This window comes from Homo sapiens, chromosome 3, assembly GCF_000001405.40.
Source record: "Homo sapiens chromosome 3, GRCh38.p14 Primary Assembly".
NCBI lineage: Eukaryota > Metazoa > Chordata > Mammalia > Primates > Hominidae > Homo > Homo sapiens.
The window spans coordinates 119,693,745-120,137,853 of NC_000003.12; the positions used below are offsets into that span (position 1 = coordinate 119,693,745).

General features: G+C 38.8%; 3 protein-coding genes, 2 long non-coding RNA genes, 1 other non-coding gene and 5 pseudogenes across 22 annotated transcripts, besides 23 other annotated features; 7 read left to right on the top strand and 4 right to left on the bottom strand.

The window, feature by feature from the left end:
- Window positions 3,755–3,804: an enhancer, noted in NCBI's record as "active region_20322". NCBI's record gives its function as "activates an Ori minimal core promoter by ATAC-STARR-seq in GM12878 lymphoblastoid cells {active_cell/tissue: GM12878}" and the evidence as "EXISTENCE:reporter gene assay evidence [ECO:0000049][PMID:35858748]".
- On the bottom strand, window positions 6,124–9,299 carry LOC105374064 (uncharacterized). The gene is made up of 3 exons (XR_924391.4): window positions 8,752–9,299; window positions 7,448–7,677; window positions 6,124–6,673 (listed from the first exon to the last, which is right to left on the bottom strand). It is a non-coding gene; the product is annotated as an uncharacterized LOC105374064 (long non-coding RNA).
- Window positions 6,779–7,178: an enhancer, noted in NCBI's record as "active region_20323". NCBI's record gives its function as "activates an Ori minimal core promoter by ATAC-STARR-seq in GM12878 lymphoblastoid cells {active_cell/tissue: GM12878}" and the evidence as "EXISTENCE:reporter gene assay evidence [ECO:0000049][PMID:35858748]".
- Window positions 6,779–8,097: a biological region, named in NCBI's record as "MED14-independent group 3 enhancer GRCh37_chr3:119419489-119420688".
- Window positions 6,898–8,097: an enhancer, noted in NCBI's record as "MED14-independent group 3 enhancer chr3:119419489-119420688 (GRCh37/hg19 assembly coordinates)". NCBI's record gives its function as "activates an origin of replication core promoter dependent on BRD2, BRD4, P300/CBP and CDK7 cofactors, and independent of MED14, by STARR-seq in HCT116 cells {active_cell/tissue: HCT116}" and the evidence as "EXISTENCE:reporter gene assay evidence [ECO:0000049][PMID:35650434]".
- Window positions 8,764–9,443: an enhancer, noted in NCBI's record as "NANOG-H3K4me1 hESC enhancer chr3:119421355-119422034 (GRCh37/hg19 assembly coordinates)". NCBI's record gives its function as "activates a minimal SCP1, AML or CMV promoter by ChIP-STARR-seq in primed H9 embryonic stem cells {active_cell/tissue: H9 hESC(primed)}" and the evidence as "EXISTENCE:reporter gene assay evidence [ECO:0000049][PMID:30033119]".
- Window positions 9,157–9,326: a silencer, noted in NCBI's record as "silent region_14632". NCBI's record gives its function as "represses an Ori minimal core promoter by ATAC-STARR-seq in GM12878 lymphoblastoid cells {active_cell/tissue: GM12878}" and the evidence as "EXISTENCE:reporter gene assay evidence [ECO:0000049][PMID:35858748]".
- CFAP91 (cilia and flagella associated protein 91) lies at window positions 9,278–73,358 on the top strand. 4 transcript variants are annotated; one of them, NM_001320316.2, is made up of 18 exons: window positions 9,278–9,527; window positions 13,065–13,141; window positions 13,660–13,817; window positions 14,847–14,930; window positions 16,095–16,151; window positions 21,818–21,999; window positions 32,427–32,604; window positions 36,476–36,633; window positions 38,550–38,732; window positions 39,620–39,762; window positions 43,622–43,738; window positions 45,511–45,582; window positions 46,805–46,951; window positions 50,231–50,452; window positions 53,371–53,519; window positions 54,067–54,158; window positions 57,193–57,354; window positions 71,308–73,358. In NM_001320316.2, the coding sequence occupies exons 1-17, from the start codon at window positions 9,464–9,466 to the stop codon at window positions 57,351–57,353; spliced, it is 2,244 nt and encodes a 747-aa protein (NP_001307245.2). In that variant the 5' UTR covers window positions 9,278–9,463; the 3' UTR covers window position 57,354; window positions 71,308–73,358. The 4 variants fall into 4 exon arrangements, with proteins under 4 accessions (NP_001307245.2, NP_203528.3, NP_001307246.2 ...); NM_033364.4 differs by having other exon boundaries at window positions 9,278–9,478; NM_001320317.2 differs by lacking the exon at window positions 13,065–13,141 and having other exon boundaries at window positions 9,278–9,478.
- Window positions 9,437–9,486: an enhancer, noted in NCBI's record as "active region_20324". NCBI's record gives its function as "activates an Ori minimal core promoter by ATAC-STARR-seq in GM12878 lymphoblastoid cells {active_cell/tissue: GM12878}" and the evidence as "EXISTENCE:reporter gene assay evidence [ECO:0000049][PMID:35858748]".
- Window positions 9,537–9,596: an enhancer, noted in NCBI's record as "active region_20325". NCBI's record gives its function as "activates an Ori minimal core promoter by ATAC-STARR-seq in GM12878 lymphoblastoid cells {active_cell/tissue: GM12878}" and the evidence as "EXISTENCE:reporter gene assay evidence [ECO:0000049][PMID:35858748]".
- Window positions 53,598–53,892: a silencer, noted in NCBI's record as "tiled region #6912; K562 Repressive non-DNase unmatched - State 24:Quies". NCBI's record gives its function as "represses a minimal TATA promoter and a strong SV40 promoter by Sharpr-MPRA in K562 cells {active_cell/tissue: K562}" and the evidence as "EXISTENCE:reporter gene assay evidence [ECO:0000049][PMID:27701403]".
- Window positions 88,357–124,743, top strand: NR1I2 (nuclear receptor subfamily 1 group I member 2). 3 transcript variants are annotated; one of them, NM_003889.4, is made up of 9 exons: window positions 88,357–88,556; window positions 113,485–113,703; window positions 116,317–116,450; window positions 117,795–117,982; window positions 118,942–119,216; window positions 121,235–121,377; window positions 121,579–121,695; window positions 121,982–122,087; window positions 123,324–124,743. In NM_003889.4, exons 2-9 carry the CDS (start codon window positions 113,507–113,509, stop codon window positions 123,466–123,468), a joined length of 1,305 nt encoding a protein of 434 aa, NP_003880.3. In that variant the 5' UTR covers window positions 88,357–88,556; window positions 113,485–113,506; the 3' UTR covers window positions 123,469–124,743. The 3 variants fall into 3 exon arrangements, with proteins under 3 accessions (NP_003880.3, NP_148934.1, NP_071285.1); NM_033013.3 differs by having other exon boundaries at window positions 119,053–119,216; NM_022002.3 differs by lacking the exon at window positions 88,357–88,556 and adding an exon at window positions 88,966–89,108.
- PHB1P8 (PHB1 pseudogene 8) lies at window positions 98,026–98,966 on the top strand (annotated as a pseudogene).
- Window positions 115,952–116,455: an enhancer, noted in NCBI's record as "H3K4me1 hESC enhancer chr3:119528543-119529046 (GRCh37/hg19 assembly coordinates)". NCBI's record gives its function as "activates a minimal SCP1, AML or CMV promoter by ChIP-STARR-seq in naive H9 embryonic stem cells {active_cell/tissue: H9 hESC(naive)}" and the evidence as "EXISTENCE:reporter gene assay evidence [ECO:0000049][PMID:30033119]".
- Window positions 115,952–116,492: a biological region, named in NCBI's record as "H3K4me1 hESC enhancer GRCh37_chr3:119528543-119529046".
- Window positions 115,963–116,222: a silencer, noted in NCBI's record as "silent region_14633". NCBI's record gives its function as "represses an Ori minimal core promoter by ATAC-STARR-seq in GM12878 lymphoblastoid cells {active_cell/tissue: GM12878}" and the evidence as "EXISTENCE:reporter gene assay evidence [ECO:0000049][PMID:35858748]".
- Window positions 116,433–116,492: an enhancer, noted in NCBI's record as "active region_20326". NCBI's record gives its function as "activates an Ori minimal core promoter by ATAC-STARR-seq in GM12878 lymphoblastoid cells {active_cell/tissue: GM12878}" and the evidence as "EXISTENCE:reporter gene assay evidence [ECO:0000049][PMID:35858748]".
- Window positions 121,920–122,420: an enhancer, noted in NCBI's record as "H3K4me1 hESC enhancer chr3:119534511-119535011 (GRCh37/hg19 assembly coordinates)". NCBI's record gives its function as "activates a minimal SCP1, AML or CMV promoter by ChIP-STARR-seq in naive H9 embryonic stem cells {active_cell/tissue: H9 hESC(naive)}" and the evidence as "EXISTENCE:reporter gene assay evidence [ECO:0000049][PMID:30033119]".
- Window positions 127,577–400,703, bottom strand: GSK3B (glycogen synthase kinase 3 beta). 4 transcript variants are annotated; one of them, NM_002093.4, is made up of 12 exons: window positions 399,603–400,703; window positions 308,302–308,495; window positions 253,524–253,607; window positions 229,629–229,739; window positions 222,300–222,430; window positions 218,960–219,066; window positions 212,011–212,108; window positions 182,669–182,764; window positions 172,846–172,884; window positions 169,675–169,861; window positions 149,511–149,609; window positions 127,577–133,111 (listed from the first exon to the last, which is right to left on the bottom strand). In NM_002093.4, exons 1-12 carry the CDS (start codon window positions 399,688–399,690, stop codon window positions 133,044–133,046), a joined length of 1,302 nt encoding a protein of 433 aa, NP_002084.2. In that variant the 5' UTR covers window positions 399,691–400,703; the 3' UTR covers window positions 127,577–133,043. The 4 variants fall into 4 exon arrangements, with proteins under 4 accessions (NP_002084.2, NP_001139628.1, XP_006713673.1 ...); NM_001146156.2 differs by lacking the exon at window positions 172,846–172,884; XM_006713610.4 differs by lacking the exon at window positions 149,511–149,609.
- Window positions 243,737–243,836: an enhancer, noted in NCBI's record as "active region_20327". NCBI's record gives its function as "activates an Ori minimal core promoter by ATAC-STARR-seq in GM12878 lymphoblastoid cells {active_cell/tissue: GM12878}" and the evidence as "EXISTENCE:reporter gene assay evidence [ECO:0000049][PMID:35858748]".
- Window positions 250,515–250,734: an enhancer, noted in NCBI's record as "active region_20328". NCBI's record gives its function as "activates an Ori minimal core promoter by ATAC-STARR-seq in GM12878 lymphoblastoid cells {active_cell/tissue: GM12878}" and the evidence as "EXISTENCE:reporter gene assay evidence [ECO:0000049][PMID:35858748]".
- Window positions 278,686–278,903: a silencer, noted in NCBI's record as "fragment chr3:119691277-119691494 (GRCh37/hg19 assembly coordinates)". NCBI's record gives its function as "represses an EF-1alpha promoter that drives an FKBP-Casp9 reporter gene in an ReSE screen in HepG2 liver carcinoma cells {active_cell/tissue: HepG2}" and the evidence as "EXISTENCE:reporter gene assay evidence [ECO:0000049][PMID:32094911]".
- Window positions 309,802–310,328: an enhancer, noted in NCBI's record as "OCT4-NANOG-H3K27ac-H3K4me1 hESC enhancer chr3:119722393-119722919 (GRCh37/hg19 assembly coordinates)". NCBI's record gives its function as "activates a minimal SCP1, AML or CMV promoter by ChIP-STARR-seq in primed H9 embryonic stem cells {active_cell/tissue: H9 hESC(primed)}" and the evidence as "EXISTENCE:reporter gene assay evidence [ECO:0000049][PMID:30033119]".
- Window positions 310,329–310,854: an enhancer, noted in NCBI's record as "OCT4-NANOG-H3K27ac-H3K4me1 hESC enhancer chr3:119722920-119723445 (GRCh37/hg19 assembly coordinates)". NCBI's record gives its function as "activates a minimal SCP1, AML or CMV promoter by ChIP-STARR-seq in naive and primed H9 embryonic stem cells {active_cell/tissue: H9 hESC(naive and primed)}" and the evidence as "EXISTENCE:reporter gene assay evidence [ECO:0000049][PMID:30033119]".
- Window positions 334,969–336,314, top strand: PARLP1 (PARL pseudogene 1; annotated as a pseudogene).
- RFKP3 (RFK pseudogene 3) lies at window positions 347,446–347,793 on the top strand (annotated as a pseudogene).
- Window positions 388,112–388,161: a silencer, noted in NCBI's record as "silent region_14634". NCBI's record gives its function as "represses an Ori minimal core promoter by ATAC-STARR-seq in GM12878 lymphoblastoid cells {active_cell/tissue: GM12878}" and the evidence as "EXISTENCE:reporter gene assay evidence [ECO:0000049][PMID:35858748]".
- On the bottom strand, window positions 390,820–390,904 carry MIR6529 (microRNA 6529). Its single transcript, NR_162125.1, has one exon. It is a non-coding gene; the product is annotated as a microRNA 6529 (primary transcript).
- Window positions 400,882–401,291: an enhancer, noted in NCBI's record as "active region_20329". NCBI's record gives its function as "activates an Ori minimal core promoter by ATAC-STARR-seq in GM12878 lymphoblastoid cells {active_cell/tissue: GM12878}" and the evidence as "EXISTENCE:reporter gene assay evidence [ECO:0000049][PMID:35858748]".
- Window positions 400,918–401,212: an enhancer, noted in NCBI's record as "tiled region #13833; HepG2 Activating DNase unmatched - State 1:Tss, and K562 Activating DNase unmatched - State 1:Tss". NCBI's record gives its function as "activates a minimal TATA promoter and a strong SV40 promoter by Sharpr-MPRA in HepG2 and K562 cells {active_cell/tissue: HepG2 | K562}" and the evidence as "EXISTENCE:reporter gene assay evidence [ECO:0000049][PMID:27701403]".
- Window positions 401,360–416,635, top strand: GSK3B-DT (GSK3B divergent transcript). 9 transcript variants are annotated; one of them, NR_186628.1, is made up of 3 exons: window positions 401,360–402,034; window positions 404,970–405,235; window positions 414,430–416,635. It is a non-coding gene; the product is annotated as a GSK3B divergent transcript (long non-coding RNA). The 9 variants fall into 9 exon arrangements; NR_186629.1 differs by lacking the exon at window positions 404,970–405,235 and adding an exon at window positions 411,032–411,101; NR_186630.1 differs by lacking the exon at window positions 414,430–416,635 and adding an exon at window positions 411,032–411,638 and having other exon boundaries at window positions 404,970–405,048.
- Window positions 401,492–401,811: an enhancer, noted in NCBI's record as "active region_20330". NCBI's record gives its function as "activates an Ori minimal core promoter by ATAC-STARR-seq in GM12878 lymphoblastoid cells {active_cell/tissue: GM12878}" and the evidence as "EXISTENCE:reporter gene assay evidence [ECO:0000049][PMID:35858748]".
- RN7SL762P (RNA, 7SL, cytoplasmic 762, pseudogene) lies at window positions 416,754–417,042 on the bottom strand (annotated as a pseudogene).
- RN7SL397P (RNA, 7SL, cytoplasmic 397, pseudogene) lies at window positions 428,165–428,462 on the top strand (annotated as a pseudogene).

The window sequence follows — 444,109 nt, forward strand, 5'->3', positions numbered from 1 at the left end:
TGTGACCAGCGGTGCCCAGCCCTCAGAACAGATTTTACTGATATTCCCCATGTAACTGTTCTAATTATACATCTAGTCCTTTTTACAAGGTCAAGCTTTTAGACTCACATATTCAGATTTCCTGTTTCACCCTAACATTACCTAAGATCTACAAAAAAGGCCTTGAAGTTAGATTAAGATTATGCAAACAACATGCTGATAGAATTCAAGAGAAAAGAAATTTGACAGCTTATAAAAATATTTATGACCTTCCTCCTCTAATTGTTGATGACTTCCAACAGTGCAATAATTCAATAATAGAACCCTGGATAATTACTGTTGACACCTCCCTACAAGTAACTGTTAATGCACAAGGTACTCCATCTACGTGGAATTACCTGTTGTGACACATCGAGATACATTTTCATCTGTGGGGGAGCCTACAGTCAGCTTTATTCATGGGCAACATCATGTCTCAATAAATGGAAAATAAAGCACCAATGTGGTCTGGGATATTTCTACATTCAATTTAAACTTGCAAAATCTGAACATTGGTTGACATCTACTAACTTGCACCATCATATCAAAAAAGACACTCTACCTAGAGGCATAAACTCAGCAGGATGGGCCTCAGTTGTTAGATCCTTCTTCCTCTGGATTGGGGTTAGTACCTTAGAAATAATGGTTAGAAATTTATCCCTAACTATTGGAGCTCCAGCTGACTCCACAGCCAAAGCCATGGCAGCTCACCAAACTTCCTTAGATTTTCTTGCCAAAGTGGTTTTCGATAACAGGATTGCTCTAGATTGCTTATTAGCTGAACAAGGTGGTATTCGTGCAATTGCTTACACTAGCTGCACATGGAAGTAGAAAACACAATTATGAAAGATAACGGAACATGCCACCTGGCTCCAGAAAGTTCCACCCAATGCATTTGGACTTTTCAATCTGTTTAGTGACTTACCTTCAAAATAAGATTCATGGTTTAGAGCTATTTTTCAAACTGAATTCATGATACTATTGCTGCTTATTCTTGACATTATGATAGTTAAGTTACATTATTGTTGCCTGTCTAATCTTTGCAAAGCCTGCTTTCCCAACAGGAAAATGTTAGTCCAGTGCTTCCAGATGATTGCTAATGCCTGTGTAACTGATAAGATGGAATCCAATGCTGAATCTCAGGTAGACCTATCCTGTAAGGGTCTTTCCTTCCGGCCCCTTTGTTGTCCAAATGTGACTTGGGCCTCTAATGTTGACTCCTATTGACTCCTATTTTCCCTCTAGTGTGGGGTCAGAACAACTAGGACAAAGCACATCCCGGCATTGAGGGAGATCAAGCCTAACTTCAAGGATAGTTGACCAGTGATGCTTTCAGGGAAAGATCTTAGTCAAAAAAGGGAAATGTGGGCGCGGGGGCTCACGTCTGTAATCTCAGCACTTTGGGGAGGCTGAGGCGGGTGCATCATTTGAGGTCAGGAGTTCGAGACCAGCCTGGCCAACATGATGAAACCCCGTCTCTACTAAAAATACAAAAATTAGCCTGAAGTGGTTGCACATGCCTGTAATCCCAGCTACTCGGGAGGCTGAGGCACAAGAATTGCTGGAGGCTGGAAGGCAGAGGTTGCAGTGTGCCGAGATGGCGCCACTGCCCTCCAGAGTGGCCAACAGGGCAAGACTCCGTCTCAAAAAAAAAAAAAAAGGTGGGGGGGTGGCAGGGAGCAGAATGTGAAAGTTGATTATCTAAATGGAGTCATACCTGTCATACCCAACTAAAATTTACAGTGCAGGGTGGGGGGGCATAGAGAAAAAACAAAAATGAAAACAAAACTCAGGTCTCAAAAGCCTGCTCCAGAAACTGTCCAGTAAGCCCAATTCAACGAAACAGCTGCTACAGTTTTAAGACTAGTTTTACAAGGAAACAGCCACCATGACTTTAAAACTAGTTTTACCTAGAAATTGTGGCCACTGACCAATCAGAGCTCACCAGCTCCTGCAAAAAACATGTTGCAAGCACCAAAGAGCTTTCTTTCATAACAACCCACATACTCTTTCTCCTTTCCCAATAAAACCTTCACCATTTTTTTGTTCTACCACATATCAGAGACCACCCTGGTCTACGCATGTGTACCAGATTGCAACCCTATTTCTTTATTCCAAAATAAACCCTCTTTTGCTTGGAGATTCATCTCTCTATATATTTGTTATTGATAGAAGATAAAAAGCTAATAAGAGACTGTGTGAACATACACACAAATGAATAAAAGTTGGTGAACTACCTAAAATAAATGAGATCAAGCCTGTGTATTTTTGTCTTTAGCTTCCGGTTGGGAAGAATTTCTTCCTTTCTATAGCTGTGAGACCATCAACCAAAATTCAGAACAAACTCCAATAAGTTGCAAAACACTGATCAAAATCAAATGCTCACTGCAGCCTCAAAATCCTGGGCTCAAGCTATCCTCCCACCTCAGCCACTGAGTAGCTAGGACTACAGGCGCATGACACCACGCCCAGCTAATTTTGTTGCTGTTGTTGTTGTAGAGAGAGGATCCCACTATGTTGCCCAGCGTGGTCTCAAACTCCTGGCTTCAAGTGATCCTCTTGCCTCAGCCTCCCAAAGTACTGGGAATACAGGCATGAGCGACCATACCTGGCCTAAATGCTCTCTCTCTCTCTCTATATATATATATATATATACTAACCTGTAAATTTAAAATTTCACCTAATGAGCCAGCTTAAACTGGAAATTTTGTTTTCTAATAACATTTGTTTTTTCTGATTGAACTGATGTTTTCCAACAGTAGCAAAAGCTGATGTATAGCATTTAGAAGCTAAATGTAACTACCATGTAATGTAGTAGTAAATGTTACTATGTAATAGTTACATAGTAACTAATAGTATGTATTAGTAGTACACAGTACTAATACTGCTGATACTACTGCTAGTACTATGTAACTGGTAGTTACATAGTAGTTACATTTTGCTACTAAATGTAACTGAATAGCATTTAGCTACTAAATTTATATATTTAAATCCATGTTTACTTACATTTAGCTACTAAATGCTATTCAGTTAGTAGTGAAATGTAAATATGTGTTTAAGTATATGAATTATATCTTTAACAGTCATGCCTATTCTTTAGCCCTACATTTGCCCTTTGTATTCTTACATATTTTAAGATGAATATCAGATGTAGTTCTAGGTAAATGGGAAGCTCATGATGCACGAAGACAGAAATGGAGAAATTGAGAAGATTTATGAAGCTAGGTAGTATTATAACATTTATCGGACACTCGCTATCTAACAGACTGTGTTCTAAGTCCTTTGTAGGTGTTACCTCCCATAATTTTCCCTGATATTATTGCTGTTTGTTCTCATTTTAGTGTTTTGGAAACTGATGCATGTGGATATTAAGTAAATGCCGAAGATCACACGAACTGTTTTAGAACAAAGATTCAAACTTAGGAAATCTGATTCTAATGTTCACGTAGTTAATCACTGTATTAGAGTTTCTGCAGTGTACGGAAGTGTTAGTTTTACTGAGGATGTATTGAGTTTGTCTAGTAGATGTTTGGTCATTTGAAATGGAATATCTTAAAGATTGTGAAGGTATGAAATTGGCAGTGAGACAGAAGTGAAAGTCACTGATGGCAGACAGGTAAATACATGAATAATTCAGTAGCTCAATTCATTCCAATGTATTTTCCTTTAGCACCTGCTTTGTGCCAGGTGCTGGTGTAACTACCCAGTGAGTTCTCCTTGCTCGCTGGCTAGACAGAGTCAGTTTATAAGATAGGGGAACTGCAATAGAAAAAGAGTTTAATTCACACAGAGCCAGCTGTACAAGAGACTGGAGTTTTGTTATTACTCCCCAAACGCTTGGAGGTTAGGGGTTTTTCGGAGACAGTGTGGAGGGCAAGGGGGGTATGGTAGGGGGCATGGCATACTAATTGGCTGGGTTGGAGATGACACCATAGGGAATTGAAGCTGTCCTCTTGGGCTGAGTCAGTTCCTAGGTGGAGGACGACAGGACTCGTTGGCAGGTCCAGGTGGGGCCATCTGGTTGTCAGAAATGCAAAGGCCTAAAAAGATACCTCAAAAGGCCAGTCTTAGGTTCTATAATAGTGATGTTATCTTCAAGAGTAATTGGGGAAGTTGCAAATCTTATGACCTCCGAAAAAATGGCTGGTAATTATTTATAATTCAGGCCCCTTTCATCCTAACTTTGTGGACTTTCACTCATTTTATAAAAATAGTTTAGTTTTTGGGAGGGGCTATTATCATTTAAACTATAAACTAGGCCAGGCACGGTGGCTCACGCCTGTAATCCCAGCACTTTGGGAGGCCCAGGCAGGTGGATCACCTGAGATCAGGAGTTCAAGACCAGCCTGGCCAACATGGCTAAACCCTGTCTCTACTAAAAAATACAAAAAATTAGCTGGGTGTGGTGGTGGGCACCTGTAATCCCAGCTACTCAGGATGCTGAGGCAGGAGAATCACTTGAATCTGGGAGGTGGAGGTTGCAGTGAGCCAAGATTGTGCCACTGCACTCCAGCCTGGGCAACAGAGCAAGACTCCATCTCAAAACAAAAACAAAAAACAAACAAACAAAAGTATACTCTAAATTTCTCCCAAAGTTAGCTTGGCTCATGTCCCAGAATGAGCAAAGACAGCCAACCTGTGAGGCTAGAGTCAAGATGGACTCAGCCATGTCAGATTTTTCTCACTGTCATAATTTTCTCAGTTATAATCTTTTGCAAAGGTGGTTTTACTGGCCTAAGAGATATGGATGAATTCAGGGTGAACAGGACATTTGAGGTCTCTGGTCTCACAGAGCTTACATTCTAGTGGGAGGAGATATAATAAATAAGCAAATCAGTAACATTTCAGTGCTATAAAAAAAATCAAGGTAATAGTGTCTTCGGATGTGTTTATGGAGGCTGCTGGCTGTTGACTACCTTAGATAGTTTATCTGATAGAATGAGGAAAAGAAGTCTTTCTTCTTCTTCTTTTCTTTCTTTTTTTTTTGAGACAGAGTCTTGCTCTTGTTGCCCAGGCTAGAGTGCAGTGGTGCCATCTCAGCTCACTGCAACCTCCGCCTCCCAGGTTCAAGCAATTCTCCTGCCTCAGCCTCCTGAGTAGCTGGGATTACAGGCGCCTACCACCACGCCTGGCTAATTTTTTTGTATTTTTAGTAGAGACGGGGTTTCACCATGTTGGTCAGGCTGGTCTTGAACTCCTGGCCTCAGGTGATCTGCCTGCCTCAGCCTCCCAAAGTGCTGGGATTACAGGCGTAAGTCACCATGGCTGGCTGAGGAAAAGTCTTTCTGATGAGATTGCCAGAGGCGTTTAAACCTGGGCAACTCCATTTTGAGTAGGGGCTAGGTAAAATAAGGCTGAGACCTACTGGGCTACATTTCCAGATGGTTAGGCATTCTAAGTCACAGTATGAGACAGGAGGTCAGCACAAGATACAGGTCATAAAGACCTTGCTGATAAAACAGATTGCAGCAAAGAAGCTGGCTAAAACCCACCAAAACCAAGATGGCCATGAGAGTGACCTCTGGTTTTGCTCACTGTTACACTCCCACAGTAGCATGACAGTTTACAAATGCCATGGCATGTCAGGAAGTTACCCTGTATGGTCTAAAAGGGAAGGCATGGATAATCCACACCTTGTTTAGCATATCATCAAGAAATAATCAGAGCCCTCGGGGGTGCTCTGTCTGTGGAATAGCCATTGTTTTATTCCTTTACATTCTTAATAAACTTGTTTTCACTTTATGGACTCGCCCTGAATTCTGTCTTGCGTGAGATCCAAGAACATTCTCTTGGGGTCTGGATGCAGACCCCTTTCCGGTATAGAGAGAACATTTTAGGTGATGTCATATGTTGAGGAGCTAGCTGTGAGAAGATAAGGAGGTGGGAGTGAGGAACATTGAGAAGAAGAAACGAAAAGTGGGCGGCTCTGAGAACGTAGCTGTACCCCAGACAGAAAAGTACTATACCATTATTATATTGTACTTTGCTTCTGTGTCAGCTTTCTCTATCATCCAGTGAGCTGTACAAATTATCTCAAAATCTTTAACACCTATTATATAGTAGACATTCAGTAAATTTATTTAACAAAGGGATGGATTTAGTAATCATTTCATTAAGATTTCATGTACCAGATACCTCAGAGATACAAAAATGACCAGGTGAAGGGCTGTGCCCTCAGTGAACTCAAAGTTGTGGGAAGCAGAGTTGTGAACAATTACTGATTACTAATACAAGGTGGTCAATGCTATTGGTGCTACTACAGCATTGGAAGGATGATATCTCACTGTATTTGAAAGATATGAGGAAACTGCATAGAAGTGGCAAAGTTAGAGGTGAGTGTTGAAATGTACCTAAATTAGTTGAGGGGTGTTAAAGAAAAAATTATTCAATGATCTTATTAAGGCATGGACAGGCAGAGTGCGTTCAAGACCATTGCAATAGATATAGGAATTACTGCAACAGGGTCTTGTAGTTGGGGGAGGGATTGGGTTCAACTCCGAATATAGCATAAGCAAGTAGAAATTTATAGCAAAGAGCAGGCTGAGGGTCAGTGGATGAAAAATTACTAAGAGGAAATATCAGAGGTAAAGAGAATTCTGGTTAAACTCATCTCAAAGGATTCTTGCTGAAGACAGCCAGGGTAATCAGACTTCACCTGGGGGTGAAAAGCGAAAGCGAAGGATGAGGACCCCAGTCAGATATCTAGGATGGGGGATTCTTACCAAACTGACATAGCACGGTTCTTTGCTAAAACTGGATTTTACAAGAAAGTACACAGACAGACCTAGGACATGGCTGGTTTTCAAAAACCCCAAGAAGTTTAGGAGTAGAGACAATAAGTTAAAACCAGGAGTATATGCAGAAAGAGTAGTAGGCCAGGAAGCGTATTCAGGAAGTGTCTGTGGATCACATTGAGGGACTAAGTGGCTAAGTTGGCTGGACTTCCTGGTTCAATAGGGACTTCCCTAAGGGGACTTTCCCCTAAGCCAAAATGAGTCATAGCTGCAAGCTAAGGGATTGAAACTTCAACCAATCAAAGGGGACTTTCCCCTAAGCCAAAGTGAGTCCCAGCTGCAAATTAAGGGATTGAAACTTCAGCCAATCATATAGAGAGTTTAAGCTCTAGCTGCAGCCTGATGTTTTTAACCAATCAGGCCCACCAACCTAAGAGAGGAGACCACCCCTCATATTGTGTTATGCCCAATTTCTGCCTCCAAAGAAAGAAGAATTTAAAACAAAAAGGCAGAAATGAAATCCACAGGCAGACAGCCCAGCACTGTGCTCTGGGCCTGGTAGTTACAGATTGACCCCTGACCTAACCGATATGTTATCTATAGATTCCAGACATTGTATGGAAAAGCATTGTGAAAATCCCTGTCCTATTCTGTTCTGTTCCGATTACCAGTGCATGCAGCTCCCAGTCACATACCCACTACTTGCTCAATCGATCACGACCCACTCACGCAGACCCTCTTAGAGTTGTATGCCCTTAAAAGGGACAGGAATTGCTCACTCCGGGAGCTCGGTTTTCGAAGATGTGAGTCCGCCAATGCTCCCAGCTGAATAAAGCCCTTTCCTTCCATAACTCGGTGTCTGAGCGGTTCTTGTCTGTGGCTCGTCCGGCTACAAACCCACAAGTGGATAGAAAATAACCTAATCCTATGGGACAGAAAAAGGAAAAGGGGAGGAGTCATAAGGGGATATAAACATAAGATACCCAAACCAGAAATGGCAACCCTTCCAGGTTCCCTTCCACCACGTGGAAGCTTTACTTTCGCTTTCCCTTTACTTTTGCTTTGGCTTTAATAAATCTTGCCACCGCACAGTCTTTGGGTCCACGCATTTCTCTAGTGAAGCTGTAACACTTGCCACTGTGGTCCACGGCTTCATTCCTTGAAGCCTGTGAGACCATGAACCCTTCGATCGAGAAAAACCTTTGATCGGAAGAAGACTTCTCGTCTCAACATTAAAGGACAAAGAAGCCAACTCTAAGGCATGCCATTAGCTTTAATAATCTGAGTGTAATAAATAATAATGATCATAACGGATTAAAACATCAGATCTGTAAAAAATGCATGCATTCATAATGATATCAAACAAACAAAAACTTTGTGGTTAACTCTGGAGTTTGGTAGGGCACCAACTCATGTCTCTGAAATTTCATAATTAAAAAGAACAAATCCAGCATTTACCCAGTCTTTCCTCTATGAGATTATCCTGGTTATCTCAGGATAACCAATGAGTTGGTATGAAAAGATTCCTTTTATAGAAGAACCTCTGGTAATAATAGAGAATTATTGAAAGGATTAGAAATTCACTGCTCTAGGATAAAAGACTTAAGAGACATACCAAAATGCAACATGAGGACTTTTTTTGGATCTTGACTGGAACAAACCAACTATAAAAGATAATTTGGACTCAAACAGGAAAATTGGAATTATTTATAGTACTAAGGAATTATTGTTAATTTTGTTAGATATGATAACGGTAGTTAAATTTTTAAAATCTATGTCAGTTTGAGATGCAGACTAATTTAAGGGTAAAATAATATTATGTCTAGGATTTCTTTAAAAAAGAGGGGAAGGAAACTGAAACTTGATTGGCAAAATGTTGCTAAATGTTGATTCTGAGGGATGGGTTACTTGAGGGTTTGTTATTAAAAGTAGAATCACTTTTGCTTATGTTTAAAATTTTCCATTATAAATAGTTTTCAAAAGCAGAGCCAGTGCCTACCCCACATCATCTTCTGTTATTTAATGCCCAGGACTCAGAAAGGGTCAGCAGTCTCAGATCAACAGTTACTGATGTCCTAACCCATCCTAAACACTGATGCTAATGAGTGTGGGGCAAAGTTCACAGCGTGCTAAGGAGCAACATTTAGGAACCTGACTGGATTCCGCAGCTCTCGGGACAAGCCCCCTGGAAAAGGGCTGGGGGGAGGGGCGGGGAGGCACCCAATTATTCTAGAAGGTTCTGAGATCTCCCAGGGATTTCCGAGAGGCTACGAGGTGTAACTGGCAAATCAATGACTTAAGAGTAGCTTTCTCCCAGCCTCCCCGCTGGCTCTGGAGTATAGAGGGAAGCCAGCCTTTTCCTCCCCCATCCTGCCCCTCCCCTCTCTTCTCATCTTCCCCTCCACTCTCCTCCTGACCCTGGCCTGGCCACTCCTGCTTTCACTTCTCTCCACTCCTCTTCGGCCCCGCCCCGCGGCCTCCTCCCTCCTCCTTGCCCCGCCCCCTATCCCTGCGCGCCGGCGGCCGTTACCATAGCGACGTGCACGCAGTAGCCAGGCCTGACCCGCTGGTCCCTTGCTGGCGGGAGGAAAGAGGCGGCACCATGAGCCACGCAGTAACCATCGAGGAGCCCCAGGCCCAGCCGCAGGTGTCTCAAACTCGGTACCGGGAGAGGTCGCGGGCTGGGAGCCACATCTCCTCCAATCGAGCGTATGATTTTCTGTACGGTAAGGACCGCCGCAGACCTTCCTCCGCGTCCGTCGCCTCCTAGGCCAGGTGGGCTCCCAGATGGTGGGACCTGGCCAGGGGCATGGCGAACGAAACACGACCCTCTGGACTGACCTCTTGCCCACGGTTGTCCTTGGTCGGGTGGGGGCAGCTCCGAGCCCTCCAGGTGGCCGCACTCAGGTTGGGGTCGGGGGTTCGGGTACATCGAAAGGCGCGGGTGCGCTCCGCTTCGGGGGGCGATTTTCCTGAAACCTGTTCCGGGCGTTTTGGTACCCAGAAAGTGTGCAACGATTTGTACACTCGGAGATTCACTCAACGTTCCTGCATAAAATGCCCTACAAAAATGATCTTTTCTCTCCAACTCTCTGGGCAAATCCAAGTTGGGCGAAAAGAAGTGCCAGTTTATCCCATGCTTGTTTTTAGGTTTTTTGTTGTTGTTGTTGTTTGTTTTTTTTAACTTCTGCGTCAAAGCATTGCTTATAGACTGGGTCCGCTGGCTCCTCTTGGGCCAATAAAACCCCAGTTTATTTTAACGGCTTGGTTGTCCATTTTATGTTTTCTCTCTCTCCACGCTCCTTGAGTTCCTTAAGTTCCTGTTCTACACATTTTTGTAGCCTTCTGAGCACCTATTCTAGTGCTGATACATATACTAGGCGCTTCAATAAATAAATGTTTATTGAATTTGCCGTGGCAAGAACTGTAACCAGCTATAAGCATGATTTTTTCCAATTTTGCCCTCTGCAATCCCAGGTTTTTCACCTGAACCTTGCATTGCTTTCAGCAATGTGGTGTTGCCTCTGGGAATCCCAGTCTCCTTTGTGTGGGAATCTAGGGTACACATTCCTAGATAGAGGCTGTGTAATGATTGCTGACATATTCTGGCCAGTGTTTTTCTGTATTTACTCTTGGTTTTGTGAAATAAATCAAGTTAGCTCCTGTAAACACATCACCATGTTTTTTTTTCACGGGTAATTTGAGAAGGAGGACAAACATCTCCCCAAAGTATTTATTAAGCTGGTTGTTTCTTTGATGCCGAAGTGTCTCTTTTGCAGAGGAATTGCTAAATGTTTCCATGTCCCTTGCTAAGAACAGAAATTCACTCAGAGTAGATCAAATAAAAGTTTGGATTGTTATAAAACAATCTCGCCGCTAGTCATGGACAGGAAGCGAAGTATAGCCAGGGCGGATGAGAACCTGGATGGGGAAAATCAGAACTAAGATGCTGTGCTCTCCTGCTTTCTTTCTTTGACCTTATGACCTTTCACCTTGTTAGGGTTGCCACATTTAGCAAATAAAAATACAAGAGGCACCGTTAAGCTTGAATTTCAGATAATGAATAATATTTTAGTATAAATTTTTGTCCTGTGCAATATTTTGGAACACATTTATACTAAAAAATTATTCATTGTGTATCTGAATTTAAATTTAACTGGGCATCCTGTATTTTATCTGGCAACTCTAGCCTTCTTTCTATGTATAATCAAGCCCCAAGTAATGATATTTCGGTCAACAGTGGACTACATGTATAAGGATGGTCCCATAAGATTATAATGAAGTTGAAAAACTCCAATTACTTCGTGACATTGTAGCTGTCATAACATTGTAGCCCAATGCATCACTTTTTCTGTGTTTAGATATACAAATACCATTGTGTTACAACTGTCTACAGTATTCAGTACAATAACATGCTGTATGGGTTTGTAGCCTAGGAGCAATAGGCTATACTATATAGCCTAGGTGTGGAGTAGGCTATACCAGCTAGGTTTATGTTAAGTACCCTCTGATATTTACACAACGATAAGCTCACCTCATAACCCGTTTCTAAGAACGTATCCCCATCATTAAGCAACACATCTCTATGCTTGCTTCCTTCCATCTGACAGAAAGCCTCTTGTGTATGGATTTCTCTTACTATGATAGGGACTAGGGTGGCGTGCTTCTTGACTAATTAGCCCTAAAGCTCACCACCAATTGTATAGCGTCTTTGTGTATTGTAGCTGAAAATTTAAGTTAGAAATTTAAGATTGGTTGTTGGCTGGCCAATGAATTGACTGGCCTTGGGCCAGGTTTCCACCTTGACAGAACTGTGGTGGTGCAAAGATGAACACCTTTCCAGGTTCTTTTACCCTTCCTTATGAAGCCCTATGTGATTAGTTCCCTAGTTACTTCTCTGGCCTCTTATCTACTCTCTTTCCCCTCCTTCATTCTGCCTCATTTGTCCTGGTTTCTTTGCTATTCTTCAGACGTATCAGGCATGTTCCCATCCTAGGGACTTTGCTGTTCTTCAGATGTATCAGGCATGCTCCCATCCTAGAATGTTCTTCAGATATCTAACTAGCTAACTCCCTCACCTTCAAGTCTCCTTACATGCCACCTTCTCAAGGGCCTGCCCCGACCACCCTAGTTAAAATTGCAACCCAATCTTCCTTACCCGATTTCTTCTTTTTTAAAAATAACAACCCTCAAATTCTAATGTGTAATTTGCTAGTTTATTATGTTTGTTGTTTGTTGTCTCTCTCTCATGAAGTCAAAGATTTTTGTCGTTTTGTTGATGTATTCTAAGCACCTAGATAGAGTAGCCAGTCAATAAACATGTGTTGAATGAAGGAGCAAAAAGAGCCTGAGCCTCTTGCAGCTTTTCAGCCTTGGTGGGAATATCCAATGTCTGCATTCAGTAAATCGTATTTGTTGGGTTACTAATGAATTATTAGGTTTTAGGAATTGACACACATTATCCAAATTCAAAAGAGACTTGTTTCTAAATCACAATTCCCAAATTATTAATTTCTATGGAGAAATATGTGTTACCATGTTATCTAGACTAGCTGGTCAGGGTATTTGCCTCCCCAGAGACAAGTCTACTTGGGAAATCAAGTGTATCCAAAGGCTGCTTGTTAATTTAATGGCAAATCAGTTGATTTTAAAGGGTGGTACAGTATAGTCAATCATGAATATTCTTCATCACTTTAAAGATATACCTGATAAACAGATACTTATAATAGCAGGGCAATATTTTGTTGAACTTTGTAAAAATAACAGTTCCATCATCAGCAAACTTACAAACTTAAGGGGTGAATTCTGAAGATAGCTGATTTTTTTTTTAACCGTGTTCACCAATTCTGAGATATCATGTGGTTTGCATCTTTCTAGTGCACCAAATATGGGAGATGGTATAAATGTATTGCTTCTTTCACTTGCAAATTGGCATAGTGCGTATATACAAGGTCTTTCCCTTGAAGAATTTTTTGGGTTACCCAGGCTCAAAAGGAGTTTTGTTCATAGGAGAGAAGAAAGTGTGTTCAGGGTGTAGTACTTGAAAACATGCTAGACTTTCTTTATGAATTCCACTTCCGTAAGCTGACTTGGAATACTCAGAAAAGAAAAACATCTTGACAACTGTTGCTGGTAGAAGTGGTAGAGTAACAGGGCCACATGCACAACAGAGCATGAGCTGCTGCAGAGTCAGACAATATTTAAACTTTTAAATTTGTTTTCCAATTAAGAGATTACATTACTTTGCCATTATTCTCAGCCTAGGGGTAGATATGTTCTATCTGTTATGCTACTTGATTGTTTATTTTGCAGATCCATTGTTTATTGTGTCAAGTGAGAAAGACCATACACAGGCAAATATCCAAGCTACCCTGATTCGCAGCAGACTGGTATGTCTAATTCATCAGCCAAGGCTACCTGATGAACCTGAACCATCTAGTTTGCCTGACTGCATTGATCAGATTGACTAATCACCAAATCTTCACTGGATTTTAGGTTCCACAGAAATTACCTTGCCAAGATTACTGGAGGGCAAAGCATCTTAATACGTGTGGCTCATTGTGAGGATTAAGTCACCAATAATGAACAGAGAACCCATAAGCTAATTTATTTCAATGGGATAAATTTAATAATATATGCCCATGTTAAAAGAATTCAAGTAGTATAAAAGCATATACAGTGTGAAGTAAATTCTAGCCCTATCCCCTACCCCCTCCACATAAACAGCCATTGTCATCAGTTTCTTGGGCATGTATTTAAAGATATTTTACGCATACAGCAATAACCCCTCTTCTTATGCTGTATACATTGTTTTGTATGTTTTTAAAAAGAGTTTACAATGTAATTAAAATGCTTTAGAAAAGCTGATGGTATAATTTTGTCCTTTGCCTCCCTTCTCTAACATTAGAGAAAAGTTCCCAGGTTTAAAACCATGTTCAGTAACCTGATCCATTATCCAAGATATTCTCTATATTGGAGCAAGTCAGATCCTGTCCCACCATTTATCAGTCGGGAATGGAAGGGACATAAGGAGAAACACAGAGAAGCCCTCCGGCAGCTCACCACGTAAGTGTCGGGTGGCTCCAGGGCCTAAAATAAATGCATTAAAAGCATTTCTTTAAATTCATTTACCATGTGTGGTTTTAAAATGTTCAGTTGTGGTGTTATACCTAGGCCAAATTTTCTTTCTAAACCTCTTTTGACCAAACAAACCTGATTATATATTGTATATATGAGATATATATATATATATAATTTTGTCATATATATAATGACAACTTGCCACCAAAGGTAGGGATGATTGAGTTTGTTGTTGCTTGGATCCAACTTAGCAACTGAAAGTGCTCTGTTCTGCTAGTATCTAAAATATTTTTTGGGAACTTGGGGCCAAAGCACCTTCAAGAATAAGTCGAATTCTTTATTCTTTTAATTACTTACAAGTTCACATTTAGTAAATTAAAAATTATAAAGCCTTTTAACCTGGACATAGAAAAAGTGTCTTTTGGCCAGGCACAGTGGCTCACGCCTGTAATCCCAGCACTTTGGGAGGCCGAGGCAGGCGGATCATGAGGTCAGGAGATTGAGACCATCCTGGCTAACACGGTGAAACCCCGTCTCTACTAAAAATACAAAAAGTTAGCCGGGTGTGGTGGCAGGTGCCTGTAGTCCCAGCTACTTGGGAGGCTGAGGCAGGAGAATGGCATGAACCCAGGAGGTGGAGATTGCACCACTGCACTCCAGCCTGGGTGACAGAGCGAGACTCTGTCTCAAAAAAAAAAAAAAAAAAAATTGTCTTTTAATATTTTGCTATTCTTGTGTGCTTTTAATTAAAATTGGGCATTTTTGTATGTGGGATTTCATAAATCCACTCTTTTCTCAGCTCTTGCTCTGTCTGACTAGGTTCTGGTCTCCTGGCTCAGGGGAAGAATCATATATACTCTAAGTTGTATGGCAGTCAAATGCAGGTTATGGAAGACTTTACTCTCAGTATGAGATACTCTGTGTAGGTCCTACTCTATACACATAGAAATATTAAATAGAAATTATATGTGGAAATATTTTAGACTTGAATAATGTTTTCTTGCTTCATTTTAGAACTGACGCTTCTTTTCAGATGCCTAAAGAAGTTTATGAAGATCCTGAAGTTACTGGAAAGAATCGCTATAAATACTTTGAAAGGTAGAACATAATTACTAATGAATATTTGAGCCCTAATATTATTAGAGAACCTCTTTATGATAATAATAATAGTTATCATTTTTCAGTGCATACAACGTGCCAGACTCTATTTTAAGTGCTTTACATGCATATGATCTAATCGTTAAAACAGGAATGTAGGCTAAGATATATATGATCCCTGTTTTACCAGTAATGAAGCTGAGACCGAGAGATGATAAATAGATTGCTCAAGGTCATATAAGCTAGCAAGGGGTAGATCTGGGGTTCCAACTAAGCCTGCCTGACTTTAGAGATACTGATTGCAACTAAGAATATGTATTTGAAAATATTTGAAATGAAGTCATCAAATGAACGACACACAGTTGGAGATACCATGAAGTCATAGTGAAGGGGAAACTTGTGTTCAAAGGGATAACATTTGTTCTCTTTGTATGAATCTTGCCTAAACCAACAAGGCCAAAAGGTTCATTTTATTTCATTTGTGATTTATGCTTATGTAATAACCATATACTCAAATCAAATTAAAATTAGATGGGGATTTCCTTATATATCCTACTGGAGTTAGAAAAAATAGTCTTGATACCACATCTGTATAAGCTTCCTTGAGAAAGTAAATTTCTAATCCACATTATTATTTATGAGCAACCTCCTTATGGAAATTTTGTGATACTGACTTTTCCAGAGAAATGTTAAATTCTTAACTGTTAACTATACAATTCTGTACAGTTAACTGTACAATTCTTAACTTTTAGGGGGAGGCTTCATATTAAATCACTGTGAATTCCAGAATGTCTCAGGAACTTGAGAAGTTGTTGGGAACTAATGGCCAGCTGAAGCCCAAGTACAGGGCTTAAAGTGTGGCTTCTTCAAGTGTGACTTGTTTCCCATCTGAAGAGAAAATACTGGAGTGTTTATTAAGAATGCACATTCATTGGCTCTACCCTATATGTACTGAATCTCATGGGCCAGACCTGGGAATCTGCATTTTAGACAAGAACCTCCCCACCCTGCAGTGATTTTTTATGTCCAGAAGTTTGAGTAACACTGATATATGGGATATTTAAGCTCACTGATTTTTAAGGGACAAATATTAGAGCTGGAAGAGAGCTTAGAGTGCATTCATTGCAAAAGTCCCACACATTTATGTTTTCTTTTTCCTCCCAGGCCTTTTCTCCCATTTTTTCAGCAGATGCCATTCAATGTTGTTTATGCCGTATCCAAGTAAGTAACCATTATTTGAAAACTCTTTTTCAGTTTATTTATTGTTTGCTTCCATATTTTTTCTTAGAAGATAGTTCACTAAATCACTATTTTTCAAATTGTGGATCACAAAACATTAGAAGGGTATGAAATCTTCTAGTGTGTCATGAGCAGCATTTTAAAACATGAAACAGAATAGAAAATAACCAAAGCATCAAGTATATGGAGGGTAAGTTGGTTTTTGTTTATAACTTTTGTTTCAGAAAAATATATGCATATGTTTATATGTATATGATGGATTATGATATAAAATGTATTTCTTACTGTTAGTTGTCCATTTGTGCTGCTATAACAAATTAACAGATTGGGTGATATAAATAAAATAAATTTATTTCTTGAAGTTCTGAAGGCTGGGCAGTCCAAGAAGCAAGGCAGTCCAATGGGCAGTCAGTGTCGGTGAGGGCCTTCTTGCTGTGTCTTCACATGGCAGAAGAAGCAAATGCTGTGTCCTCACGTGGAGGAAGGTGGAAGGCCAAAAAGGACCTATGCTAGTTCTCTGTAATCCTTTTATAAGGCACTAATCCATTGATGAGGGTGGAGTCCTCGTGACTTAATCACTTCCCCTAAAAGCCTTACCTCTTAATACCACGACAATGGGGACTAAGTTTAAACATGAATTTTGGAGAAGACACAGACACATATTCAAATTGTAGCAGTTGTAGTTTAAAAAAGTTGAAAAGTGCTTTAAATATCTTCTTTTGCTTCTCTGAAACACTTATTTGATGACAGTTCTTCAACATTTCATTAAATAAACAAATCAGTCATGTAATATTTTTTGAATGCTAGAATTTTATAACTTAATAACCATCTAATCTACACAGATAATGTGGTATACAAAGATAAATAAAACATGGTTTCTGCCCCACAACGGAGTGAACCAAGGTAAGAGGGAGGTAAGGGACAAGGGCTGAATCTGAGACAAATGTGTATTTCTTGTCTCTAGTTTCAGGACAAGACAGCAGACTGGTAGAGTATTCCTTTAAAAATCTAATTTTTGCTACACTCTTTCCTCTGTTAATATAATTTAATATTTCTGTAAGAGAAAAAAGTCTAAGGTATTCATGAAATTATCAGGAATAGAAACCTTTTTTAAGGTCTCATATTTCTGAATACAAATTTATTCAGGACTAGGTTTTCAAGGGTGCATTTAAAGAATATAGTTATTCCTAATAATATATATCATCATATGAACAGGACATGTGTTATTAAATGTCTGTAATCCTCAAGATAAATGCTAGTTATGACTCTACTTCACCCTTGACATTTTTTTAAGACTGTGTGGATGGCTTTGGCTCTTTATAGAGATGGAGTACAGATTCCCTGCTCTCCCTAGACAGAGCAACTTCTTGGGGTACCAGTTTATCCAGAAATAGCTGTAGACTTATATTCTATGAAATGTTTTGTATGAGCAAAAGGGGAGCTATGAGCTATGTAGATCCCTAAAGAGCCTTCTGGTAATTCTTTAAAATCAGGCTCACTGAATTACCTGCTTTGGAGGTCATAACTGCCTCAGTCTAAAAGTTGTTAACTAATTCTAGGGAGTTCAGAGGCCTGCAGTGATGAACACCATGACCTCCCCAACTCCTCCCTAAATAACCGTGACACAAGGGATAAAGATTCCATCCAAGAGTTAAACCATGACATTTGACATTGTAGCTACTCTCTATCTGTCTTAGAACTTTTTAAAGAATGAATCAGTATTCCTGAGTGAGGTCAATTCTGGAATTCCAGTATGTTTGAGTTTCTGAGCAGTGAGTATAATGCCACCTTGTGTTATCAGGGATGGAATTGTCTTGGGACCAGCTGGCCTTCTCCAGCCACACCCTTTTCATGGCTAGCTGTTGGAGTCTTTCCTTTGGATTCTACATAAGCACCTTTTCAAAGAGAATAAAAAGTTAATACTTTTAAAACATTCAATGAAGTTCATAGTAGAACAGGATTTGCTAGGTTTGTGAAGCCCCTCTCTGTACAGCTCTGTTGGGGCTGGGAGAGAAAATCTAGAAGACTGTAGGTATGGCAGACAGTGCATGCTCCTGGTGCCTGGGCAGTGGTGGAGGAGGAAAGGGCCTGGATAGAACACATAGAGCAGCCCTGGCTGCCATAAGAGTACTAAAGCCAGAGCAGGTGAGCCTGAGGGCAGGAGCCAGGACACAGCAGGGGTCAGGCCAGCATGGAGCAGATGTGGGACCTTTCTGAGTTTGGGTCCTGTTTGAGGTTGGGGAGGAGGTGGGAAAGGGATCATTGCTCTTTGTTACTCATATTTTACTCTCCCCTAAAGCCAACAGAAATGGGGAAAAAATAGGTTGGAGAAATTAAGAAGTTAGTTAAGAAACCATGTATTAAGTTACTGAAAGAGTTCAAAGTAGCTTTCCTCTTTTACATTCTATTCCCTGACCCACCTGGAAAGATACGAAGCCAGAAACCTTCATCAGAGGAGTTCATTAGGCCTTATTATAAACTAAGCACATTTGATCACATGGTTCAAATGTGTAATTATTTAATTTGAGAAAAAATAATTTATTCTCTTGATTCAAGATAATGGTGCAGTAATATAATAAAACTTCATGTGACTTCGGATGACAAAGCTGATTTGAAGTTATTTATTCAACTAGAATTTTATAGTAGAATAATTTCTACTGAAAACATAAGAAGCCATATATTATCTACATGTTAGAAATTTATAGCAACTATTGGAAAGTGACTTCAATAGCAGTTACAGTTCAGCATTACAAACTAAAGCCCGTGTGCGGTGGCTCAGACCTGTAATCTCAGCACTTTGGAAGGCCGAGGCAGGAGGATAACTTGAGGTCAGGAGTCTGAGACCAGCCTGGCCAACATGATGAGACTCTGACTCTACTAAAAATACAAAAATTAGCTGGGTGAGGTGGTGGGCACCTGTAATCCCAGCTACTTGGGAGGCTGAGTCAGGACAATCACTTGAACCCGGGAGGTGGATGTTGCAGTGAGCTGAGATCACGCCACTGTCCTCAAGCCTGGGTGGCAGAGTGAGACTCCATCTCAAAAAACAAAACAAGACAAAAAAAAAAAACAACTATTTAAAGTACTTGCTCCAGCACAGGTTGAACTTCCAAACAGGTATTTCTTTCTAACTGGCTTGAAATGCTTTTTTAAAAAATTTTTATTTTATTTTTATTTATTTATTTATTTATTTATTTATTTATTTATTTATTTATTTATTTTTTGAGATGGAGTCTTGCTCCATCACTCAGGCTGGAGTGCAGTGGCGTGATCTCGGCTCGCTGCAACCTCCACCTCCAGGGTTCAAGTGATTCTCCTTCCTCAGCCTCCCAAGTAGCTGGGATTACAGGTACGTGCCACCACACCCAGCTAATTTTTTGTATCTTTAGTAGAGAGGGAGTTTCACATGTTGGCCAGGCTGGTCTCGAACTCCTGACCTCATGATCCGCCTGCCTTGGCCTCCCAAAGTGCTGGGATTACAGGCATAAGCCACTGTACCTCGCCCTTTTTTTTTTTTTTAAACATCTTTGGTGTATGTATTTGCTGTGCTCGTATATAAGCTCTTACCATTGCCTCTGTTTTTCAAAATGGAAATATCTCTTTGTTTTTGCCTTCATCTTTAGTTATTTATGTAATTTAATCAATGCTTTCACCAACTTGAAAAAAATGCCTTAAGTCAAAGTGGCTATATTGGTTTTTTTCTTATTCTAGAGGCAATGCATGTACATGTTAAAAAAGAAGATTCAGAAAAGTATAAAGATGAAAAAAATTATCTGTATAATTTTACCATCTAGAAATAATTACTATTAATTTATTGTATATACATCTAGGTATTTTTGTATGCATAAAAACACAGTTTTAAAATGTAAAAATGGAATCCTACTATACATACCATTTAATAGTGTCATTTTTTTCTTCTTTACAATGAATCATGGATATTTTTGAATGCTCACAGGTATAGATTACATTATTATTTTGAATAGCTGCATAAATTCCATTATGGCTGTTTCATATTTTTTTAAACAATTCTCGTATTGATGTGATCATTTAAGTTTCTAATTTTTCACTCTTAGAAATGAGACTTTATGAACATGTTTGCATATATATCTTTGAATACCTGTCCAGTTATTTCCTAGAATAAATTCCTAGGAGTAGAAATGCTGGAGCAGCCGGGCGCGGTGGCTCACGCCTGTAATCCCAGCACTTTGGGAGGCAGAGACGGGCGGATCACGAGGTCAGGAGATCGGGACCATCCTGGCTAACATGGCGAAACCCCGTCTCTACTAAAAATACAAAAAAAAAATTAGCCGGGCGTGGTGGCGGGCACCTGTAGTCCCAGCTACTCGGAAGGCTGAGGCAGGAGAATGGCCTGAACCCAGGAGGCGGAGCTTGCAGTGAGCCGAGATCGCGCTACTGCACTCTAACCTGGGCGACAGAGCGAGACTCCGTCTCAAAAAAAAAAAAAAAAAAAAGAAAGAAACGCTGGAGCAAAGCGTATTTTAACTTGTCAATTTGGTGTACCTATTTGTATTTCCATCAACAGTTTATGAGAAGGCCTGTTTCTTCACAACATAATCAATGCTAGGTACTTTCAGTCTTTTAAATCTTTGCTTATGTGATAAAATAGCATAAAATAGTATCTTGCTGTTTTACTTTTCTTTGATTACTAGTTATTTTCATTATCTTCTCATATGTTTGTTAGAAGTTTTACTTTTTGTTTTGTGAATTCTCCTTTACTCATTTTTCCATGGGGTATTTAACTGCCTAATTGATTTACAAGGGCTTTTTATATAGAAAGGCTATTTAAACTTTTTATCATATATGTTCCAAAACCTTTTTCTAAGTTTGCCATTCACCTTTTAAATTTGTTTGTGATATTTTGAGGCATAGAAGTTGAAACTTACCCTCAATTCTATTGATCATCTCCTTTTATGGTTTCTGGCTTTTAAGCCCGGCTTAAAAAGACCTTCACTCAAAGATGATATAAATATTGACTTATGTTTCCTGTTAGTACTTTTATAGTCTCATTTTTACATTAATTTTTTTAAAGATCTGGAATTAATTTTTCTGCAAGAGACAAGCTAACTTTCCCACATGTTAATAACAAAGTGATCCCAGCATTAATTATTGAATCATTTATCCAGATAGAGCCTGTCTGCCTGCCTGCCTGCCTTGGTTCCTCCCTTCCTTCCTTTTTCTCTCTCTTTCTTTCAGCAGAAACCATCTCTTCTCTTTTCTCTGCTCCCATATTTCTGGAGGGAAACAGAGAGTGGTATGGAACTGAAACAAAGAAGAAAGAAACCAGAGAATGTAGTAATGCTGAACAGGTTCAGAAGTGCTGTACAGCATTCTAGAATAGCTCTGTTCTACAACCTTGCCCAGTGACACACATATAAATAGGCACTTCTGTGGGTCAACCATGGTACTTTGACCCACTTAGTTTCCTGGCAGAGGTGAGAATAACAAGGCAATTCTCTCAAGATTTGTGCGCATAATCCTGGTTATAATGGATTCATGATTTTGTACCTGTCAACATTTAAAAGAGGAATGGACTTGACAAAGCTTCGAAGATTTGTTTCTACTTGATTATATAATATTTTAAGTGACCATAACAGGTTTCAATTTTTAAACTGATTTTTCTCTTTTAGGGCAGAACCATACACTTTTCCTCCTACTTCTACTAAGCACCTATCCATCCCTTCAAAGTCTACTGTGGGCACTCAGACTGATTATCGGGATGCTGACGTTCAAACAGATCCATACTCTGCAGAATATGTAGTATGTCAGGACTCAATCCCTGAGCTCTTGACCCTGGCTACGCTTACTTGGGGTGAGTTGGTAAATCTCCTGACTATTGGCAGATGACGATGCTGATAACCACGCATGCTGTTCAAATGGCCCATGTACAGGCAATTGTGGTTTACAGTGTTGCTATATAAAGTGTCTTAGTACAGCAACTTCATAGACTCATAATTTTTCTGATACTTCTGGTCAAATAAAGATACTATCTTTTTATTGTGAGTAGTTTTATCGTACTCTATCTGTGAAGCTGAATTTCAGCTTAATATTGCAGTTGCTTTGCTGACTACTCACCTATGTCCTCTCATTTCTCTCTCCTAGTGAACCACTTCCTTTTCATTGAGCAATCATACTTCTTTAAACATAAGCTTTGAGTGTAAAATACTGAATGCACATTCCTATGTATGTCATATTATCTTAATTTGCCAAAATATCTTAATTTACCAATCCTCCCTTATATACTTTATTAGATGATTTGGATGACTTGACATTATCTCTGAAATGCTAAATATCTTTCAGGCTCAGAAATTAACTCTTAGAATGTAATAAAATCTGGCCTAGGCCTATATTATGTGAACCTATAAAATTAATAAGTGAGACTACCTTTAGAAATTATTAGAAATTAGCTTATGTAACTCACTTAGTTGTATTAATAGCTGGGAAACTGAGAACCAGAGAGGTTAACTAATTCCTCCAAGGACATAGAGATAGTTGGTTCATGGTAATGATTTTTAAATGAGATTACTTTCCCCCGCATTGTAACAGATAGCTGTGATCAAGTCTGCGTCCCAGACAAAGAAGATGTTCATATCTGGGCTCTAGTTTTGATTCTTGTTTCCTGGCCCACTTTATGAATCCAGATTAAGCATTATCAACACCCATACTTTTTTTTGAGACGGAGTCTTACTCTGTCGCCCAGGCTGGAGTGCAGTGGTGCGATCTTGGCTCACTGCAACCTCCGCCTCCTGGGTTCAAGTGATTCTCCTGCCTCAGTCTCCCGAGTAGCTGGGAGTACAGGTGCATGCCACCACACCTGGCTAATTTTTTTATTGTATTTTTAGTAGAGGTGGGGTTTCACCGTGTTAGCCAGGATGGTCTCGATCCCCTGACCTCGTGATCTGCCCACCTCAGCCTCCCAAAGTGCTGGGATTACAGGCTTGAGCTACCGCACCTGGCCCAACACCCGTACTTTAAAGCAGAGGCTCTACTTTCAGGCCTAGATGGCAAATTAAAAATATGCTGAAACCTTCCCTTTCTGCTCTGAATGCATAAAAATTACAGGAAAAAATTAATAAACATGTAGACACACTTAAAAGCAAGAAAGAAAATATTCGTAATGTAGAAATGGAGACTTTTTCCTAAGAAAGAAGTAGCTGGGAACCTTTGGTGGTGAGTAGGAGCTGTGCATGGCAGGGAACCAGGTCCAAGTCACCTGCCTGAAGGTGAGGGGCCAGCGCCCTTCTCCTGCACACTGGTGCAACTGAAGCCTGGTGCCTGCCCAATAAAGATTATAGACAGAGCAGAGTCAGGCATTCCTGCCTGTGGCCTTGGACTTTACCTCTTGGTGTGATAAGGACTTGGCGTTAAACTGCAGAAGGACAAGAGCCAGGCAGAGGCTCAGAAATGCTTCATTAGGCAAAAAACAAACAAAAAAAACAACCTAATCTGGTACACTGTCATAGCAGAACTGAAGTTAAAGTGTCAATAAAAGCCTCTATGAGACAGGCCTACTCCTACCATTTGTGGGACCCAGGACTCTAAGGGAGGCCCACCTACCATATGTATAGATATTTTAAAATTATAAATCAAGCTAATATCTGTTAAGTAAAATACGTTGGTTTTTTTTTTTTTTTTTTTCACAAACATCTTTATAACAAGTTAAAAGGACAAGTTTAAATTGGAATTCTTAGACTCCTGGGATTCCATACTGTAATGCAGCAGCGAGGTGAGAGCCTGCTGTGGCCTGCCCTTTTCTCTCCCCACCCTGGCTCTGCTCTACATCTGAGGGGCCTGTCATGCATGCCCGTGATTACCCCAGCTCTTCTTCTCAATGTTCACACATCCCTACGAACAGCTGCCATTTGGCCCCACCTTGGGCTTCAGGGTGAAGAAACAGCAGCATATAGTATGCTCTCAGGAATCTGAATCCTGTGAAGAGGCCCATGGAACCTTTGGAAGCAGGCTCGGGGCCATTTGTAGAAGGATTTCCAGGACCACCTGGAAATAGCTCCAGGTGGGCATGAGGCCTTGGACTCCTCACCTTGTGGTGATGAGCAGGGTTCTAAGAATGAATTTAGGTAGTAGCCACTCGCAGGTCAAGGCTGCTTATTGACCAGGGTGCTTATGAGAGAAACCTGCAGCTGGTCTCCACCCAAGAACCCCAAAGCACACAAGGAACAGAGACACCAGGAGTGACCCACAACAAATAAAGGAAATGGAAGAATAAATTTCTGAGTAAACAGAAAATGGAGCAGTCTGAAAAGGACTTAGGAAGTGCTTTCTATATTCTCAAAAGGATGAGGGGGAAATAGCAACACCAAAACAAGAATGGGAGTCATGAAAAAGAACCAGTTGGAATCAAGGGGGAGGAAAACTATAACGTTTGAAATAAAGTGAACTCAATAGTAGAATAGACGGAGCTGAAGAGCAAATTAGTGAAATGACAGATTAAATGGACACATATTCCACAATGCAACATATAGTGGTAGAACAAGATAAAAGAAAAGTAAGAGCTGTGGGGGCTAGGACATGAGTATAGGGAAAATGGTAGAGAAGCAATGCAAGAATCAGTGGCTGAGAACTCCCCAGAACTAAAGAAAGACATTAGCCTTCACACTGAAAAATTCCACTGAGTACCAAGCAGAATGATTTTTTAAAAACTCACACCTCCTAATAAAAGAGAAAGAAAAAGTGAAAAAACTATTAGAAAAACTATTAGAAAGATAACTCAGATTACCTACAAAGAAAAAAAAAGATGGATATTTTGTAGTATTGCCTTTAAGGTGCTGTGGGAAAATGATTGCAAACCTAGAATTCTTTTACCAGGCAAACTATTATTGAGGAGTGAAGGCGAGATAAAGACATTTTCATACATAAGAAGAATATCTATCTCATAGGATACTGTAAGGATTAAGTAAATTTATTTATGTAATGTGTTCATACCTACAATCCAGCAATTTCACTCCTAAGTATACATCAAAAAAAAAAAAAATGAGCACATTATTCTGCTAACGGAAATGCATAGGAGTGTTCACCAAAAGACATATACAAGAAAACTCACAGCAGCATTAATTATGATAACTCCAAACTGAAAACAACCCAAATGTCCATCAACCATAGAATGGATGAATGAAATATAGTCTATTCACATAATGGAATTCTATATAATAATGAGAATGAAGTACAACTACATGTGATTACAAGGGAGATTGTAGATGTGTATATAATTGCGTATATAATGCTGAACAAAATAAGATACAGAAGAGTGCCTACACTGTGATTTCATTTACATAAAATGTAAAACCAGTCAAAACTAAATTAACGCATTAGGAATGAGAATGGTAGCTATCCTTGGGACAGGTAGTGACTGGGAAGGGAGTATCATGGGCATTCTAGTGTTCTGGTAATATTCTATTCCTTGATCTGGGTGCTGATTATATGGGATGTTTGTTTTTGTTTATGTATGCTGTACATTCATGAAAAGTTTACATAAAGATAAGGGAAAAATAACGACAGTGAAAAAGGATGACACTGTAAGCACTGCGGGGATAAAATTAAGTGCTTATGATGTGTCAAGAACTGATCCAAGTGCTTTACATTTTAAACCTATTCAGTCTTCACATGTTAAATGAATAATAAAGTTGAAACAAATAGTTGACAATACAGATCTTTTAAAAGGCAAAAGAAATGGTCATTAGGGCCATAAGTAATTTTCTAATGAAGATTAATAATACAGCCAAGCCTCTTGTAGGAAGCATCAAGAAAGAAGACAGAAGATGCAAACAGAGTATTGGGATAGAAAGGGGGACAGAGTAACTACAGAATAAACAACTTAAGAAATACGAGAGTGCTATGAATATCTTTTGCCCTATATTTAAAAACTTAGAAAGGCTGGGCGTGGTGGCTCACACCTGTAGTCCCAGCACTTTGGGAGGCTGAGGCAGGCGGATCACTTGAGGTGAGAAGTTTGAGACCAGCCTGGCCAACATGGTGAAACCCCGTCTCTACTGAAAATACAAAAATTAGCCAGACGTGGTGGTGGGTGCCTGTAATCCCAGCTACTCAGGAGGCTGAGGTTGCAGTGAGTGACCCAAGATTGCACCACTGTGCTCCAGCCTGGGTGACAGAGCGAGACTCCGTCTCAAATACATAAATCAAAAAAAAAAAAACTTAGGGGCCGGACGCGGTGGCTCACCCCTGTAATCCCAGCATTTTGGGAGGCTGAGGCAGGTGGATCACGAGGTCAAGAGATCGAGACCATCTTGGCTAACATGGTGAAACCCTGTCTCTACTAAAAATACAAAAAAAAAAAAAAATTAGCTGGGCGCGGTGGCGGGCGCCCGTAGTCCCAGCTACTCGGGAGGCTGAGGCAGGAGAATGGCGTGAACCCGGGAGGCTCTGCTTGCAGTGAGCCGAGATGATGCCACTGCACTCCAGCCTGGGCGACAGAGCAAGACTCTGTCTCAAAAAAAAAAAAAGAAAAGAAAACTTAGATAAATTATACAATTTTTAAAGAAAATGTAAATTACTAAGTTGGTTTTAAGAAGAAATCACAAACCTGAATAGAAGAGTAACTATAGAAATTGACCTGGTAAAAAGAAAAAAAAATTCTTTTAAGAGCACCAGGCCTAAACAGTTTTACAGGTAAGTTTACCACACCTTTAAGGAACAAATAAACTGCTTTATGCAACTTCTTTCAGGAAACACAGAATAAAAGTTAATTTATTCATTTTATGAGACCAGTATAGCCTTAATTTGAAAACTGAATGAGGACAGTACAGTTATTACTTAGTATTGGTAGCACATTGATTTTAGGACCCTCCAACCCTACCAAGATTTTTGGATGCGCAAGTCTCTTATGTAAAATGGCATAGCATTTGCATATAACCTACACACATCCTCCCATATATTTAATCTCTAGATTACTTATAATTCCTAATGCAATGTAAATTATACATAAATAGTTATTATACTGTATTGTTTAGGGAATAATGACAAGAAAAAAGTTTGTACATGTTCAGAACAGACACAGTTTAAAAAAAAATAATTTCAACCTGCAGTTGGTCAAATCCACAGATGTAGAACCATGGATATGAAGGGCCAACTATACTAGTAAGGAAACTTACAGGCCAATCTCACATATGAAGAAATATGCAAAAAAATTCTAAATAAGATACTAGCAATCTAATCTTGCTGTATTTTAAAAGAGTGACTTATAACCAGATGGAGTTAATCAGAGAAGTTCAAGTTTGTTGCAATACCAGAAAGCCATTCATGTAATTTACCATTTTAACCGAAAACATAGGAAAAATCCTCTGGGTGCAGGAAAAAGTATTTTATAGCATGCAGTGCTCATTTATGACATATACTCTGAATAAACTGGGAGCAGAAGGAAACTTTAGAGACTTAATAAGGAATATCTACCACAGCCTGTAATAAACATCATACTAAAGGTGAAACTTCAGAAGCTTTACCTTAAAAGAAAAAGACATTGGTAATGCTCATTATCACTACTATTTAACAACGTAGAGGAGATCTTAGCCCAGAGTTTATCAAGCCTGGCTATGATCTCTCCTTTCAGGAACATTTGGGAATATGAGTGGCATTTTTCTATGTAATAATGATAGGAAGTGCTTCTGGTATTTAGCTCGTGGGACAGGGTATAGCTGATAGGCTGGCATGGATACTAAACATCCTGTACTGCTTGGGGGAGTTTCATACAAATAATTATCTGCCCATTATGGCAATAGCACCCTGGTTGAGGAACACTGAGTCAGTGCAGCAAGATAAGAGAAAAATGGAGGCATGGCGATTAGAAAGAAGCAGCAAAACTATCCTTATTTGCACACGTGCTCTCTTAGAAAAATAAATTATCAGAACTAAAAAGAGAGTTCAACAAGAAGTCAACATACATCAGTCGCTTTCCTATATGAGAGAAATATCCAATTAGAAAAATTGTTGAGGCCAGGTGCAGTGGCTCACACCTGTAATCCCAGCACTTTGGGATGCCAAGGCAGGAGGATTGATTGAGGCCAGGAGTTTGAGACCAGCTTGGACAACATAGTAAGACCTCCATTTCTACAAAAGAAAAATTAGCCAAGTGTGGTGGTGCACACCTGTGGTCCTAGCTACTCAAGAAGCTGATGCAGGATTGCTTGAGCCCAGGGGTTCAAGGTTACAGTGTACAGTGAACCATGATCTTGCCACTGTATTCCCACCTGGGCAACAGAGTGCGACCCTGTCTCTAAAAAAAAAAAAAAAAAAGGAAGAAGATGAAAGAAAGAAAAAGAAGAGAAAAATTATTTAGCTGAGGTCAGGAGTTCAAGACCAGCCTGGCCAACATGGTGAAACCCCGTCTCTACTAAAAATACAGAGAAATTAGCTGGGCATGGTGGCATATGCCTGTAGTCCCAGCTACTCGGGAGGCTGAGGCAGGAGAATCACTTGAACCGAGGAGGAGGAGGTTTCAGTGAGCCAAGATTGCATCACTGCACTCCAGCCTAGGTGACAGAGCAAGACTCTGCCAAAAAAAAGAAAAAAATCTTGAAAAAAATTACATTCATTTATTTGTTTTAGAGATGGAGTCTTACTCTGTTGCCCAGGCTGAAGTGTAGTAATGTGATCATAGCTCACTGCAGCCTCAAACCCTATGGCTCAAGTGATCCTCTCACCCCATCCTCCCAAGTAGCTGGGGCCACAAGTCCACACCACCATGCCATGCTAATTAAAAAAATATATTTTTTTGTGGAGATGGGGTTTCATTATGTTGCCCAGGCTGGTCTCCAATTCTTGGACCTAGAAATTCTCCTGTCTCGGCCTCCAAAAGTGCTGGGATTACAGGTGAGCCACCGCACTTGGCTGAAAAAAATTACATGCACGGTAGCAATGAATAACAAAGTGCCTAGGGAATCACTTAATAAAAATGTACAAGGGATTTATGGTGAAAAGTATAAATTATTCTTTAAGCACATAAACAAAGATTTGGTGAAAAGAGAGAAAATATTTATCAATGGGAAACTCATGCTTGAATAGATAAGACTTCTCCCTCAAATAATTTATACCTTCGAGTAGTTCTAATCCAGATTCCCACTCTCAATATAACTATGCCTGGGTAAATTAGCACTTTTCATCTTCTCTTCCCAGAAATTATACAAAAGCAAAAGCAACAATACTCCCACGAACTCCATTTTCAGTAAAACTAAAAATATATGTAATTCATGAACCAGTAAATATTTGTAAGGACTGCAAAAAGCAGCTGAGATTGGGCAGATGCAATGTGGGAGGAAGTGAAGCATGCACCGTGGGAGAGGAACCATTAGGGGATCTCAGAAGGCAGGGGCAAAAATATACTTCTGAGGGTAAATTAAGCAATATCCAGAATTAAAAATAATCATATTTTATGATGTAGCTGCTAGACTCTAGCATTTCTACTTCTAAGAATCCTAGAGAAGCTCACATATGGTACAATGAGACCAGTACAAGGATGTTTGTTGCAACATTATGTATGATCAAAAAATTAAAAGCAATCTAAATGTCATTTGAGAAGATAGATAGCTTAAATTGTAATAAAGCCTTACAGTGGAAGAAGGAAACTAGATCTGTATATATCAGTACAGCTAGGCTTCCAAAACAAAGATGAGTAAAAAAAGCAAGCTGCAGAATGAATAGCTATAGTACAATACCATGTATGTAAATATTAAATAAACATCAGTACTGTGTCTTGCTTCTATAGAATTCATTTTTGGTTCATATTTGCTTTTACTAGACAGGAAGTATAGTATAGTGCACAAAAATACGAGGTTCAGACTGCCATGTGCAAGTTACTTAGCCTTTTAGCCCTTCAGTATCTTTATTTGTAAAACAGGCGTAATTATGTTTATGTGATAGGGATTTGTTGAAGATTAAATGCATTAGAAAAGTGCTTGGCATAATAAAAGTGCTTAAATAGCCAGGCATGATGGCTTATGCCTGTAATCCCAACACTTTGGGAGGCTGAAGCTAGCAGATCACCTGAGGTCAGGAGTTTGAGATCACCCTGGCCAACATGGTGAAACCCTGTCTCTACTAAAAATACAAAAAAAAATGAGCCAGGCGTGGTGGCAGGTGCCTGTAAGTAATCCCAGCTACTAGGGAGGCTAAGACAGGAGAATCACTCGAACCTGGGAGGCAGAGGTTGCAGGGAGCCGAGATCGTGCCATTGCACTCCAGCCTGGGTGACAAGAGCAAGACTTCATCTCAAAAAAAAAAAAAAAAGTGCTTGGCATAATAAAAATGCTTAAGTAATGTTAGGTTTTATTATTATTATAATTCATAGACACATAAATTTGTATATAAAATGTTAAGATTGAATAGAAAACCACAAATTCCTTTTTGTGTTTACTTGGGGAAATGGGAGAAGGGAATGGGGCTCAATGTGGTAGTTAAAAGGTACATCGGCTTTATTTATAAGGTTTCAATTTTTTATTAAAAAATGTGAAGTATATATGACAAAATGTGTACAGTTGTTAAGTCTGCATATTTATGGTATGATTTTCATAGTTATTTTTTAAATTACTAAAGAAAATGCCACGCAAGACCCACCAAATAATATGTAGATACATATATATACATATATACACATACATATATGTGGTATTTTGTATACAGATTTATTTACTTCTTTATACATCTATAAAAGTAAAAAGATGAGCTGGTGGTATTACTCCTCACCAAATGCATCATTGTGACTGCCTCTGGGAAGGTGATCAGAATGAGGAAGCAGAGTACAGAACTTTAGCCTTCTCTATAATACCCTAATTTTATTTTATTTTATTTTTATTTATTTAGTTTTTGAGATGGAGTCTCACTCTGTCACCCAGGCTGGAGTGCAGTGGAGTGATCTTGGCTCACTGCAACCTCCGCCTCTGGGGTTCAAGTGATTCTTCTGCCTCAGCCTCCCAAGTAGCTGGGACTACAGGCGCCCACCACCACGCCTGGCTAACAATACCCTAATATTAAAAACAAGAGATAGTGAATTCATATATTACTTATTTGCTTTTTAAAAGCATAAACATTGCAAAAGATCTGAAATAAGACACAAATCTTAGGCATGCCCTACTGTACGTGGTAGAAATATGACCTATTACTTATTTCCTTAGATTTTTCTGTATAATTATATTTTTAAATGAAAATAAAACAAAGGTTGGCTTATTGTGGTTCAGTGATCAAACAGGAAACTTGTTCCAGCCTCCCTTTCCTTTACCTGCTTTTGCAAGGCCACATTTAGAGGTGCTAGGCACCTAAGTGTGCTGGCATCCTCAAAACTTGATCCAGGGAGGCATACGTTGGCTTAGGTCTCAGCCAGTGTCTCGGAGCTGGTCAGGAGACATATCCAGTGGCCACATCCTCCTGCCTGACCTACAGGTATTGTGTCTTTGAATGCTTAAAGTTGCAGGTAAGAGATAGCCCTAAATTTTACATTCACTATGGGGACAAAACCCAAAGATGGTGAATTCTCAGCTAGTGATTAGTGTCTTCATTTTCTGTTATTTTTTAAAAAAGTATGTGGCCAAGTGGCTCACACCTGTAATCCCAACACTTTGGGAGGCTGAGGCGGAAGAATTGCTTGAAACCAGGAGTTTGAGACCAGCCTGGGCAACATGGTGAAACCTTGTCTCTACAAAAAAATAAAAATAAATTAGCCAGGTGTGGTGGCACATGCCAGTAGTCCCAGCTACTTGGGAGGCTGAGGTGGGGGGATCATTTGTGCCTGGGAGGTCAAGGCCACAGTGAGCTGTAATCACATCTCTATACTCCAGCCTGGGCAACAGAGTGAGACCTTGATTCACAAAAAAGAAAAAAAAAAAGTATATATTTTTCACTTTTATCGAACAAATTCCTTACCCCATATTTTTCCCACCTCAGGGCTCTGAAAATGCCTTGTATTTCAGTATATAAATTTGTTTATTACAGAGCATTCCAAGGTGTGATTATTCAGTAGTCACTTAATATTCTTCAAATGCATTCCAGCATTCTACATGCAACTAAAATGTCTTACGGCTCAATTACTAGCAAGAGGCAGTGGGGCACAGATAACACAAGCTGTGAGGCACATCTAGAGGCTGTTCCCTAATGTCATGTTATGCTGTCATGGCCCTTGAATTTGGAGAAGAGGAAAGGAACTGACAGGGAGTTAATTATATACTGGGGGGTGCATGGGTCAGCTCACTTGTTCCTAAGCTGTGCTGCTTTATCCTGCAGGTCGGGGTCTCCCAGCAGGACAAGCTGAGGTGGAGATGATAGAAAGAGCCCGCGAGAAGCGTGCTTGGGAAGCCTCTCTCCCCGCTCTGAGTGACACCTCCCAGTTTGAGAAGAGGAGGAAAATGATGAATGAAATGGAGAGGAAGGAGTGGGCCTTCAGAGAGCAGGAGATTGAAAAGTAGGTTCTCTATCACCCAGACAACTGTTCCTGCACTGGTGGGAATAATGTTAATACTTTATATCTGCAAAGCATTCTCCCAAATGTATGGGTTGAAAAGCAATCCTCAACCTATAGAGATAGGAAATTGGGCATCCGGTTCTTTCAGGAGCAGTCACATGCTTCTGATGTGGTCCAGAAGCTCTGTATAATTTTCCCTCCAAAAACATTAAAATGTAGAATGCCCTCTGTGTGTTTGAAGAAGCTCAGCATGGAACCCAGGTTTGAACAACTCCTGAAGGGCATCTCTGATTCTTCTTTTCCCTTTTCTCTTTAGTATCTATCTTAACTGTCACAGAATCCCACTAATTTCTGCAAAGCACCTTTCAAACTGTCCCTTCATGTTCATTCCCAGCGCCACTGTCCCAGTGCCTGGGCTTTCTTCATACCCCTTCAAACAGCCTTGGCACTAGTCCTAGCTCTTACCCACCCCCCACCCCGACCCAAGACACTGGGTTCACAGTCAGGATGCCTTGCGTGCTAGCTAGAGCTGATGGGGCATTTCCTAGTTAAAAGACAAATTATGGAATTCTTCCATTAAGAGATGAGTATATAACAATATACATAAATAACAATATGCTGAGGTACTTGTGGTTGGGTTTTCAATTATTTTAACTGATATATTTTCAGTAATGGAGTTGTTGCTGATATGTGGAAATGATAAGAGATTATGAGAACCAAAAAATTATAACTCTCTAGCAAGAACAAAGGAAGGGCGTTTGCTGAGTTTGTCCTTTGTGCTAGGCTGTGCTGACGCACTTTATTGCTCTAAGCAATGCTACCAAGGACCCTTACACACAAGAGAGGGACCTAGAGAGTTAGAGTCTCAGCTTGGTGCTAAATTTGGAATATGTTAAATTTTTTGCAACACCTTCAGATTAAGCCTGAATCTAGGCTTTGTGATGTTTTGATAAAAGCTTGCAATTTAGTAAAAAAATAGTGTTTGGGCAAAGTAGGTGTCAAATACCCAATCCTGTTGGCAGAAATTTAAATTTATTATTGTACTTTGGAAAGATATGTGTCTTTTCAAAAGGCATTAAAACTGTTAAAAATGTATCTGGCCAGAGTGAAAACGTCATCTGAGAAAGCAAGTACATTTGTTAAACTGAGGGCAATTTTAATACATGTATTTTGAGTCCCTTTTACATGCTAGACTCTGTGCTGTGAGTTGGGAAAATAGGGATGAATAGGAAACTGCTCTTCCTGACAGAGCTCCTTATGGTCCACTGGGGCAGGGGGAGCAGGGAAGGTGGACAAGGAAGGGACAAAAGATCTTAGTTAGATCAACCCCTCTCAGGCTGTGTCTATCAGGTGATGTGCTGTTCTGTACAAAAAGTGCTTGGTGGAACCCAGGTGAAAGAACAGTTAGTTCTATTTAAAGTGGGCGATTTGAGAAAGAAAACTACTAAGAGGAGGTAGCTTCTGAGCTGGGTTTTGAAGGGTAGGTAAGAAGCCATCAGGCAGATAGTAGTATCAGACAATAATATCAGAAGCTATCAGGTAGACCAATACTTGAGAAGTGTTGGTCTGAGATTTTTTGCACCGTCTCCTTGCCCATCTGCCTGCCCCTTCCTGCCCCAGTGAACTATAAGGAGCTCTGTCAATAATATCAGATTGATGATGATAATGATGATGATGATGATGATGATGATAATGATGATGATTAGTGGACTATAAGGAGCTCTGTCAATATCAGATAAGTGAATGGTAAGGAGCTCTGTCAATAATAATAATATGATAATGATGATGACGAGTGGACTATAAGGAGTTCTGTCAATGATATCAGATGAAGAAGAAGATATCTATAGAGCATGGAACACTTATAGAGGGCTTACTATGTGCCAGATGATGTTCTAAGCATGTAGACCTCAAAGTGTGGTCCACAGACCAGCAGCATCAACATTACCTTGGAACTTGGTAGCAATGAGGTGATCAGGCCCCATCCCAGGACCTACTGAATCAGGGGTTGAGGCCCAGCAATCTGTGTCAGAACCTGCCCTCCAGATTATGCTGCACTCTTAAATTTGAGACTATTGTTAGAGCACTTCGTGTATACATTAACTCACGTAATGCTCACAGCAACTTCATGAAGAGGGTACTATTATTATCTCCACTTTACCATTGAAGAGATTGAGGTCAGTGGTGACATGGAAAATTGAACCTAGCATTTCTGACTCTAAAGAGAAAGGTGACTGGGGTGTGTGGCTTAGTTTTAAAAATGCCTACCTCTCCATACTCATTTGTCACTACACTCTCGCCCCTCTCAAGTGCATTCACTCTGAGAAACCCTGCCAGTGTGACATCTTGCTGTCCCTCCAGTCCTTTTGAGTTGAACATTCAGCTTCCCCTGCTGAGGCCCTGCTTTTCCTTTGTCAATGTAGCAAATCCCAACCCTGAGTTAACAGCTCCTCTAAGGAAGGCTTCCCCACCTGTTCCCTCTTTTCCCCCTGCCCTATCCTTTCTTCTTCCACGAAGAGTTTTCACTCTTCTAGCCTGGTATGTATCTCCTTGTGCGGGAAATGTCGGTTCTTATGCCTATTCCACCAGAACAGTGCTTGTTGAGAGAAGGTGTTTTATCTTGTACATCATTGTTCCTGCCTGGCATATGGTGGGCACTTAATAAATATTTGACAAATGAATAAGTGAATAAATTCAGGTATGAATTTCTAAGCAGGAGTAAAATGTATGTTCAAATCTCTGTTTTAGGAAGGAAAACCTTGACAGCTGGGTGGAGCAAAGATTAGAAGGAGGACAGACTAGCAGCTAGGAGTCCACTTTAGGAGTGATATGACCAGACATGAGCCAGGGAATACAAGAAGCATTGCCGAGGAGAGATCCTTAGCAGCGGGAAGAAGGTGTAAGAGGGTCAGACTTCTGGGGGAACAAATGAGTAGGGTTTTGTTTTGTTTTTTTAATTGTCAAGTGGTGACTGGAGATTCAAATAGATGGAAATTCTGGTTCAGAAATATCTAAGCTGGGCTGGACATGGTGGCTCACGCTTGTAATCCCAGCACTTTGGGAAGCCAAGGTGGGATCACTTGAGGCCAGGGGTTCGAGACCAGCCTGGCCAATGTAGTGAAACTCCATCTCTACCAAAACTACAAAAATTAGCCAGGTGTGGTGGTGGGTGCCTGTAGTCCCAGCTACTCGGGAGGCTGACCCATGAAAACTGCTTGAACCCGGGAGGCAGAGGCTGCAGTGAGCTTAGATCAGGCTACTGCACTCCAGCCTGGGCAACAGAGCGAGACTCTGTCTCAAAAAAAAAAAAAGAAAGAAAAAAGAAATATCTAAGCTGGAGGTACAGATAACAGTCATCTGTGCATTGTTGGATGCACATGAGCAAGGTAGCCCAAGGAGAACAAGTTGAAGGTAGGAGGAAAGGAAACAAACATTTGTTGAGTACCTATTATATGCCAGGAACTGGCATTTTCACCTCACTCCTTAGGATAGCATGCCAGAACCGCATTTCCTCTTCACTCCCCCTATTATGTAACCCTCCAGGAATACCACTCAACCTGGCACTGTGCACAAACCTCTTACTGTTCCTTTAGGCCCACCTGCCTAGAGAGCCCTTCTTTTACCCCATCTGCCTGGCATAATCTTCTTCATCCTTGAGAACTACACCCATATATATTCCTATTATATAGAGAGTCTCTATTGAGTTGCCTCCCCCACGCCCTCAATTCATCTGTCATACTTTTGCCAGAGTGGTCTTTTGGCAATACATGAATATGATAGCAGCCCACAGAGAAGAGCCTGTCTGTGGCAGCTGTTCCCTTGCCCTCTGTTTGAGATGCCATATGCTTCTTTATGTTTTGTAATTTACTTGAAGACTGCAGGAGATTCGCCTGGAAGTTCTAAAAGAGCTGTTGAGGAAGCGTGAAGAGAATCAGAATGAAGTGAATATGAAGCACTTGAATGCCCGGTGGTCTAAACTGCAGGAGGGAAAAGAGGCAAAAATGGCAAAAATTCAGCGCACGCATGTATCAAGTAATGGTGTAGTATGAACAATGAAGACGGTGGAAAAGTGGGCTTTGCTTTGGATCTTTGACCAAACCTGACTTAACTATGATATAATTCTGTTTTGGTCCTGGGAATCACATAGGTAAGGGCTAAGAGATGAGTTATTTCTTAAAGGTAGAAGAATGGAGGAAATTCCCTTACTAAGAAAATCAAGTGATGGTGTCCTAACAGGTAGTCGAGTTACTGAGATAGTGTGTGTGTGTGTGTGTGTGTGTGTGTGTGTGTGTGTGTGTGTGTGTGGTGGGATAAGTGTTGGGTTCCCCATATTCATGGTCCACAGCCCTGGATAAAGAGCCCTGTTTCTTACCCTTTCTTCATTTTGCCCTTAAAGGAGACATTTTAGACATCCTTTTTCCTAATCACCTTGCTACAAGAAATTTTAATACCGCAGATATAACATATATATGTTTATGTACTATATGTATATGTATTCTGTACTTTATACATGAAAAGAGGAAGTATATGGTTTATTATTTTTATTCACTGCAAGATTAATAATGACTGAATTAAAGATTCAAGTTAAATTTATATTTGAAAAATTTAAGGCCGAGAGAGGTAGCTCACACCTGTAATCCCAGCACTTTGGGAGGCTGAGGTGGGAGGATTGCTTAAGGCTAGAAGTTCAAGACCAGCCTGAGCAGCATAGTGAGACCACGTCTCTACAAATTTTTTTTAAAAACAGCCTGATGTAATGGTACACATCTGTAGTCATAGCTACTTGGAGGCTGAGGTGGGAGGATGGCTTGAGCCCAGGAGCTCAAGGCTACAGTGAGTTGTGATAGCACCACTGCACTCCAGCCTGGGTGACAGAGACCTTGTCTCAAAATAAATAAATAAATAGTATCAATTACATGTGCAGACTATTTATATATGTACTCATTCACAATATAATCACATTTTAAAAAATCATTCAAAACTTATTTTTCCAACAAAAACAAAACAATCACAAAAACAAATTATTGCTTAAAATTATGTTTAGTGAACTTAAATTTAAAATTTTTCTTTTTGAGAAAAGAGCACTTAACTGCTAGATATTTATTTAGATACAATCAACATTTGTTTCAGTACTTGGCATAACTAATGATAGATCTGACTAATTTTTGTAGGTGAATAATAACATTTAAATCATTTTTACTTAATTCTAAAACCCAAGTCACACCCAGAAGTGCTGAGAATCAAACATAAACAATATCCCCAAGACAGCAGTGGCACACAGGCCCCCTCTTGCAGCATGACGTCACGATCTTGTATAAGATTTTTACCCCCATTGAAAACGCACAATGCAGAGCCGCCAAAAGGTCTTGGGTCTGTGATGGGATTTGAGAGAAAAGGAGCACAGGAGGTGGCGAGCATGACTCTTTAGATGAGTATACTCCTGATGTGCACAGTTGAGCCTTTCCCTCTGACTGCCAAACAGTTCAGAAAGCTGTAAGCTGAGACAGTCTTTGGTTTATTTTGGTGTTAACCAAGATGAACCTGTAGTCTTTGCTTTTGATTATCCTTGTAGGGGAGAATAATTCCCTAGTTCCCCACTGAACATGTATTTTCCAGTTGCTTTGAGTTTCATTCATTTAACAAACTTTTACTGAATACCTCTTCTTGGCCTGGAGCTTGAAATGCAGTTATAAAAGATTTTTGACGAGTACCGATTGAGGACACTAGCTGATTCTGCTTCTGTCACTCCTGCCTGTCTCATGACAATCTGGGCCACACAGATGGCAGATCTCTGTTTTTAATGTTACATTCTGGCTGTCGTGAGTCATCAGGAAATTCATTCATTTCAATAGCTTCTCTGTGAATAACACTAGCATTGGCTTACTCTTCTGCATTTGTAATTCAGAACAATATTTTAGAGATAGTCATGGAGGTATGTTTTATTTCAGCAATCAGAAAACTTGTAGGAAAGAGAAAGAATATAGAAGGGAAGTTGGAGAGAAGAAATATCATCAAGGATTATTCTGATTATGCATCACAGGTCTATGGACCTCTGTCTCGTCTTGGGTGTTTCCCAGACAACAACTCAGAGGACTTTGTAGTAAAAAACTACTATCTCAACACCTATGAAGGTAAGCAATTTACATAATTAGAAATCCAGTATAAGAAGGTTGTCTCAGAAATATGATTAAATATATAAAATGTAGAAATTTAGATTAAAAGCTAAGCAATAAAAATATTTGCAATAAACACTGATGATACAAACCAATAAAAACTACTAAGACCCAAATAAATAAATGGACACACTATAGAACAGTTCAGCAAGGACCAAATTCAATTAGCTAGTAAATGTTAAAAAAATGTTTAATGTCACTAATAATCAAAGTTATTTAACAATGAAATTGAGAAAAGTTTTATTCCAGGTTTATGAAGCCAACAAGAAATATGTATAATGAAATCAACCTTTTATAAAGAAATGTCAAAAAACTAGTGGGCAAGAGGATGGAGAACCAGGTGATAAGTTCACGGAGAGGACTATACCTCTTATGAAGTTCAAAAGAGGCTTATTTAGTTATTTAATTTCACTGACAAATTGAAGTATCACATGGCCAAGATCATGAGTTGCTGGTTACACTGCTGAACTTGTAGCTCTGGCTGGCCATCTCCAGAGCAAAATGTAATAAATTGGTGAACGTCTACTTTAGAAGGGTGGCACCACATATCATAGAATCATTAATTTTCTGTTGATTATTATTGTGGAATTGCTACTTTTTTGTAGGGCAATATTTTCACTTTAGAATGCATTTCTCATTGTACAGTCTAAGTCACTGACAACATGAGTTAATTATATGGAAATGTGCTATTACATTTCAGGGACACTTCATTCTATTATATGAGATACACCCTCTCAACAATTCTAATGAAACTGCTTGGCAAACAGCTACAAAAGTTAACAATATACCTTAAAAATAATAAACGTAAGCACTGGATACTAAAAACATGTGCTTCCTTCCCATAGGATTAGTGGAACTTGAGTCATGTCTCCCAGATTTTGTGACACAACCCCAAATCAGAGCTCCAAAACCTAAAGTCATTACCACCAAAGCTGGTTTTCTGAAGAGGGCAGCAAGGTTGGACTATGAGTTGGCAGAGGTTCATAAGGTATAATCATTATCTGGAGGACAAAATGCTTCTAGTATGATTTTTGCAGATAAATGCTACACTCCAAAAATTGCAGCAATGTCCAGTGGGTCAAACATAGACCTACATTCTCTGCTCTGCACTTTTCTGAGGTTGCCCATGCTGTGCTGAACCAATGTGTATTTCCCCTCATTTCACATTTCAGGAGACTTCTTGGAGATTTTTTTCCCCATTTGCAGAGGTCATATTACTTTCTGAAAGCGTTTTCCACTTGGATCTCTATATAAAATTTGACGCTATACTAAGGTGTAGCAAGTTTCTATTGTTGGTGTTAATAGCTATAATAGGCCCGATTTTCTCCCTTTTGTGTTCATGTGATCAGGGCATATGAAGAAAAAGAGTCATGTTCAACACCTTTCTCATGTAGTTAAAGCTCTAAAGGCTCTAGTTAAAGCCTTCACCAAGACTCACAGTACGTCATCCACCAGCTGGGCTTTCCCTTTTGGTAGCTGGACTATAGGTGTATAGAATCTGTGGTTTATGCTGGTGGTTCTCATTCTTTCCTGTGCATCAGAATCTCATGGAGGACTTGTTAAGACACATGCAGCTGGGCTCCATCCCCAAAGTTTCCGATTCAGTAGGTCTGAGGTGGGGCTGGAGCATTTGCCTTTTTTATAAGTTTCCCGGTGATGCTGCTGCTGCTGGTCCAGGAACCACACCTCGAGGCCCACTGTTTTATAATACACTCTCATCACTGGCCCATGCATGCTTGTTTGTTCAGTTGATTTTAGTAGTTAATAAAAATTGATGGGAACCTATCCTCAAAACAGGACCTTAACAGTAATTTATGTATATCGAGGTGGTTCTTTCCCACCTCATCCCCACGCCCCCATCTCCTTTCACCCATCCTGAATGCTGTGTTCATCATTCTGTCACTTTCTGTTAAGATTTTTTTATAGATTCTTTTTATTAGGTTACGGAAGTTCTCTTCTTAATTTACTAAAGCCTTTAATCATGTGTTTATGTTGAATTTTATCAAATGTTTATCACACAATTTTTGTATATTTTTTAATTATTGTAGTAACATTTATAATTGTTTATAAATATTAATCTATCCTTGCATACCTGGGATGAACCTGCCTTGGTCAGAGCATACAGCTTATTTTCAATACCTTGTTGGATTTGATTTACTCATATGTTGATTAGGATTTTGCTTCTACATTCATGAGTGAAATGACCTTCTTGTTTTTCTTTCTCATTTTGACTATGTATGGGGTTGGTGTTATAATTACGCAGGTCTCCTGAAGTGAACTTGAGAATATTCCTTCCTTTTTCTTTTTTTGAGAAGAGTTTAAATAAGATTGGGATGATTTGTTCCTTCACTTTGGTAGAATATGCATATAAAATTATCTGGGACAAATGTTTTCTTCATAGGAAAAATTTTAACCACTACTGCAATTTCTTTACAACTTATAGAACTCTTCTGCATTATTTTTGGTAAATTTTTTTTTATAAATTCCATTTCACCTACCTTTTCCATTTTTTTGGCATATGATTGTTGATAGTATTGTTTTATAATCTTTTAAATGTTTGTTTTATCTTATTCATGTCTACTCTTTTCACTTACAATATTGTTTATTTATGCCTTAACTCTTTTCCTTAATCAAGTTTACTGAAGGCTTGCTTATTTTCTTAGTATTTATGTTTCCAAACAATGAACTTTTGATTTTGTTGATTTTCTGTGTTATATTTTTAATCACATTAATTTATACTCCTATATTTATTCTATATTTCTTTCTACTTTTTTAGGGTTTGTTTCACAGGTCTTACCTTAAATTGCACATGTAGCTCATCAGTTTCAGGCATTCATCTGTTTTATATAAGTATTTTAGGTTAAACATTTCCTTCAAAATACTGACTTTTGGTACATTTCATTAGTTTTGATATGTAGTATTTGTCATTCTTAATTTCTAATATCAAAAAACCCATTATGATTTTTTAATCTGTGAGTATTTAATAGTGTGTTTTAAAATTTCCAAATATGCAGGAATTTTAACTCATTTTCTCATTAACCTCTAACTCAATTGCATTGTGATCAGAGGTCATAGTCTGTGTGATACCTATCCTTTGAAATTTCATGAGGCTTGCTTTGTGGACCAGTATATGATTATACATGTAAAATAATAAAAGTACATCTTCAAATCACACTGTGCCACTTGATGGGTAGAGCAGGCACCTTAGAGCAGATTATTCCCAACTCCTTCTTCCCTTCCCTGTGATATTCCTGTCATTCATTTCACTCGTCCAAGTGCTATATATAATCAGCCAATACTTTTTTACTTTTATTGCTTTAGTTAACAGTTATCTTTTAGATTAAAAATAAGAACAACAATATATTTTATTTATTCCTTCTCTTCTGCTCTTCTTATACTTATATCGATCTAAGTTTTTGATCTATAACATTTTTCTCCTGCCTGAAGAACTTTTTTTTTTTTATAATTTCTTGCAGGGAATGTCTGCTGGCCATGAATTCCTTCAGTTTTTGTTTGCCCCTTTATTTTGGGGAGCGGGGGGAATGTAATTCGCACACAATAAAATCACCCTTTAAAAATATATAATTCAGTAGTTTTTAGCATATTTACAAATCTGTGCAACCATCACCACTATCTAATTCCAGAATATTTTTGTCATCCCCAAAACAAACCCCATGCCTAATAGTGCTCACTTCCAATTCCCCCTTCCCCTCAGCCCCTGGCAACCACTATTCTACTTTCTTTCTATTGTTTTTTTTTTTTTTTTTTTTTGAGTTGGAATCTCACTCTGTTTGTCAGGCTGGAGGGCAGTGGTGCGATCTCCGCTCACTGCAAGCTCTGCCTCCCAGGTTGACGCCATTCTCCTGCCTCAGCCTCCTGAGTAGCTGGGACTACAGGCGCCCACCACCACGCCTGGCTAATTTTTTTTTTTGTATTTTTAGTAGAGACGGGGTTTCACCGTGTTAGCCAGGATGGTCTTGATCTCCTGACCTCGTGATCCACCCTCCTCGGCCTCCCAAAGTGCTGGGATCGCAGGCGTGAGCCACCGCGCCCGGCCTATTCTACTTTCTTTTTATGGATTTGCCTATTCTGGACATTTCATATACATGGAGTCATGCAGTATATGGCCTTTTGCGTCTGGCTTCTTTCACTTAGCATAGTATTTTTAAGGTTCATCCAGGTTTTAACACATCTCAGTACTTCATTCTTTTTTTATGATTGTGTAACATTCCATTGTGTGGATATACCACATTTTATTTATCTACTCATCATTTGATGAATACACCAAGAATATAACCATGTCTAGTCAGTGGTTAACTTTTTTTTTTGTTTTTTGAGATGAAGTTTTGCTCTTGTTGCCCAGGCTGGAGTGCAATGGTGCAATCTCAGCTCACTGCAATTTCTGCCTCCCAGGTTCAGGTGATTCTCCTGCCTCAGCCTCCCGAGTAGCTGGGATTACAGGCATGCACCACCATGCCCGGCTAATTTTGTATTTTTAGTAGAGATGGGGTTTCTCTATGTTGGTCATCAGGCTGGTCGGTTAATATATTTTTAGGAATATCATAGCACGTCTTGAGAGATACACACATTCTTGTTAGTGTTTCTCAAGCTGACCTAGCATCACCATAGAGAATATTAATATTCTGATTAATATTTATATCTGTGACCTAGATCTGGTAATGAAGGAAAATATAGGGTACAATATACATTATTCAGGTGATGGGTATGCTAAAAGCCTAGATTTCACCATTATGTAATACATTCATGTAAAAAACTGCACTTTTACCTCTTAAATTTATGCAAATTTTTGTTAAAAAAAGAGATTATATTAATTGGCATTATTTCAGGCACTGTTGGATAAGAAGAATAAAGTTCTTGAAGTAAAGAAACCCCCTCGCTTCCTTCAAAGAAACCCAATACCTCAACCTCGGCTTCCAACTCCAACCTTGGAAATGACGTCCAATGTAAGTTGGAAACTTTTTAGTTGAAATGCTAAATTCAATATCATTGTCAGCTTATTCTTAGGATAGTTTAGCTTAAAGCAAATCTAATTTAGCAGTGTTAGTTTCCCAAGCTCTGACTTAAATATTGTCTTTATTCTTATGTATCAAACATCAGACACAGAAAAACAAACGAGATGAAATGAAATCTAAACCCAGTCCTTCTCAAAAATAAAAACACAATTTAAAAAATCTTTCCATGAAAAATCAGCATCAGAAGGTAGTGCTCATGTATATGAAATAGAAAAAGAAGATTGAGTGATGATCAGCTACCATAGCTATCTTCCCACATGGAGAGATGGCTGATGACTGTTGGAGTCGAAGAGGAATGAAATGCCAGAGGTGTCATCAAGACGGACTTGCTTCTGGGGTGGGAATGACTCAAAGAGCCCTGCCCAGGGCCACATCTCACCAGACTCAATTTGAGCAAAGTATCAGAGTTGGTTAGGATTTAGAGGGCTGACTCAGACTAAACAAATCCACAGGAAACTGTTAGAGATGCCATGATGCAAATTTATTACTTTACAGAGAGAACTATAACTGCCTACTGGATCAGGCTGTTCCTCTTGGCTGGTCAGCACATTATCTCTCAGTATGGGACAGTCCTCACAAGAAGCCAGATTGTATTCAGAAGGCTGATGTGTTTCTTGGCTGAGGGCAGGTGTTGGTGGGAGACCATGCTAACACCTGTTACTACCTCTGATGAGTGGCTCCTGCAGAGGGACCAGAAAGCTCCCACCAGCCAGCGGGGATGTGCTGCTGGATAACATTCTCTTTTCTAGACTTTGTGCAGGGCTTTGGTTGACATATTGTCTTTTTTTTTTTTTTTTTTTTTTTTTTTTTTTTTTGAGACAGAATCTCGTTCTGTCACCCAGGCTGAAGTGCAGTGGTGCAACCTTGGCTCACTGCAACCTCTGCCTCCTGGGTTCAAGCGATTCTCCTGCGTCAGCCTTATGAGTAGCTGGAACTACAGGCATGTGTCACCACACCCAGCTAATTTTTATAGTTTTAGTAGAGATGGGGTGTTGCCATGTTGGCCAGGCTTGTCTCAAACTCTTGACCTCAGGTGATCCACCTGCCCTGGCCTCCCAAAGTGCTAGGATTACAGGCATGAGCCACTGTGCCCAGCCTGACAACACATCGTCTTTCATGTGTGTTAATGTCATCGATTAGACTGCTGTTTTCTTTTTACATTCAAAGGAATCTTAATTCGATTTCCAGACCCTGCTTTTTCTGCTTTGGACACAGAGTTTTTAAGATGATTTTTATAGATGGCTAACCTTGTCTCTTATATTCTGATTTTATCAGCATAGCTAAATTCTTGTGAGAAGTACCTTACTCTGACATAGACTAGCTGTATTTGTGTCTACTGATGATCAAACATGAAAAATCCTATTGCAAAATGATGTTATATGCAATACTTGTTGCTTTAAGAAATATTTTGCTGGAAAGGAATATAGGGAAATGAAAGTGGTTTCATTTGTAGGGATAGCATGGCAGGGAGTGAATTTTTTGCTTGTAATATGATTTGTTAATGATGAAAAATAATGAATTCTAATGTAAGTAACATTAAAATACTATATGTTCAATAAGGGCAGGGACCATCTTTTATTTCTCTTTAAATCTTTTTGGCATCTAGCACAGTCTGTTTTGCTTGAAATAAGTCTTCAAAAGAATATTTGATGCTTGGACTACTGCAGTTCTCAAGCTGCTTGGTTCTCCCTTTGTTCTTTTAGGAAGAAGAAGAAATGGAAATGGCTGTGATCTACCTTCAAAAGTTACTCCGGGGCAGAGTCGTTCAGAACATGGTGTGTAGGTCCAACCGCTGGCCCTGCATTTCTCTTTTGAGAATAAATTTTTTAGAATGCATATGTGCTTGGTTCCTTGGAGTGAATCCCTTTTGCACCCTGCTATCCTATTCAGCTAAACTCTTGAGTTGCCTACCCATTTCCTTCTGGTGACCCATTTCCTTCTAATGGCATCATTTGTCCAGGTGGGTGGCACAGTGTCAAGGAGAGAGACAGGGAGGACCTACCTGCTATTTGCCATGGTTGTAACTAAGGCAGTATGAAACTCACTTCTTCCTTGGAATTGTTAAATCCATACATTTTCTCACCTGAATTTTGGCTATTTAAGCATTATCAACCAGGTGGATTCCCTAATTTTCCACAGTCATAATACAATTATTTGAGTTTGCATATGTCTGGCAATCCCTACATTATAAATGAAAGAGCTAAATAATAAATTATGGTTTTGAACCTTTACTATATGCCCACACTATTTATTCTTTGCTCTACATATGTTGTCTCATTTTTTTTTCCTATCCATAATCTCATTTTACAGGCAAGTAATCTGAGTCTGAGGGAGATTTAGTTATCTGCCAGCAAATTCAGCTCTGGTCTTCCCGAGTGTAAAGCCTTAGCCAGATTATTTGTGTTGCTGGAGCAGGCACACTTCACTTAAAAAATGGACTGATATAAAGCCCCAGTTAATTTTTTTTCCCAGATAGCTATAACTCATAAGAGATTCAGATATGATGAGTAAATCATCTGGATGAACAACTTGTGTTTAGCACTGTTCTTTACTCTTCTTTCAGTATTTTCCCAAGAGAAATGCCACAGTTAAATTCAGACAACAGATTATTACAAACCAGGGACAGATTTATTGGAAAAAAACATATGGCCATGAAAAATGCCATCCTCAGGTTTATTAGGGAAGGAGCACAGGAAATGAGGGGAAGGTTCTGGTTTCTTCAGATGACCCTGGAGTTGTCATCTTGTCCTTGAGAGGCATTCTCAGAAATTAAGCACAGCTCACTGAAAACTAAGCCCATTTTCTGCCTGAGAAGCTGAAGGCACAGAAAAGAGGGCTGAGCTCTAGCTCTGTGGGACACATCTGCTCTGTGGAACCCAAAAGGCAGGACAGAACCCACTGTTCACAAGTGTCTCACAAGTCACTGCGTGTGACTCCTAGTGCTTGGCACAAAGGGATGGTAACTTGCAGGTCTGTCTTTGATTTGATTTGATACAGATGTTTGAAGGGAAAGAAAAGCGACTGGAGTTGATCCAGGAGTTGCGCACCTGCCACGCACTACAAGAAGATGAAAAGCTGGTGAAAAAAGCCGAGAAGCAAGTGACCCTGGCCTTACAGCGGCAGAGGAACTTGCATGAGCACAAGGTTTTCCTTTTTTTGTTTTCTTGTTACTTTCTTGTTAAATTTTCTCCCTTGATTTTATCATCACACAGCACCATTATAATAAAAATTAATGAAATGATGAAAAAGAAACAGCCCCACAATCCCATCACTCTGTCAGCATTTGTGTGTGTGTGTGTGTGTGTGTGTGTGTGTGTGTGTGTGATGGAGTTTCACTCTATCGCCCAGGCTGAAGTGCAGTGATGCAGTCGTGGCTCACTGCAACCTCTGCCTCACGGGTTCAAATGATTCTCCTGCTTCAGTCTCCCAAGCTGGGACTACAGGCATGCACCACCATGCTTGGCTAATTTCCGTATTCTTAGTAGAGATGGGGTTTCGCCATATTGGCCAGGCTGGTCTCGAACTCCTGACCTCAGGTGATCCGCCTGCCTCAGCTTCCCAAAGTTCTGGAATTCTTAAATAATGCTGCTGTAGTCCTTAATTTGATTGGGGATGTGCCCTTACTGATTTGAATATGGTGCTATTTTTTCTTTATTTGCAAAACAATAACAACAAAACAAGAAGAATGCATTCTTTTCAACTTTAAGATTTTTTTCCTTCCATTTTTTTCCCCAAATATCCAGTGACTATTGTATTTCAGTTAGTGAGGGCTTTGTAGACTGAATAAATAACAAAAGCAACATGAAAAAAGTGAGAAATAAGATTTATCTTAAAATATTAGCATTTATTTTGGAGTTTTAGAGCTGTCATAGCTCATGCTGGTTAAACTGCATATTAAATGTGTTACTGTTTCATGATATGTGGTGACTTTCGTCATGACCTCCCAGCTGTGTGCCGCCTGACACAGCTAAGAATTACAGCTCCAAACCAACAACTGTAAATATTTTTCCTATTTTCTTCCAATGTTTGTCTATATATGTATACACACTTTTAAATGTTATTGACATAGTATAGCTATGCTTTATTTTACTCCCTCTCCCACTTTTCTGTAAGTCAATCTGAAAAAGAATCAATTTGCACAGAATTTAGTGTTATAGGGAAGTAATACTTAAAGTTAATATGACCCCCCCTTTAGCAACATACATAACTCTTGTGTTATGTGGGAGTCGGGCACAAATGGTAAGCAGCCTGGAAATGACCACAACTTTGTTTCTTTCACATGACAGCAGCACCATGGATGTTTGCTGAGCTTGGGGAACTTTTGGGGGGTGAGGCAGAATGGGGAGGAAGCAAGCCACAGGCTGTGAGATCCAACAGAGGAACCAGAGAAGGAAGAGGAGAATGTCAACACTGGAGTCCCTGAATCTAGAAGTCCTAGAGTCCTGGAAAAGCTCAGATAAGGAGCAGAATGCCCTGGAAGCGCTAGGCCCTGAGACTGTGGATGAAAAAATGCCCTCCTTGGCCCTTTCAGTTTCTGATCATGACTTTAGTGGGTATAGCTAAGCTAACCCAGGCTTTTCAGCTCATTTATTCCATTTAGTGGATATACATGTGAGTGAAATCGTGTCCGCCTACAGCTAAGGGAGGAGTTAATGGGCAAAGCTGTCACTTAGCCAAGGACTCACTCTGCTTACCTTCAGCTGTACTTGGATACACCCTGGATATATGCAGGGATCTGAGGGAGTGAGCACCTCATGTATAGATGCAGCAATGCTGGTCTGCCCCCTTCCCCCTTCTCTTATATTTCTGTGGAAAACAGTCCAGAAAATGCACAACCCCCAATTACGTAACACAGTACTTTCTGTGACTACAGTGGAGTCCCCTCCCTAAACATTTCCCTTAATTTCAAATTAGATGGTACTGCCTGTGCCTACCCAGATTTCTTGCTGAGAGAAGAGGCTAAACATGAACAGGATTTCTAGCCACCTCAGGATTTTCAAGGTTGCACCTGACCCTGAGTGAGGGAGCTTATGCTCCCTGGAGACAAGGAGAGAATCTATTTGTGATCTCTGGGCTGAGTATCTACTGTTTATGAATGGAAGGAGTAGTGAGATGCTCTTAGCTTTGCCCTTTTTTTCCATCTCTCCCTATTATATAAGTAAAGTTGAACTTTGTGGTTAGAAAGTGTGTGTGGGCTAGGAGGCAGGTGAGGATGAAGATGGGTGGTGTTGGGGCCAACAACCACACTTGACTGATGCTTTTACCCATAGCCCCATGGCCTCTGAGAACTGAGTATTCCCTCCTTTCATACAGAAACCAGGAAGGAAGCTGAGCATAGAGGGAGAACTGTCACTGAGAAGGTGGCATGTGACTGGAAGATGAACCCTTTTCCCTTACAAGCAAGGATAGGAGAGGAAAGGGGATGAAGTTGCAAAGTCATCTTAAACACTTTTCTTCTCCATATGTCAAAGCCAGGACACAGGGATTCATAAATAGGCACTGTAGCTGACTTCTGGCAGAGAGCACAATGGGTCCCTAATTTTGCCTCAGTGATTAGATGGACATTTGGTCTGTTTCCTGTGCTTTTTTTTTTTTTTTTTCTGAGATGGAGTCTCACTCTGTCACCCAGGCTGGAGTGCAGTGGCGCCCTCTGCCTCCTGGGCGCAGGCAATTCTCCTGCCTCAGGCTCCCGAGTAGCTGGGATTACAGGCACGCACCACCACGACTGGCTAATTTTTGTATTTTTAGTAAAGACGGGGTTTCTCCATATTGGCCAGGCTGGTCTCGAACTCCTGACCTCAGGTGATCCACCCGCCTCAGCCTCCCAAAGTGCTGGGATTACAGGCCTGAGCCACCATGCCCAGCCATTCCTGTGCTATTTCGAATATTGTTGTTAATGACTTCAAAGTTATTAAAAAAGTAAAAAGTACCAAGGTTTTCTACTTTCACGTTATTCAAGATCTTAACTCCTAACTTGTGTGAAAGGAAAGATATTGAAAAATTAACTGATATCATGAGTGAATTTCTAGGAGATTCAATTTGATTAAACTCCAATATTATCTTTAATAAAAAACTTGACATTTCCCTTCATATCTGAGAAGACACACTTTACCTTGTTGATAAAATTGAAAGAAAAAAAACCCATTCTCCATGGTCACTAACAGAAACGTCTTGCTAAATCCTCTTGCTTATTTGAGGGCTGTGGTCCATCAGTGACTGACCAGACAATCGACTTTCTCGTGCCTCAGTTTTCCTCATAAGAACTTGGGTTGGAGCCAATTGAGAGGTAATATTCCCAGTAAAAATTAAATGCATTCTGAAAGTGAATTGACTGCCAAGAGTTTTGAGTAATCCAGCACTTCTTCTAATAATCACCACTCATAATGGAATTTGTGTCCTTAAAGTTATGTTATTCTTTTCAAGGTGTCACTGGTTGAAAACCATTTGGCCGGACTGGAAGGAAGGGCACTAGCAGACATGTTTGACTTCCTGTCCAAAGAGCTGGTGAGACTGCAGGAGGAGAGGAGGATCCATGCCTTTGTCATGCTGGCTGAGCGCCAGCGGCGGGTACGAGAGGCTGAAGAGAGTGGTCGGCGCCAGGTGGAAAAACAGCGCCTGCGGGAGGAGGACGAGATATTTAAGGAGGCAAGTAGGGGCAGCTGGGTGTGTGGAAGCTGCCTAGAAGGAGCCAAGTCAAACCAAAGGAAGCTCATGACATAAAATGGCATTTGGCTTTTGTTTATGCATTGAGTTCCTACTGTATGCCAGGCACTCTACAGAGGCACTGTGGGAAACTTTGGAGGAAAAAACCCAGACACGATCCCGTCTCTCCTAAAGCTTAAATAACACATAATACGCACGTGTATAGAATTAGAAACTGTAATGAGTTCCATGAAGGAAACAAATAGGGCCCAGAGACACATTTTAAGCCAGTTACTTCACTTGCTGTGTGGAGCACAGGCTGGAGGGAGGACAGAGGGGGAACAAGGCGGCCAGGAAGGAGCTGTTGAAGTAGTGAAGGCCAGAGTGAGAGACAGGAAGTCGAGTATTACATCCAGTTTCGGGCTTAAGCAGCTGGAAGATGATGGTATTATTTCGTGAGGTAGGAAAGTTGAGAGAGGAATAAGCTTAGGGGCAGGGGAGGAATCAGGAAATCAGTTTATATTTCGTTTGGGACATCTAAGCAGAGGTATTGTTTCAGTAGATGGATCTACAAGATGGAATTTAGAAATGAGGGTTTGGCCGAAGATGTAAATTTGGAAGTTGGTGACCAGCTTCTAGCCTCCTACTAATCTCAACACACTTTTCTTCAAAAACAGTGACTGAGATTTAGAAATTATTGGCAAATCAGAACTTGCCATCCTTTACCTAATATCACTAAGGAAGAACCAGCTGGGGATGAGAATAAGAAGAAATGGAACAGAGGAGCTACTATACACAAAAGCAGAGAAAGGAAAAAGCTGGTAAAAAAGCTTCTTAGGAAGATACCTTCTAAATGGGAATGATGTCAGAAAACATCAGCTCTGTCTAGCAAGGGCAAGAAAGGGTTAATATAGCCTTTCTAGCCTGATTTAAGAACCACTTAGGTAAAAAATGTACTCAGCTATGGACCCACAGATTCAAATATCATCCATATGTTAATTCTCAACCTTCCTAATTAAAATATAGTGACTATTTTCCATCCTACTTCCCCAGCCTCCATTCAGATTCTCTTGAAGAGAAATATGCTTGCACATAAATTATAAACCAGAAATGTAATATTTAATAAATTTCCAAAATATGCATCTAGATAGTGAGAAACACAGATATAAAGTCATCGACTCATCTTTAAATACATATAAATTTTGCAGGCACATACATGAGGACATATTTACAAATATAATCTGGTGTGCACAACATTAGCAAGACATAGAGGAACACACATAGCCACACTTTTCCTTATTCACATACATACACGCACAAACGTCTCCAGAAATTTACACATTTATAAAGATATACATAAACACACAGGTACATATACAGCTATGGATGGACCATAGTAAACTTTCCACCTCTCTACTATTACGTGACTGAGCTAATTGATCCATATAGATCCAACTTGCTTCCTGAATAAGAGGGTGGGCTCTATGAGAGCATGAATATTGTATATTCCCTTTGTGCCTTGCACAACACAGTGTAGATCCCTGTAACTAATAGGCATTCAGCAGATATATTTTGGTTGGTTAGTTGTTTGGTTGATACTGTATTAAACTGGCCATTGAGACTCTCCCATAGAGAAGGCATAGGGATTGAAGGTTGATGTTTTACACATAGGTGTACAGTATCATATACTCAGAATTGTGCCAAAGTGCCAATCCACAAACAGGTACTGAATTGTTACTGAGTCCCAGGCATTATCTCAGATACAAAGCTATATTTAGACATGAAACAGAAAAATGCCCTACCTCTAAAAAGCTGATAATCTGTTGAGGAGACAGCATACATATACAGGCAAAACTAAGTATGCCACAGTTGATGCTTAATCTTTCTATATACATACACCTGTAAAGCGGGCAAAACTAAACTACTTTGTTTATGGTTACATACCTAGGTAGCAAAATTATAGAGAAAAGAAAGTGTTTACTATGAAAGTGGGAAGGTGCTGTGGTAAAGGAAGAAACCATGGTGGCCTTCTGAGATACTGGCAGTTACTATAATACATGGCTTCTGACTTTACCCTAATTCATTACACTGTACATTTATGTGCTCTGTACTTTTTATTTTGTTTTATTTTTCTAATCTCTGAGTTTGCTTGCAATGCACTTTTAAAATCTGTATCCTATTTCATGATTTCAAGTAAACTTTAAAAAGAAGCAGTCAAGGGCTGGTATGATAGTTCAATAAATTCATTAGAGACCCAGGATCCTTCTAGCTTTCTGCTCTTCTGCTCCTAGGTCGTAGGCCTTCTGGCAATTTAAGATGATTGCTGGTATTCCAGCATTATGTCCTCATGAAAGGAGAAATGAAGAGAGAAAAAAGGAAGCCAGGTCTTTCCCTTTAAGAATCCTTTCTTTGGTCAGAACGTGGTCATATGGGCAATCCAGCTCCTGTGGGTGCTGGGAAATGTAGTCTTTATTCTAGGCACCTGTTTCCCTAGCTAAAATCCAGGGGTTCTATTATGTAAGAGGAAGGAGAGAAAGGACACTGCAGAATACCTCCTAGTCTGTGCTACAGTTAGATAGTTTGACCAAGTCACGTTGCTGGTAAGAACAAAGCCAGGATTTGAACCAGCGTTATTGACTCTGAAGCCCATAATCCTTCAGCAGTGCTGTCTTGCCTGCCTGCCCAATAAGATCCATAATTCTGAAATGGGCTAAATGGGTGTGGGCTGCCCAGAGTGAGTAGGTAGGTGGATGAGAAACAGACTGATGAGATGCTAAAGAAAATGAATGATTAGTGAAGGGACTGTTGACTTATTAAATGAAATATATGAGCTAGAAAAAGTTAACCAATGTTTGTGTATTTTTCTTGTGTTGTTTACAACAGCATACCTGTTTTAGTGAGGGTATTATTGTTTTTTGCAGGTGGTTAAAGTTCACCATAGTACTATAAGCTCCTACCTAGAAGACATAATACTGAATACCGAAGCGAATACTGCAGAAGAACAAGCCAGGGCAGAAATAGAGAAGATGGCTGAGAAAATCAATGACATTGCTTATGAAATGGAAAGCCGGTGTGTATCAAGAGAACAGATTGTAGAATGGACAGCCCATTTGCTGGTACTCATATATATTTTTTCAAGAGCTTACAATTTCACCACCAAGTAGAAACAAATAACTCATACTTCAGCGTCCATTGTTTTATTAACATTAACTCTTGAGAAGCCAATATGTGTATGCCTCCGTATGTATTCTCAGTTATCCTCTGCAATCTGGATTACTCTCATTACTTACTTTAAGAATACTCGGAAGCATGAAAACAATGTGAATACGTGTGTGCAACATTACTGGGACTTCATCCCAAGGTTGCTGGCTTCTATGTATAAGCTGTGTTTCCAACATTCCCTTCCTGGCAGGCAGGGTAACTGAAGGACAGGGTCAAATCCAAATTTTTTTGTGGAGTTAAACAAACTTGCCAGGAATGTGATATTTCAGATCACTTAATCAAGGAAAAGGTGATGGTGGGGTTTGAATGGAGTTGCTTACACAGCAGGAAAGCATAAATCAGCAGCTCAAGTGAAAAAACCAAAGAAATAATTCAATTTGTTTTATATTTTTTAGCCGAACCTATCTTCAGTCAGAGGAGATTGTTGCTGAGTTGGTTTATAGTTTTCTGATCCCAGAGGTGCAAAAATACTTTGTCAAAGAAAAAGGTAAGCCAATGTAAATGCTTTACTTTAGGATTTTTTAAAGATGTAAATTATTTTCAATATCCCAGAGATTTAAAATTAAACAGAGGGATGAGGAAATTTCTAAAGGAGGATCACTGAGTTTTCTTATTTCAGAGCTTGTCAGGTTCTCTTCATGCTGCCTGATTCTAGAATATAATCAACTCTAGTACAGATGGGTTGTAGTTCTAATAAGAGTGACAGTATCAAAATCCAAACCTTGTTTAAAAGGATGTTCCCAAGTTTTCAGAAGAGCTGTATTTTTTTATTTATTTTTTTAAAAAGCATAAAACAGATATTGAGCATATAAAAGATTTTCACATTGTAGCAGCCTTTCAGAGGCAGGACACGTGAACCGTGAATGTTAAAAAGGAAGGGTGCTAGAAAGGTCTAAGTCTACCCTGCTGCTCTGCCTGTACCCCAAATAGCTTATTTCTGCTGGAACTCCATCCAAGTATAAATATCCTAATTTATCATTTGTCACCGGTGGCATGTTTTTAAAGATTGATGCTTTTAGTCAATAGAGAAAGAGAAAATACTATCTTAAACAGAAAAATAAGATTCTTCCATAGCTCTGAGGCTGCTGATGGCAGGCTTGATCCTAGACAGAGGGGTGCAACCAGGAGAAGACCAGTATTTAAGTGAAATAGCAGCTCAGAAGTATTGAAAATTATACCGGGGAATTCCAGATGGGCTTAAGCAGAAAAATGCTTAACATTTCAATTTGCTCAATCAGGGATAAAGAAATGGTGGAGTTCTAACACATTTGGAGAGGACAAAGAAATACCTGATTTTTCCATTGCATGGTTGTAGTGTAATTTTTAAACCAGTACCCCCTAAGGATAAGCATTTAGTTTGTTTCCAGTTTGTTTTCCTGTTACTAACAGTGCTTCAATCAATATATTTTACACATATCCTGACCATGCTTCTGAGAGTACATTCTTAACAGTGCAATTGCTGGGATATAAGGTATATGTATTTTACATTTTGATAGATAGTACCAAATTTCCTTACAAAAAGATTGTTCTACCAATTTGATATTACCAAATTGCCCCACAAAATGATTGTTGACTTGCATCAATAGTGTATGATAGTGCTTATACAAAAAATTAATTTTCAGATCAAGTAATATATTTCTGTGTCACATTATGTTATAAAAGGACCTTATGTTTTCTAGGACCTTAAGAAAATATGCAACTCTGTTCCACTTCTCCTGAGTTCAAAGTGAGGCCAGCCTGCTTCAAAGCCATTACACCCTTGGTTGAATTCCACCCTAGGATTGAAAGAGAGGAGGAAAACTGGGTTTAATATTTACTAGTTTGTGGCCAGGTGCAGTGGCTGAAGTCTGTAATCCCAGCACTTTGGGAGTCTGGGGCGGGAAGATCACTTGAATCCAGGAGTTGAGACCAGCCTGGGTAACACAGGGAGACCCAGTTACTACAAAAAATATTTTAAAATTAGCTAGGTGTGGTGGTATGCACCTGTAGTCCCAACTACTCAGGAGACTGAAGTGGGAGGATCACTTGAGTGCAGGAGGTGGAGGCTGCAGTGAGCCGAGATTGTGCCACTGCATTCCAGCCTGAACACAGAATGAGACCCTGTCTAAAAAAAAAAAGAAAATTTACTAGTTTGTGATCCCCTCTCCCATGTTGGGAGTCTGAGTTGAGGATTTGGAGGAAGACTTGAGCTAACGGAATCCAGTGGAACTTATCTATGGGCAAGTTGAATGAGTCCTTAGCCTCTTCCCTTTATATTTTTGCCAAATCAAAAAAGCCATATGAACAGGGAGCACACTAGGACCTTTTTCTCTCTGTTCAAATGAGAACCATATGTATTATATATACACTCTTTACCCAAAATTAAGATGATAATATATACAGACGATTTTGAGGTATATCACTTTTTGAAAAGCCAATGGATCAGAAAGACCTTAAAGATACCTGTATATAGATATAAAGTAATAGTAACTGCCAAATTTTAAATGCATGCTAAGTTCCAAGAAGTTCACTGAACATTTTTAAATGTACACTATCTCAATTTCTTTCAAGAGTTGTAGGTATATTCTCATTTTTCACTTAATGGAAATTAGCTCTTAGAGACATATGACTTGCAAATTTGAACCATGGTCTATGTGACTCCAAAGCCCCCACTTTTTCAACCATATTACTGTGAAGTGCTAAAAACTGCTGAGTGAATTACCCTATCTAAACTACCTGATACCCAAACAGCAAAGAATCCACAGTACTTCTTGCGGTCCTTTACTAGCTATTTGACTTTATGTAAATTACCTAATATCTCTGTGTCCATGTTTCTTCTTCTGAGAATGCGGATATTAAAATACTATCTTCTAGGAGGATTAAATGAATAATTACATGTGAACTGCTTAAAACAGTACCTGGCACAAAGTAAGGACAAATGCTAACTGTTAACATCATCATCATCACTACTCCTTTCCAAGGGCTTAGGTGCTTACCCTGATAGTGAATATTCTTAGAATTTGGAGCTAGGACTATGTTCTAAAGCCATGAGCTCATAAACTCATCATCAATCAGTAAGTCCCTTCCACATTAAGAACTAAGGCTCAAAGAGAAGTATAAGACTAGGTCTTTATATTTGTAAGTTACTTACACTCTAGATATCAAACGAAATGTAACTCACATGAAGTGCTTCAATGCTGAATAGGTTGGTACAAACTCAAGTGCGGTAAGTGGTAAATCTGGGCTGATGTAGTCAGAGGAGACTTCCTGGAGGATCTTGGACATGAGCTTTCCAGGTTTTAGAGTGCAGGCATTCCAGATGAGGGAAACTGCTGAGGAGTGGAATGGAGGCAAGCCTGGTGGAAAGGAGTATGACTGGGCTGAACCAGAGAGTGGGAACAGAGGGAGCAGAAAGAAATTAGATTTGGGTTGGGTTTTACCTTTAATTTGCAAAATTATTTCTATCATGACTCTCTTGAAACATTTGGGAATGGTTTTGTTCAGACTTTCAGAATGAAAATTTTTCTATTACTTTGGCACAGTGAGGAACGCACAGCGGAAACATATTCTTGCAGCCCATCAGATCATCCACAGTTACACGGAAAGCATGGTTCAAAAGAAATTAACTGAGGGAGAGCAAGATGAGGCCTCAAATGCTGCCATGTTACTTGAGAAAGAAACTCAAAATGAGAACAACAGCTAAGGTGAGTTTGATTTTCCACCAGGAAAAAAAGCAGAGAAAGGAAGAAAAGCGGCATTGTTCAGCTTTGTGCTGTGCTCAAACAATCATAATGTGAAGATTGCTGTTTAAGAAATGGAGGACTTCCACTTAAATTGGCACATTTCCTCTAGTTTATGTTATCTACTGTTGAGATTATTAGAAAATTAGAGTTGATATTACAGCAATTAGACTCTTGTGATACAAAAAAGAGGACTCTAAATTATTTTTATGGGTTCTTTTAGCATGTGTGTACCTCGTCAAATGAAGCTATAGAATGTGTCAGTGTTACATATAAACAATCTTGTTCTTATGGAAGTAGACAAGGTATGCCCTAATGCATTGTGCTAGCTGTAAGCATGGCATGAGACACAGAGCCTGCCCAATTCTAGCTCAGACACCTTCTGCAGTGCCCACAAGGGGTTGGTCTTGGGCTCAACTAAAGGCTGTCATACTCATGAGACTAATACAGACCATATTTGGCATGAATGTACTTAGAAAAATATAAGACAGGAAACAGCTTCCAGCAAGGCAACATCAGACATTTCTCTTCCTGTAGGAGCCCTTGCCATACCCATGCAGAACACATAGCTGTTTTCTTTAGTCCTTAGTTTACGGAGTGCAGATACAATACAAGGAAAAGAGGTTCACACCGGGTGGGTACAGGAGCTGCCCTGGCGTAAAACTTCACACCCCAGGGGCTGGAATCTCTTGTAATAATTCCATAGGCATAGCTTCCAGGGTCCCCACCATGGATTTGCCCAGCTACAAAAGTCAACATACTCACAGAAACTCAAAGCTGTGGTTTTCTATTAGGTATACATTCCTCCCAGTTCAGATGGAATTTACCAATCAGGGGTCATTTTTAAGTAGTTCAAATTGCTTAGTAACACAGTTGACACATATCACCTTATCAAGTTACTAGGAGAATAGAGCTAGGGAGTCAACTGAAAGTAAAATTCTCATGAGAAGGGGAATGGAGTGAACTTTTTGCTTATACTTTCTCCCTCAACCCTTTTGTGGTAGAGGCACATCTGCTGCTGTTTTGCCCTGAAGGTATACCAACCATCAGGTTGGGGAGAGTACTGGGGCTAGGGAGAAATTTTAGTTTGGCATTCAGAAGTTTTGTATATTGTCCAGCTCTGCCACCAATTGTATAATCTTACACAAATAATTTCTCTACTTCAGTCCTTGGTCCAATAGAATGGAATCTTAAGTCTCAATCAAAAGGAATCATGGAAGGAGGGTTGAGATGAGAGGGAAGGTAAGAAATATTGCAGAGAGAAAGCTAATAAGTGACTCTTAAATATCAAACTGTGGCTGTAAATTACAGCAGAAAAACTTTTGACTTTAATAGTAAAATAACCTCTGAAATAATTGAAAATATAAAACATCTATTACATGTAATGTTATATATTGTCTATAAAATGTAAATTCAAGGACCAAAGCATTTGGCTACCTTATTATTGTGATAAAAGCAAGCCTTAAGGTTGGGGTAGTCATTTTTCTGACATGCAAATTTAATAAGATTAATAATTTACACAATTTGCATTGAATGCATCTGCCTTTACTTCTGATTATGGTACCTACTCTATGACATCCATAGTGACCTGTGAAATCAAGCCAGAGGAGAAAAAAATCATCTTCTATTTATACTTAGTGAAAGTAAAATATATTTCATTAAAGCCTATGTAAAGCATATATGATAATTATAAAATCTAGTTGCAGAAAAGTCTAGTTGTCAGGCTAACTACAGACACTCAACAAAGATGACCAACCAATAAATTAAATGGTTGGAACATGAAGCTAAGCTGTCCCCAAAGTATATCCTCCCTCTTCCTTCTTGCAGAGGGAAGCAGAGAATGACAGATGTGAGATTATTCAATGATGTCTAGGGAAAGGGGCAGTAGTCATGGGCCACTGATTTAAAATACATATTTAAAAATACATATTTTTAATTAGCTTGAACAGAGAGCTAATAAAGTAGTGAAGAATTTCTGGGCCAAGATCTAGGAGAAGATAGAAATTTAGAGGGTTGGGTCTGGCATTTGGAGCTACTTTTTTCCTGGAAGAATATGACAATTCTAGAAAATGTGGCTGAAAGGCTGAGGAGTATTTTTAAAAGCTTTGCAAAACAAGGGGGACAAAAAACTTGAGTCAAGGTTGGGGCCCTGGTAAACCTTCTTCATTTGGGTAGGGACTCTAAAAGTCTATGCCCTAGTGGTAAGGGTTAACTGGAAGTAAACTATCCCTGGCATATGATATAGTTTAGCTTCTAATCATCTGAGTGATTTTAAAAATCTCAATCCCAGAAATTGAACTTAACGAGATCCTTGGTTTCTATTGCTTCAAGGAACCTGCCAGAAATAAAATGTAAATTCTCTTTACAGAAAGTTAACATTATTCTAGACCTCTATTTTCACAATTTCTAGAACACAATCAAGAATATTCAGGTACGTGAGGAGACATGACAGTCTGAACAAGTGGCAAAACAATAGATGATAGAAACAGACCTAAAAGGATCTAAAATATTGGAATCGTTAGACCCAGACTTTATTTTTTCCATAAGTTATTGGGGTATAGGTGGTATTTGGTTGCATGAGTAAGTTCTTTAGTGGTGATTTGTGAGATTTTGGTACACCCATCACCAGAGCAGTATACACTGCACCATATTTATAGTCTTTTATCCCTCATCCCCTTCCCACTCTTCCCCCCAAGTCCGCACAGTCCATTGTATCATTCTTATGCCTTTGTGATTAGACACAGTCTTTAAAATAACTATGTTGACTACTGTGGACTTCTATCCTCCAGAACTATGGGAAAATACATTTCTGTTGTTTAAGCCATCTAGTCTATGGTGTTTGGTTATGGCAGCCCCAGCTGACTAAGCCAGATTTTGGTACCAGGAGTTGGGTACTACTGTAACAAATACCTAAACATGTGGGAGTGGCCTTGCCACTGGTTATGGGTAGAAGCTGGAAGAGTTTTGAGGTACATACTATATATATGGACATTGAGGGTGATTCTGGTGAGTTGTCAGGTGGAAATATGGAATATGTTATTAGAAACTAGAGGAAAGGTGACCCTTATTATAAAATGGCAAAGACCTTGACTGAACTGTGTTCTAGTGTTTTATGGAAGGAAGAACTTGCAAGCAATGAAATTGGATATTTAGCTGAGGATATTTCTAAGCAAAGTGTTAAAGGAGCAACTTGGTTCCTCCTGACTGCTTATCATAAAATGTGAATGGCAAGAGATGAATTGAAGAAGGAAATGTTAAGCAAAAAGAAATCAGAATGTGAAGATTTGGAAAATTCTTAGCCTATTTATATTGGAAAAAACGAGAAAGCTCTTTCCAATGTGAATGCTAAGGGTGGGTTAACAGACATTTGATAAGTGTATGGGATCATATGAGCAGAAACATTGCAGGATGAAGTTAAGGAAGCCTATTGATTGGACTTCTTGAATTAGACAGGATGGGATGATAGAACTATTCAGCTGCAAACATGCACTATTCTTCAAGAAGAAGGAAAAATGATTCCACAGGAGATCCAGAGATCATCAGGGCCATTGTCCCAGTTTCAACAGCCAGGTGGCTTTCACCATGAGCTTTGGAAGAAGGACCACCCAGTGGACCCCAGCTCAGCAGAGCTATGGGGTGGGACCCTGGGTCAGCAGAGCTACAGGGACAGGACACTTACCTAGAGCCATGGGGATGGGGCATTGTAGAGTCAAAGGGGCAGAGCCATGGGAATGATGTTGCCACCCCAGTGGGCTTAGAAAGCAAGACACTAAGCCAAAGAAGACTATACTCAAGAATTAAGATCCAGTGGAATTTGCCTTGCCAGGTCGTGGACTTGCTTAGGATCCATCACCCATTTTTTTCTTCTGATTTTTCCCTTTTGGAAGGAAATATGTCTCCTATGCCTCTCCCACCATAGCATTTTGGAAGCACATAGTGTGGCTGGTTTCACAGGCTCATAGCTGGAGAATAATTTTGCCTCAGGACAAGTCATATCTTGAGTCTCACCCGTACTTCATTTGGATAATATTTATGAGACTTTGAACTTTAGACTTTAGAGTTGACATGGGAATGAGTTAAGATTTTTGGTATTGTTGGTATAGAATGAATGTACTTTGCATGCAAGAAGAACATGAATTCTACCTGGGGTAGAATGCTTGTGGATTGAAATGTGTCCTTGAAAATGCGTATGTTGAAGCTATAACCCCCAATGTGGTATTTGGAGACAGGACCTTAGGGAGAGAATTAGGTTTAGAGAAGGTAATGAGGGAAGAACCCTCATGATGGGGTTATTGCTTTTATGAGAAGAGACATCACAGTGCTTCTCCTCTCCTTCTTCCACTCCCCCTCTGCCATTCTCCCTCTCTCTCTCTTCCTTTCTCCCTCTCTTCCTCCATCTTCAATGTGAAGACACAGTAAGAAGGTGGCCATCTAGATGACAGGAAGAGAACTCTCAACCAAAACTAACCATGCTGTCACCTTGATCTTGGACTTGTAGCCTCTAGAACTGTGAGAAAAGAAATTTCTGCTGTAAGCTATCCAATCTATGGTATTTTGTTATGACAGCCTGAGCTAAGACACTTACTCTGTTCACAGGGTAAATGCCAATATTGAAAATTTCAAGAGAACTGGACATAATAAAAATGATATAGCAGATTTGAAGAAAATAGAAATTCCAGAATTTAAAAATACAGTAGCAAAAGTGAGAAACTCAGTGAATCTCTCCTGAGAGATATTTAGAAAGAAGCACAGAAAGACAAAAGGATAGAAATTACAGAAGAGAGAGAAGGATAGATTTAGAATAGCTTAATGATTTAGAAAAGGAGAAAGAGTGAGTAGGCATGGACCACTGATTGAAGAAATTTCACTACTAAAGGAAGGAATAATATGTTGGGAGATCATATGGAATACGAATTTTCCAAAAACGATAAAAGACTTGTTTTCAAGAAGACTTCTTAACCCTAAGCAGAATAAATAAAAAGAAAACGATACCTAGATACACCTTAGAATACTAATACTGCTGAAAGCCAAAAAGAAAAAGAAAAACCTTTAAAAGCATTCAGAGAAAAACGATAAATTACCTTCATAAGAGCAATAATTAAGCTGACAGTTGACTTCTCATCAGAAACAATGAAAGCCAAAAAGATGGAATGATATGTTCAATATATTGAAATAGTAAAATAAAGTAGGATTCTAGGCAAACATATTCTTCATGCAAACATATTCTTCAAGAATGGCAACGAAAGACATTTTCAGACAAATGAAACTAATAAAATTTGTCACTAGGAGATCTGCAACACAAGAAATTATTAAAGGGTACTTTTTAAGCAGAAGAAAAATTATCCCAGTTGGAAGGTTGGAAATAAATTTAAGGACAGGTATGTGGATTGGCTTATTGACTGCATAAAAAAATTATAAGAAACAGCAATAATAGGAGCAATGCAGTTATAAAACAAAAGAGTAATATATAAGTCAGAAGAGGGCTAAATGGATTAAATTTTTCTAAGGCACTTGCATTGTTTAGGAGGAGGATAAAAGTATAAGTTGACATTGATAACTCAATGATCCATGACAACTCAAGGATACATTTTGTAACCTCTAGGGTAACTCTGAAAGGATAATAAAGAGATATATGACATCTAAGCTAACAGAAGAAAATGGGACTAAATTTTCAAAACACTCAATACAAAAAGTGGATAGAAAGGAGAAAAAAGGAAACAGAACCAATAGAAAGCACTGAATAAAATGGTAGATGCAAACCAAATTTTATCACTGACTACATTAAATGTAAATAGACAAAATATTCCAAGTAAAGTCAGAATTTACCAGACTGAATAAAAATCATACTAAATTATATGCTGCTTGCAGGAAGCCTATATAAAATCTAAATATACAAATGGTTGTAAGTTAAAAGATTGAAAAAGATACCATAAAAACACCACCCATAGAAAAGCAGATATAGCAATATTCATATCAAAGAAAACTTTAAGGCAGAAAGTATTAGAGAAAAAGAGGGACATGCCATAAAGATAAAGGTCTAATTTATTGGGAAGATATAATGTCACAATTTAAATATACTTAATAGCACGGCCTCCCCCTAAATGTAGCAAAATTTAACAGAACTGCCTGGAGAAATAGACAAATCCACAATAATTCTGGGAAATTTTAATCTTTATCAGGAACTAACAAGCAAGTGGAGAGAAAAAACATTTAAAAATGAAATATTTGGCTGGGTGCAGTGGCTCACGTCTGTAATCCCAGCAATTTGGGAGGCCGAGGCAGGTGGACCAGTTCAGCTCAGGAGTTCGCAACCAGCCTGGACAACATGGTGAAGCCGTGTCTCTACCAAAAATTAAAAAAAAATTAGCCAGGCATGGTGGTGTGTGCCTGTAGTCCCAGCTATTCGGGAAGCTGAGGCAGGAGGATTGCTTGAGCCCAGGAGGCAGAGGTTGCAGTGAGCTGAGATCATGCCACTGCACACCAGCCTGAGTGACAGAGCAAGACCTTGTCTCAATAATAATAAAAATAAAATTAAAATGGAATATTTTAGATACATAATTTTTAAAAACTTGGCCTAATGGACATTTATAGAATATTACGCCCAACAACTACAGAATGCATATTCTTGCCAAGGGCAGAGGGACATTACCAGGGGAAAGAGAAACCAGAGGAGCTGTGTGGGCTGGCCTGATGGATTGGGGTACAGAGGAGCCCCCAGAGTAAGGCCAAATTTTCCCATATAATGTTAGCTTTAGGTTTTCGGTAGATACTGTTTTTCTGCTTGAGAAATGTTTGAATATCTCTTGTTATTTAATGAGTTATGTCAGTAATAAAATTCACTCAGTTCCATGGACTTAACCATTGACACTTCTATAATTTTTTGTTTTTTATGGGTTTTTATATATGTGTGTAGTTTGTTTGTTTGGTTGGTTGGTTGGTTTTTGGTCAGAAAGAGATGCTGAATATTCTGACTTGCACCATCATACTGACATTCAGTGATTCAGAGTGGTAAAGTTTCAGTGTGACTTTTTTCCAGCTCAGGGCCAAGATTGAGATTTTTCTAAGTAAGAACACCATCCTCAGCTACTGTTACAGAACACTGAATGGCTTTGGAAATTGGCTATTGCTGCAGACTTGGTAATATTTTTTAATGAATCTATCCTAATGTTGCAAGGCAAGCAAAACTTACATGCAGAGCTTATGCTATAGTAAAGTCCCTTCATTGGCAACTAACATTATTTGAATCCCAAATAATGTATTTCCTATGCTATGAAAAGTTAAAACAAGAAGGAAGATCTCCATTCCTACATATATTTGCATTGGATATATTTTCTGAGCCTAAACTACTTTTCTAGTAGCATTTTTGGACCTTGAAACAAGTGCAAAGGAAATTTCAAAATTATTTATCTGCAATGGAAGCATGTTCATCTTACCTTCAAGTGGAAGTAGTTAATCTGTATTGTAATGACCTGCTAAAAAGAAAATATCAAGAGAAGAATCTAATAGAATTCTATAAATGCCTTCCAAGCAATAAATATGGATATTTATATAAAAGTATATAATTGTGGATGGATACCAGTATTGGCCATACTGTTCTGAATGAAAAGACATTTTCAAAGATGAGATAGGGATGAGATGAGATAGGGAAAAATCTCATTTTCAAAGATGAAATGAGAAAGAGGAAAATCTAATTACACATCACTATTAATAAATGAACATTTGCAATCAATTTCAATGACTTGAACCGAAATTAAGCAAAATGTTATTCCCCCAAATAAGAATTCCATTCCTTTCATTAAGATAACTATATTACAGAAAACTATAGTCAATTATTAGTAGTGTATTTTGAATTTTATAAAAAATGTTGTGAAAATTTGTTTTCTCTTTTGTTAAATGAGTATCCTTGATTTTGTCATTTGGCTCACAAAACCTAAAATATTTACTATTAAGCCCTTTTCAGAAAAAGTTTATCATTCCTTACTCTACAGCAATTACAATAAAGTAGAACTAAATATAACACATGGAAGAATCTCACAAATATGATAAGTACCATAATAAGCCAAATCCAAAAATAATCCACAGTATGAATTTATTTATATAAAGTTCAAAACCAACAGCATTAAACTATAGTGTTTAGGAATGCATACTTAGAAAGTTAAGGTGTAACAAAATGCAAGAAAGTGACTACTGTAAAAATAAAATAAAAATCAGAATAGTGATTACCTTTAGGAGGTAAAGAGAGGATTGTGATTGGGAAGGGGTAAATGGGAGCTTATGGAATACTATTTCCTGACCTGTGTGATATTTACACAGATGAGTACTGTACATTAATTTATTAGGCTGCACATTGCTTTTAGGTACTTTCCTATATGTGTCATATTCTACAGTTGAAAGTAATACAAAAACATATGAAAGTATAAAACTCATTGGTAAAAGTAAGTACACGGTCAAATTCAGAATATTCTAATACTGTAATGATGGTGTGTAAATCACTTTTTAGTATGAAGGTTAAAAGACAAAACTATTAAAAATAATATCTACAATAATTTGTTAAGGGATACACAGCATAAAAAGATGTAAATTATGAAATTGAAAACACACGTGTTGAGGAGGGTGGATAAAAAGTGTAGAGTTCTTGCATGCAATCAAATTTAAGTTGTTGCCAGTTTAAAATAGCCTATTGTAACTATAAGGTGTTTTATATATTCCTCATGGTAAGTACAAAACAAAAAACCTATATTAAATACACAAAAGGTGAAGAGTAAGAAATCAAGGCATGGCGCTAGAGAAAGTCACCTAATTACAAAGGAATACAGCAAGAGAGGAAGAAAGGAATAAGGACCTACAAAACAACCATAAAACAATGAACCAGATGATAGTAGTAAGTCTTTATCAATAATTACCTTGAATGTAATTAGATTAAATTCTCCAATTCAAAGACATAGAGTGGCTGAGTGGATAAAAACAAACAAATGAGACCTAACTATGTCCAGCCTACAAGAGTCTCACTTCACAGTTTAAGGACTCACATAGACTGAAAGTGAAAGGATGAAAAAAGATACTCAATGCAAATGGAAACCAAAATAGAACAAGTGTAGCTAAACTTACATCAGATAAAATAGGTTTTAAGTAAAAAACTATAAAATGAGACCAAAAAGGTCATTGTGTGGTGATAAAGGGGTCGATTCATCAAGAGGCTTTAACAATTATAAATATATGTGCACTCAACATTGGAGCCCCTAAATATATAAAACAAATATTAATAGATATGGAGGGAGAGCTAGACTGTAATACAGTAATAGTGGGGACCTCCAGTATCCCACTTTCAGCAATGAACAGAACATCTAGACAAAAAATCAATAGAGAAACATCAGACTTACACTACACCTTAGACCAAATGGACCTAACAGACATATATAGAATATTCCATCCAGCAGCAGCAGAATACACATTCTTCTCAAATACACACAGAACATTCTCCAAGACTGATGACTGATAATAAGCCTAACAAACTTAAGAAGATTGAAATTATAGCCAGTATTTTTTCCAACCACTGTGGTATATAAAATAGAAATCAGTAACAGGAGGGATTTCAGAAAATTCAGAATTACATGGAAATTAAACAACATGGTCCTGAACAACAAGAAGTCAAAGAAGAAATGAAAAGGGAAATTAAAAAAAAAACCTTGAGGCAAATGAAAATGGAAACACAAGACATAGTTATGGGATGCAACAAAAGCAGTTCTAAGAGGGAAATTTATAGCAATATGTGCTTGCATCGAAAAAGAAGAAAGATCTCAAGTAAACAACGTAATATTACACCTCAAAGAACTAAAAAAAGAACAACAAATGAAACCCAAAATTAGTAGAAGGAAAGAAATAATAAAGATTAGACCAGAAATAAGTGAAATAGAAACTAGAAAAATAATAGAAAAGATCAACAAAACTAAAATTCGGTATTTTGAAAAGATAAAATTGACAAACCTTTAACTAGACTACTTAAGGCCAAAGAGGGAAGACTTAAGGAAAATCAGAAGTGAAAGAGGAGACATTACAACTGATACCACAGAAATGCAAAAGATAAGACTACTATAAACAATTATATACCAACAATTTGGACAATCTAGAAGAAATGGATGTCTAGACACATGCAACCTATCAAGATTGAACCATGAAGAAAATAGAAAATCAGAATAGACCAATAATAAGTAAGAAGATTGAATCAGTAATGAAAAGACTCTCATCAAAGAAAATCCCAGGCAGGACCCAATGGCTTCACTGCTGAATCCTACCAAATGTTTAAATTTCAGTCTTCCAAAAAAATTGAAGAGGAGGGAATACTTCCAAACTCATTTTACAAGGTTAGCATTACTCTTGTTTCAAAACTAGACAAGGATACTACAAGAAAGAAAAATTACAGGCCAATATCCCTGATTAACGTGGATGCAAAAATTCTCAAAAAAAGTAACAAACTAAATTCAACAAATTAAAAGGATCTTTCACTATGATCAAGTGGGATTCATCCTACAGATGCAAGAATGGCTCAACATACACAAATCTATAAATGTGATATACCATATTAACAGAATAAAGGACAAAAATCACATGATCTTATCAATAGATTCAGAAAAAAAATTTGACAAATTCAATATTCTTTCATGACAAAAAAAACTCTTAACAGATTCATTATAGAACAAATGTACCTCAACATAGTAAAGTCCATATATGACAAACCCACAACTAACATCATTCTCAACAGTAAAAAGTTGAAGCCTTTTCTTCTATGATCAGAAACAGACAAGGATGCTCCACTCTTGCTACTTCTATTCAACATAGTACTGGAAGTCTCAGCCAGCACAGTTGGGCAAGAGAAAGAAATAAAAGGCACCCAAATTGGAAAGGAAGAAGTTAAATTGTTTTTCTTTGCAGGTGACATGGTCTTATATATAGAAAACCCTAAAGACTCCAACAAAAAAACTAATAGAAATGATAAAGTAATTAATTTACGGGTACAAAATCAACATACAAAAATCAGTAGCATTTCTATACATTAACAACAAACTATACAAAAAAGAAATCAAGAAAACAATCCCATTTATAATAGCTACAAGGAAAAAAATAAAATACTTACTTAGGAGTAAATTGAATCAAGGAGACCTGTACATTGAAAACTATCAAACATTGATGAAAGAAATTAAAGAAGACACAATTAAATGAAAAGATATCCTGTGTTCATGGATTGGAAGAATTAATATTGTTTAAACATCCATGCTACTTAAAGCAATCTACAGATTCAATGCAATCTCTATCAAAATTCCAATGACATTTTTCACAGAAATAGAAAAGGCAATCCTAAAATTCATATGGAACCATGAAAGACCCCAAATAGCTAAAACAATCTTGAAGCAAAAAGAACAAAGCCATCACACTACCTGACTTAAAAATCTACTGCAAAGCTATGCTAATCAAAACAGCATGGTACTACACACACAGACCAATGGAATGTAATAGAGAGCCCAGAAATGCACCCACAGATTTGTGGTCAATTGATTTTTGACAGAGGTGCCAAGAACACACAATGGGAAAAGGACAGTCTTTTCAATAAATGATGCTGAGAAAACTGGATATCTACATACAGAAGAATGAAATTAGAACCTTTTCTCCACACCATATTCAAAACCCAACTCAAAATGGATTAAATACTTAAGCATAAGTCCTGATACTGTAAAACTGCGAGAAGAAAACATAAGGGAAAAGCTCCTAACATTGGTCTGGATGGTGATCTTTTGGATATGACTCAAAAGCACAGGCAACAAAAGTGAAAATAGACAAAAGAGATTACATCTAACTAAAAAGTTTCAGCACAGCAAAAAACAATAAACAGAGTGAAGAGACAACCTGCTAAGTGGGAGAAAATATGTACAAACCATACATCTGGTAAGAGGTTAATATTCAAAATATGTGAGGAACTCAAACAACTCATTAGCAAGAAAATAAATAACCCAATTAAAAAATGGGCAAAGGACCTGAATAGACATTTCTCAAAAGAAGACACATACAAATGGCCAACAGATACATGAAAAAAATGCCCAACATTACTAATCGTTCGAGAAATGCAAACAAAAGCCACAATGTGATATCACCTCATACTGTTAGAATGGCTATTATCAAAAAGACAAAAAGTAAGTGTTGAGGAGGATGTGAAGAAAAGAGAACCGTTGCACATTGTTGGTGGGAATGTAAATTAGTACAGCCATTGTGGAAAACATTATGGAGGTCCTCAAAAAATAAAAAATAGAACTACCATATGATCCAGCAATTCCACAACTGGGTGTATATCCAAAGGTAATGAAATCAGTGTGTGAAAGAGATATCTGCACTCCCATGTTCACTGCAGCATTAATCACAATAGCCAAGATTTGAAATCAACCTAAGTGTCCACCAACAGATGATGGTATACACACAATTGAATACTATTCAGCCTTAAAAAAAAAAAGAAGGAAATCCTGTCATTTGCAGCAACATGTCTGAACCTGGAGGGCATTATGCTAGGTGAAATAAGCCAGGCACAGAAATACCAGCATAATGCCATGAACCAGGTGTAATGCATCCACACACATACACATATGCTATCACTTGCATGTAGAGTAGAAAAAAGTTGAATTCATAGAAGTAAAGAGTAGAATGTTGGTTGCCAGAAGCTAGTGTGGTAGGGAGATGTTGGTCAAAGGATACAAAATTTCTGTTAGGAAGAGTAAGTTCAAGGGATGCATTGTAAAACCGTGGTGACTATATTTAATAACAATGTGTTATATTTTGAAAATAGCAAAGAGAGATTTTAAGCACCCTTTCCACAAAAAATGAAAAGTATATGAAGTAGTGCATATGTTAATTAGCTTGACTGAGCCATTCTACAACGTGCACGTATTTCAAACCATCATGCTGTACCTGACAAATATATATAATCTTTCTTTGTCAGTTTAAAGTAAATAAATGAAATAGTAAAGGATGTTGGCAGTAAGTCAAAGTAAAATGGAAAGAGAATCAGAAACGGTATTTATGACCTCCAGTGTCTACATATCAACTTTTCCCAAACAATTGTTCCATGGATAACTGCTCTTCAGGACATTCATAAGCAGGGCTGCTCCTGGTATTTGCAAGACCCAGGTCAAGAGGATGAATTGAAGCATCATATCATATGAAAATATATAAAGTTGTAAATTAGGCTAACATACTGTTATATAAAATTTATTCTACCCACCTACTTTCACAAACATATCTTTGAGATGATAACATTGAAAAACGGGTAAGCAGCTATGGGCTTTATGTAATTGAAAGATGGCAAGAACCAAAGATGGTAAGCTTAGTTATTATTGTACATGTCTGACTATTCTGTTTATGGTCCAGTAATATTTGGGCAAGTAATGAAATAAAGGCATACATGGTTTTTTAAAAGTTAGAAATACATATGTATATATACAAACAAATACATATATATATATACATTATGCCTGCAGTATACAGAGAATATTTCTGGAAAGGTCAATAAGAAGTTGGTAGGTAGCTGTTGCCAGGCATGGAAACTGGGGACTGGAGTTCACACCAGGGGAAAAGAGATTTACCTTTCTCATGTTGACATTCTTTTGTATTTTTATTTTTTTATGATGTATGTATACAACCCAGTTAATGTACAGATTTTTTTAAGTGCTAGAATTTGGAAACTGACACACTGTGAAGTAAGAAACATCTGGATCCATAAGGCTTATAAATAGCAGAGCTGGGATATGTGTGGGGCTGTCTGAGTTCAAAGCTAGGGCTCAGACACACTGTATCACAGGAATTTTTTGCATGTATTGATCTGATAATGTTTCTAAAAGATGACATAATCATAAACATTTGTTTTGCTCTTTTTTACAGATTGTGATTTTTTTGTAAAAGAAGCTGTACGAATCATCATAAATAATTCCAATAGTCTGCACTTCTCCCAAGGTGTGCACTGCTCATAAACTTGCCAGTGTGTGATTCATGAGAAAGGAGATTTATTTTCCTTAAACATCCAATAATTTAAAATGATTTTCAATAATAATAATCAAATGAAAAAGCTTCATTCTCTTCAGTGTCTTCTAGATGCCCTACTTAAAGAGAACATTTTCTTATGTCTCATTTCAATATTTTGTTAACTATGAGGATGTGCTGGTTTGTTGAATCAAACAAAAGGAAATGTTGTGGAATATTTTTCCAAGTAGTTTTGGTTCACTATTCACAGGACATTGGCATTATCTACTAAGGCTGAAAATGTGCATATTCCATGACTCAGGATTTTATCTCCTAGATATATATTCAACAGAAATGCATGAGTATGTGCACCAACAGGCATGACAAAAATATTTATAGTAGTGGTGTTCACAATAGTCCCAAACTGGAAACCCAAGTGTCCATCTCCATCGGAACAGAAAACTATACTTTGGTCTGCTTCTACAGTGGCACATCAACCCACCTTTGAGCTTTAGATCTAAGAAGTGTGTTCATGCAACAGCCATAGAGATGGTGCTATTGAAAGGCAATCTGCCCATCCTGTGTATTGACAAGCATCAGGATTCCAGGAGGATTCTTCCTGATTCAAAGACTGTCAAATAGGAAAAAAGAAAACAGTAAATGAACAAAAACATCAACATGGAGTCCAAGTAATGAATTTATAGAGGAAAATGTATGCTACTCTGAAAACAAAGCTTATGTTAGAGAATATCTTACTGTAAGAAACAAGGAAAATTGCAGAAACATTTGCTGAGTGTTTTTAATAGGAGTCAAAAAGAAAGGGTCTTTTCAGAAACTGAAGTAGGAAATAATAACAGACAAGGTCAAAAAATAGATGCAGGCTGAAAAGAAAAGGAAGTGGGCTAAGATGGGAAAAATATAAAAAGATTTAAAATCCAGCAACAAAATTTACACATTCATTTGGATGCAGTGAAAAGGGCAGAAATACCACAGCAGAGAATAAAATTGATAATGTTGGCAACACATTTATTAAGTGATCCAACATGGGATGGGAAGGAATGGGCAAAGAGATTAAAATGACAGAAGTTAGCTGTAGATGACCTATCCCACAGCAATCGGAGTTCTTGAAGAAGAAACCAGAACAAATAAAATAGAAACAATAATCAGAGTTTAATAATTAATTTTCTGAGTTTTTTTTTAAAAAAACTAATTATACAAACTTGAAAGGGTTCACCTTGCCCTAGCAAAACTAGGATTGGGACACCTTTTTTTCCCCCTGAGGATCACTGACAAAAAACACTGCACCAGTAAGGAAGCAACTAAATTTTGTTTTGTTCTTTGAAAAAGGCTAACCTGAGCTAGGTAAAGGTTATATCATTCACTTTTGAAATAAACCATCGAGAACACAAAATGACAAGTGAGTTAGGTTGGGCTGATGGGATAGAAGGTGGGAGGGGAATGCTATACAGCTGGGAACAGCAGACTTTCTCTGAAGGGCCAGATGGTAACTACATTAGGGTTTGCGGGTCTGATGGTCGCCATCATAACTGCATACTCAACTCTGCCGTTGTAGGGTAAGAGCAGCACTCGATGACACAGAAATGAATGCACATGACTGTGTTCCAGTAAAATTTTATTTTAATTAAAATCAATTCATGTTTGAAAAAGGATTTAAAGTAGCTTCTAATAAAGGACATGTGTAATGAAACTTAAAATATGATATTTTCTTTAAAAATCTTTATCCTTATGTAGACTTCTAAAACTATGTTTTGCATTTAGACAGTCAAGGAAAATACAAGTTGTTATACAATTCTCATTGACTAATTGAAGTTTACTAGGAGAGGAAAACTTTTTCTTGATACCGGCAATCTTTTACTTATAATGGCTTGAGTTAAAATGCTCCAACTTTTCTAATTTTTGCTTTTGAAAATAAAACACCTATAGTGACAATAAAAACACACATTTAAAGCCAAGTGGTCATAGTGACTGGAGCCATGTAGTGAATTGGGGCTAGACTAGTACGATCAATAGCGATACAAAATCACAATGAACTGTCTGAGGCAGAAAACTTTTTGTATGGATGCGTAATCAGATATAGTGAATCATTGTAAAGAGAGGCAGTGCTTTAGCTTGAGGCAAGGTAAAATCCAAAAGGAAAGTGTGCAGTGTGGGTAAAGGATCTCTTTAGGATGCGAAACTGTTAGCACAAAATTGTTGGGAATTCTAAGTTCCTGAAGTGCAGAACTCCCAGACAAATTATGTTAGAGCCTGATTGTTAGTTCAGGAGGAGCTTCCACTGCTAACTCCCATCCTCCTACTCAGTTCTAGGCCACTGGTACCCACTTGAGGGTAGAGTTGTATTTACAAATACTTGGAGTGATTTTATGCAACAAACTGCACAGAGGATTATAGACTCAGTTAATAGGGGAGTGGAGAATGCCAGCAAGCCCCTGAGTTAGAGTGAATGGCCTTCAACTGTGCTTACCAATTGTGGAACAAAAGCCAGCTAGAACCCTAGCAATATAGTAGGGTTATGGGATCTTTGGAGTGTTGCTTTTCTGGCTGGATACCTCCGTGGACAGTGGGGCCTTTGCCTGAGTTCTTGTCCTGTGTCCAGGAAGAATGAGGTATGCAGACAAGTGGAGGGTGAGCAAGATGAAGAGAAGCTTTATTGAGTGTTACAACAGCTCAGAGGAGACCCACAGTGGGTGGCTTCTCTTTGTAGGCAGGTCATCTGGTCGAGTGTTCAGCTCTCAGCAAAAAGGAGGCAATGGAGTGGGTGGCTCCTCTCTGCAGGCAGGTCATCAGGATGAGTATTCAGCTCTCAGCAGAGAAGGTAGCGCCTCTCTGCAACTGGTCATTCAGACATCTCCTCTGCTCTGGCTGAGTCCATGGTTTTTTGATCTTCAGAGAGGGGAAGTGCATGCTGATTGGTCCATGGGTAGCCATGGGCAGGCCCAGGAAAAAGGGATATAAGCTCCCCCTCCAGGCAGCAGGACTGGCAGCCCGGCGCCCAGGCTTCAGGCCTTCTTGGCATGAAGGTGGGACTTCACTGAGGCCCTGCCCCCTTCTGCCCAGGAGCTGTCTGCCTCCCCTGTCATTCATGGCACCCAGGCTCTTCCTGCAAAGGGGTGCCTGCAGGCCAGTGCTGAGCTGCCCTCAGCACCCCCTCAGCTTCCCTCCTGTGCTCTTCAGTGCCCAAAGACAGGAGGGGGCCAAGGCAGCAGGGGGCTGGCATGTCAGCACTGCCCTGAACGTGCGCCCACCCTGCTGGCCTGTGACAGTGCCCTGGCTCGGCCCCAACCTTGCTCCACAATCAGAACATGCACCAGGAGTGGGGAGAAGCCAGGCAGCAGGAGCAGGCACTTGCAAGCCTGTTAGGGTAGGGGGACATTCCAGGGCCCCCAAGAGTTCAGGGATGCCTGAGTCTGCAGCCACAGTTTGGGCAGCTGCAGCTGTGCCCAGCAGCAGGCTCCTGCCTGCTCCCAGTCCCCCAAGAGCAAAGGGAGGCTCACATCTGCAGCCACGGTTGGGTGGCTGAAGCCCTGCTGGGAGGGCAAGGCTCCTGCCTGCTCTGTGGAGTGGGAGGCCAGGGTCTACAGCCATGGTTTGGGTGGCTGCAGTGGCACCGGGGGAGCTCCCACCCCAACTCAGAAGGGGCGGGGCTCCTGCTTGTCCCTAGCTCCCACCAGCTCCATGGAGGGTGCAGCCTTGGCTGCACCTCCCTGCTGCAGCCAGTGTGATGGCAGTGGCAGACCGTCTGATGTGGCCACTGCCATCAGTAGCATGGAAGTTAAGAGAGCAGGCTCTGGACCCAGACTGTCCGGATTGAAATCACAGTCCAAGTTCAGTGTGTCAGACAGGTTATTTAATCCCTGGGTTATTTAAGCCTTAGCCTCCTCATGTGTAAAATGGTATAACCATAGGTTGTACCTCATGAGGTTGATGTCGGGATGTAATGAATCAATTTATATAAAAAGCTTAGCAGGCAACACACGGTAAATACCCAATAAGCACCAGTTAGCTAATTTTACTATCACAAAGGGATAAAGGACAAAAGAGAAATAGGTGGAGCATGTTTCCTGCTTATAAGGAAAACGACCACACCTACCACTGTATAGGCAGTGGCGCAGTGGATATCAGTCTCTAACCCATCAGATGAGTTTCTCGGTCTCATTTGGGGAACAATAAGAGACAGAGAGAATATGGATGTGCTATCATCTGCCCCTCCCCTAACCCCTCCAGCAAGAAAGGGATAGGAATGAGTACCTCATGTTCTGTAGAAACTTGAGGTGTTGAGAATAAGGGCTCCCTCCCTACCAGATATTAGTGCAGTAGAAGGAAGCCATAAGTATTGCGCAGAAGAACTTCCCAGAAAACTTAGCTGCAATCTTGAAGGAGGCACCTTTTATGATAGGTGGCACATGAGGAAACTGGAAGTGAGGACTACAGTGGTTCTTGGCTGTGGCTGCATGCGAAAACCACCTGAGTACTTTAAAAAAAAAGTGCTTCTTGGGTTTCACCTCGGGCCAATTAAGATAGAATCTTTAGAAGGGGAGCCCAAGCAAACGGATTTTTTTTTTAAAGTTTCCCAAGTGATTTAATGTACATTCCAAATTGAGAATAGATGACGTGTTTCCCAAGGAAATTGTCCCTCTCCAAGCATTTACCATTCAGACTTACTACAGAAGATATGTCTTCAGTCCAGGTTCTAATTATATTTTCTTTGTAAAGCATAAAGAATTTCAAAGAAAAAAAATGTGTGAGAAAACATTGATACTGGACATAGTCATAACACTTGGTACTTCCTCAATAACACACTTGATAGTAATTTCCTGCGTAATCGTCTCTCTCACTGGCGTGTGAGGGCAGGGCAGCAGCTGTACCTAGTGAGTTCATTTGTTTTCATTTGCAGTGCTTAGCCAGTCCAGTCTCTGGCACCTATCAATCCCTTAGTAGGTATTTATTGAATGAAATTCTACATACTTAATGTTTGTAAAAGTAAACATGTGTGTGGTTTTAGAGATCATTTATTATGTCTTGGCATATTACGGTATGAAATGAGTTTCAAGGACATAATTCTAATTTATAACATTCATTCCTTATAAACGTTTAACTTTTTGTGATTCAACTTGTGAATGTTATTATCAAGGAACCAAGTAAGTCATAAAGGAAGGGAGAGGCCTTCTGTATGACATCCTAAAAGGAATTTATCCCATTTATCCTTGTACAAAAGACATTCGACAGCTTAAGAAACCTCCAACAGAAGTTTCAGAGAAGAAGCAAAAATGTTCTTTTCACTGTTTCTTTTATTTTTAATAAAAATTAAAGATATTTTATTAAAACATATCTATAAAATCAGCTTTCAATTATGTCAGAATGAAGAGGTCAGCAATACTCCTCCACTAAAAAAAAAAACCATACAACTGGACAAAATTGACAAAAGCATCCAGGGAACTAGAAATCTACTAGAGATGGGCAGCAAGTTGAAAAGCTCCTAGAGATTCAAGGAGAAACAGCAGAAGGCTAATTCTTTCCCCCACCTCCCATCAAGCTCAATCAGCAAGAATCGTAGTTTTCCAGTTTGGAGTTGGCCAAAAACCCAGTGGCTCTTCTGCCAGAGGAGAAATACTTATAAAGTTTTAAATTTCAATATTTAGGGTCGAGAAGTGGCATGAAATTTTGTGACTTTGCATATACTAAAAGTAGCAAACTCAGAAATGAATAGGGAAAGGCCACAGCTTTGTTAGCCCAAGGATGCAGTCCCAGTTGGGGTGAGCAGCAAACCAACCAGAGTGCTAATGGGGAGATCCTGGAAGGGTTGAGACAAGTTTTCCACATACCCCTGGCTGACTGAGAATACGAAAAAACTAACCCAGAAAAAGGAAAAAAAAGGAGAAACATAAGACTAAAATCAAGTTGGGACAAATAGAAAATAAATCACAAAATGATACACCTCAACTCAACTTTAACATGCATTAAATATTAGTGTATTAAACACTCCAAATAAAAGGCACAGGTGTCAAAATGGTTTTTTGTTTTGTTTTTTTTTTCTTAAAATTGTTTTGAAGAAAAGCAAAACCAAGCATATGATTTACAAGAGACACTTTTAAATATAAAAACAGTGATAATGAAAGTAAATAGGTGGAAAATGATACAACAGGAAAATATTTAGCATAAGAAAACTAGACTGGTTCTATTACTACAGCTGGCAAAAAAAAAATTTCAAAGCAGGCAGTATTACCAAAGATAAAGTAGGATATCTCATAAAAATAATAAATGAAAACCAAATAGTCTTATCCATTTATGCCCCTAATAACTGAGCTTCAAAATTCACAAAGCAAAACTAACAAAAAAAGAAGTAAACAAATCTCCAAAGTTGAAGACTTAACACCTTCTTTTCAATAGCATAGAACAATTAGACAAGAAATCAGTAAAGTTTAGAAGATTTTAACAAAACTACATACCTTTGCTTAACACTAATCAGAACACTATACCCAACCACAGCAGAATACATATTCTTTTCAAGTGTACATGGAACATTTATCAAGATAAGCCATATTTTGAGCCACAAAACATCTTTATATGTTTCAAACAATGGAAATCTTATAAAATATGTTATCTGACCACAGAAACAACTAACTTAGAAATCAGGAACAGATACATATTTTTAGAAAATCCCCAAACATTTGGAAGTTAAACAGTGTATCTCTAAATAACCTTTGGATCAAAGAAGAAATAACATGTGAACGATTGAGAAAATACAACTTCAAAATTTGTAGGATGTAGCAAAAGCAGTGCTTACAGAGAAATGGTAGCTATATGCACTCATGTTAGAAAAGAGGCTTAAAACCAGTTATCTAAGTTCCCACTTAAGGAAGATGCAGAAGAAAGGCAAAGTAAAACCAAAGTAAGTAGTAGGAGAGATGTTTTAAGATACACAAGAGCAGAAATTAATGAAACAGAAAGCTTAAAATGATAGAGAAAATTGACAAGAACAAAATTTTATTCTTTGAAGAGACTGGTCAAAAAGGAGAAATCACAAATTATCAACATCACGAACAAGAGGGGTATCACTATAGTGGAAGAGGGAATGTCACTATAGATCTTACAGGCATTAAAAGGATAATAAAGGAATTTTTGAAAACTTTATGACAATAAATATGATAGCTTAGATGAAATGGAAAAAGTCCTTGAAGCAGAATTTACCAAAAAATATACAATGATAAATAGAAAATCTATATAACCTTGTATCTATTAAGTAAATTGAATTTGTTATCAAAAACATTCCCATAAAGAAACATCCAGGCCCAGATGGTTTCAGTGGTGAATTCCATCAAACATTTAAGGAAGAGATAATGCCAATCTTATACAAACTCTTTCAGAAAATATAGAGGAAGCAGTTTGCATCACATTTTAAGAGACCAGTATAATCATATCATCTGACAGAGATAAGAAAATAAAGTTACAGGTCTATATCATGATTACAATTGCAGCATTGGTGGTATAGTGGTGAGCATAGCTGCTTTCAATGATTATGAATGCAAAAGTCGTTAATGAAATATGACCAAAACAAATCAGAATTCCAAAAAAGAGAGAGACAGAGTATTATTCTGGACAAAGCACATTTATTCCAAAGATGCAGGGTTAGTACAGCATTAGAAATATCAATGTAATTCAACATGTTAATAGAAAAAAGATAAAAAGCATATGATCTTAACTGAAAAATTAACACAATTCTACACTCATTCACGTTTAGAAATTCTCAAAAAACTAGGATAAAAAGGAACTTCCTCAACTTGACAAAAGCATCTATAAAGGTGACAGCTAGCATCATAGCTAATGGTGAAATATTGAATGTCCCCCACAAGGATATCTACCCCCACCACAATGCTATTTAATACTGTATTAATCGTTCCAACTAATGCAATAAGGAAAGAAAAAAAGCATAAAGATCAGAAAAGAAGAAAACAGTCTTTCTTTGCAGAAAACATAATTATTTACATTGAACATCCTCAGTAATACTAAGGAATAACTACTAGAACTATTTAATAAAGTCACAGTTATATCTCATCAATATAAATATATATACATACAAATATATTTTCTATATACTAGCAGCAAACAATTAGAACAGCGGTGTTTTTTTTTAAATTGACTTAGTATCCAAAAAACGTAAAACACTTAAGAATAAACTTAACAAAAGACATGGAAGGCCTCTGCACTAAAAACTACAAAACACTGCTGAGAAAAATAAATGATCTAAATTGAGAGTTATGCCATGTTCACATGTTGGAACACTCAATGTTGTTTTGTAGTCAGTTCTCCTCAAATCGATCTGGCAATTCAATGCAATCACAATCAATATACTAACAGGCATTTTAATAACTTTTCAAAGTTGATTCTAAAATTTATACGGTAAAGCAAAGAATACAGGAATAGCCAAAATGGCTGGGCACAGTGGCTCACACCTGTAATCCTAGCACTTTGTAGGGGTGGTGTGGGGGCTGAGGCAGGAGGATCACTTGAGGCCAGGAGTTTGATACCAATCTGGGCGACAAAGTGACACCCCATCTCTACAAAAACATTTTTTTTGAAATTATCTGGGCCTCGTAATGCACACCTAGCTACTCAGGAGGCTGAGGCAGGAGGATCACTTGAGCCCAGGAGTTTGAGGCTGCAGTGAGTCATGATCACACCACTGCACTCCAGACTGAGTAACAGAGTGAAAAAATGTCAGAAAGAAGGAAAGAAAGAGAGAGGGAGAGAGAGAAAGAAAGAAAGAAGGGAAAGAAAAGGAAAGAAGGAAAGAAAGAAAAGAAAGAAGGAAGGAAGGAAGGGCCAAAATAATCTTGATAAAGGGCAAAGTTGAAAGGCTCATGCTACCTACTTCAAGACTTGCTATAAAGCCTCAGTGATCAAGACAGTGTGATATTGGCATAAGGATAGATAAATAGACATATATTGCAGAATAGGGAATCCAGACATCATCTCATACATGTATGGTTAACATACGTTTTTTTTACTAAAGTTGCAGAGCTAAATAATGGGGAAAAGAGAGCCTTTACAACAAATAGTGCTGGAATAACAGAATAAATGAAAGAAGGAAAAATAGATCTTGACATCTACAACACACCAAACACAAAAATTAATTTGAGATGGGTTTCAGAATTAAGTTAAAAACTTAACAAATATCTAGAAAAAAAAAAAACAGAATGTCTTTATGACTTATCTACAGGACTCCAAAGACACTGGTCATTTAAAAATGACTTACAGATGCCTGCAGCTCATTCTGGGGAAAGGTCATTCATTGTTATGACCAATGTGGATACAAAGCCTAACACAAAAAGGTCTTGAACTTTTGGATTAGGTTGTTCTTGTATTGATCACTGTTCTCAAAAGGAAAGCCTCAACACAAGCTGTCTACCTATATCATCCCCTTGTACAAAGAAGGGAACTGAAACATAAAGAAGAAACAAGTCGTCCACTAGCATTGGTGACATCAGCAAAATTGTAGAATAGGCAGCTCCAAACTCCCGTCCCTCTACAGAAATACTGAAAAACAAGAAGCAACTGTCAGAGCCAACTTTGCTAGAACTCTGGAAAAGAGTCAGAAGTTTACAGCAATTAAGAAAGTGCTGAACCAAGAAAAAGCAACTTAAAAATGATAGGACATTTGCCAGTTTTTTAAATTGGGGGGAAAATGATAGGAAAACTTTGTGGCATTTTTACTTGTCCTTGCCACATCCCCTCTTTGTCTCAGCAGCAGTCTTAAAGACAGCATCCCGTGTTCCCAGTATGGGACCCTGAACCCTGGTTCTGGAGGGAGCAGAGCAGGCTTCAATTGCAAATTACTGGAGTTTGTTTGTCTGTTCTAACCTATTCGGGAGCTAACTGAAGAACTTATATGAGGTATGCATCTCGTTTTGCCTAACTGAGAACCCGTGAAGAGGGAGAAGTGACAATCATTGCTCAGAAACATTGTAAGGTGAATACAAAACCTGCAGCCACCTGGGGGCAAAAGATTAAGGTTCAGACATACAATAGAATGTCTGAGGTCTGGGAGCAAAAGCCAGGAAGAGAGTTCCTTTGGGAAATTAGGGCAATTCAAAACTGCCAGTGTGTATTCGGGAGTTTAGAAAGCAACATGCATGCCAGGACAGGACGCATGTTCAGAAAAGACCTGAGAAGACCCTAACCACTGGCTGATCTCTGGGCTCAGTACAAGTAGAAAGTAAAGGCTCATGGGAATATATATATATATATGTGTATATATATATGTGTGTGTGTATATATATATATATATATATTTTTTTTTTTTTTTTTTTTGAGACAGAGTCTCGCTCTGTCACCCAGGCTAGAGTACAGTGATGTGATCTCAGCTCACTACAACCTCTGCCTCTTGGGTTCAAATGATTCTCCTGCCTCAGCTTCCTGAGTAGCTGGGATTACAGGTGCCTGCCACCACACCTGGCTAATTTTTGTATTTTTAGTAGAGACAGGATTTTGCCATGCTGGCCAGGCTGGTCTCAAACTCCTGACCTCAGGTGATCCGCCTCCCTTGGCCTCCCAAAATGCTGGGATTACAGGTGTGAGCCACCATGCCCGGCCTCATGGGGAATTTTAAATGGCCTACCAAAGTGTTAATAGTGCCCCAAGACAGAGCCAATCCACAAAGACTAGAAGAGGAGGGGGTTTTACTTGTTTTGTTTTACTTAGCTCCTGGCAATCAAGGACAGCTCTATCAAAAACACTGGCTGAACACAAGCTAAGCCTTCAGCAATCAAGACAAGCAAACCGTAAGGAACTGGAAGAATCTGACTTCCAGAGTTAAAACACTGTAATATTTGAATGTTCAATTTTTAAAAATCACAAGGCATACAAAGAAACAGGAAAGGATAATGCATTCAAAGGAAAAAAAATAAACTGACAAAACTGTCCATGAGAAAGCTCAAACATTGAAATTATTAGGCAAAGACTTTAAAAACAACTGTCTTAAATGTATTCAAAAAACTAAAAGAAATCATGGAAACGAAGAAAGGAAACCAGGAAAATAATATATGAACAAAACGAGAATATCAATACAGAGATAGAAATTATAATGAGGAATCAAATAGAAATTATGAAGGTGAGAAGTATGATAACTGAAATGAGAAATTTCACTAGAGGAGTTCAACAGCAGGTTTGATCAGGCAGAAGAATGATTTAACAAACTTGAAGATAGGACAATTGAAATTATCCATTCTGAGAAGCAGAATGAAAGAGTGAAGAAAAGTGAACAAAGACTAAGATACCTGTGGAACACCATCAAGTGGACCAACATATGCATTATGAGAGTCTCAGAAGGACAAGGGAGAGAGAGAGACAGAAATTATATGTGAATGGCCAAAAGTGTCCCAAATGTGATAAAAGACATGAGTCTACATATCCAGGAAGCTCAACAAAGCCCAAGCAAAATAAACACGAAGAGATACACCAAGATACAGTATAGGCAGATTGTCAGAAGACAAAGAGAATCTTGAGAACAGTGAGAGAGAGGCAACTCATCCTGTACAAGGGAGCCTTAATAAGATTAACAGTTGATTTCGCATCAGAAACCATGGAGGCCTGAAAACAGGAGGCCTGATGCCACTTCACACCTACTAGGATGGATATAATTTTTTTTAATGGAAAATAACAAGGAGAGGATGTTGGAGAGGACATGAAGAAATTGGGACCCTTGTACATTGGTGGTGGGAGTGTAAAACGATGCCACTGCTGTGGTAAAGCTTGGTAGTTCCTCAAAAAGTTAAATGTGGAACTACCACATGACCCAATGTCTTAGTCCATGCAGGATACTACAACAAAAATACCATAAACTGGATAGTTTATAAACAACAAAAATTTATTTATCATAGTTATAGAGACCGAGAAGTCCAAGGTCAAGGTGCCAGCAGATTCAGTGACTGGTGAAGGGATCTATGATCCCTTCCTGGATCATAGATGACAGTCTTCTCACTATAACTTCAGGTGGAAGAACGGGCATCAATCATGAGGGCTCCACCTTCATGACCTAATCTCCTCCCAAATGCCCCACCTCCAAAACCATCACCTTGGGGGTTAGGATTTCAACATATGAATTTTGAGTGGACTCAAACACCTAGCAGTTCCACTACTAGGTATATATCCAAAAGAAATGAAGCAGAAGCTCAAACAAATATTTATATACCAATGTTTATGGCAGCATAATTCATAGTAGCCTAAAGATAAATGGATAAATTAAAGATGCTATATGCATACAATGGATTATTATTCAGCCATAAATAGGAATGATGTTCTGACCCATGTTACAACATGCATGAACATTATGCTCACTGAAATAAGCCAGACACATAAGGACAAATATTGTATGATTCCAATTACATAAAATACCTAGAATATGCAAATTCATGGAGATAGAAAGTAGATTAGAGGTTACCAGGGACTCAAGGAAGATAACAATGGGGAGTTGCTTAATGGATGGAGTTTCTATTTGGGATGATGAAGGGGTTCTGGATATGAATAGTGGTGATGGTTGCAAAACATTATAATTAATGCTACTGAATTGTACACTTAAAATGATTTAAATGGTTAATTTTATATTATATGTATTTTTTACCAGAATAAAAAATGTTGGCTGGGTGTGGTGGTTCATGCCTGTAATCCCAGCACTTTGAGAGGCCAAGGTGGGAAGATCGCTTGAATTCAGGAGTTCAAGACCAGCCTGGGCAACCTAGGGAAACCCGTCTCTACCAGAAAAAAATAGCTGGGCATGGTGACATGTGCCTGTAGGCCCAGCTACTCAGAAGGCTGAGGCAGGAGAATCGCTTCAGCCTGGAAGGTTGAGGCTGCAGTGAGCCATGATTGCCCCCACTGCACTCCAGCCTGGGCAACAGTACAAGATCCTATCTCAAAAAAAAAAAAAAAAAGTAAAGACTGATAAATTGTACCTTATAAAAATAAAATAAATACATAAAATGTGACTAGCAATTTTAAGACACTTAAATATTTGAATTAATTTATTGAATACCTGCTCTGGGAATTAGTGTTGTGTTTCCATTTACAGAGACAAAACAGGTCTAATTGATTGACTAAACAATAGATGTAAATGTGGTCAGTGTTTGGATGTCTATTCATAGAATAGGAACAATTTTTCTGAGAAATGATTTGACTCTCAGCTGTTTCCTGTATGACCTCTCAATTTACATTTTATTCAAGAGTTTCTAATATAATATTGTGGAGCAAAGAAACTTGACAGCAACAGCTGTTGAGAGAAGGTAACTGTCATATTAATATTTCTGGGAAGAGGTATTGCGGTGTTACCAGATTCCAGATTTGCACCTTTTCCCCTCAATCCCTTTATCCCTCTCAAACATTATAGTGATTTATGAAAATATATGTATAATTCCAAATAAGTTTTAGATAATTCCATATATACCAAATACCCAATTATCTCTTTGCTGTCAAAGGGTAATTTATCCTCATCATGACACTTGCCATCATTACAAGTTTAAAGCCTAAAAATGAAAAGAGGTTTCACACATTTAAGAGCTAACTCATTTAATAATAAATCAAAAGTAAGTATGAGTTTCATTTAGTAGTAGCATGAGCTAGCTGCAGGGAAGGTCCTCTCAAGGTGGTCCTTTTTCTTCTCTTCAATAAAGGCAGAACTCTATTAAAGCATATTAGTAAAAACCATATTTAAAAGAATTACTACACTGAACTGAGCAGCCACCAAATGCAATTGGTACCAGGTGATATAAGGGCTTCTCCTCTCAGGGGGCTTATAAGCAACTAAGGCAGGAAGTCACAGATACCATATTCTGCAGTGTAATTTACAAATGAGGTGAAAACAAAGTGTTCCAAAATTCTAAGAGAGACATTGGAATTCTGACCACAAGTGTAATTTATGGAGCCTCAGAGTAATTATAGGATCTGGAACAGCTGGTGCTCAAATTTAGTGGTCCTCCAGTTGCTGGAATCTGCGATTTCTGGGAAGTTAAACTTTGTGTCACTGCTTCTACTTGTGATAAAATGAAACCGCTTTCAAAGAGAAGATTCCTATTCCTAGCCTTTTTGGGTAACTTCTACTACCTCCACTTAAGGATGAAAAGGGAGAAGTTTCCTCCAAGACTGCCTCATGGGGATCAGAGTGTCACCTCCATGCTCCTGCCCTAAGTGCCCCTGAGCACACCCCAGAGGGAGGCTAAGAGATTTTTGAGAAAGACCATGTGACTGGCTGATAAACACCTATTTTCCTCAGATTCCACCTGAATTTATATCATCAGTGCATCACTCTTTTATTTTGTTCTCTCTGTTCCTCTTTTTAAATATTAATATTCTCTGGAGAGGGGTAAAACATTAAATGAATTCACACTGAGGAAACTGGCCAGGTACAATGGCTTATGCCTGTAATTTCAGCAATTTGGGAGGCCAAGGCAGACAGATTGCTTGAGCCCCAGAGTTTGAGACCAGCTTGGGCAACATAATGAGACCTCGTCTCTACAAAAGAAAAACAAAAAAAAAAATTAGCCAAGCATGGTGGCACACACCTGTAGTCTCAGGTATTTGGGATGCTGAGGTGGGAGGATTGCTTTAGCCCAGGAGGTTGAGGCTGCAGTGAGCCATGACCATGCCACTGCACTCCAGCCTGGGTGACACAGCAAAACACTGTCTCAAAAAAAAAAAAGAAACTCTTCAGGCTGATCAGATCTGCTTTTCTCTGATGAGTTTCTTAGGAGCTCTACATTTCTGGTTGCTGCAATAGGCAAAGTATAGAATGGAGGTCAAGGCCTCAAATTTCTCTGACTTCCCAGCTGGGCTTGAGAGTGACTCTGGCCCTCAACTGAGGGCATTAGTAAGCTGTCCTTAAGAACGAGAGTGTATTTTCTGGCTGTATTCTTAACTCATTTCACTATAGAGCCATGTCTGATATTAACAGTGCAGTGCTAGACTAGAGAGGCCTGGCACTCCTACAGCCTTCTCCTGTCTTCTAGCTGGGACTTCACACCACAGACCCAAAGGAAAAGAGACCCAAAGATCCCTGCAGAAACCTGAGAATATTTCCTTTACCTCAGTGGTTTCATAATCTGTTCTTAGTTTCCTGTTTCTGCTGTAAATAATTCACTATATTTTTAAGAGAGAGAAGGTCAGGCCCTTGTGAGCCAGAAGGGATTTGAGAGATGATGAAAGCTACGTATGTTACCCATAACCTAAGGACTTCTGGCAAGGTGGCCTACCTGAGCTGGAGTCATGCCTTTTTTCCCTGGACTTGGAGATACCTGTCAGTGCAGAAAGGCCTACTTTTGATCTTGGAAATAAGTTTCCTGGGGTGAGTTCTTAACCCTTTCCAGCTTTCCCACCCTCTTTGGCTTTAGCCATGGCCTTCTGATCTGTGTTTCTCAGGGGACCTGCAGGCCCCAGATATAGCCCCATGCTGTCCTCCTACCCCAGAGCACACTGTTCAGGCTACTTCCACTGGTACTGAAATCCAGTATTTCACTTACTCTTTTTCTTTCCAATATCCTCATGACATTCAATATTTCACTTACTCTAGGTCCTCCCTGCCTAAGGCCCAAGTCAACTTTCTGTCCAGTGGGATTTGTAATCCAATACCTCCTAGCCCTAGCAGAATCCCATGTGGATAATCAGAAATGTGACTGGAAAAAGGACAGAGCTCTATGGCTGTGGGTCCCAGTCCCCACTGCTGGCAGTAAGTCCCCAGCAGTGAGCTGTGTAAGCACCTTACATTCTGCGCTTGGTTGAAAACAGCAAGGCAAGCATCCACTTGAGAAATGTCAACCCCTAGGAAATCCCAGCCTCAAGTCTTTCTCATCCCTTGGGAAGTGCAAATTGGATAGAGAAGAAACCAATTAAAAACAAAACAAACAAATCATACTTAGATATTCTGGCTTTTCTCACCAGGGCTGGATTAAAGCATGTACTTCAAAATAATAACAACTTAAGTCAATAAATAAATGTAAGGAAGTCCAAATGTTCACCTGAAGACAACTGTGGTCATTTTTTGGCAATCCCAGGTTCTCTTTTCTACCTGTTTGCTCAATCGTGGTCTCCCTCTCCCTCTCTTGTTGGGGCCCATGCCCCTGCTTTACTGTTGCCAGAGGCTTGTACTTGTTTGCCTTTTAGGTAGGAGCAGTTACTTCCACTCCCCTCACCTGCCATAAAGCATCTTTATAAACAAAGCAAGTAGAAGAAACACATCCTGGTATCCACCACATTCGGCTTTTGTTGATTCTGTTCACTTGGGAGCACCTGCTGCTAGGGAATAAGAAGGTTGAGGCTGAAGAGTGAGGACTCTTCAGCTCCCCTCTGGCAGGACCCGGGAGAGGAAAGAGCCCTCAGCTGGTCCATCCTCCCCACTCCTGGTCAGCCTTCTGTTCTGAGATCAAAGTGGTGGGGTCACATTCTCGAGAACTGTGCTCAGCCCCCTCATCTCACACCCTTTCCCTCTCCCTGTGTGCCTGCCCCCCTCTTACATAACCATGCTGGTGATTGGCACCGTCATAAATCAATACTTTGCTCACTTTCACATCAAGTAACACTATCCAGGGAGGTGGTTTCAACAAAGGAGGAAGTATAAGGAGATCTAGGTTCAAATTAATGTTGCCCCTAGTGGTAAAGGACAGAGACCCTCAGACTGATGAAATGCACTCAGAATTACTTAGACAAAGCGGATATTTGCCACTCTCTTCCCCTTTTCCTGTGTTTTTGTAGTGAAGAGACCTGAAAGAAAAAAGTAGGGAGAACATAATGAGAACAAATACGGTAATCTCTTCATTTGCTAGTTCAAGTGCTGGACTTGGGACTTAGGAGGGGCAATGGAGCCGCTTAGTGCCTACATCTGACTTGGACTGAAATATAGGTGAGAGACAAGATTGTCTCATATCCGGGGAAATCATAACCTATGACTAGGACGGGAAGAGGAAGCACTGCCTTTACTTCAGTGGGAATCTCGGCCTCAGCCTGCAAGCCAAGTGTTCACAGTGAGAAAAGCAAGAGAATAAGCTAATACTCCTGTCCTGAACAAGGCAGCGGCTCCTTGGTAAAGCTACTCCTTGATCGATCCTTTGCACCGGATTGTTCAAAGTGGACCCCAGGGGAGAAGTCGGAGCAAAGAACTTACCACCAAGCAGGTATGGTTTTTCTTTCTTTCTCTTTTGCTGGGGGCTGACCGCCCTTCAGCTCCAGCCAAAAGATGTGTGTGAACACAAATATACCTTCTGTTTGAGGTCAGCATCATAGTGGGTCGTGAATCATGTTGGCCTTGCTGCTGTCTCCTCATTTCTAGGGTGGAAAAAAAAAAGCATGAAAACAATCACTTAATGTTGAGCCCCATTACTGATGCTCTCTGGTCCTGCACTAGCCTCCTAGAAAAATCACCACAGGAGAAGCCTTAACTACTGCATGAGTTACCACAAGTCACACATACAACCAGCTCCCTGTTACAGGGCTGGAGTCCCTGGACCCAGGAAATACCACCTCCAAGGACTGTGGGAGCTGGGGACTATGGGAACTGGGATCAACTCAGTCCTGATTCCTTTTGGCCTGCTGGGTTAGTGCTGGCAGCCCCCTGAGGCCAAGGACAGCAGCATGACAGTCACCAGGACTCACCACTTCAAGGAGGGGTCCCTCAGAGCACCTGCCATACCCCTGCACAGTGCTGCGGCTGAGTTGGCTTCAAACCAGTGAGTTTTCTACCTCTACTATTGAAAGGGCACCTTGTCCCACAGAACCGAGTCTTGCCTGCATGTGGTCAGTGCCACCAGGTCCTTCTTCTCTCCACTTTACAGCCCAGCTCGGCTGAAGCTATGGCCAGAGGCACTGCTTTAAGGCCACTCCATATCTAGGACAGGTCAACAGACACCTCTGAGGCCACTGAGTCTTGACTCAATGAATCAGCTATAGCAGGCACTATTCCTCTCCCACATGGCCTCTAATGATATGGTCAGAGTTGAAAGGATGCTAAGGGAGGCCTCAGAGGCTTATTTAATCAGTTGGTTAATGGGAAAAAGTATTTTGTGGTACACAAATACGCTTTAAAAATATTTTAGTTATGTCATAAAAGTCTAAACCTGGGGTTGACAAACTATGGCTCACAGGCTAACTCTGGCCCACCAGCTGTTTTTATAAATGAAGCTTTATTGGAACACAGCCATGCCCATTCGTTATGTATTGTATATGGCTGTTTTTGCCCTACAACATCCTTTCAACTCTGGCCATATCATTAGAGGCCATGTGGGAGAGGAATAGTGCCTGCTATAGCTGATTCATTGAGTCAGCAAAATTGACCAATTGCGAAAGAGACAGTATGGCCCACAAAGCCTAAAATATTAACTATCTGGCCTTTAACAGAAAAAGTTTGCCAACTCCTGATCTAAAAGCTGTCAACTTGTTCCAAAATTATTATGGAATAAACCCAAGACAACCACAAAACTGACTAGACTAGGTTTTTTAGGTAATAACTTTTTAAATTATAAAGTAATACATGATTTCATGCTCCTTGAAAATGAGAAAGCAGTATAGATAAACCTAAATTCACCTTTGGCCATTCTGTCAATCCTAATCTCCAGTTTCCCCAAAAGTACTTAGTGTGATATATTTACTGCCAGACCATTGTGTCTGTGTGTGTGTTCATCTATGCATAGATGGACTATTAAACCTATCTGTTGCCATGTTGTTCTAATTCTGTTTTTCCACTCAATAGCAAGACTTGGAGACTTTCCATATCTGTATAGAGCTCTACTTCATTTATTTTAACTGCTACGTCATATTTCACAGTGTACACTTCTTTTATTTAGCCGTTTTCTTTTCGATAGATATTTAAGCTTTTCCAATTTTTCAGTCTTACCAATGAACCTCACTGTGTTTGTCTGCTTCTAGACATGTGCACGTATTGCACTAGAGGAACTACTAAGACGTTGAATTGCCACATCACAGGATATATGTGGTTCAATTTTTGGCTGCCAAACAGCCCTCCACAGTACCCGAACCGACTGTACTCCCACCAGCAGAGAAGGATAGTTACTGTTCCTCCACACTCCAAACAATGCTTGCTGTTTATTCAGTATTTTATTATTTTTTCCATTGAATTAGTGCAAATGACAACCCATTATTTCAATATTTTAATTTCCCTGATTATTAATGAAGTTGAGCATTCTTTTTATAGGACCCCTCTTGGCCATTGTATTTCTCTTCTTAAATTACCTATTCATATCCTTAGCTTATTTTATGTCGGATTTTTTTTCTTCTTTGTAGGAGTTTTTTATTTATTCTCAATGCAAATTATTTGATATGTGTGTAATATTCTCTCTAAGCTTTGTTTAAATCATACTTTTTAGCCAACAGAAATTTTTACTATTATTGTTGTTGTTATTTTGATGTAGTTGAATCTGTTAGTTTCCCTCTTTCTGGATTTTACTCTTTGAGGCTGATTTTTAAAAGATTTCTCAACTTCCAAAATTATGAAGCTACTTTGGTGCACCTTCCTGTAATACTTTTATTTAAAAAGTTAGTCTTTATTCACCTGGCACTTATTGCAATACATTATTTCAATACTATTTATTGAAAAGTCCATCTTTTTCCTATTTGTTTGAAATATCACCTCTATCATGTACTAAATTCCCACTTACACATGTCCATTTCTGTGTCCTTTTGTATTTATTTCCTATTCCTGAGCCAATTTCCACTATAATGTTTACCTTTTCTACTTGATTTTTTCCCCCAATAAATAGAAAATCTATTTTGTGTTTTGATATTTTGCCTAGTTACCTTATGGAATTCTCTTAATAGTTATAAAAGCTTATCAGTTGATTCCTTTGGAATTTCTAGTTAGACAAACATATCATCTATATATAGTAAGAGTTTTGCTCCTTCCTTTCCAATCTTTACAAACCTTAATTTTTTGTGTCTTATTGGTTTTTCTTTGCCATTCAGCATAATGCTGAGTAGTAGCCATGAAAGTAGATAGTCTCAGAAGTGATGCATACAGTTGTGTGGGTTCTATACTGCACAATTCTAGGAGATACTCTTTACAAACACTTAGATGTCCTAGGAATTCTTGTCATGTTCCTGATTTCCATTTTTATTTTGTACTATGAACTCATTTGGAAACTTCTCTTTGGGACTTGTTGAGATTGAAATTGTTTTCCTCTAGAGGATTTATTTTTGCTTTTGCCAGGAACCTGAGGACAGAACTAACTGGGACCACCATAAGCTTGGGGTCTACTGGCCACACAAATAGTGAGAATCCTGACCCAAACTTACTTGATTGCAGGCCTGTTGTTAAGAATTTCAAAGGAGACTTTTCTTTTTGCTCTACCCAGAGCCAAGGCTGAGAAGGCCTGGGATAGACCTGTCTCCCTCCATGGTTTCTACTGAGGATGTCACCCTTAGGGGATCTTGAGTTTATAGTCTATGATCTGGTTAGGCTCCAGGCTTTGTCTCCTATTCTACCATTAAAATCCAGGCCCCAGGCCTACAGGAGTCCAGAAAACTCCAGGATGATCATGACTTCCCTTTCTCATGCCTCTGGCTTAGCATAATCTTATAAATTTTGGCCTCTTGAGACTTCCTTTACTTTCCTACCAGCTCAATCCTGCATGAAAAATGACATTCTTAAAAATTTAGTATTTCTAGGTGCTGCATACCAGGAGGATTTTCTGTAACCAACTTCTCCATCATAGTGCCAGCAATAAAATCTTTATTTTTTATTTTAATGAGATTGATTCTAATGCTTCTCCAATAAGATAGCTAGTAAAAGTGTTTAGTAACTATTCCATATCAAGTTAGTGAAGCTCTCTTCTATTCCTCTTGGTTAACCAAGAATTTTAAATCATGAATGAATATTGAGTTTTATTAAATGCTGTTAAGCATTGATTAATTTCCTTATCATATCTCCATAGTTAATTATATAGCTCATCCCAAGGGTGATAGAAGCAGAGATGATCCAATAGCCACTAGGACCCTTGGAATGCAGACCCATGATTTTTCCATTAAAAAGAACAATAAATTCAGGGAACGTGGACAACATTAATTCAAATTCTTAGTGTGGTTGCCACGTTCTGTTTGTTGAGCCATCAGACTCTTGCCCTCACACTTCAGATATTGGTGTCCTGGGCACAACCTGGGGAGGACAGGAGGAATGTGTAGGGAACCTCTCTTGCATACAGGGGCTTTTTAGGTGGCACAATTTGAAGGGGGCTGGGAAAAGTTCCCTGCAACACCTCCTGAACCTCTTTGAAACATCGATATAACAAACTGAATATCCAACTGGAAATTGACATAAAGAGACATATCCAAATCCCTCATGTAATGTTTGAAATAATTTTCCTGGATCTGTGTAAGTTCCAAAGAGTCAAACTATAAAACCACAGGCAACACTGGCACTACACATGCATTGATAAGACATAGGCAGTTAACTCAGAGGCCACTGTGTCCTGTTAAATATTGGAAGAGGGTACTGTGTGTACTTATGACCTGGGCTGGTGCCAGCTCTCAACCCTGATCTGTGTCTAGTAACCTTCTGACCTCTTGGATCTGATGACCAAGTCCCAGGAAGCATAAAGGCCAATTTTCATTTATGGCCCCCTGAAGAGAGCAGCTGACTTCTCTTTCTTGAATTCATAAACCGTGACTTTGGCTATCTGAGTTTCCTCTGGAGGCCTGCCCCATGCCAGGGCCAGTGAGGAGGTTTTGTTAATAATACTTGATTTGTTTCATAAAGAATTTAAAACATATAGCCTCATTTTGCCCCCATGAATTCTGTGAAAAAACAACTTGCATCATGTATCTATTTACATGACAGGAAGAATCAGAATAAGGGAAAAGAAAAGATGTTCTGGCCAGGCATGGTGGATCATGCCTGTAATCCCAGCACCTTGGGAGGCCGAGGCAGGTGGATCACTTGAGGTCAGGAGTTTAAGACCAGCCTGGCCAAAATGGCGAAAACCCGTCTCTACTAAAAATACAAAAATAATCCAGGTGTGGTGGCACACACCTGTAATTCCAGCTACTTGGGAGGCTGAGGCACGAGAATCATTTGAACCCAGAAGGTGGAGGTTGCAGTGAGCAGAGATCATACCATGGCACTTCAACCTAGGGGACAGAGTGAGACTGCCTCCAAAAAAAAAAAAAAAGTTCCGTCATTAATTGACTTCATGAACTGGAACACACCCCAGAGCCCCAGTTTCCTCATTTGCAAAAGGGATAATAAGAACTGCCCTGCCCCCGACTCCCTTATTCAACTTGGGATAAGCCCTGCCCTGCCTTCCTCACAGGCACCTTGACATGAAGTTGTAATTTTGAAATCATTTTGTAAACAGCAAAACTTGTGCAAATGTGAGTTAAATTCACCAAACGTCTCCCTTCACTGAACAACGTCAATGGTTTTATAGGCATCACTTGCCTGCATCTTAGAAATTCAGTATTCTTATATTACATTCCCCTTACTTGCTTTTTTCTCTTTATCCTCTGGCCAGTTCTGCTATTAATATGTGTGTGTGTGTGTGTGTGTGTGTGTGTGTGTGTGTGTGTGTGTGTGTGGTGTGTATGTGTATCTTGGAGATAGTAGGATGATTATATATATATTTAATTATGCGTGTGTGTATATATATGTGTGTATACACACATAATTAAATATATGTAATCGTGTGTATGTATATGTATGTATACACACACACATAATTAAATATAATCCTGCTATCTCCAAGAGTTTCTATCCCAAAGATTATGATTTTTGTTTTTTTATCCATTTACCCCCTTTTACTTAGACTCTGTTGCTTCAAATTCAAGTTGCCCACTCTTCTCTTCCCATAATCTCAGTGACCTGGTTCCAAAGCTTGTGCTTTGACTCATTTGAAGACTAAATTTATCTGTATGTCCTCCCCACATCCTTTTCCTGGGAAGGAACTATCTCACCCTCAAAGTACATTGACTTTTTAAAAAATTATTATTATTATTACTTTAAGAGACAGGGTCTTGCTGTGTCACCTAGGCTGGAGAGCAGTGGTATGATCATGGCTCACTGCAGTCTCGAACTCCTGGGCTCAAGTGATCCTCCCGCCTCAGCCCCCCAGAGAGCTGGGACTACAGGTGTGTGCCACCATGCCCAGACACTTTTAAAATTTATTTTTGGTAGAGACAAAGTCTCATGTTGTTGCCCAGGTTCATCTGAAATTCCTGGCCTCAAGTGATCCTCCTGCCTCAGCCCCCCTAAGCATTGGGATTACAGGTGTGAGCCACCATCCCTGGCCATCATTATACAAATTTATTTATTTATTTTCATTTGATTGAGACAAGGTGTCATTCTCTTGCCCAGGCTGCAGTGCAGTGGGACAATCATGGCTCACTGTAGCCTTGACCTCCTGGGCTCAAGTGTTCTTCCTGCCTCAGCCTCCCAAGTAGCTGGGACTACAGGCACATGTCACCACACTTGGCTAATTTTTTATTTTTTTGTAGAGATGGCATCTCACTGTATTGCCCAGACTTGTCTCGAACTCCTGGCCTCAAATGATCCTCCTGTTTCAGCTTCCCTAAGTGCTGGGATTACAGGTGTGAGGCACTGTGCCCGGCCTGTATATTGACTTTAAACAACAATTTATAATGTGAGTCATTTCACATATCTCTTTGATTATTTATTTTATTTCCTAGCACCATAAAGTTGTTTTTATTGACAAGATCATCTTCTCCATGCCAGTCTGTTTGTGTACTGCCAATTTTCTGTCTGGTTAGTTGGATTTCCCTGCTACTACTGCAAGTGTGGACTGCAGACCCATAGCATCAGCTCACCTGGGAGCTTGTGAGATGCTGAAGCTCAGACCCACCACAGACCTACTGAATGGGAATTTGCATTTTCATAAGCTCCTGGGTGATCTGTATGTACTTGAAAGCTGGAGCATCACTCTCTTAGATTGTAAGCACAGGCTCCAGGTTACCTTAAACGGGGGCACTTCTGAAGCAGGCATGGGAGAGAAGGAAGGCAAAAATCTCAATTGCCAGGGCCCTGACCTCCTAGAGATTAAAATGTAGTTCAGAACTCAGGTTGGGATCAAATGCACTTTAATTGACATGGTTATCTTTTTCTTCCTGATTGTAGTGCTTTTAACTACTGTATTAGTCCATGTTCACATTGCTGATAAAGACATACCTGAGACTGGGTAAATTACAAAGAAAAAAAGGTTCAATGGACTCACAGTTCCATGTGGCTGGGGAGGCCTCACAAACATGGTGGAAGGCAAACGGCATGTCTTACATGGTGTCAGGCAAGAGAGAGAATGAGAACCAAGCGAAAGGGGTTTCCCCTTATAAAACCATCAGATCTCATGAGACTTATTCACTGCCATGAGAACAGTATTGGGGGAACCGCCCCCATGATTCAATTACCTTCCACCAGGTCCCTCCCACATATGTAGCATTATGCAAGCTACAATTCCAGATGAGATTTTGGTGGGGACACAGCCAAACCATATCAACTATTGATGTTACTTTCCTTTGTTTCCTTTCTTTCTGCTGCTTCTCCTCCTCACAACTTCTGTTTCCTCGGGGCCCTTCCTGCTTCACAGCTTCCCTGTCCTGCCTTCTCTCTGAGTGCACTGTGGCTGCCATGCACAGGGCAGGACTGAGGCACCCCAACCAGTCTACTATTTTGGCTTCCTTTTCAATTTAAATTCAATTTAAATATTATTTAAATATTTGATCAACATTTATTTGGTGATGTTCTTTTTTTAATTTGTAAAATATACAGAAGGAGCAGGATTGAAAAATTAATTAGTTCTGGTAAAATTCAAATAACAAATTTTACCATCTTAAGCATTTCTAAGTGTATAGCTCAATAATGTGAAGTATGTTTTCATCGTTGTGCAGCCAATCTCCAGAGGTTTTTCATCTTTTAAGATGGAAACTCTACCCATTAAACAACTCCCATTCCCCTCACCCCACAGCCCCTGGCAACCACCATTCTACTTTCTGCTTCCATGAGCTTGACTACTATACCTCATATTTGTCTTTCTGTGACTGGCTTATTTCACTTAGCATAATGTCCTCAAGGTTCATCCGTATTGTAGCATGTGTTAGAATTTCCTTTTTTTTAAGGCTGACTCATATTCTATTGTAGTATGTCCCATGTTTTGTTTATCCATTCATCAGTTGATGAAATTTGGGTTGCTTCTACATTTTGTCTATTGCGAATAGTGCTGCTGTGAACATCAGTGTACAAATATCTCTTCAAGACCCCGATTTCAGTTCTTTTTGGATATACATCCAGAAATGGTTGCTGAATTATATGATAATTCTATTTCAATTTTCTGAGAAATTGCCATATTGTTATCTATAATGGCTACACCATTTTTACATTCCTACCACCTGAGTCCAAGGTTCCCATTTGTCTACAGCCTTGCCAACACTTGTTATTTTCTGTTTATGTGATAGCGGCCATCCTGAATATAAAGTGATGTTTCATTATGGTTTCCCTTTGCATTTGCCTTATGATTAACGATGTTGAGTACTTTTTCATGTGCTTGTTGGCAAGTGATGTTCTTTTAAATGTGTACTATGTTCTTTATGGTCAAAATAAATAATTTATTCTGTGTAATTTTCCAAACCACACAACTTCTTGGAAGGCATGTTTAAGTGTTCACATAATAAAACAGTACATTTCTTCCTTGCAAACAGCCCTACACCACATATTTTTCCATTTCTGGCTCTGTCTGCCAACTTCAATGGGCTGTCCTCAGGGTTGGGTTGGCTGGAGTGGCCCTGTGTGACAGGCATGTGAGTGTCCCTGAGCACCGTACAGATACTAGTCTGCATTGTCAAGGAGTGTTTTAAGTCTCCACCTCAGGGTGATGACTGCTTTGGTAGGAAAGGAGGCAATCTAAAATTCACCTGATTTCTGATTCATTCCAATAATGTTTTGGTGTCTTTGAATATGGCAGCCCCCTGGGCAGCAGTCCAGCCAGCAGACCTTATAACTTAGCTCTGTCTGTATGTCTGACATCCAGACTCACTAGAAGAGGATCTAAATGGGCCAGGGAATTACTTGTCCCTGGGACAGAGCAATTACACCATCCCTCATAGGCCCCAGAAGGCCTATGGACCTTTGCTTGGGCACCAGGAGCTTCTCTGAGAGCAGGTTTGGGGTGGGCTTGGCCTCCAGAGTGGCCTCCTCCTGCAATGTCAGGCTAGATTAACATCTATGAGAGTCTCCTGTACAAGGAGAGGTGGGAGGCTGTGAACACTCCTATGTAACACCATTTGTCCCCTTGTGTGATTGCTTCACCAATGTTGACAGCTCATGTGACACACCTGTCTTCTTCTGATGGAGGAAGGAAGTAATACCATTTTCTATCAAAAGCATTCTTTGATCATCCCTGTCCTAAAAAAAAGTTACTTGATGGGTCTCTTGTCAAAATCAGTGATATGGTTTGGATGTTTTATCCCTTCCAAATCTCATGTTGAAATATGACCTCTAGGCCGGGCTCAGTGGCTCACAACTGTAATCCCAGCACTTTGGGAGGCTGAGGCGGGCGGATCACTTGAGGTCAGGAGTTTGAGACCAGCCTGGCCAACATGGTGAAACCCCATCTCTACTAAAAATACAAAAATTAGATGTGGAGTTCAGAGTGGAAACAGGTGTGAGAGGGTTCAACAGAAGAAAACATAGCTGCCAAGTGTTTGAGTCCATCGGCAAGTTTGGACTGGCCTTAGCTGTTGCAGAAGGCATGGTGAACTCTGCCTTATATAACATGGATGCTGGGCACAGAACTGTCATCTTTGACCGATTCTGTGGAGTACAGGACATTGTGGTAGGGTAAGGGACTCACTTTCTCATACCATGGGTACAGAAACCAATTATCTTTGACCACCGTTCTCAACCACATAATGTGCCAGTCATCACTGGTAGCAAAGATTTACAGAATGTCAATATCATTCCGTGCATCCTCTTTGGGCCTGTCACTAGCCAGCTTCCTCGCATCTTCACCAGGATCGGAGAAGACTATGATGAGCGTGTGCTGCCATCCATCACTACTGAGATCCTCAAGTCAGTGGTGGCTCGCTTTGATGCTGGAGAACTAATCACCCAGAGAGAACTGGTCTCCAGGCAGGTGAGCGACGACCTTATGGAGCGAGCAGCCACCTTTGGGCTCATCCTGGATGATGTGTCTTTGACACATCTGACCTTCAGGAAGGAGTTCACAGAAGCAGTGGAAGCCAAACAGGTGGCTCAGCAGGATGCAGAGAGGGCCAGAACTCACTGGCCACTGCAGGGGACGGCCTGATGGAGCTGTGCAAGCTGGAAGCTGCAGAGGACATCACGTACCAGCTCTCTCGCTCTTGGAACATCACCAATCTGCCGGCAGGGCAGTCCGTGCTCCTCCAGCTGCCCCAGTGAGGGCCCACCCTGCCTGCACCTCCATGGGCCAACTAGGCCACAGCCCCAGTGATTCTTAACACTGCCTTCCTTCTGCCTCCACTCCAGAAATCACTGTGAAATTTCATGATTGGCTTAAAGTGAAGGAAATACAGATAAAATCACTTCAGATCTCAAAAAAGAAAAAAAAAATTTAGCTGGACGTGGTGGCATGTACCTGTAATCCCAGCTACTCGGGAAGCTGAGGTAGGAGAATCACTTGAACCCAGGAGGCAGAGGATATAGTGAGCTGAGATCGCGCCACTGCCCTCCAGAGTGGGTGACAGAGGAAGACTCCGTCTCAAAAACAAAAAACAAACAAAAAAAAAGAAACGTGGCCTCCAATGTTGGAGGTAGGCCTAGTGGGAGGTGTTTGGTCATGGGGGTGGATCCCTCATGACTGGTTTGGTACCCTCGGTAATGAGTGATTCTCACTCTTAGTTCATAGAAGAGCTGGTTGTTTAAAGAGCCCGGCACCTCCTCTCTCTCTTGCTCCCTCTTGCTGTGTGACATGCCGGCTCGCACTTCACCTTCCACCATGCTTGGAAGCTTCCTGAGACCTCACCAGAAGCAGATGCTGGTGCCAAGCTTGTACAGCCTTCAGAAGCACGAGCCAAACAAACCTCTTTTCTTCATAAATTACCCAGCCTCAGATTCCTTTGTAGCAATACAAAATGGACTAACACAATCAGATCTCACTGTAACTCTGGAAACTTGCTGCCCACCCATTCTCTTCTAGCCAAAGTCCACTTTTTCCCCTCCAGAGTTACCACAAGGAAAATGAACAGCCTCAATCCTTACCACTCAGGCAAGATTAAAGAGTTACAGTGCAGCAGAGAGGCAGGACAGGACCACCGTGGGCCAAGCGATCCCAACTCTGCCCAATCAGTGGAGGCTGCCTTCTGGAGGCTGTAGGGGAGGATCAGTTTCCTCACCTCTTCCAGCTTCTAGATGCCGTGGCAATCCTTGGCTCACAGCCCCTTCTTCCATCTTCAAAGCCAGCAACTTAGCATCTGACCCTTTTTCCACATTACGTCTCTTTCTCTGATCAAACCCAGGAAAGCTTTTCTAATTTTAAGATTCATGTGATTAGACTAGGCCTGCCTGGATAATTCAGCACACTCCCCATCTCCAGGTTCTGTACCCTCATCACATCTGCAGAGACCCTTTTGCCATATAAGGAAACATATTCACATGTTCTGGGGATAAGGGTGCAGACATCTTTGAGGGCCTTTATTCTATCTACCATAAGGACACGATCAAAAACATTATAGAGGCATGCCAGGCAATTAATTAATGAAAGTGTTATGACATTTTTCTGAATTCTGTGATGTTGTTACTTGTCCTTTTTAATGTCTGTCATTTGTTGTGATTTCTTTTCTCATTCTTTCTTACAAATATTCTCTTCGGTACATAATTTTGTATTTGTAATTGCGTGTTTTTTAAAATTATTTTTTAGACAGGGTCTCACTCTGTCACCCAGGCTGGAATGCAGTGGCACAATCCTAGCTCACCACAGCCTTGAATTCCTGGGCTCAGGCAATCCTCCCACCTCAGCCTCCCAAGTAGCTAGGACTACAGGCATGCACCAACATGCCTGGCTGAGTTTTTTTGTTTGTTTGTTTTTTTGGGGTGTTTTTTTTTGAGATAGAGTCTCACTCTGTTGCCCAGACTGGAGTTGTGTGAACATGGCTCACTGCAGCCTCGACCTCCTGGGCTCACGTAATCTTTTCATCTCAGCCTCCTGAGTAGCTGGGACCACAGGTACGTGCCACCACACTTGGCTAATTTTTAAATTTTTTTGTAGAGACAGGATCTCACCATGTCACCCAGGCATGTCTCGAACTCCTGGGCTCAAGTGATCCTCCCACTTTGGCCTCCCAAAGTGCTGAGATTATAGGTGTGAGCCACTCACCCAGCCTTTTTTTTTTTTTTTTTAAGAGATAGGGTCTTGCTATATTGTCCAGGCTGGTCTCATACTCCTCACAATTGATCCTTCCACCTCAGCCTCCCAAAGTGCTGACATTAGAGGCATGAGCCCCCACACCTGGCCTATATTCTTTTTTCTTAAATAGGACTGCCCAGGCCAAGCGCCATGGTTCATGCCTGTAATCCCAGCATTTTGGTTGGCCAAGGCAGATGGATCACCTGAGGTCAGGAGTTCAAGATTAGCCTGGCCAACATGGTGAAAAACCTGTCTCTACTGAAAATACAAAATTAATCTGGTGTAGTGGCCCATGCCTTGCGGTCCCAGCTACTTGGGAGGCTGAGCCAGGAGAATTGCTTGAACCCAGGAGGCACAGGTTGCAGTGTGCCAAGATCGTGCCTTTGCACTCCAGCCTGAGTGACAAGATTGAAACTCTGTCTCAAAATAAGTAAATTAAATTAAATAATGTAAAATAAAATAAAATAGGACTGCCCAAATTGTGTAAGCCTCAGAACCCACGTAAGCTGACTAAAGGGCACCTCTACTTGCCCATTGACTAACCTGAACACCAGATGAAATTGCTCTTCCAAACACCACTAGCTGGGGAGTTGGCTCTTGGCTGGGGTTGGTCAGTGCACAGGCCAGTAAGGGAGCTGGGCAAGTGCAGAAGTGGAGACTAGCTGTGTCCCAGACAGCGACTCTCCGGCTGTGACCCTGGAGAGTCCTTTAGCAGGGCAAAGTGCAACATAGGCAGACCTTAAGGGATGACTCAGTAACAGATAAGCTTTGTGTGCCTGCAGGGGGATGGGAAGAGGGTGGGGCAGGAGAGGGACATAAAAGGGCTCTGAGGCATTGTACTGTGAATTCCTTCAGTCTCCTGCTCTGCTCAGCCAGTCAGCCCTGCCTCCCTTGTTTAGGACCACACAGCACTGCTGGGTGTCTGCCTTTCCTTGTGACTCTTCTCTAGCCTCTGCATGGCCAGCAGCCCTCTTCTTTTCTCCTATTCTCTTAAGAAACATGCCCATCACCTGCAGTTTCTCTGGGCTCCCCGTTAATCTGCCTTCCTCATCTCCTAATGCTGCCTCCTCCCTCCCATTGCCGGTGCCTGGAAATAGTCAAGGCTGGGTTCTGTTCTTTTGCTTGAATTTCTTTCACTTGGCTTCTTGACTCTTTCTAAACTACAATCCCCCCATTCTCACTGCCTTAGTTTTCCCTCTCTCTGTGTTTCTCAAACTATATCCCACCACGCCCTGACAAGGGCTTCTCTCCTGTAGATCATCCCTTTTCTAGTATTTTGCTAGAAATATATAGTGGGATTTTCTCCTTTGCCCTACATCATCACTAAACTTCCCAACCTAATAGGCAGTGTCTTGCACCTTCTACTGATCATTTCATTCTTTCTTGCACTAAAGATGACCACTTCCCATGTCTGTACCCAATTCCTGTTTGGCCCAAATGTATCTGCAGCACTCACCCGTGTTCTCACACTGAGTCTCTAAATATTTGACTCCAAAGGTCACTAGTGGATCACCTCCCTGCCTCTCACTTTCCCCCAAGGCACAAAGTCTTCTCCCAGCACTTCTCTTTAGTCCTCCTCTTCCTCATGTTTCTTCTGTAGGGGGAGGACCATGTTCAACTTTGTGATTTTTTTCTAGTTTGTAGTTGTGATCTACCCTGTACCACTGAGTCATCTCAAATCACTTAAACACTCACACCAAGTGTACCGCACTTCACGGCTTAATCCCCTGTTGATCAGAAAACCCCAGGTCCCTGGAATTGAAGCAGGGTCTCATTCAGCCTGACATGACCTGAAATTTCTCCCTGACTCCTTTCCCAGCCCCAAGACAGGGGACTTGCAAGAGTCCCATTGTTGAGCCTCCTTGGAACCCACTGTCTTCCATTGGTCATGTTCCACCCAGCAGGTTCTATCTAGTTCTAATCCTCAATGCTGCTTCGCATCCCTTCCTTGCTCCATTGTCCAGCCCTGAGCTCACTCAAGCCTTGTACTGCTCTCCCCTTTTCCCTTCCCTCCCAACCCTATTCCTCTCCTCTCTACATACTCCTGGGAGCCTTGCTCCTTCTGTAGCAGAAACTTCACACACATTTTCTTTCAAATTCTCCTCCATTGCTATCTCCAGTTGCACCGCTCTTCTTCATTTCTTTCCCTCCACATTCAAACTTGTCTTCTCTGGAGGGCATGCTCTCCTGGGGGCTCCCCCTGGCCCAGCCTCAGCATGGCATCTGCCTTTCTGGTTCCTTCCCACCTTCTCTCTCCTCACTTCTTGCCCTGCCAGATCTGTCTATGGCAACAGCCCCTGCAGCAGTGCACTCTCCTCTTCCTCTTCATGCCCAAAGCCATGTCAGCCTCTCTCAGCAGCTTCCATTTTATTGTAGAGACACTAAGCATAGAGAAGTTAGTGAGTAAAGTGAGTTAGTTCAACATCAGTGGCAAGGGCTAGGACATGGCCTCCTGACTATGACAACAAGACAATGCCCACTATATCTCCAGCCGCCAGGAGCAAAAAACAAAGTCCTCTGACCTCCAGGAGGCTGCCGGCTAGCTGGGTCCTGTTTGGTCACAATCAGTCATTCCCATGTTTATGTGTGTGTCATTCATGGAAGACCTCCCTTCTCCCTTTAATAGGGGATTTGGGGCCTCTTAGCAAATGAAGTAACTGCACAAAGATATGTGTGTGTGTGTGTGTGTGTGTGTGTGTGTCCCCTTCTCATTCTTATGAAGTCCTAATGCTCCTCCATTACCCCCAAACAAACACAGGGGATCTTATACTGAAAATCAGCATTCACAGAAAGGAAATGGCCTCATGAGGAAGCAGCAGGAACAATCTGTTTATGGGAGAGCTCAGTGGGCCAGGCAGGAGGTGTCATGGCCCTTCCTCTGCGTCTACCATACCTCCTTCTTCAAGCTGTTTAGGTGGTGCTCTGGGGTGTCAGCCTCCAGGCATTCAGCTATCGGACTCTTACTCTAAAGAGGAAAGGGAAAACTGAGGAAATACAGACAATTATAGAGGAGAAAATGAAAATAATTCCAACCCCAAATTCATCACTATTTCAATTCTATATATATACATATCTACACACACAGATACATACATACATATCTCTAAAAGATAGCATATACAGGACATTATTATTATTGTAGTTTTAAACCTTCAATATTGTTTTATATGCACCCACATATTTACCCTTTTTAGTTCTCCATATTCCCTCCTGAAGTTCCATGCTCCCCACTGGCTTTTGCCAGGATAACTTTCTTTGGTATTACTTGTAATGCAAGTATCTGCTGGCAACAAATTCTTCAGTCTTTGTCTGAAAATGTCTTTATTTTGCCTTTACAATAGAAGGATAATTAAACTATTGGTCAAATTCTTGGATAGCAATAAAGATATTAACCATTGTCTTTTCTGTTTTACAATTTCAACTGAAAAGTCAACCATTAATCTTAATTTTATTTCTTTGTGGTTAATTTTTTTTTTCTGGGTATTTGTAAGATTAGTTTTCTTGTCATCGATTCCCAGCAATTTTACGATGTGTGGGTAGGTATGTGTGTTTTTAATCCTTTCATTGGTTTCAAAAACTTCTTGGCAAGTGTGCTTTCCCAGATTGCTTCTGTCCGATTCTTGTGTCCGTAACATATGTTAGGCTATTTCACTGAGTCTCGTGTGTCTCTTACGCCCTGTTCTTTTCTTAATGCTCTTTTTTGTTTGTTTCTGTGCTTCGGTTTATATATTTTCTGTTGACCTAATTTTGAACTCACTATCACTGTCTGTTGCTGATTCAATCTGTTGTTAAAACATCCAATGAGTTGTCAGTTTCAGATATTGTACTATTAATTTCTGGAATGTCCAGAAATGTCCAGTTGATTATTTTTAAAAATAGCATTATTGAGAGATACCTTATGTATCATAAAGTCTAATCATTTAAGTGAACAATTGAATAACTGTTAGTATATTTAGAGTTGTGCAGCTATCATCAAAATCTAATTCCAGGACATTTCTATGCTCCAAAAAGTACTCGGGAGGCTGAGGCAGGAGAATGGCGTGAACCCGGGGGGCGGAGCTTGCAGTGAGCCAAGATCGCGCCACTGCACTCCAGCCTGGGCGACAAAGAGAGACTCCGTCTCAAAAAAAAAAAAAAAGAAAAAGAAAGAAAGAAAAAGAAACCTCATGTTCATTTGCAGCCACTCTCTATTCCACTCTCAGCCACAGGCAACCACGAATCTACTTTCTCTATGGATTTGCCTTTCCTGGACATTTAATATAAGCGGAACTATACAAAATGCGGTCTTTGGGTATACTTCTTTCACTTAGAATGTTTTCAAGGTTCATCTGTGCTGTAGCATCTATCCTTCATTCTTTTAAACCGCTGAATAGAATTTCATTGTATATTAGTATTCCAGGTGCATTCCACATTTTATTGATCCACGAACCGGTTGATGAATATGTGGGTCGGGTTTTGGGCTATTATGAATAATGCTGCTATGAACATTTGTGTGCAGTTTTTGTGTGTGGGCATAGGTTTTCATTTCTCTTGGGTGGATATGTAGAAGTGGAATTGCTGAGTTATGGTGAATGTGTTTAACATTTTAGGTAACTGAGCAATTGTTTTCTTAAGTGGCTGCACCATTTTACACTCCTGCTAGCAGTGCATAAGGGCTCAGTTTCTCCACATTATTGCCGATTCTTACCTCTTTTTGATTTGTAGCCATTCTTGTGTATTGTAAGATGTATTTCTTTGTGGTTTCAATTTGCCTTGCTCTAATAATCAATATTCTTGAGTATATTTTCACATGTTTATTGGTCATTCATAGCTTCTTTGGTGAAATATCTATTTTAATCTTTTGTTCATTTTTAAATTGGGTTATTTGTATTTATATTATTGAGTTGTAAGAGTTCTTCATATATTCTGGATACAAGTCCCTTATGGGATATGTGATTTTTAAAATATTTTCTGTCTGTGTCTTATCTTTCTACTTTCTTAATAGTGTAGAAAGCACAAACATTTTCAATTTCAATGAAGTTCAATTTATCAACTTTTTTGTGCCATATTTTTTCTGATTAAAAAACAAACAAACACAAACAAAAAAAAACTTTTAAAAGACAGGAATAGAATAAGTCTTCCGAATGTAATATGACAATCTGTCTTACCAACCACCAGTAATATGCTTTATAAGGAAAACTAGGCTGGGTGTGGTGGTTCATGCCTCTAATTCCAGCATTTTGGGAGGCTGAGGGGCATGGATCACCTAAGGTCAGGAATTTGAGACCAGCCTGGCCAACATGGTGAAACCCCGTCTCTACTAAAAATACAAAAATTAGCTGGGCGTGGTGGCAGGCACCTGTAATCCCAGCTACTCAGGAGGCTGAGGCAGGAGAATCGCTTGAACCTGGGAGGCAGAGGTTGTGCACCACTGCACTCCAGCCTGCGTGATGAGACTTTGTCTCAAAAAACAAACAAACAAACAAACAAACACACACACACACACACACACACAAAGACATATAATACCCGAAGCCTTCACGCTTTTGGTGTCACATCTAAGAAATCTTTCCCTAACCATAAGAACTTATTCCTGTTTTCTTCTCAGAGTTTTATAGTTATAGCTCTTACATTTAGGTCTATGATTTTGTGATCCATTTTGAGTAAATTTTTGTGTATGGCACGAGATAAGAGCTTTAATTCATCTTGCATGTGAATATCCAATTTTCCAAGCACCTTTTTTTAGCAAAGCTGGCCTTTCCTCCATTGAATTGCCTTGCATTTTTACCAGAGATCAATTAATGATAATAGTAAGGGTTTATTTCTTGAATCTCAATTATGACCCATCAATCTCTATATCTGTCTTTATACTAATGCCACATTATCTTGGTTATTTTAGCTTTGTTGTAAGTTTTGAAATCAAAAAGTGTAAGTCCTCCAACTTTGTTATTCTCTTCCAACATTATTTTGGCTATTATGGGTCTTTTACTTTTCCATAGATCACAGTTCTCCTTTGAAGCTTTTCTTGCCTTCATCCCTTTGTCTATATTATCTTCCATTTATTTTTCATTAATCATAGGGTGTTTTTTGGTCGTTTTTTTCCCCTTTTTGTGGAGAATGCGGTCTTGCTGTATTACCCAGGCAGGTCTTGAACTCCTGGGCTCAAGCCCTTCAGAGCGTATAGGACAAGATGCCTCTGGATGTGGTCAGAGTGGCAGTAAGGTTCCTCGGTCCATTCTTCTATAGCTGGAATTGAAATGGCAAGAAAAGGAGTGAGGGTCTTAGGGAATCACTTCCTGCCTGGGAACAGAGAGCTACATTAAAGGAGTCCCATGGCATGGAGGGACCCTGTCTGGGGTGAACCACCTAGGAAAAAGTTTGCAGGCAATCATGGAAATGAAGAAAGTTTAATAAACGGTTTACCCACTCAAAGACAAACCTTGTGAAGGATGCAGCATAGCACTGAATTAAGAACACAGGTTTTGGAGTCAGACTGACATGGGTTGAGATTCTGGCTCCACCTCCTCCCAGCTAAATAATGTCAATGAATCACTCACCTGAAGAGGAGAGGGGCTGTGTGTGCTCAGTGCAGCCTGACAGTGCCTTCAGCAAACTGACAATTTTAGTCACGTAGAAAGACTAAATTCATTGATTTATTCACTCATTTATTAAATAAATGAATTATATTCTTCCTTTCTGAGAACGTAGTCCTTAGCTTTAATACTTACCCTGCATACCGGATTTTACAATTAATTATCTTTGCAAAGCCCTCTCTGAAGAAGTGTTTACTTTCACTCAGTACAGGAGATGATCCTTTCAACCTTCTTCTGATGAGATTTCACCGATTACTAAGCACCGTGAGAAGCAGGTGGAGCCCTCAGAAGCAAACACAGTTGTATTCAGTTAAAAGTACACATCTAATTGGTCTCCCTAAATTTGCATGAAAGAGAGATGTAGCTGGCACACCTCAGACACCCAGTCACTGTCATTTTCCTGCCCAGAGGGCAACATTCTGTAAAGGAACAGTGATGGAAGAGTGGCATGGGAGCAGGACTGCAGCTGCTGGGCTGGCTCCCCCATCACCACAGTTCAGATCTATTTCTAACCCAACTCCAGGGGTTCCACTTCCATTATTTCTTGCCGTGTAACAAATCTCCCCTAAACTCACTGGATTAAACCCACCACTGTTTCATTTTCTGACATGATTTTCTGTGTTGGCTGGGCTCAGCTGGGGAGTTCTTCTGCATCACAGGACCTTGGCCAAGGCTGCAGTCACCTGGAGGCATAATTGGGCTGGGGAGTCCAAGAGGGCTCACTCACACATCTGCTGTTTGGTGAGGGCGGCCGGGAGGCTGGGGTGGCTGGTCCTGTCTCATCGGTGCGATCTCAGGCCTCTCCCTCTTCACATGGCCTCTCCGCATGGTCTCTTTGGGTGGTCACTGAGCAGGGTAGCCAGACTTTGTTGCATGGTGGCTTAGGGCTCTCCAAAGACAAAAGCAGAAGCTACCAGGCTTCTTATAGCGTAGACCCAGAATTGTCTCTTCCCCACATTCTATTAACTAAGCAAGTCACAGACCATCCTAGACTCATTATGGGAGGGGGCTGCACAAGGGTGTGAATCTTTCGGGGCATGGCTCCTGGGGGCCACCTTGGATAACAGCTGTAATGGGTTCTCTAGCGGGGGCTTCATAAGCATATGAGAGAAGGAACTATAGAATGTGCCAGAGTCGGCTTGCTTAACACTTGGGCAAAACAAAATGAAAGTTATACAAATACTGCGGAATGAGATTCTAGCATTAATTCTACTATCTCCTCATTAAGAAATTGGGGAAAGTGTAAATTAGACATGATTTAAGTAAATGTCTTTTTTCTGGTCCTTTGGTGATATTTCTTTTATCTTCTTGGTCCATGTCACCTGTGGGCTTCTCCTGTGATTCATGTAGTCATGTTGTACTTGTCACTTCCATTATGGGGAAGAGCATTTATATTTATTGCGAGAAAGCAGCATCTCACCATCTTCAATTGTCCAAAGTTCACAATTGATGTGCAGAATCTTTGCCAACTGTCTCCATTGCCCCAGGTGCTGCTATCCCTCATGGCTCCTGAATGATGCTGAAAATGTAAGGGAGGTTGGTCTCTTCTAATGTACACTCTGAAATACTATCCTGCTAATAACATTTTCTCTGCCTGCCTGTGATGCTCTTTGATTTTGGAACACTCTTTGTGTCTGTGAACAGTTAGAGGGTTATGTAAAGTCCCTGGGTTTTTGTCATAAGAGTGACTTCCAAGTTATTTGGAATACATAACAGAATATATCTGGTGTGTAGTAGATGCTCAACACATGTCTGTTGAGCAATATGATAAATGCTATGATGATTGTTATGAGGAATAAATGAGTGCCATGTTCTGAATGTTTATGTTTCCCCCAAATTCGTATGTTAAAATCCTCATCCCCAGTGTGATGGCTTTAGAAGATGGGGACTTTGGGGGGTGATTGGGTCATGAGGGTAGAACCCTCATGATTGAGTTAGTGTCCTCATGAATGAGACCCCAGAGGCCGGGTGTGGTGGCTCATGCCTGTAATCCCAGCACTTTGGGAGTCTGAGGCAGGTGATCACTTGAGCCCAGAAGTTGCAGACAAGCCTGGGCAATATGGGGAAACCCTGCCTCTACTAAAAATGAAAAAAAAAAAGTAGCTGGGTATGGTGGCATGCACCTGTAGTCCCAGGAGGCTGAGTTGGAGGATCGCTTGAGTCCAGGAGATAGAGGCTGCAATGAGCTGAGATCACACCACTGAACTCCAGCCTGGGTGGCAGAGTTTTTTCTTTTCTTTCTTTTTTTTTTCTGTCTCAAAAGAGAGAGAGAGAGAGAGAGAGAGATAGAGAGGTCCCAGAGACCCAAAGAGCTAGCTGGCTAGCCCCTTTCACTATATGAGGACAGAGGGAGAAAGTGCCATAGATGACAGGAAGCAGGCTCTTACCAGACATTGAATCTACCAGTGCCTTAATCTTGGACTTCTCAGCCTCCAGAACCATGAGAGATAAATTTCTGTTGTTTATAAGCCACTCAGTTTCCGATATTTTGTTATGGCAACCTGAATGCACTAAGACAATGAGTGACCTTTTACAAAGGACCTGAATAATCATTATTTTCCATTTTGGTATCTGTTCCATCCCATATTCTCTAATACAAAATCTGTCCCAAAACACTAATCCTGAACCTAAGATTGCTGCAGCTACCTGCTGAAACCATCTTTCTCAGTGTACTTTTTTTTTTTTTTGAGACAGAGTCTCACTGTGTTGCCCAGGCTAGAGTGCAGTAGCGTAATCTTGTCTCCCTGCAACCTCTGCCTCCCAGGTTCAAGCGATTCTCATGCCTCAGCCTCCCAAGTAGCTGGGATTACAGGCACGCGCCACCACACTCAGCTAATTTTTGTATTTTTGGTAGAGATGGGGTTTCTCCACGTTGGCCAGGCTAGTCCTGAATTCCTGGCCTCAAGTGATCCACCCATCTCAGCCTCCCAAAGTGCTGGGATTACAGGCGTGAGCCACCACATCCAGTCCCACAGTGTCTTTTAATATATTTACATTTAATGGCCAGGCACGGTGGCTCACGCCTGTAATCCCAGCACTTTGGGAGGCCAAGGTGGGCAGATAACGAGGTCAGGAGATCGAGACCATCCTGGCCAACATGGTGAAACCCTGTCTCTACTAAAAAAAATACAAAAAAATTAGCCAGGCGTGGTGGCAGGCACCTGTAGTCCCAGCTACTCGGGAGGCTGAGGCAGGAGAATGGCGTCAACCTGGGAGGTGGAGCTTGCAGTGAGCCAAGATCATGCCACTGCACTCCAGCCTGGGTGACAGAGCGAGACTCCGTCTCAAAAAATATATATATACATATATATTTACATTTAATATATTTACATTTAACTACCAACATAGTTGGTATTTTTTTTTTTTTTTTTTTGAGACGAAGTTTTGTTCTTATCGTCCAGGCTGGAGTGCAGTGGCGCGATTTCGGCTCACTGCAGCCTCCGCCTCCTGGGTTTGAGCGATTCTCCTGGCTCAGTCTCTCAAGTAGCTGGGATTATAGGCACCCGCCACCACTTCCGGCTAACTTTTTGTATCTTTAGTAGAGGTGAGGTTTTACCATGTTGGCCAGGCTGGTCTCTAACTCCTAACCTCAGGTGATCTGCCTGCCTCTGCCTCCCAAAGTGCTGGGATTACAGGTATGAGCCACCGCACCCAGCCCCATATTTGGTATTTCTACCATACATCTGTGTTTTCTATTCGTCTCACCCTTTCAGTTTCTTAACTCTCTAATTGCCTTCTTTTGAACTTTTTTCCTTCCATTTTTTCCTTTCTATTAGCTTCCAAGTTATGCATTCTATTTTTGGACTTTTAATGATAACCCTAGACATTTCAACAAGCACACTTTACTAATCAAAATCTAAGATTTACCATCTTTTTTTCCCTTCAACAATACAGAACCTTAGTTACTGCATCCATCCATATTTTAGTTGTATTTTGTTTTTCCTAACTCCCAAGATATTATTATTATTGGTTTATGAAGTCATTGTTTATTCCGATTTTTACAGTAAATTTTTATTCATTTTCAAATCTGCTTGGTCAATTTTATGGTCGTTTATTCTTTGTTTATGTCTTCAACCTCTCGTACTGTTTATTTAAACATTTCTGTGTTTGATAACTCAGGGCATTTTCTCATGTCTAATTCTAGAAGTTTTTTTGGTTTGTTTTGTTTTGTTTTGTTTTGCTGACTCTTGCTCATCATGCTGTGCCAGTCTTTTCATTCATGACTTCTGAGTATTTGCTCATATTTCTTTGAAATTATATGTGATTATTTGTGCCTAGGTATAAAGTGGAAAGTGAGTTCCCCCAAAAAGGAGGATTTCTGGCCAGACGCGGTGGCTCACGCCTGTAATCCCAGCACTTTGGGAGGCTGAGGCGGAGGCTGAGGCGGGCAGATCACTTGAGGTCAGCAGTTTGAGAACAGCCTGACCAACATGGTGAAACCCCATCTCTACTGAAAATACAAAAATTAGCTGGGCATGGTCGTGGGTGCCTGTAGTCCCAGCTACTCAAGAGGCAGAGGCAGGAGAATCGCTTGAGCCCGGGAGGCAGAGGTTGCAGTGAACTTAGATGGAGCCACTGCGCTCCAGCCTGGGTGACAGAGCAAGACTTGGTCCCCCCCTCCCCCCCACCAAAAAAAAAAGAAAAGAAAAGAAAAAAAAGGAGGATTTCTGTTGGGTGTCTGGGAGAATTACCAACCCAAATGCACTTTAAATCTTAAATCAACTTTTTGGCTTGAGGTTTTTGTGAACACCTAAAGTATACATTTTGTCTGCAAGCCTACATAAAGTCAGGATTATGATTTGAAAAATCAGGGATTTTCCCCTGTGCCTGTTCAGTTCAGGTTTCCAGTCAATGTATTTTATTCACAGTGTAATGGAGGGCCAGGGTCAGAGACAGATTAATTCCTTATTTACTCTTACAGGTGAAACTGTCAGATGTCACCTGTCATGATGTTGGAAACAGAAATTTATGTGTTAGAATTTTACTAAAGTTTCGATTTTGGCATTAGAAAAAGCATCGTCATCTGTGGTGGTGTCTGCCCTTGTCAGTCAGTGCCTAGAGAGAATTTTGGGGATGGTAGTAACAGGACAATCCCCCATTTCTACTGAACATCCTCAGTGTCTGTTCCAAGTAGAATTCAAGTTATGCTCTCAAGGTGGAAGTTGCCTGGGGAGGACATCCTTGAGTACAGCTCAATTTTTTTTCTTTCTTTTAGAGATGAGGTCTCACTTTATCACCCAGGCTAGAGTGCTCTGGCATGATTCTAGCTCACTGCAGCCTCAAACCCTCAGGCTCAAGAGATCCTCCCCGCTCAGCTTCCCAAGTAGCTGGGACTATAGGCTCACACCATCGATCTTGGCTGTTTTTTTTTATTTTTTGTAAAGATGAGATCTCACTTTGTTGCCCAGGCTGGTCTCAGATTCCTGGGCTCAAGCGATCCTCTTGCCTCAGCCTCCCAAAGCCCCGGGATTACAGGCATCAGCCACCATGCTTAGCTACAGCTCTATTAATAGGCACAAGTTCTTCAATATTCACTGAGACCCCAGCTCTGCTGGGACCACAGGCCATTTTTCTTCCCATGTTGTGATCTTGCCCACCATGCCTCCACTTTTTCCCCATCTGCCTGGCTACTTAGTTGAAAACTCTTTCTGCTCAGCCTTTCTAGCTCCCTGTGGGAGCTTGGGCCACACCCCACCTGAAAGACTATCCTCCCTCAATGTCCCCAGTCCCAGAAATCATCTTGAACAAGTAATCTGTCCATGAGCTGCTCCCCATTCAGACCTCTGGCCAGGTTGTGGCCTCCTAACCTCAGTCCACTCAGCTGTGGCCTCCATGATCCGACCCAGACAGCCTGCTCTCTTTTCTTCTCATTTCTTCCTCCCTCTTACCCTTATCTTTCCCATGCTCCTGTTCACATGTTCTACTCCAGGGCTCTATTTTTGTGTACAAAATGTCATGATTACAGCTCTCTTTATAACAATTCCAACCCCCATTCCCCGCTTTTTTTCCCCATGAGAGGTCAGCTCCCGAGTTCACAGGCCCAAATGTGAGTGATGCATAGAAGGGACAGAGTGTTTCCTCTGAGGCCTCTACACATCCCTGTCCAGTCTTTTCATTCTCTGTGGTTTTCTCATTTCTAGTCCAAGAGGCCCAGAAGCAAACCTGGAGGTGAGACCCAAAGAAAGCTGGAACCATGCTGACTTTGTACACTGTGAGGACACAGAGTCTGTTCCTGGAAAGCCCAGTGTCAACGCAGATGAGGAAGTCGGAGGTCCCCAAATCTGCCGTGTATGTGGGGACAAGGCCACTGGCTATCACTTCAATGTCATGACATGTGAAGGATGCAAGGGCTTTTTCAGGTAGAGTTACCCATCAGCCTTCACCCACGTGCCACCACTGACCCACTGGGTAACGTCTCAGGGCCTCAGCTTGACCTGTCCCCCAGGTTCAGAGTGTGGGCTGGTGGCCCACCCAAAGGCCTTGTAATTAGTCTCAAGGGAGCCATTTATATCCCAGAGGAATCCTTCATCTTCAGTCTTCCTGTTCTACCCAGGAAAGGTCTCCTTCCATTAAGATATCCCTTGGTTTCTCCATGTGCTCTTGAATAAAATGGAAAATGACTCAGTGAAAGATAAGGAATTTGAAAATCCCAAATCCAAGTGTTCACATCCGCCTTCTGGGGTGGTTGTTACATAAAGAATGGCATAAAATAAATGCTTAGACCATGGGAAGAGAAACAGACCGAAGGGAGGGGAAGGGCGGGGAGGGGAGAAAGCCATGTGTGAGGAAGCACTCCAGGTGCACCCTCCGGAGGGCACAGGGTATGCAAGGAGCAGCTCCCATCTCGGGAGCCACATGTGGGACCCTCATGCATTCCCAAGACAGCCAGCCTGACAGCCCTTTGCAGAGTTCTTCGTGGTGGCTGGGCATTCAAATGGAAAAGGGCAGGTTCCAGGGAGAAATGAACATTCGTGTTGCATGAGTTATAACAGGGGTGAGACACATCAGCAGTGTCAGACTGGGTTCAGCTACAAGTCACAGGACACTTGTCGCCAATTGGTTTGGCAATAAGGAAAATGTGTTACCTCTCCTAACAGGAAGTCTGAAGGCCTCCAGGTTAGTGAGTTCAGCAGCTCATTTCTTTCCATTTTTCTCTTCAGCCATCCCACCTGAGAGCTCTGATTGCAGTCTGGCTCCCCTTGTGGGGGCACAGTGCTGGGGCCCCAGGCAGGAATCATTATGTTCAGCAGAAGCGCACAAAGGCCCATCTTTGAGAGTAAGGAAATCTTTCCCAGGAGTCCCCTCACATTGGCTAGAGCCGGGCCCAGCCTATGCCTGAACTAGTCACTAGCAAAGAGCAGCAGGTATGTCCCTGAGCTGGGCACACGCCACTTGACTGTGTGGAAGAGGGTGGATGTCTGCACCAGCTCCAGATGCTGCTGGCACAGAAGAGGCTGCCCAAGCAGTGTTCGTGCATCCTGCCTCAGCATGCAGGAATCTTCTGCTCTCCCTTCCTCATTTGGGTACTATTCCTGGGACTCTCAGAAAAAGGCAACATGTTGTAGTGGGCAAAAGCTAAATCCAGTATCAGGCAGACCTGGATTCAAATTTCAGCTTGTCATGTACCTGGAGGACAGCTGGGGATCCATCGTCTCCAAGCCTCAGTCTCCCTCATCTGTGCTAGGCAGATGAGATTATGAGTTTCACAGGGTTTTAGAACTAAATTTACAAAACTGCAAAATACCTAGCCTAGCATCTGATACATAGCATACCTTTAAATAATGTGAGCCCCGGTTTCATCTTTTACCCATTCTCAGTGGACTTTGATGTAGCATCAGAGTTTTCTTACCCAGGCCAGTTGGGAAGGCAAAAGGCAGGGATGGCATCTGTGAAGAACATGCCCCTGGGCTGGTCACTGGTCCGAGGCCCGAGGCCTCCAAGCTCAAACCTGCCAGGTCACTGCGGGCTTGGCTCAGCTTCCCAGGCCTGCCCTCGGGGACCTCTGCAGCCCTACCTGGCTGTTCCATGCTCCTGGGCCAGCCTTCCCTCAGTTTCCACTCTGGACCAGAATCAGAGGCCAGAGCCAAGGGAGAGATTGTTTCTTTCCATCCAGCTGTGGAGATGGGGAAAGTAAAGGTAGGACTGCACTGACCGTGTCTTTTGTGGGACAGGCAGGACTTCCGGGCTGGGAGGAGGAGATCTTGTACCAGAGTCTCCAAAAGGCATCTGCCCCATTGCCTCTCTGCGCACCGCAGAGAGGGGTGTGCGGGCCCGTGGGTCCCGCCTGCACGCTCTGCTGTTCCAGGCGCTCGACCTCTTTGCCCCCTAGGTCAACGAGGGGAATCCACTCTGCCATGGGGAAGTCGCTGCCCCGTAGGGTATAAGAACTTCCCCATAGTTCACCCCTTCCTCCCTGGCCGCCCAGTCTGGAAGGGGAGCTGGAGAAGGCGGCGGGGGGTGGGGGGAAGGCGGGGGGGAAGGCGGGGGGGTGGGGCGGGCTTCTCTGGTTTCTTACCCTCCTGGGGTCAGGTTTCCTCAGCTCCCTCCCTTAAGGAGGGGAAATCGAGGAAGAGGCCCATCTCCATGGAAACTTTCTGGTAACAAGGCTGTGAAAGAGAAGGGGACAGGTGTTTCAGGAAGAAGGGAAGGCGCTGAGGATGGGCCTGGAGAGGAAGTGTCCCTGAAAGTGGTTTTGGGGCTGCCCGCGCCAGCGAAAAGCACGTGTCCCATTTCCTGCCGGAATGGCCAGAAAAGGTCTCCTCCCCGGCTCTGCCCCCTCTAGCTGAGTCCTGGACCTCTAGGGACTCCCACCTACACCCTTCCCATAAAGCCTGACCCAGCTGGGACGCAAAGGCTAGTGTCCCCCTCCCCGAGTCGGTAGGGGCTGGGGAGGGAGGTGGTATGGCCCGGAGCCCCAGGCCGAGGGCCCGGGCACCCGTGCATCCCCCCTTCTGCTCCCCATTCTCTCACAGGAGGGCCATGAAACGCAACGCCCGGCTGAGGTGCCCCTTCCGGAAGGGCGCCTGCGAGATCACCCGGAAGACCCGGCGACAGTGCCAGGCCTGCCGCCTGCGCAAGTGCCTGGAGAGCGGCATGAAGAAGGAGAGTGAGCAGTGGGCGCGCGGGCGGGCCGGCGCCGGGGTGCACGGCTCTGAGTAAGGACGTGCCGTGGGTGTGGGCATGCTTGTGTGGAGATGCGCGCCGAGTGTGCGCGTGAACACACGTGCACATGTGAGCTGGTGTCCGTGTGCAACAGGCAGCCACCTGGGGGAGCGCTTGCAGTCGGCCCTCTGGGAGATGGAGGGAGTCGGTAATCTCTGCCCTGGGATGTGTGCTGGGCAGCCCTGGACAGGGCGTGCCCTCTGTCTCCCCTCAGTTGCTCCTGCATCATTCTTTTTGTCCCCTTCATAATTGTTGTAATGGTTTGAAACCACATTTGCGGGTAGGAGTGTGAATCTGGGGGAGGGAAGCAGGAGCCACATGGGTGATAGGACCCGGGGCCTTCTAGGTGCTAGCCCCATCAGCTGCCCCAGACCTGGATCTTTATAGGGGAACTGTTTGCAGACAGGTGACATGAGGTGTTCTCATTCTACCTATTTAACTTTGATATATTTGTGCTCCTAGGTCACTATGAGATTAAGGCTCATGCGGAAAAGGCTAGGTGTTTCTAGTGCATATTTGTCTCCATGGAACACAAAGGGACCCAAAGCTGCTTCTTTCAAGGACAAGTTCTCTAGGCTGCTGGCAGGCATTCTTGATCTCTCCCCACCAAGGACCTCATAGCTTTGTTCTACACACATGAGTGGGCTCCAGAAATCCACAGAAGACCCTAAGGCTCTGGGCTATATAAGAAGTCTCTGGAGTTGCTATTTCTTGCTAAGCTGTAGCCCAGCTCTCTAGGGTCTTGGAGACCCAGACACCTCTGAAGAGTCTTGGTATATAATTCACCAGAAAATGATAATTGTAGATGCCATTTACTGAACATCTCTTATGTACCAGGAACTATATTAGGCACCCTACATGCAAGGTCTCATTTAACAGCGGTGCGAGGTAAACACGGTTTCTCCGGATCACAAAGGAGAAACCTGGAGGCAGGAGAGGTTAAGGAGGTTGCTTGGGGTCACAGGTAGTAAGTGGCAAAGCTTTCATGCAAACCCAGCGCCTTTGGATTCTGAAGCCCGTGCTCTTGCCAGGGCCCCACAGTGTCCTCACAAACTCCACTGCAGAGGGCAAAACACCAGCCTCACCTCATCTCTGTCCTCACCCAAGTGTTTCTCCAGAAGAGCCCACAGGCCTCTTGAGTCCAGACAGGGGAGAATTGCTTGTCACCATTACTTTCTCTTTTGCCTAACGGCTTCTGCTGCCTTGAGAGGGTTACACAGTGGCTCTCCAGGGGGCTGGAGGCTCACCAGGGGCACGTGTGCCTGAGCCAGCCTCACTGTCCCTGCAGTGATCATGTCCGACGAGGCCGTGGAGGAGAGGCGGGCCTTGATCAAGCGGAAGAAAAGTGAACGGACAGGGACTCAGCCACTGGGAGTGCAGGGGCTGACAGAGGAGCAGCGGATGATGATCAGGGAGCTGATGGACGCTCAGATGAAAACCTTTGACACTACCTTCTCCCATTTCAAGAATTTCCGGGTAGGAGGAACTGCACAGTGACCCGAGGTGTCACTGCCATCTTCATTCTCACATAGAAACTGAGGTTCCCCAAGGATAAGAAACTTATACAAGGTCACAGCTAATCAGTGGTGGAGGGTAGATTTGGAGAGCTGGTCCTGCATCTGTGCTAGCTCCTCAAAGCCTTAGTCTCATTCCCAAAGGTTCTGAAAGTGTGGTCCCTGGGTCAGCAGCATCAGCATGCAGATTTTCAGGTCACCTCAGATCTCCTGAATCTGAAGCTCCAGGGAGGGGCAGGACCCCCCGGTGATTCTGTTGCAGGTTCAGGTTTGAAAAATCACTGCTCTCTCCTTTAAGGCAGGTAGGAACTGGGTCTAAGCAATAAGTGGAGGGAAAGCTAGGCAGTTCCCCAGTGTTGCTGGCATTCGGGGCTTTATGAGGACAGGATCAGGACCTGTTGGGGGTGTGACTTTTGTGAACTGGTGTTTCTTGATCCCAGCACATTAACTATGTCTGTGCTCTAAGTGCCCTCCTTCCCCTTTGCACTGATAGATATCTCAAGTGGCCCTTCACAGCCCAAATAACTGGATTAGCCCAGTGACCTCAGATCTGCTCTTCCCATCCATAGCACCCTAAACCTTCTGAGTCTCCTGAGCCCAACATCTGGAATGCTTGGGATGACACACCATGGTTGCAGTCCCCCTTACCCTCCATTTTAACCAAGCAGGGATGTGTGTGACCATTAATTCATAGATCCCCAAAGCACCTTCATCTGATAGAGAACACCAGAGAGAAGAAACAAATGCTGTGTGTGTATATGTGTGAGGACACACGCATGCATGTGGGTGTGAATGCCTGCATTTGTGCATCCTCTCGAGCTGCAACTGTGGCTGTGCATGTTTGGCTGGGGCCTGAGTTGGGACCTGTCTATGAAAGCACATGCTGTCTCTCCTCTGTCCACCTCCTGGCATGTGTCCTAGCTGCCAGGGGTGCTTAGCAGTGGCTGCGAGTTGCCAGAGTCTCTGCAGGCCCCATCGAGGGAAGAAGCTGCCAAGTGGAGCCAGGTCCGGAAAGATCTGTGCTCTTTGAAGGTCTCTCTGCAGCTGCGGGGGGAGGATGGCAGTGTCTGGAACTACAAACCCCCAGCCGACAGTGGCGGGAAAGAGATCTTCTCCCTGCTGCCCCACATGGCTGACATGTCAACCTACATGTTCAAAGGCATCATCAGCTTTGCCAAAGTCATCTCCTACTTCAGGTAGGACATGGAGACTGGGTGGTTGGGTGTGGAAAAGAACTGGAAGTGGCCAGGAGGTTCAAAGGGCCTGGGGTAGATCCTGAATTTGGGGGATATTGGTGTCAGAAGACCCTCCTTTTCCTGTGCCCTTTCCCCGGGCAGCCAGTGCTGCTGGGGAGTAGAGCCCTTGCTGTATGGCTGGTTAGTTTTGTGGCTGTGGGCCTGCCAGTGTCTCTGCCTCTTCACCTGCTCAATGGAAGCTAAAAATGCCTCCCCTGCAGGGCTGTTCTGTGAAATAAGAACACATCCGAAGAACACCCAGCACAGAGTGGGCATTCAGATAGTCTTTTGTACTCTCCCTTAAAGGGGCAGGAATCACATGTTGACAGTTCCAGAGCAAGGAATGAGAGGAATAGAAAAGATAAGGCTGTGAAGGCCATGGGGAGGGCGGGTGGTCCTCAGAGCCCAAGGGTCAGGTCTCCCCAGAGCTAGATGTGGAGGCAACAACCATCGGGCAACTGGGGTTAGTGGGAGACATGGGAACTTCCTGGGGTGGCAGGAACCACAGCCCCAGAATATGTGTGCAGTCGTAGGATTAGGGATGGTGCCAGGTGTATCTGTCCTTGGGTAGGCCACCTTGCCTTGCCAAGCCTGGTCAAGTGGGGCTGAAACACACCTGCCACAAGCTCCTGGTTTCTTCAGCAGGTTGAGGGTAGGTTATACTCTAGGAGCCCAGAGGTTCTTCTCTGGCCCTGTAGGAGTCATGCGTGACTTATTTAATGGGGTGATGCTGACAGCAGGTTTGGAATGGGGTTCAGATGGTAGCAAATAAGCTTAAAGGGGCAGGGAGAGAAGAATACTTATAAATGTGGACATTGGGAGATCTTTGGTGAAATCCAGTGACTGACAATTTAACACCAGGGCTTCCCACTTGCTATTTCTCAAGGCCACCAATGTCGAGCACAGTGACCTGAGGTGTCACTGCCATCTTCATTCTCAGATAGAAACTGAAGTTCCCCAAGGATAAGAAACTTGTACAAGGTCACAGCTAATCAGTGGTGGAGGCTAGATTTGGAAGTACCAAAGCCAGCTCGATGCCAGGTCCTAAGCTGGGCAATGGGGAGGCACAGAAGAATAAGATCAATTACATGGCATTTGTAGCTCAGTGTTAGGGATCTAAAAGAAGGATGGGCGCCAGTAGCACAGGGTCTGAATTCCCAAGGCCAAGAGGTAGTGTTTCCTCAAAACCCAGAGTAAGCAGCCTCCCTCTCAGGCTGTGAAGCTTCCTCCTTGTAAGGAATGCCTCCTTACTGGGGAGGTGGGGGCCCCTCCCAGGTTGGGAGGGAGTGATCCCTGCAGGACCGGAAGGGTATCCATGTAACCATAATCTCAGAGGCTTGTTAAGCCGCCTCCATGGTTAGGCCTGTGCTTCAGCGCTAGGAGTGGGGCTTCAGGCATCTGGGCTGCAGGGAAACAGTAGAAATACATGTGTGCACATTAAACCCAACACCGACAGCAGGAAGCAAACATCCCCACTACTGGAACTCAGGCCAAAAGGGCGGCACTTTCACTCTGGAAAGGGGAGACTGCACTCTGGAAAGACTTCTGAGAGGGGCAAAGACATAGCATGGCCTGAGGGGCTAGCAGGATATACTAAAGGGGAAGTCATTCCAAGGGGGAAACTGAGGCAGAAAGGAGGAGGCCAGGGACCAGAAGCCAAAGCACTAGCTGTAGGTCAGGATTTGTATAGGAGCTGAAGGAGATGGGGCCAGCCTGTAAGGGACCTGGATGCCAAGCTCAGTGGGTGGAGTTCCCGGAGGTTGGAGGGGAGGAGAGGATGCTGCGGGGCAGAGCTGTCTGCTGGGTTGTGAGGGGAGAGATGAGAGGCAGCCAGACAGCAGCCACAGTCATCCTCAGGGAAAGGAGCCATCCTCCCTCTTCCTCTCGCCCCCAACTTCTGGATTATGGGATGGCTGCTGGTGCCGGTCTGTGGGCTGCCTCCCAGGGAGCTGTCCTCCCCTCCCCATCCTTGCTGCCAGGGACTTGCCCATCGAGGACCAGATCTCCCTGCTGAAGGGGGCCGCTTTCGAGCTGTGTCAACTGAGATTCAACACAGTGTTCAACGCGGAGACTGGAACCTGGGAGTGTGGCCGGCTGTCCTACTGCTTGGAAGACACTGCAGGTGCCCGAGAGAGCCTGCCTGCCCTGGCAGAGGGAGGGAAACACTGCAGTTATGGGAGGAAGGGAGCTACGCCAGGATATGCAGGTTCTGGGATGGCAGGGCAGGAAGATGGAATGGTGGAAAACAAGATATTGGTGAGGGATGATTAGATCTTGGTCAGCTTGCTGAGAAGCTGCCCCTCCATCCTGTTACCATCCACAGGTGGCTTCCAGCAACTTCTACTGGAGCCCATGCTGAAATTCCACTACATGCTGAAGAAGCTGCAGCTGCATGAGGAGGAGTATGTGCTGATGCAGGCCATCTCCCTCTTCTCCCCAGGTGAGGATCTCCCCTAGGCTGCCTGACATCCCCCCCAGCCTTATCTGCCCTCCCCAGGGAAGGTCCCAGTCTATGGCCTTGCTCCTCATTCACTGCGCAGCCAGGATGGGGGCTCTCGCTGGTTTCTCCTGGGGTCAGTGGGTGATGCCCAGCCCTGGTCTTCCTTCACTTCCCTGCCTGGGTGACTCCAGCTCTGGAGGGTGGTTGGCGAGCAATGCCCTGACTCTGGGCTGGACTGAGCTTGTCTTTGCCCCATGATCTTGCACCACACCTCCCTCCCCTCCAGACCGCCCAGGTGTGCTGCAGCACCGCGTGGTGGACCAGCTGCAGGAGCAATTCGCCATTACTCTGAAGTCCTACATTGAATGCAATCGGCCCCAGCCTGCTCATAGGTGAGCACAGCAGGGGGTGAGGACCCGTGAGGGTGATGTGAGGGAGCCGAGGTTCAGGGAAATTGCCCAAGACTTCATGGCCAGAGGGTGGCATCTGGAGGTAGCCCCAGCCAGACCAGGTCCAAAGCTCACACTTTTGAGCACTACCTAACCACTTCCCAGGAAAAACACAAGCAAACAGGGGGACGTGGCCCAGAAAGGGGCTTCTATACCTTCACTGGTCCTCAGTAGCTCCTGTGACCTACTGCCCAGACTGATGCCCACAGACCCAGAGACAAACTTGGATTTTACGGAGCCCAAGGCCATGAAGGGTTAAGGCCAACACTGAGTATTATAGTGTGAACCTATAAACTGAAATCCTTATTTGGCCTGCACAGCTTTCTTTTTGGCTTGGTGTCCTGGGATGCTGGGAGTGGCCATGTCTTTATTTGCTCAACCCTTCCTTGTATGGAGGCAGGAGGCTGGAAGTGCCAACTTTCTTTTCCATCATGGGGATACTGAGGCATATGGTACATCTCAGACACTAGATCCAAAGCTAGTTCCAGGAAGGGATTCCAGCCTGCAGCCCCTAACCTCCACAACGACTCTGCTCAGTCCTGGCCCCTGGACATTAACGAAGGCAGTGACAGCCCCACACCCCCAAACTGGTAGCTGCAATATCTACATTTTCCCACGGAAGTCTCTGTGTACAAAGATGCAACTCCCGCAGCTGGGTGTCGTGGCTCACACCTATAATCCCAGCACTTTGAGAGGTCAAGACAGGAGGATCCCTTGGGGCCAGGAGTTCAAAACCAGCCTAGGCAACATAGCCAGACCCCAACTCTAGAAAAATTTTAAAAAATTAGCCAGGTATGGTGGCATGTGCTCTAGTCCTAGCTACCCAGGAGGCTGAGGCTGGAGGTCTCTTGAGTCCAGGAGTTTGACACTGCAGTGAGTCCATGATCGTGCCATCATGCTCTAGCCTGGGTGACAGAACGAGATCCTGTCCCTTTAAAGAAAAAAAAAAAAAAAAGACACAGCTCCCATGAATGGGATGGGAGTGGGGAGAGTATTGGGCAGGCTGTTCTGCCTTTCTCATCTACAGGGTAAAAGAGAAGCTTACGGAATTCAGCCAAGCCTTGTCTCTTGGCTGACCTGAAATGTCCAGAGATTATGCTTGTGCAGCCTCAGAGCAGCCCTGAGGCTTGTGGGTCAGGGCGGGCTGCACCCACAATCTTTTCTCTGGCTGGCATGCAGGTTCTTGTTCCTGAAGATCATGGCTATGCTCACCGAGCTCCGCAGCATCAATGCTCAGCACACCCAGCGGCTGCTGCGCATCCAGGACATACACCCCTTTGCTACGCCCCTCATGCAGGAGTTGTTCGGCATCACAGGTAGCTGAGCGGCTGCCCTTGGGTGACACCTCCGAGAGGCAGCCAGACCCAGAGCCCTCTGAGCCGCCACTCCCGGGCCAAGACAGATGGACACTGCCAAGAGCCGACAATGCCCTGCTGGCCTGTCTCCCTAGGGAATTCCTGCTATGACAGCTGGCTAGCATTCCTCAGGAAGGACATGGGTGCCCCCCACCCCCAGTTCAGTCTGTAGGGAGTGAAGCCACAGACTCTTACGTGGAGAGTGCACTGACCTGTAGGTCAGGACCATCAGAGAGGCAAGGTTGCCCTTTCCTTTTAAAAGGCCCTGTGGTCTGGGGAGAAATCCCTCAGATCCCACTAAAGTGTCAAGGTGTGGAAGGGACCAAGCGACCAAGGATGGGCCATCTGGGGTCTATGCCCACATACCCACGTTTGTTCGCTTCCTGAGTCTTTTCATTGCTACCTCTAATAGTCCTGTCTCCCACTTCCCACTCGTTCCCCTCCTCTTCCGAGCTGCTTTGTGGGCTCCAGGCCTGTACTCATCGGCAGGCGCATGAGTATCTGTGGGAGTCCTCTAGAGAGATGAGAAGCCAGGAGGCCTGCACCAAATGTCAGAAGCTTGGCATGACCTCATTCCGGCCACATCATTCTGTGTCTCTGCATCCATTTGAACACATTATTAAGCACCGATAATAGGTAGCCTGCTGTGGGGTATACAGCATTGACTCAGATATAGATCCTGAGCTCACAGAGTTTATAGTTAAAAAAACAAACAGAAACACAAACGATTTGGATCAAAAGGAGAAATGATAAGTGACAAAAGCAGCACAAGGAATTTCCCTGTGTGGATGCTGAGCTGTGATGGCGGGCACTGGGTACCCAAGTGAAGGTTCCCAAGGACATGAGTCTGTAGGAGCAAGGGCACAAACTGCAGCTGTGAGTGCGTGTGTGTGATTTGGTGTAGGTAGGTCTGTTTGCCACTTGATGGGGCCTGGGTTTGTTCCTGGGGCTGGAATGCTGGGTATGCTCTGTGACAAGGCTACGCTGACAATCAGTTAAACACACCGGAGAAGAACCATTTACATGCACCTTATATTTCTGTGTACACATCTATTCTCAAAGCTAAAGGGTATGAAAGTGCCTGCCTTGTTTATAGCCACTTGTGAGTAAAAATTTTTTTGCATTTTCACAAATTATACTTTATATAAGGCATTCCACACCTAAGAACTAGTTTTGGGAAATGTAGCCCTGGGTTTAATGTCAAATCAAGGCAAAAGGAATTAAATAATGTACTTTTGGCTAGAGGGGTAAACTTTTTTGGCTTTTTTCTGGGGAAAATAATGTGGGGGTGTGGAAATAGAAACATACGCAAGCATACATATTTTTACTACTTATTTTATTATTATCCTGTATAAATCTGAAGACTCCGGCGTAAGAACATAAAAATGAATTATTTAACTTGGCTTACTTATAAAATGATTGTTCTGTATAAAAGTTTAACATATGTGCATACCATAATTAAAATGTAGTCCGGGCGAGGTGGCTCAGGCCTGTAATCCCAGCACTTTGGGAGGCCAAGGCTGGCGGATCACAAGGTCAGAAGATCGAGACCATCCTGGCTAACACAGTGAAACCCCGTCTCTACTAAAAATACAAAAAATTAGCCAGGTGTGGTGCTGGGCACGTGTAGTCTCAGCTACTTGGGAGGCCGTGGCGGGAGAATCACTTGAACCAGGCAGGCGGAGGTTGCAGTGAGCTGAGATCGTGCCACTGCACTCCAGCCTGGGGGAAAGAGCGAGACTCTGTCTCAAAAAAAAAAAAAAGTAGGAATTAATTTTAAATGTCTAATATTTCATTCAAATGAAACTTCACAGTAACTGAATTTTAAAGAACAGATAATTACTTAGCTTTTGACATTTTACAAGAAGCAGGCCAAACTTTGAGAACATGGTAAATCATCAGTAATATAAATCAAAGCAAGTAAACATATTCTGTCATCCCTCTGACTTTACCAGATTTTTCTGCATTAAGGAGATATAGGGAGCACTTATTTTTAGAAAAGATACTGAGGGAAAAAAAGAGCTTCTCTTTCCAAACTCAATGAATGCAGCTTTTGCTCCCAGGAATTTTAATTATGAATCCATTTATAATTAGAAATACAAATTTCTAATTTGGAAAGATAGATTTCACTCCAGTGTATTCATAAATCATATGCATCTCCCTTTCCTTACTGAAATGATTCGAGTGCTATTTGTTCAAGAGCCTGAAACTGTTGTAAGCTGTAGGACAGGGTAAGGTGAGGTTAAGATGGAATGGAGGGCAAATTTCCATCTCCCAGTCTTGATTTAAAAACTCCAGGGTAGTTCTCCAAACATTGAATTGATATGTACATATAATTTATATAGATTATAAAAACTAAATGTATTTCAAGAGTGAAGAAAGATTCAATGTTAGATGCCCTGAAGAGTTCACATAGGGTACTTCCTTTCAGTAGGTCTGTGGATCACAAGTTTATGGGACTAGAAGCCAGATTTTAACCTTCCTACTCCAACATTTGAGTTTCTTCTTTACTCCCTTCCCTGAACTTTTGAGTAAACAGAACTAAGCATCAGTTTTTAGGCATCCTTGTGACCACTTTTTTTTTTTTTTTTTTTTTCTGGGTCAGTGAGGAGAGGATGGAGTCAGTCTCCAAAGCTCAGGGCAAAAGACCTAAGCAAGCTACTGCTACCATCTGCCCCCTCATTAGTCAGGGCCACTCAACAGCCTCTCTCTACCTAGCCCAGAACTTTGTCTAATTAAGTCTTGACATTGATGACAAATCTGTGGGAAGGGCCAGAGTGGCCACTCCCTTCTGGAGAAAGAGGATGTAAGGAGAAACATACGTATGATTATCCATGGCTTCCCAGCTCCTGACTCCTAACTTGTGGGCCTCATTATGCCATCTTCCACGGCAGCTTGTTTTTTCCTGGTAGGTTTCCCTTTATGTCCTTCAGCTCTCCTAAATCTGATGGTGGTGATGAGTGAAATATTCCTACACTTGAGAAATGTGTGACCATCCCAACACTTCTGTTTACTTCCTTTCACAAACTTCTCAATGACAGGGATCTAAAAGCTAATCTCTCCTTTCCTCACTACCTTCCTAGAACACGTTTCTAAATGACATCTACCGGCTGGGCACGGTGGCTCATGCCTGTTATCCCAGCACTTTGGGAGGCTGAGACAGGCGGATCACTTGAGGTCAGGAGTTCAAGACCAGCCTGGCCAAAAAAGTGAAACCCTGTCTCTACTAAAAATGCAAAAATTATCCGGGCGTGGTGTAGTCTCAGCTACTAAGGAGGCCGAGGCAGGAGAATCACTTGAACCCGAGAGGCGGAGGTTGCAGTGAGTCGAGGTTGCGCCACTGCACTCCAGCCTAGGCGACAGAGAAAGACTCTGTCTCAAAACAAAACAAAAAAAAACGAAATGACATCTACCATCACTGCTCTCCTGAAATATGATCCCGAAGGACTGTTTGGTCAGTACTTTTTGGAAAGACTTAGAAACTAAAAAGGCAGGGGCCGGGCGCGGAGGCTCACGCCTGTAATCCCAGCACTTTGGGAGGCTGAGGTGGGCGGATCACGAGGTCAGGAGATCGAGACCATTCTGGCTAACACGGTGAAACCCCGTCTCTACTAAAAATACAAAAAATTAGCCGGGCGTGGTGGCGGGCGCCTGTAGTCCCATCTACTCGGGAGGCTGAGGCAGGAGATGGCGTGAACCCGGGAGGCGGAGCTTGCAGTGAGCGGAGATCGCGCCACTGCACTCCAGCCTGGGCAATAGAGCGAGACTCCGTCTCAAAAAAAAAAAAAAAAAAGAAAAGAAACTAAAAAGGCAGTCTTTCAGGATTCTAAATTAAAAGGTCTTGCAGGACACTAACACAATATTTAACTCAATCCCAGAACCTATGCAAGACAGCAGCAAATCCCAAACAAATGCACTTCAGTGCCAGCAGGAGGCGCATCGCACAAGTAACTTCTGTTTCTGCTAATCCAATCCTCCCCTGCCGCCCCTACTGGTTAAATGTGTTTAACTGTTTTACCAATGTTGGAATTAGCCAACCCCACCACCACAGTAAATAAATAAGAGGACCACACTTTATCGAATATAAATTTGTTTTTATTGAAGCAGCAGTCACATGACCTTATATCTAGCCTTTAGATTAGGCCTGACAGAGTGAGCCAGCCCTAAAAAAATGATGTTTCTTTTTGCACTAAGAGACATAACATGTTTACATACATCATCCAGTATTGGAAATGAGCAGACTCAAACACAACATGTGTTGGTTACCTGGGAGGTACAGCCCCACTGTTCGTGGTGTCCATATATTTTACAGAGACCCCCAAAGACCATTACTAATAGGATGAAAGTTAAAAGAAAATACAGCCACACCAAATCATGAACACAGTAATCAAAGACAGCAGCTTATACACATTTAAAAACTGTCCCTTTCAGAGTTGTTTTCTTTCTTTTCTAAGCAGTGTCTGCAAAGCTTCCTCTACATCAAATCCAAAGGTTTCCAAGGTGGAAGCTGCACCTCTTGGGGCTACACAATGGAATAAAATCATTGGAAAGAACAAGAAGTGGTATTGATATCTTGTTCTGTATAACAAAGATTAATGTTTCCCTAATTAGAGGAATGGAAATGGTGATGTGACTACATATTGCAGCGGCAAAATAGTAGGGTGAAGGAAGAGGGTTGGGTACTGAAATAAAGACCACACACTTGTGAATTTTAATTTCATTTCCAGGCTAACCTACTTTTTATTTAATGCAAATTACAGTACCAGTTAACTATTTCCAAACCAAGTCACATAGAACAAAATGTATTTACAAGGGAATGGGGAAAGGGAAAAAAAACATTGAGCATACTTTTCACAAAAAAGTTTATATTTAAAATGAAAAAAAAATCAGTCACAGAGGCATTCAAGTAGTAATAATGTTATACAGATTTTGCTTTTCCTTTATATCAAGACAGATTTGCACAAGTGTTTGCAATAGTTTGTATACAACCCACAGTCCTTTATATATATATATATATATATATAATAAATTTTGTTTTTTAGGTTTGTTTTTAAGATGGAAGTGGTCACGCTAATTGGTATGTGTACAGGCCCAAGTGATCCATCGGCAACACATTTATAAATGCAAATTTTACAGGCAAGCAGATTTTCATACAACTATCTGTATCTGCCTGTAGACAGATATAGTTAAGGAAAAAAAAACTTAAAAATTAACACAAGGAAGTCTACTTTGTCAAGCTAACCCCTTATGTACTGGTTGTCATTTTGCTTTTATTGCAGAGGTGCAAAACGGAGCAACAAACTTGAATAAAACGGCATAACCCTTGTGAAAATAATCCAAACCCCAGGGATTACTTTCAAAGCCTCTCAAAGGTAGATCTCAGTCTGGGACTCTACTGTGCTTCTAGTTGTCTCTTTTATTTTCAGTGGCTCAGGTTTCTACCAGAAAAGACAGATTTTATTGTAAAGCATACCTACTTTTCCACACAGGGGAGAAAAGTGTTTGGCTCTGTGATTAGATGATCACTAACATGAACAGTAGGAATCAGATACAATTTCAGTTGAAAAGAAAGAAAACCCCCCAAATTCCTGGGGATCTGGCATTGGCCAAACTTCCTTTGGAAGATTCCAAAGTTAAATCCTTTAAAAAGGAAAGGGAAAAATAGATGAAATGCCAGTGTCTTCATATCCACAGGGATAGAGAATACTCCTCTCAGAAACCTTTGCATTGGTGCAGACAAGATGACTGGTTAGGCATACATTGTTAAAACATAAACCAAAAATGTGTCTAAAAATTAAGAGGACTTAAAAAAAATGACACAGCATGTCACTGGAAAGAAGGTGCAGTCTTCTGCCTTGCTGGAATGAACACACGATGTTTCAAAAATAGTAACCTTTGGTTTGGTAGTTTTTTCTTCTATTCAAGACATTTTATATGGACTACTTTGAGGCAAAACATTCTATTTTTCTTTCAAAAAAGGCCTTCGTGTTGGGCACACAGTAAGAATTAAACTGATTTTTTTTAAAAGAAATTAAAATGATATTTCATTGAGCAAGGGTAGAGATGGCGGGAGGGAGGAAATGGGCTAAGAGTTCCCTTGTTAAAACAACAGTCCTCTATTGGCACGGTGGCACTCCGTGCAGTAACTGCTAGTAATTGCACTATAGCATTTTAGACCACTGACGTATCAAAACCTGATACTATTAAGAAACTTCGATTTATAAAAAAACAATTCTCTGTCACTCTCTCATTTGGGAGGGAAGTAGATAAAAGAGGAGAGAGAGAGAGCATGGAAGGCTCCCAGAATCTGCTGTTTTTAAGACCCATGGTTAGGGCTTGTGGAAGAGACGAGCAAAATTTAATCTATTCGATATCCTCCAGCTCTAGGGCTCCCTGGTGCTACACTAAGTCCCTGAATGGACTAAGTATGAAATGAAACCGGTCTCACTGCTACCGAGGAGGAAAGACATTCAGAACCAAAACAAAGGCAGGGCTTCAACGAAATGAAATTACGAATATGATTTCCTCTTCCCACTCCTGAGTATGGTATCACTGAAACTTAACTGTGGAAGGGGCAAAGATACTGTTATGAGTGAGTTATTATTTCAAAGGGAAAGGGGGTGGACAGGGAGACATGGATAAAGGAAACCAATTAAAATTTAAAAAAGAACAAATTAAAAAAAAAAACACATGGAAGCGAAGGCACTCCAAACTATATAGATACACTATACATTGCTAGAGTTATTGTTACAATAATACAGGCCGGTACCTACTGTACAGAGTTAAAACTATATGGCTTTAAAAAGCTCGTCTACATTTTGTCTGATTATTAAACAGAATCACTGCCCTGAACAGTAACTTTTTGCTCATTAATAACAGTTCCTGGGTCCACATATTTACATACAAAACAATAAAACTTAAATTTAAAAACACAGAAAGAAAATATAATGTACAAGCTTGAATTTGGTGAGGAGCTTTTTATTATTATTATATACAAAAAGATATTCAGAGACCTGGATCTCACTTGTATAAAAGAGTTCTGTGATCCCACCATGATCCTTGAGAAAGAAAAATCACACATCTCAGCACACACACACACACACACACACGCACACATGCACACACAATGAAATGAGAGAAAAGCGTGACTTTTCTCTCTTCTTTTACCCCAGTTGTGGGGGGCAACCTGTTTCCTAAAATAAGCACTGATTTTTATGGACTCTGGGGAGTATACCACGTCCAGAGCAGTGTCTGCATCCAAACGCTTGCTGGGCAGTTGGATCTGAATGCAGGTCCATTTCTCTATCACAGACCTGCCTTTTCAGATTCTTTATAAATTCTGTCTGAAAATGGTCTATCAACGCCACTACCTTTAAGGAGTTATGCTGCCAAATACTTTGATTTCAGACTTCTTTCAAATCTTAGCTTTCAGAAGCACTTTATAAAACATAAAATTCAATTTGTTTGATTTGGTTTGACTGAGCATGTTTCCTTTCTCATAAACTCTGATATATCCAGAGGTTTGTGAAACCCCTTTTGTGGCCCAAGACCTCAGCTAAACAGCGAGTGAAAACCAAGATGGCTCACAGTTGTCTTTCTGGGTACTGGTTCACTTCAGCAGGCAGGACAACTCTCTTGGAGAGTCACACACACAGTTAAGGAGCAGGACAGGGTGCTAGGGCCTGCAGGAGGGCTGCCAACAGACTCCACTTCCGAACCCTCTGGAGGACGAGACCCATAAAGTGACCTAAGGTGGCAATGAGGAGGGTGAGGGCAAGTTACACACAACCATGGGCTCAGCTCTGCAGCCCTACAGTTACCAGCTAACCTTGGAAGGCATGTGGGGAAGGAGCGGGTAGGAGGGAAAGGCGGCCATCACTCAAGTGATCTTTAAATGTAAAGTACAACTGATTGTGCCTTAAAGATTCATAGGTCAAGTAATGGCCCATAAGCACCAAGGTGACTAAAGTTCATTTTAGAGTATATAAGGCCCACATAGATGCCAACCTTAAAAGTATAAAACAAACTAGTCATGAAAATCTATTTCCTCACGGCAAACATAGTCCTTCAATTCTCCTTGCTTTCCAAGGAATATTGCTTTTTCTTCAAAAAGAGAGACTGATTCTTAACATCGTTCACTGATACACAAAGAAAACAGACACAAAAACTCTTAACTGGGTGTGGGGGAAACATTCTTCTCATGCTTCAACCAGTCAATTTTGATACTGTAGACAAAAAAAAAGGCAGTATTGAATATATGTATATATAACATATATACACACATTTATATCATCAGCTTTCCTATAAAGTCAGCAGGTATAAGTGACTGTATCATTCTGATGTGTAGTTTTTAATATTTCTACCATCTGACATGCATCAATAAATAAATGTAAAAAGCATGAGGTTAAAAAACAAATTAAATACAGATTCTAGATTTGGATTTAAAATTAGAACTATGTGTAGAATGTGGCTATTTCTGCAAGCTCAATTTTCAATTAAAAAATATGAAAAATAAACCAGTAGATGACTGTTACAGTTCACATTATTTAACTACAATGTCCTCTCAAGTGTATCTTTCCAAGGGAAGTAACTTTAGAAAAAAATCTGGACAAACTTATTCACAGTGGTGAGATGTATCCCTGACCTGTCCCCTTCCTCTGGGCTCATCAGCCTTTGACCTCAGCAGCTAGCTCAGCCTGCTCAACACCCCTTCCATCTCCTCCCAGGTCACTAGTTTGAAACTGTGCTAAGATTTGCAAAGAACTTTGGTCAGGCAAACAAAGAGCCACCTGTAGAGCATGTGTGCCTGAGTCTTGCTTGCTGCTTCCCCTCTGGCAGCCTCCTGTACAAGCCTCTACATCACTAGCACTAACTGAGAGCAAAACAAAACCTTAACAAATCTACTAAGAATCTTCCCTGTAGAGTTCCAAACTTTATTGACCTCCCTGGGTTACGAATGATACACATTTCTTTGTCTGCCACACCTGCCACCAACATGCCAAAGGCAAGTCTATAAATACCCGAAGATATGGATTAATTTTACAAGTGACATTTAAGTCCCCGTTGAGTTATACCTGCTAAGCTCCCAACCAATTTCAAGCTGTGCACTATACCAAAGTCTCACACTAGACTTTAAAAGAAAACAAAGTTCAAAAAAACCCATCAGCACAGAAAAAGGTTTTCTTCTTTTGTGGAAGGGGCATGAGGCAGGAGTCCTGTTTTTAAAGTATACAACAGCAGACTTTTAATAAAAAAAGATTGTCGTGGGAGAGAGATTGTATGTTCTAGTGCTCCGCTTTCCCCCTCCCCACAACCCCTCCCACCCCCTGGATCTCCCTCAAAGTGAGAATACAATGAAATTGGTTTGTATTTATAGATATTTTACAAGGTTAAATAAGAACAACAATAATAATAAAAAAATTGAACACTAAAATGAACAGGATTTTTTTCTCTTTTTAATATTCTTTCCAAACGTGACCAGTGTTGCTGAGTGACACTCAAGTAACTGGTGGTTTTTCCTGTGCAGCTGGCTGCTCGGGACTGTTCAGGTGGAGTTGGAAGCTGATGCAGAAGCAGCATTATTGGTCTGTCCACGGTCTCCAGTATTAGCATCTGCAAGTCAAAAAGTCCCAAGAGAGAGCATGAGCAATGCTATAACAACAAAAGAGAACAAGTACACTGTTTCAACTGCAGGCTGTGAACTGTATGGCCTTCCAAGCTGTTATTTGGAACGTTGTTTTAAATAAGGCCAACACTATGAAATCTGAATTTCTCTATTCTTGGATTTAAGTTCATGCCTCAGCATGGTCCTGGTACCGGGAAGACAGTGTCTTTGAATAAGTTGCAGACTCAGGGAGCCAGAGACCATTTCAGTCAAAGCTCTTGCTACAGCTGGGATCAGCTGTATATGAACACTCAGCTGGAGTCTAGTTCACTTGAAAATAAATGAACAGTGCACAGCTGGGAAAACTTGCTAAAAATTTGAACCATGTTACAATATGCCATCTGCTTAAGTAAGTAAATAGGTGGAGGCAATGAAAGTAACGTGGGTCAGTGTTGATGGGCAGAACAGACCCTCTTCATTATTCATAGAGATGGAAGACAGACAACCAGCAAAAAAGAAACAGCAACTGCAGTACCAATTCACTTAGTCAATTTAATAAAGCATCTTGTATCAACAGATGAATGGATAAAAGAAAATGTGGTATATATACACAATGGGGTAATATGTAGCCATAAGAGAGAAAGATGGGAGGCTAAGTGGGAGGACTGCTTGAGCCAGAGAGGTTGAGGCTGCAAGTGAGCCAAGACCACCTGGGAGACACAGTAAGATACCGTCTTTAAAAAAAAAAAAAAAAAAAAAAAAGAGAGAGAGAGAGAAGAAAGAAAAGAGAAAAGAAAAAGAAAAAGAATGAGATCCTGCCATTTGCAACAACATGGATGGAACTGAAGTCATTATGTGAAGTGAAATAAGCCAGACAGAGAAAGACAAACTTTGCATGTTCTCACTTATTTGTAGGAGCTAAAATTTAAAACAACTGAACTCACGGAGTTAGAGAGAAGGATTGTTACCAGAGGTTGGGAAGGGTAGCGGGGGTGGGGGAAGTGGGGATGGTTAATGGGTACAAAAAAAAAAATGTATAAGACCTAGTATTTGCTAGCAAAACAGGGTGACTACAGTACAAAAATAATTTAATTGTACATTTTAAAATAACAAAGTATGACTGGATTGTTTGTAACATAAAGGATAAATGCTTGAGGTGATGAATATCCCATTTACCCTGATATGATTATTACACATTCCATGTCTATATCAAAATATCTCAGGTAACCCATAAATATATACACCTACTATGTCCCCACAAAAATTAAAAATTAAGAAAAGGAAAGCATCTTGTAGTCAAATCTTGACGTAGAACTTACTTAGAGCTTACTTTGCCCTAATCTTTTAGAAATACGTACAACTCTACAACTAACCATTATCTCCTCCCCCCTTTTAAGGTCTATTATTATTTCACAGCATCCATTAACATTTAAGTGGGCATCTAACTGTGTCCAAATTGGTTTAGTAGACTGCTGTTTTAGTGGCTATCAAGTTGCATCCTTGTCATCTCTCTTAATGACAGAGAAGGTACTGCTGGCCAAATTTTCTCCCAAAGATTTCACACTAAGCCCTGAGCAAGAGAGGTAGCTTGACTGGGATGGGCAACTTTGAAAAGCCATCTCTCTAGAAGCCACAATGCCATCAAGGTTGGTGACACCGAAAGGCAGACTCAGAAGTTTTTTTCTCTCTAGGACTGAAGGGATTTGTAGATCTACCATGTGCTATGGTGAGTAGAATAACCAATGTCATGGTTGAATGCAACGTTTGGTCCTGGATCTTTCTACTTTGAATTTCTGAATTAGAGGGAGACACAGAATATCCAAGGACACATAGGGAACTCTATGATGGATTAGCTGTTCAGTTTATCATTTCTAAAGCCAATCTATAAAAATTATACTTCCTAATTTCCCGATAAGCTGCCCTTATATACATTTAGCACAGCCTTTGGGGAAGGAATGTGAATATCTCTTAATGTGAATGATTAGGTTTAATTCATTTAATTTCCTTCAAAATAGCTAAAGCTGCTTCTAATCTTGTTGTCATGTACACAAGTGAAGATATTATGGCATCAGAATCCACACATTAGGTTCATATAGCCCATGTAATGGGGTCATATTAATTCATCAGTATGGCAAATGAACAGGTGGCAGGAAAGGGTATATGACACAGAACCTACTCTCCAAAGCCAGGCTGACCACCTTTTCTAACAATCACTGAGGAACTATGCTAACACTTCATTCGTGACTCCTGACCTTCCTTAGATATGCCCTGTTTAAAGAAGTTTTACCCTTAATGATCATCCACATTCTGTGCATCAATAACCTAACATCAATTCCTGTCTAGACCACAGATTCCTCCAAGCCTTTCTCAGATAAAATGTTCATTTTCATGATTCATGCACAGGCTGCATTAAAAAAAAAATCCAGAGAAAACCTGGAACACCACAAACCCATGCTTATTGCAGCATGTCACATGCTCTGATGACACTCAGAACCTATGCATGACCATCATCCAACAGCATTTCCTTCTCATTTTCAGTATGGGAAGATAACAGGTAGAACTGTCATTCTGGTCTTCCCCAGGACTTATGGGAGGCACTGATCATCAGAAATTTATCTATCTGTTTGACCACTACATCAGCACCCATGCCAACATGGAGAGAGCAGCTCTGGCCACGGCAGCCATTAACTACACTGGCTGACATCAGTTTTACCTCATCTACATGGCCACCAGCCCATTTATGTTAATTTGCTCTTTAGCAAAATCCTATTTGGCATTAATGTGCAGATGTCCTTTCACTGACTACAGCCTGTGAGCTTGTGACATTGCCAAAACCAGTCTCCTCTTTCTTGGATAAATTCAACGACTGCTTGCATGATCACAGTAAAAAGCACAAGCCTTTTAAGTGAGCATAAAACCAGAAACAAATTCACTTTCTGAACAATAAAATTTGATAGACACCCATGCTCTTCAGACCTGTAATGATCTCATATTTTTCTCTTGAATTATTTTCAAATCACTTAATGAACATAATTTTAACGCTAATTATTTTGATTATAAATATCTTTGATATCGAAAGTCACAGTCCTACAGACATTCATCAAAAAAACTTTTGCCTGATGCAATGAGCTCCACTTAAAATCAAATCACACATGTCCTTGCTGAGAAGAACAGAGTTCTCTTTTTCAGAGGAAGACAAAGTACAGAGAGGGAAAAAGTAAAACAAAAAAAGGCAAAGTTCTATAAATTCAATACTCAATAGTAGGTTTAAAAGACCACCCAGCTTACTGACTGAGTAAAGTTACATTTCATAATCTCTACAATCCCATCATAAAGATGGACTGGCCCCTGGGCCAGGTAAAGTAGGAGGAGCTGACCTCTTGGTGGCTGGGAAGAAACTAGTTCAAGATCAGGAAACAAGACAACACAGATTACCACCTTTTTAGAAATAACTCAAGAAACAAATCTTGGCACATGCTTATTTTGTTCCCACCATCACTCTGTAAATTTATTTTACACAATGGAATCTGAATTAATGAGCTTTCTATTAAAATGTTTATTAATTTAAAATTCCGATAAATTGTCATTGGATTTAGTTTAGTGTAATTTCTGTAACTTTTCTTCTCAAACATTTAAATAGTGACTCCACAACATAAAAACAGCAAAGTTCATTTTACTTCTCCTTACATTCCCTTCCCGTTACATATGCACTGGTAAAGTGACGCTAAATGGCATTATGGTTTAAAAGAGAGGCTAAGATCATTTTCATTATAAATGATCTGACTATGGATCATTAACCCACTCTAGTCTCTTGTTTTCAACCAGAGATGCTCTTCTGAACTTCACACTGATACATCTTTCTTAAAACTAAACCAACTCTATAAACATTTATTGAGTATGAAGCCTACTTGTACAACTTAATAGCTGTGTGATTTTGGAACACGTTATTTAATCTATCTCTCATTTCCTCATTGGTAAAATGGTAGTAATACCACCCACCTATGAAATGAGGCCTATGAAGTGCTTAGCACAGTATCTGGCATACAGCAATTGTTCAATAGATGGGAAGGTAAAAGAGACATCTAAAAATACATATATTTATAATCTAGTGTGACTGCAATAACCAACATCATCACCAAAGTAAATACTAGTGACAGCATACTGCTTACCAATATGCCAGACACCACACTAAGTATTTTGCAGTCATGTCATTTAGCTCACACAGCAAATCTGAGAAATAGGTACAACTGTTACCTCTGTTTTGCAAATAGGAGAAAGGAAGCACAAATAGATTAAGGAATGTGCCCAAGACCATATAGCTAACAAGTAGGGGAGTGGAACACAGAGCACAAGGGAGGAGAATAATCCATCTTATGGGCAGTAGGTGGCAGCAGAAAAGATTTCCTAGCAAAAGAAGAAAAGAGATTAAGATGACTTTCATTTAGAACTAACCTCAATAAAATCACTGTGATTTCTACAGGCACATTTCTATTATCTGTAAGAGACTTTACATTAAAAGAGAAGAGTGGGCCGGGCGCGGTGGCTCATGACTGTAATCCCAGCACTTTGGGAGGCCGAGGTGGGCGGATCACAAAGTCAGGAGATAGAGACCATCCTGGCTAACACGGTGAAACCCTGACTCTACTAAAAATACCAAAAATTAGCTGGGCATAGTGGCGGGCGCCTGTAGTCCCAGCTATTCGGGAGGCTGAGGCAGGAGAATGGCGTGAACCTGGGAGGCAGAGGTTGCAATGAGCCGAAATCATGCCACTGCACTCCAGCCTGGGCAACAGAGCGAGACTCCGTCTCAAAAAAAAAAAAAAATAAGAGAAGAGTGAGTTTATGATAAGAAAAATTAAGATTAAGAGCACAGTTACTTTATTTTCAGTATGGGGTGTACAGAGATATAAGTGCTCTGCAAACAACTACAGAACTGACATTTCACTGACTTTGAAGCTTCCTATAAACCAATGCCCATTATCACCTGTCTAATGCTACTATGGAAAAACAAGTAAACAAAAAAATGCCCCCAAACCAAGGATGGACTTAAGAGGAAATAGAACAATCAGCTTTGTGGGGAAGGAAAGGAAGGTACAAAATCATCCCTACACACTGTGGTAGCTACTTTCCAAGATGACCCCAATGATTCATGCCTCTTGGTATCCATGCCTAATGCAGTCCATTCCCACACTGAATAGGACTGACCTGTGTAACTAATAGGATATTCCAGAAATAATGGTGTGTGACTTCCAAGGCTAGGACATAAAAGATACTGTGGCTTCTGCATTGCCTTCTTTCTTGAATTACTTAGTCTAGGGGAAGCCAGCTGCAATGATGTGAGATACTTAAGTAGCACTATGGAGAGGGCCACTTATTGAGTGACTGAGGCTTCCTGCATACAGGCAGCACATATTTGATAACCACATGAATGAGAGCCACTGTGGAAGCAGAGCTTCTGCCTCCAGGCAAGTCATCAGACGACTGCATCCCTGGCTAATGTTTTGACTATGTCATGAGACTCTGACCCAGAACCACCTAGCTAAGCTGCTTCTAAATTCCTGACCCATAGAAACTATGTGAGATAATGTTTACTCTTGTTTTAAATAGCTAAATGTTGGGGGGGTAAACTAATATGCAGAAATAGATAACACACATGTATATGTCGAAGAACTTAAATGCCATTTAGGGGTTGCACTCACAAGCCAATGAGGGAATCGCTGACAAAATCTCCCTACACAATTAGGTGTGCTTCTAAGAAACTGTACAAGACAAAAAAGGATTATATTAGATTTAATTCTTTTTTCCAGAATTGTTTTCTCAGGAATCAATTGTTTTCTGAAAAGTCTATGGCTCTATGGCTTTGTACCAGATGCTGCAAAGCAAATTGGCACATGTATTAAAACCAATTTTATTCTGTGTGACATAAGAGGTAAAACACAACTTAGGCAGTCCCACAGTGAAACCAAGGGTAGAACCCTTAAGTATCAGGTTCCCAAAAGAGTCCATGAGGCTGTGATTTTTGTCCTGGAGTAAATTTTCATATGTAAAATTCTATATCTGGTATCATAATTTCTTTTTATAGGACAGGATCTACAGCATTTTTTGTTTTGTTTGTTTGTTTTTTTCAGATTCTCAAGAGATCTGTAAGAGTTGGCTAGATAATGGAGTCATGGATTAATGGTCAACTGTCTCAATACTGAGGAAACTGCCCCACCCAAATGTTCAAGTCATAAACGCAGAATTTCTTGCCTTGATTCCTTGCTGTCTGCATCCCCCCACCCCCCGCCCACAAATGGTCCTGTCCATACTCCCTGTCCCAAATGTGGTTGATCAAAGGTGCAAATGAGGAACAGGAAGGAGAGTGAATGGAAGGTCTCCATTTACACCTACTGCCAAAGGATTTAAATAAAAAGAGAGTAGAAAACAAGGAAATGGGTTGGGAGGAGAAGACAGAAAATAAACATAGGAGACAGGGTTCCAAAGGCCCTGCCACCATGAATTAGTATTCTAGATCTGTGTGTCTATAAAAAATTAAATTCTTCTGATTTATTGAAATGCTCACTATCTGGCCCAGCAGCAACCACAGAAATGTTCTATTTATATTCTCTAATATAGTAGCTGCTAACTACATAAGGCTATTTATTTAAAGTAATTGACGTTAAAGATTAAAATTCAGTTCCTTATTTGCTCTCAACACATTTCAAGTTCTCAGCTACAAAATTATTAAACATTTTACTATTTATATTGTTGGCATATTAGTAAAATAACATATTTTAGACAAATCAAATGAGCCTTTTTGTGTTTTACATGCACTTTATAAGTACACTTGGAAACATTAGGTTGTTTTTTTTTTTTTTTTTTTTTTTTAGACAGGGTCTCACTCTGTCACCTAGGCTGGAGTGCAGTGGCGCAATCTCAGCTCACTGCAACCTCTGCTTCCTGGGTTCAAGGGATTCTCCTGGCTTCCCGAGTAGCTGGGATTAAACAGGCACGCACCACCATGCCTGGCTAAATTTTTTTTTGTATTTTTAGTAGAGATGGGGTTTCGCCATGTTGGCCAGGCTGGTCTCGAACTCCTGGCTTCAAGTAATCTGACCGCCTCCACCTCCCAAAGTGCTGGGATTGTAGGTGTGAGTCACTGCACCCCGCCAGGTATATTTTTATTCCCGTATTTCCTTTACTACGCTCTTGCCCAATAACAATCTCTTCCAAGCACATTTTACGTGTTTCTACTTATCAGGTATCCTCTTTCTATAATAGTTAGAAATGTCTTATGACAGGTCAATCTCTCTAGAAGATAAAATTAACAGCCTGGGAGATATTATTTATACTGTGTACCTAACTCAGGATGTTCCTACTCAAGCTGTTCCAAGTGGAAATGCTTCTACTGTAAAACTATGTCTTAGATATTAATGTTATTAACTGGCACATTAACAAACAAGATAATTACTCACAGAGAATCAAAGTATACCCTAAACTTATATTTAATTTGAAATTATAATTTACACTCATGAAATCAAAGTACACCTGCAAGGAAAAGATGTGGCACAGAACACTAAGGTAGCCTTCAGTGATTATAAAAATAGCAGTAAAATTCGGATGCCTGTGAGCCAACCCCATCCACCAGGATACCTGGAAGACCTGTCAATAAGACTGTTTATATTTGATCTGCTGGCAGCTGAGAGGTCTCAGTTCCCTGTGAGCTCAGGGAAAGGGCACATTGTATTTAAGAAGTTTGGCTGTTCAGGGTAGAAAACTGAAGGTCATGGGGACACACAGGTAACATTTTCACTGTTCCTTTAAGTTAAAATGCTTAATTTAGGAATAAAGAAAAAAAAGGACATATAAATAAAAGTAGGTGACTTCAGGCAAGGAACTGAGGAACACTTCAGGGACACACGGAAAAATGTCTGATAGGGAATTCCAACTTAATCCAGATTTTAAATTACTTTTAGAGGAGGGGAAAAACCGAGATAAAATTTTTGACTTGATAGGAGAGAACATGTTTTGCACAGAAAGCAAGAACTTCTAGAAGTGATGTCTAGGACTGCTCTGGTGAGAATAATGACTAAGCTGGTTTGATTTTAGGTATCTATATACAAACTCACAAAGTGAACCTGAAACCCTAACATGGGGTAGATACAATCTCATTGGTGTCAGTGAATTTGTCAAAATGGTATAGTTCAAAATGGAAGTCTGTATTTCAAATGCAGAGCCAACAGGAGGAAATGGATGCAACACTGTACCTAAAAAAGATGCACATATTAATTGGCTACCAAGTTGGTAACACCTAAAAATGTGTATGTGCACACATGCACACTGTACTTCCCCTACTCCCACTCTATGAGGACATGGGGCAATGGGGAAATAGAAAAGTACTTGTACTGACAGTGGGGAGTATGAACTGACAGCGGGACAAACTTTCAGAAAGCAATTTGACATTAAACTTTAAAATTCTTTATACTTTTTGACTCTACTTCTAAAAATTTAGAAGAATAAGTACAGCTTTATGCAAAGATATCTTCAAAGCATTTTTCAGAACAACAAAAACAAAAAACCCCATCTTCGACACAAACCAAAAGTCCAAGAATAAGAAATTAACTATGGTATAGCCTTAGGATATTGGTTGAATACTACAGTCTATACCTTCACCCTCTAAATAGCCTAAGCCCATTTTTTAAAAAACATGTCTCTCTGCCCATTCATATATAGACTAAAACATAATGTTATGTGTGATTATCTTTGAAAGTAGAATAGAGGCAATTTTTACTTCCTAAAATAACTATACACTATATGTTCTTGATAGACAAAAATGCCTGCTTTTTTGTTTTTTTTTAAAAAGTTGCAGACTTTTATGAAATTTAAAATCTATTTGGGTTAAGATAAAGAGAAAACAGGAAGAACAAGTTTACAAAGAGGAACAACAGGGCATGCACTGCAGCTTCTACACTAGACAGAATATGAACACAGCTTTCCCAATGTACACTGTAAAACTGGCCCAAAGACCAGGAATAATATTAGTAGTACCTGGGGAAAGGATGAGGGAGGGTAACTGTCATTTTAGAAAAGCAAGCATCTAATAAACTGACAATTTGCTTAACATTTCACCTCTCAAAAACAGTAGAAACAAACAATGAGAGAAATTATTCTGTGTTTAATTCTGCCCAACTAAAAAGAATTGGCTGGTATGTAGGTAACAGGAATTCTGGGGTGAAAATAATTGTAATTGTAAGACAAAGGGGCCACTAGCCATAGCAAAATCTGAACGAGACTATAGCCAAATGAATTTTTAGAAGTTTGAAGAACAAATAGGTATGATTTTGTGGCTAAAGTCTTCAAAGGAGGCTAATAACTAACAAGAAATAGAAAAGCATAAACAAAATTTTGATCAAGTAATTGCAAATAATCTCAATGCAAATAAAGTAACAGTAAGAGCTTTTCAAACCAAGATGAAGACAAGTTAAGCCTGCAGACCACGTAAAATGACAGACCTCATCCAAATGTTATCATGACTCCCCCTTCTGTTAGAAGGGTTTTCAACTTGAAAAGATATAATAAAAATCCTAATAAATAAAATGTGCCCCAAGGAAGGTGAGGGCAATCAAAAATTTTAAATGTCTTTAAACTCACAATCTATAGTCCAAGAAACAAATCTAAAACGGATTACAGAAACTCACAGCTTACAGATATTTAGGCACTAGAAATTTCCCCGTCTTAAAAACAACGGTTTGATTTCCATCTTTGATATGGTTACTTTTTTTTTAATGGAAAAAGGCTGAAAGTTTTCTTAAAACAATGAAGCATTTTACAAAGTGCTTTTTATAACCTCCTCCTATAAATGGGCATTTTAAAGGTTGGTCTGTAGTTAAGCAAACAAGAGGAATGACCAGTCACGAAGAGGAATGACCAATCACTAAGAGACCACCAGAAGAGTAATCTCTAGGAAACCCAGCCCAGTTCCAATGAATTTATCAGTAACTTGAATAAAGGCAAAACATTTCTAGTAGGCTCTGCCTTGTCCTCTTTGATATGTTTTATTAGTTGCTTGGATGGAGGTAAAAAACTGACATGTTTGTGAAATGTACAGATGACATACAATTGGGTAGAAAATCCAATACCCTAATACTTTAGAACAAATCCAGGATTAGGATTTAAAGCTGTCATTAGTATGGAGGGCAAGTTAGCTATCATTAACATTTGAAGGACTTTTACATGGAAGGATCTGGATGGTTCTGTTATAATTTCATAGTAGAATCACTGACTGGAAGAAGGCATACAGAAATAAATTTCAGGGTGAAAAAAGGATAAACTTTTCTTTCTTTTTTTGAGAGCAGTCTTGCTCTGTTGCCCATGCTGGAGTGCAGTGGCGTGATCTCGGCTTACTGCAAGCTCCGCCTCCCGGGTTCACGCCATTCTCCTGCCTCAGCCTCCCGAATAGCTGGGACTATAGGCACCCGCTACTACGCCCGGCTAATTTTTTTTTTTTTTTTTGTATATTTAGTAGAGACGGGGTTTCACCATGTTGGCCAGGATGGTCTCGATCTCTTGACCTCGTGATCCACCCGCCTCGGCCTCCCAAAGTGCTGGGACTACAGGCGTGAGCCACCACACCTGGCCAAACTTTTCTAATAGAGTGATGCAAAGATAAAAATGTGCTCATTCTTGCAATAATGTCTATTACTGAATATACATAACCATGGGATAGATGACCACTTCTCGGTAGATAATGAAAGGTGAACTGAAATCCATGGTTTTTAACAGCAGAACCATTGCATTGAAAGAAACTTTATGCTGATGACCAATATACCAAACAGATAAAACCAGAAAACTGCTCTAGTTGAAATTCCCTACAACATCTCACATTCAACTCATCTGAGCAGATGCTCTCTAAAATGGTTTGTATTTGATTAGGAAAATGATAATGTCTTGAGATTTATTACTTTAGATGTTCCAGATGAATGGTCTCCTAAATGGAGTGAATGAGATGACTGGGTGTACAAAGAAAATAAGACATATATAATATATATTTATATTTTATATATAAATATATATTTTATATATATAAATGTTGAACATTTCCTACGTTGACCATTCACATATATATATATATATATATATATATATTTCAGTCGACATAAGAAATTATACTATGAATTTTGGCTGGCCACAGTGGCTCACACCTGTAATCCCAGCACTTTGGGAGGCCAAGGCAGGCAGATCACTTGAGGCCAGGAGTTCGAGACCAGCCTGGCCAACAAAGTGAAACCCCGTCTGTACTAAAATTGCAAAAAATTAGCAGGGTATGGTAGTGCGCGCCTGTAATCCGAGCTACTTGGAAGGCTGAGGCATGAGAATCACTTGAACCCAGGAGTTGGAGGTTACATGAGCTGAGATCACACACTGTACTCCAGTCTGGGCAACAGTAAGACTCTGTCTCAAAAAAAGAAACAAAGAAATTATACTTTAGGAATTGATAGTAGTATGGGTAATTTTCAAGAGATTCTCATGTCAATCAGAGCCATGATTAACAATAATGTCTCTAGATACTAAAGCATTTTAAAAACAACTTATAAAGAATGTTTTTTAGGAAAAAAATCAACATCCATACCCACTAATTTAGCACAACAGTTTACAGTTTTGTATATTTCTGTCTAGTCCCTATCCACATGAAAATACACATTTTGACAATAGTAACCAACAAGGTTCATGAGATTTTAAAATTTTCTCTACATAAATTAGGATGAGTATTTCCATGAATGTCCACAAGCTTCATGAAAATTGTTTTTTATGGCTACATAAAAATGGAGATTCCACAATGTATTAAAACAATTTCCTACTGTTGACCATTCAGGTTACATTGGCTCTCCTTTTTGTTATATATTAATACATACTGTTTTATTATATGATTTATGATTATATATATTATGTGATTCCCCTCTCTGTATATGATAGCCTTTTTCTTTCCAATAGATTTATCCTGAAGTTAAAATCCCTAAAGTGGAATTACTGAACTAAAAATTCTGAATTCTGACAGCTCTTGTTTTATACTATAATGCTTTCCCACAAGTTTTTATCAGCTCACATACAGTTGCAGAACACAACAAAAGGAAAGTTGAAACATCTGCAAAAGCAGTTCCCTCAGTGTTAATGTCCTCAAACTTAATATTTGCACCATCTTTACCATTTTCAAAGGTGAGAAAGAATTGTGATATTTTGTTGTACTAGTCAAAGTTTGTTGGTGATGACAGAGAACAATTACATATTCCCAGAATTAGCACAGTATGATTTTAGGCCACAATCTGGGTATGAAAATGTCTATTTTCTTTTGCTTTTTCAGAAGCAGCAATATAGAGAATTAGATTTCTGCCTATAATGTATTTAAAATTTAATAAGACTTAAATATCTGAAAGCCATTTAACAGCTTTGGCTAACAACAGTAACTGACTAAAATCCAAAGCTTATTTCACCATAATATAGTCAGTATGATAATGGTTGATGGCATCTTTGTCAATATGCTTTGTTTTTCTGCTTTTATTCCACATACTTTAGGATTGAGCTTTGTTCCCAGGTCTACACAAATGTCAGAAAACTCCATTCTTGTTTAAGCCAGCTATAAACATAAAAAGTGTCCCAAGCAGTTTATCTAGGAGCCTCGGTATTCTGATGATCTTGCTCTAGACACAAATATACTTGACAGTACCTGAATTGCAATGATGCTGAGCAACAACAGGAATGGTATTTTAACAGATCAGATGATAATTCAGTTATGGTAGTCTTTTGAATTTGTATTTTAGTGATGTAAGGTCATTTTTAGATGATTTGGAGGCACATTCTCAGGCTACTGAAAACAGGTTAAGTATTATTTAAGTATTATTTTGCTTCTTGTTGATATGACTGTCATAAACTAAAAGTGGCTCCACCTCTAAGATACGAATCATTTTGATGTTATGTGCTCCATTACACTGATTTAAATCAAGTATGACAACTAGTTTAGTTACTTAGGGGTTCATATTATAATTAATTCGCCCCAGGGTATGTGGGGGTATATTACTGTGGTGATGTAGCTTAGATGGGTGATTAGAAATTCTTTGAAAATTTAAATTTGAAATATTTCCAGGTTCAGATATTCAAGGTCTAGAGCTTTATAGTTTAATAGTTTATTTATTTATTTTGTACTCTGGAGCAGATCCTGAAATGCTTTGTGAGGAAAGCTTCGGCTATGTCTGTAGCTTAGCAGTCCCTCACTCTGTCTGTGTGGAGAGATGCATGTCCATTTATCCAGGAAAGAAAAGTCATAGGTTCTTTTGTCATAAGAGGATGGATGTCAATCCTGCCCTCCACATGGCTTTTTAAAAAAAACATGTCTGATGCCGAGAATTTTTTTTTTTTTTTTTGAGACAAAGTTTTGCTCTTGTTGCCCAGGCTGGAGTGCAATGGCACAATCTCGGCTCATTGCAACCTCCGCCTCCCAGGTTCAAGCAATTCTCTTGCCTTAACCTCCTGAGTAGCTGGGATTACAGGCATGCATCACCACGTCCGGCTAATTTTGTATTTTTAGTAGAGACAGGGTATCTCCACGTTGGTCAGGCTCGTCTTGAACTCCCAACCTCAGGTGATCTGCCTGTCTCAGCCTCCCAAAGTGCTGGGATTACAGGTGTGAGCCACCGCGCCTGGCCGAGGACATATATATTTTAAGGTCTTACAAAAGAATGTAACTCACAATGACAAATTCTTATTTAAAACATACATGAATCTTAAACTACAGGCAGCCGGAAGGCCAAGCAATCAATCACTTGGTCTAGACCAGCATTTCCTGAAGTATGTTTGGTGACATACTTGGGCCTTCACTACTGCAGCGCCATAGAAAACTGTTTAACTATACTGTGGTTAAACTGTTTTTGGGTTACAATAAGGGGAACTTTAAAAAAAAGTATCTATTTGAAACTCACATTTTTTGTTAGAATGATGATGTTAAGTTCATTTACTGTATCTCTTTCAGTACCAAATCTGAGGCCCTAAAGGAGAAATATTTCTTAAACAGCAGGGCCAGAAACACCGTTTTTTCTAAGCCACCAGTGTGCTTTCAATCTAATGAACAATGGGAAATTTTAACAGAATTATAACACTTCTTTATTTACTTTAGCTCAGACCAATATCTGAAATATCCTCTTCGGTAACTATTAAGGTACTCAAGGCATGCATTTCTCTAAACTAATTTTAGCTCTGACCTCAGCTTACTATTCCTCTATTAACTATACCCCAATTCAACTTTGGAGTAAACTCTCAGAGTCAAAGTTCAATGTCAGTTTCTATTTTTATGTTGAAATCTGATTTCTATAGCTGTAAAAATATACACATGTAAATTATTATTATTTTTCAGTTTGCTGTAACCTGTATCAAAACAACATGAAAATCAGGTTATACTAGGCTCCTACTAAGCAGACAATTTGCTCAAAAACATAAGTCACAATCATTAATTAGTTCGCTATCTTGCATTAAGAAAGTTACTTTAAACTGCTCAAAACCTACTCATTTTTATACACAGTGTAAAGCCATTCTAGTAAAACTGTAGAAATGAGCTCAGTAAGTAAATGTGTTAGTTCAGAGTTAGGGCCTTTTTCATGTTGTGAACAATTAACGTAACCTGGGCCAGTATTAAATTTGTTAATGGCTTATAGCAATTCTGTCTTGATTCTAAACAGGTCATACTTTTAAAAAATCTTTTTACCTTAAAAATTTTAAAGCAGATTTCAGCACACTTTCTCAATCTGTAAAATGGAGTGGCAATGCTGTCCTAAAGTACAGACAAATAAAGACAAGTAAAGACAAATGTTGTCCTAAAGTAATTGCCACTCCATTTTACAGACTGGGAAAATGAATAAGACACTAATTAAACTAATAAAGTTCAAATTACTTTCTCAAGGTAGCATGTGCTGATAAACTTGGAACAAGAAAAGAGATCTTTCTTTCCAGACTTTTCCTGAACATGAACTAGAATGAAATGTTTTAAATCTTTATTAGCAACATTTTAAAAGTTTTAAGATTAGACAGAAACAACACCATCAAACAACAAGACATGGATTTTGACCTTACTGTTTAATGATAAGAACTAGTAATGAAAGATTTTATCTCCTGCAGCATAAATACCCTTAGGCAAAAATGGATCTGATCCAACTCAGTTCAAGACTATTTAAAGAAAATGAAGTCAGCTCCTGCCATTAGCTTTTTGGAGAGAGAGAGAAAAAAAAGGTGCCAAATTCTGAGCCCTTAACTGTGCTACCTATTATGTTTCTAACTTAAAACTTTTAAGTTTTAAAAGCATCCAGTCATTATTTGGAAGAATTTCACTTCACTCTTAAGGGTTGGATATTTTCAGAATATTTGCAAGGACACCGGTTCTCACTAAATCAGGCCCCACCATTAGCTGGCTTCAGGCCCTGCAGCACACCCTAGCTCTAACCCGTGAATAATTTTTTTTTGGTATATAAGAGTCTTGTCACATTCTGATCTAAATCTCAGTTAAACATATTTGCATTGCAGTTTTAGCCCTTTCAAATGATTAAAAAAATGATTAAATATAAGTATAAACTTATAATTTATACTTCTTGAAAATATTTGCCTCTCTAGTATACTACTGCAATTTACATTCGAGGGGAAAAAAACAAAAGTGTATTATTTTCAGTAACAACATATTTATATGTTTTCAGCTATAAACATCTCATTTGATTTGATTTCCTATTGAAATTATGTAAAAACCGTAACTTCAAAGATTTTTTAAGTTTATTTTTATTTTTTACATGGGGTCTCACTATGTTGTCCAGGATGATCTTGAACTCCTGGCCTCGAGTGATCCTCTCACTAAGATGACAGAATTTAACATTATCAGAAGATATTTATATCTTATATATAAGGTACCTGGGTGGGTGCTTTTGTTTTATGCTTTTTGGAAATAAAGCAAAAAATTTTATTCAGGTTTACTCATTTGGCTGTGCTGTTTTTGATATATAAAAGATATTAAATGTTCATACTCATCAAATGAAATGAAAGGTAATCATATCTTTTTGAAAAACAGAATTTTTTTTTTTTGAGATGGAGTCTTGCTCTGTTGCCCAGGCTGGAGTGCAGTGGCGCAATCTCGGCTCAATGCAACCTCCGCCTCCCGGTTTCAAGCAATTCTCCTGTCTCAGCCTCCCCAGAAGCTGGGATTACAGGCACCTGCCACCACACCTGGCTAAGTTTTTATTTTTAGTAGAGACAAGGTTTCACCTTGTTGGTCAGGCTGGTCTCAAACTCCTGACCTCAGGTGATCCACCCACCTCGGCCTCCCAAAGTGCTGGGATTACAGGTGTGAGCCATCATGCCCAGCCCAGAATATGTTTTTATAGAAGAGACTTAGAACGTTCTTACCTGACGCTGCTGTGGCATTTGTGGGGGTTGAAGCAGCTGCTTGAATCCGAGCATGAGGAGGAATAAGGATGGTAGCCAGAGGTGGATTACTTGACAGTTCTATAGAAGGTTAAGACACAAATGTTAGAGTCCACTCTTAACTTTGTATGCAAAACTATTTTATTGGTAAGAGTGAAAATAAGATTCTGCATTAAACTACCAGTTTATGCCGGGCGCAGTGGCTCACGCCTGTAATCCTAGCACTTTGGGAGGCCAAGGTGGGTGAATCACCTGAGGTCAGGAGTTCGAGATCAGCCTGGCCAACATGGTGAAACCCCGTCTCTACTAAAAATACAAAAATTAGGGGATCAATGCAACAAGAAGAGCTAACTATCATAAATATATATGCACCCAATACAGGAGCATCCGGATTCATAAAGGAAGTTCTTAGAGACCTACAAAGAGACTTGGACTCCCACACAATAACAGTGGGAGACTTTAACACCACATTGTCAGTATTACACAGATCAACGAAACAGAAAAGTAACAAGGATATTTGGGACTTGAACTCAGCTCTGGACCAAGTTCTGTAGATAGACATCTACAGAACTCTCCACCCCAAATCAACAGAACATACATTCTTCTCAGCACCACACTGCACTTACTCTAAAATCGACCACATAATTGGAAGTAAAACAGTCCTCAGCAAATGCCAAAGAACAGAAATCATAACAAACAGTCTCTCAGACTACAGTGAATCAAATTACAACTCAGGATTAAGAAACTCACTCAAAACCGCACAACTACATGGAAACTAAACAACCTGCTCCTGAATGACTACTGGGTAAATAACGAAATTAAGGCAGAAATAAATAAGTTCTTCGAAACCAATGAGAACAAAGACACAACATACCAGAATCTCTGGGACACAGCTAAAGCAGTGTTTAAAGGGAAATTTATAGCACTAAATAAATGCCCACAGGAGAAAGCAGGAAAGATGTAAAATTGACACCCTAACATCACAATTAAAAGAACCAGAGAAGCAAGAGCAAACACATTCAAAAGCTAGCACAAGACAAGAAATAACTAAGATCAGAGCAGAACAGAAGGAGACAGAGACACAAAAAACTCTTAAAAAAAAAAAATCAATGAATCCAGGAGCTGGTTTTTTGAAAAGATTAACAAAATAGATAGACTGCTAGCCAGATTAATAAAGGAAAGAGAGAAGAATCAAATAGACACAATAAAAAATGATAAAGGGGAGATCACCACTGATCCCACAGAAATACAAACTACCATCAGAGAATACTATAAACAGCTCTACGCAAATAAACTAGAAAATCTAGAAGAAATGGATAAATTCCTGGACACATACACCCTCCCAAGACTAAACCAAGAAGAAGTTGAATCTCTGAATAGACCAATGGCAGTAATTAATAGCCTACCAACAAAAAAAGCCCAAGACCAGATGGATTCACAATTGAATTCTACCAGAGGTACAAAGAGGAGCTGGTACCATTCCTTCTGAAACTATTCCAATCAACAGAAAAAGAGGGAATCCTCCCTAACTCATTTTATGCAGCCAGCATCATCCTGATAGCAAAACCTGGCAGAGACACAAGAAAGAAAGAAAATTTCAGGCCAATATATCTGATGAACATAGATGCAAAAATCCTCAATAAAATACTGGCAAACCGAATCTAGCAGCACCTTAAAAAGCGTATCCACCATGATCAAGTCGGCTTCATCCCTGGGATGAAAGGCTGGTTCAACATATGCAAATCAATAAACGTAATTCATCACATAAACAGAACTAATGACAAAAACCACATGATTATCTCAATAGATGTGGCGAAGGCCTTTAATAAAATTCAACAGCCCTTCATGCTAAAAACACTCAATAAACTAGGTATTGATGGAACATATCTCAAAATAGTAAGAGCTATTTATGACAAACCCACAGCCAATACGGTACTGAACGTTTCAGGCAAAAGCTGGAAGCATTCGCTTTGAAAACCAGCACAAAACAAGGGTGCCCTCTCTCACCACTCCTATTCAACATAGTATTGGAAGTTCTGGCCAGGGCAATCAGGCAAGAGAAAGAAATAAAGGGTATTCAAATAGGAAAAGAGGAAGTCAAATTATCTGTTTGCAGATGACATGACTGTATATTTAGAAAACCCCATCGCCTCAGCCCAAAATCTCCTTAAGCTGATAAGCAACTTCAGCAAAGTCGCAGGATACAAAATCAATCTCAAAAATCACAAACATTCTTATACACCAATAACAGACAGAGAGCCAAATCATGAGCAAACTCCCATTCACAATTGCTACAAAAAGAATAAAATACCTGGGAATACAAGTTACAAGGGATGTGAAGGATCTCTTCAAGGAGGACTACAAACCACTGCTCAAGGAAATAAGAGAGGACACAAACAAATGGAAAAACATTACATGCTAATGGATAGGAAGAATTAATATGGTGAAAATGGCCATACTGCCCAAAGTAATTTATAGATTATTCAATGCTATTCCCATCGAACTACCACTGACTTTCTTCAAAGAATTAGAAAAAACTACTTTAAATTTCATATGGAACCAAAAAAGAGCCCGTATAGCCAAGACAATCCTAAGCAAAAAGAACAAAGCTGGCGGCATCAGCAAAGGCTACAAGGCTACAGTCACCAAAACAGCATGGTACTGGTACCAAAAAAGATATACAGACCAATGGAACAGAACAGAGCCCTCAGAAATACCACCACACATCTACAACCATCTGATCTTTGACAAACCTATCAAAAACAAGCAATGGGGAAAGGATTCCCTATTTAATAAATGGTGTTGGGAAAACTAGCTAGGCATATGCAGAAGACTGAAACTGGACCCCTTCCTTATACCTTATACAAAAATTAACTCAAGATGGATTAGAGACTTAAACGTAAGACCTAAAACCATAAAAACCCTAGAAGGAAACCTAGGCAATATCATTCAGGATATAGGCATGGGCAAAGAATTCATGACTAAAACACCAAAAGCAATGGCAACAAAAGCCAAAATTGACAAATGGTCAAATTAAACTAAAGAGCTTCTGCACAGCAAAAGAAACTATCATCAGAACAGGCAACCTACAGAATAAGAAAAATTTTTGCCATCCATCTGACAAAGGGCTAATATCCAGAATCTACAAGGAACTTAAACAAATTTACAAGAAAAAAACAAACAATCCCATCAAAAAGTGGGCGAAAGATATGAACAGACATTTTTCAAAAGAAGATATTTATGTGGCCAACAAACATATGAAAAAAAGCTCATCATCGCTGATTATTAGAGAAATGCAAATCAAAACCACAATGAGATACCATCTCACACTAGTTAGAATGGTGATCATTAAAAAGTCAAGAAACAACAGATGCTGGAGAGGATGTGGAGAAACAAGAATGCTTTTACACTGTTGGTGGGAGTGTAAATTAGTTCAATTGTGGAAGATAGTGTGGCAATTCCTCAAGGATCTAGAATTTGAAATACCATTTGACCCAGCCATCCCATTACTGGGTATATACCCAAAGGATTATAAATCATTCTACTATAAAGACACATGCATACATATATTTATTGCAGTACTATTCACAATAGCAAAGACTTGGAACCAACCCAAATGCCCACCAATGATAGACTGGATAAAGAAAATGTGGCCCATATACATCACAGAATATTATGCAGCCATAAAAAAAGAATGAGTTCATGTCTTTTGCAGGGACATGGATGAAGCTGGAAACCATCATTCTCAGCAAACTAACACAGGAACAGAAAACCAAACATGGCATGTTCTCACTCGTAAGTGGGAGTTGAACAATGAGAACATATGGGCACAGGGAGGGGAACATCACATACCAGGGCCTGTTGCGGGGTAGGGGGGAAGGGGGAGGGATAGCATTAGGAGAAATACCTAATGTAGATGATGGATTGATGGGTGCAGCAAACCACTATGGCACATGTATACCTATGTAACAAACCTGCACCTTCTCCACATGTATCCCAGAACTTAAAGTATAATAATAATCATAAAAAAAGAATAAGTTTAAAAAAAAATACAAAAATTAGCCTGGCGTGGTGGCACACACCTGTGATCCCAGGTACTTGGGAGGCTGAGGCAGGAGAATTGCTTGAACCCGCAAGGCAGAGGTTGCAGTGAGCCAAGACCGTGCCATTGCACTTCAGCCTGGGCGACAAGAGCGAAACTCCGTCTCAAAAACAAAACAAAACAAAACAAACCCTACCAGTTTAACAGGGGAAAAAAAAACCCACATGACAAACCTATATCTCAAACTAGCTAACTGAGTTAGTAATCAACTTACAGAAAAAGCCCACAGAAGTACTGTGATATATAACAAAGGCATTATCTACTAAAATTATGTCTGAGAACTAAAAATATCTCGGGGAAAGATGTGGCCAAAGTTTTGGAGTAGGTATATTAATAAGACATATCTGCATCTTTCATTGATTTAAATATATTAGGTTTTCCTGTCCTACTATGTCAATATTTGACTACAGGAAATACTGTACAAACATATTCTTTATGTTTTTAAAAGGTGGTGGTGTCATAGCAAAGAGAATATGAATGAGAATGTGTGTCTGTATGTGTATGTATGTACAACTGGATGTACTGACCAACCTATCCAACTGTTTATGAGCCAATGGCAGATAAGACTTATCTAGACACTAGTGGAAAAAGGATTTGAGAAACATCTGTTTAAAGTGTCACTGCTTTTATTAAAACTGAAAATGTCTTTATCCAATTCTTTACTCAGTAAGATTATTTTTGTTACTTTTTACAAGTTTGAAATAGGCTTTTTATCTGCATGGGGGAAGCTGTCTCTGTCAACTGTACTTACTTCTTTGAAGAATCAAGTTCTGTAGCAAGTAGTGGTAGCGAGCTTGTACACAAAAGCATTTTTTGTTAGTTTTAGGTAATGTGACTGTTCTCCCAGTTACCTGGGATAACCCTGGTTTATGCTTGTTACTTAAGTATTTAGCCTGTAAGTACTAATTTTCACTCTAATATGTGTCACAGTTTGAAGGAACAATCATAACCATAACAAGCTACAGGAGGACATTATCCTCTGAGCTACAGCACACACTTTGGCAATTCACAGATACAGCATGAATTTTAAAAAGTTCAAGAAAAGCTTTTTTTTTTAAATTAAGGTATAATTTATGTTAACATAAACCATTTAAAAGTGTACAATTCAGCACAATTCAGCATCTAGTACATTCGCAAGGTTTATAACCATCTCCTCTAGTTCCAAAACATTTTCATCACCCCAAAGGGAAACACCAAACTCGCAAGCAGTCACTCTACATTAATCCCTTCCCCTAAGACCCTAGCAAGGGAAATTGTACTTTTAATGTAGTAGTTTTAAAATGTTTTCTGGTGCAAAGCCCCTGCCAATAATATTTATTCAAATCAGTACCTAAACATCTAAATTTTGTACTAAATTACATACTAAATGATATCAGATTGTGGTAAAGAAAAGCAATAAATTGATGCTAAGATTTATTAAAAATGAATGAAAGGAAAAGCTTAAAACTGAGAAAACTATTCATTTTCCTTTCCCCTAAATGAGAAAATTTAGTCCAGCTCATCAAATAGTCTTGCCTGGGAAGACAGTTGAAGATACTGCCCTAATTATCAGGTTCTAGGAGATACTGTTTTCTCACAATCAGACTTGGTAGCTATCTGGGTTCTCACTAAGGAACAGAAAGCTCCTATGCCATTTTACTTCAAGTCAGTTCAATTTTAACCCATAATCTTATATGCAGGAAAGCAAAATAATTGCTAGCAATTGTGATGGCTGAAAACTTTATGGCTCCAGGTACAAAAAAAAGCATTAATATGTGGTTTTTATTCTAAAGAAATTCAGATTTACCATTCTCAATTAAAAGCATCTAAAATAGAAAGGCTTCTTTAAAATCCAACCATCCATCAACCCACCCACATATCCATCCAACAATATTGAACATGAAATGTGTAAGGTCCCAGGATAGGGAGATAAAAAGACAACTGTCCTTTGTCTGATCAACAGAAATTGACAAGAACAACTGAAAAAACAATCTGGCAAGAAAGGCAACCACTTAGGACAGGGGCACTGTCAAATGAAAACATCTCAATAACCATGTGCTCGATACCTAAAATAAACCTAAAAATGAAAAGAGGACCGGAGTTTTTAATAAGACATTTTGACAAAGCTGTTAAAAATAATCTTTAAAATAAACTGAGTATCAGTGGTCTGTGGTCCCTCTCCTTATGGCCCATGCTGTCCATTTTCTCCCATATATTTACTCTCTTTTACCACATCACCTATCCTTCTGTGTATCTGAATGCCAGTTGAAGGCCACAGCAGTTTTGTGTCTTAGTCTGGACAAGAATATGTAATGTATAGTCAGCTATCCCTTGGTATCCTGGGGGATTTGTTCCAAGACCCTCCTCAGATACCCAAATCCAAAGATGCTTAAGTCCCTTGCATAAAATGGCATAGTATTTACAGGTAACCTACACAGAGCCTCTCATATACTTTATTTTTTTATTTTTTATTTTATTTTTTGAGACAGTCTCACTCTGTTGCCCAGGCTGGAGTACAATGATGTGATCTTGGCTCACTGCAACCTCTGCCTCCTGGGTTCACGCGATTCTCGTGCATGAGCCTCTCATATACTTTAAATCATCTCTAGATTACTTATAATACCGAATACAATGTAAATACTATGTAAATAGTTTTATAGATGTAAATCTATAGATGTATGTAATGTAAATCTATAGATGTATGTATGTATGTATGTATGTAAAAAGACTGTCATTTTGGCCTTAGATAAGGAGAGAGGGGTAACTAATGAAGGGTAAGGGGAAAAAAAGTGAAGAAATTAAGAAGACAAGAAATAGAAAAGATTTGGGATCTCGGAGGCTTTGCCACACCCAAAGACACGGAGTGCGGGTGAGGGTGGGGTCCAAGATGTGAAGGGGGGTACTTTGTGAACCTTTTTCTAGCAAGAACCTAAAAGTTAAGAATTCTAAAATGAACAATCACTACTACTTCTACATCCTTCCAACTTCTACACCCCATTGTTCTTCTTCTCTTCCTTAATTACAGGCAATCCTTAAAATCCATTGCTTTCATCTGTTCAGTCTTCTCTACTTCAAAGAGGTTGTTAACTGTTACTTACAACTTTTCCCTGTGAGGAAGCCTCCTTGCACTCTTGCTATAGTCCTATTCTTGCCACTGTAAGTCCACACTTTTTATGGGGACAGACTATGGGCATTTCTATAGGGCTATGTCAACCAGTTCAAAATGTTTTTTTTTAATCCCAACCATTACTACCTACTTCTAATCACTTTGTCTACCCATGGCAATGAGTGATAAGGAAATGGAGTCAGTGAGGGTGAATATAAACTGCAGTGAAAGAATAGAAAAAATGGTGGTATTTTGGAGGATAGAAACAGCAAAGTAACAGCACCTGTTAGCATCAGACACAGTGTATGTATTCTTGAAGGCAGAGGAGTGTTGAAGAGACTGAAATTGAAATGTAAGGTAATATTTATTTACTAGATATGTGTGCTAAGCTTGAGAGTAGGGGGATAAGAACAAAAAGGTCCATAATGAAGTGGGACAGCTCTGGAGAAGTGAGAGGAAAATGAAAAATAGGAAGGATAAAAGATAGACTGTGTTACCTAGAGACATGGTTTAAAACAAAACGGCAAGAAATTCCAGAAAACTTTAGAAAAATTAATGTGATAAAAATTTCTTCAGCCAACTGAAGAAGTCATGAAAACTATTCATTAAAAAGCCACGTAGTTTATTAGGGAAAACTACAAATGTTTTGATGGTGCATCAATAATTATGTGTTCCATAATTAAACATTTTAATGCACAATTTAAACAAAAGCAAAATGAGTTTAAATATAGATATGAATCAACCAAAAAGTTAACAAAATCCATTTAACTAAATTTTGCTGCATTGTTTTATACTGCAAAACACAGAAGAAAAATTCCCATGAAAAGACAAACTCAATAAACTCAAATATGCCTGATAAAGCAGTCTTTTCCAATGGAAAAATGAAACCTACATCTAGTTGGTAAAATCTGAAATTTGCCTTAAAAGTTTCTATTCTTCCAAGTACAAGATCCCCAAATTCATTGATAAAATGGGACAGGTAAGAACTTTCCTAGTTTTCTGAGGGGGCAGGTAGGTGCTAGTGGTAACGTGTTTGTACAAACTGTTGTGTGAAAGATGAGGACAAATTTGAGAGCAGCAATCAATGTGTGAATCAGAGGGAAGAAAATCAACCCCTCTACTGACTAGATCTCCTCTTACAGTGATGTAATAAAATACTTAGCAGTCATTATATAAAAGGGAATCTTCCTCCTCTACTAGCTTTGAAGGAGCTCACCCTGCAGATCTCCAAAAAGGAGTTACTAAAATAAGCAGACATTCTTTTTCTTCTACAAGAAGTCTGACCTCCTCATGTGTGTACCAGGCCTCTTATTACATATAATAATTGTCAGTGGTTGTCTATACAGTTAAAAGTGCTATTTCTCTCTATTCACAAAAAGGTTTAAATGACTTAATAATGGAGTGCCCCCATTACATTTGTGTATTTTTTTAGGCAATAATTCAAATGCTAAGATGATGTCCCTTGCTCTCACACATTTCTGAATTCTAATGGTGCTTACTTACTTGTATATATTTCCTTGTAGATGAATGAATAAACCACATCATAACTGCTTCTCTCCTTGGTAACAATTCCAAAGTGCCCAGGAAATTCCTGACCATGTTCCTAATGCTAAACTAATTAGAAAATCAGACAAATAGTAAGCAAATTACAAGGCTTACTGATACTGTTTTGGTAATACTGGTGATGTTTCATGTGAGGACTATATAATATGATATTTGCTGAAAGCCATGATGACTTTGGGATCCTTCCAATTTATACCACTCACCAAAAAATGTCTGAATGCTTTTATTGAACTACATTATAGTACAGGTGTTTTTAGAAGTTATCTAGCAAAGTGTTAATATTTTTAAAGTTCTAGTGATGTACTTGAAAATCTTATATTCAGAACTCTATTTTTTTTTTTTTAAAGACAGAGTCTCGCTCTGCTGCCTAGGCTGGAGTGCAGTGGTGTGATCTCAGCTCACCGTGACCTCTGCCTCCTGGGTTCAGGCGATTCTCCTGCCTCAGCCTCCTGAGTAGTGGGATTACAGGCACCCACCACCACGCCTGGCTAATTTTTGTATTTTTAGTAGAGACGGGTTTTCGCCATGTTGGCCAGGCTGGTCTCGAACTCTTTACCTCATGTGATCTGCTCACCCCCGCCTCCCAAAGTTCTGGGATTAGAAGTGTAAGCCACTGCACCCAGCCCAGAACTCTATTCTTAATGAAATGCAATAAATGAGGCATTACCAAGTTTTTCAAATCCAATTTAAAAAATAAACTTATTGGGCATTTAAAAATAATACTGCTCTTCACCCACTTTTTGATGGGGTTGATTTTTTCTTGTAAATTTGTTTAAGTTCTTTGTAGATTCTGGATATTAGCCCTTTGTCAGATGGGTAGATTGCAAAAATTTTCTCCCATTCTGTAGGTTGCCTGTTCACTCTGATGGTAGCTTCTTTTCCTGTGCAGAAGCTCTTTAGCTTAATTAGATCCCATTTGTCTATTTTGGCTTTTGTTGCCATTGCTTTTGGTGTTTTAGTCATGAAGTCCTTGCCCATGCCTATGTCCTGAATGGTATTGCCTAGGTTTCCTTCTAGGGTTTTCATGGTTTTCGGTCTAACATTTAAGTCTTTAATCCATCTTGAATTAATTTTTGTATCAGGTGTAAGGAAGGGATCCAGCTTCAGCTTTCTACATATGGCTAGCCAGTTTTCCCGGCACCATTTATCACATAGGGAATCCTTTCCCCATTTCTTGTTTTTGTCAGGTTTGTCAAAGATCAGATGGTTGTAGATTGTGATATTATTTCTGAGGGCTCTGTTCTGTTCCATTGGTCTATATCTCTGTTTTGGTACCAGTACCATGCTGTTTTGGTTACTGTAGCCTTGTAGTATAGTTCGAAGTCAAGTCGTGCTGCCTCCAGCTTTGTTCTTTTTGCTTAAGATTGTCTTGGCTATACGGGCTCTTTTTTGGTTCCATATGAACTTTAAAGTAGTTCTTTCCATTTCTGTGAAGAAAGTCATTGGTAGCTTGATGAGGATGGCACTGAATCTATAAATTACCTTGGGCAGTAGGGCCATTTTCACGACATTGATTCCTCCTATCCATGAGCATGGAATGTTCTTTCATTTGTTTGTGTCCTCTTTTATTTCGTTGAGCAGTGGTTTGTAGTTCTCCTTGACGAGGTCCTTCACGTCCCTTGTAAGTTGGATTCCCAGGTATTTTATTCTCTTTGAAGCAATTGTGAATGGGAGTTCACTCATCATTTGGCTCTCTGTTTGTCTGTTATTGGTGTATAAGAATGCTTGTGATTTTTGACATTGATTTTGTATCCTGAGACTTTGCTGAAATTGCTTATCAGCTTAAGGAGATTTTGGGCTGAGACGATGGGGTTTACTAAATATACAATCATCTCATCTGCAAACAGGGACATTTTGACCCCCTGTTTTCCTAATTCTTTTCCTTTATTTCTTTCTCCTGCCTGATTACCCTGGCCAGAACTTCCAACGCTATGTTGAATAGGACTGGTGAGAAAGGGAACCCCTGTCTTGTGCCAGTTTTCAAAGAGGAATGCTTCCAGTTTTTGCCCATTCAGTATGATATTGGCTGTGGGTTTGTCATAAACATGTTATTAATTTCAGATACGTCCCATCAATACCTAGTTTATTGAGAGTTTTTAGCATGAAGGTCTGTTGAATTTTGTCAAAGGCTTTTTCTGCATCTATTGAGATAATCACGTGGTTTTTGTCTTTGGTTTTGTTTATATGATGGATTATGTTTATTGATTTGCGTATGATGAACCAGCTTTGCATCCCAGGGATGAAGCCCACCTGATTGTGGTGGATAAGCTTTTTGATGTGCTACTGGATTCAGTTTGCCAGTATTTTATTGAAGATTTTTGCATCCATATTCATCAGGGATATTGGTCTAAAATTCTCTTTTTTTGTTGTGTCTCTGCCAGGCTTTGGTATCAGGATGATGCTGGCCTCATAAAATGAGTTAGGGAGAATTCCCTCTTTTTCTATTGACTGGAATAGTTTCAGAAGGAATGGTACCAGCTCCTCTGTGTACCTCTGGTAGATTTTGGCTGTGAATCTGTCTGGTCCTGGACTTTTTTTGGTTGGGAGGCTATTAATTATTGCCTCAACTTCAGAGCCTGTTATTGGTCTATTCAGGGATTCAACTTCTTCCTGGTTTAGTCTTGGGAGGGTGTATGTTTCCAGGAATTTATCCATTTCTTCTAGATTTTCTAGTTTATTTGCGTAGAAGTGTTCATAGTATTCTCTGATGGCAGTTTGTATTTCTGTGGGATCGGTGGTGATACCCCCTTTATCATTTTTTATTGCGTCTATTCGATTCTTCTCTCTTTTCTTCTTTATTAGCCTTGCTGGCGGTCTATCAATTTTGTTGATCTTTTCAAAAAACCAGCTCCTGGATTCACTGACTTTTTGAAGGGTTTTTTGCGTCTCTATCTCCTTCAGTTCTGCTCTGACCTTAGTTATTTCTTGCCTTCTGCTATCTTTTGAACGTGTTTGCTCTTGCTTCTCTAGTTCTTTTAATTGTGATGTTAGGGTGTCAATTTTAGATCTTTCCTTCTTTCTCTTGTGGGCATTTAGTGCTATAAATTTTCCTCTATATGCTGCTTTAAATGTGTCCCAGAGATTCTGGTATGTTGTGTCTTTGTTCTCATTGGTTTCAAAGAACATCTTTATTTCTGCCTTCATTTTGTTATGTATCCAGTAGTCATAAGGAAGACATTTATGCAGCCAACAGACACATGAAAAAATGCTCATCATCACTGGCCACCAGAGAAATGCAAATCAAAACCACAAGGAGATACCATCTCACACCAGTTAGAATGGTGATCATTAAAAAGTCAGGAAACAACAGGTGCTGGAGAGGATGTGGAAAAATAGGAACACTTTTACACTGTTGGTGGGACTGTAAACTAGTTCAACCATTGTGGAAGACAGTGTGGCGATTCCTCAAGGATCTAGAACTAGAAATACCATTTGACCCAGCCATCCCATTACTGGGTGTATACCCAAAGGATTACAAATCATGCTGCTATAAAGACACATGCACATGTAAGTTTATTGCGGCACTATTCACAATAGCGAAGACTTGGAACCAACCCAAATGTCCATCAATGATAGACTGGATTAAGAAAATGTGGCACATATACACGATGGAATACTATGCAGCCATAAAAAAGGATGAGTTCATGTCCTCTGTAGGGACATGGATGAAGCTGGAAACTATCATTCTGAGCAAACTATCGCAAGGACAGAAAACCAAACACTGCATGTTCTCACTCACAGATGGGAATTGACCAATGAGAACACTTGGACACAGGGTGGGGAACATCACACACCGGGGCCTGTCGTGCGGTGGGGGGAGGGGGAGGGGTAGCAGTAGGAGAAATACCTAATGTAAATGACGAGTTAATGGGTGCAACACACCAACATGGCACATGTATACACATGTAACAAACCTGCACGTTGTGCACATGTACCCTAGAACTTAAAGTATAATAATACTGCTAATATTTTGATTCTGGGAGAACCAGTCTACATTTTTCTATGTTTATTTATATCATGATTTTGTATCTCAATCCTATTGTGGTCTACATTTTTAGCTTTGTCATTTTTTCTTTATCTTTCTGGAGTCAATTCATTTTTATAATTAAAATTTTGAAGATGCATATGTCCTTGAATATCCTTTAATCCAACAATCTCATTTATTTATATGGGGAAACTCAGGTAGGGATAGTGTGTTGACCAAGGTCTACACCTGTGTAGTTAAAGGGAACTAGGCTTTAGGTCTGACTTACTCTTTGCTCCTGCAATGTTGCATTTCTTTACTGTCTTGGTTATATATCATATACCACCAGTGTTCTGGTCTTCTGTAAGTATATCTGTCCAAACTACACACAGAACTTTCATTCAAGATACTAGTGTTTGATTGTTTGTTCCTACACCACTCTACATTTTCCCCAGTAGAGTACATCCAAAGTAGCAGGGTGGACCAAATAATCTCAGGCAAAACAATAAAAATTCTTATATAAAATAGATAATTTAGAGCCTAAAATCTTGAATACAGTCACTCATTATTTGTCATTACTGCTGTAGTTACCTGAACTAAATCTTACCTGCCCCCTTTTAGTCCACTCATAAATTTTCTCAAGTTCTCCCTGTGGTGTGTCTCCACTGGCCTACCTAGCATTTCATTGCCCAGAAGAGTATACCTGATTACATAGAAATTTTACTCTTCTAGATTACTTAGAAAGTACTGAAGAATAATTCTGACATCAATTCTATTGATGTGTCCTACACACATCAAGAGTTCCTATCCTATGTAAATTTATCATGGCTATTGTAAATAATAAGTCTAAAAACCATTATGACTCACCTCAGAGTTCATAGTAATTTGAGAATAACCTTAGAAGATACAGGAATACCTCGGAGATACTACAGATTCAGTTTTAGACCACTACAATAAAGTGAGTCACGCAAATGTTTTGGTTTTCCACTGCATGTAAGTGATGAGTTTACCCTACACTATCGTCTATTAAGTGGGCAATAAGCATTACATCTAAAAAAAACCACATATATACCTTAATTTAAAAATACTTTATCACTAAAAAATCCTAAAGATCACCTGAGCCTTCTGCGAGTCATCTTTTGTGGGTGGAGGGTCTTATACCTTTATGTCGATGGCTGCTGATTGACCAGGATATTGGTTGCTGAAGGTTAGGGTGGCTATGGCAATTTCTTAAAACAAAACAACCATGAAGTTTGTCACAATGCCTGACTCTTCCTTTCACAAAAGATTTCTCTGTAGCATTTAAGGCTGTTTGATAGCATTTTACCCTGGTAGAATTTCTTTCAAAATTGGAGTCAACCCTCTCAAACCCTGTCACCGCTTTCAACTAAGATTATGGAATATTCTAAATCCTCTGTTGTCATCTCAACATAGCAGCTTCACCAGAAGCAGATTCCTTCTCAAGAAACCACTTTTTTTGCTCATCCATAAGAAGTAACTCCTCATTCATTCATGTTTTATCATAAAGACTGCAGCAAATCAGTCACTTTTCAGGTTTCACTTTTAATTCTAGTTCTCTTACTATTTTCACCACATCTGCAGTGACTTCCTCCACTGAAGTCTTGAGCCCCTCAGAGTTATCCATGAGGCTTGGGATTAACTTCTTCCAAAATCTTGTTAATGTTGATATTTGGACCTCTTTCACAAATCACAAATGTTCCGAATGACATCTAGAATGGTGAATCCTTTCCAGAAGGTTTTCAGTTTACTTTTCCCAGATCCATCAAAGGAATCACTATGTAATGGCAGTTACAGCCTTATGAAATGCATTTCTTAAATAACAGGACATAAAAGTAGAAATCATTCCTTGATCCATGGGCTGCAGAAATGGATGCTGTGTCAGTAGGCATGAAAACAACATTCATCTCCTTGTACCTCTCCATCAGAGCTCTTGGATGACTAGATACATTGTCATTAAGCAGTAACATTTTGAAAGAATCTTTTTTTCCTGAGCAGTAGGTCTCAACAGTGGGCTTCAAATATTCAGTAAACCACGCTGTAAACAGATGTGCTGTCATGCAGACTTTTTTGTTCCATTTATAGAGCACAAGAAGAGTAGACTTAGCATAATTCTTAAGGGCCCTAGGATTTTTGGAACGGTAAAGCAGCACTGGCATCCACTTAAAATCACCAGCTGTCTTAGCCCATAACAAATGAGTCAACCTATCCTTTGAAGCTTTGAAGCCAGGCCATCGACTTCTCCTCTCTAGCTAAGAAGATTCTAGATGGCATCTTCTTCCAATAGAAGGCTGTTCTGTCTCCACTGAAAATCTGTTGGTTAGTGTAGCTATGTTCACCAATGATCTTAGCTAGAGGTCTTCTGGATAATTTGCTGCAGCTTCTATATCAGCACTTGCTGCTTCACCTTGCACTTGAATGGTATGGAAATGGCTTCCTTCCTTAAGCCTCATGAACCAACCTCTGCTAGCTACAAACTTTTCCTTGTAGCTTCCTCACCTCTCTCAGCCCTTACAGAACTGAGTGACATTAGGGCCTTGCTCTGGATTAGGCTTTGCCTTAAGAAAATACTGTGGCTGTTTTGATCTCTATTTACTTCTTTGTGTGTTCACTGGAGTAGCACTTTAAATTTCCTTTGACAACTTTTTCTTTGCATTCACAACTTGGCAAACTGTTTAGCACAATGGGCCTAGCTTTTGGCCTATCTCAGCTGTTGACACACTTTCCTCACTAAGCTCAATCATTCTAACTTTTGATTTAAAGGGAGAGTATGTGTGACTCTGCCTTTCACTTGAACACTTAGAGGCTCTTGTAGGGTTATTAAATGGCCTAATTTCAATATTGTTGTGTCTCAGGGAATAGGAAGATCCAAGAAGAGGGAGAGAGATGGGGATTGGCTGATTGGTGGAGCAGTTGGGACACACACATTGATCAATTAGTTCAATACAAACTTCCAAAACAATCACAATAGTAACATCAAAAAAATTACTGATCACAGATCACCATAATGGATGTAATAACAATGAAAAAGCTCTAAATATTGCAAGAATTACCAAATGTGGCACAGAGACACAAAATAAACATAAGCTGTTGGAAAAATGGCACCAAAGTAAGCATAGCCTGTTGGAAAAACAGGCTTAGTCAACACAGAGTTGACACGAACGTTTTATTTGTGTATATAAAAAAAAAAAAAAGCATTACCTGTGAAATGCAATAAAGTGAAGCTCAATAAAACAATGTATGTCCATACTTTAATTAATCTCAGGTAGTTGTAATACTATATTCACTTCAGATGTGTCTGAGGATAAGGCAACTTAGAAGAAAATGCCTAGCACATGGGCAGATAAATAGATGCACTGACCTTATTTATGTCTATTGTTATTTTATAACAGGAAAATAAGTTTAAAAATCATTGTTACAAATATGGAATCTGCTAGTTATCATAATTAATTACAATAGATTTTATAAATAAGTAGCCTACTGCTTTCAAATGAAAGAAATACAAACTTTTGATGAGCTTGGATTCTAGAACACTTGCTTTTGTTGCCCATCTCCTACTCATTTTCAATTCCATGTTTTCATCAATTCCTATTCTGTAACACATTCTTATACTCTTTCAAAAAATATTTTCTAACCCTTTCCTTATTTTCCTTTGTTTTTTATATCTCAATCTTCCTTTTACTGTTCTTTTCTTTACTTGCTTTCTGGAACACCTTTTCTATCTCATCACCTGCTTTTCTCGTGTCCAGATACTCTTACCCCCCGCCCCAAAATATTCAGTCTGTCTGAGTCTGCATATTGCTCACTGGCTGCCCCAAATATCCTGTTTCAACTCTCAATTAAACAGTTCCCCAGAGTTACTAAATCACTGCTTCTTCTGGCCTAGCCAACATGCTGCCACTCTTACTTATCTCCCTACAAAGCTACCATTCTCACATAATCTAGCCAAGTGGTAGAGGAATAGAATGTTCACATTAGCTCATACTAAAGTAAATGGATAATATCTTTACCACCCCCATCCTACCCTACACTCTCAGGAGGACAATGTTTACTAAATAACTTCAATTGGTAAAATTTCATACAAATTAGGTAAAAAACTGAGATTGGGGATGTGTGTGATAGAGTTAGGGGGAGACTCACCTTTAAACATACAAAACAATTGATTCCCTAATATATTCCAGTCTTGGAATAGGCAACAAATTAGTTCATAAGAAAATACTGATCCTTATTGGGCTTTCCTGATTCTACCTGTTTCCTAAGGTCTGATTCAGCTATGGCTGAATTTGAAATTCTAATGACAGGAAGAAATAGAAAGAAGGGGGTGTGCCAAAGGTTTATTCCAATTTCCAACATCTGAATGCAGATAATATTGTCAGTCATGGGGTCCTGGAACACTGAAGCTTCAGTGCTGGAAAAATGAGAGGTCTGATATTCTCCTGAGTTATGGATTTAGGCAATCAGAAAGATCTTAAAGTTGTCCATCTCATATCTGTTCATCTCTCTCCTTCCTCTATCTGAATATGGAAATACTGTGATTACATGAAAGTAATACTAATTACTGTTTATGGCTAATTACCTCATGGTACAGTAACAAACATCAAAATGCAGTTAGCTTTATTGTAAGCTTTACCTTAATAAAACACTATATTTTACTCAAGTGTTTAATCTTTATAGTTCTGTACATATAGCAGGTTTACTTTACTAATTAAAACAACAATAGTAATAACAACCAGAGGGAACATTAGAAATGCCCAATAAATACTGGTTGTATGAATTAATGAATATTATGTTTACTTAAAGTGGTACACGGCACTCAAACATTCACTGAGCACCTACTATATGTACTTTATTTTATTTGGGGGAAGTAGTGCTGCAGATGTCACTGACAATTTGTTATGAGGATGGAGGAGGGCTTTATGCTGCCTTTAGAAGAACCTCACTAATACCCCTCACCCTTCACCAGACCCACAATGTTTCTATCTCTAGATTTCCTTTAGCTATACAACCAAGTGGAAAATTGATTCTCCTTCTTCAACCCCTTGGATTACCCAGTTTTATTCTGGTCATCCATTAACTAACTAGTCATCCACATACTAACTAGTATGTGCTTTAAAGCTGCATCTGTACACAGTTACAGCTTCCTTAGAAAACAAGATCACCATTTGGAAACACTGCTCCAAAATTAGAATACAGAGTATCATATCAAATAGAATGGCATCATCAAGGCCAGGCATGGTGGCTCATGCCTGTAATCCCAGCACTTTGGGAGGCCAAGGCAGGCAGATCACCTGAGGTCAGGAGTTTAAAACCAGCCTGGCCAACATGGCGAAACCCCGTCTCTACTGAAAATACAAAAATTAGCCAGGTATGGTGGCAGGAGCCTGTAATCCCAGCTACTAAGGAGGCTGAGGCACAAGAATTGTTTGAATCTGGGAGGTGGAGGTTGCAGCGAGCCGGTATCATGCCACTGCACTCCAGCCTGAGTGACAGAGTGAGACTCCGTCTCAAAAAAAAAAAAAACAAAACAAACAAACAAACAAACAAAAAAACCAAAAAACAACAACAAAAAAACCCCACCTCTTCCCTGGACATCTGTGTCTTTATTGCATAGAAACACTGTTCAAAAACAGTAACAATAGCGATTTACAAAGACCGTGAGAAAGTACTACTTTGTGATCACAGCCCAGTTTCAGAATGGGTGCTAAGACAGAGCATTTGAACACTTTTTAACAAGGGGCCATACCTCAAAATGATAGCACTTTCAATAATATACTTAGTATGCGTAAGCACACTCTGTAACGTCTGCACAAGGATGAAAATTGCCTAATAATACATTTCTCAGAACATATCTGCATCATTAAGCAATACATGACTGTGTTTACAGGGTCCACTTTTTCACTGATACTCACAGAATCACATAAGCACTCTGATAACCACAGAGACCACACACTGTATCTATACACATTACATCCAAATACAAATGCATTCTCCAAACCCTCAAAAACATAAATGTTCAAGACACACATATTTATATCTAATGTGCTGGGCAAACATAAGATTTTAAAATACCAAAATAAAAGTCTTCTTTTTTTTTTTTTAAAAGAAACTTGGAACCAACCCAAATGTCCAACAATGATAGACTGGATTAAGAAAATGTGGCACATATACACCATGGAATACTATGCAGCCATAAAAAATGATGAGTTCATATCCTTTGTAGGGACATGGATGAAATTGGAAACCATCATTCTCAGTAAACTATCGCAAGAACAAAAAACCAAACACCGCATATTCTCACTCATAGGTGGGAATTGAACAATGAGATCACATGGACACAGGAAGGGGAATATCACACTCTGGGGACTGTGGTGGGGTCGGGGGAGGGGGGAGGGATAGCATTGGGAGATATACCTAATGCTAGATGACACATTAGTGGGTGCAGCACACCAGTATGGCACATGTATACATATGTAACTAACCTGCACAATGTGCACATGTACCCTAAAACTTAGAGTATAATAAAAAAAAAAAAAAAAAAAGAAAGATATGATACATATGAATAAAGGAAATATATTTCTTTCTTGGTCACATAAAACTCTACATCTCCCTTTTTTGTTTTCTAGCCTGAGTATGCTTACTAATCAATATATCAACTATTTCTTGTTTTTTTTTTTTTTTTTTTGTAATGAATTGTACACTTTTTATGCTCAGTGTAATAAGAAAGTCACATCAGCAGAGGCGGTGTGACTGAATGAATGAATCACTTAGGTCTTAATCAAGGAGAAAAGAAAACTGAACACAGAAATAGTGAAGAAATAGTGACTATCCCAAGGTCTCCCAGAAACCACAATGCACAAAGTTCGTTTCCCTTTCAGTATTATCTCAGCAGCAGCAATGGTGCCAGTCTCAGAGGGGATGGAAATTTCCTTGTGTCTATTGTTTAAGTTCTTAGAAAGGGTTTATAGGGCTCTACTTTTCCTCCTGTTTGGAAGACAACTGAATTTACACAAATATAGCCAATTCATTCCAGGTTTAAAAAAACTTGATACAAACTCTTTGGAAGCAAGAAATGCTACTATTTTGTTTCAGATCCAAACCTAAAAGTTAAATTGTACATTTGTCCAATTAGTGATAAACTTCACTCACTGAACTCTCTGTAACTTCTCATGTGCCAACATTATATTCTGCTAAAAATTAAAGAAGCTATGTCTATTGGAAAACTTTTACGTGCTACTCTTCTGTTCAAAACCATGTAAGTAGTGGCCAGTAAGTTAGAAAGGATGCTCTTTTCACCTACCTAAGTACTTAATATGTCCGTTTTTGTCCTCCACAGATTTTAATTAATAGAATGTCATTTCACACCCAGGGTGTAGCTTTCCTAGAACTGGTGAAGAGGCTAAGTGTTTGGAGTTACCTTGAGTGGTGAAGTTGAAGAGTGCAGGTGTGTCTCGCCCATTTGGTAGTTTGACATTTGGGTCCCGTAATTCATCAAAAAATGAATGTGCACAAGCTTCCAGTGGTGTTAGTCGGGCAGTTGGTGTATACTCCAGCAGACGGCTACACAGTGCAATTGCCTCCGGTGGAGTTCGGGGTCGGAAGACCTGCAGTACAAAAAAAGGGAAAGAACAATTAATGTTTTATTTTAAGAATCTAAGCAAATACCCTGTGAATAATGACTTAATTCCCACCATGTACAGAAACATGGTTGCATTTGGGAAAGGACCTTCTAGAATGGAAAGAGTTAAATGCATATGATTCACAGGGGTGAATTGCTAATTAAAGATTATATGAGAAATGCTCAGAGAAAAATCTATATATGCTAATCATAAAGTAATAACAATCAGACATGCATACAAAATATGACAGGCACATGGGAAAGGCTGAGTTCTGGTGGCAAGCACAACTAGAAAAATATTTTTTAAATTTTAAAGTTTTCACTGCTATGGCAGTAAATAAAAGATTGCCTCTTTTGCATTGTTTTTTTAGCCGAACAATTGTTAATGATGAGCAGCACTGTTCGAAAACTTGGCAATCAAACAGAAGAGAAAGAAGAGCTATTTACTCTAGGTCTATAAATGCTACTGATTTGGTATTATTTCCAATAAACAGAGCCTACCATTATTTGAAGAAATTCTTGAATACCTAGAATTTGATAAAATGTCCTGCATTTTTTTTCTCAAGTAGGTGTTACCATGAATGTGGCCAGATTTCCCCCACTTGAATGAATATTCCAGGGTTTTAATCAAGGAGAAAAAAATGTATTATTCATTAAGAATGATTAAGACAAAGAAAAAGTCAACTGAAGGCTATATTGAAGAAAAATTCAATTAAATTAATCTACTTAAAGGAATAGATAGCTTTCTACTAATTTGTGTCTTAAATAAAGCTAATAAATACAAAAACTATAAAAATATTCTTCATTCTAAATTATGGCCACCTACAGAATAAAAATAAAAAGGTAAGGATAGAAATAAACAGACGAGAAGCCTTTGAAATTAAAGAAAAATGAAACATATATCCCTCGACAGGAAGAACATACAACGAAATAAAAGGTGTGACGATGGAGGTGGGCAGAGAAGTAGACACTTATAAATGGAGGGAAACGGACCCACAAGTGAGAAAAGCCCACGCAGATTGTGACAGGGCATGGAGCAGCCTGGAAGGCTAAGGTTTCCTCGTAAGAATGGCTCATGTAACATTTGGTTGTTCACTTATGCTGACAGTTAGTAGAACTAGTTACAACTACAGAGCTCATTAGACTTTCCAGAGATTATTTATGAGTGCTGTCTACAGTGAAAAGAGGATTGTATTTGTTTTTAATTTATTATTGAAAAAGACATTTTCCATGAAAATTGAGAAATTAGGTAAAGTAGGCTCTTAGGAAATTATTTCGGAACATAAAGAAAGGCCTTAGTCAATTTCTTGGTTATGTTACAAAGAAACCTTTTTGTAAGGTCAAAACCTGCCTTATCTTTATTCTTTTGAATACTCTGACTCGCCTCAGTCAAGGAAACCTTAGAGTTACTGTCGAATTTGAAATGTTTAGCTCTTCCACTGTTACTGGTCCCCTCTCTTGCTCCCAAGGTCCATAATCATATACAGAATGTAAAAAGAAAATAATCAGTGGGAAAACTCAGAAAATTTTCGTAAAAATATTAAACAGTATTGGCATATTTTATCCCTGAAGGCAAGTTTGCTTCTGTTTGATAGTATATGGATTTATTTTGCTAGCTAATCCAAAATGTTTTTGCACCAATATGGCAGCACATAAGTGGAATTAAAAGTAGCACCAAAAGTAGAAATAAATATCTCCCACTAACATTCAAATGTAGGATGGCTGGATGCTGAGTTATTTTAAATAAAAAAATTTCTTATTTTCAAAGATTTTGTGTTAAAGCTATTAATAAACCAGTATTATAAGCTTATTTCCGATATATATATATATATATATATATATATATATTTTTTTTTTTTTTTTTTTTTTTGAGATGGAGTCTTCCTGTCACCCAGGCTGGAATGCAGTGGCCCGATCTTGGCTCACTGCAAGCTCTGCCTCCCGGGTTCATGCCATTCTCCTGCCTCAGCCTCCCGAGTAGCTGGGACTACAGGCGCCCGCCACCACACCCAGCTAATTTTTTGTATTTTTAGTAGAGATGGGGTTTCACCGTGTTAGCCAGGATGGTCTCCATCTCCTGACCTCATGATCCGCCCGCCTCGGCCTCCCAAAGTGCTGGGATTACAGGCGTGAGCCACCGTGCCCGGCCTATTTCCAGTAATTTTTTAAGTCACCCATATCTTTTGGTGTTTTACTGCCTACAAGTGATCATCCATATCGGTACTAAGACATTTATTAGCGTATATTTGTCAGGGAATCCTAACTCATAAAGTTCAAGAGTTAAAAACAATGAAGAAAATAATACATGTCAAAAGCCTACATTAAAATCAAGATTTAACCTGCCTTTACAAAAACTATACACTGTCATTTTAAACCCTTGAGAGATTCTTGATGAGAAAAGCCTAGGTTCAGTACTCTGTGAATAAAGGTTAAGTGGAAAATTACGTGGGGTCAAAACCCAGTATCTCCCACAGTTCAGATTTCTGACCATAATACAGGGTGAGTTAGCATGTAACTTCTAAAAATTATAGGGCAAACTAGAAACTAGCTCATCTGAATTATTTTTGCTTCTAAAGAAAAGGAAACCACCAAGAACTGAAATTTGTCTTTTAATTAAAGAAGCTTCCGCTGTCACTTCTTTCCTTACTCACTGAAATTGCTTAACACTCAGACCTTTGGTTTCATGGATCTTCATCAATATTTATTCTTGTAATAGAAATAATAATTTTAAAACCCCACAATTCCTAAACTTCAGCCTAGATGTCAATGAATCACCCAAGAGGCTGACAATCTAAATATACTATAAGTGAAACCTATGCCATACAGTGAATAAAAACAGAAATCACAGCTACTTACATTGTTTACTATTACATTTCAAGAATGAGTAATTATTTAGCCTCTCAAAGAAGATTTCCCCCAAGTTTTATAGACCTGCCCTGAAATTTTGGGAAAAAAAAATTAAGTACATACCCGCACTCCTGAGGTGAAATGTCCTGTTCCTGACGAATCCTAAAGATGATAATGCAGTGAAATAATCCAAACAGGGGAAGTCAATCCAAAAGAGAATAGTCCAGCAAGGAAAAATATATCCAATGTTATAAGAAATCCATGGTGTGGGGGGGGACATAGAAAATGTTTATACAGTTATAAACTTTAAACATCAGTCTTCACAGTAGCAAGTCCAAGTTTTAAAAATTATTTCACCACAGTGTATGCAAAAAAATTTTTTTTGATTGTGCAATGGTGAGGCACAGTAAAGAAACATTTTAATTTTAGTTTATTATGTTCCAATGCCAGTGCGTTTATTAAAAAAATACAAAACCAAAAAAAGTTAAAATCAAAATGAAATCTAGAAGTAAAGTTCCCAAAGTAAAATGGTCTTCTATGACCTGGATTCATCATCCACAGACATGGCTGGGAGGGGGCATATTAGCCTGCTTTTAAAGTTTCAAGTTCCCAATATGCTACTTTTTTCTCTATTAATGTGTTCCAGTTACACAGTATAAACATTTTTTTGCTAAGTTATTAGTGATGAGAGGAAAGTAATAAATATATTTAAGTTATATTACTATAGATTTCAAGCCAGATACTTTCAATTTGTGTGAGCTAAGAAGGATCAGGCCACCGCGGATTATTCTCCATTTTGGATTGACTTCTCTGCTAAAAGATGTTTCTTTGCTGACATTCTCATTATCTTAGGACTCATCAGGAAATTGACATATCACCTCAGGAGTGCGGGTATTAACTTACTTTTTCTATTGTGGGCTTTGCCCGCTCATACCCTTGCACCCGGTACTTAGGAAAAATAAATAGAGAACATTTTTTCCTCTTTGGAAAAACTCTCTGAAAAAATAAATCCTACATCTTCCAGCACTACAAATTAAACACAGTTCCATCTGCAAATATGCCCAATTCACCCACCAAAAGCTAAACAAAATATATAAAATTAACAATACAACTAAGGGACAGTCACAGTTACAGGTGACAGGCATAGTAATGTATACCAACACCTAGGCACAACGGAGCCAAATATGCAAGGGAGGTAGCAGGGTCTATTATGTCTAGGTATTGAGAACAAAAAATGGCAGAACTCACCAGTATCTGTGAACTCCCCTGGCTATTCTAAGAGAATTTAACATTCTTTTAGGATAGTTTCCAGTGGGGGAATTAAATATTTTTCAAAAATAAATAATCCGCGGATTACTTTTAGTCTGCAGACTAAAATTTAGTACACAGATTAAAATCTGGCCCATCAGAATAAATTCTCTCATGAACTAAAACACAACCAGGTGGACAAAAATAGAAAACCAGACTGAAAGAACTGAGAGCACAAAATAAGACTCAACTGGGCCAACTAACAATTAGTACGCAGACTAAATATGGCCAGCGAAGTATGCAGCAAGGCCACAGAGATCCCAAAACACCCCTTTAAAAACAAAACCAAAAGTAAATAAATAAAACAGAACAAAATAAAACAAAGCAAAAAATAAGAAGAAGAAGAAAGAAAAGAAAAAGAGGAAGGAAAAAAGAAAGAAAAGAGAAAGGAAATACTGAAAAGAACCAAAACACTGACATGAACTTTTAAAGTGATTCAAATACTACCTCACCTATGCAGCAACTCATTTTCTTAAATTGAAACAAATATCAACTCCCATCACAAATACTAGCCCATAGAAGAAACTAACAGAAAAAAATCATTTTTTCAAAAAGAAAGTTTCTGCAGTATTGAACAAATGCAAAGAAGTCCTTAAATGAAGAATTATTCAAAATAAATTTGCATTTGGGTAACTAAAAAATGACAGAGGCAATTTCTGCCCTACATGTCCTAGAATAGACTTTGTCCTTCAAATTTCAACCTGGAGCTAAGTGTTGTGACTGAATCTCAAGCACTTTAAAAAGGCCATTTTTAAACAATCACATACACCATACTAAGACCTATGGTTAACATGGATCTCACAGCATCAGCTCTTAGCAACTCTATTGTATTATGTAGCCAATCAGAGCAATGTAAAAATGTCCATTTTAAATGGCTGTTGGCAGTGATAATTAATCTAACAGAACACAGAACAAGAGCCATGTCTGTTCCAAATAGCTATTCCTCATTAGTTTTTATTACTATAAATGTACAACACTCATCCTATATCCTGGTCATATACAAAATATAAGCATCCAGTTTTAAAAACTAATAAACCATGAATACTCCTAAAGAGCAACTCCAATATTGACTCTCAAGTAATCTATTAATCATCTGAAATTATATGCAATTTGTAAACCTAAACATAGGATTAAAAGTGAGACAATGCCATGGATTGTTGAATAGGTAATTATGTTAACTAAGAAAGAAATCAAGTCTACTTAAGTGCTCATATGTAGCACATAATTCAATAATTACTTAACAAATTAGTCTATACTATTTTTTAAAATATTCTCCCTATCTTTACTAAAAATACAAAAATTAGCCAGGTGTAGTGGTGGGTGCCTGTAATCCCAGCTACTCGGGAGGCTGAGGCAGGAGAATTGCTTGAACCCGGGAGGTGGAGGCTGCAGTGAGCCGAGGTCGTGCCACTGCACTCCAGCCTGGGCAACAGATCAAGATTCCATCTCAAAAAAAAAAAAAAAAAAAAAAACATATATTCTTTGGCAGTCTTTCACATGCTTTGCTACATTGATCTAATGATGCACTGACATACAAGGTAATCCAATTCACTTTAAGTACTATCAAAAATGATTACCAGAGGCTACTGAAAACAACTTTCAGAGTCCTCCTCCCAAGTAAAATTGCTATCTATGAAGTTGGCATCTAACAGGGTAGGATACACAAACTGAATTCAGCTCAAGTCTACTGCATAATTTTCTAAGCCTTTTCGTTAAGATACCAGTTCAGGTAAAGAAGGTTGAGCATAAGAAACACAAAGAATCCTTTCCTTAGCCATGACAAATCTAACATCCAGTGAATTTCAGCTGTACTAATTAAAAGCCTTATCGAGTTTTCCCAAGTTCTACTATAGGTAAGAAAAGTTATACAGTAAATCTTCATTTAATGTCATTGATAGGTTCTTGAAAACTGTGACTTTTAGTGAAACGTATAATAAAACCAAATGTTTTCCCTCATCAACGCTGAATGAACCAACATTATTTGAGGACCTATTGTGCATAACTTCACTTAAAGTTGCAGTTTCTAAGCACCTACTAACGATGTTAAATGACTGGCTGTATATATGTAGATATCAGCATTTAACTATGTAACATAATTTCTCTCCCTCACATCATGTGCTGATGAAATAGTACTACATGCCTACACAGGAGTGGGATTTGCCAAATGTCCGCTTATCCAATTTAATCTTTCATTGTTCACAAAACAATTATTACAGTCAGGTTGGCTCTCCTATGAATATAGAAATATTTTCTTTTCATTCAGCTCTCTCCACCTTGAGAGATATTCACCCAGGCTATAACAATTCCTAACCTTTTCTACACCTAGGCAAATCTTAAACCTCCCCTTCAACATCCCACCTCATGTATTATCCCTAAGTGGGGGTTCCTTTTTCCCTCCACCATCCTCACTGGAAGTCTGCCTTGTAACACCTACAGCCATGTGGAACACCTCTGAACACTTACAGCACAGAATTAAGTATACGGTTACATAGTATCTCACATTATTCAATACTTGCTTCAACTAAGCTTTTCAACTGTCAGCTTTTCAAGGACAAAGACTATATATTTTACTTCTTTTGCATGCTTTATGGTACCCAGCACAGCACTGGTTACATAGAAGATACAAGATTTAAAGAATAAATGATAAATTAAAAATAGAATTTTGTCTTCTTTTCAAATCCACCCCAACCTCATCCTTTGCCTCCCACAAGCAATCTGAAAATTATGTCTTACTTAGTATTCTTCCTTTTTCACATTATTCCTTTCACATTTGGATTAGCCACCCTAAAAGCTGGATTTTAATGTGGGTTTCCAGCAAACAAATAAAAATATATAGCCAGTAGAAATAAAAAAGTGAGGTCTACTAACATAGGAAAGTGGCTTTAGAAAGGGAGAGGAAGTGATTATTATAGCAATAATAAGGATGTGGGTAGAACTTTCAGTAGAGAACATACTATATGTATTTGTGAGGCAAGTGAGAATGGTCTAGGTAGAATGTTCAGGGCAGAGGGGGGTTGAATAATAATATAAAAATTGATTTACCATAAGCAATAGAACAAAACAGACAAGTGGCAAGCTTAGGAGCCAATAGAAATCCCCAACATGGTTTTATGCTTTCTGGAATACATGTGAATGAAATGAGTAATGCAGAGAGACCAGAAAAGGTAGATAGAATGGATGTGAAAGAAAACTTTGGCAGCAATTTTTGTTTTGTGCCCTCTAGGCCTCTCTGAAGGCATTTTAATAATACATTGAACAACGGTTAAAACAGGTAGGTTTACCAAGTTCTGAAAATTCTATTGAATGGCTCAGGGGAAAAACTGTAGCATTATGGACAAAGTCTTAAAAAGAAATAAGTACAGTGGGGCTTTTTGGTTCAGCTGTAAGCATAGAGAATAAGTAACTTTTTCAGTCAAAAATAATTCCTTTGAAAGCTGAAATGACCTGAGAATTCAATTTTCTGCTTACTCTGTTAGCCAGTTAGAAACACTAGTATTGATTCACTATGAAGCATATTGACAGTGTTTTAGGAAATCAAGTATGCAAGGATTAATTTTTGTGAATAATGCTTTCTGGGAGACTTACCAAATGACCTATGGTCATACAAAAGCTACAGACACTTTACTATTAAGTATTAAACTACCATATATGCCAACAACTTGGCAACAAATATTTTGAAGTAATTGGCATTCATATTAATACTATTATTATAAAAAAGCAATGAGGAATTGCTATAATATATATGGTATAATTTGGTAGGTACTATAGGAGTTATGTGGTAGGATAATCATAAAGAACTTAGACAATGAGAAAATATTTCATGGGAGAAGTGAGATTTGAGAACTTAAGAAAGGTTAAGAGTTGGTAAGCAGAGAAGAAAAAAAGAACATTCTAAGACAGTGGAAGGGGGAGTAGAGAGAGGGAAGGGAGACACTAGCAAGAGGCAGAAATGAATGTGGCTTCTCTGGGGAACAACTAGGAGACAATCTGACTAAACCAGAAAATCCAGCATGGCTGCATGGTCCCTTCAAAGTGAGCTACAAACTGGACAACACTCCAATACGTAGCCAACATATTAAATAGCACTAATGTAACTGTTAAGAGATCAGCAGGCCTTAGGATTGTAATCTACTTCCTTCTACTAACCAGTTATTACTTTATTCTTTTGTTACTCTGAAAGAATAAAACAGACATCTGTGTTACCTAACTGACCTCACAGGATTGTTTATTACTAGGATAGAGGAGAAATGCTTGTCATAAAGAAATTTAAACAAGGTAGCAGGATCAGGCACTCGAAAGTGGGCGGGAAGGCACCTCATACACCTACTATGATATAACCTTATTAAAAATCCCTAATCAACCCTAACTAGACACTAAACTTTCAAATTCATTGCCTAACAACATGCATTTAAGGATACAGGAAGCTGTAAAACTTGGGAAAGAGCCTGGGTTCAAGAACTAGATACCTCAAGAAGGTTGGGAATAGGACAAATACTAAATACTCTATTTTTCTGGAAAAGAAAGGCAGAAAAGATCAAGAACAGAGTGACTAAATAATCTGCCACCCAAATTGGGACCTTCCTGAGAGTGAAGAGGCAAGCAATTAATAATTACACTGGACAAGCAAAAACTGGCACATAAGATCACCCTTGTCATTATATGTATTTAACGCTAAATTTTCCTAAAGGCTATGAGGAATCAGAGAAGAATTTTAAATAGGAGTGACAGCATCACATGTGCTTTTTAAAAAAGCCAACTTTGACAGAAATGAGGAGGATGGATTAAAATGATGTGAAACCAAAGGATGGAAATCAGGAGGTAGGAGGTTGTTTTTAATAATTCTATGATATGATGGTGGCCTAAACTAAGGTCAGGGCAGTGGAGACAGAGAAGACAAATCAGAAAACTCCATTGGAGTGCTACATCCTTCACATTTATTCAAAACTAAAGTAATCCTTTATATGTATATTATGGCTGTATTTTCAAAATAATCCTGAGAAAAGACACAGCAGATAATCGCTATCTTACAAAAGAAAAAAGCTGAGGCATAAACATTAGGAGCAGTGTTTAAACTAGATTCTCACTCTGTATATAATAGCCCATCATTTAACCACACCTGCACATACTAAATGCAGAATTTAAATTTCTTCTCTTCTTCCAACCAATCTCTGTCTCTGCTTAATTCTCAATCTACTATTGCATCACTTCCTTTTCTTTCCATGTGTTTTTCTTCTTTGCAGTGTACAGCGTACACCAAGGCATAGGTCTTCATCCCCTCACCTCCAATAATAATCCTTGTTTCAGAATATTAGCACCTATTTCCTTTCCTACTAAAGCCACAAGTGCTTTATTAATGAATTATGTTGCACTGGCTATTGCTATTTATGTAATAGCCCAGGGCAACTTATTGGAGTTTTTAATTCTCAAGATTTCTGCCATACACCACACTGGGATCATCTCAGTGTTATTTTTCTGCTATTTCTTTTACACACCTGTATCCCCTTACCTCAATGTTTCCACAAAAGACATTTTCTCTTTTGGTCTTTATTTCTGTCTACTTTTTTTTTTTTTAGAACACCAGGTCCCAATCTTGGGGATATAGCTGCACAACACTGCAGCACAGGAAACCAGGGTTCACATGTCCACAGCTTCAGGAGATAGGACTAACAGAAGACAGCAACAAAGGTAAAGTGGTTCCTGTTTCCAGACTCCTGTTTACCTGCCCTCCAAGGGCAAAATGGTCTTCTCTTTGGAGGACATTCTATATGGTTTTTAAATGACTCAATTGGCTGCTTACCCTAAGAGCATTTCTCAAGTTGCTGTCCACTATCACAGTGGTAGGGAAAGGAGTCTGAGTTCCCTCTAGGAATTTTAAGTTTTGCATTTTAATTCTTATAATAACCTATTTAAAAAAACCAACACAAGCATATTCTCAATCATCTAGATGACAGAGAAAAACAATAAAATTTCTGCATCTGAATTTACTTTTTTGTTTACAATCCCAGTAACACCCACTCTAGTATGCACAAATGAGGAACCAACATAAGTGCACTTATTACATAATGCATGTGTATGAAGTGAAAACCAAATTATGTCAAAAAACACCAGACGAATGAAAGGTTCACAGTCCTTTTAATAGACAAAAAAGATGGGAGAACTGAGTCATTATTCTACACATGGTACAGGAATGGAAACCTAAATAAATGTGCTTTACATAGACGATTCAAGTTTGAAAAGCATTAGTATAAGATATAAAAACATCAAGAATTGAAGAGGGCAAAGGAAGATTTACAGCATACATATTTAGTACAGCTCTTTCATTAGCTGCATTTTAATTATAATCAACCATTCCTCACATTCTACTCTAGCTAATACTTGCGTTAGAGAGATATAATTCAGGGGGAAAATGCAGAATTTGACACACACTAAATACAGTGTCCCCTCCCTTTTATCTACAGGGGATATGTCCCCAAGACCCTCATGTGGATGCTGAGACTGCAAGTAGTACTAAACCCTACATATACTGTTTTTCTCTATACATACAGTGATAAAAGCTTACTTCATAAATTAGGCACAGTAAGAGGTTAACAACAATAACTAATAATAAAATAGAATAATTAGAATAATATCTATAATAAAATAATGTGAATGTAGTATCTCTCTTAAAATATCTTATTGTACTACATCACCGATTTCAGACAGAGGCTGACCAAATGTAACTGAAACCTTAGATAAAGGAGGACTAGTGGCAGTCTTGATAAAATAATAATAATAATAATGGAGGATGGGGACTGTTAAATAGGATCTCATGGACTCAATTTCAGCTTTATATTTGTCAGAAACTCTATAAGGAGGATAATATGTGATGAATACTTAGATTACACCAAAAAAAGAATTTTTCCCTTTCCTCATAAAAATAACATTATTATTAAAGAAAATATGAAAGTTTGAAAAGGTAGAACAAAGAAAATAAAATCATGCACTTTCTTCTTACCCAAACTACTGTTGGCATTTTGGAATATTTCCCTGTATTTATTTAATACACAGAATTCTCTTTGTTGTTTTTCTCTTAACATGGCTGAAGTCATAGTATACTACAAATCACTTACTATAAACAATTTAACTTGCAATAACTATAATGGACTCAAACTGTAATGCAGCCTCTAAATCCAAGTAGGCCACCTGAGATCTTCTGGGTTTAGAGCCAGGTGAGAGTCCCTAAATATCTTCTGACCCAGATTTAAAATAAGCCTTGAATACAAAGATCAAAGAACACTTTTGAATCTCAGACTACTTAGTGCTTACCATAAACTTTTAAAAAAGGGAGGCAAGATCGTGGTCTGTTGGCCAGGTTGTAGTAAAAGTTACAACCTATAATTCTGGCACTAAAATACTATTGAGGTCTTTGATTCTAAATAGGAAATAAATAATTAGTAACGAGAATTTTCTGAAGATAGATAATGAGATTATAAGAACTTGAAGAAAAAGTAACTGGAATCATAATATATCTGATTAAGAGAGAGAGAGAGAAAGAAACATACTTTGATTCTACAGAGGGTAAATTATTTCACCTATAGCCCTAAATGACTTCACCTCGAATTATAAAAGATCTATAACTAAATGAATTTAATTGTATATAAAATGAATTGTTATATGTACATTTTAAAATACAGTAAGTCTCTCCTTAAAATACGTATTATAAAGTCGATCATTGGTAACCCGTGACACACACACACACACACACACACACACACACACACACACACACACACAGAAGTTTAATCCCGGCTTTGTCACAAGCCATCCATGTAATCTTGGGTAAGTCACTTTGAATCTTTGGTCAGAGTTTCTGAACTTGTAAAATGAAGAAGCTAGAGATTCACTCTACTTATAAACCCTACTGAGAAATTCTATTTTTTTTCTGTTCATACTTAATCTCACAAATCAAACTAAGGTGAAAACACTTTTTAATAAAATCTCTTTTAAAATCATTCCAATTAAATACCAAAGGAAAAAAAAAAGTTCCCTGGTACATTAGCAACTATGCTGTTTAGAACTGGTTCTATCTAATGTTAAGGTTGGGTTTTTCCAAAGGCTAGTGACATCCAGTTAACATATCAATTGTTTTTAATGTATACTCCCAGCAAGATTACATTTGCTTTCTAATCTTGTTTCCAAAATGCCAGTAGGAAAGTAAACAAGAGAGGAAAAACACAAAATGCCATCTATAATAAGATATATGTTTTAACAGTTTAAAAGAATAAAGAAAATGTTTGAAATGTATGATATGCTATATGATATTAAACTATACACCTCTATGTAAATAAACTTCTGAATTTTAGGTTGTCAAAATTTTATATAAGATCCTACTCCTAAATCAAATTCTGTACTTTAATGATATAAGTACACTGCCCTTACCTTGCAAATAAAAAACCAGGCTAGAAACTATCTACAGGAAATCAATGAGGATGAAACTATATAAAGTCAATGAAACACTCAAGTACATCTATACAACTATCTTTACATGCAGAACTGCTTGTATTCATGCAACTATCTGATCTCAAAATAGTTTAAGAACAATGAGAAACCTGTTTTAGTTAACTACTGATTAATATACTTAAAAAAAAATCTAACTCACCTTAGTCCAAGGATGTGCCTTAATTTGAGGGAATTTAAATTCTGTGTAGTTTGGGTTCATTTCTCTGATTTGCTCCCTTGTTGGAGTTCCCAGGACCTAGAAAGAAAGCAAGTTATTGCCATCTTTTCCTATATATTTACAAATTTAGTCTCCATGTTTTCAGGCATTGGATTCACTGAAAAAAGGAATTCCCAAGTTAAATAAAATACGTAACTCATTAAATAGAGCAGTGCCATGATTTGAATATGTCCCCCAAAGCTCATGTGTTGGAAACTTAATACCCAATTCAACAGTGTTGAGAGGTGGGATGTTTAAATGGTAATTAGGTAATGGCTCTGCCCTTGTGAATGGACTCATGTCATTAAAGTGGAAGCAGGATTGTTATTTCAAGAGCAGGCTGGTTAGAAATGTAAGTTTGGCTCCCTCTCACTCTTGCCTTGTCTTGACTTTCTGCCTTCCAATATGAGATGATACAGCACGAAGGCCATCACCAGATGTGGGCCCTTTGACATTGGACTTTCCAGTCTCTAGAACAGTGAACCAAGTAAATTTCTATTGTTTATATATTATCCAGTCTTTGGTATTCTGTTATAGTAGCACAAAACAGACAAAGGCAAACAAACTTTGTGAAAGCCTTTTATCTGTAGCTGACTACAGATTCCATGCTGTATTACCATAGACAGACTTCTATGATAACAATAATGTTAAATTTGGGTCATAAAAAAGATTACCATACTCAAAAATATTCAAGTAAAAATCAGATATCTTTATCTAGAAAAACTATCTATTGCAATAATCACATCTGAGAGTATTTTTTCTTCACTTAGTTCAGTATAGCCAAAGATTATACAGCTGTCCCTTGGTATTCAGATTGTTTCAGGAGCCCCCGAGGATACCAAAATCAAGAGATGTTCGAGTCCCTTATATAAAATGGCATAATAGTTGCATATAACCTTACATCCTCCTATACTTTAAATCATCTTTAGGTTATTATAATACTTAACATAAATGCTATATAAATAGTTGTATTGTTTTTAAGTTGTATATTATTCTTCATTAATGTATTTTTAAATTGTTATTTTCTGAATATTTTTGATCTGCAGTCGGTTGATTCTGCAGATGCGGAACCTGTAGATATGGAGGGCCAATTGTATTATCGATATATCAGGCAAAGTTTATTTTAAAACCGTCAACAATTCATTCAGTCGTTGAATAGTGTCCCTTGTATACAAGGAACTATGTTAGGACCTTTGGAGGATACAAAGAACAAGAGATTTCCTGCTACCATAAACTTACATATTTGTATGTCAAAAAAGTATAATTACAGTACACAACAAAAATGTATTGAGCACTTCATTGTCTCTAGAGCTATACTAGGTACTGAACAAAAGAAAGTACATGGACCTGGCTGTACAAGATGGATGACAGGAAGAAACATTAAATGCTAAAAATTGAGGACTTTGAAGAGAAATACCACATATTACTCATCTTTATAAGACCGTGTATAAATCAAATTTATTGAAATAAAATATTAAACCAGTTACAGTTCAAGAATAACTGCACAGAAGTAGAAGAATGTAATGGTAAGTACTAGATTTGTGGTGGCAACCAGTGAATAATCAGGCATAATTCTGTAACCATTCAGGGCAAAGTGAGAATTTGTTATGTTTTTGTTGTTGGTTCTAATTCTCTAGACACTGCTAAAACTTTCAGAACTTCATTCAAATTTTAAAAAGTTTGTTCTTTAAAAGACACTCTTAAGAAAATGAAAAGGCTAGTCACGAACTTTGCAGAATATATTTGCAAAATATATTCTGCAAAGGGCTTGTATTTACAATATATAAAGAACTCTTATAATTCAAAAATAAGACAAACCAATACAAATCAGTAAAAGATATGTACAGACACTTCACCAAGGATGACAGAGAGATGGCAAATAAGCACAAGAAAAGATGCTTGGCATCATTAATCATTAGGGAAATGCTAATTAAAACAAGATACCACCATATACCCAATAAGAAGGCTAAAATTAAAGACTATGTATAACAAATCTTGGCAAGGATGTACAGCAACTGAAGCTCTCACCATTGATGGTGGAAATGTGAAATGGTATATAGCACCTTGGAAAACAGTTTGGAAGTTTCTTAAAAGTTAAACATATACATATCATACAACCCATCATTCTCACTCCTAGGTACATACCCAAGAGAAATGAATGCACATGTTCATACAAAGACTTGTATACAAATATGCATAGCATATTTTTTTTAACTGCTAAACAGTAGAAACAAACCAAAATGGCATCATCAAGTAAATAAATGGTACATAGCCATACAGTAAAACATTACTCAGTAATTTAAAAAGAACAACATGGATGAATCTAAAAATAATTAAGCTGAGTGAGAGAAGCCAGACCAAAAAGAGTACCTAAAGTATAATCACATTCATATGGAATTCTAGTAAATTTTCTATCTATAGTGACAGAAGATCTATAGTTTTGAGAAGCAAGATTACAAAGGGACACTAGGAAACTACTGGGATTATGAATGTTCATTATCTTGGTTTCACGGGTGTAAGCGTATGGAAAAACTTATCAAGTTGAATACTTTAAATATGTGCAGTTTTAAAAAATATTTATTTTTGTGGCTACATAGTAGGTGTATGTATCTGTGGAATATATGAGACACTCTGATATAGGCATACAATGTGTAATAATCACATCAGGGTAAATGTGGTATCCATCACCTCAAGCATTTGTCCTTTGTTTATTTATATTTATTTATTTAGAGACGGAGTCTCACACTGTTGCCCAGGCTGGAGTGCAGTGGCGTGATCTCAGCTCACTGCAAGCTCCGGCTCCTGGGCTCACACCATTCTCCTGCCTCAGCCTCCCGAGTAGCTGGGACTACAGGTGCCCACCACCACGCCTGGCTAATTTTTTCTATTTTTTAGTAGAGATGGGGTTTCACAGTGGTAGCCAGGATGGTCTTGATCTCCTGACCTCGTGATTTACCCACTTCAGCCTCCCAAAGTGTTGGGATTACAGGTGTGAGCCATTGCGCACAGCCTATCTTTTGTTTTATAAACAATCCAATTATACTCTTTTAGGTATTTTTCGATATTTAATTAAATTATTATTGAGTATAGTCACCCTGTTGTGCTATGAAATACTAGATATTATTCATTCTTTCTATTGTTTTGTACCCATTAACCATCCCTACTTCCCCAGCAACTGCCCTTCCCAGCCTCTGCTAACCATCATTCTACTCCCTATCTCCATGAGTTCAATTGTTTTAATTTTTAGCTCTCACAAATAACTGAGAATATGCGAAGTTTGTCTGTGTCTGGCTTAACACAACGACTTCCGGTGCCATCTATGTTGTTGCATATAACAGGATCTCATTCTTTATGAGTATATATATCACATTTTCTTTATCCATTCATGAAGTGTCCATGCTGATGAACACTTAGGTTGCTTCCAAATCTTGGCTATTGTGAAGAGTGCTGCAATAAACATAGGAGTGCAGATACCTGTTCAATATACTGATTTCCTTTCTTTTGGGTATATACCTAGCAGTGTGATTGCTAGATGGTAGGCAGCTCTATTTTTAGTTTTTTTAGGAGCCTCCAAACTGTTCTCCATGGAAGCAGTACTAACTTACATCGCCACCAGCAACATAACAAGGATTCTGTTTTCTCCACATCCTTGTCAGCATTTGATACTGCCTGTCATTTAGATAAAAGCCATTTTATCTGGGGTGAGATGATATCTCATTGTAGTTTTGATTTGCATTTCTCTGATGATCAATGATGTTGAGCACCTCTCATATACCTGTTTGCCATCTGTATGTATCCTTTTGAATAATGTCTATTCAGATCTTTTGTCCATTTCAAAATCAGATTATTAGATATTTTTCCTATAAAGTTGTTGGAGCTTCTTATATATTCTGGTTATTAAGCTCTTGTCAAATATTTTCTCCCATTTTGTGAATTGTCTCTTCAGTCTGTTAACTGTTTCCTTTGCTGTGCAGAAGCTTTTTATCTTGATGTGGTCCCTATGTGTAGTTTCTTGTATGCCAATTACCCCTGTAATAAAAACTTTCAGAAATTATTTAACTATTAGAATACATAAAGTTTGGGTAAGATAGATGGAAGGATATTCTGAGCTACAGAATTATTCACTGATATAAATCAAAAAGGAATCTAGTTAAAAATAAACCGACCTTTAACTGTGTATAAGGTAATTTCTGAGCAAACTCCTAATGTTATTGGAAAGAAAATAAAAAGGTGACTGTAAAAATAATCTAAATTATTAACACTTATTCTAACCCCTATTTCTAACATTGTTCTGGGGATATGTGCATGTGTATGTGTATACATGTACCTGGTGAGAGGGTGAGGAGTGAAGAATGAGGGAGTAGTACTAATAAGCTTATCAACAATTCCGTCACATGCAACTCTATTGGATTCTTTTGAGAGCTGAAAACAAACAACAGCGGCAATGACATGAATAAATGAGTGTTTATAAGTGTATACCTTCAGTGACCCTACAACTTACTGATTTCTATTTCAAGCTATATACCCTAACAGAGAAATTCTTATACCTCTAAAGCAACATTGTTCATAATAATAAAATACTGCCGATAAAAGCAAAAATCCAACAGTAGAATTAACAAATAAATTGTGGCATAGTCATACAATAGCATACTAACTAGCAATGAAGATGACTAAACCAGAGCTACACATACCTTTATGGATGAATCTCACACAGTGGTGAGCTTTTACTCAACAATGAATGCACACAACATGACTGCCTTAAAGTTCAAAATCAGACAACACTATAGTTTACATAGTAAAACTGTGTAAAAATAAATAAAAAACATAAGTATATTCATCATTAAAATCAAGTACAGATTATCCAGTTTAACAAAGAGGATGTGGAAAAGGGGGCTGTGACTGGGATGGGGCAAAAGTAATTCTTCTAGCTCTAATTCTTAATATGAGTTGTAGTTACATGAATATTTACTATTGTACTTAAAACAATATATTTGCATATACTTTTTCATTTTGATATATTTCGAAATAACCAAAATGACACTTCAGAAATGCCCACTCTTGAATCAGTATTTGTTGTACAGCCATCCTCTACATATTCAGTACTTTGCTAACATAAGACACAGTACTAACTCTTGTGATGTCCATTAGTAAATGTATCCATTTACTGTGTGAACAGAAATCACATGGACTTCTCTTCTTAAGCATTCGGCTAACTTTCATAGAGGTTATGGGGGATAATTCAAGAGTTACTGATATGGTTTGGCTATGCCCCCACCCAAATCTCATTTTGAATTGTAGCTCCCCTATTTCCCTCATGTCATGGGAGGGACCCAGTGGGAGATAACTGAATCACGGCAGTAGTTTGTCCCATGCTGTTCTCATTATAGTGAATAAGTCTCACAAGATCTGATGGTTTTATAAAGGGGAGTTTCCCTGCACAAGACAAGCTCTCGTCTCTTGACTGCCGCCATCCATGTAATATATGACTTTGCTCCTCCTTGCCTTCTGCCATGATTGTGAGGCCTTCCCAGGCATGTGGAACTGTAAGTCAATTAAACCTCTTTCCTTATTAAATTATGCAGTCTGGGGTATATCTTTATCAGCAGTGTGAAAACGGACTAATACAGTTACAATGTATAATGTAAAAGTCAGGATGTTCCCTGAAATGAAAGTTTTACAATTCTTGTTTTTTTTTTTTACTTATAACCTAAGAATATTCCTAATAGAAGCAAATCTGTGAAATACACAATAAAACAGTTGAGAAACATATGCTTATATACACGGTATGCTTAACATATAAACTTTTAATAATTTATTTAAGGTATACCATGTGTGTGTACTCACTCTCACATCCTTCTCCCTAAATTCACTGTCTCACAGCCACTTAGATCTAAACATTTTACCTAATATTATGTTAAGGAAAATTTCAAACAAAAAAGTTGTGAAAGTTTTACAGTGAACACCAACCCACTATATCCACTATCCATATTCTCCAACTAACATTTTACTATATTTGGTTCATCACATACACAACCCTCTATCCACACATCAATCCACCTATTTTTTGATGCATTTCAAAATAAGTTGCAGGTATCAGTACACATCAGCATGCATATAATTAAGGTTTGATATTTACAACTTTTTATGTAAGTATGTTTTTTACATACCTTGAATCCTCCTTTAATATATACCAGAAAATGCACGTAGAAAATCTTTACCACAATGGGAAATAATCTGCTTTGATGAATAGTGATGATATTTAAAAAGTATTTTTTTTCTTCTGCAACTCATTCCTTTATAAAGATTAATACACTTTTACCATCAGTTTTGCTGTTGATTTGCATTTATTTCACCTGGGTTCCCCACTGGTTAAAAAAAGGTTTCTTTATTATATTTACAATCAGTGGTCAGAGTTTTAACTAGCTATATTCTTTACCTTCAAAATATAGTTATCAGTGACTGTTAAGAGGCTTTAACTACCAACCTGTAAATAGAATTGTTGGTGTATTCACTATAAATTATTTTAAAAAGCAATTAACTAAAAAAAGGTCTGTCAGCACAAAATGGCAAAGAAAATCCTATTCATCCATTTACCATCACATGACTGAATCACGAAGGCTATTACATGGGAAACAGAGATCCTAACATTACAGTATGTTCCACGTTTAATTCAACTACTATCATTTTTCTAGTCTTTTTCTTACTGTATTTTAAATCTTAACACCAGGTTCTCCTTAGGGTGGCTGACAGTGGGATTTACAACATATTAAAAAATACTAAAAATTCAAAAAGCTCTCAAATTTGAAACACTGAAGAATATTTTATTATGACAAGGTCCTCACAATATAGGAAAAAAAGCACTTATTTCTGTTGGTGACTTCTAATGATAAACCAATTAAAACAAAACATTAGGGAGCAATTTAAAAATGCCTACTATCCTTAGACGTGATCATGAATGGTCCCCAAAAAAATTATTAAAAAAAAGAGGAAACTAGATGAGAGATTTTCTAGTTCAGGGGTCAGCAAATGTTTTCTGGAAAGGGCCAGACAGTAAATATTTAAGGCTTGTGGGACACAAAGTCTCTGTCACTACTCAACTCTGCAACATGAAAACAACCACAAACAAAAGTTTATTTACAAAAATGGGTAGAAGACTGTGTTTGGCCCCTGGACCCTACTGTGTTGACCCTTGATCTAGTACAAACATTTTTAAACATGAGAAAAACAGACCCAGAAGGAGTACCTTTTCAGAGGTCATAACTAGAAACAGAGCTAGAAAGTAATTTAAATCTTATCAGTGGTAAACAAATTTTAGGAGGTGGCATCAAAGAATCTGGTTATTGAATGTGGCTGGAAGGTAAACAATTTCAGTAGTTGTGAAAAATCTTGATGGTATTAGGCATGAAGGAGTAGATCAGAAGAGAAAATAATATTTGAGACCAGACATTCAGGAAGAACCAGAAGGAGATCTCCACCAAGTGGTGAACATTAGATATATTACTTAGAAGAGAGCTTGAGGCTAAAAGAACTGCTTTGGTAGTACCTGCGGTATAAGTGCTAGGTGGCTGTGACAGTGTATAACAGGCAAAGCAGACAAAGAAGAGTGCTAAAGATGGGCATACAAATATACAGAAAAAAGAGAAATTGAAACAGAAGGCTGAGTTAGAAGTACAAGGAGTTGGGTGAGGTCCCATAAGACAGTGACACCATGGGGGCAAAGGAAGGCGAACACTTAAACGACAGAGAAGTATCTTATGACACAATGAACCCAGGCAAAAAATACAGCCCAAAAGGTGTTCACTGCAGGTGGCCACTAAGGTTTCCTTTCTGATCTTGCTGAGGTCACGGGAAGAGCAAGCCGACCATAATCACCTGACATGAGTTTAGTGGAATTAAGTTTTCCTTTCAAAGTACTGCCAGTGAGAGAGAGAGGAGAGAACAAAGAACAAATATTTATTAAGCACATAGCATGTAAGAGCAGTGTGCTAGACACATCAATTTTCTTTTCTCATTTGAATTTTACAGATACAATATTATCCTCTTTTACATGTGAAAAACCTAAGGCTGACAGAAGTCTCAAGGTTACAATTTGTCAGTGGTAGATAGGGATACAAATGCATGTGTCACTGACTCCCTAAAATGGTCTATCCAATGTTAAGGGCAGAAAACAAGGAAGAGTTTTTACAAAATAACATTTAAAAAGTCATTTTCTTAAACTACAGTGATTATACCATAAAAAAGAAACATGAATCCTTTTGAGTTGTATAAAATATATAAAGGTTTTGTAAGATCACGAGGTTATAAACAAGTTTCAAAAGTTAAATAGACTTTTTGGCAACTTAAAAAAAACCCTGATTTAAATAAAATCTACCCCTATCATGGTAATTCAACTTAATAAAATGAACATCAACATTATACCGAATGGGCAAAAACTGGAAGCATTCTCCTTGAGAAGTGGAACAAGACAAGGATGCCCACTCACCACTCCTATTCAACATAGTACCAGAAGTGCTAGCCAGAGCAATCAGGCAGGAGAAAAAAATAAATGGCATCCAAATAGAAAAATAAGTAGTTAAACTATTTTCTTTGCAGATGATATGATTCTATACCTAGAAAGCCCTAAAGACAAAGGTTCCTGCCAAAAGGTTCCTGGAACTGATAAATGCCTTCAGTAGTTTCAGGATAAAAAATCAACAAATGAATAAGTAGCATTTCTATACACCAATAATGTTCAAGCTGAGAGCCCAATCAACAACACAATCCTATTTACAATAGCCACAAATAAAATAAAATAAAATAAAATAAAATAAAATAAAATAAAATACCTAGGAATACCTCTAACTGAGAAGGTGAAAGATCTCTACAGGGAGAACTACAAAACACTGCTAAGAGAAATCACAGATGACACAAATGGAAAAGCATTCCATGCTCATGGATTGGAAGAATCAGTACTGTTAAAACGGCCATACTGCCCAAAGCATTCTACAGATTCAATGCTATTCCTATCAAACTACCAATGTCATTTTTCATGCTATTCCTATCGAACTACCAATGTCATTTTCCACAGAACTAGAAGAAACTACTCTAAAATTCATATGGAACCAAAAAAGAGCCCATATAGCCAAAGCAATCCTAAGCAAAAAGGACAAAGCCAGAGGCATCACATTACCTGACGTCAAACTGTACTATAAGGCTACATTAATCAAAACAGCATCATATTGGCACAAAAACAGATTCATAGACCAATGGAACAGAACAGAGAACCCAGAAATAAAGCCACACACAGCCATCTGATCTTCGTCACAGTCGACAAAAATAAGCAATGGGGAAAGGATTCCCTATTCAATAAATGGTGCTGGGATAACTGGCTAACCACATGCTAAAGAATGAAACTGGACCCCTATCTTTCACCATATACAAAAAGTGACTCAAGATGGACTAAAGATTTAAATATAAGACCTCAAACTATAAAAATTCTACAAGAAAACCTAGGAAACACTATTCTGGCCATTGGCCTTGAGAAATAATCTATGACTAAGTCCTCAAAAGCAACTGCAATAAAAATAAAAATTGGTGAGAACTAATTAAAGAGTTTCTGCATAGCAAAAACAACTATCAGCAGAATAAACAGACAACTTACAGAATTGGAGAAAACAGACACAAACTACACAACTGACAGAGGTCTCATATCCAGAATCTATAAGAAATTTAAAACAAATCAACAAGCAAAAAACAAATAACCCCATTAAAAAATGGGCAGAACACGTGAACAGAAACTTCTCTAAAGAAGAGATGTAAGTGGCCAACAAACATGAAAAAAATGCTTCACATCACTAATCATCAGAGAAATGCAAGTCAAAACCACAATGAGATATCATCTCACATCAGTCACAATGGCTAATTAAAAAGTAAAAAAACAACAGATGCTGGTGAGGCTGCAGAGAAAAGGGAACACTTATATGCTATTGGTGGGAATGTAAATTAGTCCAGCCACTGTAGAAAGCAGTTTAGAGATTTCTCAAATAACTTGCTTGACCCAGCAATGCCATTACTGGGTATATATCCAAAAGAAAAATTGTTCTACCAAAAAGATACAACCATTTGCATGTTCACCACAGCATTCTTCACAATAACAAAGACATGGAATCAACCTAGATGCCCATCAACAGTGGACTAGATAAAGAAAATGTGGTACATATACACCATAGAATACCATGCAGCCATAAAAAAAATTACGTCCTTTGCAACAACATAGATGCTGCTGGAAGCCATTATCTTAAGCAAATTACTGCAAGAATAGAAAAGCAAATACTGCATGTTCTCACTTATAAGTGGGAGCTAAACACTGGGTAATCATGGACATAAAGACGGCAATAATACAAACTGAGGACAACCAGAGCAGGAAAGAAGGCTGCAAAACTAACCACTGGGTACTATGCTCAGTACCTGGGTGAAAAGATCATTCATACCTCAAACCTCAGCATCACCCAATACACCCAGGTAACAAACTTGCACATGTACCCCTGAATCTAAAATAAAAGTTGGAAAAAAATATTTTAAACTGTTAATAACAGAGGTCTTTAGCAACAGAAGAATACTATGAAGAAACAGTCATCTAACTGGCTAAACAAGATAAAATTGAGTATAAAAAATCTAAAACTTATTTTAAAATGCTTTGTGAAATATACTTAATAGAATGCCATGCAAAGGCTTGCATGGTATTATTATTTTTTTAAAAGGCCATTATAGACTTCTGCATCTAGCTGTGATGAAATAACGAACACTGAAACTGCCCTCCAGGTGTAAACAACTAAGAAACTGGCTGACAAACAAAATTCAACATTTTTAAAGAAGTAGGAAAATATAAGAAGAGAAAAAATCAAAAGTCAGTCAACAGACACAGATCCAGAAATGACAGAGAAGACAGAATTGGCACATAAGGACTTTAAAATAGCTATTATAACAAGGAGAGAAATAGAAGATATAAAAAAGAACCAAATGGAAATTGTACAGTTAAAAAATACAGTATGTGAAATTAAAACTTCACAGGAGAGGATTAACAGGTTAGACACAGGGAAGAAACTCAATCACTGAATTAAAAAAATAGCAATAGAAACTATCAAAGCTGAAGCATGGAGGGAAAAAACATGTACACATGTGACTTGAGTCTGATGGTGGGAAGTATGGGGTGGGAAGTAGGGCAGATGCAGAAAAACTATTTGAAGAAACATTACCAAAACTTACCCAAATTTTATAAAAACCATGATTATCCCACAAACACAAGAAGTTCAATGAACCTTAATGAGGACAAATACAAAGAATACTATAAAAACTCATAATCAACTGATAAAAGCCACTCACAAAGTGAAAATCTTCAAGAATGCCAGAAACACATTATAGACAGGGTATATACAGGGTATCAACAGTTGACTTCTTAACAGAAACAATGAAAGCCAGAAGAAAATAGAGATCTCTCCAAAAACTGAAGGAAAAATAAACCCTGGAAACCAAGGGAAACCAATTTCTGCATCAAGTGAAAATATCCTTCAAAATACATTTTTAGGCAAACAAAAGCTAACCAAGTTTGTCACCAGCAGATCTTCACCACAAAAAAGTAGTTCAGGATTAAAGAAAGACTTCTGAAATGGGCATTCTGATCTACACAAAGGAATAGAGAGCACCAAAAATGGTAAATATGTGGTTAAATGTATGATATTTCCCCCTCATTAAAAAATTCCTCTTGAAGAAATTGTTTAAAGCAAAGTAACAACTGTTGCGGGAAGTCAGGGACCCTGAACACAGGGACCAGCTGGAGCCACGGCAGAGGAACATAAATTGTGAAGATTTCATTTTAATATGGACATTTATCAGTTCCCAAATAATACTCTTATAATTTCTTAAGCCTGTCTTTACTTCAATCTCTGAACATAAATTGTGAAGATTTCATTTTAATATGGACATTTATCAGTTCCCCAAATTAACAGTTCTGTAATTTCTTATGCCTGTCTTTTTTTTACTTTAATCTCTTAATCCTGTTATCTTCATAAGCTGAGGATGTACGTCACCTCAGGCCCACTATTGTGTTAACTGTACAAATTGACTGTAAAGCACGTGTGTTTGAACAATATGAAATCGGTGCACCTTGAAAAAGAACAGAATAACAGCAATTTTCAGGGAACTAGGGAAGACAACCATAAGGTCTGACTGCCTGCAGGGTTGGGCAAAATAGAGCCATATTTTTCTTCTTGCAGAGAGCCTATAAATGGATGTGCAAATAGGGAAGATATCACTAAATTCTTTTCCTAGCAAGGATTAATACTCTGGGAAAGAAATGCATTCCTTGGGGGAGGTCTATAAACGGCTGCTCTGGGAGTGTCTGTCTTATGCCATAGAGATAAGGACTGAAATCCGCCCTGGTCTCCTGCAGTACCCTCAGGCTTAGCAGGGTGGGGAAAAATCCCGCCCTGGTAAATTTGAGGTCAGACCAGTTCTCTGCTCTCAAACCCTGCTTTCTGTTAAGATGTTTATCAAGACAATACGTGCACTGCAGAACATAGACCCTTATCAAAAGTTCTGCCTTTTGTCCTTTGTCCTGTTTCCTCACAAGCATGTGATCTTTGTTCTGCCTTTTGCCCTATGAAACATGTGATCTTGGGACCTACTCCCTGTTCTTGCATCCCCTCCCCTTTTGAAATCCTTAATAAAACTTGCTGGTTTTGCAGCTCAGGTGGGCATCACGGTTCTACTGATATGTGATGTCACCCCCGGAGGCCGAGCTGTAAAATTCCTCTCTTTGTACTCTTTCTCTTTATTTCTCAGCCAGCCGACACTCATGGAAAATAGAAAAAACCTATGTTGAAATATTAGGGGCGGGTTCCCCCTATAAACAACAAATATTGTAAGGATTATAACATGTAGAATTAAAAAGTATGAAAACTATAGCACAAAGAACAGGAAGGGGAATGGAAATACTGTCACACGGTTCTTGTTTTCTATATGACATGGTACATTACTACTTGAAGACTGACTGTAATATATTGATGCATATTTTAAATCCTAGACCAACCTCTAAAAATGCAACAAGGAGGTATAGCTTAAAAGCCAATAGAAAAAATAAAAACCACTGATTTAATCCATAGGTGGCAGTAAAAGAGGGGGAAAAACAGAGCAAAGGAAAGATGGGATGAAAGGAAAACAAATACGAAGGTGCAAAACTTAAACTCAACCACAGTGATAATTACACTGAATGTAAATAGTCTAAGTACTTCAATTACAAAGGCAGAAATTGTCAAACTCAATTAAAAAACACCTAACTATATGTCTGTAAGAAATGCACTTTAAATTAAAACACATAGAGTAAAAGTAAAAGAATGCAAGAAGTTATACCATGCAAAATCATAAGAAAGATAGAGTGCCTATATTAATATTAGAAAATGAAGACTTCAGGATAAGAAAATTAAACAAAAATAAAGAGGGGCATTTCCTAATGATAAAAGTCATTTTAAGACTAAATCTAAAATTATTGAGAATACCATGTGTTGATGAGAATGTGAAGCACTGGAATTCTGATGTGTTGTTGGTGGGAGTGTAAAATAGTAAAACTGCTTTGGAAAATAGTTTGGTAACCATACACTTACCATATGATCAGCAATTTCAGCCCTACTTTTTTATTCAAGAGAAATATAAACATATGTCTGCAAAAACACCTGTAAACAAACATTCATAGGAGCTTTACTCATAATAACCAAAACCCCAAAACAAGTCAAATGTCCATTCATAGGTGAATGGATAAAGAAATTGTGGTATACTCATAAAACAGAATACAACTTAGCATAAAAAGGAATAAACAGGTGATACAGGCAGCAACACTGACGAATCTCAAAAACATGGTACTGAGCAAAAAAAGCCAGATACAAAAGAAATATATGATTTCGTTTATGAAATTCTAGAATAGGCATCTGTAGTGACAGAAAATAGATCAATGATCACCTGAGACAGAAGATGGGAAACTGACCACAAAGGAGAATGAACAGGGTGACCAACCATCCCAGTTTGCCTGGGACCATCTTGGCAAACCCCTCAGTCCAGGCAAACTGAGACATTTGGTCATTCCAGGCTATAAAAAGAAACATTTTTAGGGTGATAGAAATGTTCTAAATCTTGACCAGGGTAGTGGTTATATGGGCATGTTTGTTGGAATTTACTAAACTGTCATTTAAAATGCCTATATTTTATTACATATAAATTATATTTCTATTAACTTGATTTAAAAAGTAAAAAAAAAAAAAAAAGGGACCATTATGTAATTTGTGTTGCCTTTACTAAATGCAAACAGAAGTTTAACCTTCTTAAATTGCTATTTATAAGGCTAGCATTAAAAGTATCAGAATCTGTCAAACCCTAAAATCAGAACTATTTTATATACAATATGCATATTTTTTAAGAAAGCAAAGATGAGACATAATCAAGAGGCATTTAAAAAACTTTTCAGCCTCTGAAGTTATTCACATTTCAAAACGTTTACTTAGAGCCTATTCCTCAAGAAGCTCTAGGGCAGAGAGACTTGTACGTAAATCAACAACAATCAGGTGACAATAGTATAGCAAAGTAAGTATAGGTAATGTGTGAGGTGAAAGTGCTACACTGCACTGGAAAGAGGAAGGGATTCAGGAAAGGTTCTGGAAGGGGAGTCAAGAGCTGATTTTACTTAAGGAATGTAGCAGGCAAATGAGTAAAAAGTACATTCTATGCACACTAGATGTGTAGGTGAAAAACAGCATTCTAAAAGAGAATAAGGACTGGATTATAGATGGATGATATAATTAAAGGCTAAAAGGTAAGCAAGTGATAGATATGAAGAGCAAAGATTCAGAACGCATGACTATCTTTAACACCACAAACATAAGACATTTTAACAACTATCCTATTTCAACCTCTGAGTATATCTTTAGGTTTTATATTAAGTTTTTATTAGGTTCAGAGTATATTTCTACCTGATTTACTCCAGCTGAATTCTACATTTGGAACTTTTGAAACAGAATAATTGAATAATTTTATAGATAAAAAAGATGTTTGACAAATTATCATTTCATACACAAAACAAGTCTTAGGGTTCACTTGAATTTTAAGAGATGGAAATTTTTTTTCCTCCAAAACGTTTAGACTAAAGACATATATTTTGAGTAATTAATACTTATTCCTGGATTTCCTGAAAACTGAGTCCTTTTTTGACTTAAAGGAAATTAAACTAGATGGAAATGCTTTATGCACTCTTCTGTAAGTGTATTTCATACAAAAGAGGGGGGAATTTTAAAAATTATCACACCAATGGGAAGGGAACATATTCTCAGTTATCTATTACTAGAACTCATGATCTTTTCATTTGTTGCAAAAAGCATCAAGATCAGCCTGCCCCACCCCTTTGGGGATGTTGTTCATCCCCTTACTATTAAATCAATCAATTTATCTGTTCCTGGCCCTACCTAGTTAGAAATTTATCCAAACACTGAAAAATATCAACACAGGAATTATGAGTTGATAATTACTGTCTTCAAAGAAGTACTACGGCCCAAGAAGCACCTCACAAAAAGCAACTGACAAGCTCTGAAACGCTAGTATTTCTTCCACAACGTTGTTTATTTTATAGTTCAACACCAGAGGTCGCCAAACTTCAGCAATAGAGGTGCATGTGTAGCCTTTAAGAGCGAAGTAAAAGAAAACCTATTAGAAATGTCGCTACTCCGCTTAAAATCCTGCAATTGCTTCCAACTGCTTACAAGCTAATGTGATCTGGCCACTGTCAACAGCTCCAGTCTTCTCCTTCCTGGTAAACTCATATTCTATCAACCCCACCAGGCAGAACCTTAAGCGACAACCATAAAGAAACACACCAAACCTAGTTTTACTAAATATTTATCCACTCCCTTCCGCTCCCTATCTGGTAAATACTTTTTCATGTTTCAATATTCAGCTCAATGGTTAGCTCTCCTAAGAAGGCTTTCCAGACAGCACTACTCTGAGTGAAATGCTTCTGCCTTTGTATTCTGCTCAGACATCTGGAATAATACTGGGCTTGCCCTATTGCCCTCAGTTCCTCTCCTCCCATCCATCAGTCTCTGAAGCCCCTGAAGGCAAGAAACCTCTAAGTTCTTGCCCAGCACCTAGTAAAAACTGTTCACTAAATTAACGCATGTAGTTAATGTGGTATGCACCTTGAAAGACTAAAGGGATGTATGGCTAGGCTTATAGATAATGAATTCAATAAAGGTTTTAAAAATGAAATTATATAACACAACATAATCATTGTATAAATGGTTGAATACCTAAACATCTTCATTTATTTTCTGCATATGGAATTTGGAGTGTTGGGTTGTGTTAGATTGGCTGCTATATCCTCAAAAGGACAAATTTTTCTAAATAGAAAACATGTATTCTGTTTCAAAATATCAGTCTAATGACAATAGAATCACTATCATTTTCACTTATAGAGGACTGATATGAAATGTCATCTCCTCTGGCATTTTCCTACAATTTACAGATTTTACTATTTATTTTTTGAGACAGAGTCTTGCTCTGTCAGCCTGGTTGGTGTGCGGTGGTGCAATCTTGGCTCACTGCAACCTCTACCTCCCAGGTTCAAGTGATTCTTGTGCCTCAGCCTCCTGAGTAGCTGGGATTACAGGTGTGCTCCACCACACCCAGCTAATTTTTATATTTTTAATAGAGATGAAGCTTCCTCCTGTTGGTCTTGAGCTCCTGGCCTCAAGTGATCCACCCATCTCAGCCTCCCAAAGTGCTAGGATTTACTGCATGAACCACCGCACCCAGCAGGTTTTACTTTTTAAATCTACTAGTTGTAGGTAGCTAAAGTAATAAGCTCAATAATGCAGATTTTACCCAGTTTATACCTCTCCCCTATACTATATGATTACAAGTTGGTATAAGCAACCATTTTCTTGGGGTGCAATATTTCTCTCTCAGGGTTTCCTTCTAATTTCCAAAAGGCAAAGAGCAAAAAGGTATAGCTGCAGCAATATGAGTCTTAAAGCCCCATTAAGAACTTCAGTGATTTTCATCATTTTTCAGAGCAGCAAGCTGTCACATTATTTGAGCACAAGTAAACAATTTGGGTAAAGTATTTATTTAAACTAGACAGAATGAACTACTAAAGGAGGGTCCCCCCGTGTGCCTATACTCTATTTCATTCACTCTTTCTTGCCTGTCATTTAACTCAAGTTGATCAGCTCTCCTTCCCTTTTAGGGGGCAATCGGGGTGGATGGTACAACTCTGAGAAACCCTTTAGAGTCCTTTGCAAAACTATAGTCAGGGTTTATTGCCTTCCTTAAGATGCAGTGGAAATGACAAAGACATTCTTTTACAGATAGATGTGCTCACTTTTGCCTTAAAAAAAAAAAAAAGCTTTACTGTACTTCATGTATCATGAAACCCACCCCTTATACAACTGAGTGATTTTTACTACATTTACAGAGGTGTGCAATCATCACTGCTGTCTAATTTTAGAACATGTTCATTACCTCAAAATGAAAGCCTGTATCCATGAGCCATCATTCTCATTTCCCCCAGCTCCCCAGAACCACTAATCTTTTTGTCTCCACAATCTGTCTCTTCTGGACATTTAATATAAATAGAATGGAATTATATAATATGTGGCCTTTCGTGTGTGACATTTTCTTATCTATTCATCAGTTGCTAGAAATTTTATTTGTTCCTTTTTTGGCTATATAACATTGCTATAAACTTTGCGTACATGTTTTGTGTGGATGTAAGTTTTCAGTTATTAGGATATATACCTACAAGCTGAATTGCTGGGTCATATAACTCAATGTTTAATAGTTTGAGGAAGTGCCAAACTTGTTCAAGGTTTGCATCATTTTACAACCACACCAGCAATGCATGAAGGTTCCAGTTTCCCCATATCCTCACCAACATTAGTTACTGTCTTTTTATTTTAGTCATTATGGAGAGTGTGATAATAGTATTCATTATGGTACTGACTTGCATTTCCTTGATGAATAATGATGTTGAGCATCTTTTTGTATGCTTACTGGCCATTTGTGTATCTTCTTTAGAGAAGTGTCTATGCCGATTCTTTGTCCATTTTTCAAGTGGGCTTTCTTTTTATTATTGAGTTGTAAGAATTCCTTACATACTGTAGATACAAATCCCTTACCAGACATAATTTGTAAAAATTTTCTCCAATTGTCTTTTAAGTTTCTTGATGCTGTCTTCTAAAGCACAAGTTTTTAAATTTGACAAAGTCCAATTTACTTCTATTTTCTTTTATAATGTGTGCTTTTTGTGTTACATGTATGAAAATATTGACTAATTGAAGTTCACAAAGATTTATATCTGTTTCCTTCTAAGAGTTTTATCGTTTTGGCTCTAACATTTAGGTCTTTGATTCATTCTGAATTCATTTGTTTTTAATTAATTGACGAATTATAAGTGTATATAGTTTTGAGGTAAACAGTGATATTATGGGTATACAATGTGGAATAACAGAATCAGACTAATTAACATACCGATTACATTAAATACTTATCATTTGTTCCTCCTGTCTAACTATAATTTTGTACCCTTTGACCAACATTTCCCATCCTCTCCACCTTCTGGTAAACACTATTCTTCTCTCTCCTTCTGGAATTCAATCGTTTCAGAATCCACATATTAGTAAGACCATGCAATATTTCTCTTTCTATGCCTGACTTACTCTACTTAGCATAATGTCCTCCAGGTTCACCCATGTTGTCACAAACGACAGAATTTCCTTCTTTCTTAAGGCTAAGTAGTATTCCACTGTAGTGGATATATATATACCATATTTTTCCTTCCGTTCATCCACTGATAGGTACTTACGTTGTTTCCATATCTTGGCTTTTATGAACAGAACTTGAGAGTACAGATATCTCTTTGACATACTGACTTCAAGTCTTCAGGATAGATTACCTAGAAGTGGAACTGCTGGATCATACTGTAATTTTATTTTCAGTTTTTGAGGAACCTCCATATAGTTTTCCATAATGGTTGTACTAATTTACATTCCTAACAACAGTGTACAAGGATTCCCTTTTCTCCACAAGCTATATAATTTTTGTATATGGTGTGAGGTGGGGGTCCAACTTCATTCTTTTGCATATGGATCCAGTTGTCCAAGCACCATTTGTCAAAAAGACTATTGTTTCCCCATTGAATTATCTTGGAATCCTTGTCAAAAATCAATTGACAATAAATATAAAGGTTTATTTCTAGACTCTCCATTCTACTTAATTGATCTGTATGGCTACATTCACGCCAGTAATACATTGTCTTGATTACTGCAGTTGTGTAGTAAGTTTTGAAAACAAGAAGTGTGGCTGGGCGTGGTGGATCATGCCTGTAATCCCAGCACTTCGGGAGGCCAAGGTAGGTGGATCACTTCTTGAGCCCAGGAGTTTGAGATCAGCCTGGGCAACATGGTGAAAACCTATCTATAACAAAGAATACAAAAATTTGCCAGGCATGGTGGTGTGTGCCTGTAGTCCCAGATACTCAGGAGGCTAAGGTGGGAGGACAGCTTGAGCCAAGAAGGTGCAGGCTACAGTAAGCCATGATTGTACCACTGCACTCCAGCCTGGGTGACAGAGCGAGACTCTGTCTCAAAAAAAAAAAAAAAAAAGTGGCTCCTCCAACTTTATTCTTTTTCAAGACTGTTTTGGACTTCATTCTTTTCTTACTAAATAAAAATTTATACTTGGAAACAAATCATCTTCCTCCCCGCCAAAAAGTTTTGATTACGTAAACTATTGAACATAAAGTGAAAAATTCATTTTTGGTTGATACATATTCATAGGAGTCAAAAGACCTTTTTTTCTAGGTGAATTTCAGCTAAAGTGGTATTCTCAAGGAAGCAGTATAAAATAGAAAGGGGGGTATATGAATCTCTTGGATTAAAAAAAAATACATGTAAAAATCTGTATACACATCAACCAGTTTTACTTTCCTTCGAGAATCACTAACACTATAGTTCTTTGTAGCATCACAAGCCAAGATTTCCTTCATACTGTCTTAATATCTTATACATCAAATAAACAATAAAATATTGCTTTATAAATATGAAATAGCATTCAGTATACTTTTAAAAACTAGAAATGCCCCTTTCTACAAGATTGCTAGTTTCTTATACTTTTCCTACTAGCCAACTATTAAGAATCATTGGTGTCAAACATTTTAACCTTTTATTGCAAAAAAGGAAGCAAGAATTCCTTAGTAAAACATAGATCCTGAAGTCAGGGGTCTAGCATATGCATGCTATCAACCTGACAGATTTCTGTCCCTGTCCCATCTCTCACCTGCCCCTTCATATACTTTATAGATTTCTCCAAAGAAAATGTATTAAATTGAGGCCCTGAAATTAGGTCAACACACAAAATAACTCAAAAGGCAACCCTGCACAAGAATCTGCAGTTGATGACTACAGGGTATTATATCCCAGGAAAAGTAATCATATGGATGGTCCTTTGACTCAGGTCCTAAAATACAACTATAAATAAATTAGTTTTGAAGTGACAATGTCATGAAACTTCAGTTTGTCTGGAAAAAAGTTTCTTTGTATAAATAAAACATCACTGGCAAATTAGTAAATAACTACACTGCATATTCTGGGAAAAGTAACGATTTCAAATGGATGCCATTATCTGCAAGTCAAAAGACAAACTGAGCTACATCGCCAGGAGTTATTTTTCCATGCCTAGGCACACATACTTTTAAGTATACAGGGATTTAACTAAGTATGGGTAAGTTACTGTAGACCAAATACAATTTCATAATATTAGTTAAAATTAATGTTTCTTTTGGTCTATGGAAAACATTATACTAATGTTGAGCAGTTATTGCATTAGAATAATTCTTTTAATGCCTCCGTTTTTCTTATTTTAAAAATGTTGGCATCATATCGTATGTGTAATACCCACTTTCTACAGGTGGTTATTATTAACTGTAGTCTTATTTCCTTGTACTATAATAGGGGAAAGATGTTTACCCTGGAGTTCTTGGGAGAGCTACGGGAAGGCCAAGAATCACCTAAAGTTGCATACAAACTGTTTGGTATTTATTCATTTTTCTGGGGGGAAGTGTCCACTATTACTAATAGATTTTCAAAGTAGTCCATGATTTAAAAACTATTAAGAGCTGCTGCTCTGATCAGCAATAAATGAAAAAATTTAACTGATAATACAAGAACAAATTAAGTACCAACTAACACAATCAGTCAGTCAAGACAGCGCCACTGAACTTCCAGCCTGGGTGACAGAGCAAGACTCTGTCTCAAAAAAAAAAAAAAAAAAGAAAAAGAAAAAGAAAGATTGTCTGACAATGAAAATGTTAAGTCAGGAAACAAGAGTGTAGGTACACATGGGCACTGAACAAACTATAGGACAGGACAGGGATAATTAAAATCCAAAATATTTGCTAAATGAAGATGGTGAAAATAAGGTTGAACTGTACAGAAGCTCCTTGATTTAAAATGGGGTCATATCATGGCAAACCCATACATAGTAAGCTGAAAATATCCTAAGCTGAAAATGCAAACAATATGTCCAATCTACTGAAATCACAGCTCAGCCTAGACTACCCTTAAATGTGCTCAGCACAATTACATTAGCCTACAGTTGGGCAAAATAATCAAACACAAAGACTATTTCATGATAAAGTGTCAAACATCTCATGTAACCTATTAAATATTGTCTTAAAAATGAAAAACAGAATGGTTGTACAGGTACTCAAAATACAGTTTCCACTGAATCTGTGCTGCTTTCCCAGTATTGGAAAGTCAAAAAATCATTAAGCCATCCTAAGTCGGGGACTGTCTGTAACTGAAAGCAAAGCAAAGGAATTGTGGGGACCATGTGTAATTGAAAGCAAAGCAAAGGAACTGACCATTACAATGGTTGAAACAGAATTAAACCTAAAGATACCTCAAATTGATTTCACTACTGTAAGATTTAGGGGTTGCATCACTAATTTGCTGGTAGACACAAATTTTTACAATATACATATAATAAGTAATAAACACAACTCAATGGGTTCTGGGTATCAAGTTGACATTAAGGATCATATAGTTTTTCCCGAAGGTACAAAATTCCATGAATAGAGGCTATAAATTGAGCTACAGATGAATCAGATGGTTTTTCCACCACCCTACTCTTCCTGTATATACGGTAATACAGTAGTTTCCCCTTAACTGTGGAGGATATGTTCCAAGACTCCCAGTGGATGCCTGAAAACATACGTAGTACCAAACTATATACTATGTTTTTCCTATACATACATACCTATGATAAAGTTTAATTTATAAATTAGGCACAGTAAGAGATTAAAAGCAACAACAATTAAAATGATATACTGTAAAGTTCTGTGAATGTAGTCTCTCTCTCAAAATATTTTCTTGTACTACACTTATCCTTCTTGTTGTGATGATGTGAGATGATAAAATGCCTATGTGGTAAGATGAAGTGAGGTGAATTACACAGGCCTTGTGACATAGCCTTAGTCTACTAATGATCTTCTGACTGTACACCAGGAGGAGGATCATCTGCTTGGAATGATCCTGGATCAGTGAGCCATAATAATGTCCATGGCTGGATGTCAGGAGCAAATGATGTCGATGACTAACGGGCAGGTAGTGTATACAGCATGGATATACTGGACAAAGGGAGGATTCACGTCCCAGGAGGAATGAAGCAGGACAGCATGAGATTTCAGCATACTACTCAGAACAGCATGCAATTTAAAACTCATAAATTGTTTATTACTAAAATTTTCCACTTAATGTTTCTGAACTGTGGTTGGCTCTGGGTAACTAAAACAGTAGAAAGTGATACCTGTGGATATCAGGAGACTACTGTAGTAACAGTAATAGTAGTAGTAGTGATGCTTACTTCTTAGGGTTAATATAATAATTAAGTGTGGTAATGAATGTAAAGTGCTTAACCCAGTGCCTGGCACAAAGTAAGGTCTCACTGAGTGGCAGCTTTTATGATGAGCAGTCATTTCCCAATATTGGAAAACGTAGAACTCTGAGGAGCCAGGGATCCACTGATCTTTTTGTCTAAATTATACCACAAACAAGCATCAAATTGAAAGCCTAGGAAAACAATTATTTAGACAAACATTTGTAACAAAAATGTAACTCTCAACTTCTGTAGAACTGTTTTTGTTTACTAACAAAAACAAAAAATTGAAAGCAACTACTTTTTCATAAGTCCTGCAACTGTAAAAAGATATGATTTCTTAGAAAAAATCAACATCACATAGTAGTAAAAAGCAAAAAATAAAAATTCTCTCCTTTTCCCCTTCCCTTAATTCTATTCTCCATTGTAGAATTTGTAGGTCCTTCTAAATCTTTTTCTACGGATAGGCATCATAAGAAATGAAGCCCGCCCATCTACTTGGCTCCCATAGCACAATCAAAAGTTTATTTGCATCTGTGTTGTACTTTCAAATTTCTTACATAAAATTTCAGTTACAGATAACTGAAATTACTAGCTCTTCCCTGTGTAAAAGCTATCTACATAGATATCTAGGTTGGTTAATTAATGTTAAGAGAAAACTAAACAGTAGTTTAGTAAAGCTGTATTACAAAAGAAATTAAGAAAATTTAATTGCCTTATAAAATAATTTTATTATTGCAAATAATTTAAGTATCAATATATTTAATGTCAAGCTTTTTAGAGAAGATATACCCAAATTCTAAAGGCCAGTTACAAAAACTATGAAAGCTATACTGAAATTCTATTATCAAGAGGTGTAGCATTGACTAATTCTGTCCTAAAACTCTTCTATTCAAAAGCAATAGTCAAATTATTACTATAGCATAAGTAAATGTTTATGATATAAATGAAACTATCTCTGTAGGAATTTTAATATTTAAAATTAAAAAATTCTACAAATGGTTGGTTTATTTTTAAATTGTTAGTTTTGTGATAGTTTAATCCAGAAATTAAACTCTGGACTGAAATTCATCTTACCTTATTTGAAATTTATGTTTTAAAGTTTGAAGAGTAGAGGGGAGAAATTATTAGTAAAACTTACAGCTTTCCCAGGTCCAAAACTTCCTAGATTGCTTATATGGAATTTCTGGGGGACACCTGTCATTTATGTAAGAAAGTTAATAATCAAACTTACGAAAACCAATACATCATGTAAACTTTTTGAAACACAATGCTGTATCACTTTACCTTAATGCTGTTATTTTCAGCATCAATTATGTAATTCAAAATACAATCATGCAGTGGAATCTATGTAGTCATTAAAAAATATACTTAATTGTTCAGTTTTTAAAAGTCTACAAAGCAGTAAGATGGTATTTTTATTTAAATAAAAAGAAAATATAGTATATGAAAATATTTATAGAAGTATTTTTCATGATGTGCTAGAACAGTAAGTGATTTTTGTCTATTTGTCTGTGCTTTCTCAGTCTTCTGCATTGAGCATATAAAATCTAAGACTATGTAGTTATAAAAAAAGTAACTGTCATTAAAAATTATCACCTTCACCAGCATTATACAAGCCTGCACAGGACTCTCTTCTACAAAGCTCCACTGCTATGGCCAACTGCAGAGGTGCCAAAGGACAATGTTGTATGTCAGTGAACATTACATTTGGCAAAATTCCTGGTAGAGATTTTCCAAAAATATTTTATTTTTTCCCATGTATCTGGAACTATATCATATATTTCTTGAGGTTTTTATATTAAGGAAGAATTTAAAGGAAAAAAAGCACATTGTCTGAGAAGCCCCTAATGGAATTTGTCTTTTTACAAATGCCGTGAAAATCCAAGCATTTTTGATATGTAGAGGTCAAATGGCATAATGAAATGCTGATCTGACAATTCTATGCATGAAATTAACTTCAGAAAGTTAAATACTTGTGTTTTTCATGCTTAGAAATGATTTTCCATGACTTTCAAATCTGTTCTTATACTTTTAACTTATTCTAAAGATAATGTATTTGGATTTTATTCTAAATATTTTACAAAAACCTTATTAGAGGGCAGTGAGGAAAATTAAAAATGTTAGCTAGAATGAGATACAGTTCGTTTAATTAAACTGTTTTACTCATGCTGTAAATTACTGGCATGGACATCTGAGTCAATAAACAACATACACAACAACCACATTAACTTTTCTTATTAATTCCCAGCTTATTTCAAATTCATGAATGGACAATGGTTTAACAAGTTAATTCAATACAAACCTTAATTGAAAATTATTTTGGTGCCCTCAGATATTAAAACATAAGAATAAAAAAAAGTCCCTGCTCAGAAAGTTTATAAAATAATGAGGCAAAAGTTTATAAAATAATGAGGCAAGTCTACCACATAAAAAAACTTCATAAAGCTTATTATATGATTATCCACTTTCTTTTTTTTGCTTAAACTTAAATTCAGAGAAGAGTTATCCATTTTTCCAGGGTTAGTTTCCCCCAGATACTCTCTTATGAGGTTTTCTAGAAAGAAAATGAAAAGAAAGCAGAAAAGAACAGTTTAATACGAGTTCCCTACTTATCATAAGCACTAAGGGTGCATGACTATTACCTTAAAAAACGTGAGAACTGAACTGGGCATTTATGAGACCACCTTTAAGAAAATTTCAAATCTATTCTTAAAGTCATGTTTATCAGTACATGAAAGTATTTGTTTAAAATACAGAACGTCTTAATAACATTTAACTTTGAAAACAAACACATATAACTTCTCTTTTCCAACTTAAATCAGGAAAACTAGAATAGCTAGATCAGCATTTCTTAGGAATTTTTATTCAAATGAAACCTCATATATATTTAACATTTGAAGAACAGATGTTAGCAATAATAGGAAGGAGGGAGGGAGGGAGGCAAGCAGGAAGGAAGGAGAAAGAAAAAGATTTGATATTTATTATTTATTTATTTATTTGTGACAGAGTCTGACTCTGCCGCCCAGGCTAGAGTGCAGTGGTACTTGGCTTACTGCAACATCTGCTTCCCAGGTTCAAGCAATTCTCCTGCCTCAGCCTCTGGAGTACCCAGGACTACAGGTGTGCGCCATGGCACCTGGCTAGTTTTTATATTTTTAGTAGAGACAGGGTTTCACCATGTTGGTCAGGCTGGTCTTGAACTCTTGACCTCAAGTGATCTGCGCACCTCGGCCTCCCAAAGTGTTGGGATTACAGGTGTTAGCCACCACGCTTGGCTGTGATATTTATTATTTATTATTTTATTGATGGACTCGTTGACACAGTCTCGCTCTGTCACACAGGTGGAGTACAGGGGCATAATCTTGGCTTACTGCAACATTTGTCTCCCGGGCTGAAGCTACCCTCCCACTTCAGGCTCCCAAGTAGCTGGGGCTACAGGCATGTGCCACTATGCCTGGCTAATTTTTCTATTTTTTGTAGAGACTGGGTTTCGCCATGTTCCCTAGGCTAGTCTCAAACTCCTGGGCTCAAGCAATCCACCCACCTCGGCCTCCCAAAGTGCTGGGGTTACAGGCGTGAACTACGGCCCCTGGCCGGACCAGTAAGATTTGGGGCTACATTAAACACACACACACAACACTCTTATGAAGTTTATTAACCTTCATGCAATAAGACTTAGAACTATACTAAACATATACACACTTGCACAAAATACAAAGCCTAGAGCCTCCGTGCAATGTGTGGTAACTTCCAGTCAATAAATGGATGGTAAACTACTACTGGTAATTCCATCTATCCTGGGCAGCCACGGTCAAGAACATAGAAGGCACCTAGAAACCAGATATCCCAAAATGCCCTGGATGCTTGGAAATACTTACAGTTCTCTTATCTTATATCATTATCAAAACTTTCTATAAGCAGTGATTTTGGAACTTACTTACTATAGTAAGGTGATAAGTACATTTCTTAAGTATAAATGCAAGATGACAGCATAGCACATAAATGATGAGTGTTTTATTTCAGAGTTGGCCTGCTACTACATATTGATCACGGACCATTTTGGAAAAAATAAGCACTTAATGAAAATGAAGTCTGAAATTATCAGTAACAAAATATATTAATAGCAGGTAGCATAAAATAGTATTAGCAGAAAATGAATTACAAGGACTAACAAAAAGTTGTACAAACAAGCTCTAGACTTAAAGATTTATAAGGTATTACGGCAAGCATGAGATAGGGAATTATCACAGATGCTCACTTAGCTTCCTCAGAAATTCTACTTGCATTATGTATGAATTAAAATTAATGACAAATCGCCACAAAATTCTAAAATATAATCAGTAGAGAAATGATACAATTGTAATGAGCTAAACATATATGACAAATAGAATAGCTAATATGCCCACAGAATTGTAGCATGGTGATGGTGAGCTCAAGTACGTCAAATAAAAGCCTAGGGACAGGAGAAATGCTGAATGGTTGTGTAAGAGCAGAGACCAGGAAACTACAGCCCATTGTCTGTGTGAAGCCCATAAGCTAAGAATTAACAGATTTGCCATCAATTTGATGATTAGAAAGTACTAACTTTGAACATCAATTAAGAGAAAGGTTATATTTCCCCAAAAAGAACTCAATTCTTCTGGTTAGTAGAGCTGTATTTAAAAATAAAAATAAAAAAAAGACTCAATTATTATACCTCTAACTTCATCAATAAAAAAATTTGTGAAAATGTGTTTTCTCTTTTGTTACTGAAGTACCTATATGATATCCTCGATTTTGCCTTTTGGCCCACAAAGCCTAAAATATTTTATCTAGTCCTTTACAGAAAAAGTTGGCCAAGCTCCGTATTCAAGCATTAATTTACATGATGGGGTAGGCTTTTAGAAAATAAAGAAAGCAAACTATTCAAATTTACATCTAAGTGTAGCACAGAAATGAAAAAGAAAATAGTTCTGTTAACAAGTGTAAAAGATTAGATAGGAAACTCAAAAATGGTACCAAAAAGAAGATGCAAATACCACAGTGGTCTAAGCTGCAAATTGTAAGAAATTATATGGATAATAAAGAAGATCGCTTATTACACACTAGTCTTTTCAACCATACTTGCACACACTGACATCTAGCAAAACCACCTTTGATTTTTAAAATTCCTATTTTTATAGAATGAAGTACAAGGATTTGAAAAGAACTTGATCACAGTCCTATGTTCAACTGGTAGAAGCTACTGAGGAGTTACAGCTCAGTACAATAAAAACTAAATTCAAGCTGTCCAATACAGAATAAGCTGCATCCCTAAGTAGTAATCTGATGCTGGAAGTGTTCAAGAAAATACTAGAAAACCATTTGTTAGGAATGTAACTAAAAGGTTATTTTATTGTACATTGGACAACATGACCTCTAAGGAGATTTTTCAATTTTACAATTCTATGCAAAATTTGGGATATCACAAACAAAGCCCCAGAGACAGTAGGTGTTGTTGCTTTGTCCAAACTGAAACCTTAGAATGAAACAATCTAGTGATATAAATCTAGACACTAGGTTTTTTTTTTTTTTTTAAGTAAAGGGACTTCCTTTAAGATCTCAAATATTTAAAACTTAAAAAAATTACATTTAAAAACTCAATTAAAATCTCAGCTCTACTGTTCTTAAAAGAAAACATATATTCTAAGATAATATTTAAATATTTGTTAATAAAGGTGTATGTATGCAAAGCTGAATGAAAGCAGAAGCTGTGTCTGAGCAAAACCAGACATATCTTTATTCAGCTTTAAATAAAATTTAAAATAAATAAAATTATATTAAATTCATATAGACCCAATAAATAAAATTATATTAAATCCATAAGTCAAAATTTTGTTTCTATCAATGATCTAGCCAGACAGGTAGGCATTCATTCTTTCATTTTATAAATACTGAATAAATATAAATAGTGACCAAATACAAGTATCTCCTATGTGCTCCACAGAGTATTAGGAGCAGGGAGTATACAGTGAGCAAAAGCAGACACAGCTTCTGCTTTTATTCAGCTTACATACATTTTAGTGAGCTTATAGTCTAATTTTGCTTTTAAGTACTTTAAATAACAGATATATACCTTTCTTGCATCAGATATACATAATAGCTTTTCTAGGATCATACAAGAGAAGAGTAACTCAAATAAAAACCAAAAGGCTGGGGGGGCGTTCTTATACCCACTTTATAGCTGAACTTGCTACGTGACCTTGGATTGCTTCCTCCATTTTTTAAGTTTCTCGTATGTGTACATGTGTGATATATATTATTAAAGTAGCACAAAAATTCCTTCCAGTTCAAATATTCTGATTCAACCTTCTCACCTTGATTATTTCTACCAACTGATCCACACCACTATCCCCTGGAAATATTGGTTGTCCTAGTAACAGCTCAGCCAACACACAGCCAGCAGACCATACATCTAAAGAGAAAAGAAAACGAAGCCTTATTAATACTTCATAGCTTGAGCTGAAAAGTGTTTGTATACGTTTTCTAATTTTACTTTGATCACAGAGTAAATATCACAGGAAAAGATTATACAATCCAAAACAGAGAAAAAGTCATCAAACTTCCTTAATGTACTTTTTAATTAAATGTTAAACTTACCAAAGAGGAAACCAGACCAATAAGAATATTCTAATAAAGGGTAAAGTCTATTATTATCAAATTTCAGGTATTCAAGTCTTCAAATAACTAGACAGAGGATTACAGTACCAAAGCTATGGCAGGACTATCTATTTATCTTACTTAAAAATAAGTCAAAGTGACACAACGTCTGCATATTAGTAGGTACTTACAGAGGAGCAGCAAGGAAAGGTTCAATCTCTCCCAGACACTGGGCTTTAAGTCAGTGCAAATTCTGAGGAACACTTTTAAGACTTTAAATGGTTGATTTTTATGTTCTACGATGACTGACAGAAAAATGTGCTTAAATATATCATTTTTAAATAAAATGGAATAGCAATGATGGAGGAATACATTTTACTTCATAAATTATAAAAATAATCCACTTTTAAGTCAAAATGAAAACCTCAATCCGGAGAGAAAACTCTAAAAATTAACTCAATTAATACACTTTAAAAATACTTTAAAGTATACATCCTGGTTTACCCAGGATAGTTATGGTTTATATGTTGTCCTGGGATAATTATTAGTAACACCTCTTTCTCTCTCAAAAGTATTATCGGATTAGAAGATAAACCGTACGGTCACTCTATTTTAAAGCCCGCTATTAAGACTTCCTACAAGAAAAGGCTGCTTTTTAGCTTCCAGATTTCTGAGATTCCTAGGTTTTTAATGTACCAACACTCAAGTGCTTTAGGGAGACGAATATGAATCATTGCTGGACTTTACCACCTACCAGTACGGAAGGAGAAGAAGGAACAGTAAATGGTTGACAACAAAAAATTTTAAAGGTCTGATGTGGTGAGATGTACTATCAAGAGAGACTGGAAATCGTTGCTCCAGTGACTACTTTTTATTGACCTAGAAAAATGACATAGTATCATTTAACAAACTCGAGTTGATTTTGTCCAGTCCTAACTTAATAACCAAGACATCTATTCTGCAAATATAGACCAAGAGTCCTATTTAATATATTAGGAAATTGCTAAATTAAGCACATATGAAAACTTGTTAGGGAATCTTTACTCAAAGCCAATAGTAATACTAACTGTTATAGTCAAGCGGAAAAGATGTATCTCCTTATTTATGTAAATGCTTATTTTAATCTAAGTTTTAAAACATCCCTTTACCTAGTTAATAAGATGGAAGGTAATATGCACTCAACTTTTTTCCTCTCTAATACGGAATGATTCATCTCAGATACAAGGCTGAAAAAATTGTAAGGGAATAATTATGCCTTCATAAAAAACAATAGGAAACACTTTCTTAGGTAAGATTTAGCTACAAATATGGAAGACAAAAAGTAAAACATCAAGGAATACTCTTGCCTAGAAGTTATCACAGAAGACTGACACTCAAAAGATTCAGGTGACAACTATACTAGCAGCCCTCAATTCATGTTACATCAGTCAAGTTAGTAAAAACAAGGTACTTATCAATCACTTTCTGGAGGACACTAAAATCTCTTCTGCTCTTACTTCAAAGGACAAATGGATGAAATTCTCCAGATAGAATAAAACTTCAACTAAATAGAAGGTACCGGAAAAATAGAAATAGTGCTTTGGCACACTGAATTTTAGTTAGTTGGGGTTAAAGCCAGAATAGCATTTTGTTTCATATTTAACTCGGGTTCATGTTAAAGTGATCTTTCAAGACCATCTAGTTTAACACACTTATTTCATAGATAAGGAAATTAAGACATGATAAAGTTAAACGACTTGCCCAAGGTAAAGGTACTGAATAGTAGAGCTAGGCCTGGAATCATTCTCAATTCCCAATCAAAACACCACTCTCTTGAATAACTGTCTCACTGTCACAGAATAACAGCTTCTTCAAGGGTCTGTCTGTAAGTTCAATTCCTTGTTCTAAGGAAGCCTTTTGTTCTCATTCTGCCATTTGTCAGTAAGATAATATAATCAGAGACATCAGCTTTACCTCTGGCTGTATCTAAATATGACAATAATCTTGTCAGAAACAGTTACTCTTTCATTTCAAACATTACTGTTAAAAACATTTAAAAATGTAACAATATTAGTATACTTTTTGGGAGGGTCTGTTTAAAAACATTACAGTCTTAAGAGGCAAGTATCCTAAGTTTATAATGGGAAGCCAAACCTAGGCTTGCTAGGGTTCAAAAGACTCCTGTTTATATAACTGTTCCTTAATGTGTGAGATGATGTGTTAACTTTTTGAGAACAATCAAACTGCCTTTATTTTAGGTGTTTCTGGCACAGCTCACACCAGTATCTTATATACAGATAATCAGTATCATATATTTGAATAAAATGTAAAGCAGCTGGAAAATCCAATGACATACCCAAAGACAAGGGGCTGAAATTTGCTCTTGGGGAGAGTCAAGTCTAAAAATGCCACAAAAGAATACCACCTTTCATTTCTACAGTATTTTCACTAACATTTTATTTAAGCCTCACAGCCACTCAGAAAAGAACTGTCAGTAATCTCCACTTTACTTCAAGTGACCTGACACTCAAACCCAGGTCGACCACAAGCAAAATATTCTTTGTACTATTTTTCATCTGTCCATTCATATATGCCATGTACCACAGCCATACTAAGACTCTGAGAATTACATACACATACATATACACATTATTATGCTCTCTACCCTCTGGTAAAGCAGATGTCAAAGTGTGGTCTACAGAGGACACTTTGTACTCTTTGCACCTGGGTCCTCTAGACATTTCTAGATGTCCCAGAGGGCAAAACTCTTTTCATAAGAATACACCTTCACTGGGTTAACATTTGTACTGAGGGTACAAAGGAAATGGTGGGTAAAACTGCTGGCCTCTTGGCAGAAATCAAAATGTGCTTTGGCATTTTGCCATTTGGCAAAATAAAAAATGATAATGTGTTTCTGATTAGGGTGTTTGCTTGTATCAGAGAATTTCTATTTATATCAAAAAGACAAAAAAACTGTCACAAGGTCTGTTCTATTTTTTGTTGTTGCTGTTGTTGTTTTGAGAGGGGGGGTCTCATTCTGTCACCGAGCTGGAGTGCAGTGGTGGAGTCTCAGCTCACTGCAACCTCTGCCTCCTGGCCTCAAGCCATCCTCCCACCTCATCCTCCCAAGTAGCGGGGACTACAGGGGCATGTCACCACGCCCGGCTAATTTTTGGTAGTGACAGGTTTTCACCATGTTGCCCAGGCTGGTCTCGAACTCCTGAGTTCAAGTGATCTGCCCACCTCAGCCTCCCAAAGTGCTGGGATTACAGGTGTGAGCCACTGCACCAGGCCAGGTCTGTTTTTTGTTTGTTTTGGTTTTCTGTTACTGTGGGGATGTTTTTGGTTTATTATTTGCATGCTTTTGTTTGTTTCTGGACTAAAGGAATTCTCTTCAGAAACAATATGTAAGAGTAAAATAATTTTGGTTTCCACTTGCACATCCAGCTTAAAGTTGCTCCTTGTTTGTTAGCTTCCTATTCATGTCCAGCTGATCATGCTCTCTCTGTTCACTCCTGGCTAGTGGGCTAAGATGTAGTAAAAGAGAAGGTCAATAATGATTAAAGCTAATGGTCTCTATTCAGTTCCTTCTATCACTAAACATCTTGGGTGACGACTTGAGAAGGTCAATGATGATTAAAGCTAATGGTCTCTATTCAGTTCCTTCTATCACTAAACATCTTGGGTGAAGACTTGAGAAGGTCAATGATGATTAAAGCTAATGGTCTCTATTCAGTTCCTCCTATCACTAAACATCTGGGGTGAAGACTTGAGAAGGTCAATGATGATTAAAGCTAATGGTCTCTATTCAGTTCCTCCTATCACTAAACATCTGGGGTGAAGACTTGAGAAGGTCAATGATGATTAAAGCTAATGGTCTCTATTCAGTTCCTTCTATGACTAAACATCTTGGGTGCATACTTCTGCAGAATCAGTGCATCTAGCAAAACTACTAGTGATTTAAGCTGATTTTATATTAAATAATGGAGATGGCATGAAGGAAATGTTAGCAATATGGCCATACTATCACTTTCATTATTAACTTAATGAAATAACATTAATTAATAAATTATCCAACTAGTATAATCATGCTCAGAAGTATTTCAGGAGGATTTTAAATAAGAAAGTAAAAAAAAGTTACTTAGAATTAATTTAAATTCTTAAGGTAAAAGCTATTAGCTTTATGATTCTAACAGTCCAAGGAAGAAAAATAGAATAGTAGGTATACCTTAAATTCTAAAAAGTAGAATTTGAAAAATTCTATACAGGCATACGTCAGAGATGTTGCAGAACTGGTTCCAGACCATAACAATAAGACACAATAAAGCAAGTCTCACCAATTTTCTGGTATCCCAGTGCATATAAAAGGTATGTTCACTCTATACTGTAGTCTATTACTTGTATAATAGAATTGTATAAAAACATAAATGTAATACATTAACTTAAACACACTTTATTACTAAAAAAAAATGCTAATGATCATCTAAGCCTTCAGTGAGTTGTAATCTTTTTGCTGGCAGAGGGTCTTGCCTTGATGTCGATGGCTGCTGACTGATCAGGGTGGCAGTTGCTGAAGGCTATACGATGTGGCTGGAGTAATTTCTTAAAGTGACAATGAAGTTTGCCACATCAACTGACTCTTCCCTTCATGAAAGATTTTTCTCTAGTAGGAGATGCTCTTTGATAGCATTTTACCCACATTAGAACCACTTTCAAAATGGGAGTCAGTCCTCTCAACCCCTGCTGCTGCTTTATCAACTACAATTATGTAATATTCTAAATCCTTTGTTGTCATTTCAACAATATTCACAGCGTCTTAACCACTAGTAGATTCCACCTCAAGAAACCACTTTCTTTGCTCATCCATAAAAGAAGCAACTTGTTTATGTTTCATCATGAGATTGCAGCAGTTCAGTCACATCTTCAGGCTCCACTTCTAATTCTAGTTCTCTTGCTAGTTCCACAACATCTGCAGAGACTTCCTTCACTGAAGTCTAGAATGCCTCAAGGTCACCCATGAGGCTTGGAATCAACTTCTTCCAAAATGTTGTTCATGTGATTGAGTCACAAATGTTCTTAGTGACACCTAGAATGGTGAATCCTTTCCAGAAGATTTAAAATTGACTTTGCCCAGATCCATCAGACTAATCACTATCTAGGGCAGCTATAGCCTTACAAATGTATTTCTCAACCTTTGGGTGACCAGTTGCACTGTCCATAAGCAGTAATATTTTGAAAGAAATACTCTTCTCTGGAGTAGTAGGTCTCAGCAGTGGGCTTCAAATATTCAGTGAACCATGCTATAAACAGATGTGCTATCATCCACTCATTGTTGCTCCATTTATGCAGCACAGGCAGAATACATTCAGCATCATTCTTAAGGGCCCTAGGATTTCTGGAATGGTAAATGAGCAGTGGCTTGCACTTAAAAGTCACCAGCTACATTAGGCCCTCACAAGAGAGTCAACCTGTCCTTAGAAGCTTTGAAGCCAGGCAATGACACTTCTCCTCTCTAGAAGAAGTCTTCCATCTCTAGAAAATCTAGAGATGAAAGTCCTAAACGGTATCTTCTTCCAATTCAGTAGAAGGCTATTTGGTCTCCATTAAAACTCTGATGTTTAATGTAGCCACCTTCATCGATGATCTTAGTTAGATCTTCTGGATAACTTGCTGCAGCTTCTACATCAGCACTTGCTGCTTGCCTTGCACTTTTATGGCATGGTGCAGCTTTTTACCCTTAATCCTCATGAAATAACCTCTGCTACCTTCAGATTTTTCTTGTGTAGCTTCCTCACCTCTCTGTCTTCACAGAATTGAAGGGAGTTCAGGCCTTGCTGGGTTAGGCTTTGGCTCAAGTGAATGTTGTGGTTGGTTTGATCTATCCAAACCACTAAAACTTTCCCTGTAACAGCAATAAGGCTGTTTCACTTTCTTATCATTCATCTGTTCATTGGAGTAGCACTTTAATTTCCTTTAAGAACTTTTCCTTTCTGGTCACAACTTGGCTAACTGTGTGGCACAATTTCGATATGCCTTCCTTGCTCAGCTTAATCATTTCTAGCTTTTGATTAAAAGTGAAAAATGTACCTTTCACTTGAACACTTAGAGGCAACTGCAGAGTTATTAATTGGCCTAATTTCAATATTGTTGTCTCTCAGGGAATAGGGAGGCCTGAGGATAGGAAGAGAGATGGGGAATGGCCAGCTGGTGGAATATTCATAACATACACAACACCGATCGATTAAGTTTGCTGTCTTATATTGTTGTGGTTTGTGGCAAACCAAAACAATTACAATAGTAACATCAAAGACCACTGATCATAGATCACCATAGCAGATACAATGAGAATGTTTGAAATGTTGCAATAATTACCAAAATGTGACACAAAGACATGATGACACAAAGACATGAAGTGAGCACATGCTCTTATAAAACTAGTGTGGGCAGACTTGCTTGACTCAGGGTTGACACAAACCTTTGAGAGGTTAAAAAAAAAAAAGCAGTGCCTGGAAAGTATAATAAAATGAGGTATGCCTATACATGTTTGCATCTCAAGCTTTAAGAAAAAAAACATTATGGGATATATCCATCTTTCCATGGAAATAAAAGTACAGATTAGTAGTACTAAATTACCAAAATCAAGAAGCAATTAATAATTATGAGCATTATATTCAGATTTGTACTTACCTATACTAGAGGTATAATCAGTGGCTCCAAAGATCAACTCTGGTGCCCTATAGTACCGAGAACAGATATACGAAACATTGGGTTCTCCTCGGACCAGCTGCTTTGCACTAACAGAAAAAAAATAAAAATAAAAAGCAGAAATTCTTTAAATCTAAACCTTAAAGAACTTAGACTGCTATCCTTTCACAGTATCAAATGATTTTATAAGATTCACATCATTTGAATCATATATGAAAAAGAAAATGTAAACTGTAACTATCTCTAATAAAAGAAATTTACAATTTTATCACCTTGCTCTGCAAAAAAGAATAGCAATTTTTAAAGAAAGCGTTTGTCACCTAAGAAGGCACCAAAAGCAAAAAAGGATAAGTGTTGAATTTCTTCTGATCCTCTGTTCCCCAAATTCCACCTCTAAAATACAAAGAAGCAAGGGCAGAAAAGAGGTACCTCCCCCACCAAAAAGCATGACAATGGATTCTAAGAATGAATACTCCTCACCCAATGTATTTCTTTAAAAAGGGTGAGAAACTGGCCACTGTCTTGCATTTTGACTTCTGACTCACGGCGAATATTTCAAGGCTTATAGACTCAATCTATTTTTCCATATCTTGGTCAATTTATTAACCACATAAACATTTATTACCCAATAAATTATAAACAGGCCCTTCAACTTCAGGGCAGAAATGATTCACTGCCTATAAATTCTAACTCTGCTATAGTAAGTATAATTGCATGTTTTCTTATTCCAATTTTCCTACTAAAATACTTCATTGCATGTATTTTAAATATGAAGTATAATAAATTACAATTAATTTCTTTTGAGATGTCGCCCAAGATAATCCAAAGACAGAATAAAATAAACTGCTGTAGAAGCCAGCCATTCTGACATACATTAATAATAAAGATAAATAAAGGGACAAAATGCAACAAAATCAAAACAGTAAAACAGTAAGTGCCAAAAAAAAAAAGTAAAGGTACTGGAAAACCAGGGTAAAGACAGATGAAAGTAGTCACAAGGATTTCAATGACTGGGATTTCTTTTCTTCCATTTATTTCTAGTCAATGATGACTCTAACCTTAACTTCTTTTTCCTTCATCACTAGTTTTGAAGTTTGTTTTTTAACCCTCTCCCCAAGTACTGACATACAATAACCATTTCATAAATTAATAAATACTAATCCCTGTTTTTAGGCTGCATGAAAATTATGACATTTAGTTTTCAGCATAATTGATAGGAGACTGTTATATCTTCTAAAGGATGCTTTTTAATTAACAAGATAGATGCTAATTATGTTCAGAAAATTCATTACGAGACAAAACGTTAATACCCAAGCTTTGTAGCCTGAAGTTTTTTCACTACCTGATGGAGCTACAAAAACGGAGCAGCCTCTCTTACAGAGGAGACTGGTTTTAACTACTTCCCAATATTGTGATCACATCTAGCTTTTTGTTCCTAAATAGCCCAACTAGTTCTTTAGCTACTTTTTGGCCCCTTTTCATCTAGTAAAAAAATAAGAAGAAAGTAATAGTATTTTGTTCAAATTACCAATCTGATAATGTACAGTCCAAAGTGTTTCCCAAACTCCATCTGACCAAACCAATTTTGTTAAAAACAAAAAAATCAGAGGGTTTATAAAAATGAGCTATCAAACAAGCGAAATCCCTCTTCCAAATTTATCAGAATAAAGCTATTTTATGTCCCAAGAGAATGGGCTGTACCAAGTGTTTTGACACTATATGAGAACAGAAGCTCTTCTAACCTTGGTGTCTCAGTCTGTCCCTACCAAGTCAGTCACTCTCAATGGTGAAGACACCCCATTAACAATAAAACATATCTGATTTGGGCAGTTTTTCCTATAGACAAGTAGTAGTGCTTTGTTTCAAACACCAGGTAAGAGTTTTACTATCTTTCACCCTTTTTAAAAATAGTTCAGGGAACAGAGTCATGGCCTGCAAAGTGATAGGTCATCTGAAATTAGAAAACAGTAAAATGAGGACAGTCTGAAAGAGGACACATTGTGAGACTAAGAAAAATTAACTCATGACAGAACAGATTTACTTATTTTTTAAAGGATCTGTCTCAAGAGAAGCCTGTGGAAAACATATCCTATGTTAAACCCCAAATTTAAACTGTGAATTGATGTAAAAGTATTACAAAGGGATAGGAACACAGGTATTAACAAGTGTGGGGCAATATGTTATCTATAGAGCTATGGTGAAAAGAATCTGTAACAAGGGTGAAAAAATTAAATTGGAGAGAATCCAAATTATGTAAAGATGTCTTAGGGACCATGAGGAGAGAGATTAGGTGATTACACCAGTGAGGAAGTAGCGGGGTAACTGCCTGAGTTACATGGGAATGTAGGCTTGACTACATGTTAAAAGGTTAGATCAGAGAGGCACAAAGTACTGAAAACTGAAAATGGAAAGAATAAAGTTGTATTACAAATTCACAGTATATTACCAAGAAATGAGCTTTTAAAAGCAGAAAGTTTGATGAAATTTGCAGGAAAAAGGGTGGAATAAAAGGTTAAATTATAGAGGAAAATGAAGAAAACACTGCATTGTTTTTTATCTCATCCCTGAATTGAGGTTAATTGTGAAGTTAAAAAGATACACAGGAATGTATAATAATCAATATTTTGAAAAAATTTAGTTCTTACTGAAAAAGGAGTATATATACCTAATGTAAATTCAAACAATACTAAAATACAATCAATGAAAAAGTGAGTTTCCCAACTACATTATATTCCCAAAGATCCTTTCTCAGGCAATCAAATATTATGGATTACGTACCATTTCAGAAATAAGCCACACATGTACTTGTGTATATATGTGTGTGTGTACATATATATATATATAGTCACATTCTGTATGTTTTTAAAACATAAAAGGTGGCATACAATACATATACTCTTGATCTTGCTTTCTTCATTTAATGTTTCCTAGACATCATTCCCTTTCAGTTCACAGAGAGTTGCCTCATTCTTTTTCATGGTTGCATGTATTACTCTGCATGTACCGTAATTTATTTAGCCATTTTCCTACTAATGGATGCTTATAAACAATGCTATAATAAAAATCCCTATATATACACTGTATTGTAAATATGTATTCCTAAGGAAATAATTCCTAAAAGTTAAACTGTTAAATGAAGGAGTATATACATTTATAATTTTGACAGAAACTAACAAAACTACTCTCACAGCTGCACTAGTTTATACTTCTTGAATAAGAATTACTGTGTTTAGGCTGATATTGCAAAAGGAATATATTTAAAAGAAGATAGTAGGGGGAGGAGGGGAAAAGGGAAGGGGCAGGGAGAGGGACAGTAGCTTACCTTCCAAAGTCACAGAGTTTTAATACAGCAGTATCAGGATCCAACAAGAGGTTCTGCGGTTTAATATCCCGATGGCAGATTCCAAAGGAATGGATATAGGCTAAACTTCGGAACAGCTGATACATATACAACTGGAATAGATAGTAGAAATTAATTAAATACTTCCTATTCTAAACAAATCAGAATCCTTAAGCAGTCAATAAAGTAACAGATTCTCAGAAAAGAACAGGTGAAATGCTATGGATTACTGGCACTCAATCTTCCTTTCACAAGTTTTGTGTCACTTCTGTATTAATTAGCTATTTCTATATGAATTAGCTAAACTGTCATTAACCATATGTACTATTCGCTTCATTCTTTAATAACTCAAAAGAAGAAAATTTTACAATGTGCTTTATAACTTTTAATTTTACTAACATCTCACATTACAAGCCTGCTAAGATGGGCTTTTATTTAAAACACAAATGAAAAGCTCAGAGAGGCACCCCAAATCATGAATAATCAGTAACTTTGGGCCAGAAACCAGGTCTCCTGATTTTTAAGTTTATAGTTCTTTCTAGTAGAGCATGCTGCTGAATGTAAACGTATTTCCAAAGTGTGATCTTTAGAATATTCTTCTGAGATGTCAGCCTCCAAGGTGATTGATACAGTGGTCTAGGAAAACTCATGTGGACTGAGAAAATCTGTAATCACTGCTCTATCAAGACATCAATAACCCTGTTAGTAGCATCACCATTCTTCCTGTTAATATCCTTCAGAAAAAGTATAATTCAAAATGACATTCAAAAACAGATGCCTGACTATTGACATCATCTTTCAAAAGAGAAGACTTTCTCAGTTTTCTTACCAAAAAGATACACTGAGAAACTGGGTCTGCATGGAGTAAAGAATCAGACTCTTGACTGGAGGAGAGAGAAACTTCATGGACGAAGAGAGTATAATTTAAACCTTCTGTTTATCTCAAGGTCAGTGTTCTGATTCACTTTTAAACTTTTCTGGCTGTTTACCTTCTGACCTCTACCCCAAAGTTACACCATGGACAGAATTTTTGAAATGAGTCAAACCAAAGATAATAAATATCTTGGTAAAAAAACAATTAAAAAAAAAGATACTTAAAAGTCTAATGAAGCATTGACATATGGCACCATCTTTAAAAGCTACTGCTAAGGCTTAGGTTAATTAAAGTTAACATGAAACCTACTTTCATTCTAAGAAGCATGGTGAAAACTGCAGACAGCTGAATTTTAGTACATCCTTGAAGTTAATGTGAACTATTAGCTGGAAAAGTTTATGTTTTCTTTAAAATGAAGCAAGATGTAAACTGTACAGATAAGATCTTTTATAAGGTCAGCATTTTGCCAACAAAGTTAAAATTAAGGCATTTAGGTATCCATGTAACATTTTTTAAAAACTTCATAGTTCTATTATTGTACCATCATTCACAGAATCCATTTCTAAGTCCTAAAGCTTACTGTAGGAGTTTAATTCATTACCACTAAAAAGATAACCTCCCATAAGAAACTGAGTTCATAGGCATAAATTTACTAAAAAAAGAGATTTTACTGTGTCAGGGTATTGATGTCTAGGTCTGCAAGAATCAGTGAAAACGAGTTTTCTTTTTTTTTTTTAAAAAAAAAAAGCTTAATCGTTTAAATGAGGTTAATTTTAAGATGTCTTTTTACTGTATTCTTTCATCTGAAAGATCTACTCTATCTTCATTGTTTTGAAAAGTTTATCTAGAAAAGTCAAGATAAAGAATGAAATATGCAATATTATATATTTGTTGTTATTTCACTTTGTAAAAGTGTATTTATAAGAAAGCTGAGAGGCTTTCTAGACTAGAATGATAGCAAAAACAAGAACAGAAAAACAACTTATCATGGGCTGGGCACTGTTCTAACTGCTTTATGTGTATTATTTCACTTACTCCTTATAATAACCTTATGTAATAAGTACTAATATTATTACCATTTTAAATATAAAATAACTGAGGCCCAGAGAGATTAAGCAACTTGCTCAATATCACACACACACAATATTCTGTAGTGGTTTGAGTAAGTGCTTCTCTTTCAATTACTATTTATGTATTTTGCCATATTTTATTAAATAAAGGTGTAAAATATAATCATTAAATAGCTTGGTGGAGGCCGGGCGCGGTGGCTCACACCTATAACCCTAGCACTTTGGGAGACCAAGGCAGGCGGGTTGCCTGAGCTCAGGAGTTCGAGACCACCCTGGGGGCAACATGGTGAAACCCCGTCTCTACTAAAATGCAAAAAATTAGCCGGTCTTGGTGGTGCACGCCTGTAATCCCAGCTCGGAAGGCTGGGGCAGGAGAATTGCTTGGACCCGGGAGATAGAGGTTGCAGTGAACCCAGAATGCACCACTGCACTCCAGCCTGGGCCACAGAGCGGAATTCTCTCTCTCTCAAAAAAACAAAAACAAAACAAAACAAAAAAAAAGCAGTTTGGTGGCTAAATAAAAGACTAGAATGATTAATTCTTAGAAACTCAAATATAATTAACACACTTTAAAATATAACAGATTTAACATATACTAAGTGCCAAACCAAGAAAAGCATTTCTGCCTATTTGCCTATTTGTTTAGTTAATTCTTGCAACCACTCTGAGATACACATTATCCCTGTTTTTACAGAAGATATTGAGGTTCAATGAAAACAATTTTTTTTATTTTTCATTTTATTCAAAGTTGGTACAAAACTGTTAACATTTCCATAAAACAATTACTATGCTTCAGTTACAGGACAAAATATCACAGAAAGGAATGTATTTTGCAGTTGAGCACAATTTGAACAGTTAGTTATATTTAACTCAAATCCAATGCCCTCTTCTCTGTGCCATAATATCTGAAGTAATAAAATAATAAAACAATAGAATACATGTTAAAACAAGTAATAACAATTTTGTTCATGATTCAAAAAATGCATCCAACTCTCTTGTGTGATCAGACCCTGTCCTTAAACATGTATTTTCAATTAAAAAAAAATTAAGTTCACAACAATGATTTGCCAGTCATCTGTTTTAGAGTTGCATTTTAAAACCTACTTAAGTTCTGAAATATACTCATCAGAAAAGCAAAGGTGCTCAGTTTTTAACCTGTGTATTACTCATAGAAAATACTCAACTCTCCCAGAAAAAGTGAAAGGCAATTATAAAGAAATGCAGTTGCCATTCTGGTAACATGTATGCCAAACAAGTCCTTATCAGATGATGAGGTTCATGAAGGCAAGAGTTACTTGCATTTACTACTTTTATATCGCTCTCACAATCTAACATTTTTCATACAATAGGATTACAATAAAACTATGTAGAATGACTACGTGAAGGAGATCAACTCATAACTCATCAATTCCAGACACTGTTTTTATCTTTTCAGATAAAAGGGATCGATGTCCCCAAAGAATAATGCCCAGAGCCAATAGATCTGGCCTCTGAAAGCGCTGTGGTTACATAAGAAAAAAAAAAAAGAAAAAAAAAAAAAAGAAAAATCATCCCTTTTCCCACAAGGGGGAGAAAGAAAGGAGTGCTAGATTTCTCTCTGTATGCCAACTTCAGTATGTACAATAATTTTATTTTCTTTTTTAAAATACAGGATGCCAGATATCTAGCTCAACTATTTGCTGGCAAAAATACCGTAAGTGCACAGGGTTGTTCACTATAGCAAAAACCAAAAAAACCACAACAAAAAACAAGAGGAAAACAATATGTGCATTATTGGTCACTGGGTGAATTAACTAGAATACAGCCACATGATGAAGTAATATGGTAGCCATAAAGAAGGTGACACACACACACACACACACGAAAATATGGACTGATCTCTAGGACATATTTTTAACTGAAAAAAAAGAGAAAAATGTGTACCTTATGTAACCATTTATATAAAAAGAGTAAGAATAACTGCATGTTTGCTTATTTTAAAAATGGTAGGATAAATTATGAACACTTAAAAAATACTTAACACTGGTAGAGGAAAGGAACAGAGCAGAGGGAACAGAGATAAAAGCTGAACTTCTTTGAACATACCTTGTTTTGTCAATCTTGCTTTGAACTATGTATAAATATTTTATATGAATTTTAAAGTAAATTTTATTTGAAAATTTAGAAAACCACAATCTATAATAAAAGTAAACTGAAACAAACAAATGCTTAATGGAACATCATCACACAGAGAGGAATTATTCAATTTTTTTGAGATGAAGTCTTGCTCTGTCACCCAGGCTGAAGTGCAGTGGCATGATCTTGGCTTACTGCAACCTCTGCTTCTCAGGTACAAGTGATTCTCCTACCTCAGCCTCCTGAGTAGCTAGGATTACAGGTGTGCTCCAGGATGCCCAGCCAATTTTTATATTTTTTAGTAGAGGTGGGGTCTCGCCATGTTGGCCAGGCTGGTCTTGAACTCCTGACGACCTCTGGTGATCTGCACACATCAGCCTCCCAAAATGCTGGATTACAGGCATGAGCCAATGTGCCTGACCTCAGTGTTTCTTTAGAACAGAGAAATTTGATTGTTCATCCCTAATGGGATCTAATGGGTAAAACTGAGCTGTGCTTAGATCTTAAATTATTTTTAGCTGGTGGTCCTAGTGTTGGAATTGTTATTCTAAGATGGTTATGTAGGGTGCTGGGTAGAATAAGTTATTAATTATACTACTATCATTGAGAAATGAAATTTTCAATGTAAGAGAAAGGAAATACAAATATAAGATTATTACAGTTAAGTAAAAACTCATCGATTTTATTTGAAAGTATCAGTATGAACTCATGGTGTATTTATTTTTGGAAAAAAAGAAGATGCATTACATCTGAGAAAATTACCCACATATTTCCTAGCTCTGTTCGCTAAAAAGACCCAGAAACAATAACCAATCCCGTGACAATTAGCACCTCTAGCATCCAGACTGTGGTCTCTAAATACCACCTCCCACTAAAAGAACAAGGTCTTCTTGAAGAAAAGGTTGATTCTAAGTCTGAGGAAGAAATGTGTAAGATGAACTTGGAATACTTTGTCATGTTAGAAAGCAAGGAAACGGTCAAATATTATTAAGACTCACATAAGATACTTTAAAACAACAAAACACCTCATTCATTGGTACCTATGGAGGATGCTATGGAATAGACTATTATAAATTTTCGTAAATAAAGAAAAGGGATCAAATACATTTCCTGTCTTTTTATATAAACTATATCTCAGGGCACAAATAGTTGATATGGGAAAATCTCTCTTTATGAAACTATTCCAGCTTATAAATTAAGAAGGAATAATAACAGTAGACTATCAACATTTTGTAACCTTTAATGAATTAATGAATTTAGGCAGTGATCATCAATGGCTACTAACGTCAGGAAAAGAAAGACATTATGTTCTTCCTTCAGAAAGCACTCAATACTACAAATGAAGTGGTCCTGACTCCTACCAAAAATATATTTAATTATCAGTTATCTAACCACCAATTTGCAGGAAATATAGATGACCAAAGAACATACTAATTACACTACAGAAATTCAGCAAAATCCAGACCAAGAAAGTATAGGTCAAATGATCCGGTTTCTTTAGCAACAAAGTTCAAGAGAGAGAAAAAGAGAACCTATGGATTAAAAGAAACATTAGAGGCACATCAGCCAATCACAGTATATAAACCTTAACTGAATGCCAATTCAAAAATATAAACTTAAAAAAATTATGTCATAGGCAAATATAAACTGGGTATCTAATGACACTAATGAAATACCATTTATTTTCATAGGTATGACAATGGTAATTTAATTACATTTTAAAAAATAATATCCTGGCCAGGCGTGGTGGCTTGCGCCTGTAATCTCAGTACTTGGGGAGTCCCAGCTGGTGGATCAATTGAGGTCAGGAGTTCAAGACCAGCCCAGCCAACATGATGAAACCACATCTCCACTAAAAACACAAAAATTAGCTGGGCATGGTCGCGTGTGCCTGTAATCCCAGCTACTTGGGAGGCTGAGGCAGGAGAATCGCTTGAACCCAGAGGGTGGAGGTTGCAGTGAGCCGAGATTGTGCCACTGCACTCCAGCCTGGGCAACAGAGTGAAATGAAGGAAGGAAGGAAGGAAGGAGGTAGGTAGGTAAGGAGGTAGGTTAGGTAGGTAGGTAGGTAGGTAGGTAGGGAAGGAGGGAAGGAAGGAAGGAAGGAGGGAAGGAAGGAAGGAAGGAAGGAAGGAAGGAAGGAAGGAAGGAAGGAAGGGAGGAGGGAAAAATAATAAAAAAGAACATCCTTATCTATACATAAAGTATATATATACTTTATATATAAATATATGATATACACTACATATAGTATAGTTTATATATAAATATGTAATATACACTATAGTATATATAGTTTATATATTATATATACAATATATAGTGTATATTATATATACTATATATATATATGACTCCTTGCCAAAGTAATCTAGCTAACAAAAGTGCTTGAAGAACTTCTATTATTATTATTATTATTATTAGCTTATGCAAAATCCATCCAAAGAACTTCTATTATTAATGGTTCTACTTTGATAACCCTTTTATTATTGTGAAGCTTAAATTTTTAACAAGACTTCAAAAACTCTAACCATAAGACATTCAGAGTCAATGACATTTTATTTTCTACAGTTATTTCCATAAAGGGTTAAATTTAAAAATTGTATTTAGATATGTGAACTTTCAAACTTAACTACTAGTTTTCACAATGCCATAGTTAATAAAATAATTTGTTACTAATAACTAACCACAACTTTAATACAAATTATGCTAGATAAATACCTAGCCATTCTGCCATGAGTTCTAGGAAATAAACAAGATGGCATTGATATTAGATACCAAAAAATAAACAACACCCAATGCATATTTAAAATTGCCAACAGTTTAAGCTGCAGCTACAGATGCTAAAAAATATATAAATGGCATCTGTGAACAAATGAATTTGAACATATTTATAACTATATTTTACAATTTTATATGATACGCTCCTATTTTGGTTTGTGGCACAATAAAGATATCAGAAGTTAAATTAAAATGTACTGTGGCTAGCAGAAATAAAATCTATAAATGTCTGTGAAAAATATTCACTGTAATTTACCAGAATATCTTTACTATCTGAGTTATAAAACTTCAAAAGGTGCACAATTCACATTTTAAAACTGTAAAAGGATTTAACAAAGTTCCAACAATACCTACTTTACAGTTTTTCTCCCTGAGTATTAAATACAATAATATAGTTAAAACATAAAAGAGGCTCTCCTTGGTTCATAAAAAATGTTTTCTAAAATGGAAAATTGTTATGTTTTTACATACCTTGACATAAATCACAGGGAGCGTCTGTTTGGCTCGACTATAGTGTCTGGCAACTCTGTATACTGTTTCCGGAACATAGTCCAGCACCAGATTAAGATAGACCTCATCTTTCTGAAAGAGTTTATTTAAAAAAACAAAAAACAAAACAGATTAGAAACTGGTCTTTAAATATTCAAATTAGAGTAAATTCTCTAGATATTTACTTATTCGGATTTTTAAAGATTAATGTGTCACTTTTAATTATATAAAATTACTTCAGAATATAACCATAATAATAAAACAAGTCAACCACACCTTTTTACTAATAATTCAATGGGGAAAAAATAGTCATTTCAATATTGTTAAGATTCCCAATTACATTTAAACGATTATTTTGGTTACCATGATTTTAGAGGATATCACCTGTCATAAAATATAATATTTTCTAGGCTGATAATCAATGTCCTCATATCCTATTAAGATAAGTATCGTGGTGGCAGGGAGAGTACTGAATCTGAAACTAAGAAACATGGATTTCTAGCCCTAGCTCTGCTAGTTGGTGTGTGCAAGTCACTTGCATCTCTAGGCTTCAGTTTCTTCAACTACAATATGAAAAGTCAGACTAAACAGTCCAAAATGTCTCTAACCTACACACACACAAAAAGATCTTATAGTTACCTGATAGTATATAACTGATAGAACAATCACTTGTCTTCTATAATTAACTGAAATTTAAAAAATAACCTATAAGGCAACGTGTTACCATACTCACAAGCTCATTACAGGTCCTATGCTTAAATATCCATGCTCTGCAGCATAAAGACACCAACTCAACAACACCAGTGGAGAAAAAGAAAGGCATTCTAACTTAAGCACCAAGTAGGAAGGAAGAGCAGGGCACTGCCCTTACCTTGTTCATGTGGCCAGTATCAGGTAAATTGAAGCAGAAAACAAAGTTGAGAATCACCATGTTCAAGCATAGGCTTGGCTACTGAGTGAGAAATACTGTGGATAAACAAACTTTCACAATCTCCCAATTTGAAATAATCTTACCTATCAAACTGAAGTGGAGAATTTCAATTTTCAGCATTTACTGAGCATTTTCCATATTATCAGTGGCCACAGCAGAGGAAATAAAAGTATAAAAGAGATGACATCTAAACTGTGTATAAAAGAAGCATTTCACGCAGAGAGAGAAAACTATATTCAAAACATAAGGTCATGTAAGAGTAGAGCAGAGATTAGGAAATAGTGAAACATCATGCCATTGACCCTACTACCTTCTCTCTACACTTCACGCACTTATGTTCTCCTCTCTTCCCTTCTTAGCCTGCTTAAATTCCACGGTCCATCATTATCCTCTCTAACACGAGAGTTAACAAACAACAGGAATAGTCTGCTGCCTGTTTTTAAAAATAAACTTTTAATGGAACAGAGCTATGCCTATTCAGTTAAGTATTGTCTATGGCTGCTTTTGGACTACAGTGACAGAACTGAGTAATTGTGACAGAGACTAGATAGCCCACAAAGCCAAAAATATCTAAGAAAAAGCTTGTGGTTTTTCCACAACCCTGGTTGAGTTCAGCTTTCTGCCCAGTCCATGTCTACGACCAAAGAGCTCAACATGGCTGCAAAGAAACCTCTAATTATGCTGACTGGTGTCATGTTCAAGTCATCATCAAAATTTAATTTGTTAGCCAGGCGTGGTGGCTTACGCCTGTAATCCCAGCATTTTGGGAGGCTGAGGCAGGCAGATCGCTTGAGTTCATGAGTTTGAGACCAGCCTGGGCAACATGGCAAAACCCCATCTCTACAAAAAATACAAAAATTAGCCAGGCGTGGTGGTGTGCACCTGTAGTCCCAGTTACTTGGGAGAAGGAGGTGGGAGAATGGCTTCAGCCTGGGAGGCAAAGGTTGCAATAAGCCAAGATCATGCCATGCACTCCAGTCTGGGTGACAGAGCCACACCTTGTCTCAAAATCAATTTGTCCAGCAATAATTATACACTTTCCTGGTCCATTCACTTTTCCAGACCACTTAATTTCTTCTTTCCTCCTCTTCAACCTCTAACACTCCTTCTCTAACCTCAGCCTCAACAGATGACCTTGCTTGCATCACTACAAGCACTAACCTACCAGCATCTATCTCCATATACTCTTATTTTACTTCTGTAACTAGAGATAAGCTAACCCAGCTCCTTCCTAAGGCAAACATCACTACATGTTAAAGCAAAAACAAAAATGGTCCTGTACTCAAGGTCATTGCTCCAGAATTTTTTTTGTCTTTCTGCATTAATTATTCCGTGTGGAAACATTACAATCAGCACATAAACTTGCTATTATTTCTCCCATCTTAAAAAAAAAAAACTATCTCTAACCACACTAATCACCACCATATTTCTGCCTCCTCTCCTTAAGCTGGCTTTCTCCAGTTCCTCTCTCCTCCTATTCTAAAACTTTCTCCAACAGAATTTCACTACCACTATGCCAAAATTATTCCAGATGAACAATCTCCTTGTTGCTGAATCCAAAGCCAATTTTCAGTCATCATGTTACCCTTCTCATCTATTTGACTTGGCACTACCATTTGGAAAAGTCAATCACGTTCCTTTCATTGAAGCACCTTCTTCACTTCATAGGACACTATACTTTTTTGGTTTTCATCCTACCCTACAGACAACTCTTCTTTTCTCCATTTCTGCTTCCTCCTATTCTCCTTGATCTCTTAAAAATTGGAAGATCCCTGGACTTAGTCCTCAGATCTCTTCTGTTCTTTAAACTCACTCCCCCTTGATAATCTCATCCAGTCTAATGACTCAATACAACTATACACTGATTATATATAAATACATACACATATACTAGACCTCTGCCCTTAACTCCACACTAGTATATCCAACTGTGTATCTGGTATTGCTCTGGCTGAAAACCTTAGAATCATCCTTAATCAACTCCCAGCCCCTTCTCTCTTACACTTCCACACACACACACACACACACACACACCCCTATACCCACACATACACCCTCATATCCAAATGCCAGGAAATATGAATGGTTCCATCTTTAAAATTTATCTGGATCCAACCACTCATCATCTTCACTGGTAGAACCCTCGTCCAAGCTACTATCACCTTTCACGTGGATTACTGTAATATCTTCCTAAATGGTCTGCTTCTACCCTTATTCCTTTCCAGTCTACTATCAACTAAAATCAAGTCAAGTTAGACTGTATCTCTTCTACTCTACCTCATTGGTCTATAAGGTACTACACACCCATCTCATTATTTCTGTCCTCTATTCTTCTACTCCACTGCTGTCCTCACTGCTTACTTTTCTCTAGCCAAGCTACTTCCCTGCTATTTCTTGAACACATATGGTACATTTTCAGATTCAGGGATTCTGTACTTCAGGGCTTCTAATTCTTTAACCTAGAATGTTCTCCCCCAAGACATGCTCAAAGCTCATTTGTCTCAACTCCTTCAAAATCTTTGGTAAAAGTGTTACCTTCTTAGTATGGCTTTCCTTAATCATTCCATTTAAAATTACAACCCATTCCTCCACCTTCACATTCCCCATCTGCCTTCCCCACTTTATAAATGACTCTTACCATTGTATAACCACATAGTTTATTTTATTTTATCCGCTTCCTCTGACTAGACAAGGCTCCATGATGGCAAAGGCTTTTGTCTGTTTTATTCACTGCTCTATCTCCATGTAGAATAGTGCCTAGCACACAGTAGGTACTCAGTAAATATTTGCTGACTAAATTAAGTGTAAGGGCAATGGGCATTTTAAAAAATGTAGTATTACATATTTCACAATGTATACACATATAAAAATCATGTACACTGTAAATATATACATTTTTATTTTTCAATTATATCAATAAAGCTTGAAGAAAAAAATTAGATTACAAACTGACATGTCTGTTTTAACTCAAACAGTATTATGGAAAATGGGTATGGAGAGGAGACTTGGGAAAGTGAGAATGAATGCAGGGTGAGCAGCTGGAAACCTTCTACAAGAGTCCAAAGGCTGAATCAGGGCATAAGGCAATAGGGACTTTTTTTAAAGCAGCGGGAAGGCAGGGTAGGTATACCGGCTAGTTGAACATGAGACTAATAGAGAATCCAAGAAACAAAGAGATTGGGATTAATTTAACTGTCTTTAAGCTTGGGCAACCAAATAGGTGATGAGACACAGAAAGCAAAAACAGTAGAAAGGTTTGAAGGAAAAATTATTTGAACTTTTACTTAATGAATCTCAGAACACTTTGAGTAGTTATATTACATAGGTGGTTGCAAACAGAGGTCAAGGCAAAACTCAGGAAGCAAGAGTGGAGTACAGCTTGAGATTCAGGCAATAGCTGAAGCCATGAGAATAGACTTGTTCACCTAAGAAGACCACCCAGAGTTGGAGAGTAAGGAAAGGACTGAGTATGGAATCCTGAAAAACACTAAATTTAAGAAGCAGACAACACAGGGGACTTAGCAAACATGAAGAAAAAACTAAGAGGCAAAAGAAAGCAAGGAAAGATTAGCATCGACAATTCAAAGTGGAAATTTCTATAAGGGTGAGAGGTGAAACTGTGAAGCATTTCAATAGCAGACGAGATGAGGACTAAAAAGAGGTTATTCGATCTATACCCAATATCTTGGTGTATCTTGGTTCAGTGATGCTCTTGGAAAAAGAGGTTTCAGACCATGGTGCCAGTAGCAATCAAGCTTTATTGGGTTCACAAGTGAGCAGGTGGCAGATGAGGAATAGGAGGTAGTTAATTCAGTTTATTCTCACAAAGTCTCTGGTGATGAAGTAAGGAGAGAACTGGGAGTTGGTAACTCAAGGGGAGCAAAAGTCAAAGAAACATTGTTGCTGGGCTTTTGTTTGCACTTTTTACTGGCTAAAAGAGACCCAAATTTATTTGTAAGCTAAGTAGACATAGGTAGAATAAAGTTATAAAAAAGGAGGAAAGGCCGGGCTTGGTGGCTCACGCCTGTAATCCCAGCACTTTGGGAGGCAGAGGCGGGCGGATCATGAGGTCAGGAGATCGAGACCATCCTGGCTAACACGGTGAAACCCCGTCTCTACTAAAAATACAAAAAATTAGCCGGGCATGGTGGCAGGTGCCTGTAGTCCTAGCTACTTGGGAGGCTGAGGCAGAAGAATCGCTTGAACCCAGGAGGCAGAGGTTGCAGTAAGCTGAGATCACACCACTGCACTCCAGCCTGGGAGATAGAGCGAGACTCCATATCAAAAAAATAAAAAAAAAAAAAAAAAAAAAAAGAGGGAAAAGGGATAAGAAGCAAGATTCTAGAAAATCAGGAGAAGGAAGAAACAAGGACAAAGACAAACTATATAGCATAGTAATTAAGAAGTAAGATTAGCATGAGTCACATAAAACTATATAGAAGTCCCAATTCTGTTACTAGGAGTTATGTAACTATGAGCAAGTTATTTAACCTCTCTAAGCATCAGTTTCCTCATCTGCAATATAGAGCTAATGACAGTATCTATTTTAAAGAACTGTCATGATATTATAAGAAATCATCAATGTGAAATTCTTTAAATACATTACCTAACACACAATAAAGACTCGAGTTTTAGCTATTTTCATCCTTAAAAAATTAGTTATCTTTTTTTCTTTAAATCTAATAAGTGATTAGGTATTAGGGAAAAGGAAAGAAATGTAAGCTGAATGAGTTATGTGTGATGATCCTATTTCTTGTAAAGTAAGAGATAAGATGATATGCAAAACTAGGGGTAACAAGAGTAATGCTGAAGGCTAAAAGAAAAAAATGCAGAGATCAATATTCAGAAACAATCAGTTCCCATTGTAAATGAGGTCTAATAAAGAGAACAAATTAACAGAATGCTCAATTGGTGTGAAAAGGATTGCTGTATTAAATAGAATTCAAAGAATGGTGAGTCTCAGGTATTAGAAAGGTCATTAACACAGATGTCAAAACCATTTTTTTAACTATTACTCAATCACAAAGTTTCTTGATTTTAATGATCCATTTTACAAAATTAATCATTATACAATTATGAACAACCTGGAGATGTGTATACCACTACATTCCAATTTACTTCATTTGCTAAACAATCATACTAACAGTTAAGAATATAAAGGCTGAACCAGGCGCAGTGGCTCATGCCTATAATCCCAGCACTGTAGGAGGCCAAGGCAGAAGGATCACTTGAGTCCAGGAGTTCACAACCAGCCTGGGCAACACAGGGAGGCACCATTTCTACAAAAAAACAAAAAATTGGCCAGGCATGGTGGCTCACGCCTGTAATCCCAGCACTTTGGCAGGCCGAGGTGGGCGGATCACCTGAGGTCTGGAGTTCGAGACCAGCCTGACCAACATGGAGAAATCCCGTCTCTACTAAAAATACAAAATTAGCCAGGCATGGTGGCGCATGCCTGTAATCCCAGCTACTCTGGACGCTGAGGCAGGAGAATGGCTTGAACCAGGAGGCAGAGGTTGCTCTGAGCTGAGATCACGCCATTGCACCCCAGTCTGGGCAACAAGAGCGAAACTCTGCCTCAAAAAAAAAAAAAAAAAATAATAATAATAATTAGCCAGGCCTGGCAGCACACGCCTGTGGTCACAGCGACTCGGGAGGCTAAGGTGGGAGGATCACTTGAGCCCGAAAAGTCAAGGCTAGTGAGCCGTGATGGCACCACTGCAACCCAGCCTGGACGACACAGTGAGATTCTGTCTCCTACACACACACACACACACACACACACACACACACACACACACACGTGCGCATGCACACACACATTTATTTAATTTTATATATTTAAATTATATGTAAGATTAAAAGATGAATGCCAAGTTCAACAGAGATTTCTAGTTACAGGACTATAAACTGTCCTTCCCTTGTCTCAATATTTTTATAAATGATTTCATTTATTACAGGTTGCAAATGCCATCAACAGCTAAGCAACATATGTAAAAGTGTGAAGCCAAATTGTGTAACGCAATAAGGGGCAACAGTTGGTAAATCACACAGTACAAAACTTAACTAACTACAAGCATTCTAGTTTAAAAAAAAAAATGTGCTTGTCAAATAAAACACATCATGGGATAGATTTGGCTGTCAATTTATAACCTCTGATTTCAACACAGCCACCTAAGATTGACACAGACCTAGAAGAATGGCTTAAAATGAAACATTGAATAAAAATTTAAAGAACTTGGGCTGGTATGATAGACCAAACCTGCAATATGAAATTTAACAAAGGCCCTATGACTAAAATCAAAGTGTCAATGTATTATTGAGAATGAGAGAACAGAGGAACTCCAGATCAAACTTGACAGTAATACATCTGGAAATTAAAGAAGTGTAATTGAACAGAACTCAAAAAGAAAAAACACTGAGATGCAACCAATAAAAAACATCATGCAACATTAGGCTACAAAAGTATTGTGTTCAAATCAATGAAGATAATTCCACTCTACTTTGTATAGCTCATGCTGCATTGCAAGTAGTGATATCCCTTTATTGGCCACATATTTTATTCATAATATTAACACAGCAGAATACATCAAAGGAAGGCTAATGAAAGCATGTCTGCTATAGGCTGAACAATCTAATTTACTACACTATGAGAAATATGAAGGCACCAAAAAATGCTCTTGTTAAATTTACAAATGTTCTAATGTAAAATAAATAGCCACAGGGAATAACCCCGAGGGGACAGTGCCCATCCCTAGGAAACACCATATGTAGGGAAAACAGTAGTATTTTTGCAGTTCCAAAGTACGGTTTTGTTTGAAGCTTCTTGCACAACATAATTAAGAAGGCTAAAGATGCTAATATTTTGAGAAGACCAGGATTCAGCATTTCTAGCACTCGTAATTTTCTGAAACATCTCAGGTTTGCTATTTCCTTAATGTAATCTATCTCCTTTGGATTCTCAGACACAATGCTAGAATACTCACAAATTGTAAACTTTAAAAACTAAATAGGCCGGGCACAGTGGCTCACGCCAGCAGTCCCAGCACCTTGGGAGGCCGAAGTGGGTGGATCTCTTGAGCCCGGAAGTTTAACACCAGCCTGGGCAACATGGCGAAACCCTGTCTCTACCAAAAATACAAAAGTTAGCCAGGCGTGGTGGCATGCACCTGTAGTCCCAGCTACTCAGGAGGCTGAGGCATGAGAATCGCTTCAACCCAGGAGGCGGAGGTTGCAGTAGTCAAGACTGTGCCACTGCACTCCAGCCTAGGTGACAGAGCAAGACTGTCTCAAAAAAACAAAACAAAACAAAAAGAAATAAAAAAATAAAATAAAAATTTAAAAAACCTAAATAGAACACACAGTATCATTTGGGAGGCAGGAGCTGAAAACGCTGAGTCTGCTAACCTCAAATAACTGATACTAGGTTTCCAAAAAACTGGCAAAAGAGTCAATGCCAGAAGTCCTTTGAAAGGAATCTGCTATTATACAAAGTGGATCTACTTAGAAACTTCCAAAAAAATTACATAATGTATAATTTAGGGAGTATTTCTCTCTATGACTCAGTTTTCCTAGTTATTAATTTTATTAATAAACTATTCTCTAATCACTGATAACCATTTTTCTATGAACTCCACATTAAAACCACACACTGAGTAAGAAATTTAAGTGATAAAATTTTGATCACATGTAACAACAACTCAACAACAGCTGAGATAACTCCATCCTACCTTTGGAAAACACATTAGTATGATGTGTTATCTCCAGATAACTTCTGAGGTCAAGGAAATAAAATGACTTGAGGTTACATTTTTAATAGAATCATGATATAATTTTAAAAATCTGATGTAATGCAATACAACATATTAGAGATCCCCGCAATAAGACATCAAATGCAGCATCACAGTAACCCAGGATTCTCATCAGAATTGGACTGGGCATTCCAACTGGCAAAAATCTCCAAAATAGCTATCTTTTCTCTGATGGGTACGCCAGGCTGGCTAGAGATGAGAATATAGTACTAATAGTAAAGAGTGTGTGGATTAGGTAAGAGAATACCTTTTTGCTTGAGAGGCTGTGGGAAGGAAATGGGAAAGGGTAGGCACCTAGCATACAACGATTAAGGCAAATTTCATCCCTATCTCACACCTTAAAACAAAATAAACACCAAAATTACCAAAGGGTTTTTTTTTTTTTTTAGAAAAATAATAAATGTGCCAGAAGAAAACATGGGTATTTCTGCAAATCTTGGAAGACAAAAGAGCTAAGCCATGGAGAAAAATAATGCCAATTTGATTACACAGAACTGTAAAACATCTATACTACCTTAAGAAAAAAAACTCACACAAACCCAGTAAAAAAAAACCATGACAATTTGGCAAATAAACAAATAAATAAACTTCTGCTACACATGATAAAAGCCTGATTTGTTTTTCTTTAAAACACAAATAGTACTTGGAAGTCAACAAGAAAAAACCAGTATTCAAACAGAAAACATGGAAATATAGGCTGGGTACGGTGGCTCACGCTTGTAATCCCAGCACTTTGGGAGGCTGAGGCTGAGTTCAGGTGTTTGAGACCAGCTTGGCCAACATGATGAAACCCTGCCTCTACTGAAAATACAAAAATTAGCTGGATTTGGTGGCAGACACCTGTAATCTTAGCTACCCTGGAGGCTGAGGCAGGAGAATTGCTTGAACCCCGGAGGTGGAGGTTGCAGTGATCGAAATCATGCCGTTGCCCACCCCAACCCCTGCAAAACAAACAAACAAAAACAAGAAAGGAAATATGGAAATACGCATTAACAGATGGTCATAAAAATGGCCAACAAAACTGTAGAAAAATGCTCAGCCTCACTCATAATTAAAGAAATGTAATAAAGATAGCAATAAGCCACAATTTTTCATCTATCAAACTAGAAAAGAAAATTCAGTCTGAGAAAACTAAGTATTGAAATAGATCACCATCCAATATGAACTACAACAATTCTTGTGAAAGTCCAAACTCATGCAATCTATTGGGCAGGCAATGGGTTATTAATTCAGAAGTGAAGACATAGAGCCCCCCCAAATAGACTCAGCAATGACACTTTAGGGATTACATCTATGAAAACAATTCTGTGTGTGTACACGCTCGTGCATGCATAAAATTTGTGAAGAGCAAGAAATTAAAAACACATCTGCATGCCATTATCTTATAATGCCAGAAAACAAAAACATGCTTTAAAATAAAACAAAAAGCCCACATGATAGTATGTTAAAGAAGCACAGGAGCCGCCAAGCGCGGTGGCTCACGCCTGTAATCCCAGCACTTTGGGAGGCCGAGGTGGGTGGATCACCTGAGGTCAGGAGTTCGAGCCAAGCCTGGCCAACATGGTGAAACCCCGTCTCTTGTGAAAATAAAAAAATTAGCCAGGCATGGTGGCAGACGCCTGTAATCCCAGCTATTTGGGAGGCCAAGGCAGGAGAATCACTTGAGCCTGGGAGGCAGAGGTTGCAGTGAGCAGAGATCAAGCCACTGCACTCCAGCCTGATAGGCAGAGCGAGACTCCTTCTTAAAAATAATAACCATAATAATAAATAAAACAAAAAAACAAACAAGAAGCACAGGAGGTAGTTGACAGAACTCCCAGTGGCCAAACCTGGGACAATGTGGCCAATAAAATAAATATCCACAAATCCACACTGATAGAAATAAATGACTAAATAGATTAATACATGGGGGAAAAGAGACATGTCTCTTACGCAAAATAAATTGAAATAATTTGTGTAGCTACTCCACCATTAAGGAAAAGAAGTATAGGGGCATAATTCCCACCTTAGGTGTAGTCTCTGCATAGTGACTTCCTTCCAAGGAATAAAGTATGGAAAGAGTGGGGAAAAGAGTAATTTTACAGTCAAGAAAACTAAACACTACATCAGTCAGGTGTTGAAAGTCAGTTAACAGCACTCATAAAGCATGTCGACAGTATATGTCCTTGATATGATGTGATGAAAATGACACTTTACCTCTCTGTTGTCTTCTTGCCAAAAACGTGTAACCCCAGTTTTATCATTAAAAAAGCAGACAAACTCCAATAGTGAGGCATCCTACAAAACATCTGACCAGTACTCCAAAAAACTGTCGAGATCATCAAAACCAAGGAAAGTCTAAGAAACTGCCATGCAGGTAAGTAAGATAAGACCACTAACATCTCATTATGTTGTAATGAGGGATCCTCAATGTGGTATTCTTTCTTATACTTTGTAAATGTAATGTGGTATCTCAAATGGGATCATAAACAAAAGACCTTAGACAAAAACCAAGGACATCTGAATAAACTATAATAATTAACTAACTGTAACAAATGTACCATATTAATATCTTAACAATAGGGGAAACTTTGCAGGGTCTGTCCATATAGACATAAAAGCCCTATTACTGTATTGTTGGTAAAAAGGGAACATGTTCCAAAATACATATGTTATTACTAATTTACATATAATATATGTGCTCATACATGCATATAAGAAATTTATATCTGTTAAGAGTGGGATTAGGGAATTTAGGGATTAGGGTAAAAAATATTTCATTTTAATTTACTCCATTCTGTATTACTTCAATTTTTTATATAGTATGCATGTAATAACATTTTAGTTTTGCTGAAATATTAAAATAACATAAAAACAGATGACAACTGATATTCAAAAGAAACTCCTAGATTATTTTTGAGCAGATGATAATTACCACCTCATTTGCTGTCAGTAACATTTATACTTTATGAGGAGGTCCTGATAATTCAAACTCAAGAGCTTTATTATTACTTATATATTCACTTCCTAGGTCATACTCCATTGAAAATGTTAGCATTTCATCAGTCAAGTTTCATCCAGATAATCAATAAACCACTTTAATAAGACATCAACATAAAACTTTAAGGAAGATAGACCAAGCGAACTTAGATAGGTAATCACTTTATTTCACTGAATAAAATTCACTTCTATCAGTAATTTTCATAATATAGTAAGATAAAGAGAGAGGAAAAGAGGGGAGAATTGCATATTGTCAACCTGATCAAGGTACCATTTCTGTAATTTGGGGTTTTCATCTAATTGAAAAAGAACAACGACAACAAAATTATTTTTATACTAGGAGGCTGACCTTGACCTAATCATATATGAACCCACTTTTACTTTCCTAGCCTCATCTCCACTACAATCCCCACTACCCCAACTTTATATACCAGCAATTTCAAACTACTTGTATCTCCTCTACACACACTGTGCTATTAAACATCACCAAGTCTTTAAAATACTCTGTACTCCTTGGCATACATCAGTTCTACACTGTTTATCTAAATAGTTCCTATTAATTGGTATTAAAACCAATTCTTCACAGACTCTTTCAAAAAACAGAAGCAGAGGGAATACTTCTCAATGTCATTCTATGAAGCCAGTATTACCCAATACTAAAACCAAAGACATGACAAGGAAAACAAAAACAAAATAAAACTACTGATCGATATCCCTTATGAATATAGATGCAAAAACTCTTAACAAAGTACTGTTTAGCAACATATAAAAATGATTACACACTATGACCCAAGTGAGATTAATCTCAGAAATGTAAGGTAGGTTTAACATTCAAAAATCAACTTATATAAAACACCATTTTAATAAAAACAAAAACCACATAATCAATAGAGAAAAAGCACTTGCCAAAATCCAACACCCTTTCATAAAAATGCTTCAACAAGCTGGAAATAGAAGAGAACTTCCTCAACTGATAACACTATATCTATGAAAAACCCAAGACTAACATCACACTTGAAGATGAAAGACTGAATGCTTTGCCACTAAAATCAGGAGCAAGAACAAGAATGTCTGCATTTATCTCTTCTAGTAAGCATTTATCTGCATTTATCTCTTCTGTACTAGAGACTCTAGCCAGAACGGTGTCCAGAAGAAAAAAATAAAAGGCTTCAGGTTATATATATAAATAACATAAATATATATAAAAATATAAATATATATAAAAAATATATATATATATATATTTTTTTTTTGAGACAAAGTCTCGCTCTGTCACCCAGGCTGGAGTGCAGTGGTAGGATCTCAGCTCACTTCAACCTCTGCCTCCCAGGTTCAAGTGATTCTCCTGCCTCGGCCTCCTGAGTAGCTGGGATTACAGGCGCACACCACCATACCTGGCTAATTTTTGTATTTTTTAGTAGAGATGGGGTTTTGCCATGTTGGCCAGGCTGGTCTCGAACTCCTGACCTCAGGTGATCCACCTGCCTTGGCCTCCCAAAGTGCTGGGATTACAGGTGTGAGCCAATGCACCTAGCCTTGGGTATCGTATGTTGATTAAAAAAATCAAGTCATCAAGGAGCTATAACAATTATATACACAAATGCACCAATCAACACAGCCCCCAATACATGAAACAAAGACTAACAGAATAGAAGGGAGAAATGGGCAGCTGTACAATAGTTGGAGACTTCAATATACCACTCTCAATAATGAACAGAACATCAAGACAGATCAATAAGGAAACAGATAACTTGAACAACACTAAAAACCAACTGGACCCAACATACATATACAGAATACAGCCACCCCCAAATAGCAGAGAACACATTATTTTGCACCTGAGCATAGGTCTATGCAGGATAGACCATATATTAGGCCACAAAACAATGTTAATAAATTTTAAAAGACTGAAATCATATGAAATATCTTTTCTGACCACAATGAAATGAAACTAAAAATTAGTAATGAAGGGAAACCAGAAAATTCACAAATGTGTGGAAATTGAACAATTCACTGTAGACAACCAATGGTTTAAAGAAGATAACAGACAACACACTTGCTATAGTTTGGACTGTTTGTCCCCCTAAACCTCATGGTAAAACTTGATCCTCAGTGTTGGAGATGGGGTCTAATGGAAGGTATTTGGACCACAGAGGTGGATCCCTCATGAATGGAATTGTGCCTTCCTCTTGGTAATGAATGTGTTCTCATTCTATGAGTTCCCTCCCACTACAACTGGTTGGTAAAAAGAGCCTGACACCTCTCTGCTATCTGGCCACGTAACCACTGCATATGTTGGCTCCCCTTCACCTTCCACCACAAGTGGAGGCAGCCTGAGACTTTCACTTTCTAGCTAGCAGAATTGTGAGCCACATAAACCTCTTTCCTTTACAAATTACTTGGCCTCAGGTATTCCTTTATAGCAGCACTAAACTGACTAAGATAATACTCTTAAACAAGAAAAATTTTTACATAGTTAAGACATAATACCAAGACTTACGGGATGCAGCAAAGACAGTGCTCAGAAGGAAATTTACAGCTGTAAATGCTTACATTAAGAAAGAAGATCTCAAATCATTAATCTAACTCTACAACCGGAGAACTACAAAGAAGAAACTGAACCCAAAGCTAACAGAAGGAAGGAAATAAGAAATATATGAATAGAGATGAATAAAACAGAGAACAGAAAAAAAACAGAATCAACAAAACTAAAAGTTTTTTTTCTTTTCAATCAACAAAACTGACAAACCCTTAAAAGAGTTTAGATGTAGGGATAGACTGACAAATAAAAAGAAAAAGAATTAAAATCAGAAATGAAAGTGGGGCCATTACTACTAACCTCACAGAGACAAAAAGGATGAAAACAGCATACTACAAATAATCGTATGTTAACATATTAGACAACCTGGATGAAATGGGCAAATTCCTACAAATACACAGATTATCAAACTGACTCAAAATGAAACAGACGATCTTAACAAACATACACACAAGTAGAGATTTAATTAGTAATAAAGAAAAAAACCTCCCAACAAAGTAAAGTCCAGGACCTGATGATTTCAGTGGTAACTTCTGCCAGTTTACTAAAGAAGAAATTAACAATAATCTTTCTAAGACTCTTCTAAAAAAAATAGAAAAGGAAGGAGCACTTCTTACCTCATTCTACAAGGCAAGCATTACCCTATACCAAAGCCAGATAAACACATCACAAAAAAGAAAAATTACCAACCAATATCCCTTATAAATATAAACGCAAAAATCCTCATGAAAATACTAGAATATGAAATCTAATAGCATATTAAAAGGATTATACCCCATGACCAAGATTGGGGTATAATCCTTTATCTCAGGAATACAACAGTGGTTCAACATAAGAAAATCAATGTAATATATCATGTTAATAAAATGATGGAAAAAACCCCACACGATCATTTCAATTATCACCAAAAGGGCATCTGATAAACTCCAATTCCATTTCGTGATAAAACGGAAAATGTTTTAAAAATAACAGTGATAGCTGCATTATATCATATACGTAATTAATGCTCTTGAATTCTATACAATTATATATTGATATTCAGCAATGAATATCCCAAAAGTAAAATTAAGAAAATAATTCCTTTACAATAACACAATCTATAGAAATAGTTATTGTAATACCTATAATAAATCTTAATATACTTCAAAAAACAAAAGTTAATATCTGGGCTGAGCCTATTTTAGCTCTCAGTTTTCTACGACTATCTAGAAGGCTTTCAATAAATCTACATAGCCAACTTCACATTGTCTCAGGCACTGGGCTAAGCATTAAAGAAACAAAATTAATAAAATCTCACCATGCTGCTGAGAATTACACAACCTAGTAAAAAGATCTAGTTAAAAAAAAAATAATTAAAATACAAGAAAAATGTCATGAAAGAGGTATGTGCAAGATATTCCAAGGAGAGAGAAGCTTTTGGGGCTAAAAGGGGGGCTGGGGGGAGAGAAAATAGTGAGATATCAGATGGAGCTACTTTTGAGCAGAGACAATACAATGAAAAAGAACTCAACAAAAATAGAGCAGGGGTGGAGGGTAGGAAAGAAGCATTCCAGAAGGTATTTGCATTAACAGGGATAATACAACATATTCTGACAATTGCACATACTTTGGGCAAGGCTAGAACATAGATAGCCTGTGAGAAAGGAGAGATGAGTCAAGTAAGGTCACGATATAGATGTTCAAAGACCTTGTATGTCATGCTAAGAAATCTGGAATTTACCTTTTAGGTAACTGAAGAAGTGATACAATCAGAAGGATTGCCTGCTGCCATGTTATATTAGGGATGGTCACAACTCCCATCTCCAACATCTCCAATGCTAATTGATCATATAAAGCTTTTGGTAAACCCAGACAATAAATTCTTAAGACAATGACCCATATTGTCTCTTCTAATTGTTTAGAATAATCTATGATTTATCCCTGTTTTAAAATACTGTTTAGGCTAGGGGTGGGGAGGAAGTAAAGGTATGTACTAGAAGAAGAGAAATCACCAAGAGTTTAGATAAGAAATAATGTGGGCCTGAACTAAGGCAGCATTATCAGTGAAATAGAAAGAACAGATTCAAATAAGTCAACAAAAAGGTCTAGCATAACATCCAGGTTTCTTATTTTAATAATTGATATATAGCAAGGATAAGGGGAGTCGTAAATTCTAACATGCTAAATGTTGACGGCTCAGGCTTCCAGGTAGAGATTTCTGGTTGGTACTAAAATTTGAGGCTCTAGAGTTCATCAGGGAGACCTCAACTGAAGATAAACATTAGAGAGTCACTGAAGTCACAAGGATTGAGAATATGGCCCAGGATAAGTATGAAAGTAAAGAAAAATGGAGAATAAAACCCTAGGGAACACCAAGAACTAATGGTTAGAGGTAATGAAAGAAAAACTAATACATGATACTATAAACATTTTACTTACATGGCCACAATTTTCACAGTAACAAAAGTGTGTGTGTGTGTTTGTGTGTGTGTGTGTGTGTGTGTATACACATGGTGTATATAACACAAGTATATATATAAAAATATATATAAAACACAAGTATATATATTATACATACATATATTACCCTCATTTTAGCGATAAGGAGAAAAATTAAGCAATTTGCTTGAGGACACATAGCCAGTCCTCATGGCCAGACACATGAACAGCAGAGTCACCATTCATACTCAAATTGATTCTTTATACTATACTGCTTCAAAATTAAGAAGGAACTGTTCTTGGCCTTTTCTTTCTTTCTTTCATCCCTTAATATAACCATATGCACACATACCTGCTCTCGAAAAAGTTAAAACTGAATTAGAAATGAGTACATATACATACATACATACAAGTTTTAGAAACCTCTGATAAAAGTTCTTTATTAAAAGAAAAACATATACTGAAATTAAGAGTGGTGGTATTAGGGAAGGTTAATGGAATCCAGAGCTAGACTGTGGGGGCTCAAATCTCATCAAAACATTTCTAATAAATATTTATAAATATTTACATAGCTTGCTATAATTATATCTCCTTGGCTCTTGGGTGAATGGCTTGATGGTTCTGTTTTATCTTTTGGGGGTCAGAGATTTCTTTGAAAACCTAATAAAACACCCAAGCTAGCTCCCTCGAAAAAATGCACAATCTTTATTTTAGAAGAGTCACATACTTCCTGCAAACTAGAAATTTAAAATACTGGTTTAAATCACTCTATGGGCAGGTCACGTCACTTAACTTCTCTCCATCTCCTCTTCATAGAACCGTTGTGAAGATTAAATGAGTAAATATAAGTAATGTGTTTAGATTAATGCCTGGCATATAGTATCTCATACCTTTTAGCTATTATTATCAATACCACTACTTCTAGTACTGCAACTATTACTACTAATTTTTTTTTTTTTTTTTTGAGATGGAGCTTCGCTCTTGTTGCCCAAGCTGGAGTGCAATGGCTCGATCTCGGCTCACTGCAACCTCTGCCTCCTGGGTTCAAGCGATTCTCCTGCCTCAGCCTCCTGAGTAGCTGGGATTACAGGCACTTGCCATCACACCTGGCTAATTTTTTTTATTTTTAGTAGAAATGGGGTTTCACCATGTTAGCCAGGCTGGTCTCAAATTCCTGACCCCAGGAGATTCACCCGCCTCGGCCTCTCAAAAGTGCTGGGATTACAGGCGTAAACCACCTTGACTGGCGTAATACTACTATTAATATTATAATCTCCCCTTGTTTGATAATTTACTAAGATATTTTTTAATGTTCTATTTCTAGCACACTGCTTCTGGAGGAATGTACGTCCTATGCTAAACACTATAGCATACTATACAGACTCTGGAGTCAGACTACTTGGAGCTGACGCCCAACATTGCCATTTAGTAGTTGTATGGTAACTTACTTAACGGCTGTTGTATCAGTTTCTTCTATAAAATAGTGCTTCTATAAAACTCATTCTTTAATTGGTTGCTATGAGGTTTAAGTGAGTTATAAAATATGTAAACAGCTCAGGACAATGTTTGACATATAAAAAGCGCAATATATATTTGCTATTAATAAACACAATAATAGGTAAAATAGTAAATTAATGTTTATTAAGTGTTAATTTATATGCCAGGTACTATAATGAGCACGTGATAACCTTATTACATTTGTTCCTTACAAAACCCCTACTGTGCAGATGGCGGGGAGGAGGCTTATAAAAGTAAATATCTTGCCCAGAGTCATACTACTATCAAGTGGCAGAAATGGAATGCAAACTCAAATATTTCTAGCTACAAAGCCAGTGCTCTTTACTTTTCAGAATGAATCCTTGGCATATATGTCACCCCTACCCTTTCCTCTCCAGAGCTAGTGGTAGACCAGCAAAATTAAGCACAGCATTCTGCTCCCTGATCCCAGATGCAGTGGTACAATCCTCCCCTTCTGGATACAGGCCCCCATTACTATCAATAGAACAAAGGTGGCATGAGAAATAAAATCAACTGTCATCTTTGTTATTTGAACAGTCTCTCACAAAGTAGAAGGCAGAGGTTTTTCGCTTTATTATTAAAGTAATCTATGAACCACAAGGAAAAAAACTTTTAAATGAAAAGTTACTTAGAGAAGTTTTTCTTACAGAAAACTATTAATTGATTGAAATAAAATTTAAGGATCTTGTGAAGACATAACACAGTTTTTATTTTTATTTTTTATTTTTTGAGACGGAGTTTCACTGTTGTTGCCCAGGCTGGAGTACAATGGGGCAATCTCGGCTCACTGCAACCTCCTCCTCCTGGGTTCAAGCGATTCTCCTGCCTCAGCCTCTCGAGTAGCTGGGATTACAGGCACCCACCACCACACCCAGATAATTTTTTGTATTTTTAGTAGAGATGGGGTTTCACTACGTTGGCCAAGCTGGTCTCGATTCAACCGCCACGGCCTCCCAAAATGCTGGGATTACAGGCGTGAGCCACCACACCCAGCTCATAACATGGTTTTTATCATATGATCTTCAGAGTCCTAGAGTTCTTTGGGGTAAGCTATAACTCAGAAAAGGCAAAATCATCTGATCCCACACCTTAGCTTCAACTAGGGCAACTCTGCTTTTCATATGTTCTATCAGAGGTCTTCAGAAAATTTCATTGGGGATGTAGAAAGTTTCTACTGCCAAATATTAAAAAAAGAGAAAGACTATTCTGTAAGATACTTGCAACTCACAAAACTATAAGCCCAGGGTTTCAAAACACTCAAATATCTCATTTTTCTCTAATGGGAAGGTAAGAGAGGAGGTACTACTTACTCTAAACTAAATCATAGTTAGTTACTACTGGGTAACATAGAGTATACGAATTGACTACATGATGCTCTAGTTACTACAGCAAACATTAATAATTCCAACCAGAAAACTAAGGCTAATTAGTACACATCTCTAATCTCTGTCCTAACTTAATTCCTCTTTCTTCTAGTTACATTGGCTACCCCTTTCCCCTGTTACAGGATAAAAGCTGATTATCCACTATCCCTAAAGAAAGTCTTTAAAATGCAAAAGGCAGAATACAATAAAAAGAAGGTTACCAAAATAGACATATCATTCAGTCAAACTGTGGTCAATGAAATGTAAAACATGCCTGTTATTACAGAAATCCTACTTTAATTCTCCCAGAGCTGCAAAAGTACTTACAGACAGAAATTATGACAAGGCCACAGGGTAGCTTAGCTACAATTCTAAAATTAAAAATAACAATGTGGGAATAGATAAAATATTATATAGTATAACAATGGAATATTAGATAACCAAAATGCCTATACATATTATGAGGCAAGAGAAAAAAATCTTTATGAGATCATAAATAATTATGCATATACCTATATAAACATGTACGTATGGAATAAGATACACAGAACTGAAGTCAAAGGTCAGGACAGTAGTAGTGAATAATTTAGTTGTTTTCCTTAACATTTTCCAAAAAGGGAGTAATAGAGGCCCAGAGAGAAGAGACACTAAGAGAGACAACGAAGAAGATTTAAGACAGATGAGAACCCATATACAGATTTAGAAGCAATCAGAAAGAGAGTGGGATGGGTAAAATCCCATTGAAAGACAGGTATAGAAACCCAGAGAAAGAGGTTGATGGAGACCCATAAAAAGGAAATAAGAGAGGGAGAGAGACAGAGAGAAAAAGGGTGTGGGGGAGAAGAGAGAGACAAGAAAGAAAGAGACAGAGAAAAGAGAAAGAGTTATATGGAGGGAAAAGAAATCCAAAAAGGGGGTGACACAGACCAAGAGAGGGGGGACAAAAGCCCAGAGACAGAAAGATAGAGACTTGGAGCCTACAGTGAAAGGTTGAGGAATCCAGAAAGGTGAAGACTAAAGACAAAGGCGAAAAAAGGGCTAGAGAAAGAGACTGATAGAAAAAAAAGAGGGAAAGAAAGTCAGAGATGTTATAGAGAATGAGAGAATTTTTTTAAATTCCCAAATGCATTTTAAGTCATCTATTCTAGAACCTAACCAAGCCTTTAATCTCTCTAATCCTGAAACAATGAGTTATTCTTTCTCATCTTCACAATGTCCTCAACTAATCTCCCTAATTGCCTCCTCAAACTTCCTGTAGGCTCATGTTCTTATCACTGATCTCCCTCCCATAACATTCTCTCAAAAACCTCAAAAAGAAAATTTCTAATAACCTCAATCTCTTCATGGAGGGTTTCTTTTTACTGTCTTACCCTAGAGAAAACCTGGATCTCACCTAAACGTCAAAAGAAACCTCAAAAAGAAAACTGAAACCTCAAGAAGAAAATTTCTAATGACCTCAATTTCTTCATGCAGGGTTCTTTTTACCGTTTTGCTCTAGAGAAAACCTGAATCTCACCTAAAGGCACTGGTTTCCTTGCAGTTCTTTCAAATGAAGACTGGTCACCTCCTGACAAATTCTAGAAAAAGAAGGCAATAAATATTGCCAAACCGCTGATTTTTCACTGTCCTGGCCTCAAACAGCACTCCATGTCTCCTCCCCACCAAGCTCCACATGGCTACACGCCCTCTTTATCCTACTTTGTCAATGTCACTTCTCCACCTAGAGCCACCACCACCATCTACGAAGTCACACATCTATCCATCTACTGGGAATCTCTACTTGCATGTGTCATAAGCATCTCAAATGATTAATTTATTATTTCCTCCTCCAAAACTCTTCTCATATATAATATACATAAGCAATACATAATGCTTCTGCTAGAAAAATGCCTACCAAATATAGGACTGCCACATTCCAAGATAAATCATCTTCAAGGATTTGCAAGAATTTCACAGACATTTAGGTTCCTTTCTAAACAGCAGTGGATACTCTCAGTAACCTATTCCAAGAAAGTCAGAACTGAAAATAACTAACCTGAGCACTCAACCCTAGAAAAGAATCCATCTTCTCCTATGGGAAGAAATAGTTTACTACTTGATCTCCTGAAGGATATCTTAGTCCTGCCAGAACAATTCAGAAGTGGAGATCATGAATGGGGCAAAAAGAAATTCTCTCTTTGGTGGCTGGGAGATTACGGGAAGTCTTGAACCTATGTATTTCTGCACATCTTAGAAAAATTTCCTTTATTGACAAAGAAGGACCATTATTTTCAGCAATATATCACAACTTTTCTTCTCTTCTTCCTTTTTGTTTTTAATGAAGCTATCCCAAAATTAGGAGGTATCTTTTTTTAAAAAAATTTTTGGAAAATTTACAAAGCTCAAGAGAAAGTTCTGACATAAAGAAAATATTAGGTCTATTACTTTTTATAATAGAGGTTAATCTCTGTTAATGACTTCTAATTGCTCTTTATCTGTAAGAACCTTTAAGATAAGTAAGAAACTGAGAACAGCAGCAGAGAGGAAATTATCCTCTGGGGCATACAGATAAGAGGCAGTCAGTTGTCACCCCCAATGCAGGATTAAGTCAGGGCAAGAGCTGACTATGACAGGAGCTTTCCACCAAACCAAAACCAGACAAGTAAGCCATCAGATGCCTTGCATTCAAACGGTTTGATAGTCTTTCTTTTCTGCTCTTCAACTTCTTAAGAGTTAAATGAGTTAATATTTATAAAGCATTAAAACAGTGCCTAGCATATAAGGAATGCTATATACATTAAAGTAAGTAATCAAAGAGAAAATGTTTAAGAACTCTGGGAGGAGGCCTTTTTTCAAATGAATCTATTGTAATCCAGCAGTTTATGGAACAAATAATTCTTACCCAGGAGTATCATGATGTATCTAGTAACAACAACAACAACAACAAAATGAAGATGCAAAATTTCATTACAAAGAGTGTACTTGTGAACCTAACAGAGGCTGTACAATTTTACTTAGGAAGAGACAGGAAAAAGCAAACACATGCCAAAACAGATCAGAATAAAGATAATAACAGGCCATTTGGTAGGTTTTAAAAAGCTCTAATACTTATGAGGGTTCACAATCCCTAGTAAACCAGAGGTATCATTTAAACTGAAAAAAAAAAAAAGCAACTGAAAAGCAAGTGTCAATAAAGGGCCAATTTGCTAACTATAGTTGTTAAAACGTATTGTGTAATACATGTGTATATACACAACAATTATATGACTGTAGGTATTTATATCAAAATTCGGGCTTAATACATTGACATCTTCCTATATAATAGGCACTGTAATGTAAAAAGACTTTCTATGGAAATAATCTAAATAAAGTTTAATAGAAAATGTTGTCAGGCAATATTTGCTGTAAAAAAAAAGCTTAATAGAAAATGGCTAAAAACTGTTATACTAAAAAACAGTTACATAAAGTAACAAGAACACTGAGCTAGGAATCAAGTATTATGGATCTAAGAACATTAGATATTATATGCATGAAATCTGAAGTCCAAAATACCAACTGAAGTTATCCAAAGTCATATTTATTTAGCCAAAAGAATCAAGTGATTTGTTACCTGCCCTGCGTATGCACTCCAAACCAGTGAAAAGAAAGAAAGGATAGCGACAGGCAGAAAAATAAAGACACCAAGGAAAAACAGAAGAAATTTATTTTCTTTGCTCCAACTTCATTGATTATTGTGTCTTCTGAAGAGAAAGAGGTTGGAAGGAGTTATTAACAGCACAAAGTCTTCTTTATCCTTTGGTTTCGCAGAATTCAATGTGGTCAGACATAGGGATCACTTAAAGTAAGCTCTGCAATATTACATCTTTTCCAACTTTTTCACTGGCCAAGGATGGCTCAACTTGCTTCCAAATGTTTAACTCTCATTCTGTTCCTATCAGTCCTCTTGCTACCTCTTTACCTCTTATCAACTTCACTTAACAAAATGACTTAATTTTCCTCCCTGCAATAAATAGGTAAACTATCAGAGGGCTGCGTAAGCACATAAGGAACATAGATGTCTTTAAAAAAAAAAAAAGTATATAGATTTTCTTGAGAAGTGAAGACATACTTTAACAAAGAAGAAAATTCTTAAAAGTGCATTCCCTTTATCTTACTAATGCTTTCCTGATATAACTAATGATATCAATGACCATACCTTGGGCTGAGTATTGCTGGGGCAAGTGTTTCGGAATTTTTCCATTCCATTAGCAAAACTGTCTATGAGCGGTGGGGAGATTAATTTCTAGAAAAATAACAAATTTATCACAATATTCAGTACACACTTTGTGTCAAACCTACCTTCTCACCACTGGAGTAGAAGAAATAACGCAATCGGACTATGTTACAGTGATCTAGCTTTCTCATGATCTGGAGCTCTCGATTCTGAAAAGGAAACACATAAAAATATATTTTTAAAGGATAACAGCTATTCATCATATTGAACAAGATGCTTCTGAAATAACATTAAGCACTAAAATTAGCAAGCTATAGATATGCTACTAAAAAGTGTGATCTGTAGACTGGTTCTGATCTGCAAAATATTTGTTACTAGTCCATGAACTATCTGTTACTGCTCTCCAATAAGACAAATACAGAAATTGAGAGTGTTTAGAGCTTTTATAACAATGAGAGAATAAATTGATATCTAAGAATATGGTAATAAGAATTAGGATCCATATTTTATATTTTTAAAAATTTCATCTTTCTAGCAATTCATTTGTATATTTCACAAAAACAACAGTCTCCCATGAATTCAAAACTGTAAGAACTGTTACTTTACCACAAATAGCTTGACCTTATTGTTTTCTAAGATGCAGTGAAAAAAAAAACTGAGCATCAACTCCATGAAAAGAGCTCAGTTGCTAAGTTTTAGAAAAAGTGAATGCAGAGCGAAACTCCATCTCAAAAAAAAAAAAAAAGAAAGAAAAGAAAAGAAATTATACAGTCCTGATAGATTTGTAGACCACACAAAACTATTTTCCCTTTGGGAAGTTTCAAAGTTATGTTCATTCTTCAAAAAAAGAAATCACTAAATAATATGATGATTTCTTAATACCACAGACTTCGCAGCAGTAAATCTGACTAGACTGTACATTAACAAAGAGGTTATTATAGTCCAACAATATACTTGACTGACAGAAATCCACTTAATGAAGGACAAATTACATAACACACAGAAGCAATACCAAAATGCCAGCTTTCTAGCCAAAAAAATAAAGCTTTAGTTAAAGTAATGATTTAGAAGAGCTAGAAAACATAAAGTATACACCTGAGAATCTGGAAAGGAAATGGTGTTACGGTCAGAAAAGAGGCCAAGAAGGATGGGGATGAGGATGCGTTGGGACCAAAGAACCAGATAAAGATAGCTATCCTAGAATAGGAAGGGTAGGATGGCTTCTAGTTCTTAGAAGATGAGAGCAGAAGTGAATGTTCCTTTAAACTGACCTTTCGGAGTTGGGCTTATGTGTACAATGGTATTTAAAATCCTTTTATAAGATATCAATCTTTCATTCCATTACTTGTTAGTAAAAGTAACGGAAACAGAAAGTCCGAAAGTAAACAGAAAATAAGTCAGAAAGTACAGTACAATTACTTTAACAAATAACTAACAAAAGACTCTTAAGTGTTGACTAGTACAGAGAGAGGAACATAGAAAACTACCAACTTCAAAATTGTGTCCATTTCCATTCCAAATTGAAGCTATTTCTGGAAGTATTTCTATACTTTGTTTTTTTGTTTGTTTGTTTGAGACAGAGTTTCACTCTTGTTACCCAGGCTGGAGTGCAATGGCGTGATCTCGGCTCATTGCAACCTTTGCCTCCTGGGTTCAAGCGATTCTCCTGCCTCAGCCTCCTGAGTAGCTGGGATTACAGGCGCCTGCCACCACGCCCAGCTAATTATTTTAATATTTTTAGTAGAGACAGGGTTTCACCATGTTGGCCAGGCTGGTCTCGAACTCCTGACCTCAGACAATCCACCTGCCTCAGCCTCCCAAAGTGCTGGGATTACAGGCGTGAGCCACAGCGCCCAGCCTCTATACTTTGTTAATTCACATTTAGGTAGCTGGCTTTGAGGGAGAACTGCTAGTAAATCAATACTCATTCCTCTCATAACATACAGCTATTAAGACTGATTTTTTTAACATAGCCAACTATGTTAAAATAAGTTATTTATTTTTCCAGACTCACTAACCAAGGTAACAGAGTATTAAATTCCCAGATAACAGAAGTTGATAAGATTGTGCATAATACTTTTGATCAAAAAGAATGCATAAGTGAAGCAAGAACAAGGATCTAAGTATTCATCTACATTTACTCTTCCTATTGTGTTGCTTTAAAAATGTCTTATTTTAGATAAGGAAGTTAGAGAAAATCTCATGAAACAGGTAAGATATGAACACAAGCCTGAATGATATGAAGGTAAGAACCATGTGAAGATCTGAGGAAACAGCACTGTGGTTATAGGGAACTGCAAATGTAAAAACCTAGTAGTGGTGGGCTTGGCATATTCAAGAAATAGCCAGAAAGATAATACGGCTGCATCATTCTGAGTAAGGAGAGAAAGGTGGGAGTTAAGTTCAGAGAGGTAGGAGTTATGTTCAGAGAGGCAGGCAGGCACAAGATCATATAAACCTTCATCAAACATGGTAAGAAACTGAATTTCACTCTAAATGTAAAGGGAAGCTAATGGAGGTTTTGACCAGGAAAGTGATACAATCAGATTTACCTTTCAGAAAAGCATTCTATCATTTGAACCCAGGAGGTGGAGGCTGCAGTGAGCTGTGATCACGCCACAGCACTGGGCAACAGAGCAAGACTCCGTCTCAAAAAAAAAAAAAAAAAAAAAGCATTCTAAAAATTTAAGAGAATAAATTTGAAGGAAAAAGTAGATCAAGAGTTTCGTTTTTTATCTATTAAGTTTTTTTTAACCTATTAAGTTTTTATCTATTAAGTTTGAAATCCTTATACGACATTCATGTGAGGTCAGGGTAGAAGCTAAGGCTGGAAAAATGCATTTGGGAGTCATCTAGATAAAGAAGATTTAAAGCAAGGGTACCTAATGATATCACCTACGGAAGAAGTTCATACAGAAAAAAAATTCATGAAATGAAAAATAGAGGACAGAGTGGAGTAGTTAATAAAGCAGGAAGAAAAATAAGAAAGAATGTTATCTTAGAAGCCACGTTAAAAAATTTTTAGAAAAACTGAGTGATGATTTATGTCAAAAGCTACTGAAAGATGCATTAAGTGAAGCAAGTATAAGGACCTAAATATTCATCTATGTTTACTCTTCTGTTCCTATTGCGTTACTTTAGAAATATCTACATTTTACATAAGGAAGCCGGAGAAAACCTTATGAAGGAGGTTAAGATATGAACATCAACCTGGATGATATAAAGGTAAGAACCATGTGAAGATCTAGGGAAGATGGTTACAGGGAACTGCAAATGTAAAAACTCAGTGGTGGGCTTGGCATATTCAAGAAATAGGCAGAAGGATAATGGCTAGATAAACACAGGAAAATAACAATTGCTATGAAAATGCAAGATGTTGGTGACTCTTACAAGAATGGTTTCAGTAGAACAATGGTGAAAAAAACTGACTAGATTGAATTAAAGTGGGTGTAGGGGACACAGGGTCCTAAGGGGTTAGAAAGTTTGAGGAGAGATTTCCAGGTACAGCAGAATGATGACAGTAGCAAATCTACTCCCCCACAATACTTATAAAACTGAAGTACACTGAAGAAAACAATCACTTCAGGGCTCTGGAAACTGAGCAAAGGCAACAACAAATTGAGAAGCATTTATTCTTGAAAAGCTGCTAGATATGACAGAACAGTAGAGGAAAATGGCCTTCTTTGCCAAGCGATGCTACCATCCCCCTACAACCACCCAACTCAATCAGTGAGGCAGTTTTCCCAGGGCAGTGTTGGCAGTGAAAACCAGAGGGCTATGGTCATTTAGGATAGAGAGCAAAAACCCATGCCTAGTAGCACTGGCAATAAAAATAGCAAATTTGGAAGGACAGAAAGGGGAAAGGCCCATAGCTCTGCTAAAATGAGAATGTAGTCCCAGTTAGAGAAAATGACAGACTAGAAGGACACCCAGAAATGTAATAAGGGGATACTGGAAATGAGAGAGGCACAGAGGGCCTAAATTAGCTCCCCACACATAACTGTCTGACAGGCAGTGCACATATGGGGGTGGAGGGAGGCTCAACAGAGCCCCGGAGAAAGTAAAAGCCAAGGCTAATGTGAAAAATGTCAGAATTTTGAATATACTTCCCAACTCACATATAGGATCATCAAAAAATGCTGAAAGTGGCAGGGTGCAGTGGCTCACGCCTGTAATCCCACCACTTTGGGAGGTTCAGGCGGGCAGATCACCTGAGGACAGGAGTTCAAGACCAGCCTGACCAGCATGGTGAAACCCAGTCTCTACTAAAAATATAAAATTAGCCGGGCTTGGTGGCGCATGCCTGTAATCCCAGATACTCGGGAGGCTGAAGCAGGAGAACTGCTTGAACCCAGGAGGTGGAGCCTGCAGTAAGCTGAGATCATGCCAGTGCACTCCAGCCTAGAAAACAAGCCAGAATCTGTCTCAAAAAAATTCAGAACCTAGCATTGCTACAATATATTATATAATATGTTCAATTGGAAAAAAACATTGTGAGACATGCAAACTACAGGAAAAGTTGACCTATAATCAGGTTAAAAAAAAGCAGTCAACAGAAATTAACTCCTGGTGGGCAAAGCTGTTGGATTTAGCAGATAAAGAATACAAAGCAGCTATTATAATTTATAATTAAGTTCAAAAAATTAAGGGAAACCATATTTTAAAAATTAAAGAAAAATGACAATTGCACAACACAGAGAATCTCAATAAAGAAATGCTAACTTTTAAAACATGAGAATTAACTAGAGTTGAAACACATTATAACAAAAATGAGATTCACTATGTCCTCAAGAAAATATTTGAGATGGCATTAAAAAAAAAAACCCAGTGAACTTGAAGAAATAGAGATTGTCCAAAAGAAAGAACAAAGAGGGAAAAAATACTGCAGAAAAATAAACAGAGCCTCAGATACTTCTGGGATAACATCACACATATCAACATATGTGTAAAAGCAGAACTGGAAAAAGAGAAAGGAGAAAAAAATGTTAGAAGAAATAATGGCTGAACATTCCCCAAATTTGCTGAAAACCACTAATCTATCAAACCATGAAGATCAATGAACCGGCCAGGCACGGTGGCTCACGTCTATAATCCCAGCACTTTGGGAGGCCGAGGCGGGTGGATTACCTGAGGTCAGGAGTTCAAGACCAGCCTGGCCAACATGGTGAAACCCCATCTCTACTAAAAATACAAAAATTAGCCGGGTGTGGTGGCACACCCCTGTAATCCCAGCGACTCGGGAGGCGGAGGCAGGAGAATTGCTTGAGCCCGGGAGGCAGAGGTTGCAGTGAGTCGAGATCGTGCCACTGCACTCCAGCCTGGCTGACAGAGAGAGACTCTGTCTCAAAAAAAAAAAAAAAAGAAAAGAAAGAAAAGAAAAAAAAATTATCAATGAACCCAAAATATGATAAACACAGGGATCAACATCTAAGCATTTCACATTTAAACAGTTTGAAGCCACCAAAAAAAAAAACATGAGAGGAGCAACAGAGAAATCACTCATCACATACATGGGAAAAACAATACAATTAATAGCCGACTAATCATCAGGAAAAAACGGAAGCTAGAAGGCAGTAACAAAAAATTAAAAAAAACTATCAACTAAGAATTCTATTTACTGCAAAAGTATTCTTCAAGCAAGAAAGGAAGAATAAAGACATCCTCACACTTAAAAAAAAAGATGGAGAATAAGTTGAAATACTTGAACAAGTACCTTGAGCTAAAAGAAAATGACACCACATGTTAACTGGAATTCACAAAAACAAGTGAGGACCACCAGATATATTAAATATAAATGAGAAAATATAAAAGACTATAGATATATTTTTATTTCCTCTTAATTTCATTAAAAGACAGAATATGATAACAGTTGGGTTTATAACGTAAATAAATGTAATATATAAGGCAATAACAGCAAAAAGGAGGGGGAGAAAACAGTTATAATGGAGCACAAGTGCTATATTTTACAGAAATTAGGTCAGTATTAACCTAAAGTTAATGGTGATAAATTGGAATGTAAACTGTAATTCTTAGAGCAACCACTAAGAAAATAATTTAATGTTAAAAATCAACAGCAGACTTAAGACGATACACTAAAAAATATTTGTTCAACACAGAAGATAGTAACGAAGAACGGAAGAACAAATATAACATGAGAGATATAGAAAACAAAGAGCAAAATGGCACATGTAATTCCAGCTACATCACACACTACATAAAATGTGAAAGAGCTAAGCATACAATCAAAAGGCTATATAAAAAGAAAGCTGCAACTATAATCTATCCCTAGGAATTAATACTTTAGATTCAAAGACACAAACAACTTAAAAGTAAAAGGATGAAAAATGATATACAATACAAACAGTAACCAAGAGAGATGGAGCGGCACATGTTGGCAGAGACAGACAGAGAGAGAGACCCACTGCCTACAAGATAAAGTCTAAATCACTTTATAATCTGGCCTCTCCTTTTCAGTTTAGTCTTCCACTCATGACCAATGTGAATTCTATATTATCGCTAGATGCTACTTCTCACTCTTCCTGAATATATTGTTTCATTCCCAATTCTAAACCAATTATATTCCCAATTCTATTACATTTACCATCACATTACCATCAGTGGAATGTGCTGACTCTCTCTCCAACCTACACACATTCTAAGCCCATCCTTTAAGTTCCTATTTAACTTTTACCTTTTTAACGAGGCCATCACCAATCTCTCCCTGCAGCACTTACAAATATTTTGAAATTTACTATATGTTCTCTTGGTTTTATTTTTACAACTACAGTTCATTGATGTTATATAAAAGGATACTTTTCAAAAGTAGCTTATAGAAATCAGATATTATAGTCACTATACAGACACAGACACAGACACACACTCACAAACCCTGCCCAACCAACATACTATAAGTGTTTTAAGAACATCTTTCTGTATTACTCTCAGAGTTCTCAGAGCAGGTTACTTTGTCTTTAACAAAGTAATTTCCCAGCTTCTGTAATTTCTTCTACTTTCCAACTTGGTGTTATTTTCCAAACTATGGGCACCAGCCAATCAGCACTGAGAAGGAAGTGTGGAAGGAGAATAGAATAGAATAGAATAGAATAGAATAGAATAGAATAGAATAGAATAGAATAGAATAGAATAGAATAGAATAGAATAGAAAAGAAACAGAACAGAACAGAACAGCATAGCATAAAATAGAATGGAGGAATAAGAATAGAATAGAATGGAATAGAATATCACTTTACATACAGTAAGGGTTTTTTTCATGAAACTTGTTAATTATTTTTCTGTGCATCGGGCTGCAATGTTAAAATGCATGTCTTACTTTAAGGTCATAGTTAGAAATTTTAAATTGTGGTAACTGACTTGCCTGTAAAGGCATCTTTTTTCAAATAGAAAAGACAAAAGAATACATGTAAACAAGATTCTTACTAATCATTCTCAACTTATTTATAAAACAAAATGACTACCCAAGATGGAATAAGCATAATATCAGTATTTAAAAAGTCTAAATGGCACATTTAAAGGAAAACTGATTCTTTTGTTTTAACCAATACTCATTAACATATATCCACCTCTAGAGTAGACATGGAGGCTTTTATTCATTTTTACAATATCTGACATCTCATGCTTTAAAAAGAGAGAGAAAAGAGAAAGAAAAACTTCTGGAAGCTAAAAGCACAGACTGAAAAAGTTCCAGAAGGCTATATTTTTGTACCATTACATAAAGTTTAATAAAGGAAAAGTAAACTTTTAGGTGAAGAAACAACCAGCAAGCTTAATATTGTGGGTGTATGATGGGCAGCATGTGGTTATCATCTTTTCTTCTTCATCAAAGTTTGTTCTGTTGGGAGATCTTCCCCCATGATAGAAAGTTCTACTTTCATAAAATCTAGTAAAATAGGACTCATTTCCAATGTTTTGCTTAAAGAATATTTTCCCAAAGTACACCTTCTGCAAAAAAAATGAAGGTTATCCAAAGTTGCATTATCCATCCTTAGTCATCATAAGACTCAAAAAGCATTTAATTCATCTCTAAATCTTTGATTTCACAGTAAATTCAGTTGCCCTAAAAGAACCAACAGCTAAAAAAAAAAAAAAACACAAAAAAACTTAACCCCATTTGCACAAGTATATTTTTAATTGATACATGATATTTTACTATTTATGAGGTACATGGATATTTTGTTCCATGCATAGAACATGTAATGATCATATTTTGAAGCCAACTATGTGTCAGAACTGGGGGCCCTGAGAATACAAAAATTTACAATCTTTAAATGTTTTACAGTCTAATGGGTGAGCAAACCAACAACTATAACACAATGTGATTAAGTTGAGCTCATTTAAAAAGTGCTATAGATACTTGGGGACAGGAGCTAAGAAAAATTTGCTTATTAATTTGTAAAATTCTGGAATGGGGTCAGGTGGAAAGTCTTAAATACAGCGCTAAATATTACAAGGCATAAAGAACCACTGATTGGTTTTTTTTGCTTTTGTTTTTGTTGTTGTTGTTGTTGTTTTGAGACAGAGTCTCACTCTGTCACCCAAGCTGGAGTGCAGTGGCATGATCTCAAATCACTGCAACCTCCGCCTCCTGGGTTCAAGCGATTCTCCTGCCTCACCCTCCTGAATAGCTGAGATTACAGGCGCCTGCCACCACGCCTGCCTAATTTTGTATTTTTAGTAGAGATGGGTTTTCACCATGTTGGCCAGGCTGGTCTCGAACTCCTGACCTCTGGTGATCCGCCTACCTCGGCCTCCCAAAGTGCTGGGATTACAGGTGTGAGCCACCTCACCCAGCCCACTAATGTGTTTTACACAAGATATTTGTTTTAGGAAGATTGCTATGAAAAAAAATGTTACAAAGGTGGCGGCGGATAAAACTAGGATCTACACTAGTAAAAACAGAGAAAAACAAATGGAAGAAAATGGGTCTACAATAGTAGTGATCACCTACTGCTATTGAATTAGTAAATAGAAGGAGGGAGGTGACAGCTATCAGGCTTCTCACTCACATGACTATGAACACGGTACAGTTCAGTGGCCGGGGAAGCTGTTTTGGAAGCAGAAAGAAGTGAGTTCAATTTGGGACACATTCATTTTGAAACGACTCAGGGACACTGAAGCAGATGAAAAGGTCCAGAAAGCAATACCGTATGTTCTTCTTATCCTCAAGGAGGTGTGGGTGGTTCAGAAGCCATAGGAGAGTATATATTATTGCCTATACAGGTTGAATACACATTATCCGAAATGCTTGGGACCAAAAGTGTTTCAGACTTCAGACTTTTTTTGGATTTAGTATTATCTTTACCCATTAAGCCTTCCTAATCTGAAAATCCAAAATTCAAAATGCTCCAATGAGCACTCCCTTTAAACATCGTGTTGGTGCTCAAAAAGTTTTAAATTTCAGAGCATTTCAAATTTTGGATTTTTGGTTTCAAGATGCTCAACCTATAAAATAAGAAAAAAAGTGATCAAACTCCCCAGCAGCAGAAAGTCTATAAAGGACACTAAAAAGAAATTAGTCAGAAAGTAGAACCTAGACAGTGGAGTAACGTAAGCCTTAGGAAAGGTGAGCTATTCAAGAAAAGATTCTGGAGAATATCATCATTTAAGCAGACAGAAGAAAAGGAATCAATACAAGAGACAGAGTGAGAAAAGCTCTAAGAGATGAGCCACAAAAATAATACCCTTGAACAGGGGCAAATAAACATTTTCTATAAAGGACCAGACACTAAATTCTTCAGGTTTATTCAACTCTGTAGTTGTAGGGGAAAAGCAGTCAGACAATATTTATAAGAATGAATGTGGCTGTCTGTTTACAACAATATGTGTAAGAATTAACGTGGCTGTTTGTTATAAATTTTATTTACAAACACAGGTGGCTGGTTCACTGTTTCCCAATCCCTGCACCACAAGGCAAGAAAGGAAAGTTCCTTACCGTCAATCTCAATTTTGTACTTAGTACATATACATAGTGGACTTTCTATATTGATTTAGGGACTAATGTTCTGGAAATTTATGATATTTTCCTTTTACATAACTATAATTAGTGTGTAAGTTAAAATTTTAAATTATAGTTATAAAATAACATACTGCCTAGGTAGGCTTAACATGTTCTGTAACAAAACCCCAATTTTATAGAAACAATAAAAAGGACTCATGTATGCTACTTTTCCCAATCAGTTACACAGACTACTTGCCCAGCACAGAAAGGGAAATGGAAGAGAAACAACACAAAGGATGCCTGCATGAACTAAGGGAATAACGGACTTTTATATCCTGACAGGTAATATGACTACTAAAGTAGATATAAACCAGGTTCTTGAATACTTAGTTTTCGGAAGCCCTAGCATGTAAGTCAATGCCAGCTTAAGTGTGTATTCCTTTAACCCTGTATCTTTGAGAGCCAATAACACAACAGCATATTATTATTAACAATAGCAATGATGGCACCAACAACTACAGAACACAAAGAATTTACTATGAGCTGACCACTCTGTTAAGAGCTGTATCTTCACAACTTCAATCCTCTCCACAAACCTATCAAGTAAGCAACATTATGATCCCCACTTAAGAGCGGGTGTAGGCATAGAGAGGTTAAGAAATTTGGTAGCAAACAGCACAGGCAAGATTTAAACCAGGTGTGTCAGATTCCATGCTCTATCACAATGAAATGTAACTCAATTCCATTTATTACTATGTGCTTGAAAATACAATGACAATAAAGGAGGACTTCAGTATTGAAAGAGCTTATAATTCAAAATAAGACAAGTATACAAGTAGGCAAATAAAGATACTGATACGGTTTGGCTCCACGTCCCCACCCAAATCTCATCTCGAACTGTAATCCCCACGTGCTGAGGCGAGGACCTATACCCCCCCAAGTGTCAAGGGAGGGAAGTGACTGGGAGAGATGGTTTCCCCCATGCTGCTCTCCTAATAGTGAGTGAATTCTCACAAGATTTGATGGTTTTATAAATGTTAGTTTCTCCTGCACGATGACTCTCTCTCCCACCACCTTGTGAAGAAGGTGCCTGCTTTCTTTCCCTTTCGCCATGACTGTAAATTTCCTAAGGCCTCCCCAGCCATGTGGAACTGTGAACCAATTAAACATCTTTCCTTTATAAATTACCCCGTCTCAAGGAGTATCCTTACAGCAGTGTGAGAATGGACTAACACAGATGCCATACAACAGAAAATGTTAAGTGCCACTAGAGTTATCGAAAAAGGGGTGGGTGGGTGGGTGGGTGTGGCAGCTCATGCCTGTAATCCCAGCACTTTGGGAGGCTAAGGAAGGAGGATCACTTGGGCCCAGGAGTTCAAGACCAGCCTGACAACACAGGGAGATTGCATCTCTACAAAAAATAAAAATAAATTAGCTGGGCATGGTGATGCACACCTGTGTTCCTAGCTACTCGGGAGACTGAGGTGGGAGGATCACTTTAACCAGGGAGGTCAAGGCTACAGTGCGCTATGATTGTGACATTGCACTTCAGCCTGGGTAACAGGGTGAGACCCTGTCTCTCCCTCGACCCTGGAAGAAAAAAAAAGGATGGAGAATTCTAAAAACAGAAAGAATACTTCCAACTAGGAAGATTAAAAAGATTTTTAATGAAAAGAGTGTTCACTTTTTTCATGAAAAGAGTGTTCACTTTTTTCATGAAAAGAGTGTTAAGTTGGAGCTTAACAGGTAGAATTCAACTTGTCTCTTAGACCATTTGCTTTCTGAATACAGAAACTAAAACTCGAAAATTCTCCTTACTCAGGAGAAACTAGAAACGGGGGCATCAGCCTATATATCCCCTGGAATACAACACAACTAAAACCTCTGGTTACTGTGCAGAATATGCCTTTGTGCTACAACTAAGGTTTACACAAAAATGATTGGTTGACTCCCTCTCTCCTTGAAATGTTTTCTCCAATTACTTTCCAGGACACTAAATTATCTTGCTTTTTAATCCTTCCTCATTGGCCAAATTTGCAGTTTTCTTTGCTAGTTCTTCATAATCTCCCTATTTTTTAAACACTGAAGTAGCCAGAACTTAGTCTCTCACCTCTTTCAGCTGCCTCTATCACCTCTTCCAGTCTCAGGGCTTTAAAGGCTGATCAGACTCCCAATTGTATATCTCTAGACCAGACCACCCCTGTGAATTCCAAAATCTTTTAACCAACTGCTTATGTGACAATTTTTCTGTGTCTAATATACATCAACTTGACATGTTATAAGTAAAATTTTTCATCTCCTTTAAACATGCTCTACCCATAGCTTTCCCCATGTCAGCTGTTGGCAATTCCACTCCTCTAGTTGCCCAGGTCAAAAACCATGAAGTCTTGATTCCTCTTTCTCTCTGACTTTTTTTTTTTTTTTTTTTTTTTTTAAAGACAGAGCCTCACTCTGTCGCCCAGGCTGGAGTGCAGTGGCATGATCTCAGCTCACTGCAACCTCTGTCTCCCAGGTTCAAGTGATTCTCCTGCCTCAGCCTCCTGAGTAGCTGGGATTACACGCGTGTACCACCATGCCCAGCTAATTTTTTTGTATTTTTAGTAGAGATGGGGTTTCACCATGTTGGCCAGGCTGGTCTTGAACTCGTGACCTCAAATGATCCTCCAACCTCAGCCTCCCTAAGTGCTATTATTAGCAATAACAATTATTGTTCCCAAAGTGCTAGGATTACAGGCATGAGACACTGCGCCCGGCTTGACCTCACATTAATCTGTCAAGAAATCCTGTTGGCTCAACCTTCAAAACTTACCCAGGATCCCAGCAATTGCACTCTTGGGCATATGTTTTATAGAAATAGAAATTTACGTTCACATTAAAACCGGCATATGAATGTTCAAAGCAGCTTTATTTAGAATAGCCCCCAGATGTCACTCACTGGGTGAATAAACAAACTGTAGTATATCCATACCATGGAATACTACTCAGCAATAAAAAAGAAACAATTATTGATCCATGCAACAACATGGTTGCATCCCCAGAAACCTATGCTGAGACAAAAAAAAAAAAAAAAAAAAAAAGCTAGCCCAAAAGGTTACATACTGGATATGATTCCATTTTTATAACCTTCTTGAAAGAAAAAAAGTTTGGAAATGGTAAACAGATTAGTGGTTACTGCCAGGGGTTACACTGGGTGTTAGGGGTGGAGTAATGGCAGGGAGAGAAGTCAATGTGGTTATAAAAGGGCAGTAAGAGGATACTTGTGATGTTCTGTATCTTTACTATCATGGTCTATACACAAACCTATGCATGTAATAAAAAAAAAATAGAAAGAAATATATACACATACAGCTCTCCAAAGTAGTACAAGAGAATCTGAGGAAATTTGAATAAAATCAGTGGATTCTATCAATGCCAATATCCTAATTGTGATAATGTACTATAATTTTGCAAGATGTAATCATTGAGGGAAAGTGGGTAAAGAGTTTTACCCATGTGGGATTTCTCTACTTTGCTTTACAACTGCATAAATATCTGAATATCAGCCCCCCTCACATACTTCAGGTATTTCCTCAAATGCTACATACTTTCTCACACTATTTAAAATTGCAACCTCAACATTTACTCTCAGCAATCCTTAAACCCCTTCATTACCTCAATCTTCTCCAGAGTAACAATCATCTAATACATTATATCTATTTTGCATATTTATTCATTATTGTCCATCCCTCCCCACTATAATATAAGCTTTAAAATGACATAGTTTTGTTGTCTGTTTTGTTTATTGTTGTATGTCTAGAATCTAGAACAATGCCCAGCCCATATCAACTCAATAATCTATGGTCGAACATGTATTTACACTGATGATATAAAATAACACCCCTACTGACAAAAAGAGATACGTTAATACATATCAATACATTTCATTGTAAGAAGTGTCACTACCAGTCAGAAAAATAAAGGAGTTAGAAAAACAAGTTATTCCCAAGTCACGAGCCCCCACCCCTCAAAACACATGTAAAGGACTACTTCCCATTCCTGAGAATAGAGCTGTGATGTACCACTCTCTCTAATCCCTCTCCAGCTAATCTCTCCAAAGGTTAAAAACTGATCAAGAGCCCTATCCTCACAGGGCCAGGCTTGAAAATACCATTCTTCAGCCAAGCTCTGGCTCACCAAAGATTGTGTATATATAACAACAGCACTAATCTCTTCCTCATTGTTGGTGCATTAAAAGTGATGAGAAAAACAGGCTGGGCGCAGTGGCTCACACCTGTAATCCCAGCACTTTGGGAGGCCAAGGCAGGCAGATCACTTAAGGCCAGGAGTTCAAGACCAGCCTGGCCAACATGGTGAAACTCCGTCTCTACTAAAAATACAAAAATTAGCCAGGGGTGGTGGCACACACCTATAGTCCCAGTTACTCGGGAGGCTGAGGCACAAGAATCGCTTGAACCCAAAAGGCAGAAGTTGCAGTGAGCTGAGATTGGGCCACTGCACTCAGCCTGGGTGACAGAGCAAGACTCTGTCTCACAAACAAAAAAAAAAAAAAAAAAGGAAAAAGCACTTGACAAAATTCACCCCCCTTTCATTACAAAAACCATCAACAAATCAGATATAGAAGGAACTTACCTCAACAAAATAAAAGTTATAAAATCAGTCACTGACTTGATGGTTCACCTCAAAAATTTTCAACCTTACAATGGTGTTTTCAGCTGTGTACATTAATGATGAGTACCCATATAGTATTCAATAAATTACATGAGATATTCAACACTTTATTATAGAATAGGCTATGCGATACATGACTTTGTCCACCTGCAGGCCAACATAGGTGTTCTGAGCACGTTTAAGGTAAGCTAGGCTAAGCTATAATGTACTACAGATGAGGTGCATTAAATGTATTTTTGACTTAATGACATTTTTAACTTACAATGAGTTTATCTGGATGTAACTTCATTTTAGGTCATGGAGCATGTGTATATGAAAAGCCCATAACTGCTGGGCATGGTGGCCCACCCCTGTAATCTCAGCACTTTGGGAGGCTGAGGCAGGTGGATCACCTGAGGTCGGGAGTTCGAGACCAGCCTGACCAACATGGAGAAACCCTGTCTCTAGTAAAAATACAAAATTAGCCAAGCGTGGTGGTGCATACCTGTAATCCCAGCTACTCAGGAGGCTGAGGCAGGAGAATCGCTTGAACCTGGGAGGCAGAGGTTGCAATGAGCCAAGATTGTGCCATTGCACTCCAGCCTGGGCAACAAGAGTGAAACTCTGTCTCAAAAAAAAAAAAAAACAAAAACAAAAAAACAAAAAAAGCCTATAACTAACACATCATACACAACAGTGAAAAACAGAAAACTTTTCCTCTAAGATTATGAACAATTAGGCAAGAATGCCCACTCTTGCCATCTATTCAACATAGTACTGTAAGTCCTAGCCAGAGTAATTAGGCAAGAAAAAGAAATAAAAGGCATCTAAATTGGAAAAAAAAAAGAAAATTATTTGTTTGCATATGAAATAGGTAGAAAATCCTAGACCATGCACACACACAAAACTGTTAGAATAAATTCAGTCAAGTTGCAGGACACAAAATCAACATTTAAAAAATCGGTTGCAATTCTATATACCAGCAGTCCTCAACCTTTTTGGCACAAGGGACCAGTTCCATAGAAGACTATTTTTCCACGGACCGGTGAGGGGCTGGTGGGAAGGTTTCAGGATGAAACTGTTCTACCTCATAAGGAGTGTGCAACCTAAATCCCTCGCATGCGGATGTCACAATAGGGTTCATGTTCCTATGGGAATCTAATGCTGCTGCTGATCTGACAGGAGGTGGAGCTCAGGCAGTAATGCTCACTGGCCTGGTGCTCATCTGTTGCTGTGTGGCCTGGTTCCTAACAGGCCATGCACCACACTGGTCCGCAGCCTGAGGGTTGGGGGCCCCTGTTATACACCAACAACAAACTATCCAAAAAAAAGTTTAAGAAAGCAATCACATTTACAACAGCAACAAACAGAATACTTAGGAATTAACTTAACCAAGGAGGTGAAAGACTTGTACACTAAAAATTATAAAACGCTAATGAAAGAAATTAAGGCAGATACAAATAGATGGAAAAACATCCTGTGTTCATGGATTAAATTAATATTGTTAAAATGTCCATATTATCCAAAGCCATCTATAGATTCAGCACAACCCCTATCAAAATCCTAAAGACATTTTTTACATAATTTATTTTAATCTTAAAATTTACATAGAATCACAAAAGACCTCAAATATTCAAAGCAATTTTGAGCAAGTATGACAATGTTGGAGGCATCACACTCCTCATTTCAAAATATTTTATAAAACTACAGTAATCAAAACAGTATGATACAAGCATATAAAAACAGACATATGAATCCCAGCTACTTGGAAGGCTGAGGTGGGAGATCGCCTGAACCTGGGAGGCAGAGATTGCAGTGAGCTGAAATTATGCCACGGCACTCCAGCCTAGGCAACAGAGTAGAGACTGTCTTCTTCCCCACAAAAAAAAAAAAAAAAAAAGAAAGAAAAAAAGAAAAAAGAAAGAAAAAGAAAAAAAACACATGGACAAATGGAACAGAGCAGAAAATCCAGAAATAAAGTCAATGGATCTTCAACAAAGGTGCCAATAATTTACAATGCAGAAAGGACAGTTTTTTCAATAAATGGTGTTGGAAAACCTGGATACCCATATCCAAAAGAATGAAATTGGAACCTTATCTTACACCATACACAAAAATTAACTTAAAATGGATTAAAGATTTAAACATAAGATCTGAAAACGTAGAACCCTTTGAAGAAATCATCAGAGAAAACCTTCTTGACACTGTTCTTGTCAATAATTTCTTGGATAACAGGCAACAAAAGCCAAAAATAGACAAGTGGGACTATATCAAACTAAAAAGCTTCTACACAGCAAAAGAAACCATCAACAGAGTAAGAAGGCAGCCTATGGAATGGAAGAAAATATTTGCAAACCAAATGTCTGACAAGGAGTTAATTTCAGAAAATATAACAAACTCCTATAACTCAACAGCAAAAAATGAGATGAATAAAAAATAAGCAAAGGACTGGAATAGACAAAGAAGACATACATACGACCAACAGGCATATGCAAAAAGACCATATGATCCAACAATCCCACTTCTGGGTAAACATCCAAAAGAATTGCAATTAGGGTCTCAAAAAGATACCTGCACTCCCATATTCATTGCAGCATTATTCACAATAGCAAAGATGGGAAAACCCAGATGAATTGATAAGAAAAATGTGGTATATACATACAATAGAATAAATATTACAAGTTTTTTTAATAAGAAGGAAATCTTACCACTTGTGACAACACAGATGAACCTGGAAAATACGCTATGCTAAGCAAAATAAGTTAGTCACAGAAGGAGAAATACTGCATTATTTTTCATAACAAGGAATCAAACCTATATAAGTAGACAATAGAATGGTGGTTACTAGGAGACAGGGGAGGAAGATATGGAGAGTTGTTGTTCAACGGTATAAAGTTAGTTATACAAGATAAGTAAGTTACAGAGATATGCTTTCCAACATAGGGCCTATAATTAACAAGGTGAACTTTTGAAAATTTGCTAAGAGGGTAAATGTCATGTCAAATATTCTTACCTACCCTCTCAAAAAAATGAAAAACAGTAAGAAAGGGGCATAATGAAACTTTTGGAGGCAATAGATATATGTTTATTATCTTGGCTGTGGTGATGGTAAGATGAGCACACATATTTGTCCAAATGCATTAAATTGCACACATTAATTATATGCAGTTTTTAAATATACCAATTATATCTCAATAAAGCTAGGGAAGGCCGATCTAAAAGCTCATTTTTAACACAGCAAACAAATCAAAAGCAAAATAATTGAATTATAGGTTTTTGTAATATTATGTTTTCTTTTTTTTTTTTTTTTTTTAATTTTTTTTTGAGACAGAAAGTCTTGCTCTGTTGCCCAGGCTGGAGTGCAGTGGTGTGACCTCAGCTCACTGCAACCTCCACCTCCTGGGTTTAAGTGATTCTCCTGCCTCAGCCTCCCAAGTAGCTGGGCTTACAGGCACCTGCCACCAAGTCCGACTAATTTTTGTATTTTTTTTTTTTTTTTAGTAGAGACGGGGTTTCACCATGTTGGCCAGGCTGGTCTTGAACTCCTGACCTCAAATGATCCACCTGCCTCAGCCTCCCGAAGTGCTGAGACTACAGGTGTTAGCCACCGTGCCCAGCCATTTTTTTTTTTTATTTTTATAGAGACAAGGTCTCTATAAAAGAGACTAGGTTGCCCAGGCTAGTCTTGAACTCCTGAGCTCAAGCAATCCTCCCGCTTTGGCCTCCCAAAGTGCTGGGACTACAGGCATCAGCCACCATGCCCAGCCTATGCTTTATTTTTCTGATGACACTAAAAAAGAATACTTAATCAAATTATAACAATCTTAAAGAGAGACAAAATAATTTAATATTTTGAATTCTTTGATTTTTGTACCAATTCTGGTCCAAATTCATCGAAAACACTTTCCATCTACCTAGGAAATAAGAAACCCTAGTACTGGTAGATTGTGAAGATTCAAGTGAAAATGTTTTAATATTCTCTTCAGATCAATTTTCATTCATTTATTGTGTTCAAAGGACTGAAAATCTGTACCTCACACAGAGTGTCTGCCAAAAATAATTTAAAAAAATTTTAAAGGCATTACCAAGAGTTGGGTAGTAACATGGTCAGTGCCTAGATAAACACTCTCCTCAATAAAGCCCTAGAAATTCAGTTTGGTTGTTATCTATCATAAACAGTTACTATGTTTATAAATCTTGTAGGTTCTCTAAGATTTCATGTGAGCACAATTTTCCGGGGAATCTACAGGAAGATAGTCTATCATATAAATCATGAACTCCCACAGCTGGCACCAAACTAGACAATTCACTTAACACTTCACATAGACTATAAACTCCTTGATTGCACAGACTGTTCATATGTCTCCTTGTAACCTACACAACATCCAATGTAGTCCTTTGCACACAGTATATACAACCTGAGTTGGCCAGCCTTAGTTCACACTTGATCTTGTAATGCAAAAACTCAGTGGAGGTTTTTTAACAGAAAGGTGAGGTGAAGTAGCTTATTCAGATAAATCTTGATAGATTATCCCAAGCTAAGAAAGGAAAATTCTAATTTGAAGAGAAAGGAACCCTAATATTTGAATATTTCTTTACAGATTAAAGAAGCTATTTATGTGAGCACTCTCACTTAAGTATGAAAAAACTTAAAATGATTATTAAATATTTCATCCTACATCTTACCAAGAAGAAACAAATTTAGAGAGGTAAAATGACTTCTCCAATTTCTTAAAGGGCTCTCTATTCAGTAACTTGGGAGGATTAGGAAAATAAGAAACCCTAGTACTGATGGAAAAGAGGCACAGGCAAGTACAAGTACCTTCAGGTATTATAATCGCCAACCACATTAAGGAATCAGAGAGACTGGCTGGGGGTTAACAACAAAGTCCTTTTCCAATAATTTACAGAAAAATAGAAATTAAACCCTAGAGTTCAGGAATAGCTATTACTTCACCACCATTCCCTATCTAGATAGATTTTTTATCTCAGGGTGATCTTTATAAAATGTAACCTATCTTAATATTAAAATAAACTCAGGACAGAGTTTAACATTACATACTGAAAAGATGTCAAAATAATGAAGTACTAGCAAAGAACACACTGCAAAAGAACTTAAGAGGAAAAAAAATCCAAATATAATAACATCAAAAAGAACATTCAGGAATAAATTTAACAAATGAATGTAAGACTTATACATTGAAAACTCTAAAATCTCATAGAAAGATATAAATAAAGACAATCTATAATCATGGATTGGAAGACTTAATAATGTTAAGATGGCAATATTCCCAAAATTGATCTACAGATCCACTACAATCCTGTTGAAATTACAGCTACCTTTTTTTTTTTTAGACGGAGTCTTGCTCTGTTGCCCAGGCTGGAGTGCAGTGGCCTGAACTCAGCTCACTGCAACCTCCACCTCCCGGGTTCAAGCGATTCTCCTGCCTCAGCCTCTGAGTAGCTGGGACTACAGGCGTGTGCCACCATGCCTGGCTAATTTCTGTATTTTTAGTAGAGACGGAGTTTCACTATGTTGGCCAGGCTGGTCTCAAACTCCTGATCTCATGATATGTCCGCCTCGGCCTCCCAAGGTGCTGGGATTACCGGCGTGAGCCACTGCGCCTGGCCAGCTATCTTTTTTTTAAAAAAAAGATATTGATAAGATAATCCTAAAATTCATATGGAAATTTGTGTGCACTCAGATAGTCAAAATAATCTTGTAAAGAAGAAGTTGGAGGACTCATATTTCATATCTTTTTACAAAGACAAAGTAATCAAGACAGTGTGGTACTGGCATAAGGACATATGTTATCAATCAATGAAAGAGAATTCAGAGTCCAAAAATGTTTATAGCCAACAGATTTTGACAAGGTTGTCAACACAATTCTATAACAAAAGAATAGATTTTTCAACAAATGAAGCTTTGGACAACTGGATATTCAGCTGTAAAGGACTGAAGCTGTACCACTTCTTTTCTTTTCCTTTCTCCCGTCCCGTCCCCTCCCCTCCCCTCCTTTTCTTTTCTTTCTCTTTCTTTTCTCTCTCTCTCTCTCCCTCTCTCCCTCCCTCCCTTTCTCTCTTTCTCTTTCTCTCTCTCTCTCTCTCTCTCTCTCTCTCTCCTTTCTTTCTTGAAAGAGTCTCGCTCTCACCCAGGCTGGAGTGCAGTGGCACAATCTCCACTCACTAGAACCTCTGCCTCCCGGATTCAAGCAATTCTCCTGCCTCAGCCTCCTGAGTAGCTGGGATTACAGGCACGTGCCACCACACCCGGCTAATTTTTTGTATTTTTAGTAGGGACGGGGTTTCACCGTGTTAGCCAGGATGGTCTCCATCTCTTGACCCTGTGATCCTCCCACCTGGGCCTCCCAAAGTGCTGGATTACAGGCGTGAGCCACCACGTCCAGCCCATTTTTTATTTTTTAATGTTTCATAAAGATAGGGGCTCCCTATGTTGCCCAGGGTGGTCTCAAACTCCTGGCATCAAGTGATCCACCTGCCTTGGCCAAAGTGCTGGGATTACAAGTGTGAGCCACCACACCCAGCCTGGACCACTTCTTTACATCACACAAAGAAATTAACCCAAAACTGGACAAAAACATTATAAAAAAGGAAAACTACTGACCAATCTCTTACAAACACAGATTCAAAAATTTGCAACAAAACATTAGCAAACTGATCCAACAATGTATAAAAATACTTATACATCACGAGCAAGTGACATTTATTCCAGGTATGCAAGACTGGTTTAACATTTGTCAATTAATGTAATCCATCACATCAACAAGCTAAGGAAGAAAAACAAACTGATCATATATATAGATGCTGAAAAAGCATTTGGTAAAATTCAAATTTACTTCTTCAGCTTGATAAAGTACAATAAAAAACTCTACAGCTAACATCACATTTAATGGTGAGAAAATAGATGCTACAAAGCAAAATTGTGTAAGATGCAATATGCCAAAAAAAAATAAGGGATGTGAATAGCAAGTATACAGATTGGTACAGAAAAAATAAAACTGTCTTTGCTCGCCAATAACATTACTGCCTGTGAAGAAAACCTCAAGGAATCAACCACAAATAAACAGTTAGAACTAATAAGCAATTATAGTAAAGTTGCAGGATACAAAATTAATGTACAAAAGTCAACTGTATTCTCATATATCAGGAACAATTGGCATTAAAATTAAAACATAATAAGCACCCGCAAAAATGAAATGCTTAGGTATAAATCTAACAAAATATGTACAAGATCTATATCATGAGGCCGGGAGTGATGGCTCATGCCTGTAATCCCAGCACTTGGGGAGGCGGAGGTGGGTGGATCACCTGAGGTCAGGAGTTCAAGACAAACCTGGCCAACACCGTGAAACCCCGTTTCTACTAAAAATACAAAAATTAGCCAGGTGTGGTGGCACACGCCTGTAATCCCAGCTACTTGGGAGACTGAGCCAGGAGAATTGCTTGAACCCAGGAGGCGGAGGTTACAGTGAGCCGAGATTGCGCCAACGTACTCCAGCCTGGGTGACAAAGCAAGACTCCATCTCAAAAAAAAAAAAAAATCTATATGATGAAAACTATAAAACTGTTACCAAAAAAGTCAAGGAAGGTCTAAATAAATGGAAACTTACATCATGTACATGGATAAGAACACTCAATATTAAGATGCCAGTTCTTCCCAACTTGATCTGCAAATTCAATGCAGTATCAATCAGAATCCCAGCAAGTTACATTGCAGATATCAACAAACTGATTCTAAAATTTATATGGAAAGGCAAAAGATTCAGAATAGTCATCACAGTATTGAACAACAGTCAGCCGAATGACAGTACCTGACTTCAAGGCTTTCTATAAAGCTACAGGAATAAAGACAGCATGGTACTGGTGAAAGAAGAGATTACTGGAACAGTAACAGATGGCCCAGAACTAGCAAACAAATATGGTCAACTAAACTTTCACAAAGGAACAAAGCAATTTCAATGGAGAAAGGATAGTCTTTTCAACAAGTAGAGTAGTCTAAACATTTATCCACGGTTTCATTTTCCGTGGATACATTTTCCACAATTTCAGTTAACCACAGTCCAAAAATAATAAATGGAAAATTCCAGGAATAATGAATGAATTTTAAATTGCCATCGTTCTGAGTAGCGTGGTGAAATCTCATGCCATCCCAGTCCCTCCTACCAGGTCATGAATCATCCCTTTGTCTAGCTTGTCCATACTGAACATGTTACCTGCCCATTCATCACATAGCAGCCCTCTCACAGTTAGCAGATCAACTGCAGGGGTTCCAGTAACCCTTGTGTTACTTATCATAATGGTGCCAAAGCACAAGAGTAGTGACACTGTCATATTATTGTTGTTAATCTCTTACTGTGTTGATTTATAAACTTTACTATAGGTATGTATGTATACAAAAATGCAGTATATACAGGTTTTAGTGCCATCTGCAGTTTCTGGAATTCACTGGGAGTCTTGGAATGTATCCTTCTCAGATAAGGGGCGGGGGAAACAATTCAATCTTTTAAAATGGGTAAAAGATTTGAAGAGAAACTTCACCAAAGACAATATACGGATGGCAAATAAATGCGAAAAGATATTCAACACTATTAGTCATTTTAAAAATGCAAATTAAAACTACAATGAAATACCACTATACACCTATTAGAATAGCTAAAATTAAAGAGACTGACTAAACCAAGCCTTGGGATACCCTGCTGGTGAGAATAAAAAACAAAAACGATCAGCCGGGCGCGGTGGCTCACGCCTGTAATCCCAACACTTTGAGAGGCCAAGGCCGGTGGATCACAAGGTCAGGAGTTTGAGACCAGCCTGGCCAACACAGTGAAACCCCGTCTCTACTAAAATTAAAAAAAAAAAAAAAAAAAAAAAATTAGCCGGGCATGGTGGCAGATGCCTGTAATCCCAGCTACTCAGGAGGCTGAGGCAGGAGAATCGCTTGAATCTGGGAGGTAGAGGTTGCAGTGAGCTGAGATCGCGCCACTGCACTCCAGCCCGGGCGACAGTGTGAGACTCCGTTTCAAAAAAACAAACAAACAAACAAAAAAAACAAAAAATAAAAAACAAAAACAATCATCACTTACTGTTCTGGAGCATCATGAAAACTATTTCTGTAAATACTCTGATAGGCTATATTCTTTTTTGTTGTCTAAATGAAAATATCACTTCACTGTTTTGTAGACTTTTCTTAAACAATTAGAATATCTCCCACATTAAGAAGCATATTTTTAAAATAACTGCATAGATTCCACTGTATGATTATATTCTTTTCAGAATAATATCATTAAGGTAAAAGTTTCCATGATATACTGACTTCTCAAAGTTTAATCATTAACTTTCTTATATAAATGACAAATGTCTCCAAAATTCCCCAAATGGATTGAAGTTGAAGCAATCTAGGAAGTTTTGGACCTCAGAATGCTGTAGGTTTTACTTATAGTTTCTCCCCATCCCCATCCAAATTTTAAAACATAAATTTCAAGTATGGGAAGACCAACTTCAGTCAAGATTCAATTTCTGGATTAAAACATCACAAAACTAGAATTTTTAAAAGAAACCAACCATTTTGTAGAATTTTTAAATTTTAAATGTATTAAAACTCCTACAGGTACAGTTTCATTTATACCATAAACATTTACTTATGCTCTAGTAATAATTTGATCATTGCTTTTGACTGGAAGAGTTTTAGGGCAGAATTAGTAAAAGCCCCACAGCTTGCTAACAGAATTTCATTATAGCTTCCATAGTTTTAGTAACTGGCCTTATATATTTGGGTATACATCTCTTCCTAAAAAGTCTGATATAAAACATATTGATACTTAAACTATTTGCAATAATTTTTTTTTTTTTTTTTTTTTTTTTTTTGAGACGGAGTCTCGCTCTGTCGCCCAGGCTGGAGTGCAGTGGCGGGATCTCGGCTCACTGCAAGCTCCGCCTCCCGGGTTCACGCCATTCTCCTGCCTCAGCCTCCCAAGTAGCTGGGACTACAGGCGCCCGCCACTACGCCCGGCTAATTTTTTGTATTTTTAGTAGAGACAGGGTTTCACCGTTTTAGCCGGGATGGTCTCGATCTCCTGACCTCGTGATCCGCCCGCCTCGGCCTCCCAAAGTGCTGGGATTACAGGCGTGAGCCACCGCGCCCGGCCTGCAATAAAATTTTTATAAGGCAATTAAAGTTCCCTAATTTCTTTAAAAATTAAACTTATTTTCTTAACTAAGTTCCCTAATTTCTTCCTAGCCTCCAGAACTGTAAGAAATAAAGGAGATGACCCTCCTTCTGGCTTATGGTCAAGTCACTTAGTAGTCTAAGACTACTTTTATAAAACAACTTTACTAAATGTTTAGTTCTCTTAGCAATAATTAACCAATTTAGGTGTCTATATAGATAGCTGTTATACAGGTAAGAGCTAATAACATTTTACCTCTAACAGAAACTTTATGTAAGAAATTTCAAGGTACAACACAATGAGATTCAAATAAGGTATAAGATAGGCATCATAATAAATGAGATTCAAATAAGGTATATGATAGGCATCATAAGAAATCAAGATGGGCTTCATTTCTTATGATTCCTATCCACAGAAAAAGATTTAGAAGGACCTACAAATTCTATAATGAAAAACAGAATTAAGGGGAGGGGAAAAAAGATAATTTTTATCTATTTTGTTTGTTTGTTTGTTTGTTTTTTTGAGACGGAGTCTCGCTCTGTAGTCCAGCCTGGGGTACAGTGGTGCGATCTCGGCTCACTGCAAGCTTCGCCTCCCAGGTTCACGCCACCCTCCTGCCTCAGCCTCCCGAGTAGCTGGGACTACAGGTGCCTGTCACGAAGCCCAGCTAATTTTTTGTATTTTTAGTAGAGATGGGGTTTCACCAAGTTAGCCGGGATGTTCTCGATCTCCTGACCTCGTGATCCACCTGCCTCGGCCTCCCAAAGCGCTGGAATTACAGGTGTGAGCCACCGCGCCCACCTATTTTTTTCTTTTTACTGTTCTGTGATATGGATTTTTTAAGCAATTATACCTTTTTGCAATTGTAGGACCTATGAAAAACTAGAAGCTTTCAATTGTTTTGTACCATAATATTTTGTTATTAAAAAACAATAACAAAAAACAGTTCTATAGAAGTTAAAAGAGCCACGTTTGTTACAATTGTTTGTCTAAATAATAGTTTTCCTAGGCTTCCAATTTGACTGATGCTTGTCTGTGGTATAATTTAGAAAAAGATCAGTGGATGCCTGGCTCCTCAGAATTCTACACTTTCCAATATTGAGGAACTACTGCTAATCGTAAAAGCTGCCACTAAGTGAGACCTTACTTTGTGCCAGTCATTGGATTAAGCATTTCACATTCATTACCACATTTAATCATTATATTAACCCTAAGTAGTAAGCATTATTACTACTACTACTACTACATTAGTCTCTCCTTACCCGCACTTTCGCTTTCCACAGTTTCAGTTACCTACAGTCAACCACAGTTCCAAAATATTAAATGTAAAATTCCAGTAATAAACTATTCATAAATTTTAAATTGCACACTGTTCTGAGTAGTGTGATGAAATCTCACGCTGTCCTGCTCTATCCCACTAGGAATATAAATCCTCTATTTGTCCAGCACATCCACACTGTATATACTACCTGCCCGTTAGTCATCGGCATTGTCTGCTCTTGACGTCTAACCATGGACATTATTATGGCTCACTGATCTAGGATCATTCACAGCAGATTATTCTCCTACTGGCATATGGTTAGAAGGTCAGTAGTAGCCTAAGGCTATGTCACAAGGCCTATGTCACTCACCTCACTATCTCATCATGTAGGCATTTTATCATCTCACATCATCACAAGAAGAAGGGTGGTTACAGCACAATAAATATTTTGAGAGAGAGGGAGATAATCCACATTCATATAACTTTTTTACAGTATACTGTAATTATATAATTGTTCTATTTTATTATTTTGTTTTAATCACTTACTGTGCCTAATTTGTAAATTAAATTTTATCACAGAACACATGTATAAGAAAAAAATGGTACATATAGGATTCGGTACTATTCATGGTTTTAGGCATCCACTGGGGGTCTTGGAACATACCCCCGAAAGTAAGGGGAAATAACTGTAGTGCTGGAAAAACTGGACAGACACAATTAAAGAAATGAATCTAAGCATAGACCTTATACCTTTCACAAAAATTAACTTGAAATGGATCATAGACTTAACTGTAAAATGAAAAGCTATTAAACTCCTAGAAGATAACAGGAAAAAAATCTAGGTGTCCTTGGGTTTGGTGGTGACTTTTAAAATACAACATAAAAAACACATCCATGAAAGAAAAAATTTGGTAAGTTGAACTTCGTTAAAATTAGAAATGTCTGCTCTGAGGAAGACATGAATGAAAAGTCACACACTCTAGGAAAAGTCTTTGCAAAATACGTATCTGATAAATGACTGTTACCCAAAACATACAAAGAATTCTTAAAACTCAACAATAAGAAAACCAACAACTCAATTAAAATTGGACAAAAGGCTTGCTATGGTCTGAATGTTAGTAGACTAGCCTATCAAACTCATACACTGAAACCTAAGCATCAATGTGATGGTATTAGGAGGTAGGGCTGTTGGGAGGTGATCATGCTATGAGGACTCTGAGATTAATACCCTTATAAAAGATGCCCCAGAAGCCCCAGGACTCTGAGATTAATACCCTTATAAAAGATGCCCCCACGGAAGGACACAGCAAGAAGGCACTATCTATGAACCAGAAAACAAGCCCTCACCAGACACTGAATCTGCCAGTGATCTTACACTTCCCTAGTCTCCATAACCATAAGAAATAAATTTCTGTTACTTATAACCCACCCATGTTTATGGTATTTTAGCTACTTCAATGGACTAAGACAAGACCTGAACAGATACCTCATCAAAAGAGGTAAACAGATGGGAAAATAAAGCATATAAGAAGATGTTCAACATCATATGTCATCAGGGAATTGCAAATTAATACACTGGCATACTACTACTACACACCTATTAGAATGGCTAAAATCCAAAACACTGACATCACCAAAGGACGGTGAGGATGTGGAGCAACAAGAACACTCACTCATTGCTGGTGGGAATACGAAATTATTTTACACAGCCACTTTAGAAGACAGGTTAGCACTTGTTTACAAAACTAAACTTACTCTTACCACAGCAATTGTACTACCTGGTATTTACTCAAATGGACTGAAAATATGACCACATAAAAACCTGCACATGAATGTTTACAGCACCTTTATTCATAATTGTCTAAACTTCAGCTACCCAAACCAAGATGTCCCGCAACAGGTAAATGGATGAACAAATTGTGATATATCCATAAATAAAATATTATTCAGCACTAGAAAGAAATGAGCTATCGGCTGGGCACGGTGGCTGAAGCCTGTAATCCCAGAACTTTGGAAGGCCGAGGCAGGTGGATCACCTGAGGTCAGGAGTTCGAGACCAGCCTGGCCAACATGGTGAAACCCAGTCTCTACTAAAAATACAAAAATTAGCTGGGTGTGGTGGTACACGCCTGTAATCTCAAATACTTGGGAGGCTGGGGCAGGAGAATCGCTTGAACCTGGGAGGCGGAAGTTGCAGTGAGCTAAGATTGTGCCACTGCACTCCAGCCTTGGCACAAGAGCAAAGCTCCAACTCAAAAAAAAAGATATGAGCTATCATATCACAAAGTTATGCAGGCACCTTAAATGCATATTGCTGAGAAAAAAAGCTAATCTGAAAAGGCTATATACTGTATGATTCCAAGAAAAGGCAAAACTATGGAAATAGTAAAAAGATCAACAGTTATCAAGTGTCTTGAAGAAGGGAAAAATGAGTAGGTGTTATTCAGGAAATTTTTAGTGCAGTATTTTGTATGATACTCTAATAGTAGATACATGTCCCTATACAATTGTCAAAACCCACAGACTGTACAACACAAAGAGTGAACCATAAGGCAAACTCTAAACTTTAGTTAATAATAATGTATAAATAATGGTATATTGATTGTCACAAATGTACTACACCAAGGCACCAGTAATATTGGAAACTCTAGAGATGGGGTTGGAATGAGTGTATATATGGCAATTCTCTGTACTTTCCACTCACTTTTCTGTAAAACTACAACTGTTCAAATAGACATTTCTCCCCAAGAAGACATAAAAACCACCAATAAGCACATGAAAAGATATAGAACAGCAGAAAATGCAAATTAATATGTCAATGAGATACCACTTCACACCCACGAGGATGGGTATAATAAAAAACTAGATAATAACAAGTGCTATCAAAGTTGCAGAGAAATTGCAATGCTCATACATTGTTGGGGGATTGCTGCTTTAGAAAATAGGTACAGCTGCTTTAGAAAATAGGTTAATATTTCTTCAAACTGTTAATCATTTAATCACTTTATGGGCCTGTGATTCCATTCCTAGGAACACACTAAAGAGAAATGAAAACCTATTTCCCCACAAAAACTTGACACAAATATTCATAGTAGCATCATTCATAACAGCCAAAAAGTATAAACAATCTAAATGTTCATCAGCTGATGAACAGATAAACCATATGTGGCATGTCCATACAATGGAATATTATTCAGCCATAAAAGGAATGAAGTACTGAGACATGCTACAACAGGAATCAACTTCAAAAATACTATTCTAAGTGAAAGAAGCCAGACACAAAAGATCGTACATTGTGTGATTCCAGGATGGGCAAATCCATAGACAGGTAGTAGATCAGTAGTTTCCAGGGCCTGGGGGAAGGAAAGGATAGGGAGTGACTGCTAATGGGTACACAGTTTCATTTTGAGATGAAAATATTCTGGAATTAGATAGTAGTGATAGTTGCCTAACTCTGTGACTATACTAAAACCAATGAGTTATATCCTTTAAAAGGGTAAATATACATCACATTAATTATATCTCAATAAGGTTGTTATAAATAAATATATCAAGCAGCTGACCACTCCCCACAAAAAAAAAAAAAAAAAAAATAGAAAGGTTTTAGTGAAACTAGTCAAAAGAGTAACTTTAACTCCTGATATTCAATACTGCTTTTGGCCTTACCTCAGATATATATGGGAATTTGAAACAGTATAAACACAAAATAACAGTAAACTCAAAAAAAGTGAGAAAACTTAAAAAGCACATTATGCCTTATATCAAGTTTTATTTCTCCTTCTCTCAAACCACTCAAGACACTGAAAGCCAGAAAGAAGAAATTCAAGTCCACAAATATCAAATATCGTGCCTCCATTTTTTCTCAGTGGAACAATCAAGGAGGCAATAAAACTATATATAATTTTAACAGCAAACTCAATACAGTTCTTCCACATCAATCTTTGTTAATTCCCTGAAAATTCCATTAAAATTTTAAAAATGTATTTAACCTACCTAGGCTCTTCAGAAACTATAAAAGCAGCATAAAACAGTCTGTATCCTTAAGAAACTCTGTATGAAAGTTTTAATGAAACTTTGTATGAAAACCTGCCTCTCAGGTTTCCCACTGCAAGGAACATCATTATCAATGGTCCCAACTGCTGACCTATCAAATCCATTCTCTTGCTGGGGACAGGCAAAGATTCCCAGCCTATATGACTGAGAACAGCAGGCATACTTAATGGAGACCTTTTCCCAGGAAAAACTGAACTCCTCTGACTTGGTAACTTTGGTTTGAGGACTCCCATTGCCATGCTGTTACTTTCTTAGAGCTGTACTGGCAATGTAACACTTTTCCTATCCAACTTGTAGCTGTCCTTCCCTTTTCTTCCACCTAATTATAGCCTCCACTTGAAAACTACAAATTTCCATGACTTAAAGAACAGTGCTACACATAGCACAAAGATTACTATTTCTTTCAAGTTTCTATCGGTTTTATCAGCAAATAGATTTTTTACAAGTGACTTAAATGGCTATATAAAATACTAATAATTAGGTGCCTGAAAACAGAATTACCAAATTTAAGAGAGTATAAAACCAATAGGGGGAAAAAATTTGACGTATAGCAGTGTGTAGTAACTTACAACCTTAAGAATAAAAACAAAGAGTTTAGTTATAAGGAGTTTTAAAACTTAGAAAATGTTGTCATAAAACTTTGTTCCATTTGATTCACAAAACACTGAAGAAGAGAAAAAAGGCAGCACAATAATGTTTACTGAGTTCCTTTATGTACCAAACACTGGGCTGGGCATTGCTGTATTAGTACCGTCCCCATTTTACAGGCAGTGAAATTGAGGGTCATAAATTTCACAGATGACAGAGCAGGAACATCACCATCTTGAACAAGCCCCTCATTCTAAAATTCACCTTAATAAGAAACTGCCTAAATCCAAAGGGCATCCCCCTAATGGCTAAGGTCAGCATGACCATAAACCACAAACAACATCACCAACCTGAAACATTCCAAACTCCTCCCAGATCAGAGACATACTAGCCTCAAAATAAACCCCTCTCTGGGCCGGAAAGATGTCTGCCCCAAGATAACCTCCCCTCCTCCCAAAGAGATTCCAACCCCGCCATAAAATTCTCCACACACATAAATATTCCAAGCTTGTGATAAGCCCCCTCGCCCTAAAACCAATATATATTCTTAGTCTGTAAAAGGAAACACTTCTTAACGAAATCGGCCAGGAGTGCCTCTCAGGTTTTGTCTAAAATAAACCTGTCTTTAACTGCCAGCCGCGTTTTGTGTTTCTTTCCTTTCTTTAACTCTTACATTTGGTGCCCAAACCCGGGATGAGTGCTGGGGGCAGAGGCTCTCTTGCAACCCAGGAAGCAGTGGGCAACAGCAGCTCATCTTGAGTTAATTCCTGGATCCTGAGGGTCTCTGGCCACATGCCCCATCTTTTCTCTCACTTCACTTTTCCCTCATCCTCCCTTTTTTTTTCTTCCTCTCTCTCTCTCCCTCGTGCGGCTGCAGTCCAGGAGGCCCTTTGCCAAATCCAACCGGAACATCCAACATTGGACACTAATCCAGCCAACTGGTAAGATCTGCCGTCCCCTGGCTTTCTTGCAGTACCCAGGAAAAGTCAGGTCAGCCATCCCGGTCCTCAGAGGACCAGCAGGACTAAGCTAGAGGAAATCTTGGGGATGCCCAGTTTCTTCTCAGCTTGATGACTGTCCTCTTCAGAAAGACGATTCCGGACTTCTGTCTTTTGTCTGGGGATGCCTAGAACAAAAACAGACACCCTCGGCTTCTTCTCACCAGTCCACATGGGTGCCAAACAATTCCACATTCCTACGGTCTCTCCACTGTGCTGTCTCCTTCATGACCTCGCCAAAGTTGGCTTAAGTGTTTAGTCTTTTACTGTAACACAGCCTGGCCCCAAAACACATTAGATAATGGCAGCCCATGGTCCGAAAATGGCATCTTTAACTTGCAAATTCTCAGGAACTTCACAACTTTATGACCAGGAATGGCAAATGGCAAGAGGTTCTCTATATTCAGGCCTTCTTCTACTTCTACCTTAAATCCCAACCCTACCTGTGTCAAGCTTGTACCTCTTATAAAATCTTTCTTCTTATTAAAAACCCTCTCCGGGTCTCTCCTTCCTCCGAAACTCCTTTTGACCCTGCAGATGAACCCTCTCTGTATTCTTATCCCCCTGCATCTGCTCCTAGCCTGTCCAAACCCTCCACCCTGGTGGCCCTACCTGCCTCCAAGCCTTCAGCCCCAAACCCCACTCCTCCTCCTCCTCCACCTGTTACCCATTCAAAAACCACCTCTGCCATTCTCCCTCTCTGGGAAGTGGCTGGAGTTAAAGGCACTGCTCATGTTCATGTCTCTTTCTCCATGTCTGACTTGTCACAGATCAAAACTATGAGTATATTCAAAAGGTCTTTATAGTTTTCTCTTCATCAATCTTATTTTCCTGGAAAAGGTTTTCCCCCAGTTAACTCAATTACTTTTCTTCACTGTGTCTTGCAACTCTTGGTGCATATGTAAAAAACCCTAAAATGACTTCTGGTGCCCTGGGATTCCTTTGGAAAAGAGAAAAGGCACCACAAATCCCATTTTGGGGAAAAATCTGTTTTCCTTATGGAAACCGTGGAATTAGAGGTAAATAAGTACCTCTCAAAATCTTTGTATTTGTCTTCCAGCTATACCTGTTTATTAGACCCTGGAAACTGTTTTCCTAGTCCTGTTCTTCAAGGGCCTCACCTGAAGGTCAATAATCCAATTGGGAAATTAGCAGAGAGAAAAAAAAAACGTTATAGCTACTGAATCTTCTTCTGGTTGTCTGTGTGGCTATATATGTGTTGTCTGTGCAATGTCTATTAAAAGAGCTCTAATTAATTGGCCTAAGAAAACTAAGCACTTAAATCAAATATTTTTAAGGGAAAAGTAAAAGCTGTGGGACCTTTCAGTTCACGTGACCTTAATCTTTAAATCTTACTGGTACACTAAAGTTAGAAGTATCTTAAAAGTTGCCAGCATACCTTTTTGTTTGCATTTGTTAATCAGGCAAATTCATACTTTTCTCGGCCAAATACTGTAAGGTGTCAACATTTTGCATAGAGGCTGCAAAACTAACTCAGCCCAAACAAAATCATCTTTGCTTGTGTCATTTTTTTTTTTAAGACAGAGTTTCGCTCTTGTTGCCCAGGCTGAAGTACAATAGCACAATCTCAGCTCACCACAACCTCTGCCTCATGGGTTCAAGCCATTCTCCTGCCTCTGCCTCCCAAGTAGCTGGGATTACAGGCATGTGCCACCACGCCCGGGGAATTTTTTGTATTTTTAGTAGAGATGGGGTTTCTCCAAGTTGGTCAGGCTAGTCTCAAACTCCCAACCTCAGGTAACCCACCCGTCTTGGCCTCCCAAAGTGCTGGCATTACAGGCGTGAGACACCGCACCCAGCCTTGTGTAATTTTTTAATAAATGAAATATTAATATTGGTTTAATGAAGATAGCTGTATCTTAAACTATTTAGTAAAATATCTTAGCTTCTAATCTTGTGGCTTAGGCAGTCTAGTCCACAAACATGAAGGAAGTTTGCTTTGGGAAAGAATGGTTATCATCTGTGACATTAAAGAAAGGAGAAGTTATGGAAAAAGAATCTTATATGGTAAATTCTTGTCCTAAGTTAACTGGTTGTTTAAAGAAAGAGATGTTTACAAGTCAGAAAGTTGAGGCATGTCAAGGATTGTCTGTGAAAGTCATGAAAAATGTTATAAAAGGGAATTTATACAAGAAATGTTGTATAATTTAAAAGTAATTAGGCCTCCTGAATGCTTTATAAAATGTCACTGTAACTCTTAGCTGGACAACTGGCCTGCTTTGCAGCTAGGTAAAACCTACGACACGTGGAGTTAAATGCTAGAACATTTAACTGCACTTCTTTCTAGGTCCTGGGCTCTACACCTAGCACATAATTAAAATCCCAAACTTACAAGGTTTTCAACAAAAGTAAAGTTTACTAAAAGTTAACAGCGTAGCCAAGATGGCCGAATAGGAACAGCTCCTGTCTGCAGCTCCCAGCATGATCGACGCAGAAGACGGCTAATTTCTGTATTTCCAACTGAGGTACCTGGTTCATCTCATTGGGAATGGTTGGACAGTGGGTGCAGCCCATGGAGGGCAAGCTGAAGCAGGGTGGGGCGTTGCATCACCCACAAAGCGCAAGGAGTCGGGGGTTTCCCTTTCCTAGCCAAGGGAAGCCATGACAGACTACCTGGAAAAATGGGAAACTACCCACCCAAATACTGCACTTTTCCCAAGGTCTTAGCACCCGCTGACAAGATGATTCTCTCCCGTGCCTGGCTCGGCGGGTCCCACGCCCACGGAGCCTTGCTCACTGCTAGCGCAGTAGTCTGAGATCGATCTGTCAGGCGGCAGCCTGGCTGGGGAAGGGTGTCTGCCATTGCTGAGGCTTGAGTAGGTAAAAAAAGTGGCCGGGAAGCTCGAACTGGGCAGAGCCCACCACAGCTCAACAACACCTACAGCCTCTAGACTCCACCTCTGTGGGCAAGGCATAGCTGAATAAAAGGCAGCAGACAACTTCTGCAGACATAAACGTCCCTATCTGACAGCTCTGAAGAGAGCAGTGGTTCCTCCCAGCACGGCATTTGAGCTCTGAGAACAGACAGACTGCCTCCACAAGTGGGTCCCTGACCCCCGTATAGCCTAACTGGGAGATACCTCCCAGTAGGGGCCAACAGACACCTCATATAGGCAGCTGCCCCGCTGTGACGAAGCTTCCAGAGGAAGATCAGGCAGCAATATTTGCTGTTCTGCAGTATTTGTTGTTCTGCAGCCTCTGCTGGTGATACACAGGCAACCAGGGTCTGGAGTGGAACTCCAGCAAACTCCAACAGACCTGCAGCTGAGGGATCTGTTAGAAGGAAAACAAACAAACAGAAAGGAATAGCATCAACATCAACAAAAAGGACATCTACACCAAAACCCCATCTGTAGGTCACCAACATCAAAGAACGAAGGTAGATAAAACCACAAAGATGAGGAGAACCAGAGCAGAAAAGCTGAAAATTCTAAAATCAGAGCACCTCTTCACCTCCAAAGGATGGCAGCTCCTCGCCAGCAACAGAAAAAAAGCTGGAAGGAGAATGACTTTGACGAGTTGACAGAAGTAGGCTTCATAAGGTCGGTAATAACAGACTTCTCCGAGTTAAAGGAGAATGTTCAAACCCATCGCAAGGAAGCTAATAACCTTGAAAAAAGATTAGACTAATGGCTAACTAGAATAAACAGTGTAGAGAAGACATTAAATAAACTGATGGAGCTGAAAATCATGGCACAAGAACGTCATGACATATGCACAAGCTTCAATAGCTGATTCGATCAAGTGGAAGAAAGGGTATCAGTCACTGAAGATCATATTAATGAAATAAAGCGAGAAGGTTAGAGAAAAAAGACTGAAAAGAAATGAATAAAGCCTCCAAGAAATATGGGACTATGTGAAAAGACCAAATCTACGTTTGATTGGTGTAGAAAGTGATGGGGAGAAGGGAACCAAGTTGGAAAACACTCTGCAGGATATTATCCAGGAGAACTTCCCTAACCTAGGAAGGCAGGCCAACATCCAAATTCAGGAAATAGAGAGAACACCACAAAGATACTCCAAGAGAAGAGCAACCCCAAGACACATAATTGACAGATTCACCAAGGTTGAAATGAAGGAAAAACTGTTAAGGGCAGCCATAGAGAAAGGTCGAGTTAATCACAATCGGAAGGCCATCAGACTAACAGTGGATCTCTCGGCAGAAACCCTACAAGCCAGAAGAAAGTGGAGGCCAATATTCAAAATTCTTAAAGAAGAATTTTCAACCCAGAATCTCATATCCAGCCAAACTAAGCTTCATAAGTGAAGGAGAAATAAAATCCTTTACAGACAAGCAAATGCTGAGAGACTTTGTCACCACCAGGCCTGCCTTACAAGAGCTCCTGAAGGAGGAACTAAACATGGAAAGGAACAACTGGTACCAGCTACTGCAAAAACATGCCAAATTGTAAAGACCACTGATGCTATGAAGAAACTGCATCAATTAATGGGCAAAATAACCAGCGAACATCATAATGACAGGAACAAATTCATATATAGCAATATTAACCTTAAATGTAAACAGGCTAAATGCCCCAATTAAAAGACACAGATTGGCAAATTGGATAAAGAGTCAAGACCCATCAGTGTGCTGTATTCAGGAGACCCATCTCATATGCAAAGACGCACACAGACTCAAAATAAAGAGATGGAGGAAGATTTACCAAGCAAATGGAGAGAAAAAAAAAAAAGCAGGGGTTGCAATCCTAGTCTCTGATAAAACAGACTTTAAACCAACAAAGATCAAAGAGACAAAGAAAGCCATTACATGATGGTAAAGGAGTCAATTCAACAAGAAGAGCTAACTATCCTAAAGATATATGCACCCAATACAGGAGCACCCAGATTCATAAAGCAAGTCCTTGGAGACCTACAAAGAGACTTAGACTCCTACACAATAATAATGGGAGACTTTAACACCCCACTGTCAACATTAGAAAGATCAACTACAAAAGGTTAACAAGCATATCCAGGACCTGAACTCAGCTCTGCAACAAGCAGACCTAATAGACATCTACAGAACTCTCCACCCAAAATCAACAGAATATACATTCTTCTCAGCACCACACTGCACTTATTCTACAACTGACCACATAATTGGAAGTAAAGCACTCCTCAGCAAATGTAAAAGGACAGAAAGCACAACAAACTGTCTCATAGACCACAGTGCAATAAAATTAGAACTCAGGATTAAGAAACTCACTCAAAACTGCACAACTGCATGGAAACTGAACAACTTGCTCCTGAATGACTACTGGGTACATAATAAAATGAAGGCAGAAATAAAGATATTCTCTGAAACCAATGAGAACAAAGACACAACATACCAGAATCTCTGGAACACATTTAAAGCAGTGTGTAGAGGGAAATTTATAGCACTAAATGGCCACAAGATAAAGCAGCAAAGATCTAAAATTGACACCCTAACATCACAATTAAAAGAACTAGACAAGCAAAAGCAAACAAATTCAAAAGCTAGCAAAAGGCAAGAAATAACTAAGATCAGAGCAGAACTGAAGGAGATAGAGACACAGAAAAACCTTAAAAAAAAAAAAAAATCAATGAATCCAGGAGCTGGTTTTTTGAAAAGATCAACAAAATTGATAGACCGGTAGCAAGATTAATAAAGAAGAAAAGAGAGAAGAATCAAATATACGCAATAAAAAATGATAAAGGGGATATCACCACCGATCCCACAGAAATACAAACTACCATCAGAGAATACTATAAACACCTCTATGCAAATAAACTAGAAAATCAAGAAGAAACAGATAAATTCCTGGACACATACACCCTCCCAAGAATAAACCAGGAAGAAGTTGAATCTCTGAATAGACCAATAACAGGCTCTGAAATTGAGGCAATGATTAATAGTCTACCAACCAAAAAAAGTCCAGGACCAGAGGTACAAAGAGGAGCTGGCACCATTCCTTCTGAAACTATTTCAATCAATAGAAAAAGAGGGGATCCACCCTGACTCATTTTATGAGGCCAACATCATCCTGATACCAAAACCTGGCAGAGACACAACAAAAAAAGGAGAATTTTAGACCAATATCCCTGATGAACATTGATGCAAAAATCCTCAATAAAATATTGGCAAATTGAATCCAGCAGCACATCAAAAAGCTTATCCACCACGATCCAGCAGGCTTCATCCCTGGAATGCAAGGCTGGTTCAACATATGCAAATCAACAAACGTAATCCATCACATAAACAGAACCAAAGACAAAAACCACATGATTATCTCAATAGATGCAGAAAAGGCCTTCGACAAAATTCAACAGCCCCTCATGCTAAAATTCTCAATAAACGAGGTATTGATGGAACGTATCTCAAAATAAGAGCTATTTATGACAAACTCACAATCAATATCATACTGAATGGGCAAAAACTGGAAGCATTCCCTTTGAAAACCAACACAAGACAAGGATGCCCTCTCTCACCAGTCCTATTCAACATAGTGTTGGAAGTTCTGGTCAGGGCAATCAGGCAAGAGAAAGAAATAAAGGGCATTCAATTAGGAAACAAGGAAGTCAAATTGTCCCTGTTTGCAGATGACATGATTGTATATTTGGAAAACTCCACCGTCTCAGCCCAAAATCTCAAGCTGATAACCAACTTCAGCAAAGTCTCAGGATACAAAATCAACGTGCAAAAATCACAAGCATTCCTAGACACCAATAACAGACCAACAGAGAGCCAAATCATGAGTGAACTCCCATTCACAATTGCTACAAAGAGAATTAAATACCTAGGAATACAACTTACAAAGAATGTGAAGGACCTCTTCAAGAATAACTACAAACCACTGCTCAACGAAATAAAAGAGGACATAAACAAATGGAAGAATATTCCATGCTCATGGATAGGAAAAATCAATATGGTGAAAACGGCCATACTGCCCAAAGTAATTTATAGATTCAATGTCATCCCCATGAAGCTACCAATGACTTTCTTCACAGAATTGGAAAAAACTACTTTAAACTTCATATTGAATCAAAAAAGAGCCTGAATTGCCAATACAATCCTAAGCAAAAAGAACAAAGCTAGAGGCATCATGCTACCTGACTTCAAACTATACTACAAGGCTACAGTCACCAAAACAGCATAGTACTGGTACCAAAACAGATATATAGACCAATGGAACAGAAGAGAGCCCTCAGAAATAATACCACACATCTACAACCATCTGATCTTTGACAAACCTGAGAAAAACAAGAAATGGGGAAAGGATTCCCTATTTAATAAATGGTGCTGGGAAAACTAGCTAGCCATATGCAGAAAACTGAAACTGGACCCCTTCCTTACACCTTATAGAAAAATTAATTCATGATGGATAAAAGACTTAAATATTAGACCTAAAACCATAAAAACCCTAGAAGAAAACCTAGGCAATATCATTCAGGACATAGTTATGGGCAAGGACTTCATGACTAAAATACCAAAAGCAATGGCAACAAAAGCCAAAATAGACAAATGGGATCAATTAAACTGAAGAACTTCTGCACGGTGAAAGAAACTACCATCAGAATGAACAGGCAACCTACAGAATGGGAGAAAATTTTTGCAATCTATCCATCTGACAAAGGGCTAATATCCAGAATCTACAAATAACTCAAACAAATTTACAAAAAAAAAAACAACCCCCATCATAAAGTGGGCAACAGATATGAACAGAAACTTGTCAAAAGAAGACATCTATGCAGCCAACAGACACACGAAAAAATGCTCATCATCACTGGTCATCAGAGAAACACAAATCAAAACCACAATGAGATACCATCTCACGCCAGTTAGAATGGCGGTCGTTAAAAAGTCAGGAAACAACAGATGCTGGAGAGGATGTGGAGAAACTGGAATGCTTATACACTGTTGGTGGCAGTGTAAATTGGTTTAACCATTGTGGAAGACAGTATGGGGATTCCTCAAGGATCTAGAACTAGAATTACCATTTGACCCAGCAATCCCATTACTGGGTATATACCCAAAGGATTATAAATCATGCTACTATAAAGACACATGCACACGTTTGTTTATTGTGGCACTATTCACAAGACTTGGAACCAACGCAAATGTCCATCAATGATAGACTGGATTAAGAAAATGTGGCACATATACAGCATGGAATACTATGCAGCCATAAAAAAGGATGAGTTCCTGTCCTTTGCAGGGACACAGATGAAGCTAGAAACCATCCTTCTCAGCAAACTATCACAAGGACCTAAAACCAAAGACCGCATGTTCTCACTCACAGGTGGGAATTGAACAATGAGATCACTTGGACACAGGGCAGGGAACATCACACACTGGGGACTGTAAGGGGATGAGGGACTGCGGGGAGGGATAGCATTAGGAGAAATACCTAATGTAAATGATGAGTTGATGGGTGCAGCAAACCAACATGGCACATGTATACCTATGTATCAAACCTGTACGTTGTGCACATGTACCCTAGAACTTAAAGTATAATAATAAAAGTTAATGGTGTAACATGTATTTAAAGCTATTGAAAAAACAGTTTATATGCAAGGTGTGTAAGGAAAGTAAAATATACTTTTCGTAAAAGGATTATAAGGAGGCATAAGAATGTGGATTTTTACCTACATTAAAAAGTTAAAAAATTGTTTTGAAGGTTTAAGCAAGTTTTGAAACGTTAATTATAAAGGAAATTCTGTGTGTAAACATATTGGTAAAGTTAAAGGGGTATCATCCAGTTTTTCTGTAAATTGGGCATTAAAACAAAAGCACAATGGGTTTTTCTTAAAGCACTAACCTGTTCTTTAACAAAACTTATAAAGCATTAAAAAAAGTCTATAAAAATCTTACCTTATGGTCAGATATTAAAATTGGATAAATATGCCTACAAGGTCTTATTAAAATTGAGTTTAACATTAATAGCACACTAATAGAAAGGTGAAATTTAGCTTATCTGGTATAAAATCATACAAGAAGCATTGTCAAATATAAAACGGTATTTGGCTTTCTTTGGTCTATATTTGTATGTTACTCATATGTGTTCCAAAGTTATGGAAGACTCCTATAATTCTGATATATATTAGTGTACATTTTCAGTAATAATTACAATCGTTATGTTAAAATTATTGTGTGTCATCCTTGTCAATTGTGTCTTTATGGCTACCCTAAAACTTTTTGTCATCCATAAACAATTGTTGCCTTGTTTTGGTCCTCTTTAAAAGGTGGTTTTATAATCAGCTATAAAGCTCTAACAGGTGCTCTTAAATGCAGGTTTCTGATAACACTGGAGACTGTAACATCAGAATAGAGGAAAAACGTTCAGGACTTTTGAAGAGATAAAATGTTAATATTGAGCATGACAGGAATTAATTCCATGAACTAAACTAACAGGAGACCAATCTTTTTAATGTTTTAACATATTGCTAATCCTTTGTTTTGCTTTTCAAAGTCAAAGAAATTTTTCTTTTGAGCTATTAACAGCTTTTAACAATTTACTATACTACCATGAACAAAATTTGGAACATACTTGTTTCTCTCTACCTGATTTTCTCCATAATTTTGAAACTATCTGTGAGTATTCTTAAGTTACAGTACTTGCATAAGTGCACTAAAAATCTGTTTTCTTTTGTAACAGGACAGAATTGGAAAAACTGGTTATTTTTACAAAGGCTTTAACTGGAATAATATGCTTTCCTTTAAGGAACCATACTTACAAAGGCAAAAATGCCCTTGGAAAACTGGCCTCATATTTTGTGTACACAGTCCCTGTACAGGGTTTCTGGTCTATGGTAAGTAAAGAATGTCACTTTCTAGCAGACCAGGAATACCAAGTTATCTTGGGACCTCAAGAGGAAAGAAATTCACCAACTCATAGATATTTGATAGTACAAATCCAGGGCTGGGCTTGGCTAAAACGGTTTTCTCTCAGATTCCTTCTACAGAACAAAGTTCCATCAAAGCCAATTTAAAAGGCCTATGTAACAAATAATTATTCTTGCTGCACTGTATGCAAATAATTAAGCCAAGTATAATAAAGCAAACCATTCCTACCATGATTTGTCTTTTAATAAAAATGGGAAACTGGAAAAAGAAAATTATATTTAAAAAACCATAGCACACCTGTTGTTAAATTCTAGTGTTGCCTAACATTTTTCAGTTTTTATTATTTTCTACTGCTTAAATTAAATTCTAATTTTTCTGGCTACAAGTTTCCAAAATAAGTCGGGCTTTCTTAAAGCCCTATAAACTGAAAACTAGATGTTTCAGCAGACGCTGCCTCTAAGCTCCCCGACCATCACAGAAGGAAATCTCTTCACTGCTGGTGCTGACAACTAATAACTGAGGGTGCCCAGAATCCTTCACCCCCATGTCTAGTGAATCCACGGAACCCAGGGTAATTAAAATGGTACCTGTTACAGGAATCAACTCCTAAATACATCACACTCAAGTCAAAGCCTGGAAAGCTAAGGAAGCAACCCCTGACAGCCCCCAAAAGTCATAAATATCAATGTAAAGAAATAAGAAATCTTGCTAGGTGAAGTAGCTCACGCCTGTAATCCCAGCATTTTGGGAGGCTGAGGCACATGTATCACCTGAAGCCAGGAGTTCAAGACCACCCTGACCAACAAGGTGAAACCCCATCTCTACTTAAAAAATACAAAAATTAGCCGGGCGTACAGGCAGGCGCCTGTAGTCCCAAGCTACTCGGGGGCTGAGACAGGAGAACTGCTTGAACCTGGGAGTTGGAGGTTGCATTGAGCTGAGATTGCGCCACTGTACTCCAGTCTGGGTGACGGAGCAAGAGTCTGACTCCAAAAAAAAAAAAAAGGAAATAAAAAGCTAAGGAAATATCTAAACAACCAAACAGATTCTTGGTTTGGAAACAAAATCATAGCATGTGTCATCCCATTCCTGAGCCCCCTTCTAATAATATGCCTGGGACTAATGTTCTTACCCTGCCCAATTAACCTTTTTCAAAGATTTTTATCTGACAGGATCATGGCCATTTCACAGACAACTACCCAAAAACATCTACAGATGTCATTGCTCCTACAGTCAACCTGAGACCAGAAAACTCTCCATCCCCTAGTCAGCAGGAAGTAGCCAGAAGAACACGCCGTCCCTCCTCAAATTATAGGGTCTGGATTGACAGAGTAGGAGCATCGCCATCTTGGACAAGCCCCTCATTCTAAAATTCACCTTAATAAAAAACTGCCTAAATTCAAAGGGCATCAGCCTAATGGCTAAGGTCAGCATGACCATAAACCACAAATAACATCTCCAACCAGAAACATTCCAAACTCCTCCCTGACCAGAGACATGCTAGCCCCGAAATAAACCCCGCTCCAGTTGGAAAGATGCTAGCCCCGAGATAACACCCCTCCTGGCCGGAAAGATGTCTGCCCCAAGATAACCTCCCCTCCTCCCAGAGAGATTCTAACCCCACCATAAACTTCTCCACACACATAAACATTCCAATCTTGTGATAAGCCCCCTCACCCTAAAACCAATATATACTCTTAGTCTGTAAGAGAAAGCGCTCCTGATCAAAATCAGCCAGGAGCACCTCTCAGGTTTTGTCTAAAGTGAACTTGTCTTTAACTGCCAGCCACATTTCGTGTTTCTTTCCTCTTTCTTTAACTCTTACAATAGATATGCTCAAGCTTTCAAAATTATTAAGTAAGACCAAAATCTTCCTCTGGCACTGTCTCCAGAATATATTCAGAGAATACTCATATCCTTAAGGATCAAAAACAGACATCATCTTTCCTCATTCTCCAAAATGCTATAAAAGCAGGTATTAAAATGGTATTAAGCCAAGCGCGGTGGCCCACAATTGTAATCCCAGCACTTTGGGAGACTGAGGTGGGTGGATCACCTGAGGTCAGGAGTTCGAGACCAGCCTGACCAACATGGTGAAACCCCATCTCTACTAAAAATACAAAATTATCCAGGAGTAGTGGCGCATGCCTGCAAGCCCAGCTACTTGGGAAGCTGAGGCAGGAGAATTGCTTGAACCCAGGAGGCGGAGGTTGCAGTGAGACAAGATTGCACCATTGCACTCCAGCCTGGGCAACAAGAGTGAAATTCTGTCTCCAATAAATAAATAAATAAAATGGTATTAAAAGTAGACTATGCTCTCCATTCACAACCTAACAATAGTGATACCTCACATCCCTATCCCTCTATATCCCAATTACAGAACAAGTGAAACTAGGCAGGAGACTTGAAACCTATGACTCACTTCAAAGGAGAAATGAATAGTAAATGAAGCCAAGATCACTAATAAACATGCAACTTACTGATTTTCAAGTTGGAACAGTCAGCCTCAACAAACCATAAGGAGGTTTGGGATTGACTGATGTTCTCCCTGTTACAACAGTACAGGTCTCCTACATTAATTAGGTACCTACCCAATCTTTATCCCCACAACACAAATATTTCCTATCACAAGCACTTCCAAACTGCCCAAGTTAAGATAGTTTAAGTACTCTGTCACAGTATGATGGACAACAGTGGGAAAAAAATAAAATACCACTGAAATGAAGATTATACCAGAAATTCTTTTAAAAAGCCCAGTGTCTTAGGTACAGTTTATGTGACTCCTGGCACACAGGGATAATTATTCTTGGTTTTCTTTTTATCTTTGACCATTATCTCTCATCTTTACTATTCACCAAAAAAAAAAAAAAAAAAAAAGCCTCTCACTGCCATTAGGAGATTTCGCAGGTTGGTTTATTTAATTGAACAAGGAGAAGATCCTATTTCAACCTTCTGCTGGAAACACCTAATAATTTAAGGCAATCCCAAACAGCAGCTATGTAAATCACAGATTTTAAAACTACAGACTTTTAAGTTGTCAGAGAAATTCCTATTTTATGATAATCAAGAGAAACAAATAGGTCAATATATCAAATTTTATTTTTTGGCCACAACAAAGAATACTTAAATTCCACAAAGGAAGGGTGATACAAGGAAAAAAACCGAGCTTGGTATAAAGCAGTCCATCACTTTTTAACATGTAGAATAAAAAACAAGAAAAACTATACAATAGCAACAAAAACAATAAAATACTTAAGAATAAACTTAAGAAATTTCTAAAGCCTGACTAAGCCAAAACTTCTGAAAGACATAAAAGTAGATTTGAACAAATGGAAAAATATTTCTTATTCCTGGCTAAGATAATTCAAGCTCACAAATATATCAGTTCTTCCTATATTAATTTATAAATAAAATCCCAATTTAAAAGATCAACACTTTTTTTATAAAGTTAGATAAACTGATGCCAAAGTTCATATAGAAAAATAAACATGTAAAAATAGGTAGGAAAACACCAAAAAGAAAAGCTACAAGGGCATATTAACCCTATCAGACATTAAAACATACTATAAAGTCTCTATAATCAAAACGGTATAGTAGTGACACATGAATATGCAAACAGCTTAGTGGAATAAAATGGAAAGTCCAGAAATAGAGCCAAGTACATGTAGAAATTTAGCATATAATAACAGTAACATCTCAAATAACTGGAACAAAGATAGTCTTCTACTAAATTGTACCCAGACAAGTAGTTAATGATTTAGAAAAGATAAAATTAGATCAATAATTCATACCATAATAGGAATAAACTCCAAATGGATCAGGGATCTAAATGCAAAAACTGAACCCTGATAACTACTAGAGGAAAATATAGATGACTTCCTCTTTAACCTGAGGATAGCTGGAAAGCTTTATAACCATAACACAAAATCCAGATAAAAGAGCAATAAATTCAACTGCATAGAGGGAAGGAAGGACTCTTACATATCAGAAAAAAAAAACTACCATACACAAAGTAAAAATTACACATATCACACCTAATATAAATTCCATAATAAAGTACTCTTCAGGGTTGATTGGGAAAAATCAAAATCACATTTTTAAAATGGACCAAAAAAAGGACAATTCATACAGACTCACAAAAACAAATAAAATGGACCTTGAATACATGAAAAGATGTTAAAGTGTACTCAAAATAGGAAGATTGTAAATTAAAACTATAATGAGATACCATTTCTCACCTATGAGATTAGCAAAAATTTAAAAAGTAAGGCAACTTTTATAGCCAAAACTATGGACCAACAGGCACTCATACTTAACTAGAGAGAATGCAAATTGGTATAACCTTTATGGAGGGGCATTTAGCAGCTGTAAAAAGGATGAAAAAAAAAAAAATCTCTGAACTGATATGCAATGATTGCCAGGAAATATAGCTTAAAGAAAAAGCAAAGTACAAAAGAGTGTCTCCAATATGCTACCTCCTGTGTAAGGAAGAAAAAAAAAAAAAGAAAATGCACAAACGAGCAGGTATGTGTAAAACAAAACTGAGGAAAAGTAAGCCAGAACATAATGAGGTTGGCCATCTACAGGGAGTGAGTGGAAATAAAATAGAAAGAATCGAAAAGAAATGACACTAGATTTCTGACTTTTGGAACCATGTTAGTGTTTCACAGAATGAAAACATAAATAATTTTTTTAATCAAAAAGAAAGGGGGTGAAGTTCTAAGAAGCGATACATACAGAAACAGATGAACCTAACTACTTCAAATTAATAGTCTATGCTACAGGAAAAAATTAAAATTAAAAAAAAAGAAAAACCCAAATACTTTTTGAATATAATATAAAATCCATATGCCTTTCAAGCTAAAGATAAAAAACATAAACAGTGAACTCTTAGTAAGTCCAACTCTGCCCCCAGGGATATGAGTTAGCAGCTCTGAAACTAGCTTGTAAATTCTAGGATTGAGCAAATAAGTAAATATATTGTGGATAACAGCAGCTAGGTTTTCTCAGTTCAGAAAGAGGAGTTACAAATATAGAAATAAAGAAGGCTAGAGTGAACTCTGTGATGTTGCTCTGCAATTAAAAGTATTAATTTTTAATAGAAAGAAATACAGAAAAAAACGTGTGAATATGCTTGCACACATGTGCACACACATACACCTATTCTCTAGTTCTACTGGCTAAGGGGATCTAGATCCAGCTTGAAAGGGCTTTCGCTGACCAAATCTGAAGCAATTTTTTTTGAGACAGAGTCTTGCTCTGTCACCCAGGCTGGAGTGCAGTGATGCAATCTCAGCTCACTGCAAGCTCCACCTCCTGGGCCATTCTCTTGCCTCAGCCTCCCTTACAGGCACCCGCCACCATGCCCAGCTATTTTTTTCTATTTTTTAGTAGAGACGGGGTTTCACCATGTTAGCCAGGATGGTCTCAATCTCCTGACCTCGTGATCCGCCCGCCTCGGCCGCCCTAAGTGCTGGGATTACAGGTGTGAGCCACTGCACCTGGCCTGAAGCAATCTGAGTATCAAAATAAATGACCAAAGATTATAACCCATTTAATAAAATGAGAGTCAATGAGTCCATATGATATATACAATTAAATGAGAGTCAATGAGTCCGTATGATATATAAAATTAAATGAGAGAAGGGAAAAGCTTTCCTCATAATCCTTAGAGTAGAATCTAATTAATAAAGAAAAAAAGAATTAGAAAATCACCATTTGTAGCCATTATTATAATAATTGATTCTAACAAAAACTCATTAATGCATACTAAAACTAGTTGGTAAAAGCTGGATGAGAAAAAGGTTATTTATGTAGTCTAAAAGTATTTTCCTACATATTCCTTATAATTATGAAGAGAAAAACCGTAATTCTACAGTAAAGAAACCTAGCAAACACTACCCTAAGTGATAGAAGTGAATATCATCATTAACTAGACAGACATCATGGGTCTCCTGATATAATGCATTAAGAAGAAAAAAATCATTTCAATGACATTCTTTCCAAAAATGAATATGCTGAACCTAATTATGAAGAAACATTACACAAACCCAAATAGCTGTCCTATACTGTTCAAAAACATGAATGTCATGAAAGACAATAAGTGAGGAACTCTTCCTGGTATAGAAGACTAGAGATATCACAACTAAACACATGACCCAGGATTTTCTTGTGCCACAATGGACATTTTTGGAACAACTGGAGATATTTCAATAAAGCCTGCATATTAGATAATAGTATTGTATAATTGTTAATTTCTTGATTTTTTTATAATTATTATGTGGTTACATAAGCGAATGTCTTTTGAGTTTGGGAAACAGACACTGAATAATTTAGGGATAAAAGAGCCTCATACTTAAAAGTTGCACTCAAACATTTCAGGAAATAATATGTGTAGCCTGGCACACACGTCTATAATCCCAGTACTTTAGAAGGCCAAGGCAGGAGGATCACTTAAGCCCAGGAGTTTGAGACCAGCCTGGGCAAAACAGGGAGACACTGTCTCTACAAAAAAAAAAAAAAAAATTAAAAACTAGCCAGGTGTGGTGGCGCACACCTATGGTTATCTACTTGGGAGGCTGAGGTAGGAGAATCGCTAAAGCCTAGGAGTTGAAGGCTGCAGTAGCCGTGACTTTACCACCGCTCTCCAGCCTGGGTTATACGGCAAGATCTCACCTGAAAAAAATAAAAATAATATATATAGAGAGGAAGAAACTGCAAAAGTGAGTGTGATAAATATTAATATTTGGAAATCTGGATAAAAGGTTTAAGGAAGTTCTTTACAGTAATGGCAATGTTAAGCCTGAAACAATAATTATTTTTTTTTTTTGAGACGGAGTCTCACTCTGTCACCAGGCTGGAGTGCAGTGGCGCGATCTCAGCTCACTGCAACCTCCGCTTCCCGGGTTCAAGTGATTCTCCTGCCTCAGTCACCGTGCCCAGCTAATTTCTGTATTTTTTAGTAGAGACAGGGTTTCACCATATTGGTCAGGATCTCCTCACATCGTGATCCACCCGCCTCGGCCTCCCAAAGTGCTGGGATTACAGGCATGAGCCACCGCACCCGGCCTAAGCCTGAAATAATTTTTTTTTTTTTTTTTTGAGACAGAGTCTCACTCTGTCCCCCAGGCTAGAGTGCAGTGGCGCAATCTTGGCTCACAGCAACCTCTGCCTCCCAGGTTCAAGTAATTCTCCTGCCTCAGCCTTCCAAATAGCTGGGACTACAGGCACGTGCCACCACACTTTGCTAATATTTGTATTTTTAGTAGAGACGGGATTTTGCCATGTTGGCCAGGCTGGTCTCAAACTCCTGACCTCAAGTGATCCTCCTGCCTCAGCCTCCTGAAGTGCTGGGATTACAAGCGTGAGCCACCACTCCTGGCCTAAGCCTGAAATTATATCAAAATAAAAAGTAGCAAAAATCAAATGATTTATGTATATGAAACTAATTTTTAAACTACAAAATGCTATGTGTGCACATTATTACTTTCAAACCGCTCATTAGACAAAACTCTGTATTTATTAAATTAATTGGTGAAATACCCACACAATCCTAGCATAGGCTAAGTTGCAAGTTTCAAGTGTTTGTTATTCTTAAACCACTGTCTGTACATCTTCTCCATCAAAACATGAAAAAAGGACAAAAATCATAATAAAACATTAGATCTACTATTTTGTTACCTAAGCAATAGATCCCCACTTTCTCTGTCAATAAGTACATATAAAAACCATAGTATCTAATACACAATTTCTTGCAAGCCAAGGCTTTGGGTGCTCTCTTGCTTTATTATTTTATTTTCCTGACTCACATCCTTTTATTTTCAGCCAGGTTACTTGTTCCTCTCTGTAATACATGAAAAGTATTCAAATTCCCAGTGAGGACAATCAGAAGTATTACTGTGTTTTACCCTATGCTACCCAATATAAATAGTTTTATTTAGTGTTTTTTTTTTTAATAAAAAAAGAAAGGGTCTCACTGTTTATTAATAGTTTTATTTAAATGTTTGTTTTCAGAGTTCTACAGTTCATTTACATAGGGACATATTTTCAATCTTTAATCAAAGTATTTGACATATTCTTTCTTTAGAACCTTCTTAAAAAGGAATAGTGATGAAAGATACAATGATTAGAAGAAAGGTAGAACAGCTGGTTCCTTGAAAAGAGATGATAACTAAAGCAAAGCTATATAGCAAGTCTGACTGAGAAAAACAAAAAATAAAAGAAAGCACTAATACATAAAATACCTCCAAAAAAAATCACAATGTTAAAACACCTGGAGCAAACAGGATTATTAGAAAGCAAAACCGACTGAATATTATCATGTTTATATATTACATTTAGATCATAGGGAAAAAAACCATAAACCCTATATGAAAATCAGTGTCTAATCATAATAAAAACTGTTCATCTAACAACAGAAAACAAAACAACAAAAACACTCTAGTTCACCAGTAACATTTTAAACTCAGGTTTCTAGGTAAGCTAGAAAATTATAATGAACATGTAATAATATTTAGAAAAGCAACATAGTAAAGTACCCTACTAAAGGGCCTCAGCACATTAAATGCATCTAGAAGATGCCCAAGTTCAAAACCAACGGAGGAGGCAGTGTTCAAATGCCTAAAACAAGACATATTTACATGGAGGAAGACTTGCATTTACATGGAAGATGTATTTACATGGAGGAAGACTTGCATTTACATGGAAGATGTATTTACATGGAGGAAGACTCCCATTCCCAAGAGCAACAGAAAAATTACTACACATATCTAGATTAAAAAAGTAAGAAAAGTTTAAAACGTACATAACTATAAAGTTTTATATCAAAAATGGATTAAATGCTGAGAATTATCACATTTCTGGATGGGAAGGCTGAATATTGTAAATCTGCACATTCTGCCCAACTAATCTGCAAATTTTACACAATTTTAATCAAATCTAAAGTTTGTTTTTGTTTTGTTGGGGTTGCAGGAGAAACATCACAGGCTGATGATATTTGATACACAGATTTTTTTAAGAGAAAAAACAAGGAACACTCAAAATATGCTGTTAGTTCTCATCATCAGAGAAGTGTTACATAAGCCAAAATGGACAAATCAGCGGAAAAGAAAAGGAAACCCAGAAGAAAATCCAATGTATATATGGTAACATAATACATGGTTTTTAAAATGGCATTTGCCCACCAGTGGGAAAAGGATAAACTTTATAAAAATGGTTTCTGAGACAATGACCTACTACTTGGGGAAAGGTTAAGTTATATTACTACTTTACACTACATCCCAAAATATAACCCCAGAAAAATTAAAGAAATATGTGAAAATAAAATTCCTAGAGAAAACGACATTATTTATAAGCAAGATAGAACAGGCCCTTTCTCAGCATTATACCAAAGCCCAAATCAACAATATCTGAAAAGCAAAAGATATCACAAGCAAAGTCAACACAAACTGAAATTATTTTTTCTCACTTTGAGATGATGACAGATGGTTCATATTATTGTGGAGGCAGCTTCTAGGATGGCCCTAAATGATACCTGCCTCCTGGTATTCACACCCTTGTTTAATCAACTCACCAATATTAGGTTAGAAAAACAACTGTGGTTTCTGTCTTGGGCTTACTGTTTTTCCAGTGGCTCCCTTGCCATGTAGGAAGCTAACTGGTAAGACCTCAGAAAGCCCAGTGAACAGGCCCATGTGGCAAGGGACCAAAGTCTGCCAACAATCACATAGTACACTTGGGGACAGATATTTCCTCCTTCAGACAAACCTTCAGATGAGACTGCAGCTCCAGCTGATGCCTGGATTCAGTCTGGTGAGAGGCCCTGGGCCAGAGGTTCCTAGCTAAGCCATGCCTGAATTTCCAACGCACAGAAGCACTGAGATAATAAAATCTTTGTTGCTCTACAAGATTACATTTTAAATGGGTTTTAACAAATGAGTAAGGAAGACACACACTCTAAAAGGGGTAAAAAGGGTCACAACATGTAAAATGGTGTTGTAAATTAAAATAATTTTTCAGGGCCAGGCATGATGATTCAGACCATAATCCCACCACTTTAGGAAGCCAAGAGGGAGAACCAGTTTAGGCCAGGAGCTCAAGACCAACCTGGGCCATGTAGTGAGATGCGTCTCTACAAAAAATTTAAAACAGAAAAGAAAGTAACAAAATATAAAAATAATTTTTCACCTACAGAACTGAAAAACATAAAAATACTCCTAATATCTAAAGGCTACACAGGAAATGGGCATTACTCATATTCAAATAACGTACATTTAAATGGATAAAATCTAACTGGAAGACAGCCTATATCAAGGTTTAAAGTGCTCTCCTATATCAAGGTTTAAAGTTTAAACCCTAGAATTCTACTTTTATAAACTGTATTCTGATAAAGCACATATATACAATGTTTGGCAGGGAAAAAAATTTTAATAGCTATCAATTGAACAATGGCTAATTAGGGTATATCCACACAATAAAATATAATGCAACCATTAGAGAATGAAATAAAACCAATCTCTCTTGAGAAGGAGAAAGAGGGTGTGGTTTAAATATTTTGATAGAAAGAGGTTATGACACTGTGAGAATCTGATACTATGATATAGAAAGAGGATGAATACTGTGAGAGAAAGAGAGAAGGGGTAGAGGGGCTTGATACAGCGAGGATAAAATGTGGTAAGGCACTGGAGAGTCTGTCTAGATTCGAATCCTTGCTCATCCATCCACTTGCCAACTGTGTGACCCTGACAAGTTAATTTAAAATTTCTTTGTACTTAGGTTTCCTTATCCAAATAATAACAATATCAATCACACAGTACTAATGGTAAGAATTATGTAAAACTGCTCATGTCAAAAAATACATATAGTAAGTATCTGCTATCATCATTAACTACCAATCCCAAAAAATGGAATGTGTGGGTATTTAGGAGACAAATATTTAAAAAATGGAGACCCTGTCATAAAAAATATGGAATTTCCTAGGTTATGGACAATATGGGCTCGAGGAATTTAGAATAGCAAGATCTCCATAGCTGACTTGAATCATCTGGGAAGTTTCATACAGGAAGAATTTGACCTGAGTTTTCATAAATGCACAGAATTTAGACAGCAGGAGAATGGGAGTGATAGAAGAGCTGAATAAAAGCAGAGTGGTCATAGAGAAGAACATATTTCAAGGAGAGTAACATAAAAAGTTTGGAAAGTTAAGTATCTGGAGAAAATGGAAGACTATGGAAGTTTCTGCGTACACAAGTAAACTAGGCAGGTTTTACTTTCTAGACTATGAAGAACCATAGAAGATTTATGGGCAAGAGAAACAACATGACCAATGAGAACTCTGGGATTATTCTAGTCTTAGTACACAGAAGAGATTAGAAAGGAGAAGACTAAGGTACACGTTTATAAGTGGTTAAGCCAAATAATGACAGGTTCTGACTAGAATAGTAGTGAAGAGAAAGAAAAAGAAGAGACACAGCCACAAGGCAGTATGAGGAAAAAAGAAAATCAAGTTAAACAATGACTGGATATTAGGGATGAGCAAATGGAACAGTCTGAATAACAGTGAATTATAAAACCATTAAAAAGAAAAGGCAAATCCAAAGTTCTGGGAACTAGCAGGAGAGATTTCCATTGAGTCTTAAAAGTTAAGTCATAGTTAGATAAGATGGCTTGACAATTTGAGATAACAGTACAATATTCAGATATCAAGATCCAGTGGGCATTTGACAACATGAGACTAGTACTTGGGGGAGAGGTGAGAACTGAAAACAAAAACAACTGAATTTTTAAAAATTCTTTAGAATGTTCCAGATATTTACAGCAGATGGACACTAGAATGTGGTATAACTAGTGTTATACCAGAACAGTGATCACTTCTTCTTGTTATATCCCTTCATGTTTACCATAGATCTTGGTACATTGGAGGCTCCCACTAAAATGTTGCAGAGGTTGGAAGAGTAGTAAAGGGAGCAACGCTGCATAGTGACAGAGGCTTAATTACACCCGGTGTCTTCTGACTCTCTCTGCTATACCACAACATAGAGATGACATCTGAGCTTCCATGCATAGGCTCCCCTAATGAGGTACAGAAAATGAAAATACATGACGAGAACTGAATTTTGGGATTGCTAGTGTCTAAAGGCAGAAGGACAAGAAAAAAAAGGGAAGATAGCAAAAAAAAAAAAAAAAAGTTACGAGAAAAATGGATAGTGTTGTAATATGGTTTGGATGTTTATCCCTTTCCAAACCTCATGTTGAAATGTAATCTCCTTTTTTTTTTTTTTTTTTTTTTTTGAGACAGAGTCTCACTCTGTCCCCCAAGCTGGAGTGCAGTGGCGCGATCTCGGCTCACTACAAGCTCTGCCTCCCGGGTTCACGCCATTCTCCTACTTCAGCCTCCCAAGTAGCTGGGACTACAAGCGCCCGCCACCATACCCGGCTAATTTTTTGTATTTTTAGTAGAGACGGGGTAGAGCCTGGTGGGAGGTATTGGATCAAGGGGGTCAACCACTCATGAATGGGGTTAGCACCATCCCCTTGTTGATGAGTGAGTTCCCACTCAGTTAGTTCACAGGAGATCTGGTTATTTAAGAGAGTCTGGGGACGGGCATGGTGGCTCACGCCTGTAATCCCAGCACTTTGGGAGGCTGAGACAGGCGACTTGCCTGAGCTCAGGAGATTGAGACTAGCTTGGACAACATGGCAAAACCCCGTTTCTACAAAATAGTAATAACAATAATAATAATAATAAAGTCTGGATCTCCCCCTTCATGCTCTCGCTCAGCTCTTGCCATGTGATGCACCTACTCGCCCTTCACCTTCTGCCCATGATTAGAAGTTTCCTGAGACAATTACTAGAAGCAGATGTCTGCACCACACTTCCTGTACAGTTTGCAGAATTGTGAGCCAATTAAACCTCTTTTCTTTATAAATTACTCAATATCAGGTATTCCTTTATAGAGATGCAAAAACAGACTAACACAAGTTGCAACATGGATTAAAAAAATTTTTTGAAAAAAGGAAGCATAGTCAAATACATAAAATGCTTATATGCTACAGGCAGTGTTCCTCTGGTCTACATCAACACAGTACAACGGTGAGGACAGGTCACTTTTTATAGTATAAATTAAGAAATTTTAACTTACCTTTCACAGGATTAAAAAATACATATATTACATATGTCATTTGTAATGACTACAAAAGTAATACTGCAATCTTCAGTGAATGTTATCTCTACAAAATACATGACTAGAAATAAAATCACTACAATGGTTGAGCTGAACAAAAATGCGCACAATAGAAGAAATTTGAAGCAAAAAGAAGCAACTAAAAAAATAATCATTTATGGTATATGTATTACGACAGCAACAAAATATATGAAATACTGGACATTTTACCTTAAATCTCTTGTCCTGCAATACTTTCTTGATGGCGACCAGTTCTCCTGAATCACAAAGTTTGGCTTGATATACCACACCAAATGATCCATTTCCAATCACTTTAGTGTCTGTATAGCTGACTTCTTGTGGCCTGTCTGGACCCTGCCCAGGAGTTGCCACCACTGTTGTCACCTTGCTGCCGTCCTTGTCTCCTAAAGGAAGAAAGGAAATTTTTTTTTCACGAGAACTGTAAGGAATTAAATAGAGAAAACTGCCAAAATATACAAGGTAAACTATATTCTTTATTTTTTATTTTATTTTTTTTTTTGAGATGGAGTCTCACTCTTGTCACCCAGGCTGTTGTGCAGTCACACAATCTCGGCTCACTGCAACCTCCGTCTGCCGGGTTCAATCAATTCTCCTGCCTCAGCCTCCCGAGTAGCTAGGATTACAGGCACCTGCCACCACGTCTGGCTAATTTTTGTATTTCTAGCAGAGACGCGGTTTCACCATGTTGGCCAGGCTGGTCTTGAACTCCTGACCTCAGGTGATCCGCCCTCCTTGGCCTCCAAAGTGCTGGGATTACAGGCATCAGCCACCACGCCTGGTCAAAGTAAACTATATTCTTTACTACAAATTATTTTTAGTTTATTACATGTAATTACTTCAATTACTTGTTTCAATTATAAGTCATTTTTTAAACTCCCATGTATTCAGTCATTCTATAGACCAGACACAATGCTTAGTTTCAACCCCATGAGGTAGACAGTACTGTTCCCATATTATAGGTAATAGGAAGAATGTTAAATTTGCCCATGGTCAAATAGCAAAAGGTGAACCCATAAGAGTCTGACCTTATCCATCCAATTCTAAAAGGCCTTAGGGCTTTCTTCAAGACCTTATTTTACTTGAAAATAAAATATGTGCAAATAAAAATGTTTAAAACTTCTCTCTTCAGATCCTTCTGCATTTAGGAAAGTAAGGCTTTGAGTGTTTGCTTCCCTGAATCTTCTTTTTAGCAAAGTAGAAGACCTCTCAGAGAAAGCTCAGGTGGAGAAAAGAATGTTAATTTGGGGTTAACAGATATAAAAATTTAAATAATCCAACCCATTCTGAACTGAGGCCCAATTATATAAGCATATCACTGGCTCCAGGGTCTCTATTCACTCACAGACCTCTTCTTTCCTTTTTTGCCTTCTCTCACCCCAGTAGCAATCCAACGGCTCTCTTCAATTCAGGCACAAGAGCCACCTCCTACTTCACTAGGGATAGTCCACAGTCACCATCTTGTTTTCTGAATTCTTAATCGATTCTGTGTATTATGCTACCTAGTATCTGATCTAAAAGAGCTTTACATTGTTCTTTTAGTGACTTCAACGTACACAAAAATGTCTACTGTTTCTTCTCTCTTCCCTGACAAATCTAAAACCAATTCTCAGTACAATATAAGTCCTTAGGCTCACTTATTGGACTTTTATTTTTTCCTGTTATTCTTCCATTACAATTTCCTTTCTAAAATACTAACTGAATTCCAATTAACCTAATAAAAGAAAAGTAATATAATATTTATGAGTATTTTTCTCTGTGAAATATAAATTGCTAGATAAATGAATATCCAAATGCACTAGTGGAATATTATAACCAATATTTATATCCATTTAAATTCACAGAAGTATTAATATACACAAAAGCCAGTGAATGTCTGTGACCAATTAACACTTTCATTTGTAAGATGGCATTCATGGTCGCTTCCAAGATGGCTGAATAGGAACAGTTCTGGTCTACAACTCCCAGGAAGATCTTTGCAGAACACAGGTGATTTCTGCATTTCCAACTTAGGTACCTGGTTCATCTCACTGGGACTGGTTGGACAGCAGGTGCAGCCCATGGAGGGCGAGCCGAAGCAGGGTGGGGCATTGCCTCACCTGGGAAGTGCAAAGGGTTGGGGGATTTCCCTTTCCTACCCAAGGGAAGGCATGAGTGGCTGTACCTGGAGGAGCGATACACTCCTGCCCAAATACTGCACTTTCCCAATGCTCTTCGCAACAGGCAGACCAGAAGATCCCCTCCCATGCCTGACTCGGCGGGTCCCACGCCCACACAGCCTTGTTCGCTGCCAGCACAGCAGTCTGAGATCAACCTAAGATGTGGGAGCTTGGTGGGGGGAGGGGCGTTTGCCATTGCTGAGGCTTGAGTAGGCAGTTCTATGCTCACAGTGTAAACAAAGCAGCAGGGAAGCTCAAACTCGGCAGAGACCACCACAGCTGAGCAAGGCCTACTGCCTCTCTAGATTCCACCTCTGGGGGCAGGGCATATCTGAACAAAAGGCAGCAGACAGCTTCTGCAGACTTAAACGTCCCTGCCTGACAGCTCTGAAGACAGCAATGGTTCTCCCAGCATGGCGTTTCAGCTCCCGATAAGGGACAGACTGTTATCCAAGTGGTTCCCTGACCCCTGTGTAGCCTGACTGGGAGATATCTCCCAGTAATGGCCAACAGACACCTCATACAGGTGGGTGCCCCTCTGGGACGAAGCATCCAGAGGAAGGATCAGGCAGCAATATCTGCTGTTCTGCAGCCTCCTCTGGTGATACCCAGGCAAACAGGGTCTGGAGTGGACCTCTAGCAAACTCCAATAGACCTGCAGCTAAGGTACCTGACTGTTAGAAGGAAAACTAACAAACAGAAAGGAACAGCATCAACATCAACACAAAGGACATCCACACCAAAACCCCATACGTAGGCCACCAACATCAAAGACCAAAGATAGATAAAACCACAAAGATGGGGAGAAACCACAGCAGAAAGGTTGAAAATTCCAAAAACCATAACGCCTCTTCTCCTCCAAAGAAACACAACTACTCGCCAGCAAGGGAACAAAACTGGATGCAGAATGAGTTTGACAAGATGACAGAAGTAGGCTTCAGAAGGTCAGTAATAACAAACTTCTCCAAGTTAAAGAAGTATGTTCTAACCCATTGCAAGGAAGCTAAAAACCTTGACAAAAGGTTAGACGAATGGCTAACTAGAATAAACAGTGTAGAGAAGAGCTTAAATGACCTGATGAAGCTGAAAACCAGAGTATGAGAACATGGTGAAGCATACACAAGCTTCAGTAGCTGATTCAATCAAGCAGAAGAAAGGATATCAGTGACTGAAGATCAAATTAATGAAATAAAGCGAGAAGACAAGATTAGAAAAAAAAGAGTGAAAAGAAATGAACAAAGCCTTCAAGAAATACGGCATTATGTGAAAAGACCAAATCTACGTTTGAATGGTGTACCTGAAAGTGATGGGGAGAATGGAATCAAGTTAGAAACCACTCTTAAGGATATTCACCAGGAGAACTTCCCCAACATAGCAAGGCAGGCCAACATTCAAATTCAGGAAATACAGAGACCACCACAAAGATACTCCTCAAGAAGAGCAACCCCAAGACACATAATTGTCAGATTCACCAAGGTTTAAATGAAGGAAAAAATGTTAAGGGCAGCCAGAGAAAGGTTGGGTTACCCACAAAGGGAAGGCCATCAGACTAACAGCAGATCTCTCGGCAGAAACTCTACAAGCCAGAAGAGAGTAGGGGGAAAATATTCAACATTCTTAAAGAAAAGAATTTTCAACCCAGAATTTCATATCCCGCCAAACTAAGCTTCATAAGTGAAGGAGAAATAAAATCCTTTACGGACAAGCAAATGCTGAGAGATTTTGTCACCACCAGGCCTGCCTTACAAGAGCTCCTGAAGGAAGCACTAAACATGGATAGCAACAACCGGTAGCAGCCATTGCAAAAACATGCCAAATTATAAAGACCATCGATGCTAAGAAGAAATTGCATCAATTAATGGGCAAAATAACCAGCTAGCATCATAATGACAGGATCAAATTCACATATAACAATATTAACCTTAAATGTAAATGGGCTAAATTCCCCAATTAAAAGACACAGGCTGGCAAACTGGATAAAGACTCAAGACCCATCAATGTGCTGTATTCAGGAGACCCATCTCACGTGCAAAGACACACATAGGCTCAAAATAAAGGGATGGAGAAAGATCTACCAAGCAAATGGAAAGCAAAAAAAAATCCTGGTCTCTGATAAAATAGACTTTAAACCAACGAAGATCAAAAGAGACAAAGAGGGCCATTACATAATGGTAAAGTGATCAATTCAACAAGAAGAGCTAACTATCCTAAAATATATGCACCCAATACAAGAGCACCCAGATTCATAAAGCAAGTCCTTGGAGACCTACAAAGAGACTGAGACTCCCACACAATAATAATGGGAGACTTTAACACCCCACTGTCAATATTAGACAGATCAAGGAGACAGAAAATTAACAAGGATACTCAGGACTTGAACTCAGCTTTGGACCAAGCGGACCTAATAGACACCTACAGAACTCTGCACCCCAAATAAACAGAATATACATTCTTCTCAGCACCACATCCCACTTATTCTAAAATTGACCACATAATTGGAAGTAAAGCACTCCTCAGCAAATGTAAAAGAACAGAAATCACAACAAACTGTCTCTCAGACCACAGTGCAATCAAATTAGAACTCAGCATTAAGAATCTCATTCAAAACCACACAACTGCATGGAAACTGAACAACCTGCTCCTGAATGACTACTTGGTAAATAACGAAATTAAGACAGAAAGAAATAAGTTATTTGAAACTAATGAGAACAAAGACACAACATACCAGAATCTCTGGAACACATTTAAAGCAGTGTTTAGAGGGAAACTTAGAGCACTAAATGCCCACAAGAGAAAGCAGGAGAGATCTAAATCAACATCCTAACATCACAATTAAAAGAACTAGACAAGCAAGAGCAAACAAATTCAAAACCTCGCAGAAGACAAGAAATAACTAAGATCAGAGCAGAAGTGAAAGAGATAGAGACAGAAAAAAAACCTTCAAAAAAAAAAATAAATGAATCCAGGAGCTGATTTTTTGAAAGATCAACAAAATAGACCATTAGCAACACTAATAAAGAAGAAACGAGAGAAGAATCAAATAGATGCAATAAAAAATGATAAAGGGGATCACCACTGATCCCACAGAAATACAAACTACTATCAGAGAATACTATAAACACCTCTACGCAAATAAACTAGAAAATCTACAAGAAATGGATAAATTCCTGGACACATACACCCTCCCAAGACTAAACCAGGAAGTCGAATCTCTGAATAGATCAATAACAGGTTCTGAAATTTAGGCAATAATTAATAGCCTACCAACCAAAAAAAGTCCAGGACCAGACAAATTCACAGCCGAATTCTACCAGAGGTACAAAGAGGAGCTGGTATCATTCCTTCTGAAACTGTTCCAATCAATAGAAAAAAGGGGAATCCTCCCTAACTCATTTTATGAGGCTAGCATCATCCTGATACCAAATGATATCTGGCAGAGACACAACAACAAAAAAAAAGAAATTTAGACCAATATCCCTGATGAACACTGATGCGAAAATCCTCAATGAAATACTGGCAAATCGAAACCAGCAGCACATCAAAAAGCTTATCCACCACGATCAAGTCGGCTTCATCCCTGGGATGACAGGCTGGTTCAACATATGCAAATCAATAAATGTAATCCATCACATAAACAGAACCAATGACAAAAACCACATGATTATCTCAATAGATGCAGAAAAGGCATTCAACAAAATTCAACAGCCTTTCATACTAAAAACTTTCAATAAACTTGGTATCGATGGAACGTATCTCAACATAACAAGAGCTATTTATGACAAACCAACAGCCAATATCATACTGAATGGGCAAAAGCTGGAAGCATTCCCTTTGAAAACCGGCACAAGACAAAGATGCCCTCTCTCATCCCTCCTAGTCAACATAGTATTGGAAGTTCTGGCCAGGGCAATCAGGCAAGAAAAAGCATAAAGCATATTCAAATAGGAGGAGAGGAAGTCAAATTGTCTCTGTTTGACGTCTCAGGCCAAACACTCCTTAAGCTGATAAGCAACTTCAGCAAAGTCTCAGGACACAAAATCAATGTGCAAAAATCACAAGCATTCTTATACACCAATAACAGACAAACAGCCAAATCATGAGTGAACTCCCATTCACAATGGCTACTAAGAGAATAAAATACCTAGGAATACAACTTACAAGGGATGTGAAGGACTTCTTCAAGGAGAACTACAAACCACTGCTCAAGGAAATAAAAGAGGACACAAACAAATGGAAAAACATTCCATGCTCATGCATAGGAAGAATCAATATCGTGAAAATGGCCTTACTGCCCAAAGTAATTTATAGCTACCACTGACTTTCTTCACAGAATTGGAAAAAACTACTTTAAATTTCATATGGAAACACAAAAGAGCCTGCATACCCAAGACAATCCTGGGCAAGAAGAACAAAGCTGGAGGCATCATGTAACCTGACTTCAAACTTTACTACAAGGCTACAGTAATCCAAACAGCATGGTACTGGTACCAAAACAGATATATAGACCAAAGGGATAGAACAGAGGCCTCAGAAATGCCACCACACATCTACCACCATCTGATCTCTGACAAATCTGACACGCACAGGCAATGGGGAAAAGATTCCCTATTTAATAAATGGTGCTGGAAAAACTGGCTAGCCATGTGCAGAAAACTAAACTGGACCCCTTCCTTACACCTTATAGAAAAATCAACTCAAGATGGATCAAAGACTTAAACGTTAAGACCTAGGTCCATAAAAATCCTAGAAGAAAACCTGGGCAATACCATTCAGGACATAGGCATGGGCAAAGACTTCATGTCTAAAACACCAAAAGCAATGGCAACAAAAGCCAAAATTGATAAATAGGATCTAATTAAACTAAAGAGCTTCTTCACAGCAAAAGAAACAGAATGGGAGAAAAATTTTTGCAATCTATCCATCTGACAAAGGGCTAATATAAAGAATCTACAAAGAACTTACACAAATTCACAAGAAAAAAGCAAACGACCCCATCAAAAAATGGGCAAAGGATATGAACAGACACGTCTCAAAAGAAGACATTTATGCAGCCAACAGACATATGAAAAAATGCTCATCGTCACTGGTTATTAGAGAAATGCAAATCAGAACCACAATGAGATACCATCTCATGCCAGTTAGAATAGCGATCATTAAAAAGTCAGGAAACAACAGATGCTGGAGAGGTTGTGGAAAAATAGGAACACTTTTACACTGTTGGTGGCAGTGTAAATTAGTTCAACCATTGTGAAAGACAGTGTAGCGATTCCTCAAGGATCTAGAACTAGAAATACCGTTTGACCCAGCCATCCCATTACTCAGCATATACCCAAAGGATTATAAATCATTCTACTATGAAACACATGCACACGTACATTTACTGCGGCACTATTCACAATAGCAAAGAGTTGGAACCAACCCAAATGTCCATCAGTGATAGACTGGATTAAGAAAATTTGGCACATATACATCATGGAATACTATGCCGCCATAAAAAAGGAGAGTTCATGTCCTTTGCAGGGACATGGATGAAGCTGGAAACCATCATTCCATCATTCTCAGCAAACTATCACAAGCTCAGAAAACCAAACACCGCATGTTCTCACTCATAAGTGGGAGTTGAACAATGAGAACACATGGACACAGGGAGGTGAACATCACACACCAGGGTCTGTGGGGGGTGGGGGGCTAGGGGAGACATAACATTAGGAGAAATACCTAATGTAGATGACGGGTTGATGGGTGCAGCAAACCACCATGGCACATGTATACCTATATAACAAAACTGCACGTTCTGTACATGTAACCCACAACTTAAAGTATAATAATAATTAAAAAAAAAGATGGCACTCATGACAGATTCAAAAGCAATGAGGGATTCCTTCATAAGATAGCCAGGTGAAATACAGGCAGTCTATATTTATCATGGCCAGCCATCTTGAATATTTATGTCTTTAGGTCCAAGGTAAAACACTCAAACTGGCATGATTTAATCACCCCAAATCCAAAACCACTTGTGAAAAGAAAGAACTCAAATCTTGTCAGCACCACCATTTTTATTTACAGCAGTATTATATATGCTTTAAATGCACACAAACCCCAGCATAAGCCAATATAAAAAAAGCAGTTTTCAAAGCTTTCAAACTCTCCCTTCAAGTCTCATCCCTCAGTAAAATAAACCTTAGGTATATTTGCTAAAAACCTAGTTTAATCTGAGTTCTAAATTATCATGCCCCACCCCCCAAAATTCTATGCTAATCTTAACTACAACTTTTCAAGCTGACTATAAACCTTATCATAAGTTATTCTCTCCCTCATTTGTAAAATAACTTTTCTTTACCTGTATCTTAGCAGTCCTAAAAACAGAATCACAGTCTTCTGAACTTAAACTCTAAATGAAGAGATCCAGAAAGGTTAAAATCCAAGGTATTGAATGCATTCTTACAATCCAATTGTCTCAAGAGAACATAAAAAGCATACGTTATTTCAAACATAGTCTGACTCTTCCCTATGTTATCCAAGTCAAAACTGTAACACCAAAAAAAGATTTCGAGGACTCTGAATTAAAAATTCCACTGAACAAGTTGCTTGCAAAATCTCACATCTAACTCACAAAACAAAGGATCATTAATAAACTAATATAGATTTTAAGAACAGTAGCTGAGTGTGGTGGCACATGCCTGTAAGTGAGCCAAGACTGCGCCACTGCATTTTGGCCTGGGTGACAAAGGGAGACCCTGTCTCTAAATAAATAAATAAATAAATAAATAAATGGCCAGGCATGGTAGTTCACACCTGTAATCCCAGCACTTTGGGAGGCCAAGGTGGGCGGATCACTCAAGGCCAGCAGTTCAAGACCAGCCTGGCCAAGATGGCAAAACATTGTCTCTACTAAAAATACAAAAATTAGCCAAACACAGTGATGCACACATGTAATCCCAGCTACAAGGGAGGCTGAGGCACAAGAATCCCTTGAACCCAGGAGGCGGGAGGCTGCAGTGAGCTGAGATCATGCCACTGTACTCCAGCCTGGGCAACACAGCAAGACCATTTCCAATAACAGCAACACAAAAAGCCTACTGTACTCCACAATTTTAATTAACTGAAAAACGGAAAACAAAAACTGTCTGGGGTCCAACCAAAAATTATGTTTTTCTACTGCATAACCATATTTCAATAAAGGAAACAGGAGCCCCACCTTTGTATTTTCCTTGCTCTAGTAAGAGAACTTAAGCAATATAAGCATTTGTGATGACGTTCCCTATTTGCCTCCACAGGTTCTACTTCTTTTTAAAAAAGGTAACATTTCAAGGGTTTGAAAACTAGCTATGATAGATATCCATTAGAACCCTGGGATTTAGCATCTCTTCACTCCAGCCACTGAGCCTAGGAATGTCTATCCCAGCATCATAATTTGCAAATGGGAAAAAGCATCAAATAAGACAATTCTGCTAAAGTATTAAAAGCAGAGTGGAAAGGTAAAACAGGTCCTACAGATACTATAGCTGAAAGAGACTCTTAAGGCCTCTTAATTTTAAGCTGAGATTTGATGTAGACAAGGACCAATTCTTTCACACTTTTGCACATCTAGAGACAAGGTACTTACTACCTTAGCAGTAATTAAAAGATAAATAGCAGAGCTGAAAAGAATGGCAGGGCAATATGGGGGATGACTTGGCATGAACATTAGTAGTGCCATGGGTCGGTCAGCAACTAGCGTGCCAAGGAAAAGCGCATTACCATTTGGCATTGGAATTAGCCAACTTGGCAATAAGATAACAACTGTATAAAATTGTACTGTTTACAAAGAACAATCCCATTCATTGTTTCATCTACATTAATACCTATAATAGATTAATTTATCATAAAGCTTTAGGTAGCAGAACTCATCGCATGCCTCGTGCTGCCTCTGCTGTATTTTAAAACCTTCCCACTACCACTAACTTCATATTCTTTTCTCCATTTCCCCTTAAAAAAAGAAGATAATGTTTCCAATAACATAATGTAAAAGGATCAGCTCCAGAGTAATAGGAAGTAAGAGAATAAATCAACAGGCTTTTATAGTTTTCTGGCCTCAACCATGTACTCCTTAATATCAACATCTATTCCCAGAGACACTTTGGCAACATTAGGTTTTGAAATTTATACCAAAGCAAAACCATATCAAAAATAAAACTGTACAACAGTTGATTCTGTGACATCCAAACAACTTAATATTTGCTACAACAAATTGGGCTATTTCAGACCATAGCACTGCTTCCAAGAGACCAAAATCCTCAAGAAAAACTAGAAACTGTAACAAATCTGCTTAAACAAAAAATAACCACTTTGCCCAGTACTAAATTTCCTAGCATACATGAAACAGTAATTTCCAAACTAATTATATGGCACTAGCGATTATAATAAAATTGGTCTTCGAAACCGCCTTGAAGGTACAACAGCACAGCAGCAGGAACTAGTTCAGCTTCAGGCCCTCTCTCCCGTCAGAGGACTTCACTCACATTGTACAAATTCCCTACATAATTAAAACACAGCATTAAATCCCTACTCTTTACCATAATAGATAAATCTTAAATACATAAACCAGAATAGACCCCTCATGACGCAATGAAAAGACGGTATACAACAGAACAATCACTTTCTATTGAAGGCTGTTAAATACAGAATAATTTTTTTCTTTTTTAAGAGACAGGGTCGTCCAGGTTAGAGTGCAATGACGTGATCATAGCTCACTCACTGTAACACTGAACTCCTGGGCTCAAGCAATCCTCCTGCCTCAGCTTCCCAAGTAGTTAACACTAGAGGCACAAACCACCATGCCTCACTAATATTTTTTATTTTTTTATTTTTTGGAGAGACAGGGTCTCACTTTGTTGCCCAGGTTGGTCTCTAACTCCTGGCCTTAAGTCTAAAATCATCCTACCTCAGCCTCCCCAAAGTGCTGGGATTACAGGTGTGAACCACTGTATCCAGTCTAGAATACAATTTTTACAAAAGCCTTGGCGGTTTAGGCATATCCCAAAATAATACACACAGCCTAGTTCTCAATCTCCTAAAAACAGGATTGTACCTGTAAACAACATTTTGTAGTCATATTTTTTGAAGTCTTCTCAAGTCACTCCTCAGACCAATCCACTCCACGATGAATACGGTGACATGGACCCATCCAAGGTATGGAGGGAGTATCCAAAAGCCAAAAGTCCACTTCAAGGATGTTTAAATATTTCGTAGGTAGGTGTCTGGCACTGACACTCTAATTTTATTCAAATGATAAATCTCAAAGCTGAACATACTTTGTTCATTTAACAAAGGCATTTAATTTGATGTTTCTTGTTTTAAGGAGACTAGTTCTTAAAATCCAGTGCTGAGAAAAAGCAACAACTGAGACACTTTGTAACTGAGGTGCTTTTAGAGAATATGAATAAGGTGTACTACAAACTGAGAAAAGTCATGCCACAGTCTAATAAATACTCTGGTGACCTTGCTGTGGAGAGTTAAGTCTGCAATGACTGCCTCTATAAAAATTTTCCTTCACCTCAAGAATGAAGTCTCCACGTAGAAATAACAGAAAATTAAAAGTCTGCAACAAAAGCCTAGAGAAATCAGCACACCGCCCATGAATACACAGAAGATACAAAGCATTTTCATGACATTTTCTGTCTAACAATAGTATTAGCAGAGGGAAAGGCACTGCCAATTATTTCTCTATCATGTAGAGAAATAACACACAGCTATTTTTAAAGGATGTTTACATAAGACTGTCAGAAGAGGAAACTCTGGCCACTGTAAATTTTTCAGGTTAAGTTGAAGTTCAACTCTTTATCCAAAGAAACCACGTTTAAAAAAAAAAAAAAAACTATTAAAACAAAGATGTTGGCCGGGCGCAGTGGCTCAAGCCTATAATTCCAGCACTTTGGGAGGCCAAGGTGAGTGGATCACCTGAGGTCAGGAGTTCGAGACCAGCCTGGCCAACATGGCGAAACCCCGTCTCTACTAAAAGTACAAAAAGCTACTTGGAAGGCTGAGGCAAGAGAATTGCTTGAACCCGGGAGGCGGAGGTTGCAGTGAGCCAAGATCATGCCACTGCACTCCAGCCTGGGAGACAGAGTGAGACTCTGTCAAAAAAAAAAAAAAAAAGCAAAAACAAAACAAACAACAACAACAACAAAGATGTTGGGCTAGACACAGTGGCTCACATCTGCAATCCCAGCACTTTGGGAGGCCATGGCAGGCACCATAGTGAAACTTTGTCTCTATTTATTTTTAAATAAAATAAATTTAATTTTAAAAAGCAAAGATGTTCTCCCCAAAATAAACAAACTGCTAGAAACAAGAAAACAACATAAAAATTAATTAGCAAAGGGAATAAAAAGTAGAAAACTGAGCCCCATGGGATCAGAGTTAGAAAATTCAAAAATGAACTTATTCTTGTGATTAAAATAGGGGCTTTATTTATGATGCGGAAGCTCTAGCCAGAGTGCACAACTGCTTATATATGTTGGAACAAATGAAACTATGAAGAAAGAAAGGAAATATCAACCAAGCAGTTGAATCAATCAAATCAACCCTAATGATCAACAGCAGGATAAAAATTCCAGGGCAATTTCTATGTAAACTTCATGTGATAAAAATCTTTCTAACAAGGTCTTTTCCCTTAGATACCATTCATCTTCACATGATTCTAACCTAAGAGATTAGAAAAAACAAAAAAAACAATTACTAAATTTCCTTTGGGGATAGGAAGAGTAAATAAAAGGAGAGGCAGAGAAAACAAAATGGACAGATGTCACATAGGCTGGCTTCCGGAGATGTTTACTTGTTTATCACTTTTAGAAATGAAAAGGAAAACATAGGGTGGCAGAGGACAAGAGATGACAGAAAGACTCCAGAGTTCTTTTCAATCACAGGAAGACATCATGCTACTGAAATTAACAGATATCAATTCTGAAGAATCATAACATCCCCTTCTTTAAAAAGAAAAAAATCAAATTTTGTCCTTAGAGGCCTAATGAAAAGAATATGGGCTTTGAAGTCATACAAAGGTTTATATCACAAGTTCAACCTACTTAATATCTATAAAATGGAAATAGCTGCTACTTAGGGTTGTGACACTTGAATAGCACAGGTTACACAGTTGTTGTTTTTTAAATGCATGCCACTTAGTGGGTGCTCAATAAATTACAGTTTCTTTGAACTTCAAATTATTAGCAGTGGAAATAGGAAAGAATATATTATTCTGCTCCACTATGCTCTTTTACCACTCACATGTGCCCTATCACGGTACTTATCACAATGCCCTATAATTAAAAGTCTGAACCCCTTACTTCACTAAGAGCTCTTAGAAAAACTAGACATTGGCCAGGCGCAGTGGCTCACGCCTGTAATCCCAGCACTCTGGGAGGCCGAGGCGGGTGGATCATGAGGTCAGGAGTTCGAGACCAGCCTGGCCAACATGGTGAAACCCCATCTCTACCAAAGATACAAAAAATTAACTGGGCATGGTGGCGCACGCCTGTAATCCCAGCTACTCGGGAGGCTGAGGCAAGAGAATCGCTTGAACCCAGGAGGTGGAGGTTGCAATAAGCCAAGATCACGCCATTGCACTCCAGCCTGGGAGACAGGGTGAGACTCTGTCTCAAAAAAAAAAAAAAAAAAAAAAAAAAAAAACTAGACATTATTGGAATCATTTACATTTCCCATGTGCACTAGGTTCAGCACAATGCAAATGCTCAGCAAAGGTTTGCCACAGACTTTGTAAGAATTATTCAAGCAGAATTGTTAGGATTTGAGAACTGACTAATTCATGTTAAACCTAAGTAGTGCTTTTGTGTCTTCCTATGCTTGCCATTGGTCAGATATAAATTCCTGGGGAGAAGATATATAGAAAAGCCTTACAAGTAGTAAAACAGAATGGAGGGCTTACTGAAAACATGGTGACAACAAGCAGCCAAAACAAATGACTCAATGTCCCACATGTGTATTTAGGTATGGGTGGGAAATTTACTCTGTTCCTAACCCTTTTCCAAATAATTCTGGTTTCTTTAGAGCATCAATATGCAGCAATTGGCAAAAACTGGACAGGAGACAAAACTGAGATCTTAAGTTCAATTTATGTAAGCATATTCCTTGAGAACTGTTTACAGTTTGCAAGCACCACTCACAGTGGGCATAAGAATCACCTGGGAGTTTACTAAAATGAAGACCCTAGAATATATCCCCCAAAAGGTCAGTAGCTCTGAAGTGGGGCTCCAGAAACTGTATTTTTAATAAGCACCTCAAATGCTTCTTAATGCAGGTCCAGCTACCACACTTGAAGAGCCACAATATACCATTTAATTCCTACAAAAAGCCTGTGACATACTCAGAACACTCATTTTAACAAATGGGAAAATTTACGGTGTTCAAAAAGATTTGATAATTTGCTCAAAGTAATCCCTTCAACAACTCATATCCACAGGATTCAGACCTGTCCATTTACTGAAAAACTCGTGTCCTACTACATTACTTTGCTAAGGACCATGTCATAAATATAAGAGATGGGTATTTAGGCCCTGAAACCAACTTTTTGTGTTCAGCAAAACCTAAAACTCCAAATATCTTACAAAAGGTGCTGAGGCCAATATCTATTAGCCACTCCAATTTTTTCTTTGAAATATCCATACTTCTTCTGAGCCAATTTTAATTGACTCAATTTTTTATCTTCTTGGTTTTACCTCAAAACCAAATTTTACTTTAAACCAAACAATAAACCTAAAATCAGAAACATGCTAATTTTCAACAGTCTGAACTTAAATATTATTTTACTTGTAAGCCATAAACTGGAATCAAGTGTATTTTCCTTTTCTCTAACTTCACTGAACTGGAATAAAATCAAACCAAACCCAAAGTGAATAAATATTTCACTTGGTCTTAACTCCTCACTTGAAATAATTTCAAGACGTAATTTAGAAACAGGTTTATTTTCCATACACGTCTAAAAGGCTTACAGCATGTGCATAAAAATCTTTGGCTTTTAGGAATTTACATTAGAATTTTTAACTCTTAAAAACACGCTTATCCGTTTGATTTACAAGCTGCCCAATTTGGAGGGCAAGGGTAGACACTATATTTAAATTTTTCTTAAGAAGGAAGGTTACCAGATTATCAAAGAATTAGTACGCTATACATGGATGAAAAGAGAAAATGGTAAGTACTTAAACTAAAGAAGTAAATAATTACTTTTAAAAATACAATTACTCACTCACTGATCCAGTCAGTGGTCACATTCTAGAAACATCAACCTTGAGCAGCCAGAAGAAAGCCAGAAAATAGATCTCAAAAAGCTGGTATATTTTACTGTAATCTTTAGTGACAGTAATACCAGATCAGTGCTCTAAATATATTTTTTAAATCAATTAGGTCTGTTCTTGGCCTACTAGACATCCCTTTGGTCCTCAATATTGCATTCTGACAACCCAAATGCCCCCAATATAACAGCTTATCCAACCCTGCCCTCACCTGAAATATGCAGATATCTGCACTCCTTAATCCAAACTGCTTTTTCCATAGCACAGCATACAAATTTACACACATTTTTAATCACTTTAAAGTGGAGGTTATTAAATCAAAAATTGCTGTTGAATTAAAACAGTAGGGAGGGGAGGAGAGAGGACAGGATTTGCTTTCTCCCAGAAGACTACTGCTTACTCTAAGTCAGTCCTACATACTTTATCAATTACGATTTAACAACTAATACCCAATCCATGAGGGCAACACTTACAGTTATCACACACTGGGGGCGTCCCATTTTATGACTATGCAGATAGCAGTCTGAAAAAATATTTGTTCATTTATAAGTGACAAATTTCTACAGGCTTCTACTATACTTTGGAAACTAAAGTCTGAAAGTCACCAAAATAAATACCTCTACTTCCTCCTCAGAGATGACCTCGGACCCTGCAATCACCCTCTTAAAAGAGTGAAGTCAATTCAACAGATTGAGAAGATAATGCAGTTAAAATTCATATATTTGACAGTTTTCCCTAGGACCAATCATGATCACCAAACCATCATCACTCATCATCACAAATAAATTTGTGAAGCACTTTACAGTTTAAAAGCACAGTTAGACCCATTATCTCATTTGATCCAAGCAACAGTCCTACAAAGGAGGAAGAACCAGTACTAAATCAGGGAGAAGGGAACTGAGACTCAAAAAATAAGTAAAATTGCTCAAGGTTATATACAGGTAACCCCTGAACAATATGGGTTTGAACTGCGCAGGTCCACTTATACACAGATTAAAAGTACAGTATTCACAGGGTGTAAAACCCACATATACAGAGGGCCAACTTTCTACATACGGTGGTTCCATAGGGCCAACTTTCCACATACGGTGGTTCCATAGGGCCAACTGCAGGACTTGAATATGCAAAGATTTTGATGTGCCCAGTGGTCCTGGAACCAATGCCCCATGTATAACAGCAATGACTCTATAGTATTAAAAACTAGAGTATAACACTACAGTTTAGACTGTGTAGTATTAAAAACTATACTATAGTCTTATAGTACTCATCCAAATTGCCTCATCCAATTCCTAAGTTTAGTATACTTTCCATTACTTATAAAAGTGAAAGTGAATTGAATAATTTACATTCTAAAATAAATCCATAAAAATAACTCGGTCCAATATAACCACACATTTTGAGTAAGAGTCTTTACATCTTCTAATATAAACTGCAAAAATACCTTTAAATATAAAACTGTGTCATTTTGCTGATATACAAAGCTACCTGAGAGACAAATCATCTAAAACGAGTAAAAAGAGAGCCAGAAATTCCCGAGGCAAATCACATCAGTGAACAGATAGCAAACATTTAAACACTTCAACAGATTTATCACAATACTAAGTAATAATACATAGCCTAACAACAGGTGCTACTTTTGTAGGAATAGAAGGAACATTTCCTGATTTTCTTTTTGGACTGCTTTCTTCTAAATATGAAACATTTTGGAAATTGAAAAAGGAAGCATGGTTTTTCTAATCAATAAACAAACAAAAAAAAGGAATGTAAAAACCAAATCTCTCTCATCACATAATAGTTTTAGGCATCTGTTGAATTAGCTAAAGTACAATATTTTACTTTTACTTTTCATACATTCAAAAAATATATTTTCTTAATAATAGTTTAATACATCAAAAAACACTCCAAATGTATATCAAGCTATTTAAATATTTTTGGTGAGCTGATGTACCATGTTATGAAAAAAAAAATACTGAAACAGTTCATATAAAAATACCATAGTAGCATTCTACTCCCCATTCCCAGTTCTAAATAGCTTCCAAAGATATCCAAAACCACTTACTGACCAGCATAAGGATTGCTAACCCAAAACACTTTATCAACACCTTTGCTCTCCTCCATCAGGAATCATTTGCATGTTATACTCTACCCCTATTCCCTTAAACCTGCATTATTTGTGTGTCAATGAAATCTATCTCAAACAATTTCTTTTTCAAACACACATCCTAGGTTACTCTGTCTTCCATTGTTCTTTCCTATCTTTTTTACCTGAGGAAACAATTTCTTTTCTACCATTTTCATTCCACTCAGAACCTAAAATACAATCTTAACCATAGCCGGTAAGCAAAAAGATAGCATTTCTGCTGTATACCAATATCAAAACAAAGAAATGCCAGCAACCTATAAAGTACCTGAAAGGACACAGAAAGGCCTGCCAGACTCCCGCAAGTCTCTACGCCTGACCTCCCTCTGATTAAATCCCTGTATCAATCACACATAGAAGAAAATTTTTCAAAACTAATTCTTAACAGTGTTCTGGTGTTAACTACTATTCTTGCCATATTATTTTCTATTATGTGTCACTGTAAATATGTAGATATTTGAGCTAACTATGGCTTCACTAGGCTTTTGTAGGATAGCCTGGGAACCTATTCGCATTTACATATTTACTAAACTTACTATGAAAAAATACTTTCTAAGTTCCAAAATAGTTTATGAACTTTTAGAATGCAATCTGTTTATCAGCTAAAGCTTTTCTGTATAACAAAATAGGAGGAGGAGATATGCCTAAAATATTACAATTTTAACTGTTGCGAAGATAGAGTACCTCCAAACAACTTTATAAGAACCTCTTAAAATTAACTATGGAAAATAAAATAGCAGGTAATAACTACGAGTTTTGTCATTAATTCCATTTCTGCAAGGGACACCATACATTTTCAAATACTGATTAAATTCTAGTTTACAACTTCATTAGTAATGATGCTGTTTATAGTTAATATAATAAGGAACATGCCTAAGAGAAAAATATATAGGCATACCTCATTTTATTGCACTTTGCAGAAATTATGTTTTTTTACAAATTGAAGGTTTATAGTAACCCCATGTTAACCAAGTCTATCAGTGTCACTTTTCCAACAGCATATGCTCACTTTATGTCTCTGTGTCACATTTTGGTAATTTTTGCAGTACTTCAAACTTTTCACTATTATTATACCCATTATGGTGATCTGTGATCAATGAAGGCAAACTTAATAGATTAATATTGTGTATGCCCTGACTGCTCCACCAATCAGTTGTTTCCTCATCTCCCTCCCTCTCCTCAGCCTCCTTATTCCAGACACAACGATATTGAAATTAGGCCAATTAATAAGCCTACAGTGGCCTCTAAGTGTTCAAGTGAGAGAAGAGTCACCTATCTCTCACTTTAAATCAAAAGCTAGAAGTAATTAAGCTTAGTGAGGAAAATATGTCAAAAGCCCAGATAGGCTGAAAGCTATGCTTCTTGTGCCAAACAGCCAAGTTATGAATACAAAGGAAAAGTTCTTGAAGGAAATTAAAAGTGCTACTCCAGTAAACAGATGAATGACAAGAAAGTAAAACAGCCTTATTGCTGATACGGAGAAAGTCTGAGTGGTCTGGATAGAAGACCAAACCAACCACAACATTTCCTTAAGCCAAAGCCTAAACCAGAGCAAGGCCGGAACCCTCTTCAATTCTCTGAAGGCCGACAGAAGCCTTCAAGGAAGGCTGCCAAGTTTGAAGCTAGCAGAGGAAAGATGCCCTCTCCATACCATAAAAGTACAAGGTAAAGCAGTAAGTGCTGATTTAGAAGCTGTAGCAAGTTATCCAGAAGATTTAGCTAAGACCACTGATGAAGATAACTACACTAAACAACTTCTAGATGCCATTAAGAATATTCATGATTCAGCGGGTGCGGTGGCTCATGCCTGTAATCCCAGCACTTTGGGAGGCCGAGGCAGGTGGATCACGAGATCAGGAGTTCAAGACCAGCCTGGCCAAGATGGTGAAACCCCGTCTCTACTAAAAATACAAAAAAAAAAAAAAAAATTAGCCGGGCATGGTGGCGGGCACCTGTAATCCCAGCTACTCGGGAGGCTGAGGCAGGAGAATCACTTGAACTCGGAGGGCAGAGGTTGCAGTGAGCCGAGATTGCGCCACGGCACTCCAGCCTGGGCAACAGAGTGAGACTCCATCTCCAAAAAAAAAAAAAGAATATTCATGATTCATAGGAACAGGAACAGGAGTTTGGAAGATGATACCAATCCTGGATGATTCTGAGGAGTTCAAAACTTCAGTGGAGGAAGTCACTGCAGATGTGGTAGAAATAGAAAGAGAACCAGAATTAGAAACAGAGCCTGAAGATGTGACTGAACTGCTGCAATCTTGTGATCAAACTTGAACAGATGAGGAGCTGCTTCTTATGAATGAGCAAAGAAAGTGATTTCTTGAGATGGAATGTACTCCTGGTGAATATGCTGTGACTACTGCAGAAATGAGAACAAAGGATTTAGGATATAATCTCAGCTGATAAAGCAGCAGCAGGGTTTGAGAGGACTGATTCCAATTTTGAAAGTTCTACTATGGGTAAAATGCTATAATGCCTGGGGTGCTGGCTACTGTAGTCCCAGCTAATCAGGAGGCAGAAGTAAGATGATCACTTGAGTCTAAGAGTTTGAGTCCTGCCTGGACAACACAGTGAGACACCCATCTCTATTAAAAACTAAAAACAAATATAACGCTATCAAACAGCATCTCATGCAACAGAGAAATCTTCCGTGAAAGGAAGAGTCAATTAATCCAGCAAACTTCATGGTTGTCTCCTTTTAAACAATTGGCACAGCCACCCTAGCCTTCAGCAACCACCACCCTAATCAGTCAATAGCCATCAACACTGAGCAGCAAAAAGATGACTATTCGCTGAAGGCTCAGATTATTAGCATTTTTAAACAATAAAGGATGTTTTAACTAAGGCTGTTTAGACATAATGCTACTGCACTTTATAAACTACAGTATAGTGCAAACGTAACTTTTATATGCACTAAGAAACCAAAAAAATTGTGTGATGTGCTTTACTGTGGTGGTCTGGAACCAAACCCACAATATTGTCAAGGTATGCACATATTAAATAACATTGTCCTAACTGATTACAGTTACTTATAATCAAATCCATATTGGTTTTTGTATTTGCCTTATCTTCCTCCCTCTAAAAACTTGCTTAACACCTCCCAATCCTCTCCCCACAAAAGAGAGAGAGAGAGGAAAAGAAAGAAATGAAAGAAAAAAAGACCGGCCTTTAGAGAACCTGGCAATGCCATTCAAATAGGGCAAGTCCAAGTCCACCTCTTCAAGGCGGAAGAGTACTGTCAGATTAAGTGGGTCAATTCACAAAGCAGTCCACTTAGCATTTCTTTCTCCCCACAAAGCTCTACTAGAAGAGATGCTAACTGGCTCTATTAAATAAAAGACACTGGAATAATCCTGCACTCACAGTGGGTCTACAACTGGGACTTGGTTCCTTTATCACTGCCTGAGAAATAAAATGAGACTAATCCTCTTATTGGTGGGTCATGGAAGAATGTCTTAGGACATCCGATGCCAAAGCAGAGTGTCTCCCACAGTGCTTACTCATTATTCGCAGTGTCAAAAGTAGATAAGGACATTAAAGTAGGAAACAATTTCCCTTGAAACAGAACTTTCATCCTTGGGAAATATGTACATGCCTAACTCTGCCCTTTTTTAAATGGTCTTTGTCATCTCCTACTGTTAACTACCTGACTTAATGATATACCAGGATAGGACTAGCCCAAGTCTGCTAGCTGTGACTGCTGGTGAATTTCTTTTTTATACCATACCTCTACAACCTGCAGAAGCATTGAACACATACTCATTTAAAAAAAAAAAAAATCAGTGGAAACTTTAAAAGGGTTTGATGTGAATATATGCAAATAATAAGACAAAGGTTCCACTGAAGACTTTCCTGAGCTGGGTCCCTCCAAGGTTATGTCCAACACTGCCCCTAAATTCCATGTACTTTCATGCATCCTAGATGAAATTGTAATAAAAGTTAACTACAAAACAAAAATTTGTAGAGTCATCCTTTTTTCTCACCAATTTCCATTATAAAAACTGAAACTAAATACCCATGTGAAGAGTCCCACAGAATATAAGGTTTTAATACTTAATATGGTAAACACAGTGCTAGCAATAACTTTATAGATCAATAATATCAACAAAAAGCCATCTGACCTATTACTCTTAAGGTGTTACTTAAATTTCATGATGCCCCTTAAATTTAATCAAGAAGAAAAATACCATTTCCCTTATCTTAAGACCCTCATACACACACCCTCGTCACAAACCTTTGTCCTAGGTATCTCCAATATCCACTAAAGAGTAAAGCAAACACTAAGGGAGAAGAGAACAGTGTACCTGACAATCTAGGTACCATGAAAAGATGAAGAAATGGTCAATCTCAGAGGTCAAGAGCAGCCAATTTCATTAAGATCTCCATCAAAGCAGATGATGCAGCACCTTCCTGAAACAAATTGTGACCCGCGTAGGCAATATGCCCCATTATTTACAAATGAGCTTGAAAAACTGAACTGATGAATCCAAATTTAAAACAGAATATATCAGTTTTATTCAACTTTTCAGGTAGGGTAAATGTTCCAAATATTCTAACCAACAACATAAATGGACTCCAAAAATTAAGCTGGCACTTAACAGTCTTAGGTTTTAATGGCTCACACCTATAATCCCAGCACTTTGGGAGGCCAAGTGAGAGGACTGCTGTTTGAGCCCAGGAGTTCAAGACCAGCCTGGGCAATATAGTGAGATACTGTCTCTACAAAAAAAATTTTTTTTTAATTAGCCAGGCACGGTGGCACACACCAGTGGTCCCAGCTACTTGGAAGGCTGAGGTGGGAGAACTGCTTGAGCCCAGGAGGTCAAGGCCACAGTGAGCCATGTATGCTCTCCACTACTGGAGCCACTACTGTACTCCAGCCTGGGCAACACAGCAAGACCCTGTCTCAAAAAAAACAATTCCAGATTCATGGTATTTCTGGGAGAGTATAATAGACATTCTTTGACATTCTTTATGGTACCTGTCCAGTCTACACACATACAGCCTAGTTAACTACTAATTTTCTATTTTTTCAGCTTACATTTTCATTGCTACATTAATAGTTAACATACGTACACATATCTCTCTTCTCTGAAAACCTCCTTCCCCTCCCACTGGGTAAAGTGCCTGAATATGTTCATCTAAGTATTTATCAAAACAACAACAAACTCCCTACCTCATGAGAAAAGCAGATACTATTTATACAAATAACTGCTGCATTAGATAATAACTGAAGTAAGAGGTACAAAAGAGAATGGTGGGGTACAATTAAGTCCATAATGGAGTATCTAGAATCCAATCAGGGTAGGTCCCTCCGAAAAAGTGGTATTTCAGCTGAAATTCTGAAATGTGTGAGAGGGTAGGGGGAGGAGGGAAGCAATGGAGTGGGAAGCGATAACATTAATGGCAGAAGGCATGTAAAAAGAAAGATCTTGAAGGAGTTTAACAAACTGAAAATAAGTGGACAGTCACAGAAGACTGCACATTGTATGATCCTGTTCACATGAAACGTTCAGAATAAGCAAATCTATAGAAAGAAGATAGACTCACTAATCTACCTGGTTATCTAAAGCAGGCAGTGTGTGTCAGGAGATGGGGAGTGACTGCTAATGGATAGTAAGATTCTTCTGGGGGCCAGGTGTGGTGGCTCATGTCTGTAATCCCAGTACTTTGGGAGACGGAGGCGGGCAGATCACTTGACACCAGTAGTTTGAGACCAGCCTGGCCATCTCTACTAAAAATATAAAAATTTAGCTGGGCATGGTGGTGGGTGCCTGTAACCCCAGCTACTTGGGAGGTTGAGGCATGAGAATCACTTGAACTCAGGAGGCGGAAGTTGCAATGAGCCTGGGTGACAGATATCTTCTGGAGGGCTGTTTTTTAGCCTACAACAGTTCTCAGTTTGTTCTTAGCAGAACAAAACATCAGAGATCTAATAAACTAGAAACAGCAAAGAACAGAAAAAAACACAGTGAAAAATTAATGGCAGGGAAGAAAGGAAATCATAATAGTGAATGCAGAGGGAATCACTTAAGAGATTGAAGTAATTCTGGAGAAGATAGCAAATATGAAGAACAAAGATGATCCAATATAAGGATAATTATTGTTCCATAAGTAGATGCCACACATGAATAGAAAATTTCGTTGAAACTTTCCTTGAAATTGAGAGCACTATATCTGCAGGACAAAAAGGTACAATGTATGCAAGAACTGACTCAGGATGATCAAAGTACTGTGGTTAAACTCAAGGATAAAAAAGAGTCTACCAGGCATCCAAACAGAAAAAAATTAGTCACCTAAAAGTTAGTCAACCTAAAAGGCAGGTTGGGGGACACATGCGGCAGAGAGGCAGAAGATGTTTGTAGAAAAACCAACACACTAAGTTATGAAAAAACAGGCCAAACTTCTACCACTGTTTGGCTTATGACCTTGAGGAAGTCAAGCAATGTCCTTTTTAGGCCTTAGTTTCCCTATCTGTACACTGAAAGGACTGGATAAATATGAAATTTAAAGCCCTTTCAGCTCTGAAAGTATGATGGACGGTAGCCAGATTAAGAGGATAAAATGTCAAATACTGGGTTTTATAGCTTACTTTTCTCCTTCCAGCTCTTATTAAATCATAAGTTGGGAAAGAAAATGTATTTCAGACATTCCTCCTACCCCCAAATATACCTATCATATTTCATCTCACAAATCAGCAAATATTAAAAAATAAACACTCAAGGCTAACAAGCGATACAATAAAACCAGGTGCTCTCAAACACGATTTTCTAAAAGTCTTAAAACTTTCCCCAAATATCAAGCAAGGGATGCTAGGAAAAAACAATCACTGAATAAAGGAGAAAGAGTTATTTGTTAGAGGCAATGAGAAGGTATCTGCTGGAGCAAGAGCAGCGAAACAAAGGATACGGGAGAGAACTGAGGTAGTTTATAATCTATAGTAGTTGTTCTCAACATATAAGCCAAAGAGAACCTGTAAGGATTTATTACCGCAAGGGGGTCTGCAAATCCACACAAAAATAAACCACTGCTGGAAACAGAGAAATAAGCAATGCTATACCGCCAAATACACACACACACACACACACACACACACACACACACACACAAACACACACACACTCTTTTTTTTTTTCTTTGAGACGGAGTCTCACTCTGTTGCCCAGGCTAGAGGGCAATCTCGGCTCACTGCAACCTCCACCTCCCAGGTTCAAGTGATTCTCGTGCCTCAGCCTCTCAAGTAGCTGGGATTACAGGCGCGCACCACCACATCTGGCTAATTTTTGTATTTTTAGTAGAGACGGGCCTTCACCATGTTAGTCACACTGGTCTTGAACTCCTGACCTCGAGTGATCCACCCACCTCGGCCTCCTAAAGTGCTAGGATTACAGGCGTGAGCCACCGAGCCCGACCCACGTTGGTTTTTAAATATGAAATCTTGAAGTATAATTTTCCTTAAAAGCAGCAGGACAAAAAATTAGCCAGGCGTGGTGTCATGCGCCTGTAATCCCAGCTACTTGGGAGGCTGAGGCAGGAGAATCACTTGAACCCAGGAGGCGGAGGTTGCAGTGAGCTGAGATCGCACCATTGCAGTCCAGTCTGAGCCACAGGGCAAGACTTCCAAAAAAAAAAAAAAAGCAGCAGGAACGGCCAGGCACGGTGGCTCACGCCTGTGATCCCAGCACTTTGGGAGGCCAAGACAGGCAGACCACTTGAAGTCAGGAGTTCAAGACCAGTGTGGCCAACATGGTGAAGCCCTGTCTCTACTAAAAATACCAAAAAATTAGCCAGGTGTGGTGGTGCGTGCCTGTAATCCCAGCTACTCAGGAGGCTGAGGCAGGAGAATCACTTGAACCCAGGAGGTGGAGGTCGCAGTGAGCCAAGATCACGCCACAGCACTCCAGCCTGGGTGACTGAGCGAGACTCTGTCTCAGGAAAAAAAAAAAAAAAGCAGAGCAACAAAAATGAAACCCTATTCTTTGACCCAGTACTTCCCTTTCTAGGAATATGGCAAAAGAAAGTAAAAAGAAACTGGAAGAAAATAATTGATTTACACAGATATTCATTAAGGCATTATTTACCATATCAATAAATTAGAGCCAATCCAGATGTCCAATAGCAGAGAATCATTAGGTAAACTATGATACACTCACAATGAACAGACTATTAAGCACTCATTAAAATTACATTTTCCAAGAATATTTAATGGTTTAGGAAAATATTCATGACATAAGATTACATGAAAAAGCAGAGTATATAGCTACAAATTGCTATATATTGTGATCCCAATTTTGAAAACAAATGCTACACAAACACACCAAAAAGTAAACAGTTTTCTCTAGATAGTGAGAATACAGGCAAATTTTTATTTTCTTTTTTGTATCTCTCTGTAATTTCCAAATTATCTACACTGAGCATATAAAATGTTTTAAAGATAAATTTGCTTAAAGTTCTAAAAAGATATTCAATTATATTCTTTCCAAAGAAGTATTACTGTCACTGGGTTCTAAAAAAAAATCCAATATGCTTATAGAACACTTCAAACTAAAAAATCAGCAACTATTTCTTGAATAATTTATCCTTAGTTCTAAAATTGAGTATAATCAGCAAAGAGATGAATTGAGTGCCTCATTCATAGTCAATGTTTATTCTTCAATTAGGCATTGTTATATTCAGCACAGAAAAGAGTGACAAGAAAATAACTTGGCTAGAGCATGACTGACTGGGATGTGTGTTTAAAAGATTTCGTAAAAGGCTGTATGTTTATCTAGTCTTAACTTTTATTAATCACTATGTGACTGTCCATTTAAATAACAATTAATGAGGTATTATTACTACTTAATAGATAAAAGAAATGAAGAGGCCAGCCTGGAGCCTCATCATACCATAACTAGAACCTGCTGAGACAGATTTACCTCACGAGAAACTAGTCCTTTACCCAACAAACTATTTGAAACCTTCCAGACTATGCCACTAAGGCCATAGATCCCTCTAGCCTACAAGAGATTAAAAGGCCTAAATCTATCAACACCTCATATCCTTGTTTACGTAAGTCTCCACCAGAAATACTGTTAACTCTCATGCCCCTACTACTCTACACATCCCTCTCATCTGAATGAGCTCCTCAGCTCTACCTCTTCTGTGATCAGCAAACTCCACTTTCTAGCCTTATGGAAAACATAACTCCCCCAAATATGCTACTTTAATAAATCCCACAGAGGCTGATGTTATTCAGTTCCTCCACACGTCTCAAAACCATGTCCTTGCAGGCCATGGTGGGGCAGAGGTTGGGAAGATGGCCTGGTGAGGCTGGGCAGAGAGAGGTTGGGGCAGCGACCAGGCGTGGTCTCCGCCAGTGGGCGGCCGCAGCTGCAAGGAACTCACTGAGGCCCTAGCCCCGCCACGGCTGCTCAGACGCAGGTTTGGCTTCTTCGCAAAAATGTGGATTCAGAAAAGCACCCAGGAAGGCTGAACCTCAAAGATCAGACACAGGCACAAGTGGTGAAGCATACAAGAGAAGTGCTTTGGTTCCTCCTGTGGAAGAAACGGCCTTTTATCCTTCTTTGTATCCTATAGGGACTCTCATAAAATCTTTATTTTTTACTGTTGGGTTTACAGGCTGTGCATTTGGATCAGCTACTATTTGGCAATATGAATCACTGAAATCCAGGGTCCAGAGTTATTTTGATGATATAAAAGCTGACGGTTGGGATAGCATAAGATCACAAAAAAGAGACTTCAGAAAGGAGATTAACAAGTGGTAGAATAACCTAAGCGATGGCCACCAGACTATGACAGGTTATCACAGCTGCAAATGAATGTCTTTGTATTCTGTTTATAGAGAGTACCTTCTCTGCAGCGGACAATGATCAGATATTTCGCATCTAATCCAGCCTCAAAAGCCCTTTCTTTTCCAATGTTGCTGTCAACATTCAGTCATTTCTCCTTATTTCACATGGCAGCAAATATCTTATGTTTTGTGGAGCTTCGCCTCCAGCACAGTGAACATTCTGGATCAAGAGCAGTGTTATTATCTGCAGGTGTTATTTCCAATTGTGTCAGTTATGTGTGTAAAGTTGCCACAGGAAGATAGGGACCATCACTTGGTGCATCTGGCACCATCATGATGGTCTTTGCAGCTGTCTGCACTAAGATCCCAGAAGGGAGGCTTGCCATTATTTCCCTTCAGATGTTCACATTCATAGCAGAGAATGCCCTAAAAGCCATTATGGCCATGGATACAGCAGAAATCTTCATGGGATGGAAATTTTTTTATCATGCAGTGCATCCTGGGGGAGCTCTCTTTGGAATATGGTATGTTACTTATGGTCATTAACTGTTTTGGAAGAACAGGGAGCTTCTAGTGAAAATCTGGCACGAAATGAGGACTAATGGCCCCCAAAAAAGGAGGTGGCTCTAAGTAAAACTGGGATTGGACAGTACTGGTGTATCTGGTCCATGATGCCTGAGAGCCACAGGAACACATGGGCCCTAGAGTGACCACAGCTATGCTCTGGCTTGAAAGACACCAGCATCTGGCCTCCCAGTGTTTTCAGCTGTGTCCCCCAGTCTGTCTTTTAAAAGGTGAATTATGACAAAGTTGTGAAATAAAGGTTTATATCTAGTTGGAAAAAAAAAATCACATCCTCCTTGTTCCCTATTGCTATTTCAGAACCATTATATTTCCTCAGTCATCCAAAAAACTCTGCTCACTTGAGGTCCTCCTATGCTAGTTCCTTCCCTATCAGCTTCTAAACGTTGGGGTTCTTCTAGGCTTGGTCCTAGACTCCCTTTCTCTTCTATCTTCTGTCTCCATACTCTCCCCAGATTATCTCATGCATTCCCAGATCTTTAAATACATGGTATTTATCCAAATTATTACCATTTGAGAGCTGTTGGTTCTCAAATGTATTTCTGTAGACCAGACTACTCTTTCAACCTTTAGAGACTCCTATATTCAACTCCCCACTTTGGAGTTACACTTGTGTCTCATTCCCCTGATTAAAACTCTTTAAAGCCTTCAGCATCTTTTACAAAACCCTGTAAGATCTAGTTTCATTCTCATATCATGCCATTATTCCCTTGCTCACAATCCTTCAGTCACACTAGGCTTCTTTCAGTTTATTGAATACACAAAGCATTTTGCCACCTCAGGACTTTTTCACATGATGTTCCCTTTCCTTACAATATTCTTTTACCACCCCCATCCCTAATCCCTTCCTTTTTATCCTTTATGTCTCAGCTTAAACCTCACTTCTTCAGAGATGCCTTCTCTAGGACAATCCAATCTAAAATAGTTTTCACCTGTTACTATATTCACAGTAACCAGTTCTTTTCCTTCAAAGCACTTAATCACAATTTTTAAATAAGTAAACACACAATAATGTCCTGAGCATATTAGTCAAGCTATATCTTCTGTATGAATCAAAAACCAGTGAACAAATGTACTTACAACCACATAGCTAACAAATGGAAAACCAAGATCTGCCCAATCTAAATCCAGTATTCAATACACTATAAAAACTGCTCCTAACAAACTCTGTTCAATACACTATAACTGTTCCCAACAAACTCATCTATTATTGTCTCAAACATAATGTAACTAGACCTAACAAGTCTTACTGTAAAAGAGTATGTTAAAATTCCAAGATATCATACAATGCAAAAATTACATGGACCAAAGTGCTAAGTATTTAATGGTAGGTCTAGAATTTCAAAAAAGGTATAAAATAATTTTTATATCAACACTTCTTGAAATATTTCTAAAACACATTCTTAGCTGAGTAAGAGGCAAACTAATTTAGCAGATAGCATTTCAAATTTTCATTAATAAAATAGTTGTGTGGAATGAAACGTAGATAAAAATCTCTAGAAAAAGCAATAATTACATTCCTAAATTAGCCCGCCAAAATCCCTTTAATACTGGTTAATAAGCTTTAGTACTAATAATACAAACTTGAGTCTGGGTCCAGGAAGCAGGGCCCTGGAAAGGCCCGTGAAAGGCGACTGAGGATAAGAAATGAGGGTAAGAACTCATTCTCAAGTCCTTGGGTAGTCAGGACTCTGCTACTTCCTAAGCCTTTTTTTCCCATGGCCCACCTCACGTATTCAACAAGGAAGTAGAGGGACAGAGGGTGAAGTAGGAGAAGGAGAAAACACTTAACAACAAGCACAGTGTTAGGCATGTGACAAACCAATTTTACTTACTCCCACCAATCCCACAATGCAGTTATCACCATCCTCTGTTTCACAGGGAATATTTAAATCTAAGCCTATACTCTTTCCACTACTTCTTAAGCAACCAGCCCTAAGTAAGTATATAATTAGCTGTTTAATGCACTGTCCATGAGGAGATAAGACATATCTGCATTTTTTGCTAGTTTTTTATAAACAGTAAGAGCTCAAATATTTGTGGATAAATGACTGAAATCAGTAAATAAAAGAATGAGCAAAATAACTCAAGTTCTGTGACTTTTCCTAATCATTCCAGACTACAATGATTACTCCTCCCTCTGGATTAACACTTAATGTCTCTACTTATGTTGTCCTAGTCACTACATGAGCTATTGAACACCTGAAAGTGGCAAAGTTTGAATCGAACGTTCTGAAATGCATAACAGATTTTAAGGCCTTAATTTTTTTTGAAGGATGTAAAATATCTCAATAATGATTTTTATAAGGACTACATATTGAAATGTTAAGATTTTTATATATTGGGGTAAATAAAATATATTATTAAAATTAACTTCAGCCTGTGCGTGGTGGCTCATGCCCGTAACCCCAACACTTTGGGAGGCCGAGGCAGGCGGATCACAAGGTTAGGAGTTCAATATCAGCCTGGCCGATATGGTGAAACCCCGTCTCTACTAAAAATACAAAAATTAGCCAAGGGTAGTGGCAGGCACCTGTAATCCCAGCTACTCAGGAGGCCAAGGCAGGAGAATCGCTTGAACCCAGGAGGCGGAGGTTGCAGTGAGCCGAGATTGTGCCACTGCACTCCAGCCTGGGCAACAGAGTGAGACTCCGTCTCGGAAAAAAAAAAAAAATTAATTTCATCCATTTAAGTTTTTAAAAAGTGGCTCTTATAAGGCGGGAGCAGTGGCATGTTCCTGTAGTCCCAGCTACTCAGAAGACTGAGGCAGGAGGATCACTGGCGCCCAAGAGTTCAAGTCCAGCCTGGGCAAAATAGTGAAACCCCTTCTCTAAAAAATAAAAATGTGGCTATTAGAAAAATTTAATTATATACGTGGCTTGCAATATACTTTCTGAACAGCACTGATCTACACCATCCATTTGGCAGCATATATATTCTACTTTATAACATCTCATGTTAGTTAAATATTCCAATATGTACATTTCCCTAGAACATAGGGTCCCTTATCCTTGTAATAATTCAATGTACTTTTTAAACCAGCTTCATTAAGTTTTAATTCACATAACAAATAATTCACCCAACTAAAGTGCACATTGAACGATTTTTAGTACTTTCACAGGCTTGTGCAACCATCACCCCAATCAATTTCATTACCCCAAAAAGAAACACTGTACCTCTTAGGTGTCATCCCCCAATCCTTCCATTCCAGCCCTAAGGAAACAGTAACCTACTTTCTGTCTACAGATTTGCCTATTCTGGACATTTATATAGGTGGAATCATATGATACTTGGTCTTTTGTGCTTGGCTTCTTTTACTTAGAATGTTTTCCAGGTTCATCCATGTTGTAGTATGCTTTGGTCCATTTCTTTTGGTTCCTCAGTAATAATCCATTTATGGAAATCCCGTATTTGATTTCTCCATTCATCAACTGATAGATGTTTGGGTTGTTTTTCTACTTTTAGCTATTATGAATAATGCTATGAACATGTGTATATATGAACATATGGGTATATATAACTAGGCATAGAATTGCTAGGTTATATGGTAACTCTATGTGTGTATTTTAAGAACTACCAGATTGTTTTCCAAAACAGCTGTACCATTTTACATTCCCACAGCAGTGTACGAGGGTTCCAATTTCTCCATATCCTAACAAACATTGGTTATAATCTGACTTTTTTATTCTAGCCATCCTAATGAGTCTGAAGTGGTATCTCATGGTTTTGATTTTTATTTCCATAATGGCTAATGATGTTGAGCATCTTTTCGTGCATTGATATGGTTTTGCTCTGTGTCCCCACCCAAATCTCATCTCAAATTGTAATCCTCATGTATTGGAGGAGGGGCCTGGTGGGAGTTGAATGAATCATGGGGACAGACTTCCCCCTTGCTGTTCTTGTGATAGTGAGTTCTCACGAGATCTAGTTGTTTGAAAGTGTGTGGCACTTCCCCCTTTGCTTGCTCGCTCGCTCTCTCTCTCTCTCCTGCTCCACCACGGTAAGATGTGCTTTCTTCCCCTTTCACTTTCCACCATGATTTAAGTTTCCTGAGGCCTCCCACCCATGCTTCCTATACAGCCTTTGGAACTGTGAGTCAATTAAACCTCTTTTCTTCATAAATTACCCAGTCTCAGGTAGTTCTGTATAGCAGTATAAGAATAGACTAATACATGCACTTATCAACCATTATGTATATCTTCCTTGTAGAAGTAGATATACATAGGTTCTGTCTATTCAGAACCTGTGCCAAATTTTTAATTGGACTTTATTTTATTATTGAACTGTAAGAGTTCTTCTTGTATTCTGGATACAAGTCCTTTATCAGATATAATTTGCAAGTATTTTCCCTTTCTGTTGTCTCTTTCTTGATGGTGTTTTGAAGCACAAATGGTTTTATTTTTGATAATGTTCAAGGTATCCATTTTTTCTTTTGTTGCTTGTGTGCTTGGTACCACATCTAAGAAGCCACTGCCTACCCAAGGTCAGAAAAACTTACTCCTATGTTTTCTCCTAGGAGTTTTAGCTCCTACTTGTTTTAGCTCTAGCATTTAGGTCTTTAATCCATTTTGACATAATTTTTGTAGATGGTATGAGGTAGGAGTTAAACTTCATTCATTTGCATGCAAATATCCAGCTGTCTGAGACCATTTGTGGGGGATAAAAAATTATTTCACCATTTAATTATCTTGGTATCCTTGTCAAAACCAATTGACCATAAAGGTAGGGGCTTATTTTTAAACTAATGATCATACTCCATGAATCTATATCCAAGCGCCACACCGTCTGGATTGATGTAAATTTTTAAATTGAGAAATGTGATTCCTCTAACTTTATTCTTTATTTTTCAATTTTTGAGGGGCTATTCAGAGTCTGTTATGGGTTGAACTGGGTACCCCAAAAAAGATATGTTAAACTCCTAATCACAAAGTAACTCAGAATGTGACCTTATTTAGAAACAGGGTCTTCACAAAGGTAATCAAATTAAAATGAGGGCCAGGAGAGGTCGAGGTAACTCATGCCTGTAATCCCAGCATTTTGGGGAGGCCAAGTAGGGCAGATCACTTGAGGTCAGGAGCTCATGACCACAACATGGCAAAACCTCACCTCTACTAAAAATACACAAAATTAGCTAGGCGTGGTGGCAGGCACCTGTAGTCCCAGCTACTCGGGTGGCTAAGGTGGAAGAATTGCTTGAACCCAGGAGGCGGAGGTTGCAGTGAGCTGAGATCGTGCCACTGCACTCCAGCCTGGGCGAGAGAGTGAGACTCCATCTCAAAAAAAAAAATTAAAATTAAAATGAGGTCATTCCCATGGGCCCTAATCCAATATGACTGGTGTCCTTACAAAAAGAATTTTGGACACACAAACATACACAGAGAGCAAATAATATGAAGACACACAGGTAGAGGAAATCTAAGTGACTTTAGTGATCTACAAGCCAAGAAATGTCAGGGATTGCTAGCAAACACTAGAAGCAGCAAGCGGGGATAATTCCCTAGAGCAGTCAGAGCCAACACCTTGATTTTGGACCTCCAGCTTCTAAACTGTGAGAAAAATTTCGGTTGTTTTAAGCCACCTAGTTTTGGTACTTTGTTACTGCAACCCTCGGAAACTAATACAGGATCCCTTGTATTTCCATATGAATTTTAGGATCAGTTTATCAATTTGTGCAAAGGGCAATTGGAACTTTGCCTTCTGCAAAAGGCAACTGGAATTTTGATAAACCACTGGAACTGTAGATCAACTAGGAGAGCACTATTATTTAAACAATATTAAGTCTTCCAATTCATGAACATAGGATGTCCATCCTTTTTTTTAGGTATTCATTAATTTCTTTCAACGATGTTTTGTAATTTCCATATTATACGTTTTATACTTCTGTTAAATGTATTCATAAGTATTTTGTTCCTTTAGATGGCATTATAAGTGGAACTGTTTCCTTAATTTCAGTTTCAGTTTGCTCATTTCTACTGTACAGAAACATAGTTGATTTTTATACATTGAGCCTACATAAAATGAGTTCAACTTTGCTGAACTCATTTATTAACTCTAATAGATTTTTAGCAAATTTCTTAGGATGTTTCTATAAATATCTGCAAATAGAGATAGCTATACTTCTTCCTTATCACTCTGATGCCTTTTACTTCTTTTCCTGCCTAATTGCTCTGGCTAGAAACTCTAGTACAATGTTAAAAAAAAGTGGCAGCAGAGGACACCCTTATGTTGCTCCTAATATTAGGCAGAAAGCATCCAATATTTTGCCATTAACTATGTATTAGCTCCGGGTTTTTTCATAGATGTTATCAGATGGAGCAAGTTTCCTTCTATTCCTAGTTTATTAGTTTTATCATGAATAGAATGTACTTTTTAACATATCTATAGTCTACATAATGTATAGCTCACTGGTACTCTCTAATGTGCTAAATGACTAAAACTGGTATGAAGTATAACTTACCAAAGAAAGTCCTCGATTTTTTTATGTAACAGAAAAACATAAACACTACTTTATTATGATAATTCAGAAGATATCCTCATTAAGAATATTTATGTTGTTAAACTAATTCTGATCATCAGTTTTGTTGTTGCAATACCCCCAGAGTATCGCCAATTAAAGTATCTAAGAGAAGGGGGTACCATGACTAACTTAATTACTAAATGACTCAGAGACAAAAATTTAATTTAAAAAGCAAATCTGGCTGGGCAGTGGCTCATGCCTGTAATCTCAGCACTTTGGGAAGCCAAGGTGGGCAGATCACTTGAGGTCAGGAGTTCAAGACCAGCCGGGCCAACATGGCAAAACCCCGTATCTACTAAAAATACAAAAATTAGGTGGGCATGGTGGCGGGCACCTGAAATCCCAGCTCATCAGGAGGCTGAGGCAAGAGAATTGCTTGAACCCGGGAGGCAGAAGTTGCGGTGAGCCAAGATCACGCCACTGCACTCCAGCCTGGGCGACAGAGTAAGACTCCGACTCAAAAAAAAAAAAAAAAAAAAAGCAGATCTATGCCATCTAGCAGTTTTAGGAAAAAAGCTTGGATACACAGATATCAAAATAATATGCTACAATAAAAGTTTTAGAATCAATGTCAGACAAATTTACAAGTTCCCAAACATAGAAATAAAATTAATGTCAACACCTGTTAAAAAACAAAACCTAACACTCAAAATTTGTTTTAACTGACAAAACCCAAAGTCTGTGATAACTCAGCAGAACAGCAGTTCCTATCACTGCATTAAACAATTATCATCTTGTTTCCTAACACAAAGAAAAATGCTGAATATACAGAAGTATAGAAATACTCCTTATTCACTAGCAATTACTTGAAACAAACAAAAAAATTGCTTTGCTATTTTACTCAAGGTATTGCCCTAAAGGACCCTTGTTTATCTTACTGGCCTTCCAGTTCTAACTTTAAAAACAGATATGCATTTCGCTATTATATTGTAAATGGTCCCTCTATCCACTCTAGAAGGAAGAATCAAATGGCAAGATAAAATAAAGCAATAATTTAAAAGTAATAGCTTATCCAATTATCCAAATTGCTTAACTTCTTAAGCAATTAAGAAACATGAGCTTCTCCATCCAGAAATGGTGACAGACTGAAAAACTGAAGACACATTATCCCGAAGAACTTGTATTCTTATTGGAGAGATAACTCAAAATCTAAAATAAGAAACAATCCTAAATATATTAAGCAAGCCGGTAGTGTGTAATACGTCATATGCAAAGGAAGGAAATATGTTTTATAAAGTGAACTCCAGACTGGGTGACAGGGAGAGACCCTATTTCAAAAAAAGAAGTAAATAAAAAATAAAAATAAAGCACTACAGCTCTTTTTTTTTTTACCATCTTACACATCAAACCTTTAGTCTTGAGGTATTTAATGGTATTTAGTGGTTTCAGAAAATACTGAGCATATAAGCATGCATTTAGAACTCCATTTTTTACATTTTATGCTCTTTATGATGGTTATTCTAGGTCAGTCATTAAACTCCCTTATGTAAATCTGCTTCTGCCAGATGACATCAATAACTACACAAACAGTCCATAGGTTAACACTATTATATTTTCCTGTAATACACTATAGAGAATAAAATAAGAGGAACTGATGAATAAAAAATATATAAAACATCTAAAGAAGTCTTTATTACTAATAATCTTCCATAGCTATAACATATGCAAGATACTGTACTAAACAATTTATATTAAATATTGTTCATTTAACCTAAAAATACATTTACATACAAGGAAACTGAGGCACAGTTCAGTAACTTGTCCAATGTCACAGCAAGTAAATAGCAAATTCGGAATTTATCCCAGAGCCCAGGCGCTTACTCAACATGTTACTTCCTCCTAAGCTATTTTTAAAGGCATAATATGAAGTCAAATTATTAATTACAACAATCTCAGGTTTCTTCTTCAATTTTAGTTATCATAATTCACCCTCAAAACTGTGCCACTGAGGCCAGGCATGGTGGTTCATGCCTGTAATCCCAGTGCTTTGGGAGGCCAAGGTGGGTGTGCTCCTTGAACCCAAGCGTTCAAGACCAACCTGGGCAACATGGTGAAACCCTGGTCCACACCTATGATACCAACTACGCGGGAGGCTGAGATGGCAGCACTGATTGAGCCTGGGAGGTTGAGGCTACAGTCAGCTGTGATCAAGCCACTGCACTCCAGCCAAGGCAAGAGTGAGACTCTGTCTCAAAAAAACATGTGCATCATTGAAAGAGGACATCAAAAAGGGATGGCAGTCTTTTTCTGAAAAATGGTACTAGAATAAGCGACCATCTACATGCAAATAAACACACATCAACTTACACAAAAATTAACTCAAAATGCACAAAAATTCACAAAAATTAAAAAATTAGCTCAAACTGCATCATAGACCTAAAGTAAAATGCAAAGCTATAAAACTTCTAAAAGATAACAGGAAAAATCCAAGTAACCTTTGGTTTGACGAGGACTTTTTACATACAACACCAAAAGCACAGTCCATAAAAAAAAAAAAAATGGAAAAGTGGGCTTCGTTAAAATTAAAAACTTCTGCTCTTTGAAAGAAAGACACTATGAAACAGGATGAAAAGACAAGACATAGACTGGGAGAAAATATTTGCAATACACATATCTGATAAAGGGCTAGTATCCAAAATATACAAAGAACTCTTAAAACTCAATAATAAAACAAATGAATTAAAAAGTGTACAAAAAATCTGAACTGATACCTCACAAAAGAAGATATACAGGTAGCAAATAAGCATATGAAAAGATGCTCAACATCATATGTCATTAGGGAATTGTAAATTAAAACAATGCCATACCATTATACATCCACTGGAACAGAATGGCTAAAATCCCAAACACTGACAACACCAAAAGCTGATGAAAATGTGAGGCAACAGGAACTCTCACTCACTGTTTGCAGAAATGTAAAATAGTACAGCCATTCTGGAAGACACATCAGCAGTTTCCTGCAAAGCTAAATGTAGTCTTACCACACAATCCCAGCAATCACACTCATAGATATTTACACAAGTGAGTTGAAAACTTATGTCTGTAAGATACAATGAATTTTTCTGAATTTCTCTTCAAAGGTTCAGGTTGTTAACTTCCTCGTTTTTTGTTCTCAAACTCAACTTTCTTGTTTTCCATGCCTCCTTGCCTCTAGTTACTGTAAAAAAAAAACCAATCTTCCTGTCAGCTCTTATCAATAGCTTACAACTGTTCCCTTGGTTAAACACTCTGCACCCATTCCACCCATTAGAAACCACACATCACCCTTCGAAACCACACATCCCATCACTGTAACTCACCTTCCCCTTTTCTTATTTGGAAAAAATATTCACAAGTAGCCAATCGGGTCTGCTTAGATTGTGTAGTCCGAACCCAGCCCATGCGGGAGTGACACAGAGGTAGGGACTATGCATTAGAGATAAAAACCCCTTCTCTCCTGTGCTCCCTGTGCTTTTGCCATTGCTCCATCTGCAAGATACACCCTTCTGCAGAAGTAAATTGCCTTGCTGAGAAAACTTTTGGCACTGAGCATTTATCTCCAACAAATCTGCGGGCTCATCCGGGATTCCCATTCTCCTCTGGGAAAGGGTCTTGGTCCTCTCCCGTGAAGAGGTGCGCCCCACTGCCTCGTTGCAGCAGCCTCAGGGATAAAGGAATTGAGGCCCACCCAGTGTGACAAATAAACCCAGACTCTCAGCAACATGGGAAAGAAACAGGCCGGCAGCTCGGGGAAAGGAGGCTCACATACCACAGCGACTAGGTAACTCTGTGCACAGACCAAAGTCAGAAGGTCGCAGGGGCGACAAAGTATTTCCTTGGTGGTTGGGATTCTGGAGGTTAAAAGTGTGTAAATGATCACAAGCACTACTGCTTGCAGTGCTGCTTGTGTGAATGGTACTAAGCACTACTGCTGTGCAGAGTGAGTGGGTCCTATCGGCAGTTCCGTGGTCACCTCATACAGCTTAGGGCGGCCCTTTGGGGATCCTGTCAGGAGTTTATACTGACCCGCCATCAATGCTAAGAGGGACCTGAAATATTCCCGCGAGGGAAGTGGCCAGAGCAGATGCAGCGAAAAAAGGGTGCAAGAAACCTCCAGTAGGTGGGGCTAAAGGATAGGCAAGAAATCTCTAACACAAGGTATTGAGCCTTAACAAGCTCCCCAAGGAAGAATAGGCAAGAAATCACTGATACAAAGGATTGAGCCTTAACAAGCCCCCAGAGAAGAATAGGCAAGAAGTCTTTAGTACAAGGGATTCAGCCTAACTAGGACCCAACATGGGAAATACGCCAAGCAAGACAAGAAGTAAAAAGGATAAAAACAGCAACAAAGATAGTCCCCCCAATCTCTTGTTAAAAGACCTAGCCCCCTAGGTCTCATGTTAAAATATTGGAAAGATAATAAAAGGTTAGAAAAGCCAGTTCCCATGCCTAAAGACCATCACATGGGATCCCCTACACTGTCTTCCCCTGCTCAGTGACCCCAACCCTTTCCTCTCAGGCAGCTGTTGCCATCCTAGATCCTGCTTCATATCCTTCCCCTACTCATGTTACTCCTCCTCCTTACAATTCTCACTCTTGGGAATCAACACCCTATGAACCTATTCCCTCCCAGCCTAAGTATCCCTCCTTAAAGGGACTCCATGCACCTAAGTCGCCAGGCAGCTTTTGTAGGGTGGGCAGCATCAAGGATCTGCCACACTGTGTCACTGGCATCGTCCGGGCCCTGGTGTGCCTCCACAGTAGGCAGAGCCCACGCTCCTGCCCCCTTGCTGGTCCAGGGTTCAGGCACCATGTAAAGGGTGGCTCTGCAAAACATGCAGACCAGGCCACGGGCCAAACCCCGAACAGGCTACATTATGGGACATCTGCCTTACTTCTGCTGGGGCCAAGTGGTGCAGGGATTTGGCTGCGGCTCCAAGCAGCTGGGCATCCCTGCAGCTAATTTTCCTGAGTAAGTGGTAGATAACCTTCCAGCTGATATATCCACCGGCATTTATTGTAGTTGGGCCAGTGCTGGAAGTAGAGATGTCCATAAGATGGTGGTGAGCACAGGATGGAACCCATACTACAAGAATACAAAGAAGCCCATGGAAACACATATCATGCATACCTTCAAAAAAGACTTCTATAAGGAAATCCTCAATGTGATCATTGTTGGCTACCCCAGACCAGAAAAGAACTTTGATTCTTTAGAGTCACTTATATTAAAATATACCACTGGAAAAGTATTACATGTGTATGAGTATGAGGCTACTCTGTTAAAACAAGAGGATGATTTAACCACTGATAATTTGCTTAACCCAGGAGGTTTCTTAACAAGAGTTCTAAATCTAAAAAGAAAGCACACATGTTTAGATTTAATTGATTACCATACAAAGGTCCGGCCAAAGTTAGGAGAAACTCACTTCAGGACTGGGCGACAGTTCTTTATAGATGGCTCCTCCCAAGTGATTGAAGGAAAAAGACACAATGGGTATTCAGTAATTGATGGAGACGCTCTTAAAGAAATAGAGTCAAGAAAATAGCCCAATAATTGGTCTGCCCAAACTTGTGAATTGTTTGCACTCAGCCAAGCCTTAAAGTACTTGCAGAACCAGGAGGAACCATCTATACCAATTCTAAGTACACCTTTGGGGTGGCTCATACATTTGGAAAGATTTTAGGCTGAACGAGGTCTTATTAACAGTAAGGTCAAAACCTTGTTCACAAGGAATTAATCACCCGAGCACTGAATAACCTTCAGTTGCCAGAGAAAATCGCTATTGTCTATGTCCCCAGACACCAAAAAAGCCTGTCTTTTAAGAGTCAGGAAAATAACCTAACAGATCAGATAAGCCAAACAGGCTGCCATTTCTTCTGAAATGCCTGTTCTCCACTTAACTCCTTACCTTCCTCCTCCTACTGTGATCTCTGTTTTCTCTTCCACTGAGAAAGAAAAGCTAGTAAGAACAGGCACTAAAGAGAGCTCAGAATAAAAATAGATATTGACAGACCAAGTCTTGTCCAACCTGCATCAAAGGACTCATTAAGGACCCCAGGCCATGTGTGATGCAGTCTTCATGGAACTTATACCCTAGCCAAAACGGGTTATAGATAGTTGCTTTATATGTAAATATATGAAAACTGATAAACAAACTATAAAAGAGATTATCCCTTGGGGAAAGGAGTCCAGGCTTAAGACCATTCCAAAGTACCCAAATTAATCAGAGATGCCTCTAACGGGTTGTCTAAAATACTTATTAATGACAATAGATCACCTCACTCACTGGGTCAAATGCAACAGCCAATAATATAGTTAAGGCATTAATTAAAAATATAGTGCTCAAGTTCAGGCTAATAAAAAATATTGACTCAGACAATGGAACCCATTTCACAGCTCATATCATTAAAAAGCTATCCCAAGCCCTAAACATTAAATGAAAATATCATACTCCTTGGCACCCACCGTCATTAAGGAAGGTTAAAAAGACAAATCAGAGCTTAAAGAACCATCTAACCAAATTAGTTATAAAGACTCAGTTGCCATGGACCAAATGTCTTCCAATTGCCCTGATGAAAATCCAAACTGCTCCTCAAAAAGATACAGGCCTTTCCCTTTATGAGATGGCTCTACAGACTGCCTTATTTACACTCCACTGCTGACATTCCTACATTTAAAACAAAAGACCAATTCCTCAAGAATTATATACTTGGTCTCTCCTTTACTTTCTCTTTTTCTTAAAACCAAAGGTCTCTTAGCACAGGCGCTAACCCTGGAGCTCTCAGTCCATTAATAACAGCCTGGGGATCACGTCCTCATCAAGGAGGAAAAACTTGAGCTGGCCTGGGAAGGACCTTACCTGCGGCTTCTAACCACTAAAACCGCAGTCCAGACAGCAAAAAAAGGATGGACCCATCACACCCGAGTCAAGAAAACACCACCACCTCCAGAGTCATGGGCCATTATCCAAAGAAAAAAACCTCTCAAACTAAAGCTACAAAAAGTTTAACTCTCTTTCATCTTTCCATCTATTCTATTACTTTCTTCTTTTCTCATTCTATTGATGACCACCTTGTTATCAATGTAACTAGGTCAGATTCACCCCAAATCATTACCTTTGATGCTTGTCTTGTTACACCTTGTGAGGACGAACAATGACAAAGACAAATCTCTACTTTAGAAAAATACCTCTGCCCCTCCAGAAAAGCCACTGACCCTGCATCTTGCTCATGGCAGGGGTACCAAGACACCCCAAATTGAGAGATATGTTCCCAATGGGCAGATATCATCTGGACTACCAGAGATCCGGGCTGGACCTCCCCAGATGGCTGTACCAACCTAAAATCTTACCTCCACTTTTACCAAAGGAACCACCCCCTCTAATTGTCCATCTCACCATTGTAACCCAGTAACTATTTCCATTAATACTCCTACCTCCACCAACCCTACACCCCCTTCAGAGCACTTTTACGGCTTAAGAGTAAAGACCAATGGATACAACCCTATATGCTTCTTTAAAATGCGTTTTATTAACCTCCCTCCTCCTTCTCCATCTAAACCTTCTACCCTGCCCTACAACAATGCTGAAGTAAACATTGTAGAAGCAGATGATCTAAGGCAAACTCTAGCAATTAAAATAGGATATCAAGATACAAATGTCTGGTTGAAATGCATCAAAAATTCTGTCCGCACATTAAACAAAAGCAATTGTTATGCTTGTGTGCATGGCCGGCCAGAGGCCCAGATTGTCCCCTTTCCACTCGAATGGTGCTCCAGTCAACCGGGCATGGGCTGCATGGTAACTCTCTTCCAGGATTCTACAGCTAGGAGTAATAAATCATGCCAAGCTCTCTCCCTGCTCTATCCCAAAGTCCAACACCCTGTGGGTCAGCCCCCAAGGGCCATCCAGCTTCCATCTCTCAATGTCAATTTCACCTTGTGTCTCTCACGGAATGGGAAAAACTTGGCGTTCCTGGGAAGCTTAATGGAACACAGTGAGCTTAGGCCCTTCCAAGAGCTTACCCATCAGTCTGCCCTTAGCCATCCTTGAGCAGGTATATGATGGTATTGTGGTGGACCCTTACTGGGCACTCCACCAAGTAACTGGAGCAGCACTTGCTCTCTTGTCCAGTTGGCTATCCCTTTCACCCTGGCATTTCATCAAGCAGAGAAAAAAAAAAAATCACAACACTGAAAAGTAAGAGAAGCCCCTTATGGGTCTTTTGACTCTTAAGTTTATTTAGACGCAATTGGAATCTCACAGGGAGTACCTGATAAATTCAAAGCCCAAGACCAAATAGCTGCAGGATTTGAATCATTGCCTCCATGGGTAAGTATCAACAAAAATGTAGATTGGATAGATTACATCTATTATAATCAGCAGCGATTTATTAATTACACCAGAGATGCTGTCAAAGGAATAGCTGACCAATTAGGTCCTACTAGCAAGAATGGCTTGGAAAAACAGAATGGCCCTAGACATGATATTAGCTGAAAAAGGTGGAGTTTGTATTATAATGAAAACTCAATATTGTACCTTCATCCCAAACAATACTGCCCCCAATGAGAGCATAGTGAAGGTCTTGCAAGGGATTACAGCTTTATCCAATGAATTAACTAGAATCAACAACTCTTTTTCAAGATGGCTAAAAAGGTGGTTCAATAAATGAAAAGAAATCGTGGCCTCAATTCTTACTTTGCTTGCAGTTGTAATACTTGTACTCATTCTTATTGGGTGCTGTGTCATACCATGCATTGTAGGTTAGTGCAAACGCTTATAAAAACAGCACTTACTAAAATCTCCCTTAGCTCTCCTCCACCTTATGCAAGTAAGCTTTTCCTTTTAAAGGATCAAGTCGGACAGCAAAGCCCAGACATGTTAAAAAGGTTTAAAGAGAAAAGATTATAAAAATTAAAAGCAGGGAACTGTAAGATATAATGAATTTCTCTTCAAAGGTTCAGCCTGTTAACTTCCTTGTTCTTTGTTCTCAAACTCAACTTTCTTGTCCTCCATGCCTCCTTGCCTCTAGTTACTGTAAACAACCTTCCCATCAGCTCTAATCAATAACTCACATCTGTTCCCTTGGTTACCCACTCTGCACCCATTCCACCTTTTTGAAACCACACGTCCACCCTTCGAAACCACACATCCCACCACTGTAACTCACCTTCCCCTTCCCTCTTCCTTATTTAAAAAAAAAAATTCACAAGTAGCCAATCAAGTCAGCTTAAATTGTGCGGTTCAACCCCAGCCCACAGGGGAGTGACACTGAGGTAGGGACTACACATCAGAAATAAAAACCCCTTCTCTCCTTTGTTCCCTGTGCTCTCGCCATTGCTCCATCCACGAGACACGCCCTTCTGCAAAAATAAACTGCCTTGCTAAGAAAACTTTTGCCTGAGTGCTGGTTTCACTTTGCAGCACCAAGCATTTACTTCCAACATGTCTACACAAAAAAGTGAACACAAATGTTTACAGTAGTTTTACTCATATTTGCCCAAAAGTAGAGGCAACCAAGATGTCTTTCAATAGGTAAGCAGCTAAAAAAATTGTGGTATATCCATACAATGAGGTATTATTCAGGGACAAAAAGAAATTAGGTATCCAGCCAGAAAAAGACATAAAGGAATGTTAAATATATTGCTAAGTGAAAGAACCACGTCTAAAAAGGCTACATACTGTATGATTCCAACTATAGGACATTCTGAAAAAGACAAAACTATAGAGATAGTAAAAAGTTCAGTGGTGGCCAGGGGATGGGAGGAGGTGGATGGGAGGAGGGGATGGGAGGAGGGGGATGAGAAGGTGGCTAAATAGGTGGATGTTGGGATTCTGGAGGCAGTAAAACTATTCTGCATGACACTGTAATCGTGGATACATGACATTATGCATTTGTCAATACCCACAGAACTATACAATAAAAAGTGTGGGCCCTAATGGAAATTATAAAAGGTAAATTATATACTTCAGTTAATAATTTAGTATCAATATTAGTTCATCAATTGTAACAAATGTACCACAGCATTGCAAGATGTTAGTAACCGGGAAAAATGTACCACACCAATGCAAGATGTTAATAACAGGGGAAATGGGGAAATATGGGTGGGGGTAAGGGATTATATAGGCTCACTCTACTTTCTGTTCACTTATTATGTAAACCTAAAACTGCTTTAAAGAACAGTCTCTTTTCTTAAAAAGTAAGAAAGAAAAAGGCATGACAGCACAATGGTTCTAAGCCACTAGAGTATGTATCACTTGGAAAGTTTATTCATTATTAAAATTTTAATTTAATTTTATTTATTTATTTATTTTGAGACAGCGTCTCACTCTGTCTGCCCAGGCTGGAGTGCAGGGGTACAATCTTGGCTCACTGCAACCTCTGCCTCCTAGGTTCAAGCAACTCTTACGTCTCAGCCACCCATGTAGCTAGGACTACAGGCATGCGCCACCATGCCCAGCTAATTTTTTTGTATATTTAGTAGAGACAGGGTTTCACCTTGTTGGCCAGGCCGTTCTCGAACTCCTAACCTCAAGTGATCTGCCCGCCTCGGCCTCCCAAAGTGCTGGGATTATGGGTGTGAGCCACCGCTCCCAGCCTAAACTTTTAATTTTAGACTAGACCATCACATTACTTCTTTGCACTCCAGTTTCCTCAAATGTAAAATGAGAGAGCTAAATTTGACAGACAGGAACATGAATCAGAATACTAGAGTCACTTTCAGCTCAAAATTTATTTTCTTTTCTACATGAACCTAAGTTTGAACTAAAACAAATTCTAAAGCACAGACTCCTTTATTTATCTTAAACCTTTTCACGATAGGCAAACAGAATTTTCATTATTTTCAATGTAAGGTGATAACCAAACTGTCTTATAAGTAAATTAATGATAAGTAATGTATTTCCTATCACAATTTTCTCTCCACAAGATCAAGAGCATTTAGTCTTTTGCAACTGTTTGAAGTATTCAAAAAGATCATCAAGAGTGTAAGTTAAGAATCTGAGATAACTATAAGGAATCAGATACTCTCAAGAAGGCAATCCAGATAGATAGGCTACCAGTATCTCTCACTGGTAGCAACTTTCTCATATTCCCTAACATTCACGTAACCAAAGACGAACACACACTAAACCCAATGCCAGGAGAAGTCAATTTCCTTGTCTTAAAAGTAGTGTAAGTCTCACACTAAATATCAAAAGCCTCATCCTAGAAAACTAAGATTTATGATCTATCCTCAAGCAACTAGTACATAAAATAGCATCTGTGTGCTATAGAATATGGTACATAACAAATAAGTGTTTTCCAATTAATTTATTCAACAAATAGTTGTGTAACATTTACTATATGTCAAGCACTATGCTGAGCAATGGAACAGAATGATGAGCAAAACCAAGTTTAAACTCCATTAGGGAAGACAAACTAATATATGTCAAGTGGTAATAAATACAATATTTTAAAAACAAAGCAACATAACTGGTAGGGTATTTGTTGACTGGGAAAGGACACATGAAAGCCTTCTGGAATAATGATGAAGATGTTCTGTACTTAACTTGATCTGGGTGTTGTATTCACTGAGCAGTACACTTAGGCTTTATGCAATCTGCTGTATATGTTCTACCTCCAAGTGTTTTTTAAGCCTGTTAAAAGCAACACCTAGAATATCAATGCTGTCCAGCTCTAATGATGATTTCCTCTTGATTACCACAATTGTTAATACACTTCCAAATATATGAACTACGTATCTTCACAGTTCTTCACAGAACTATGTAAATACAATTACAATGTCTAGAACCGTTAAAGCCAATCATTTAGTAAGCATCAACTGGCTACAGATAAGGTAAAAGAAAACCAAACTCTTACCTCAACTTATAGGAAAAGATAAAAACAGAATGATGCTAAAAAGGAGTCCTACAACTACTCATAATAAATATAGAATGTGATATAAGTGCCTTTTAAAAATAAACCTACCTTTAACCATTTAGTATTTCCTCATTTCCTCCTCTGTTCCAAAACTCCAGAGTTTCTCTTAGAGGGGAACAAAAGGAATGCAAGAACTGTGCATTCAAATTGTTCCAAGACTCATACAAAGTCTAGCATAGTCACTAAGAGCATAAACTCTGGAGCCAGACAGCCTGGGTTAAATACTGGCTCTGCCACTTACTAACTGTATTACTTTAGCCAAGTTTATTTATTTCAGTTCCCTGTGCCTCAGGCTCCTCATCTGTTAAGCAGGGATAATAGAATCTTATCTCATTGGGTTGTTATGAAGACTAAATGAGTTAATTTATGTACTGTGCTTAGAACAGTAGTTGGCACATAAAAAATGCACTAGATAGGTGTTTATTACTGCTGCTACTGCTGCTACTAGGAGTCCTACCAGAATTGGCACCTAGGTACCACAAACAGGCAAATTAATCCAGTTAAGAAAAGGTATGGATCCTAACAGCTAATGTCATTGGTAACACTCCATTTCTGCTCCCATTTATACCCAGAATAACAGTACTTTTAGTATGACTCTGCCCTATGTTAATACATCAACTTAGCACATTCCATCTAAATTGTCACTTATATTTGCACTACATAAAACAGATCATATGATGCCTAACCAATGACACAAAACATTCAATGAAAGTCAATCAAATTCCCAAGTACAGAAAAGGGAAAAAATCCCTATACATGTCAAGGGAAAAGTTAGTAGCTAAGGCAAATCTAGTTCCTTTTTAATGGGTTTTGCTAGACAGTCTCAATTTGATGAATGTCCAACCCTCCAAAATGAATCTGTCTCTTCACTTTATCTACATGACAATTCAAATCAACAATTTAATCAGTATCTGTACCTACTATGAATCTAGCATGTCCCTAGATACAATCAGAGAATGTAAAAATTGTATGAGACATAATCCTTGCTCTGACTGACTAGTTAGGAAGAGTCTAACACAAAAGCAATCCATTTATTCAGTCAACAGACACTTCTTGAGGGAATATTCAGTGAATGTGGCTCCAGGCCTGGCCTGGGTGGTTTTAAAATTTACAAAGGAAATACGGTCAAATGGATAAAAGCTGCACAATGTTAAATACAACAAAAGCGGTAGAGGGTATGAAGGAAGCAAGAAAAAGAAAAATCTGGAATGTCAGAAGACTTCCTGGGAAGGTAGCATCTGTATTAGATGTTGAGAGACAGGTAAGTTGACGAGAAAGAGAAGAGAGAACATTTAAGGCAGAGGTAAAAGCATATACTAGAGACAAATCCACATGCCTTCTGAACAGAAGACAAACCCAGAAAGGTAGCCAAAGATCTTACACCATGATAAAGGACTTAAGCTTTATTCTGTAACAAATGAGTAGTAAATAAAAGATTCATATGGGGGGATATATGATCAGACTTCTGAATGTTTACCTGGGGTAGGACAGAAGAATAGACAAGGCTGGAGACAGAAAATAAGTAACAGCCCAAGGGTAGGCAAACCTTTTCTGTAAAAGGCCCGACAGTAAACATTTCGGGCTTTGCAAGCCATACAGTCTCGGTCACAACTACAAAATTCTGCCTTCGTAGCATAAAAATAGCAATAGACAATTAATACATAAACTAATGAGCAAGGCAGCTGCTTTAATCCATTTTGTAGTGCTATGACAGAATACATGAGACTGGGTAATTTATAAAGAAAAGGTTTATTCACCTCACAGTTCTACAGGCTAGGAAATTTAAAGGGCATGGCCCTGGCTTCTGGTGAGGACTTTCATGCTACATCACAAAATGACAAAGAAGCTCAAAGGGGAAGTGGTCAGATGTGAAGACAAAAAATCTGGCGGCATCCTGGCTTTATAACAATCCATTATCTCAGAATTAACCCATTCCCATGAGAACTAATCTAGTACCACCAGAGCAAGAACTCACTCACTGCTACAAAAAGGTACAAAGCCATTCATGAGGGATCCACCCCCCATGAAACAAAACATCTCCCACCAGGCCTCATCTCTTAACACTGCCACATTGATGATCGAAACAAGTTTTAATGCTGAAAAACAAACCATATCTAAACCACAGAAGTTGCATTCTAATAAAACTTGATTTACAAAGACAGACGGCTAGCCGTATTTGGCTTTATGGGCTATAGTTTGCAAACCTCTGGTCTAGGCAGAGTGATAAGGTCCTAAACTAAAGTGAAGGCTCTAGTAAATGAAGAGGAATAGGTTCCAAAGATATTTAGGGGGTAGACTTGAAGAATGACTACTGGTGGAGAACTAGGTGTAAGGAGGAAACAACTTTGGTTCCTGGGAAGGAAGCCAGGGGCGTCTATGGATAATGGTGCCATTTACCAAGATAGAGAGGAAGAAGAAGAATATAGAGGTTTCATTCTGTTTAGGGGAGGAGAGAAGGTCAGGAGAGAAAATGAGTTCAGTTTTAACATGTTCAGTTTAAAGTAGCTGTGGAACATGTAGGTGGTAATTCCTGCAGGTCTAGGATTCTGAAAAGATCTGGGTTAGAGGACTAGATCTGGTCAAAGCAGTAGAATTAATATCTAGTTTTTCATAAACCAGATCACTAGGGTAGAAGGAAGGTAGGCAGAGTATGAACAAATGGCTGAGGTCAAAATATAAACACTTAAACGGGGTAGGTGGCTGGAGAGGTAGAGAAGTGCTCTGCAGGCAAGACTGAGGAAACAATCTGAGAGGCAGAAAAGCAGTTTGAGTGAAGTGTTATGGGTCACTGTAGCTAAATTAAACTACAGGATACAATCATTTTGAGAAGAAATCAGTGGGCCAAACACCAGGTCTAGTAGGGTCTAGGACACTCCAGATGCTGTCTATCAATTTCTTTTTTTTTTTTTTTAATGATGGAGAAAAAAATCAGTGGGCAAGCAAGAGAACAGGACGTTGGGACATAAAACTGAATAGGCTGGTTTACAAAAAAACAGATATTGAAAGAAAGTCAGAAAATTTTAATCAGATGAAAATAGGCAACAGGACAGTTTTCTTAACTAGAATGGGACATAGCTCAACTATTTAATTAGGTAACATAATCTGTACTATGTAGGGAAGCTGTAACACTGAAGGAAATAAAGATAAAATAGCTGTTAAAGATATAGCACAGCCACTCAGTAGACTGGATTTACTTTATCATGAATAAAGGTTTTTTAAAAGTACACAATTAATTATAAAAAGCACTATACTGGGTCAGGCGCGGTGGCTCACGCCTGCAATCCCAGCAATTTGGAAGGCTGAGGCGGGTGTATCACCTGAGGTCAGGACTTTGAGACCAGCCTGGCCAACATGGCAAAACCCCATCTCTACGAAAAATACAAAAATTAGCCAGGTGTGGTGGTGGGCATCTGTAATCCCAGCTACTCAGGAGGCTGAGGCACGAGAATCACTTGAACCCAAGAGGCGGAGGTCACAGTGAGCAGAGATCATGCCACTGCACTCCAGCCCGGGCGACAGAGTGAGACTCTATCTCAAAAAAAAAAAAAAAAGATATGAGTAATTTGGTATGACTGCAGATATGAAGAGACTTGCAAATAGGAAGTATTTTGAAAAAAGCAATGAAACCTTTAATAATTTGTTAAATCATTCCTGAATTTAACAACAAGGTCTTTTTACTAAACCAGCTATCAACAAAAGTAAAAACTGTTTTTGTGGCATTTAAAACCAGTGAAAATTCCTGTGTGGGTTTAGCAGCATTAAACTTTAAACACCATTAACACATCCTGAGAAATTCACAGAAGGAAAGAGTTCACTATTTTTAAACATACTAAATGTGCCTCTTCTTTATAAACGGGATCTGTGGGTGTTAGAGAAGTTCAATAAAGAGGGCTACCCCAGAAAACAGGATTTTCCATCCATTGATGTTTTACTATATAAAAAAGGTGCAAATTTTCAACAGGGCTCTAAAATGTTTAAAAGAATAGTACAATTTATTTGACAGAAGGAAGAAAATGACTAAATTGATGGTTGTCAAATGTCTTAGATAATTTCATTCTCTGTCTTTTAAGAGCACAAGTCTCATAAAAAGGTGAAAATAGGCTTTCTCAGACCAGGCACAAACCCTAACTTCCTGCCCTCCAAGTACTGCCATGGGTTAAATTACAGGTTACCGAGTAGTTCTGATACTAAGGCTGAAAGATTCATGAGCCTCACCAGGTTATGTTAATTTCCTGTCCTAAAATAGCTAGTCCACAGTAACCCCCAACGCACCCCAAGTAAAATATCCCATATGGTAATTCTAGGTTATTTTTTACCTCTCATTTTTAAACACATTAACCTTCCCTAAACCACTGTTAACAATCCATGGACCTACCTCAGAAAAATAAATCTACTTGTTTACATATGCTGCAAATTCTCATTACACTCTCAGACACATAAAATTTGCAATATGACTCTAGTTGACTCTATTCCCTTTTCAAATATAGTAACATCTTTCTAATCAAGAAGACTTCCAAAAACATCAAGCTTAGAAAATCAAAATCCTGGAGGCAGGGAGAAAATAATTATTAACAGCTGTTTACTGAGTAAGTACCTAGTTTGTACCAAGCTATGTTTTTCATGCATTACATCATTTAACCTCAATAGCCGTGTGAGATAGGTACTATTATTATCACCAACTTAAAGATGAAGAAAGCTCTTAGGTAAGTCATTTGTTCAAGGTCAGAGTTCGTAAGTGTTAGAGCTGGGATTCTAAAGCAGTCTAACTACAGAGCTCTACTATAGAGCTCTACATTCTAAGTAAAACAGCAGTAGAAAACTATAGGCCGGGCATGGTGCTCATGCCTGTAATCTCAGCACTTTGGGAGGCCGAGGTGGGTGGATCACCTGAGGTCAGGAGTTCGAGACCAGCCTGGCCAACATGGTGAAACCTCTTCTCTACTAAAAATACAAAAATTAGCCGGGTGTGTTGGCGGGAGCCTGTAATCCCAGCTACTCGGGAGGCTGAGGCAGAAGAATCACTCAAATCTGGGAGGCGGAAGTTGTGGTGAGCCCAGATCGCGCCACTACACTCCAGCCTGGGCGACAGAGTGAGACACTGGCTCAAAAGAAAAAGAAAACTACATCTATCACAGAGTACACTTTACAGATGTAATCCCCAGACCTTCCTTACAATCTAATGATTAAAATCAGTAATTTCATTCAAAGAACAATTCTAACAATTTGGTAATGTGGATTTCCCATTCACAGTTACTTAGCACATTTGTAGTAATAGGGACTACTATTGCTAGGACCAACCACATCAATGAGTTAGTGGGCAAAACACATGTGCACCCACAAGGAAAAGATAAAACTGGCTATTAAAAAGCTACTATATAATTACATTAAACGGCCCCTGAATGGTTTGGCTGTGTCCCACCCAAATCTCATTTTGAATTGTAGCTGCCAAAATTCCTACGTGTTGTGGGAGGGACCCACATTGTATCATGGGGCACATCTTTCCCATACTGTTCTTATGATAGTGAATAAGTCTTATGAGATCTGATGGTTTTATAAGGGGGAGTTTCCCTGCACAAGCTCTCTCTTTGCCTGCTGCCATCCATGTAAGCCGTGACTTGCTCCTCCTTGCTATCCACCATGATTGCGAGGCCTTCCAGTCACGTGGAACTGTGAGTCCATTAAACCTCTTTCCTGTATGAAGTATCCAGTCTCGCGTATGTCTTTATCAGCAGCATGAAAATGAACTAATACAGCCCTGAACTGTTGTATTTTAGAACAGGGCTGTTGCTATTAATATATTCTTTGATACCGGCAGTACAATAACTGATATTCATGGTAGCTGAAATATCATAAAGGTATCAAAAAAGATATTCAGCATTATCTAAAAAATACCTTAGAACAATTTTTACAAAAAGAGCAAACAAGAAGCATAAAAAACATTTCTCTAGAAAGTTCAAGATGATGGTATTTTATCCTTAGTTCAATCTCTCATTCCCTCCTCTCTCTCCTTCCCTAGAACATTAACACTTTCAAATCCCTGCTTGCTCACTTTTAACCTGTACTCCACCAGCTTCATAGGCAAACTTTTCAAACGGTAGTCAATACTCACTGTCTTCCACTTCCTCACCTCTATATCCTCCACTTCTCCAGCTTCTACACCCAACTTCCCAGTTTAGTTGCTTTTTCCAAAGTCATCAATGCCTTCTTATTCCTAAATCTAATAAACACTTTTCAGATTTTATTTGTCCTTTAGGCAGGATTTAACATTTCAGATCCCTCTCTCCCCTAACCTTTTTTCTTTAAACTGGTCACTTGCCTTCAACACAACCTGACCCTTTTTTCTTTTTTATGTTTTGCTTAATTTATTTCCCTCTGCCTGTCCCTCAATTATCAGAGGGTCTCTGACCATCTTCTCTTCTCCTACTAAAAATTCTCAAAGGATGATCTTAAGCATTTCCTTCACCTACTTATGCTACACTGCTCATCAGCTCATACAAGTCTCCTGATAGCTCTCCAAATGGCTTCCACAAATCTCCACCCTAGGCCCCTCAAACTAACATGCCCACAATTGAACTCATCTTGGAAAACAATAACACAGTGTCTTTGAAAGTGTAGCACATGTAATGAGTTTTGTTTTGTTGGAAGTAGGGCTTATTCCACATTTTGATAAACACTGGTATCCATCTGGTCTTCCCAGACAAATATCTGGGTGTCTTTCTTGACTCCTCCTTTCTCTCTCCTTTGGACTCAGACACCTAAAGAAATCATCAACTACTAAAGGAAGATTGTACAACCTTAATCTTTTCAAATCAATTCCCTTTCCTTCATTCCTCCCTCACTTCTTAACGATATCTTGCCTAGGCCCTCCCATAATATTCTTAATTGTTTGTGGCTATAATAATACTTATCACAGAACATGTGTATTTCTCTACCAACCTGCAAAGTTAGAAAAAAAAATGTGTCTTGTTCTTTTTATCTAACTGTATTTTGGAACACAGCTGTCAATAAAAGTCTAGTGAGTAAAGGGTCCCAAGAAGCTAAGCAACACATCAAAAAGAATATAATTTATTAACAATGGTGCAGGAATGTATGTATACTCAACTAGCATTTTTTCAATATTGAAATAACCTCCATAACCTGTGATATACTCCATCACAGTACAGCAATAATAGTATATCAATATCACTTTTCATATTCAAAGCGACAAAATATTCTTTTTTGGTTTATGTTTCTATGTACATTTTAAATTACTTTCTAAATCAGGGAGGAAACAATATTTAGAGCAAAATGCCACAATCAGTATGAATGAAAAATCTTTAAGATTTTAGGGCAATTTGTTGTAAAACTGGGAGTTAGAGTGAGGAGGGGAGAACACATCAAGAAAATAAGGGAATATACCAAAATAGAGATACAACATTAAGGAAAGACTGCAAAGACTACTGTTTTCAATGAACAGTGAGCTTCTCAGTAACAACTGGGAAAAAGCAGATATGTCTACTGTTTCATCCTAGTCAGTCAATTATTTACATGAAAATGGATCTTTCAACAAAGAATATTAGCCAATTGGAGAGGGTAGGCAGGAGAGGGGAGAAATTAGAAAATTTCCACTAGAATTTATTCGGAATTTAAATTCAGCCATAAAAACACAAAAGGAAAATATATAAGTGATTATTTACATCAGTGGTTCTCAAACTGTAGTCTTGGGATCTTTGAACCCATTCAGAAGCCCACAAAGCCAAAACCATTTTCATAATAACATCATTTGCCTTTTTAATTCTCATTCTCTCCTGATTATACAATCAACTTTTCCAGAGGGTACACATCATGTGATACTGCAACAGATTAAATGCAGAGGCATATACAGAATCCAGGTATCTTCTATTAAGCAACAGACTGGCAAAAATGAAAAATTTCTTGGTAATTTTTATTCTGGAAAATGTAATTTTCATTAAAAATGTTAACATGTAAATGGCTTACTATATCTTAATAAAGTAGTATTTTTTAAATGTCTCTTTTAATTTCTAAGATGGCAAAGATCTACAGATGTCTTTGAGGTTCTCAACAGTTTCGTTTTTTGAGATGGAGTAAACAAAAGTCTTTGAGGTTCTCAATAGTTTTGTTTTTTGAGACACAGTCTCGATCTGTTGTCCAGGCTGGAGATGCACTAGTACGATCTTGGCTGACTGCAACCTCCACCTTCCAGGTTCAAGTGATTCTCCTGCCTCAGCCTCCCACGTAGCTGGGATTACAGGCGTGCACCACCACACCCAGCTAATTTTTGTATTTTTCGTAGAGACGGGGTTTCACCATGTTGGCCAGGCTGGTCTCGAACTCCTGACCTCAAGTGATTGCCCCACCTTGGCCTCCCAAAGTGCTGGTATACAGACATGAGCCACTGTGCCTGACCAGAGGTTCTCAATAGTTTTTAAGAGTACTAAGGAGTCCTGAGAGCAAGAAGTTTAAACACTGCCAATTTATAGTTTGAGGAAGAGCAAGTTTCTCTGAGCATGACCCCAAAGCCAGAAGAGTGACAGATACCCCCAAAATGGGAATGAGGACATGAAACACTAATGGGAAAACAGCATAATACACAAGGGGCCAATATACAGGTAGAAAAATAACCTTCAGAAGCTGGGCACAGTGGCTCATGCCTATAATCCCAGCACTTTGGGAGGCCGAGGCAGGCGGGTCACTGGAGGCCAGTAGCTCAAGACCAGCCTGGCCATAATGGCAAAACCTTGTCTCTACTAAAAAAATACAAAAATTAGCAATGCGTGGTGGCTCATGCCTGTGGTCCCAGCTACTCAGGAGGCTGAGGCATGAGAATCGCTTGAACCCAGGAGGCAGAGGTTGCGGTGAGCCAAGATCGTGCCACTGCACTCCCGCCTGGGCAACAGAGCAAGATTCTGTCTCAAAAAAGAAAAAAGAAAAAGAAAAAGAACCTTCGAACTTACTAGTAATCAAAGCAATGTAAAAATTAAAAGTGGTTAAATCAACAATTTTTTTTAAATTATAATATCTCATTTAATAAGAATTTAGAAAAACAGGTCGCCAGATAAATTCTAGGATTACATGTAAATCCTAGTAACGTGACTAGGAACTTCTAGAAGGCAATTCAGCAAAATGGGTCAAAAATCTTTAAAGTATACATACTCTTCAACCAACCAACTCTATCCTAATCAGATAAGAACATAGGTAAAGTTCTGCTACGAAAATATTCACCTATGCATTTCATTAACTGCAAAAAGTAAAACTGGAAATAATTAAATGTCTAGCAAGAAGAGGATACTGAATATATTACAGCATTCCATTGTATATATTAGTTATCATCTGATAATTTTAAATGTTTTGATTCCTGTGGAAAGATAGATATATATTAAAAGTTCAAAATAAGCAGTTACAATTTTTGTTGACTCATTTTAGTAAAAGATAATATAGCTATGTGCAAAGAACTAGGATGTGCCTAGAAATTTTAGGTATGTTCCAAGCATTTTACATGCCTTGTCACATTTAATCTTCAAAACCCTATGACATAGGCTGACATCTCTAAACCTCAGTTCTCTCATTTGCAAAACCGGAATAAGTAACTTACCCCAAAACCATGAAAACACCAATCATTAACCCATTAAATAGTGGAGCCCAGATTTGACTCCAGCTCTCAGAGAGTCAGAAGCCCAAACTGTATTATGTTAAATACCACCTGTACATCAAAGGATTAAAAGGGATCAATCAAAATCTCTCTCTCCCTATCCCAGCTATATTTTCTTCTTTCTCTTTATTCTTTTCCACCAATCTTGTATTGCTTGCTACAACAAAAATATTTTATTTATTTAGTAAGGAAAAAGGTACTTTTAAATACTCTGGTTAAAAAGCCAAAGATTCAATTTGGGGGGAACAGTTACAGTACAGTATTCAAAGTCAATACATCTTGTTATTTAACATTATCTACAGACAAAGAAAAAAACTATAATAACTTCCTTTGAGAAGCATCACAAAAAGCTAATGTACTTTTTTATACTGATAATATATTTTATTTAACTACTATGTAAAAATATAATATAAATCATACCATTTCAGTAATCAATGTAAAACTTATTAATGAATTTTTCCCCTCCAAACTAAGTATTCAAAATCTGTTGTGTATTTTATTCGTACAGCCAGTCTCAATTTGGACTAGCCAACTTTCAGGGGCTCAACAGCCACATGTCACTAGCGGTAATTAGTTGCTAATTTTGGATGGTGGAGTTATAGAGTCTCCTGAGAGTAAATATACAGAAATTCTTACATCTCAAGATGCAGTAATCTTTAGCATGTCTTGCTGTTAATGTACTTTAGTATCAAAAAAAAAAACCTGGTTTGAAATCCACAACTTATAAAGCTGTAAACTTTAAACAAATTACTTAACTTCTCTAAACTCAATTTTCTTATTTGTAAAATACAGGTAATAATGCTTCTCCCTCAGGATTATTATGAGGACTGTGTCAAAAGAATAATGTGGCTAGGCATGGTGGCTCATGCCTGTAATCCCAGCACTTTGGGAGGCCAAGGTGGGCAGATTACCTGAGCTCAGGAGTTCAAGACCAGACTGGGCAACATGGCAAAACCCTGTCTCTACTAAAAATACAAAAATTAGCCGGGCATGGCAGCATGCGCCTGTAGTCCCAGCTACTCCAGAGGCTGAGGCAGGAGGATTGCTTGAACCCAGGAAGCACACGTTGCAGTGAGTCAAGATCACGCCATTGCACTCCAGCCTGAGTGGCAGAGCAAGACTCTGTCTCAAAAAAAAAAAAAAAAAGAATGCATGTCAAGAGTGTAAGATATAATACTCAATAAATGCTAATTCCTTAAAAAAGACATACATACATACATACTGACTCAATAGCAAATTGATATTAAATTATGTTCTGATTAAACATATTCTCAGTAATTAATGGCTCATATTCACTTTTAATTTAAATTAAATCAAAACCAAAAATACTCAATAAAATAAATTCCCCTGCCTTTTGGGAAACCCCAAACCTCAAAAAGCAGCACTCTGGAACAAACATTTATATCTTCTTCTCTTCGTTACTGCCCTATTTGACTTTTGTATCTTCAGGAGTCTAGCAGAATGCCTAGCATATAGTCGGTCTCAAGTGCTGGATGAATAAAAGTGGAAGCCTTGGAACACCTAACACACACTGTCTCTAATAATGAATCTCATTATCACTCAAGTCTAAAAGCCTTCACACAAAGCTGTGGTGCTAATTAACATTCAACAACAGTTTTGATTCCAAAAAAGCAATCCTACAGCAAGTTTCATCCAATTCACTTTTTTACAACTTCCGAATTCCAAAGGAATATACTTACAAACACAAAGTCCCTGGAGGTGAATCTTAGTGAGAAAGCAAGAGAGCTCTGAAATCTTAGTTCAACTTCCTCACCCAAAAGGCTATGCCAGTTAGGCCAGAATCTCACAGCAAGCTAGGTTTCCCCCAACCCCACTCACTTTATTAGCTTCTTTTGACATTCATTTAGCAATACTTAATAAGCACCTACCATGTATCAGGGAACAAAGTTCTGAAATTCCAACCTGCCTATAAATTTAACTCTATTACTGGAGCTACAATGAACTAGCCATACTACAAAACAGCTATAGAACCCTAACCTTCTTCTGTAAACACTTAGAATAAATTTCACTTTCATCAACCAAATAGAACATCTAATCATTCCACAAATACTGAGTGCCCACTATTCATTTATTCAAAAAAAATTTTACTGAAATCTTGTTATATGCCAGGCATTACCCTGAACTCTGGGAATACACAATGAACTACACAGGCATTACCCTGAACTCTGGGAATACACAATGAACCACACAAAAACAAAACTCCTTGCATCAATGGTGCTTATATCTTAAAATCGGAAAGAGGGAGGGGAGAAGAATAGACACAGATAAACAAAATCTATTATACATTACAAGGTGATAAGTGTTAGAAGGAAAAAATATAGCACAGAAGGGAAATGGAAAGTGCAGGGTCAAGGACAACAGCTGCCGATTTTTTTAAAAAGGTGTAAAAGAAGGCCTAAGAAAAACATTTTAACAAGGTCTTAAAGACGATACTACATTAAACTAACACAGGTATTAGACCTAGACAGACCAGATACATTAGCAGCAATCTGGGAACAAATTTCTTCAATTCTTGAAAAGGGTAGGAGCAAGACAGAAAGTCTTGGCCAGGTACAGTGGCTCACCCCTGTAATCTCAGCACTTAGGGAGCCGAGGCGGGAGAATCACTGGAGCCCAGGAGGTCAAGAACAACTTGGGCAACATAGGGAGACCCCGTCTCTACAAAAATAAAAAAATTAGCCAGGCATGGTGGCACACACTGGTGGTCTCAGCTACTTGGAAGGCTGAGGTGGAAGGATTGCTTGGGCCTGGGAGATAAAGAATGCAGTGATCCCTGATCACGCCACTTCACTCCAGCCTGGGTGACAGAGCGAGACCCTGCTTCAAAAAAACAAAAAAGAGAAAATCTTGGGACAGAAAGACTCAGATGATTTGAAAGAAATCAATTCTTAGGAAGGTTAAACAATAAATATGAGTTACTAAGTTTCAACTGGGAAAAAGAAAATACCTGATTGCAACACCATGAAAATGTAGCAAGTCAGTCAGTCAATCTGTCCACCTATTTATTTATTTGTTTATTTATGGTAATGCTTCATTGCCAGCAACCACAAATAAACATTTAAAAGATTTTGTCACTTTTCTGTTGTCAGGCTTCAAACTTTAGATGCTTAACCTTAACTTTCTACTCTTTCCATTTCTGTCATCAAAAAAACACCATCAAATTGGCAGAAATCAAAGGCTGTACAAGGACATTTCAATTCCTATTTTGTGTGCTGACCAAGCGTTGCTTAGAATTCCATTAGTAACACTTTAAATCTCTATTTTAAAGATGCGTGAGGAATTTACTGTTTATAGGCATCCAGAAATAAATTATTTTATAAAATCAGAGGACATTTTAAAAAATAACTTAGGTTTCTTGTTAGATAATACATGTTTACTGTAGAAAAATTCGAAAATAAAGATAGCAAAATCTATTTGAATAACGGGATTATAATTTACTAAATATTCTAGAGCATATTCTCACAAATTCTCTAGATTTTGTTGCAGTCAATTTCTGAAAATACACTGCACATACTCCTTTGCAATGTGCTATTTTCACTATTATCAATTTATTTCAATGTAAAATGTTCTACATCATCATCATTTGTAATCTTACTGTGTGAATACCACAGGAGTGTTAAGAAGATTAAATAAATGTAATGTCTGGCACAAAAGAAACACTGTTTAGACACTATTATTGTTATTAGTTCCAGGATTAAAATTTTCATAAACAGTCAGGTATATCTAAGTTTGTGGGCATACCCTTAATTTATTTTACTTAAAAGTCCTAGAAGCAGAATTTCTGAAACTCTTCCAAACTGTCCTCCAGAAAGAATATATGAATTTATTTATTTATTTATTTATTTATTTTTACAGAGTTTCACTCTTGTTGCCCAGGCTGGAGTGCAATGGTGCAATCTCGGCTCACCGCAACCTCGGGGTCCTGAGTTCAAGCAACTGTCCTGCCTCAGCCTCCCCAGTAGCTGGCATTACAGGCATGTGCTACCACGCGCAGCTAATTTTGTACTTTTAGTAGAGACGGGGTTTCTCCATGTTGGTCACGGTGGTCTCGAACTCCCCACCTCAGGTGATCTGCCCGCCTTGGCCTCCCAAAGTGTTGGGATTACAGGCATAAGCCACCATTTCCGGCCATATATGAATTTATTATCCTTTAGCAACATACCTCCTGAAACCCTTGTCAGCAACTAAGTATTGCATTTCTAATTTTTAACAATTTGGGGAACACAGAGTATAATTTTATCTTATTTTATTTTTGTTTCTTTAACTATACTAAACACTCTTTTACATGTTGACTGTTTGTATTCCTCTTCATGTGAATTCATTGCCAAAAATATTTTAAAGTGAACTACTCCAATATTCATAGTCAGAATAATCACATATTAGACTTGTTTAAAGTATGTTACATGTACCACCTTTCATTACATGTTTGCTTCAAAAATATACAGCAAGTTATACACTCTCACTCCATCCTAACTCTGAACTTAGTATCTCCCACTAATATTTAAAGATAAAACACTAATACCAAAGTCTAAGGGGAAAAAAAGGAGTTCAAATTAAGTCTTAAAATTGCCTAATTATGTAATCCATAGTATCACCATTAATACACTCATTTAAAAGAACAGATACTTAAGAATTGACATGAAAACCTATCTATGATATACTGACAAGTGAAAAAAGAACTCAGAACAGTTTGAATGGCGTGATCCAGTTATAATTTATATAGTAAAACGTAAAACAAATACAGAGAATGGGAAGAATGAGGAGGTAGTCGCTGTCCTAGGTGCTAGGGACCCAGTGATGAACAAGATCAGAAGGCTTTTCCCCTACTTTTATGGAACTTACATTCAACTCTGCTGGTAGGCATCTCAACTGTATCTGGATTTACTTTTAGTATTAAACCATAATTGATTACAACAATAAAAGTTTTCTCAATTTCTTTCGAAACATAAGTTTGAGCCTACAGAGAAAGTAAAGAGGAATATATACCCTACTTTCTGGACTTTAGAGCAGATTACAATACTGTAAGATTTAGGAAGCATACAAACATGCAAAAAATATGTATGTAGTATCAATGACACAGAAAAAAAGGCCCAAAATCATTTTGTAAAATCTTATTTATATTCAGGACTCTTTTCTCATTAGCCAAACTTAAAAGGTTAACTAATAATGCTATGTTTAAAAAATTAAGTTGCAGAATATTCATGATATGATCCCAATTTTTTTAAAAAAGCATTCACAGTGTATAAATGCTGCACATGCCTTTAATAAAAAGTCTTGAACTAACCAGTAGTAACTTCTGGAGATATGAATAGAGGAAAAGTGGGCAGATGGGAATCAGAGAACATTTTAAACTTTTTATTATGTGCACTTCTATACTGTTTTGAGTATCCGTGGTAAAATATCTTTATGATAAAAATGAAAACAAAATATTTTAAAGTTTAAGTGCCACAAGAAGAACCAAGTATCTGGTCCCATCAAACTTTCCCTATTTAATACCCTAATGTCCATCAATATGGAACTGTTTACATACAAAAATCAGTGCTGGCCGGGTGCAGTGGCTCACACCTGTAATCCCAGCACTTTGGGAAGCCAAGGTGGGCGGATCACCTGAGGTCAGGAGGTAGAGACCAGCCTGGCCAACATGGTGAAACCCTGTCTCTACTAAAAATACAAAAAATTAGCAGGATGCGGTGGCAGGCACCTGTAATACCAGCTACTTGGGAGGCTGAGGCAGGAGAATCGCTTGAACCCAGGAGGCAGAGGTTGCAGTGAGCCGAGATCGTGCCATTACACTGCAGCCTGGGTGACAGAGCGAGACTCTGTCTCAAAAAAAAAAAAAAAAAAAATCGCAGCACTTTGGGAGGCCAAGGTGGGCAGATCACTTGATCCCAGCCTGGTCAACGTGGCGAAACCCCACCTCTACCAAAAATACAAAAATTAGCTGGCATGGTGGTGCACATCTGTAATCACAGCTACTTAGGAGGCTGAGGCATGAGAATCACTTGAACCCAGGAGACAGAGGTCACAGTGAGCCGATATTGTGCCACTGCACTCCAGCCTGGGCAACAGAGTGAGACTCTGTCTCAAAAAAAATTAAATAAATAATTAATTAATGAAAAAGCAATTTAACTGTACCTCCCTAGTATTTATACTAATTGCAAAGAATTATTAAATTGTTTTTCAACAACCATTTTTCACAATAACTTCAAAAATACTAATATATATGTATAAATATAAATAATAAAGCAATTCATTATTCTCAAAATTTCCAGCATAAGAGAAAAAAAGTATAAAGCTAAGAAAGAGAGAAAACCTTATAACCCTAAACCCTTAATCTTGAAACAAAATCGGATTTGGAAGTATTGATATGAATCACAGTGTGTTTTCCCATTTAAAAAAATTCCAAAATTTAGCAAAGTTGCAGAATATAAGATCAACACACAAAAATCAGAATTTTTATACACTAACAATAAACAATCTGAAAAGGATACTAATAAGCAATTCAAGTTATAGCAGTATCCAAAAAGAAAAATAAAAAAAACTAGGAATAAACTTAACTGAAGATTTACAAAACTTGAAAACTACAAAACATTGCTAAAGAAAATTAAAGAAAACCTAAACAAATGAAAAGAAATCCTGTGTTCATGGATAGGAAGACATAATACTGTCAAGATGTCAATATCCAAATTGATCTACAAATTCAACTCAATCCCTACCAAAATCCCAAAGGCCTTTTCTGCAGAAATGAAAAAGGCAATCCTAAAATATATATGAAATTGTAAGGGACCCTGAATACCTAAAGCAATCTTGAAAAAGAACGAAGTTGGAGGACTTACTGATTTCAAAATTTGTGACAAAGCTACAGTAATCAAGACAGTGTAGTACTGGCATAAAGACAAACATACAGATCAAGGGAATAAGAACTGTGCATCCAAAAATAAACCCATGTATCTATGGTCAACTGATGAGTAATAAGAGTGCCAACACCACACAATGCGGAAAAAAATAAGCTCTTCAACAAATGGAGTTTGTACAACTAGACCCTTACCTTACTCCATATACTAAAATTAACTCAAAATGGATCAGAGACCTAAATATATGAAATAAGACTACAAACCCCTTAGAAGAAAACATATGGGTAAATCATAACCTTAGATTTGACAATGCTCTTTTTAGATATGATGCCAAAAGCATAAGCAAGAAGAGAAAAAAACAGGAACATTCAACTTCATCTAAATTTAAAACTTTTGTGCATCAAAGGGCACTAAAAAGAGAATGAAAAGAAAACCCACAGAATGGAGAAGTTATAATATCTGACAAAGGTGAAGTATCAAGAATATATAAAGAACACTTAAAACTCAACAACAAAAAGACTATCCAGTTTTTAAAAGACAAAGAACTTACATAAACATTTCTCCAAAGAAAATACACAAACCACCAACAATGGTGGTTTGCACCTAAAAAGATGCTCTACATCGATAGTCATTAAGGAAATGCAAATCAAAACCACCATGAAATACCAGTTCATACCCACCAGGATAGCAATAATCAAAAAATAGAAATAAGGCTTGAAGAAGATGCGGAGAAATGGGAACCCTACTACACTGCTGGAGGAAATGTGAAATGGTGCAGCCATTATGGAAAACAGTTTGGCAGTCCAGTAAATTAAACATAGAAACACCATATGACCCTGCAATTTCATTATTAGGTACAGACCTAAAAGAAATGACAGGTGTTCAAACAAAAACTTGTACACAAATGTTCACAGCAACACTATTCACAATAGCCAAAAGCCATAAAAAATGAAAATGTCCATCAACTGAATAAACAAAATGTAATATATGCATACAATGGAATATTATTCAGCCATAAACAGGAACGAAGTACTGATACATGCTAAAACAGGGATAAACCTTGAAAACATTATTCTAAGTGGAAAAAAGCCAAACACAAAAGGTCACATAAAGTATGATTCCATTTATATCAAATGTCCAGAATAAGCAAATCCACAGAGTTGGAAAGCAAATTAATGCCAGGTCTGGGGCAAGGGGGAAATGGGGAGTGACTCCTTAATGAATATAGGGTTTCCTTGCAGGGTAGGGAAAAGCTCTGGAACTAATTGGTAATAGATGCACAACGTGGTGAAGGTACTTAATGCTAATGATTGTACACTTTAAAATCGTTCAAGTAGTCAATACAACGCTATATGTATTTTCACACAATTTTTTAAAAAATCACACAGACATACAACCACACCCTAGCTCTGTCCACTAAAAGATCCTAAAAACAACCACCAACCCAGAGCAACAAACACTCAAACTGTGCTCTCTAAATACTACTCCCCACTAAAAGGAATCAGAACCCCTTAGAGTAATGACTGGTTCTAGATATCTAAGACAGTTGATGTACAAGATGAGCCTGGAACATCTTGTCATACTAGAAAACAGGATTACCAAAGACTACTGAGGTTATATGGAAAGATAAAAAGAGCCAACATGACGGGGCTCACATTGGCAAAAATGGAACAATTTGACAATTAAAGAGAATAGATTAAAACATCAAATATACTCAAAACTGGGGGTTCATATAAATACGTACTTAAAAAGAAGAAAACACCTCACTGTTTCTGTCAAATGCTAAAGAATCAAGACTTACCCTGCTTTTTCTTAGGATAATAATAAAATTGAGGTAAAGTTCTTCTTTATAGAAAAATTCCAGCTACAAATACAAAATGAATGACAGAATATGACCATTGGCTATCTCTAAAGAAATAATGATCTAGATTGGGGTCAGCACACTTTCCATAAAGGGCCAGATAGTAAATATTTTAGGCTTTGCAGGACACACAGTCTGTCTTAACTACTTAACTCTGCCACTGTATGTGAAAATCAGCTACAGATAATACATAAAGGAACAAGTGTGGCTACATCCTAATAAAACTTTATTTACAAAATAAGCAGTGGATCGTATTTGGCCTATAAGCTGTAGTTTGCAGAAACCTTGATCTAGACCAGCGGTGTCTATTCTTTTGGGTTCCTTGGGCGACACTGGAAGAAGTATTATCTTGGGCCACACAAATACATGAATACTAACGATAGCTGATGAAGAAAAAAAAATTGTAAAAAATCTCATAATGTTTTAAGAAAGTTTACAAATTTGTGTTGGGCCACAATCAAAGCTGTCCTGGGCCACATGTGGCCCGGGAATTAGACAAGCTTTTCTAGACAATGATCATAAATGACTGTTAAAGAGATTAGGTGAAAGACTGATGGGGAACTTTATAATACATAAAGGATCTCTTCAAAAGAATAGACGCAGTAATCAACTGTAACATCAAAAAAAAAAAAAAAAGAGAGGTAACTAGGCATCACATGACACCTGATGTTATGCAATAGGAAATACAAATGCTCCCTGACATAAAATGGAGTACGCCCACTAAATCCACTGTAAACTGGAAATATTGTAAGTTGAAAATGCACTTAATACACCTAACCTACCAAACATCACAGCTTAGCCTAGCCTACCTTAAACATGATCCAACACTTAATTTAGCCTATAGTTGGGCAAAATCACCTAACACAAAGCCCTGACATAAAACTTTATAACAAAGTTATTATAAAGAATTTTGCATCAAAATTCAAAGTACAGCTTCTACTGAATGCATATCACTTTTGCAGTATCATAAAATCAAAAAATCATAAGTTGAACCATCATGAATTCGGGATCACCTGTATTCAGTACCATGCAATAAAGTAATCTGACTAAAAAGTCTAACCAACTATTTGCAGAACATACAAGAAATAAAGGAGCTTGTTAAATAACCACAGGGATGCAATCAGCAAAACCTTGAATGTGGGAAATTCCAAAGAACAAATGATCTGATTTCCTCAATAAATAAATGGCAAGGAAGAGCTAAACAAAAAATATTACCAATTGAAAGGAGAGTTAAAAATAGCAACCAAATGCTACGGACCTTGTTTTGAATCTTTAGTAAAAAAACAAACCATGTTTTTAAGGGAAAAAAAGATACAATCACAGAAATGTGAATACTGACTGGATCTGATGTTACAGAATTCTTTAATTTTTAAAAGGCGGAATCATGGTGCTGTATTTGTATTTCTTTGTCTTATGCATCCTTCTCTTTTAGAAACAAATAGTATTTTCCAAAAACATCATATGATGTCTGAAATTTGCTTTAAAAATATTTGGGGCCAGGCGCGGTGGCTCATGCCTGTAATCTCAGCACTTTGGGAGGCGGAGGTGGGTGGATCACAAGGTCAGGTGTTCGAGACCAGCCTGATCAACATGGTGAAACTTCATCTCTACTAAAAATACAAAAATTAGCCAGACATGGTGGCACGCGCCTGTAATACCAGCTACTCAGGAGGCTGAGGCAGGAGAATACCTTGAACCTGGGAGGCGGAGGTTGCAGTGAGCTGAGATCGCGCCACTGCACTCCAGCCTGGGCAACAGAGTGAGACTCCGTCTCAAAAAAAAAAAAAAAAAAAAATTTGGGACGCCAGGAGCGGTGGCTCATGCCTGTATTCCCAGCACTCTGGGAGGTCAAAGAGGGCAGATCACTTGAGGTCAGGAGTTCAAGACCCGCCTGGGCAACATGGTGAAACCCCGTCCCTACTAAAAATCCAAAAATTAACCAGTATGTTGGCGCACACCTGTAATCCCAGCTACTCGGGAGGCTGAGGCAGAAGAATCACTTGAATCCGGGAGGCGGAGGTTGCAGTGAGCTGAGATCACGCCACTGCACTCCAGCCTGGGTGACAGAGTGAGGCCCTGTCTCAAAAAATAAATAAATAAATAAATAATAATAATAATAAATTGGGGGTTAGTAGTAACGGTATAGAAAAAGTATGATTGACCATGTAATTATAGAAATTGATGATGGATATACAGTGGTTTATTAAACTAGTCTATCTAGTATTATATAATTGAAAACTTCTTAATAATTTAAAAGTGACATAAAAATAAAAACCCCAAAATGGAAAAAAGTATTCACTATCTGTTTGGGAGTACCAGGTTCCCTAAAAAGTTTAATAAAAATTACTCCATTCTGCTGAAATCCAAATTCAGAACCCACAGACACCTAAGGGTAACAAGAAAGGAAGGAAAGGGAAAGGAAAACAAGTGGTGGAAAAGAAAAAAGAAGAAACCTGTCATTCATTCTTCCCTTCCCTTGCCCTGGGTAATGACAAAGTAGTGAGGGGCTGTCTGCTGCTCCTCTAAAAATGTCCTGACAGGGACGAAGAGTATTTTACTTTATGAGAAAAGGTTTCCCATGAAAATCACTCTACCTCAAGCTGTAAATATTATCTGATATTCTTAGAGGTCCCAATGATCTTGGCTATTTCAAAGTAGGAAATAAAAAGGAAGGAAGAGAAAATTTTTCAGAGTAGGGGAAAGGTTTCTCTCCCCAACTTCCTCAAAATTGAGAAGAATAAAAACTAAAGAAAAAACTAAAACATACAGTATTCTGCTTAACTCAATTCACAGTTAATAGCCTTCACGGTACTGAATGGTCCCAAATAGTTATTCAAATTTTTGAAGAGTATCTTGGACCATTTAAGTTAATTCTACTGAATACAGCTGTGGACAACCCAGTTGGGGGTGTGGGGGACAATCTTCATTCACATCTCACCATAATGTGGTATGTCCATCATATTTGAACATTTTATTAAAACTCAATACCTAACGGTCAATACAAACCAGACTGCCAGTGCATACAGACTAGCCTGAAAACAGTTTTTGGAAAAAAAAAAAAAATGCAGTCTAAAAATATTAACTATACAAACATCACATCTATTGAAAATACACATTTCACATTAAACACAAACAAAACTTTAAAGGTACCTACTAGGCCAACATTTCCTGATTACGAATACTCACTTAAAAACTTCCAGATCCCTAGTGACAACTGCAACTTTCTTAATGCCCTATAAAATATATTTAAGATGGAATTTCTATTACTTTAAAAATGCATCTGGTGATGATTTTTCCTTAAATAAATATAGGGGAAGGCCAGGCGCGGTGGCTCATGCCTGTAATCCCAGTACTTTGTGAGGCTGAGGTGGGTGGATCATGAGGTCAAGAGATCGAGACCATCCTGGCCAAAATGGCGAAACCCCGTCTATACTAAAAATACAAAAATTAGCTGGGTGTGGTGGTGTGTGCCTGTAGTCCCACCTACTTGGGAGGCTGAGGCAGAAGAATCACTTGAACCCAGGAGGTGGAAGCTGCAGTGAGCCGAGACTGCACCACTGCACTCCAGCCTGGCAACAGAGCAAGACTCCATCTCAAAAAACAAAACAAAACAAAACAAAAAACAAAAAAAAAAAACATCCTGTATATATAACAGTTTAAATAAAAAAAAAAAGAGGATATAGAAAGGTAACAACCCAACCTAAGCCTTATTATTGTTATTACTGCTAATAATAACAGCAGCTAAGATTACTATGTGCCAGACACTGTACTAAGCATCTTACATGCATAATTACCTGCTTCACAATCACTCAGAAAGGTAGTTACTATCACCACTTCCAAATAAGGACAATGAAGCTATAAAAAGTTAATATCTTACCTAAGCTGTACTATACCTGATCAGAGATGAGGCTAAAATGGTCCTACAATGTCAGAAAAAAAAAAAAATGTATGGAATACCTAAAGATGGTATCAAATCTCACTCAAAAAGCACTTTACAGTCGTGTCTGAAATCTTTCACTATAGAAACACACAGAGTTCATCTATTAATATACAAAGCAAATGATGTGGAACCTGTGTTGAATAGTCAACTTATTATCCTTTTCTTCTTCCCTAAGTAGGGCAGCTTAGTCTTTTCCTTGTATATATTGCCAAATTGCTGTTCCTAAGGAGTAAAGTCTAATAGACAGCAGTTCATTATAACCACACAGTGCCAACGTAGTTCAAAAGGGCAAAAACTTAGGAATCGGCAAGATTAGGGATCCATTCCGAGTTCTGCCTCATTATTAGTTTTGTGTCCTTTACCCACCAGCAGGGACTCAGACTCCTTGTCTGCAAAATGGAGATACCACTTAGACCCAGTGGAGCAAATCCTCATTAAATGTTTGTTTCCTCCCCTTCTCAAATAAAAACAAGGGCTAAATACACCTAATGCAGAGCTTCCAAAGTCTGATCCAAAGAATGGCAGTCCTTTGAGGGATGCTATAAGCAGCATTTCCTAAACTTTGGCCACAGACTATTTATTACAGCACAACATCGTTTAGAGTAACTACTGTGGGAGACACTGGCCAAAGGACTTTCACATCGATTAAATAAAAAAACAACAACTTTACTTCAGATTCTGTGATCACTCTTTTAGCTCCTCAGTGCTCATTTTTATCTACTATCTAGTTCCCATCTTAATTCCATATAGTTGAGCTAGGAAATAAGTACCTCTGGTTATATGAGTATCCTATATATTAAACGCTATATATCAGGGGTTTCTGTGGCCTGTTAGGAACCAGACCGCACAGCAGGAGGTGAGCAGCAGGCAAGGGAGCAAGGCTTCATCCGTATTTACAGCAGCTCCTCATTGCTCACATTACCACCTGAGCTCTGCCGCCTGTAAGATCAGCAGCAGCATCAGATTCTCATAGGAGCGTGAACTCTATTGTAAAGCACACATGCGAGGGATCTAGGTGCACATTCCTTATGAGAATCTACTGCCTGATAATCTATCACTGTCTCCCCAGCACCCCCAGATGGGACTGTCTAGTCACAGGAAAACAAGCTCAGGGCTCCTACTGATTCTACACTATGATGAGTTGTATAACTATTTCATTATACATTACAATGTAATAATAATAAAGTGCACATTAAATGTAATGCACTTGAATCATGCTAAAACCATCCACGCTCGTCCATGGAAAAATTGTCTTCCACAAAAGCAGTCCTGGTGCCAAGAAGGTTTGGGACCACTGCCACCACATTAAGAACCCAGATATACTCTTTTAAGTGGGGTCTAAAAAATCCAACTATTAATACATGAAACACAGGGCTTATTGCAAAGTTAACAGAAAACTGTATTTTTCCATTAGTCTTCCAGTTACAGAATAGAAAGGAAAGGGAGAGAAAAGTTCACATATCAGGTTTACTTACTGAATATTAAGTCAATGATTAAAAATGAAATGTCAGCCTGGCCCTCACCTGCAGACAATAGGCATGGCAGAGGATGAGAGTCAATTATACTATATCTAAATTTTGTATCATCACAGGATTTCACTGTAAACTGACACTTAAAACACTCATCAACTAAGAAAAGTTCGATTCAGAGGCACAGAAAATTTTCTCCAACTCATGAAAATGATAAATCAACCTTTTCTATTAATATTTAATTATCTTCGGCCGGGCACGGTAGCTTACGCCTGTAATCCCAGCACCTTGGGAGGCTGAGGCAGGAGGATCACTTGAAGTCAGGAGTTCAAGGCCACTCTGGCCAACACAGCGAACACCATGGTAGTTCGCCATGGTAGAGAACAACCAGTCTCTACCAAAAACACAAAAATTGGCAGGGCATGGTGGTACGTGCCTGTAATCCCAACTACTCGAGAGGCTGAGGCAGGAGAATCGCTTGAACCTGAGAGGCAGAGGTTGCCATGAGCCGAGATCATGCCACTGCACTTCAGCCTGAGCAAGACTCAGTCTCAAAAAAATAATAATAATAATTATCTTCAAACACTATAAAAATAACTTCTTAAAAAGAAAAACATGACAATCAACTATGTATTACAATTTGGTCTCTATATTTAAGATTCAAAGTTTTCAATTTCTGGCTTATTTTTCAACATTCATCATTTATTAAATGACAACTAAGTACAAAGGATTTTCCAGTGCAAGAATAATATAAAACAACAACAAAAATTATTGAGACCAATAACCATGGGAAATAATAAGGACAGAGGCAGGTGAAGTGTTAACACTTCTGTTCTTGCCTTGGATCAAACTATGATATGTTAACTGAACGCAAAATTGGTGCCTTCAAGTTACCAGAGGTAGCAAGGCTCCATTTCTGTACATTCGCATACTCTTAGGACAGTAAAGTAGTTAAGAATAAGAGCTCTAGACTAAATTACCTGGGTTGGAATCCAGGCTCTGCCACCTGCTGGCTATGAAACCTTGGCAAGAGTTACTTAACTTCTCTAAGATTCAGTTTCATCTGTTAAAGTGATCCTGACTGAGCTCTGTGGCTCACATCTATAATCCCTGCACTCTGAGAGGACAAGGCAGAAGAATTGCTTAAGCCCAGCCTGGACAACATAGGGAGACCTCATCTCTACAAAAAAAATTAAAAAAAAAAAAAAAAAAAAAAAGCCTGGCATGGTGGTGCGGGCCTGTAGTCCTAGCTAATTGAAAGGCTGATGCAAGAGTATCACCTGAGCCCAGGAGGTAGGCTGCAGTGAGCCACAACCACACCACAGCACTTCAGCCTGGGCAAGAGAGCAAGACCCCATCTCAAAGAAGAAAAGAAAAGGATAGGAGCTCAGGCTCAAAACTGATTTTGCAATATGGATTTCAACTACACTTCTTACCCATCTCTCACAGCCACTGTTTTATAGCTAGCCAGATCAGTTTTAAAAGCAAGGTATTTGCTCTTAAAATTTTTATTTTAAAATAAAATAAACTGTACTTATATATGACTGACAATTACTTTCTCCTCCATAAGTAACACTACAAAAAGTAGAAGTTCCTAAGCCGTACCCTAAAAAACCTTAATTCTTCCAATTTCGGGCAATTATCTTATTCCCTCTCCAAATTATAAAGGCCATACAGTGGAGCAATTAAGAGAACAGGTTCGAAGTATGGCTATGCATCTTGCTGGCTGTGTAAGGCTCTGTAAGCGTCAGTTTCCTCATTTATAAATTCAATTTGCCTTAGAAGACTGTGATGAAAATTAAATAAGATACAAACAAGTTGCTTAAAATAGAGAATAGACAACCCATGGAGAAAAACAATAAAACAAAGAGTTGGTTTTTTAAAAAAATAAAATCAACAAACCCTTAGACTACACAAAAAGAGAGGAGTCCAAAATACACAAAATGAGAAATGAAAGTGGAGACATTACAATAGAAGCCTCAGAAATAAAAACAGTTGGCCAGGTGCCGCTGCTCACGACTGTAATCCCAGCACTATGGGAGGCCGAGGTGGATAGATCACTTGAGTCTAGGAGTTCAAGACCAGCTTGGGCAACATGGTGAAACACTCTCTCTACAAAAAATACAAAAATTAGCTGGGCGTTGTAGCACATATCTGCAGTACCACTCAGGAGGCTGAGGTGGGAGGATCACTGGAGCCCAGGAATTGAGACTGCAGTGAATGTACATCGCACCACCGCAGTGCAGCTTGGGTCACAGAGTGAGGCCCTGTCTCTAAAAAAAAAAAGAAAGAAAGAAAGAAAAGAAATAAGAAGGGTCATGAGAAACTTTTTTTTTTTTTTTTTGAGACAGAGTTCCACTCTGTCACCCAGGCTGGAGTGCAGTGGCACGATCTTGGCTTACTGCAACTTCCACCTCCCGGGTTCAAGCGATTCTCCTGCCTCAGCCTCCTGAGTGGCTGGGATTACAGGTGCGCACCACCACACCCGGCTAATTTTGGTCAGGCTGGTCTCGAACTCCTGACCTCATGATCTGCCCGTCTCAGCCTCCCAAAGTGCTGGGATTACAGGTGTGAGCCACCACACCCAGCGCTGAGAAACTGTTACGAACAATTACATGCCAACAAATGTGATAACTTAGAAGAAAAGAATACCTAAAAAAGTACAACCTGCCAAGGTTGAATCAGAAAAAAAATAGAAAACCTAAATAGACCCATAACAAACAAAAAGATTGAACCAGTGGTAATTAAAATCCTCCCAAAAAAGAAAAGGTCAGGACCAGACAGCTTCACAGCTTAATTCTACCAAACTTTTTAAGAATACCAATACTACTTAAACTCTTCCAAATAATAGAGCTGTAACACATTTGATAAGGCCAGCATCACCTTGATACCTAAGCTAGACAAAAACATTACAAGAAAATAAAACTACAGGCCAGTATCTCTGATGAACACTGATGATACAAAAATCCTCAATAAAGTATTAGCAAGTCAAATTCAACATATCAAAAAATTACACATCATGATCAAGTGGGATTTATATGGGCATCCAAAGCTGGTTTAACATACACAAATGAATCAATGTGATATATTAAGAGACTGAAAGAAAAATGACACAATCATATCAACTGACAGAAAAAGCATTCAACAAAGTTAAACTTTCTTGATAAAAACTCTTTAACAGTTTAAATATAGAAGGCAAGTTCCTCAGTATAATAAGGCCATCTATGAAAAACCCACAGCTAACTACATAATCAATGGCGAGAAACTGAGAACTTTTCCTCTAAGACCTGATACAAGGCAAAGATGCCCACTCTGACCACTTCTATTCAACAGAATACTAGAAGTGCTGGAAGAGCTTGTCTAAATCAAGAGTATTTAGACAAGAAAAAGGAAAAAAAAAGTTAACCAAATCAGAAAATTATCTCTATTTGCAGATGGCATGATCCCATATATAGAAAACTCCAAAGACCACATGAAAAACTGTTAGATTGAATAAATTAATTTAGTAAAGTTGTAGGATATAAAATCAACATAAAAAATTCATGGCATTTCCATACACAAATAATGACCAAGCTGAAAAAGAAATTAAGAAAACAGCCCCATTTGTGTTAGTATCAACAAACAAAATACTTAGGAATAAATTTAACCAAAAAGTTGAAAGACCTGTACACTGAAAACTAAAACTACTGATGAAAGAAAATGAAGAGGACACAAATAAATGGAAAGAATTCCATGCTCATGGATCAAAAGAATATTGTTAAAATTATCATACTACCCAAAGCAACAAAACAGATTCAACGCAATTCCTATCAAAATCCCAATGGCATTCTTCACAAGAGTAGAAAAAGCAATCCTAAAATTCACATGGAACCACCAGACTCTGAACAGCCAAGGCAATTCTGAGGAAAAAAAAAAGTTGGGGGCTTCACGCTTCCTGAGTTAAAATTAAATTACAAAGCAACTATAATCAAAATAGTTTAGTACTGCCATAAAAACAGACACACAGACCAGTGCAACAGAATAGAGAGCCCAGCAACAAATCCAAACATAGACCGTCAACTATGTTTCAACAAAGGCACCAAGACAACACAATTCTTCAATAAATGGTGTTGGGAAAAATGGATTTCCACATGCAAAATAATGAAACTGAATCCTCATCTTACACCAGACACAAAAACCAACTCAAAATGGATAAAAACCTAAACATAAGACTTGAAGCCACAAAATTCCTAGAAGAAAACATAGGGAGAAATCTCCTTGACATTGGTCTTGGCAATGACTTTTTCCATGACACCAAAACACAGGAAACAAATGTAAAAATAGATGAGACTACATCAAACTAAAAAGCTTCTGCACAGCAAAGGAAACAACAAAATAAAAAGACAACCTACAGACTGGGAAAACATTTTGGCAAACCATATATCTGATAAGGGGTTAATATTCAAGATTTATAAAAACATCATACAACTCAACAGCAAGAAAACATATAACTCTATTTAAAAATGGGCGGCTGGGCGCGGTGGCTCACGCCTGTAATCCCAGCACTTTGGGAGGCCGAGACGGGCGGATCACGAGGTCAGGAGATCGAGACCATCCTGGCTAACACGGTGAAACCCCGTCTCTACTAAAAATACAAAAATTAGCCGGGCATGGTGGCGCACGCCTGTAGTCCCAGCTACACGGGAGGCTGAGGCAGGAGAATGGCGTGAACCCGGGAGGCGGAGCTTGCAGTGAGTCGAGATCGCGCCACTGCACTCCAGCCTGGGCGACAGAGCGAAACTCCGTCTCAAAAAAAAAAAAAAAAAAAAAAAAAATGGGCAAAGGAGGTGAATAGACATTTCCCTAAAGGTGACCTAAAAAACGGCCAACAGGTATATGAAAAGGTGCTCAACATCACTTATCATCAGAGAAATGGAAATCAAAACCATGATGAGATACCACCTCACCCCTGTTAGGATATCTATTATCAAAAAAATAAAAATAAAAAATAAGAGATTAAGTGTTGGTAGAGGTGTAGAGAAAAGAGAACCTCTGTACACTGTTGGTGAGAATGCAGATTAGTGCAGCCACTCTGGAAACAGTATGGAGGTTTCTAAAGAAACTAAAAATAGAACTATCATATGACCCAGTAATTATTCTTTGGGTATATACAAAATATTATGAAATCATCACTTCGTAAAGATATCTGCATTCCCACGTTCACTACAGCATTATTCACAACAGCCAACATATGGAAACAACCCTAGGTGTCCATCAATGGACGAATGGTTAAACTTCAGTGTGTGTATATATATATGTGTGTGTGTACACACACATATGGATGGACCTGAAGGACATTAACTGAAATAAACTATACACAGAAAAAAATATATATCATGATCTCAATTATATGTGAAATCTTTTTTCAAAAAAAGGTCAAATATACAGAGATAGAGAGTAAACTGGTTAGCAGAGGTTGAGCAGGGGAGGAAATGGGGAGATGTAGGTCAAAGTATAGGAAGTAGCAAATACCTGGGATAAACATGTCAAAAGATCTAATGTACAACATGAAGACTATAGTTAATAATAGTGTATTGTATCTAGGCTTTTGTTAAGAGTTGAGTAGATTACAGTTGCTCTTGGTAGGGGCGAGGGAGAGGGGGTGGGTAACTATGTGAGATGGAGATGTTAATTTCTTTTACTACAGTAGCCATTTTATTATAATATGTATCATATTAACATCATGTTGTATATCTTAAATATACATAGTAACATTTATTTTAAATTAATTGCTTACTATTGTACAATGACATGGTAAGTACTCAAAAAATTTTCTTCCTTTACTTCAAGTCTGGAGGGCCTGGGATCAACATCTGGAACCTATTCCCTACTAACTGTAAGGCCCCGGAATAAATCAATTAAAAAAATATATTTTTTTTAACCTCAGATTCTTCACTCATTAAATGGGGCAAATATTGTCACAGAGCATTATGAAAGTTAAATGGAATGAGAGTGCTTGGCACACAATAAACATTCAAAGAGTAGCTGAATCTGAATTCTAAAATTCCGGCCATCATTAACAGCATCCAGAGAAACTCAAAATCTATCATGACCACAAACTTTTTTCTAATTAGCTTCTTCCCCCACCCCAACTCCTATGGTCCACAGCAGCATTTCTCACCTCTTTCCTAGACTTTAGAAAGTCTAGGCTTTCTCAGCTATATGTAAGAAATTAACACAAAAAAAGATGTGTTTTTAATTAGATATAATGTGAAATGCATTTTAGAACAATTTCCTACTCCTAAATAAATACTGAAAGCCAACAAGCTATACAACTTATATTGATACCATAGCCCACACAGTGCCGGAAGACAATCTCCTGTCTCTGGGTCTTCTTTTCTAACGACCCAGGAATTGGCCCACCTGCTCCCATTTTGGAAGTCATGACAAATACGACAAACACACCCTTTGTTTCTAACTAAGTTCTCCTTCTCCAATGTAGAGCAGAAATATCAGAAATATCATACTAGAACTTCTCCTCTTTTTTTTTTTTTTTCTTTTTTTTCTGAGATGGAGTCTTGCTGTTTCCCAGGCTGGAGAGCAAGTGGCACGATCTCGGCTCACTACAACCTCTGCCTCTGGGGTTCAAGCGATTCTTCTGCCTCAGCCTCCCGTGTAGCTGGGATTACAAGCGTGCACCACCATGCCCAGCTAATTTTTGTATTTTTAGTAGAGACAGGGTTTCTCCATGTTAGCCAGGGTGGTCTCAAACTCCTGACCTCAGGGATCTGCCAGCCTCAGCCTCCCTCTGGGAGGGATTACAGACGTGAGCCACCGCACCTGGCCTGTCTCCTCTATCCTTTCAAAAAGCACAGCTCTTCTTTAATTTTCTACAATTTGACAGGAAATTACACACACACACACACACACACACACACACACTTTTTTTTCTTTTTGAGACAGTCTCGCTGTCTCGCCCAGGCTGGAGTACAGTGGCACGGTATCAGCTCACTGCAACCTCTGCTTTGCCAGGTTCAAACGATTCTCCTGCCTCAGCCTCCCGTGTAGCTGGGATTACAAGCATGCACCACCATGCCCAGCTAATTTTTGTATTTTTGGTAGAGACAGGGTTTCACCATGTTGGCCAGGGTGGTCTCGAACTCCTGACCTCAGCGATCCGCCCCTCCTCAGTCTCCCTCTGGGAGGGATTACAGACATGAGCCACTGCACCTGGCCTGTCTCCTCTATCCTTTGAAAAAGCACAACTCTCCTTTAATTTTCTACAACCTTGACAGGAAATTACACACACACACACACACACACACACACACACACACACACACACATTTTTTTTTTTAATAAGTAGACTACTGCCACAAGTAGATACATATTAAACATTTTTTTCTTTTTGAGACAGTCTTGCTCTCTTGCCCAGGCTGGAGCGCAGTAGTGCAGTATCGGCTCATTGCAACCTCCACTTCCCAGGTCCAAACGATTCTCCTGCCTTAGCCTCCCTAGTAGCTAGAATTACAGGCACCTGCCACCGTACCCGGCTAATTTTTGTATTTTTAGTAGATATGAGGTTTCACCATGCTGCTCAGGCTGGTCTCCAACTCCTGACCTCAAGTGATCCACCCATCTCAACCTTCCAAAGTACTGGGATTACAGGAGTGAGCCACCGCACCCGGCCTATATAAACATATTTTTTAAAGGCCTCAGAGTCTCTCAGTAAAAGTTATTCCTGATGTTCAACTGAATTTAAATAGAATTATACCTTGTTCTTTAGTAAATCCTCTTGGTTCAAGAAGGGCATAACAAGTATTTGCTACTTACAGAGAAAGTAAATTTCTTCCATGTCTAAGAATTGTACCCTATACCAGCCAAACATCTCACAATGCACACATTTAATCACAGAAGGAAATACCATGCTGATATGTGGAAAGCAATTTATTTTTCAAAACCAAATACAGAAAGTCATATTCGACCACTATTTAAGAATTTGTATTATGGCCAGGTGAGGTGGCACACACCTGCAATCCCAGCACTTTGAGAGACCAAGGTGGCTGGACTGAGCTCAGGAATTCGAGACCAGCCTGGGTAATATAGCAAAATCTCGTCTCTACAAAAAATACAAAAATGAGCCAGGCATGGTAGCGCACTCCTGTGGACCCAACTAATGTGGATGCTGAGGTGGGAGGATTGCTTGAGCCCAGGAGGTTGAGGCTGCAGTGAGCCAAGATCACACCACTGTACTACAATCTGATAAACAGAGCAAGATTCTGTCTCCAAAAAAGGTGGGAGGAGGGGGAGGGAAGAAGGAAGACGAAGGAAGAAGGAAGAAGGTAGAAGGAAGAAGGAGAAGACGACGACACTCTTTCCTCTAATTAAAAAAAAAAGAAGTTGTATTATTTAGCAATAGAAACCCTATTGTTTATTAATATTTCTCACCCTCTCTGGGAAAGCTCTAGAACTGACATACTAACATATCAAACAAACAAACATCATCTTAAAGACCCAAAAAGAGGTCTTGTAAAAATTAGTTTCGGCCAGGTGCAGTGGCTCATGCCTGTAATCCCAGCACCTTGGGAGGCCAAAGCATCCAGATCATTTGAGGACAGGAGTTTGAGACCAGCCTGGCCAGCATTATGAAACCCTGCTTCTACTAAAAATACAAAAATTAGCCAGGCGTGGTGGTGGATACCTATAATCCCAGCTACTCGGGAGGCTGAAGCATGAGAATTGCTTGAACCTGGGAGGCAGAGATTGCAGTGAGCCAAATCACGCCACTGCACTCCATCCTGGGCAATACAGCAAGACTCAGTCTCAAAAAAAAAAAGAAAAAAAATTACAGTTTCACAACTCCCCCACAATACAATTACATACCTAAGTACATCCATGATGAAAAGACTTCTCATATTTAAATACTGTCTGTTTACTTTATTCTTTTGCAGAGTAAGCTACTTGGTGAAAGGAAAGAAATTGAACTGTCAGGTTTCACTGTTATAAATCTCTCTTCAGTCCTTACCCACTCCAAATAAAATAATGTAAGGGGATACCGTAGTAGCGTCATATGCTCAATGTTTCAAAGGTACTGTGCTTACCAACCAGTGCAACCTAGCACCCAAGTCCTTTCTTTCAGTCATCCATCCAAAGATTTCAGAGCCACTCAGTGCTAAGCACACAGTGCAACAGAAGTGTCTGTATACTCTATGTCTCTTTCCTTTCCCTACTATCATTCCTTCACATTTAAGAAAAAAAAAAAAAACAGGGTCGGGCACGGTGGCTCACACCTGTAATCCCAACACTTTGGGAGGCGGGCGGATCACAAGATCAGGAGATAGAGACCATCCTGGTCAACATGGTGAAACCCTGTCTCTACTAAAAATACAAAAACTAGCTGGGCGTGGTGGTGCATGCCTGTAGTCCCAGCTACTGGGGAGGCTGAGGCAGGAGAATCGCTTGAACCCAGGAGGTGGAGGTTGCAGTGAGCCAAGATCGCGCCACTGCACTCCAGCCTGGCAACAGAGCGAGACTCCATCTCAAAAAAACAAACAAACAAAACACAAATTTAACTTAATTTCTTACATCAAAACTTAAATGTTCCTAGAAACATCAGCAATAGCTTGGTGACCTGTAAACTATCATACCACTAGACACCATATCACATGACAAACTGCCTTCAACTAGAATATGTACTAAGTGACCCAATACAAAAAGGACTGTGCTCCACACTGCAGAAAATACAAAGATGCATAAAATATTTTTATGTCATGTTGGAACTTATGATCTCCTACGGAGAAACAAGACACATTAACAAGAATACAAGGAAGAACATTAGAAGGGTCACAGAGAGTGCTGAAGGAGTTATATGAAAGTGAATTTCATGCCTTGAGATAAGCATGAATGACTAAAGAGGTGGCATTTGAGACTGAAAGCCAGCTAAGGTCTTTGAAACAGCAAGGGGAAATAATATATGACAAAGAATATTTGCATCGAAAAAATTCCACGGAGGCCAAGGCAATCATGGTAAGGACAACACCTAATTATCTTAACAGCAAAAATTTAAATACCTATTTTAACAGTTTTACTAAAATAAGGGTGGAAAGAATCACTACCCACCCTACAGCAAGCCCCCTTCTGAAAAACGTAACAATTTTCAACCTCTTTTAAATCTCAAAATAAGCTGAAAACATGATTAAAAACAAAGGCATAAATCAATGAAGTGTTTTTAAACCACACACACCTTTTCTATTACTTAAAAATAACAAAAATAATATAATTCCTGGACAAAATTCTAAGCCTGCACTGTCCAATACAATAACCACTAGCAACATGTAGCTAATGAACCCTTGAAATGTGGCTAGCCCAAATTAGTATGTTCTTTTTTTTTTTTTTTTTTTTTTTTTTTTTGAGAAAGAGTCTTGCTGTGTCACCCAGGCTGGAGTGCAGTGGCACAATCTCGGCTCACTGCAACCTCTGCCTCCCAGGTTCAAGCAATTCTCTGCCTCAGCCTCCCAAGTAGCTGGGATTATAGGCGTCTGCCACCACGCCCAGCTAATTTTCGTATTTTTAGTAGAGACGGGGTTTCACCATCTTGGCCAGGTTGGTCTTGAACTCCTGACCTCGTGATCCACCCGCCTCGGTCTCCCAATGTGCTGGGATTACAGGCATGAGCCACCGCGCCCGGCCCCCAAATTAGTATGTTCTTTAAGTGTAAAACACTCACTAGGTTATAAAGATTTACTACCCAAAAAAAGAATGTAAAATATCTCAATAATTTTTATATTGATTACATCTTGATATATTATTAGTTTAGATACACTAGGTTAAATAAAATATATTACTAGAATTAATTTCACTTGTGTCTATTTTTCAAAGTGGTTCATAGAAAATTAAAATTACATATATAATTCACCTTTTTGGCTTATATAATATTTCTTCTGAATAGCTCTAGTCTAAACAATTACTTAATATTAATATTTTTCAGATTTTTGTACTTGCCTTATGTTTGCATGGTAATCACTTAATAAAATGATACAAAGTAACCTTCCAACATCTATTTCTCAGTATCTAGATACTGCAAGGGTGAGGGTATCTGCCCAAAAAGTATATAGCTTCTTAACTGCCCTTTTGGAACAAATATGGAAAAAAACAATGAACAACTTTTCCAGGTATATTTATCAAACAGTTATCAGATAAGAACTATTCAACTAACAAACAAATCATGGGATTTCCATACAATGAAATGTTATTTAGAGATATGGGATCCAGGAAACTGGAGAGCCAACCCTGAAGAGCAGCGAAAGAAGTCAGAGGATGACAGCTGTACAACGGGGCCTGGAGAACAACTAGATCAGATCCCAGCAGTTGGACGAGGGCTCCAGGAAAAAGGACACTCCAGGAAAAGAAAGGGGCAGGAGGCAGGTAGAAATCCAGAGAATGTCTGATAAATTGGTACATTTGGGGGGAAGAATTGAGATTATAATTATTACAAACAGTATTTAAAAAAAAAGAAAGAAAATGGCAACAATAAAGTCTAAAAAGATTAAAAGCAAAGGAAAAAATGTGACTGTCACTTTGAAACAGCTTAATAGCTCCTTAACACTTTAAACAGAGAGTTACCATATCACCCAGCCATTCCACTACTTAGGTATATACCCCAAAAGATCTGAAAACATATGTCCACACAAAAACTTGCACACAAATGTTCACAGCAGCATATTCATACTAGTCAAAAAGCAGAAACAACCCAAATGTCCATCAACTAATAAACAAATCGCAGGATTTCCATACAATGAAATGTTATTCAGCAATAAAAAGGAATGAAGTACTAATACATGCTATAACATGGGAGAAAGAAAACAGTCATAAATGGCCATGTATTACATAAATCCATTTATATGAAATGTCCAGAACAGGCAAATCTATAAAGACAGAGAGTAAATTAGTGGTTGCCTAGAGCTGTGGGGAAGGGGAACATAGGGAATGGCTGCTAATGGGTATAAGCTTTATCTCTGAAATGATAAAAGTGCTCTAAAATTAGATGGTTGGGATGGTTACACAAGTCTATGAACACCTGAGTAATGAAAAAATGAATGTTACGGTATGTGAATTATATCTCAATAAAGCTATTCTCATAAGGAAATGTGATCACTGTATACTACTTGTTTCTACATAGAATACTGTTCCATGTCTACATACTGAGAATAATTTGAATAATAATTTAAATAAATAATAGTTTTTAAATAGTGGCATAATTATATCAGTATGAAAGCAAAAGGGAGATGGGCATGACAATAAATGATGTCTACCACAATAAGACAAAAAAATTAATTTTAAGAAATAGATAAAAAGCATATAATTAAAAATATGACAAAAACTACTAGAGGAAACAGCTGTCATAGCCAATGTTGCTTCTAAGAAGTAGGACTGGAGGACAGAAGATTACTTTCCATCATAAGCCCTTCTGCACTATTTGATTTCTTTAAATCATATATTCCTTTATAAAAGTAATTTTTATTCAACAACTAAGGGGTGCTTGATTTAGGAGCAGAATGAAACCGTACGCTCTTAAAGAAGTAAAAGGCACAGGCTTCATTGACACTGACGCACTCTGCGCCTCTGATCTCTCAAGAGAACAGGTTTTCTCATCTAAGATGTTAGAAAAATAGAAAGTTAAAAAATTATCCTGTCTTTTTATTATGAAATAAACATCTATTTTAAATGTGCTATTAATTGTTCATTGGTTAAGACTATTAACATTTTACCTCTAATTGCCACGAGAGGAGCTCTGTCATCTTTGCACTTATTCTCCAACTAACTTATATTTAGAGAAATAAGTATTTACTAATTTAATAGGTTAAAAAATAGCAATTTTCTAGAGTTACTGATTTAAATTTGTTTTAATTCTAACACTTCTGCTAAAGCTATTGTTAATTTATGTATGTATACACAAAATGCAAGTCTACTATAGAAATCATTAATCCGTAAAGATTCAGAATACCTATGAAAGGACACATAAGAAATTGTAATGCCAGTGGTCTCCAGGAAAGAGAACTGGTTGTTGCAGAGCAGGAGAGAAGACTTCACTGAATATCTTTAAAATTTTGAACCATGTGAGTAAATTACATTTTTTAAAATTTAAAGCAAAATAGGTAAATAAAACATGCAATTATCTGGCACACCGCACTCAATAATTACTGCCGTTATTACCATATATTATGAGAATATGATATACAGTACGTTGCTCTTCTATATACATGTAATTATATCTTATTATTAAAAGTCTACCAACTCAAAGCTTCCCCCTTTCCTTCATAATTTAAGTAATGTATAGAATGTGAAAACCCTGAATTCCACTAGGGCAAATGTCCCTGCAAATACTATCAGTCTGATGTCAGACATAATTCCAGTACCTCCAACTCTTCAGGTGCTCACACCACATACTCAAAATCTAGCATTAGAAATTCAATTGACTCAACTCAATAACTTCAACACAGGTCATGAAGAAAGTGTTAATCAATTAAAAATATTAACTGATTTTGCTGTACTTTGCGAGGCTGAGGCCAGCAGATTGCCTGAGGTCAGGAGTTCAGGACTAGTCTGGCCAACATGGTGAAACCCCATCTCTACTACAAATACAAAAAAATTAGCGGGGAATGGTGGCATATGCCTGTAATCCCAGCTACTCAGGAGGCTGAGGCAGGGGAATTCCTTGAACCAGGCCTCGAGGTGGCGGTTGCAGTGAGCCAAGATTGTGCCACTGCACCCCAGCCTGGGCGACACAGTGACATTCCGTCTTGAGAAAAAAAAAAAAGTATTAACTAATTTTATAAAATAACAGGAAGCAGACAGTGTTGCATTTAAATAAGATACCTTTCCTTGGAAAAAAACCTAAATCACCCAACCTTTCTAGTTATATTAGCCAATTAAGCCCCTAAGAATTTCTCAGACCTCCAAAAGAAAAACTACTTTGCCACTATCACCCTTTTTCTTCAGCCTAACAATTAAGATACCCAGCTTTTCAATTCTCATAGGCCATAAATGTATCTAGAAAAGTTCCTCTCTACATAGCTATTCATAATTCATAAGAAAGCTTAAATGACTCCATGCAGTGCCTTCTAAGCAGTCCACAAACAAAAGGTACAAGCCAGCCAAAATCCAAGCAGCAATTCCATATATACTAAGGAGGAAAAAAAAAAAAACAGAAATAGTAAGACAACAAATCTTAAATCAGATAAAACTCTGCTGCTGAGTTAATAAATGTAGATGGACAATGGAAGAAAGAGTTGGAAACAATACCCTGGGCTAGCACACTAAAGACTTTAGTACCTTTATCCATACTGCTGAAATCCAACTAGAAGATGGTGAATCAGACAGAGGTGACCCAGTTCTCTTCATCACTTCAGTGATCAACAAATTACAGATATTTTATGTAGTTTATGCAGAAGCCCAGGTTTCCACAAGAGATTTTTCTGCCTCCTGCCTCTTTAAAAGAGAATTAATATTCTCAGATGGGTGCAGTGGCTCATGACTGTAATCCCAGCACTGTGGGAGGCTGAGGCAGGATTGCTTGATTCCAGGAGTTCAAGACCAGCCTGGGCAAGATGGCGAAACCCCCTCTCTATAAAAACTACAAAAACTAGCCAGGCATGTTGGCGCATGCCTATAGTCCCAGTTACTCCAGAGGTTGAGGTTAAAAGATCACCCGAGCCCAGGAGGCAGAGGCTGCAGTGAGCCAAGACTGTGCCACTGCACTCCAGGCTAGGCATAGGCAACACAGCGAGACCCTGTCTCCAAAAAAAAAAAAAAATTTCTCTGGGTGAACATTTTCAACAATTATCAGAATGATTTACCCTGGAACTATATGAACCTACATACCCTACATACACTAAGTAATCCCAATATGCTTGTTTCCCCTAATCATCCATTCTTTTCAGTAGCATAATGCTTAATCAGTACCTATCCATTCCCCTGATCTGTGATTTCAAAAAAACCCAGACAACTCAATGAATTACAACTATATGTTAAATAATAACAAGGAACCGTTAATAAAAGCCTGAAAACTAACCTATGAGCAAAGTTTACACTCCATTTGTCTGCAGATATTAGCTGCTCAGGAGCACTTCTGGTTTACTGTCAATTACCAGCCAATTCCAATAAGGTGAGATTCCAAATAACACAATTCCACATTGATGCATAGCTGTTATTCTTCAGGAAAACTAAATTAGAAACACAATTTAGTTCGGCCACATGTGGTGGTTCACGCCTGTAATCCCAGCACTTTGGGAGGCCGAGGTGGGAAGATCACAAGGTCAGGATTTTGAGACCAGCCTGGCCAACACAGTGAAACTCCGTCTCTACTAAAAATACAAAAAATTAGCCAGGTGTGGTGGCAGGCACCTGTAATCCCAACTACTTGGGAGGCTGAGGCAGGAAAATCGCTTGAACCTGGGTGGCAGAGGTTGCAGTAAGCCCAGATCACGCCATGGCACTCCAGCCCAGGAAACAGTGCGAGACTCCATCTCAAAAAAAAAAAAAGTGTACTTTTTATTACTGAATTGATTTGAAATAAGAATCAAGAAATTAACCTTAGACCATGTTATTAAGGGAACACGTTAAGGACTTGGCTTTGTGCTGTTGTTAACCATGGTACTCTGGAAATAAAAAGTTGGTTTGACAAAACTAGTTTCAAGACAAATACATCATTACTTCAAGTGATCAAACCAAACATGCTAAGAAAACTATTCAATACAAAAAATATAAGATTTAATCACTTATAAAATTGGAACCTGCACATTGTTTGGAAGTTGACCTCTCTTCCCAAAATATAAGCAAAAATGGTAAGGGGGATTATAAACTAAGAACCCAAATCGACTAAATTGTCTTTTGTTTTGTTTTTTTTTTGAGACAGAGTCTCTCTCTGTCGCCCAGGCTGGAGTGCAGTGGCACGATCTCAGCTCACTGCAATCTCCGCCTCATGGGTTCAAACGATTCTCCTGCCTCAGCCTCCTGAGTAGCTGGGACTACAGACGCACACCACCACGCCCCCGCTAATTTTTGTATTTTTAGTAGAGACGGGGTTTCCCCACGTTGGCCAGGATGGTCTTGATCTCCTGACCTCGTGATCCACCCGCCTCGGCCTCCCAAAGTGCTGGGATTACAGGCGTGAGCCACCGTGCCAGCCGAACTAAATTGTGTTTCTAAATCTTATACCACATCAAATGCATTACAGACACAAGTATATTGGAATAATTTACTAAAAATGTCCATTATGTACTGAGTATTAGCTCATTTAAAAAAATAGAAAACTCAATAACGTAAAATGGAATATTCCTTTTTTATATAAATTTAAAGGCAGAAAATCTCAGGGAAAACAAACTTCTTTAACTCTACTCAGTTTTTCCTTGCTGTTCTATTCACATAGGTTTTTATATAAATATACATTTATACATTACACTCAACAAATTTCAAAAGCAATTTGATTTGTATAACCAAGGATGATTTGTATAACTCAAGATAAAATGCCAAGAGTGCAACCTCCGCTTTAATGAAAATGCTCTTCTTCTGAACAATGAAAATGCTTTTATTCTTGAAATCGGGGAAAACTCCCCTTCCACCACCACCACCCCACACACACACACAAAAAATCAGCTAGAAAATGATAAACATTCCAACAAATTAATTTACTTATGGTGATTATGTTCTTAGAAGAACAATATCCGGGGAACCCGGTTGGTCCTGTTAGTACCAACACACACTCTTGTCTCACCCACACAAGCGTTCTGCCCCTCCATTCTCCATTATAGGGTGGAGCATCACAAGAAGCACCACAATCTCACATCCTGTCTGTCATCTCCAACCCTGTCTCAACTTCATGGGTCTTATTTAAAAGTATGGAACTGTGACAATAGGGTCAACATATGCATGTTTCACAGCCTTCTCTATGCATAAAGTGCACACACAAATAGAGCTCTCCCACTCTTTAGACTCTGCTGCTGGAATAAAATCTCTGACTTTCCCAGCCTTGCTGTTTCTCCAAAATATTATCTCACACCTGCAACTCAATTCTAATATAAGGGCTACACAGTAAAGCGTGCAAGTACTGATTTTCAGCTGAACTTTGCCAGTGAAATGAGAAGATGTCACCTCATTTTCTAAATGCAGTTCCCAATCAGCCATAAGGTGATTTGTGAATCACTGGGTTCCCTTGAAGTTTTTCCTTTTGCCTGTGACTTACTGTCACTTCACAATTAGCATTCTACAGGTGCATGCAACAAGAAAGCATGCAATTCTTAAATATCTTAAACGTTTTAACAACTCTGGGGAAGTCGGGTTGGGAAATGACTGAAAATAAAGTTCTGGTTTTCAGTCTCACACATGAACTCTTTTCCACATTAACACAGGATTATCAAGAAATGGACTAAACTCTAATAACCTAATTTTTAGATGTCATAAAGAGATTAAACTTCCCAGGGGAATACGGAAACTCTAAGTTGCTACCTACTCTTTGGCTTTAATCACCATACGACGTAATACTGCAGAATAATATGCAGCTACTATTATTCTCTCTTTGCTAATAGAAATTTTGATCTAAAAAAGTTTTATATGAGGAAACAACTTAAGTGATACAGACTTATTTTCATATTTCTAAATCTTATATTTAAGTATTAAACCTAAACAACTAGCTAAATTTTCTCCAATTGTATATACCAAAAGGATTACTAATATTTTAACCAAAAGTGCCACAAACAGTCCCTTACTTTCCCTATGGAGTAAAATATCATGTGATTCTAAAGAAAAACTTTATAAACATTTATTTAATTACATGTAAACTTGGAAGTGAACAAAAATGAAACATTGGTTTCACTATAGCAAGTAAAAAGTAGTATTTCAAATATACTGATTTAAATTTGGGATTAATGCCTAAACTCAACAAAAAGGGCAAAAAATACTTGTTATAAAATCAACTTTTAATTTCTTCTGGAGTCTTCACAAAGTGAAGGCTCTCAATACTTTATTCTTAGATAAATTTTGCATTTAAAATAATAGTAATAATCATTATTTATAAAAAACAAGTTTTAAGCATATATCAAAGATTAATGGCTACATATCTAAAATGTTACAGTCACAGTTTAGTCCCAAAAGTATTTTCATTGATCTGAAATAAGCCATCATGAAACTATTATAACCAGGTTTCAAGTGTGAGGCTTTTGAAGCTGTATATAAAAAAAAAAAAAATTAGGACTTTGATGAGAAGCATTTAAATAAAAGCCCTTAGTTTACTGCTCCCGAATATAAATCCAACATCTTTAGGTGTAGAAAAATTAGAAACTGTGCAATTAATAGACTAGGAAGTCAAATATCATTGCCAGTAACTAACTGCTGTCTGAATTTCAAGGGAACTTATTGTATATTAAATTTTAAGAAAGTGAACTCACCTACCCTCTCACCTCAGCACTTTCTCAATTTTCCCATTACAATTAACAATATAACTTAGCAGTCAAGTCTTCCAGGCCAGTAACATCAGAATTTATTTTTAACTCTTGACTCCTTCACAAATATTCCACTTCAGTCCAGTATGAAGTTCTGCCAGTTCTTCATTCACACTGTCTCTCAAACCTGTTCCTTTCACCCCACTTTCACATTTTACTTTATTCCCTCATGATTCACAACATACCCTACTAGCTCCCTAAAAAGGCTCTAGCATCTCTCTACTATAATTCACTAATTCAACTGCAAAAATCATCTTACGTCTTATTCAGCAACCAACAATAAATCCAGATCTCTTCTGAATCTCAATCAAACTTGTACAGAACCCCTCTGCCCTCCATCAGCTAACTTTCTCTTATTTCTCAAATTCCATCTGTTCTTATGTTCTTATTTAGGCCCCTTTAATTCAGATTTGTCAACTTGATTATTGTCTCTCATGCAAAACTCACCATCATTGTTCCTTGGTACACTCCTTCCACCTAGACCTTTCATGCTTTTCTACCAGTTCAAGTTACCACCTCCTTTAACATCAGTCCTAATACACCTTGTCCGCAGGAAGTCTTTCCTCTCCCAACCATCAGTCTCACCCCTTTACTCTTTGCCACTCTGAACAAATGATTCAATTTGTATTTTACAATCTTGCAGTCATCACGCTATTGTTTTAATTTTTTTTTCCCCATAGCCTCCCTCTACAACTAAAGGATAAGCTTTTGAGAGCAAGGACTACAATTTCTTATGTCTGTTTTCAACAGGGGTTCCTTAGAATGCTAGCATCCTAACAAATGCTTAAAGACTCCCCTTTCTTTTAAATGCTTTTAAAGTCAAAGCTGTCAAAAACACATAATTAACACTAAACTCCAACTTTTAAAATTCTAAATTGACCTATATGGTAATCGGAATTAAACATTTTCATCTATATATTTTACAAGAGTTACTCCATCCTTAGTTAGTATCTGTATTACCAAGAATTCAAGAGTCATTTTCAAAGAAAATCCTGAAAAGAAAATGAAAAGTCCCAAAATGTAGCATTATAATCTAGCATTACAGATCTCTGAAATAAAGCTAATAAATCAATTAGCTGAAATAGACTGACTGATTTTCAAACTATATTACCAAGATGTAAAACATACAAACACTCCAGTACCACAAGAGGCTCTTAAGTAGCTATTATAAGATTTGTATCATCATAGCTGAAAATTACCCCGGAATTTTAAAATATTTTTCAAATCACTCCATGAAGTGCTTAGAAAGCACGACCCTTCCCTGAAAGATGCATAATCAGCTTTCCTCTTTACCTACCCGGGCATTCTCTACTTGCAAGCCACAAGAAAAAAAAAAAATTAACTTTCAAAAATTATCTCCCATTCAGCTATTACCTAGACTACCCTGTTTCAGGCTAGTTCCCAAAGCCAACATGAATTGAAATCTTGAGTTCAACTAAAAGTGATCATTTTATGTTGCCTAAGAATATAATCAATTTCACATAACATCATGTTTTGCGTGTGTGTGGGTTCTTAAAATCTCAGTTCTTTAGTTCTCTCAGTTCTTCTAGGCAACAAATTAATTTGTCTTTGCCCTCATGATGCCCCTCTTTCCCACAATAAGGAAACAATATAGATATTTTTGTTAAATTCTGCAAGTATGTTTAAACAAGCTATCATTAAATACCACATGAACTTCTCCATAAATAGAGATACACTGGAACATTAGATACTTAGTATATATTAAACACTTCAAGAGCATACTTTTCAGCACAAACCCAGGACAAGAGTAGTCTATCCACAACCCTGAACACAGCCCAAATATCCCTATTATTTCTAGGACCATAGCCATCTGCAAAAGCCAAAATGGAAAGGACTAAATCCACATTCTTCTAACTAAATCCACAGTTATCTAAATATGATGGAAACTAACGCTAGAGTGTTTTAAATCGTCCTTTTTAAGGAACCCGCCAGAACATTTAACAGGTAATGAATGCAGTAGCACTCCAAAATTGAACTTAAATGTAATGAGCCAGTGACAACATTTAACTTAGTATTTGGCACTATGACAAAACAAATCTCAATCAAAACTTGGACCTATTAATACTTCCAAGTTAACTTTTGATTAAACATAAATTATACGGTGGCAGGTTGGTAATGTCAAAACAGGAAGGTTAAGAGATAACACATCAAACCACTTATCCAATTGAACACAAATGCATACAGAGATGTTACTGCTGCTAGGTATTTATTGGCTCCCACTAGTCCCTTCTAAAGAGAGAAATCAATGGCAGCCTCCAAATGTGAATGGTTACTGAGGAAGTTCATCCACAGATTAAGAACAAATATTATGTGTAGTCATACAAACAAGAAAAAAATGTTGGGAGGGTGGGACATTTAACGTCTCTATTAAGTATATCAAACTATGATAACCCCTGAGACCTAAAATATTCTCTCATTCCAAATTCCAAAAATTCTGCAAATGTGCATAATGGTTTAGTAATCAAATCTTGTCCTTCTCTTTATTCTAAAGGATGGGCAAGTAAACACTGTCATCACTACTTTAACGTGGAAACACTCGAGCACTTGATGAAACTGACTACCAACAGCAAGAAAAGTACAAGAAAGCAGTTTGAAATCGAATCATCCAAATAAATATCATATTATCTCAATTCAAGGTTAATGAGACCGGGGGAGGGGGTATGGGAGGAGTAAAAAGGGAGCTGCTTCATCCTTGACTGAAGATAGGTTTTGCCCTTTTCCATTGCCTGTTTATCAGGAGGTCTAATAATTTCAGATCCTGGTATTTCGAGGTTTCTTATTTTAAGGGCGAGGTGGAAAAGGGGTGTAAAATAAAACCAATACTCACTGCTAACTTTCATGCTGCCAAAAGCTGAAGGCTGCTGCACCGGCTTGCAGCTCTCCGCAAAGGAGGTGGTTCTGGGCCGCCCTGACATGATCACTCTCTTCGCGAATCACCTTTTCCTTCCTTCCTCCTTTTCTTCCTTTTGTCTTTATGTTGGGGTGTTAGGTTAACGATAAATGCAGCATTAAGTTCTCCCACAGAAGAAAAAGAAAAAGACTTCGTCCTCTTGGCTTTTCACTCCTTTTGTATACTATAAAAAACAAAACAAGCGATATATTTCTCCTTCAAGACAGATCGGCACGGATATTTAACATATAGATGATTTAGGACTTGGGAAAAAATACAATTCTTTCCCCTCCCTTTCCTGGGAGGAGAGAAAAGAGAGGGCAAATCCTAAAAAAATATGTATCACGTGAAACGGGGGCAAATACTTGATTGAAAATGAGTACTTCGAATATTATATTTTCCTCGGGGATTTTTTTTCCGAGTCAATGAAGAAGGGAAGCGGCGGAAGGATCACGAGTCTCACGCTTGAAGAGAAAGGGGGATGGGTAGGAGGGAGGGAGAGGGAGGGAGGGGGTGGCTCGGAGATGCGACGGGAAACGCTGCAGCTCCGGCAAGCCGCGGGATCCGGCGGGCTGACGGCAGGGGCCCGGCGAACTAGAGGGCGGCGGAGTCGCGAGTCAGTCAGAGGCGGGCGGTGGCGGTGGCGGCGGCTCCTCTCCTCATTGCGCCAGGAGCAGCTGCAGGCGGCGGCTGGATCCAGCGGCCATGGCGGTGGCGGAGGCAGCTCCCTTCAGACCCCAGGCAGCGGCTCCTCGACTGTTCCCCATTCGCCGGGGACATGGGAACCCGGCAACCGCTTCCGTCCCTCGGGGCCCCCTCCCCCGTCCGCGGCAACAGCTCGGCCGCCCTCCCGCCCCTCGGCTCTGCTCGGTGCCCGCTCAGGAAGTGTCCGCGCTTTGCCCCAGCCCAGAGCCCTGTCAGCGGCTGCGGGGCCGGCTCCTCCTCGCTTCCTTCCTTCCTTTGTCACTTGGCCCGGGCGGCGGCGGCGGCGGCGGCGGCACAAGCCCGCATTCGCCCGGGTCAGGAGCTGCTCTGTGTGAGGAGCGCTGTCTGCGCAGCCGCCTTGCACTTCCCCACTCCTCCTCCCCCCTCCTACTCGTCCTCCACCTCCTTCCTCCCCCACCCAGCCTTACACCGCCCAGCGCCCCGCCGCCCGCGTAACAGGCGTCTGGGAATCGCCGGCCGAGCCCCACGCTCGCCCGCTTCGGCTGGGAGCCGAAGCCCGAACGGAGCCAATCACGGACGTCGTTTGTTTGCGGCTCCTCCCGGAAAAAGCCGATCAGCCTGAGAAACCAATTAGAAAGTGACGCTGGGAAGCCACGCCCAAAGAGCGGAAAATGCCGAAGGTAGCCGAACGGAAAGGGTGAATTCGCCTTGTTCGGTGGCTGGCTGGAGGAGACATTCGACAATGGCAACAGTGGCCAATCAGAGTCGCCGGCCCTTACGAAGAGGCTTGAAGAGTTGAGGACGGTGAAACCCAGAGACGCTGGTGAAACTGCACGGCTGGGCGCCGCCGCCGCTTTGTGATTGGCTGGAAAACTCCGCTGGGAGCGTACCTCCTTCGGTGATTGGTGAAGAGAAGGGGGCTTCCGAGGACAGTCTGGCCAGTCAGGACTTCCCCTCCCTCTCCAAGGTGGGGAGAAGAAAGCGAAGGGAGGGCGTCTATAAAGCGCTGTCTCATTGGCCTGAAGCTTAGGCGCTGGAGTTGGGGCAAAAGGGAGAGGGAGGGAGCCCGAAACTCGCGGCGGCGGCCAATCGGCTCTCACTGCCGTCCAATCGCAAGACCTAGCTGCAGTGTGATTGGCCTTCGGCCCCGGTCCCAGGAGCGGGGAGATGCCTGACTCGGGTCGTGGCTGACGACCCGACGGTTCGCCTGCGGCCGCCTCCAACAACGGTGGAAACCGCACACAGGGACCGCGGGCCCTCGGTGCAGCAAATCGGAAAGTGCTGCGGTCGGCGGCCCTGGGCTCTGAGCGCTCAAGCGAGCAGAGGGGTGGAGGGGCTCTCCCCACCCACAGGAGGCTCTCGGCGGGGCGCAGCCAATTCTGCGCGCCCAAGGCTCCCCTCTGCCGTGGATCGCGTGTGCCGAGTGTTGGCCTCTTCCCCGAAAGGGCCAGACGGACCAAGGGGGCCTTCCCAGCCGGCTGCAAGCTCTCAGACGCTAAAATGGGAACAAAGCTTCCAGAAAGGCAGCGCCTTTGGGCGGCCGCGCCCCGCCCAGCCGCGGGGGCCATTGATACAGAGGCTTGCTGCGCTTGGTGTGCGCGGCCCGGCCGGGCCTCTGGAAACGCCCATGAGAAATGAGCTCATGCTGGATGCGCGCGCTCCTTGGGCGCAACTGCCCAGCGCAAAACGGGCCCCGAAAGCAGGTGAGGGGAAATGCCGTCAGGCCGGATATCCTGAAGCCTCCGAGGAAATGGGGGGGTCAGAGGAGCCCGTGGTAGCTTTGGATCTTTTGGAACTAGGGTGATCTATAAAAGTGCAGCTTGAGAAGATTTCATACATAAGACCAGCGTCCATTGTTCTACCATAGAACCAGTTCCTTTGGTCTGCTTTAGAACAGTGAGGTATGGCTACGTCAAGATAACAGAGAAAGTAGAACAGACAGTTGCCATCCTGATTGTAATCCAGTGGTGCCTGTAATTTCTACCTGCAGAGTCATCTCTTTCTGTTAAGATGCTGTCTCCAGAAAGCACATGTTAAAGGACCTATATTTGATCAGATTACCTGGCTCTTGCTTTGAAACACTGATGAAGGACTTGGGACAGAACAAAGTAAGCTTTGATGGAAGACAGGAAAGGTCTAGATAGTGTTTGCAGATTCAAATGGCTACAGAGGCCAGACAAGTAAAGCAAATGAGTGAGACTGGCCTTGTGTAAGACAATGGGGAATGATAGGGAAAATGGCAAATTGGAATATCCATGCCATAACTAAAAGGAACAGCTGCTCAACTCTAGCAGATTGTTGCCCTCAGGAATGTGGGTCCAGTGTTCTCAGATGTTCAATTTTTTTCCTCCCAAAAGAAACCCCAAAATTGGATTTTTGTGTGAAATCTCTGCATTTTTAAATGTTGGTAACCAAATTTTCAAACCCTGCAGGCCAACCTAAAAACATCCCTTGGCCAATGAGGCATTGGAAAAAGTGTTAATAATTGTTAGGGGCCCGATAGCAGTAGGAGGGTGAAAACAAAATGGTTTGGGACCTTAAATAATTGAAATGTATCTTTATTTATTTATTTATTTTTGAGACGGAGTTTCACTCTTGTTGCCCAGGCTGGAGTGCAGTGGCGCGATCTCGGCTCACCGCAACCTCCGCCTCCCCGATTCAAGTGATTCTCCTGCCTCAGCCTCCCAAGTAGTTGGGATCACAGGCATGTGCCACCATGCCAGCTACTTTTGTATTTTTAGTAGAGACGGGGTTTCTTCATGTTGGTCAGGCTGGTCTCGAACTCCCGACCTCAGGTGATCTGCCTGCCTCAGCCTCACAGAGTGTCAGGATTACAGGCGTAAGCCACCACACCGGGCCGGTTGAAATTTATCTTTAAAATAGTGCACCTTTAATCCTTTTTTTATTTCTGTGTGTATCTTATAATGTGCATATCATGTTAGCTCAAGATCAAGAGTTTATGGACAAGCCAGGAGTGGTGGCTTATGACTGTAATCCCAGCAATTTGGGAGGCCGAGGCAGGTGGATCGCCTGAGGTTAGGAGTTCAAGACTAGCCTGGTCATCATGGTGAAACCCCGTCTCTACTAAAACTTTAAAACTTAGCTGGGCGTGGTGGCGGGCGTCTATAATACCAGTTACTTGGGAGGCTGAGGCAGGATAATTGCTTGAACCCAGGAGGTGGAGGTTGCAGTGAGCTGAGATCGCACCATTGCACTCCAGCCAAGGCAACAAGAGCAAAACTCCGTCTCAAAAAAAAAAAAAAAAAAAAAGTTTATGAACCACTAGTTTAGACAAAGAATAGTTGTACAGTTGTACAGATGGATAAGGAAGGAAAGAACATTCCAGGCAAAGAGAAAAGGTTATGCAATGGCTGAAATGTTTAACAAGGTATTTGGAGACCTTGAGATAGTTTGAAATTATGTAATGTCTAAGATGTGGGCCAAGAGAAAATAAAGGAAAATATCACAGGATAATAGAGGAGTAAAGTAAACTATGCTGTATTAACTCCATATTAGGCAGCCAGTAAAAATAAATACAACCACCAAAAGTAACTCAGAAATATGTTTAGGAAACAATACTAATTGAAAAATATAGAACTTCAGGTTGTATATCTACCATATTTCCAATCTGTAAAATATAAGTACATTTGGATCAAGATTGGAAAGGAAGACAAATTAGAATAACTCGTCAATAACATATTTAAATATAAATGAAAATATTTAAATGTCTTTGCTTAGTATTTTTATAATAAATTTCTATTTTTTTACTTTTATTTATCTTTTAATCTCACTGTTATCCAGGATGGAGTGCAGTAGCACAGTCATAGCTCACTATGGCCTTGAACTTCTGGGCTCAAGCAGTCCTCCCACCTCAGCCTCCTAAGTAGCTGGGATTACAGGTGTAAGCCACTGTACCCCACCTCTGTGTTTGATTTTAAGGGGAATTGGCCCAAAAAATAACATTTATATTATTTCTTCACTATGATTCACATGTCCCTCAGAAGCCTCTAATTACAATGGAATTCTTAAAAAAAATTCACATTTCTCAGCAAAGCTTTCCAACGAAAATTTTTATGATAATCCTTTGTCATATAAGTTAAAATAGTAAAACTAGACAATAGTGAGTAAGTATTATATTTGAGACACCTGCTAGGCATCTGATATAAGGTGGATGAGAGGATCAGTGTCCTTTGGGAGTTTACCCTCTAGGGAAGCAACTACATGAAAAGTTAAATAAATTATAAAAATCACATTTTGAATTGATAAAAGTTATGAGACAGAACATAATTTGGTTTTTATTTATTTTTTTGAGACAGGGTCTCACTTTGTCCTCCAGGCTGGAGTGCTGCGGCCTCAACCTCCCAGGTTCAAGGGATCCTGCTGCCTCAGCCCCCCAAGTAGCTAGGACTACAAGGGTGCACCACCACACCCAGCTAATTTTTGTATTTTTTGTATAAATGGGGTTTCGCCATGTTGCCCAGACTGGTCTCAAACTCCTGGGCTCAAAATCTGCGTGCCATGGCTTCTCAAAACGCTAGGATTACTGGCGTGAGTCACCATGCCTGGCCTATAATTTGTTAATATGGTTGTTACTACAAAGTTTAAAATAAATTGCCCATGCATTCCTATTTATAATAGGTGAGTGGAGGACACTTCAATCTAAAGTGATCTTAAAGGAGGAGTAGTAGGATTTGAAGATGAAGAAAGAAGAGGGGAGGTAAATTACTTTCCATCACTTCAATTTCAACCCATCAGATAAAACCTCTCTTTAGTAAACCTGCATGTGGGTGGAGCTGTAACAGCAATTAAGGACAGTGTGACTCTGTTCTTCTGACTTTGGGAAAACCAGTTTGGCTGGAACAAAAAGCTGATAGAGAAGACTAATGGAAGATAAGGTTGAAAAGGTAGGTTTGAGGGAGCTTTGTTACAGGAAAAAAAAAAAAAAAAAACTGGGCTTTGTCCTGTAGACAGTGGAGAGGTACTTTAGCAGATGTAAGACATTACCATTATAGGAAAGCCTCTGAAGTAACATACACTGTGGTTTTTCCTGTTGCTGAAAATATGCCCAGAGTAACAAGATGTGGCATAGTTGGTTATGTGTCTTATAACCAGTGAGGTGTGCCCAAATGGGAAATTAATGAATGACTACCCAAAAAGAAGAGGGAGAGTGTTTGAAACACTGTCACTGTGAAATAGACTGGTTGTATGAAAAGTTGCATATCAAGCCTTTGGCAAATTATATAAATACTCTGATTTTGACATCTTAAAGGAGTATACTATAGAAAATAAAAGAAAAACACTTGAATCTGTTACAGGAAACGGGTCATGATCCAGACCCCAGGAGAGGGTTCTTGGATCTCACACAAGAAAGAATTCAGGGTGACCCCACAGTGCAAAAGTCAAAGCAAGTATTAAGAAAATGAAGGAATAACAGAATGGCTACTACATAGAGCAGCCCTGAGGGCTGCTGGTTGCCCTTTTTTTTTTTTCCTTTGAGATGGAGTTTTCGTTCTTGTTGCCCAGGCTGGAGTGCAATGGCGTGATCTCGGCTCACCACAACCTCCACCTCCCAGGTTCAAGCAATTCTGCCTCAGCCTCCCGAGTAGCTGAGATTACAGGCATGCGCCACCACGCCCGGCTAATTTTGTGTTTTTAGTAGAGTGAGGGTTTCTCCATGTTGGTCAGGTTGGTCTTGAACTTCCGACCTCAGTTGATCTGCCCGCCTTGGCCTCCCAAAGTACTGGGATTACAGGCATAAGCCACCGCACCTGGCCTGGTTGCCCATTCTTTATGGTCGTTTCTTGATGATATGCTAACCAAGGAGTGGATTAATCATGCCTCCCCTTTTTGGACCACATAGGGTCTAAACTGTCATGGCACATTTGTAAACTGTCATGGCACTGGTGGGAGTGTAGCAGTGAGGACGACCAGAGGTCACTCTCGTCGCCATTTTGGTTTTGGTGGGTTTTGGCCAGCTCCTTTACTGCAACCTGTTTTATCAGCAAGGTCTTTAAGACCTGTATTTTGTGCTGACCTCCTATCTCATCCTGTGACTTAGAATGCCTTAACTGACCATCTGGGAATGCAGCCCAATAGATTTCACCCTCATTTTGCCCGGCTCCTGTTTAAGATGGAGTTGCTCTGGTTCACATGCCTCTAACAAATCCTTTTAGTTTTTCATGCTTGTCACATGTTTACTTCTAAGGGTATAATCATGTGGTTTACTATATTATTACCGATTAGATTATTTTGAACTACTTCAATTTTATTTATTTTACCTCATTTCCATTCACATTTTTTGAAAAGAGCTTTTTTATACAAGAGTGTAAATATTTTCACATTGAATAAATGAATTGAAAACAGTATGTGTTGATTGAATACTTGAAGTATACTTCTTTACAGCAAATTCTAGGAATTCAGCTTTGTTTTATGTGCATTAAAATGTAATAAATATAGGCCTGAGAAATTCTCAGAACAAATATTTTAGGCCCTCAGTAGCTGTAAATCGGGAACGGTCAGATTTCCTTCACATGGAAATGGGACTCACATCTCTCAGAATGGAACAGAAGTCTTTTGGTCTTTAATCTATGTCATGTTGATGGGAAATGTGAAAGCTACAAGAAAATTGGTATTTGGTTTCTTGGATATTGAATATCCTTGGCCAGGGGTGCAGGGAAGTGAAAAAAAAGTAAGACCTCCTATGGATCATCCAAAAAGGAATTTCAGAATGCAGAGAGGACTGGTCTCCCTTAATCAGGCCAAAACTTTATTTGAATTGTATCAGGATGCTTCATTCCTGTGCCCTGTAGGATGGAATCTTGAAAGAAAATGGGAAGGAATGTACAAAGCCTCAAGGAATGTGTTTCTCTGTAACATCTAGATCAGACAGTAGTATGAAGTGCCAGATATGAAACCAGAAAGGATCCTTATGAGAGTTTATAGCTCAGTTTTAAGATGTTTTACTATCTCTGCTGTCTTATTTTTTTATTTTTATTTTTAGAGATGGGGTCTCGCTCTGCTGCCCAGGCTGGAGTGCAGTGGTGTGATCATAGCTCACTGCAACCTCAAACTCCTGGGCTCAGGTCAACCCTCCTGCCTCAGCCATGCCCTGCCACTGCCCCCTTCCCCCGCAGTAGCTGGGGCTACAAGTGCATGCCACCACACCCAGCTATTTTAATTACTTTGTAGAGACAGGGTCTTGCCATGTTGTCCAGGCTGGTGCTGTTGTTCTTTATTTTTACAATGTATATTGTGTATGCACTAGTAGTGTTCAGTACTTGAAGATAAAAGTAGTAATTTAGGAAAAATAACCATTATTCCCCTAACTAAATCTTGCTACTCTTAGGACCAGTTAGGAGTCTTAGGAAAATATCAACTCTGATTGTTTTTTCTTTTCTGTTTGTTTGTTTTTATTGTTGTTGTTATTGTTTAGATAATTTGTTGCTCTGTCACCCAGGCTGGAGTGCAGATGTGTGATCATGGCTCACTGCAGCCTACCTCCAGGGATAAAGCAATCCTCCCGCCTTAGCCTCCCAAGTAGCTGGGACTTACAGGCACACAACTGACCTAGCTAATTTTTTTATTTTTGTAAAGGCAGAGGTCTTCCTACGTTGTCCAGACTGGTCTTGAACTCCTGGCCTCAAGCAATCCTCCCACCTTGGCCCCCAGAGTGCTGGGATTACAGGTGTGAGCCACTATACCCAGTCTGGTTTTTTTTCTTTTTTTTTTTTTTTTTTTTTTTTTTGAGGACTCAACATGTCCGAGACAGTTGAGTACACTTCTACTTTCTCTAACCACTTCTTGACAATTTGAATACAGTTTTCATTTTTAGTCTTCTTATCAAAAGTGTTCCAATTGTACTTTTTATCCTTAAGGACTTTAAATATGATTATATAGAATTTCATAAATTTTGCTGGCCTGTGTTGGACAACACATGAAAAGACACGAATATCCTAATTCCACCAGGAAGTGCTTGTTGTCTACTGTGTGCCCAGGTCTGTGCCACATATGGTGGGAAACATTTGCTTGCAACAAATTGAGAAAACTGCTGTATATGCTTTAAAACCTAACTGGTTTATTCAACTGCATTTTAAAAATATTTCCAAGGCCAAAGGCTCTTGGACCCTTTTAGAATTAAAAACAAATATCTTACACAGCCATATCAGCTGGAACTCTGAGGAAGCAAACTATCCTATGGAGGTTAAGCTTTTAATCTGGCATGAGAGGAGTTAAAGTGAAGTACTTCTAAGCACCAGAGAAACCATCTAGTGGGAAAAAAAGAATTCATCAACAGGGAGTTGCCAAATGAGGACACGCACATGCTTTGCCTTCATTATCTAACTTTCTTCCAGTATAAATAGAATTACATGGAGGTGTAAGGCATTTCTCTTGATCTCAGTCAATGCTGTGCACATCGTGGGAACTCAGTAAATGTTGGCAAAATGAGTAGTGTGATTGTAATTGAAAAAGCGAAACAATTATAACCATCAAAATTACAACTTTATAAAATATCTGCATATGGACAAGCACTCTGAGAAAATACTCCCCCCAAAAAAGTTGTTTTATTAATTTTTTAGTTTTCTGAATTTTTTCTTACATTAATTTTTTTCCTATTATCGGTTCTACAATATAATTTGAGTATCAAAATTTCTTAATTAGATGCATTCAAATAGAATCACAGCTTGGGGCAAGTCTCCGTTCACCACCAGGCTTCAAACATGTCATGGCATATCTGGCAAATTGGTAGTTTCAGGCTGCCAAGAGGTGATTTACATAAGGGTTTTGGTGGAAAGACTGCCAAGAAGTGTGGATGACAGAGAGGTGGGGGTTGGCCAGACTGCTTTTCAGTCAATTTGCACAGCTACAGTGCACCAGCCAGTGTTCCAGTTGGTCAGTGCCCATGCCATGCCAGCTGTTAATCCTTGGATTGAGGGAATGACACCTTACCTATCTTGAAGATTCATATTCCAATACAGCCTCGTGGAGTCCACTAGGAAAGTACCAAGAGCAGAAATAGGAGTGCACTAAAATCATTACTACATCACACAACATAATCAAAAGATGAGGGGTTACAGCTTGTTGCCACTTGTGCAGAAAATGATGGCACGATTTTGCAGTATTGGAGATTCCAGGAAACAAGCATTTTGATTCTTTGAGGGCCACAACGGAGGTCATGAAGATGTCCAGCAGCACATGGTAATGACCTGGCTTAATGGGGCTGGCTCACTGATGAGTACTAGAAGTGTTCAAGAAAACTCAGCAGCAGATATCCACGTGGCCGCAGATATGCCTTATTCTTGAGCCCATGTAAAACACTGTGTAGGGGCTCTTAGAAATTATGGGCAGAGGATTTTGCAAGGAGCTGAAGTTCGGCATCAGCAAGCAAAGACAGGAGCCAATGAAATACGGATTGCGAAACTATTCCTAATTAGTTCATTATTAATGTAATCAGATAGCTCATATAGAGTTAATGTAATCAATAGCTCATATAGAATATGAGAATGGGAGGTCCATCTGCTGTTTCCTCACTTGGTGGTCCCCATTTCCGCAAGGTTCTTATTTGTGTTACCATTTCACGAAAATGAAAGTATTGGTAGTTTTTAAAAACAGTTCAGGGCTTTTTTTTTTTTAACAACACAACCCATATATGCAAGTCAAATACAATTCTTCATCTGGTGCTCAACCAAAGAAAGAGTGATACATTCCAATACTGGAGGAAAAACTGGCCTGACTAAATTTATTGATATTTAAGGTCTTGTAAAGGGTAATTTTGAAAGTATGTAATTTCCACTTAAAATGCTATTTTAAGAACCTGAACCTTGCTGTAGTAGTTCCTTTTCATGCTGCTAATAACGATATACTCGAGACTGGGTAATTTGTAAAGGAAAAAGGTTTAATGGACTCACAGTTCCACATGGCTGGGGAGGCCTCACAATCACTGTGGAGGGCAAAGGAAGAGGACATCTTACATGGCTGCAGGCAAGAGGGCATGTGCAAGGGAACTCCTCTTTATAAAACCATCACATCTCATGAGACTTATTCACTATCACAAGAACAGCATGGGAAAAACCTGCCCCCATGATTCAATTACCTCCCCCCAGGTCCCTCCCACTACATGTGGGAATTCTGGGAGCTACAATTCGAGTTGAGATGTGGGTGGGGACACGGCCAAACCATATCAGCAAGTGATTTGGATGGGGACACAGCCAAACTTGCATCAAGTGAGGTTTGGCTGTGTCCCACCCAAATCTCATCTTGAATTGTAGCTCCCATAATTCCCATCTGTCATGGGAGGGACTCGGTGGGATGTAATTGAATCATGGGGGGCCAGTCTTTCCCTTGCTATTCTGGTAGTGAGTAAGTCTCACAAGATCTGATGGGTTTATCTGGGGTTTCCACATTTGCTTCTTCCTCATTTTCTCTTGCTGCCACCATGTAAGAAGTGCCTTTCACCTCCTGCCATGATTCTGAGGCCTCCCCAGCCATGTAGAACTGTAAGTCCAATTAAATCTCTTTTTCTTCCCAGTCTAAGGTATGTCTTTATCAGCAGCGTTAAAATGGACTAATACATTTGCCTAAGCGGAAACTCGGGTTCTACTTTTTATACAGAGCTTAATAGTTTATAATGAACATTATAGTAGTAGTTGTGCATCAAAACCTATAAGGTGGGCAAAACAGGTAATACTTCTCCCATTTTACAGGTTAAAAAATGGAGGCAACAGCTGGGTACAGTGGCTCACTCCTGTAATTCCAGCACTTTAGGAGGCCAAGGTAGGCAGATCACTTGAGAAAAAGAGTTCGAGACCAGCCTGGGCAACATAGTGAGACCCTCTCTCTCAAAAAAAATAGCCAAGTGTGATGATGGACACCTGTAACCCCAACTACTTCAGAGACTGAGGCAGGAGGATCACTTGAGCCTAGGAGGTCAAGGCTGCAGTGAGCTGTGATTGGGCCACTGCACTCCAGCCTGGGTGACACAGAGAGACCTCTCTAAAAAATAAAAAAATAAAAAAAATGGAAGCACAGAAAACTATACCTTTTCTAGCTCAACTTTACCACATTGATGAAAAAGTATTGAGCAGCCACAGGTACATGACATTCCACTATGTTCTTGGGATAATATTAAAGAAAAGGCATGAAGGTATGCTCTGAGCAGGCAAGAGAAGTCACATAAAATGAGAGTAATTTATAATGTGATTTTTTCCCATGGTCCTTCTTTTTCTCATTTAACTGTTTACTCCTTTATATGTTATAGCAATTGTTGTTTAATAATTGCATTAAAATAAATAGATGCCTTGGACACTGATACTCTTGGAATACAGAACAATGTTCATAGCATTTAATATATGGATACAAGATTTTTTAAAAGGAAAGATGTATATATAGGGTCCTACCAGATTAGAAGTATGATTGCAGTTGGAATTTAATTAGTGAGCACTTACTAAATACCTATTATGTGCAAAGTATTGTACTCAATGAGAGTGAATTTATGTATTTATGTATTTATGTATTTATTTATTGAGATGGAGTTTTGCTCTTGTTGCCCAGGCTGGAGTGCAATGGCATGATCTTGGCTCACCGCAACCTCCGCCTCCCGGGTTCAAGTGATTCTCCTGCCTCAGCCTCCTGAGTAGCTGGGATTACAGGTGTGTGCCACCATGCCCGGCTAATTTTGTATTTTTAGTAGAGACGGGGCTTCTCCATGTTGGTCGGACTGGTCTCAAACTCCCAATCTCTGGTGATCCACCCACCTGAGCCTCCCAAAGTGCTGGGATTACAGGCGTGAGCCACCACGCCAGGCCCGAGAGTGAATTTTTTAAAAAGAAACAAGACATTATCAGTGTCCTGAAGAATTTTGAATCTGTTTTGGAAGAAAAAAGATATAGGCTAGGTATTTTGAAGGTCCTCAACAAATATTTGTTGAGTGAATGGATGGATGAATTATTACTGGCCCAAGGCAACATATGATGAATACCAAGAAAATGAGGGCATGTGTACATACATAAGAGTTCAGGGCATAGCTGAAGTGAGGAATGGAATACTCTACTGGCCAGATCCATCCCATATACCCACCCTTGAAGAAACTGTCCCCACAAGAAAGAGAAGTTCCATTACAAAAAAAATTTTTTAAGATGAAGGGCTGCAACAGCACACTGGACAAATGAAAACTACTGCTACCCCAGGCCACTATAGGCCTACTTTGTTAACAGATTCCAGTAGGATATTTATGTTCCATCCCCAAAGCAGGAGAGGGTGCAGACCAGTGCCAAGAAGGAAATCTGGAGCTATGTATCAAGAGAACAATCTCACATGGGATTGATCACTAACTTTATAAGGATGGACAAGGCAGATGAGAAACAAAGTGGAATTAGATAACAGAATGTAGACTTTGACTCTCTCACTTTTAAGGACTGTGAAGTTGTGGAAATAGTAGAAAGGTCAAAGAAGGGAGACAGTAGACCATTATATCAATTTTTTAAAAGACTGCAAAGAATATTAGATTCATTATTAAGACTTTAGAGGCCTCTACAACTATATAGAGTCAGAATTATGAAGGTAAAGTCACATTGCAGGGCAACTTTGAATAGATAGAATACTTAAGCTAAGGAAATCAGGAATTAGAGGTAGGTAACAGTACACTCAGAAGGTATGGGGATACTAAATATTTCTCTTGAACACAAAACAGAAATTGTCCTGACCCCCTTCCCCATAATGTCTTGAAGGAGTAACTTGAGGCCAGTATGACAATCACTCTGGAAGCCAAGAAGTGGCTGTCTTCTATCTAAATTAAGATTTGCATTACTTGCTAATAGAATGGAACATTAAGCAGTAGTTTGGAATCTTCCTCACAGAGAAAGTACAAGCCAGTGGTGGCTCATGCCTGTAATCCTAGCACTTTGGGAGGCCAAGGCCAGCAGATCACTTGAGGTCAGGAGTTCGAGACCAGCCTGGCCAACATAGTAAAACCCTGCCTTTACTAAAAAATAGAAAAATTAGCCAGGTGCAGTGGTACATGCCTGTAGTCTCAGCTACTCAGGAGGCAGGAGAATTGCTTGAACCCCGGAGGCGGAGGTTGCAGTGAGCCAAGATCATGCCACTGTACTCCACCCTGGGCCACAGAGCAAGACAAACCAAATTGAAATAATCCATGCTGATATTTTGTACATCTGCAGGGTTAATGGTAATCTATAGGATTTTGTCAAAGATACAGCAAAACTTATCTCCAAAGGGAATGAGTCAAAAGTTGCAAATTTTAGAGACTGGCTAAAGCCTTACAAGCAATCTAATACATTTTTTCCCCTCTGGAAAGTGCCCAAAGACCCAGTGAATCTGGGGACAAACCTCAGTGCTTCTGCCAGGTTCCCATTTAAAAGAGAGACTGGACCCTTACCTTGAACTTTAGTGTTGAGGCTATAGTCTATTGGCATCCAAATGATTACTTATGAAAGAAGCTTCATCATGCTCCCTTAAAAAACAACTTATTCCCTGCCAAAACTAGGATTGTGTTGCTTTAGGAAGAGGATACATACTATGTGACAGCCAAATGATGATTTGCCAAAAAAAATAAAAATCAAGGCTGGACGCGGTGGCTCATGCCTGTAATCCCAGCAGTTTGGGAGGCTGAGGTGGGTGGATCAGGGGTTTGAGACTAGCCTGGTCTACATGGTGAAACCCTGTCTCTACTAAAAATACAAAAATTAGCCTAGTGTGGTGGCTCATGCCTGTAACCACAGCTACTCAGGAGGCTGAGGCAGGAGAATCGCTTGAACCTGGGAGACAGAACTTACAGTGAGCCGAGATCATGCCATTGCACTCCAGTCTGGGCAACAAGAATGAAATTTCATCTCAAAAAAAAAAAAAAAAATCAAATTCCATTGTGATGGCAAAAGAGCCTCCTATCACCCAGAAGAGGGAAGGTAGCCTATATTAGACATGGCCTTACAGACTGTTGACGAGGAACTTGCTGAAGGCTACCTGAAAATAAAATAATAGGAAATGGGCATTTTGCTATTTAATGATCTGGAAAATTGGAAACCACCTTGGTCTAGGCAAATCCTTGGGGAGGAAGTTTAAGTCTTTTTTTTTTTTTTTGAGACAGAGTCTCGCTCTGTCGCACAGGCTGGAGTGCAGTGGCGCAATCTCGGCTCACCGCAACCTCTGCTTCCTGGGTTCAAGTGATTCTCCTGCCTCAGCCTCCCGAGGAGCTGCGACTACAGGCACGTGCCACCGCACCCAGCTAATTTTTGTATTTTTAGTAGAGACGGGGTTTCACCATACTGGTCGGGCTGATCTTGAACTCCTGACCTCATGATCCACCCGCCTCGGCCTCTCAAAGTGCTGGGATTACAGGCGTGAGCCACCACGCTCGGCCAGTTTAAGTCTTAAGTGTTAAGGCAAAGCACTTAAGGTAGCCACACCTATAAAGTGGAATTGTCAGGTCATTTTCAACCTATTTCTTTGCCTATGAGAGCTCTCATGTGACATATGCCTAGTCTACCTTCAAATGAGAAGATAGCTGCCCTGTAAAGCACTTGGCTGTGGGAGGCACTCTCACTTCCCAAGAGGTTGTATATAACTGAGTCAATGTACACTCATGGGGATGTCTAGGAGGCCAGAGATCCACTTGCCATTCATGTGGCTCCAGAGGCAGTGGACTTCCATGCTTCATTACTCATGGCCACTCCCCAAGAGTACCTGCTCTAAGTAGCCATCAGTAAACCATTCCATAAAGAAATGCTAATGTGACCAGGTGGCCTAAAAGAGTCTGTGGTCTGCTGCTTCTTGGCCCTGGATTAGGACTGTTTCTGTTGTTGGAAAATATTTGATTCTTGAGGGGGATGAAATGAGGCAGCACCTGTGAAAATTGTTTGAAAACTCTAAAGGCCCGTACTTGTGTAGAGGATGTGGGTGAGATGACTACTGGTAGACAAAAAAAGTTAAGCTCTCTACCCTGTATTTTCCTCTTAGATTACAATTTCTTATTTAAGTATCTCTTCAAGAAGACTGGAGTGGAATCTTTTCCCTTCTGGGTGGTAAAACTAATGAGGGGATGTTTGCCTTGACTTTGCTATTACAGTATATGTGTGACATCCCTAAATCCACTCTAGTGCATCTTACACACTTGTCAGATTTATCTAACTCTCACACCATTGTCATCACTTCCGCCTGCCCCTCAGGAACCTAAATTGATACCTCTGCCTATCATGGAAAATCTAAACTCTTCAGTCTTGCATTCAAAGTTCTCCTGCAACTACCTGCCCCAGCCTCCATCATCTTTCCAATCTGACCTCTCCTTGCTTCACACTGTAGAAGCAGGTACTCTTGGAGCTGACAGTCATCAAAAAGATGGTGCATATCCAACTCTCACATGTCAAAGATGGGGAAACTGAAGCCCAGAGAAGTGAGGTGAATATTCCCAAGGCCACACACAGTCCTTCCACTGTGGCTAAGACGACATGCTTTCCATTCCACACACAACTTGCTCCTCTGGTCCTAAGCCATGGGGCGAGGTGAGTAGAACTGGTACCCAGAAAACAGTATGGCATGGGATAAATGGTAGATAAAGCAATGTTGAGAATTAAAAACTCCAATGTGCTTACAACACATAGCGTTCTCAGCAAGTGAACTTTATATAGAATTTGCCACCCTCATAGTAGGGAATTCACTAAAGCTGGGAATGAATGTGCAAATGTTTGTTTGCTTTGTTTTGTTTACCACAGAAGCGAAATTTGTGACAATCTTTTTCAACCTAAATTGAATAAATGATTCAGGACAAGAAATGATTACCAGATGTGTCAGGGTTTTGATGGGAAATGGCCCATCGAATTATTATTGTTTGCCAAGTTTTCCCCTCACGATTGAAGCTAACGAGGTCATTTCAAGGGTAATCATGCTGGGGAACCTCGATGCAATGACGCTGTTACAACTTGCCCAATTTGAAGCTAGGAAACCACGCCTCCTTTGGAAGGTTTATGTGGTAGGAAATGGGGGGTCATTGGTGATCGAAACCTCACTGATTATCATGAATGGCAAGAAGAGGAAAGCAGTGAAGGAAAAGCCCTGATTACAAGAATATTGTTAAATAAATCAAAGGAAGTTTTATAAATATTCAAATATGTAATGTAATTCAAATGAGACGAATCAACTTTCCACATCTGCTTTGGTGAATAGACAAGGATACTTAAAATTTGTGCATTAAATATTTGAACATAAATTACTGCTTATAATGTGTTTGAGGTTTTTAAAATGTTTTCTTTAGTATTTAAATCACCATAGAACTGAAAAAATAAAGCATTTAATCATTATTTTTGCATTATGACTGTAACCAGACTATAGGACTTATTCAGATTATTACAAATTCCAAATAAGTGGAGCATGAATTAGCAAAGCTTTTTGTTTTTGTTTTTGTTTTGTTTTGTTTTTAGAGACAGTGATATTGCCCAGGCTGGCATGCAGTGGCTATTCACAGGTGTGATCTCACTACTGATGAGCTTGGGAGTTTTGATCTCTTTCTTTTCTGACCTGGGTCGGTTCGCCTCTACTTAGGCAACCTGCTGGTCACCCACTTCCGTGAGGTTACCATATTGATACAGAATTTAGTGCAGCCACTGGATCAGCATAGCACACTACAGCCCAGAATTCCTGGACTCAAGCGATCCTCCCACCTCAACCTTCCTAGTAGCCAGAATTACAGGTGCACCACCCTGCCAGGATAATGACATTTTAATTTGCCTACAAATTATTGCATTAGTCTGAGTGTCCAGGTTAAGATTTAGTGCTTTTTAAACTTTATCACTAAAAAACCATCCTATTGCACCAGGATCTGCCCATAATGAAGCCTAAAAGCAGCCTGATGGAACAGACTTTGTCCTCTATGCCACAAAATAGCTGTTGGTTTTAATATAAAAGTGCACACCTCTCCCCCTCCCATAAATGTACACACCTAAATTCTCCAGTAACTGACTCCTCAGGGAGATGCTTCACGTCATCCACAGCTTCACTCTCCTGGCACATGGTATAGGTGCATCAAGAGCCCTTCATAACGCAGGAGGAGAAGCAGGGTGTGCTTGATTTATGTTTAGAAAAGACAGGTTTAGAGGTCATATCATCCAATTGGAGTGGGGAAAAGTGGCTGTGCTTTGTATATGAGCAAAGCTCAATGAATGTTTATTGAATTGCAATAGTTGATTATTGAAATGACAAACTTTTTGTAACAGGAAAAGCCCTACATAAACATAATGTATTAAACGTAAATACTGATTAGGCAATCCCTTGATATGTAATTCTTTCAAGCCCAAAACTCAGAAAAAGCAGCAATGTGTGCTTTTACTATCTCCTCCCTCAGGTGGGCTTCAATTTCTTCTATTTATTCTAACCTCCCCAGTTAAACACTATTCCCTTGCTAGAGATCAAAGTAACTGCATTGTTTCAATTCTTTATTAACATTACACACTTCTCGGCCGGGCGCGGTGGCTCACGCCTGTAATCCCAGCACTTTTGGAGGCAGAGGCGGGTGGATCACCTGAGGTCAGGAGTTTAAGACCAGCCTGGCCAACATGGTGAAACCTCGTCTCTACTAAAAATACAAAAATTAGCTGGCCATGATGGTGGGCGCCTGTAATCCCAGCTCCTCGGGTGGCTGAGGCAGGAGAATCACTTGAACTGGGAAGGTGGAGGTTGCAGTGAGCTGAGATGTGCCACTGCACTCTAGCCTGGGTGACAAGAGCAAGACTGTCTCAAAAAACATTACACACTTCTCAAAAAGCAAGAGGGTGAGGGTTATCCCTTTCTAATTTCTGCTTCTTACTCCCAAACATAGCTTGAAAATCCTTTTTGCTTGGCTTTGGCATTTTGGGGCACATCTGGATTCATTCCAGGATTTGTCTTCCTGACACATAAATGCAGAAGTGTACACTGTCCTCTTACTTCTCCTGAGTTACATGCACATCAGACAGGCCTCAGGTTATCTGCCTTTGTTATGTCCCGAGCCTTTCACAGATAAAGCCCAAATAACCTCTACCTGCAGGCCCCAGCCTGCCTGAGCCTGTGAGTCAATTCTCCCTAAAGCCAGAAGAGTATCAGCTTCAGCCCCAGCTGTCTGAAGTTAGGCTTGCTGCCTATAGTGTGCTAGCAATAAAAAAAGTCTGGGGCCTATAAGGCTTTGGAGTAACAGCATCTTCAATCTGTGCTGGCCTCAGCCATGCAACTGGGAAACAGCAGAATGCAGTGGGGAGAGTAGTGGCTAAGGAGCCTGCCAGGTTAAGGTTAGGCTTCCCATTCTCACCCTTGACAAGTCACTGAACCACCTGTTTTCTCATCTGTCAAGGGAAGGTCATCTCTAATTCCCATCCCCTGCAGGGTCTCTTGGTGTTATCTATATTCAGTCTTTCTGTTACACTGTTTTCAAATTCAATACGAGTAGAGGGTTCCCTCTTAATTTTATGTCTCAAATTATCTTTGCCTGATAGGATGACAGAAAATGTACCTAATGTTGCCAGGCGCGGTGGCTCACGCCTGTAATCCCAGCACTTCGGGAAGCGGAGGTGGGCGGATCACAAGGTCAGGAGATTGAGACCATCCTGGCTAACACGGTGAAACTCCATCTCTATTAAAAATACAAAAAATTAGCTGGGCGTGGTGGCGAGCACCTGTGGTCCCAGCTACTCGGGAGGCTGAGGCAGGAGAATCGCTTGAACCCAGAAGGCAGAGGTTGCAGTGAGCGGAGATCGCACCACTGCACTCCAGCCTGGGTGACAGTGAGACTCCATCTCAAAAAAAAAAAGAAAGAAAGAAAGAAAGAAAATATACCTAATATAAGGTCAATCATTTGCCTTCTCTTGTTATTTCTGTTCAAAATGTTTTATTTTTCTTACCCTTAAGCCATACTTTCAAACCATAAAGCTATGGGAGGGCAGCAAAGCCTAAGATTAATAATAATATTTAGTGAAGACTAATTATGTGGTAGGTACTGTCCTAGGCACTTGACATGGATTATTACACTTAATCCTTGAAACAGCCTTATGAGAAAGGTGCTTCATAAGTAGGCACTATGAAGTCAATATGATTGCTATTGTACAAATGAAGGAACTGAGGCATGAAGATGTTAGGCAACTTGCCCCGGGGTCACACACACCTAGTTAAGTAGAGAGGGATACAGCAGAAGTTTGGAGAGAAAGTTCTTAATTATACCAATAGGTTATTATCTTTCTCACTTCAGCAGTGGTCATGTCTAATTCAGTCCAAATAATAAGTAACTTATTGCCTGGTGTGACATTAATTTATTTGTTGAATATCTTCTTGGTGCAAAGCCCTGTGCTAGAAGACTTGCACTAGGGGAGATTATAAAAAGAGAAAGATGTGGTCCCTGCCCCGAAGAAAATCAGAAGCTAGTAGGGAAATAGAATAAGAAATAATGAATTCCAATACAAGTAAAACACAGTACATGCTTTAATAGTGCTACAAGCTAAGTGCCACCTGGCCCAGAGGGTGAAGCAGTATGTGTTGGTGTTACACAGGAGGCTTGATTAAAAAGTTTATTTTGGAGTTGAGCCTTTATGGACAAGTAGGATTTTGAGAGGCGGAGAAGTGAGAGAAAGACATTCCAGGCAAGGGAACCACATGGGCAAATACTCACACTGAGTCGCTATTGACTCACTAACCTCAGTGCAGGGTTTGTTCCTGGATTAGCAAGGAGTTTGGCGTTTCTAAGCCTTAGGGTGTATGAGAGGGAGTCCTAATTTGGTAGGCGATAGTAGAAAGGCAAAGTCATAAAATCTCGGAATTGAAGATCCCCAAAGGTCATCTAATTTAGTAACACGTCCAATGCCTAGAGCTCTGCCAAGTCATCATCAAAACTAGGCTCAAATAGTTCTAACATCACATGCATTATTGTCTCCTATGGCAGCCCATCCCATCACTGTCTGAAGTTATATTGCCCATTTATTTATGTGTATTTGCTGATTGTCTGTCATACTAGAACTCAAGTTCCATGATGGCAGAGACTGACTTACCTGTCATGTATCCCCAGTGCCTAGCACTGCAGGCATACAATCAATATTTGTTGAATGCATTCCAGCTCAGGACAGCTCTGACATCTATAAAGTTCTTCAGTAATTTCCACAAGATAGTACTTTACATATATGAAGACAACTAGCCCTCTTTTATCTTTTTCAAGTTAAATATCAACAGTTAGTCAACAATTCCACATGAAAAAATAACTTTGGGCCTTTTCACTATCCTGATCACACTCTCAAATAAGCTCCATTTTGTCTCTATTTCTTTTAGTGTGTTGCTGCAAGAACAGAAGGCAATATTCCAACTCTGTGACCCCCTCAAATTAGAGAGGTCCTATAAGCTCTCTTATTCGAGGTGTTACAGTGTGACCCAAGATGGCACTAACTTTGCTGAGGTCCACTTCACCCTGTTGCCTATGTTTCTCTGATTGTCAGCTAACCTCCTTTCCACTCCCTTCACCAGTTGCTGTGTTCTACTGCTTGCTCACCTGTCTCTTGTCCTGACTTGTGTAGGTAGATTTTGAAAACCAAGTCCACGGCCTTATATTTAGGAGGCTCTTACAGTAATCCAGAACAAAAGATACAAGGTATTGAACTAGAGCAGTGTAGCCAGCAAGGAAGAGACAAAAAGAAAAACATATCTGAGGCATTGTCAATGGGACTTGCAATCTACTGATTTAGTGACCACTAGCACGCTTTCTCAATGGATGCCTCTCTCTCCAGACCACGTATGAATTTGGAGTCAATTCCCAGTTTCTCCCTACCTCACTGTCTTTGAAGCAAGCATGCGACTCTTTTGAAGTCTTCTATACATTTTTTTCCCAAGTTACTGTCTATAAAAATATATTAGGAAAGTTCAAAGGCAGCAAGATTTCTAGCCAGGATGACTGAAAAGATGGTAGTTCCATGACTAAGGTAGGAAATCCAGGAGAAGGACCAGATATTAAGGTGATAATGAAGCACCTGGTTTGGGATGTGTTGAATTTGATGACCTGAGGACATCTAGCAAACAGTTTGAAAAGTGTTTACTTCTTTGGCTCTGGAGTGCAAACTGAAATGTATATCTGTGAGTCATCAACAGAGATGCTTGAAGCTTTCCCCAGAGAATGAGAATTTTGATTATCATTTAAACTGAAAAAAAGACAAGACTGAGAAAAAAACGTTTAACAATGACCACATAAAATGGGTATTTGAAGGAGGAATCCCCCAGAAAGAGAGAGAGGGGAAGGAAGGCTCAGGCGGTATGGGGAAAACTTGATGAGTTTATTGTCAGGGGCAAAGCTGGACATTATTGCAGAAGGAAGAGAAATCAGTTACATCAAACACAGCAGAAATCTCCTAGAGAACAAAACTTCTCATGATGCTACTGAGTTTATCAATGAGGAGGTGATCTAATAACCTTAAACAAAATAATTCCAGTTTTAGAGCCAGGTCACAAGCAGTTGATAAATAAGGAGTAAATGGTAGCAATGAAGTCAAAGCGGTAAATGTAGACTGCTATTTTGAAAAGTTGTTATGCAATACATGTAAACTAGAAAAGCAACAAATCTATATGATATTTATATGATCTACATATTCTAAAATATAACATGGGGTTAATTACTATTTCATTGTAATGTATGACTCTAGAATTAATCATTTTATAGACCTTATGATTGCACTAGGTGTTCAAAAGATCTCACTATATAAAAGAGAATAATGAAGTACCAGCCACTTAGGAGGCTGAGGCAGGAGGATCGCTTGAGCCCAGGAGTTTGAGGCTGTAATGTGCCATTATTGTGCCTATGAATACCCACTGCACTCTAGCCTTGGCAACACAGTAAGACCCAGTCTCTAAAAAAAGAAAATAAGAGAAAAATTGAAATACATAGATTTCATTGAACCTAAATAGGGCTACATGTATTTTCTTGTTGTTGTTGTTGTTTTTTTCCTGGTTCCCATTTAGGTGTCTAATTATGAAATGGCCAATCAAATCCTTATTTTCTTCGAGATCAGTTTTCATTTAAGTCTGCCTGGATTGGATGGCAGGTCAAGCTTTTTAAACTTTAACCCAACATAGATTCTGTCAGAAGCACCACTAGGTCTGGTGAATTTCTGGATCTATTCTGTATTGCCTCCTAATCCCTTGGGGTATGAATCTCTGAGAAGCCCTTTCACCTTCAGCCCTGGCCTCTACCTCCCACATGTTGTGGGAAGTCAGGGACCCCTAACAGAGGGACCGGCTAGAGCCGAGGCAGAGGAACATAAATTGTGAAGATTTCATGGACATTTATCAGTTCCCAAAATTAATACTTTTATAATTTCTTATGGCTGTCTTTACTTTAATCTCTTAATCCTGTTATCTTCGTAAGCTGAGAATGTATGTCACCTCAGGACCACTATTGTACAAATTGATTGTAGAGCATGTGTGTTTGAACAATATGAAATCTGATTGTAAAACATGGATGTTTGAACAATATGAAATCAGTGCACCTTGAAAACGAACAGAATAACAGCAATTTTGGGGAACAAGGGAAGACAACCAAAGGTCTGACTGCCTGCGGGGTTGGGCAAAATAGAGCCATATTTTTCTTCTTGCGGAGAGCCTATACACGGACATGCAAGTAGAAGAGATATCGCTAAATTATTCTCCCAGCAAGGAATATTAAATATTAAGACCCTAGGAAAAGAATTGCATTCCTGGGGGAAGGTCTATAAACGGCTGCTCTGGGAGCATCTGTCTTATGTGGTTGAGATAAGGACTGAAATACGCCCTGCAGTACCCTCAGGCTTATTATGGTGGGGAAAAAATCCCGCCCTGGTGAATTTGAGGTCAGACCGGTTCTCTGCTCTCGAACCCTGTTTTCTGTTGTTTAAGATGTTTATCAAGACAATACGTGCACAGCCGAACCTAGACCCTCATCATTAATTCTAATTTTGCCCTTGCCTTGTGATCTTGCTTTGCCCTTTGCCTTGTGATCTTTATTGGCCTCAGAAGCATGTGAACTTTGTTCTCCTTTTTTGCCCTTTGAAGCATGTAACCTTTGTGACCTACTCCCTGTTTGTACACCCCCTCCCCTTTTGAAATCCCTAATTAAAACTTGCTGGTTTTGTGGCTTAGGGGCATCACAGACCTACCGATATGTGATGTCACCCCCGGAGGCCCAGCTGTAAAATTCCTCTCTTTGTACTCTTTCTCTTTATTTCTCAGACCAGCTGACACTTAGGGAAAACAGAAAGAACCTACATTGAAATATTGGGGGCAGGTTCCCCCAATACCCACAGATTCATAGGATGCCAAATCTGGAAGTGACTTTAGGGTTCTTCTAGCTCATCTCCCTTAATTTCATAGGTAAATGAAATGAGGCCCACCATGAGAAAATGACTTGTTCGGGGAGCATTGTTGCCAAGTGACAGCAGCATGAGCTTTAGGAGTCAGAGCTGGGATTGAACCCTGGATCCATTATTACCTAATTGTATAGCATTAAATTAGGCTCTTCACCTCCTGAACCTCAGTTTTCCCATTTAAAAATGGGGCTAATGATCATCACACCTGCCTTATGTAGTTGCTATGTGTATTGAATGAATAAAATGTGAAAGCACCTAGTCAGCTCCTTTCACATGGTAGAAACTCAACAAGTTTATTCCCTCCTTCTTTGCAGAAGATTTCATAGCCAATGTGACACAAGCAAAACTCAAAGCAAACGTAGGCCTCTGACTTTCAGGCCGGAAACCTGTTCATACACAGGGATCTTCATATTGAGGTACCCCTAGAAGTATCTGAAGACTTGCCAACGGGTACGGGGGCATGGATAGTTTTAAGAAAATGGATTTCCAGATCCTGAAGTTCCATATGAACTCTTTCTTAAAATTGATTAGAGTATGCAGCTGCAGTTGGGAGTTTCATTTTCCTCCTCATATTTCACAATGGTTCTTCTACTTTACAGAGGAAAACATTTAAAGTCTTACAGATGTGCAACTGTAAGATTTAAATTTGCACATCACCTGGAAGTGTTAAACCTCCAAGCAATAAAGGAACATTGTGACAATTGCTTTAATCAAGATATATAAGCTGACTTTCAATCCATTTCATTAAGAGATTCAGTTCCAATTATATTTTACTTTATAGGTTTAATAAGATTATTAAAATTTGTGATAAAGTAGACTATTTTGCTCTCTTGTGAACTCCTAATAATTGTTTTAGTGGCTCAATGAAAAAAGAAAACCCAAAGAACAACAACAAAAATCCCTTTTTGGCCAGGCATGGTGGCTCATGCCTGTAATCCCAGCACTTTGGGTGGTTGAGATGGGCGGATCACCTGAGGTCAGGAGTTCGAGACCAGCCTGGCCAACATAGTAAAACCCCGTCTCTACTGAAAATATAAAATTTAGCCAGGCGTGGTGGCACACATCTGTAGTCTCAGTTACTTGAGAGAGTGAGGCACAAGAATCACTTGACCCAGGAGGCAGAGGTGGCAGTGAACCAAGATAGCACCACTGCACTCCAGCCTGGGTGACAGAGTGAGACTCCATCTTAAAAAAAAAAAAAAAAAAAAAAAAAAAAAAAAATCTTTTCAACCTTTAGAGTTTTATGGTCACAGGAATTTTTTTAACTTTCAGTTTACACCTGTTTATATATTTTCACTGTTAAAGAATGATAGGGAGATCAATGAAAGACCTCAAGCATAGAAATATACTGTATTAGGTTAAAGTCTATGGAGGAAGTGGGATGGAAATACAAGTTCAAGAAGAAAAAAATACCTTATAAAAATTTCAACTGTGAAAGCTGAGCTTGCTATAAAGTTTTAAAATGGATGAGGTGGATATCAAGATACTCTGATTTTAGAGAGCACTGGAAAAACCTAAAAGAGTGATGAAATAGATTTATTTATAATATCCTGGAAATTATATCCTTTCCAATGCTTTAAACTTATGATGAAAAAAATTTAAATGTCAACTTAATAAATGCATTAAAAAGAACAAAATTTTTCAAAATTATTTGAAAAAAAGGTACTGCTGACACAACCCTGGAAAGGTCCACAGCTGCCTCACAGTCTTACTGTTATTTTGGCCCTGCATTGAGGGAGATCTTCCCCCTTGGTTCTCACAAGTAGACGCATGTGTGTGTACCATGCATACAACATATCTCCAGAGCTTTGTATCCTCTTCCTCTGACTCCACGTGCTTGAGCCAACATTTTCTTCCTTTGCCTTTTTGCTTGAGCTAACATTTTCTTCCTTTGCCTTTTAGGGGTATCTGTTTCGCTCCAAGCCCTGTATGTTTACACTTGACCCTTTTCAGCCCCCTCACCACCCCTTTGTACCCCTTTGTCCCCCTTCGCCCCTCACACTTGTCATTTCCTTCTGAAGTTATCACTTTTCCTGCAACATAGTTATTAACCTCTTGCTGAAGTTGCTTTGGCCATTAAAGGATAATCAGCTTCTTCCTTCATCTATTTCTCCAACAGAAATTCTATCTTTAGGGCATCAGAATCGCCTGGAGGGCTTATTAAAGCACAGATTACTGAGTCCTTCCCCCAGAGTTTCTGATTCAGTATGTCTGGAGTAGGGCTTGAAAATTTGCATTTCTGGCTGGGCGCTGTGGCTTACACCTGTAATCCCAGCACTTTGGGAGGCCGAAGGAGGTGGATCACTTGAGGCCAGGAGTTCAAGACCAGCCTGGCCAACATGGCGAAACCCCATCTCTACAAAACATACAAAAATTAGCTGGGCATGGTGGCTCACTCCTGTAGTCCCAGCTATGCAGGAGGCTGAAGCATAAGAATCCCTTGAACCCAGGAGGCAGAGGTTGCAGTGAGCCGAGATTGTACCACTGCACCGCACTCCAGCCTGGGCAACAGATACTCTTGTCAAAAAAAAAAAAAGCATTTCTAACAAATTCCCAGGTGATGCTGGTCTGGAGACATCATTTTGAGAACCACTGCTCTAAGCTAATGTTTCGTGTGCTTGTCAGAGGTCATGTGGCTAAAGGTAGGTACCTGCATTTCTGAGGCTAAAAGTGACATCAAAAGAAGTATCAGGTATGAAGCCAGGAGCATAAGTGCTTTGTCAAAGATATTTCTCATGCAATCTAAAAATTCTTCAGGACTGGATTGATTTAAAGCAGAAATCAGAGCAAAAGGGTCATAATTAGGAAAACACTGTCTCAAAGTTTCACAGTAGCCACCTTCTCCTCCAACCTCCTCGCCAAATAGAGGAACTCACATTCATTGCAGCCTTTCTAAATGCCAGACATTTTTCTAGACAAATTCCCGTGTGCTATCTCATTTAGTCCTCACGTCATCCTTACAAGCTAAGTTTATTATTTTCCTCATTACCCATAAGAAAACTGAATTTAAAACTGAATTTTAAAGCCAGGCACAGTGGCTCATGTGCCTGTAGTCCCAGCTACTTGGGAGACTGAGGAAGGAGAATCGCTTGAACTCGGGAGGCGGAGATTTCAATGAATCGAGATTGTGCCACTGCACTCCAGCCTGGGTGACAGAGCAAGACTCTATCTCAAAAAAAAAAAAAAAAAAAAAAAACCTGAATTTAACTTAAACTGAAAAGCTAAGTTCATTGGAAATTATCCTCCGAATTGGTTCACTGTTCACTAATTTCAGGCGGCCATACAGAAGGATGAAAAAGTCATCAGATTGTTAACTGCTGTTATAATACAAGCAAGTACAGTACATTCTTCAAGAAAATCATGTGAAAGCATGTTTTAAAAATTAAAGAGAACAGGAAGATTTCCCTAAAGGATAAATAGCTGGTCCCATTCAGGTAATTCATCCATCAACAGAGAACAGAAGAGAATCTGGAATTTCATCTCATCTACTACTCTATTGATTTTAAAAAGGCATTGGATTCCATCAACATAACTCAGTTCTTTCAGCATTATTAGAAAAAAGAAACCACACATAATATTGTATGATTTAGAAACTCAACATACATAAGCCACAAGAAAACCACCCTAGATCAAAGAATATTCTAGCATCTTAGAGAATGGACTGATAAAAACAAATAACTAGGAAATGTTTCTCATTGTATAGAGCAATTGCATAAGGCTGTGTGTGTGTGTGTGTCTGTGCATGTATGTAGTGTGTTCCATATCATTAATATTATCAATGTCTGGAATCTAATAAAAAGTTACCAGACATGCAAAGAAGTAGGGTATTATAACCCATTACGAGAAGATAAATCAATGAAAATCAATCCAGAACTGACATAGATTTTAGAATTATTGAATAAAGATATTAAACAGGTATCCCATAGATTCAAAAACTTAAGTAGAGGCATGGAAGTTATATAAAAAGTTTAACAAGCTTTTACAGATTAAAAGTACAATGTGTGAGATGAAAAACACGATAGATGTGATTAATGGCTGGTTAGAAATTGCTGGAGAAAAGATTAGTGAACTTGAAGACATATAAAGGCAATAAAAGCTATCAAAAATGAGACAAAGTGAGAAAAGAAAATTTTAAAAATACAAGAACGTCAATGAACATTAAGAAATCTAATATACATGTAACTGAGATTTTTGAAAGAGAAAAAAGAGTGGGCAGAAAAATATTTGAAGAAATAATGGCCAAAATTTTTCCAAGTTTCATGAGAACTGTAAATCCACAGAACCAAGAAGCTCAGCAAACCCCAAGTATAAGACATATGGAGAAAACAGTGACAAGACACATAATAAAGTGTTCAAAACCAGTGATAATGGAGAAAGCTTAAGAGAAATCAGATATGTTACATATAGAGGAACAAAGATAAAGATGCAGGAGATTTCTTGGTAGAAACAATACAAGTGAAAAGACACTGAAACATCTTAAAAGTACTGCAAGGGGCCAGGAGTGGCAGTGCATGCCTGTAGTCCCAGCTACTTGGGAGGTTGAGGCAGGAGGATCCCTTGAGTCCAAAAGTTCTGGGCTGTAGTGCGCTATGTCGACTGAGTGTCTGCACTAAATCTGGCATCAATATGGTGACCTCCTGGGAGTGGGGGACTACCAGGTTGCCTAAGGAGGAGTGAACTGGAATCAGGTCAGAAACAGATCCGGTCAAAACTTCTGCTCTGATCAGTGGTGATCATGCCTATGAATAGCCACTGTACTTCAGCCTGGGCAACATAGTGAGACCCTGCCTCTGAAAAAAATAAAAAATAAAATAAAGTATTGCAAGGGGGGAAAAGCTTGTCAATCAGGAAAAGTATCTTTCAAAAATAAAGGTAGGATAATGAATTTTTTCAGACATACAAAAGCTGAAAGTTCAAAAATTTATCATCAGCACACTCGCTATATAAGAATATTTTTATTTCTGCCTTTCCCATCCAGATGTCTTTTATTTCTTTTTCTTGCCTTATTTCACTGGCTAGAACCTACAGTACAATGTTGAATAAAAATGGACATCCTTGTCTTGTTCCTGATCTTAAGAGGAAAAGACATCTTTGTAAATAGTCCTTGTATCAAACTCTCTTTATCATCCATTTTTTTGTTGTCGTTGTTAATGGGGACTTGCTCAGTCTGTGGCCCAAACTGGAGTATAGTGGTACAATCACAGCTCACTGCAGCCTTGACCTCCTGGGCTCAAGCCATCCCTCCACCTGAGCCTCCTGAGTAGCTGGGACCACAGATGTGCACTATCACACCTGGTTAATTTTTATTTTATTTTTGTAGCTATGGGGTCTCACCATGTTGCCCAGGCTGGTCTTGAATTCCTGGCCCCACCTTGGCCTCCCAAAGTGCTGGGACTAGAGGCATGAGCCAGTGCACCCAGCTTAGTCATCCATTCTGAATGCACCACCTGTTTCCTATCAATATCATATCAATTTTTTTCCCTAAATAGAAGGCAAATCAGAATCAGAAGGTAGAAATTACAGAAGACAGAACATGGCTTGGCATTAAAAAACGAAGACAAAAACTCTGTTTTTTTTGGAGACAGAGCTTACTCAGTCGCCCAGGCTGGAGTACAATGTTGGAATCTCAGCTCACTGCAACCTTGGCCTCCTGTGTTCAAGCGATTCTCCCACCTCAGCCTCCTGAGTAGCTGGGATTACAGGCACCCGCCATCATGCCTGGCTAATTTTTGTAGAGACGGGGTTTCACCATGTTGGCCAGGCTGGTCTTGAACTCCTGACATAAGGTGATCCGCGCCTTGGCCTCCCAAAGTGCTGGGATTACAGGCATGAGCCACCGCGCCCAGCAAAAAACTTTCTTAACAGTAAGCCCCATTAAGCAATGGAAATGGTTGCCTTGGGAGAAAGTCCTTTGCTAGAAGTTTCAGAGGACCACATGCTATGAATAACATGGCAGTGATTTTCATTCTTAGTGAGAGAAAAAACTAGTCAATCTCTTCAGTTCCTGTATGGCTGTAATGATTCTATGACAATCTCAGGCCATGTGATGTTGTCTCCAAGAATGGAAATTATAAACAAACCATATATTTCAATGCTTTATGTACAGTGTTACATACAGGCAAACCAACAGGCCACTACTTATTAAATAACTATGTTCAAATTGTGTTTAAAATGTCCTCTTGAAATTTTTTCCAAAGACTCTATAGCACACATTCATTGTAAATCCCCCAAATGTTAGTGGTCAGTAAAGAAATTCCATTGCACGGAAATGTTTGTACCTGTTAGGGTTGGAGAAGTCTGCTAGAAGAAATTCTCGTTGTTAAAAGAAACCTCTGATTGGATGAGACCATAAGAAAAGATGGTGCTGAGCGTACTGGACTCTGGGGTAAGTGTTTGATTATTTGCTTTGAGGGTCTTTCTGATCTCTTTAGGTCAGTGGGAAGAGAACAAAGACCTCTTTTCTTCCTGACTTTACCACCAGGAAGACCCAGGTAGCTAAAATGAGCATGCCTCAAGATACAGGAACAGATACATTCTCAGAGAGAAAATAGGACAAACAACTAATTAAGAGCAGAACACCAGAAGAAAGATTGACATAACAGCCCTGGAAACCAAACGGTGAAGTGAATGAGGCCTACAAAAGATTTGTACGAGTGTCAAACTTAGATGTGGGTTGATATCCCAGATAATTTAGCAATAATTTATAATGGATTAAATTTATTATTTTATTGTATTCATGTATTTTTATTTTTATTTTTTTATTTTTTTGAGACAGAGGTTCACTCGTTGCCCAGGCTGGAGTGCAGTGGCACAATCCCGGCTCACTGCAACCTCTGCCTTCCGGTTTCAAGCGATTCTCCTGCCTCAGCCTCCCCGACTAGCTGGGATTACAGGCACCCGCCACCATGCCTGGCTAATTTTTGTATTTTTAGTAGAGACGGGGTTTCACCATGTTGGCCAGGCTGGTCTCAAACTCCTGACCTCGTGATCCACCCACCTTGGCCTTCCAAAGTGCCGTGATTACAAGCATGAGCCACCACGCCAGGCCCTATTTTTTTTGAAACAAGATCTCGCTCCGTCACCCAGGCTGGAGTACAATGGTACAATCTTGGCTCACTGCAACCTCTGCCTCCCAGGCTCAAGTGATTCTCCTGTGTCAACCTCCCAAGTAGCTGGGACTGCAGACGCACACCACCACACGGGCTAATTTTTGTATTTTTAATAGAGATGGAGTTTTGCCATGTTGGCCAGGCTGGTCTTGAACTCCTGACCTCAAGTAATCCACCCCCAACTTGGCCTCCCAAAGCACTGAGATTGCAGGCGTGAGCCACCACACCCCAGGCTAATAATGGATGAAATTTAGATAGATTGGGATTCCATTTGTACCTAATTGTTCTTAAATTTTATTACTATTATTATTATTATTATTATTATGACAGAGTCTCACTCTGTCCCCCAGGCTTGAGTGTAGTGGAACGAACTCGGCTCACTGTAACCTCTACCTCTTAGGTTCAAGTGATTCTCCTGCCTCCACCTTCAGAATAACTGGGATTACAGGTGTGCACCACCACACCCGGCTAATTTTGTATTTTTAGTAGAGACAGGGTTTCACCATGTTGCCCAGGCTGGTCTGGAATTCCTGACCGCAAGTGATCCACCCGCCTCAGCCTCCCAAAGTGCTGGGATTACAGGCATGACCCACCACCCATGGCCTTAAATTTTATTATTTAAGAAGTAATACATGCAAGGGTGTATATTGAAAAGTCAATCTATACTTTTACCTATCACTATAACCTCAATCAATCAAGTCCCATACCCAGAAGCAACTAAGATTACCAATTTCTGGTGTCACCTTCCAGAAATAGTCTATGAATATACGAGCAGGGGGTGGGGTCGGCAGGGTGAGGCATAACTGTAACATAATGTAACATAATGAACACACTGTACTGTACCTCACATCTATCTTTTAACAATATATCTTTGAGATGTTTCTGATTTTTATATAGAGTTCTGGTTTATTCTTTTTAACAGTAGCATAGTTTTCTTGTGAGGAAGTACGATTATTTATTTGACCAGTCTGAAAATGATGAATATTTAGATTATTTCTAGTTTTCTTTCCTGGCATTTTTTTTCTCCTTTAAAAAAAGTATGCATCTTAATAATGCTTTTTAATTACTATGCTTAATAAATGTATCAGCTAGGAAGTAACACTTTATACTTATTAAGTTAGCTAAAATAACAGGTTTAAATTCTTTGCTAAAAGGGCTGTGGAAAAATGGGCCAACTGATTGGTTCTAGAGAGAGAGAGAGAGAGAGAGAGAGAGAGAGAGAGAGAGAGAGAATGTGTCAAACCTAGCTGTTTATCAGAATTTCCTTAGTCTTTACTCTAAATACAGATGCTTAGGTCACATGCCTGGGGATTCTGACTTAGAAGGACTGAATTAGGACCTAAATATTAATATATCTATCTGGAAATATTCCAAGGAAATATCATGTATTTTGAAAATATTTCACAGGATTCTGATTTACAGCTAGTGTTGAGAACCAATCATTGATAGAGAATAGTTAACCAATTTATACACTTATTAAATACAAATGGTTTATTTTATGAAAAAACATTCTTTAGTGTAAAGTGCTTTAACTCAGCTCTCTTTCAGTTCTCTACATCTGGGGGCAGAGTTGAAAGAGCTGCTCTACCCATCTTAATCCCAGGCTCAGATGTGCACATGTTGGAGTCTACCAACACTCAGGACTTAGTTCTTAGAAGAAATGGCCTTTGTAGAATTTGCCTCATGAATTCAGCTCTATTAAGGGATGACACACATCACTGTCTCTGTTATTACACATTAAAAAATCCTTTATAGATAAAAGCACAAAGACTTTATTGTGTTAACACAGCTAACCATTTATATAAATCTCTTGATCCTTATTTATCATTGCAAAAATACAATATATAGTTTTAATGCCTCTGTACATATGACTTTGGTTCTTTTTCCACTTAGCTTTATTTCCTATGCACATTTCAATACACAAATACAGAACACAAAGTTATTTTTAGCAGCTATATGCTTACAGTGTTGTACCTCATATTTTGCAAAATTCGTCTCCAAATCTGAACATTTGGGTTGTACCATTTTTCATTATAAAATGGTGGAGTTATAAATATCATTGATCAAACACCTTTTTTCATTTTGAATTTTTTTCATACATTACCAAAAGAAGAAGCTGTAGATCAAAAGAATGAACAATGCTAATAAGACTTTTGCCTGTAGAGACTTACTGCTCCACAGGATTCTACTAAGTTACTGGGCCCTGAGAAAAGGACCAGTGTTCTTTTCTCATAGCCTCTCCAACAAGATGTTTTATTCATTTCATTTTAGTTAACCTGATAAAATATTAAGTTATATTTCATACCAGATGAACTCATTGAGCATATTTGTTAAAAGGCATTGTAGGGATTTAAGTCAAGGAGTCTGACTTGACTTACTTGACTTGACTTTCTGTGCCAGAAAGCCTGCATCCAAATTCCTGCTCTGCCATATGACTTTCAGTAAGTTCCTTGCTTGCTTATTTTTTGAGATGGAGTCTCCTTCTGTCGCCCAGGCTGGAGTGCAGTGGCATGATCTTGGCTCACTGCAACCTCTGCCTCCTGGGTTCAAGTGATTCTCCTGCCTCAGCCTCCCCTAGTAGCTGAGACTACAGGCACACACCACCACGCCCAGCTAATTTTTTTTTGTATTTTCAGTGGAGATGAGGTTTCACCATGCTGGCCAGGCTGGTCTCAAACTCTTGACCGCAGGTAATCCGCCCACTTCAGCCTCCCAAAGTGCTGGGATTACAGGCGTGAGTCACCATGCCCAGCCAAGTTCCTTGCTTTCTGTCTCAGTAGACTATGTCTAAAATGGCAACACTATGGTAGGCATGTTGCAAAAATTAAATAAGTTAAGTGCCTAGAACTGTTCCTGGAATATAGGAAGCACTATAATTACAGGCCATTATGAATGCTTACGAGAACCAGAAGAAATGCTAGACTCCAGAGAGAAAGCTGTGAACACAACAGGCACCAGAACGGTTTCTCCACTCACAAGGCCATAGGCAAGTTGGGAATACAGCTGGTTGCAGTAGCACAATGCAGGTATACAACAAGAAAACATGTTAGGAAAAATCCCTGCTAGAATATTTAATTTTTGCATTAGAGATGCTCAATGAATGTTCTAAATGTTGGATTATAGTCTATCTTTCTTTCTTTCTTTCTTTTTTGAGACGGAGTCTCACTCTGTTGCCCAGGCTGGAGTGCAGTGGTACCATCTCAGCTGACTGCAACCTCTGCCTCCCAAGTTCAAGCAATTCTCCTGCCTCAGTCTCCTGAGTAGCTGGGATTATAAGCATGTACCACCATGCCTAGCTAATTTTTGTATTTTTAGTAGAGACTGGATTTCCCCATGTTGGCCAGGCTGGTCTCAAACTCCTGACCTCAGGTGATCCGGCCGCCTTGGCCTCTAAAGTGCTGGAATTACAGGCATAGCCACTGCGCCCAGCCTATATTTCTTATATGAACTATTTAGTCATAGCCATTGTCCACTTGCCCAAAGGTTCTAAGTATCTATTAAATATGTGTATACCTTCTTTTTTTTCTTTTTTCTTTTGCAGAGATTGGAGTCTTGCTATGTTGCACAGGCTGGTCTCAAACTCCTGTTCTCAAGCCATCCTCTCACCTTAACTTCTCAAAGCTCTGAGATTATAGGTGTGAGCCACTGTACTGGCCTATGTTTTTAAATGTATTTATTTAAAAATAGAGACAGAGTCTCACTCTGACGCCCAGGCTGGAGTGCAGTGGCGTGATCTTGGCTCACTGCAAACTCCACCTCCCGGGTTCAAGCGATTCTCATGCCTAAGCTTCCCAAGTAGCTGAGGTTACAGGCACACCATGCTGGCTAATTTTTGTATTTTTAGTAGAGACGCAGTTTCGCCATGTTGGCCAGGCTGGTCTCGAACTCCTAACCCCAAGTGATCCGCCTGCCTCAGCCTCCCAAAGTGTTGCTTTCTCATTGAATGACACATCTTAAATATCTTTTCATGTTGGTACATATAGATCTTCCTCATTCTTTTTAACAGCTGTATAATTGTTCAAAGTAGGTATGTACTGTATTTTATTTATCATTAATAGACATTTGAATCATTTCCAATTTTGTGCTATCACAGTTTTGTAATAAATAACATATCTATCTTTGTGCAATTGTAGTTTTCTTTTAGAATTTATTTTGAATATTGGGCTTTTCTCCATTATATTTATTGGAAGTATTTTTCTGTTGCTTACATTTTTATCTTTTGTATATGACAAGAACTTCAAACTGAAAATAAATCTCTCTCTGTTCCTAAGCTGCCCTTGTTCCTAACATATCATCTCAGAGATAGCTGGTGCATATACACGCATATGTAACCAAAGCAAAAGTTTTATAGAACATACTTCACCTTCCTACATTCAATGTACTTTAATTCATTCCATTGTATTCTATTCTATTCATTGCATCTTATTGAAACATGTTTGTAAAGTTCCTTTAAATTGATTTTAAAATCACTGGTTCATGGCAACTCATAGTTTAAAAAGCGTTTTCCTTTTCTCCCCTACCCTGTGTTGAACCAGTCTATAGAAGCAGGCACCTATTTGAGTTTTCCTGCCTGGCAAGCCAGTAACTTCTAAGAACTGAAGACCTCCCTTGAACTGCAGCTCAATTAAGTAAGGTCTAGCTCTTTTCCATCTTTTCCCAAGAGTAGAGACCTGGCCACCATACCTGCCAAGAATGAACAGATGGTCTCACACTAAACCATTGCTACAGATGGCAAGCACCTGACTCTGAATCTGTGTGCCCACCAGATTGATATTAGCTGCATGCACACCACATATGCCTAGATAAACAGGGGCATCATTTTAAGACTGTTGGCTCATTTCCATGTTGATACTTAAGGGAGGTTACTCTGTTAGATGGGAACTGTTTCCGGGCAAGGCTAGCATTAAAGTCAGGAAGAGATAGAAGCATAACTTTCAAAGTTCTGTTCATTCAAATCCTTGCCTAGCCTGAGTTTGGAGGTGCAGAGGAAAAATCGGGAAAGGGCTGCTAGGATCCAGGTCAAGAGTTAGAGCTCTGACCAAATGGACCAGAATTCAGGGCAGAACTCTGGGTAAGCAAGAAGGGATCAATATAGATGGACAAATGTGGTATGTTGGGGTATGCGGTAGCATAGTGGGCACTTGTTGCCTAGGCCCACCTAAGACTCATAACAAATGTTAAGATTATGTGTTGGCCCCACCCACTGGTAGGTCAAGAATATCTGCCTTGGTCAAGATCAGCTCAGAAACAGGATGACCCTAAACATGTAGATTAGGGACATCCATACCTACAGCTGAGAGTGCCAGGGCAGGCAGGAAGTCATAGGAAACAATGAAGAAGAGTCTTTGACTTCTGCATTAAATCTAGCTGAGAGACTAACTCCTCTCCTTGGCAGCTGACTCAGGACCTATGAGATCATATTGGGTAAGCCTTTAAAATGCAATTTGATATGATCAGAATTTGAAGAGTAGATCAGGTCAGAAAAGCAGATTTTTCTTTATTAGGAAAAGAAAGAAACACTTAAAAGAAAAATGTTCTCTTCTTGGAAAGGATTTTCTTAAAGGTGGATTATTAATTCACTCATTAATTCATTCCTTATGTATGACGCATTTACTAATAGATGCTTGCTTTCATTCACCTCTGAAGTTAGATGTGCACACTCTTATTTTCTCTTTTTGGATGTCACAGGTAGACAGGCATGTTTTAGCTACTTGCACTACTTAAATATGCAGATTTCCTAGGTGACATCATTTGGCTTTAGTGTTAATGGGCCCCTGATGACCACTAAATAATGCTCAAGAAGTCAGGTCTGCATGATAGGTTAGTTCCTTAATTGTGTTTCTCTCTGTTGGGTAGGTGATTACCCCTGCTGCAGCAAAATGCAGATAGAGATAATGACAGGCTCCTGCAAAAATTAAGTAGATTCTAAAACGTGAAATAATACCTAAACCCAGCTGTCAGGAGAAGTGAATTTGTCCTTCAAGATTTAAGAAACAGGCCAGGCACAGTGGCTCATGCCTGTAATTCCAGCATTTCGGGAGGCCGAGGCAGGTGGATCACTCAAGGCCAGGAGTTCGAGACCAGCCTGGACAATATGGTGAAATCCCATCTCTACTAAAAATACAAAAAAATTAGCTGGGCATGGTAGCAGGTACCTGTATTCCCATCACTTGGGAGACTGAGGCTGGAGAATCGCTTGAATTCAGGAGGCGGAGACTGCAGTGAGTTAAGAGTGCACCACTGCACTCAGCCAGAGTGACAGAGTGAGACTGTGTCTGAAAAAAAAAAAAAGATAATAAGAAACATCTGGCCGCTTCCTCTCATCCACCTGCATTCTGAGGAGACAGCCCAGCCCTCTGCCATTCTGAGAGGGAGGGACCAGGCACCTCTGTTGTCATGGGCACTTCACTCCAGTTCTGATTGCTGATGTTTCATTTGCATCTCATTTTTGGCAGCTCTTTCTTTCCTATGCTCCTCTGTCCTACCCTATAGGGAGTCTAAATCTCTTTTTGTGTGTGTGTGGGTGGGTTTTTTTTTTCATGATATCTTCCTTGCCTTCCCCACCCTTCCCAAATCTCCCATGACACATTTGAGCATGCAGTAGAGTTCACTAAAGACTTGGGGTGAAGTGGAGGTTTATACAGCTATTAGATATTGCATATTCTGATTCCCTTCCTCCTCTGCCTTTGGTTCCCCAAACCAAATTCAAGGTCCCTAGCTGCATAGGGGGAGGAGAGATGATGCATCCTTATGTAGTTAAAATCATTAAAGACCCAGCTAAAACAAAGGGGCCCCTCACCTTGGGTCTCTGCAATTAGTAGCACCCAACAAGTGACAGGCATTTTGACCTATCAATCTTTCTTTTTCTCTTGTACCAATGAGAAAAATTCATGCCACTCCCTTAAAGGGGTAAAAAAAAAAAAAACAAAAAAACACCATGGTCGGCCAGGTGTGATAGCTCATGGCTGTAATCCTAGCCCTTTGGGAGGCCGAGGCGGGTGGATCACGAGGTCAGCAGATGAAGACCATCCTGGCTAACACAGTGAAACCCCGTCTCTACTACAAATACAAAAAATTAGCTGGGCGTGGTGGCAGGCGCCTGTAGTCCCAGCCACTTGGGAGGCTGAGGCAGGAGAAACGCTTGAACCCGGGAGGCAGAAGTTGCAGTGAGCCAAGATCACGCCACTGCACTCCAGCCTGGGCGACAGAGTGAGCCTCCGTCTCAACAACAATAACAACAAAAAAACCCACCATGGTCAGTTGGGTTTAAATTATACTTAAAAATTATTATGCTATATGGATTTGTTAATATAGATAAGCCTGCTTAGCTGTCAATGGATTACATGTGATCAAAATTCTATCTATCTATCTATCTATATATTTGAGATGAAGTCTCGCTCTGTCACCCAGGCTGGAGTGCAGTGGCGTGATCTCAGCTCACTGCAACCTCCGTCTCCCAGGGTTCAAGCGATTCTCATGCCTCAGCCTTCCTAGCAGCTAGGACTACAGGTGTGCACCACCACACCCAGCTTATTTTTTGTAGTTTTGGTAGAGATGGGGTTTCACCATGTTGGCCAGGCTGGTCTCAAGCTCCTGACCTCAAGTAATCCACCCACATCGGCCTCCCAAAGTGCTGGGATTACAGGCGTGAGCTACCATGCCCAGCCTAAAAATATGTTTTAATATAGAAAACTACAAAGAGAAAAGCAAAAAATTGGTTCATATTCTCCCAGATTGCCCCTATAAATATAATATCCAGATTTCGATTATTTTTCTGCTACTGTTTTTTTCTAGACTAGTCAGCATTATAGGATACCCATTGGTATAAGGAGAAATGGCATTTTGACCCAATTCTTGGCACCAGGCTTAGGGACCAAGGACCTTGACATGAGTCCAGTAGTGGGACCTGAAACACCATGTCAGGAGCTGGCTGAGGTTAGGGAATGGAACAATTACAGATGGAACAATTACAGATAGGAAAGCCCATGAGTTAAGAGTGGAACTAAAGGTGGTCCAAGACCAGCTTTCAAGACAACCATAGATGTCAGGCCCAAGAAAGGGCAAGCATGAGAAGCAAGATCCAAGAGAAACTCCTAGATTTAGGCAGAATGGGGTGCAGAGAGACCAAGGAAGAGAACCCGAGTGGATGTGTCATAGATCCAGATGGTGCGACCCAGGAAACATTTGCCATCTTGAAGCTCTTCTGGAGCTCCTCAGGGTCCTCCTGTGGATGGACCTATGGTAGTCCTCAAAGCCTGGAGCTTTGCAGGCAGCTGCTGATGCCACATTCAGTCAGGAGACAGTCAGTGTGATCAGTGGAGTGCAGGACCTCATGGCTCTATGAAATGACATTGGTAGACTAAAGTAGGGGCAGGCAAGCCAGGATCATTAAGAGTGGCCAGGATGTCAGTCTGTACTCTGAGGTATACAAGGCCTCAGTAAGGTTAAAGTTCAGGATGCCAAGAACGGCAGCTGTGTTATAGACAACGTGGGTTGGGTTTTCTGTTACTTGCACCTGAAAGTATTAATTATGTGTGTGTGTGTTTTGTTTTATTTTATTCTATTTTTATTTATTTATTTGTTTTTTGAGACAGGGTTTCACTCTGTCGCCCAGGCTGGATTGCAGTGGTGCAATCTCAGCTCACTGCAGCCTCCACCTCCTGGTTCAAGTGATTCTCATGTCTCAGCCTCCTGAGTAGCTGGGATTACAGGCATGCACCACCACATCCAGATAATTTTTGTATTTTTAGTAGAGATGGGGTTTCACCATGTTGGCCAGGCTGGTCTTGAACTCCTGACCTCAAGTGATCCACCCACCTCAGCCTCCCAAAGTGCTGGGATTACAGGTGTGAGCCACCACGCCTGGCTTATATTTTAATATATACAGATGCATAAAATAAATTTTGTATAAACAGAACTGTTAAAGGTTGTTATCCAAGTAATGAGATTACAAGTGATTTTATTTTTAACTTGTCTGTATATTTAAATTTTTTTTTTTTTTTACAATACACTTTTTTGTTTTTTGAGACAGCACCTCACTCTTTCACCCAGGCTGGAGTGCAATGGTGCGATCTCGACTCACTGCAACCTCTGCCTCCCAGGTTCAAGCAATTCTCCTGCCTCAGCTTCCCGAGTAGCTTGGACTACAGGTGCGTGCCACCATACTCAGCTAATTTTCGTATTTTTAGTAGAGACGGGATTTCACCATGTTGGCCAGGCTGGTCTCGAATTCCTGACCTCAGGTGATCCACTCAACTCGGGCTCCCAAAGTGCTGGGATTACAGGCGTGAGCCACTGCACCCCACCTGCAATGAACTTCTATCAGCCAAGGTTCTTGCAAGCAATAGAACTGACTAAGCCTGATTTAAATGAAAGAGAAATTTGATGAAAGAGTATTGGGAACTCACATAACTACCTGGCAGTTCAGCAAATCAGGCTTGGAAGGAAAGCAGTTACTAGAGAGCCCCAATATGCCCAGAATAAGTCCAATGAGGATTTTGCTTTTGCTGACAATAACCCTTAGCCATCGCTGCCACTGACCCTTGGCCGCTACAACTCACATTGCTACCTAGCCTTAAATTCTGGGATACCACTGCTGGTGACCTGAAAACTCAATATTGCTACCTATTCTGCCTTCAACTGCCACGAGTATGTATACCTGGCTCTTTATGATAATAGCCGCTGATTCAAATATCCAGGGAGTTCACTTGTTTGACTGAGCTTAGGACACTTTCCCATGTCCAAGGACAAAGAGCTAAGAAAGTGAAAATCTGAACTTTCATCTTCTCTAGTGGAAGGCAAAATCTGTGCCCACCAAGACTCATAAGATAGTGAATGCTCTGAATACGGATGTTAAAATAAAAAGTAAAAATTTCCTTTACTCATATAATATTCTTGAAAAAAATCATAAAACAAAACAAAACAAAAAACCCAATCCACACCAAACCAAATTAAACCAAACCAAACTAAGTCAAACCAAAAGTCTAACATCAATGTAAGCACTTCTGGAAAAAATCACTACTTTTTTAAAAAAATAGGAAAAATAGCTGCACACATATTAGGCACATTTGAGAAAAAAAACAGTTTTCATTAAGTCATCTGAATTTACGTACCTTTCATATCTGAAACACATTTATCTCACATTTCCTGGTTTTCTAACCAAAAGTTTGATTCAGAATACCTGCCATCTTTTCAAACTCTCTGATGAATTTACTGTCACCAGAAGCTATTTCTTTTAATGTACCAACAGATATAATGAATTAGACATAGTCTGATGTTATTAGGAGCTGAGCTTCTTAAAACATGGTTAACTGAGTAATAAAGAATGCCTCTCCACTCAGTTACGTATTTTTTTGTCATCAAAAATAGAATTATTTTAAATGGTCAAGAATGACATGTACTCCGGCCAGGTGCAGTGGCTCACACCTGTAATCCCAGCACTTTGAGAGGCCAAGGCAGGTAGCTCAACTGACATCAGGAGTTTGAGACCAGCCTGGCCAACGTGGCGAAACCCCGTCTCTACCGAAAATACAAAAATTAGCTGGGTGTGGTGGTTTGCGCCTGTATCCCAGTTACTCAGGAGGCTGAGACACGAGAATCACTCGAACCTGGGAGGTAGAGGTTGCAGTGAGCCAAGATCACACCACGGCACTCCAGCCTGGGTGACAGAGCGAGACTCTGTCTCAAAACTAAAAATAAATTTAAAAAAGAGTAACTTGTATTCAATGATTCATTTACTAGAGTTAACAATAACTATATTTAAACAAGCAACCTGGAACAAGATCAAAAGAAATCCAAAGACCTAGATACAGTTAAGTAGATTTGTTTTTATCTCCTACAAATTTTCTTTCCTATATATTTTTTTCTTTTTGAGACAGCGTCTTGCTCTGTTGCCCAGGCTGGAGTGCAGTGGCACAATCTCAGATCACTGTAGCCTTGACCTCCTAGGTTCAAGCAATTCTCTTACCTCAGGCACCCAAGAAGCTAGGGGCATAAGGCATGTGCCACCATACCTGGCAACTTTTAAAACTTTTCTGTAGAGATGGGAGTCTCACTATATTGCCCAGGCTGGTCTCAAACTCCTGGCCTCAAGCAATTCTCCCTCCTTGGCTTCCCAAAGTGCTGAAATTACAGGTGTGAGTCACCATGCCCCGCCTTTCCTGTATTTTTGAAATACAAACACCAGAACAGTTTTCTTTAAAATACCAATGTCATCATATCATTCACATGCTTAGAATTTTTCAAAATCTCTCAGTGCCATTAGGAAAAGTACAGACTTCTGAGCTGGTTACTAAGATTTCTCTTCTAGGCCGGGTGTGATGGCTCACGCCTGTAATCCCAGCACTTTGGGAGGCCAAGACGGGCAGATCACCTGAGGTTGGTAGTTTGAGACCAGCCTGACCAACATGGTGAAGCCTCGTCTCCCCTAAAAACACAAAAATTAGCTGGACGTGGTGGTGGGTGCCTATAATCCCAGCTACTAGGGAGGCTGAGGCAGGAGAATTGCTGGAACCCGGGAGATGGAGGTTGCAGTGAGCTGAGATCACGCCATTGCACTCCAGCCTGGGCAACAAGAGCGAAACTCCATCAAAAAAAAAAAAAAATTCTCTTCTAAAAGGGAATCCTTGTACACTGTTGGCAGGAATGTAAAATAATACAGCCACTATGGAGAACAGTTTGGAGGTTCCTCAAAAAACTAAAAATTGAGCAACCATATGACCCAGCAATCCCACTGCTAGGTATATACCCAAAAGAAAGGAAATCAGGGTATTGAAGAGATATCTGCACTCCTGTGTTTGTTGCAGAACTGCTTACAATGGCTAAGATTTGGAAGCAACCTAAGTGTCCAACAGAGGAATGGATAAAGAAAATGTGGTACATATACACAATGGAGTACTATTCCGCCATAAAAAAGAAAGAGATCCAGTCATTTGCAACAGCATGAATGGAACTGGAGGTCATTAAGTTAAGTAAAATAAGCCAGGCACAGAAGACAAGCAGCACATTTTCTCACTTACTTGTAGGACATAAAAGTCAAAATGATTGGGCTCATGGATATAGAAAGTGGAAGGATGGTTACCAGAGGCTGGGGGGGGGAGTCGGGGGGAGGTAGAGATGGATAATGGGTACAAAAAATAGTTAGAATGAATAAGACCTATTGATAGCACAATAGGGTGACTATTTAAATAATTATATATTTTAAAATAAAGTGTGTAATTGAGTTGTTTGTAACTCAAAGGATAAATGCTTGAGGGGATGAATACCCCATTCTCCATGATGTGCTTATTTCACATTGTGTCCCTGTAACAAAACGTCTCATGTACCCCATAAATAAATACACCTACTGTGTATCCACAAAAATAAAATAATAGTAATTCAAAAAGAAGAGACTAGTAAGCATTAAAAACATCCTGAAATTTTTTCCTTTCCATAGCAATATTGAAAAAAAAAAACTAAGTTTATCATTCTGTGAAAAAAAAAAATTCTCTTCTATGTGGCAGCCCCAAACCTACCTTTCCAGCTGCATCTCCCACTGTTTCCCTATGAGCACTTGCATTTCCAGCCAGTTGGGTCTCTGAGTAAGTCTTGTTCTTTCTTGGTGCTATGCCTATGTTCATACCATCTTCTCTACATAGAAAACTTTCACCAGCTCTTCCTATCCATATCAATTTTACTTATCTCTAAAAATCAGGCTCATATCCTCTGTGCTGTGTGAGGATTTCTTTGACTCCTAACTCGTCAAGTCAATCTTTCTAATTCCCATACCAAAAAGCATTCTTGTTCCAGTTCTTAATGTTGCTGTTAGGTTGTAAGGTGTGTCACCATTTGTTACCACGAAGAATTAAAGCAGAAGATTATGAATTTTAAAGTCATTAATTAATTGAAGCATTTTAAAGATTCTTTCCCACATGAATGCCACTTTCCCCCACCTGAGTCTGGCTGGGCTTTCTGTATGGGGGGCCACCTCTACAGCACTGGTGACAGCATGTCACCTGGTGTCTGCCCAGGAGTGTGTCTTGCTGAATGATTCTGAGTGCAACACTTTGCCATCCACTCAGCTTGTCCTTTAAGATCAGCCCCCAGGGCTCATGTTGGAGTATCAGACACCTCTAAAATATTGAGACTCCTGTGCAGGGATTTACGGTAGGGGAGGACCCTTGAGATGACTCCAAATCTATAATGTCCCTAGCAGCTTCAGCAGTTACCAGTGGGTGGAGATGTTAGGAAAGGAGTTATAGTTTGGGTGTAGTGACATGGTGGAGACAACACAGAAGCTGCCAGGACAGGCAGTGGTAGAGAGATGATAGAGACCACTTTGCAACTGAAAAAA

Coding starts and splice junctions, on each gene's coding strand:
- NR1I2 (NM_022002.3), top strand. CDS start 89,014: ATGACAGTCACCAGGACTCACCACTTCAAGGAGGGGTCCCTCAGAGCA. Junction 121,378..121,578: donor CTGCTTGGAAGACACTGCAG/GTGCCCGAGAGA, acceptor TACCATCCACAG/GTGGCTTCCAGCAACTTCTA. Junction 121,696..121,981: donor CATCTCCCTCTTCTCCCCAG/GTGAGGATCTCC, acceptor CCTCCCCTCCAG/ACCGCCCAGGTGTGCTGCAG.
- CFAP91 (NM_033364.4), top strand. CDS start 9,355: ATGAGCCACGCAGTAACCATCGAGGAGCCCCAGGCCCAGCCGCAGGTG. Junction 32,605..36,475: donor AGAGAGCAGGAGATTGAAAA/GTAGGTTCTCTA, acceptor ATTTACTTGAAG/ACTGCAGGAGATTCGCCTGG. Junction 43,739..45,510: donor CCTTGGAAATGACGTCCAAT/GTAAGTTGGAAA, acceptor TTGTTCTTTTAG/GAAGAAGAAGAAATGGAAAT.
- GSK3B (NM_002093.4), bottom strand. CDS start 399,690: ATGTCAGGGCGGCCCAGAACCACCTCCTTTGCGGAGAGCTGCAAGCCG. Junction 253,608..308,301: donor TGCAGGACAAGAGATTTAAG/GTAAAATGTCCA, acceptor TTTCCTTTTCAG/AATCGAGAGCTCCAGATCAT. Junction 219,067..222,299: donor AAACTCTGTGACTTTGGAAG/GTAAGCTACTGT, acceptor TTTTTCTGTTAG/TGCAAAGCAGCTGGTCCGAG.